This window comes from Lepidochelys olivacea (assembly GCF_965140295.1).
Source record: "Lepidochelys olivacea isolate rLepOli2 genome assembly, chromosome: 2".
NCBI classification, from domain to species: Eukaryota; Metazoa; Chordata; order Testudines; family Cheloniidae; genus Lepidochelys; species Lepidochelys olivacea.
The window spans coordinates 186,480,548-186,897,832 of record NC_140412.1 but is presented as its reverse complement, the minus strand read 5'-3'; the positions used below and the strand labels follow the sequence as shown (position 1 = coordinate 186,897,832).

At 41.9% G+C, this 417,285-nt stretch overlaps 4 protein-coding genes and 2 long non-coding RNA genes across 44 annotated transcripts; 4 read left to right on the top strand and 2 right to left on the bottom strand.

The window, feature by feature from the left end:
• Window positions 1-2,188: 2,188 nt before the first annotated feature.
• On the bottom strand, window positions 2,189-267,681 carry CLASP2 (cytoplasmic linker associated protein 2). 36 transcript variants are annotated; one of them, XM_084618633.1, is made up of 43 exons: window positions 267,254-267,681; window positions 255,357-255,435; window positions 241,440-241,543; window positions 238,067-238,158; window positions 236,782-236,857; window positions 233,450-233,547; window positions 216,215-216,285; window positions 174,961-175,107; window positions 155,260-155,339; window positions 142,146-142,238; window positions 141,602-141,747; window positions 137,609-137,744; window positions 133,839-133,909; window positions 132,495-132,554; window positions 129,731-129,808; window positions 126,363-126,530; window positions 122,248-122,303; window positions 120,196-120,369; window positions 113,432-113,455; window positions 105,139-105,156; window positions 102,985-103,086; window positions 102,819-102,845; window positions 93,173-93,199; window positions 87,419-87,589; window positions 86,253-86,360; window positions 81,376-81,438; window positions 80,536-80,642; window positions 77,055-77,078; window positions 76,330-76,574; window positions 72,787-72,850; window positions 61,997-62,160; window positions 61,341-61,419; window positions 61,163-61,213; window positions 49,964-50,107; window positions 39,700-39,843; window positions 33,956-34,062; window positions 33,125-33,278; window positions 30,612-30,840; window positions 23,621-23,814; window positions 21,535-21,663; window positions 13,409-13,615; window positions 6,129-6,245; window positions 2,189-3,102 (listed from the first exon to the last, which is right to left on the bottom strand). In XM_084618633.1, the coding sequence occupies exons 1-43, from the start codon at window positions 267,446-267,448 to the stop codon at window positions 3,016-3,018; spliced, it is 4,710 nt and encodes a 1,569-aa protein (XP_084474759.1). In that variant the 5' UTR covers window positions 267,449-267,681; the 3' UTR covers window positions 2,189-3,015. The 36 variants fall into 36 exon arrangements, with proteins under 36 accessions (XP_084474759.1, XP_084474770.1, XP_084474792.1 ...); XM_084618644.1 differs by lacking the exon at window positions 77,055-77,078 and having other exon boundaries at window positions 267,254-267,679; XM_084618666.1 differs by lacking the exon at window positions 81,376-81,438 and having other exon boundaries at window positions 267,254-267,679.
• Window positions 267,682-268,418: 737 nt separating this feature from the next.
• LOC311515529 (uncharacterized protein T26G10.4-like) lies at window positions 268,419-278,268 on the top strand. 2 transcript variants are annotated; one of them, XM_084618682.1, is made up of 2 exons: window positions 268,419-269,458; window positions 276,429-278,268. In XM_084618682.1, exon 2 carries the CDS (start codon window positions 276,494-276,496, stop codon window positions 277,559-277,561), a length of 1,068 nt encoding a protein of 355 aa, XP_084474808.1. In that variant the 5' UTR covers window positions 268,419-269,458; window positions 276,429-276,493; the 3' UTR covers window positions 277,562-278,268. The 2 variants fall into 2 exon arrangements, with proteins under 2 accessions (XP_084474808.1, XP_084474807.1); XM_084618681.1 differs by having other exon boundaries at window positions 276,402-278,268.
• LOC311515531 lies at window positions 271,977-304,450 on the bottom strand. Of its 2 annotated transcripts, none has more exons than XR_014710172.1 (3): window positions 304,325-304,450; window positions 281,656-281,821; window positions 271,977-272,487 (listed from the first exon to the last, which is right to left on the bottom strand). It is a non-coding gene; the product is annotated as an uncharacterized lncRNA (long non-coding RNA). The 2 variants fall into 2 exon arrangements; XR_014710173.1 differs by lacking the exon at window positions 271,977-272,487 and adding an exon at window positions 280,699-281,057.
• Window positions 303,724-354,203, top strand: PDCD6IP (programmed cell death 6 interacting protein). 2 transcript variants are annotated; one of them, XM_084618672.1, is made up of 18 exons: window positions 303,724-304,030; window positions 310,376-310,430; window positions 313,331-313,400; window positions 315,810-315,937; window positions 319,341-319,494; window positions 321,591-321,691; window positions 322,655-322,771; window positions 323,375-323,597; window positions 327,888-328,011; window positions 329,618-329,795; window positions 335,542-335,653; window positions 336,545-336,714; window positions 337,878-338,126; window positions 341,687-341,821; window positions 343,023-343,117; window positions 350,313-350,448; window positions 351,380-351,561; window positions 353,563-354,203. In XM_084618672.1, exons 1-18 carry the CDS (start codon window positions 303,825-303,827, stop codon window positions 353,726-353,728), a joined length of 2,601 nt encoding a protein of 866 aa, XP_084474798.1. In that variant the 5' UTR covers window positions 303,724-303,824; the 3' UTR covers window positions 353,729-354,203. The 2 variants fall into 2 exon arrangements, with proteins under 2 accessions (XP_084474798.1, XP_084474797.1); XM_084618671.1 differs by having other exon boundaries at window positions 322,640-322,771.
• Window positions 354,204-355,706: 1,503 nt separating this feature from the next.
• Window positions 355,707-360,037, top strand: LOC311515633 (uncharacterized protein). The gene is made up of 2 exons (XM_084618862.1): window positions 355,707-356,870; window positions 358,352-360,037. The coding sequence occupies exon 2, from the start codon at window positions 358,671-358,673 to the stop codon at window positions 359,619-359,621; it is 951 nt and encodes a 316-aa protein (XP_084474988.1). The 5' UTR covers window positions 355,707-356,870; window positions 358,352-358,670; the 3' UTR covers window positions 359,622-360,037.
• A 40,648-nt stretch (window positions 360,038-400,685) lies between these two features.
• On the top strand, window positions 400,686-416,241 carry LOC311517135. Its single transcript, XR_014710610.1, has 3 exons — window positions 400,686-400,740; window positions 401,730-401,875; window positions 415,715-416,241. It is a non-coding gene; the product is annotated as an uncharacterized lncRNA (long non-coding RNA).
• Window positions 416,242-417,285: the final 1,044 nt, after the last annotated feature.

Sequence of the window (417,285 nt, the reverse complement as noted above, 5' to 3'; positions counted from 1 at the left end):
TATAGGAAATAAAGCCCAAGTAAAGGATTATTGTAGTTTGTCCAATGTTAATGGGAGCAGCATGCATTTTTATTGTAAACTTCCACACTCCTATCCTATGATTAAATGAATATAAAAAATGCTTTTCACAGGAAAGTGCATGCTCAGCAATCTGTTCCCTGTGACTAGCAGATATGGTCAAGTTGATATCAGGTCACTATTGATAAATTTAAAATGTTTAAAAAATTTTAAATTTATGTTTAGTTTTTTTAGGACATGGGATGTTTAAATATGGTGTGACACATGACTGTGGTCCAAGCTTCTTATAAAAACAAGATTTCTTTGTCTCTGTGAAGATAAACAATTCCTCCCCACCGCCAAAAAAGTAAAGAACCAACTTTTAGCCTTGCTATCTGTGTACCGAAGATAACATCTCTCTCTCTCTCTCAAAGGGACTGATTTTTATTTTTTTTTCCCTGTCCACACCATTAAGGAAAAAAAGAGTTATAACATTAGGCCATAAACATATTTAAAGAGGGTTATTTTTGTAGTGTAAATAGGACAGACTCCATGTTCGGAAAGAATGGAAACAGCAAAGTCCTCCTGAGGTCAAGCCTTAAAAGAACAATCTTCAGAACAAACAGAATTAAGACCTTATACATGCACACTTATGAAGAAGGGTTAAAGTAGAGCTGTTAAACTGTAATCTGAGTGACAATTTTAAAAAAGAGGGGTTTTCTGTACCACTGAAATAAAGATAGCAAAATCCTTTATAAAAAATGGGATACTTAGAATGTCTAAAAAAGCAGCATTCCGCACATACTGCAATTATGCAGAATCTTTTGAAACCAATATTGGTGCCTATGACATCTATAATCTTTCATATAACATGATTAAATAAAACAGAAAAATAGCCCGTATACATTGTTAATTTTTTTTCAAGTAATGTTATGTACATTTTATTGCCAGTATATGCACAATGGTAAGCAAAGAACTATAAATACACAATGTAGTTAAACAGTAGAAAACAAAGAGAATGTTGCACACAAGGGAGGAGAGAAAGGGGAGACACTACTTTCCTGATGCAGCTGCTAAAAAAAGGGCCAGTGACAAATCATGAGAATTTTCCTTTTTTAAAGTTTTTACATACATTTCTACATTTCCCCCTGCCCAAAGAAAACAAATCTCTGCAACAACAGCAAACTGCTTCTTTAATAACCATGTCTCAACTTTCTCTGTCAGTTTCACTTCTGATTAAGTGAAAATGACCTCTCAAAGAATGTAATTGCAAGTATCCAGCTCCACTTTTATTCAGTTTTGTCTTTCAAGGTAACTAGCAATTGAAGTACACTAGCAGTTCCTTATATTTGGCTACATGATAAAGAACAGGGCTTCGAATACACAGTAGCAAATGGTGATTTGAAAAAATAATTAAAAAAAGATTTCTATAGACAGTTTTTCCACAAGACACTATGGGCAGCAGCTCAGTCAAAAGTAATCACCCTGAAGAAGTAGAGAGAATTTTAGTCTAGCACAGAACATCATCCTTGGCACTGCTATTTTCTCTCTTACCAGGACACATTTCCTAAAACTAGACCATACCATAGTAAAAAAACCCCAGGTTCCATCATTCCTGGACAGGGTGCTGTTTTACCCCATCTCTCAGCTAAGTAGCTTGTTGATTACATCTGAGAAACAGAAGACATTCAAGGACATATATTTACTTGATTTTTGTTCTCTCTTTCCGTTATTATAAATACAAAGAAGCATTATTAACAATAAACTAAAATTTGAAAAATAAAACAACAACTTGAAAACATTTTCACGCCTTAAATCCAGATGGGTCTTGATGATGCTATTCAAGAAAACCATGCAAATAATTTGGTGCATCTTTCCCAATTCATCCAAAACATTTTTTTTTTTTTGAAAAAGTGGCAAGATTCATAGTGCTTGTGATTCTCCCCCAACCCTAAAAATTCAGTGCAGAATGTTGTAGTGCTTTTAAAAAGACAACCAATGAACTGCACTGTTGTCATATACCCCCCCATGTGAGTTACAATACAACACTACTGGTTCCAGCAACTAGGTTGAGAGGAAACATTCTAGTGATAAAGATAAATACATACTGAGCATGCTTGGGCAGAGCACTCCACTCTGAGGCATCCTGCTTAAAGAAAGGATGGTGACAAGGATGCTTCAGGTCCATCAAGTAATTGTTTTCTCTGCTGCTAGAAAGCAGGTTGTCACACTATCACCAGTTCTGCAACACTGGACCCTGAACTGGGCTGTCTTCCACATTAGGATGTGCTAGCTGTACTAGTCCTCTATTGCTCACACTAAATTCTTATTTATGGGACGAACATACAACCAATGAACAATATCACTTTCAAAGAACTGGATCAATCCAGTTTTTTTATGGGTATAATTCTCATATTCCAGAATATCCCAAACAAGATGCAAATATGATGATGTACCACCCACAGAGTGACTGAGTCTAGTTCCAGTTCAGACTAGTCCTGCCTTGTTTCATATAATTTCTTCTTTCTAGGAAAGGATAGGATATTTAAACAAAACTGCAATAAAAATGGCATGTTATTCTGCAGCCAAAAATAAAAAAGCAAAAGAATTTAGATTTTAACTTTTAAAGCTTAAAGCATTCCTGTTTAATTAGCATTTTTAAAAATTCTTTTTAAATACAGTCATAACACTGGTAAAAGTTAATGGGAAGACACACAGAGGAGTGCGAACAGGAAAAGTGATGGATTAGATTTTTAAAATTTATTGTGTTTTGACCAGCTGATATTAATACTGTTTTCTCTTTGGATTTGAATCATTCTACTGCAACAGTTGCATGCAGGCTGAGGGGTAGCCATCAGTTTAAAAAAAAAAACAAACCCAAAACAAAACAAAAAACAAACTGGGAAGGGGGAAAAAAAAAAAAAAGAGTTCCAAAGACGTGTGTGAGAATTTTCCTTTCACTGATATCAGAGTGCCTGTCCTTTCTTTAGGAGACCTGGTTCACTGTCGTCAGTTTCATTAGCTTTGTCCAGAAACATCTGCTACTGTGTCACCTGCTCCAGAGCCTGTTTGTGCACGTTTGATGTAAAGGTTCAATAATTTCATCTGCAGATTTAATTCAGAAATGCATTCGTTTAACATTTATCAGAAACAGTTTAATAGTAAAAATTCTAAAACAGTCTATCAGCATGGGTAAGAATACAGTGAAGAAAGTTCTAACTAAAGCTGAGTGAATAATGGCCTTTTTGCTTCGCTGGTAATTCTGAAACACCCAAAAAAATTTTGTTTCAGGTCAAACTGAAAATGAATTTTTTTGGCGAATCAAAAAGTCTGAAAAATTTAGAGTAAAGTTGAAACAAAACGTTTCAGTTTAACCCAACATTTTTCATTTCAGTTTTGGGCAGTTTTACAAAAATAAAGGACTAGAATCACAAAATGCCTGGGGGAGAGGAGAGGGGAGAAGAGGACCTCTTTTATAACCTCTAGCCCAGTGTACTCCTTGGGGAGTTCTGCACCAAAAAATTAAAAATTCTGCCCACAATATTTTAAAATTCTGCAAATTTTATTTTTCAGAACAACACTATATAATCATGCCAGTTTCAACTGGTAATTTGTTTCAAAACAGCTGTCAGCAAGTATGTGTGTAACAATACAGACACACACAAAATTTCCCCCAGAAGTAGAGTGTTCAAGAAACCCCTACAATAACTCACTTCCTGTTTCTCCACCCCCTCCTCCCTCCCGGGCCCAGCCGGGGGCCAGACACTCACACCTCCTCCCCCACAGAGCCCAGCCATGCCTCCTCCCAGCCAAGACACCCTACAATAACCCAATTCCAGTTTCTCTGCCCTCTCCTCCCTCCAGAGCCCAGCCGGGGGGCCAGACACTCACACCTTCCCCCGCCCCCCAGAGCCCAGCCATGCCTCCTCCCAGCCAAGACACCCTACAATAACCCAGTTCCTCTGCCCCCTCCTCCCTCCAGAGCCCAGCCGGGGGGCCAGACACTCTCAACTTCCCCCGTCCCCCAGAGCCCAGCCATGCCTCCTACCAGCCAAGACACCCATACTTCCTCCACCTCGAGCCCCCCCCCAATGACACTCACACCCCCTACCCCCTAGAGTCCAGGAATCCAGAGGGAGAAACAGCCTGATGCTGGGTCCTAGGCTTGGATGGAGTTTTCCACGCACCACTACTTCTTTCCTTCAGGGTGTTCTGGGAACTGCAGCTGCTGGTAACCCTCCAATTCCCTCTTCCTCCCTCTCCCCCAGCCTTGTCTTCTATTTTTGAGCTGGGCTCTGCCCGGTCCAGCAGCCCCTAGTGGTGGCCAACAGCTCTGAGCCTATTTCTGTGGGGGGCGGAAGGAAATTCTGTGTCCACAACATTATTTTCTGCAACATTCTGCGTTGCACAGTGGCACAGAATTCCCCCAGGAGTAGCGGAGTGGTTAGGGTCTCTCCTGAGACATGGGAGACCCAGGTTCAATTCTCCTGATGTGGAACAGGAACTTGAACTGGGGGTCTCCCACATCCAAGGTGGATGACCTAACCACCTGGCTATAGAGTAATTCTCACACTCTCTCCCTGGCCCAATGATTACCCATTGTCATTTATAATAGATATTCATGGTCATTTATGACAATAGATAGTCATTTTGCCAGGGAAAGAGCGTGAGAACGACTCTTGTGTGGTGGTTAGGGCACCCAACCTAGGATGTGAGAGATCCAAGTACAAGTCACTGATCCTCATGAGGTAGAGGGAATTGAACCTGAGTTTCCCACACTCAGCACAGTACCCTAAACCATTAAGCTAAAGATTATAAGGGAGGTCTAAGTAACCAAAAATATTCATCCAACTTTAATAACTGAGCTGTTTTCCCTTCACTGAAAGTAAACATCTTTAGGTGGTGAATTTAAAATAAAGGAAGAAGTATCTTTTTATGTACCTGCAAATGAAAACCTCAAAACAGACCAACATTCTTCACAAGGAGTTATTGCTCAAGTTATATTAAACGCACACAAAAAAGGGGGAGCTGAAGTAGTTGAGCTGGGGTTAATGTTGTTTATTCCTCAATTTTAGAGGCACTGTGAATAAGTTGGTGTTATCTGTATCGGAGAAAACCCATTTTGATTCTAGTCACTGGTAGGGTGCTGGGAGCCCTTAATGCTCAGGGTAAGTGGGGTTTTCTATTCCCTAAAAAATCCTCTGTTTTGGGTCACCCTAGGTAAAACCATGTAAAATAAAAGCAGGCAATATCCACACAGTTGAAGTTTTGGATCTTATCATGCATCATAATGCATAAAAGTGAGTCATCTTATGTATTTCTGAGGACAAGATCATATATAATTAATGTTCCATTGTCTCTTTTTAAATTAAAATTTTCTGCAAATGTGCAGCCATCCAAAAAGATGCAGTAAAAATTTTCTGTTTTTCAAGTAATACAAAAATAAAATGTACTAAAAAGGTTGTGGCATGCAAATTAATTAAGGAGAACAGAGAGAAGCATAATTGGTTTATTTACTTCTAATGTGTATTTATCTCCCACTAAACAATGAAATTTTCAAAAGGCAAACCACCATATGGAGCAATGGTGGAGATGAAAGTCAGCACACTGATTATGTTCACTGTGGAATTACCTACCATCTCGTATAATATATACACAACATTAAGTCAATACACTGATTTTGAAGGTGTACTCTCAACCATCTTAAGGATGTTTATGCAAAGGTTCCTTAATCTAATTTTTCAAGGAGATTTTTTTTTTTATATATTTTGAGGCACAGTTGTGCTTTTGAGCTAATTTATAATATAACCAAATCTAATCTAACACAGCAAAACATGGGACCTAATTCAGCATTTCTTATAAATCAATGAGAACTTCACTTGCATGAAGACTGGATTTATGGTTTGCATATTTTTGAGTCTCGCATATTTTTAAGTCTCACGTATGAAAGTCACCTTGATCCTCTCTGCTTGCTTGTAGCTTCAGCAACCTGGGTTATTATTCCTTCAGATATATATTTTCTTAGTTGTTATTTAAATATTAAATATTAAATATTTTAATAGTTGCTCACACTGTAAACATATACATGCAATTAGGGACTAGGATTTCTGTAAATGGCATCCTCCACTTACTTTACTGCCTGTGAGTTGACTGAGATGTGGTTTTAGTTCATCACCAATTACTGCATGAATAGCTACAAGGCAGAAAACACAAGCCTTACGAACACTGCTCTCCGAATTATCATAACCCTGGAAAGCAAGAAAATTAACATTAATAGCTAGCATATGATTAAAATTCCAAGAGAGGTTTCTTTTTATAGATACATTCCCCCCCAAAAATAAATCACACTAAATGAACGGTAAGGTTACTAAGAGAAGCTCTCCAAAGTTAGAAAATGCCAAAATTAAACTTGCCCAGATAAAGAGAGGTTATTTATCAGTAACTGTTGTTCTTTGAGAGTCACCTCCGTGCATTTACACTTGTGGAATATGGTGCCCCAAGCATAGAACTGTGGAACTGCCTTGAAAATCCTTGTCCATTGACAGGTTTCAGAGTAGCAGCCGTGTTAGTCTGTAACCGCAAAAAGAAAAGGCGTTCTTGTGGCACCTTAGAGACTAACAAATTTATTTGAGCATAACCTTTCGTGAGCGCATCCGATGAAGTGAGCTATAGCTCATGGAAGCTTATGCTCAAATAAATTTGTTAGCCTCTAAGGTGCCACAAGTACTCCTTTTCTTCTTGTCCATTGAGAAGCATGAGAGATCTTGCATGCGTGCAACATCATTTCCCTACTCGACAAGAATGCGTCCACCAACCACCTCAATTCCTTCTCTCTAACTGTTGAGTCTGGATGTTATATAGAACTCTGAGGTAGAGAGGAAGGGAGTACGTAGTATAAATATACAGAGGTGACTTCTGAAGAACAATAGTTACTGGTTAGTAATCTCTTTCTTCATCAAGAGTCTCTGTAAACTCCCACTTGTGGGATATCAGCAGGATGTTGGTGGGTGAGGAGTTCTTAGTTAAATATGGACTGTTGTGCTACTCTCCCAAACTGAGCATCTGAATGCAACTCTAAGGGCATGTCTACACTTACCTCTGGAGTGAACGATCCAGCGGGGGTCAATTTATCGTGTCCAGTGAAGACGCAATAAATCAACCGCCGAGCGCTCTCCCGTCGACTCCGGTACTCCACCAGAGTGAGACGCATAGGCAGAGTCGACGGGGGAGCAGCAGCAGTCGACCTACTGCAGTGAAGACACCGCGGTAAGTAGCTCTAAGTACGTCAACTTCAGCTATGCTATTTTCGTAGCTGAAGTTGTGTAACTTACACCGATTTAGCTCACGCCCCCACAGTGTAGACCAGGCCTAAGCCTGAGGAGCAGTGCTTTGTGAAAGTGTGCACTCAACTCCAACTTGCTGCTTTACAAGTCTCCATGAGGGGATCCTTACTAAGGCACGCCATAGAAGCTGTGTTGGTTCTCATGGACAGGGACTTAAAACCACAGGATACTGATTTTCCAGATAAAATGTAGCAGTGTTCCTTACATCTCCGAATCCAATGTGAAAGTCTGTTTGGTAATGAGTACTTCCTGACATTTCTTCCCATATGCTACCCATAACCTACTGGATTTTCTAAAGGGCTTGATCTTTTACAGGTAAAAAACAGAGCACCCTCTTTACATCTAGGGTATGGAGAAAAAGTTTTCCCAGGGTGGAAATGGGGAAGAACGCAGTGAGAGAAATATACTGAGATTGGTGGCAATCTGAGACCACTTTAGGCACAAAACTTGGATGGGGCTTCATTATGTAGCAGACACAAAAGCACTAAGCTCAGTCCCCTTCCGAGCAGATGTAATTGCTGTAAGAAAGGCCATTTTGATCAATAAATGTTCAAGAGACGCTTAAGCAAGAGGGTCAAACCATCAGTTCTGTTAAGGCAAGATTTATGTTCCATGAAGGTGGGGGCTGCCTAATGGGGGCAAATGCATTTACCATGCTCATAAGTAAATTAGCGACAACAAGATGAAAGAAGATGTTTATCCTTAACGTAATCGCGGCAAGCAGATACCTTAAAGAGGCTAAGGATAAGCCCTGAGACATCAGGTACAGAACTCTAGCTGTGCAGGAACCCCAGCTCAGGATGGCGTGAGTCCTCTACCAGTGGCCCAGATTCTAAACCTTTTCCATTTTTGTTTACAGCATTTTATGGTAGAACCGTTCATGGATTGTAGGAGGATGGCCTGCATCCTCCAAGAGGAGAAATGATCCACATAAGTCAACAGGTTATCCTCCACACTGTAAGGGGAGTGTCTGGGTTGGCTTGCACAATCCTTTCTTGCGGTTGAGACAGGAGGGCTGAAGACAGAGGCAATAAGTACAGGGTTTCTCTGACTAGCTTCAGGGGATCAGAATACTAGCGATCACAAGGCCCCATTGTGAGGCCTATGCCAGCTGACTCAGGCTTGTGGGGCTCAGGCTGCAACCCAAGCTCTGAGACCCTCCCACCACTCTGGGTCCTAGAGCCTGGGCTCCAGCCCAAGCCCAGAAGGCTACACTGCAATTAAACAGCCCCAAAGCCCAAACCTGGGCCAGTCGTGGGTTTTTAATTGCAGTGTAGACATACCTTTTGGGGCTATTAATAGGAAGTTGGTGCTGTCCAGCGGAAACATTTCAGAGACAGCACTTATCTGTGTGCATTTGTGCAATATGCTTGCCATTTGTTCTGTTTGCAAGCATACCGGACTATTACCCTGTAGCTCCTTCTGCAAAATATGGCACTGGTTAGTGGTGGTTTCAAGGACCACTCAAGTTGATCCTGAGACCTCCTGCTGAGGAAGTCTGCCTTCGTGTTCTGCCCAGCAAGATGCAAGAGCTACTGGGTGGATTTGGACCTGCATGCACCACATCCAAAATTTTCTTGCCTTCACTAAGAATGCATTCTTCCCTGTTTATTGCTGAAGTATGTGGCCGTGGTGTTGTCTGTAAGCACCTGTACTACATGATGATGCAGAGATAGCTGAAAAGCTTTGAGGGATCACTGCAGTGCACTGAGTTCCAGTACACTCATATGAAGTCTGGACTCCCAGGTGTTCTAAAGGCCACATACCTGATGGTCTAGGCCAGCAGTTCTCAAATTGTGGGTCGGGACCCCATTTTATTGGGGTTGCCAGGGCTGACTTAGACTTTCTGGGGCCCAGAACCAAAGCCTGAGGGCTTCAGCCCTGGGCATCAGGACTCAAGTTACAGGCCCCCTACCTGGGGCTGAAGTCTTTGGGCTTTGCCCTCCCCGCCCATCTGGGAGCTTGGGCTGGCTCAGGCTTCAACCAGGGGGGAGTAATTTTCATTGTTCAAAGGGGGTCGCGGTGCCATGAAGTTTGAGAACTTCTGGTTTTGGCAAAATGCACACACCAGTCTAGGCTGGAGGCAATGATGGCAACTGATGTGGGGAGCAAAGGATACCTCTCCCCCGCCCCCAGTGGCTGTTGTCCTTGTTTTCTCATCAATCAAGCTGTTGAGCACTCTAGGAGGAACAGTCTCCTTCAAAGGTCATGTATATTTGGTGTGTAATGATCTGTTCATGTTCACGCAAGCAAAGAATGAGATGTTGGTCAAAAAGGCTATCAGCTCTAATAGCCTTCGGAATATTTGTCTACCTATATTGGGACAACTGGCTGCTAAGCACCGCTCACAACAGGGCTTTTCCTCAGTGACTACTCTCAGAAAACAACTGGTACAGACCACAATTTCCCCTGATGTCTGAGGAGCACATCAACTACCAGAAGGTGCTTCGTGAAGACTTTCAGTGTTGTGGACAAGCCAACAGGAAAGACTGAACTAATAAATCACATCTCCACACAGTGCCTCAGGCCCTTGAAGCAAATGTTGTCTGCCACATGAAAGTAAGCACTCTTTAAGTTGACAGTCACACACTAATCTCCCTGGAACAAGGAAAGGATAGCGTCCCCTGGAGTTAGCGTCATGAGCTTGAATTTTCTTATGTACTTGTTGAGGTTTCTGAGGTCCAGAATGGGTGTCAGACGGTCATTCTTCTTGGGGATCAGGAAATAGATGTAAAATCCTTTCCCTTGGTGTTATGAAGGAACCTCAACTTTGGCTCTCTTCTTAAGAAGGGAATCAGCATCTTACAAAGGGATTCTCTCCTATGAGAGGTCCCCAAAGAGGGAGGTAACCACATGGTTGCTTGTGCAACCCTACTTCTGGAATTTCCTAACCTTTGAGAGCTTGACGTCACAACTGTAATGCCCATTTAAATGTATGTTTCTTTAAAATGTAACTTTCTAATTCTTTTAAACACTCCCCACCAAATATTGTGGAATCAGACTGACCCCCAACTTAACTCATCAACAGAGTTTGGACCATTTGGTCCACAGATATCTACTACTTGAGCTCACGGAGTAACTGGCAGCAGCAGCAGGTTGACATCCTCCATGTGGACCAACACTAGAGTAGGATGACACACACACTTTGCCAGTAGGTTTCACAGCTGACAGCAGAAGAATGCAGACTCAGGACTACCAGATTAAGTTCCAGGTTCTGAAGGGAGTGTTTGCTAGTGGTTAGAGACCCTTTTCCCCGTTTCACTCAGCCTCTCCCTGTCCTCTTCTGTTCTTAGCCTCTCTTCTCCAGCTTCTTCCCCCCCATCCCCATCTGGCTCCTATCCCCCAATTCTGCTCTTATTCCTTCCCTGGCTCCTGCTCTTACCCCCATTCCTCTATTCCTGCCCTTCCCCAGCTCCCGCTGTCTGTATCCCGCTCTTCACTTCTATCTTCCTGCGGAGCTGGGCTAGAATATACCGAGTACTGGTGGAATCTTTGGAGAATTTAGCTAAAGTCTAACAAGCTTCTCCAGATCATGAGCAAATAGAAGTGTTCTGAGGTTCAGAACCTGTCCATATATGGGCAAGTTTTCATGGGGATAGCAAAAAAAGGATCCCTCACAAGAGGGCGACTCCTCCCGTCTCAACAGGACCAAATTTAAAGTCCTTGGTCCAAAGCATGGAGCAAAATAGTTACAGGATTTTTTTTTTAAATGGGCAAAACAATGCACTTTTCCCTAATCTATTTCTTGGAAACCACTGAATCATTTTTACTAAAACTCCCCTCCCTGACCAAAAAAACAAAGACAAAAAACAAACACACACACATGCCTGAGACACTTAGCACGGAAAATTTCAGTCCAAACTTTTAAGTTTAGCAAAATTATAAGTAACTGAAAACAGGTTCTTATAATGGAAAGTATCTGGCAACCTTACCTGTGGCAACATTTTCTGCACTTCCTATAAGGAGGGTTATGATGGCACTGTAAAAGTATCTTTTGTGCCAAAAAAGTAATATTGGAAAGAAGCACAGCTGAACTGGTACAATATTTTCCATTTTAATACACAGGTTAACATAAAGCAAAGTTTAAAAACATTTAAGCTATACTTCAGCTTGCCCTATCCAAACCTCAGCTCGGCTATGAGACCATTTGGGTATGTCTACAGTGCAATAAAATATCCATGGCTGGCCTGTGTCAGCTGACTTGGGACTCACAGGGGCTTGGGCTGGGAGGGCTATAAAATTGCTGTATAGATGTTTGGGCTCAGGCTGGAGTCTGGGCCCCTCCCCGTCATGGGATCTCAGAGCCTGAGTCAGGTGACACAGGCCAGCCACAGATGTTTTATTGCAGTGTAGACACATGCTTTGGGGCCCTGTCTTCTCTTTTCTTTCTCATTTTTAAAACAGTGGATTTTATAAAAAAGAAAATAAAAATTATTTTAAAGGAACAGGGAAAAATATTACATGGTATTTAAATATACAAAGCATTTAAACTGAATTAGTAGAGCCAATTTAAGTCACCCAAATGTAGGATAAGATCCTGCAATGTGCTGAGCATCTAATAGGTGATACTCAGAACCTCACTGGATCAAGATTCTTAATGATTTAGCAGAGATCAGCATGTGAACCATAAATATGATGACTGCATAATATTATTTATTTAACATGAACCAGGACTTCTCAAATGTTAATTTCAATGTATATCATCACCGGCCACTAGATTAAGAAATGTGAAATCTTCCTGAAAATAAAGTATCACTAAAACGGTTTCAAATCATCTAATCTATTCTGAAGGCTGAAAACGTGTTGCATCTAGATAAATTTTTTTTAATGTTTCTAAGATCTTAGGGCTTCCATGCATTGTGGTCTGTTGAAGTAAATGAGAGCCATTTCTAATCAACGGCACAATTAAAAACTGCAAATAACTAAATTTGGTAAAATGACTGCTAGATTATTCTGCACATCAATACAAAACCAGACTTCAGTTGCCCCAAAACAGATTCTCCAATGTTTTCATTCTTTGGTCAACTTTACACAAAAAAAGTCACCTAGTAGACTCTCTTTCCAAAAACCGAATCCTGCCCCCCTCGTTCTTAAAATATTTAATTTTAAGAAATGAAGCGAGAGCTTTACAGGGCAGTTTTGAAACACAAAGAGAACCACTACTTAAAAGTAATCTAATAATAGCCCCAAAAACTGAAATTTAATTTAATAGTTTTATTCTTTAGGAACACATTAAATTTTAATGTATCTTCTTAAAATCCTAGACAGTTATCATTAATTTTAGCTGACTGAGAATCAGAATGACGTTGCTCCAAACAACAAAGATATTTTGGACCTATCTCTGAGCACCCCATTGTGGTTTTTTTTCTGAGGGTCTCCTGTGTTTGGGACCTGGGCCTCTGGCAGATTCCTCTAAAGTGCTGCTTTTGCCAGGGCAATAATGTCCTACACCAGCATTGAAACAAATACAGCAAACCCCAAAGGCTTCCCTTTGGTCCGCCTTTCCAACAAAAATAGAGTCTACACTATAAATACCACTGGACCTGTCTCACCTCTGCTGGGCTTGAAGTTTCTGCCTCTCCATTTCTCTGTTCTTCCCTGTGACTCAATCTCCTGAGAGAAACTTCCTGCGAGTACTACCCCTTCACTGGGCTCACTACATAGCTAATGCTGTCTCCTGCAACTATACCTTTCTCCCACTCCCCACCCTTCCTTATACAGCCTCTCCTCCCACGAGATTGTGTCACACTCTTTCGAGTTCCTCCCTCAACCTGACTACACCCTCTCCAGGTATACCAGATGGAGCTCTCAAGCTCTCTCTAACCATTCCTGGGCCAGCGTGGGCTTTGTATACCCCATCACAGGGCCACAAATGCAACCATCTACTACCCAAATCAAAAAGAAAAGGAGTACTTGTGGCATCTTAGAGACTAACAAATTTATCTGAGCATAAGCTTTCGTGAGCTACAGCTCACTTCATCGGATCAAAGTTTTCCATGAGAGCTAAGTGATATGCTAAAGAGATTTAAACTTCTGCTTAATTCTTTACATCTGCTATGGTTTCTTACCTGTATTAGACCTGGCACAATCTCTGGTAAAAGCTGAGCAAGCGTTTCTTTAGATACTCTCTCTATCACTTTTGTCTGCATTTTGATTGCAGCCAGATTAATGGGGTAATCTGCAGTTTGGATAATAGGACAAAGTACTTTGATGCACTGATCTGGGCTAATGGAAGTCGCCAGCATTGAAGCAGCTTCTTCAGCAGATCTCACCACCTAAAAAAAGATTAAATAAAACAATGGAGAAAATAGTTTTAAAAAAAGCTTGTGCAGTCTAAATTCTGACAGTTCTGCTCTTGAACCTTGCAGTGAAATCAATATATTTTTATTTAGTTTTATTTACAGCTCTACAGTACTGTAAAATGATCTGGACTGGAAGAGACCATTGGAAACAAATTTTCAAAAATCCTCAGCACCCAGCAGTTCCTAAATGGAAGCAGCTCTTCTGAAAATGTGGGTAATAATCTAGGCCTAACTTCTGCATTGTGGCAATACAGACATCAACATTCCCCACGTCTCCCTGGCAATAGGTGCTGAGTCAAGCCTGGAATCTCTTTAGTGATTGCTATTCCACATTCACCCTTGACAGACTGCTGAAGTCTCAGTTAATATTTTTAACACACAATTTCCCTACTGTAACTCTCTACTTCTTCAAAAAGAAAAGAAGTACTTGTGGCACCTTAGGCCTGGTCTAAACTTCGAGTTTATGTCGGATTTAGCAGCATTACATCAAATTAACCCTGCACTCATCCACACAACAAAGCCATTTTTTTCGACATAAAGGGCTCTTAAAACTGATTTCCATACTCCTCCCCAACGAGGGGATTAGCGCTGAAATCGCCGTTTCGAATTAGGGTTAGTGTGGACGCAATTCGAAGGTATTGGCCTCTGGGAGCTATCCCACAGTGCACTATTGTGACCACTCTGGACAGCGCTCTGAACTTGGATGCACTGGCCAGGTGTACAGGAAAAGCCCCGAGAACTTTTGACTCTCATTTCCTGTTTGGCCAGGCGAGCTCATCAGTACAGGTGACCATACAGTCCCAGAATCGAAAAAGAGCCCCAGCATGGACCAAACGGGATGTACTGGATCTGATCACTGTATGGGGAGAGAAATCCGTGCTATCAGAACTACGTTCCAAAAGACGAAATGCCAAAACATTTAAAAAAACCTCCGAGGCCATGAGGGACAGAGGCTACAGCAGGGACGCAACACAGTGCTGCGTGAAACTTAAGGAGCTCAAACAAACCTAGCAGAAAACCAAAGAATCAAACAGACGTTCTGGGACAGAGCCCCAGACATGCCACTTCTACGCTGAGCTGCATGCAATTCTAGGGGGGGCCACCACCACTACCCCACCCCTGTCCGTGGATTCTGATGATGGGGTTCTCTCCGCCATGCCTGAGGACTTTGCGATGGGGAAGATGAGGAGGAGGACGAGCTTGAGGCGAGCACACTGCACAACATTCTCCCCGACAGCCAGGATCTTTTTCTCACCCTGACTGAAATACCCTCCCAACCCAACGAAGCTGGAGAAGGGACCTCTGGTGAGTGTACCTTTTTAAATATAATACATGTTATAAAAGCAAGCGTTTTTTAATGATTAAGTAGTCCTGAGGACTTGGGATGCATTCGTGGCCAGTACAGCTACTGGAAAAGTCAGTTAACGTGTCTGGGGAGGGAGCGGAAATCCTCTAGGGACATCTCCATGAAGCTCTCCTGGAGGTACTCTACAAGCCTTTGCAGAAGGTTTCTGGAGAGAGCAGCCTTCTTCCGTCCTCCATGGTAGGACACTTTACCACATCATGCTAGTAGCAAGTAATCTGGTATCATTGCATGACAGAGCCTGGCAGCGTATGGTCCCGGTGTTAGCTGGCATTCAAGCAACATCCGTTCTTTATCTGTCTGTATTATCCTCAGGAGAGTGATATCGTTCATGTTAACCTGGTTGAAATAGGGGAATTAAGGGAACATTCAGAGGTGGCCTGTGGCTGAAAAGAAATCCTCCCCGCAGTCAGCCACGCCGGGGGGGCGGGGGCGCGGCACTGGCGCTGAGCTGTTCGCATTTGGCTAGCAGGGATCTTCCCTGATACCAGCCACGCGGTGGGGGGAGGGGTAAAGCGATCATCCCAGAAAGTTGGATGGGTGGGGGGGGGGTTAGTTTGGTTTCTGCTGCTGCACGTTAACAGGAAAACTGCAGCACTAAATGGCCAACTCAACGTGCTTTGCTTGGTATGGGAGAGGAGGGCGCTCCTGTTATGAAGGTTACAGAAGCCGAAAGACTATGGCTTACCCTGGCCGCCTGCAAGTCGAATTCTGTTGCCTAGCACTGTGTGTGTGAGATCTCTAACACCAAAGCCGCAGGCACTCAATATAAGATGCAAAATGCGACCTTGTACCAAAAATCACATGTGCTACGTAATGTGAATAGTGTTGTTCACCGTGAAAGAGTATACCCATTGTTCTGTAAAATGTATCTTTTAAAATACTTCACTCCCCTTTTTTCCTCCAGCAGCTGCAAATGTTTCAAGCCTCCCTCCTCCGTCCCAAAGGCTATCTCAGATCAGGCGGTGAAAAAAAACCCAAGTGTGATTAAATGTTCTCTGAGCTCATGCAGTCATCTGGCACTGACAGAGCTCAGCAGAATGTGTGGAGGTACACAATAGCAGAGTACAGGAAAGTGGCCGATGAACGTGAGGAGAGGTGGTGGCATGAGGTAACGCTGGGGCTACTGTGGGATCAAACGGACATGCTCCAGCATCTGGTGGAGGTTCATGAACGGCAGCAGGATCACAGACTGCCGCTGCAACCCCTGTTTAACCGACCTCCCTCCTCCCCAAGTTCCATAGCCTCCTCACCCAGACGCCCAAGAACGCGGGGGTGGAGGCTCCGGGCACCCAACCACTCCACCCCAGTGGACAGCCCAAGCAACAGAAGGCTGGCATTAAACAAGTTTTAAAGTGGCCTTTTCCTTCCCTCCTCCCACACCCCACCTGGGCTACCCTGTGAGTTATCTCCCTATTTTTATAATCAATTAATAAAGAATACATGTTTTTTAAACTATAGTGACTTTATTTCCTTTGCAAGCAAGCTGTGATCGAAGCGGAGAGGGTGGGTGGCTTACAGAGAATTTAGAGGCAACCAAGGGGGCGGGTTTTCATCAAGGAGAAACAAACAGAAGTGTCACACAGTACCTTGGCCAGTCATGCAACTGGGTTTTCAAAGCTTCTCTGATGCACAGCGCTTCCTGCTGTGCTCTTCTAACCGCCCTGGTGTCTGGCTGCGCGTATTCAGGAGCCAGGCAATTTGCATCAACCTCCCATCCCGCCATAAACGTCTCCCCCTTACTCTCACAGAGATTGTGGAGCACACAGCAAGCAGCAATAACAATGGGAATACTGGTTTCGCTGAGGTCTGAGCGAGTCAGTAAACTGCGCCAGCAACCCTTTAAACGTCCAAATGCACACTCTACCACCATTCTGCACTTGCTCAGCCTATAGTTGAACAGCTCCTTACTACTGTCCAGCGTGCCTGTGTACGGCTTCATGAGCCAGGGCATTAAGGGGTAGGCTGGGTCCCCAAGGATAACAGGCATTTCAACATCCCCAAGAGTTATTTTCTGGTCTGGGAAGTAAATCCCTTCCTGCAGCCATTTAAACAGACCAGAGTTCCTGAAGACATGAGCATCATGAACCTTTCCCGGCCATCCCATGTTGATGTCGGTGAAACGTCCCTTGTGATCCAGCAGTGCTTGCAGCACCATTGAAAAATACCCCTTGCGGTTTATGTACTGGCTGCCCTGGTGGTCTGGTCCCGAGATAGGAATATGCATTCCATCTATAACCCCACCACAGTTAGGGAATCCCATTGCAACAAAGCCATCTAGTATGACCTGCACATTTCCCAGAGTCACTACCTTTGATAGCAGCAGCTCAATGATTGCGTTAGCTACTTGCATCACAGCAACCCCCACAGTAGATTTGTCCACTCCAAATTGATTACCAACTGACCGGTAGCCGTCTGGCGTTGCAAGCTTCCACAGGGCTATTGCCACTCGCTTGTGAACTGTGCGGGCTGCTCCCATCTCGGTATTCTTGCGCTTCAGGGTAGGGGAAAGCAGGTCACAAAGTTCCAAGGAAGTGCCCTTACACATGCGAAAGTTTCGCAGCCACTGGGAATCATCCCATACCGGCAACCCTATGCGGTCCCACCACTCTGTGCTTGTTTCCCGGGTCCAAAAATCAGCGTTCCACAGCATGAGCCTGCCCCAGTAACACCATGATCTCCAAATTGCTGGGGACCGCTGTTTTAGAGAAATCTGTGTTCATGTCCTCATCACTGCGCTGCCGTTGCCTTCTCGCCTGGTTTTTCAGGTGCTGGTTCCGCATAACTGCATGATAATGCGCGAGGTGTTTACAATGGTCATAACTGCTGCAGTGAGCTGAACGGGCTCCATGCTTGCTGTGCTATGGCGTCTGCTTGGGCAATCCAGGGAAAAGGGAGCAAAACAATTGTCTGCTGTTGCTCTGACGGAGGGAGGGACAACTGACAACATGGCTTACAGGGAATTCAAATCAACAAAGGCGGTGGCTTTGCATCAAGGAGAAACAGAATGGCCCCCTCAAGGATAGAACTCAAAACCCTGGGTTTAGCAGGCCGTTGATTTCACGGAAGGAGGAAGAAAGGGAGGAGAAAATGAATACAAAACAAATCTGGTCTATTTCTTGTTTTGATCCACTTCATCTATCTTTATACATCTTGCTGGCAGCAGACGGTGCAGTACAACTGCTAGCCATCGGTCATCTCCTGGCTGCTCATTAGAAGACGGTGCAGTAGGACGGCCGGCAGAACTGAATTGCCATGAGACGAAACTTAAAAGGGAAATGGCCGGCTGAGTCACTCCCATGTTTGCCCAGTCGCCCCTGACCGACCTCACTGAGGTCGGCTAAAAGAGCACCCTGGAGTATGGCGACGATGGCTACCAGTCATACTGCACTGTCTGCTGCCAAAAGGCAATGAGCTGCTACTGTGTAGCAATGCAGTACCGCGTCTGCCAGCACCCAGGAGACATACGGTGACTGTGAGCTGAGTGGGCTCCATGCTTGCGGTGGTATGGCGTCTGCACAGGTAACCCAGGAAAAAAGGCGCGAAACGATTGTCTGCCATTGCTTTCACAGATGGAGGAAGGGAGGGAAGGGGGGGCCTGATGATATGTACCTAGAACCACCCGCGACAATGTTTTTGCCCCATCAGGCATTGCGATTTCTACCCAGAATTCAAATGGGCAGTGGGAACTGTGGGATAGCTACCCACAGTGCAACACTCTGGAAGTCGACGGTTGCCTCAGTACTGTGGAAGCACTCTGCCGACTAAATGCACTTAGAGCATTTGTGTGGGGTCACACACAATCGACTGTATAAAAACGCTTTCTACAAAACCGAATTCTATAAATTCGACCTTATTTCGTAGTGTAGACATGGCCTTAGAGACTAACTAATTTATTTAAGCATAAGCTTAGTCTCTAAGGTGCCACAAGTACTCCTTTTCTTTTTGCGGATACAGACTAACACAGCTGCTAGTCTCTACTTCTTGTAGGTCCTTGCTGATCAGAGAGACAGATTTTCCATTCATTCAAGAAAATTATTTTAGATAACAGCACATATATTTTTACGTTGGCTAGAAGTCTAGAAGTTACGCATAAAAGTTAGAAATTAAGTCTAGAAGTTAGGCATAAAAGTTAGAAAAAAAATAGCAAAAATTAGCACCAGAATCTTCAACTAATAGAGGATTTAGTAAGGGAACAAAACAGTAATTAGTTGTGTGCTAACAGCTTGCAGATCAAGAGGATGTGGATACAAATGTGGATATTGGACAGGTTTCTACCCTAAAAGGCATGCTTCTGCAACTGTGCTCCCTGCTGGATGGCACTACACACAGCCAGGTTTGTGATGTACAGAGTGCTGCTTGCTACGTGAAGCTCTAGAACGTCCCCCTTCACTGGTTGCTTCTGGGAGGGGGTAGGGTGAGTTTGAACTCACATGCCAGGGCTTGCACTTTCCCTGTCCACTTCCAGGGAAGTAGGAGGGGTGAATGCACCAATACTCTCCCTGCCACTTCTGGCGATTGTGTGCGGGGACTCACGGGAGTGGTGAGGAGGAAGAGTCTACAAAGCTCTCGTTCTGTCCCCAACTCTGCCCCCTTTCTCCCTTTGTTTCTCTCTTTCATGAACACAGCTAGGGAAAGGGTGTGGAATGGGGAAGTGAAAACAAGTGATGGAGAGAATGTAATAATGAATATACTGTATGGAAGAAATGGGGAGGGAAGAAAAAGAGGAAACAATGAGAGACTAATGTGAGAGGGCAGGGGCGTGGGAGAGATTGCAGTCACAAGTTTCAAAAACTTGAGCTCAGGCAATCAATTAGTTCCACACAGTGTAAAAAAAAATTTGGAAAAAAAACACTGGTGAAAGTTAAGTTTTAAAAAATGAGAGGAATGTTTACTTCTTTCTTTGTCTGCCGACCTCAAAAGCAATATTTATGTGAATTGCTTAATTTTATGTAGGGTTGCCAACTTTCTAATCACACAAAACTGAACACCCTTGCCCTGCCCCCATCCCGAGGCCCCACCCCTTCTCTGAGGCCATCCTCCCCACTCACTTCATCCCCATCCCTCTGTCGCTTGCTCTCACCCACCCTTGCTCACTTTCACCGGGCTGGAGCAATGGGTTGGGGTGAGGGTTCTTGGGTGGGGCCGGGGTGCGGGCTCCAGGAGGGAGTTTGGATGTGGGGGAGGCCTCAGTGTTTGGGCAGCAGGTTCAGGGTGCAGGCTCCGGGTGGCGCTTACCTCAGGCGACTCCCCAGAAGTGGTGACATGTCCCTCAGCTCCTAGGCACAGGTGGCTCTGTGCACTACCTCTGCCCACTGGGGCCTCCCCCGCCTCTCCCATTGGCTGCAGTTCCCGGCCAGTGGAAGCTGTGGAGCCAGCGCTCAGGGCCGGGGCAGCGTGCAGAGTCCCCCTGAAATTACTTGTCTCCCCCAACACTCTACCCAGCCACTAATTGGCCAAAGATACTAGGTAGGGAAAAAGCTGAGGTCCCATGCCGCACTGATTCCAGTGGCAGGGCAGCGTTCTTCTGTTTGAAGGGGCATGTTTAAAGCTGCATGACCCCCGGGACTGCACAAACAGTTTAAAACTATGAAGTTGCACTATTCACAGCACTATGTTACAGCAAACAACATGTCAAGGAATTTCTAAAGTGTTGGTATTTTTATGCATAATTGAGAGCATTTCTGTATATTATTAAAACGGATTATCAATGGATTACCAGGCTCTGGATTAACCATGTTGCTACAAAACATTTTAGAATTCATCAATGGACATAGAACCTGGTAATTCTTCTATCTCTGATCATCATATATGATGTTTGCAACAACACCATGCCATACAAGTAGATTCTCATAGGGTTTTCCATTGACACCTTTCATTTACTTTTAAAGAGCTGCTACATCTCCAGGTGGCATATTAGACACAACTTGCTGTCAGATTAATTTAGTTGTTTTAGAGACATACCAAAATGATGACAACCATGATATTTACTCCTTTTCTTCTGTTTACAAAAATTATATCAAGATGTATCTTTTTTCACCTTTCCCTCTGTTGAACTAGATGTAGCATACATTTAATGCTTCTGCTTTTCTGAGAAATACACTTTGAAAAGCAAAAACATGATGGTGATGATACAATATAAAAATGTTTCTCTGTGTACACATTTCTTCCAGGACCTATAGCTTAAAAGGAAGGTAATCTTCTTTATCCTTCTAGTAGTCCTGAAAGTGATCCATCTGATGCTCAGAGTTGGGTGCATGTGTCTCTTATTTGGGGACAATAGCTAAGTAGGAATCCATTTTATTTGGGTTGAAATTGTGCATTTCAGGGTCCATAAATCAGTAATTCTTCCTACTATAACATGCCTTTATTAACCAATATTTACTGAATCCTTGACTATCAAACCAATTACTTCCCCACTGGCATTTGAATCATTTATCAAGCATATTCTTTGAACATTACATTTGATTTGTGCTTTGACATGTGTCATATCCTCAAATACACAAAACACACAGAGCCACTTACTAACCTCCTTATGAGGATCCTTATGAGCTTCTAGTGTCTTCATAATTGTAAGCTCTGCATAATTTTTAAATCTTGCTGGTTGGTTCCTTAGAATTTCTCTTAAAACTTTCAATGCCAAAGCTCTGATTGCATGCTAAAGGTTAAATATTGTATATAATTGAGTTATTTCTCTTTGAACAGACAATGTGCTTTTAATATTAGCTCAGCAATTGGACACAAACATGTTTGATAGTGGAAATATAATGTAAATTATAATAAGCTCCCCCCAAATGCATACAGTACAAGCCTATTCATTCAAGCTCGAAGCACATGGAACTCTCAGAAAAATCTTTACAGCATCCCAACCCATATTCTCACCCCCTCTCTATACATATATCTTACATGGTGTTATGAAGTTTTTACTAAGCAATATATGTAGATACAATGCATGCCTGCAAAATCACAAGCAACATATGCAGATCATCCCAAGCGAGTGCTAATAAAACCTTTACACAACATTACCACCATATTTTGTCTAAACCACTTATTTTACCAAAAAATGGCTTAGAAATATTTTAGTTTTCAAAAATGTTATTGCAATTTTTGAGTACCTCTGATTGAGAAGACACGTCTACTTACAAGTCTAACTATGGCATACTAATTATAGTAAGTCTAATTATACAAAACTGAAAGGGACTTGCCAATTATAACAACTACATTTTAGAAACCTCCAAAAGTACTTAAAATTTATTTTCTATACATAATGTTGTACGTGTTTTAGGATTTTATACCTTGGAACATAGCAGGGGCCAGCAAAAGCTGTTTCGTATCCTCCCAGAAAGCTAGGGAAACCTCCTTTCCAAAAGAGGAGAATATGGGATAGGAGGGAGATGTATACACTAGGGATGTAAAATATTCAATGGTTAAATGGTTAACTGGTAAGTGTTAGTCTTACCATTAACCCACCGTAACCGTTAATCCGCTTCGTGCAGGTCTTCAACCAATTCTCCTGCAACAGAGACTGACCCAAGCCCCAGCTGTGCTGGCAGCAGCGGCCCACAGCCCAGTCGGGGGGGGGGGGGGGGGGAAGAAGGGGTGTGTAAAGTAGTCCCCGGCCTCCCAGTGCCACTGGAAGGGTTCGGCTGCGGAGGCGGATGGCGCACTGGTCAGTGAAGGGAAGGAAAGCTGCTGCTGGGGTGGCATGGAGTGACTGTGTTGGCTGCATCGGGACAAACTAGGTACCTGGTCCCCTCTCCTTTTAATTGGCTATCCGGTTAAACAATATAATTTTATAGTTTAAATGGTGATCTTTCTAAACGATATTTACGTCCGTATTATACACACACTTCTTATTTAGACATTCTTTAAAGGCAAGCTTTGCATGGCCCACTTAGAAGGTGATCTACAAATAAGAATACTTTGAATTTCATAGTAATTAGCTGAATATCCCCAACCCTAAGGTAAAAAAAGGATGAGCAACCAATTTTAAGCTTCCATAACTCCCATCCCACAGTTCAAATGAATAGTACCCACTGTGCATAATATGCATTATACTGTCATCCACCACAAAAATCACCTGAAACATGAAGCCAGTATAGGAAGCAGGGGAGGGAGAACCAGAGAAATGCCCTTTTGATACGAAAGGGTGTATATTTTTCAGTTATTTTTTATTTTATTTTTTTAAATTGCTAGCTCAACATGAATATGTAGTATGGAGAAAAAGCCATGTACCTGACCCCTATCCAGTCCATTACCAGATGCTAGATTGTATATGCCTAATGCACAGAACACTGGACAGAGTTGGAGTCAACAAGACTGGACACTGGGAGAACCCAAAAGACAAAAAAACCCTGTAAAGTAAACATGAGGACTGCCTCTTTTTACTTTTTGGGGCACTGAGATTATTTGAAATTTAATGGCATTTTCTTAGTGCCATTTGTAGATTGTCATTAAAAAGCATTTTACTGCTACCTGATACTTGTCTATCCCCTCCTAGAGATACCATTTAAACGCAATATGAATTTCATCCATGTGAAGTGTTATTGAAGAATGGATCCTAATGTCAAAAGCAATTTCCGTGCACGGTCAACTTTGGGTTAGTCTGAACTTACCTCTTTGTCCCCAAGAGTTTCAAGTAACAGAAGTAGTATCGTTTTGAAGTGCTCATCCCAAACACCAAAGGACTCTTCTTGAGTCAATTTCATAAGCTCATACAAAGCAGCCTTTCTTTCTTCAACTCTCTCATTATGGTTTGACAATTCCTTCAGTAACTCTGCAACCAGATCAGAATGGTCCATGGGAGGCTCTATTAAAAAGGAATAAATGGACATATTCCTCAAACTGTAGAGTTGATAAAAAGTAACTCCTATCACATAATGCAGTGATACTTTCTAGGCTGATAGGCCTTAAAACTATTTTCTTTTTCTCAGCTCTGTCTGCAAGGACATTTTTACTCTCAAAATGAACACAAGTACTGTATTTTCAGTGTGGTCAGCATTCCTGAGCAACAAATGTCTGGCATCATGGCAAAAAACAACTTGTAAATGAACTGACTGCAGCTTGAATCTTCCAATGACTGAACAGGTACGTGAAGCTGATTAGACTAAGAATTCCACAGGGCTGCCGCTGCTGACCCTAGGACAAGCTCTCTCTGTGTAGGAGAATCTAAAAAATATACGGGAGGGATACCATAATGATGAGCAAGGCATGAATAACTAGATTGATACTTGTACAGACTGGGCAGTCAACCCAAGATGCCTGCAAAACTTCAATAAAACCTGGTCTCCAATGTAAATTCCAACATCATGTTGTTGTCTTTACTTCGTTACCAAATAGTAAGACATCTCTGGCCTTTAAAAAGGGAACTCTTCTGCCTGTGTCTTGCTGTCCAGGTAGAAGATTAAGAACCTCACAGTACTTTTGAAGGAAAAAAGGTAAAAGATACAAACAAAAAAATCTCTCTCTCAAATAAACTTCTATTTTACAAGGCACATAATGGAAGGAGTCAAATTTTCTCACATCTGCAAAACATGGCGATTAAGCAGAGACAGTCTTGTACCTTTCTCTAGGACTATTTTATGTTGACACTAAGCTACAAGTGAAATATTTCTGCAACAAAATTTGTTATGACATCACATACAGATAAATCACATGTTAATCAGTCTTTGAGTTTATTATTACATTTTTCAGAGTAACAGCCGTGTTAGTCTGTATTCGCAAAAAGAAAAGGAGTACTTGTGGCACCTTAGAGACTAACCAATTTATCTGAGCATAAGCTTTCGTGAGCTACAGCAAGTCCTACCACACACACTGAAGATAAGTTCCCATGATAAATTTTATTACTGGGAAAACATATTGACATTATATTAGGGAAATGAGGCATATACTCTGCCCTGACAGGTTAATTCCACAGTATAAATTTCATCAGCATGATATTCTCATCAACCTTGCTGATGTCACACATTCAAAGGTTATTGCATAAGTTCATGTCCTAAGAAATTTAGCAGTTTTTGAAGGACTGACATTGTATAATACTGCTCTGGGTACCAAACAAATAAATTAAATGCATAGTATGAATTGGTAGCTAATGCAACACTAATTTTTTTAAAAGGCTCCAGAGGCGATCATGCAAATTACAGGGCGCTAAGCATAACTTCAGTACCAGGCAAAATGGTTGAAACTATAGTAAAGAACATGGGCGGTGGGTGAAGCTTCCACTTGGAGAGGCAGTAGCTCCCCAGACAGCCTCTTCTGCCTGTGGCCCCACCCATACTCCACCCCTGCTCTCCCCCAAGCCCCACCCCCTCCCCACTGTCTCTCTCCTCTCTTCCCTCACCCTCCCTGCTCACCACGCACGCATCCCCTTCCAGCCAAATCCCTGAAACCAAGCAAATGAAAAAAACAACGTATTTGAAAAAAGCCCTTCACTTTTCTGCAATTTCTTTCTAAAGAAAATGGAGCATGTTTTCCACTGTGTGCCAGATGGTGTTTGAACATGCAAACGGTACCTAATTAAAATCATTAAACTTGGGAATAAAAAATGTCAGTCACAGGTTTTTTGATATACCCTGATAGCTGACATGCAGGCAGCCCGCAAAACGGCCTTTTCAAGTGCCCTGACCCCCTCATGGATCCTGGAAAACATATAATGGCAAGCAGCAGTTAAAGCTAATTGAGAAATCTCTGTCCTTTTTTCACACAATAAAACAAGGTGTCAGTCCTCACTCTCAGTTGGCATTTTCACCCTGACAGGAAGAAAATGGCAGGAATCAGACTGCAAAATCTGCCACCCCATTTTCACTTCTTCACACAAACAAGTTTGAGCAGTTCCTATGTTTATTGTTTAAACAGCAGTAAGCACCTCAGGCAATGAATAAGAACTGCCAAGAGGAGTGGCTGCTGCAGCTAGAGATGAATCCTGGAAGTAAAGTAAAAGCTCACTGCTACTTTAAAAACAATAAAACCCGCTTAGCTCACAGAACCAAAGCGGCAAAAAGTCCTACTGAGGCAGCATGGTGGTGCCAGATGTATGGACCAGACCAGCAGATCCTATATCCCCAGGGGTGAAGGAACCAAATCCCCAGTCCCATTCTCATGAGAAACTGGCCACCAGGCAAATGTAATCAATCTCCCATCCCCTGAAAAGAGTTCAGTCTTATCCTACCAATGCCTCCTCTCCTCCCCGCCACCATACCAGTATGGCCATTCTTATGTTATGCTAAAAAAAATCCAGCATGCCTGTCCAATTTTTTGGAATACTAATGTTTGACAGACATTAGGAACATTAACAATGTTACTATGATGGAATGATCAATACAAGTAAAGCCTGGAATGATCAATGCAAGTCAAGTCAGTAGTTTCATTCAATTTACTAAAATTACCAGAAACACCATGTCCTGAGTGGTGAAAGAGGCTCACTCTGTAATACGGTAACATCCTGCTAAACAGAGAGATTTGATGATTTTTACTTCTGACAGAATTCCGTGCCCCTGTGGGGGTGCAGAATTCATATGGCCCGCATATTTCTGTGCCCCCCGTGCAGAAAAATGCAAATCTGCGGTGGGATACGCGCCTCTTCCCCAGCAGCCCAGGCAGCACTTCTGTTCCAGAGTACCCAGAGCAGCCTCAGAGATGCAAATCACTGCAGGGGGAGAGGGGCTGGGCGTGCGTCCCTGTGGGGAAGATGATATCTGTCGGGGGCAGAGCTGGGCGTGCATGCCTGCCAACAAACGAGATAGACTCTGTCCCTCTTGCTAGCTACTGCGGCTCACCAGGGGTGTGCAGGGGTAGGTCTTTTTATTATGGAGGAGGAAGGCTCTTTCCCCGAGCCAGAAAATAGCAGCCTGCCTGCTAGTTAACAGATCTCATTCTCTGAGTCAGAAATGTAGCAGCCTGCCTGCATAGTAACACTGTTAATGTTCCGATTGTTCGTTAACTGTTCCCATTCTTAGTCCATTCCTCCAGGAGCATAAAACCTGTAAATGTTTTAAGGACCTTACATTGCCACAGTGATGTAAAGCCTTATAAATGACAGTAAGGGAATCAGCTAGGAAGATCTATGTGCCTTCTCACATTTTTCCTGTGCCAAAGTGGCACAATGGGATTAGATTACAGCTCAGGATATATTTTACTTACCCACAAAAAAAAAAAAAAAAAAAGAAAAAAAAAGGACTTTGAGGACAAATAAAATGTTTACCAAGCAGACAATAAAATGTCAGGACAATCAGAAGAGGAAGTTACTCCCTTGTGCAGTAACGATGGTTCTTCACTTTAGGTGCCTGTGTGCCCTTGCACCTCTAATCGAGATTTTTGGCAGCAGTGTCCCGTTGATCCCGCACATGTGCTCTTCCTCCCTCATGGTCTGCCTTAAGGCTATTTAGCACTGCATGGGCGAACCCCCCTCACTTCCTTCTCTACCACACACCCCTATAGAGAACTCCGAAGTAGAGGAGAGGAGGGTGGGTTGTGGAGCACCCATAGGGACACACATCTCTAAGAACCATCGTTACTGCACAAGTTGCGTTGTTTCTTCTTTGAGTAGTGTCCCAATGGGTGCTCCACATTAGGGGACTCCCAAGCAGTACCCACCACTGGAGGCTGGAACTTTGAAGTGGAATCTTTTACTACAGAGAGTACTGTGGAGTTGAAGATGATGTCAGCGGCCAAATCTTCAGTGATCGCATAATGTTCTGCGAAAGTATGGGCAGAGGCCCAAGTCGTTGCTCTATAGATTGCACTGAGTGGCGTGACAGGTGTATAGATAGCAGCTGATGCCGTAAGGTATCATTGTTCAGGACCTCAACCAGCTCATCAGAAGTGCTTATAAGAGGCAGTTTGAGAGGTCATGGACTGGGGTGCAGACTGTTCCTACTTTTGAGCCCTGGGCCTCTTACACTGTGGCTCATAACAGCACTGAGATGGTGGGTATTGAGAAGATTGTGACCTGTGGTGTGGTTGAGAGGTACATCTTCTCTTCTGTCCCATAGTGTAGATTCCTAAGGAGCATAACATGGTCCGAGAATCCTTCAGGATGTGGAGAGAAAAATCTATCTTTTCCGCAAAGACTATGGCCCTTCAAACTGGAAGTCTGTAGCTCTTTGGGCAATCTAGAGAGGCGTAGCCAACAAAAAAACCCACAATCCACCTCAGTACCACTGTCATGGAGACCGGGCGGGCAGCTGTAACAGCTGCATCCAGTGGTGTCTCTAGGATCAGTCTGGCCATTAATTGACTGTCTCTAAGAATGGTCTGAATCTGTTCTTTTTGTATTTCCAGTAATGTTCCAGAAACATACTGGGTTTCCCATAATTAATAAAATTGTATTTGGCCATGTAAATAGTAAAACATGAACATTGGCCATTTACTTACCCCAAACATCACTTGGCAAAAAGCTATGTCAATAAGTAGAACTGCACTTAGGTTAGATCCAGTACATATCATATCTTTTTATCTTACATAAAATATAATTGAAGACTGACAGTGGCTCTTAATGCTGACAACTAGCTATATAAATGGTGACGTTTCAAGAAAATAAAGCTGAATAAGAGTAAATTTTTCAAGTAGAGAATCTCGTAAATCTCACTCTGAGTGCAATTACTAAATCTGCATACAAACAATGCCAGAGAGTGTATTGTTTTCTTTCAGGTAGTTCCTATGGCAAATCATTGCTTAATAACAGAACTACAGTTGAGACAGAAGCAAGAATTCCCTTCTCACCAGGCTCTAACAACATAATAAAGATTAGACTATAACTGAATACTCATTTCAAAATATTCGCTATCTCTGAAGCAATACAGTAACAATCCCCCCTACCAGTTTTTCTGCATTGCCATCACCTTTTTAAAGGTTTCCTTCAGATTTTCAGTAAGGTGTACAGCATGTACAACTGGGAGTGTCAAGAGGCCAGCGGACTTTTGCTGGTGTATGCTCAACGTTAAAGAAAAGTGAAAAGTTAAGACTTCATTACAAATCTGTGTATTCAACTTAATATGAAATAATTTCATCATGAACAAATTTCACAAAATAACTTTTCTACCTACTTGAATTTGTTTCTGAGCATGGATAGCAGTTTATAAGGTAAACACCATTAGAATTAGACTTTTAAAGCTTTTATAAATTTATTTTTAATGAACATGAGGTATTGATCAAAAGGAAAGAGTAATTCAAATCATTTATAATTTTACTTAAGTGTCTCAGGTCTACTTGGTAGGACAGTAAAGATTGTTTGCCAGCCACTAGTAAACTTGTACATGTACTACAAGCTTCCTTCTCCTTTACTTAAAGAGGAATCTCTCCACTGGTCCACAATCCACTGCTATCGCCCATCTACCATTGAGCTGTGCATATTCTACACTGGAACGGAATACCAAAAGCCACAACTGTTCCCTATCCAGTTGTTAAACCACCATTCCCCCCAACCCAAGCAACTTCAATACAAAAATGGGCACACTGAATATCTGGGGGTAATGTAAAATAAATTGAATACAATATCAATATAAATAAATAACAGAGGATACTGTACTGATTGACATGGATGAAAAAGTAGTGATTAAGAGAAGGCAAGGTAGACAAAGCAGTGCTGCATAATCCTGGGGACATATGGACATGCTTCAAACCAAACTCTCAATAGGATGATAACTTAATGGTCATCATCTTTTTGTTTCAAGAATGTGGGGCCAGATCCTCAGCTGGTCATCAGTGTTTTGCCTCAATTCAGACTAGTTAATAATTGGGAACATAAAGTTCACAGCCAGTACCATATCTCTAGAAAATGTTATTATAAGCTACAGAATTGGAGAAGAAAAATGAGCAAGAAAGAATAAGTGAAGGAAACAAATGCAAAATAAAACATTTGGTTATAAACATTACAAGAAAATACACTGGAAAAGATTAAAATTTAGCTTAACAAGCTTATAAAGCAGCAAGTTGAATAACTATGTCAAAATGGTCTGACTACAGCCTCCTTTTTCAGCATTTGCATTTAAAAAAATGTTTAGTCAACACAAAATATCCCAGACTTGTGTTTCAAATAAAAATATTTCACCACCAAAACTCTGTGCTGTTAATCTTTCATCTGTAGCCAAAACTAGTTTTACATAATGAAAAAAGAAACTGGGTAATCACAAAGATCTTTTCTTCCCTTGACAAACTGAAAAAAATTAGATAAAGCAACATATCTACAAATTTTTTTTTTCTTTTTGGACTGTCATACACTAAAATATACTTACTACAACTTAAGTCCAAATATACAGTAATCGCTACAGTTAGCAATTCTCTTATTCCAGTCCCTTACTTTTCCTATAATTTTGTATTTATGAGGAAGAACATTAATGCTGGAGTATTCCATTACATTGCAATTCTGTCTGATAGCTTTTGTAACACTGCTTGCTTTTCACAATATTCAGATAGGATTTGCAATTCAATAAACCTAGTCCGAAAAACATGATTTACTGCATCAGCAGTCCGGTTCCTTCAGATACTTTTATGTATAGCTAATTTAGCTCAGCCTCTATTTACTACATAAAAACCTTAAAGACTATACGCAACAAATGTAGACAAATCTTATGATTTTCCCTCTAACAAAGAATGTAATCTAGAACTTACCATCAGGAAATTGCTCTGCATCATCATCAAACATAGCTTCTTTCAAAGCAGATTTGTTAAAAGAACTGATATTATCCGAGTAATTGTACGGGTTATAATCTCGTGAACGTGGAGAAGAGTGGGGAGGCATTGTGTTAAGTAATGATGTTTTGTTATCAAGAGCTGTTCGGCCTGTATCAATTGCACCACCTCCTGCTCTTAGATCCGCTATTCCAGAGCCACTGCAAATCTGCCAGGAAAAAATAAAAACACCCCTCCCCATAAACATATTTAATATCTCACTCACTTTGTAGTTCACTGTTCCTCTTAGGTTAACAGTAGCAAATAATAGTCTTCTCTACATAGGGAAGTTAGTGTGCAGCAAGCTGGGTGTCAATTTACCACACTCTGGCTACTCTACACTAATTCTTTTGTGGAGACTCCTATTGTGCACTAAAAGTGCTCTTTATACTTTAAAATCCAGTACACTAAAGGGTAGTAAGCTAAAGCGCTTGATGGCCCTCTTAGCACACAGTAACAGTGTCCACATGTGGGGGTTGTACAGAGTAGGCAGTGTGCTGTAAATGCACACCCTAAAATTGCTGTGTGCTAAGTTCTCATGTAGACAATATCAAAGACAAGCTACAAAGTTTGCAAGGTTCCACTGGTGCCACAGAGTACTAACATACATCTCAAATTGGCTCATTGTTTCTCAACACTTATGGCTTATGTAAATGAACACTTAGATTGCAGCAGGTTGAGTTGTAAACCTACCCTATACTACTTTGCCGTTCACTAAGTGTCCATCTGAACCCTGCTGCCATGCATTGAGCACCCTAGGGCAGAGGTTCTCAACCTGTGGTCCATGGACCACCAGTGGTCCGCAAGCTCCATTCAGGTGGTCCGTGGATAGTTCCCTCTAAGATGCATGCCTGGGCGGCCGCACACAAGAGAATGAAGAGCCATCTACCAAATTAGTGGAGCCGCTCAGGCATGGCTCCGCTAATTAGGTGCTTGGACCCTGGAGAAGATGCACGTTTGGTGAAGTGGTGGCTGTGGGGGGGGGGGGGGGAATCTGGCATAGGTGGGAGGGGGAAGTGGGGTGAGAAGAAGGGGTGAGGGGAATTTGGGATGTGCAGAGCTGCAGCGGCCAGAGAAAGAGGTGACTTTCCCCAGCTCCAGGGCTGCGGCTGTCGGGGAGAGACAGCCCTCCTTCCCAGCCCCTGCTTGGGGGCTGCTGTGGTGGGGGAGAGACCCCCCCACTCCTTCCCAGCCCCTGCTCGGGGGCTGCCACAGCAGGGGAGAGAGGGCACATTCATCACATTAGAAAGGTAAGACTACTGATATTAAAATATGAGTTGTGTGCTTTTATTTGTAGAACAGTAAATGGCTAATTATTATTAAGTTTTTTTCTTATATAGTGCTTTTATCCAAAGCTCTTTACAATAGTTAGCTATTGGTACAAACAACATTTGGAAAGATCATTAAGTGGTCTGCCGAGACCCTCAGCAATTTTCAAGTGATCCACAAAAAAAAAAAGTTTGAGAACCACTGCCCTAGGGAACTTTTAGTGCACAGAAGTAGGGTCCAAACAAACTCCTAGATCCACAGCACGCTAGTGCAGGATAGCTTTAAATGCTACTTTGCTGTGAACTGAGAAATGAGAATAAGTGTTCATTCTCAGAAAGCTTAGCTTTTGTCTCAAATGGTGAGTATGAACATTGCCTAAAACGGACTTAGGTGTTTGAACTGAACACAAAAACAGCAACATTTTCATAGCGGAAGCCTAAAGTTAGGGACTTAAATCCATATTTAAGCACCTAAATAATTAGCCTGATTTTCAGTTCTATTGAGCCTGAGTTTCAGAACCATAGACATCCAAGTTTGAAAATTTTGCCCACAGCTTTTAGACACTATAAAGCATTTGTTTGGACTTGCTCCTTTTGAGGGACACACATCAAAAGGTGTCTAGAATTCTTTTTCCTCAAAGTTTTGCTCTCTGGAAGAGATTTAATGAAGACATATTTTATTCAAATGACATTATTCAGGGACAGAAATCATACAGTCTCCTTCCAGTACAACAGCAAGAATATAAAGCAGACCGTTCTGTCTAAAACAGGTAACACTAATAAGCAGCTGCAAGTTAAAACTAAAGCCATAGTCCAACAGGCTTTAAAGTGCTGGCATTCTACATAGACTTGATTAGCAGCATGGCTTTTTGTAATTAAAATTTGACATCTCTAACATAAACAGGTTACTTTACTTTAAGACCAGGAGCACAATTTTCAAAAGCACCTAAGTCACTTAAGTAGCCTTAGTCCCATTTTCAAAAGGTTGATAAGCATGGATAGGCATTTAAGAGCTTGAGTCTCACTGAAAGTCAACAGGATTTAGGATCCTAAAGGCCTACGGCACTTTTGAAAATGGTACTTAGGTGCTCTGAAAATTCTACCCTTGATATACAAATCCATTTAAAAAGATAATTCAGCTGTACTAAATCAGCTCCTCGCGTTGGCTGTCATTCAAACACTCACTGAATCACCATCGTCCTTTTTGGAATCCCGTTTCACAGGCTCATTCATATCTTCCTGACTACGGAAACTGAAGTTCTGAATGGCTTCAGTGACTCCACGAAGAGAACTATAAATATCTTCAGAATTCATGTTTTCTGTGTCATAATCGAATGCACTGTAGATCCAGGGAAACATGGAAGAAGGGGATAAAAGGTTCAATTTATTTTCTGGTATTTTACTGAGAGTGAGGCCACAGGAGTGGAACCACACTCCTGTGTGATCTGTGGTGGCTGCCTCTCAATGGCACCCCTCCCCTCCTTTGACAAGGAGATCACCAATGACTGATACTTGGGACTTCTTCAAGTGGTGGAACTGAATGGCCAACAAGGGGTCTGCTTATTTAGGAACAACAGCAGGAGGAAGCAGACTGTTGCTCCATTCTCTACTGCTGAAAGTATTAATGCCTTGAGCTTCTGCAGAGTTTCTCTATTAAATATAAAGTATAAACTACTATAGTGAACTTGCCTACAATTTTAACATTTAAAACGTCAAACTACTAAATCCATCACCATCAAAAACATGACCTATGAAATCCTCTAGACTGGTAGAAATGGCAGTTAAGCTGTAGAGCATTTCATTGGTTAGTGCCTTTTACCCTCCAGAATTTTAAGTTGTCTGGTGATTAGTCCGAGTTAATAGTTTTTAATAAGTGATTATTCTAAGTATCCAGTGGTTGATTTAACTGGGTAAAAGTCTTTCTGCACTTTTTGATGGGTTTGGAATTCAGGAGAACACACAAAAAACCCATAACACCAAGTTATCATGTAAAGTTATAACGTAGCTTTATATTACCTTGGTGACAAAGTATTCTGTGATGTATTGGTTGGGGAAGTGAGAGGACTGGACCAACTGGCTGGTGAACGTGGCGTAGGTCTTGTTAAAGGACTTCCCATTGACCCCTATGAAAAAATGGTATTCTAGTAAAAAATAATATTTCCTTTTAAATTTATGTTATATTTAATTTTTAACACCAGAAAAGTTCTGAGATTAGCTAGCTAGATATAAAAACAACGAGGAGCCCTTGTGGCACCTTAGAGACTAACAAATTTATTTGGACATAAGCTTTCGTGGGCTAAAACCCACTTCATCAGATGCATGGAGTGGAAAATACAGTAGAGAGGTATAAATATACAGCATATGAAAAGATGGGAGTTGCCTTACCATGTGGAGGGGTCAGTGCTAACGAGCCAATTCAAATAAGTTGGAAGTGGGCTATTCTCAAAAGTTAACAAGAAGGGGTGGAAATCACTTCTGTAGTGCTAATGAGGCCAATGTAATCAAGGTGGCCCATTTCAAACAGTTAACAAGAAGGTGTTAGTATCAGCAAGTTTGTTATTGAGTGTCCAGGGATATATGCCATCATGTGCCAGCAATGCCCCTCTGCCATGTACATTGCCCAAATCGGACAGTCTCTACGCAAAAGAATAAATGGACACAAATCTGACATCAAGAATTATAACATTAAAAAACCAGTAGGAGAACACTTCAGTCTCCCTGGACACTCAATAGCAGACTTAAAAGTGGCAATTCTTCAACAAAAAAACTTCAAAAACAGACTCCAACGAGAAACTGCAGAACTGGAATTAATTTGCAAATTGGACACTATCAAATTAGGCCTGAGTAAAGACTGGGAGTGGATTGGTCACTACAAAAACTAATTTCTCCCTGCTGATACTCATACCTTCTTGTTAACTGTTAAAATGGGCCACCTTGATTACACTGGCCTCATTAGCACTACAAAAGCGATTTCCACCCCTTCTTGTCAACAGTTGAGAATAGCCCACTTCCACCTCAATTGAATTTTCTCCCTAGCACTGATCCCTCACTTGGTAAGGCAACTCCCATCTTTTCCTATGCTGTGTATTTATACTTCTCTACTGTATTTTCCACTCCATGCATCTGATGAAGTGGGTTTTAACCCATGAAAGCTTCTGCCCAAATAAATTTGTTAGTCTCTAAGGTGCCACAAGGACTCCTCGTTTTTGCTGGTAGAGACTAACATGGATACCACCCTGAAACCTAGCGAGATATAAGTAATTTCAGTAACTAAAGAAATAGGCATGAGATATATTACTGTTTGTGAAAGTTAAGAGCACCAAGAGCTAACATGATCAGTTTACTTAAAAGTAATAATGCTGAGAATTCTCAACTTTTTGAAATATATATATACACACCTCTTTTTAAAATAACATTGTTAACTATAAATTAAAGGAGACTCCAAATTAGAAGCCACTTGCAAATAAATAAAACCAAACTTAACAAAATAATAATAATTATTATTATTATAATAAAAAAAACTAGTTACCTACCTTTGCATAACTGTTCTTCGAGATGCGTTGCTCTTGTTCATTCCAAGGAGGTGTGCGCATGCCATGTGCACAGTTGACAGAAGGAGTTTCCCCTAGCAGTACCCATCGGGTTGGCTGTGAAGCTTGCTGGAGTTGTGCTTTCAGGGCGGTATATATAGGTCCCTGTGAATCCATCGCCTCTTGAGTTTCTTCGGAGTACTCTGATAGAGGGGCAGGCAGGTGCTCCTTGGAACGGACATGAGCAACATCTCAAAGAACAACAGTTACGAGAAGGTAGCTAACTGTTTTTTCTTCTTCAAGTGCTCGCTCATGTCGATTCCAAATAGGTGACTCCCAAGCATCTCCTAGGAGAAGGGGGCGGAGTTTAGCAGATTGCAGACTGCAGGACTGCTCTGCCAAATGCGGCATTGTCTCTGGCCTGCTGCGTCATGGCGCAGTGCAATGTAAAGGTGTGGATCGATAACCACGTCGCTGCCCTGCAGATATCTTGAATAGGGACTTGTGCTAGGAACGCCACTGAGGATGCCTGGCCCATGTGGAATATGCCATCAGCGCGGGGGCAGGTATCTTTGCCAGGTCGTAGCATGCCCTGATGCAGGCCGTGATTCATGAAGAGATTCTTTGGGAAGACACTGGAAGCCCCTTCATTTGCTTTACAATCTCAATGAAGAGTTATCTTGATTTCCCAAATGGTTTCATTCTTTTGATGTAAAAGGCTAACACTTGTCTGACATCCAGGGAGTGAAACATTCACTCCCAGTTGCTAGCATGTGGCTTAGGAAAGAACACTGGAAGAAATATATCCTGGTTCATGTGGAATTGTGAAACTAACTTTGGGAGAAAAGGTGGGTGGGGTGCAACTGCAGCTTGTCCTTATAGAAGACAGTATATGGGAGCTCAGAAGTTAAGGTCTTAAGCTCAGAAACTCTCCTAGCTGAAGTTATAGCCACCAAGAACACTACTTTCCAGGAAAGGTAGAGAAGAGATCACGTTGCTAGGGGCTCAAAGGAGGACCCATCAGTCTTGAGAGTACCAGGTTGAGATCCCATGGTGAGATTGGCTGTCTGGAGGGTACAGTCTATCTAGTCCTTTGAGGAAGCAGCCAACCATAGGATTAGCTAAAACCGACCGGCCAGCCAAATCGGGATGGAAAACCGAGATAGCGGCCAGGTGCACCTTTATTGACGATACTGACAGGCTCTGCTGTTTCGAATGTAGTAAATAGTCCAGGATAAAGGGAACTGATGACTGTAAAGGTGGAGTTTCCTTTTGTAATGACCAAATAGATAATCTCTTCCACTTAGCCAAATAAGTGGCTCTAGTGGATGGTTTCCTACTAGCAAAGAGAACCTCCCCAACAAGGTCTGAACATGTGAGCTCCCAGGGGTTTAGCCACGGAGTTTCCAAGCCATGAGATGGAGAGACTCTAGATTGGGATGCTGGAGGCGGCTGTGGTCCTGCGTGATCAAGACTGGGACCAGGGGCAAGGTTATGGGCGTGTCCACTGACAGGCCTAGGAGCAAGGTGAACCAGTGTTGATGTGGCCATGCTGGTGCTATTAAGATCATTGACCTTTTGCAGGACCTTGTATACAAGTGGGAAGGGCGGGAATGCATACAGCAGGTGATCCTTCTAAGTGAGGGGAAAAGCGTCCATGAGTGAGCCCTGGGTGTGATTCAGGTAGGAAAAAAACTGCTGACACTTTCTGTTGTGCCTTGTTGAGAACAAGTCTATCTGGGGAAACCCCCATCGTTGGAAGATGTTGATCACGACATTTGGAAGGACAGACTATTCACGATTATGAAGGGACCTGCTGAGATGATCAGCCAGCTTGTTCCGAGAGCCTGGAGTGTATTGCCCCCCCCCCCCGCCCCCCGATCCCATTGCTGATGCCTCCATGACTAGAGACAGCAAGGGTTGGAGCCTGGAGAAGGGTACTCCTGCACACACCGCTTGCGGGTTGAGCCACCACAGGAGGGACTCAATAACTGAAGGAGGAATGCTGACTATTGTATCTAGGTGGTCTCGGTTTGGCCTGTATACTGAGGCCAGCCAGGCCTGTAGAGCCAGTGTCTTCTTGCGTGCTGAACTACATACGTACAAGCAGCCACATGACCGAGCAGCTTCAGGCAATTTCTTGCCATAGTAGTGGGGTATCATTGTAAGCCCCCTAATGGCACCCATGGTCAGAAAACGTAATTCCGGAAGGACTGCTGTGGCTTGACCCGAGTCTAGGAGAGCTCCAATGAACTCTATCCTCTGAGTGTGGGTTAGAGTTGACTGGGTCACATTCAGGATCAGCCAGAGCCTGTCAAAAGTTAACCGTACGAGGTTCACATGCTCCTCCACCTGAGCTCTGGTGCGGCACTTGATTAGCAGGTCATCTAGGTATGGGAATACTTGTATCTGTTGCCTCCTCAAGAAGGCATCTACGACCTACATGCATTTGGTGAACACCCAACGGGCCGCCAATAGCTCGAAGGGGAAAACCATAAACAAATAATGGGTGGGGTTGACCACAAAGTGGAGGAACCGCCTGTGGGACAGGAATATCGACACATGAAAGTATGTGTCCTTCAAGTTGAGGGGGGGTGTACCAGTCCTCCAGATCCAGGGAGGAGATAATGGAAGCCAGGGAGACCATGAAAAACTAACTTTTTCATGAATCTGTTGAGGTTTCACAGGTCTAGAATAGGCCTGAGCCTGCCCTTGCTTTCGGGATTAGGAAATATTGGGAATAAAACCCCTTGCCCCAGAAATTCTGAGGGACCTCCTCTACTGTTCCAGCTTATAGGAGCGTTTGTAATTCCTGTATGAAAAGTTGCTTGTGAGAAGGGTCTCTGAAGAGGGAAGGGGAATGGGTGGGAGGGATGGAACAGAATTTGAGAGAATATCCCAATTCGACCATGCATACGACAGATTGATCCAAGGTGATCTGGGCCCAGGCATGGTAGAAATGGGATAGACAGTTCATGAAATGGAGGAAAGTATCCGGGATTTTGCCTGGTCGCCCCCAGGTGCGCCTTCAAAAGTTTTGCTTGGGGTCAGAAGACTGCCTCACCGAGCCCTGGCTCTGGGTGGAAGAGGGCTGAGGTGGCCTCCTCCTATTATTTCTGCCCTGCCTCCTGTTGTAATCCTGTCTAGGATGAGTTGGGCAGAAGCATAGGGGACGCTGAGGTTTGAAATGCTTCCTTTGTGGGGCTAGTGTATGGTGCCAAGAGATTTTAATGTCACTTGCAAGTCTGAGACTGGAGCTTAGAGTCCATTTGCTCCAAGAACAGCCCTGATCCATTGAAGGGCAAGTCCTGAATTGTTTTTTGGACCTCATGTGGGAGGCCTGAACTATGCAGCCACGAGCTCCTTCACATGGCTATACTGGTTGACTTCGTGCGGGTTGCCGAGTCTGCTGAGTCAAGTGTGGCTTGCAATGAGGTCCTTGCTATAACCTTGCCCTCTTTGATGATGACCCTAAACTCTGACCGGGATTCAGCTGGAAGCAACTCTTTAAACTTAGTCAGAGAGTGTTCCAAGAATTGAAATTGTAGTGGCTGGCTGGAAATCTGAAGCTGGAGCCCTCTGTTAGAGTAGACCTTTTAGCCAAAGAGGTTCAGCTTCTTTGCCTCCTTAGATTTTGAGTCCGATGTGGGCTGTGCCGGCTGAGGATGGAGAGATGACTCTATGAGGAGTAGTTTTAACCTAAAGTCTCTCTCCTTTTTGGTTCTTGGGCAGAAATCTTCGCAAATCTTGTACCTGTTGGTCTGTTGGGCCTTCCCCAAGCACTTTAAGCAAGAGTTGTTGGGGTCACCATGGGCATAGGCTTCTGGCAGGACCTGGAGTAGGGGAAACCCCAACAGAAACATATCTAACTATAAAAACTACTTGAAACACTAACACTAAGTTAACTATTTACAGATACAAAGAGAAAGACCACTAGAGGATTGAGAAAAACGCAGCTCCAAAGACTGTCATGGGCGGTAAGAAGGAACTGAAGAGACGGCGGGTTGGCAGGGACCTATATACACCACCACGAAGGCACAACTCCAGGGGGCTCCACAGCCGACCCAATGGGTATGGCTAGAGGAAAGTCTTCTGATGACTCTACGCAGCGCACGCACACCTACTTGGAATTGATATGAGCAAGCCCAGGAAGAAGAACAACCTATATTAAGATGAAGATGAAAGTATGTATTAGTAACTTCAGAGCCAAAAAAAAAAAAGTGTAAATACCTGACCACCATTGCCCGTATTCCGGAGATGGTTGTGGAGAAGCTTTGTTGCTCCATCCTGAAATGTTTTTGGTAAAGCACCCAGTAACATTGTGAACTCTGGGGTATTGAGTTCAAATAGGGCAATCAGCACTGACTGTGCAGCCTAGAGCAAAAAAATATTAATGAAAACTATATGTGAATTTTTGTTTTAAAAATGTTAGATATTGAAAATTGCTTTATTTGACCAGTATGGATTCCAGAGAAAGGAGTAATCAAAAATGATGGAAGAAATGCAATGTTGATTACCTATTTTAATTAGATAAAAACTTCAAGAATAAAGGTATCGGCAGACAGGATTAAAAAACCAACAATGGACATTTGCTGGTCACACACTGATGATTCTGGTCAGGAATCCTCAGCCTTTTATTTCCCATGATCCTCCTAGCAACAAGTCATTTTGAGATATTCTCCCAGAGTGCTTTGTGCTCGTAACAACAGACAAATGAAATGACAAAGAAAATGGCATAATGACTTATAAGTGATTTTGGCATTAAAACAGAATCATTTCCAAATGACAGAAGACTCATATTTAGCAGTATACCTCAGACATGATGGGAGCCAGCTTGCTATATCTGCCTCTTCCCCAGAAACTTTCTGGTGAGCTCTCAAGTGGTTGTGACCCACAAGTTTATCAACTGAGAATCCTTATTTTTTATTTTAAAATTTAGCAAATAGATGTGTTAACCTGGAGTACAGTAGGCATAGTTCTGTGGTCTGATCATAGGTCTTTAACTTACACAGACTCCCCCAAGATCACATGGGGAGTCATTTAAACTCTTTCTTCCTCAGTTTCCCTTATCTATAAAAAATGAACAATAACCTTGTGAGGTAAATGTCATTAGAATTAATTTAGCAAATTGGAAAACACTTTGAAGATTAAAAGTAAAATTTGAAATATTAATATTAGAGCATCTGCCTTGCTGCATAATTTTTCTGATTTTAAGTTTTTATTAGTTAGGCAATTTATAGATCCTCCCCCCATTTAGAGAGTAAATACTTGTTTTTAAACTGGTGTTTTAAAATTGTTTTCCTTGTCTTGTATCAAAAGCACATCTCTTTAATGACAGTAGAATGTAATTAGTTATGCAGTGTATTTTTAGCTAACTTTTTTTTAGCTGATTTAGTATCATTTACACAATTTAGTCAGTGCTGATTAGAGAGGCCAAAAGGTTTGTCAGTGTGGCAAGAGGCCAGTCACATATCAATGAAAGGCAGGATATTGTTGAATTACACAGACTTATTTAATATTTTAATTCTGGTATGAAGCTGATTCCAGATTAACTACTTAAATTTATCAGCTCACCAACAAGGTCTGCCATGCACTGGACAGAACAAGCGCCTAATGTTTGAAAAAATGATAGACAACTTGCTTAAGTACCAAAATATTTAAACAAGTAATTTAGAAAATTCTTTCAGATATTTATTTCTCTCTTTTTCTCTCCAGAGTAATGAACTGTAGTAACTTTAAATTAAGTGGAAAGCTAACATTGAAAACATACATCAGCACATATTCATGGTTGTGTTTAAATATAATTAAGTAAAACATTAAAATCTTAAACATAAATTTGCTGTGAACAACTGCTCTTCACTGGTGAATTGCTACATGTTTAAATCTCTTTCTCATTCCTGTCCTAGTCTCTTCACTTCAATGCAATTTGAGTTAATAAAAAACAAAGGGAAACTGACAGATTCATCAACTCCTAACTGGTTAGAGTAGAAGTGATTCACTGATCTCTCTGCCAGTTGAGACATAAATCCCCCCAGAACTCTAAAGTTTCCAGATTGTACCTGTTGCTAATCTTATATGTAACCTTGTGTTATCACTGTCACTCTTATCTTCTCTCTCTTCTCTGTTGTATTCTAAGCCCTTACCCCCAGGCATCATTCAAAATGATTTAGAATTTTAGCTTTCTGGGGTAGAACTGTATTTTGTACTTGTACAGAGCCCATCACTATAAGGCTCATATCCTGCCATCTCGAGGTAGTGTGGCTTCTAATTATGCACATTTGGCTACTGAAGGCGACTTTGAGAAGTAGCATGTGTCAACATGTTCCTATAATTGGGGGTCAAAGTGGGAAATAAAAATGATATTCCCAAGGTCTCCCCACAAATGAAGTTTTATTTTGGTGTCTCAAGTGGAGCTACATTCACAGCAGATTTTCATAATGTGATTGTCTGTTTTTTTTCTTACATGCTTTGACCACCAATCAAAGAGTTATCAATTTTGATGTTTAATTAATCATTATTTTGCTTCATAGTAAACCACCCCTCTCGCAACTATTGTTTCAGGCTGGCTGTATATTGATGCACATATCACTGCTTTGGTTTATGTACTATAGCCCTTAAAAATTTGACCTTAGAAACTAGGTTGCTAGAGACTTTTCATTAAAAAAAACAAAAACAAACCCAAAATAAAACTCAAAACACAACTGAGATTCTGGAGCACTGAATGCTAGCCTCCAGAGAAAAGTCCCAGTTCAACGACCAATAGCAAATGGTCCTTTGGAAATGCTCACACTGGGAAAAGGTCATTTGTACAAAGTAGGTGGAAAAAAGCTGCTTTGTTTTAATATAATAGAAAAGTTCATTAAAAAAGTTACCACCTATTAAAAATAGAGAAAGTTGCTGTGAATGTTTATGATATATCTAATTTTTCATTCAAATCTATTTAAGTGAAAACCATTTAAAAACCATAGTTTAATAATGTCAGGATATCACTTTCAAATATTTATTGGTGTAATCTTGAAGCTCAGGGCAACTGGCTATTGCAAGTGGCTCTCTGATGGTAACAAAAACTAGGTAGTGTTCCAGATGATAAAGCTCATTGGCAGCTCCTCCATGATTCAGTTAACTATTGACATAAGAACCCATACGAGAGATTTTAATCATCAGATCAGATAGAATGCCACGTGCCTTACGACTTAAACTTTACTGATTTAGGTGAAAGAGACCCCTGAATATAAAGCTCTAGAAAAGTGTTATCAGGTCGTGAAAAATTCACTAGCTCAGGGTGAATATGAAACTTCTCTGGGCAAGTGCCACCAAACCCTACAGAATCTTAAGCTTTCATTTAAAAAAAGATAAAGTCCAGGTTTTTCAAAAATGATGCCTAAAGTTAGGTTTCTAAATAATTATTTATGGATCTACTGGATGGTCACTACTCCTCAAAAAAATCAGGCACTTTAGGTGCCTAAAATATGAACATAGGAACCTAACTTCAGGCACCCGATTCTGAAATGATTGGCTTATGTTTCTAGGCTTCGGCGGTTTTGAAGTTAAAATCCCAAATGCAAACCAAGCGCAAAGTGAATTAATGCTGTCTCCCTTAGTCAGCAGTCTGCTCCTGTACCTCCCATGCTTAAAACTTTGCCAAGCGAAAGCAGAATGAAAATTGACCAGAGTCTGATCAGTTTTCATTAATGTTATTAAGAGTCCTGTGTGCAGCTCTGAGATCTACAAGCATAGGGTCATACTTCATTCTGCTGGTGCTTGAAAGCTCTGAGCAGAAGCAGAGGCAAGCACTGGAGCTAGCTGATGCAGGCGAGGAATCAAAAAAGGAGACTGAGATGGAGTCAAGTACTGCAGAATCCCACCTAGCCTTGTAACAACTAAGGTTTTGGGGAAGAAGGACAGCGTGGGGGAAGAGAACCAGAGTACGCATGTCTCCTCTTCCCTTCCAGCAGCCTGCGGTGTTCAATGACTGAAAACCTAAGCAGCTCTAACACCTAAACAGAGGCAAATCTGAACAATAATTAGCATTATGAGACACCACCCAGGAGGAATACAATCCTCAACTTCCCCCTTCCAAGATGCTAGAGGGACTGGTTTCTCATTTGGGCACTGCCTATGGGCAGTAAGACCCCCAGTGTTTTACATTAGTTTGTGGCTAGTAGATATCTGACATTTTCAAACATGAGAAATCAGAACAGAGAAATACTGCAGCAAGATTCTGGAGAGAGAGAGAGAAGCAGAAGAAACGTGGTGAGAGAAAAATACTGAAGAGGAGGTAAAGGGAGAGAGACAGTTGCGGAGGACAAAAAAAGTAAACAATAAAGATAACGCAAGATTAGAAACAGTATGATCTACTATAGTAAGAAAAAGCGAAGTTTAACCAGGAATGGAAATATGACAGGAACCAAAACAAGTGAGACGAAAAAAGTAGACTTGCTGAATACTTGGAGATTATATTACTGTATTTGCATTTCACTAGTATTTGCCAAATAATTTATTTGACAAATATACTGTGTGTCAAACTACTCTTGCAAATATAGTCTTTGAAAAATACCACTGAAACTTGCCAAACATTGTTTAAAAATGTTTTTCTATTAATTGTATTCCTTCCAAAATGTGTTAGCATTAAATGTAATAATTCTGGATATTCTTGTTATCCATATAAATGCCCAAGTCATAGAATCATAGAATATCAGGGTTGGAAGAGACCTCAGGAGGTCATCTAGTCCAACCCCCTTCTTAAAGCAGGACCAACCCCAACTAAATCATCCCAGCCAGGGCTTTGTCAAGCCAGGCCTTAAAAATTTCTAAGGATGGAGATTCCACCACCTCCCTAAGTAACCCATTCCAGTGGTTCACCACCCTCTTAGTGAAATAGTTTTCCCTAATATCCAACCTAGACTTTCCCCACTGCAACTTGAGATCATTGCTCCTTGTTCTGTCATCTGTCACCAGTGAGAACAGCCAAGCTCCATCCTCTTTGGAATGCCCTTCAGGTAGTTGAAAGCAGTTATCAAATCCCCCCTCACTCTTCTCTTCTGCAGACTAAATAAGCCCAGATCCCTCAGCCTCTCCTCATAAGTCATGTGCCCCAGCCCCCTAATCATTTTCCTTGCCCGCTGCCGGACTCTCCAATTTGTCCACATCCTTTCTGGAGTGGGGGACCCAAAACTGGACGCAATACTCCAGATGTGGCCTCACCAGTGCCGAATAGAGGGGAATAATCACTTCCCTCAATCTGCTGGCAATGCTCCTACTAATGCAGCCCAATATGTTGTTAGCCTTCTTGGCAACAAGGGCACATTGTTGACTCATATCCAGCTTCTCGTCCACAGTAATCCCCAGGTGCTTTTCTGCAGAACTGCCGCTGAGCCAGTCGGTCCCCAGCCGGTAGCAGTGCATGGAATTCTTCCATCCTAAATGCAGGACTCTGCACTTGTCCTTGTTGAACCTCATCAGATTTCTTTTGGCCCAATCCTCCAATTTGTCTAGGTCACACTGGACCCGATCCCTACCCTCCAGCATATCTACCTCTCCCCCCAGTTTAGTGTCATCCATGAACATGCTGAGGGTGCAATCCATCCCATCATCCAGATCATTAATGACGATGTTTGACAAAACCGGCCAAAGGACTGACCCCTGGGGTACTCTGCTTGATACCGGCTGCCAACTTTGACAGTGAGCCGTTGATAACTACCCGTTGAGCCCGATGATCTAGCCAGCTTTCTATCCACCTTACAGTCCATTCATCCAATCCATACTTTTTAAACTCTTTGAAACTCTCTAATATCAGGCCTAACAACATCTTGTGGTAATGAGTATTACTGTCTTACTACATGCTGAATGAAAAAGCATTTACTTTTAGCATTTTTTAAATTTCGTACTTTTTAGTTTAATTGAATGTCCTTTTATTCTTGTGTTATGAGACAGAGAGCAGAAGCTCCCAACCTACTTTCTCTATGCCATTTCTTATTATATGTTACACACAAAAAACTATGTTAAAAGAACATCAGTGTTACAAAGTCAAGTACTCAAAAGTAAGGAAATGCCAGCACAATCTTAATTCTGCCCCCCAGTGCACATGTATTATGACACAATCTTTAATTACATGGTCACATACTATTTTTTCCACAAGGCCCATGCCTCATTCAGTATACATGATGGATAGTGTTCACTTAATGAGGAGCTATTCAGTATTTTGCTTTCTAGTCATTGCTCAATGTGTGGCCCCATGCTTTTACTGCACACTATTCGAACTGCTCTCAAGACAGAATTATTAATTTCCTCATGAGCTTTTCTATGGCACTTAGACACTATAGTGATGAGTGCTTCACATAAACATTAATTTTAACTTCACAACACTCCGTTGAGATGAGGGGGTATTACTCCCATTTTATAGATGGGGAACTAAGGCAGCAAGATTAAGGTAAAAAGTTACCACTAATCTGAGAAGATTGGACCCTGATTTTTCACAGTATTAAGCACTTTATATGGTCAAAACACAGCTTTCCACAGAATTAAACATTGCTGTTAGTGCTCAACACTTCAGCATATCAGATCACAGAGTCTCAAGCTGGGCATCCAACCAAGCTGTGACATCTCTGCTCTTGATTCTAATGCCCAACACCACCCTGGAATGGACCACCTGGGAATAGCAATTACAAGAAAAGTCCTTTTAAATCCCCACAGCCCTGGGCTGGAGCACATTCTCTTTCTGTGAGGATGGTGCATGCTCAGTCTGGTGAGCACGAGGAGCTGTGAGCTGCTTAAGCATGCTCAGCGAGGATGGAATCTTTGGAGATTTTAGCTGCCAAAATCAGCCATGTGCAAACTACAATTTTCAAAGGCTTATGACTTGGCCAAATTTGGGCAGATTTTCACAGGGACAGCGAAAGGCATATCCCTGACACAAACAAACGCCTCTGCCAAATTTCAAGCCCCTGCTCCAAAGCCCATGGACACTAATGTTGTTCAAGGAAATGGTCACCAGAAATTTTTAACATGGGCAAAATGTATTTCTGCATTACCTCATTCTTGGAAATGGCTGAACAGTTTTGGCTGAATTTTTCCAAAAATATTCAGCCTGAGGAAGACACCCAGCATGTAAAATTTCAGTCCAAAAACTCAAAGCTTGGCAAATTTATAAGCAACTTAAAACAGGGCGCTGGGGCAGGAAATGTTAGGAATCTTTAATAACAGAATTTGTTTCCAGCTACTTTTATCATATTCCCCCCTAATAATCTCTTTCTTTTAAGGTAAACAATCCCAATTTTTTTCATTTTCTTCATAGGAATTTATCCATACCTCTAACTATTTGTTATTCTCTGAACCACTTATAATTCTGCAATATCCTTTATGAGAAGGGGTGACCAGAATGGCACACAGTATTCCAGATGAGGCTGTACCACTGATTTGTATCATGGCATTACAATATTTTCCACATTATTCAACATGCCATTTCTTATGCACCCTAACATAATGCTTGCTTTTTTGACCACAGCTACACATTAAACAGAAGTCTTCGTTAAGCTTTACATAATGATTGCCAGTCCCTTTCTTGAGTTGATACTGTTAATTGAGAACCTTGTGAGGTGTAAAAGTAGTTTACGTCTTCCCGCCAGTGTGCACTGCTTTGCATTTGTTAACACTGAACTTCATTTGCCATCATGTTGACCATTCATCAAACTTGGTTAAGTCACACTCTGAAGTTCTTCAACCTTCTCTAGACTTGAATAACTGATTAACTTTGTGTCACCTCATTTTTTTTTAAAATACACTCTTTCTAAGTCATTACTAAACATATTAAAACACTGAAACTAATATGGAACCTTGAGGCCCATGGTTAACTTTTTACCATGAAGAAAACTGACCATCTATCCCTATAATTTTTTCCCTGTCTCTTAGATAATTTTTGACCATGGTACTGTTTAGCCTCTCATCCCAAGACTAGTTAGTTTTTTGGTAGCCTCTTGTGAGAAACCTTGCCAAAGATTTCTTGAAAGTCTATATAAATAAGAAAGTTGACCAACAATCCATTACAATTAAACGAAGGACAAAACAAACTTTTATTTCTTTTAAATTTCAGGAGGTATGGTAGCATAAGTATTTTTCACATGGTTAGTATGTTTCATCCTTGGACTTGTAGGTTTGGGTTAAGTTTTCAAACTGATTGTTATTTATTATTAGTGTTCTTTAATGGGCTCTAGCTAGTGTTATTATGCAACCAAGTTACTGGAGAATAAATTTCTGAAAATGTTTGAAAAAAGATTTAAAACTGTAACAGACAAAAAGGGTTTACATGTAGTTCATTTAAAAACAACTGCTGGATATCAGCATATATCATACAAAATTAGAAAAGGATTCAAATACCTCATCTTTTACTAAAATGACTCCCTCCCCTTTTATAAAGTTAGTTAAAAAAAGGTGGGGGGAGTGATAAGCAACTTCAATGAAGTCTTAATGGTTAAAGAATATTATGCTTGTCTGGAGAACGCCTGCTTGACCAACTTTTTGCCATATACTGCTATATATTTTGATGACTGAGTAGACTGATGAGATCCTCCTCACTATTTTAATGAGCAGTTTAATTCAGCTGATTGTCCAGTAAGCAGGAGCATTTTGTTAGACTCCCCCACATCCTTTGTTTTCAATATCTCCAGATTCTCAGTAGCTTAACAGACTAGGAGTTTCAGCATGACCTGGGAGGACAAGGAAAGCTAAGAAAAGGGATCTGAAGAAGAGTCTGGACAGAGCTGGTGCAACAGGCAAAGTACATGATTTTGGGAGCAGTGTTTTGGATGGACTGATGGACAATAAGGCTAGAGTTAGGCAAGTAGGGATTGTTCAGTTGAGGTGATAAAGCCTTGGACAAGACTCAACAATGGGAATGGCACGGAATGATGGACTTTTTTGAGCAGTTGAGGAAAAATAGGATTCAACAGTTACTGTAAGTGGAAAGGGGGGAAGAAGTGGAAAGAATGATTGAAAGAGGACACCAAAATTAAGAACATAATTGAATATCATAAACCTATACGCCTATACAATACTCGCCTTTTAAAAAAGTTACTTTCCATTTTCTTGCTAAATGATGATCTAGTTCACAGAGAAATGTACCAAGTTTCCTAAAGTTCAGCACCAATTTTTGTTTGCACACAACGAATGAAGTTTCTTTTTACAGACTTTGTGAAATCTGCTCTTTTTGTAAATTTGTATACTTTTACATGCTTATGGGAGAAAAATGATACTAAGACAGTCAGCGCCAGAGGGACAACGATGATAGTGGAGTTTCTAACAGGAATAGAAAAGGGTAGGTTGAGGAGAAATTATTTTAATGTAGGTTAGTAATAGGTCCGCCATGAAGAAAAAGCGAGAAAGAGCAGAGGTAGATCTACAAATGATCAGCAAAGACCAGATAATTGTAATCATGTGATCAGACTATGTCTCCCCAGCAAAAGACAAAAAAAAAAAAAAAAGAGAGAGAGGTGCCAAGCTCTAAGGGATGGAGAAACTGTCAAAGGAGCAGTCAGAGAAGTCTCTGAAGTCTGGTGGTGGGAAGTTGGCATAAAATCTCAAGAAGAAAGGGGTCACCCAAAAAGATAAACAACACAGAATAATCTGTTAGTGAAAACCAAATCTCTTCTTTTTAATCAATTTTTTACTGGGAAACACAACCCCCTCTCACTTCCTGCAAAAAAATCTCTGTAGAATGTGTATTTTAGTTTTCCACAGCAAATGTTACCAACAGTAGCTTTTGTATGAAGAGTTCTTTGATGCCAAAGTAGTAGTTTTATTAAAATGTCAGCTTCCTATTGTCACCAACTCAACAATTACTCCTTAGATCCTTTTGTCAAATACAAAGAATGTGCAAAACCAGATGCAAACATTCAACCAGATGAACTATAATTTTAGTTTCTTACTCACCCCTCCTGTGATCAATGTATTATTACTGGGCTAGAAGGTGGCCTTTGTTGCAGTAATATTAGTTAAAGCTGTCTAGAGACGGCCACTTAAGTAAATTTAACTGTCATACAAAGTGTTTTAAACAATAGTATTCCTTTTACCCTAAGATAGGTTCCTCCCAACCACCTAAAATATAACTAGTACTGTCTAGAGCTTTAAACTGTATGACATTTAAGCTCAAATATTTTAAAAAACACACCTTTATCTTAGTCTAGACATGGCTTTAATTTATCTATTTTGACACGACATGCTTTAATGTAATCTGTGTATCGTGAAATGGAGTAGGTTCTCCATACTTTTGAAGAATGAACCTACAAAGAATTTTTTGTAGGAGTCTTTTGTTGGAAAAATTGTCAAACTACAAAACCCTAAGAAATTTTTTTTGTTAAAGCATTAGTTAAGAATATGGTAACAACCCACATACAAATACCTCCTAACTCTGATAGGACAATCAGAATAAGTTTCAGCTTTAAAAACTACTGAAGAAAAACTGTGAAAGACTAACTACATATTTTAGCATGAATGGACATACCTTCCTAACATCTGAACTTTTCGGTTCTGTTGTCCAGGTGATGATCCGAGATACCGCCAGCCTAGTTTCACTTGAATTTACAAAATCCCCTGGGTCCATCTGCTGTGCAAGAGTCTCTATGTATTTAAGAATTGCAACTTTAACCTGCAACGGTAAGCAGAGTCAGGTAAATAGATAAAAACAAAAGTATGCTGCAAATGTGAGTGTACTCAAGAAACAGGGTTCTAGTTATTTAGAACAAATAATCCAGAATGGCTAATATAATGGGACAAAATGAGATACTTTTTTAAAGTGAATTAAATATTGGCAATTTTATCAGAAGTCTTTTAGCTGATTTTAAAACCAATTACCTGGAGTCAATGTTTTTGTTTAATATCCATATCATATCTATAATCTGTAAACGAGTCTTCTGTACTAACAGACATCTTAATTCTCACTAACATTAAATAAAAATACTAGCATACTGCATGTGCAAGTGTTTAGCCATTCACTTTGTATTTAGTTTGTTTATATTTGGCATAGGGAGCACCACCTGATGAATTGGAGAGGATATATACAGATGTAATTGGCTTCCTCCAGTAAACGGTATATAATTTGCACTCAGAATCCCCTGGCAGTCCCTTTAGCAGCAGAAATCTATGCTGAGCATTAAACATCTTTGTTAGGGGATAAATTTTGTAAAACATCTTCCTATTAAAAATAAACCATAAGGGAAATATAACTGTTACAATAAAGCAGTGCCAGTAAGCAAGCAACAATACACATGGCAATCAGTACACACACTTTTCTTTGACGGAATTCATTACATTAATGAATGCCAGTGTGTTTATGAATAGGCAAAAATGAGACAACGAAACGGGGTGGGTGATTATTTGGATGATCTGGTTTAACTTTTTAGCTGTTTCTATCTCCATTAATTCTGGTGCTAGATCTGAGATTGTGCACAGTAAAATCTGAAAGATTTTTTTAAAAAATGTGTTTATGGCTTGCACTGATAACTGTTCTGAATAAACTTGGATCATTTAAAAGCTTCCCTTGGTCATCCTAGTATTTCAGATATATAAAAAATAAAGTGTGTCAATGCACTGAGCGACAAATATGTTAGTGGCAGGCAATGAAACTAGATGTAATTTAGCCATATTAATTTTTTCTCCCTCATGCTGGCTGTTAAGTCTTGCCTTCTTTGAAGTTACACATAACCCAAGAATTGAAGCTTTTTCTGATACATAAATCAAAGGAAAATACTGTTGAGAACCTGGCAGCTAAAATTTTTTCCTTTTGAGATACAAATCTTAAAACTACTTATATTTTGCAAAATGTAGATTTCAAAACACATACTAAAAACAAAACATCTCCGTTCTAATATCCAATCAAATATAATTGTGTGCATATACTGTTTCCTCCCCCACAAGGCTAATGAGCATTTTTGTGACATTGCTGTGTCCATCTGCTAATGATATCTTAAATGTATATATACCTTTAAAACCAGATGCTGCAATTAGAAACCAATGATAACACGGTGCAAAAATGCACCCAGCTATCTGTACACAAAAATTCCTAAGAACAAGATATAAGGTTTACTAACAGTTAAAAACTGTGAAGAAAAGCACTCCCAATGGAAGTAGAGTCAAACTGTCTCCAGGAAAGATGGTGGCCCCTATGTGGTCTACAGACCGGGAGGAGTACTGAATAGCAGGTGAGCAGAAGTAGGAACCATCGAAAGGGCAGCTTGTGACCTCAGTCCCATTATGAACAATAAAAGATGGCAGTCATTTTGAAAGAGGTTAGTTCTTCATGAATTTTTTTTTTGAAAGAGAACATTATTCTTTGGTGTCTGGAAACTTTCTATGTTGAAGAACAAGAAAAGATGACCATTAGAGATAAGTTACTTACATTGTACAGTGACTGGAGTTCTTCAAGATGTTTGTCTCTATGGGTGCTCCACTTCAGGCAGGCATGCTCCCTTTGAGCCTTTTGATTGGGGACTTTTGGTAGTGCCAATTCAGTCCGCACATGTGCCCTAGCTAACCTTGTGCCCTCTATTGAGGGTATATAGGACAGTGTCAGACGAGCTACCCTCAATTCCTTCTCTACCACAAAGTCCCGCAAAAGCAAAGACTCCAAAGCAGAGGGGAAATATGGCAGGTAGTCGAGGACAAAAGACAAATGACTTGAACTCCAGTTACTGTGTAAGGTAAGTAACTTCTTCCTTGAGTAATGTCCCTATGGGTGCTCCACTTTAGGTGATTCCTGAGCAGTACTCCCTAAAGGAGATGGGTGCTTTGGAGTGCAGTCAACAACTGCTGAAGAACAGCAGTACCAAAAGCAGCATCTGCCCTAAAGGCATGCATGAAAGTGTAATGTTTTGAGAAGGTGCGAATCAAAGCCCATATGGCAGCTTTGCAGATTTCTGCAATGGGAACATTTAATAGAGATAGCGACAAACACTGATTTTGTAGAAAGGACTATAACCTGAGGAGGAGGACAGACATTAGTCACCTCATAGAAAGAAAGAATTCAACCAGAAACCACTCAGTCTTTGGGGTGAGAGTGGGGTCCCTTTAACTCTGTCCATGAAAGAGACAAATAATCTTGGGGAGACCCTAAAGGGTTTAGTCCTGTCCAAATAAAAAAAACTATATGTTCTCTTGACATCTAAGGTGTAAAGCGTGCCTTATTCTCTAGTCTGGTGAGGCTTAGCATAAAAAGTGGCAGCTAAACATCCTGACTGATATGGAAATCCAAGGTTACCATAGGTAAAAACTAAGGCTGTGGCCAGAGAAGTACCTTTTCTTTATAAAAACAAAAAATGGTGTGGCGGGCTCAGACATACGAGTCCCTAGCTCGATTCTGCCAAACGAGGTAATAGCCACCAAAACGGCACTCTTCATGGACAAGTGGTGAAAGGAACACCTAGCTAGTGACTCAAAGGGTGGTTTCATTAGAGAACTGATTCAAATCCCATATTTGGGTGGGTTCAGTGACATGGGGAAAAAGGTTCATTAACCCTCTGATGAATCAAGATGTGGTATGGTGAGCAAATGTTGAAAACCCTTCAACTGGGCAATGGAAAGCTGTGACAACTGTTAAATGGATGGAACTCAGAGAGACACCCGAGTTCTTCAAAGCAAAAGATAATCCAGAATGTGTAATAGGGAATAGTCAACAGGGGACAGATGCCACTGGGTATGCCACTGGTGGAATCTCTTCCGTTTCTGCAGGTATGTTTTCCTAGTACGAGCCCTCCTACTGTTCAGCAACACCTCCTGTACTTCTTTCAAAAAGGTAAGAGCCATTTAGAAGCCAGCCCTTAAGGTGAGTGCTGCGAGGTTGAGATTAATTTTCCCCAAGTCTTGAGCCAGCAAGTCATTATTAAGTGTAATGGTGGATGAGAGAGGAAGGGAACCAAAGTACAGGAACAATATTTGTCTTGGCCATGATGATGCAAACGTTTTCTGTTGGTGGCAGTGGTGAAGAGATCTATTCCCAGATAGCCCCAAATAAGTTATCTCCCCCTTAAGTGAGTTCCCATTTGTGATCCTGGCAGAAGTACCTGCTCAGTTTGTCTGTTATAGTATTCTGGAGACCTGGTAAGTATGGCTGAGATGAAGATTTGATGGGCAATGCACCAGTTCCCACCAGTTCCACAGCTTTAGAGCTTCTACATAAAAAGAGGATCTTGCTCCTCCCTGGTGACTTATGTAGTCAATGCTGGTCTGTCATAATTCTGATGGATTGCCTCTTGATCATAGCTGGATAATATTTGCATGCATATTTGACTGCTTTGAGCTTCACCAAGTTGATATGGAGAGTAGATTCCTAAGCAGTATATTTGTCTTCAATGGTATGAATGAAGATGCGCTGCCCATCCTATTAGTGTGTGCATCTATTTCTATGGTCACTGTGGGGGGAGGCAGTGTGAAGGGGACTCCTGTGCAGACCACGTATGGAACTTTCCACCAATCTAGTGGTTTTAAGTCCTTTCAAGGGATCGATGCTAAGGCTAGGGGAGTGATTCCCCTGCTTGTGTACACGTATTTAAGCTAGCTCTCACTGAGATAGTGCAAGTATAAACATTAGTGTACCCGCGGCAGCACGGGTAGCAACAGGAGATGCATGGCTGAGCCCTGCCAAGTACATATCCACTTTTTTTAGATGGGTTTGTACTTGGCATGGCTTAGCTGTGCTTCTGTTTCCACTGCCCATGCTATCGTGGCTATACTACTATTTATACTTGAGCTAGCTTGATGCAAGATACCGTGAGTATCTATAATCACCATACATCTAGATCGAGGCACCATGTATCGAGATACCAGATGTATCCAGGGAGGCTTGCAACGAAGTCCTTGCCAACAGTTGTACCTCTGTGATGATCACTTGAAATTGCTCTCACTGCTTCTGTGGTAAGTGGTCAATAAAAAAATTGATCTTTCCATAATTAATGTAATTATATTTTGTGAGTATGGCTTGATAATTGACTATTCTAAATTGTAACAACACAGAAGAGCAACATTTGGAGCCAAACAAGTCTAGCTGTTATTGATCCTTGTCCTGTGGTGTGGATCTAGAGCAGTGCTGTCTATTTCATTCGTTCACACCATCAATCACCAGTGAGTTCAGGGCTGGGTGCATGAACAGGAGCGCATAACCCTTGGCAGGAACATAGTATTTCTCATCTGTCCTCTTACAAGTTGGGAGTACAATAGCTGGGGTTTACCAAGTGATTTTGGCTGGTTCCAGCAAAGCCATGTTTACAGATAAGGCTAACCTACCAGAGGAGGCAGTATGGAGAACAACTCTTAGTTTGTGTTCGATCTCACGAGTCCAAAGGGATATGAATTTTTTCCCCATCAGTTCCTGGAACTGCTTGACATTATCTGCATACGATGGCGGTGAAAGCATTATTGCATCACAGGGTGGAGAGGAAGAGATGTTAGTCTGTACTGCAGCTTCCTCATTAGCCCTTTTTTCCTGATCCTCAAAGGATTATTCCTGGAGAGGCTGACAGAGAAGAATACATGATGTCTTCTCTGATGCTCCCCACAAGTGGGACTGGGTGCTCTGGAGAGTTGCTCCATATAGGCTGCCCACAGATCCTAAAACGACTATTTCCCTATATAGGAAAGGGAGGGGGCAGGGAGAGTAACTCATGGTTGTTCAAACCAGGAAGAGTGCAAGGTGACCCATGCCTTGAAGTTTCCCTCACAGACCAAGTGTCAAGAGACTGAGCTCTAGGTTGATAACTGAGCAAACACTGGACAGTAATTGGAGGGTCAGAGGAGCTGCCCTCGTCATTTACTAGAGAAGGGGTTCTCAACCTTTTTCTTTCTGAGCCCCTTCCCTAACATGGTATAAAAACTCCAGGGCCCACCTGCGTCACAACTATTTTTCAGCCCCACTGCAGCAAGGCTCAGGCTTTGGCTTTCTGCCCTGGGCCGAACCAGTCTCGTGTGGCCCTGCTCACAGCCCCCGAAGGGGGCCATGGACCCCCGGTTAAGAACTGCTGCTCTAGAGGGGAGGAAGAAGACGGGGCATTGAAATATGGAGTATGTCTGCCCTAGAGTGTACCAGAGAACGTCCCATTACCAAGGGGTGATGTGATACTAGAGACAGGCAAGGTTCTTGTACCAAGAGTCTTTTCTCACTCATCAGCACAGGGGCTCCATGTTCAGGCATATGAATCTGAAGTGGAGCACCCATAGGGACATCACCTGAAGAAGAATCTAAAATTTTATTGAAGAAAAAAAAACATACTACCCATTGTACCATATCTATGCAATATTCACCTCTCTTCCAATTTTTGATAGACATACAACTCCTGACATGAGATCATTCTGGACCCCCCCCACCCCTCCCAAAAAATGTATGCACACGTATATAAGAGTGCTACATTTTGTAAAGAACCCAATTTCAAATTAAATTTTATTCTCAGATAATTCATTCAGTATTGAAAGAATTATATACTGTAGGTTTGGGGAAGACAGTGTATTCCTCACATGCTTGCTTTAAGTACAAAGCTCAACTCAAATTTAAATACTTCCCCCGCCCCCCCGAACAAGTACCTTCATGCTTTTTACCATGCCGCCTCTCAATTGTGGTAGACACTCCCTGTATGCAAAGCTGCCTCATTATCTTCCTTCAAATTCCCCCTTAAAACTCTCCTTTGATGTGATGCCTACAAAAAACTTGACAACTATTACTGGTATTTTAAGACCACCGCCTATCACAATGACCAATATTGTCTTATTGTTTCCTTGTGCTCCCCCATGATCTGTCCGTATCCATCTGTTGTCTCCTGTCTTACATTTGGATTGTAAGCTCATTAGGGCAGAGACCATATTCTTGTTCTTTGTACAGAATCTAGCACAATGGGATCCTGGCCCATGACTAATGCTCCTAGGCACTATGGTAATACAAATAAATAATAATAATCAGGAAGCTGTTACCAGCACCTCCATAATATTGTAATTACTCATACATAAACAAGCTGCATTTTAAACTATTGTAGAGCATTTAACAAATAGCTTTCCACATGAGGCCACAGATGAGATGTCATTGGCTCTGTTGCCAACTAAATACTGGCAGCACTAAGTTGTGTATCTCTTTCTACAGATTCAAAAAATGCCATTATTTATATGTCACAATACCTACACAAGAGATCAGTTCTTGGATAAAGAGTAGCTGGCTGAAACTCAACCCTAGACTGAGCCCCTACCTCTCAGAGCCCCTTTCCCCTCACTATGCTTACTATAATGACAATATGTGGGAATGTGTAATGCTGACTAGCCATTACTTATTTTTAAACAATTAACACACTTATGTCTGGCTTAAGTGGAAATATGTTACCAATCCCTTCTCATGTGGTCCTCTACATGTCCTGCTCACGAAGAGGACATCTGATTGTGGTCACCAAGAAATTTTGCAAGAAAGCATTCACCTCAGACTGGAATCTTGTACTCTGACCTCCGATTGAGAAAAATTATTGGTCCATGATGAGTACAGCCAACATGTTAAAATCTCTAACTGAACATGGATTGTCCCTGAGGCGAAGCAAGCGGACATTGAACCCTCAAAAGACTAAGAATATGGAAAGAAAGGGAGGGGTGGAGGCTCTCACACAAACGACACCTGAAGTTGTATCCTGCTCTCTTCCTTGGACCAGACAAGGGGAAGAGAAAGACCCTAATCATCAGTTAAACCAGGGTTCTCAAACTCAAATCACCATGAGGGTCACATGAGGACGAGTATATTGACCCGAGGGCTGCATCACTGAAACCTCTTCATACAACGATACAAAAGTATAGTCAAAAATGAAAAAAATGAAGAATAATATAGTATGTTATTAAAAGTCACTATTAATTTTTTTAAAACTGTAATGCGAAGAGGGGTTTTAATAAAATATAAACAGCTGTAACTATTCCTTATGTGGTCTGTAACACTGATGATGATCTACACTAACAGTCTATCAACATAGCTGTAATGGCAGGAACTTTTTAAAGTAACTTTTCATATAAAATACGTTGCCACTTTTAACGAACATTCTTCCCAACTACTCACAGCAAAGAATCAAACATGCTGAACTTCATACCTCAGACTGCTCATCTAGTCTATGAGGCCCTGCCCCTGACCCACCTTTTCCCACCCCCATTCCAACCCCTTCCCCAAATCTCCACCCCAGCCCTGTCTCCTCCCCTGAGTGTGCCGAATCCCCGCTCCTCCCTCCTGGAAAGTCTTAAGTGCTGCCAAACAGGGGGCAGGGAGGAGAGCTTGGCTGCCGGTGGAGTCGGTGCCTATGGCAGGCCGCAGGAAATAACTCTGCGGGCAGCCACGTCTTTAAGACCCCTGAGTTAAACAAAGCCTGAAGTTACTTCCCCACATGCAAAACAAGCTGAAGTTATTTGCAACAACTAATTCTCAACTAAAATCAACCACATGATTTAGAGACTCTAAGAAGCCAATGATGTGAAAGTGTTTTCGTTTAGATTTTTAGAAATGTCTGAATTCTCCAACTTTCCAGTAGAGACAGGGTTGTATGTGTGTGTCACTAGCAGTTTCTATAGGTAGACACTAAAAAACACAAATCTTATTAGTACAAAAAGTTAGTTTGGGTTACAAGCTCCAAAACTGCTAAGTGCTTGATTTAAGAATCACTTTTGCATTTATGTAACAGTGTCAGGAAGACAACAGACACTATTAGTGTAGAAAGGGGAATAAGCTAAGTAAATAGTTTTTAACACAGGTTGTACGTTCAGAGAAACTTAAGGTGGAACACTAAAGTGGGAAACTACACAGAAATCATTCTAAGTGCTATACTTCCTTAAAACAAGAGTCCGCCTCTGTCTTTAGCAAGCTCTTAGCTCAATTGATTGGATTTAAGAAAGGTTTTTGTCTTTAAATTTCTTGTGAAGTACTGAAGTTATTCTTTTATTAATCTTATACATTGATTTAATTAATCATTATAGTAACTGGGGAGGAGCCAGATAAATTGAACCACTGATTTATTGACTGTATTTCAATTGTAATCTTGAGCTGATCATTGCACTGTGTTAGATTAGATTAGTTTAGGGAAATAGGAAGTAAATTAATTAGTAACATATATCACTTATTTGTATTTGTTTTCTTATTTTTGTAATAAATCCATAAAAGCATACTAGAATGGCTCCTCTCTCAAAACTTCAATCTGGGAAAACAACTTACTTAGAGGTAAAGTAAATACACTGAGTAGTCCTGGTCATGCATTTTATTTATTTGATTAAAATCCTATTCAAACTACTACATAAGCATGATGCATTTGCCAAAATGGTCCTACATGATTTATCACTGTCCCTGATCAAGTAATATTTGCTAAAAACCTTCATTTTTTCCTTCCAGACCTGGCCAGTATTTTTTATGTATCTGTCACCTTCAAACTGTATTTCTTTAATTCATTGTATGTGAAGCTGAATGTGAAAATACTGTAAAGACACTAGCTGGTACAAAACCTGGCTGTTTGCCTCCTACTTGGACTGAGTCTGCAGAAGCACATCATTCCTGTTTTCTGGATCTCCCACTGGCTGCCAAGTCTACCTCTGAGGCCAGTTCAAGGTCCTGCTTCTAATTTTCAAAGCCATTAATGGGTCATGTCCCAGCTTCAACAGAAACCATATAGCTATGAACCATGGAGACAGCTGTGCTCCTTTGAACAAAACACAGAACACAAAGTCCAGGACACACGGTGTGTGAGCCAGTCAAGGCACTCTTGGCTCAGGGAGATATGGCTGTAAAACAAATTCCAGAAGAGATGAGCTATCCAGAATCTGATCACAAGTAGGTCATGCTAAAAGACTTTCCTCTTGGATATAGTTTTGCCATCATAACAAGAATGATATTTCCAACAAAGTCCACTCCCTCTCACCGGTACATAACCATCCCTTCAAGAAGAGTTTCTGAAAACCAGAGAAGGGAGAAGAGCTGGACTCCATCAAGTTCAAAAGGAATCTTGCTATGCCAATCCAGTTAACCCTAGGAAGCACTCTGGTACTATGGGGATCGGTACCAGTACAAAATACTAACACAGGTAGGTAGAATCCTTAACACTATTACTATATTACATTTTTGATTACTTCTAATAAGTATGTTCTCTGGCTCTTCAGTGATAGTAGTAAGTTTTAGGAAGAAGTTGAGGGGTAGGGAATGGGGTATGATAAGTTCTTAGATTTTTGAAGACAAGATTATTGCCTGTTAATGGCACACTTTACAAAAAAGGCAATATTTAAAAAATTCTTTAAAAATCTGTTTGAAACTACTCCTATTGAGACAATCATTTGAAGCCACAGCTCTAAGAAAGAGGTGGCTTCTCCAGCCAACTTCTATTAGAGAAATATAAGATTTCTCTAACACTGATGAATCTTTATGATAACTGCTCAATATTGGTTCCCTAAATCAGTCTTTTTTTTTAAACTTTCTTCTCTGTCATCAGGAGAATGGTCTTGGCCTTGGCTTCCTCAGTCTTAAGCTCTGGCTCCAAGTCTTTAAGGAATTCCACTCTTTGGACCTCATCCTCATACCGGAAGTCCATGCTTTCTTTCAAATCTACAGCATAAGCTTCACAAAAGGGAGCATATCGTGCTTTAGTAATTACATCAGAATTTTATGGAGAAAGTAACTCTCAGCAATCGACGCATTAATCTTCTTGCAATAAACCTCTGTCTTAAGGACATGTTACAGAACAAATTGTGTGATTTCATTACTACTTCATCTGTTTTCTTCAACAACTCTAATCAGATCATGAGATAGCACCCGCTGTTTAATACACCACCACAAAGTAATAGTAGTCAAAGTATGAACTGTCCTCAGAGTGAGTAATAGTATACATTTTACTGTGCTGCAAACAAAAAACAAAAACAAAAACAAAAAATGAGGTATTTGCATGTGACTTCAGCCCCACTGTGTACAGGAAAAAAGTGTAATCTTGTGCATTGTTATGTTGCATAACATTCCAAATTGTGTAAAAAAATTTCGTGCAGGATAGAGCAGAAAATTCCAGTTTCGTATATGCTTGTTATTTCCCCAATTTGCCTTATTTGTAAATCTTATTAGGATTTACAGCATTTATACCAAAGTCAACCTTTTCTCTAATTGTACACGTCCTACAGAAATCAGTTAATTTTAGGTTGTACCACCATTTCTATGTCAACATATTCTTAAGCTGTGAAAATGCGTGCATATATAATGCAACACATTACTTTTAGAAAAGCTTAACAAATAAAATAATGCACTAAATATAAAAGTAATATGTTTTGAATGAAAATTTAGGTACATGTGTTAATATTAACATTTAAATTTTAAATATGCCCATAACCTACAAGATGAAAGTAGTTTAGGGAAAAACCTTCATTGTCAGAACTACATCCAGAAAAGAAGATTGGGAAATCACAAACATAAAATGAGAAAAGACTTGATAGAGTGAGTTCGCATAACCAGCTTGGTGTTAGGCGGCCATATTTTTGTTGCTTCTGTATTCACTGAAGTGTGGTCTTATCAGGGCTGTTTTTGCAACAAATGCTCTGACACTAGTATATCATTTGAACTTGAATATCTGCATGCTTAAAGTTTCTTGCAAAGGTTAGTAGCCATAGACAGATGCATACAAATAAAAATTATCAAACATTGTAAAGTTTTTACATAGGGTTAAAAAAGGCAATAATGCAGACAAAAAACCTTGGAGCTCCAAAAAGAGCGAAGCTGGTCCTGCAGCACTGGCTTGACTGTCTGAAAGTTTATAAAAACAAAATCCACCAAGTGAAAACCTTTTTTGCAATACAAATTCAAATAGTAAGAGAAAGCAAATTTCTATCAACAAATATTTCATTTGCAATTTAGACTTGTAAATTCTTACCTTCAAGCTGGGTGTTTGGGTCTGGTCGACAGTGAATCTCATTAAAATACTGAATTGGAGATCGTTTGGAAAAGATTCCCTGCAAAATAAAGAAATCAGGCAAAATGCATTACTTGCACAGGGCATGCATTTAGTAACTGTAGAGGTGGTCGCTCTAACTTAAAGGCTCTCTCTATATTAACTAATCAAAACTTCATCTCCCTTTCAAACTACAATATACGCCTACTTGTTTTAATCACTGGGTAGATATGCTATATCATACTTTCAGAAATATTCAGCTAACGTAGAAAGAACATATATCAAAAGATCCTACTTCTTTCAAGCAATTACATGTGATAACATGTAAGACAAACTAAAACTCTCTGAAGAGAGTATGGCTTATTAAATCCAATCCTGCTAGGATGTGCATTTCATAATCTACAAAACTGATTCTGTATTCATCTTTCAATGTTGAGCATTCAAAACGGCCGGGACAATCTGAATTCTTTAAATTAGCTGATATTTAGAAAACCACCATTATTACATTTGTTACATTTTAAAGCCATCAACAGATTCTGTTTTGGGGCCAATATCCTTACAGTACAGTAAGAGAGGTGTGAGAATATACTCTGGTGCCAATCAAAATTGCATGCACATTTTTGTCAGCAATGTATTACCTTGTGACATCAAGTGCCTTTTGAACTTTTGCTTGTACAGACCCAAGCAAATCAGCACCCATTTTCTTCAACAGCTGTGTCAACAACACAAACAGCCAATCCTGTAGATCTTCTTTATGGACCTGGATGAAGTCGACCAAGGTCTCCAAAAACATGCTGAACACCTAAAGGAGGCAGAGAAGGGAAAAAAGAGAGAGGGGTGGGGGGAAGAAAAGGAAATGACATTGACCTGTGTTGAACTCACAAATGATGAAGAAAGCAGTAGGGGAATCAAAGGCAAACAGAGGCAGTGATTTGCAGCCAAGCAGGAAAACAATCTGTCTTGCTTTTCATTGGTCTCCGTGATACAAGAGAATATTGCTATTCAACTTCAGCTGAAGTTTGACAATTAGCTATTCCATGCAGTATCATTGGGTAAAGAAATGTTTACTGTGATGGCTGGCACAACTTTATTTTTTAATTTTAAAATTCTTTCCACTTCAAGCTTTATGTAATTAAGTCAGTTCTACGTTGACAATAAAATTGGCTTCTCTTTTTAAAAAAAGCAAAGAGGCCACAGAAAGCTTAATTAAAATATGAGCTGTGGAGATCTGCATCAAGAGAATGCTTGTTCCTTTCCACAGAAGATTTGGAGAATGGAACAGGCTCCTCTGTTCTTGCAGCATTCTGAAACAAATTATTCACACCAGTAGAGGAAAAACGGCAGTACATTTCTGATTATGATGTCCTTTGGAAATATATGGAATGTTAATCTTTCTAAAAACATATTAGCTACTATCTATGACATTTTGGAAGAGTGGTGCTGGGAAGCAAATATTCATGAAAATGATCTATGAGTACATTTATGCTGCATGGTGCCCCTCCCACCCCCCCATAGCAGCAATTCTCAGAGTCCAGGTCAACTGACTTGGGCTTGTGGGGCTCATGCTCTGAGTCTAAAAATAGCAGCACAGATGTTCCCACTTGGGCTGGGGCCTGGGCTCTGAAACTCAGCCAGGATCTCAGAGCCTGGGCTCCAGACTGAGTGGGAACATCTACACTATTTTCAGCTCTACTAGCCCAAGACCTATGAGCCTAAGTCAGTTGACCCGGGCTGAGAATTGCTGCTGCACTTTTTTATCCAGTGTAGATGTACCCTCTGTCAATTTGTACATTGCAAACTGCACCAAATGTGAGTGTGGATGACAATTTTTTTTTTTTTTTTTTTTTTTTTTTTACAAATTTCTAAACTTATAGTACAACCTTAAGATCAAGAAGTATTTTAGGGTTGGGTTTTTTGTTGTTTTTTTTTAAGTGTCTGTATATAAAATTTACCGCTAGGTGGCATTATTTTTCTTTTTAGGATCTTTCACTAGCTTTTGGATTTGTGTGTGCTTATGCTGGAGTGGAACATACATATTCTAGATATACAATTTCAAAGGTATGTATTCTGCCAGAATTCCAGCCTAATCTAGGCCATAACACATACTGCTGCATAAGTTCACTAAAATTACTTTTAACACCGATGTCATAAGGTCATTAAGGTAAATATGCCCAACACACTAAAGGTGCAAATCCATATGATTAGTTTACAAGTGTCCGTTATTAGGTATTTGAGGCTGGCACTTGATTAATAGGCACTGGATGCCATATACATTCAAATTCTCTCAGGATCCTACAGACACCAAACAGTATAATCTTCAGGACTACTTTAAATATTTTAACTATTAAAAACCATCTTCCTGTCCCAAATAGGTAAAAGGTTCCTCAAGAGAAAACATTTTCTTCCCACTCTAAAATGAAATATTGTAGGGTATATTCTCCTCCCTTCCATCTATTGTCCTTGATGTTTCTCTCACTGGGTGAAGGCTGAACATTACTCCAGTGCTGCTCCTGGTCGGGCAGTTACTCAAGAACCACATTAGAAGATCCCCACACCCAGCACTCCTACCCACTGATAATTCCAGGGCTCTGAAAACAAGAAAATAAGCTATCAAGCTCAAGACTTTAACTCTGATTCCACATAAGCAATAGCACACAGATTTCTGTGTAGGCCATTCTAAATGTGTTTTGTAGAATTATTGTATCTGGACATACAAATCTCCAAACAGTAGTACTGGAAAGTCAAATGATCAAATTATGTCAATTAATCTGTCTGAGTTACATATAACTATAAGCAAACTGGATTTGTAACAGGGCTTTCCAAGTGCCTTTTCTTTGTCCCAGAAACTCCATTAGATTTGGCTGAAATACCAACCGTTAAAATATCACTATTTCCCTGCTGTCACTTGCATTCTTCAGGAATATTTTGGCAACATGTCAAAATAACAGAACATGAGCATTCTAAAGAGCTGGACCCATGCTGCCACTGCAGCAGTGCACACATCCCTGGGAATACCAAAATAGCTGTCAAAATAGCTATAGTGGGGAAAAGGGTGGTAAGAGGGCCAAGCTGGTCTCCCCCCAGGCCCAACACAGAGCTCCAGTTGCCCATCTTTACCTTTTTCCTCTTTAAACACAAAACAACAAACCTAGAAAATTACTACAAAAAACTATTTTAAAGAGTGTTACTTCAACTGCAAAGTTGAGCATGCAAAAGTTCAGAAATGTGATATTTAACATCAATTGGGGAATTCTGCTCCCTGTACATGTACATTACAGTAAGGGTAAAATTGTAATTTTGATAATCCATGGGCCTTAAATTTCTACATAGACTTATAAAAACTCTAGAAAATGGGACTCGGGTGCTTTTGAAAATTTTATCCACAGTCCTTTATTACTTGATCCCATACTCCACTCCCCCGACCCCCAGGACCCCTGCCTCAGTGCACAGGATGGATGCCCAAGGAGGAAAAATTAAGGGGTTATGGTTAACCTTACATCAGGCATTTCCTAACTTTTGAGCATTTAACTTTGGAATCTAAATAACACCCTTAAAGTAGCATTTCTGTTTGTAAATATAAATATCTATATATAGATAGGATGTGCAACATGGCTGAATTAAGATTGTTCTCTCAGCTGTAATATTTGGAACTACCTGACTTCTGAATGTTTGTTTCTCAAACTTAACCGTATGTTAACACTACCTTTTTTTTTGTTTTGCATTGTAGAAATTCATTAGTCTACACCAGCTTCCATTGGTCTCAGAAAATGGTTTAACAGCAATGGTTGAACACAACTTTTTTTTTGCTAGGGGAAACACAGCCAACCCCAAAAAGGTGTGTTGACGTTGTAGACCAGGTATTAGACACTATGATTTGGGCATTTATTGATTTGGTGCATTCCCACTATAGCCAGGGGAATAAATAAGGAACACAGCACAGGTTAAAACTATTGTTCCCTAAAGGAGGGAGTGCTTCCATGGAAACACTGCCTGCCTTTCCTCATTGCCACACAAAACTGTTGAGGGCAAGAATTTAGCAAGACTGAAAAAAGGAAAGGATACTGGACATTGCTACAGACAGCAAGAATATCTGGAATTGTCATAGTTTATGATAAATTACAGAAGGGATATTAAATAACATTTTTCAGGACTTAAGCCAGTATCTAACTATAGAAAAGGATGAAACCTAATGTTGGAGAAAGATTACCACACATCTGCCCACTGCATGGTTCTAATACCTTCCTCTGAAGCTCATTGATCACCCTCATAGAAAGGTTTCTGGACTAAATGGACCTCAGGTCTAATGCAGTATGGCAATTCTTATGTCCTTTCCAAGGGGATGAATTTTCCTGTTGCTGGTATGGCCCTTCATGATGAAGGGAGGTGAAATTTACCTCTCCTTTTACCAATGGAGAATTCATCTAGCCCAATTTATTAAATGTGAGGGAAGGGGAAAACTCTGCTAATGTCATGCTTGAGAATTAAATGTACAAAAGGAGTTTATGAAGTTATGGTTTCCACATCTACTATAAATCTGACACCAGCACATACTTAATATTTTGTACTGCTGTGTACACATCTATACCATTATATACATGCAGTGTGATAGAGTTAGAATTGCTGGGGAAATTATAGCTTTCAATTTCTTGGCTTTTGTACATTTTCAATTCTCAACCATGACATTACATTAAGTGTTTTGTCTGAGTTTCCTTCCTTAAAAAAAAAAAAAAAAAAAGAAGCTTGGTTGGGGGGGAAAACTCAAAGAAAATTGTGACTGATCTTTGTGAAGCAAGATCCATGTCGTACAGTGCATGTGAATTTTCAAGTTCAGTTATTCTGAAGTTGAAGAAATAATGTAAAGATAGTCACAAAATTATTTGCTCTGTCTTACTACTTGTAAATACATATATGTACACACACAATTAAGTTTAAAATCAAGCACACTGTTACATCAAATGTCCTTTCATAAGGACAAGATGCATATTTCAGTTTGTTGGACGTCATAGAAAAGTAAGAAATTAATTTTATAAGGGACTACTGGAAAAAAGTCAAAATTACTGTTTTGGTAGATACCTCTTTTGCTACCAGTTAGCAGAATCTAAATTTGCATACTATAATACTGTCACAGGGTACGCTGGCCCTTTAAGAGGATTCTGACTCAGCCTCAACTGTGCTAGGCTTAGGTTACCTCCCCTAAGAGAAAGGCATAAGGGGTCACCATTAGGGGAGAATCTGACTAGAAACTAGGTTTTCTGGGGAATATCAGGGCAGCCTGAATTCAGTCAGAGTATGGAAAAAAAGCTTGCTGGGGAGGTGACAACTCTTCAGAGCTCCCAGACAAAAGGCCTAGAAGAGAGAACTGCAAGAACAGTACCAGCTTGTTGAGGGACAAGCGTCAGCTGAGGGACCTGCAGGGAGAAAGAAATGTAAAGGATTTAGAACATTGAGGTCTGTTAGGAAGGGGAAGCCCGGGTAAAGGACAGGAAGAACTTTTAAGCCAAGATGGAGGGTTATGTGGATCTCAAAGCCCATTATAAACTGAATGGACTAAATGAACCCATAAAAGAAGGCTAGAAGATTGTGTATATTATTTTATGGTACTAAGCCACACCCAGAAGAGGAAGCAGTATTGTGAAAACATGAGATACGGTGTTTTGTTTGACACATGACAGAAGGGAAAACTGAGGCAGGTGCAGGGCCAAAGCCAGACTTCTCTACACAAAGGCTTTCAAAGGCCTGCAGCAAACAATGGAAGTGTTATGAGCTTCTTAACAAAAAGGTCACAAGTATCTATTATAATGAGAAGTTTAACGCAAATTAACTACAGCGGTCACTACCAGATCTCCCTATAGAATAGTAGTTGTTAATAAGAATAATATTCTAATATTTACATTTAACAATGCAAACAGAAATATGAAACACAACACATATAAAGCACAGACAACTATTATGGGAAACCTTAACTTCTGAGTGCTTGATACTCCATCATAACAATTAATTGTGGATTTTTTTTTGTGGTTTTTAAAGATTAAGAAATTGAGCCAGGAGCTGACAAACTCTGCCTTCTTTGTCACAGGAGTTCATAAATTTCTTGATCTGGAGTTATTTGGTTTGGTACCTCTTATACTGAAATCTGCAGGCTGAATAAGTTGGTTAAACATTTATATGCTCATAGAGCACCTCAGATTGCCCAAAATAAATGTTCATATTAAATTTAATGAATTATCTTCAAACCTTGTCTTGTCTAAGTCTCCCCCCCAAGGCTCCCAAAAAACCCTAAAACTAAAAACCCACACACCTCTGAATCTGAGACAAAGCATGGACAATTTGTTTGAGAAACTTTTATGAGCATCAAAACAAAAGAGTGAGATTAGAGTGGAAGCTAGAATTCAAACTTTAATTATAGTGGGAACAATCCACACATGCTATAGTTTCTCTAGATACAGTCTTTGTTTTCATGATTCAATTTTAAATTCTGAAATCAGTCATCTTAATCACATGTTGATAGTGGAGAAATAAACAGATACTGTAAGAAAAAATAAGTATAATTGAGATCTTTCTTTAAAATGAATTAAGTTTCAGATGCGCCAATCACCACAATGTAGAACAGGAGTGCATAACCAAATAAGGTCAGTTCATTAGTAGAAAAAACACATCTCAAAACATTACCACGCATAATTCTATATGAATTGCGAAAGGCTTGACACTGCATGAACTCTTTGGGGGAGGAAAAAAATAGAGAAAAAGCGTTAATTTCACAATCATGCAATAAGGTTAGGTTTCCAGCAAATATTGATCCAACTTACTCTCTAAAGAGAGTTCCAACACAGGGGACAGCATGCAAAAAGAAAAAAGGGGGAAAAAGATAAAAACACACAAATTAGTTGCCATCAATGCAAAGTTCCTGTATGGAAGAAAAAAACACAAAAAATAAAAAAGGTATTTCAAACTTGCACAGTAAATTTAAAATTATGTTTCTAACTGTTCTTAGAATAGTTTGGAAATAAGTAGTTGGTTTGCTCCCGTTTATTTTTCTCCTTAAAACCATTTTTTTTTTCCAGAACACCACCACAACATTAATTTTTCCCTATGCAATTCCTTGTACAGTAACTCCTCACTTAAAGTCGTCCCAGTTAACGTTGTTACCTGCTGATCAATTAGGGAATATGCTCATTTAAAACTGTACAATGCTCCCTTACAATGTTGTTTGACAGTTGCCTGATTTGTCCACTGCTTGCAGGAAGAGCAAGCCAGTTGCAGCTAGCTAGTGGGGCCTGGAACCAGGGTGGACTGGCAGCCCCCCTATCAGCTCACCACTCCCCTAAGTTCTCTGTGCAGCAGCTGCTCAGCAGGCTACCAATTGCCAGCAGTTCAGCTGTCCCTCCCTCCCTCCGCCCCCCCCCCCACTGCCATGTGCTGCTCCTGGGAGCCTCCTGCTTGCTGTGCTGAGGGGGGCTAATGTCAGGGAGTCCCTCTTCCCCCTACTCCTGCCCCCCGCTTACCCCTTCTCCATATGGAGCAGGGTGGGGACAGGACAGGGCTCAGGATGGAAGGACCGCATCTGCTGTCTCAACTTTCGGATCTTTTTAAAGGGAATGTACTTAGAGTCGGGTCAGCATACTTAAAGGGGCAATGCGCATCTCTCTCTCCCACACTCAGGGTGTGTATCTCTGTCCGCCATGCTATCTCTCCTCCCTCCATTCGTGCTGCCTTGTAGAGCAGCGGTCTCAAACTCAAATGACCACGAGGGCCACACTGGCCCAAGGGCCGTGCCACTGACCACACCCCCCTGCTGCCCTGGCCCTGCCCCCACTCCACTCCTTCCCCACCTCTTCCCTGCCCCCATTCCAACCCCTTCCCTGAAATCCCCACCCCAACTCCATCCCCTCCCTGCCCCCAGGGGGTGCAGGAGGGGTGCAGGATGCAGCAGGAGGCTCAGGGCAGGGGGTTGGGGTGCAGGAGGGGTGCAGGGTGTGGCAGGGGGCTCAGGGAAGGGGGTCGGGGTGTGGGGTGCAGCAGGGGGCTCAGCTACAGGAGGAGTTTGGGGGGCGGGTGCGGGCCAGCCACTCTGGGAAGCAGCCGGGACCTGGGGGAGGGGGTGCCACAGGGGTCTGTGTGTCGCCCTGGCAGCTCCTCCAAGTACCTCCCCATAAGCTCCCATTGGCCAGGAACAGGGAACCGTGGCCAATGGGAGCTTCGGGGGAAGTACCTGGAAGAGCAGCCAGGGTAACACACAGACCCCTGTGCCCCCCCCTCCACCCTCCCAGGTCCGGGTCGCTTCCTGGAGCAGGACAGAGGCAGGGCAGGCAGGGAGGGAGGGAGGGAGCCTGCCCTGTCCCCGGTGTGCGCCGAGCCGGAGCCACTCTAGGTAAATGCTGGAGGGGGTGGGGGGGCCATGGGGAGCTGGCGGACCGGAGAAAATAGCCCAGCCCGCGGGTTTGAGACCCCTGTTGTAGAGTGTGAGGCTACATTAACAACAATGTATTAACCCTTGAGGACTCAGCTGATTGCTAGTTCTTCATTTAGTAGTAAGGCATTCGCTGGGAAATATACCACCCTCTAAATTCACCACCTCAACCAAGCTGCACAATCATCATTGCTGTGTACAGTATTAAATTGTTTGTTTAAAACTTATACTGTGTGTAGTTTTTTGTCTGGTGAAAAAATTTCCCTGGAACGTAACCCCTCCTATTGACATTAATTCTTATGGGGAAACTGGATTCGCTTAACATCGTTTCGCTTAAAGTCGCCTTTTTCAGGAACATAACTACAATGTTAAACGAGGAGTTACTGTACTTAGGTTAAAGACGTACTGGAACACATTAAAAAAAATTAGACATTCACACCTTTACATACTGTAGTCATAATAATTCCTGTAGAAGCTGGGAGAAAAACTCTTGGAAAAGATTTTATATGGTCACCTCACACATAAATATAAAAACCTAATTGTCCATTAACTCTTTGATGCTTAAAGTTGGGGTATCCTGCTGTGAAATGCGCTGCTGGACAATTAATGGTTGGTAATATCCAGTGGTGGCAACACAGTCAGTGACTGGAACTAGGAGCTAATTGTAAATATTTTAAAATCACTACTGTACAGTTACAAACTTTGGTTTAGTTATAATATGGATGATACCTCAGTTTACAAAACAAAACGTGTTATATCAATGTGTCCAGTAAACATGAAAAGAAGAGATATATTATATACATATGGAATGCGATAATTTTTATGACATCTCAGTGTCTATTTTAAAGTAATCTTCATTCCAAAAAAGATGTCATGCATGCTTATAATGTCACTTCTGGTTTTTTTGTACATTCTTGTCATGAAATAATTTAAATGCTATATTTCGCATATACAATTTCAAGCTGGAATACTTTTAATTCTGCATATTTTGCAAAGGAAAGAAAGTTTTTAATATAAAGAAAATTTTCACACATTAGTTCAATATACGAACTGATGTAATGTTTGTAATCCAGAATCCAAACTCTTATTAACTAGCTTCCAAGTCAAATAGTGACAAAAAATCAGCAATATGCCATTTCATCAACATTGGTATATTTATGGAATCTACATAAATGCTCTAGAGATCGATATTGCTAAAAGAAAACTGTATATGCATGACCAAGCAAAATAATGCTTAAGTTTACACAAGATGCTTATCTCATACATTTACTGCTTTGCTTCAGCAGTACCCACCACCATTATCGATCTCCTGGAATTCTATATTTTTCAGTACTTTTTTGGGGGGGTCATTCTCTCTTTCTCCCCTCTTCTACTTCCGGCTGTTCACCTGATCTCTCTGGGGCATCTGTTCTTCAACTTTTTCCCTTTTCACTGCTTCCTCCTCTCTTGACTTCCTATGATCCTCAAGGCCTTTACGCTTCATGTTCAGGCCTCTGTTCTCATGTGTACCCCAAAACTCCCAAATTTCTAATCTTGCCACAGGTGGCTACTACTCTGCCTTATCCGTAAAAAGGGCAAACAGCAGACAAAATTTGACAAGTTAATTTGGTGCTTTACTGTTACTTTAAATTAGTCAGGATTTCAGTACAGTTAACATATCACCCAGTTCTGAAGGTTTATCAAGTGTACATTAACATTTTTATGGGCATTTTTCAGTATTCTATTAGCAGCAGCCATCAGTTGACACATTTATAGTAGAGTTGTAAAATACTGAGATGAACTACTTTCTGTTTTGCTGTGAAACTTTATGAGTGTTTTGCTATCACTTAATCAATACTGACAGATTGACAGAAGTTATCTCAGACAAAATGAGTACCTATTACTTTCAATAGGCAGAATACCTACAATTCAAGATAAGCCCTAAATTATAAATAAACATGAAGTTTTAAAAATGTTTTATATTTATTTCATATCAGCAACTGTACTGCTGTGCCCAGTTGTCTGAGACATTTCACTTTAAGTTCTTTAATGGAGCATTAAATAAGGCACAGTGGTCCATCTACTTGAGAGACAGAGAGAGAGAAAGAAAGAGAGAGAGAGAGGGCAAACAACCAAAACTGAAAATATAACGCACAAGTGGAGATTCAGTAAAATAAGCTAGTTAAAATTGCTCTTAGAAACCCAAAAGAATATTATAATTGTTACAATGTCATCCTGATTTATGAGGTACTGGTTCATATTTGCCTGGTAAAAAGTCATATAATGTGAACAAAACATGATATTGTTTTATTATTGATAGCAATATATTCTTTACGTGTATTTTACTAAATATTAATAACCATATAAACTATCTGTAGAGCCTTAATTTCCAACCAGTCATTTATCAATGAGAATAAAGGAAGACACACACTATAATGCATTATCACTCAAAAACATATAAGCTAGAAAGCATCTGAAATATACACTTGGGGTTCCTAATCTGCCTCATTTTGTACAATTTAACTGAAATATTTCTTGCATCAGATAAACTCAATATATACCTGAGTGAGAATCACTTTTCATTTTACCTTTGCAAGAAACACTATGAGCTTATAAGAATATTTAAGAATGTTGAACACACTCTAAATGTTGAATAAATTTCTATTTACATACAATAAATTAGTATTTACTTTATCTCAATTATCCTGTATCAATAAAAGAAAAAGAACTTGTTTCAAATCTCAAATTAAGTGGATCAAAGCACCAGTTTCCTTACATTCTACCAATTAACACTATCAGTGAAAATTAAGAACACATACCTATGCCTCACCACCTGTTTGCAAAGAGCTCCTAAATAACTCATATGACTACCTCTCACAATTCAATGCTTATAATATACCTTTATGGCAAATATTTTAAGTGTGCAAATGAATACTTACTAATATCATTTACAGAAATTGTTCTGTAGTATTAATCTACGAGATTTCAATGTGCTGACTACAAGTAAACAGAGGAATATCAAAAGAAAAAAATAAAACATACCTTGCTATGAGGGTCAGCAAACATCCTTGTGAAGATTTCACACAATCTTTTCAATTCAACGCGACTGTTAAAATGATGTAACAATTAGTCAACTATGGGCTACTGTAAGGAATTCTTTTAAAAGGACACAGACTGGATACTTCAAGCCCAAAGTTCAGGTTAAGAGGTTTTGAAAAATACCTTTTCAATAGAAATATTTCATTTTTGCTTAAAATCTAATTTGAAGTTTAACTTCAGTTTAAATATTCTTAAGCACTATTTGCAACCAAAATAACACAGCATTGTACTAGCACAGAACAACCAGTGAAACGGACTACAAGCCCAAGTGAAAGTGGTAGCTATTAAACATCTCAAATAATACAGGTCATTTTAAAATTTTCAGTTTTAATAATCTAATGTTAATACAGATAAAATTTATTTTTAAATATGACAATCCAATAATGTCCCTTTATAGTAACACTTATAAAACGTTATATAACCAAAACATTGTTTAAATTTCCACTTATGACAACTAAAATATGAAACAGGGTATATTTAGAGACATTCTTAGTCTTTAGGGATATGTCTACAAAGCAGCTAGGAAGGTGCTTCCCAAAGCAAGTAGACAGACATGAACTAGTTCTGCTTGAGCTAGCATGCTAAAAATAGTGTAGCCATGAAAGCAATTGGTGGAGGCTCAGGCTATCCATTCTACACACCCAGAGGGACAGGTGGCATTGTACTGTACTCAAGTGGCGAGTCCAAGCCACAGCCTGGCCCGCTGTGACCACACTGCTATTTTTAGTGCTCTACCTTGAGCGGAGCTGGTGTATGTCTGTCTACCTGTGCTGGGAAGCACCCTCTCAGCAGCTGTGTAGATATACCCTAGAAGTATCAAATAGTTTCTGCTGAACACAGGATTGCATCTCCAGTTGACACAAATTAGGACTCCACAGATTAGGAATTTTTCTGTCTTGTGGAGCTCTTGGTTTAAATTTGGTCTCTAATGCTATTAAATAAGGACTTCTACCCCTATTTATTATTTCTTTAGTGCCACCAATAATTTCAACACCGTACAAGGTTCCCAGATAAAAATTATGTTAAACTAGAACATATATCAGTAACTTAAAGATAAAAATATTACCGGGATGTTGTAATTATCCCCCATATAAGCAATACAAACCCAGAAAAATAAGAGTTAAGAGTAAATTTAAAAGAAATCGAAACATGTTAAGGTATGGGAATGCTGTTAAGTAAACAAAAAAACCTTAACTCTGCTTTGTAAAGATATCATTGTGATGACTAACAATTATGAATACTGCATTACAGTCCCAGATTAAACTAAACTGATTTTTAAAGACATCTGATCATTTTTTTTAAATGTTTCCATCATGGTGTCATTACAAGGCAGAGATAAGGTTCTTTGGGTGCCTTAACTTTGTATTTACATATTTTAACATGTTTGGATTTTTTTTAAATTTAATCTTAAATCTGAATCTCTTAAGTTTCTACTGCTTGTTTTCTGGGATACTTACATGTAATGTTTTTCCTCACCTTACTAATATACAGTCAAACTTAACTACAATTTAATCTAAGTTCTTATCTATGATTCACTTTTAAAAAAAACCTTCATACTTGCTCACTAAACAAAAAATCCCACGAATAGTGTTAACCATGTGGTATTTCTGTTGATTTGAAGATCTGCAGCATAACCCCAAGATCTATATTTTATTTAAACTTTTCTGACCAGATTAACCAGCATGCGCTGGATGACTTACTCACTTTGAAGGAGCACAAAACAGACAGAACATACATACCAGCTTTTCCCTCCTTCCTGTCCCTTCCCCAATTTCCCCTTTCTCCTATGCTCCAAATTCCCCTGCACATCGCCCCTCAATACTTCCCCTCCTGCTCTCCTTGTTGAGTAAATCTGGTACAAGGGTACTTAAAAAAAATTTTTTTTAAGACTAACAGTCACTTTTGCCATTATTTTTCATAACTGAGCATTTCTTCTTTAACAGGAGCTAAAGAATAGTGTTCTTCTACAAATAATTTCTTCAAGATATGCCCTTTTCAAAATGGCTCCCATCTTCTATTGGACTCAATGAAACAACAGCCACAGCTGTCCTAAGCTGCCTTTTTGAAGTAACCACTAGCTCCCTGAAAATAGTATAGTGTAGGCCTAGCTTGACAGAAGTAACTTGCCTCATTTCTTACTGGGCATGATTGGGAAGGTGAATGGAAAGTTAAGTTGTAAACAGAGGCTTGACAAGCAGTATGCTGGAGTCGGGATGTCTGTACTAGCTAAAATAAGCAGCAAAACCTTAATGATAGTGACAATGGACAAGATAAACCTGGAATGTGAAGATCATGTTCTGCATGAACAGCACATGGACAGAACATGCTGCACAGGGATTGGTTCCTGCAAAATAACCAAGCCAATCCAAAAATATGTGATGTGATGTAATGTATAGAAAATGCAATGTAACGTGTAAATGTATATAAAAAGAGGTTTTCTGTGCAACTCTGGATGTGTGGTACGCCCTAAATCCAAGCCCTATGTTTGAGTCTGATTAACGCGGTGTAGCTTTGCTGTATGCCAAATACAGGAACCTGAACGACAAAATCTGGTGTCAAACTGAGTGATTTGGATCCCAGAGAACTGGATGAAGTGTTCTCCCAGAACTAGACAAGGTGTTCTGGATAAGCCAAGTGGAAACACTTTCAGAGGGAATCCCAACACATAAGAATCCTCACTCTTCTGTGAGGGTAGCTTGGCTTAACTCTCCATTCTGAGCAATGGGAGATGATGGCAATTTCCAGAATTTCAACTCTCGATAGCCTAAGAGTATTGGGATGAGGGACAAGGATCTCTGGTACTTATTGTACAGGTAAAAGGGTTTAAGCATGTTTCCTCCCTGGTTTGAGGCCAGTTTTTGCAGTTTCTTCTGTGTCTGCAAGTACCTTGTCCTCCTCCTTGCTAAAAGAATTTGTCACTGGTGAATTTTACACAGTTCATACAGTTTGATTTGTGTGAATCTAATATCTAGATCTACATTCACAGGTTCCTCCAGGCTACGTCAATGAAAGACATGGACCTTGCTCTGGGCATCCACAAATGTGTATGCCAGGAAAGTAACAGCTAAGGAAACCTTACTTTGGATAAAGTCAACATTTTCAGCAAGTAAAAACTTTAGGTTTTTAGCTGTGTTTCTGAAAAATTGTCCCAAGAAAGCAAGAAATTAGATACTTTTTTTTACATGGTGATAAGTGATGCACCTAATCTTATAATACATGCCAAGAAACTGATCATAATCATTTTTGTCCATTTACAGGATAATGCAAAGAGATCTCACAGAAACACTGCAATCTGCATTATTTATTCAGAAGAATATACTACTTTGCTTATTTCAGTAATTTGAAATTCCAATTCTACTTGTAATACAATGAAGGCTACATCAACACAAAGCTGACTGAGAAAATGAGCGTCAGCTGCAAAACAGTGGCCCTGCTCCTCCCCGCCCCCGCAGGAAAACTGTTCTTGTGTAAAAGACATTTTCTTACCTTAAAGTCCTCTGATTTTTTAATAAATTCTGTAGACCTAAAAGACCTTCTTTTCTTTCTGACCAGTTGGAACTAGCACAGCGATTGAGGACCTCTGCCACATCTTCTGTCTGCCGCATATATGTAGGTATGCTGCCATTGCGAGAGCTGTATGATCTTTCTGAACAGGCACTGGATGCATCACTGTTGGCATCATCATCGGAGTACATTCCATACGACTCGTACCTCCTTCGTACAGGCTTTTTCTATCACATACAGACTCCCAGATTAGCAATGATCACAAAGAGGTGTCAAACTTTGTATTTGCACAAACTTAGATCTATACAAAGGCTAACACCTTCACTGATCACCTGCATTGACGTTATGGCTCCAATTTCACTGTTCTACAAGTCAAGCAACATTAATATCTTAACGCCAGATTGATTATATAGAATTCCAAAAGTAAAAATGAAGCAAATAGCACATGACAGGTTATCCACCTAATCAATTTTCTTCTGCATAAGTTTTACTTGTGAAAAATACGAATATTTATCATAATAGAGGGAGAACAGAGATATTGAAATTTAGTCATGTCACTCAACCTTACACAACTTCAAACAATATTGAGTTTAAAATGACATTTTCTATTACTTCTTTATTTATATTTAGTTTTGTACAATCTTAGTACATACTATATTAAAATGTTAAACTATCAGAAGTAAGGGGAAAACAGTGGATTTCTATACCTTAGTCCGTATGTCTCCTAAGAGCTGATAGCAGTAAATTATTAAAGAGAAACAGAGAAATTGAGAACATTGAGGATAATTGCCACGTATTAGAACTATAACTAATTTTCATTATGGTATCACCTGTCAGTAGAAACAGGTTTTTTTTTTTTAAATATATTGAAGACAATGGCTATTAGCATGCAACTTTATTTATTCTTTGTCCTCACTATCGCTGATATAAAATATGTAACACTGCCATATCATGCATTACCAATAAGAAATTTTACCCCATGTATACTTTTCCAGAAAAATACATCATAATATAATTTTTTAGGTCTTCACAAACCAAGATAAGACACAAACTTCCCTGCTTAAAGCTTTCTGGCTCTCTTATAAAATGGTAATTCATCTTGAGGACCCTGTTATGTACAGTCAACTATCTCAGCACCAACAAAACCAATGTTCCTGGTTTTGGAATTTTTTGTCAAAATGTTTTCCCCCCTTTTTTTTATTGTGGAAGTTTTCTGACCAGCTCTGCTCTCAGCATCTGGAAACTTCCACCCAATTCTGGAATTGCAAAGACTCCCTATAGAAGCAAATTACTAGAATGCCTTATAAGAAGTAATTTTAAAATACAAAAAAACAAAAACAAAAAACAATAAACACCCTCCTCCCCCCCAAAAATAACCAAAAACATGAAACCCAAACAGGCCAAGGGATTAAGAAAAACAGACTTATCACCCTAGAGGAAAAAAACCACACCTCTGCAAAAGAAACCTGGTATTTTTGGGGGGGGGGAGGGGGGCTTATTAATTACATGTTAGAAATAACTTGTTAAAGAGCCACGTGAATCACATGATCAAGCTCTGCAGAGATACTTCTTTAAATTCAACTGATCCATGATAGCCCAAAACAGTTGCCAAATAAACGGCAATGCAATAAATCTGCCTCGCAATTGAAATGGTAGTGTAGCAGTTCTGTGGGGTGGGGGAGTGAATTAGGTCCATTTACATTACAAATATTTTATATTTACAAATAGATGTCATGACATTGGAGTTCTACCTTTTCAAGAATCTGAAGAGGGATAGACTCCTGTACTGCATCAGAGCAAAATAAACTCAAAGCCAGATTCTCATCCAAATGGATAGTCACTACCAATCAGAGCAAGACTGGGGACCACCCATACCGGGGCATTGCTACAAGAAGTTATGGTGGATAGACGTACAGATGACATTTCCTTCTCCAGTGGCTGGAGAGGCATTCCTTATTAGTGTGATCTCCTAGTACCAGAAGCACAAAACTGGAAGTTTCTCATTCAGGTGGGCAGCCTTCTAAAACCTCAGTGAGTGAAACAGTAGCAGAAGACAAAATTCAGGAACAGACATTCATAAACCTGACTCCCTGCAAGACACCACCCTCCCATCACACACACGGACAAACCGAATCTTAATTGTTCTTATCCATGAAGCTGACAGAAAGTTCTGCACTATCAGAGGTACTGGACAGTTTCTGAGTGCAGGTAGCCAGGATTTACCAAACTGTCAGTCACACTCTGAACAGTTTTGCTTGACAGGATTTCAGATGCAATGGAGGAAGGGGAGAAAATTTTCTTGACTTCTATCTCAGCCAAGGTACAGGTATAGGAGTTTTAAAAAGCTATGATACAATAACTTTGACTCAGAGTGGTTTCTGCCAACCTATGTCCTCCAAACATTTAATCTATAAAGCACAATGACCGATGAAAGTAATGGATAGGAAAGAAACAAAGCAAGGAGTCATTTAACTGATGATTTTATGAATATAAGTGGCGTACTACAGGCCCTCGACAGAATGGGATTTCAATGCAAATTACTTTTCCTTTGAGAACTCAAAACTGGATCCAACAGTATTTAAATGCTTGCAGTTTGTTTGCACATTGTTTAAAACACTATTTAAAAAAAACAACACCAATCTGTCTGCCATAAAACTGTGGAAGTTCCACACAGCAGTTAGATACCTTGGCAACAGGTGCCTTAAATACGTAACATGCTAAATACCAACTTGAGACAAAACACAGTAGACCTCCTTTGATTTCAGGTTAATCTGAATTTGAACATTTGCTAATGTGAAATTAAGGCTAACAAAATACAGAAACAACAAAAAAGTAAAATATGCCTAGACCTGACTTGATTTAACAGAGGAAGAAAGTAAAGAAAATCCCTTCAAAATATTAAATCAACTTCTTATTTTTGGGTGGTTAAAGATATCGAAGAAAGGTAAATAAGTAGGACTAGTTGGAAATTCACTAATGGAACTTCTTTCATCAGAAAGCGTCAATTAGTTGAAATTGAGACATCTGTGGGACTGTGTCCATTTTGTTAACATTCCGATGGAAAATCAGGCACGTTTCCAACAGAAACCCACCTACCTGTTTTTCTGCCAGCTTGTTTGCTGGGCTCCTTGGCAGCCCAGCTGGAGATAATTGTGGAGCCCAGACTTCCATGCTCCTGGCTCCCAGGCTTGCAGCTCTTTGGCAGCTCCCGCTAGCTTGCCTAATTGGGCACTGCAGAGCTGGGGCCTCTTGAGGAGGTGAGCTGCCAGTTCCCTGTCTGACTGATTCACCCCCTGGCCAGCTCCCCACAAAATATTTTAAGTTTTTTTACTCGATTCTGCTACAGAATGGAAATTTTTTCAAAATCTAGAATTCTTCATGCAACAAAAATCTCAATGCTGCTTAGCTCCAGTAAACAGGTTCTTCATTTTTTGTATAACAGGCAAAATACATTTAGATACTAGAAAGCATAAGATAAATATGACGTTACCAAATTTATATGCATATATATTTATTTTCCGGTTGTATTGTGCTGATCTACAAGGTAAACAGGTGTCCTATTATCCATGTTTTAATAAGTTTAAAGTTGTGGTATCAATTTGACAGTCATTATCATGGCAAATTCCAAACGGATGTCCTTGCAGACTGAGTACCATGTGGATCGGTAAACTTGACAATAGCTGGGATATCAAACTATAGCCAAGTCTGTCTTCGAATAACAAGTCTGCCTTTTGTTCTACAGAGTTACAATGGCAGAGCAACTTAACTTTCAACATTTGTTTTTATTTTTTAAATTTCTGTAGTTAACGTAATTCTGAGCCAAGACATAGAAAATGGAAACCAGACCCAAAGAATCTACAATCTAGAGAAGATATTGGAACAGTTTCAGATTTTGGACACATCACTAATTTGCTTGTTCAGAGCTTTAGTTTTTATTCAACGAGAAACAAATTTCAATCACTCGTCTTTTATTACACTAGCTGTTCATGCTATCATTTAATCAAAATTCCACTTCAATGAGCTAGCTCAGGTAAACAAATGTAATTTCAAACCTAAGGAACTAAACCTGCTTCACAGTTCAGAATGCATATAAACACTATAAATTGTATATTATATATATATCTACATAAGTGATCACATAATTCAAAGTTTATAGTCTACTTAAAATGATAAATGGAGGATTCTTACCAATGCATCTGCTACTGCTTCTTCTACATCAGAACCTGTGTTCAGAACTCTCATAGCACTAACCGATGATGACAATCTACTTGACTGACTGATCCCAAAACCTGTACCTGTCATAACAGAATAAGAAAATAATAAAAATTTCAATCTGAAAAGCAACATGGAAAATAGAATTTTAGTCACTTAAAAAAACCCAACCAGAAGGATAGTAAATGACAAGTGCTCTGATCTACTTCAATTCTTTTTTTAAATTTTCAGTTAAATGAAATTATGTGGCAATTACTTGATTTGTATTTCTGCAGCAAAAGAATGGGAAAAATAAACTAAAATTAATCAATGATTAAATAGAATATTTGATAAATATTTGTACTATGAGAGAAAGGAATCAAGAGACTCAACTGAGGTGTCGGGACTGCACTACAGAGCTATTTTTCTTTTGAAGAGCACCTGTCAAAATATATTAATCATTTTGGGTTTTTTTAATTATTTTTTTAAATAAAAAGCAAATATAAAAGGAGGTCTACCAACAGTGCTATGTTAGAGAACTACATGCATAAAAAGTGCTACAAATACCAAATAATAAGAAACTAAAATAAAATACATCTGCCAGTAAAAATAACTATAAATACATTATTGTGGGGAGTTGGGGGGGTGGGGGGCGCGGAGGGTTGACCTTGGGAAAGAAAAACTTGCAATACATACACATCTACCTTCATTATCAAAAACACAGAACTCAAATTAATGTAAATAATGGTTTTTAAAAATGGATTGTAAGGAAAACCAAATGGGAAAAAATATCCAGGATGACTGCACAGATGACAGCAAAGTGTACTCATCCTTCACCTGTAGCCCCATATACTTCTGGAGTGTAGAGGGCACCAGTAGATCTGGAGTGATGCCTGGAAGCTGCAATAACAGGATCATATAAACCCTATCTATTATTATGGAAGCAAGATACAGTGATAACTGTATAGATAAAAGAGAATACTTTTTAGGAAACAGATGTAGCAATAGTGCATGAAATAGAACAAATTAACAGAGAAAACATGAAATAAAGTTTCAGAAAACAAGTCCCTCAACTACATAACAGTGGCTTATTGTACAGAAGCCAATTCATGCCGAAGAAAATTAAAAGCCAACATTCCTTTTTTTAATTCAAAGCAAAACGCACATATACACCCCATACGAACCTTTCAAAACAGCTCACTAAGTCTGTATCTTAACTGCAAAGTTAACTTGACTTGTCTACCCTGGAGGGCCTAGCTTGAATGACAGCAGCCACACTGCAAAATAATACTAGAGCTGCACAGACTAATTAGATTACTGCACAGAGTTATTGTATTAACAGCTGACAAGTTGTGCTAGCTTGAGCTGTAGCCTATACCCTGAAAAGGCTAGCTAACTCAAGTTAAAATTGCCACTAGGCTCAAATTAATGTTTTTTTGGTGCCTGGATAAAAAAAATGATTTAAAAAGTGTTGTGGGGTTTTTTTTAATAAATCACTTTTAATTTAATTTTAAAAAATAAAGTATTAAAAATAAACCTTTCTAAAATTAAATTTGAAAATAAAACCTCTATTAAGGCCTAAATTTACAATTATTCTACTTAAATAAATAAATATATGCTAAATCAATTAGTCTCTTCAAACTTTAATGAGATTAAAGAGTGCTGCTTTTTAAATTACATTTAGAATCAGGTGAAAATTTCTTTAATTTCTGAAGTCAACTCAAGTTTTATAAATACGTCACAATGTCACGTATTACATTAAGGATCTGTATTATTTTCAGTCTTTACAATGGAGTGCATATTGGTACAGGTTGAACCTCTCTAATCCGGCACTCCCTGGTCCAGCAACATCCGTGGTCCGGCAAAGGCACCAACTCCATGGGTGCTCCGGGGCTGGAGCACCCACAAGGAAAAATTAGTGGGAGCGGAGCATTCATCAATGCCAAGCGCCAAGCTCCCCCGCTCCCCTCTTGCATGCTGGTGGCCCCACCCTTACCAACTCCTCCTCCTCCTCCCTCCCAGTGCTGACGGAGTGCCACAAACAGCTGATTCAGAACGTTCAAGCTTCAGGAAGGATGGGGAGGACCTGGGGTCGGAGACTAGGACCCCGGGCGAGGGGCTAGGGGCTGGGATGGGGTGGGCAAACTTTTTGGCCCAAGGGCCACATTGGGGTTGTGAAACTGTATGGAGGGCAGGGTAGGGAAGGCTGTGCCTCTCCAAACAGCCTGGCCCCCGCCCCCTATCCACCCCTCCCACTTCCCGCCCCCTAACTGCCCCCTTCAGAAACCCAACTCATCCAACCCCCCCTGCTCCTTATCCCCTGACTGCCCCCGCCCCGGAATGCCACCCCCTATCCAACCCCCCCTGCTCCCTGTCCCCTGACTGCCCCGACCCCTATCCATCCCCAACAACCTCCCTGGGACTCCCACCCCAATCCAACCACCCTCTCCCCCGACTGCCCCAACCCCTATCCACATCCCTTCACAGGCGCCCCTCCCTCCCTGCTCGCTGATTTAAATAATGAATAAAATCTGTTATTTAAATCAAATCAGTCCTGGTATGGACAGGACTCGAGTTATGGGTAACATTCCACTTATAACTTTACAGTGAAGACAAGCCTCCTTAGTATGCAATAGATGACATTTTTTCATTATATTTTTTGTAATCCACTAAGCAATGATTAATATATTTTGCATCAACATAAATATGCTTATGTTATTTAACTATGAAGTATGGTTTCTTCTCCCCCACTAACTATATTATTGTATGCTTGGTTCTTTGGCAATCATATGCCAGCATACTTGACTAGACACTCAGCAGTACAAAAGACAACAAAAAATCAATGGCAGCGACACATGCTATCTGCAGGGCTTTGAACACATGCAATATTGGGACCAATTTCTCTACAATCTTCCACTGAAAATTCAATTCTTCCACTCAGGATATGAATTAAGAGTTCGTAATATCACTAGGAATTCTATTTAAAACAACCTCTCTCTCCACAAATACATCAAACAAGCAAGCCAAAAATATGCTAAAATATGGCTGTAACGTATTATAACAGGTAAAGGTGACTTTATTCCACGATCTCTTCTTCAAGAGTGTTCTTTGTACTCCTGATATTATAATGGACCATCTCGAATTACTTAATTTGTTTATTATTCTACCAAATTTTTAAAGATTTGTTATAATGATAAATGTTGAAAAGGACTAAAAAATAATGTACTTTCTGGTCAAAAGAAGTTAGAAGGCAATCTTGAAAAACATAAACCTTTAAAATTAACTGTATATAATAAATCAATAATCACTTGTTTCTCAGAGCAGTGAATTAAAATAGGTGCCCCCCCCCCACTTCTTTGATATCAGCATCTGTAATCCCACCGTGATGTGGGATTACAAAAAGGTTTATACATAGAGATGGCATAAACTTGGGACATTACACAAACAAAATATTCTTTTTTGGGAGCCATTAACAACACTGTACAGTTGTAGAAGGGTTATATGTAAAACTGTCACATACATTATAAAATAAAACTAATCACTGAGACAATTGATTACTTAAATCTACGTTCCATTGGAATCAGTGGAAACTTCGAGAGACTAAGGTCTGCAGAATTATTTAAAGAAATACATTTTTGACAACAGACTAATTATATGGAAGAAGACAAACTGGCTTAACTAATCACTAGGGAAATTTGAAAACAAAAATCAGGAAATAGAAAGGTAAGAAGTCCTGTGATATTTATTTCAGGAACAGACATTTTTACTAAATCTTGATTTCCATAGAGGTTATTCTACATTCTTGATACAAGCAATAGATACAACCTACTCGTGGTATTTGGCATCTGAACACAGAGGTTAAAAACTTCATTAACAACAACAGAAATAACATTTCAAGTAACAGCTCTCCCAGTAACCCAATGTCTAACAACATTATGGAGTTATTTTAATAACGATGTCTTAAAAATATGGAGTATTTGGCTTGGCATAACATGTCAATTATATACAACATGCAAGCAATTAAACTGTTCAAATTCAAGCTGCGGAGTAGCAAAAGCAGCACAGAAGTATCTGAAAACACTCTGCTTTTTGAAAACATATATGTAATGCACCACAGAACCTATCAGTTGCATTTTAATGAAGAGTTGACTAGTGGATCCTATATAACTTGCCATTCATTAGGTTTCCTGATTAAATAGCATCTGGTTAAATTAGCATCAGATACTGAGACAGCTTCCATTTATTTACCCAACTCTTTGCCAGTAAAAATACAGCTGACAGGAGCAAATTGCCTTAACAGCCCAAAATAAGGATCAGACTTTCAGATGCTAATAAGGAACATACTGGGGTGCCTCAATTTGAGGTTGAAAATAGAGTAAAGATCTTATTTTGGGAGTGAGCTGAGGAATTGGAAGCAAGGTATCTTTGCTATAGACTATACTGAACTGGGAAGAAATTAAAAAGGAACTAAAAATCTATTATAAATTCATACAAAGTAGGTAAATTTCAAATAGAACCTTCAAGTGATACATTTTCTACCTTACAGAAGGAGCCCAAAACCAACTAAAATAATCTTTTGAAGAAAATTTTGCTACCTAAATCATAGCAACTTTCATCCAGATGTAATGATTTATGATTAGAATCTACTGATTTTTTTTTTAAAGCCAACTATGTGCTTCCTGTACTTCCATTTGGGTTTTGTAAAGAGATGTCAGTTTGACACTTGCAAATATTTTAAGTGTCAGGCCAGTAAATTGCAGTATTACATGTGAAAGCTGTGTCATTGTTTACAGTAGCTCTAGGAAAGAAGTCTGAAGTATCTGTGGTTGTGCAAATCTGAAATGTAAAGAAGTTGCCAGCCTCCTCTCCCCCATGTAGCGACCTATGTTAATTGTGCATTATGCTGTTTTTGAGACGCTGAAGGTAGGTTTCAAAACTGGATTTAGGTTCACCCACTCTGGCAAGAGCCCTTACTATTTGCTTCCATTTATTTCCAAAAAATGTAGAGACTATTCTTACAGTAAAAGTCTGTTTTGAAAAATGATTGCATGAAACTGGCATCTTCTAACTCAATGGATCTGTTACCAATTTGCACAGAGATTCATACCGACTTACTTTAGTGACAAAAAATAGAATTTTAATTTTTTTGTTTTATTTCTATTAGCACTAGAGTGACAATATAGCAATATTTTTTTCTTTTCCATCAACAGAATTGTTTAGTAACTGCACTATAATTCCTATTATTCCTGTAATATAAAACCAGTTATCAATCCACTCTATCTGATCCAGGGACCAGGAAGAAAACCCCAGGTTTTGAGCACAAGAAAACAGAGTCACAGTAAGGTTTTTATTTATATGTAAGCATTTGATATTGAAATCAAGACAAAAACCTATAATCTTACAATGCCATTTTTACAGTCACTTTTCTGAGCAGAACTGCTCTTTCTAAAGTCTCAATCTAGGAACTGTGTGGCGAGGTTATCTTCCCGGGTTCTTGGTGTAAAGGATAAGACTAACACCAGTGTGACATTTACTTTTTTAATGTGCATTTCATTCACGTGTTGATTGATACTCTAGCAAAGTAAATGGCAAATGAGTCCAAAGGAAGGGAAAATAATGGTTACCTACTATAAGCTAAACGAAGAAGGCATGGGTTCATTAGATGCAGATAATGAAAGGCATAAATAGGCACAACAAAGTCTCCAAGTACTTACCAAGGGGTGGAAAAGAGCGGACAGGGCTTGTGTCCCTGCTACTTTCACGGCTGGCCTCCCGACTGCACCCCTGACTCACACTAGGTCGAGGAATGCGGCTGCCTCGTGCTAGTATGATTCAGTGTACAGAGAAACAGCAGCACAGAAAGGGAGAAGACACAAGAAAAGTTGTAGTTTTAATGTAATTTTGTTTGTGCAATAAATCAGATCAATTATGTATTTCTAAGAACAGACGTTGCCTCTATTCATGTAGCATTACAGTATTATCTTCTGACATTCTATGAATTTGACAAATTGCACTAAATGAAGCCAGTTCAGATGAAAGTATCTTCTCCACAACATAAACTAACATGAATTTGGAATCTCTCTAAAGAAAATTGAAAAATGCTTTAAAAGAATGGTAACTTTTTTCAGATTATAGTTGAAACATTGATCAGTACAGCCTGTGAAGAGCATACAAACAGTAGTTCATTCAGAACTTACTCAGTTTAGTTCCAGCTAATCTTTCTTTTTTAATGTGGAAATAAATATTGCTTTTGCTACACTAAAGTACAGTACAACAATCTATTTAAAAAGGGGAAAATAATTCAGTTTAAGGTAAAGGTAAGGTAAAATTAAATAAAAACACTACAGAAAATCAGGTTACGGATAGCAGTAACCTCAGTTTTATTTATTGACATATTTCAAGAGAGTATAGATAATTGAGTTATACCATGAGGCTGTACTTGGGGGAAATATTAAGCATAATACATTCATTTTTACACCACACACACAATATAAAACAAGTATTTCAAGGATGCTAACTGTCTTGATGTCTTCTTCCCAGTTTTCAGTGTTTCCAGGCTGCCATAAAGATTTTGAGGGTTCCCAACAATGCTGAATATTTATAGGGGCCCGATTCACTTGCTCCTTCCTCTTTTTGGGAGGAGTTTAAGAGTAAGCATGGAGGCATAGATCAGTGCATTTCGAGAACAGCAAACTTCATAGTCCCACCTTAAATATGAAGTGTGTTGCAAATCGTAGGCCTCCCTTGGGAGTTGGCTCTGCAGGTCCCCAGTCAGATTTTAGAGTTTCAATTATGGGTTTTCCAGCCCCACCATCTGTAACTAGGCACTAAATGCATAAAGTAACATCATCTGTAAAGAATGTTACTTGATCGTTCTTACCTACTGACAATCTAGAAGGACTTGCTTCTCTACTGCATCCTTGGCTTCGTGGGATCTTGCTCCGTTTTTGTGCTGTTGCTGGATTGACTAACACTCTCTGAACCCCTGTGTTCATAGTTGAAAGTGCAGTTGTAGTCAAAACTCTTCCAGGAGATCCAGATCGACTACCAGCTGAAGGCAAAATAAGTAAAAATAAATAACTTCAGATAAATAACAAGGATAAAAAGACAGAAAAACAACATGTTTGAAATGGTTCGAAAAAACAGTTTGGAAGAACTTACAAGATAAAATGTAAAATTTGAGAAAATCTGTAAGATCTACATCTAGTCTTAAAAATAAAACACCTCTCACAAGGTATAGATAAAAATATCTGTGCAAGTCTGAAAACTTTATCACGGTATTTAGGACTATATGAGCACCATAGCAAGCAATTGTAACCGCACACCAAAAAAAAAAAAAAAAAATTATTCTTTTCACTAGTATTTTCAAAAGCATCCAATATTCCTGAATCCGAAGATTGAGAGGTTACCTACCTTACAGCAATTTGAGTTCAAGAAGTTTTGTCCCTATGGGTGCTCCACCCTAGGACATATGCAAGTCCATGCACTCTCGATTGGAGACTGCAAAGTAGTGTCTGTGAACCCCGCCTCTACAGAGTTTCCTCCTGCTCTGAACAAGTGCATTTAGGGAGACGTCAGCCTGCCACCACTCAGTTACCTTGAAAGCGAAGCTGAATTCCACAGCAGAGGGGAAGGAAGACCAGAGGTGGAGCACATTTAAGGACAAAACATCCCAAAGAACTCAAGTTACTGTAAGGAAGTAACCTTTCCTTCTTCGAGAATATGTCCCTATGGGTGCTCCATTGTAGGAGACACCCAAGCAGAAGCTCAGTGAAGAGGTAGGTCCAGGACATACAAAAAAACTGCATTACTGAATGAGTTATCTCGGGAAGCAGATAAGATGAAGTAGTGTTTGGTAAAGCCATGTACAGAAGACCAAATAGCAGTCCTGCAGATTTCTGCTCTGGCAACATCCTTCAGTGGAGTTACAGATCTGGACTGAGCACTAATGGAATGTGCTGTTACTCTGTGAACACCAGCATTTTCAGAGCAGGTCAGGATGCATTCAAAACCCACTTAGACAGTCTGTGTGGAAATCGGTTGACCCTTCATCCTATCTGCAATTGATACAAATAGTCTGGGAGATACCCGGAATGGTTTAGATAGAAAGAAAGGGCCCTCCTGACATTCAGCAGACAAAGGCTTGATTCTTCTCTGGAGGCACAAGGTTTGAGCAGAAAACTGGTAGGCGAATTTCCTGGTTAATGTCATATTCCAAGGGAGGAATATAACGTCTGGGAGGAAGCAAGGATGGGGATGTAATATAATCTTGTCTTTGTAGAAGGTGGTATATGGTGGGTCCACCAGGAGATCTTCCCACTCACCCATTCACCTTCCTGAGGTGAAGGCAATTAGGTACAAAATTTTGGGGTGAGAGAGCAGGCTGCCATTGGTTTGAAGGGGGATTTTTTTAGGGCACTCAAAATCAGGTTGAAATCCCACTTGGGAGCCTGGTGTCGAATGGGCAGAAACAAGCTGTATATGCCTTGAAGAAATCTGGTTTCTGTAGGGTGGGCCAAAGACTGAGAAGCCCTGAATAGATGAGTGGAAGGCTGTGATGATGACAGATGTACTCTGATAGAGCTCATTGAGAAACCCTATGTTTTTAATTCAAATAGGTAGCCCAGCATTTTAGAAAGCAGAACTTTCTAGGCTTTAGAAGATATGAGGGAGCACAATGATTGGAAGTGCTTGCACCTTTGCAAGCAAGTTTTATGAGTATTAGGCTTTCTACTAGATAAGAAAACTGACTAAACTCTATCCAAAAAGGTCAATTCCATACTTGAGAGTCACTGAGCAGCCAGGTTTTCAGATTCAGGGAGAAGGGGATGGGATGGATGAAGACCTCTGTCAATAGGTCTTTTGTAATAGGAAATCTGAGCAATGTTACCTCCAAGAGGTGGATGAGGTTTGAGTACCACACCTGTCTCAGCCAAGCAGATAATACGAAGCTAGCTCTCACTCCTTGAGAAGAGTCTTGAGGATTAATGATATAGGTAGGAAGCACGAAGAAGGGAACAAGGCCATGTTGTTATCATAACTCCCCAGAGAGTCATGGCTGTAACTTCCATTGGAGTAGAACAGGAAACATTTCATTTTGTTCAGGGTAGCAAAGAGGTCTACCGACCGGTATACCTCAGGTCTGGCAGATCCTGTGGAAGACAGAGTCCTTGAGTTTCCATTCATGATCTTGCCAGAAGTGGCTGCTCAAGGAGTCTGCGATTGTATTGTGCAGACCTGGTAAACAGGCTGCCGATATTTCTATCTGATGAGAGAGAGACCAGATTCCAGCCTTAATGACTATGCACATAAGGACTGGGGTCTCGCTCTGCCCTGGCAATTGACATAATACATCGGTGCCCCTTTGTCCAGCATTACTCCAGCATGACTGAGTGACTTTGTATGGTGAGAGAGAAGTGTTGGCAAGCATATCGATCTGTTTTTAACTCCAGAACACTGATTTGGAGCACTGATTTCTGTGCTAAGTCTCCCTGTAGATGAGCTCCCATCCCAAAGATACATATATTGTGAGGGTCTTCAAAGGTGCTGGATACAAAGAATGGGGTTCCAATACAGACCCTCCATCATGTAAGACAGTCCAACACCTTCTAAGACATTGTGATACTTTAGGAAAGGCTATGTCAGTCTGGAATATATGCTGTCCTTATCCATGTATAGAAGCAACCTGAGGTGCATCCTCACATGGGGTGTCACATGCCTGGGGGCTGACATGTGGCCTAAGACCTACAGACAAATTCTCACTGTTGTTTGCAGGCTACACTGCAATGTTGAGATTTGGTTGGATAGGGTGAAGAATCTCTCCTCAGTAGGTAGGATCTTGCTGTTGTGAAGTCCAGAGTAACTCCTATAAAGTCTCCTCTCTATACTGCAGATAGTGTGTATTTTTTGTGGTTGATGCGGAGTCCCAAAGATGGGAATAGTGTTTAATGGACTGGACATTGCTGCCTGGACCTCTGTTCACCAATTCTTAGACTTCCTCTAGTGGGATTTGAAGTGAATCCACTAGCCTTTTCATGAGATCCAGGAAAGCCAAAATCATCAGCATAGGAGGGCAGTGGTGGCAACAGCACCTCATTTGGAGATGAAGAGGACTTTGGAGATGGAGGTGAGATCTCCTCAGCCTGAGACTCTTGCTCCTCCTGTACACTTTTTTTATTGTCCAGGGCTGTAAAGCAACTGTGACTGAGGCAGTCTGCAACATAGAAGCTAAGGTACTGGGACTTGGAGGGGGAGAAGCATACACCTCCAGAGCTAGGGCAAGTCCTACTAACAGGAGCTTAAGTCTAGTCCTAGTCTAGTCTTCCTGTCCTCTTGGATCTGCCTTTGAAATCCAGACAAACCTTGCATTTAGAAGGGTTGTGACTTGTGAGAGTCCCCCCAAACACCGCAGGCAGCTCAAGTGTCCATCAATATGGGGAAAGGGCTTGTGGCAAGTCTCAACCCCTGGGGTTTGGGGCATAACAAATTGTGCTCCAACACAAAACAGAAGATGGAAGAAGAGGGGAAGAAGTTCTCCTGCCCCCAATCAACGCAACAGTTGCTATGCACAATAAAGGTAACAATGAAAATAGATAACTAAAAGGAATTACTGAAACAAATAAACAAAGTAAAGAATTCACGAAGTGAAGGTAGGAAGCTGAATACAGCAGACTCTTTTGAGTCACAAGTGGCTGAAAAGGAACTTTGTGGTGGCAGGCTTGCAACTCCTTACGTTCCCTGTTTAAAGCACGAGGCATCTCTCTGCGCATGCCCATGGACGCTTCACAGTCTTTGACTGAGAGTGCACAGGCATATGCCCATCCTATGGTGGGGCACCCAGAGGGATCATATAGTAGAACAACAACTGTGTGTTCATTTTTAAAATTATATGGGATGGTTGGTCACATATTGCTGTTTTCTGAACTACCAACAGTTAAACCAAATAGATAATTTTGTTCTGTAACATCCCTGGACTGATCACCTTGGTTTTCACAACACAACAAATAACTATTGTATTTTTTAAACATGTAAAAGATGAAGTAGGCCCTGGTATTTCTTCAAATCCTACTCTCTTGGAGCCCAATCATCTAACACTGACTGTAGACAATGGAAAGAATCCCACTGACTTCCATGGAAGTTATTCTAAAAATTCAATTTAGAAAGCTTTTTTAAAACTAGGATTTTCAACCTTTGGAACACATTATGAAAAAACACACCTGATCAAGATGTTAAAATTCTTTGTTGAAGTGTCTTAGCAAACGTTATTCATAAAAATTATACATTTATTAGAAATTTGATCTTTGATTTTAACATATTGCATCCACTGGAAGAAATTGGTCACTTTTACCTAGACTATCTTCATCCTTCGAAGTTTCAGCTGTGGGGAACTTACATTTTAATACCTAACAAATGGTCCATTCATATCCCTTACTGATACTCTAATTAAAACTGTATTTTATAGCAATAATCAGTTTAATTATATGTCATTGTTGCCAAATGCAGAATAAAAACAATTTCACCTAAAAATCTTAATTAAAAAGCAAAGCTATTTTTAACCAAAATTAGCTTAGTGAAATGAAGCCTATAATAATTTTTCTAGCCCTGTTTAAAAGAAGAAAACAGTGTAAGCATAGGAACGCTATAAGATGTCTATTAGCTTAAGTACGTTTCATAGTACTCTTACATTACAAGGACTACCAGTGTCAACCAAAGAGCAAAGATGCTATAACAATAAAAAGTCCACAGGCATATTTTAGGACCACAAGATGATTAAAGCTTGATAGCAAGAAATGACTGAAAAAATGTGTGTGGCGGGGGGAGGGGACTGAAAACAATGCACCATGCATAAACTATATGATTTGTTGGTTGAATTGAGACTTGAAATGATTATTTAGCAAAATGCCCTTTTCTATCTATGGGCCTATTCAGCAAAAATGAGACATGCAATATTGTGCAGCACGAAGTCACGAACCTAGCTTCTGTTACTGAGATGAACAGATGATATTTCTAGCTTCTGTTACTGAGATGAACAGACGACATTTCTACCAGCTTTGTGTAGTTTTGTGAGAATTAAGAGCTCATGCAGAGCCTCTGCATATCATTCAGACCATCCCAATTGATTCAGAAAGACCTGGCAGAATACAGAATAACGGTCTTCTGTACTAGAGAATTTCCAGCAGATTCCCTGAAGTAGCTTGCAAAACCTGATAATCCTTTACCCTTCCCCTTCGCTAAATGCAAAAAATGTGCTCGATCAATATAAAGTTATATACATCACTCTGCTGTGTATAGATGTTTGTTACATCTGCTTGACCACTACTGTGTGGTACACTGGACTCTCCTAACATGTTCAGGGAAGTCTGGTATCTTCAGAACTGTCCACCTTACACACAGTAGCATGAGCAGTTGCAGATTTAAGCAATCAGTGCTATTTTGATAGTGGAAGAAAAAAGTTACAAAGATGATACTCCACAGTTACAAAGAAGAAATGTTTTTTCCTTCTAAGAATTACATTAAATTAAGTAGTCGTAGGACCATGGAAAGTGAGCTGGAATTTCTGCTGAATAGGGTTCTATGTTAAGGATATGTAGACAAATGATCAAACAACAATGCACACACAAATTTTGAGTCTTACCACCAATGGGGTTAGCAGACTGTGATCCTGAACAAGTGTAAAAGGCAGGATTAGGGTAAAGGTTTATAATCCATGAAAAGGGAGGGAGCAGAGCAGATTAAAAATGGATGGCAAATGGAAACAAGAAAGCTTTAGTCAGTTCACACAGGAGAAAAAAGCCACAAAAGTGTTATGCAAAAAGCAAGGCATTTTAGTAGCTTCCATAACTAAAGAATTAGGTTCAGATGCTTGTGTATAAATCAGATGAAGCAAAGCTGCAAAAGCAAATTACAAGTTTCCATCTTTCTAACTGCATAATACTAAAGAATTACATTATTTTCAATTAAATATGAACTCAACTTTCAGAATATTTTCAAGTATTATTAGACCGCAAAAAAAAATAAAGATTTAAAAACTGAAGAAAGCAATTTTCATGAAAGGCCACAAATATTTTCTTATTCAAGACAAAAACAGTGATGGAAAATTTGGCTGGGAGTGGGGTGCTCCAAAAGGGGAAGCACAGGTACACATTTGTAATCTGACAAGACACTTTCAGATAATTATAAAATAAGTCAAAAAGTTTAAACTTAACTAAATGTTGTCATTCTAACTTTCTATTATTTCCTTTATGATAATCCGTCTGAGGGTTAAAAGCAATTTTTCAAATCAGAAAATTTATTCTTTTTCTCTAATAGAGATAAACATAGTAACACTATGCAAACCCTCATAAATTAGCCGGAACCAAACTGAAAACAAGAGTAGCCACTTTTCTATTCATGACTTAACCGCAGTACAGATCTGTATACGTGTATTTAATACGACTGTCTATTTACAAATAACTCTGAGGGTGGGAGTAGGAGGAAAGTTCCTCCAAAATCCCTAGTTACAATTATGTATTCCCCTCCCCCCCAAAACTACCCAACCTTGCGAGTGCAAGTATGAGTCAAATATCGTAGCCTTTAAACCCATATCCTTGAAACTTGAAGTACATCTCTACCCCTAAATTTGCACAATGGTTTTGGTTTCAAAAAAACTTATCCCGCCAGATGAGACAATGTATTGTTTTAAAATGACCTATTTTTAAAATATGGACACTTGGTCTAAGACAACAGAAGGGGAATGCTGTACTACAATTGTTTGTAAAAGGTGGGAATCTAAGTCTAATATGTAACCCATTATAAAATGGTCTGACTAGTCTGGAACTTTTCACTCACAGTTTCATGTCAATAATTCTCATTTAAATTAGAATTTTAGAAAAATTATGCCACAAAACATCAGGCACACTTGTGCTTCAGTTGCCCCTCTCCTGTGAACTTTTATTTATATTGGAATTGGAAAAGGTTCAGAAAAGGACAACAAAAATTATTAGGGGTCTGTAACGGCTTTCATATGAGGAGAGATTAATAAGTCTGGGATTTTTCAGCTTGGAAAAGACGACGACAAAGCAGGGGGGATATGATAGAGGTCTATAAAATCATGACTGGTGTGAACAAAGCAAATAAGAAAGAATTATTTACTCCTTCTCATAACACAAGAATTAGGGGTCACCAAATTAAATGAATAGGCAGCAGGTTTAAAACAAACAAAAGGAAGTATTTCTTCACACAAAGTACAGTCAACTTGTGGAACTCTTTGCCAGAGGATGTTGTGACGGCCAAGACTATAACAGGGTTCAAAAAAGAACGAGAAATTCATGGAGGATAGGTCCATCAATGGCTATTAGCCAGGATGGGCAGGGATGGCGTCCCTAGCCTCTGTTTGCCAGAAGTGAAGAATGGGCAACAATGGGAATGGATCATTTGATGATGAGCTGTTCTGTTTATTCCCTCTGGGGCACCTGGCATTGGCCACTGTCAAAAGACAGGATATTGGGCTGGATGGACCTTTGGTCTGACCCAGTATGGCCGTTCTTAAGTTATGTTCTTATGTTTATTTGCTTTACTAGTCCTCTTTTACATTGTCTAGGAATTCTTATTTGTCACACTCCTGAGATTTGTAAACAATGAGCTCTGCTGAAGGATTAAGCTCCGAGTGGAAGGACGGCTGCCAGTCGGGGGGGGGATTTACTTTTCTATACCACCATATGTAAAACCATCCAATTATTTCAGTAGAACATCAGGGAGTTCTACCCAACTCATCCCTTCAGGCTCTGATCCAGACAGAAAGTGAGTTCTTTTGCATACCACCACTATCACCAGTAAAATACAATTTAAATGCTTAAGTTTACATTTTATTGAACGTGAAGAATTAATTATCTAAAACTGAATTAGAATACAAACCTCTTAACAGTGACCACCTCTGTAGAAACTGAATATCCATCAATGATTTAGGCATAACCCTTTTTTGCCATTTATTTTGAGTAATTTCCCATCAAAATTTCTTAATTAATAAAGCTCTATTATGGGAATTTATTAGAAGTATAATGCATATGTCTGTTGGTCTTTAGATTTTGTAAAAGCTTGTTTTCACAGAATCTGCAAATTCTGGGCCAAGTTTGACCAGCATCCCTTTGAAAATAAAAAGGCCTTCAGGAAATTGTTACTGAAAAATTAATGCAAACTTATAGTAAGGAAGATTTGATAATCAAATGAATTTGTTCGCTTTTAATTTAGTCTATTCCATAACTATCTAAAGAAGGGTATGTTATGGACTAATGACCTTTCAAAGTTACTACACTTTCTGTGCATTTTAAAGCATCATTCTACTCTGAGAAGTGGTTAAAAGTATATGGGGGGATGTCGTACGTCTCACCATTTTCATAACAAGCTTGCCAACTTTACTCACAAAAAGTTTACATACTGACTACTGACACCTGACCAGTATTTGTTTTTGCTGTCCTGATTACTGCATAGTAATTAGCCATATATAAGTGCAGGTGCATGTTTGAAAATCAGGCCCCAAATTGTTAATTTAAAAAAATGTTTAGTACAAAAATGCATATGGAGTGGAATGGGATAACATTTTTTAAATCAAAACTGATAATGTAAAAAGACCCCCCGCCCATTTAATGACCACATATATTTAGGTGTGGCAGAATCTGATTTTTTAAATAATTTTCATGGATAATATTGTTTATTTTTAAGCATTATTTTATCAAATTATGTTTTCATAGTTGTGCATAAATATGGGTTTCAAGCATTTTTTATTTTTTATCAATTTTAAATGTTTACAATTGTGGGAAATTAAGGGGGGGGTGTAAGACAATGGGGAGTCAGACAATAATTTAACTACAACAGACGCTGAGATTCCAAAAAGAGATGGTTACTTACCTGTAACTGGACGGGCTTCGAGATGTGTGTTCTCTATCTGTACTCCACTGAGGGTTTTGCATGTGCACCATGTGTCTGGAGCCGAAGACTTTGGAAGTAGTATCCGTTGGTCTGCGCATGTGCCTTGGTTCACCTCATAGTTTCATCCAAGGTGATAAAAGGGTAAGGTGGATCTACAGCAGCTCCAATTCCTTCTCCACCACGAATCCAACAGATACATAGCAGAGGGGAAGGAGGGTGGAAAGTGGAATACAGATAGGGACCACACATCTCAAAGAACCGCCAGTTACAAGTAAATAACTTCCTCCTCTTCTTTGAGTGATGGTCCCTATTGTATTCAACTGAGGGTGAATAATAAGGAGGACCTAAATCGGAGGAGGATGCAAGGATGAAGATAGAACTGTTGAGCAGAGGATTGCTGTGCTGAAGGAGGAATCTGCTGTCAAGTCCTGACCTTGAGTTTTTCTGCTACTGCCACCAACAGTCTGGGGGACTTCCTGATGAGGCTTGTCCTCTGTAGGTAGAAGGCCAAGACCCATTGGATGTCTAGGGAGTAGAATCATCCTTCCTCTGCAGATGTGTGTGGCTTCGGGAAGAAAACAGGTAAGTGAATGGATTAATGCGAAACTGGGAGATGACCATTGGTAGAAATTTGGGATGCAGGGAGACTCCATCTTTATGGAAAATCATGAAAGGGGGTTCCACAATCGTGGACCCAAGTTCACTGACCCTTTTCGCAAAAGTGATAGCAACAAGAAAGGCGACTTTCATTGAAAGGAGGACCACAGAACACGATGCCAACGGTTCAAAGGGTGGTTTTGTTGTACAAATAGAACTAGGTTAAGATCCCACTGGGGAGCGAAGGGTTTGATGGACGGGAAGGTTCTGATGAGGCCCTTCCAGAAACTAACAGCTAATGGGTGTGTAATGACGGAGTGCCCTTCCATTGGGGGAGGGAGGAGAGTGGAAGGTGCTAATCGCAGCTAGGTGGACTTCTAGAGAGATGAGGGTGAGATCCGATGCCTTCAAGGACAGGAGGTAATCCAGGAGGAGGGGGATCTCCACCAATTCTGGGGGAAGTTCCTTTTGCTAGGCCCAGCAGGCAAAACATTTCTGCTTGGCCCAGTAACAGTGTCTACTGCATTCTTTCCTGCTGCTGGAGAGGATGTTTTGCACGTCTGCGGAACAGGCCGGTTCTAGAGAAGATGCCCAATCAAATAAAACGCTGTGAGGTGGAGCACCTATGGATTGGGATGTCTATCTAGCTGTTGTAGTGCATCAGCAGATCAGGGACGGTGGGGATGGGAATTGATGGATGGGTGGTTGGGAAACTAGAATTGCCTGGGTCAGCAGGGGGCTATCAGAATGACTGTTGCTCTGTCTTGTCTGATCTTGTGGAACACTTGTGGTAGGAGCAATAGAGGAGGTGAGGAACAGTTATTTTGGTCTGACCAGGACAGTATGAGAGCATTGCACTGAGAATGGTGACTGAGACCTCCCCAGAGCAATACATGTTGCATTTGCTGTTTATGTGAGAGGTGAAGAGGTCTCTGGTCAGCATCCCTCATTGGTTGAAGATGTAGTGAGTTATGCAGATGTGGCGTTCCCACTTGTGGTCGATTGCAAACTGCCTGATAATCAAGTCCGCAATCATGTTGTGTCTCCCTGGAAAAGAGTCTACAGACAAGAGGGTGATGCACCAATTCCAGAGGTTGACTGCTTCTACACGTAGAACAGCTAACCTTTGCCTCCGTTTGTTGATGTGGAAAACAGTGGCAGTGTTGTCCGACGTGATAAGAACATGATGGGAACAGATAAAAGGGAGAAAGGCTTTTCTTACAGCCTGGGTGTGTGCTCCCCAGTCTATGAGGGATGCATTGGTGATGATCATCTTGTCTGGGAAGGAGGGGAACAGCTATGCAGACACGATGTGGTTCCATCCACCACTGGAGGGCTGAGAGTATCCTGGAGGAACTGTCAGCACGAGGTCCATGGCGTCATGGCTGGGCGAGTAAACAGTCTGAAGCCAAATCTGGAGGCAGCGAAGGTGGAGTTGAGTGAAGGCGGTGACATATGTACAAGAAGCCATGTGGCCAAGGAGAGACAAACGAGTCCTGGCAGGGACATAAGGATTGTTAGCGATGCAAGTTATGAGTTCTCTCAGTGTATGGAACCTACCCTTTGATAGGTAGGCCTGTGCTATGGCTGAGTTGATGGGACCTCTATAAAATCTGGGGATTGTGTGGGGTCCAAGATTGATTTTTCAACATTGAGACTGACCCCAAGGGACGAAAGAAGGCTGAACAACATGGAGGTTCAAACTTAGGCTTTGCATCTGGACTGAGCAGCCAGGAGCCAGTTGTTGAAATATGGGACTACCAGGACTCCATGACGTCTGATGTAGGCCACCATGACTGCAAAAACCTTGACGACAATGCTGGAAGCAGTAGTTAGCATGAAAGGGAGAACCCTGTTTTGGAAATAGAACAGACCGTGAACATCAGGAATCATCTCTGGGCTGGATGGATGTCTATGTGAGAGTGTCTTGCATACTGAGAGCCCACGTGCCTTTTTCCAGAGATGGGATGATTGCTGCTAGTGTGGCCATACAAAACTTGGGCTTGCGAATGAAGTGACTGAAAAGCTGGAGGTCTAGAATTAGTCTCTGTCCGCCTTTCTTCTCGGGTATTTGGAAGTAAATTGAATAGAATACGGTCCCGTGATATTCCAGGGAAACACAATCTATCACTCCCCGTTGTAGAAAGAAGTTCACTTCTTGGGTGAGGATGCTGTTGTAAGAGTAGTCCCCAAGGAGGGATTGGGGGGCTGTGGAGGAGGTAGCATGATGAATTCGATCATACAGCCATGGTGGACGACATTTAGCACCCATGTCTGTTATTGCACTCCAAGCTTAGAAAAAGAGTGCCTCTGAAGGGGGTAAGATGGTTGCATGGCAGTACGCAAAATGGCTGACGGCTCTCTAGAATATCTTAGAAATACCTTTTAGCTGGGGGTTGCATCTCCTGTGAAGGTGGTCCCAGAGGGTGGGATCTCTGTCTTTTGTCTTGTCAGTGGAGGCCCATAAGGCCTCTGGTGGAAAAACTGGGAGAACCTGTAGCATTGTGCGGGTGGCAGGCAGTGGAGCTTATACTTCAGAGCAGACATAAAAATAGCCAGTGAACATAGTGCTGTTCTGGAGTCTTTGAGAGTATGAAGGGAATCATCTGTCTTTTGATTAAAAAGATGGGATTAATTAAAAGGGAAGTCTTCTATAGTGTTCTGTACCTCCTGAGGGAAAACACAGGAGTGGAGCCAAGATCCCCTCCACATGACTATGCTAGCAGCAATAGTCCTAGTAGTAGTATCTGCCACAACCACCACTGACTGGAGCATTGTTCTTGCCATCCGCTTCCCTTTCTCTATGATCACCTGGAAATGAGCCCAGTCTTGCGGAGGATGTTTGTCAGCAAATGCCTCCAGTTTGCCATAATTCGGGAAAACATATTTGGCTAGTAATACTTGATAGTTCAAAATCCTGAATTGGAGACTGACAAAGGAAAAGACCTTACAGCCCAAAAGGTCCAATTGCTTGCCCTCTCTGATGGATGATGTGGAAGGTGGGTGTTGTTGCCTGGATTGTTCAGTTGCTGCTTGAACCACAAATGGGTTTGGGGGGGGTGGGTGAGAAAAGAAACTAAGACCCCTTAGCTGGAACATAACATTGGTTTTCTGCCCCCTTGGAGGTAGGTGTGCATGTGGCTATTGTGTGCCATACCATCCTAAAGGGTTCAAGGACGGCATCGATGGGCAGTGTGACACTAGTTGGTGCAGATGAATGGAGAATATCCAGGAGTTTATGCTGTATATGCTGGATTTCCTCCAAGGTGATGTGAAGCTCCCCCACCAGGAGATCCCGGAATTACCTAAAGGCAAAGGGGACGCTGAAGTCATTGCCTTGTCTCGGGAAGAGGAAGGGAATCTCTCTGATTCCAGTGGCACTGTCGGAACCGGGCTGAAGGGCTTCTCTTCCAAGATTGGATCTGAGCTTCTACTCAACGGCCCCTTTAACAGGGAGACAGGTAAAGTCTCCCTTGTGGACCAGGTGAGTTCTGAGAGGGAAGTATTGGGATCATGGCCCCCAATAAGGCCAGTATGCTCAGTCTGGAGGGAATTGAGGCAGATCCCCTGGCATGGGTAACCAGTGGGTCCATGGTGGTTGCATTGTATGGTATTGCACGATCCAGACTGCCTTCTCGAATACCCGTACTGCTATAGGGGATTGATGGTCCCTTTCCATCATCCAACTCTTCCAAAGATGAGAAGGTGGACTACAGTTTCTTCAGTGATACCATCGGAGTCGGCAGACGTGTGTAGACCGTTGGAGCAGGAGGCAAGGGGTGGCATGTCATGAGGGGGAGAAAGAGTCTCCCTAGAGGTTGAGGGTCCCATCATGCAAGGCAATCTCGGTTCCTCTAAAATAAAGATATCCTGGGGCTCGCGTGCTCTTCCCAATCTCCCTGATGTTCGGGGTAAGTGGTGGTGGAGTAGTGGACTTCCCTGGACTGAACGGGTCCCACACTTTATGGGGTGCCAATGTTGACAGTACCTGCAGTTTGATACCTGAGACCATCTGATCCCCTTGATTCTGGGACTTCTTTTCTTGTTTATGCACTTTAGAATGCGCGCCCTCTCCATGACTCAAGCTCATGGAAGCAGCATCCCCTTTCTTTGTTTTCAAGGAAGACTTAACGCCACGCTTATGGGAATGCTTCCTTACCTCCAGACTAGTCCCTGGTGTGGGGTCCATAGTGGCGGATCTGGACTCAGTAGCAGGAGATGCACCCCTAGCTGTTTCAGGCCGATGCACTAGGGTGGGGCGGGGCAGATTTCCCCAGCCAGAGTCCAAGCGAGGCCTCATGGAGACTTCCATAAGGTGCTTCCAGAGGAAAAGGCCCCAACCTTTTCGGGTACAGCTGCGGAAAGACTGGCAAATATTGCACCGTGATGCAATGTGAGCTTCTCCCAAGCAGTAGAGGCAGCACTGGTGTTTGTCACTGGCTGAGAAGGAACATGGGCAGGAGGCACAGAATTTGAAGCCCAGCGTCTTAGGCATTGTACCTGCGTGAGAGTACGGGGAAGAGCAGGAGGGACGGTAGGGAAAACACCCCCCTAAACTATCTATCCTAATCACAAACATTACGATAAACTATGACAAAACAGCTAAAAACACTATAAATTGTAAAATTCTAAAACTATGTACAACAATATTTTTAAAGGTGCTTCAGAGACAAGGACACTGAAAGTTCTGATCTGGACCAGGTGGTGATGAGAAGGAACTGAAGACGAAGTTGCTCCGCCTCGCCTTTTATCACCTCTGACAAAACCATGAGGCAAACCAGGGTTCACGCATGGACCAATGGACACTACTTTCAAATTCTCTGGCTCTGGATGCATGCGTAAACCCTCAGTGGAATACAACAGAGACCATCACTCGAAGAAGTTAAATATTTATAACTGTTAAAAAACAAACTGTCAACATCACATGTCAAAATATGCAAAGTAAATATCCTTAAGTCAAACACTAATAAATTCTCAAATAGCATTTTTCTTAGTGTCTGTCTGTAAGTTTTAATCATCATCAGTAGAAATATTTTTTCATTGGTTTATATGTATACAGCGAAATAGACATTTACTGATAAATATCTAATCCTTCCAAACCTACACATATTGTCAGTTTCAAACCTGAAGAATGCACTGTCATTTCACAATTTTAGAAATCATTTAAAGCCTAGATAGCATAAATCACTTTTAAACATTGTATATTTTAAACAACCAGCATCTTTGCTCCAAAATTAAACTATTTCTATTGCTGCTGAGGTAGAAAAAAGTCCCAGTGAAAAACCCTCAGTGAAGAATTTAAAAAGAAATATTAAATGCAAAACAACAGGAAATTTGAGGAGTAAAGATACTGGCGATACTTGGGAAACTAGAGTGCACTCATGTGAGAATGGCAGTGTCTACTTTATCGTGAAAGGTGGAGGGGAAGACACAATTACTGAATTATACTTTTAGACTATTATTAACTAAAAAAAAAGAGGATTTGGGTACCGAAGAACTAGGATTTTCAGGTCATCTATAAGTACAAAAAGACACCCCCCACTTTACCTAATTTCTGATATTACATTTCTAAGATTTGTAGATAGTTAGTACAGAAGATTTTGTTGAGGATTTTTTAAGACTACAAACTGGCCTCAGTGGTAGATTTAATTTCCTGTTACACAACCTATTTCCCATTAGCCCTAATTTTTCTCCAAAAGAGTATGACAACACAAATCATCAAAGATTTATTTCAAAAGCATGCAAATACTACTGACCCAAAACACCGAAAAAAAAAATACCTTCATTTTTGTCTGGCGATGATGAACCTAAGGCACAGAACAACAACTCAGTATGCGGCTTATGTTTTTTAAATAAGCTTTGACCATAGCCATTGGTCAATGAATGTATGCTAAGCATATGGCCTATCTTTTGATCAAATATTACTGATAAATGAACAATACATACGCTGAGACTGAGAGACCACTTTCGTTCGACTACGTCCTCTAGAATCGGTCTTTGAATTTCCAATTCCAACAGAAGGTGTTGAAAGCTTTGTTCGTATACGACCTATAAAGTAAAAATGACATTAAGAAAATAGTCTTCGTCATGAACAGAGACCTCATAGTGTAAATGAATATTTTATTACGTTGCTATAGTTGAAAACTGAAGATTTACATACTGGAAAACTCAATTATCCAAACCTCACTTGAAAAAAAACAATTCAGAGTAGAAAATTAAATACCGCAATAGATTTAACTGCAAGTTAAGAAACGAACACTTTTCTTTTTGACTGTAAGTACTTCAATAAAGAATTTATATACAATCAATTTTTAAAATTAAAACTAATTCGTCTTCATCAACACCAAATTAGATAACTCTAGTTTTCTCCAGAAATACACTGATTTTATATTTTTTAAAAGTAAAGCTTATGAAGTGAGAGTCAAGGAAAATATTTTATAATTTAAGAGGAGAGAAGTACCTAATGTAACAAATAACAAACTCTACTCACTACTACTTGAAAGCTATAATTTTACTAACTTTCCTTTTTCGTCCTCTAGGTAACAAAACCATCCCTGGCTATCTTTTGAACAAGCCACTGAGGATTCTTGCCAACAATTCTGAGCAGCACTGCTCCGTTTTTCAGAGACCTGCCATCTAATTTCTCTGTACCTCAGGATACCACTATACTCATGGCCATGGATGTGGACACAAAAGTAATTCTTTATACTTTATAGCACCTTCCATACAAGGTTTTCAAAAGAACTTTGCAAAGACTAATGAATAAGTCTCAACATCCATATGAGGTAGAGAAATACTACCCTTGTTTTACAGAACGAAGAACTGAGACCCAGAGATTTTAAGGACTTGTCTGAAGTTACTCAGGAAGTCTATGGCAGAACTCAAATAGAATTCAGCTCTCTCCAGACTGCCAACCGATAAGATCATCTTTTGTGTGACATCATCTCTACTCCTCAACGTTTAGACAACACAATGAAATTACCAAAGAAGGGAGGATTCCAACAGTATGAATGACAGTTAATAGGCAGATTACTCTTAAAAGTGAATAGCCAGAATTCTGTATACAGGTCCTAAACCAACATGACAGCGCTACACAAAAACAAAACCTAGAAACAACAAGTTGGACACAATTTTGGAAGGTTGCAAGAGGAAACTGCTTGAGAAGTGACATTCTAGCACAACAATTTATTCACTTTAAGACTGCATTAACTTTAACAATAAAAAAGTTTTGCAGACATATAGGGTCAATCCTTGACCCAGAAGAATTAGGCACACAGGCTCATTATATCTAGTTTCCAGCCCCTTTAGGCTTTCCACAGCAGGATTTCAAGACCAGCCAAGTTAATATTATTCATCCAAGTAGAGGGAACAGTCCACAGAAGAAAGTCTATGGGAAGAGAGCCAGGATAAAGGAGGTTATTCACTTAGCTACTAGAAAGCAATGTATTACCATTACTGGTTAAATTGACTGAGACAAACTCTACCCTCAGTCACCCCATGCATTGACAATATTTTCCCCACTAATTGTAATGAGGTTTCAGGGTTTCTGTGCAGAATCTGGCCCAGAGAGTTTAGGAATATAGTGCACCACCAATTTGGTTGATGCTGAATTATCACTAAAGGCCTGATGTAATTTCCATTAAAATAAAAAACAAAAATCTTTTTGAATGTTATGAGGCAATGTTTTCTGGCGCTAGCTTAGAAGGGTTTTAACAATACATTTTAATATGTTCTTCCATGTTCCAAATAGATAATTAATAATAGCACCTGCTTCCTGAGTGTGAGCACATCTGTTCAACAGATGAGTTTTTCCTAATTAGCTTATAATTTAAAAGATCAAAACATAATACTCCTGTAATTTTATAGTAAAATGTTAAGCAATGACATTTTTATTGAAAATGATTGCCTGAGAACCAAAATCACAATGTAAAAGAATTTACAAAAATATACTTCAATAACCAAATATTAGATGTGTAAGCCAAATGGAATGACCCCCAACCACCACAATGAGCTAATTCTACTTCTAGAACTTAGTTCGTATAAATGAAAGCATGAAGATGAAAGTATTTGCTATTCTAACAAAAGATTAATTTTTCTTACCATCTTCAGAAGCTGTTCCTAATAGAAAAAATAATAAAACAATGATATTCCAAACAGCACTATTCTTTGATTCAATTCCTTTTCATTCCTACTTATATGAAATTAGAGTACCTTGACAAAATATGTTTATGTAAGAATGGATCTTAACCTCTGCTCTCTTGCACTACAACTCCATCATTAAACTACAATGGAAAGCCAAAGGCTACATTGTGAGCTGATTGTAGAAATACATAATGCACTGCTAGACGCCAAACTTTCTTTGAAAAACCATGGAATATTGAAGAAAAATTGAAGTTTTAATCATGCATATGAGTTTAAGACAATTAAGTAGCATATCAAGAACAGACTTTGATATCAAGCATACTATCATAAGCAACTGCTAAGGAAAGTCGGTGACATATGCACATGGTGCACATTTGCATATAGAATTCCAATACAAGCTCCAGGTTGAAGTAAGCAATACAGACCCAGTGCATTAAACATTGGGCAGAGAGAAGCTGATGGAAGATGTTAGAAAGGAAGATTCATTCCAACAAAATTCAATCTGATGCCTCAAAAAATGTACACCCTTTTAGACCAAGTCCTGCCTGGAAGAGTGAGCTGTGAGAAAAACAAGGTTACTGAAAATGGGTCACAGTTGGAGTGTGTATGCTAGTTTAATGAGGCAAAGTATACCCATACATGACAGTTAAGACAAAATCTGAGGTAAAACACACATCAATGCCCTAAAAACCAAAGCGTGGGAAGAGGAGAAAAGCTGTGGAAGCACCATTTCTCCACCCTGCACTGAGGCTCCCTTGAAACCATGGTCTGCAGATTCTGGGTGAATATATTCGGGAAGTGACAGGATTTGTAAAAATATTCCCGCTATTGGTTGGTAATTTTTTTCTAATCCAATGCTGTTTCTGAATACTGAGATGACTATAGTAATCAAAAAAGCCATTCAGCATCTTCACCTCATCTAGAGGTTGTGGGAGGTTAACCCTCTCTGCAAACCTTGCTAGGACTGTGCATGCTTTTGCTGTTTCTAGACTGAGCTACTCTATACACTTTATTCACAGCAGGATCACCACTGAAGCCTCAGAAGCTACAGCTAGTACAAACTGCAACCCTCCTGGTCTTTTAAAGTGCCATCCTATCCTAATAATGACTTTTTTTAAATCGAGTTTTGGGAGTGTCTCTCAGTTTTCCAAATCAAGTCTGCCCAGCTTGCATATAAATATTTTTTAAAAAAATTGCCAGTGCTGCAAATTCATCCTGGACTTTTATCAAGTTGTGTTTATTCCATCTTGCAAATCATCACAAGTAACAGAAGTCCTGAAGAGCACATTATGTCTTCAGATATATCTGAAGTCCCATTCTCTTCCAGACACCTTTGAAAATCCACTTAAGACCAAAGGGTTGCACAGGTCTACCTGACAGCAGAACTTGGCCTGCAGAGCCCAGATTACTTGTGATGATACACAAAATGGAAAAAACAAACAAACAAAAAAACCAGCTTGACCGCAAGAGTTCAGGGTGAATATGGGATGCTGCTAATTATAAAAGTTATATGCAACCTAATCAAATTTTGATTTGGAAATCAGAGAAAAGAATACAGAACCGTCCAATATTGTTTAATAGGGCAGACCAATACCTTATGGAATTTGGACTGCTATAAGCAAAAAGTGACAGTTACTTACCTGTAACTGGAGTTCAAGTGGGCTCTACATATTCCCAGTTATAGGTATTGAACCACCTTGCGGCAGCAGCCTTTTTCAGCTGTATCAGCTAGAGTGTTCTCGCATCCCCCCTCCACTTGGCGTCCCAAAGGACAGAGGGAAAGGCTATAAAGGGGACAGAGCACCCTTTGCTCCTTAGTTCCTTCCACCATACAGCCAGAGAAGATAATTACAAGAACTCTGACAGAGAGGGGAAAGAGGGCGGGAATTGTGAATATGCAGCGCCATCTCAAAGAACTCCAGTGACAGGTAAGTAACCTTCATTTCTTCTTTGAGTGGCTCCGCATATTCCAACTTATAGGATAGATTGATAAGCAGTGCTGAGACCTGCGCAGAGTCTGGAGATGGGAACAGAGTCCTAGTTGAATAAAGACTGAAGTATCACCTTGCCAAACCCAGCATCCGCTCTAGAAACTAAATTCAGAGGCCAATGCTTGGTGAAGGTGTGTACAAATATCTGGGTTGCAGCTCTGAAGATTTCAGCAACTGGCATCAGCCTCAATCAAGCAAAGGAAGTAGCCACAGCTGTAGCATAATGTCTTCTGATTGAAACAGGCACGGGAACTCTCACTAGCATATCACTAAAAGATACAGAAGCTTGATTCACCATGAAATAGTCTGGGAAGAACTCATAATGCCTCATAATATTGAGAAGAACAGTCTAGAAGTTTTAAATGTGGAAATCAGCTACCAGCTTATGCAAGAACTAAGGACCATGTCTAAAGACTACCTTTTCCTTCTGAAACTAGAGTAAAAGGTGGATCAGACATGAGTGCATTCAGTTCACTCACTCTACTGGCTGATGTAAAGGCAATAATTAAAGCAGCTTTCAGGAATAAATGATGCAACGAATACTTCAGCTATGGGCTCAAAGAGGGATTTCATCGAAGTGGTGAAGACCAAACCGAGGTCCCAAGAAGGGATGCGTTTTTTAGCAGAAGGGTACACATTTGACAAACCTTTTTACGTGAAGCATGAACAAACAGCAATCTATCATCAACTCAAATATGATATGTGGAGATGGACGCCAAAGGAACCTTTATCAGTGAATTAGATAGGATCAGGCTTCCTCTTCATCCATGCCTGAAATCTAGACCATTTGGGACAGTCAGTTTCCTGTAGACTGTTTCCTGGATTTAACCACTATATACTGCACAGATGAAGAACACGACTGCTCAAGTGCAGACAGAGTCAAAGTCTGTTCACCCATCCCATCAGATGAAGGGTCTGCAGGTCCAGGTGAAAAATCCTGCTCCCTTTCTTGCACAGAAGATCTGGAGACAGGGGGAGACGTATAAAGACTTTGCCGGACAGCTGTGGACCACTGCAGATGTGGCCAAGCCAGGGCAATCAGTATTATTCCTTGCTCTGTCCAGATGTATCTTCCTTGTCACCTTTTGTATCCGGGAAAAGGAGGCATATATCAAACCCCTCCAACAGTGCAGAAGAAAAGCACCCAAGACAGACAGACTATCCCTAATTACTCAAGAACAGAAAAGATGACACTTTTTCTGATTAATCTTGTCATGAACCGATACACAATTGGTTGACACCATCTGGAAAAAAGGGTCTGAACTAACTGGTCCTTCAGGAAGGCATTCCTGCTGAAGCAATCTGCAACTACAGTCAGGCCGCGATTTACATATTTTTTTTGTTTTGTTTTGGCAAGGTTTCATTTACGCACGGTCAATTAATTGTGACCCTTTATATTTGTACACAGTAGGGATTCACGTTTACATGGTGCAGTGCTGTTACCAAGATGCACAAATCAGTGGCCTAGCCAGGACCCTACACCGGGTGGGCCCCAACTTCGGGTGGGTGGACAATGATGGGGGTGGGGGAGGGAAGGCAGGAGGGATGGGGCACCTCCCCCTCCCCCTCTTCAGCCAGCCTTGTGGGGGCCATTGAAATGCTGGCCTGGGGCCCCAGGTGTGGGGTCAAGGTGCAGGGGCTTGAACCGCTCCACTCACCTGGCGCTCCAGCCAAGGAGTGGAGTCCAGGGCTTGCCCCACTCTGCCCAGCACATCTGCCAAGGAGCGGGGTTGGGAGCTTGCCCCAGTCTGCCTGCCCGGCGCTCTAGCTGGGGAGCAGGGTCGGGGGCCTTACCCCATTCCATCCGCCTGGCCTTCCAGCTGGGAAGCAGACAAGACTCCACGCCCCAAGCCTACTCCCTGGCTGGAGCGCCAGACAGGTGGAGAGGGGCGAGCCCTTGAGCCCACTCCCCAGCTAGAACACCGGGTGGAGCAGTGTAAGCCTCCAACCCCACTCCCTGGCTGGAGCGCCAGGTGGACAGGAGGAGTGGGGCAAGCCCCCAACCCCACTCTCTGGCAGGAGAGCCAGTCGGTTGGGCAGAGCAGTGCAAACCCCTGCGCTCCAACCCTCTGCCCCAGGAGCATGCCTGGGGGGTTCCTTGCCAGAGTGTCCATGGCCCCCCACACAGCTGCCTGGAGGTGGTGAGTGGAGGCATCCCCGATCCTTCCTGCCTCCCCTCCTCCATCCCGTCATTGACCATCCCAATGCGCCACACTCCCCAACCTTCCCAGATGAACCCTCAGAGTTCTGACTTCAATAACATGATGATAATGCTGATACTGTATCAAGTTCATCCTCAACATGAATAAAGGTTAGTACCTGTACTGTAGTAAGTTTGAATTTCATTAAATTTTTTAAATAAAACCTGTAGTACTGTACTGTATTGTATAAATTAGGGAGGTCATCTTGTGAGCCTAAAACCTAAACCCTTATTTCCCATAGACCCTTGGTATCTTTTTTACATGATTTCTATTTGCACGCTGTTTTTTTAAGAACATAACCACAGTGTAAATCGAGGCCTGACTTTACAGTGTCTTTCCCGGACAAATGTATTGCTACGCAAACGTCATGGCGGATGCACCAATTCCATAGTTTTACTGCCCACGCAGAAGGGGTGGTGTGAGCACCCACCTGTCTGACGATATAATACACTGCTGACATATTGTCCGCTACTACTTGCGTGACCTTCCCTTGAAAGTGAGGGAGGAACAATCTGAGGGTCAGATGAACAGCTCTTAGTTCCAGTACGTTGATGTGCAACGTTCTTGAGAAGACAAATGTCCTTAAACCATTAAGTGGTTCAATGTCCCCATAACTTTTGGATGATCCATATGAAATCACTGTCTGGGATGGATCCGAGGGATTGAACTGTATACCTTTGAGCTCGTTGGTCCTGTCTGACAACCAGTCTAGTGAGGTTATAATGTTCTGGGGCATCATGAGCAATGTGCAATATCATCTGCATAGATGAATTTACAGGATTATGTGACCAGAATGTCGCTGGTATAGAGACTGAATAGTGCAGGTGCTAAAACAGATCCTTGTGGAAGGCCACTGTTCAATCTCTGTGATTTGCTAGCAGATTCACCAACATGTACAGTGAATCTTCTATTACTCGGCATCTTAATGAGGAGAGTATTGTTGATTATCATTAGCTTTCTCATGCCAACTTCAGCCAGAGACCTTTGAGCCATACAGTATTATTTGCGGAAGAAAGGTCAATTAATCCTGCAGCTGTTTTTAATTTTAACTGATAGATTTCACAGATTCTATGCAGCTGGTTAAGGCCAGTACCCAGCCCAGGTTCTTCAGGAATCCATCCAAACCTACTGCTTTCCTGGGCTTAGTGTTGAAGAGACCTTTGTCCGTTTAATCTACTGTTAAGGGGCAGAAAGGGGTGAATACAACTGGCACTACTTTATTGAGCAGTAAAGTTGTTTGTGGACTTGCTGCCTTATGTCTTTATCCATCGGCACATGGGAGCTGGCAATCAACTCTGCAGCAATGGCACCTGCACTTACTTGGGGCAGTTTGCAAGCTGCTGGAGCTACCCTGCCTAATTTCTCAAATTCATAACTGGGGATGAAGGGGAGGATCCATGAACTGAAGGCACATGCCTCCCCTCTTGCGTGCCATGCACTTCAAAAATCCGAGACCTGCTCCGGAGCTAGAGGGTGGACTAGGGCCATCACCGTGGCGGAACTCTTTGGAACTAGGAAGGTACTTGGGGTCAAGACAGGAGCAAGATCTGGCTGTGACACTGAATCCAATGGTCCACATGGGCTAATCTCCCTCACTGCTGTGACTGGGGATGGGGCTGATCTCCACTTAGGAACCATAGCAGTGCTAGCTGAAATAAGCAGAACCAATAACTCTGATGCATGGGAACTGGCACTGCTAACATTGGCAGTCTTTGTCCTGTGCTTCTTTTTCCTCAGTGCCACAGCATCTCAGGCTGACGATCCTTGTTCAGAGGTACCACTCATGTCCATCTTCCAGATCCTGGAGGATGCAGTCGGAGCCAATTCTGCAGCTGTGGGGGCCCAGTCAGAGTTGGACCATTGTAAGACATGAAATACTGCACTGGTGAGGGCGGCCAGACTGGTCCTTGACATTTTCTCTATAACCGAGGTGGAGGGATGTGATCACATAGGCCTTGATTTGGACACACATGTCCTTGAAGGTTTGAAGGGGAGAGGCACAGGAACCAATCCAGCCCTGTCAGATGACGTGGCTTTTTGAAACCCTGCAGTCTGCTGGAACCTCCAGAGACCACCAGCACAGAGGTTGGTAGTCCTTGGAAACAAAGTCTGACCTTAAGAGGGTCTAACCTTAAGGGCCTCCTTAAAGCAGTAGTTGGAGATGAATCGTTCCATCCTGGAGGGCTCTGGGGGTAAGGGTCCAGCAAATCAAAACACCCAGATGGCGAGTGACCTTCACATAGACACTTTAGGGACATGTCATCATCTGATACCAGGAAAATGGCTGGACAGAAAGCGTATCTCTTAAATCAGGTTCCTTTGGCTTCCTCGATTCCACCATTATTAAGAACTGGGGAAGTACCCTAACTGTTAGTAGCTAACTGAAAGCTAACACTAACTAATTTTGAGGAGAAAACTCTTGGCTTCAAGGAACTGGAGAGTTCACATCCATCCTGGCATGTAATTGGAAGGAACAGAGGTGAGAAGGGCATTCCACCCCTTTTATAGCCTCCACCTTCGGTGCATCAGGATGCCAAGTGGAGGGATGGGGTGCAAGAGCACTCTAGCTGATATTCCTGCAGGTGGATTCTACCGCAAGGCAACACAAATGGGTGCAACACCCGTAAATAGGAATATGCAAAGCCACTTGAAGAACATCATTTGTACTCCATGATCTTTACTGGCTTACAATTAGCTGCAAAGTGCAATTCACCATGCTGGTTATCCATAATTCTTCAAATGGTTTGGGATTCTGGTATTTTACTAATCTCTTCTCCTGTGTGCCACCTAACTGCATTTTCAATGGAGACCTTGGTTCTGGAATTCAATCCCTCTTGAAGTCTGCTAGACTCTGATGGCCTTTACGATGTGGTTCAAAATGAGTGTGTATTTAATATGATTATTTGCTCATCTGACTCAATAATGGATGAAAAGATAGGGATGACGGTAGGGAATGGTGCCTGCTTTGTTGATAGTAGCTATTGTTCCTCATTTTTCTAAACACTGGGATATAGTTACAATACATGTGGCAAAAGTTTATATAAAGAGTTTTCAGCATCTTTCAAGCCAACATGGCCAATGGTAACATCCTTGAACAAATATCAAACTCAGCTATTATGGCAAGGCAGGAAACAGATGAAGCACTAGTTCTAGCTACTTATTGGAAGCATCTAGCTGTAGCATAGTAACAATTGCTAGAAGAATTCTGCTTCTCAGAAGGCCTTTTCAATTATGACAGGAGATATAGCGGACAACTAGCTAAAGACGGTTTAATACATAGCTAGAACAAATAAATACTAAAATGCAATTTGAGGGAAAGTCTATAAACCTTTAAAACATTCTGTTAAACATGCTGGAGGCTACGTAATCCATGAATGTAGGCCTACTCAGCAATAATTATCTTTAAAAAGAATTAATTTAATTAAAGTTGACAGTGTCTTGTTAAACGTCTCCTAATTTGATTATTTTAAAATATAGGTATGGACAGAGCACTCTTTACATAATACATCTGATTTTTAAAAGATCTAAAATATTTTACAATAATTTTCTGCTCCCTTATTGATGTTTATAAAGGTCTTCTTCACAAAAAAGAAACTGACTGACAATACAGGAGAAATTGTGAAACCCCTGAACCTCTGAAACACAAGGTACTGCCAAATACACAAACTTTTCACAGTACCATATACAAAACTTTAAAGATTAAGTTTTCAAGTTGATGGTACCCTAGCTGGTAAAGTCAGCATCTAAATAAAGAAGGACAAAAGCTTCTATTCACAATGATTGGTCATTACAGAAATAACATCAGATTTAAGATAAACGAAGTTTCTTTTAAAGCTGGACACCTGACATCCATAACGTCAAGATATATTGACAAATACAGTAATAATACGAAAGACAACCACTTTAAGACTAAAATTAGTGTACAGAGGGGTTAATGAAGACATTTTGCATATTAATCAATAGAGCTGTGCAGTACAAACATCAAGAACTTTACATTAAATGCAATTTCCAAAAATGTTTTAGTAGCATTAGAAGAGGGCAGACAAAACAAGTTCTTACCATCCATCTTGTCAGAAGCATCCTCTTTGTTGATAGAGCAGGCAAAGAAACAGGGAAAACTTAGTGTGTTAGAATGAAGACTTTCATAACACAGAGTCATAAAACATTCATTAAAGAAACTATATTAATAGTAAACACTGCAAACATCTGTAGATCTAATTCATGTGTGTAAACTCTAGAAAAGTCAGTGGTTCCCAACCTAATGTATGCGAAAATATAAGATAGGGTACAAGACCCCCTCAAAAAGATGTGGAACCTATCTGCATTATCTAGATTTGAGCAAACTCTGGAAGCAAATTTTATGAACTTTTTCAGGATACATCAACTGCTTGGTGCTCAACAGTCAATGAGAATTCAAATTTACATACATTTATAGTGTTACTGAACCACAGTGACCCCACTTCTGAAATTCTGCCACTTAACTTGAAACCTCAGAAGGGGAGGCAGTAGAAATTTAAGAAAAAACAGGCCAGCACAGTAAAGGAAGAAAAAAAGGAAGGTCGACTAGTACATACAGCTTAAAAGCAATTAAAGATTTTTCTACTCATTTGGCATGGAGTGTGGTGTATTGCAAAAAAGGAGCACCCAGATTTTGAGTATAATATAAGCAAAATAAAGGCTGAGTACCACTACAATACTTACTAGTGCAGTGTTTCTCAAATGTGGTCACTATGACTGCATGCAGCCACCAGAGTTTTTTTCCTGCGGCCACAACAGCCTCTTGTGAAGAGATGGGGGAGGAGGAAAAGCAGTAGCCCCACCCTGAAGTGCTCAGGGGTGGAATTCAGCCTCCCCCCCGGTTCAGCCAGAGTCTCGGGCGACAGGCCATAGTCCCCCCTCACCTGGCTACAGGGTAGGACTCTGGCAGCGGGCTTCAGCTGCAGGCCTCCTGAGGTGGGCTTCAGCGCCCCCCCCCCACCAACTTCAGGGCTTTGGGTTTCAGCCTCCCCACAGTAGCAGGGCTCTGCCCGTGGGTTTGGAGCTTCAGCCCACCCCCGACTCCACCCATGGGGCTCTGGCTCTGGGCTTCTGCAGGGCCGGCCTTACCGGGCGCTGTGGTCCAGAGGCAAAAAATGGGGTGAGCCTGGGGTCTGAGACCATGGAAGGGAGCCTAAGGCAATGCGGGAGGGGGGGAAGCAATGGGGCCAGGAAGGCAGCGGGGGGCCAGGGGCACCAAATTATAACTGTAAATTATTTTTACTATTGAGTCTACAACAAACCCTACAACAATCAATTACAATGATTTGGACACATAAATATGCATATTTATTTGTTTTTCCTGAAGTTACTTAAGTATTTTAGGAAATAAATTGTCAGACTGTCCACCAACCAGAGTTGGTGGCTGCACTCAGAGGCTGCCAAAAAATTTGTTGCGAGAACCCCTGTACAAGTGAGATATGTATAATCCGCTGAATGTTGCTTATAAGGATGCTAGTAATTTCAGGCCTCACAGCAGAACTAACCTCAAAATGGCTAAAGTCTGGCAGAGAATGTCTTCCTGATTCTACAGCTACAAAAACAAACATATGTTCTAATGCAGTAACAGCACAGGGGAGATCCTTTTTCATCAATAATCAACAAGCAATGACAGGTAGAGGTAAGTAGAGACCTGTGTGCTCTGGTAAGTTGGTCCTGATTTCTACAGCTACTTTAAATTTTAAAAAAAGATTCTAATTAAATAATTAAATATGTACACGAACAACACTGTCAGTACAGTGGCCCTGGTATTTATTTTTATATTAAACTCTCCACATGGAAAGACACAGAAACCAAACTGGAAGCAGGATAAGCACATTTGTAGGACATTTCTGGTAAGATGCTCAGCAATGAAATAATTAACAAATTTGCCCATTTAAACAGTCATTTTAGGTTTCAACCACCCCACTGAGATGAAAGGGACAGTTTACTCAGTACTGTTTCATGCTTCCAGCACATTCTGGCATGCTACATTGCTTCAGTTTACACTCAGTTCATATTTTCAAGGGTATCTTCTTAACTAAGAGTACTAAATTATTTATTTATTTTCAAGAGCTGAGACTCTGGAGCACCTTCCTGCAAGGCAGATCCTACGGTGAATCCACAGCCAGCAAATATATGGATCCCAGGTCACACATCTTTAGAAGGGGCAGGCACATACCACCCACTGTTGCAGTAGTTTACTAAGTTTTAGAATTCTGAATCTTCAGAAATTCCTATCAGTCATGCTGCAAGCATAGACCCAGAAATGGTAATTTCTTGAAAAACATTTTATTTTAAGAGGTTATTGTAAAAAAAAAAAAAAAAAAAAAAAAAGTACGATGAAATAAATTTAAAACATAAAAAGTAGACAGTATTCTCTTAATATTTTACAGAAACATAGAAAAGGGGATTTTGAGAGGCTATCAAATCCATCCCCTGCACTGAGGAAGGCCTAAGTAAACCTAGACCATCCCTGACAGGTGTCCCTGACCAACCTGTTCTTAAAAACCTCCAAAGGCATGGCTTCCACAACCACCCTTAGAAACCTAATTCCAGGGTTTAACTACCCTTATATGATACATCTACACAGCAACTAGACACCCAGGGCTGGACCATGCTAGCCAACTCAGGCTCATGGAGCTTAGGATGCGGACCTATTTAACTGCTATGTGGACTGTCAGGCTCAGGCTGGACCCTGTGGTCTGGAAGGATCCCAGAGCTCTCAAGTGTAATACTCAGCACTTGACTTTACTGAATTTCATCTTGCTGATTTTAGGCCAATTCTCTAATTTGTCAAGGTTACTTTGAATTCTAATCCTTTCCTTCAAAGTGCTTGCAACCCCTCCCAGCCTTGTGTCACCTACAAATTCTATAAGCACACACTCCATGACATTATCACGGTCATTAGTGAAAATATTGAATAGGACCAGATGCAGGACTATCCCTGCGGGACACCACTAGATACATCCTCCCCAATTTGACTGAGAACCATTGAGAACTATATTTTGAATATGGTTTATTCACCAGCCTGTGCACCTACCCTCATCTAGATCACATTTCCCTAGTCTGCTTATGAGACCATCATGTGAGACTGTATCAAAAGCCTTACTAAAATCAAGATCTTGTCTACTGCTTCCTGCTTATCAGCTACACCAGTAACCCTGTCAAACAAGGAAATTACATTGGTTTGGCATGATTTGTTCTTGACAAATCCATTTATTGAAGGATTCCTTTTAGTTTTCAAGTCATTAAAGAGCTCCTGATGGAGCCATACTGGCCTCTCATTATTATTCCTATCTTTCCTTCACATCAGTATAGTTGGCATTATGCATTTAATATTCTCTCTATGAGAAGCTGCCAGCTATTCTGAACATAGTTTAAGACCTATTTACAAGGAACCCACATGTGGCAAGGAAAATAAAAAAAATGTATAATCGTAATTATATGCTGAGAACAATAAAGAAAAAATATTTTGCAGTATGTGGTACATTTTTCTTACTCTCCCCTCATCCCTTCTTTCCTTCACAATTCTAAGACTTCTACATTTTCAGTTTATAAACACTATATTTTTAAAAGTACAAGGATACCATAATAAACTCAAATACCTCAGCCTATTAGTGCTATTACGATACTACACAGATTCAGACACACCATAAATAAGAATGTCATACCATAGACAAAAATAAAAATATGTAGAATTTTAAATTATATTTCTTGTGTAAGATTTCTCTATTAATTGAATCTATTGTTTGGCACTACCAGAACACAAAGAAAGGGCTGAAACAACCTTTTTACAATTATTGCTTGATTATAAGAACACTTTCTAATTTGCATTACTAGTTAACACTAATCATTCAGAGAAAGAGAATAAGACAAAATAATAGCTATTCCATTTGGACTAATGTACATTCATATTCTGTTTTACCTTTAACCCCCTAGACCAATGTCACGAACAGTATTATCGGAATTCTTCCATCAAACATACATCTCAATGTTCATTTTTTCCATTTTAATCTAAGAAGGTGTGACAGAATGTACTCGTGTCCACACCCTACACACCATTGTAATAATCTTTGTAGAATGTACGCCTTGTGAAGTATCATTTGAAAACTCAATTTGGTGGTCATTATTATCATAAAATGTTTGTGGCAACACTGCATGTGAAGTTATAAGATTCCACCGTGTGGTGTTATTAACATGTTCCAAACTAAGGTTGGCAAACAGGTCTGTCTCAAACAAAGGAACGTGTGCTCTACTTAATTTTCATTTACGCAGTAAACAGAGCCATCAAGCAGGAAGTGAAACAAAGGAAACTGAAAAGCTTCCCCATAGTCTTTTGTCTCCTGTTACCCAGCGAAAAATGGTTTTCAAGAGGGGAACCGCAACTCCAAAAAGGAGGGACAAACACCCCCAGGCACCCCTCTTTCTCTCCCTGCCCATCACATTCACAGCACCAGAAGTGACGAAAGAAGCATTTGTTGGACACTGGGAGATGGGATGCTGACCTAAGAAGTTTTGTCAGTGAGACTGCTGAAGGCATGTGGTGAGAAAACTTGGCTTTGAATTTAACATAGTTTGTTAAGTTAGGCACTAGTTGCATTTTATCTTATTTTTCTTGTAAACATTTCTGACTTTTATGCTTCATTACTTGTACTCACTTAAAATCTCTATCTTTGTACTTAATAAACTTGTGGGGTTGTTTTTTTTTTAATCTAATCCAATGTGTTTAAAATGAAGTGTCTGGGAAATTCCATTTGGGGTGGCAGGTTTTGTGCATATTATTTCTATTAAAGAAATAATGGACTTTATATAAATATGTATGGTCCAGGAGAAGACTGGGCAGTTCAGGGCATACATTTCTGGGGGGAAACCTAAGACTAGGAGTGTGTTGGGGAAACCCTGCAGTATAACCCAGGCTGGTAAGAGCCAAGGTGTGGCAGACTGGCTGCAGTAGACAGACAGACATAGCTGGGAGTGACTTACATGCTGGAGGCCGATTGTGAGCAGTCTCTAAGCTGGAGGCTACAGCAGCAAACCATTGTAAAGGGCACCCCAGGTTAGAGGGTAACACAGCTACTCATTAGTCTGGAATGTGCCCCAGGTGTGTCACAAAGGGATAGGTTGGTTTGTTTTTCTAAAAAGACTCCAAATGACAGTTGCCAGCGAGACAATACTTTCCAGCTAATCAAAGCAAGATTTAAAGAATATGTTAGAACGGATCCCGAATATATCCACTAAAAGAATAGCTATGAAACTAACAGCACGAGTAAATCCTCCTCCTAGTCATTCCCCTGCATACAACTTCCAGCATTTACCCTCTTGAAAATTTGTGTGTTCTTTTAAACTCCTATCTAGGTGGTGTTGGGAATGAAAAATGTAGTCCTTTATATGTTCTGAAAGCACAACACTGTTCTAACCAAAAAATTTATTTTTTCTATTTAATTTAGCAAAAGACCAAAGTAATCCTTTCACTTTATCATAGGCAGGATAACGTCATTCTTCTGTATCTCTTCCTCCAACACTATTTTAATTTGACCTTTTCTTTTTCTTTCTTCTGTCTCTACCATGCCTCTTTCCTTTGCTCTTCCCTCCCACAATGCTTGTAGAGTAAGGCTAAATCTCGGCCTTGCCTTGAGCCCTGAAGAAGAATGTGTTGTTGTTGCATCCAGGAGCAGATCATGGACAGATTATGACTCAGAGTTCATGTTTGGAGTTCGCAACACTTCTAGCATCCAACACCAGAAGTGCTATCAGTGATAGACCTCTCCTCAGAAAGATATCATGGTAGCACTTCTTACGTCTAACAGACAGAAGTAGTGTTACTCATTGACAAAAATGCAACTTAGGTGAAAATATACACAGAAGTGCTGGAAAACCAACTCTTCCAAACCAACACTGTACACAATTGTACAGAACAGTGAAAAATATGGAATACAGCTTGAAACATTTCACCATGCCTTAGTTACAAAAGTATTTTAGATTTTTTTTTTAAATAAAATGGGAATTTGAGATTTCTAACAGTGATTGATATATTGCCTCTAAAATTTGACAGAAACCATGACTGCTCCCTTCTACTGAAAGCTTTTGCAGTCCATTTATCTGTCGCTGGAGATCAGAATGAGAGTGTCTCATATACTTTAAGAACATAATGAAAACACTCTTTGCACTGACCTTCTTCGATAATGGAAGCTCTAAAGCAGTGTTTCCCAGACTTGGGACACTGTTTGTTCAGGGAAAGCCCCTGGCAGGCCGGCCAGTTTGTTTACTTGCCGTGTCAGCAGGTTCAGCCGATCGCAGCTCCCACTGGCCGTGGTTCGCTGCTCCAGGCCAATGGGGGCTGCAGGAAGCGGTGGCTGGGATGTCCCTCGGCCCACGCTGCTTCCTGCAGCCCTCATTGGCCTGCTGCAGCGAACCATGGCCAGTGGGAGCCGCAATCTGCCAAACTTGCGGACGTGGCAGGTAAACAAACCAGCCCGATGCGCCAGGGTCTTTACCTGTACAAGTGGCGTCCCAAGTTTGGGAAACACTGCTCTAAAGCATCAAGAACACTTCCATGCCTCAAAATTAGCTCTCCCTTAAAATCATCCATAGAAACCCAGTTTAATCAAAAAATGGAGCCAAGACAATAACTCCTAGTCAGACAATATTGATGTCTCTTAATTCAAGCACTTGGTGCCTAGGTACTACTATTATGAGTGCACCAAATATCCATACACAGTACTTTCCAATAACGGAAGTATTTTTTCATTACCATTTGCTTTCTATGAACTCCAAGAAATAGTTTACAGTAAAACAGAATCTCTCACCTAGTGAAGCATAGGATCCAGGAGGTAGACCAGCAGCAGACAAGCGCCCAGCTCCTGTTGGCTGTCCAGCAGCATGGCGTGCCTTTGCACCTGCAGCAGCATTAACATCAATGTCACTGCGGGACCTCTGCAGTGTTCCTGGACTTGGAGCAGTCTTGCTGCTACTTCCTGAAACTAAAAAGGGTAAAGATGGTAAAATTAAATCTAAATTAAGCCCACTTATTATCAAAAGTTAGGTTAAGATTTTCCATCTCTATCCAGTATATGGTCTTATAAACCATACGGTTAACTTGATTCAATACATTCAATACAATCCTAAATAATATAAAAAGTAACTATATTAAGAGAAGGCTAAGGTTGCAAAATCAAGCCCACAAAAGGTACTAAAATGACAGAATTGTGGTTGCCTGTGCACCCTTAATTCGGCCCCTCTGTGTGCCTGTATTATGATATAATCTTTAATTACAGAATCACATACTATTTTTTCCAGTAGGATCCCTGCCTTATTCAGTGCATAGAATAGACAGTGCTCACGGAAGGGGGATCATTCATTTATTTTATCTTCCTCATTCAATGCACTGTCACGGGCCTTATTTAATACACACCATTCCATCTTCCTGCCCTGTGCACGAAGTACAAAAGCACTAATTTCCACATAAGCAGTTCTGTGGTCCATTCATCATAGTATCCAAGTGCTTCATAAACATTAATTTATCTTCACATTATCTGTGAGATTAGGTGATATTATCATCTCCAGTTTCCAACTGAAGAACTGAGGCAAAGAGAGAAGGACAAATTTGTCCACTGATTTAAAACGCGCAACTTGATGCAACTAGGACCAGATTTTTAAGAGTACTTAACATTTTTCTAGCACTTTATATATTCACAGCACAGCTCTAGTTCACTTCAGGTATGGCTGTGAGTGTTCAGCATTTCTGCGAATCAGACCACTGGGTCTCAAGTTTGGCATCCAGAAAATGAGAGACATAATGGCCACCGGTAAAAAAGTGTGGTTTAAGTGACTTAGACAGCATCAAATAGGATCTCTGTGACAGAAACAGGGATAGAATTTGATTTTCTAGGGCACAATTCAACTACCTTGCCTATGAGACTATCCTTTCTCTTCCTGTAGTCTCCTGCCTCACTCAAAACACTCTTCCAATTTCTGCATTAGATTAAGCAAAAGTCCTACAGACAACAACAGTCTCATTCACTACACAACCCTGACTCATTCCCTGATCAGGTCCATCTTGCTCACTGAATGACGCAGTGGTCCTGCATAAAAGAATAGTATGAGATTCTTATCAACGCATACACACAAGATGGTAAATTAAGGTAGCAGAGGTAACTTAAATTCTTGCATTTAACCACCCTTTGAACTTTACAGTTTCAACCTAATATGGGGGGGGGGGTTTAAAATCTATTTATTTATTTAGAAAGTTTAACAGGTTTACAAATCACAGTCATGCAAATATCAGAAACAAATGGATAATTACAACAGTGAGTTTATTTTTTTTGTTTAGAGAAAAATTACGCAGCAATATAATCCTCAAATCTCACTAACAGAATGTTACCTTATTACAGAGTGAGCCTCCTTACACAATCCAGGATGTGATATTTCTGGTAACTTTATTAAACTGAGCGAAACTACCAATTGCTCATATTTATCAAATCAGGCATGTCTATCAAACATTAATATTAAGACAATTGGCAGGTGTGCATTTTTTTGGCAGGCAAACATACTTTAAGCATTGAATATGGTAGCCACATATCTAAGGGTCTATTTTTGCTGGGTACATAGATAATTGATGTGTTCATTTTTCTATTACAGAAAAAATAGAGTCTTACGAAAAATGATAGCAGTCTAAACTACAGGTGGAACTGGCATCAATGCATATAATAATGCAATTCTGTATTCGAATAAACAGAAAAATACAAAAAAAATCTTAAATTACAGCTAAGTCTAATTTAAAATAGGAACATAACTTTCTAGATGGTCAATTTATAAGACACAAGTCTATTTGTGTGAATTGTATAGCAATGAGAGCATACCTCTGCCAGCTATACTTGCTGGGCTGGCTGTGGACCATTTAGAAGATAAAGGACGACTGAAAGAAAAGCAAACAATAACTATATTAGTAAGAAATGAAAATTACGAAAACACTTTTCAGTCCTTCATCTTTTTACCTCCATTTTCTGTTTCTACTTTCTGGAGTGTTTTCGTGTAACACACATACTATATAGAACGACGCATAAAGCATGCTCATCCTAATACATCATCTGCTTTTGCACATTACAAAATTAATTCCTTGCTATAGTATTATTTAATACTTTGGTGACTGCAGACATAATATAAACCCTTTAATATAAACTGCAGGCATACAGAACTATCAAGATCCATCCAGAAGCTTGAGGAAAATATGTTGGGTGCTGAAGGTGGCTCGATTCGGTTTCTCTTGCTTTGCTTTCCACACCTCCTCACACATAAACCCCACTTTTTAAAAAAAAAAAAAAATCTCTTCTGAACCTGCTCCAACTCTTGTTCTACATTTTCTTCCAATCCTGCCTTGGTGAGTAGTTCTGCACAAACAAAATTTTCTGGTGCACTCCTCTCCCTCAATCACTAATTGTCAACTCTCTCCTCTCCCTGAGGCACACAGGCACAGAGTAAGGAGCCAAAAACCAGTTCTCTTGTTCTCAAGAGCAAGGAACACTCCCTTTATTAGTGCTCAGCCTCCAGTTCTGGCTATATGCTTCACAAGTGAGAAAAGGAGAGACTAAAAGACAAAAGGAGACTAGTAGAACACTAACAAAATGAGACGACATCTGATGGCAGGATATTTGTTCATTGATTCATCTATAACCATTTCTATGTTAGGACACAGCTTGGCGGAGAAAAACACAAACAATAATCTGATGAGGTTCAACAAGGATAAGTGCAGGGTCCTGCACTTAGGACGGAAGAATCCAATGCACCGCTACAGACTAGGGAACGAATGGCTAGGCAGCAGTTCTGCGGAAAAGGACCTAGGGGTGACAGTGGACGAGAAGCTGGATATGAGTCCACAGCGTGACCTTGTTGCCAAGAAGGCCAATGGCATTTTGGGATGTATAAGTAGGGGCACTGCCAGCAGATCGAGGGACGTGATCGTCCCCCTCTATTCGACATTGGTGAGGCCTCATCTGGAGTACTGTGTCCAGTTTTGGGCCCCACACTACAAGAAGGATGTGGAAAAATTGGAGAGAGTCCAGCAGAGGGCAACAAAAATGATTAGGGGTCTGGAACACATGACTTATGAGGAGAGGCTGAGGGAACTGGGATTGTTTAATCTGCAGAAGAGAAGAATGAGGGGGGATTTGATAGCTGCTTTCAACTACCTGAGAGGTGGTTCCAAAGAGGATGGTTCTAGACTATTCTCAGTGGTAGAAGATGACAGAACGAGGAGTAATGGTCTCAAGTTGCAGTGGGGGAGGTTTAGGTTGGATATTAGGAAAAACTTTTTCAGTAGGAGGGTGGTGAAACACTGGAATGCGTTACCTAGGGAGGTGGTAGAATCTCCATCCTTAGAAGTTTTTAAGGTCAGGCTTGACAAAGCCCTGGCTGGGATGATTTAATTGGGGATTGGTCCTGCTTTGAGCAGGGGTTTGGACTAGATGACCTCCTGAGGTCCCTTCCAACCCTGATATTCTATGATTCTATGAATATTCTATTACTCAAGACAAATATATACAGCTCCTAAGCTTTAAGCTGGCTGGCAGTATGGTAGGGCTTGTATTGTGCTGGTACATGACAGTATGGTGTACTGACACCTGTGTCAAGTTGCTATATTGCTTTTATAAGAAAATCTTTAACTGTTTTGGTTGCAAAGAAAACCTCAAATATGCAAGTATTTAAGTGATGCACAGATTTCTATGCAAGTGCGCAGAGCATGGAATAATAGCTCTGAAAGGTTGTGAATTGACCCATACATTTGATTCAGGAGATAATTCAGATGTCCAGTGATAATTTAAATGTCAGAATTAACTATTTCATTCCTCATGTGAGAAAGGAAATGGAGATCGCAGATCTGCACTATTTACTGGAAGTGACATCTCATTTTTGTGACATAGCTAGGTGGTGTTTGGAAGATACTGCCATTTATTTTAGCCAACTAAACTTAAGGAGCCAAGCAGAGCATATGGGCATATTCAGCCCCAGTGAGGGGGAGCCAAGCTCAGGAAGCCCAGTGGAGTTTAGTCAGGAGGCCCAATTTTATTTTGAACACTTGCACAATCTAATTTAATGTCTTTTTTTTTTTAAATGACTCACATGGGTGAAGCTTATTTTGTGAGCAGAACTCAGAAGAGTACTCTCTGCAACTCCCCACACAATTCTACCCCTAACTGCCACGATCATAAAAGTTAAAGCAGCATAGTCAGGAAGGTAAACTAGGTAAGTGCTGGTCTCGGAGTAGCTTGATTAGTATGTTGCAGATCTTCCCTTTCTGAAGTGATCTAATTAATTTAATTCAAATCAGTTTCCTTGTAAGATTGAAGGAATCCATTTACCAAGCTTTGTAAAGCTTCTATAATAAGAGACATGATAACTGAAAAAAAGAAAATATTTAGTTCTCAACTCCTTTGGCTACTGGATGAACTACACAGGACTTTTTTTCCATGACAAAAAATTATAACATTAATACTAGAGGCTATTAATTAAATGGGGCGGGCGGGGAGAAATGTGACATTTAAAACTAAAAATCCTTCTAACTTTTAAAATTCTCCTTTTGTAGGTAATCAAAATTTCACATCAAAAATTTACTTTACAATCTTGCGAATCTATTTTAGTAAGGATGCTGGCAGAAGTAATATCACTTATTCACAGAACAATAGTGCCCACAGTATACTGTACAATTAATCTTGGGCCCAAAGGATCTGTAAGATTTATATTTATTTAAGATTCTTGTAAGTTAATAATGTTGAAAACCACAGAGAATCACATATACTGGTAAAAGGTGACATACTGATTTGGCAGACTCCCAAGCTCAGTGTAGGGAAGAGGGAAGTGAACAATCACAATAAAAGCCAGAGTAGTAACTTCAGGGTAAAAAGGTAAAAAATCACTCATTTGTTTTTATTTCAACTGCTTTTAATATTCGTATTTCCTCCTCCAGCTCCCAACATTCCTACACAATTTACCTTAAATAGTTTGGGAGTTACATGGCTTCCAAAACACAGATGTAAAGCTACTACCCAGCAAGGGTAAGTCCTTTGATAAGATTCTATCTTATCCATAATTCAATATTCAGTCCACAAGCAACCCTTCAAGTTTCATGAACTAATTACTAATGAAGTTCCTAGTAGTGATTATGCATTAGCTTAAGCAAAGGGTAAGCAAACCATCTGTGAATGTACATATTCATTGTTGAAGATACAGTGTTGCCAACACCATTTCCTATAAATTTCTATTTAAAAATGTTTAGATAATTACAAATGACATATTGCAGCTAAAATTTGGAATGGATAAAGGGAAGGAACTCAATTTTTAAGGCTACCAGTCAAAAGTATTGCTGCCAAAAAATTAACGTTTCAGTGTTTGGGTGGGCATGTTTTCTACTCCCCTTTGGCCCACAAACAAAATCAGTGAAATCAAGTTAACTCATTTAGGAAATCACTTATCTAGACTAAGGTCTTGACAGTTTCGTTTTCCCAAAATTTGGCACCATTAGCAGATTGGTTCTGAGAACTGAAATGGTATATTTGTTTTCCATACAGATTTCTTTTGTAGCCTATAGAAGATGTGATCTAAGAACAGAACCTCATATGTTCGGGATGTCTTCCATAATTTGAAGGATAGAACCACCACATACTACTCTTTCCATCACCACATGCAGCTTCTATTTATGAAGCAAGGCCAGTCCTTTTCCCATGAGGCTTCTAAATGAAGAGAAGGTGTACCTATTGAGGATAGCAGTACTGTGTCAATTTCAGCTAAGTGCCAATTTCAACTTCATTTTGGCAATTAGAACAATACTGAAAAAGAAAACTGAAGCAGTACTTGAGAAGATAAAATTAACTCATTTTTGTTCATCATGGAACTCTCACTACTCCACTGTTCAGATGAAGTGTAGGCACATTAGAACCAGACAATTTTTATTCTTTCAAACTGGGAATCATTTGACACTTACTTGAGGCTCTCCTGTGAACTTGAAGATGACCTGTCTGACTGAGGGAGAGATGCTACACTGCCAGAATTCTTCAAGTAAGTCTGGAGACTTCTTTGATATGACGGCTCAAGGTTATTGTACAGGGCCTCTGCTTCACCAGGAAAGTGACTTCTAAGACCCAGGTAAGTCCTACAAAATAAAAGAATAGCCAGGTAGAATTGTTACAGGGTTTGTTTTTTGTTTGTTAATTTTTTTTTTAAACTACTAAGAAAAAATGAAAATCCAGCTGTGACACAGGCTAGAAAGGGTTACACAACTAGTAGGCTAACTGACCCAAATTCAACCTTTAGAAACACATTAAAAAAGTATGTAAATGGTAATTAGGGCCATTTCATGTTATATAGACTAGAGCTTTGAAATGGAAACCTGTATTGTTAGAGAATTAGAGGTAATACTAATTGAACGTGTTTACTTATATCTTGCTAATGTTAACCATGTAAACAGACAGTTTCTATTGATTCAGAGATCAAAAGGGAGTATTAACATTTAGATGAAACTTGGATGTGACAACGTCATTGCCTATATTTCACTTTGAAGTTAGTAGTAAACCTTCTATGAACTGCTTAATTAATAATTATCTTATACTAATCAATGTAGCCAACAACCAGTGATGCTTAGGAAAGAGAAGGTTACTTCAAAAGACTGTTGTTCACACAAGGACTGCAGGCTGGCAAGAGGCTGCAAAAAATCTCTATAAAAACTCTTGGGACCTGATCCTTTCATCTCAAATTTGCTTATGCTTCATTGGGGGAGTTTGGACCACAAGACTGAGATCTCCAGTGCAATCTGGATCACCCTGATGTTGAACATTGGACTGAACCTATGGACTAATTCTAAAAGAACTCTGTACAACTCTAAAGCTCACCATCTCCACTACGAAATTGACCTAACAACAACATTCATGTCTGTATGTATAATGATCTTTTAAATCAGTAGTCTCTCTTTTCTTTGTTAGTAAATTTTAGTTTAGTTAATAAGAAATGGGCTACAAGCATGTATTTGGGTAAGATCTGAAATATTCATTAACTTGGTGGGTAATGTGTCCGATCTTTTGGGAATCGTAGAACTTTTCAGATGATGTACAAGATTTTCAATACACCTCATCATATTTGACTTGGCTGTCTGGTTGGGAGCCCAAAGACTGGGTTGCTTTTAGGGAACTGTTTTTGGCTTCTGGGTAACCAGTAAGGTACTGCAGAAGCTGTTCTGTTGTTGGGTTGGTAAATCTAAGTATCAGAATAACCACCAGTCTTGGGGATTCTCTGCCCCATTCTTTGCAGTTTGCCCTAATTGAGCAATCTCAGAGTGGCTCCCCCGGGACCCCAGTCACACCAGCACTGAAATATGTGCTGAATGCTTCCCCACTAGCCAGGTTATGGAGGCATCTAGCACGAAAGTCTGAACTAATCTTTCCAAAATAACTTCTGTCCTCCCATCACATTCTCTGTGAAACTCTTTTGATATTTCCTGCTCACTGAAGATACCCCAGAATACACCATCAAATATTAGCAGTCAATAGTATCTGTGATGTCACAGAATGATCCAGTTTAAGAAACTTTCAGTGAACCAGCAGAATATAAAGGGCTTTTCTCAAAAGGGAATTTTTTTTTAAATGTTAGTTAAGATTTATGGTGATTTAATTTTGCTTCAGAGTTTGCCTTTGAAGTAAATTATTATTTTGGAAAACAGAAGGTGCTTGAGAAATAACATTGAGAAATACTAGATATTGATTCTGCATTTTAAACAGATGTACTTTTCATGTAATTCAGAATTCATTGCACATTACCCAAATGTAAAAGACTGGCCTCGTGGCATTGCAGCAGTGGTCTGCCTTAACGGTCTACAGCCAAACTAAAGCAGCCATCAGAAGTGAATTTAGCCATCCCCAGTTCCATTTATCACAATCAGGTGAGGATTTCAAATCCTAACTGGGACCATTTGTATGCTAACAATAAGTACTGGAAGTTTTATTTTCACTGCTAGGCAAGGTGGTACAGTGGAGAGGCTACAGGACTGCACTCAGGACACCTGGGTTCTATTCCTGGCTCTGCCACTGACCTGATGGGTAACCTTGGGCAAGTCACTTCACCTCTCTGTGCCTCTATCAGGCAGATGGAGCTCATCCCCCAGCACAGGCAGTTCACCTAGGAGAAGGAAAACTCTGATTTCAAACCAAATGGTCTGTCAGGCCTGGCCAGCTAGTTTGTGAAAATTGTGCCAATCACACATGTTCCATGGGTCTGTACCACCACCGGCTGACAGGCAAAGTAGGAGTAATTTTGTCTTCCCTGCTCAGTGTTCTTGAAATGAAAGCAAGGAAATTAAATGTCACAAAGCTATGTTGATACACATTATGTTCACAGATTTAATCTACCAAAAGAAAATAAACTTATGGTTCTTTAAGAAACTCTCACATTGCACACACCGTACATTTTTCAGTTTATATTTAACAGTAACTAGAAATTAAAAGTGTGTGCTATGTGAGGTAGTGCTGCAATAAGGATTTTAACTTTTTCACTTACTAAACTTTGAGCATTTAAATCTGTAAATTTAGTATCTGATGAAGGGTATTTTTGTGCATTTGGTTTTAATGTATTTGAAACAGATTATGAAAAGAGTAGGGGTTGAACACTAGCCTTATCCATTAATTTTCAGTTTTACTTCTTATACTTGTGTTTTATTCTTGTGTAACTGTATGACTCCATATGTGACAAGCAGTGAACCACCTATAGAAAAAAGCATCTTTTATAACAGAAAATAAAAAGCATTCTTGTCACAAAGAAGGGCAGATTCCAAGTTAAAACCTTGCATGAAAAAAGGTACCAATGCTAAATGGTCATTTTCATGCTACTTATATGCTTCCTTATTATATTTCAAAGAACTGTTCGTTACCTTTATTGACAAAATATAGATAGGTATAATTTATTTTATTTTCTTGTCCCTGCAGAAAACAGGCATAGGAGGATGAGCAGAATTATTTTCTGTTTTAACAAAAGAACTGTTAGTTGTTCAATGATTTTTTGTACTAATGGATGTAAGGGACCGATTAGGCAGAAATACTGATCCACAATACTCCTATTTTACTGAAGTCATCAGATTTTCGAAAACAAAAACCAGTAACTGTTCTAAGCTTTACTAAATTAGGTAGGGAGCTTTGCATGGAAACAAATGTTCATTTTGGTATTATATTAAATGATCAATTTCAACCAGATTATTCAGAGATTAACAGTTAAATACCTTAAGAATACTACAATACATAGACTTCCGTCCCCTTGGCATAAAATGTCGAATCTTTCAACCAAGGTTACAAGTTCACTCAAAATTCTTACTTTCTTGCCTCCACTCTTGCCTCAGCATCAGCATCATGAATGCCCTTCTTGATGGTTTCAACCAAGACAGTTGCATGCCTAGAAGACAAACATATCTCATACTAGTTTTTACTATTACAAATTTAATTATATCAAAGTAATTACATACTTGTAAATTCATTTTCTCTAAGTCATACAGAGTACATATACATTGCAATTAAAAACCCACAGCACCAAGTTTCGGAGCTGGGTCAAATAACTTAGGCTGAAGGGGCTCAAGCTGTAGGGCTAAAAATTGCAGTATAGACATTTAGGCTCGGGCTAGAGTCTGAGCTCTGAGACCTGTCCCCCTCGCGGGGACTCAGAGCCCAGGCTCCAGCCTAAGCCCAAACATCTACACTGCAATTTTTAGCCCCACAGCATGAGTCAACTGACCTGGACCTGCTGCGGCTGTGCCAAAGGTCTTTTATTATACTGTAGACCAACCCACAGTGATCCTGATATTGGGCCTGGACCTTCCTTCTCGCAGATGCAAGTCACGAAAGGCATCAGAGCCATAATGACATAACAATCCCTTTTTAAGATGCACAGGTAGGCTGTCAGGCCCCAGCTATTCCTGCTTCGGAAGATGGAATCTGTGCCTGCTTGCTGACTAGGGCTCATTGTTAAAGACAGGTATGCTTGAAAGTACCTTTCAATTTTAAGGAGATGCATGTATAGTAAAGAAGTCAATATATTGAACAGTGATAGAAAATAGGCTAATAAACCCTTCTCTTATCTTGAATAAGTACAAAGATAAAGTGTCTGTCCATTGTATTCCCTAAAAATTAGTTTTTGAATAATCAGTCTTTTGAATCAATCAATCAATTACTGCAGAATAAAAATACCATACTACTGGATTGAAAATGGATTATTTACTCAAAAATACTGTACTACTAGTTGAAAGCAAAGAATTCTCATTACTTATAAGTTATCACCACAGTATTAGGAAAGGATGATCTTGCATTTAAGTTATTGGACAAGGATTTAGGAGGTTAGGTTCAGTTCCCAGCTCTGCTACAGACTTCCTATGTGACCTTAGGCAAATCATTTAATCGCTCTGTACCTCAGCTCCCCATCTGTGACAAATACTACTTTTCCTACCTCACCAGAGTGTTAATGAGGTTAAATACATTTAAGTCTGTAGATGCTCAGATACTACTGTGATTATGGTGATTAAGTACCTAGCTTAATATGTTTTATTTACATCCTTTTCTGACTGGATTTAAAATCACTGAATATTGTCAGTCAGTATAATACCTATCAAATACTGTCACAGCAAAATAGTGATTTTGTCTTTTCTTAGGGAACTGAGATATATTTTTACCTCTCTGATTCAACATGCTAGCAATACATAGTCTATTGTGTATCACTGAGTAAAGTGTAAAATATTTTCCAGCTCATTTTACTGTAGACTAATCTAGGCCACTGGTGCGTAACATACTTTTCCTTAGAAAAAATATTCAGTCACAGTATTTCCAACATCATGATCCTATTTTGCGCTCTATACAAAAAAGTTGTGTAACTGTTTAGTTTATTGGGAGAGAAGATAGAACAATCTTGCATCTATGCAGCCAAACACACAGATTGTACAACAATACCAATCTGGAAAGCACTTCTGGTAATAACAAGATTGAATTTTGTATTATTTTCTTTTCTTTCTAAGGTTAGGATTAAAATTCCAGAGACACTGTATCATCAGAACTTAATTTGTAACCATTATTTATTGAAGGAATAGTAATAATGTTTTAAAGAGATTACAGGTCCTTCTTGCATCCCCCCTCCCCCCCCCCCCCCACAAAAAAAAAAAAAACATAGCTAACATCTCAACAACCAAATTACAATTAAAATCACTAGAACACTGATTAATACAAACACTAATGGACGTCCTGAGTTTTCATAATCCGTGTAGGAAAGGCTACAAAAAAAACATGGGCTGAGGGCAACAGAGGCCCTGACCACAAAAAAGGAAGAGGGAACACCCCCCACCCGCCAAGCACACGTTTGGACTATAAAATAAATGAAAAGCTAACTAACAAAGAGAAATACTTCATAAAATAATAAACAAGCTGTGTAGCTATATAGCAGATACCACAACACTGTCTCAAGCTGCAAGCAGTTGAGGAGGACCATCACTCCCTATATATACTTGTAATGGAGCATACAGATGAGTAGGTCAAAGGCACGGTCATGAGGGCATGCTGACAAAAAATTTGATGTAAAGTGCATGGGTGTGCACACACATGACATACAACACCTCTAGGGACAATAACTTGAAGAAAAATAGGTTCTCTTCAAAATACAGTTGTTTTACTGGAGCATAAATTGATGTTTTCATCACATTAATGCTAAGAGAAACAATAGCCGGGACATAGGTGAGAGGTTTTTCGCAGGAGTGGGTGGGTGAGATTCTGTGGCCTGCATTGTGCAGGAGGTTGGACTAGATGATCATAATGGTCCCTTCTGACCTTAGTATCTATGAATCTATGAATACAAAATTTAAACAAACCTTTTAATTTCAGGTAAGTATTTGTATACCAGTTCTAAATCCCAAGGTAAGTTTAAACAGCAGCAATAAAACACTGATAGGACAACTCATAAGAGCAAATAGACTTTTACTCTGTATAACTATACTATTTCACAAATTAGTTAAGTGGTCTAGTTGTAGGATTCAAATGAAGGGATTTTTCTTTTGAAATTCATTGAAAACTTTTCTAGATGACAAAAAGGAACACTCTGCTCCTACCTTTCCAGTGAATGAGTTTGCCACTCCTGCAGTAACAGGTCTAAAAATTCGAAGGAGCGTCTAAAACAAAATAGAAAAAAAATTTTTTTTAAACCTGCAGTTCTCTACTTTGCTGAAATAATAGGTGATAGCTTTGTTCTTTTTCCTCCTGGAAAATAATAACTGCATATAATAAAATATCTCACACTTAGCATACTAGGAAATTGTTTGGCTTCTTATGTTGTAATGGTAGAAAATGTTATTACTTTGCACACTGTTTATATTTTACCACTTTATATGCAATCATATTACATTTTAAAAAGCAGAAATGGTTCATATGACCACTTGACGTTCAACAGGCGTTACTACAAATACATCTGCTTTAACATGTTTAGCACAAAAGGCCCACCAGCTAAGTCAAATGGCAATTCCCCAGTGAGAAAAATCAACCACACCAAACCTGTTGAGGAGAAGGAGGTTGGTGGGTTTTTGACAAGACAGCAAGTCCTGTTCCTTGCTTGGTAGGATCATCTTTTGTAACAGTCTGTAGCTAGCTGGTGTCTTATAAATTTAAAAGTCCAATCACCAACGCACTGAAAGATGCAAGGAACTTTCCATCTTTTTGTCCCCCTGCATAAACTTCTGACTGCTTCAAGTGGAGGAGGGTCTCTGCTACTCTATCCTTCCCCTGTTCCACAGAAGGGCAGGTCTCACTACTCCATTGAAGCCCTTCAGGGAGCTGTAAGAGTGGGAGGCAAAAATCTATAATGCTTCTAAGCTGTCCCTTCCCCCATGAATAACCTCTGTGTCTGCCTCTGCTGCTGTTCACAGATTTAGAAAGTAGTGGCATTAGCACAAAAGTGACATAAATTTGACACATTCACGGTTGCTCAGTGGGTTCTGAACCGCAGCAGCAAAACTGACCAGAGTAATGTTAATTTCAGTCTACTGCTGCTTAGGAAATCTATGGCAGCAAAAGCACTGGAGCTCTGCAGTTTTGGAAAAAACTTTATTTATTTACATTTAGGTTCCATTTGGAAGGTTACTTTTGCGTAAAATAAGCTTGAAACTTAAAAAAAAAAATGAAAGCTTCAATTCTGCAGAAATTGAAAGTTGAGGCCCCCTCACATATTTGCTAGGGAAAGTTTTTCACTCATTATCAGCATGTGGACAAGTGGCTTACTTTGTTGAATCTCAATTATCTGTAGTGCGTGGTAGCATATTAGATAACAGATTTTCACATTATATCTACAGTGACTGCAATAAAAATATACCATTTTGAAGATAATTTTGCTAGTAGTCTATTATAAAATTAAGGAATACAAACTAACAGTTTTAATAATTTCTTATTTATAAAATACTTACCTCCTGACAGCAACTGATTTTGAAGTACAGTTGCTCGTTATTAAAGGTATGAGTCTGGGCACATGGGTATGCTGAAAAAAATCCATAAATGTTATAACACAACATAGCCAATGCCAAAAACATTCCTGAAATCAGAGTGCTAAATTTCAAATGAACATAGTAAATAGTTTTTCAGCAACAGATAAAATAATGATAATAAAATATAGGATTTTAAATGTTAATTGTTTAATCCAAATTTAGAATGTCTGTAAAAGTACACTTTCCTAACTAGGTCATGAACATATGTAAAATTAAGATATAAAAAAAATCTAAGGAAAAACATTTTTGACCATAACCCAATTTTCTCATTTATGTAACATTTAGCCACCAAAAGAAACCTTTAAAGGCTCAAATGTACCATATCTGTTTCTCCAGAGAAAATCTAAATTGATGTTGCTTCCATACAATTTCAGATATTATTCTAATCAACACCTTTAATGAAACAGCAACAGATACGACAGTGAGGTATACAAGTAAAACATTAAAGCAGAAAAGTAAATGAAGGTACTTTGGAACGTTTTATGGGTATCATTTTGCTAGAATCAAGAGAGGTCATTCTGTTAAAAGATTGAATTTACCTCATTGCCAAATATATAACTGAAGTAATAACTACATGTAATATATCTAGAGCCCTACCAAATTCATGGCTGTGAAAAACATGTCAAGGACCATGAAATCAGACCCTCCCCTGTGAAATCTAGCTATTGGAGGGGGTGGGGGAATGGCAGGGCTAGGGGTGCCCCAGCCGGGAGCTCCTACCATTCACCAGGCTCCAGCTGCTAGTCCACCAAGCCAGGGAGGGCACGGGACTTCCTCTTCGCCTGCATGGCCGCTCTCGGGGGGAGATCAGACACACCTTCCGGTATCTTACCCAGCTGTAGGAAGCTCTGTGGCTGCTGCCAGCAGCACAGGGCAGATCAGACCCACCTCAACAAATTTCCCCCAGCTGCAGAAAGCTAGGTGGCTGCTGCCTTCAGAGCTGGACTCTGAAAGCAGCGCAGTCGTGGAGCTTCCTGCAGCTGGGGGAGGTAACCCAAAGGTGGGTCTGATCTCCCCCCTAGAGCAGCTGTGCAGAGCTAGAGGAAGTCCTCTCCAGCCTGGCCAGGTCTAGCAGCTAGGAGCCCACAGCATGGGTGCTCCCAGCACCACCTCGACGTCCAGGAATCTCCCCCAGCTGCAGCAAGCTGCATGGCTGCTGCCTTCAGAGACCAGTTTTGAAAGAAAGGCAGAAGTGATGGTGGCAATCCGATGATCCCCCCCCACACACACACAACCCTCTTTTGGGTCGGGACACCCCAGTTACAACACCATGACATTTCAGATGTAAACAGTGAAAACGTGAAACTGAACAATTTAAAACCCTCTGCCCATGAAACTGATCAGAATGGACCATGAATTTGGTAGGGTTGTAAATACATCCTATGTAAAAGTAAATTAACCTATTAAATGCATATGAAAATATTCAAGGCAGTGCCTAGTAAAGCATGCAGAAGTGTAGCATAAAAAGTAAACTGTTATAAATAATATAAAGACTGCATGGCCTTTTTTAAACTGTATTATCAGCAACCCATTCAGTGCATGGTATTTTTTTCCCCATAGCTTGTGAATGTGACACATGACCATGTGAACCTCTCATAACAGCAGGATTCTTCTCAGTTTTCAATGCACTGCCTACTTTCAACATTAAAAATATAGAAAATTACACAGACATAGAAAATTCCAGAACAGCAACTGATTTGTTGTATTTTTCACTTAACATTGACTTTTAAAAATTAATATCAATTCATTAGTACTTTGTACTGTTTTCATCAATGAATAAGGGCATGTGATCAACATATAAGGCATGTGGTAATGAGACCCTACTGGGGAAGGAACACGATGTTTTAAATAGAGGCAACAACCTTGTTTTACAATATTTGGTCTCTAGAGCTATTTACATCATGACACAGGCCTTTCAGAAAAATGCATTACAGAGGAATTAGAAAAATGCACAAAATTATTTAGGTAATCAAATATTTCTGAAATACATGGAACATTGGCCTAGGGCTTCCTTTAAATTGGACTTCAAGATTGCATTAATAAGACAACTTTAATGTTGTCCACAGATACATTTATTTTTAACAGAATCCCACTTCAACAGCTTAAACACTGGAGCCAGTGCTCAACTGCCTGAGCTAAGTCCCACCTCTCTGGTGGTGGAAAAGATTCCTCACCCTGATGTCCACTCTTGCCATGATCTGCTTCTACTGGTTTTCAAAGGGAAAACAGACTACACTAAGCACTGACAAGGCAGAGAACAGGAAACACAATGAAAGGGCAAACAAGACTGGAGGTGGGAGTAAATCTCCTTAAGCCCATTCAGTGACTGAAGCTGCTGCAGAATAAGTGGGATCTCTCACTAACAGCACAAGACACCAGTACCCCAGCATCTACGCTGGCAGCCAGCTGGTTTTTAGGAGGTGTTCGAAGTGTTAGCTTTGACCTATTAAGTCCAAAATAGCCTGGGACCTGCCCCGACAGATCACCTCCCCCCACCCCCCCGTACCCTACCGCCATGAATAATATCAGTCAAGGTGCTTGACCCTTCGTGATTACAGAGACAAGCCAGAGGGTAGGGTGTTTTCTGTGAGGGTCCTTTGGCTCATTTCCAGTGTCTGGTACAAAAGAGCTCAAATTTGCTGACCTTAAAGGCACACTGCAAAAGCTATCTGTTTGATAAGGCTTAGGGGCACACTGGGATGGGAATTATCTGACTGTCAAATTTATTACCTGGTATGTTATCATCTGTTATTCTTATGTGGACGTAAGTTTAAGCACGGTCATAAGCTTTTTCCCCCATTAAATTGCTATAAGCAAATCATTGGTTATATTCACTTTTTGTATCTTACCCCCTGACACCTAACTAGCCTGATATATAGTTTGGCTTCTGTGAGCAACCAGAAATAATTATTTTGGGGTGTACAGACACCCCAACTCATGCCATTGTAACTGGAAAAACTACTCCCTCCTCCTCTCCCAATTGTGCAGTTAGACATCCCAGAATGCTCTGGAAGACCACCACCCATGGTCCTTAGCACAAGCAGTTGTTCCTTGGGTTCTAACAGACAGCTGCCCAGGATGTCCCAGAATACTCCATGGTTAGGAAGAGTACTAGGTGTGGATGCCACAGAAGCACTTGTAGCTAGTTAAGCTGAGTGGATCTCTAACAGTTTACAAAAACAAACAACCCCAGCTCCAGCTGTAGTGTGGATAAGCTCAGTGTAAAATAGTAAGTACTACTTGTAAAAGCTAAAGAGGGTCAGAGCTTTTTATATATAAACTACAGACAGTCCGATTTTTTTTATTTAAATAAAATGGATGTTTTGATTACTAGCGAATCCACAGTTTAATTCACTTTGCCATTCCCTCAAGATAATGTTATTTCTTGGTATACACTTAACAGATAGCCCAGCCTCGCAAAACAGTCATGAAAATGCACTTGCCCTTCACAATATCTCCTCGCCCTCCCTTTACCATGATGGTGGTGATGGATGATGAATAAAGACATTTTGTTCATCTGTCAAAAAAATTACTTGTCCAGGGCAAAACTTACAGTTCAGTCTTTAAAACAATGACTATGTAAATATGGAATATATATTAAACTGGCAACAGATTTTTGCTAGGAGTGACTAGCTGAGTAGAGTTACTTTTTATCAAACAAATCCATAAAATACCATCAGAGGAATACCTACACGAATGACAAATCTGATTGCAGCACAGCCAGAAGTTGCCATAACTTTGGCGCTGTTAGGGACCAGATTAAAAAGAGTAGGCACAATGGCTTCAGCCCCATGGTCAAACTTGTTTCCCAAAACTGTTGAAAGATGACTGTTCAGGAAATGAAATAAAATTAGTTAATAAAAATAATTTTATGGCCTCAAAATAAGAAATGGAAAGTTAATCACACATTTTAAAGACTGATTTTTCCAAACAATGGAATTCATGAACACCACATTGTTTACCTTGCAGACAACTTGAAAGTTTAAACATTAATAAGTAATTTTCTCTCTCAGACTTAGGCTTCCTCACAATTAAGATTACATATAAAATATCACATTTTAAAAACTTGAAGTTTAAATGTGTACAGTTACTTAGGACTTAGTGTTATTTTTGTTTCTCACCATACCATGACAGTATAACTTGGAAAACAAAACATTCATGTGACTATTCTCAAGGACATAAAGCATTCATTGTAAATGCAATATATTAAAATTGAAATCTAAAAGTAATTTAACACAGTATTTATTCTAATGACATTAAGTGACATTTTGAGTTCACATAATAATTTATCCTGCCACAGGCAAACTATAAAATGTGTCATAGTTACCCATGCATGAAATCTGCAGTCCCTCCCCATCTCATTTATTCAAGGGTTGTGGCCATAAGTTCAGAGTAGATGATGATTTCCATACTCATAGCAATTTAACTCTCCACTGCTCAGAGCAAAGGTTTCACCAGTGCAGAGCAAATGCAAGATGCGCTTGTAATCAGAAGCAAGTGACATGCTGAGTACCAAAGGGTTAAATAATGTATTTTGTGAAGACGCATTTAAAAGGAAGTGTGTCTGTCTACTCTGTGGTAAAATATGGATTTTTTTTTCTTAATTTGTTGAGGGAAAGCCCCCAGCACCATAGAAAAAAATGTTTATTTCTGTTTGTGCATCTCTGAGAATACCATGAACATTAAATTACGGCTGTCAAGCAATTAAAAAAATTAATTGTGATTAATCGCACTATTAAACAACAATATTTATTTTAAATATTTTCGGATGTTTACTACATCTTCAAATATATTAATCTCAATTACAACACAAAACAAAGTGTACAGTGCTCACTTTATTTTTGAATACAAATATTTGCACTGTAAAAAAAACAGAAATTTTTCAATTCACCGCATACAAGTACTGTAGTGCAATCTCTTTATCATGAAAGTTAAACTTACAGATGTAGACTTATGTACCAAAAAATAACTGCATTCAAAAATAAAACAATGTAAAACTTTAGAGCCTACAAGTCCACTCAGTCCTACTTCTTGGTCAGCCAATCACTAAGACAAACAAGGTTGGTTACAATTTGCAGGAGATAATGCTGCCTGCTTCTTGTTTACAATGTCACCTGAAAGTGAGAACAGGCATTCGCATGGCAGTGTTGTAGCTGGCGTTGCAAGATATTTACATGCCAGATGCACTAAAGATTCATATGTCCTTTCATGCTTCAACCATCATTCCATAGGACATGTTTCCATGCCGATGATGGGTTCTGCTTGATAATGATCCAAAGCAGTGCGGACTGACGCATGTTCATTTTCATCATCTGAGTCAGATGCCACCAGCAGAAGGTTGATTTTCTTTGTTGGTGGTTGGGTTCTGTAGTTTCCGCATCAGAGTGTTGCTTTTTAAAGGAGTACTTGTGGCACCTTAGAGACTAACCAATTTATCTGAGCATAAGCTTTCGTGAGCTACAGCTCACTTCATCGGATGCATACTGTGGAAACTGCAGAAGACATTATATACACAGAGACCATGAAACAATACCTCCTCCCACCCTACTCTCCTGCTGGTAATAGCTTACAGTGTGTATGATTGTATGTGTATCATACACATTGTAAGGAGAGTGATCACTTTAGATAAGCTATTACCAGCAGGAGAGTGGGGTGGGAGGAGGTATTGTTTCATGGTCTCTGTGTATATAATGTCTTCTGCAGTTTCCACAGTATGCATCCGATGAAGTGAGCTGTAGCTCACGAAAGCTTATGCTCAAATAAATTGGTTAGTCTCTAAGGTGCCACAAGTACTCTTTTTCTTTTTTCTTTTTAAAGACTTCTAAAAGCATGCTCCACACCTCATCCCGCTCAGATTTTGGAAGGCACTTCAGACTCTTAAACCTTGGGTTGAGTGCTGTAGTTATTTTTAGAAATCTCACATTGGTACCTTCTTCATGTTTTGTCAAATCTGCTGTTAAAGTGTTCTTAAAATGAATAACGTGCTGGGTCATCATCCGAGACTGCTATACCATGAAATATATGCAGAATGCGGGTAAAACAGAGCAGGAGACATATAATTCTCCTCCCAAGCAGTACAGTCACAAATTTAATTCATGCAGTATTTTTTTAATGAGCATCATCAACAAGGAAGCATGTCCTCTGGAATGGAGGCCGAAGCATGGAAGGGGCATACAAATGTTTAGCATATCTGACATGTAAATACCTTGTGACGCTGGCTATGAAAGTGCCATGCAAACGCCTGTTCTCACTTTCAGGTGACACTGTAAATAAGAAATAGGCAGCAGTATCTCCCGTCAATGTAAACAAACTTGTTTGTTTTTGTGATTGGCAGAACAAGTAGCAGCACTGAATGGACTTGTAGGCTCTAAAGTTTTACACTATTTTGTTTTTGAGTGCAGTTATATAATAAAAAAATCTGCATTTGTAAGTTACACTTTCACAATAAAGAGATTGTATTTCAGTACTTGTATGAGGTGAATTGAAAAATACTATTTCTTTGGTTTATCATTTTTACAGTGCATATATTTGTAATTAAAAAAATCATAATATAAAGTGAGCACTGTGCACTTTGTATTTGGTGTTGTAACTGAAATCAATATTGAAAATGTAGAAAAACATCCAAAAATATTTAATACATTTCAATTGGTATTCTATTTAGTGCGATTAATTGTGATTAATTTTTTAAATTGCGATTAATTTTTTGAGTTAATGGTGTGAGTTAACTGTGATTAACTGACAGCTCTACATTAAATATATTTGACCACTTACATGTATATGATATGATATTGAAGTTCCTCATTTTACTTCTATTTTCAATCAATTGACTAGACTATTAAATGTAAGAGCCTGCTCCTGAAAATGCTACTGGGCACAGTGCTTGTTACCATGAGTAGTCGCACTGAAGTCATGGTAACAAGCACGCAGGAGTAAGTGTTTTCAGGCTTGGAACCCAACTTTATGAGTAAACAGTGATGACTGTAATGTGTAAACACATCCACTTTGGTTATCAAAAGGACTGAAATGCATAACTCAAATGATGGCTCATTTGTTTTGGTATAAGTGATTTTCTTTTCTATGAAAGAATTGCACTTATGATCTAAAGAGAACATAAACTTTGTCCCAACCTAAGTGAATATACACTGAAGGTCACGCAACACTTCATCTGCTGTTCAAAAAAAATCATTTTGACAAGGCATTATCCAAATATAAAGCACATGAATTATTCTCAATAGAAAATTCAAATGAAACGCTAACATGACTATTAATATGCTTAATTCACAATACATTCATGCACCTTTTCAGAACAGCTTTAGTAAATTACTAAGTGTAAAAATATTTCATTTACTAAAATATTCCCCTGCTCTTCTATATAAACCCTCTCCTTTCAAGCTGATGTCTTATTCAGCCACGGTATAGCATATCTTCTACATCATGGAATATACCCACAGTTACAATGAAGAGTGCTGCTTTAGATTATATGCATTTTTCTACAGCTTCAGATCCTGACTTCACTCTCCAAACAGGTATTGTACACAGGAACTCAACACAGATATTTAGCTGATGGTGCATTGGCACAGCTGAGACTTTTTTTTTTTTTAAATCTTGATGTTATTAACCATATACCTTATTTAGATCTAGTGCCATTTGAAACTGAGGTCATACAAAACTAAGCAAGTACTTACGCTACAGTAATGCATGCTTCTCTAACCACCTGGGATCTGAGATCCTTAGCTGATAATTTAAAAGCTCCATCCAACAACCGTAGATGCTGGAAAAAGCAGTCATACTGTGCAGCTCCAGCAACAAGCAGCGACCGAACCTTCTTGAGCTACAACAAAATTAAGACAGTTATCCTGACTGCACAGACACAGAGGTTTTAAAATATGTAAAGCCTACAGGCAAGTGTCGCTACCTGCAAGGCACATATACATATGTGTGTGCACATAATTTTGTGCATACACACACAGACTCAGAAGAGGTCCTTTGGAAAAATTACCACTTAAACACCATTAGAAATATATTTCTATATATAGTCTGGCTATTTTTTTCAAACTGATATTGTAAGAATACACAAACACCATTTAAAAATATGAGAAACAATTCAATCTTTAAAAGTGTATCTAACATGAAAAATTCTTGAATTAATCTTAATTGTCAATACTTCACCATTTTGTGAAAGCTTTTTTAGAACAATGTTTGGACAATCTATTTGGATAAAAAACATACCGCACTGGCTCGCTGATCCCAGTCATGTTTATCATCTGAGAGAATTTCCCTGATTTTGTTTAATGTTTCTTCAAGCTCCCGACTAGAATAGATCTGTTTAAAAACAAATAAAGTGTAGACTTAATATTTCCATAAAAACAACAAGGAGTCCAGTGGCACCTTAAAGACTAACAGATTTATTTGAGCATAAGCTTTCATGGCTAAAAACCCCACTTCTTCAGAAGCATGGAGTGAAAAATACAGATGCAGACATAAATACACTGACACATGAAGAAAAGGGAGTTACCTCACGAGTGGAGAACCAGTGCTGACAGGTCCAATTTGATCAGGGTGGATGTAATCCACTCCCAATAACAGATGAGGAGGTGTCAATTCCAGAAGAGGCAAAACTGCTTTTGAAATGAGCCAGCCACTCCCAGTCCCTATTCAAGCCCAAATTAATGGTGTTAAATTTGCAAATGACAGTCCCTGCGTAAAAAAATAAATGGACACAAATCAGACATCAGGAATGGTAACATACAAAAGCCAGGGGGAGAACACTTCAATCTTCCTGGACATTCTATAACAGATTTGAAAGTAGCTACACTTGAACAAAACAGACTTCAAAGAGAAACAGAAGAACTAAAATTCATTTGCAAATTTAACACCATTAATTTGGGCCGGAATAGGGACTGGGAGTGGCTGGCTCATTACAAAAACAGTTTTGCCTCTCCTGGAATTGACACCTCCTCATCTCTTCATGTGTCAGTATATTTATGTCTGCATCTGTAATTTTCACTCCATGCATCTGAAGAAGTGGGGTTTTTACCCATGAAAGCTTACGCTCAAATAAATCTGTTAGACTTTAAGGTGCCACCGGACTCCTTGTTGTTTTTGTGGATACAGACTAACACTGTATCAGCTATCCCCTGATACTTAATATTTCCATGTTTACCTGAGGAGAGAGACAACAATTGAACTATAATTTTGAAAACATTAAGGACAAAATTTCACATAGGCAGCTTGTAATGCAGTGTCCATTTTAGCACAAATTTTTATTTATATACATAACTGTAATTCAAGGCCTTCTAATACAAACGTTTAACATTGATTTTGTAATAAACATTTTATCTCAGGAAAGATTTCAGTCTCAGTCTATAGAACAAGTAAATCACCAACCCCAGTGACTTACTAATTTTAGTAATTTAATTTTTTGATTCAGCTACAATTCAACATGAGTGAAATGTTTAGGCAGTAGGTCAATATGATATTGTGTTTAAATTTCAATCTAATTTCCCAGTATGAATATAAAATTGTTCTACTATGGAAATAATATTGGGGCAGGGACTTCTTTTTCTTATGTGTATATACAAAAAGAAAAGGAGTACTTGTGGCATCATAGAGACTAACCAATTTATTTGAGCATAAGCTTTCTGAGCTACAGCTCACTTCATCGGATGCATACTGTGGGAAGTATAGAAGATCTTTTATACACACAAAGCATGAAAAAATACTTCCCCCCACACCACTCTCCTGCTGGCAATAGCTTATCTAAAGTGATCACTCTCCTTACAGTGTGAATGATAATCAAGTTGGGCCATTTCCAGCCCAAATCCAGGTTAACACACACACACAAACCCACTCTCCTGCTAGTAATAGCTTATCTAAAGTGACCACTCTCCTTACAATGTGTATGATAATCAAGGTGGGCCATTTCCAGCACAAATCCAGGGTTTAACAAGAATGTCTGAGGAAGGTCGAAACAGCAGACTGGACTTCTAAATAGAGTGCTTCCGCTGATGTGCACGGGCTGAAATTGTGGAAAAGCCGCATCACTTGCCCCATAACCTCAGCCGTGCGGAACACAATGCCATCCACAGCCTCAGAAACAACTCTGACATCATAATCAAAAAGGCTGACAAAGGAGGTGCTGTTGTCATCATGAATAGGTCGGAATACGAACAAGAGGCTGCTCGGCAGCTCTCCAACACCACTTTCTACAAGCCATTACCCTCTGATCCCACTGAGAGTTACCAAAAGAAACTACAGCATTTGCTCAAGAAACTCCCTGAAAAAGCACAAGATCAAATCCGCACAGACACACCCCTGGAGCCCCGACCTGGGATATTCTATCTACTACCCAAGATCCATAAACCTGGAAATCCTGGGCGCCCCATCATCTCAGGCATTGGCACCCTGACAGCAGGATTGTCTGGCTATGTGGACTCCCTCCTCAGGCCCTACGCTACCAGCACTCCCAGCTACCTTCGAGACACCACTGAATTCCTGAGGAAACTTCAATCCATCGGTGATCTTCCTGATAACACCATCCTGGCCACTATGGATGCAGAAGCCCCTACACCATCATTCCACACAAAGATGGACTACAAGCCATCAAGAACACTATCCCCGATAATGTCACGGCTAACCTGGTGGCTGAACTTTGTGACTTTGTCCTTACCCATAACTATTTTACATTTGGGGACAATGTATACCTTCAGATCAGTGGCACTGCTATGGGTACCCACATGGCCCCACAGTATGCCAAAATTTTTATGGCTGACTTAGAACAACGCTTCCTCAGCTCTCGTCCCCTAACGCCCCTACTCTACTTGCGCTACACTGATGACATCTTCATCATCTGGACCCATGGAAAAGAAGCCCTTGAGGAATTCCACCATGATTTCAACAATTTCCATCCCACCATCAACCTCAGCCTGGTCCAGTCCACACAAGAGATCCACTTCCTGGACACTACAGTGCTAATAAACGATGGTCACATAAACACCACCCTATACCGGAAACCTACTGACCGCTATTCCTACCTACATGCCTCCAGCTTTCACCCTGACCACACCACACGATCCATCGTCTACAGCCAAGCTCTGCGATACCACCGCATTTGCTCCAACCCCTCAGACAAAGACAAACACCTACAAGATCTCTATCAAGTATTCTTACAACTACGATACCCACCTGCGGAAGTGAAGAAACAGATTGATAGAGCCAGAAGAGTTCCCAGAAGTCACCTACTACAGGACAGGCCCAACAAAGAAAATAACAGAACGCCACTAGCCATCACCTTCAGCCCCCAACTAAAACCCCTCCAATGCATTATTAAGGATCTACAACCTATCCTGAAGGATGACCCAACACTCTCACAAATCCTGGGAGACAGGCCAGTCCTTGCCTACAGACAGGCCCCCAAGCCTGAAGTGAATACTCACCAGCAACCACATACCACACAACAGAACCACTAACCCAGGAACCTATCCTTGCAACAAAGCCCGTTGCCAACTGTGCCCACATATCTATTCAGGGGACACCATCACAGGGCCTAGTAACATCAGCCACACTATCAGAGGCTCGTTCACCTGCACATCCACCAATGTGATATATGCCATCATGTGCCAGCAGTGCCCCTCTGCCATGTACATTGGTCAAACTGGACAGTCTCTACGTAAAAGAATAAATGGACACAAATCAGATGTCAAGAATAACAACATTCATAAACCAGTCGGAGAACACTTCAATCTCTCTGGTCACGCGATTACAGACATGAAAGTTGCAATTCTTCAACAAAAAAACTTCAAATCTAGACTCTAGCGAGAAACTGTTGAATTGGAATTAATTTGCAAATTGGATACAATTAACTTAGGCTTGAATAGAGACTGGGAGTGGCTAAGTCATTATGCAAGGTAACCTATTTCCCCTTGTTTTTTCCTAACCCCCCCCCCCCCCAAGACGTTCTTGTTAAACCCTGGATTTGTGCTGGAAATGGCCCACCTTGATTATCATACACATTGTAAGGAGAGTGGTCACTTTAGATAAGCTATTACCAGCAGGAGAGTGGGTTTGTGTGTGTGTGTTGGGGGGAGGAGGGGTGAGAAAACCTGGATTTGGGCTGGATACAGCCCAACTTGATTATCATTCACATTGTAAGCAGAGTGATCACTTTAGATAAGCTATTGCCAGCAGGAGAGTGGGGTGGGGGGAGGTTTTTTTTCATGCTTTGTGTGTATAAAAGATCTTCTACACTTTCCACAGTTTGCATCCGATGAAGTGAGCTGTAGCTCACGAACGCTTATGCTCAAATAAATTGGTTAGTCTCTAAGATGCCACAAGTACTCCTTTTCTTTTTCCGAATACAGACTAACATGGCTGTTACTCTGAAACCTGTCATTATGTGTATATAGTACACATATAGAGCCCTGACTGAATTGTTAGGCACTCTACGACACAAATAAAACCAACAATTTGTTTGAAAAATACTTTAAGAATCTCAGTCACATCTATGTGAGGAATATGTATATTAGTGATGCTTAGCTAGAATTGGGTTTTTTTCAATGTTCCTTTTGTACATTCCTTTAATAAATGCATTTAGTACATGTATTACATTTTTTAAAAATACATTTTGAAGAAGGCCTCTATTTTCAGTTTGGGTTACCTTTTCACCTTTAAAAAAAAAAGGTTTGACTGACCAACAAATCAACAACTCGACAAAACAAAAATCAACTTGTTAATTAACGCTGTCAATTCCAGAGTTCACGTATAAGGAAGATTTCACAAGGAGGAAAATTAGAAGCTTAAGAAAATTTTTGTGATGAAAGCACCCACTTTCATATACAACCAAGTTAACGAAGTCCTTCTGATTTCTCTACTCCAGCTGTTCCCAAACTGTGTTCCACAGAACACTGGTGTTCCACACGATGTGAATAGGTATTCCGCGAAAGAATCTAGAATTTAATTTTGACTCTTGCACTTTTGTACTACTTTATATGTGCTTTCCAGTTAGAAATTGTTAGTTCAAGTTATTTTAAATTTGTATTTTTGCTTTGTTTTATAAAATAAAATATATTTGAGCATAAATAACGCAATTTATTTGAAAAAAGACTACAAAATAATAAGTGTTCCGTAATAGGCTAAAAAGTGTTCCATGGCCAAAAAAGTTTGGGAAACGCTGCTCTACTCCATCCCCTACACTCACATACCCTTCTCTGCTCCCCAGATCTAACCAGAACATGCTGCTTTCTACCTTCATGAAACATGCTAAATTGAAGTTCAGGTTTTTCTCCAGACAACAGAGGGAAGTAGGTCAGAGACAGAGCTCTGAGTAAGTTCCTCTTAAGCAACTTGCAATAATTTTTTGACAAATTTTGTTGTTGCTGGAAAGTGGTAGTATGTTGAAAACTGAGGTCGTTTACTGTAGTAAAAGTCTAGACCGGGATGGCCAAATTTACTGACCCTCCGAGCCGCATATGACCATCTTCAGAAGTTTGAGAGCTGAGGCCCGCCTCTGGAGATGTGTGAGGAGGACACGTGGGGTCATGTGCTGCCAGGCCCCCTCCCTGCACTGCAGCTACTGGAGCTGGCAAGCTGGGGGCTTTGCCTTGGGTAGAGGTAACGGGAAACAGCTGGGAGCTGCAGAGAGAGACGCTTCTTTTGCTGCTGCCTCTCCCCAAGGAGCTAAAGCAGAGGCCCCTCCGTGCAGCTCCCAGCTGTTTGCCGCTACCTTTCCACACAGAGCTAACATCTGGGAGCGGAAGGGAAGGGACGCTGAGTGAAAGAGGAAGGTGAAACTGGGGGTGTGTGACTCAAGATATTGGGAGGGCCAAACCTTTTAATTGTGCCCTCCCCCCAACAGGCACCAGTCATTTCTGTCAGAAGTCCCAAGCTCCCCCCACCCCCTCAGTCTGGTAGGCAGAAAAGGCGGGGGGGGGAGGGCGGAGAGAGGAGGAGCCACACTAACTGTAAAAGAGCCGTACGCAGCTCACGAGCCAGTTTGGCCACCCCGGTCTAGACTAATGCATAATGTCTTGTAAAGGCATGTATGGAGCTCCAGGTTACATCCCTACATACATCTAGTAAAAGTACGTCTTACAGAGATGCTGCAGAGGTTGCTTGAGCGCTAATTGAATGGACTTTCACCTCCTCCATGCAGCCTGAGATCCATTTAAAGAGTCTCTGCACAGACAGACCTTTACACCTCGATCACTCTACTACGGTAATAAAAAGCCTAGGTGTTTTTCTAATTTCTTTTGTTCTTTGCAGATAAAAGGCCATCAGACATCTAGGGATTGAAGCCTTCTCTCTGCATCAGAGGCATGTGGTTTGGGGAAAAAATTCTGATAAGTGAATAGTCTGATACATGTGAAACTTTGAAATGACTTTAGGAATGGAGGCAAAGAAAGACTTTATGGAAGATGGTCTATGGTGGATCTATCATGAGTGCTCCCAGCTTGCTCATCCTCCTGGCTGATGTGATGGTGACTAGGAAGACAACTTTCATCCAGAGATGGGACAAAGAACAGGTGGCTAATGGTTCGAAGTGAGATTTGATGAGAACCAGAAAGATGAGGTTGAGGTCCCACAGAAGTGTTGGTTTCACCATTGCTGGAAAAGTTCTAATAAGTCTCTTCAGGAATCTAGTCATCATGGGCTGAGTACAGATAATCCTCAATTAGAGGATGAAAAGCTCTGATTGCTGCAGGTGTACCTGAAGGGAACTGATAGAGAGGTCTGATGTCTTACAGGTAAGTAGGTATTTTACAAAAACAGGGATTCCAGAGGATCTGGAGATGGCTGGTGTTGTTGTAACGAAGAAGAGAAGTACTTCCATTTGGTCAAAGAACTTCTCTTGGTAGAGACCTTCCTCTGGTTAAGAATGGATTGAACTGCCACTGAACATGTATGCTCTGCATCTGATCCCTATTCAAAGACCACGCCTTGAGATGTAGTGTACTGGGCTGAGGTGCCTGACTATAGCATTGTCGTTGTGTCAGCAGACCTGGAAGTGGTCAGATGTTAATGGGAGGATGGGGGTGAAAATCTCAGGAGTTCCAAGAACCAGAACTGTCTTGGCCAATTGGGCACAACGAGGCTTACCCAAGCCCAGTTCTTCTACAGGGCTTCCTATATTAGGGGGATGGGAGGAAAAGTATCAGAGGTGGTCTGTCCAGGGTAGTGACAGGGCATCGTCCTTTGAGCTGCAGCCCAGAGTTGCTCTAGCGCAATACAGGAGCAGTTCCTTGTACTTTTGCAAGACGAAAAGATCCCAAAATGGTGTTTCCCACTGGTTGGGGATCTTGTTCAGAACAGAATCATGAATCTCCCATTTGTGGCCTGTGAAAAAATGCCTACTGAGACTGAGTGCTAGTGAGTTCCATGCACATGATAGGTATACTGCTGAGAGGGTTATGTGGCTTCCGATAGTCAATCTCTACACACAGAGGGATCTTGCTCTCCCTTGTTTGTTTATGTAGAAGACAGCCATCATATTATCCAGCATTACTTGGATATGCCAGGATTGGATGAGTGACATCCAAAGTGTTGCTGGCCCAATGGACCGCTCTGAATTCTAGTAAATTAATATGCACCCTGGTCTCCTGAAGAGTCCACCTGCCTTCTGCAGTATGATTGTTCATCTGGGCTTCCCAGGGGTAACAACAGTCTTCTCAGGTGAAGGTGTGAGGAAAGGAACTCCTACCTGAATTTCTCCAGTGACCTGCTTTATCAGATCATTAATGGCATCAAATCTCCCAAGGGGGAAATAGGCTCTTACTGTAGTCGAGTCTAGGTGGCTCCTAATAAATCTATGGATCTTGTGGGCATTAAAGTAGACTTTTTGTGATTGACAACAGGTTCAGGAAGCAAGAAGACTTAATCGGAATAGAGTTGCCGGCCAGACTTCCCTGCTGGGAAGTGGTTCTCTGGGTAGCTGTATTCTGAAGGAGGCAGACTGATCTAATACCTCTTGTGGGTTCTATCTATGGTTGTTTTCCTCAGAGTGGGAGGGAAGCATCATCTGGAACGACAGATTTTCTTGATGAAATAATAGGCTCCTGCTCTACTGGAGGTGACATCGATACCAATGGGAGGAAAATGTGAGTTGTGGACACATTAGGAAAGGATCCTCTTCCTCTCAAGGTGATTTCTTCAGGTGTAGGGATCTCTCCAAGGAGATCCAGGACCAACAAAAGAGGATATTGTGGATACAACAGAGTGAAAATATCCTCAAATGAGGTAAAGGTTTTGGTCCTCCCTGATGTCTGGGGAACCCCTGAGAAGTGGATTGGGAGATCCAGGTCTAGTACTCAAAGGATCCCACACAGAGTATGTCGGAACCATTGAATGGAATCCCAAGGTGGAACTCCCAGATGGGTCTGGTTGGTACCCGCCTTTTGGCTTGTGGGAAGAAGCCAAAACTGGGACGGTCAGATCTTTCTTCCTTCGCACTTCGCCTTCTTAGGCAAACCTGAATGGCAGGTTTATGCAGACCTAACTCCCTAGGAGCTGCGCACGAGGACTCACCCTTGGACTGAGATGGGGAAGGATCCTTTTTCTTAAGAGGCAGATCTGGATGGGGATCTGTCCTTATATCTATGGTCATGTTGCCTGCTCTCACGTGAGGATTTCTAGGCTTAACAGTCTTACTGTCTACTCCAGAGATCATGCTCGGAGCAGCACTGCTTGCAATCTAAGGCCACTATACAGGAGGTCTACTGGCCCAGATACGAATACAGCCTCATAGCCTGCTCCACGAGGTGCTTCCATATATGGAGCTCTTGTCTCTCACGAGTTCAAGGAGTGAAGGAGTGGCAGAAACTGCATTTGCGAGCCCCAGATTCCAGTCCCTGCCTCAAATCAGAAAGGGAAGGGACCTGAACATGGGTCATTCGCATCCAAAATGAGTGTCCTAACCACCTGGGTGGCTACAGGCGATGTTAGGGAGGGATGGGTGCTCTCTCAAGTTTCTTCATGAAAAAGTCCAAAGGGCCTTGGTTTTGTTCCATATTGAAACAAAAAATTTCAAAATCCTTTGTGAAATGAAATCCCTGTTTTCCAACTGGCTCTAACAACATAGTCATCCTGGCTTCACTGTAAAAAAAAAAAAAAATCAGCAAAATTCACACAGAAGCATACATGAGTTTACAACTGTTCTTTAGGTGAGATACGGAACAAAAAACAAAGCTAATTTCTTCTAGAGAACAGAAATATAGAGTGATCAACATTATTATTTGTATTACTGTAGCACTGAGGAGCCCTAGTCATGGACCAGGATCCCACTGTGCTAAGCACTGTACAACACAGAATGAAAAAAACAGTTCCTGCCCCAAAGAGCTGATGTTTTAAGCATAAGACACGAGATACAGACAGACCAACGGAAAAGTACAACGAAACAATATTGGTCAGCATCATGTGGTCTCAGCACCTAACTGTTGTCAAGTTTTTTGTAGGCCTCTCAGCAAAGGAGAATTTTAACAAGTATTTTCATGAAAGATAATGAGTAAGTTTAGCAGATTCTTATGGGAAGCATTTCCCAGGCACAAGAGGCAGGATGGGAGAAAGGTGCTTGTTTCAAAAACTAACCAACGGGTGATGGAGGCTGACATTGTGGACAAATCTGAAAGGGGAGTCAACCTTTGGATAAGGATGAACCAAAACAGCCTGGCCCAAGGTCAGTAAAGTCTAGTAGAGAGATCAAGCCGTGAGCCTACACCAGAGACAGAGGCTGCATTGTCTAGCTTTGCTGTTCATTTCTCTTACGTTTTGTGTGCATTTGTCTTGTTCTGTGTTTTAGGAAACAGGGTTGGACTTTTAGAAAAGCAGCAACAGCTCCAGTCTCTCTCACTCAACTTCTCCTTTCTCCAAAAGGACAGTTATTACTACCATCTTTAATACCAGCTGAGACATGGGTGGGCAATAAATTTTGCAGAGGGACCACTCCACGAAGTCGTCATGGGCCGCACATTTCTACTATATTAATGGAGGGAGTGTGGGGTCTGGGAGGGAGTTTGGGTACAGGAGGAAGCTCCAGGCTGGTGCAGAGTGTTGGGGTGCAGGAGAGAGTGAGGGGTGTGGGCTCTGGGAGGGAGTTTGGTGCAGGAGGGGGCTCCAGGCTGAGGCAGGGGCTTGGGATGCAGGAGGGGGTTCTGACCAGGGGCAGGGGTCTGTGGTGCAAGAGGGGGTGCGAGGTGCAGGCTCTGGCGGGGAGGCGCTTACCACAGGCAGCTCCCAGCCGGCAGCCGCTTAAGTGCCTGCCGTGGCCCCATGCCACTCCTGGAAGCGGCCGGTTGCTAGCACCATGTCACGTCTCTGTGCGTCCCTTGGGGGAAGGGGAGCAGCGGGACTCCGTGAGCTGCCTGCGCCCACAAGCAATGCCCCCGCAGCTCCCATTGGCCACTTTTGTGAGGACAGTGCTGGGAGCTGGCACAGAGCACAGAGCCACCTCCCCTCCCTGCCTCCCACCAGGGGCCCGCAAAGACATGCCATCAGCAGCAGCTTGCCACTTCTGGGAATGGTGTGGCAGCCTGCCTGAGCGCCCCACTGCGCCGTGGGACTTATAGCAGCATGGAGATCACAAGGGGGCAGCCAAAGAGCTGGCGGGCCGGAGAGAAATGTTCGACAGGCCGGATCCGGCCCGGAGCCGTATTCTGCCCACCCCTGATCGAAGAGACTGTCAAACAGGGTTTTTCCTTCTGAAGACTATCTCCAGCTAATGGGAAAGGGAACAGGGCATGTTGTTAAAATTATAGCTTTATTTAATGCTTTACATTTCAAATGCTTTAACTATTTTTCCTTCTTTTCTGTATATTTAATAAAAGGTTAAAAGGATTTTTAACGGAGTGTTTGCAATGGTACTAAACAGGCTGAGGTCTATGTATATCAAACCTTGTTTAACACTACCGTCCCAACATGTACTGCTTGCTAAAGGTATGTCTATGCTGCAGGTGGGAGTGAGCCGCCCAGCTGAGGCAGACAGACTAGTGTTAGCGGGGTTCACTCTAATGCACTAAAAATAGCTCTGAGGATATGATGGAACTGGACGAGACTGGCTAGCCACCCGAACTCAAACCAAGCCTACCTTACCTCATGGATCCATGCTTGGGTGGCTAGCCAGAGCCTCTGCCAGTGTTGGAATGTCCACACAGCTATTTTTAGCACGCTAGAACAAGCTCCACTAACCGGAGTCTTTCTACCTCAGCCAGGATGCTCACTCCCAGCTGCAGTGTAGATAAACCCTAAAACTTGCCAACAAGCACTTGCAGGAGAAAATATTCTTATTTAGTCTGCCTGCTACCATATTACATTTAGAGAGGCATCCTCATTCCAGTCACACTATGCAGTTGTGGGAAATGGTCAATACACATGACACTTTGTCTTTTGGCAGGGAGACCATCTCATTTGCCATGCTAACATCATGAACCGCTATCCCGACCTATACAACCCAGAGAGGATGATCTGTTTCAATTAGATTCTGATATTTACCATTTGGATACTCTTGAGTCATTAGAAGAATCTGTCTAGGATAGTGTTATAGAACCAATACAGACTGACCAAACCCTGTGCTGCAGAGCATGGCCCTTTCCAACACAGTGGGGATAAATGCTAGTAAGAAAGAGTGGTGTATTTGCATTCAAAATCATCCATGCAGCAGCAAGATGTAAATGGGGGAAGGCAGGGGGGAGATACAAAAACAAAACACTCTTGCAGCATAAGGGTTGAAATTCTGCAAAGATTTGCTTACGGGTGGGGTCAGAGTGTTATGGAGATACCTGCAATAAACTATTCCCTTCACAAAAATGGGCAGCTGCATCTTTGCCTACAGATATTCCCAGAAGCATACCTAACAAACAGCTGTGTTGTCATATGGAAGGAACACTGTACACCACTGTGGGTCGGTCATACAGAGGATCCTTTACGGTGGTCACAACCTGCAATGAGTTCTCAGTGTTCTACTATACGTTGGGGGTTTAGATAATTTTTTTCCAACAAGAGTGCACTTAACAAATGGCCCAACCACAAAAAGCACCAAATACCCATAGTTCAGCACTCTGATAATTCAGAACACTTAATTAAAGGTCAGATATTAGAAAGAACTCAGTACCCCTAATTTAGGCACTCAGGTAAGAGGCTAGACTTTTCAAAAGAGTTCTGTTAGAGATGAGCACTTTTGACAATCTGTCTGTGTGTGCTAGATTCAGGTCCCAAATTTTAGACACCCAACTTGGAAAACATTAGCCTTGCTTTTTTAAACCATTTGTCTAGTTCAGCATTTAATAAAGTTACAACCCTAGATTTTCCATAAAATCATGTCTGTCTTTCATTCACATCATGTATCGGCATTAAACATGTAAAGTAACACTTCAATGAGAACAAGGTCACTTCTCTCAGCAGTTACTGGGAAAAGATTAGTAAAACAACAATGGGCTTGAACCTGAAAAGGAAAAATAAAGGTTAATTAGTAACTAATAGTTGAAACAAACAGTTTCCAAGAGAGGCTAGGAAATAACCATCAATGGAAAACTTAAGGACTAATTTGACACTATTTACGAGGAACAATGCAATGATGATGGAATCGATCCTACTAGGACGCAAAACTGGACTCAATTATACATTTGCACTTATTCCCAAAGCGAATATTTCCATGATTAGCTGCTGTATCCAAAAAATACATATTTTCACTTTTTTTTTAAAAAAAAGAGGGTACCTGTATTCATATGATAGGGATCGTGACACAGAACGTTTACATGTTCATTTTGAATGCAAGTAATGACAGACATATGTAAACACAGGCATTGTATGAGTGTATTAAACAATTCCTAAAGTTAATGTCTGGGTAAATTGTAATCCACTATTCACGAAGAACAGAAAGGAAACTAGCAATGTGAATCAAACCTCTTGTCAACTTATTTTAAAAATCAAACCCTCCATGACTCAAATTACACAAGAAAGCTGTTAACAAAAATACAAACAAACCTATTTTAGGTTTTTTAATACACTCAGGACAAACTGTCCTGTGCCTATGTTAGAAATAATATTAATTCCCTAGACCAGACCAATATACCAAAGTTCAGTGCAGAACAAATCTTATAGCTAACTTCTAATTCTAGCCTAAAAATATAATGGAAGCCAACACCCATTTTTAGTATGTATGTGCAGGCACTTGCAATAATTTGAAGGGGAAATGTTAACAATACCCAGCTAAGGCGGATCATTTCATGACAACAAAGCATAATTAGAAAAAAATTAACGATTAAAGAGGCTTTTTGACATACAGTATTGCAAATCAGAACACATAAAAATAAGACATTTCTTCTGAAAATAAAATTGAGTACGAATGACAATGTCTTACCTGTACAGAAGGAACATCTGTAAATGCCCTAATAAAATCATCCTCATCGACGGCTCCAGCTCCTCCTTCTTTAGATGCACCTATGTAAGTTTTAAAACAAAAAACTGCTTAATATTGTCTAATACATTTCAAATTTACAAAGATTTTCCAGTTCAAATATATTCAATTTATATTTAACTTTAGTTATAGTGTAATCTTTAGTACCTGGTAAGGCAAGGTGAAAAATTTCATAGAACTGATAAACACGGAATTTCTACTATATAGGAAATTTTAATATTCTAACATCTGTTTTCATCTTTAATCTGGACAGAATCAAAATACCAAAACTTTTCATAAAATACTAAGTTACAAAAAATTTTGATGTGGGAATGTCAAATTTCTGACATTTTCAACCAAAACAAAATATTTCAACATCCTCAAACTGAGACATTTAGATTTGTTAACCGAATATAAAATATTTTTTCCATTTTACCATAGAAAAAAATTTCCCCACAAAAGTCAACATTTTACAGTGAAAACGTTCATTTTTGCTGAAACCACATTTTCTGCCAAAAAAATCCCCTGAACATTTCCAACCTGCTCTAATATTTAATCCCTAGAACACCCATCACCATACAACATGCTTGTACAGAATGCCTCCACTATCTACTGAAATAAAAGAGGTTTTCCTTGAACATGTATCACACAATAAACTAACAGTGGATTTAAAAATCCTATTTAAAGTAAATTTGTTAGTCTCTAAGAAAAGGAGTACTTGTGGCACCTTAGAAACTAACCAATTTATTTGAGCATAAGCTTTCGTGAGCTACAGCTCACTTCATCAGATGCATACTGTGGAAAATACAGAAGATATTTTTATACACACAGACCATGAAAAATTGGGTGTTTATCACTACAAAAGGTTTTCTCTCCCCTCCACCCCACCCTCCTGCTGGCAATAGCTTATCTATTACATTCTTGTTAAACACTGGATTTGTGCTGGAAATGGCCCACCTTGATTATCATACATATTGTAAGGAGAGTGATCGCTTTAGATAAGCTATTACCAGCAGGAGAGTGGGGTGGAGGAAGAGTAAACCTTTTGTAGTGATAAACACCCAATTTTTCATGGTCTGTGTGTATAAAAACATCTTCCGTATTTTCCACAGTATGCATCTGATGAAGTGAGCTGTAGCTCACGAAAGCTTATGCTCAAATAAATTGGTTAGTCTCTAAGGTGCCACAAGTACTCCTTTTCTTTATGCGAATACAGACTAACACGGCTGCTACTCTGAAACTTTTCATTTTAAGTAATTCCCCTGTTATGAAGATTCAAAATATAGGGCCGATCTTGCAGCCATTCCACAATGCCCACTGAAGTCAAGGGAAAGCTGCATGTAGAAAGACTAGACTAATTGTGATCATTTCAATACACAGCAATAACACACACAAGTGAAAACAAACAAAAAAAGTTTAAGAAACAAGCTAAAACTAACAATCTAACCATGTGCTCAAAAGGCTGTCTGAGCTTATCTACTTGTACTTCTGAAATAAAATTTTAAAGATCACATGGTACCATAGTTTATAGAGGGCTTCTGTAGTTTGTTACCAAAATAAAATTATTCAGTAACACTTTCAAACAGTAACTCTATAAGGTTCCTATCAACATTCTTTTTCAGAATTATGCAACAAATATTGTTTTAACAGCAGAGACAATATCTGATATCGAGCAGAAAAGCAGCATAGACTCAATAGTTTACACATAAAAAGTAAGTATTATTATTTTGCTACTTGTAACTGAAAAGCAATAGAGATACTGAAATTGCGCCATCCCTTTTTCAGCCAGGCAGTCAAAGGCCCTTTGGAAAATGTACATACTTTATTGGTGCAGTGTGGTTCCCTTGGTCCTACCCTACTGACCAATATTGGTGTGATGATGTTATTGGCTGACAAAAGCATCAGATCACTGTATTTAGCATGAGTTGCAATTAAGTGTTTGGCAGAACTGCATTAAGATACAAGAAGTTTCACCTTTCTTTAAATGGGATGAACAATTTTCTACTAGCTTAAGAAGAGAGTTGGAGACTGGTTAATGACTGTGATTCTTATTTCCACTTTAATTTTTCTGGATAACAATAGCTGGTATGCTGGACCAACTGTGAGAAGGGTCCTTACTAAGAGCACAGTAGCTATGCCAAATGGTTGGAGGCTATTGAGGGTGAAAACTGATTGTCTTCAGCCTTCCTCTAATAATATCCACATTTCCTGATCTTCCTCCAGTGGGAGTCTAGTCTTTCTGTTGAATCCTGAGAATGTGCAGGCAGAAAATTATAACAGTTCTTATTCATGAACTGTACTCTTCCTTGTTCAGTATTGGTAATAGGGGACATCATATCAAATATTTTTTCCTGAATTTCCCCCTTACCACTTTGTCTAAGAAGGACTCCCAAGAAGAGTCCCTCCCAGAAATGGAGTGGAGCTCACTAATTATCCAGACAAGTAGTTTCTCTTTCATGCCTGGAGCCACAAGCATCTCCTAGTTAGTGTGTTAAAAACCACAACCATGGAGGAAAACCTGACAGAATCCATTGTGGCATTCATTACATATTATGCTGTGATTGAGATTTTATTAAGGATGGCCTAAAAGCTTGTCCTTGGGCAGCAATAGTTCTTTTAGATTCTCAAACTAGATCATGATTACCCCTACTTAGAAAATATCTGATGAGGCTTGCACACACTTAGCAGGTGCCTCATAAAAGAAAACCAAGTCAAAACTATTTTGGCAAGAATTCTCCTCCCAAGAGTAACAATTTCCATGCTTGATGCTGCCAGAGCAACATGTAATTTTGTAAGTTAGGTCAGGGACAGTGCTATATTTGAGTAAAACTTCATCACTACTTTATTCATTTGCCTACCCTTTGCTGGTTGCTCCCATTCTGATTTGATTGCTTTCCTTGGATCATTCTTGTTCCTTCAGGGAAAGTAATCCTGGTTGGAGGAATTTGTTTGAATTTTGCTCAGCGGTTGGTTCACACCCAAGACCAGGGCGACTTGGCTGGTCATCTTCATTCTTACTGGGGAACGAGAATGCCTGTTCTAAGCATTAGCTCCAGATTATTCAGTGCCTGAAAATGGACAATTTCTTTAATTCAGAAGTGAAGAACTAGAGATGGAGGTCCTATGCATCTTGAATTTCTTGCTGCACTTCATGTCTGTATGGAGGTTGGGTTTTTTTAGATTTAGGAAAATAAGTTTATTCAGAATAAGAATCCCTTGCCTTTAAGGGCTTGTCTACAATGGCAATTTACAGCACTGCAACTTTCTTGCTTAAGGGTGTGAAAAAACACCCCCCTGAGCACAGCAAGTTTCAGTGCTGTAAAGCACCAATGTAGACAGAGCACCAGCGCTGGGAGCCGAGCTCCTAGTTCTGGTAGCGTCACCCCTCATGGAGGTGGTTTTTTAAGAGCACTGGGAGAGAGCCGTGACCACACAAGCCACATTAAAGCACTGCCATGGCAGCGCTTCAGCGTTGCCAGTGTAGACTAGCTCTAAGGGGGTTTTAGCATTTGGTATTTTAAGGAATTCATTAGCCCTAGTAATGATGGATCAACTCTAACCCAAATTACATATTGGTAGCATTTGAAGAGCAGGCTGAAGCACCAGGAACAAATCCTGCTTTTGCCATAAAGGTTTGACAGCATAATTTAGGCTGTCGTTTAGGAATGAAGATGGCTCCTGAGGTGCTTGGGATCTGACACAGGGCCGAGGAAAACAAGTCTTACTTCCTGGACAGTACTAGAAGAGCAATCTTCAAGTTACCAGATTTCTTGCCTTCTGTGTGTCTCTAGGACTCTTCCTTTGAAGTATGTTTCACGTGTTCTGCCATCAACATGGAAGGCTCTGAGTTTACATACTATTTTTCAAAGACTCAGTGTACAAAAATGTGCCAAGTGTTATGCAGGAATTTCTGAACCTTTTGTGAGAAGGATGCCTGCTGACTCCACAAACAAGGTAGGATCTCAACAAATTGGGTGCTTCTGTTATATAAAAGCTGCCTTTGATAAGACTGTCCATTCTCTACCAACCTGATGCTGGCTATACAGCTTCCCCAGACAGAGACTCCCTGCTGTGAAGTGAAAGAGAGGGAAGAAGACAACAGTACAGAGGAGGAGAAGGAGAAAGGTGAAAAGAAGTGGGAAGGAGTCTCTTGAGTTCTTCCAAAAGCAAATACAGTCCAAATAAAATTGGAGTTCTAGAGTTGCTATCCCCAGTTCCTGCAGAGAAAGGAACCTCTGATTACTAAGTACTGGAATGAGTTCTATTATTTTTGCCATCATGTCTTCATAGCTCTAGCTGCTTCTAAAGACTTCAGAAATGGAGCTCAATACATGAGAAAAGGTCAGTGGACATGTCAATCCATAAATGACTTTTTTGGTAACATTTTTGTTTTGAATAAATGCATAGAGTCAATTTAAAACCACACTTCTGACTGAAAATAGTTTACTATTGTTACAATGCCTATGAGTACTGTAATAAAAGTGAGAAAAAAGTTGTTTTTAATTTGCATATATACCACCACTGGATATTAGTTTCACAGTATCCCCTTTCTTCAATATCTCCTCTTTGAATGGATGCATCCGTGAAAAAATCATTTTTTTAAAATAGGAAAATGTCACTGAAAAAACACACAAAAATTGGTAGCGGAATTTAGGGCAGCTGTAGTCCTTTAAACTACTTCTAACTCATTTTTTCCCTCTTAAATGGTCACCCTAAAAAACAGAGTTCCCGGAATCAGAAATATGTTCAATCCAAAATGTAATTCCCAAATGCAGAGATAAATATGCCAATGAACTTTGCCAGAGAGTGGTATTGGACAATAGCTCTTCATCCCTAAAGGTTCCGTAGTTCCACATCTTATTTTGCCCCCCCTTTCTTCAACATGTACTTGGAGAAGGTTAGTAAGGTGTGGGCTCCAGTGTTTTCAGTACCCTTGAAAACACCCAGCTCTCTAACTGTATCTCACCTAACTGAACAACTGCTGTCAAACATCTGGCCCAGAGACTGGAATGGGAGTGAAGGCTTTGTCTGTCTGAAGCTCCATCTGGCCAAGACTGTGGTGATACTAGCAGTTGGGATGAAGCAACAGGAAGATATGGCAAAGAGCATATCTAATCTTCTGACTGAATTTATGTGCCTGCCATTTGTCAGTAGTTTGCAGTTTAGGAATTACTTCATTCCTAGCTGCCATTAGACAATCACACAGAAGCAATGACAAGAATGGTTTTTTCCATCTTGTCTGACTTGGAAATTGTACCTATTTCTTTCATATGGAGACCTTGCTACTGGAATTCATGCCTTCCTCATCTCACTAGAACCGCAATACACTCTAAATAACACACCTTAAATACACTTAAAAACTGGTTGAAGAACACAACAGCCAATGTATTAAATAGTTTCTGTCAGTCGCAACGGCTCGATGTCTAGCTGGCAGCCAGAATCAAGCGGCGTGCCCCAGGGGTCAGTTTTGTTCCACATTTTCATTAATGACCTGGATGATGGTATGGATTTCACCCTCAGCAAGTTTGCAGATGACACTAAGCTGGGGGGAGAGGTAGATACGCTGAAGGGTAGGGATAGGGTCCAGGGTGACCTAGACAAATTGGAGGATTGGGCCAAAAAGAAATCTGTTGAGGTTCAACAAGGACAAGTGCAGAGACCCGCACTTAGGATGGAAGAATCCCATGCACTGCTACAGGCTGGGAACCGACTGGCTCAGTGATAGTTCTGCAGAAAAGGATCTGGGGATTACAGTGGATGAGAAGCTCGATATGAGTCAACAGTGTGCCCTTGTTGCCAAGAAGGCTAATGGCATATTGGGCTGCACTCGTAGGAGCACTGCCAGTGGATCCAGGGAAGTGATTATTCCCCTCTATTCGGCACTTGTGAGTCCACATCTAGAGTACTGCATCCAGTTTTGGGGCCCCCACTACAGAAAGGATGTGGAAAAATTGGAGAGAGTCCAGTGGAGGGCAACAAAAATGATTAGGGGGCTGAGGCACATGACTTATGAGGAGAGGCGAAGGGAACTGGGCTTATTTAGTCTGCAGAAGAGAAGAGTGAGGGGGGATTTTATAGCAGCCTTCAACTACCTGAAGGGGGGTTCCAAAGAGGATGGAGCTTGGCTGTTCTCAGTGGTGGCAGATAACAGAACAAGGGGCAATGGCCTCAAGTTGTAGTGGGGTAGGTCTATGTTGGATATTAGGAAAATCTATTTCACTAGGAGGGTGATGAAGCACTGGAATGGGTTACCCTAGGAGGTGGTGGAATCTCCAGCACTAGAGGTTTTTAAGGCCTGGCTTGACAAAGCCCTGGCTGGGATGATTTAGTTGGGGTTGGTCCTGCTTTGAGCAGGGGGTTGAACTAGATGACCTTCTGAGGTCTCTTCCAACCCTCATCTTCTATGATTCTAACATACATCACAAGTTTCTCATGATCTGAACTGGCTGCCTTTTGATTCCAGAGTGGAAGTTAAGATGTTGGTTTTGGCCTATAAAGTTCTAAATGGCTTAAGTTTTGCCTGCTCGAGAGAAACTCCCATTTCCAGATGCCAAACCACCACAGATACAATTAATGGAGGCTCTGGAGTTACATTCTCCATTGGTCTGAAATACACCAAATTTGTAGACTTTTAGAACAAACTGCAAGCCTATTTCACAGGCTTTTGGGAAGTATGGAGTAAAGTTTATACTGAACACAGATTTCATATTTTCAAAACTTTTCAGTCTTCTCTTAAATAACCACTGAATCAGCTAAATCAACTTGATATACGTAAAGGGCTTGGCATATTCACATAAATTACATGCAAGAACACAACTTTCAAAGAACATTATTGAAGTTGCAAAGTTAATGTCAAGGTTCCTTCCCCACTCTGAACTCTAGGGTACAGATGTGGGGACCTGCATGAAAACCTCCTAAGCTTACTTTTACCAGCTTAGGTTAAAACTTCCCCAAGGTACAAAATTATTTTACCCTTGGATTTCCACTGCCACCACCAAACTTTATCTGGGTTTACTGGGAAAACGTAGTTTGGACACGTCTTCCCCCCCAAAATCCTCCCAGCCCTTGCACCCCACTTCCTGGGGAAGGTTTGGTAAAAATCCTCACCAATTTGCATAGGTGACCACAGACCCAAACCCTTGGATCTTAGAACAATGAAAAAGCATTCAGTTTTCTTACAAGACGACTTTTAATAGAAGTAAAGGAATCACCTCTGTAAAATCAGAATGGTAGATACCTTACAGGGTAATTAGATTCAAAACAGAGAATCCTTCTAGGCAAAACCTTAAGTTACAAAAAGACACACAGACAGCAATAGTCATTCTATTCAGCACAGCTCTTTTCTCAGCTATTTAAAGAAATCATAATCTAACACATACCTAGCTAGATTACTTACTAAAAGTTCTACGACTCCATTCCTGTTCTGTCCCCGTCAAAAGCAGCATACAGACAGATACAGACCCTTTGTTTTTCTCCCTCCTCCCAGCTTTTGAAAGTATCTTGGCTCCTCATTGGTCATTTTGGTCAGGTGCCATTGAGGTTACCTTTAGCTTCTTAACCCTTTACAGGTAAGAGGATTTTTCCTCTGGCCAGAAGGGATTTTAAAGGGGTTTACCCTTCCCTTTATATTTATGACAGTTAAGCACTCAAAAATTGAGAAATGCCAGAATTAAGGTTACCTGTGCAACCTTAATTTAGTACTCTTGTACATATGCATTTTTATATAGTCTAATTACATCATTACATACTATTTTTTCAATAGAACCCCTGCCTCCTTCAGTCCTCAAAACAGACAGTGCCCATTTAATGAGAAGTTGTTCAATATTTTGCTTCATCTTCGACATTCCATATGTGGCTCAATGCCTTTGAATAGCGTGCAGTAACTAACGGTGGGCTGTAAACAGATCTATTAATTTCTTAATAGGCTTTTGCTACAGTTCTCATCACCACAGTATTTGAGTGCTTCCCAAACATTAATTTATCTTCACAACTCACCTGTGAGATGACTGGGTATTAGCTCCATTTTACAGATGGCAAACTGAGACACACAAAGATCAGTGTCAAAAGTATCTATTAATTTTGGGTGCACAACTTCAGACACTTAGGACCTTAATATATTCAAAGTACAGCTTCCATTGACTTCAACTGCAGCTGTGAATGATCAACATGTCTGCAAATCAGACCCTAGAGTCCTAAGTTGAGCAATTAAAAATTATCATGCAATTAGCGATCACTTGTGAGAAGTTCGCTTTAAGTGACTTGCCCAGAATCACAAAAGTTATATGTGGCAGAGGCAGGAATAGAATTACATTCTCCAGGATGGTATTCAACTGACATACCTATAAGACCATCCCTTCTTTTCATGCAATCCTGTGCCTCATTCACCTTACATCTTCCAACTTCTGCAACAACTGAGGCAGGGATCCTACAGACAACAGTCTCTTTCAGTACACTACTGTGATTCATCCCCAAAGCAGGGTAGAAAAAATAGCATGTGAACATGTAATTAAGGACACGCACTCTCTCAGTCTCCCTCTGAGGGCTTCTCATCCAATCTCTGTCTCTTCACCTCCCCCAGCTCCTTGTCTCTTTTCCCTGCCAGTCCCAGTTCCCCCTTGGACCATGGCTCCTTGTCAGATCAGTCTCCCTCCCTCCCAATACTGGTTCCCAGTCCCAGTTTCCTCCCTAGCTCCTCAGCTGCTCTCAATTAATTTTCCCCTTCCACACATTGTCTCCCCTCATTTCCCTTCCTGGCCTCCAGACCTAGAATCTGCCCCCCACCAGCTTCCAGTCCCAGTTTTCACCCCTGCCCCCGGGCACCTTATTCCAATCTATTCCCCGGCCCTTCCTTATAATGCCTTATGTCGAGCTCTTGTCTCTTTAGCATTTGAATCAGACTGCTTCCTCTTCCACACTGCCTGGTTACCAACAGTGGGGATCACTGACAGCACAGTGATGGATGCCTGCTGACTCCACAAACAAGGTAGGATCCCAACAACTGGGGTGCTTCTGTGAGATAAAAGCTCCCTGCTCTCAATTCTGGTGTCTGGCCCCAATCCAGCAGAGAGCAGCCATTACTTAGAAGTAAGGCTTTACCCCTGTAGCCCTGGGCTAAAGCATGCTCACTTACTCTATCCAGGGGGGTGTTGCATGCACTGTCCGGTTCACACTAGGAGCAGTGAGGGGATGAAGCATGCTCAATGAGGCTAGACTCTACAGAGATTTTGACTTTTAAGCTCTAGAAAATATCTACTGAGCAAATGCTAACTGCAATTTTTCAAAGGCTTGTAATTTGGCCAGGTCTGGGTAGATTTCACAGGGATGGTAAATCATACAACCCTGACAGAGGCCACCCCAATGCCAAATTTCAAGCTCCTGTTCCAAAGCATGGGGGCCCTGGAGCTTTCCAAAGGCAGACACCAGATCTTTTAAAAAAATATTTAAAAAAAACAAAAGTTTTCCCTATTGTTTTTACCCCACCATCATTCTCGGAAGCAGCTGAACCATTCTGGCTGACCCCCCCTCCCCGCAAAAAAAAACAAAAAACCAATCAGCCTGAAGCAGGCAACTGGCATAGAAAATTTCAGCCCAAATTATTGAAGTTTGGCAAAGTTATAAGCAACTGAATATGGGGTCTTATAATGGGAAGTGTCTTGCAATCTTAAAAGACGGAGATGATGTTACCAGGCCCACCAGAAGGAGAAGTACGTAGCCACCACATCTGACATACTGTTGTAAAATGTACTTAAAGATGATCTGTGGCCCTGCATTTAAAAACATAAAATGGCAGAATATGGCATTAATGACAGGATACATGACAAAAACAACAAATGTGCTTCAGTCTCAGGTTCTAGGGGTGTGTCTGTGTGGATTTGTTCTTGTGCTTTTTCAGGGAGTTTCTTGAGCAGATGGTGTAGTTTCTTTTGGTAACCCTCAGTGGGATCAGAAGGTAATGGCTTGTAGAATGTGGTGTTGGAGAGTTGCCTAGCAGCCTCTTATTAATATTCTGACCTATTCATGATGATGACGACAGCACCTCCTTTGTCAGCCTTTTTGATTATGATGTCAGAGTTGTTTCTGAGGCTGTGGATTGCAACAAAGCCTGTTTCCAACTATGTCCACATATCTATTCAGGGGACACCATCATAGGTGGGCCTAATCACATCAGCCACACTATCAGAGGCTTGTTCACCTGCACATCTACCAATGTGATATATGCCATCGTGTGCCAGCAATGCCCCTCTGCCATGTACATTGGACAAACTGGACAGTCTCTACGTAAAAGAATAAAGGGACACAAATCAGACCTCAAGCATTATAACATTCAAAAACCATCGGAGAACACTTCAATCTCCCTGGTCACTCGATTACAGACCTAAAAGTGGCAATTCTTCAACAAAAAAACTTCAAAAACAGACTCCAATGAGAGACTGCTGAATTGGAATTAATTTGCAAACTGGACACCATTACATTAGGCTTGAATAAAGACTGGGAGTGGATGTGTCATTACACAAAGTAAAACTATTTCCCCATATTTATTCCCCCTTCCCCCTCCACTGTTCCTCAGACGTTCTTGTCAACTGCTGGAAATGACCCACCTTGATTATCACTACAAAAGGTTTTTTTTCTTTCCTGCTGGTAATAGCTCCCCTTACCTCATCACTCTCGTCACAGTGTGTATGGTAACACCCATTGTTCCATGTTCTCTGTGTATACAAAATCTCCCCACTGTATTTTCCACTGCATGCATCCGATGAAGTGAGCTGTAGCTCACGAAAGCTTATGCTCAAATAAATTGGTTAGTCTCTAAGGTGCCACAAGTACTCCTTTTCTTTTTGCGGATACAGACTAACACGGCTGCTACTCTGAAACCTGCCATTACTTCAGTTTAGTATAAGTCAGTAAGGAATGGTTTTAAGATAAACCTAGTAAGTCATTCAGACTGATACAGGAGTGTCCAGAGAATCTTTTGTATTGGTTTAAAAGCCAGTTCAATTTATACCCAAGAAAGTTACACTGGTAGACTAGCCTTTATGTTTGTCTAAAGCCTTGCTTAAGAACAAGCTAGCACTGGATTAGCTAAAGGTACAGTTTTAAATCAATGTTGTTAAAGTGTTGTGTAAAACACTTTTTACACTCTGGTTTAATTCTCTAAGAAAAAATCAAACTTAACTAAAATCAACCACCCTTAAACTTAAGTGAAATAAAATTAAATAGCAAGAACTTGTTGAGCTGAGTTTATACGCATTTCTTCCCCAATTTTGTAATCTTGATTACTATAGGCAATGCAGGTAGCAACACCTATTAAGGTTGCCCAACACTGCTCACTGTAAGACTATTTTCAGTTCCTTATAACTTTGCCAAATTTGAACCATTTGGGCTGAGATTTACCATGCTGGATGTCTGCCTACGGCTGATATAGGTTTCAGCTAAAATGGTTCAGCTGTTTCTGAGAATAAGATTGTAGACAAATATATTTTCTCCATGTTAAAAAAAAAATCTTACATTTTTACTGAGAAGCTCACGCACTTTCATGCTTTGAAGCATAGACTTGAAAATTTGGCAGGTAATTGGCTGCCTTTGTGACAGAGGTGTGCTTTTTGCTGTTCCTGTGAAATGCCTCTCAAATATAAGCCTCTGAAAAATCTGATTTCACTCATGCTGTGCAGAGACTTTAGAGGTTGTCAACTAACTTCTCTAAAGACTCCGCTTGCACTGGACATGCCCTGTTCCCTCACAGTTCCCATGTGCCAACCACACTGTGCATGCACCATCCCCACCAAGTGACTGAGCATCTTGAATCCCAGGGCAGCAGAGGCTGAGTAGGACTTTTCCTGCAACTGTTCATCCCAGCTGCTGCAGGAAGCTGTGGCACTGGGCACAGAACCTGAGAGCAGGGGCTCTGTCTATCCTGTGCTCTGAATGCCCCCACTGGTATTCAGCTGATCCCATCCAGTTTAAGATTAGAAATTAAGTAGTGTAAAACTCAAGTACTGCACGTGATCACATTAAAAAGCTACATTATAAGAATATTAAGGTTGGAAAGTCAAGCACAGTGAGTAAGTGTATGAACTTCATTTTCTTAGTAGAAAAACTAAGGCACAGAGAGATGACTTGGGTCCAAGAGATCTCACAGCTTTACCACATGAAAAACAAGTTACTTATGGGGCATTAGACATGCAGCCTTTGATTACAACCAAGTGAAGATAGACAAAATGAATCAATTGGAAGTAGTAAAGAAACCTATTGCCACTGGTTCCAATAAAAGACATAACTTGCTGGGACAAGAGTCAGGTCACAGGCATAAAAACTCAAGTGCTCTTGCTAGAGGTTGCTAAAAAAAAATCCCAGGAGTCTTTTTATTTTTATATATATAATTACACATACATACGCGCACACACACACACTGAATTCAGACACAATTTTTACCACTAAAAAATGAAACAAATCGTGTTTAAACTATGTAAAAAAAACTATGTAAAAATATAACTCCTGTTATAATAGACATAAAATTTCTTTTTAGCCCTCATCTGAATTTAAGTATTACAAAGTTTTAAGGTGTTTTCCCGCAAATTACCTCAGTCTATTTTTTCTACCCTATCCCACCTGCAACAAAGTAGATTTTACCCGCTCCCATTGTTATGGTAGTGGTTCCTGCGGGATCCCAGTCCTGTTGCAGGGCTCTTCTGTGAACAGATAGGACATAGTTTGCCTACTGAAGAGCTGGTGAATGCTGCCTCACATACGGACCACCACTTTGATTTAGCTTGGTGTTCGCAGGAGAGCTCAGCCATGCTGAAGGGGGACGGGCTGAAGAATCTTGAAAGGGAGGGGTTGCCGTGCCAGAATCAGTGGGCTGACAACCCCCACACTGCTAATTACCCCATCCAGGAGAGGAGGATGAGAAGCAAAAATGAATATAGAAGTAAGCTCGCAAAAGAAGTGGTCAGAAGCAAAGCAAACCAACACTAACTACTGCCATAAAGGCAGAAGATTTGATGGCAAGCTGGAGGAGGAGGCGCAGCCGACATGGGGTACATTAGAACATTAAACTGTAGAAAGGAGGGCAACAGCTCATATGTCTCAAAATTGTGGGAGAGAGTGGGCTGCAGAAAAGAGACTATGGCTATTGCTCAGATATTGTGTGACAAATTTAGCTCTTTTTCATGTCACCAAAGAATAAAGAAAAAGGAGACAGTTACACATATCCTCAGATTAAATCTTCTACTATTACTAAGGGTAAGTCTGCACGACAAAATTAAGTCACCCTAAGCTGCGTCGACACACAGCCACCGCAATAATTAAATTGCTTTTGCATATCCATGCTAAGGTCCTTTTGCCGGTCGTGTGCATCCTCACAAGCAGCACTTGCAGCGAAGCAGAGAGCAGTGCACCATGGGTAGCTATCCCACTATGCAAGTTACCACTATCTGGCATAGGCTGCTTTGAGAATGGTTTGCAAAGCCTCATGGTGGCAAATGAGTCACGCAAGGGTGACTAGGAACTCGGTTTCAACAGCCAATGTTGCTGTTTTCTCCATCCCATATTATCTGCATCCCATAATGTTTTGCATCTTCTTTCAAAAGCTCCACAAACCCATGCATCTGCCATCTCTGTGAGAAGCATGGATCCAGCACTGCTCTTCAGTGGTTTGTTGACCGTTACGAACACAACACGCCTGGTCCTTCAGCATTTTAAGAGTTGCCAGAGAAGCCGCGAGGGCTATGACAATGCCTTGCAGGCTGCCTTGCTGACAGATGTAGAAAGAAACAATTCAAGGTTGTTGTTGGCATTTGGAGCAGTTGCAGATGGTGGAGCACTGGTTCTGGGCCCGAGAAACAAGCACAGACTGGTGCGATCGCATCATTATGCAGGTCTGGGATGACGAGTAGTGGCTGCAGAACTTTTGGATGCACAAGGACACATTAAGGAACTGTGTGCAGAGCTTGCCCCCACCCTCCGGCACAGAGATACCAAAAAGAGCTGCACTCACGGTGAAGAAGCAATCGCTGTGTGAAAGCTGGCCACGCAAGATAGCTAACGATCAGTCCGGAATCAATTTGGAGTTGGGAAATCCATCGTGGGGGTTGCTGTGATGCAAATGTGCAGGCCCATTAATTGGGTCTTGCTGCAAAGGACTGTAACACTTAAAGTGTAGTACATTCTGAGTGGTTCTGCAGCAATGGGGTTTCTGAACTGTGATGGGGCGATAGATGGCATGTTTATCCCTATTTTGGCATCAGACAACCTTGCCAACGAGTACATCAACAGAAAGAGCAACTTTTCTATGGCATTGCAAGCACTGGTGGATCACCAGAGATGTTTTACCAGCACCAATGTGGGATGGTCAGGGATGGTGCATTACACATGATTTTTAAAAACATAGGGCTATTCAGAAAGATGCAACCAGAGACTTTCTTTCCAGACTGGCGGATTTCCATTGGGGATATGGAAACACCAATAGTGATCCTTGGAGATCCAACCTACCCCTCATTCCCGTGGCTCACAAAGCCGTACACCAGCCACCTCGACAGCAGCAAGGAACGCTTCAACTACACGCTCAGCAGGTACAGAATGGCTGTTGAATGTGCCTTTGGCCGTTTTTAAGGGCACTGGCACTGTCTACTCACGCAATTAGACTTTAGTGAAAAAAATATCCCCATGGTTATAGCTGCCTGCTGTGTGTGTCATAATAACTGTGAAGCAATGTTTCCACCAGGGTGGAGCACAGACGTGGAATGCCTGGCTGCTGATTTTGAGCAGCCAGATATTAGGGTTATAAGAGGAGCTCAACAGGGAGCTATAAAGCTCAGGGAGGCTTTGAAAGATGATTTCAATAGTGAGCCACAGTAACGTGTTGTTGTTGTAGTGTGCTTTGCTGGGCATTGTTTTTTAGAACCCTGGTACAAACCTTGTAAAAAGTGCTCTGTGTGTGATAACATAATATTGTGAATGCACCTATTGCTATTATCTTTTAATGAGGTCAGCCCAAGCCACCTTATGCTGTCAACTAATAAAGATGAATTAATTTTCCATAAACCAACTTTTATTCCAAACATATGCAAACAAAAACAATTGTAACTGAACGAAACTATGTAAATACAGGGAAAAGAACCTTTGAAAGGGAAAGAACATTCGTTCTCATTTCAAACAATACACCAACAGTCTCTCTCTCAGGTCAGAGTACGTGTGGCTGTGATTGTCTGTACTCTTTCCTCAGGATGGAGGGGTAGTGGTACTGCAGCGGCCCTGGAACATATGGGGCGGGTGGGATGGATAGGGAGGTCCCAGAATGCAGTTATCGATAGGCTGCAGTGGGAGATGACCACCACAGGTCACTTAGACCAGAAGGTCTGTAAGAGTCTCCAGCATGTCCGTCCGGTCTTGAGAAGCACTGTCACATCTTGCTGCATCTGTCCTTTTGCAGCACGTTTCTCCTCTCCGCACTCTCCTTTCCCATTCTGTCCAGAAGGGTGCTCCTCCAAGCAGGATCTCTTGGAACATATCATCCCATGCTCTCTTTCTTTTCCTCCTTATCTGGCTGAACCACTCCACTGGTGTGGATGGCGAGACCCCTCAAAGCCACATTTCCAGCTAAAAAAGACACAATGCACAGAGGTACTATTTAGAGTGTTTTCACTCCCCTTGATCCACAAAAGTTACAAGTACTACAGTCTCACTTGCACTTGGGATTCATAGAGCACAGTGGCAGCTGCAGCCATAGTGAGTACAGCTCAGGGAGAAGGGGGCAATTTGGGACAGTAAGTGTGGGGGAGCACATGGGCACCAGCATATGTGGAATAGGGCAACTGAACTGAATCCTGGCACCGTTTTCCACAGGTGGTGGTGATTTTAGCTGGTATCTCACTCCTAAGGGTAACTCCTGAAAGGGAACACCCCCTGCACGCATCTGGCCGCAGACCGGGTCCATATGCTGCTAGCCTGTGTGCTGAAATGGTGCTAGCTGAAGTAATTACTGACTGGCTTGGGAAAGTGTCCTACCATGGTGGAAAAAATAAGACAGCCCTCCCCAAAACCTTCAGCAGAGGATTGCAGACTACCTCCAGGAAAGTTTCCTTGAGGATTCATGGGACATCCTGGTGCGCATAAACAAACTATTTTCCAGGACCCCCTCTACCTCACTATATCGGAGAACGAGAAGCAGATAGCAAGTCTACCTCTATTGATTATTTCACTACATCTTCTACCCTGATTAAAAAGTAGTAAATGAACTGCAATATCAAAGCAAACTGCATGCTTACCAGAAGTTCCTTCCCCTACATCAGGCTTGCCAGTGCTGTACGGTAGGGACTGGCTCGAGTGCTCCAGCATCAGAAAGAGTTCCTGGCTTGCCACACCACTGAATCCTCCAGTCACCTGTTCCCCATACTCCTCCTCCGTTTCCTCATCCAATACCTCCTCGTCACTGTGCAATACAGGGGCCCCCCCGAAGTATCCAAGGGCTCTTGGCAGTTGGGCCTCCCCAAAGGATGGCATGCAGTCTCTTGTAGAAGCAACATGTTTTCAGCTCTGCTCCAGAGTGACTGTTAGCCTCCTTTGCCTTCTGGTACACCTGCTGCAGCTCTTTGATTTTCATGTGCACTGCTGCATATCCCTGTTGTAGCCATTCTCCCCATATCCTGAGCGATCTGCTCGTAGATATTGGCATTTCTACTGCTGGATCAGAGCTATGCCTGCACAGTCTTTTTCCCCACAAACCCAGGAGATCCACTACCTCTGTGTACTCCAGGTAGGAGGGCGTTTGCTACGTGGCGCTGGCATGGTCAGCTGGGCAGTTGCTATGTGAGCTCTCCACGCAGTGCAAACAGGTAATGGAATTTAACTACATCGACCTAAGTGCTACGCCTCTTGTGGAGGTCAAGTTATTAAGTCGGCATAATGGTTGAGTTACATTGGCGGGAGCAACATTTTAGTGTAGACGCTTACAGACATAGGTTGATGTAAACTGCCTTGCATCAATCTAATTCTGTAGTGTAGACCAGGGCTAATTTTCTTCTTTTAGAGGCAACACTTCCTTTTCGCATGACCAAGGTGACAAAAAATCCTTAGCCTGATTACAGTAAAAAAGACACAACCAAAACAAAACCAAAAAAGCCAAGAACCTCTGTCATCTTTAGCAGCCTGAAATGAATGGGAACAGTATGTGTGTACTAGGAATATTTTTGCATTCACAGTAATTGTATAAAGAAAAGGAGGACTTGTGGCACCTTAGAGACTAACAAATCTATTTGAGCATAAGCTTTCGTGAGCTACAGCTCACTTCATCCATGAAGCTGTAGCTCACGAAAGCTTATGCTCAAATAGATTTGTTAGTCTGTAAGGTGCCACATGTCCTCCTTTAATTTTTGCGGATACAGACTAACACGGCTGCTACTCTGAAACCAGTAACTGTATAATCTTTCTCTGAGAGAAGACTAAGTTATTCCATCAGATATGCCAGCCTACAGTTTTTTAAAAACATATTCAAAACCTTGACTATAGGTATGAGGGGGATAGCTCGGAGGGGGGATAGCTCAGTGATTTGAGCAGTGGCCTGCTCAACCCAGGTTTGTGAGTTCAATCCTCAAGGGGGCCATTTAGGGATGGGGCAAAAATTGGGGACTGGTCCTGCTTTGAGCAGGGGGTTAGACTAGATGACCTCCTGAGGTCCTTTCCAACCCTGATATTCTATTCTATTCTATGATTCTATACAGAAAGAGAGAGAAGAAACACCTTTACGGTTCCCAGAACTGAAAAAGGAAGACCAATAGAAAAGGCAAATATATAAAGCAAAGTAACTGTTACATTTATTTTTGACATGTCTCAATTTTGATAAATTAGTGCTATTACTTTTGTACAGTCTAATTTCCTGTAACTTGTTTTTTAAAGTGTGGCAGTCAATCAGGAAAAGGAAGAAAGCAAAATAAAGTTTCAGCGATTTAAAATTTATTATTTTATAGTTAATATTTCTTCTGTGATGAAGTTTTAGATAGTTTAGTAGAGTGGTTAACTGTTTACTATACTAGTAGAGTGGCTATAGTTAATAGAATTACAGTTTTAAAAGCTTGGTAAGAACTTTGCAACGGAGGGAATTTGGATCTTAAAACTTCAGTTCTAGTACCACATCTGTGTAACATTTGAAAAGAAAAAAAAATAGTCCAATGCTCTTAATGTACAAACCTGTTCCTTTTAAAAATCAGTTTATCATAAAAAGGACCTACAAAGGACCTAAAAAACTAAATTTTTAATTAAGTCTAGATACCCATACGAAATGTCCACAAGAACCAGCATGAGAAAGGTATTCAGCAAAAAAAGGTAAATATTAAGCAACTTTAAAAAATAAAACAAGTGTGAAATCCTTTTGTTTACGTACTTCCTGGTTCACTCTGACATCATCGTAAATTGAACTGTTATGCCAGTACATATGATGTCATCTTTTGGGAATATCTTCAGTGAACAAGAAAGTACTAAGATTATATTGGAAGGGAGAAAATATATACATTAGTTGTATCTTATTGGTATGCTAATGAACCTCACAACTTGGTTGGTGAGTACATGTAAATCATATATCAGTGCTAATTCATTTTCACTGGGCAGTTCACATTTAACAATGTTAGATGAGCAACCTAGAATTGAAAAAAAATCTTGCAGACAGGTTCTAGCAAACAAAACAGTGATGCTTATCTGAAAAAACCAACACTATTAAAAATAATTAGCTATTCATAGCTTTTAATATCTAAAAACTGGCATATTAAAAAATTTCACTCTCAGCAGGCTGAAATCAGATCCTTTTAATTTTCAGGTACTTCAAAGCAGAAATGGAAAATGTTTTCCCAAACTATATCATTTACTGAATACATGAGTGGGCAAATATGACAACTGTCATCCTTCTAGCAGTAAATATTCACTTTTATTCTTACATAAAATGGTTGAAAAAAAGTAATAATTATGTTTCTGGTTAGATCTTAGATACAGAATTGGAATGAACTCCATGCAATGAGTCTGATACCACAGATCACAAACACATTTCTCTAACCAAAATGATTAACTTCCATACATAATAAGAACAAGCTATGTACTGCTTACTTCTATTACACATAAATCATGATAACAGTTTTGTATATTGCCCAGCTTTTTCTGTTTTTCAATATACTTCATAGTTATCGTAGCCAGTTTAAGAAGGCAAAAAACTCTAAAGGTGTACTAGATACACACGCCCCTCTGTTTTGTTGAGGTACATGAAGGTTCTTCAACCATTTGAAAAAGGTGTGGGCCTCCATTACAACTTGAATTCTACAAATCTATTGCAGATTTTATAAGCATGTTTTTTGCAATAATTGGTTGTCCTGGGAGTTAACAGAGACCCACACATCTATTCAGAGCTTTCATCAATCTGATTTCCACCTTCAACATGTTCATTTGATTTATGACACCCATTCTATGACAGATAAACATTTGTAGCCCTTTATGTGTTAACTGTATGCTTATATACCCACATATATAGCAGCTAAAGTACTGCATCCATTGAATAAGCAAAACCAAGAATTCATTAATAAAGCTTTGTTAATTGTATATAAACAATCACCCTCCAAAGTTATTTGATTTGTGCTCGCTATGTCAGGATTGGAGGAAAAGCATATCAGAGTGTGAGTAGATTTATATTACCTCCAACCTTAGGCCCACCAGCTGAACCTGGTTTTCTTGCACTGTTTGAAGGATTCCCGAGTTTTTTAGGTGCAGGAACCTTGAAAGCTGAAGCAGCTGACGATGGCCTATTTCCATCCACTGACTCCTCATCATCAAAGCTTTTATCTACAAAAGGATGCATAAAAGAAATTTACTTAGGAGAACAGAGGGTTTTTTTTAAAAATTGCTCTGCTGCACTTTTCACAGAAATTTACCAAAAGATCAAATAAAATTTAATACTAATTATTTTGCCCTTTGTCTATGGCATGGGAAACAGATGACAAAGAAAAATAAAAAGCATTTTAACACCACAAGATTTTATACAATACTGCCTTTGGATTCGCAATTATTACAGTATTAAACACAAAAATGAATCCTACATATTCAACATCACAAAAAGAAAAATTCTCTGCACAGTTTAAATGTGTCCTGTCCATCATCTTCCCAAAAATGAATATAATTTTCAGTTCATTCCAGGCTATCCAAGAGCAATGCTTCTCCCTTTTCCTCTACTCATGCATGCATTTTCTGCTACACATCCTCCCATAATGTGTCTACCAACACTCCGTCTTATTCCTTCCACCCAGATCTTGCAACTTACAATCACAGATCCGCTTGCAGATCAACCGCCTCATTCCTCTGATAGCTCTTAATTCCCCTCACACCAGGATGCTCCCAATACCTCACATGGCCACACACAATAGATTCTCAATACCAATCAAAGATTCTATCCAAAACTGTCAGAAAACACCATAGCTCCACCACTGAGATTTGTGCCGGCATCTTCCTCTCTCTTCCCTGCACTAGGTGCTGAAACAACCAATCAGCTTCAAGGTGACATCATTTTCTGGTAGCCACTGCCAGATGAAAAGGTGAAAATTCTTCATACATATAAATTCATTCCCCCACACACAATATTTGCAGCCACAATTTCAACCCTTTAAAAATTTCATACCCATACTTTGCTCAAGGGTTTTCACACGTACCCCAAAAATACAAGGGCTTGTCTTTTGTTCAGTCAAGTCAGAAACTCATCTCCAGCTAACAGTTAAAATATTCTCAAAAGGATGTGCTGCACTTGGTTTTTAAATTAATTTTTTAATAAAAAAGAATTCCAGAAGCAAACTGGGACCATTTTGTAATTAATTTAGTAGAAAAAGTTGGATTTATCTAGAGCCCTGCAATGCACGTAAAAACAAACCTGTAGTTCATATCATAAACAAGATGGGTGAGGCTGACACGCAGCTGCATAACAATGATATAAGCCAATTTAGCAAATATTTCTTCACTGTAATCTGCCATTTCTAAAAAATATCACAGCACTGCTTTTATTTCAGGAATTTTAATGTTTATTTAACCTTGGTGTACACTGAATGGCAAACTGTTCCCTATAAAATGAACTATATTTAAAAAGAATCTCCTGGGGGAAGACACATTCACTATCATATCAAAGCAAACATGTTTTTCCAAATGGCATTTATAGCGACAGCTGATGTAAAAACACTGAACATTCTGGGGTTTACTTTAGTTTCCTAACGACAGTATGACTTCAGAAATATTTTTGTTTAACCAAAACAACTTATAGCACTATTAAACCTCTACTTTCATTTACAATCAAAAACCTAGAAAATATCAGTAACTGTGTATCTGAAAATTTTCTCCAACATGCTTGTTTCCTTTCAACCACCATTTAAGAGAATGTGATTAAGAATACTTCTGTGTATGGATATGTAAGCAAATCAGAATGCAAGAGGAAGGGCAGTGAAGAAACACACACTATTCCAGGAGTTTCCATGGAAACAGTACTCAGTCCTCACACAAGAACTGGGAGAATACACTTCAGTTCTAACTAAGAAAAGACACTGATTTAACTCTTAGTGTCTTAAAAATGTAATTGTAAACATCACCATTTAAAAAAAAAACCTTTTACATCCATTAATCTAATCACATGATTAAGTTTTATAAACTTAATGCTGCATGAAATAAATGTTAATGGTAGCGATTAACACTGAGGATTCTGACTCAGGGAAACAACGTAACTTCAAAATAGTATTAAAAACAGGCTGTAGATGAAGCCAATTTTTAACGTCTTTTTTAAAACAATACGATGAATGGCCACCTAAAATTTCTTAAATTATGATACCAGAAGTAGCTGATTATTAAAATTTAACTCTAAATTTTCCACTGTTAATACATACATACTGCATTTTTTTCAGCTTTGACTGTGAAAACAGGCTAGACTTTCATATTGTCAGTCAAAAGAACAATACTGCAGTCTGAGTTGCAAATATTGTATGAGAAAGCAATTTTTATAAAAAATAAAACTGTTTCCAGTGCGATTAAAAAGTAATAGTAAGATTTTACATTTGTAAAGGTTCTTATTCCAGGGTATATATGAAGCTGCAAGGACTTTAAAAAGAATATTGGACAGATTTCTACTAAAAATGCACACAAATTACTCTATAATCTTACAAATACATAAACTGAATATGAAACAATACCTAGTTTAATAAGAAATTTTAAATCTCAGATAAAATAATTACATTTAAGATTTTATAATATATGAAGTCAAAATTTAATTATAGTTTTTTATAGGAATTGCAACTTTCCCCCAGCCTTTTGTGTATTTATGCTTTTGTGTCTTTGGAATTTATTAACAATATAACCCCCACTGATCTTTAGGGAGGCTCCAAGTTCTAGAAAGACATACAACAGCATTTGCATATATCCAAAGCTTCAAATCTGTGTTTACAGAAATTGTCAAGGCTTCTATAAATGTATTACATTTACTTCAAGTATTATGTAAAATTCACATTTTTCACACGTATATATACACAGACATTTGAGTACCGAATCATGAAAATAAATACACCTGTATATATTTCCATCTGCAACACTCTGGATTTGGGCACCTTTTTCAGCAGGGTATAATTCCACAAAAATCAGCTGAGTTGAATCCACTTACTCCTGGCCATAATTTAGCCTACTGCGTACAGCTGAAACACTGCATCTGGTCATCTTGAGATTAGCAGCCCTGGTGGAGTCATGTCTATGCATGCAGTTTTCAAATTTATTTTATTATTTTTCATTTTTAAATTAATTTCACTATTTCCAAGTAAAATTTCTTCACTAAGTATAGGAACTTGCAATAACTGGGGATAATATCTAAAGTATATATGAAGTTTTGAAGTTAAATTGTTTGAAAAATTACCTCAGGATGTGAAGGGGGGGAGGTGGACAACGGACAAAACAAAAACAGCTCTTCCATTCTGGGATACCACAAAACGGCCAAACAATTTTCACACACAAAATACCACACACACACAATTCATTTTGGGACCAAGAAACCAGAACCCTAAATAATATTTTTTCCAGAAACTTGGAGGTTACTGAAAGCAGGAGTTATGCAAGCTGATCCATAACTTTAAATAGAGAATGTTGCCATAACATAGAGTAGCGTACAGAGGGATAGCTCAGTGGTTTTGAGCATTGGCCTGCTAAACCCAGGGTTGTGAGTTCAATCCTTGAGTGATCCATTTAAAGATCTGGGGCAAAAAAAAAATGGGGATTGGTTCTGCTTTGATCAGGGGGTTGGACTAGATGACCTCCTGAGGTCCCTTCCAACCCTGATATTCTATAATAATACACATGTTCAATTCATTTGTACAAGGTATCAAATTTTCAGGAAGCAAGCAATGAATAGAATTAAGTTGCAAAGGAAATGGAGAATTAATGGGTTGAAAGAATTCAAATTTCAGTCATTTCTCTCACTGCAGTTTGGTGACTCAGCAACTTTATTTTAAATCAATACAGGTGAACTATTTAAAGAGAAAGGGAGTCAAGGCTTGTCTATACAGTGGGGTAATGCACTCTAGGAAGGTATGATTTCTAAAGCGCAATAATGTGTTATGCAGAGTAGGTTAATGTAGACCCTGCTGGTGTGCACTAAAGGTTCATTACAGTGCATTAACGTACTACTTCAAACACCACATTAAAGCACACTAGCAGTATCGACATGGATCAATTCATGAGCAACGTGTTAGTACGCTTTAGAAATTACATTCCCATACAGTGCATTACCCCATCATGTAGACAAGCCTTTAGGCACCCAACACCCCATTGAAATTCAGTGACAGTTGGGTACCTAATTAAAATCCAGACATGGCAATTAGCATGGACTGACTGTCCTGAGTTGTTCTTGCTGCCCATGACTATTATACCATACACAGTATGTAATGAGTCACCTGGCACCTGTGAAGTCCTGTATATTTCTACAATACAGGCTGAACAACTGAAAGCAACAACAAGCACAGAATGAGTTTGACAGTTTCTAATAGCTGGAAGAAGAGTATGCCACAGATCAAGCACATAATCACAGAACACTAGCTTCTATCATCATGAGATTAAATTCAGGGCAAAGTAAATAGGCAATTGTCTGACTATACCGAAAGAAGGCCAGGAGACACTAGATGTGGTTTAATGAGGCTGCAACATTATTAACAACTGTCTGGGAGTACCTGGCAGATAAAGAGTGTACACACAGTGTCAGTAACTCCATGATCATTTCAATATCTACCCGGGGGGCTTCCATCAGTGCCCCCCTTTTTTCCAACCTGGTCCCACCCAACACACTGCTGGGCCCTTACCATTCCCACCCCTTCAAATGAAGGGTAAGGTGGGCTATAAAGGAGGAGGGGAAGGTAGTCTCCCTGCCGTTCCAGTTATAGAAGCCACAAACCTCCATGTTTCTGCCCCTTTAACAAACACCTCCTTTAAATCCTTCACCAAACCATTTATCTGATCACTGTTTCCCTTCCCTACGGAGCACCTGCACTGGATATCTGCCCCTCGTTTACAGAATGAGTTGCGACATCATAGTCTGACCTCCATTCCATGCTCGCCACAAAGAAGCCCCACCCAAACTCACAGTGGGGAAAATAATCCCCCCATTTTTCCTTAGCCAACCTGGCGGTGAGGGAAAAATTCCTTCCTAGCCCCCACAAGAAAGGAGTAGGTAGCAGAGTGCCTACAGCAGATCCTGACCAAATCTGGTATTTTACCACTTTCAAGGTTCAGAGGATGGGTGCTGCTCTGCTTGGTCCAAGTAAAAGAGGGCTTCCCCTGCCCTGCTTGCACCTAGCACTCTCCGCCCTCTTTCAGTCAGCTGGGAGGGATGAGTCAGCATCCTCAAGCAACATTTATGCCCCTGCCCTTAAAGAGGTATACCCCTTTCCCCAGCAAGTCAGACAATGCCCTTCCCCCACTTAAGGTGTGTTGCGGTCATTGGTCAAGTTGGATCTTACAGGCCAATTTTGAAAATAAACTGAAAAAAGATCAGAGCAAATGTTACAGACCAAGTCCATATGAAGTCTTAAACACCAATTCAAATTTAAAAAAAAAAATCAATGTGACTGATAGAAATCAATGGAAAGTTTTTAAAATAAGACTAATATGCTGTAATCTTGAGGTAGTGGTACTTGTGAGCTTTTAAACTGCCAAATTTTGAACATGCAACATGTGATTTAAAAGGCATTCAGATATACCAGAAAATAAGCAGCTACAATTGACCTTGATATTCACAAATAATTCAAGGTCTTTTCCAAAATCTATTGTTTTCAAAGTAACATTATTACACAGAGCAAGATGATGTTTTCATTATAAAACGATGAGGGATATGTAGAAGTCTGGGGACAGCAGAATAATGAAATCTTTTAATAACAGAATAAAGTATCAACATTGTTTTGTCAAAGGGAACTGACAAGGACGACAGGGCTACTCAGCTGTTACCAAAATATAAACTATTCTAGTTGGCCTTAAATTCATATTATTTGATATATCTTGTAACAGTCACTATAGCTTTGCAGAGATTGATCTCTTCTGTGCAGAGAGCCGAAGATCTCCCTTCCCTCTTGTTTCTTGATATAGAAAATCGTGGTGGTGGTGTCTGACAAGATGAGGACATGATGAGAGTGAATGAGTGGGAGAGAGGATTTGCATGCCTTTCACACTGCTCAAAGATTCAGGATATTGATGTGCATCCTGGATTCACAATGCATTCACATGCCTTGCCCCGTGTGGTTGTCCATACAAGCTCCCCAGCCTACCAGGGTCATGTTGGTGATAATTCTGCTCTGAGAGAAGGAAAGAAAGGGAACTCCCAGGAGCATGTGATGTGGGTCTGTCCATGACAGAAGGGATGACAGTACCTTGGCCAGAAATGTCAAGCCTGAGGTCCACAGAGTGGCAGTTCAGCAAGTGCACAGACTGGAGCCACGTCTGAAGGCAGCAAAAATGAAGTCTTGCAAAAAGGAATCATGTAGGTGCAAGCCACGTAGCCCAAAAGAGACAGGCAAGTCCTGACTGGTATATGTAGGTTGTTCATGATGTGAGATATGATGGTGTTCATCACCCCAAACCTGTCTGTGGGCAGGTACGCCAGCGCCATGATAGAATTTATGGTAGCCCTAATCAAGTCTAGTGACTGCATAGTGTTAAGGATCAATTTTTCAATGTTGACGCTGACTCCAAGTGAAGCGAGGAAGTCGAGTAGTTTGGAGGTTGATACAAGGGCTTCCCGGCAGGGCTTGGCTGACAGGAGCCAGTTGTCGGGGTATGGAAAAACAAGAAAACCATAACACCTGATGTGAGCTGCTGCTATGGAAAATACTTTGGTGAAGACTCTGGGAGCGGTAATTATTCCGAAGGAAAGTACTCAGTACTGGAAGTCAGCACACACCATAAATCTGAGAAAACGTCTGTGGGTGGGATGAATGTCAACATGGAAGTAAGTGTCCTTCATATCAAGAGCCGTAAACCACATGCCTTTTTCTAGGAATGGAATTATAACTGCCAGCAGTACCATGTGAAACCTGAGTTTGCAGATGAAGCAATTGAAGTGGCAGAGGTTGGTGATTGGTCTCCAACTGCCCTTTTGGGGGGGGAGGGGGGCAGGAAGTAAGTGGAGTAGAACCCTGTTCCTTGAAATTCCAGAGCAATGTGCTCTATTGCTCCCCAATGCAATTGCTCCCCAATGCACTTCTTGGGCGAGAATACTGTCATGACAGTGGTCCCCAAAGGGGGATGAGGGAGGGAGGGTTTGGAGGAGATAGTGTGACAAACTTGATTGTATGGCCGTGGCGGATGACATTAAGCACCCATCTGTCCATTAGTATTGCACTCCACGAGTGATAAAAGAGAGAGGGGTCACAAGGTGTTAGGTCTGTGGCTGGCAGCTCTTGAGCTTGTATCAAAAATACTTCTTGGCCTCAGGCTGGGTTTGAGACGAGGAAGCCAACGAGGCAAGATGGCATTTTTGTGGTGGTTTGTAAGGCCTCTAGTGATACAACTGAGGAGACCTGTACCTGTGTGTGGATGACGGGGAGTGGAACTTCCTTTTTGGGGCATGAGTGCATATGCCCAACCAGCAGAGGGCAGCCAGAGAATCTTTCAATGTATGTAAAGACTCATCTGTCTTGTGGTTGTAAAGATGGGATTTCTCAAAGGGGAGGTACTTGATGGTGTTCTGGATCTCCCTAGGAAAACCAGAAGCATGAAGCCAGGATTCCCTATGCATCATGACAGCTGTGGCCATGGCCCCAGAGGAGGTATCAGCAGTGACTATTGTCGAATGGAGGGCAGTTCTAGCTTTGAGTTTCCCTTCCTTGACAAGGGTTTGGAAGCAGGTTATACTAGGGCATATTAGCCTATAGTGCTTGATAATTGCCAATCAAGAATTGCAAACTGGAGGAAGAGAAGATTTTCCTCCCCAGAAGATTGAGGCACTTCCATTCCTTGCCCCCAGTAGATGGAGGGTGTTGCTGCTTGGTCCTCTCTGAAGCAGTCTGAACCATCCGCAAGTTCAGAGCAAGGTGAGAGAAGAGGAATTCTGACCCCTTGGTTGGTAACAGTAACATTTCTTAGTTCCTTTAGGCTAGAACATGTGGCTAGAGTATGCCATCCAGCTCTGGCTGGAACCAATATGGCATTGTTAGTTGGGAGCACTATTCTTGCAGGTGCTGAGGTGTGTAGGATATCCAGGAGCTTACACAGAGTCTTGAATGTCCTCCAGTGGGATGTGTAATTCTCCCTCAACTCTCCTTAGAAGCTCCTGGAACTCTAGGAAGTCACCTGGTGGGGAGGGAGATAATGTAGTTACCGTTTCATCCGGTGAGGAGGATGGGAACCCTAGTCGGCTCCAGTAGAACTGCCAGGCCAGGGTGTAAAATTCTTCCTCCGCTATTGGATTTATGAACCTGTCTGATAGTTCCCTTTGGGGGGGAAGCAGGAAATGATTCTCTTGCAGGTCAGGCAGGTTCTGAGAGAGGATACTGTGCCCAGTGCCCCTAATATGGTCAGTAAACCAGATCCACCAGAGGTTGCAGAGGGCCCCATGGCATGGGGTAACAGTGGTTCCGAGGAGGATATGGGGGTAGCAGTTCCCTCGGATGTGCATGTCTCAGTGATGGCGTATAGGAGCAGTATGGAAGAGGTTGTTCTCCTGGTTCTGATTCATCAGAAGGGGAGAAGGCGGACTCTGGTTCTAATGGCGGCGCTGTTGGAGCCGATGGAACCGAATATAGTACCTGTGAGGAGGGCAAGAGATGCTATATCCTGGGCTAGTGGTGGGCAAACTTTGTGGCCCAAAGGCCACATCTGGGAATAGAAATTGTATGGCGGGCCATGAATGCTCACAAAATTGGGGTTCAGGTGCAGAAGGGGGTAAGGGCTCTGGTTGGGGGTGCAGGCTCCAGGGTGGGGCCATAAATTAGGAGTTCAGGGTGCAGAAGGGGGCGCTGGGGTGGGGGAGTGAGGTTCAGGGTGGGTGCAGGTTCCAGCTGGGGATGCAGGCTCTGGGGATGAGGAGTTTGGGGTATAGGAGGGGGCTTTGGGCTGGGACCAAGGATTTCAGCAGGTGGGAGGGGATCAGGGCTGGGGAAGGGGCTGGGGAGCAGGAAGGGGTGCAGGCTCTGGCATGCAGGAGAGTGCTCCGAGCTGGGATCGAGGGGTTCAGAAGTCAGGAGGAGGATCAGGGCTGGGGCAAGGGGTTGGGGCGTGGGGTGCAGGTTCCGGGCAGTGCTTACCTCAAGTGGCTCCCGGAAGCAGTGGCATGTCCCTTTTCTGGCTCCTATGTGGAAGCGCAGCCAGGCGGCTCTGCATGCTGCCCTGTCTGCAGGCACCGCCCCTGCAGCTCCCACTGGCTGTGCAATGTGCAGAGCAGAGCCCCCTGGCTGCTCCTATGCATAGGAGCTGGAGCGGGGCCATGCCTCTGCTTCCAGGAGCCGCATGGAGCAGCCCCCAACCCTGCTCCACAGCTGAAGTGCCAGAGCGGGGCAAGCACCAGATCCCGCTCTCCAGGGGGAGCTTGCGGACCAGATTAAAATGGCTGGCAAGACAGATCTGGCCCGTGGGCCATAGTTTTCCCACTCCTGCCCCAGGCACATCCCATGGAGGAAATATGATCTCCTTGGAAGGGAGGGACCCAACAAAGGAGGGACACTGGGTCAGATAAGGCAAAGACCTCTTGGGATTCAGCCATGGATCAGGATCTTCCCAGTGTGAGGGGCACTCTTTCCTTCCCAGACATTAGTACTGGCACTAATGACTTTCCCTGAAGTTCTCATGCCTTGTGGGGTGCCAGTGATGGCAGTACTGGCGGTTCAATGCCTGGGACAGTTGGCTCCCATAGTTTCTGAGTCTTCTTCTCATGCCTGTGGCATTTGGAATGAGCTCAATCCCTGAGCTAGTGGAGGGAATGTCCATTTTCTTGGACTTAGATGAAGATGTAGCTACATGCTTGTAGGAGTGCTTTCAAACTTCCTGATTAAGCCCCCACCCTGGGGTCAGTGGGGGTGATCTTACCAGCACTGGAATTGGATGTAGTAGCAGGAAGCAAGCTCCTCACTGAATCAAGCCGATGTACGCAAGGGGTTCCCTGGTCTAAGTCCACATGCAGTCTCATGGCCAGCTCTTCAGAGATGAAGGTCTCAGCCTTCTCGGGTTCGTCTCGGAAAGGATTAGCAAATACTACCCCTAGCCACGATGTGAGCTTCTCCCAGGCGGTAGAGGCAGCGCTGATGGTCGTCGCTGACCAAAAAAGATGGTGGGCATGAGGCACAAAGTTTCAAGCCTGGGATATTGGGCATAGTCCAGCACCCACACTCAGGTTCAGTGTAGGGGAAAAAACCCAAAGCTATTTTAAAACTAACGTAACTATTAACTAGGAAAGACAAACTAGTAAAAAACTGCAGATAAAACTGGTAAAACTAACGACAACTATGATCTTTTTGAAATGTGTCACAGACATGATCACTGAAAGTTCCAACCAGACCATGCAGCTGTGAGAAGGAACTGGGGATGCAGTCAGTCCACCCCACCCTTTATCGTTGTTTTGGTATCCTGATATCCATTTGGATAGTTTCTGTTTTGAGATGGTTTGGTCTAGGTGATTTTCTAAATGTTTTTGTTCTTTCAATGCTCTGCGAACATCTAATGTGTGGAGTGAGGCCTCTTTCCCATCCACATGTGGCTTAGGAAAAAATACCGGTAAGTAAAATAGGTTGGTTTAAATGAAAGGGGGAGGCGACTTTGGGTATGAAGTTAGGATGCAGTCATAGGATTACTTTATTTTTAAAGAATGTTATATAAGGTGGGTGTGCCATTAGGGCACCTAATTCTCCCTCCCGTCTGGCAGATGTGATGGCAATGAGGAAAGCCACCTTCATGGTTAAGTGCAACAAAAAGCAGGTTGCAAGGTGTTCAAATAGCTTTCCCATGAGTCTACGTAGAACAAGGTTGAAGTCCCACATGGGTGTAGGGTTTCTTATTGTGGGATAAGTGTATTCAATGCCTTTAAAGAAGCATTTAATCATCGGGTGAGCAAACAGTGACCCCGTCCATCTTGTCATGGAAGGAGATAACAGCAGCCAAGTGTACTCTGATGGAGCTTGTGGATAGCCCCACTTTTTTAAGTCCTTGTATATAGTCCAGGATCTGTGGTAGGGGGGATGATTGTGGCAAGATCTGTTTATCTTGGCACCAGGTGCAGAATCATTTCCACTTATAGATATGTGTCTTACTTGTACTTAGTTTCCGACCGCTAAGTAATATATCTTTTACTTCCTCAAAACAGGCCTTCGCGACCCAAGTCAACCATGGAGTAACCAGGCCTTGAGGTGCAGTACTGCGAGGTTTGGGTGACGGACACGTCCCGCATCTTGTGATAGAAGGTGAGGTACTAAGAGAAGGGTTTGAGGCAGTTTCACTGCCATGTGATGCAAGTATGGGAACCATGTTTGTCTGTGCCATGTGGGCGCTATGAGAGTAACCTTGGATTTGTCCTGCATAATCTTGTGAATGATTCGTCTTAGGAGTGGGGTCAGAGGAAATGCATACATCAGTGGCGCCTCCTATTTTATGAGGAGGGTGTCGCCTAGGGAGTGGTGTCCCAATCCCGCTCTGGAGTAATACTGTGGGCAACTGGCGTTCTGAGTTGCAAATAGACCTATGTTGGGCAACCCCCATAGTTTGAATATGAATTTGAGAATTCCGGGATCCATCTCCCACTTGTGGGTTTTTGAGAAATCCCTGCTTAGTACATCTACTGTTGTATTCTGGCTTCCGGGCAGATAGGATGCTGATATCTGTATGTTGTTGGTGATGCACCAATTCCAAAAGCATAGTGCCTCTGTACATACGGAGTATGATCGTACTCCCCATTGGTAGTTTATATAAAACATACATGCTATATTGTCCATGAAGATCTTAATGGCATTGTTCTTGATTAGAAGGCAAAAGTGCTCACATCCATTTCGAACTTCCCTTAGTTCCAGTAAGTTTACATGCAGGTTGGACTCCGCTTGACCGTATTGTTGAGTAGATGTGCACCCCCCCCACCCTCCAACCTATTAGAGAAGCACCTTTGTGATTGTCATGGTTGAAGTTCTTTGTTGGAAAGGGATTCCTGAGCAGACATTCTTTGGTTTTGTCCACCATGTTAATGAGTCTTTTACTCTGCGTGGCATTGTGAGGCGTCTGGTGAGTGTGTGTCTGTGAGGTATATACACTGTTCAAAGCCAGGCCTGCAAGCATCTCATGTGGAATCTGGCATGTTTGACAACAAACGTAGTTGCCTACATGTGCCCCAAGAGCTGTAAACATGCTCTGACGGATGTTTGTTGGCTATTCCTCACTTTTGAAATTAGGCTGACTAGGGTGAGGATGTGCTGTTGGGGTAGTGTTCCTGTTAGACAGTTGAGACAGGCTCCTATGCCTTCCAACTTTTGGACAGGAACCAGTGTGGACATTTGCACATTTATTTGCAACCCTAGGTTTGTGAAAAGGGTTATTGTGCTCTGCGTGGCGTTTATAGCTTCTTGCCATGTTGGTGTTTGTATGAGGCAGTTGGCCAAGTATGGAAATATCATTACTCTGACTGCGTAGGTGAACTGCAACAGCAGCGAGAACCTTGGAAAAAACCCTTGGGGCAGTGGATAGGCTGAAAGGTAGTACTCTGTATTGGAAATGCTGTTTCCCTAGGGTGAATCTCAGGAATCTTGTGAGACGGTTGGATGGTAAGATGAAAGTAAGAGTCCTGAAGGTCAAGGGCTGAGAGCCAATCTCCCTTCTCTAATGCCGGAATTATTGTGGTTAGAGTCACCATTTTGAAATGTGTTCTCATGAATCTGCTGAATTTTCTTAAATCCAGGATGGGTCTCCACCTGCCAGTCTTTTTCTGCATTAGAAAGTAATGTGAATAAAAACCTCTCCCCCTGTGTTGTGATGGTACGGGTTCCACGGCAATTAATTGTATGAAGTCATTTATTTCCTGTTGTAACAGGTACTCATGAGATGGGTCCCTGAAGATGGACGCGGCATGTGGGTGGGTAGGTGGGACAGAAATAAAGGGGATGGAGTAGCCCTTCTGGATAATCTCTAAAACCCACTTGTCTGTCACGATGGTGTGCCAGACTGGATAGTATGGTGAAAGACCATCTCCAAATGGGCGGGGGACCGTTTCTGGTTCTGGAGTAGGAGAGTGTGGAGGTCTCATGCCCTCGACCACGCTTCAAAATGATTGTCTAGAAGTGGATAGTTGACACATCAAAGTCTGATCTTGGTTCTGCCAGTGTCTGTTCGGTCTTTGTTTACACCATAGGTTGTACTGTCTTTGGGGCTGAGCAATGGATTGTGCTGCCATGTCTGCGGAGTCAAGGAAGGCCTGGAGGGCCATCCTGTTGATGAGACCCCCTTCGGAAAGGTTTGCACTGTTCTTTTTTTGACATCTGGTAAATTTTCAATGAAAGTTGACATTTTGGAGTACAGATTGTGTGTATATTTGGCTAGAAGGGCCACATAGTTGGCTATGCGGAACTGAAGTATAGCAGAGGAGTAAGCTATCTGCCCGAAAACGTGTCGCTTTTTCCAGTCCTCCTTATATGGGGTCATTCGAGAGTGGTGTTGTTTCCCCCTTTGATTGACCACCTCTACTACTAAAGAGTTTGGTGCAGGGTGTGTAAATAGGAACTCAGCCCCTTTTGCGGGCATGTAACAATTTTTGTCGTATCTTTTACATGAGGGTGGTACTGTAGCAAGTGTCTGCCAGATTATTTTTGCAGGTTCCATGATTGCATCATTAATTGGCAGAGCTATCTTTGCCGATGGGGATGCCTGGAGTATGTCTGTGAGCTTGTACTGGGCTTCTGGTAGCTGAGCCAACAAAACGTCCATGGATTCAGCAACCCTTTTGAAGAGGTCCTGAAAGGATTTGAAATCATCCCCCATGGTGGTCGCATTGTGGTTTTGTCCGGTGACAAAGATGAGAGGTGAGTAGGTGACAAAGTCTCATGTTCGGCTGTGTCGTCAGGTTCCTCAGCGTCTTCCTCTTGTGTTTCTGAGGGTGCCGGGACAGTTAGCGAAGGGGACGGGGATGTTCTGGACTTAGGTGGGTTAGGGAGCCTGCAGTTTTGGGCCCTATATATTGCCCATGTATCCCAGTATGACCAGTTAGGTGGGAATAGTATGGGGGACGGTGCCTCGGGGTGATCATATCATCGTCGTATATCTGCAGATGGTTGGTGATGAGATGGTCCTGGCTTGGGTGAAGAGAGGTGAGGAGTATATATTACTGCATCATCATCCCCTTCCTCATCGCTGGAGATTGCGGGGGGCTGATCTGCAGTAATGAAAGGGGAGTAGTCATCTGGGTTGGTACTGATCTGGATGGGGTATCCTCCGTGCTGAGTAAAGGAGATTCAGGTGTTGAGGCCATTATCAGGTCCGCATGCCTCATGAATTGCTGCAGAACCATGAAGCTCAGTGCCAGATACAGCTTTGTGGACAGACCAGGAACATCAGTTGAAGCTGTGAGGCATAGGTACAGCAGGTGCTGCCATTGTAGTGCTCCGTGCCAAGATCTTCTTCAGCTCCTTGGGTGCCAAGCTGGAAGATTTAACTTTAGTGTGCGAACCTTCATTAGAGCTTGCCTGCATAGGGTCTTTAGCTTTTTGGGAACTGTCAGCATCGGACGTTCACAGTGCCTCACAGTCAAGCTCTCGGAGCGGTCAGTACCAGGGCAGATTTTTCAGTTGGAGATCACTTTCTTTTAGGTGATTCTCAGTGCAGGGATGTCTGCGACCACTTTTGGTAGCTTTTCTAGAAGTAGGCTCTTTGGCAGCCATTGTTCAAGTGAAACACCCCTGTCAGAGTCTGCTGCTGGTGACCATTGGCCAGGGGGTGACTCAAACTTTGGGTCAGAGGCTGGTCTGAGGGATTTCCCCAGCATGAGGAGCTTCACTTGGAGATCCCTGGCTTTTCTTGTCCTAGCTGTTAGTTTTCTGCAGTGTGGGCACTTTTGAGTAACGTGCGTCTCGCCAAGGCAGCAGACACTGAGTGTGACCGTCAGAGACTGGTATGGAGAGTCTGCAAGTCAGGCAGCATTTAAAGCCAGGTGAGCCGACCGTGCATGAGAGAGTCAGTCTCAGAGGAGAAAAAGGGATAAACTCTGTTTGAGGCTAAGGATGTACACCTGCTAGAGAGGTAGGGGTAGATAGGGATTGTAAAGGGATTTTTTTTAAAAAAAATTTTTTAAAGAAATTATGGTAAGGCAAGTGGATAGCGAAACTAACTACAACTAAGCTAAAACTATCAGTATGAACCACCTATTATAAATCTTATCAGAGGTAAGAGAGGGCTCTACTAATCGCTCCAACTCAAGCCAAAGACAGTAGAGAAGGAACTGGGGGACGGCTGGCTGCGCACCACTATGTAACCGCTCTGAGTGGCGCGAGATGGCTACACCATGTGCGCGACCCAACCGGGCACTGCTACTACAAATCTACGATTACGAGTGCAGGGCGTCAAGACACCTAAAATGGAGCACCCACAAGGACACTCCTCAAAGAAGAAAAACTGATATCCATTGCAAGCCATAGCTGTTGTGGGACATAAGTTAAGCAGGTGTCTGTATTAATTTATCACCAGCTTCCTGATTATGTTTAATTCTCATATGAAGAAGAGTGTGGGAGCAAGAGAATGGTATAATTCTTGCACTGCTTTGACAGTTATAAAAACATTTCATGTATGAAAGCATTTTCTGTTGATCTGTCAAAATTACACAATTTTGTAACAATCCCAGTAAAGAAGAAAAATCACAGTGGGTTTAACAGAAGAAATATTCTATTACATAAACTTCACGGAGGTCTGTGGGGTCCTAACAATATGAGGACGATTGGAATAGGAAGCATGTGCATGGGGGACCATGAGTAGGCTGAGAACACAAAGGAGTTGTCTCAATATAATATTCCTGCATTCTCTCTGTTTTCCAACTGCATCTTCATTGTCAGTTTCTCTTCCCCTGGATAGTTTAATGAATATTTTTCCTATGGCATATTCCTACAGTAGTTAAAGGGCTCTGCCCTGTTTTGCCTTGGTCCAGTACAAGGCACTGAAGAGAGGTTACTATCCTTTTCATTTGATGCATTGAGCACAATATCTGTCTCAGCATGGCCTACTGAAAAATCATATCAAAAATGGAGGGGGGAGTTAAAGTATGGCTTTGACTGTCTATGTGCTGCAGATCTGGAGTTCAATGCACAAATGGATTTTTCACCCATTGTTAATTACAGGCTCTGGGAAATTGCTGATGAAATACAATGTACATTTTTCCTGAACTTCACCTTGCCATGTTCATTCTTGCTTGGAGTTCTTGAGGGAGAATGACAAATTACAATACCACTGCTGGAAACACAGTTTATCAAAGATTCTTAACCCAGTTCTTTGGGGCAACTTTACTTTGGTTGGTTTGTAATAGATTTGGTAACACACTATAGTAAATATGTTCTCTCCCCCCTCCCACAGTATATCTTTAATAAATATATCCCCATCTCCTCCTCGAGTATTTCTTTGCCATATTCCAAACTACTCTGATAAACCTGGATTCAGATTTCACATAAAGATAAGCATGGCTGACACATGCCTCTTTCACCATACTTCAGTTGATTTTGACGGAATGCAGTAAAAATATGCTTTGCCTGATAACCAGGATGCAAATTTGGAGAAGTGGTTGCCACAGAGTAGTTACACAGACAACAGGAACTTGGTGAGATTAAATCCAAGTGTCAATAACAGGACCTGGCATGCTGAATCGCATCTTCCTCCCAAACTCATAAGCACCTTACCAGTACCACATGCTTATTAGCATTAAACACATCATCTCTTCTTCCTCCTACACATCCAAGCTTCAACATTCCATCACTTTTCCCTCTATAACCCTGGCAAAAAGATAACCTTTCCTCTCTGTTCCTACCAAAGAAGTCTTTCTCCATGTCATTGCTTACAAGTTTACCACACACCTACAACCCCAATTATTAAGCCTGGTAAAGAGAGTGAAGCACGTGCACTACATTCCCAAGCAACAAAAAGTTAAACCCACTGCAATTTTATGACAAAACAGTTATGTACTGTGTTCTCCTTTCTTCATCACAATAGACAATACTATTACTTTCATTCGGTCTAATCTGGGGGTTCTTTCACTCAGCACTTTCAACACACACACACACACACACACCTACCTTGTCTCCAAATCCTTCCACAAAACATCTTTACAGTCCTGCCTTTCCTCAGTCCCCAAAGCTAAAATTCCTTTTGCATCTTGACCAATGTGATCTCCTCCTCTCTTGCTTTGCCAAATGCAATCCAGCCACAGCAACTTTATTCAAAACACTGCTAAGAATCTTTCTGGCTTGTTACCCTGACAAAATATCTCATGATAAAATCAGTGTTAATATTTACAAACACAGCTTCCATAAATCATTTTTTTATTACTAAAATTACAAGATGTTTTCAACAATATCTGTGCAGACAGGCTAAATTGATCTTTCACAGCCTCAATTAATAGAGTAATTATGGACCATTTCAAAGGAGAAGTTAAATAAAATCAAACTCAAGTTTGCACAGATGCTGAAAGTGTGAACTAGCATATCAATTTATGAGTAAAAGCATTCCTCTAGTAACAAAATGAATGTTTTTGTTTCCCTTATTTTAAAGGAATATTATAGTATGAGATTTTTTAACATACACGGCATGCTAAAAAAAAAAGAAGAAGAACGAACAAGCTTGAAGAGTAATCTAATTGGCAGTTTGAAGTCATGCCACAATGAACAGTCATGTACATGTTAAAAATTGTTAACTTCCTTTGATCAATGTGGCAGATAGTTGGGAAGAGGAGAAGGAAGGAAGCCAATTTATTTTTATTCGTTTTAATTCACTTTAACTTAGGGATGGGATAAATATTTTTATTCAGTATTGGAATACCAAAATATGAATATCATATAGAGGGAAGGGCAGATTGCTATGGTGTTCAAGATATATTACAATATGGCTGTACCAACAGTTATGGCCTAATTTGCCTTACACAAGCTAGTGTGAAAAGATGTATTGCACAGACACTGGAAAATTCCAGTCCCAGCTGCAAGAACCCAAAAATTAATGTCTCATTCCCTGACTGGATAGTGAGAGAGGATGACTCATTTTAGCTAGACATCTTAAACCTTTGTAAGTATGGATCACCATCTCACCGGTTCACACCAGCACCTCCAAGAAAAGGAACAACTATGAAACCACCAAAACGAAATAGGATAAAACAACCTGTCTCCTTCAGCAGATCACTTTCCAAAAGCTGAAGACACCTGGAAAGGAGAAGACTACAGTCCTGGGTGGCCACCTGGGAGTCCTCCTTGCAACACCAAGTACCTATCTCAGACAGACACCTTTAACTGGCTCTTTCTATTTTCCAGCAATTCACATTGCCGGCTAGTGCACAAGAAAAAGACTACAGTCGTGTCCATCCGTTGCTCCACCCGTGTCTGCAGTATCAACTCCTGCTGTGAACAACAACTGAGCTAAAAGCTGATGGCTGGAGAAAGTTCTGGCAATAAGTAACACAGAGACCTTCTCTTGAGTAATGACCCAAATCAGTCAACTGATTACTCCCTGAAACTGGGTTCTTAACTAGTAAGGAAGCACACATGCTTGTGTTTTAAAGACTGTCAAAGAGTTACAGTGTATGACCTTGTTTTGTAACAGGTTCCAATCAAGATTGTAGCTATGAAGCAGAACAGGTTATTGTTAACTAAGATTTTAGAACACTGTACATGTGTATCATAGTTAATGATTTCAAGCTTCCTTTCAAGGTGTAGGTGTATACAAATATAAGAGGACACCAAGTGTGTAAGCTTCTTGAACTGTCCTCAGTCTATGCAGTCTGTCAAATGCAGGAGTGTGTCTCCGGTAGTTAGTTTTAATCTAATCCTGGGGCTAATATAATTGGAAAATAAGTTAAAAGGTTTGACTATTATAAATCCATTGGGAAGGAGACCTTGGTAAATTGGCATGTAAGTAATTAACCAAACTGTCTTGTGAGCTGGCCTGAATTGTTTTTTCTCTGTTGTGTTAACACCACCAGAGATGATGATCAGTTGGCACAAGTGAGCCCCTATTCTGAGGAACTCTTGGTCAAAAATCTAAACAAAGTCACCTTCCCCAGACAGCAACTGAGTATAAGTGTTATTTTCTATTGTGGTTGTGTAATTTAATTCTGAAAACCTGAATGGCTAATATGACCAACTGTTCTGCTTTTCTGTTTACTGAATCATAGACCAATACTATTTTTGTCTTCTTATACATCCTATACTATTAGCTCTGTTAAGGATAAAACTTCACCTTTGTAAACACAAAACATAAAACTATAGAACTAAATTAAATTTTCAACTCCTTTTTTTCCCAGGAGTTAAGCAGTCAAAATTAAAAGACCCGTAAGAAAGGTGATATGGGCCATCAGTTAAGCAGTTGCTTAATGAAGGTTTGTTTCATACCTTATCTTTCTTATACCACTCTATATACAGGGGTTTTCAGACTCAGGCCTAATCTACACTAAAAAGTTTGGCCTTATGGATATCTGGCAAAACCCTCCAAGTGTAGGTAAAGCTGATACTGGCCAAAAAAAAAAAAAAAAAAAAAAAAAGTGTTTTTGCCAATACAGATTATACCAGTTTGGTAAGCAAAATAAACTACGCCGACTAAAGCACCTTTAAACCAGTATATCTGCATCTACACGAAGGCTTTTGCCAACATACAAATTTTGCAAAAAACCCTCACACCTCTAGCTAACATTGTTATGCCAGCAAAAGTTTCTAGTCTAGACCTGGCCTAATGCACACCAGTACAATTCCCACTGAAAGATGCCGAACAGTTCAGGCTCTAGTTAACTATTCCCAAACCCAGTCCCTCTTCCCAAAAACCATCAATAGTCTAAGCTTCTCTGGGTTTGTTTGTTTAAATGAATAGAAAACATTTTAAATGTGTAATTTTTTAATTATTTGTAAAGACTTTTTTGGTTAACACATATTACCATTATTTTTAAAAATGAAAGCTAACAGACAGAAGAAAACATGCCAATGGCCGCAAAAATGCCACCATACGTGTTGCAAACTTGAGACTATTTAAATATTTATTGGTTCACAAATTACAAATACTTGTTTTAGACACACACACAGTCTTTTTTAAAAAATGTGTCTTAAGAGACTACAAGGACTTGTTCTTCAAAGGAAGCTATTACAGAATGGACCATTTTTGCTTTCCCCATAGCAACTTGTATGCTATTTTGTCTGTTTGGGGGTGGTGGGGATATTCTATAAAAGCCACACAAAATCCTGTACTCAATCCTTTAAAGCTAAAATACTTCTAAAGTAATCATGTGGTATGTTCAGTGGAGTTTATGGCTCAGACAGGCAAAGTTGTAAAGAACTTTCACACCTAAACAAGGTATTCTAAATTGACCTATATCAATAAGGACTAAGGGGTCTTACCATCTGATTATTCGATAACTGGGACACTGTATAATAATGGGGAGGCTTGTGAGCTACTCTTATTTCTTAGATCATAAACGACCAGCCTTGCCTTTACACAGCAACTACACAGCTGGTCAGAAGCAAGGCCACTTGAAACAAGTGTCACAGAAAATCCATGCTAGCGTGTGGATGTGGGTTCTCTCTCCATAGATTTGTGGAATTCCCCATGTTTTCTTCAAAATTTAACCTATGTTCCTATCCTAAAATGTTATTTAATATCAACAGCAATTTCTTCCTCAACAGATTTGCTCCTTAGTTCTGTACAGCTAGAAAGCTATTGGAGACTGAGCTGGGCCAGATTTCTCTCATCCCATTGGGGTTCCACAAATATAATCCGATGAAGTGAGCTGTAGCTCACGAAAGCTCATGCTCAAATAAATTGGTTAGTCTCTAAGGTGCCACAAGTACTCCTTTTCTTTTTGAGGGCAGAACATGGCTCATAGAAACAATTGCTGTAGATTATACATGCATCAAACAATAGCTGTCAACTTTCAGATCTCATATTGAGTTTGCAGGGTTAGCTATTCAAAATAATCAGATTATATTTTGAAAACAGAGTAAATTTCATATGAAAGTCACTAAAAGAAACAGCAATGCCCCAAACACCATTTTGACTGTTATTTTGCACTTAAAATCTAAGTTTCTTGTCAGTCCTAAAAAGGACTATTAAACAGGATTTACATTCTGCCTTGGTGAGATTGCAGGTAGAAACACTAGCTCTAGAAAAGTCTGAACTGCCCCATTTTACATAATGAGTGTTGACTTTGTTACCTCATAATAACCATTTAAAACTCAAAATTAGCTATTTCACTGCTGGTAATCTCTGCTAGAGGTATCTAGATGGTATGCATCAGTGTGGCTAAATTAATTGAAAAAAATGTTTCTCTGGAATAAGGTAAATTTTAAAATACAAATATAGAGAATGCTGTAACATGTACATGGTGTGCCCTCAATCCCCCTTCCCCCCAAGTACTCTGGAAAGGAAGAAGATCATCTAAGAGCACTATAAACTTGCCAGAAGGAGGGGATGGAAAGAGGTACAGGAATTACAAGGTCTCTGCAGGAAAATTTTGAGGAGGAAAACAAAAGCTGTCAGGGTTGAGGTTGTTTGTTTTTTTAAAAAACGACAAGATCAAAATATATAAATTTTATTTAGAAGTTATTCAAATACATAGTTTTTGAAGGAAGTAGTTTTTCGTATGTGCTTTGAGTTAATTTGCTTTAAAAATGCTGCAGATTTCTCCCAATTCCAGTTGCCCTAGTTTTATATCACCCCTTACATATTGTACTAGAGAGAATAATTAAACGGCTCCAATTATAATAGATAAAAGCTTAAAAATTAAGTAGGCCCTACCTATAGGAGATGTATTTTGTGTGAACCATTTTCTATTCTGCTCTAATATCCTCAACTATTTTTTTTTTAATTAAAAGAGTGAGATGCAGAGCGAAACAGATTTTTTCCAAAGTTTTTGAAAATTAAAGCTTTGAAATAAACATGGATGTTTTAAGGCTAGAAAAGATGCTAAATAAGGTGAGGCAGAAATTAAAAAATTTTCTCCCCATATAATTTGGCCTAAATTTTCAGAAGTGACTAGTACTTTTCAATGCCCAACTAGACTCACCTTAATGTGGCCTGATTTTCAGAGGATGAGTGTTCAGCGCAATGAAAAGGCAGACTAGAAAACTGACAGCAGAAACAAGGATTTGCCAGAATATTTTAGAAACCTCTAGTTCGGTCAGGTTCCACTGTGTTTAAAAAAACAAAACAAAACACTTAGGAATAAGAAAGATGCTGACTACTCTTATATTCTAGCCCTGTGCTCTTTGCAACATTTCTAGAAGAGAGGTTCCTCAGCACATGCCGTTCTGTCCCACCGGCCTTTCTCTCAACATACATACTGGTAAGTGTTCTTCTTGCTACACAACTTGTAAATTTACCCTCTGAATGAGACAGTTAAGGACTTGAGAATAGGGGAAATTTTTCAAACAAAGCCACAGAATTAACTGAGGGATTTCCCCCCTATTTTTATCCTTTTTATTTATTTAAATACAATTCCTGTGCAACTTAGTGTTTCCATAGATAGGAATAAGTAGAATTTGTGATAAAGAATTAAGCGTTTAATTCACTCATCAAGAAATCTTATATTTAAAACATTACATATACACACCAAAATCAATAATTTTGAATTAGTCTAATTCCACAAAGATTGTTTACACTTTTATAATATTCTGAATAATTTCCCTCACTGTATCATGAAATACAAATGTTTTAAGCCTGGAGCTATGGGAACTTGTCAGAATACATTTTCCTTTTTCTTCCAGTTACTTTGCTACTCAGGGTATAATTATTAATTACACATAAAAAATTAGAAAAAGGAAGAAGTTACATTCATATTAATATTTGTAAATGGATATGCTTATTTGTTCAATAATTATTTCTAACTAAAATTTTAGCTCAATAAATCTTCATACTCCCTTTGGTCTCGTTTACACCACACTTTTTTCCTTCAAGTTCTTACACTGTTGCTAACCCCTGTGCAGCTACATTGCTGGCAGCAATTGTAGGTGCCCTAGTATAGTCAAGGTGCCAGCAGCAACCAGCATTCCAATCATCATAAGATCCTTGTTCCATTAGAGTCAATGGGAGTTTTTCTTCTAACCTGTACTCGAGCAGGATCAAACCTGATGTCATCCAGACTTGCCCTGCAGCTCCAGACAGGATGGTTAAAATGCCAGCCACCTTGGAGCCTTTTACAACGTTAGTGCTTCCAGCATTGCTAACACTGAGGGAGCTGCAGCAGTGGTAGCAATGGAAGGATATTTTAGGGAAAATACTAGTGTGTAAGCACAATTAACACGTGTGGGGCGGGGTGGCGGCGGAGAGCGGGGTAGGGAACATCATGTTTATAAAAGAACTGAACTGAAGTGGGAATTTTCTGATTTATTTCCATTATCTGCAATATTTTTTTTAGAAAGTGAGCTGGGGCTGGTCCTTAGCAACATAGCTATGTCCCATAAATATACTTTAGTACAAGCATGAAGAAGAGATTATTACACCCCTCTTTCACATAAAGTGAACTCTGTTGTCTGGGAACTGACTTCTCTCCCAATGAAATAACTTCTAGGCTATGTCCATTTTTGATGTGCATTCCCATTGGATGCTTTTTAAAAATTCCAATAAAATCTTCAAATATATGTAAAGCTACATAAATCTTTAATGTAAAATATTTACAACCAGAAATAAAATATCATTAAACTGTACAGCATCCAAGTTTTACAGAAAGCAGTAAATAAGATTAAGGACTTACTAAAGTCACTGCTGTTTAAGAAAGAATATCAGGATACAGTAAGATAAGAGATAAGTGCACTTGTGCTCTAGGATTACGTATGTATTAATACAATAATATTTTTGAAAGTAGGGGAAAGCATAAATTGTTACATATATTTCAAGTATATTTAGTTAGATTTAAAGGTAAATTTCCATATTCCCCAAACCAATTGTGCATGAACTTACTTTATACTCAGAGTTCATACATTCTGGCATGTGACAACTGACAAAAGTTAACACTGAAGTATCTTGTAAGTAAGATGGAATTCTACTATGAAATCCCATTGATCAGCAGATACATTTCCCCTTATATTTTAATTCTTTTGTGTAGCACAACAAAAGTAAAGTATAATAAAAATACATTAGAGTGGACAAGTGCGTTCTCTCACAAATCTGATTATGTTTTTAGATAGTCCTCAATGCCCTAGGTCTGTCAGTACAATATGTTTGACCTATTATCTGAGGAAAATCAGAGTGTGGCTTTAATCCCCTCCCCGCTTTCACAGATCTAATTTTATCTGTGAATGAATTTTTATCCATATCCCAATTTTTCTGTTCAAATCTGAGCAAGGCAGCCCAGTGCCTTTGAAATGACAAAAACTACTGCACTAATTAGCAGCCAATATTGTGACAAAATCTTGACAAAACCACTGAAGTACAAACTAGGAAGAAGGGTGTGTACCACCCTAAATTGATGATGTAGTACACAACAAGTATATTAGCTACATACTAAAAGCCCTAATCTGGTTACCAGCAGATAAAGACAGCTGTATTATCCTCTTCAAGCAACAGCTCACAAGAAATCCAGTGCCAAAAACAGTTCTTGACTTATTCTCCTCAGCAGCCTCAGAATCTGATTTGCAAAGCAATCATGCACCTACAATCACCTAAATATGTGAAATGCCTTCAGAAATAAGACACATTATTGTCATGTTGGCACTCTTTCCATACACTGAAAATTGAAACATTTATGTTGTCTGAGATATACTGTAATTTTTTTTTTTAGATTTGCATACAAACAAAACACTGGAGAGCTTGAGACAACTGACCTGAAAATAAATAAAAACCCCTAACTCTCCCCCACATCCATTACGGTGATTAAAACTGTAAATGCAAATAAGATTATAGCTCAAAATTTAGTAATCACATATTTTAAATATACCTTTCTGTCTGTATTCTGGGCAAAACTGCAGAATTGCCAAAAACCTACTGCAATAAGCCAGACTGCCCACCAAAGATTCATTTCTGAAATACCAGTATCCCAAATAAAATTTGTAAGATAATCACCTTATCTTTACAATGTATCTATAGCTGAACTTTAATGTCAGATATCGCAGGGTTTGCTTTTAATCCAATTTGAAGCTGATTCAACAGTACAAATTCAGGACAGTGAATTTAATAAATATTCTCTGTATTTGTAGAACATTTTCCAGAATTTTAACATAGATCTTCACAAATTTCAAATAAACAAAATCAATATTCCGACTGACTTAGTGAAATATATTTCCTTCTCTTTCTTGCAAAAGAAAAAAAGTTTATATTCTGTAGCATGAGGATTTAAAACCAGGATTACATTTAGTTTCTTAAAAATATATTCGAAGTGTTTACTAGCCCGTAGGCACAAGTTATCTAGAACACACAAAATCAACATGGCAAAATCTAAATTTAAATTATTAAAAAGGATCAAGTTGACTGCACAGTTACTAATGTTTTCTTTATCCTAATCATTCCACTATGCAATATCAGAAGACTGAATTCCTCATAAACGTATGAAGCAGTAGATTTAAGCAAGACAAACTGCTACATAATCATCCTACACATTGTTAATTGTATCTGACATTATTGTTCAAAGCTCCTACACAGAATGTCAGCTGCCTGCTTGAACAGTACTTTGTTCTTAGTTCTTGTGTTAATGACTAATGAATTTATACAGAAAAGAGCTCCACAACAACCCCCAACTCTATAAACCTGCATTCATCATAGAGCTGCAAAAATCCTGTAGCCTTGTTGAGGGAATATGGTTATTTGTTAACATGCTCCGGCTTGTGCCCTTGAACTATAAGTTACCACAAACCATTTTTATAATATGCATGAGAGATACCTTACATGAAAAACAAATATAATTAAAGGTACATCATATAAAAACCTGAGTGAAACGGTTTACAATCTGAGTTCCATAAATAAAACCATGGTCTTTTTCTGAGGAAAATAATGGAGCTTGCCGGTGTTACAGAGAAGAAGTAAAACAACAGTGTTTAAAGGTCAAAATCAATTTGAATCAATGGTGTGGGGACGGAGGGAGAGGAAGTGTCCCTCATGCTCAAGAAAAAAAAATCTAACAAGTGTAACTGGAATAGTTTTTCTTTTATGTTAATAAGTAATAGACAATATTTCTAGAAATATAATACAGCCATTTTAATTACTATTCTGATTGCAATACTGTACTAGCTGAAAAGGTGAATATCAAAAAGCTCAAATTCTACAGAAAACTTTCAGGGTGACTTAGAAAAGGAGAACATCTCTTTCAGGATTCACATGTAGATGTTTTAGCAAGGTTAAAGTATAAGCTTGTCTTCTAAGACAATTTTTTAAAAGTATACATATGCATATTCACACATAGAAGCACATAAATATTTAAATTAAATTAAATTTGAGTATTGAGATATAAAAATCTATTGTAAGTCAGATAAGCCTTTTAAAAGTCTGTCTGAACAATCAGAAGAAGGTTACCAAGGCTATCCAATTATACAAGCACCTGAGGAAAAACTGCAAAAGTAAACAAAGCCAAGCAATGCCACATTTTTATCCACATGCACTATATCAAATCAAAGTATAACCAACTTATTGCATCTTTCTTGTAATACTGGTCCATTCATAATGGTTTATGTAACAATGCTATTGTAGCTGAAGAAAATACAGCAGCACTTGCCACTTATTTCCTGTATTTATATCTTAGCTCTAAAAGTAAACCATTGGTTTGGTTACGTTTTTTTCTTCTCCTTTTACATGTTTTTTATTAACACAGTAGATTCAGCAGATGTCACCCAGTTCTGTTAAGATAAACACTTAGGTAGTAGCATTTTTTCTATTTGTTGAACAGAACTGTCAACACAAAATGCACATGGGAAACATTTAACCTATTTAAAATAACTATTCCAATTACAGAAAATGCCACAAAAGTCCAAAGACCTGATTTTACAATAAGAATTTACCAAAATATTTTATTAAGGTTAAAATTTTTAGTGTCTAAAGAAACCCTTTAGGTGTTTGTATTATCCTGCATGATGGGACTTCAGCTGATGCTAAGCACATCAGGATAAGATGTCAACCTGCATACTGAAGACTTTGATGCACTTAATACGGTCAAACCTTGCTTCAAAAGAATCGGGTTTTGCTTCAGAAGCTGTCTTCTCACTATAAAGCATTTGGATATTTCCCCATCATTTACATACACACAACACATCCTCTTCAGCCCCATTCCCCCCAACCACCACACAAAATAATGACATACTTAAGTATTTGGCTTGCAAATCAAATGGTTATTCTCTATTTTATCAGTTTAAATATACTAAAAATGGCAAAGCTACAAAAAACAATCAGTCCACAGAAAACATACATTAGTATTTGTCCAAAATATTTTAAAGATTAAAAGGTGGTTTCAGCTCACATAAGCATACACAAAAAGTGGACATGTATAACCATAAAATCTTACTCACCATCCCCAACAGCCATTATACAATTTAGATGCTACTTGGAGCTTTCTGAATGAACCAACAGATCAGGTAACGGCAACTATCTGAGTGACTGTAGGTGCCTGCGCCACCCTCAATCCAGTGCAGCATAAAGACAGAGTACTGTGTGACCCTGTCAGATCTGCAGCTCTATGCTGCAATAGCCAACAGCTGCTACACCATTTCAAAATACAAGTCCTATCTCTTGCAGAAAACCGCTTTCAAACTAGCATATCCACTATCATTCTATCTTAAACAATAATGGTGCACAGACTGGTAGATTTCGGTTCTTTTTTTCCTCCACTATACGAAGGGTCTGGCCTGTTTTTTATTTAAATAAATCTCTCATAGCCAATGAACGTTGTCCCATAGAAAGCATTTAATGCAATCATCAAAACACAAGGCATGTGTTCAGTAATCACTTTCTGCATCTACTCCCTAAAGATGCCTTTGCACTCAATGACCATCACATGATCTGATGGATTATCTGATTTGCAGCTTTTAAAAGGCATTCTTATGCCTTTATAATTATCTTTTACTATTTACAAATAGAAAACAAGAAGCACACAAATAATATTCCAAATCTTCTCAATTAACCTCTTATTGTGTAAAAATATTTTGGTTGCTGTAAACAAATCACGTCAAAGGCAGTTTGTCAAAGGCTTTTCTGTGTGCACAAAAGCTGTGTCACATTAAGCAAGAATTGCTTCTGGTGGAGACAGACAGAAATTCAATTAACCATGCAGCTGCAGAGAGTCTGTAATATACCTTTTGTCACAAAGAAACAAAACAGTTTTATTTTCCAGTACCATACAGACAGACAAGTGCTTCGTAGCAGAAAAGATCAAAAATGCATACAAATCTGCCTCCATGCAGGAAGAACATAGCTATTTGTTTCCTTATTTACAAGGACGCCACTTCATGCTACTCAACTACATACAAAGAAAAAACAATCTGATTTTTATATAAAATTTGTGCCCAAAAAAGTGATACAAGGTTCTTCTAATTTGATATTGAAGTCCCTTTATTAAAATAGGCATTTTTAAGATGACAACTTGCAAACTTTTTTTTTTTTTTTTAAAGCAAACTGCTTTAAGAGATATATGCACAATAATTTAATTTGGGGCATTCAAATCTACTTGAAACTTAAGAAAATCTTTCCCTTTCTTTTCAAATGAGACCTGCAACAGATTGCTCGCTCCCACTTGATACATATAGACTACAACGGTGTCGTATCTACCAAAGAAGTCTACTGGAAAAGTGAGTTATTTCCACTTATTGTCCTTAGTTATTTTTTAATATTCTTACATTCCATATTACATAATATAAGAATACAGGTATAAAGAGTGTAATATTGTAAAAAAGTAATAAATGTGTAAGTAGTTAAAAGGTACATTCCCTATATTTTTTTAAACAAAAACTGACCCCAACACCCAATTTGTTTCCTATGGCATGGCAGACAAACCTGAAAGAAGAGGTGCTTCAAGTGTAATATGCATTTAACTGTGGAATAATTTTAAATATCTCAAATATGAAGGGAGGGGCACTGATTTACTAAGGACAGTTCTGAACAATTTTAATTAAAATTACATCAGTGAGAGATGCAGGTATTCAGCAACGCTGGAAGAAAAAAAATTCAGACCAAGAGTCTTTTTTTATATTTTGTCACAGGGTTACATTAACCTGTCTCAGCTAATGTCTTGCTGATCAATAGTTTTTGATGCCTAAAACTATTAGCTAGCTAGGACAACAACAATGAATACTAAAAATCACATGACTACCTCTTGGCCACTTGGATTGTGTTTGCTAGTCATAAAATGAATGTAATAATTTATACCACACATATAGCCATGACAGTCTCAGCAAATGCCTATATTTCCCAAACCTTTATATAAATGCATTTTGTACCACATTTGGGAGCTTTGCAAATATCAGTAACATCAATGCTTCCACAGCAACTATACTTACATGGAGACAATAGAGAGAAACACAGGAAAAGATTAAAAATAATCAAAATAAGTGGCAAAACAAACATATTTGTGATGTGGGATACTATAAAGTTTTTATTGACACTTGTTCGGAAAAACCTATATAAACTCATCCATCGCCTCTCCACTCATATCTGTCCTAAAATTGTAATACAGAAAGCTTTAAACACACCACCTCATACTATCACATTTTATTTTTATAAAATGGGCATTATGAGTGGAGACATGCTCTTAAGTGGGATAACTGCAAAGATTGTGTCTAGACAGCCAATTCAGATTACCCTCAAATCTTTTCGCCCACTGAAGAGGAGAAAGAAATAGAGAACGTTAAGTTTGGAGTTGTTTTTTTTTAAATTACTTTTACTTTAATTCCCTCTTCTCAGCATTTACATTTCCCAACTAGAAGTCTGTCAGATCCTCAAAGAAATCACATTTACAAACCTAAGCCAGCAGAACAAGTGTTCTAACAGCTCTAGTGTTGGCTGTCGCTCCTGTTTCCATGGAAATGGTCAATTATTCGCTGAAAATGGGGAGGTGCTTTAAATCACCTTCTCCAGCTTGAAGCGATACAACATCGATTTCCATGGGAATGAAGGAGAGTAAAAGCTGGCAGTAAACCTATGAGTTGGTATAACTGAAAAAATTTATACCACCATAGTATTAAGCACAAAACTGCAATATTAATACTACAAATGTAAACAAAAACCCAAATCACAAAGGTAAAGGTTTTCATAGTAGCTAATTCATCCTTATTATACATGCTGCAGAAAAGATGCCTATTTCTATCACCTACCAAATAGCTGACTGACAGAAGACAGGAAAGAAACCACTGAATGATTGCAGTACTACTGGAGGCATAGCCAGGAAAAGAAAAGCTCAGTTGAAGACAGAATGAATGGTACAACATCAGTTAAGGTTGGAGACAAGTGGGATCAAGACCCTTGATAAAAGCAAAAACACTATATATCTCTGCCTTGGCTCTCTTGCCTATGCAAGACCTTTCATTCTTCCCTTCCTTCCCTTGGCTTTTGAGACTCCGTTCCAATTATTGCTGCTTCACTTCCCATTTCAGTGGGTCCTCCTCAGCTCTCTCACCTCACGAGGATCCCACATAATTCTGTCCGTGGTCCACTCCTCTTCTCCTGCTACATCCTTTCCCTTAGTGATTTCACCTCGTCACATGTCTGATTGTTGCCTTTATGTCATTAAACTTGTCATCATCCTCCTAACTCTCTCTTTCCAAAAGCCCCTGTCTTGGCTTCTATATAATTCTTCTGAATCATAGCATCAATTTAAAGTTGACAAAACCAGAACTTCATTTATCCACAAAACTCTCTCTGCCTCTCTTTACCATTGACTTCACCACAACACCCATCCTTGAAGTAGAAAAGATGTGGATTGAAATTATATAGGTTATTCAGTGCAAGAGCATGTGAGAACACTTATGCTGGAATCAGAGTGGCTCGTGTCAACACAGACTAGTACTGAAATAACTAAGTAATTTCACACCTTTTGTTATTCTGGTGCAAATTTTTGTGTAGACCAGGCCTCAGATTACTTTTTTAGGCTAGTATTTGGGTTAGGGTGGTTGAAACTGATGTTATCAGATTTTTGCTTTGTTTTTTGTTCTTTTTTTGGAAGGACAGGGAAACAACGTGATAGGGCAGGAGATGAAAGAGAGTTCACATCCACAGCAAAATTATTTTATGTCAGCTCTAACTCTGTTTTTTCTTATTCAATGCAACAGAGATGTTATTTGGTAGAAACACAGCCCCTAAGGTTTTAAAAGGGAAAAGACTGGGGTTATTTATTTGGCTTGTTTACGGTTTGATAAAGAAGGCCTGTAACATTTTTGAAAAAAAGTTCAGAGGTTCTTAAAGCAAATTTAATTCTACTTTGTTCTTTAAGATGTGGTGTTCATGTCATTCCAATACCCATCCTTCTACCCCCTGTTGGAGCAGCCAGCAAGAAGGAACTGAGGGGATGGCGGGTTGACAGGGCCCTATATCCAGCGCCATAAAGGCGCAACCCCAGGGGGTGCCTGAGCCAATGTATAGTGCTAGGGGAAAAACTTTCTGGCTGCTGTGCACGTGGTGCATGCATACCTAATTGGAATGTACATGACCACCACATGAACACTCAAAGAACAGTTACGAGAAGGTAAGTAACCGTTTTTTAATGCTTATGCACCTTGGTGAAGGATTTTGAGATCCTATGGATAGCAAATGCTATATGAGTGCAAATTATTACATTCCTTTCAACTCTGTCATCATGGAGGCAAAATCTCTGCATTAAATATGTACTTCAGCATATTTCTGGTCATGCCCAAATGTTTTCTTCTCAGTTTAGCAGGATTCAGTACTCTGCCGGATAAGGTCTGAGCTTAACCTAGTCCTTACAGAACACCGTGTACAGAAGCTCAGAAGTTAGTGCCTTGAGCTCCAACACTCTGCTGACTGATGTTATCGCTACCAGGAATGTCATCTTGTATGAGAGATACAGCAAGGAACATGGCTCCAGCGGTTCAAAGGGCAGCCCCATCAGTCTGGAAAGGACCAGGTTAAGGTCCCAGGCTGGGACAGGCTGTTGTGCATGAGAGTAGGAAACGTTAGGAAACAACTCACCATCGGGTTGACAAAGTCCGACCGACCCTCCACGCCTGAATGGAAGGCCGAGGTAGCGGGCAAGTGTACCTTTAATAATGACAGGGTAAGCCCTTTCTGTTTGAGGTGGAGAAGGTAATCTAATGATAGGTATAGATGCTAGAATTGAAGATGGAAGGTATTGTGAAGACCAAACTGAGAATCTCTTCCACTTGGCCAGGTTTCCTACTACCAAGGAGGACTTGTTTGGCTGGGTCCGAACATACAAGCTTCGTTGGATTCAGCAATGGAGCTTCCAAGCCATTAGGTGCAGCAATTCAAGGTTCAGGTGCTGGAGACAGCCATGATCCTGACTTATCAAATCCGGGAAGAATGGCAAGGTGATTGGGGCTTCCATGGACATTTCCAGGAAAGACATGTACCAGTGTTGACGGGCCCAGGATGGAGCTATTAATATCACCGAGGCCTTGTCCCTCCAAACCTTGAGGAGCACTTTGCGAACCAGAAATTGGGGAGGAAACGTGTACAAGAGATGTCCGTTCCAGAGAAGGAGGAACGTGTCCATGATGGAGCTTGGGCTGTCATTCAAGAAGGAGCAAAACTTCAGGACCTTCCTGTTGCGTTGCATGGCAAACAAGTCTATCTGGGGAAACCCCCACTCTTGGAAGACAGTGTTCACGACATCCAGGCGTAAGGACAGATTTGTGGCCATGAAAGGACCTGCTGAGACAGTCCGCCAACTCGTTCTGTACTTCGGGGAGGTACAATGCCTCCAGGTGTATTGAGTGAGTTATGCAAAAGTCCCACAGTCTGAGGGCTTCCTAGCACAGGGGAGAGGAACGTGCATTCCAGTCTGTTTATATAAAAAATTGCTGTTGTATTGTTTGTCATAACCGATACACACTTCCCTTCCAGATGAACTTGGAATGTTTGGCATGCTAGGTGGACCGCTCTCAGCTCCCTGATGTTGATGTGAAGTGAGAGCTCTGCCTGAGACCAGAGGCCCGGTGTCCTGAGGTCTCCCAAGAGTGCATCCCACCCCAACGCTGACACGTCCATCACCAGTGAGAGGGCTGGTTGTGGTCTGGTGAAGGGAACCCAGGCGCACATGGCTTGTGATTCAAGCCACTGCAGGAGGGACTCGAGGACAGGACATGGTAGAGTGACAACCTCGTCTAGACCATCCCGAACCAGGCAATACACCGAGACCAGCCACGCCTGAAGAGGCCGGAATCTCAGCCTGGCGTGTTCTACTACATAGCTATAAGCAGCCATGTGACCCAGAAGCTTTAGGCAATTCCTTCCTGTGGTGGTAGAGAACTGCCTGAGGCTTTGAATGATGTCACCCAGGGATGGGAATCACAATTCCGGGAGGTACCCCACGGCCTGTGTAAAGTCCAATACGGCCCCTATAAACTCTATCTGCTGCACAGGGTATAGGGTTGATTTTTGTACATTCAGAAGGCGGCACAAGTCATAGAAAGTAGCCCTTATGAAGCTGACTTGTGCCTGCACTTATGCCCTGGAGCGGCCCTTGATTAACCAGTCATTGAGGTACGGAAGATTTCCACACAACGCTTGTACAGGAACACAGCCACAACTGCCATGCACTTGATAAATACTTGAGGAGCCACCAACAGGCTGAAAGGGATGACTGAACTGGTAATGATTGTGGTTCACCATGAACCTAAGGTACCTTCTGTGGGACGGCATGATTGAAATATGAAAGTAAGCATCCTTCAAGTCGAGGGCAGCATACCAGTCCCTGGATCCAAGGAAGGGATAATGGAGACCAAAGAAACCATGCGGAACTTCAGTTTCTCCATGAACCTGTTGAGATGTTGCACGTCTAGGATGGGCCTGAGGCTGCCTTTGGCTTTCGGTATTAAGAAAAACTGGGAATAGAAGCCCTTGCCCCTTAGCGCCTGAGGAAACTCTGCCACTGCCCCCAGCATTGGAAGTGAGTGCACCTCCTGCGCAAGGAGTTGCTAGTGAGAAGGGTCCCTGAAGAGGGACGGGGAAGTAGGGGTGGAAGGGCAGAAGGGTATAGAATTGGAGGGACTATTCCCTTTCTACTGTGCAGAGTACCCAGCGATCTGATGTAATACGGGCCCACGCAGGGTAGAAAGGGGACAGCTGGCACAAAAAGGTAAGGCGGGATGGATCCAGTATCCAGACTGGCACGTCGCCCCTGGGCACATCTTCAAAAGTTCTGCTTCTGGCCAGAGGACTGCTTTGTCTGACCAGAGCCCTGGCCTGACAAAGGATGAGGCCTCCTTCTATTGTTTCTATTCCTCCTGTGGAAGAAGTCTTGCTTATTTTGCTGCTGGTAAAAATGAGGCAGGGACTGCGGCTTAAAGTGTTTCCTTTGATTAGCCGGAGTATGAAGGCCGAGGAACTTGAGGGTGACCCAAGTCCTTCAGGTTATGGAGCCAGGAGTCTGTTTTCTCTGAAATCAGGGCCGAACCCCCAAAGAGGAGGTCCTGTATTGTCTGCTGGACCTTGTAAGGAAGACTAGAGACCTGGAGACAGGAGCTCCTTTTCATGGCTATCCCTGAGGCCACAGTGTGGGATGCTGAGTCAGCCACATCAAGGGCTGCCTGCAGCAAAGCATGGGCAACCAGTTACCCTTCCTCCACAAGTGAGGAAAACTCCACCCTAGAGTCCTCTGGTAACAGCTCCGCAAACTTGGCCATCGCTCTGCAGGTGTTGTAGGTGTACCTGCTGAGGACAGCGCGGCGGTTAGATATATGGAGCTGGATACATTTTCGTCCCAAAGAGGTCCAATTTTTTTGCTTCCCAATTTTTTGTGGACAGGTGTTCGCACTCCCTCTCATTTGCCGCAGTCACCACTAGGGAGTCCGGCCGGTTGTGTTCCCTGTAAGCTGCATGCTTGGGCCGCTGCCCATGAGAGAGTCAAATGCCGCCCAGCTGATTAGCAGAGCACACACAGCTGGCACCATGTGTTCAGGTGCTTCTTCCCCCCACATTCCTCTGTCCTGCAGCTGCTCCCAGGACCTTCCTGCTGGCTGTGCACAGTGGGGGAAGTAGAGGGGAGGCACTGATGTCAGTGTGTCCTTCTTCCCCCACCCCTGCACCCTATCTCTGCAGGGCAGGGAGAGGGGACAGCCTGGCTCAAGACTCAGAGCTGCTGTGGTGAATGCTGAGTGACTGAGCGCCTTTCTTAAAGAGGCAGTGCACTGTTTGAGATTTCCCCAGTAGCGTGCCCACACAGTCTCTGGGTCACGCACGCACACAGGGTCTCTGCACATACACACCCACCACACGCACATACACACCCACCACACAGAGTTTCTTTCACACTCACCTCCAACCACATACTTGTATTATTATCGTTGTTACTTCTCGGTACTTCCTGCAATGCACAAATATTCTTTGTAATTTTATTCTTTCGAAGTGTGTTACTTTCGTGTTTTGACTGGTCTATGCATTTCATAATTTTTATTTCTTTTACACTTAAATTTAATTTTCAGTAGTAAGTTCTAAAATACCTAACCTGTCCTGGCTAGAGTAATTATCCCAATGGCAACTTTTTTAAAATATACATTAATTCTAGGGTTTTTGTTTCTACTGGTGTCGCACATCTGGACATACCTTGATGCACATAAAATGTATTCCACACATGGATGGAAAAAATTAGAGGGAACATCGCCGGCAGGGTAGGTGGGTATAAAGGTACTCACAGCCTCTAGAACAGTGGTCTCCAACCTTTTTACGCCCCAGATCGCTTTTTCAATTTAAGGGCAACCCAGGATCTACCCTTCCCCTTCCCTGAGGCCCCGCCCATTCAATCCTTCCCTCTTCCCATCGCTCGCTCACCCCCACCCTCACTCACTTTCACCAGGCTGGGGCAGGGGGGTGGAGTTTGGGAGGGGTCGTGGGCTCTGGGCTGGGGCCCAAGGGGTTTGCAGTATGGGAGGGGGTTCTGGGTGCAGAAGGGGGTATGGGGTGCAAACTCTGGGAGGGTGTTTGGGTGCAGGAGGGGGTGCTGGGGCAAAGGTGAAGAAGGGTCAAGGCTGGGGCAGCAAGGTCAGGGTGCAGGAGGAGGTATGGGGTCAAGGCTGGGGCAGTGAGGTCAGGGTGCAGGAGATGTGCTGGCTCTGGGAGGAGGCTCAAGGTGCAGGAGGGGGTTCAGAGTACAAAAGGGGGTATGGGGTGCTGGATCTGGGAGGGCGCTCAGGGTTGGGGTGCAGCCTCCCGCCGGGCGGCACTTACCTCGGGCAGTTCCCTGTCAGCAGCGCAGTGAGGCTAAGGCAGGCTCCCTGCCTGCCCCGGCCCCACACTGCTCCCGGAAGGGGCCAACGCGCCCCTGAGGTCCCGGGGGAGAGAAGAGTGGGGGACAAGGGGCTCTGCGCACTGCCCCTCTTTGCAGGCACCGCCCCCAAAGCTCCCATTGGCCACAGTTCCCCATTCCCAGCCAACGGGAGCTGCGGGGTTAGTGCTTGCATGCAGGAGCAGCGCAGGGAGACCCCTGCCATGGGGTGTGCTGGCTGCTTCCAGGAGCAGCGTAGGGCCATGGCAGGCACGGAGCCTGCCTTACTGGCAGCCCCACTGCACTGCCGCAGCCAGAGATCACGATCAACTGGGAGACTCCCCATGAAAGACCAGCTGGTCGCACTCGAAGGGTTGGCGACCACTGCTCTAGAGGGAACAAAGTACTTTCACTCATTTCTCTTTGCAAAGAGGCAGGAGTCTGCCAGAGAGTTTTAGTGCTGTCACTAATTGTTTTCATAACAGGAGGGACCCAAAAAGGCCAGTTTGTCGACCACAGTGTCCGATGCCTCCACCACTTCCTCAGCCTGCATTGCCAGGTTCTGTGCCACCCTCCTGAGAAGTTGCTGGAGCACTCTGCTATCCTCCAGAGCAGGGGCCGTTGACATTCCTGCAACTGCCTCACTGGGAGAGGACGAGGCGCTGGCTACAAGCGGGTCCTGTTCCCTGCCCTGGGCACCGAGGGGATCTCAGGGCACTCAGTGTTCCGGTGCGGCCCCTCGTGCCAGAGCTGGCGCAGTTGATGGCAACGACGTCCGAGCCAGCTTGGTTGATGTGGACGCTGGTATCAATGTAGGCGTTGCCAACTGCGTTGGTGCCAGTGCAGTAATATCCTGGTCGCGCCGGGATGGTGGAGCAGAAAAAGCAGCTGACGCAACAGAAGCCGACTTGAAGTAGGACTGTTGGCTCTGGCGGAAAGCCCCGGGGGTCCAAAAAGGCCACTGAGCAGGGGGCTACCACTGATTCGGCCACGGAGCCAGCTGGTGTCATCTCCGCCTGTCCAATCTGGAGCTCCTGCTTCTCCTGGATATGGATTGAAAGGACTCCACTTCCAGTTGTGAGGACTCTGTACAGGAGGACCAGGAAGGAGCGGTGCCACTCCGTTCCGGAAAACGTCATCTAGGGTTAGGTGACCGATGAGGCTCTGCCGTGCATGTGCTCGTCAATGGCACCGGAGACTGGGGCCGAGGGAATGGCAACTGGCGCAGAATCGTTGTGGGTTTACCCCTGGAGGGCACCGGGGACCTCACGCCCTGTCCCATTTCAGACCAGGAAGGGGAGGAGGGCAGCACCGTGAGGGCGATAAGGTCTCTTGCCACCTTGAATGCCTCCGGCATGTATAGTATCCATAGATCACAACCCTCACTGACCAGTGAAAGATTGGGGGCCTGGACTCGACTGGTCCCACGTAGGGGCAGGAGTCGACGTGACCCTTGAAGCCGAGACCGAAGTCGCGCAGCCCGACATGGGTCTCAGGGCGGCGGGCTCCTTTTGCGCCCATCTGGGCATAGGGCAGCAACCCCTTTCAGGTCTATTTTTCTTATGAGGCACCGGTGAATGTGAGCAGTGCTAGCTCCTGTCCTGTCGGTGCCGAGGGTCTCTACTCGAGTCCTTCCTCGGCACCGATTCACACGTCAGCAGGGCCAGTGCGCTCCACACAGATGATGAGATGCTCGGGGTTGGCTCCAATTGCAGACGGAGAGCTGCCTCCGTGAGGATTAACTTGAGACACTGATCTCTCCCCTTCCGTGTCCTTGGACAGAAACTTCTGCAAATTTTGCAGCATTCTTTTTGATGAGCTTCCCCCAAACACTTTAAACAAGAAGAACGGGGGGTCGCTCTTGGGCATAAGCTTGCCACTGGCTTCGCAGGGTTTACAACCCAGAGACCGAGGCATGCCCTGGTACCAGGAAGAAAGTGGAGGCAAACCCCCAAATGAAACTTGTATGTAAAACTACCCTCTACTATATCAACTAACTATATACAAGAATGAAATTTCAACTACTAGAGAGATGCCTACCGAAGTAAGAGCAAGCATTCCGGCTAACCATCATGGGAGGTAAGAAGGAAATGAGGGCGTGGCGGGTCAGCAAGGTCCTATAACCGGCGCTGTAAAGGCATGACCCCAGGAGGCGTCTGAGCCCTAAGGTTATGTATACGCTGCAATGTAAGCCCAGGGTTAGAAGAACTCAAATTAGCAGACCATGGGTTTTGTTAACCTGGGGCTTCGGCATCTAGACTTATTTCTAACTCCAGGTTAGGAACTGTTAAACCAGGAGTGGGCAAACTTTTTGGCCCGAGGACCACATCTGGGTGGGGAAATTGCATGCAGGGTCATGAATGTAGGACTGGGGCAGAGGGCTGGGGTGGGGAAGGGAGTGTGGGGTGTGAGAGGGGGTGCAGTATGCAGGAAGGGGCTCAGGGCAAGGGGTTGGAGAGCAAGAGGGGTGTGGGGTGTACGAAGGGGCTCAGAGAAGGAGGTTGGGGTGCAGGAGGGTGCTCAGAGCAGGGGGCTCAGGGCAAGGGGTTGGAGTGCAGGAAGCTGCAGGGTGCAGCAGGGGACTCAGGGCAGGGGGTTGGGGTGCAGGATGGGTTCAGGGTGGAGGCTCCGGGGTGGCAGCGGCGCACAGCAGGGCTAAGGAGGGCTCCCTGCTTGTCCTGGCCCTGCCACTCCCGGAAGCGGCTGGCACCACATCCCTGTGGCCCCTGGGGAAGGTGGGGGGGACGACCATGGGTCAGCGCGATTTGTATGTCGACAGAAGGCTGGTGAAGACTGGAGCTTCGTTTGAATGCTAGGCTTACACTGCAGTGTAGACATATCCTAAATGTATTGATATATATATCAGTCTCACTCAAGTGCTCAATCTACTAGACTACAGCTCTCCTCAGAAAGGTTGACATTTTCTCCATATATATTAAAAAAAAGATATGCAAAATCTAACTCTGAAAACTTCTCAAGCGGTATCTATTTCATAGCAAAATAAATTTGTTTACCACATTAGTGGTCATTTATAGGCCTGCTTTTACAATACAGTTTATGGAAAAGAAGTTTTCCAACAGGGATTTGTTGAAAACAAATTAAGTGATTCCTCTCTAGAGAATATCTTTTACTGTTCTACAAGACCTTTAAGATTTAGGTTCATCTCATGATGTAGCACACCTAAACCCCTGGGCAATAGAGAATAAGGGGCAGAGGGAAAAGATGTAGATACAATTCATAGGGAGGCAGGTTTTCTGAAGTCTTCTGCTTTCATTTAGACTAGATACGGTAATTTCAGAAGTGAATACATCGTGTGGCAAAATGGCCAATGTTGGTATGAGGAGTCGTGCGCTTTTCTTGGTGGGGGGCTAGGACGCCACGCCTTGTCCCTGGTCTTTGGGCGCCTAAGGCCCTGCTAGTGACCCGGGAAGGTGGTAGAGAAGGGAAGCGGGGAAGGGGTCTGGGTTTGCTCCTCACTCTGAGCCCAGCCCCTCTCAACCCCTACGGGTTTCTTACCCTCTGCCCCCTTGGGTAGGGTTACCCTGGATCCTTTCTCCTTCCTTGTACCAACCCTGACTGCCTGAAGCAGGGTTTTTTATTAGGTTCCTGACAGGACCTTAATTGACTACAGGTGCTCCAATTAGCCTGTAGTAACCTTTCCTAGTCCACAGGGAACCACACCTTAATTAGCCTACAGCTTATTTATCTCCCGTCTACCACTCTCTCACTGCTCCCTGGCCCTGCTGTATCACAATACTACTTTTTGGAAAATGTATTTATATATAATAAAACAGGGTGAAATTAACTCTAATTTCTTTACTTTTTAAAATTATATTAGAATGCCCTCTTAAAGCAATCTAGGTTTGTCACAAAAAACGATCAGAAAAATCCTATAAATATAAATCAGGATTTTCTTTCATCTGAGACACAACAAGAATGTTAAAAGCTACAAAAAACAGTTTTATTGAAGCCACTGATGCAGCACCTTTTTAGTTGCAGTATTAATTTTTATAATTGGCTTTCACTTAAAACACAAAGCTCAAAGTAATTTGTTAATTAAAACAATGAGTGATGCTTCTGTTCTTTCACTACAACCAAACACTATACTAGAACCACAATGTGGAATTTACAACTGGAATTCAATGCACACCAGTTTGCTTCACTGAACTGAATCAAAACTAACAGTGAAGTAGTGAAGTAAATTGCTAGTACAGTGAACTTGAGTAACATCACAGAGTCCTTACTTCAACACACGCCAAGTTTTCTAATAGCTACAACAGTTTCAAAATGCTCTTACAATTGTTTATAGACACTGAAATATTTTTCTTTTAAAGAAAAAAAAACTGTCCATACATTTATGTTTAATTCCTGGAGAGAGACATGATCTAAGTTAAATATATGTAATGTATGAAAATGTAATAAGGAATTACACACACTTATTTAGATCGCTATTCTGAAATCTTCTCATTACCCCTTACTGAGCACAAAAGTAATTATTCTGAACATATTTTGAGGACATAAATTGCTTTTAGTGGTGCTGCAAATTAACCATTTTTACCAACTTCACACTGCAATGGTGCAGAGAAGTAAGTAATGAAATTATTGCTACCACTGCCAGACATTTTAACCATTCACATAGTGGGGTACAAGAGTGCTGTGCAGAAAAAGATATTAAACAATGACTTCAAGAAAAGACCATCAGTATGAGAGAGTAAGCATTTGTTAGAATTACACTAATGTCTAACTTTAAGATTGTGGCTTAAATGCATATTTCTACAACAGATTAACCTGAACTTCACTTTTATAATGCTAGTTGTTCCACAAAACAGATTACAGTGCTTAACAAAGGTTAAATCTGAGTTACATTAACCTACGACTTTGAATAGCAATATATAGGTGCATACTTACCACTGATGTTACTTAAAATCATATTTCCAGAGTCTCTCACTTCATCAAATTTTGCAAATATTGTTTGTAATCTGGAAATAAGGGAAAAGATCAATTTTAACGTCTATGTGAATGAAGTAGGGATATTTCCCCAACCCCCAAAATGAAAAATAAAAACTAAACTCCAACTCAGCTCTAACTGTGTTTTCTTCATGAGCAGATTTATAGATGAATGGTTAAAACTAAAGCTGTTTATCATTCCAGCCAGCAGAAATCTATGGAAACAACATCTGAACAACTTTTCCTCTTGAATAAATTCAACATATTCAAACAAAAACAAAATTCACTTAGCAATTAACATTGTATATTCCAAATAACATGATTAAAAAAAATAGAAGTCTATTACTACATTACATTTATATTAATGGCATACATTAGGCTTTATGTGAACATACTAGCATATTTATGTAAAGCTCTAAAAAGTAATTATTTTAAAGTAGGGGGTATACTGTAAAAATTAAGGATAAGATTGAATTTATTTGGAGGCAATTAACAGATTTCTCAAAAATCTGTTTTATTTTAATAAAACTATTGTTCGTAAGAGTAGTTTTGCTTTCCAGTAGCAGGAAAAAAGTAGTTATATTTCACATTCAAAACATACTAAACATTTTACTCTTATTAAAGTAAAAGGTAACAATATTTTATGTAGGATTACAAAAATAACAGAAATATGCTGAGTGCTCTAAGTGCATGTAAATAGACAGTAAAAGAAACTACAGTAAAAGCTCTGTTATCCGGCACTTTACCAACCGGAAAGCTCTATAAACCAGCATTTCTGATCTTCATTGAAACCCCAGTTTATAGTCCAGTTGGCGTGGGGCCAGAAGGCTCCCTGTCTGGCTCCATGTGGTTCCTCAAAAGCAGAGACATGTCCCTGCTGCTCCTAGGTGGAGGAACGGCCACGAGGGGTTCACGGGGGGGTAGGGGGTGAGAAGGGGCGTGCATTTTGGGAGGGAGTTTGGGTGCAGGAGGGGGGCTCAGGGCAGGGGGCTGGTGCGCAGGAGGGGTTTCGGGGTGCTGGACCGGGTGGTGCTCACCTTCGGCAACTCCCCGCATGCAGCAACGTGTCCCTACTGCTCCTGGGACTGCCCCAGTCCCAAGCAGTGGCTCCACAGCTCCCATTGGCCGGGAACTAAGGCCAGCGGGAGCTGCGGGGGCAGCGCCTGCAGGTGGAAGCAGCAAGCAGAGCAGCCTAGCTGCACCTCCGACTAAGAGCAGCAGGGACATGTCGCCGTTTGCAGCGAGCGCCACCCAGATCTAGCACCTCACAGCCCCTCCCGTGCCCCAGCCCCCAGCCCAGAGCTCCCGCCCAGGCCCAAATTCCTTCCCTAGTAACTAACTGGAATTTCTGACTTATCGGCACCCCCATTTCTGCAACATGCCGGATAACAAAATTTTTACTCTATTCAGTTAGTATCGTCCATATTCCTCATTTAGTCCAAAGTGCTATGAGATAAAATGTACTTGTATCTATGTATTACTGAAACAGACAAACGTGAACGCAATGGATGGCAATTGCAGTTTAATATAAAATAATTAAAATCATATTTACATTTTCCAGGCTTGGAATATATCAGTATAATATGTCAACCTTTTACAAAAAGAATAGAGCACAGAATAATTAGGTACATCTAAACTAGTGACTGTACACTTATCCATACACGTAGCTGTGTCATAATCCCCTTACAGTCACATCTCAACCCCAGAATCAAGTAAGTAGAAGGGAGCAAGGGGAGTAGAGGACAGTAAACTAGTACACCTGAGGGGTAAGTACATGCCTTGGCTGTGAGAGTCGTAAAGGGTAACAAGAAAACATTCTACAAATACATTAGAAGCAAGAGGAGGACCAAAGACAGAGTAGGCCCATTACTCAATGGGGCGAGGGGGGGAGGGAAACAATAACAGAAAATGTGGAAATGGCAGAAGTGCTTAATGACTTCTTTGTTTCAGATTTCACCAAGAAGGTTGCTGGTGACTGGACATGTAACAGTGAATGCCAGTCAAAATGAGGTAGATCAGAGGCTAAAATAGGGGAAGAACAAGTTAAAAATTACTTGGACAAATTAGATGTCTTCAAGTCACCAGGGCCTGATGAAATGCACCCTAGTATACTTAAGGAGCTGACTGAGGCGATATCTGAGCCATAAGCGATCATCTTTGAAAAGTCATGGAAGACTGGAAAAGGGCAAATATAGTGCCAATCTATAAAAAGGGGAAAAAGGACAACCCAGGAAATTACAGACCAGTCAGCTTAACTTCTGTACCTGGAAAGATAATGGAGCAAATAATTAAACAATCGATGTGCAAATGTCTAGAAGATAACATAAGTAACAGTCAGCATGGATTTGTCAAGAACAAATCGTGTCAAACCAACCTGATAAGTTTTCTTTGACGGGAAACAAGCCTTGTGGATGGGGGGAAGCAGTAGACGTGGTATATCTTGACTTCAGTTAAGTCTCACATGATCTTCTCAAACAAACTAGGGAAATGTAAGCTAGATGGAGCTACTATAAGGTGAGAGCAAAACTGGTTGGAAAAACTGTTCCCAGAAAGTTATCAGTGGTTCACAGTCATGCTGGAAGGACATAACAAGCGGGATCCCTCAGGGATCAGTTCTGGGTCCAGTTCTGTTCAATATTTTCATTAATGATTTAGATTATGGCATAGAGAGTACACTTATAAAGTCTGCGGATGACACCAAGTTGGGAAGACTTGCAAGTGTTTTGGAGGATAGGATTATAATTCAAAATGATCTGGACAAACTGGAGAAATGGTCTGAAGTAAATGAGATGAAATTCAAGAAGGACAAATGCAAAGTACTCCACTTAGGAAGGAACAATCAGTTGCACACATACAAAATGGGAAATGACTGCCTAGGAAGGAGTACTGTGGAAAGGGATCTGGGGGTCATACTAGACCACAAGCTAAATATGAGTCAACACTGTAATGCTGTTGCAAAAAAAAGCAAACATCGTTCTGGAATGTATTAGTAGGAGTGTTGTAAGCAAGACACGAGAAGTAATTCTTCCGCTCTAGTCCACACTGATTAGGCCTCAACTGGAGTAGTGTGTCCTGTTCTGGGAGCCACATTTCAAGAAGGATGTGGACAAATTGGAGAGAGTCCAGAGAAGAGCGACAAAAATGATTAAAAGTCTAGAAAACATGACCTATGAGGGAAGACTGAAAAAAAACTGGGTTTGTTTAGTCTGGAAAAGAGAAGACTGAGAGGGGACATGATAACTGTTTTCAAGTATATAAAAGGTTGTTACAAGGAGGAGAGAGAAAAATTGTTCTCTTAACCTTTGAGGATAGGACAAGAAGCAATGGGCTTAAATTGCAGCAAAGGAGGTTAAGGTTGGACATCAGGAAAACACTTCCTGTCAGGGTAGGTAAGCACTGGAATAAATTGCGTAGGGAGATTGTGGAATCTCCATCATTGGAGATTTTTACGAGCAGGCTAGACAAACACCTGTCATGGATGGTCTAGATGAGTGTTATGCGACTAATCTTTAGTCTTGTTATGAGTGCAACGAACTGGACTAGATGACCTCTTGAGGTCCTTTCCAGTCCTATGATTCTATGTACAGGGGTAGGAGGGTGGGTTGTGAAATGAACAAGTGGAACACATCTTGAAGCACAACCGTTACAAAAGGTTAATAATCGCATTCCACTCTAGGTGACTTCCAAGCAGTTAAATAGGCAGAGGAATCAGAATTCACATACACAAAGACAGCAGTACAGCTCGACCAAATCTGGCTTCATCTCTTGAATGCTGACTGATGGCGTAATGAGAGGGTGTGCACTAAAGACAGGTTGCTGTTTTACACATTTCCTGAATAGAGCTCTGCACTAAAAATGCTTCCAAGGATGCTTGCAATCTTGTGGAATGATCAGTCAGGTTAGTTGGCAGCAAAACACCTGCCTGAACATAAAAAATGCATGAAATTATCCAGGACAAAACTGTCTGTGAAGATATTGGGAGACCTTTCATCCTGTCTTCTATGACCACAAACAGTTGGGTGGACCTCCAGAATGGTTTAGTTCTTTTTATGTAGAAAGTTAGAATCTGTCTAACATCCAATGAGTGAAGACATTATTCACTCCTATTTGCATGGGGTTTCATGTAAAAGACACATAGGTAAATTGCCTGATTGCTTTGAAAATGTAAAACCATTTTCAGGAGAAAATTGGGGTGAGGACGTAAATACATCTTATCTTTAAAGAAGACTGTGTACGGTGACTCTGATGTCAGAACACGAAGTTCTGACACTCTTCTGGCCAAAGCGATAGCAACAAAGAACACCACCTTCCAGGAGAGGCATAAGAAGCAGCATGTTGCTAAAGGCCCAAACAGTGGTCCCACAAGTTTTGACAAGGCCAGGATCAGGTCTCAAGGAGGAACCAGCTTCCTTACTTGAAGGTAAAAACCTTTCTAAGCCTTCGAGGAATCAGTCATTTGAAAAAACAGCTTGGTTATCCATCTGAGGGTGGAAAGTGGATATTGCTGCCAGAATAATCTTGACAGAAGAGACTGCTAAGTCTTGCTGTTTCAGGTGCAATAAATATTTATGTATGTCTTATATGGCTTAACGCATAAACGAGACTCAACACTGGGATGCCCAGACAGAGAACCGCTTTCATTTCAAGAGGTAAGTAGCTCTGGTGGAGGGCTTTCTACTGCCTAAAAGAACCTTATAAACTTGCTCTGATCAAGCTTGCTCTCTGAGACTGAGCCATGAAGCTTCCAGGCCCTCATATGAAAGGAGCTCAGGTTCGAGTAGAGCAGCTGACCATAGTCCTGGGAGATCAGGTCTGGGTGCAACAGAAATGGGAATGGAGTCGCCATTGAGAGGTCTAGCAGAGTGGCATATCAGCGTTGGTGGGGCCATGCTGGAACTAATCAAAATACCCCAGGCCTGGTCCCGCTTGATCTTTAGCGGTACTCTGTGCATGAGTAAGATAGGTGGAAAAGCAAATCAAAATTGCCCCATCCAAGGTTGCAGGAACACATCTGTGATGGAACCCATACTGTGGCCTTGTAGGGAGCAGAATTGCTGACACTTTCTGTTGTATCTGTTTGCAAATAAGTCTATTTGGGGAGTGTCCCACTGCTGGAAAATGACTCTCGCCACATCCGGAAAAACAGAACACTCATTGTTACCGGAGAAATACCTGCTGAGGTGATCTGCTAGCTCAGTCTGTGCCTCTGAAAGATAAGAGGTCTCAAGATTGATTGAATAGGCTATGCAAAATTCCCATAGCTGCACTGCTTCCTGATAAAGGAGGGAAGAGCAAGCGCCTCCTTGCCTGTTGACATAAAACATGGCTGCAGTGTTGTCTGTGAGACAAAAGTTTCTACCCCTAATGTGGGGCAGAAAGGCCTGTCTGGCAAGGCAAACCTCTCTGAGTTCCCTGATGTTTATGTGAAGGGAAAGTTCTAACAAAGACCAAAGGCCCTGAGTTCCGAGGGGCTGTAGGTGAGCTCCCCATCCTAACACTGACACATCTGAGACCAAACTCATTGACAGTTTTGGGCGTATAAAGGGAATGTCCACACAAACTAGAAGATGATCCAACCATCAATTTAGGGACAGGAGAACATGTGGAGGTATGCAAGTACACTGTCCAGATGGCTATAGCTTGGTGAATACACTGATCCGGAGGGATCTGGGATGCAGCCTTGCATATTGTACCACATATGTGCACAAGGCCATATGACCTAGGAGCCTAATACAATTTCAGGCTATTGTGATTGGATGACATTTGAGATGCGCTACCAAGGATTGGATTGGTTGGAATTGAATCTCTGGGAGGTAGGCCCTGGCCTGGGTAGAGTACAGCACAGCACAGCCCAAACAAACTCTATCCTTTGCACTGGAAAGAGGGTAGACTTCAATTATCAGAAGGCCTATTACCTTGAATGTCAACTGGATAAGTCGAACGTTGGACCCTACCTAAGCCCTGGAGCAGCCCTTGACTAGCCAGTCACGTAGATAAGGGTAGACCTGCACCCTTAAGGTCCTCAAGAAAGCTACCACTACTGCCATACATTTTGTGAACACCCAAGGAGCTGCAGACAGGCCGAACAGGGGTACCATGAATTGGCAGTGTGAGTGGTTCACTATGGTATATTGACACATGAAAATTAACATCTCAAACTGAGGGTGGCATACCAGCCTCCGAGATCCTGAGCGGGGATAATGTATGCCAGGGTGACCATGTGGAACTTTAGCTTGTTAACATAGTGGTTGACTTGCTGAAGGTATAATATAGGTCTTGTCTTTCGGAATTAGGAAATAATGGGAGTAGAACCCCCTTCCTCAAATTCCACAGCACCTCTTCCATGGCTCCCACCCAAAGAAGAGACTGAACCTCCTGGACCAAAAGTTCTTCATGAGAGGGGTCCCTGAAGATGAACGATGAGGGAGAGTGGAAGGAGGATTAGAAATAAACTGGAGGGTGTATCCCACTTCTACTGTGCTTGGTATACAACCCAAGGGACTTAACGGTTGCTCTTGAGTCTTTGTCCATGAAGCTTCAAATCCGTCTGCTACAAAAAGTGCAAAGCTCCTTCGAAAGGCGGATCCTGAATAGTCTTGTTGGACCAGCTATGAGGCCCTCGCCATGATTGTTCCTTGTCCACTAGTGAGGAGGACTCTTGCCTGGCCTCTTGTGGGAGCAAGTCTTTGAAGTTTTGCATGGAGTCCCACATTAAAATCGTACCTGCCCAGCAGCGACTGCTGGTTTGTGATTTTGAGTTATAACCCCATGATAGAATAAACTTTCCTATTGAACAAGTCTAATTTGTTGAGTTCGTGGTGGTACCCTAAGGACCCTCTCTCACTGACAGCCGATGCCAACAGGGATCTCGGGGGGGAGGGAGGGAAGAGGAGGTGTAAAGGAACTCAACCTTGGGGAACATAGTATTTTTGTTCAGCCCTTTTTGAAGTAGGGGAAAGGGATGCAAGAGACTTAATTGAATCTACAACACCCTCACTTTTGAAGGGCCCACAGTGGCTAACATGTCAACCAGGCTCCGGGAAGACAGACACTCTCACTACCTCCATCTGTATGCCCAGATCTAAGGCCACTCTCTAACTGTTGGTACGCCCTTTAGTCATCAGAGGAGACTGTCTTGTTAGGAGGAGGCCAGCACTAGATGTGGGTGCTCTTTCTCCATTTCTGCTTCTGTAGTACCAAGGCAAAGAAGTGCTTTGGCTTAGATATTATTCTACTCTGACCCCTGTAACTGGCAATATTTGGTGCCAGGAATCGCCGCCTTTTGGCAGGCTGTTTCTTATGCCTTTTTCAGGCACTATGCATGGTGATCAGTGACAGGACTCCGGTACAATAGAAGCAGCACTTCTGACTAGCACAGAGGCACTTGGTGCCGAGTCTGACTGGCCTGGCTCAGATGGAGGTCTCAGTGCCACCTCAAAGAGCAGGAACATCAGCCTGGCCTCCCAATCCTCCTTTGTGCAAGGCTTAAAGTCCTTGCAAATCTGGCAATAGTCCCCAATATGACCTTCCCCCAGGCACTTCAAATAGCTTGAGTGTGGGTCACACAGGGGCATAGCCTTGTTGCAAGAGGTGCAGAGCTTGACTCCTGGTGACCAAGGCATTCTCCAGCACCAGGAAACAGACAAAAAAACCCCGAAAAACATGGTAACTAATTTATTAAACTTCACTAAAACTATGTACAACAAAGGAAGTCCACTGAAAGAACTTGTGAATGCAAGGAGAGTAGTTCCAGTGACCATCACAGGCAGTAAGAAGGAACTGAGAGGATGCGGGGTCAGCTGGGTGCTTTATACCGGTACTAAAGTTGCATGGCAACAGAGGACACTTGAACCACCGAGACCGGTACCACAGAGGGAAAAATTACGGTAACTGTGGGTGGGCATGCGCACACCTAGAGAAGAATGCACATGTGCAATCACTGGAAGAAGAACTCTGCTTATGGGAGCCACTCATGGGATCACACCATTACTAGCCTTGCAAACCTGCACAATCACGACCCCAACAGTGGACTTCCCAGCCTGTCTGCACTGGTATGGCTTTCCTCAATCAAATGTTCTAGCACTGGAAGTGTGGTACAAGCTCCTCACACAGCTCCACGAAGGTCTGTTTCCTCATTCAGAAGTTCTGAAGCCACTGCTTGTCATCCCAGGTTTCCAAAACAATTTGATCCTATTACACTGTGGTGATTCTCCTGTACCAGAAGCAATCTGTGGGAAATACTGGAAATCACCATATCTGTTTCAAGGGACCTGAACGGAATGTCACTCAACTTCATGGCCTCCCATCTTTGGCGTGTCAGAAAGTTCTGCCTAGATTCCACCCAGCATCTTGCTGGTCACCTATGCTGTTGCATAAACATTAGTCCCACAATAAGGAGCAAGAGTAGAGCCAGATGATCATTCAGTTGCTCCATCTCTTCCATATAGTTTGGCAGGAGGGAAAGGTGAGCAGGAATTGCCACTGGCCAATGTGTGAAGGAGGTAGCCAGTACCAAGACCACACAGCCATGTGGTTCCTAGAGCATCTCCTGCGATGCACAGTATCCCGGAATACTGGCCCTGAAATGACAGCGCTAACATTGGCTAGCGAAAGCAGCAGTGTGAATGTGGGAATATGTGTTTAGAAAGCATTCTGCCCATATCCAGCACAGCATACGTGGACATTTGGTGTGGGTATGAAGAACACGTATGGGTGTGTACATGGTCATCTACCCTGTTATGCACATAAATCTCAGACTACATATACACTTAAGTGACATTACTGAAAGTATAGCAGTGACAAATGTCAGGTATATATGAAAGAATGAGACAAAACCCTGAGTTACTACCCATGATAGTATCATACCTTTTATGGAATTTTCACATGTACCATTTGACCTTACTAGCAATTAGTAAATTTAGATATCCCTACGGAAATGCTGGCAACCTTCTTGTGAAATTTAATGCCACACGGTATTACTCACCCTCTAAAACTTACTAAGATTAAATAAGGGTGAGATGTTTATGCAAAACAGAAGAGACTTGTATATCTATTCTAGAATAAAACTTCAATGGTTTATTAGTCCTTATACTTCAGGACAGAAACTGATGGCTAGATGGGTTTCGGAAGAAATCTGCCTCCATGGAATAACATTGCACAACTGGAGACTGATTTTTATGCCTTTCTCTGAATCATTCTTCATACTGATAGCCACTGTTAGACACAGTATACCCAACTAAATGGATCAATGGTCTAGTCTCAATATGGTAACTGAGTTTAACATAAGCCTCAATTTTAGATGTAATACTGGTTACCTTGAATCCTAGTTTTAAGCACAACCATAACTTACATGACACCTTGTGCAGCTGTACATTTGCACAACTCAGTTACGGCCAAATGTCAACAGTTCCCAACAACATATTACTTCATACAAAACGTATGTTAAAAGAATAAATACTTCCTAGTCATCAATCCATTTGTGCATTGAATGAGGCAGTCTTATTTAAAAAACAGTATTTTATCATGTAATTGAAAACTATTACCTTGCATACACACATGAAGGCAGAATTAACACTGCAGGAGCAAACTTAACTTGGCATTTCCTGACTTATGAATGCATCACTTTTCCTCACTGTTCAACATGTGGGCCCATTCACTGTACACAATTCAACCTCTGTAATTCATGACGAAAGTTGCCTTTCGACCCTCACCTCATTCATCGCATACCCATTTCATTCACCATCCAACCTGCACACTGAATAATGAATAAATCACGTGGTTAAAAAAAGTATTCATATACTCAAAGAACATATTCATGGTGTATAAAGAACCAAGGACAAAGTTATCAGCACGTGGAAAACCTTAACTTCAGCATTTTCTGACTTTGCAATCTTAACGTTTTTTTAACCTAGAATAAACCTTTTAAAAAAAATCAAATAACTATTAATATTTTTATATTGAACTATTTACTATACAGCAGTGGAATGCTCCACCCTGTCCTGCTCTCCATGTGTACTCACTGAGAAGGCACAATATAAGATTACACAGAATGAGGTAGAGACCTGCCACATTTCATACAGTTCTTCACGTATATTAATTATATTATATTATATTAGGCAGTGTTCCATATCCAATATTCTTGGGGGGCAGGAAAGGTTGTGTGTGTTTTACGACCTTAACTCCACCTCATCCAAAATTTTATCTAATTTTTCTTTTGCAGTAGGTTTGCACAGTTTTTCTGATTTATTCGCACAACTCTTCATTTTGGAACAGTCACTTCACTGTAATCATCAGAACAAGAACAATATGTTTGAGACAACAGTAATTCACAAAAACCATACATTATGCTGTTTTAATTTTGAACCTCACATTTTTAATTAGGTCACAGTGTGACCTCAAAGAAATTTTTATGAAAGCATTTCAAGCTGCAAGTTCATAAAAAAATTAATACACTATACAGAATAACTACATTCAATTCTTTTCATGTTGGTTCAACCACCTATGCAATAATTTTTAAGCAAGTGTTTTTTCCAAGATTCTCTTTACATACATGCACTGACACAACTATTCTATTTTCTTTTGGGTTTAAGAAGAGTGTCTACATGGGGAGTTACACCAACATAGCTAGAGTAATAATTATATTGCTAGAATTCTGTTGATTAATATACCCAGATAGATAAACCCTGAAATATCCCTAATCTCACCTCTGGCAGGCTATACTGGAATGAAAATTTATCCTAGATTTGGCAGCAACTCTTGCTAAGAAAGATGTAATTTAATACTTCAGTGCTGAAGGGTCAATTATTGCCACCTCTTGCATTTTACATCGGTCTTTCCCTTCATCATGTACGTGCTGGTTATTTTTTTTGTCTATATTTCTAGCACAGAAAGTTCACATGCTAATGTTACTATAACCCATTCCAGGGTGGATAAAAATCAATTTTTTTTAATTTAAAATAGGTTTTTTCGTCAAAAAGCGTTTTATCAAAAAAATCCAATCTAAAGATAGTTTCAATTAAGATACATTATAGCTCAAAGATATATCATCATGGAATAGGGATTATAAATTCTAATTCTATAGTATGAGACAATATATTCATGTAATGTTGAAGAAAAGTTTTGTAAATGAGTTCCAATAGTTTATGGATTAGGAACCAATCTTATCGGGTTCCAGAGGCTTCTGTATAGATTATTTAGGTTAATCTTTCTATCTACCCAATGGGACTCAGTGCTCAGTCTGGAAGATACCATCAGAGATGTTTAGTTTTGCAGTTTTCAAACTGTGGATTTGTGTCTCCCGACATAACATGCTTGTTAACAGCAAAAAAAAGTTTTTAAATAAATAAATAAATAACTAGCTAGAGGTGAGAAATAACAGACCTCAACCCTACTGTCCCTCTGCAAATTTGTGTACACAGAGTCAATCCCTTACCTCTCCCTAAAAGTGCAAAGTTTCAAAAAGTTCAATGAATAGAAGCTTGTTGGGGTGAAAGAGATCTGGACAATGAGAAGTCTGGAGATAAAAGTGAGAACGGAGGGACAGGCAGTATAAACAAAAGTGACACTGTTTGAGCAGCATATTTCAGAAGTCTTGAGGTCTTTCTGAATGTAGCCTTCATTGGATTTGAGATCTACCATACCCTTTTCTCACCAGAAGGGAAAACCTATAATGGTAGCCTACCGTAAAAGAGACCCAGTTTGGGAATATTTTAATGAAGTTCCTCTACCTGTGGATGAGACAGGCATGCGTGCAAAATGCAAACAGTGCAACAAAGAAATGCAAGGCCTGGTTGCCCGAATGAAACATCATGAGAAGCGTTCCTTCTCAGGAGGAAGCTGCGTTGAAGATGATGAAAGGAACATGTCTGAACATGCAGGATCTTCAGGTTGGTAAACTTTTTTATTCCATACTTCTTCCTTAAGGACTGGCTGTCTTCCTTCTGGACTACTCTTGAATTCTCATGTTTGAGCAAAAAATATAGTTGTTACTCTATGGTACTATCATTTTAGATGCAGTTGTGATAAAAAAATAGCTGAAATAGGCAAATCTTCCTTTTATAATTTCACCTTTAAAGTAGTACTGAGTAATACTAAATGAGCAGTATGGGAATAATAATTAAATAACTGCATTGACTTATTTTGTTTAAGAGAATCCATCCTCAACATACAGGATTCTGAAGACTATCCACCTTCAAGATCACCATCATTTTCTACAGTTTCAGAGTTATCTAGCAATGATAGTGTTTCAGTCACATCATGTATGTCACATAGCCACAGTGTATCACCTGTAGCAAAAAAAAAAAAAAAAAAAAAAAATCTCCATCATTCAGAAACAACCACAGATAAGTTTGTGACAAGAACCGCAGACTACTAAAAGAGGTAATTGATGAAAAAATTGCCCGGTTTGTTTATGCTACAAACTCTCCTTTCCAGATGATTGATAACCCACACTTCATTAACATGATTCAGTCATGAAAACCAGGATACAGGCCATCCAACAGAACAGATGTCACAGGCAAATTGCTGGATAAAGTGTATGAAAGAGAAATTGAGCAGTGTGCAAAAGGTCTAGAGGGTAAAATTGTTAACCTGAGTCTTGATGGGTGGAGCAACGTCCACAATGATCCAGTTGTATGTGCTTGTGTGACCACAGAAGAAGGGAATGTCTTCCTTACAGAAACATCAATATGTCAGGAAATGCTCACAAAGCAGAATACTTACAAGTAGCAGCAGTAAGAGCTATAACAAACTGTGAAAAAAAAATTCAAATGTCTAGTACACAGCTTGGTCACAGACAATGCTACAAATGTATCCAAGATGAGAAGAAATTATTTAGAAGAGAGTCCCAAGCTAACATATGGTTGCAGTGCTCATTTGATGCACCTCCTAACCAAAGACTTCAGTGTTCCAGAAATAAAGGCTAACGTTAAAATTGCAAAATACTTCCACAACAACTACTTTGCAGCAGCTGTTCTGAAAAAAGTGGAAAGAACGAAGCTAACTCTCCCACAAGATGTGAGATGGAACTCAGCAGTGGACTGCTTTGAGCACTAGATCAAGAACTGGCCTAATCTGATGACAGTTTGCGAACAAAATTGTGAAAAAACAGATGGCACGGTCACACCCAAAGTTCTCAACATTGGGCTTAAGAGAAATGCTGAACACATGCTGAGTAACCTGAAGCCTATTTCCGGAGCCTTGAACAAAATGCAGGGAAATAGCTGTTTTATTACTGATGCTGTTGAAATTTGGAAGGCACTGAGTGAGATCTTAAAAAGAGAAATATGCAATGACAGAGTTAAATTACAAGTATTAAAAAAACAAATGGGACAAGCACTATCTCCAGCTCATTGTCTTACAAATATTCTCAACACTTGGTACCAGGGTCAAACCTTAACTGCCGTCATCCCTCCATAATGCAAACTATAATAAACTTCAGAGCTAAGGGTGAACCATTCAAGAAATATATGTTTGCTGATGTTTTAAAGGAAGTCACACCAGTGAACTGGTGGAATTCACTTAAGCACTTGGATTTAGAGACCGCTGAAGTGATAATCTCACTTTTAACAGCAGTAGTTTCTTCTGCTGATGTAGAAAGAATATTTTCTTCCTTTGGACTAATTCATGCCAAATTCAGAAATCACTGGGAACCTGAAAAAGCAGGAAATCTTGATTTTCTTTCCAGATTATGAACAAACAAGAAAATGAAGGTGAAGATGACTGAGTTAGCTGCAGAAGCCAATATTTTAAGTTTCTTATGTTGACCTGGCTGATGTTGATTTTTGTTTTTTAAATTTCATTTAACTATTTTAGTTTAAAAGAATTTTAACAAAAACAAACCTGATTTTAAAAAACGTGAATGTTTAACTAAATTCAAAAATTCATATGCTTCTTTGGTTAATATTTTAAGGTTTGCTGTTGAAGAAAAAAATCCAGAATACATAACTTTGTTGTTTTAGTTAAACAAATTTAAATGTCTGTCTGGTGATGTTCTCCTCCTAATACAGCATGGCAAGAAAATCCTCCAAATATTAATGATTAACCTGTTGAATTGGAGATAGTTCACCTCCCAATGACTTCATAAATATCTGCTTCAATTACATTTGGTAAATGAAATAACCAAACAATCATTCATTTTCTGATATAGCTGTAAAACCAATCTGAAAAGTTTTCAGAATAAATCACTTAAAAAATATATAATGAGTACCTTCTAAAAATGAAACCTACATCTATCTCGGAGTTGTGAAGAATATGTATTAAGGTTATAACAACCAACAAGAATGCACTTTTATGTAGAAATCCATGATTAAATTGAGTCTTTCTGACTAGTGATTTAAATCAAATCCACCCTGACCAATTCTATACATGAACAGGACACTATATTCCACAATTAAGCTTGCGCCACAATTTACAGCCTTCATTTTTAAAAAGTGGCTCTCTTTCATTCATGGGTGAGAAGATAACTCTCAATGCAAACTTATACTGAGCTGTCCTCCCAAGTATGCAGACCGCCTGAAACAGAGCTCTGAAAGGTTTAAGCTGTGTCATTTATTTCAGTGGGGTAATCTCTGAAGCCTGAATGGTGGAAATTTAAAAACAAAATTATTTCAGCAAAGTACCCAACCTATGTGTTTACCTCATAACTGAAACCACCCAAGCCTTTTTTTTGTGTGTGTCAAAAGCCCCAACAATGCCCTCAACACATCTGTCAAAATTCCCAGCTTCCCTTCAACTTCTTGGATACAATTATGAGTTGCCAATACAAAAATCTGTGGCATGCAGAAATCTGTGATGGATTAGTACAATAAACTGCATTTCGTATTACAACAAACACAAGAAGGTGTACTGTACTGACTGTATTGGTCTTCAGGTTTAATTCAATAAAAATCTCCATTACTTCATTTCAATGAAAACGTTGCAGACTTTCCCATTTGCCTTAGAAACCAGAGTCTTAACACAGAATTTAGATCCAGCCTGGCAGAAGGTGCAAACAACCTTGTATACAAATTACCCTGCAACAACCGAGAGCTGTACTTTACGTGAAAATTTTTAAGTTTTTATAAAGCCCCTCCATATTGAATGCAAAAATGAACCACCAAACAGACATAAAACAAACCCCAAAACACAGATTACTGGACCTTTTAAACCTAGTGGAATCTTAATTAGAAGTGTTACAAACTTTGTTTGGCATTATCTACATGTGATATGCCCCGTATATTAATGAAGTTACACAAAATTTCTTACAAACTGCGCTTAATTAACTTTTCTGCCTTCCTCAACTTAGGACGCAAGCATTGCTTTGCCAGTGCTTTAGAGCAGAGTGAACTGAAGCATCATCTGTAAGATTTTACATGAATAATTTTTTATGCAAACTAAGCAGGTACACACACACACTAAAACAATACGGACATTCTAAACTATATATGTGTACAAATACTAAAGGGAAACATTTTCAGTTACGTATTAACTTTACAACTTCATGATCCACTTTGTAAGTCACTGTCATAAAGGAATAGTTGAGAAGCTCTGAATGAGTCAATTTAAAGTAGTTGTATTCAAACTGTAGACCATCTATAGTACTTTAAAATAATGAAAGTTAATCATCCACACAGCAGTAAAAATAAGTTTCTATAAGAGTAATGATCAGCTGTCAGACTCTCAATATGATGAAGATTGGCCTTCACCATTTACAAACAGAACCGAGAACCATGTCAGTCTAAACCAGCATAGAACTTACCAGGATTATTTAACGTTTGTCTTTCCTGAGTTTTGCTACTGGAATAGACAGGCACACAGAAGTTTTGCTTTTTGTCAGTACCAGAGCAGAAAATGATAGCTTTATGTTGAGGGGAATGATTTCATCTACCCCTCTTTGATCCAGCGACCACTTGCAAGAGCTACTACTGTATTCTCCTTGCATGCCAGATACAGAATGGCTGTAAAATGTTTTGTGGAACAGAGCCAACTCCCCTCCCCTGAAGGGCTTCATAAGAAGCACCAGTACTTCTCTGCTAGTTTTTGCAAAACATGATGGTCCAACTGCCCGTTTGAACCAGGAAAACCTTTTGGGAAAACAGGAAGCTATTGGTCCTATGTGCATCCACTTATCTCAGGTACATTTACATGCAGATGCTGCTCCTGGAGAAACCAAGTTCCCTGAGAGTGGAATATTTGTGTGTGGTTTACCCATTTCAAAATGGACACATCCATAGTCACTACAATTTAAAAGGTAGGAATTCGGAAATACGTTCCTAATTGCAGTTTGTCCCTGGACTGTCACCAGGATAGAGAGACCAAAAGATAATTTATCACCCAGATAAAACGTAAGTCCCTTTGATGTTTGCTTCCACTTGGAACTTAAGGTCCACTTAGGTTGCCTCTCATGAAAATGTGGAGGAGACAGGTACTAGGAATATAGCTGCAGTCATCAGATCCACCATTTGCAGCATGGTCTTAACTGTCACCTATTAGCTTATGCTTATCCTTTCTATCAGAATGGGGATGCCTTGAATCCTGTCTTGACACAGGAAGGGGTTTAGTTGAGCCATGTCTTGCTCCTACCTATTCCAATTACCTGGTGCGGACAAGCTGTGACTTTGGATAGTTAAATATCAACTTTTGAACTGTTTGGGAATATGAATTAAGCAACTCTTTCAAATCTCTCCAGTTTTTGTACTCTTAATCCTTAAGAAAGAAATCCTTCTGCTAATATGTTAGAATTAGAACAGGTTAAATAATATTTGTAGAATAGGTTACTGGATGATTTCCAAATATTTTCCAATGAATAATTTCTCACACAACTATTCACCCAAATTTACAGTTGGACACAATATATTTGAATAATTTGTTCAAAGTTCATTATGATTTTTTTTATTACATTAAAGGATTTTTCCCCATTATTTGCCCAGGTCTACTTTAAAAAAAATCTGATTTGATTGTTGGATGTAAAGCTGTTTGCATCATATAGGCCATGCATCTTCCAGCAGAAAAGTAAGTAAGGAGTTTTCAATTCTGGTTACATATAATTTGTTACATAACAAGCAGAATTAGGAACAGCAATGATGTTATAATATAAACAAAAGGAATTGTCAGACAGTGTAAAAAATGGCACTGCATATTTAACAGCAGCAGGATTTTAATGCATTCTAGGCACTGATCAAAATAATTAAGTGGTCAAAATTTAAAAAAATTACTTACCTTGCAGAGGGAATTCCCCTCTTATTAAGGTCTGCTCTTACTTTCTCTCCTACATGTCTATAAATCTCCACAATTGCCAATAATGCAGCATCTCTCACCTGTGAATGCATATTTAATTAAGATTTTTAAAAAATTATAGAAGATCATATTTGATGTAACACAATGAATAAGCAATCTTCCAGAGCCCCTATGACAACCAAACATGCAGGTTTGCCCCACAAATAGTTGGACGCATGAGGATGGAAGAGGTGGCTAACAAAAAGCTATTTCAAGGACCTTTCCAGCCATTCCCCATTCAATTAGCCTACCACACCTGGAATGCGGCCTGGGGTTAATTAGTAGAACCAACTGGCTATGAAGAAGTTGATTCTCCTATAAAGAGCAGCAGGAAGCAGCAAAGATGGGGGAATGCTTAGAAAGACTACAAAAAGAGTGAGAAAGGCTTCTGCAGAGAAGATCTTGAGACCAGGGAAGTCGCTTCAGTTATGGGGGCAGGAAGGCTGGAAGTAGCCTGCTAAGGAAGGAATGACACTGAGACACCAGGGGAGTTTGAGGCTGTGGCCAGCTTAAAGCTGGGGGAAGGCTTTTGTGTTCAGTTTTGAACTCTAAGTTAATAAACCCATACCCTAAGCAGGGTTGTTTCACTGGACTCTCAAAAAGCCAAGAAACCCCCTTGAAAGGGGGAAGGGGAAGGAGGAGACTGAGGCAGGCCCACCTGCAGAGTGACCTCTAGCCAAGAGGGGGCACTGGGGAGGTGGCCATCCCAGTGACACTACAAAAAGAAACACTGGAGGGGATGACACCGATATCAAACGGGCGGGGTGGGGGAAGTAATTTCTTCAAAGTCCTATTACACTAGATCAACAATCCCAAACATTATTCCATATATTCTGATCAAATAGTGCTGGTTCCTCTGTTGCCAGCTGCTTCTAATCCAGTTTTGCTTTTCACCATAAATAAGAACCTGATTGCCTGAAAAAGCAGCCAGAAACAAGCAAGAGCCAGCCTTCCTGCCTCCACTAATAGCACCACCACAAAGAATCACAGGTAGGGAAAGAATAAGGGGACCAGCTAGTAGAGAAATATATGCAGAGAAGGAGTGGGGGAAGAGAAAGAAGAAAGAGTATCTCCAAAAACTACATCATACCTATCATATTAAAGATAGCTAAAAACAAACAATTCCTTAATACTGTATTACTATTCCATGTAAAGTTTTAATGTACTTGGTTCAGGAACCCTATTGATCGGTGAACAGAAAAGCAGGCGGTCCACAACACACTCACTTTATTAAGATATATCCCATACCATGACTTGTTTAAAAAAAAAAAAAAGGAGCCACAAAATGCCAGAGCTTCTTTCAGACTTCAAAACAACTCCCTATGCTATTAGGAGACAGGAATCCAGCCTAATTGAAAGCAAAAGCATATAAATTAGATGGAAGACCCATTACCTAGTCCAGGGGAGGGCAAACTTTTTGGCCTTAGGGCTGCATTGGGTTTCAGAAATTGTATGGAGGGCAGGTTAGAGGAGGCTGTGCCTCCGCTAACAGCCAGGCGTAGCCCAGCCCCCCCCCCCATGCTTTTCACCCCGACAGCCCACCCGGGACCCCTGCCCCATCCACACCCCCTGCTCTCTGTCCCCCTGACTGCCCCTGGACCCCCCACATCTAACTGTCCCCCCCCGCCCCATCCAACCACCTCTTCTCTCTAACTGCCCCCTGCCTCCCCATCCAACCTCCATCCTTCCTCACTGCACCCCCTCCAGGGACCCCTGCCCCATCCAACCACCCCTTCTCCCTGACCGTCCCCAGCTCCTGACCACCCCCCAAACTCCCCTGCCCTCTATCCAACCCCCCTCACCACGCTGCCTGGAGCACTGGTGGCTGGCGGCACGGCTACACCAGGACAGGCAGCTGCGTCGCCCAACTGGAGCCAGCCACGCACCGCACAGCACAGAGCACCGGGTCAGGCCAGGCTCTGCAGCTGCGCTGCCCCAGGAGCTCACAGCCCTGCTGCCCACAGCATTGGCGCAGTGAGCTGATGCTGTGTGGGGGAGGGGCCGGGGGCTAGCCTCCCAGGCCAGGAGCTCAGGGGCCAGGCAGAACGGTCCCACTGGCCGGATGTGGCCCGCAGGCTGTAGTTTGCCCACCTCTAATCTAGTCGGTACCCTATCAAAACTTTTTTCCTTACTGTATTTTCTAGTGCTTTCTCAAGTCCTATTTTAAACAAACCACAAGTGAGGCTTCAACCACTTCAATCTGAAGGCTATTCAATAGTGCAGATGTCACTATTCAGAACTTTTCTCCTCATTTTCATTTTAGCGATCTCTTTGCTTAATTTCATCTCCTTACTAGCTGTAGTTAAAGCTATGTTTATGTCATGGAGGTCATGAAATCCGTGACTTCAGAAATCTCTGTGACATTCTCTGGGGCTGCAGGATTCTAGAGCTGGTAGCCAGCGATGCCCTGGCAGGGCTCCAGGACAGACAACACCAACGACAGGCAACAGGGCCCCCTTCAAGGTTCCAGCAACAGGTGACATGCACCTGAGGGGGCCCTCCTCAGGGTTCCAGCAACGAGCGAGAGCCTAGCACAGGGAGGGGGAACGTCTCGGGCGAGCAGCTGGGGGTGTCCAGTTTTCTCTTTGGGAAATATGGTCACCCCTGCAGCTTCCAGCCGCAGTAGGTGGAGAGGGGACTCCCTGAAGCTTCCAGGGGGGAAACCACTGAGCCGCAGCAGCAAAAGTCACAGACAGGTCATGGCTTCTGCAAATTTTTGTTTATTACCTGCAACATGTCCATGACTTTTATTAAAAATAACCCTGACAAAATCTTAGCCTTGGCTATAGTCCTTATACCTCCCTAAATATCTCGCCTCACCTGTCTGCATTCTGCAAGATGTGTTCACTTTGTACTTGTTATGTTTCCTTAGTCAAGCTATACAAATTTCATTTTAATCTTCCATCTGAGGTTAATCCTTCCTGTCATTCAATTATTTTTGTTGCTTTTCTCTGAATATGTTCTACAGAAAATGACTATCGAACAGTGATTTGATTTAAGCTACTGGAGACAGGAAACAAATGAGATGAGAGAGCCAACAGGCCCCACGGAGGCAGGCACACCGTAACGGTTCTCCCACAACACTGTGTCCATCTGGCAACACATAAGGCTCAGGGAGAAAAAGCCAACAGGTAAGGCTTGAATAGGTGGAATTAAAAGACAGCATAAAAAAGATCCATAAAGATTTTTCTTTCAGGACATAACATCAATTTACCATGTTTTTTTAATATCAAAATGCACACTGTACAAGTAATATATAGCAATAAAATCCTTACCTGACTATTGGAGTCTCCAGACAAGATGCATAAGTGTGGTACCAACTTACTGAGGATTAGTGGTTGTGCACCATAACTAAAAATGAAATAAATCAATTAAGAAAGAGAAAAACACTTTTTACACACCAAAACAGAAGTTTTACTTTGTAGCTTAGCATTGCTAAAGTGAACATTTTCATGGATCGCCAGCTCTTGGTGCGCATATATATATATATATATATATATATATATACACACACACACACACACACACACAGAGTGTGTATATATATTTATACACACACACTGTGTGTGTGTGTATTATAGATAGATAGATAGATAGATAGATAGATAGATAGATAGATAGATAGATAGATAGATAGATAGATAGATAGATAGATAGATAGATGTATTGTGACAGGGTCAGGCCAGATGGCTACAGGAGAGTAACAGTAGGCAGATATATTAGCCCCAGGCTAAGTAGGTCCCTTTTCCCTGAGTAAGGTAACAGGGAAGGATCCAGAACCATCACGAACCTTCTGGAGACAATTAAGACAGGCTGATTAGAACACCTGCAGCCAATCAAGAAGCTGCTAGAATCAATTAAGGCAGGCTAATCAAGGCACCTGGGTTTTAAAAAGGGGCGCACTTCAGTTTGCGGTGTGCATGTGAGGAGCTGGGAGCAAGAGGCACTAAGTACTGAGAGTGAGAACACGGACTGTTGGAGGACTGAGGAGTACAAGCATTATCAGACACCAGGAGGAAGGTCCTAGGGTGAGGATAAAGAAGGTATTGGAAGGAGGCCATGGGGAAGTAGCCCAGGGAGTTGTAGCTGTCGCACAGCTGCTCCAGGAGGCACTCTAGACAGCTGCATTCCACAGGGCTCTGGGCTGGAACCCGGAGTAGAGGGCGGGCCCGGGTTCCCCCCAAATCCTCCCAACTCCTGGTCAGACACAGGAGGAGTCGACCTGGACTGTGGGTTCAGAAAAACGGCCAAGCTGAGGGCTGCCGTGAAGCTCCCAGGCGACCAAATCCGCCAATAAGTGCAAGACCCACCAAGGTAGAGCAGGAACTTTGTCACAGTATACATACACATATGCACGCACGCGCCAAAAGAACATTCTTTCAGCTAACTCCAGAAAGCTTGGACGAGTCAATTGCTCAGATCATCCAATTTAGTAAGAGCATTTTTTAAATGCATTAGGCACCTTACAGTATAAAGTCAGATGGAAAAGTCATTCAGAAACAAAACAGGATAGAATGCTAATTTTAATATTTTATGTCTCCATAAAAACAAAAAACTTACATATTTAAGGTTGCAACAAGACACAAACACACTCCTTCTCGGGATCGGTAGTTCTTGTGTTTAAAACCAACAGCAAGACGGTCCCAAATACACTATTAAAACAAAAACAATTGCTTTGAATCACTAGTAGCACAATACAACCTGTTCACCGTCTATAATGTTTAAATCGAAACTTCATCAGAAACTATTGATATGATGATAATATTCTGAAGTTTTGTTTTGTAAAGTAGAGGAAAGTTTTGAACAAAAATGAGGTTTTGGGGGTTTTTTTAAAACAGGCTTTACAACATGGAACACTAACCAACTCCGCCTCCTCTCCCAATCATTGGATTATTTACAATAAGCAACAGAAAATATCTCACACCAGAAACATTTCTAAAATGGTTTGTCTTTATACACTCCCAATATTTCATTCCCCTAATTCTATATATTTTGAAATATTTTTCCTTTTGTAACTCAACTGCAAAGCCAACGCAAAACTTTAAAACTTACTACTGTGGCTTAAAGCAAAGGTTTTTCTTTATTTATTTTGTCCAATAGTTTACTTATTTCCCGATCAAAATCTCCTCCCATTCCCAGTTTTTAGTCTCTTCCAGTACTCATTCTTCTACACTTGCATTAAATTTCTTCTGCATTTCTTCATTTTATATTTTAATTTTTTCCCCATTCATTTATCTTGGTTCTATTTTTCTCTCCAATTCCATTTGTCTCTTCTTCTCAGTATGCTTTGCGTTGATCTCTTGCCATTTCTTTTACTTTCTTACACCAAATTCTTACACTGAATTTCTTACACTAAACAATCCCTCATCTGCTCTCCTGCATGTTATTTTTCAGTGTCTTATCTGTCTTTATTAATTCCCTTCTCGTTTTATCTTTTTTAATTCTCCATTTTCCAGGAGTTCTGGAGCTCTACATCATCTGTTAATACTGCAACTTGGAGCTTACAAAACTCTGGAATTCCAGTGATATTTAAAAGCAAGTGCATAGACACAAACTGCAAGCCCCTTCAGCTGCAATGCTGCCATCTTTGAGCAGGCATCTGAGAATGTCGCCTAGCAACGACTGCACACTGCCTGAGGAATAGCATATTTTTCAGTGTATGCAGCATTCTATAATTAAGCCTCTCCAAGTACCACAATTCTGATGTAGCATAGTTGCACCAAACAGCACACTGTGGCATACCTATGTAAACTATTCAAATTGCATTCATGTTACTGAAAGCAACAATGCTAATCAAAAAGAGGTAGTGTAAGAAGTACTAAACACTAGATAACATCCTTTTTCATTATTATGTAGCACATTTTAAAATAGCTATAAGAAGGTTACAGTAATCAAAATTTTTAAATAAATTTTCACTTGACAAATTTTACATTTTACCTTGTATAAATTGTAAAGAGAACAAACTAGAGAAGACAAGCACTACTTCCTTGCCAAAATAGCACAGGTGAACAATAAAGCATACGCTGGCAAGAAAGAAAACATCCATCTCCAACTAGCCCATCTTCTGAGGTAAGAGAGAAAATAAGGAAGTCTTCTTGCCAGACAGACAGACAGACAAGAAATAGGCAGAGAAGTAACTGCAAGACATTGTAGGGTAGTAAAACAAACATCTTCAAACAGAAATTTAGGATTATTTAGGCTACCCCCTCCACTACCACTCATCCCTCCAAAAAGGGACTTAATCACATAGGTCTCTGAGAAATCTGCTCTCTAGCAATAGTTAACATCTCCTTCTCGTATTTGGTTTACCAAACCCATGCATTTACTTGCTGTATTTTTAAAATTATGCTACTATATCTTCCCATGTTTTGTTCTGTGTTTTATTGCTTTTGGGTTTTTTGTATTTTATTTACTTTTCAGAAATAAGCATCCTCAACATCTCAATGTAAGAAAAGGAAGTTTACCAGCAAGCAACTCAACAGATCCTTGGGAACAGGCTATTATAGAAGTGATTAAATGCTCAGTAAGAAACACATGCGACTAAGTCTTTTTTGGTTGAGGAAAAGGGACAGGAGGAGTGCAGGAGAGAACTATGCATTTTTAAGGTTGCTTAAATTACACCAGAATACTTTTTGTCTCACAAATTTTCAAACATTATCTCTAGTTGTGGATGCGATTTGTAGATCCAAGTTCCCTGCACATTCATCCCCACATCTCTGAACAAACATATGCCAGTTTTAGAGGTTTAAAGTACCTTGCTCTGGTTTGCAAAACTAAACGAGTCTCCCTATTCATCTCCATATCTAAACTTATAAAGAGGATTTCCTTAAGAGGGAATTAGTAGTAGTTGAGTAACAATAGCATTCCTATTGATGACCCCTGTTCCAAGACTCCACAATAATACTGCTTAAGTGATAAATCCTATTAGGCAATCTTTCATTTTTCAGACTTACATTAATAGGAGTCTTACAGAACCACCCAGAAACCCAACCATAAACAGAGTCCCGTTGTGCAAGGCACTGCATAAACACATAGTAAAAGACAGTTTCTGACTCAAGGAACTTACAGTCTATGGCTATGTCTACACTGCACCTTCATCTGTAAAGCTTTTTGTCACTAAGGGGTGTGAAAAAACACCCCCGACCAACAAAAGTTTGACTGACAAAAATCACCTGTGTAGACAGTGCTTTGTTGGCAGGTGATGCTCTCCTGCCGACAAAACTACTTATCCTTGTTGGGGGTCGTTTTATTTTGTCGGCAGGCAAGAGTTCTCCTGCTGACAAAGAGCAGCCATACTGTGTACCTTACAGAGGCACGGCTGTAGCAGCACAGCCATGCCACTGTAAGGTGCACAGTGTAGACATAGCTTAAGTACACAAGACAGACAAAAGATGGAAAGTATTTTTAGCCCATTTTATACGTGGGGAACTGAAGCTCAGGGAGATTAACTGCTTTGCCCAAGGTCAGGCAGGAAGTATGTGGCAGATCCAGGAACCCAGATTTTCTGAGCTGTAATCCAGCGTCTTAACCACAAGACTATCCTTATGTGGATGTATTATTCACCCTATAGGCTTTTAATTAATTTGATTTTGGGAAAGTTGACGGTCAAGCTTATTTCCATTGTATTAATTAAAATTCAAGCCCATCTGGAAGTTTCAAACATGTTTAATTAAAATACTTCTGCCATCCTAGTACGAAAACATCTGCTTTTGATTTATATAACGTAAAAACAGTATGTTTAGTGTCAGAGTTGTATATTCAGTTAATGCAAAACAATCCAATATTGTTTACACATTAAAACAATGATCCAGCTAAAACTTGCACACACACTTAACAACTGACTTCATTGGAATGACTTGTGTTTCAAGTTAAGATCACATGTAAATGTTTGTAAGATCAGAGCCTAACTCTGAATTTCCAGAAGTGTTCATACCATTGGTGGTGCTGCCTGGTCCATTAATTTCAATATAAGCGTCTGTGCTTGCTCTCGAACTTGGTCTTTGGCATCTCCCATTCGATCAATCAATGCTAGAAGAACTAGAGGACCAAAAAAAGGATTAACAAAATATGTATTAATCAATTTAAGACTAACAAGTTTCTAAGAAATGTTTCTTAGAGAACAATTAAGATTTTTCTAGTTCAAAAATCAAGACACAACTGAAAACAAGTCCAAAATATTTTAAAGAAAGATTTTTAAAAAAAAATTATTTAAATGAGTCGCTAATCAGTTTTCTGTCACATGTTTAAGAACAATGAGTTGGACTGGAATTAAGAAGCAGAATGCTATCAAAATAACTAAGCCACAGATAATATTTCCCTTCTTGCCAACTATATACATTACTTCAGTTTGATCTTCAAAAAGAATGTCAGACAAAGGCTTCTCAGCCGATATTACTTTATAAGGATAAGGCCTTTGTCTGCAGCCATATTGTAAGGCCTGGTGCCAAAGGTATCCGTCTGCAACCAGATTAAAAGAGCAGCCAAGCAGCAGTCATTAGCTGAGAAGTAGGAAGTCACATCCTCACATTACATCTATATTACATTAAAGCAATGTGATATCAGGCTGTTAAGAAGGAGACCCTGTCCTAGTAGCACCCACTATCACCAGATAAAGAAACAGATCTTAAGATGGTTAAAGAAAACTTAGTCTGATAGCATCCTGTCAAGAAATCACTTATCAATAGTTTTCAGAGTAGCAGCCGTGTTAGTCTGTGTCTGCAAAAAGAAAAGGAGGACTTGTGGCACCTTCGAGACTAACAAATTTATTTGAGCATAAGCTTTCGTGAGCTACAGCTCACTTCATCTGATGAGAGCTGTAGCTCACGAAAGCTTATGCTCAGGAGCCACAAGTCCTCCTTTTCTTTTATCAATAGTTGTGGTTGTGAAATCCTCATTTCTTTATTGTTTTGTCATTATGGTCCCTACTCCCCTATTGTTTATCTGTATGGTATGTGTCTGGTTCTTTAATTGTTTCTGTCTGTTACATAATCATTTTTGCTAGGTGTAAATTAATTACGGTGGTGGGGTAGGATTGGTTAGAGAATTTTGTTACACTATGTTAGAACTGGTTAGTAAAATTGTAGTATAATGATTGGTTAAGGTACAGCTAAAAAGGACTCAAATTTCACTATTTAAACTGGGGTCCAAAAGGAAGTTCTTTGGGAACCAACTGTGATGTTGGACTCCATATGATTTTATGAAAACATGATAATGAGTGTGAATATAATGTAACTGGAATATGCTTCATGCAAAATCTCTCTTATAAGTTATCACTACAAATCTTATCTACTGAGTGTGGTCATCCTATTTGTATAAATGTATCATTCTTGTAACTGAAACTAGAAATATGAAATATAACTCTGAGGTCCCATTGTAATTATCCAAAGTGTGGGTCATTAATGGTGGTCTGGAATCTTGATGGCTCCCAGCAACTACGGCAACTGGTTGTAAATGACTGTTTACTTGCAAGACTTCCTGTGAGTCAGGCCAGAAAGAATGAAGGCTTTGGGTCTCATAGGATGTCATGTCTCATGTCTAGTTGGCAGCCGGTGTCAAGTGGAGTGCCCCAGGGGTCGGTCCTGGGGCCGGTTTTGTTCAATATCTTCATAAATGATCTGGAGGATGGTGTGGATTGCACTCTCAGCAAATTTGTGGATGATACTAAACTGAGAGGAGTGGTAGATACGCTGGAGAGCAGGGATAGGATACAGAGGGACCTAGACAAATTGGAGGATTGGGCCAAAAGAAATCTGATGAGGTTCCATAAGGATAAGTGCAGGGTCCTGCACTTAGGATGGAAGAATCCAATGCACCGCTACAGACTAGGGACCGAATGGCTAGGCAGCAGTTCTGCGGAAAAGGACCTAGGGGTGACAGTGGACGAGAAGCTGGATATGAGTCAGCAGTGTGCCCTTGTTGCCAAGAAGGCCAATGGCATTTTGGGATGTATAAGTAGGGGCATAGCGAGCAGATCGAGGGACGTGATCGTTCCCCTCTATTCGACATTGGTGAGGACTCATCTGGAGTACTGTGTCCAGTTTTGGGCCCCACACTACAAGAAGGATGTGGATAAATTGGAGAGAGTCCAGCGAAGGGCAACAAAAATGATTAGGGGTCTGGAACACATGACTTATGAGGAGAGGCTGAGGGAACTGGGATTGTTTAGTCTGCAGAAGAGAAGAATGAGGGGGGATTTGATAGCTGCTTTCAACTACCTGAGAGGTAGTTCCAGAGAGGATGGTTCTAGACTATTCTCAGTGGTGGAAGAGGACAGGACAAGGAGTAATGGTCTCAAGTTGCAGTGTGGGAGGTTTAGGTTGGATATTAGGAAAAACTTTTTCACTAGGAAGGTGGTGAAACACTGGAATGCGTTGCCTAGGGAGGTGGTGGAATCTCCTTCCTTAGAAGTTTTTAAGGTCAGGCTTGACAAAGCCCTGGCTGGGATGATTTAATTGGGTATGGGTCCTGCTTTTGAGCAGGGGGTTGGACTAGAAGACCTCCTGAGGTCCCTTCCAACCCTGATATTCTATGATTCTAGGATGTGACTATGGCACCTGGTACTGGAATTCATCTTAAACCTGGTGCTTTTCCATTTAGAAGGAGAGATGGGGATCCAGAGACACAAAAAAGATTCCCGCCTTGTGCCAAAGCTATATAAGCAGGTGGAACAGAAAAAAGGAAGTTCCAGTCATGGGAAATCCCCTAGTTACCACCTGAGGTGAGGCTAACAAGAACCGTACCGGGGAAAGGATTGGGCCCAGACTAGGAAGGATTCCAGTCTGTGAAAGAAGCTTATTGGAACACCTCTGAGTGTGAGATTTTCTCTGTAATCAGTTTCTTAATGTATTAGGCTTAGACTTGCATGTTTTGTTTTAATTTTGCTTGGGAACTTCCTTTGTTCTGTCTGTTATTACTTGGAACCACTTAAATCCTACTTTTTATGTTTAATAAAATCACTTTTGCTTATTAAATTAACCCACAGTGAGTAATTAATACCTGGGGGAGCAAACAGCTGTGCATATCTCTATCAGTGTTATAGAGGGCGGACAATTTACGAATTTACCCTGTATAAGATTTATACACAGTAAAACGGATTCATTTGGGGTTCGGATCCCATTGGGAGCTGGGTGTCTTGGTGCTGGAAACACGAGCACTTGCTAAGCCGTTTTCAGTTAAGTCTGCAGCTTGTCTGAGTCTGTGTTGCAGCAGATTAACTTATCTAGCTCAACAAGACAGGGTTCTGGAGGCCCAAACAGGCAGAGAAAAGGGGCTTAGAGGTAGTCTCAGCACATCAGGTGACAGTCCGCAGGGAGTCTCTGTGACCAAACCCGAGACACCAACTCCAGGACACAGCCCCAAAGATCAGAACTGCCAGACCTCAACAATCTGCCAATGACAGCGTGCAGAAACTGGAGTCCCCCAGATGGACCTGATCCTGACTGACCATCAAGAAAAGTTCATGTGTCTTATTGGGAGTGGTGAGAATTGTGTATGTAGCGTGTGCAGTCTGTTTTGGTGACTGTTAATATAGAGAGGTTATGTAGCATATTACTGGGTAAGGCTCTTTCACTGGTAAAAGGTCCTGCACACCTGGAGAAGTAGTATACACCCAGAGCTCAACGTATTGGGAAAGGGTGTGGGTACTTAAAATTGACCAAGTTAGTTACACCCTGAGCCCTATGAATTGGGTAAGGGTAGGTGCTTTTTGACTGGAGCCCTACAGACTGGGAAGAGGTGGGGTGCCCTAAGGTGTGCAGGTAACGCTTCAGAAATAGAACACTTTGCCAGACCTCAAAAAGCTAGCCTGGAAATTGTTTTTAGATGCGGTTTTCTTCTAATTATGCATGCCATTTTCAGTAATTCTAAAATCTATACAGAATGACAAAATGTATTATTGAAATAAGGTTCTATCTCCCACAAGAATCAGGGTACAAGAAGGCACAATATTAAGCACAAGCATCCTTACTACTATTTAATTGAACTAATGTGACTATCTTCAAGTCCTAAATTCAACAAGCTGTAATGGAAATAAATATCAGACCTGTAAAATCTTTGATTAGCTGTGTTACCAAATTGCAACTTACACTTGATTAAAAGGCAGCAACACAACAGAGTTTTAAGATTATGCAGCAACCTCCTGGGTGAACTGCTAGACCAAAACTATGCAAGTTATCTTGCTATGCCGATTCCCAGTACTCTGTTCATAACCTAAATGTGTTCTGTAGCAGACTCATTTTCTCCTATCCAATGGTCTCAGCAACTTCTTCAAAGTCAAAGGGGCTAACACATAGAAGGCTCTGCCTGCAGCTCTCTCTCAAGAGTGCTGATCACAGCTGTGGTGGTATGATTGAGAGAGAGCCAGTCTCTCAGTTAAGCAGCTACCAAGTCATCTAGTGCTTTTTAGTTCATATCCAACTCCTAGAACTCCACCTGGAAGTCACTGTGATCTAAAATCTACTATGGGTACCTGGCGAGTTATACTGCTGCTTCTGTGCCAACTTCAGTTTCTGAGCTAAAGAATAGATGAGGCTAAAAGAGACCATTATGATCTAGCCTTACCTTTTGCATAATTCAGGCCACAGAACCTCACCCAGAGTTGTTCTTCAGCCCAGACCTGAAAGAGAGCTCTGTGCAAGCCCAAGTTTATCTCTATGACCAACAGAAGCTGGTCTCTCTAACATCCTGGGACCAAGAGGGTTACAACAATGCTGCATACAACAGTGGGAGATGACTGTTATTACTAGAAAGAGGGGAGATTGCCAGCTGCCTCTTCACCTTGAGCAGCTACTGCTATTCTGAGTAAGATGCATGGGAAGAGGGGAGGGCTCACAGAGGGCTCTGTACTGCAAAGATCCCACTACCTCACCACAGGGTCTGCTGGGGTGGCTGATGGCAGGGGCCAATACACTTAACCTTCTGCTTGGCAGACTGATCTTGGCAAGGCCACCCAATACAAAAGACCAACAACATAGCAGGGAGCTTCTCACAGGTCTTCAGACTGCCCAGGACATAACTGCTCCTTAGCCCACTGCTCTTCTTTTGGAAGATAGGGGCTGGGACCGGAAGACTGAAATCTCAGCTTCATGACACCTCAGCAGAGGGTACTATGTGCATAAGGCCTCCTTCCATTGCAGCAGCAGACTCTGTGGTATAAGCATAAATCCATTTTTGGGGAGGACACTGCCTAGCACTATTTGGGGGGAAGGGAGGATTAATGTATTAAGTAATGGATGTGTGGCCTTTGGGAAGACACAGGGTTAGCCAGCACAAGAGCAAGGTCTTCAACCATAAAGTTGATGAGCATGTATCTTACCAGCAGGAGACTAGAAAGAAGGGGGACACAGCGCAGGGCACAAGTAAATGTCAGCTTTTTGACTAGGCTTAGGGCTTGTCTACACTACTAGCCAGATCAGCGGGCAGTGATCGATCCACCAGGGGTCGATTTATCATGTCTAGTATAGATGCAAGAAATTGACCGCTGAGCGCTCTCCCGTTGACTCCAGTACTCCACCAGAATGAAAAGGGCAAGCAGAGTCGACGGGAGAGTATCAGCTGTCGACTTACCGCAGTGAAAACACCGTGGTAAGCAGATCTAAGTACATCACGTAAGCTAGGCTATTCATGTAGCTGAAGCTGCATATCTTAGATTAACCCTGTGCGGTAGTATAGACAAGCCCTTAAACTATTGCAGAAATATTTCAAGCAATAATGGTGATTAGAATCAAATCAAAATCAAGAAAGTCATTTAAGAACATTTTATTTGATGTCATACGTTTTTATGCATCATATTTGTTTTTTTAATTATCACTACATCATTTGGGCAGATGTCTTCACTGAGCTGTTCATCCACAACAGATCTAAAAGCAGATGAAGTTAGCTGAGAACCTATCATTCTGGAAGGAAGCATTTCAAGAAAAACTGATTCTCAACAGTAAGAGACACCTGACTGGCAAGTGTAGGACTCTAAGAGCTTTAAAACAACACAGTAAAAAATAGAAAGCAGCAGCAGTCCCCCAGGCTGCTCCCCTCCTGCCCCGGAGCAGCATCAACCATAAAGGGCCCCCCCAGACCACCTAAGATTTAGCCACAGGTATTTTTAGTACAAGTCATGGACAGGTCACAGGATGTGAATTTTTGTTTTATTTCCCATTATCTGTCCATGATTTGTACTATAAATACCCTGACTAAATCTTAGCCTAACAGCCACTGATGGACTTATCCTTAGAGCCCTGCACGGATACAAAATTTATGTCCACAGATGCAGATATCCGCAGATATAAATCAGCATCCCTGGAGTTGCAGGGCTGTACTGGGAACCACAATTTCCAAAGTAGCAGCCTGCTGCCACACCCAGGACTCAGCACCCCATGCCAGCAGCTCCTCCAGCATGGCTATACTGCCCCCAGCCCGACCCAATGCACTAACACAACCAGGGACAGCTGCCAGTGAGCAGGGTTGGGGCCAGTACAGCCATGCCGGAGGAGCTGCCGGCTCGGGGCGCTGGCTCCTGGGAGTGGCGGCCTGATAGGCTGCTGCTTTCGCCACTGTGGTTCCCAGTAGATCCCTACAGCGCCACACAGATACAAAATTTATATCTGCAGATATAAATTTTGTATCTGTGCAGGGCTCTACTGATCCTCCATGAACTTATCTAGTTCTTTTTTGAATTCTCAAAAAGAAAAGGAGTACTTGTGGCACCTTAATTGTTAGTCTCTAAGGTGCCACAAGTACTCCTTTTCTTTTTGAGAATATAGACTAACATGGCTGCTACTCTGAAACCTTTTTGAATTCTGTTACAGTTTTGGCCTTCATAACATCTCCAACAACAAGTTCCACAAGTTGACTATGTGGTGTGAAATACTTCCTTTCGTATGTTTTAAACCTGCTGCCTATTAATTTCATTAAGTGACCCCTAGTTCTTGTGTTATGTGAAGGAGTAAATAACATTTCCTTATTCACTTTCTCTGCACCAGTCAAGAATTTATAGACCTCTATGATATCTTCTCTGATTCATCTCTTTTCCAAGATGAAAAGTCCCAGTCTTTTTAATCTCTCCTCATATGGAAGCCGTTCCATACCTCTAATAATTTTTGTTGCTCTTCTCTGTACCTTTTCCAATTCTAATACATCTTTTTTGAGTTGGGGAGACCAGATCTACATGCAATATTCAAGATTTGGGCATACCATGGATTTATACAGTGGCATTATGATATTTCTGTTTTATCTATCCCTTTCTTAACAGTTCCTAACATTGTTACTTTTGACCGTTGCTGCATGTTGAGTAGATGTTTTCAGAGAACTATCCAGTGACTGCAAGATCTCTTTCTTGAGTGGTAACAGCTAATTTATACCCCACCATTTTGTACGGATAGTTCGGATTATGTTTTCTAAGGTGCATTACTTTGCCTTTATCCACACTGAATTTCATCTGCCGCTGTGTTGTGAGATCCCTTTGTAATTCTTCACAGTCTGCTTTGGACTCCACTATCTTGAGTAATTTTGTACCATCTGCAAATTTTCCACCTTACCATTTACCCCTTTTTCCACATCATTCATAAATATGTTGAACAGCACTGGTCCCAGTACAGACTCCTGGGGGACACCAAAATTTACCTCTCTCCATTCTGAGAACTGTCCATTTATTCTTACGCTTTGTTTTCTATCTTTTAACCAGTTATCAATACGTGGGAGGACCTTCCCTCTTATCCAATGACTGCTTATCCTACAACATGTTACAGAAAACTTAAATATCCAGCATCTGCTGTCTCACTCTGAAGCAAGCAACAATTATATATAACCTAAAAGGATTATTCTCATCTACTAGCCCATATTAAACATTTCCTTTTCATTAAAAAGTATTAAGACTTTTTTTTTAATCAGAATTATAAGTAAAATGTTAACAAGTAGATATGGTACCTGGGATGGTAAAATATATAAATTTTCAAGCTGTTATAATAAAATGAGGTTTTTACACAGTGCTTAAAATGATTTCTGGTTCATTCTGTTTCTCCCTTACTCAGTTTGCAGATTCTTAAGACGTATTTCATGACAAGTCTTGTAAGGCTGCACATGGAATTTAACAGGAAATATCATATCACAGCCTCAAGAACAATTTAATAAACACAGAAAAGTCTCTTGTAAATTAAAGATGAAATAATCTAACAGATTCTGGAATGCAAGTGAAGAAGTTTGTTCAAGGCAGGGTTTCATATTTACTAAGAAAGGTTGGATATATTAATTAGTCCTCTATTGTTATTCTTTACTCTCTCCATTATCTGTGGCAACAACAAAAGAATTCCTAACCAGAAATTGTTTCCTAACTATATTTTGATGTTACGTTGGTTCCATATTAACAAATATTGAACTACTAGGTGAGGAAAAGCGACATTCAAGCAGGATATGATTTAGGCCAAGATTTTAAAAAATGGCTAGCAATTCTGGAAGCCTCAATTTTCTGAGAACCTTCTCTCTGAAAATCAGGCCCCTTTCATACGTCTCAAGTTGGTTACAGAAAAATTGAGGCACCCAGAATCACTAGTCACTTCTGCACACCTTAGTCTTAACTTTGACGGTATGTTAGAAAGCTATAGTCTTCATTAAGTACTCTCAGAAGAACATTTTTTTCCCCCCAAAAGGAGGCAAAACCGTTAACCTCATCCCTCAAATTAATTCTTACCCCTTCCTCTAACCATAATCACTGTACTGAAGAATCTCAGCAGTTCACAGATGTTGGGACTCTTATTTGATCTTTGGCTGTGAGCAGTGCAGCATAGAAAAAACAGAGTTAACTCTGGTGAACGAGGACTTATACAGAGTTTCAAAGCACTATTTTTGAGACATTTCTCCATACATTTATTCTTATTTTTTGTCCTCTTATGTACCACTCCTTTAAAAATACTTCAATCATTTTTGCAAGCCATGGAATGTGGTGGAAAAAATAGAAATGCATGTTTATGTAATCTCTGCATTTTGTTTTAATCACATCTTCATGAAGTAGTTGTTAAATTACAATAGAGCCCTACACTGTTTCAAAGACAGACACTTCTTAAAAAATGCTGCTTAATTTGCTTCATTTCTCCAGAACATACCTCTCTGTTCTTATTACCAGGTATCCTTAGACTTCTACAATAATCTCTTTGGTAGTGAAACAGTTCAATCACCTTCAATGAAGGTATTTATAAAAATCATTTCAGCATTTCATCTCTCTCAAAACTCCCAGAAATATCAATATTAATGATAGCTGCAAAGAATGTGTAATATGGTTAATCTGAAAAGAAAGGGTAAAACACACTCTCTACAATGCAAGATTGTTGCCTAGGAAACTGAATTCATTCTCCTTTACCCTATGGTATATCTCCATACAAAGGTTACTAATGTGCAATTCAGGTCATATTAAAATGCCTATGTTAGTGACCCTGGCTAAAACTAATTTATGGGATATAGGTAGTTCATAAAGCTATATAGGTAACAATGCATTTGTTTTGCTTTCACTCCTCAGCAAAACCCCTGTTTATTCTTAAGTGAGCAAATGTCTTAAATGACAGTTATTCCCCTTGCCCCACCTTTAAAGAACTACATTCCAATGTAACTGCAGGCCCATGTTTTGACAGGTTATGCTTAGGTAATGCGTTAGGTCAGTTATTACTGGGAGTGTAAGTATCATGCATAGGAACATTCCAATATCTCAAAAACACAAGGCATGAAGTGAGAAAATGCAGGATTTTTTTTTTTTTTTTGGCAGATGACAAACCCTTCAATTTCTTATTTCATTAAACAAAATAATATACACCAAAAAAGCAGACTGAAATTTCCAGTTGGGATAAGGTGGATTTAAAAAAATACCCAACACTATTATATAAAAAATAGTACCAATTTAATCTCACAATAATGGGACAGAATGGTGCTTAATATAATAAGTGATCATACTTGAGTACATTAAGACCGTGACACTGTTTTCGAGTAAGAATGGCAAACCAGAAAGACTACGTCCTGGAGTATATATATGAAGAAAAAGGAGAGGGGGAAGTTAATGGTTTGCATCAGCATTTTCAATTTTCAAAGTAATATTTAAGAGTTGATTGGAAAAGCTCTCTCCATCTCTAATCTATATGTATGATGAGATCCAGCAAAGTCATAGACTGAAAGAGGCATATTAGAGAACATACACATTTGCTAAGAAAAAGACTCAATGTTGCTATAGCCATCTTGTCTTCTATTTGGAGATCTTATGCTCTTCTCTCTCCCTTAATATTCTCCTGTCTAGTAATAGAAGCCCTTCCTCACTCCCCATATCACACTGCCAGCCTGAAGTGTAAATCTGCAATACACAACTGGCCATCAGCACACATCATGAACTATGACCATAACAGGCAGTGCCATATCTGTTAAAATGTCACAGCTGGAGTTTGCAAAGAATCATAATTTTGATTCTTTCCCACTGCTTGACCATGGGAGCTTTGGGTTCAGCCACAAAGTTTATAGGATGATTTCCTAGTCCTACACCCTCTCAAATAAGCAGTACTGCTATTCATAGAGCCGAGATATGGATTTGAAATATTTTCTTCTATAACCCAGACTGTTTAAACACAGTATGGTCACACCCAAGAGAGCATTATTTGACTAGTTCAGGCTTAGTTATGCACAAGTGTGCAAGAAGCTTTTAACACTGAATATACAGTGCAACAACATAGCAGTGTTTTACAGAGAGATGGCTGAAAAGAGAAACTACTACTGATACTCTGAAACCTGTTACTAGGGTCATGTAATTCAGGTCTCTTTCCTTCTTCATTAACAACCACAGAAGTGATTTTGCACATGGATGGACTGGAGAAAAACTGGCTCTTGGTTAAACTTATTTCTCATCAACCTGGCATATAAACAGTGAATACACATAAAGGCAAAAGTTCTGTCCTCTCCTGGAATTCCCATGGTTCTCCCAAAGCAGATTTCACTTGGCAATTTAAGGCCTGCTCTACATAAAGTAGAAGCGGTTTAACTGAAGCTGCCATTTTAAGTGGAATTAAACCGGTGAAAGTTAAGTTTAGACAAGCTCTCATGCTCAACTTGGATAAAATGCATCACAGGTGGGCTGGGGAAAACTTATCAGCATCTACTTATGCTGTTTGCACCGAGCAGATATGCAGGGTTCACAGCTTAGGGTAGAGTGGCATTATTTTTATTCCAACACCAACATAGTAAAATATTTAAATTGTAAACTCTTCTGAGCAAAGACTTGACTTACATATCTGTTCAACTGTGCACACCAAAAGTAGGATATAAAAATAAATAAAAAAAATAAAAATCACATTAAAGCCCAGGTTTAATCCTGAGATGATGGAAAGCAAGGCCTTCTCCAATGAAGATTTATTGCATAACTCCAGAACGCTCCCTAAATGTAAGACAAATACATCTGATACTCATTTCTTACATTAAGCATGTTTCTTATATTAAGTATATTGTGTGTTGTCTTATTGTATGATGGAAGGTGTTCATGCTCTAGGATTTAGAAAGCTGCCTTTTTATCATGTTTTCAATTATATTTTAAAGCTCCCAGATGCATGTACTTATAGGCATCTACAAATTAATATTTATACTATTTACTGTTCTGCATTGTCAAAATCGGCAACGACTCAAAATCTTAGTGCGACATTGAGCTCCTGACCTTCTGGCCCAGAGATGAGAGCTACCAACTAAGGGTATGTCTACACTATGAAATTAGGTCGATATTATAGAAGTTGATTTTTAGAAAACGATTTTATACAGTTGATTGCGTATGTCCACACTAAGCACATTAAGTCGGCGGAGTGCGTCCTCACTACCGTGGCTAGCATCGACTGATGGAGAGGTGCACTGTGGGTAGCTATCCCACAGTTCCCGCAGACTCTGCCACCCACTGGAATTCTGGGTTAAGCTCCCAGTGCCTGATGGGGCAAACACATTGTTGTGGATGGTTTTGGGTACATGTCATTAGTCACCCCTCCCTCCGTGAAAGGAGAGGCAGACAATTGTTTCGCGCCTTTTTTCCGAGCAGATGCCATACCACGGCAAGCGTGCAGCCTGCTCAGCTCAGCTCACCGACACCACCGCTGTTGTGTCCTGGGTGCTGCTGGCAGCAGACGGTACAGTAGGTCTGCTAACCACTGTCATCCACCACTTCCCCTGCAACTCTGCTCTCCTGCAGCTCAGGGGATCCATTCTGATCCTCCCGGGTGCTGCTAATCATCGTCATACACCGCTTCCGCTGCAACTCTGCTCTCCTGCTATTGTCTCAATAGTGAATTTCTCCGTGTTGTCTGTCATGGGCTCCCGGGTACATGTGTTCTTCCTCTGGAAATGTCATCCTCCACCTCTTCCACTGAAACTCTGCTCTCATGAATCCACCTCGCAGGTCCTCTCGTCGTTCTCTATAAATATCTATTCTCGTGGCATCCGTCTTTAGCCACCACTTCCACTGCAACTCTGCTCTCCCGCAGAAGTCATACCACGGCAAGCATGGAGCCCGCTCAGATCACCACAGCAGTTATGAGCATTGTAAACACCTCACGCATTATCCTGCGGCATGTACAGAACCAGAACCTGAAAAAGCAGGCGAGGAGGAGACGGCACCGCGATGACGAGAGCGATGAGGACATGGATACAGACTTCTCTCAAAGCACGAGCCCCAGCAATTTGGACATCCTGGTGGCAATGGGGCAGGCTCATGCTGTGGAATGCCGATTCTGGGCTCGGGAAACAAGCACAGACTGGTGGGACCGCACAGTGTTGTGGGTCTGGGATGATTCCCAGTGGCTGCGAAACTTTCACATGCGTAAGGGCACTTTCATGGAAATCTGTGACTTGCTTTCCCCTGCCCTGAAGCACAAGAATACCAAGATGAGAGCAGCCCTCAGAGTTCAGAAGCAAGTGGCGATAGCCCTCTGGAAGCTTGCAACGCCAGACAGCTACCGGTCAGCGGGAAATCAATTTGGAGTGGGCAAATCTACTGTGGGGGTTGCTGTGATGCAAGTAGCTGATGCAATCACTGAGCTGCTGCTATCAAGGGTGGTGACTCTGGTGCAGGTCATAGTAGATGGCTTTGCTGCAATGGGATTCCCTAACTGTCGTGGGGCGATAGAACGCATATCCCTATCTTGGGACTGGACCACCCTGGCAGCCAGTACGTAAACCACAAGGGGTACTTTTCAATGGTGCTGCAAGCACTGGTGGATCACAAGGGACGTTTCACCGACATCAACGTGGGATGGCCGGGAAAGGTACATGACGCTCGCATCTTTAGAACTCTGGTCTGTTTGAACAGCTGCAGGAAGGGACTTACTTCCCAGACCAGTAAATAACTGCTGGGGATGTTGAAATGCCTATAGTTATCCTTGGGGACCCAGCCTACCCCTTAATGCCATGGCTCATGAAGCCATACACAGGCTTGTACAAATAGAAACTGCAATTTATTAATGCAATTTTAAAGTAATACAATCAAGTTGTTACACAACTTTAGATAATGGAGAAGAGTAAACAACTGTGTAGCAAGAAATTGATGCCAAAAAATTCTTGGAATCTTGAAGAATCACGATATAGCTGTCTTAAAATATTAAGGTAAAGTACATACTTATATTAACTTGTCAATATTATGTATGTATAAGTCAACCCCTAATGGGGCATATAGGCCCTCATCCTGCAGATATATGCTTTTTAGTGTGAGTGTGTGTTTACCTGATTAGTGTGATAGTTACCTCCAAAAGTTCTCAGCCATGTGTCAGACATAGTTACTGAAATAAGAATGTTTACTAAGAAAACAACACTTTTTTCCTACATTTTTCTTTGAAGGAAAAGGAGAATTGACTGGTACTTCACTCACCAGTTGGTACATAGGATTTAAAGTGTCCTGATAGTCTGTCAACAAAGGCACCTAGGACATCTAATCCAACTAACGCCACCTGTAGAAAATAAAAGAAAGTATTAGATATATATAGTATATCACTAGACAGTTCTTTAAAATATATTCTAATCTGTCTATAAATACCTTAACTGGCAACTGATGTAGTCACCCATGTTGAATCATCAGATCAATATTCGAATTAGAGAGCTGACAATTACTTTCTAAAGGTTTTATATAAGGTGAATAATTTTAATACTATATTTAGGCTCGATCTAGTATGTTTACATAATATGCTGCACTTTGGATTTTTCAGTACCTTTTGCATTCTTCAGCCAAAAGGGAGCAATTTTTAGGAATGCAACATTTTCATATTTTCACCTAGAATGGATTTAAACTCAAATGAGTCATCTAATTTTTGCATTTGTAATTGACAATGATTTACTTAAAATTAATTTGCTAAAGGAACAACAGATACAGTCAGTAGCAGACGTAGAAACATAATTGATGTAAGGTTCCCAGCCCTATGATCACTCTAGGTCACATGACCTGTGGACTAAAGAGGTCATTTTTAAAAGCATTCTGGCCAGCTGCGTAGGCATTTCACTATGCAGTTGAAAGCACACGTGGACATCCTATCTTTAACCATGAAGATCACTTAGTAATATCTTATTGTACTTGCCAGAACTTTCAAGTACTTTTAAGATTATTTCTATTCCTGTTTCCCAATCTTAAAATTAATCACGCAATTAAAAAAATTAATTGTGAGTAATCATGCAATTAAAAAAATTTAGCCAAACACTCAGGGATGCCAGGAGTAAGGTAAAACATTCAAATTATAAAATATTTCTCTAACAATCACTTTGCTTCAGCAAGCTGGAAGAACCTATAAAGAAGGAGAAGCGATATCATCATTTGGCCTCTCTCCCCCACCAACTCCGTGAAAGCACGTCTGGTAGAGAAAGATTTGGAATGGCGGAGATGGTCCCAGCCTGGAAAGGAGAATCCTAGCTTGTATTAAGGCACTATACCATCAGGGTGAGACACTCCTTGATTCAAATCTTGTCTAGTTTATAGAACTCAGATTGCAATTTTAACTTTTATTTCTTAGGTAACCAATTGATCTGTATGTTTATTACTTATGATCACTTAAAAAAAAATTATCTTTCTGTAGTTACTAAATCTGTTTAATATTTTACCTAAAACAGTGTGTTTTGGTTGAAGTGCTTGGGAAATCTGTGCAGCATGCAAAAGCTGGTGCACATCCTCTCCACATTGAGGGATGGGCAGAATGGGTACAAACTTACACTGGTCAGGCTTCTGACCAAGGCAGGATGATACAGCTCTGGGGTCCTGGGCTGGGGATCTGTGGGAATTCTCTGGACTCTCTTTATTGTTAGTTCATGAGCGGGTAGGAGAAACATTCATTTAACTCAGCTGGGTGTATCCCTGCCTTTAGATGGCTGTGTATGTACAGTAGCTGGAGAGGTTGGCAGCTTGTCACAGCATCACAGTGTGAGAGAGCGCCCAGGTTGGTACACCAGAAGGCTCAGCAGTACCCCAGTTTCAGGTTGCACTCCGGGGAACTCATCACACACAGCAAAAGTAGTCAACATAGGACTTAAGTGAAATGTAGAAGATAAGCTTAATATACTGAAACCTGTTTCCAAAGCTTTGTACAATCTACAGAAATATAGCTGCTCTATTGCTGATGCTGTTGAAATTTGGAAATAATTTTAAGCAACGCTGCAGGAAGCAACACTAAACAAAGTTAAATTTCAGGCAGTGAAGAAGCAAATGGAGCAAGCACTTACCCACCTCATTTTCTTGCCAATATCCTCAACACAAATTACCAGGGTAGATGCCTAACTCCTGAAGAGGAAGATGCTATTATAACATGGACATCTACACTCAGCTATCAAATCACATCACCCATAATTATTTTCAAGGTTGGAGTTGAACCATTCAAGTGGTATATGTTTGCTGCTGAAGTTTTAAAAAGTTAAGGCACTGAACTGGTGTAAGTAATTTGTTATGCACCTGGAATCAGATTTTACTGAAGCGCTAAACCAGCTTTTGACATCAGTAGTCTCTTCCGCAGATACAAAGAAAATACTGTCCTGGACATGTAACAGTCAAGATGTAAGGGATATTTTATTAGGCTGCATCTTTATTAATTTAACTATTCTGGGAACTATCCAGCAATAATTCACAGTGTGGGTCATGATTCCTTTCTAACCGTTTCCAGATGAAGAGCTGCAGTCAGCCTTCAGACACACACAAAACTGATCCCCAACCTGTTGCTTGGACCCCAAAACACCCTCCTCTAATACAATGGTCAAGAAGCAAGAGAAAGGGAGTTGTCTCTTCAGAGTACCAGATATTAGGAGCCCCAAATCCATTACACAGCCTCTTTGCAGGATGCCTTCCACTCTAGTTCACTTCCAATTTATCAAGGAACCAGACCACCCATGAAATCAGTACCCGCACTGGACACCTGACATGTGCTAAACTATGACAACACTAACATTACCTTCTGACGTACACCATAGGATCACTGAGCTTCTGCTAGGAAGGTGAAAACCAGCCATCCAGCAGTGAGAAAAACTTCTCCCCAATCCCAAAAAAGGAAACTAGCACAACTTCCTCACCAGACCAAAAAAACAGGGTGGGATGGTGGGTGCTGCTAATTTGGGTGTGACATTGGTTCAAGATGGAGGAACAGAGTTTATGTACCTTCCCCCAATGGGGCCAATGGGTTACATGAGTCCCACCAGCCTACCCACCTAGTCAGATGATTACGTCCTGCCCTAACCATCCCTAGTCTGCAGCCACACCAAGAGGGTGACCCCTTAAAGGGGCCACTATATTCCTTTCCCACCAGCTAAGACTTTTCTGCTTTGGAGCAAAATGTTCTGACCTTCAGCTCAACAGCTTCTTGTGGTGGACATCATCCAGCCAGCATGTCAGCTATCCAACTTCATCTGAACATTGTTCTGTGAGACACAGGCAGGGCAGATAAGATGAAGAGGGGCTGTATTGAAATGATCGTCAGATCTGAATATCAGAACTACCTTGGGCTATAATCATAATCATCATTCCTGTGCTATGTAATATCTTCCTCAGAACCCTCAGTATCATAGGGATTGGTGGAAAGGCATACAATTAGCTTAAATGTCTGAGAGATGAGAAAATGTCTGTCAAGGAGCCCTGGACTTGCACGCCCTCTGAAATAAAATGTGACATTTGTTCTGGTCTACGGGGCAAAGAGGTATATTGATAGACACCCCCACTTATGAAACATGTTCTGTAGGACTGTCTTTGGGGGCCACTCATGGTTGCCTGAGAACTGCCTGATGATCTGATCTGCCAACATATTCTGAACACTGGGAAGGTACAGAGCCACTGGTGTGATCCAATTCAGAGTGCACCAATCCCAAAGTCAAAATGGCCTCCTAACAGAGTAGAGACAATCTTGCTGTCTCATCAGCTGGCATAATGCCTAGTTATAATGAAGTTACATGGATCTATGGAGTTCGGATAGGAATGCTTTGCATGCCAGGTGGATGGCTCTGAGCTGTAGGTGGATTAGAAGCAGAGGGAGGACCTATGTTTACTTTATGTATCTTGAGTTTGAAGGTGATCTAGAGGAACTCCCTATCCCTAAATGGAAGTGTGTGTCACCAGCTTCTTAGTAAGTACAGGTATTCCATTCCACACCTGAAGAGGTCTTTCCACCAGTTTTATGAGGAGTTCTTCCTGGTCTGCGAGTATCATTGTTCATGTGATGCCTGCTGGACAGACACAATGATTTCAACTGCTCCTGAATGGAGCATAGGTGAGGTCTGGCAAATCTCATCACACAGGTGTATCAGGCCATGCGTCCCAAGAGAGAGGCATTACTCCTAGTGTCTTGGGGTAATCTTTAAGTTGGTTGATGAGGTTCATCATCATTTGGAATCTTTCTTATGGTAAACTCACTGATCTGGAATCTAACACTGCTCCAATGAACTATGCTTTGAGTCAGAGTAAGCATGAACGTCTCTGTTGATTTTAAAGCCCAGGGCAGTGAGGAGTTTTAAGAGTTCTTGGATCAAGTTGGTCACTTGCTGAGGTGGTCTTCCTCAAATCAGTTAGTTGTTGACACATGGGTAGACCCGGATTTCTTGTCTCCTTAGACAAGCTGCCATGACTGCCAAGCACTTGGTGAATACTCTGTGCTGTGGAAAGATCAGAGACTGTATTGCTAGTGAGATGTTCTTACTAATAATTGGAGATATTTCCATTTGGCTGGATGAATGGAGTTGTAAAAACAGGAGCTTGTGGGTTGAGAGCCACAAGCCAGTCATAAGGATCTAATGAGGGAATGAGTTCACAATCCTGAACTTGAAACAGTGGATAATTTGTTGAGATGTGAAAGGTCCAGAATGCGCTGCCCACCCTTTTTTTCTTGGGATGAGAAAATAATGGGAATAAAAACCTTTGCCCCTGAATTCTAAAGGCACCTCCTTTACTGCTCTAAGTTTAAGAAGGGCGTCCACCTCTTTTTGTAACAGTATCCTGTGAAAAAAGTCCCTGAAAAGGGATGCGGAAGAGGGTAAGGGACTTGAAAGGACTGAAATTGGATAGAATAGCCCTTGTTTACAATTTCCAGGACACACTGGTCATAAATGATCAAGTCCAGACTTCCGAAAAATAAAAGGCAGCTGCTGGTTGGGTGAGGAGGGGAGAGAAGGGAATCAATCCTCAAGAGATTCTGCTCGACTCTCAACACAGGTATCGAACCTACTGCCTGGCTGAAGAGCTGCATCTTCAGAGGAATAAACTAAAGGGTCACCTACACTGAACTTTCTTTCTCGGTGGCTCTAAGGTCTTCTGGGTTTGGTAATAGTACTGGGCAGAGGGACGTTGCCTGAAGCAAGATTACTGTCCTTGGCGCTGGAACATTTAGGGTCAGTGAACATGAAGTAGCCATGGAGTCCTTTAACGATCAGTGGACCTCATTTGTTACAGGGTTCACTGCCCTCAAAAGGAAAGTCCTTGACTGTAATTTGGACCATGCTGAGGATCCCCGACACCTGGAACGAGGAAGACCTCATGGCCACCAATGTTGTCATAGTATGTATCACCATATCAGGCACATACAACACAGCCCGTAGGAAAGTGCGGCCTATCAAGTGACCCTCAGTTACAATGGCTTTCAATTCCTCTCAATGTTCCTGTGGTGGCTTGTCTATGAATTGAGACAGCTTTTCCCAGTTCAAGTAGTTGAATCCGTCTGGACCCGCTCGTTATGTACACAGGAGGCTAACCCAAGCTGCCACACAAGGCTACACTGTTATTACTATCTTGTGCTAGCTGTGAGCTTGTCTGTCTATGCAACCTGGGATGCACACTTCTGGCTGCAACGTAAATGTATCCTTGGAGAATAGGGCTCGATAATTATCCATGCACATCTGGAGGCTGGCCAGTGAGTAAACCTTGCTCCTAAAGAGGCCTAGTTTCTTCAGGTCCTTCTTCCTGGATGTGGACACGGGAGGTCCTTGCTGTTTTGAACACGCCTTGGCCACAGCCACTATAAGCAAACCTAGTACTGAGTGGGAATTAAACTATTCAAACCCCTTGGAAGAGACATTTGGTCTACTCACTTGCATGTGGCCAGTATTGATGATGGAATATGCCATAGGTTATATGCAGGCTCCAAAAGTCCTTCATTTATTGGCATAGCAGACCTGCTGAGCAAAGAAACGCACACAGCCTCTGCAAGGCATCTGATGAGGTCCTGGAATGCCTTTTTCTCCTGTCTTTTCAGGATCTGAGACTACACTAATTCACTTAGCTGGAATGGTCTATATTACCTCTTTGGGGAGGAGGAGGATCTAATCCTGGGGACAACAGATGATGTAGGATTGTGTACATAAGGCTGTACAACCCAGGGCATCCAGTAAGGCCAACACTGCTAAGGATAGGAGTACTAAAGTGGGGAACAAATAAGAGGGGTACCAAGAGGAATGCTCTCAGAGTATCATGTCTTGTCCTACTACCCCTTACAGAATTCTCCCTAGATTCTCACCTGTCTTGGATCAGCAGTGCCCATTTATCCATCAACAATAGAGAGAAGATAACAAAATTGTCAAAACAAAAATAACCAGTAAAAATACAGGAAGTCAAGAAGCAACTGTGGATCAAAACATATCCACTGATTAACCCCCTCATACTAGAATTAGCCTGAGATTTAAAAGATGCTTCAAAAGCTACTCACATTGTTTTGAACTCAACAATTAAAGGATTTGTTCTTAATGTATATACAATGTACAGCTTCATCCCAACAGACAGCAAGAAAAGACAACAGGCTTTGTTACCCAAAAATTATATCCTAAGAGGATAGCAACTCAAATTTCTAAATGTTTAGAAAAAACACTGATCACCGGGAAACATCCTTGCAGTTTTTCGTAAGAGCTGACATTTCTCCCTCAAAACATTACACTATCTTTGACAGAATGAGTACCAAAATCTCAAAGCAGATTCCTAGATTACTTATCTAGCTGAAAAATAGAATAATTTGATCCACCTGGCAAAAGAGAAGTTGAAGGGTTTTGTGGTCCTTCCATGGGGCTTAAAACACAAGGCAGAACTTCCACAAATTAGCATAGTTAATATGAAGGCTACAGTGCAGGTTACTCACAGAAAATGAAAATATATTTCTCACTGGTCAAAAGGCTTATGACCCAAATAAAGGAAAAGAGATCAATTGCTTTTTGCAAAGTTCAGTATTCTAAACTGGGCTTAGTGCAGAAATGGTTTGTAGAGATCACTTTACCTACAAAAGTGAAAATAAGAATCTACAATGAAATAGAAAGTCTACAATCCTTTCTCATGGCTTTCACTCTGGCAGGAAGATTACCTCGAGTGTCAGAAAACGGGAAGACACCAGACAGCTATTACAGCAGGTCTAAAGACCTGAAGTGTCACTTTAGAACATCCTAACTCCACAACTATTAGTGAAAGATAAGAGCCAAAATTACAAAGGAGTGAAAAATACAACTGAACATGGCAATAGGAGAAAACAGGGTGCATGGCACAATACGGTACTGAGACAAACTGAAGTAAAGCTTTTTAGACTTTGTGAAAAAACCTTGTATCAGGAACTCTAGGATTACTTTTACAGAAACAAAAAGACTACTTGTTTTTGCCCCTCGATTGAGGCTAGAATCTACAAATGATTCAGTAACGCCAGTATTGAACGCTTATTCTGGTTCCAGAAGAGGCACTTCATACAATGGACATGAGGCAGAACCAAGGGAAACTATTTTATCAGAGATCTGTAGAGTTTAAGACAAGAAAGGATAATAAGATCATCTAGTCTGATCTCCTGTATATCACACAGTCCATTACATTTCACCCAGTTACTCCTGTATTGGAACCCAAAAACTTGTGTTTGGCTAAAGTATATCTTTATATGACTACGTCAAGAGATCCTTGATAATCTGATCCAATGGTCAATTACCATAATTGCTACAAAACTGTGCCTTATTTTCAGTTAGAATGTGTCTGACTATGGCTTCCAGACATTGGTTCTTGTTGTCTCTCTCTGTTAGATTAAAGAGCCCTTTGGTGCTTGATATTTTCTCCCCGTGAAGGTACCTACACACTAATCAAGTAACTAAGGAATTTTTTCCAGCCCTCAAATCTTTTGTGGCTCTTTTCTGCACCCTCTTCAAATTTGTCAACATGCTTTTTAAAACATGGATACCAGAACTGTCTCACCAATGCCATAAAGACTAAATCTTCTCCCTATTCCTGTTCGCTACACCCCTGTTACACATCCAAATGTAGCATTAGCCTTTTTTGCCATAGCATCTGAGTGGGAACTTACATTCAGTTGCTTGTTCACTATGATCCCTAAATCCTTTTCATAGTTCTTGCTTACCAGGATGCATTCCCCCCTTTTGTAGGTTTGGCCTGCATTTCTTGTTCCTAAATGTGTAACTTTACATTCAGCTGTATGGTTCCAGCTCTGCATGACTGCCTGGCATCATCATTTACCATTCTGCCAACATTACATAATCTGCAAATTTTAACTTCACTAACTTTATAGTTACTTCAGATCACAGATGTAAATGATGAATAGCTTCAGATCCCTGTGGATGCCCACTAGAAACACCCTCATTCAATGATAGTTCCCCTTTGACAACTACTTTTGAGATGTGAGTTGGCCAGTTCTTTATCTATTTAACTTGTGCTCTATTGATATTCTCCTAACATTTTAATTAGAATATCGTGTGATACTAAGTCAAATGCATTACAAAAGTAAGTGTATTACGTCCATGCAGCTACCTTTCTCAACTAAATTTGTCATCTCATCAAAACATGAAATCAAGTTTGACAACTCCTATTTTCCGTAAAACTATGTTGTTGACTGGCATTAACTATATTCCTATCCTTGAATACTTTATCAGTTTAATCCGTTATCAGCTTTTCCATCATTTTGCCCAGGATTTATGTCAGGCTAACTGGCCTCCAGTTTCCTGGGTCATCCCACTTGCCCTTTTTGAATACTGACACAACATTTAGCATTCTTCCAGTCTTCTGAAATTTCCCCCATATTCCAAAATTTATTAAAAATCATCAGACCAAAGACTGCAGCCAACTCTTAGGATTCTTTGGTGCAAGTTATCTGGCCCTGCTGATTTAAAAATGTATATCCCTATTAGATGTTAACTAACATTCTCAATTACTAATGGACTGGAAAGCACTTTATCATATGATAGGAGTACCTCATCCTGCTTCTTTCCACATACAAGACAGATATTTACTGAACACTTCTGCCTTTTCTGCATCATCATTAGGGCTCCGTGTTTGCCACAGAGGTTGCGGAAGTCAAAGATGCCATGACTTCCTGCGACCCTCCGTGACTTCTACAGCAGCCAGCGTGACTGACCTGAGGACAGCCCAAGCAGCTGGTCCTGGGGACAGCCACACCAGACACTGTTGGGAGAGGCTCTGCAGCCAGCTGCTCGGGCAGCCCCTCAGCCAGCTGCACTGCGCAGCTGGCTCTAGGAACCCTCCGAGCAGCAGCGAATGCGGCTGGCCCCAGGAGCAACGGCAGAAGCCGCAGCTCGGGGGCTTCCCCACACACATGCAGCTGAGGCCACAGGCTTCTCCACAAAAAAATTAAATCGGGGTACAGTAACTCCTTATTTAACGTTGCAGTTATGTTCCTGAAAAATGCTACTTTAAGCGAAACGATGTTAAGCGAATCCAATTTCCCCATAAGAATTAATATAAATAGGAGGTTTTTTTTCCCCCTCAGTTTCACTGCTGCAAGGAAGATGACTAGTGTCTTGGCAATTCACTCTACTGATGCAGCAGCAACCACACTGAAATTGTGTATCTGTGGTCTCATGAATCCAACACCTTATCAGTTTACATTCAGTTCACAGCTCAAAAGGTCATGAAGGGCACACTTTAAATGACTTTGTACAGAAGGATTAAGATTTTTTAAATGCATTCAACATTGAAAGAATCAAGATGACAGTCCCTTGGAAAATGAATAAAATCATATTCTTACACAATTAGCCTGTGGAATTCATTAACACAGGACTATCATTCAAGCCAAGAGTCTAGTATGATTAAAATAAACTTAAAACAGTTAAATGGATAACTTCCGCTGTTGCATCAGATAAAATAAGTATAGAAGACACAAACTCCTCAAGCTCAAGGAGAAAATTCTTAATCTTCCTTTAAAGCATCTTGTGGTGACCATCATCATAGACAGAGGCTACTGGATTAACTGAGCAATTGGACTAGCCCAGTATTGCAATTCCTACATTCCTACTACCCTTGTGTTGATGTAGCATACTTGTTTTATTTTGTTTCTGAAAGGTCGAGTGGGGAGGGAATTCTGCCCTTTGTGTGTATAAAACTCAATGTCAATAGGAGTAATGTGCACTTAGGGAAAGCAAAACTGAATTCTAATTAGCTTGCAAGCCTTTTACATTATTAAAGTCTATTAAGCTCTGTAAGAGCCCTATTTGTACAGTACAGTATTTGATCATTTAAAATACTACATATTTCTTGCCTTTCTACCAGTCTTAAACAAGGCACCCAGTCATCTTTACATCTAAAGGAAACAGAACATTCTGATGTGAGAAAGAAATTACACTTTGAAAAGAGCATTATTTATCTGTAGCTAATGGTATCTTTTATGAGCTTTTATATAGAACACACAGAGGTGATGCTTGTCTTTGTTGCCTATCTTAAGTGTACACTTTTTTTAAACTACCATCCTGCTAAGAAAAATGTTATCAGCTGCTCATCATCCAAACTGAAAGTATTATCTCTTTCAAACCTACCCAATTTTGCTATGTGCCTATATGAAATAGCTCTACCCTAAAATAAGCAATTTAAGGCCAAGAACACACAATTATGCTAAATATTTAATAAGGAGCCATCTCTACACTAACATGACCTGTAATAATTGATGTGCTTGTGAAAATAGCTGAAACTGATAGTGTTCAGAGCTCAATCCTAAAAAACAGGCGTAAATGTTATAAAATAATTCACAGATCTGTAACATCCATAAATGCTAAAAAAAAGTTTAATTACTGTGCCACCATCACAAACATGTACTACTATACTGTACAAACTGCTCTGATATTTGCCTGTTGAGCTGTAATCTTCAGAGAACTATTGAAGCAACAGAAATAATTTGAGAGGCACTTCAAAATGACTGATAAAGTCGTAAGTACACAGCAATCAATTTTTTTATATGGAACTACCCCTGCAAACAAAAACAAAAAATCCTGATGCTCCCTTAACAGACTTGAGTCCAGCACTACAGACCAACACTGCCACCAGTTGAAGCGCAAAGCAACTGCAGTTAAATAGAAAAGGAGTATTTGTGGCACACTAGAGACTAACCAATTTATTTGAGCATAAGCTTTCGTGAGTACAGCTCACTTCATGCATCCGATGAACTGAGCTGTAGCTCATGAAAGCTTATACTCAAATAAATTGGTTAGTCTCTAAGGTGCCACAAATACTCCTTTTCTTTTTGCAAATACAGACTAACACAGCTGCTACTCTGAAACCTGCAGTTAAATAGTCGCCCAAGTGGACAATATGACGATGTTGCCAGTGTTTCTCCTGGGTATCCAAAAGCAAGAGAATTGACTACATTCACTCCATGCACCCAGAATTAGCACTTTCTTGTACACTTTAGCTAAAGATACATAAAGAAAAATCTGAAACATGAGTCATCACAGACCTCCAGAAAGATACAACATAACTATTCATACTGAGAAAACTATACAAAAGATGGCATAGATAAACTCAAATTTACACATGGACCCTGAAACAGCAATCACTAGTTAACCCCTATAAAATACACATTTAGTGAAAGATCACTTGTATGGCCCACAAAAAATAAAGGCAACCCCATAAAATATGTACCTGAGTGAATATAGGGCGTATGGAATGGGAGGGGTCAAAAAACAGGATGACATAAAATGTGAGAAAAACATAATCAAGAACCACACACACACAAAAAAAGATGCATCAAAACATCTCTCCATAAATTACTTTTCTTACTGCAATATTTTAAATGACAAATGCTAGTACTATTTTTATCCAACATGAAAGCAGAAAATGGGAACACCTCTTATAGGCCAGAAATACGCTGTAAAACAATCTTTCCAACCAACAAAATCCACTTTTCTGAAAAACCTCTCTGTGTGGAAGGAAGAAAGAAACGAGATATGTTAGGCAAGAAAAACTGGGGTCCTGTTCTGCTCATTTATGATTCAAAGATAATTAAGAGCACCAACCCTTTTTAACATGAAAAATCCTGTTACAACCACTGCACAAAACATTCTTACCTTAAAATTACTAGAGTTGACCCATCCTGTTAATTCGTCAATCATTTTATCAAGGCGCTGCTGATCCTGCTCTATGTCAGTGGATCTACTGGGGTCAGCCAGATACTCCAGCAATTCTTGGCCGATTTGCATCCTGCGGCTCACATCTTTCTGCTGTACCTGATCACAGAAATAGTCCATATTGCCAGACTCCATCGTGGATTTGAACGAAAAAGTTTATTAGGAGAAGAATCAAACTGCTTCAATACCAAAAACAAGACACACACACACAAAGTGAGGAGTGGCGTGGGGAGAAGTGCCCAGCTGGAAAAGTAGCCACCACCGTTTCACCTCCAAGTCCTGCCCAGCAAAAAGGAGGTTTTCTCCTGTTCTTCTCCGCAGACAAACCCGCCAGGTGAAGACAAGGCCCTTAACCAAGAAACACACAAACAAAAATCCTTTCAAATGCATTAAATTAAATCTCCAGTGATTCCCTTGTGAGGCTGCTGGTGACGCAGTCGGGGAGGGGATGTTTGCAGGATCCTCTGATTTCGGGGAACTGCTTTTTATTCAAGTTTTCAGTGTTTTTCACGATTTCCCCCCCAAGTTTCCTTTCTTGCGAAGTTCCAACTGGGGGCGTCAGCGCCACGGGCACTTTCTGAGGAGATCCCCAGAGGCCGGCGGTGGAGCTGCTGGCGTCTCTCCCCAGCCCGCAGGCCCGGCACGGACCCGCCGCCGCCGCTTCTCAGCGCAGTGGGCAGCGGCTCCCCGTCGCCGATCGCAGCCGGAAGCAGCGGCGGGGCCGGAGCGGAACTTTCATGCTCCCTGGCCCGAGGATGGATGCGGCTCCGCGCCCCCGCGCCCGGTCTAAACTTCAGCCGCTCCGGACTCGCCCCGCAGCGGCCCTGGCGCGTCCTCTGCTCGGTCTTCGCTGAGAGGGTGGGGGGGCGGCAGCCGCGGCACCCCGCGGGCTCGCTCAGTCGCGTCTCCTGCCTGCGGCGGTTCCTCGGGCCCGTGGAAGGTTGCGGCCCCCGCCCCGGCCCGGCCCAGCCGGCGCCCGCCTCCGGGTGTCACTCACCCTCCGGGCCCCGCCCCGCTCCTCCCCGAGCCGCCGCCAGCTCCTCCGCGCCGCCGGGCTGCTCTCAGGGCGCGCGACCCGCCCGCGCGCACCCCTGCGACGGCGGCAGCTCCCAAGTACCGAGCCCGGCTCGCTCCCCGCGCCGCCGGCCGCCCGCGCGCCCTCCGCTGGCACAAGTCCAACCCACAGAAACCCGCGTGCGCGCGATACAGCGTCCCCTGCCTGACCTCCGCCTCTTTTCCCGCCTCGCGCGGCAGCGTGCGCACGCTCCGCCCTCTCCCCGCCTCGCGCGGCAGGGCGAGCGCGTGGTCTTGCGGCTCCACCTTTACAGCCGTCAGCAGGCGCATGCGCTTGTGGGCTGCTGAGCTTGCGACTGTTCGGCCACCACCTCCCCAGGCAGAGGAGCGAAGGTCCTTCCCTTTCGTTACGTGCCTCCGCAGGGCCTGTGTACCGCCCTTTTCCTCAATAATCAGCGGGCGGGCTGAGTCGGGGAAGAGAGAAATCGCGGAGGATAAAGCCGGCCGGACCGAGATGAAACGGTCTGAAAGCGGCCGTGGCTGTCAGGCAGTGCAGGAGACACCCCTGGGGAGGGGTCCTGCGGCTGCTTTAAAAGCCCCGGCGCGCAGCTAGCTTCCCTGCGGCAGCTGTGCGCTCATTGCTGCAGTCCCCTGGGGCCGGGCGGAGGCGTGATAAGAGGGCAGCGCACGCCAGCGAAAGGGGGGGCGGTAGCAGCAGCAGCAATCCCCCCCTCCCCCACCCTCCCATGGGCGAGCGGGGGACCGAGGGATAAGTTTGCATGAGCAGAGAGTCCCTCGAGAGGCGGGCTGAGTGAGCTGCACTCTGGCGGCCCTACCGCCGGCTCGGCGGACACGTTCTCCAGCCGCAAAGCCAAAGTCATGGAGCGCGGCCAGGGGTCAGATGGGGTCCAGACAGTCCCCTGGCCCCAGAGCTGAGATTTCCGCTCTCCACCACCGCCACCCTGGGGACGAGCAGCATTGCCGGCGGGGGGAAAAGAAACTACAAGGAAAAATCTGGGCCAGCCCCGGTGCCGGAGCAGTGCAAGCGGGGAGGTGACCCTGATGTTTTATGGATGCGGTGCAGTTGTCGCCCTGGCAGTCCCAGGATATTAGAGACGCAAGCTGGGTGAGGTAATACTAGTCCAAGAAAAGCTATTACCTCACCTTGTCTCACTGACGTTTTATATCAAACAGATTGCAGAGCTCTCTCCCCAGTGCTGATGGGCTCTCATCCCCTCCTTTTGTCGTTCTTTCCATCCAGCGGTTCTCAAACTTCCTTGCACTGCTACCCCCTTGTCGACCCCAGGAGGGGAGGCCCGCTGCCGTGGGGGGGATGCTGAAGTTCAAGGGCTTGTCTTCATCTCTAGGCTGGGGGGGGGGGCTATAACCCCCTGGGCTTTGGCTTCAGCTTTGGACAGTGGGGCTCAGGCTTCTGCTGCAAACCTGGGTCCCAGAAAGTCTAATACCAGCCCTGGTCACCCTATTAAAACAGGGTCTCAACTCACAGTTTGAGAACCGATAGCTAATTCCCTCCCAGTAGAACCCCACTGAAAGACAGGGGCATGGACACTTTTTTATTGGGTGGGAGGGGTGAGCATTAAAAAGTAATAAAAAAAAGAGCTGTTGCATATTGCTTTAATGAGTAAGTTTGTACCATGACTAAACTTGTCCACTTTATTAAAGTGAGATAAATGAATTTCTGTTCCAAACTCAGTGTTTCCTTTATTTATTAATGCAAACCATAGTCACTCCCCAACCCCGAGTTGTCTACACCCATAAGGATTGAAGGACACTCTCCCCTCCCGCCAAAAAAAAAGCAGGAATAAACATGACAGTTGCTGTCACCACATAGTTCACTCTGGTTATGGGTTCATTCCTATCCTTTGTCTGTCTTGTCTACTTCTATGGTACATTCTTTGGGGCAGAGGGTACAATGCCTAGCATAATGGTCCTCTGTTCTTGGTTGGTTGCTAAGCATGATCATCATAAACACAAATAAAAATAGGGTAAGTTCATTTGTTTAAATTAAAGCTGATTGTAATTCTAAATTTGAGAAGACTATGATCTCCCCATCAAAATAGCTTCACAGTTTCATGCGGTTTTAAGTAGCGCCTAATTTTGGTGTGACTGGGTGTTTGCTATCCTAGCTGTGGAGTTTGTATTAGCTAAGATTAACTAGGTTATGAAAACTTTTGGTGCAGTTTTTAAATTGCTTTTATTATAAATGAGCCTTGAGAGACTAATTGATAGGTGCATCTTATCAGTGGATAAAATAAATATACAAACAAGAAAAAAAAAAAAACAGCTCCTGAACTAGGATATTCCTCAGTGCAGTACTTGGGAGTTGTGAAGTTCCATAGTGCTACACATAATAAAGTAAGTAAAAATAGTACATTCCTTATTTTTTCCAGATGTTTTAAAAGATTAGATGACTAGATTTTGCTTAATTTTCCAAAAATGCACTGTTGGGCTACCACTACTTGTAGAATGTTTCAGTCCATCAGACAAATTTTTGGAAAAAGCAGAGTTTGAAACTCAACTTTCATTATAGTCTCACAGGAGCCAAGTTGTTTTCATAGCTGAAAGTATTAGCTTGCCTCCCAAGAGAAGCCTTCTGTGTTCAGTTTGTTCAGTTCAGGGCCCTGTGAAAGGGTCTCATTCTCAGTCAGGTGATTGTCATCTTTGAACTTGAATCTGCCTTTTGATATGCAAACTGTGGTAAAACCTGATGCATTTATGCATCCATGCAGCATAGCTTTTTTAGAAAATACTTGTCCCATGCACCTGAGTTCAAGATCAAATTCTCAGTCAGTCTTTCTTTTGGATTGGAGGTACAGATGAAGAACATTACTACAACAGCCAGAAGTTTAAAATCATTAGGTAAACCACACTAACCCTATGAGGTGGATTTCCAACCTGAATTGCACATCTATTCTCCTACTGTACCCACCCCCATCCCATACAAGTGTGTTACAGAACCACAGCATGTCCTAAAAAAAGGCAGAAAACGTATAGAAAAATATTCTGGGGGTGGGAACAGTAAATTTTGTACTCTTTCTTAGTTTGGGACAAGAGGGTTCTCCCTGAGGTACCACCTGGCACTGGGGTACCTCTGAGCCCCCCTGACCCAGCCTGAGCTCCCTTTTACACTGAGACAAGCTGCCAAGCTCTTTCCAGGCTCCAGACTGCACTTTCACCAGCACACATACAGGTAGGGACACACCCAGCTGCAGTTACATGCAGCCCCTATGACCAGCTACTGCATGGGAAGGCTCCAGCTATGGTATTTCCCAGCTACTCAGGCACGCACCCCCTCTGGAGTGTAAACCCAAAATTATACAGTCTTGCGCAGCACAGGGAACTGTACTGCGTAAGTCAGGAAATTCACGCCCCTCCCTCAATGTGGAGAAGAATATGCAACAATTTTCTGCCTGAGTTATGACTCCCACACACTGGTTTTAGAGAAAACAAAACCAAGTTTATTAACTACAAAAAAATAGATTAAGTGATAAGGAATAGCAAACAGATCAAGGCAAATAAACAAAAATCCCAAACTAAGCTTAATATACTTCATATATTGGATATGAATAGCAAACTCTCACCCTCAGTGATGATACAAGCAGGCTGTATATTCTTAAGGGGCACGCTGCACTTGTTTACAGCTTGGAATCTCCAGATGTTCCTTTTGCAGGCTAAAAATCCCTTTAGCCTGAGTCTAGCACTTCCCCCCAGTTCAGTCTTTGTTCCTCAGATGTTTCCAGGAGTCTTCTTGAGTGGGGGAAGTCAGTAAAGAACCCAAATGACATCACTCCCCTGCCTTCTAGAGCTTTTGCATATGGCAGGAACCCTTTGTTTCAGAACTTGGTTCCCATGCCAGCCAGTGAAAAAATACTGATATCCCAAGATGGAGTCCAGCACCAGGTGATCTGGTCACATGTCCCTGTAGTGCCACAGCAGCCATTACTTGGAGGCTGGTTGTAGCTTTCTCAGGAAGGCTCCCCAGGTGAGAGATAAGCTTCTCCTAAGGCTTATTGTTTTCCTAATGGCCCTTTAACTTCAATGGGCCCTTCCCAGCCAGCCATCTAGACTCAGAGCCTGTTGCCCAGAAGGAGCTACATGTGAAAGATAGGTTTCAGAGTAGGAGCCCTGTTAGTCTGTATCTGTAAAAAGAAAAGGAGTTCTTGTGGCACCTTAGAGACTAACATAGTCAATATTCATAACTTTGGATATACAAAGTATGCATGCATGCAAATAGAATAATCATTCAGCTAATCATAATCTTTCCAATGACATCTCACATAACTTATCTTGCATAAAATACATCATAACCATGCCATAATCATATAATATCACTGTGAAGAATATGGGGTGCAGTGTCACCCCTTGACACTGGGGTGCAGTATGACATCCAGTGTCAAGGGTGTTTCATACTTCATACTCAGTTTTATCATACTTTCCTTACTAGCAATAGATTAAGTAGCCTGAAACCTTGTGCAAACTAGCTCTTAAACTTCAACTCAGTCCTTCCATTGGGCCTGTCATAATCTTTCCAACAATCCAACTACTTCCATTGACATCCTGTCTCCTTTGACAAGCCAGGCAATTCCTTCCAACAAGCAGCCATTTACAGTACTTCTAACCCAGTCTATGAAAGAATCATTCTGTCATATTTAGGAAGAGCTTAGTCTTGATTCGGTAATACCAAATTAAAATCCTGATAATCTGTATTTGAAGGTGCTGACAGACGATAACTTAGAATCACTGTATTCGTAAATTTCTCATAATTTTAAGCAGATACAATACTTGACACTAAGCTTACAGTGATCTATGAGCATGTTTTCTTTTTCCCCCACTTTCCTCTCAGATTCATGAGCAATTGTGATGGTAACATACAAGAGTCTCTTACTCATAATGATGTGACAAACTGCTTATTTAATATCTCAGATGGTATCCTGGAAACATTTATCACATTCTTTTATTATTTTAGTTAGATAAAGCAAAGAGTACTATCTGAATTCAGGCATCCTTTCTCACCCTGATTTCATGATGTAAAGTACCATGGGAATATTGTGCTATTAGGTTTTAAGCAGAAATTAGTCAAGAGTTCTGCTTAAAAACTGACAGCATGATATGAGCCCATGTGATAGCCTCTCTCGGTAGCTTGAATGTATTCAGTAATACTTTTTACTCATCTCTGTATTTGATCTGTGTTTCTCTCATTGAGTACCATCTTACTTAGCAGCTTTTCCTACTAGTTGCTCTTTTCTTTCATCATTTGTAACAGGATAAAGTTGGATGACTTCAGACTATTTTATCTGTGTTGGAGATATTTAGTTTAAAAACACCGTTTGATATTCTCATTTTAAAATGAGGAGGGACATAATAGAGAATTGGTTAATGCTGTCTTGAGTATAATTTCAAAATCAATGTGCTAAGGAAAGTTCTTTGGATAGTGTTTCAAGCTAGTTAAAAGACTGCCAATTCCTTCACAAAATGTTCAGCATGAATTGAGCTGAAATTGTGTTTTCAACTGTTGATATATCATCACTAAGGGTTCATGCTCTGATTTCTAACTCCACCTTCTGAACAGAGGTTTACACCCTGCATGCCACCCAAATACCACAAAAGCACCTGTTTCAGTATTCAGAGTAACAGCCGTGTTAGTCTGTATTTGCAAAAAGAAAAGGAGTACTTGTGGCACCTTAGAGACTAACCAATTTATTTGAGCATGAGCTGTAGAAAGCTCATGCTCAAATAAATTGGTTAGTCTCTAAGGTGCCACAAGTACTTCTTTTCTTTTTGCTTCAGTATGGGGAAGGAAGGAGAAGAACCCTCCAACCGCACACCCCTAGTTGCCCCCTATTATCCCACACTGGAACCCATACTGGATGGGAACCATATCCTGAAAGAAATCTTTCCTGAACTCCCTCTTTTGGCCTTCAAACAACTACTCTTGAGGGCATTCTGCACCAAAAAATTAAAATTCTGCGCCCCGTACTTGAAAATTCTGCAGGTTTTATTTTTCAGTAAATTAATGCAGAGGCTTCAGCATGGCAGTGGGGAGCACAGGCCACTGGCTCCATAAAGGTGGGAGATCACCCTGCAGCCCCTCCACCCCTCACTGCCAGGGCACGGACTCAGTGGTGAGGTTGCACCTGACCCTGACACAGCACAAGGCCTGGGCCTGCCCCTCTGTGTACCGGGTGTGGGGCAGACAGGTTCAACCCGGCAGGATTCAAGTGCAGAGGGGCTCATTGTGGGGGGATCCAGGTGTGGGGTGAGAGGATTCTGTGTGGGACAATCTGGGTGCAGGCAGCGCAGTGTGGGGTCTAGGTGTGAGGGGATCTGGATGCACAGAGGCTTGTGCGTGTATGTGTGGAGGTTCTAGGTGCAATGGGACTGCAGGGGCTTCCAGGTGAAGGTGGTTGGGGCTCAGCAGAGGGGTCTGGGTGTGGGGGTATCAACAGGGGTGCTGGGGGAGTGGGGGTTTGGGTGCAGCTAGTTGGGGGTCAGTAGCATGGGGGTCTGGAAGTGGGGGCTCAGGGTGGTGCAGGGGGCTGGAACTTATCAGGGTCAGGTTTTGAGTGCAGGGAGCTCAGTGGGGGTCTGGAGGCACGGGATCTGTCCAGATGAAGGGGTTGAGGTTCAGTGGGGCTGGGGTTCAGGTGTGGAGGGCAAGGGGGTTTCTGAGTGTATGGGGTGAGGCTTGGCACCAGTGTCTGGGTACACAGGGATTGGGCAGATGGGGGAGCAGCTCCCTGTACAGTGACCCCTCCCCCCGCAGCTGAGGCGCAGTGGGGGCAGGAAGCAGGGCAGGATGCTGAGCTTCCTTGCAGGGGAAGAGAAAGTCCCATCCTCTCCTGCCTCCAGCCCAGCTGGGACTAGCAGCTGATCCCGGCTCAGGGTAGGAGCTACTGGCTGAGGTGTCCCCAGCTCTATGGTGATTTACCTCTCCACTGGCTGCTCCAGGTGCCTGAAATAATGTACCTGCGCAGCTAAGGAGTGGTGCGTGACTGCTCTGCCAGCTTCCCTGTCAGAAAGTCATTTTTCTGCAGGGAAGCAAAGAAATCTGCAGACGACAAGAATTCTGCGCATGTGCAGAATTCCCCCGGGAGTAACACCCGAACCTCTCCAAGCTCATCAGAAGCAAGCTCCCCCAGAATAGGACATACCAACTCAAAGTGGCACCAGGCCCTGTCAGAAAAACAGATGCAAAATCTGTAGATGCATCTCCACTACTACGGTGATTAGGGCTAAGATTTTGTCACTGATATTTTTAGTTAAAGTCAGGGAGAGGTCACAGACAATAAACCAAAATTCACAGAACCCCGTGACCTGTCCCTGACTTTTACTCAAAATATCCCTGCCAAAGTGGGGGCTGGGCAGCGGCTAGGGGACCCCCACCCCTGGTGGCTGGGCAGCTGCTGGGGTCCTCCTGCTGCCTGGTGGCTGTGAACTGCGGCGGTGGGGGTGGGGTGAGGCTGACAGCTCCAGCCCCGTTGCCCCAGGGCTGAAGTGAAAAATGTCACAGAGGTCTCTGGAAGTCACGGATTCCATGACTTCCGTGACAATCGTAGTCTTAAGGATGATCCATACCTCCCACAATATATTTTTCAAGATCCATGGATCCTACACATGCCTGTCACAACATGTAGTGTACCTCAGTTGGGGCATTTTATGCCCAATAACAACCATGTGAAACAAGGCAATCACTATGCTCTCAAAATGTAATCACACAGAAAAATGATAAGACAAAAATGCCATGTCACCTGTGGGTGAATACTTTTCACAAAATGGGCACTTGATATCTGACTTCTCAGTCCTCATCTTCGAAGGAAACCTGCACAACAGCTTAAAAAGATGAGCCTGAGAGATTCTCGTAACTTTGCTAGACACTAAAAATCATGAACTCAATAAAGACACTGGATTTATGGGTTATTACAACAATCTGTAACCTACTAACACTCCTTTGTCCTAGAACGGCAGAGGTGTTAACTGCCCACTTCCCTTAAATGGTCTCTTGCAACATGTGTTAACTCCTTATGCTAAACAATCTGTTCCACCTTGTATTTAGCTGTGACACTCTGAGTACCTTTCCCAGATCTGAAGAAGAGCTCTGTGTAACCCCTGGCAGAGGGGCAGGCCTACCGACATCTCAGCACACCGATGGGTTTCTGTGTCCAACAGACACCCGAGGACACCATCCAAGAGATCTTACAGGATGCCTCCAAGATCGACACCTCACTGCTAGCACCGTGGCAAAAGATAAACGCCCTGAACACCTTCCTGATCCCCCGCATCTCGTTTGTCCTAAGGGGATCCGCTGTGGCAAAGGTACCCCTCAACAAGGCAGACAAGATCATCCGGCAGCTGGTGAAGAAATGGTTATTCCTTCCCCAGAGAGCCAGCAACGAGCTAGTCTATATCACCCACAGGCATGGCGGTGCCAATGTCCCCTGCATGGGTGACCTGTGTGACATCGCGGTGATCACCCACGCCTTCCGCCTGCTGACATGTCCCGACGCCATGGTAAGGAGCATCGCAGCAAAAGCCCTCCATGACGCAACACAAAAGCGGATCAGTAGAGCCCCCTCCAACCAAGACACCGCCAGCTTCCTGAGCAGTTCCCTGGATGGTGAATTTGGCCGAGATGGGGGCAACATCGCTTCACTGTGGTCCCACGCCCGCAATACCACGCACCGCCTGGGGAAGCGCATCGGCTGCCGCTGGGAGTGGTGTGAGGAGCGCCAGGAGCTGGGAGTCCTGGTGCCGCAGATCAGGTCTGAGGACAACACCATCGTCACCCTGAGCGCCAGGGGCCTGCTGGAGAGGACCCTGAAGGCAGCCATCCACTCGCTGTACATAGAAGCCGTGAAGCATAAGCCAGACCAGGGAAAAGCCTTCGAACTCACCAGCAAGTGGGACACCAGCAACTACTTCCTCGCCGGGGGCGGCTTCACCCGCTTCGCCGACTGGCGGTTCATTCACCACGCCTGGCTCAACTGCGTCCCGCTCAACGGAGCCGTCTGCCACGGGAACCGAGACAAGCGTTGCAGGAAGTGTGGCTACTCCAACGAGACCCTGCCCCACGTCCTGTGCAGCTGCAAGCCCCACTCCAGAGCCTGGCAGCTGCGCCACAATGCCATCCAGAACCGCCTGGTGAAAGCCATCGCACCGCGCCTGGGGGAGGTCGCCGTGAACTGCGCCATCCCCGGTACCGACAGCCCGCTGTGACCCGACGTGGTCGTCACCAACAAGGCCCAGAAAAAGATCATCCTCGTCGACATCACAGTCCCCTTCGAGAACAGGACCCCGGCCTTCCGAGAAGCCCAAGCTCGGAAACTGGAAAAATACGCCCCTCTGGCCGACACCCTGAGAGCGAAGGGCTACGAGGTGCAGCTGGACGCCCTGATCGTCGGAGCCCTGGGCACTTGGGACCCCTGCAACGAGCGTGTGCTGTGGACCTGCGGGATCGGTAGACGCTACGCACAGCTCATGCGGCGCCTCATGGTCTTGGACACCATCCGATGGTCCAGGGACATCTACATCGAGCACATCACCAGCCACCGACAGTACCAGGAGGAGTGAGCCGGTACGACATTGTGTACCCACTGTGGGAAAGGGACTGAGAGGCTTTCCCCATTGGACCGTATGAACTGGAACCATAAACCCACTGAACATTAAATCCCACCAAATGAGGGTAGACCCATCCCCACCATCATATCCACTCACTATACTCCGCACCTGAACATAGCCGTTATGTGGATAACTTACCCCCATATCTCAATGTCTGTACTCTGACCGGTTAAACTTTTACCCCCAGTCAGGGAGATTGCAGATTATTATGTAATCCTTACTCCACCAGCTTCTAAATCGAATTTCGTACCCCTTGATAATCTGTACCTTATCCCCTGACAACCAGAAACTTCTATGCTTGAACTCTGTACCATTTCTTATTTCAACATTATCTTAATAAAATTATTAAATCTGAAAGCTTGTCTCTTCCACCAACAGAAATTGGTCCAATAAAAGATATTACCTCACTCACTTTGTCTCTTGAATTGAAACTCATATTATAGATGTTTTGACATTTTTGAACACGAATGCTTGCTTGTGAAATGTTCAAAAATTCAAACTTGTAGTCTGATATTTTTCCCCTGTTGCATTAAATAAATTTAATTTAAATATTTGGGGACAGATTAATATCTGGTATAACTCCCCTGTTTTCAGTGGATTACTTCATGCATGAATTTGGCCCTTAGTGTCAAACATTTTTAGACATGTACACAATTATAATGATACAAACTTGGTTTTGAGGTACCTTTAATTATTTGCTTTTCTGATTTCTCATATACATGTCAGATTCTTTTTACAATGGTTCAGGAAACTCTCATCACAAAGTTCTGGGTAAAGAAGAGCAATATACATTTGTTACAGACACAAATATATAGAGCAAAAAGAAAACAATGTCAAGTGGTTACTTGTTTATGAATTCACTCTGTTCTATCTTTACATATTCATTGTTCAGGGTATTGTATATGTAAATAATGCTGTGCATCACTTAGTTTACTGTGAGAAAAAGAAAAGGAGGACTTGTGGCACCTTAGAGACTAACAAATTTATTTGAGCATAAGCTTTTGTGAGCTACAGCTCACTTCATCTTACCTTGCATAATGACTTAGCCACTCCCAGTCTCTATTCAAGCCTAAGTTAATTGTATCCAATTTGCAAATTAATTCCAATTCAGCAGTCTCTCGCTGGAGTCTGGATTTGAAGTTTTTCTGTTGTAATATCGCAACTTTCATGTCTGTAATCGCGTGACCAGAGAGATTGAAGTGTTCTCCAACTGGTTTATGAATGTTATAATTCTTGCCATCTGATTTGTGTCCATTTATTCTTTTACGTAGAGACTGTCCAGTTTGACCAATGTACATGGCAGAGGGGCATTGCTGGCACATGATGGCATATATCACATTGGTAGATGTGCAGGTGAACGAGCCTCTGATAGCGTGGCTGATGTTATTAGGCCCTGTGATGGTGTCCCCTGAATAGATATGTGGGCACAGTTGGCAATGGGCTTTGTTGCAAGGATAAGTTCCTGGGTTAGTGGTTCTGTTGTGTGGTATGTGGTTGCTGGTGAGTATTTGCTTCAGGCTGGGGGGCTGTCTGTAGACAAGGACTGGCCTGTCTCCCAAGATTTGTGAGAGTGTTGGGTCGTCCTTCAGGATAGGTTGTAGATCCTTGATAATGCATTGGAGGGGTTTTAGTTGGGGGCTGAAGGTGACAGCTAGTGGCGTTCTGTTATTCTCTTTGTTAGGCCTGTCCTGTAGTCGGTGACTTGCGCTATATTGATGACATCTTCATCATCTGGACCCATGGAAAAGAAGCTCTTGAGGAATTCCACCATGATTTCAACAATTTCCATCCCACCATCAACCTCAGCCTGGTCCAGTCCACACAAGAGATCCACTTCCTGGACACTACAGTGCTAATAAATGATGGCCACATAAACACCACCCTATACCGGAAACCTACTGACCGCTATTCCTACCTACATGCCTCCAACTTTCACCCTGACCACACCACACGATCCATTGTCTACAGCCAAGCTCTGCGATACAACCGCATTTGCTCCAACCCCTCAGACAAACACCTACAAGATCTCTATCAAGCATTCTTACAACTACAATACCCGCCTGCGGAAGTCAAGAAACAGATTGATAGAGCCAGAAGAGTTCCCAGAAGTCACCTACTACAGGACAGGCCTAACAAAGAAAATAACAGAACACCATACACATTGTAAGGAGAGTGATCACTTTAGATAAGCTATTACCCACAGGAGAGTGGGTTTGTTTGGGGGGGGGGAAGAAAACCTGGATTTGTGCTGGAAATGGCCCACCTTGATTATCATACACATTGTAAGGAGAGTGATCACTTTAGTTAAACTATTACCAACAGGAGAGTGGGTGTGTGGAGGGGGAGGAGAAAACCTGGATTTGTGCTGGAAATGGCCCACCTTGATTATCATACACATTGTAAGGAGAGTGATCACTTTAGTTAAACTATTACCAACAGGAGAGTGGGTGTGTGGAGGGGGAGGAGAAAACCTGGATTTGTGCTGGAAATGGCCCACCTTGATTATCATACACATTGTAAGGAGAGTGATCACTTTACATAAGCTATTACCAGCAGGAGAGTGGGGTGGGGGGAGAGAAAACCTTTTGTAGTGATAAACACCCATTTTTTCATGATTTGTGTGTATATAAAAACAAACATCTTCTGTATTTTCCACAGTATGCATCCAATGAAGTGAGCTGTAGCTCACGAAAGCTTATGCTCAAATAAATTGGTTAGTCTCTAAGGTGCCACAAGTACTCCTTTTCTTTTTGTTTATATAGTGATTTTCCTTCATTGGGACTGATGAGTTTTGCACCATTATGCTGTAATCAATTGTTGTTTGACAAGTGCTTGTTTTCTTAAATTGTCCTTCTCATCGTTTATCTTGTTCTTTCATCAAGTCTCTCAGGGAGTTATCCCAGGCTGGTTTTGATCACAGCTATCTTGTCCCCATTGATAGGTGCCTGTCTCATCTTTAGAGTCGTCAATCTGCCTTCCTCAGACATTTCTATAGGGGTGCGTTGCAGCCTCCTGGTGCCCTTGCGTCTGTCTCCAGTGCTCCCTAGAACATCTGGTTCAGTGATGGCCTTCACACTTCTCTTAACACCCATTCCTCATTCACACACAAAACAGAATTAATTTACACAGAACATTTTGAACAGGAACATCAAATTACAATGCAGAAGACTTCACTCTAAATTAGACAAAATACAAACATAAAATCCTACTACTACAATCTGAGGGGTGAAAGGCACGAGCCAGTCAGTAGTCACTATGCGGCACAGCATTAGGGGAAGTTAAAAATTTCATCAAGGACTCCAGCAAAACCCCTATGCTTGCAAAAAGTATCATGGAATCTTTAACATCTATATCAGTTGTTCTCAAACTCCCCCGTCCCACCCCTGGACTGCTTTTGATAAAAGCACCATGTATTAAAAAAAAGTAATAATTAACTTTTTTTGTTCTATAAATAAAAGCACACAACTCATATTTTAATACCAGTAGTCTTACCTTTCGAATGCGATGATGGGGCTCTCTCCCCCATTGCGGCAGCCCCCAAGCTGGGAAGCAGGGGGCGGGTCTCTGCCCGGCAGCCACAGCCCTAGAGCTGGGGAAAGTTGCCTCTTTCTCTGGTGCCATAGTCCTGCACATTCTAAATTCCCCCCCACCCCGTCTTCTCACCCACTGCGCCCCCCCGGTCACCTCCTCACCTTACATGTCCATCTTCTCCAGGGTCCAGGCATCTGATTGGAGCCACTAATTAGATGGGCGGCCCTTCAGTCTCTTGTGTGTAGCTGTCAAGGTGTGCACCTTAGAGAGAACTATCCGGAGACCACCTGAATGAAGCTTGCGGACCTCAGTTTGAGAATCTCTGATCTATATAAAACATTCAGGATGTTAGTTTTTAAGGTCTTGCATACATCATTTGTACAGTATGTGATGACTAACATACAAAGTGATATGGGATTATACATTCTTAATTATGTATCTGCTGTTTTCTGAAACCAATGAGCGTGCATTAGCATGCATGATACTGATACTTATGCAGTTCTTGAAACAGAGTAGAGAGATTTATCCAACATGACCAAGTCTCCCCATTGCTGAGAAATAAGAGTGGCGGGGGAAGTGTGTGTGTAATCAGTCTTGTGGGCCAATACCATCGCTTTACTTGTTATACAGGGCCAGATTCTACAACCCTTGCTCACCTGAGTAATCTTTACAGGAACAGTACTGTTTGAGAAAGGATTACTCAGGTGAGCATGGGTTGCAGGATGAGTCCCAATGAGAGAAAAAGGTTTTTGCTCTAATTCTATTGTTGAAGCAATATATATATAATAAATTTAGCAGAATTTTGCTTTAAGCTTCATGTGCATTAACATCTTGCACTGAATTTAAGCTGACAGTGAATTCTTTGGGACTTACATAACTTTTATATTCTTTTCCTTGACGCTTTCAACATTCGTGTTCAATTTATCTGGCTGTATGAGAGCTCCCTCTACTGGCTACTGTAACTGTACAACTTTTACAGCCTGCATGGCAAAATGAGGGCAGAGTTTGACCTGCAGTCTATTACTGCTGTTGATGTAGGAGAATGAAAGAATCCAGTCAGAGTTTGCAGGGCTGGCAGTTGAAAGAAAAATAACCTTTTTGCTTGTAAATGCCTCATTTGACATGGAAACAGACAATAAACATGGACTCCCATGGCATTCAATGAGATTTCACAAAAGTGCAGTTAATTAGTCTTGTAACGGGAATTTAGTCAACAACTTTGTACACAAGATTGTATTATTTAATACAAACATTGCATTAGTCCCTAGAGGTCAACTAGATCATGGACCCATTTTACTAGGTGCTCCACAAACATAGTAAATGAAACAATCTCTGCGCTAAAGAGCTTTGTGTCCAGTTCACACTTTCAGCTGGGTTGGCTCCGCAGGACAAACAGGAGCTAATTGCAGTAAAAAACCTATTTTGTCATGGACATAATGTGGTAGGGCCTTCAATGCCTGGGCAGCCTAGGGGCTCGATCACTGGTTAGGGGGGACCTGCCCTCCTTTACCTTAGCTCCTGGCTCAAGAGTCCTGGGCCACTCTCACCCCTAGACAGGGGAGATGGATCTTGCTCCCAATCGTGGGGGGCATGGAGGAGACTCAGGACCTGTTGTCTGAGCTGCTCCCTACATAAGTCCTTTAGTTTGGGGCACGGCCCTGATAGTCTAGTTTCCCCACAGTTGGGGCTTGGCAGTAGATTCCCCTTTGCTGAGGAAGACTTGCTTGCTTGCAGTGGCTGCATTGGTAGGCAGGTTGCATCCCTGCCTTCAGCACACACAGAGAGAGCTCCTACCTCTTCACCAGCCAACCCCTGACTGACCCGGGCTCCCTTCTTTTCTCCCTCTTCCAGGCCTGGCATTGGCTGCAGGTATAATGGGGCGGGGCTAGCTGAACCCACAGGTTTTCTTTAACCCCTGCTGTGCCTGGCAGCCATCTCTCTGCTCCTTCACACATAAGCAGATGTGACTGAATACAGACAAGGGGCAGATCTGCTGAGTAAGAAAGTGCTATTTTTGCAGTCACTTTTCAGGGAAAAAACTCACTTTAAAATTCAGTTACATTAAGCTTGAGTGAAACCCACTTTACCCATGCAACCTCACTCTGTGTGGGAGAAGTACAGATGGGGAGGGGAAGTGAGAGTCACTCCCACCTCCTGGCCAGCAGTGTGATGCCACAGTGCCGGTGGACTGATGTAGCAGCCATAACTCATGGGAGCCCTTTGTGTAACACAGTGGGGGCACTGGGATTTACCTGAACACAAAATCCCGTGCCTCACCGCTGGCCCACACATATTGCTATACTTCCCTCTACTCAATGTCAGATAGTGCAGAGACAGTTTTTGCAGCTGGAGGAGGATCACAGGCTCTTAGCCCTCAGGTTCAATCCACAAAGGTAGTTAGGCACCTACATCATGTTTTTAGGCACCACTGCAATCCACAAAACTGCTTGGCAGCTACCTAAACCTGTAAGCACCTAAATTCACTGAATGCCTAAATTTTTCTGCCTCCTCTGGGCATGCCTACTGCTGCCTCCCTCCTCCCTAAGCCCCAGAGCAATTCGCAAACCAGGGAAGACAGGTGTTTGGACATATGTCATATGCAGGGGCCTGATCTAGTAGGTAGCAGATCAGACCCCTTGGGTAAGATCACACAAAACAGCCTGGGGCAAGAGACCCTTTCTTATAACCTTTAGCCAGTGGATAGGGTACTCACCCAGCATGTTGGAGGCCCTCAGTTCAAGTCCACCCTTCTCTTGAGGGGAACAAGGGATTTGAAAAGAGAATCGTTACCTCACAGGTGAATGCACTAACTACTAGGCTATAGAGTCATTCTAACTCTTTCTCTGGCCCAATTAATATTTAATTGTTAAATTAAAGTGAAACAAGTTCAACAGGAGACATTGCAGGAGATCTATATCAGACTATCTGGTAGTCCAGTGATTAGGGTACTCCCTGAATGGTAACAAATCCCTTCTCCCTCTTAGGAGGCACAGAACTTGAACTGGATGCCTCCTCCATCCACAATGAGTACCCTATCCATTAGGCTAGATGTTATAAGGGAGGACCTGCCTCCCTCCACACTGGGCTGTTTTGTTTCAGACTCTGCCCACAACTTAGGCAGCCAAATGCATACCTTCCCCCAGTTAATGGATTGCAAGCAGAGATAAGAGCTTCCCTGCAGCCAGATTTAGGTACCTATCTCTAAGAGAGGGGCGTGGCTTAGCACCCCCTCCCCCCCAGGGCAGCATCGCTTATTGGCTAGTTTAGGCAGCCCCCTGCCTAGCATGCTGGCTTTGTGGATATTAGAGAGACAAGGTGGGTGAGGTAATCTCCTTTATTGGACCAACTTCTGTTGATGAGAGAGACATGGTTTCAAACTTTGTGGATCACAGTCTAAGACACATATATTTCCCCATTCATTGTACAGAAGCGTAGGCATCTCACTCAAGTTTTGTGGATCAGAGTGTTGTTCTTGTGATCTAGTTGGTCAGGGGTGGGTAAATGTTTTGGCCCGAGGGCCACATCTGGGTATGAAAATTGTATGGTGGGCCATGAATACTTACAAAATTGGGGTTGCGGTGAGAAATGAGGAGTTCAAGGTGCGGGAGGGGGAACAGGACTGGGACGGGGGTTGGGGCGCAGTGGGTGTGGGAATGAGGGCTCTGACTGGGGGTGTGGGCTCTGGGGTGGGGCCAGGGATGAGTGGTTTGGGGTGCAGGAGGGTGCTCTGGGCTGGGACCGAGGGGTTCAGAGGGCAGGAGGGCGATCAGGGCTGGGGCAGGGGGTTGGGGTGTCTGGAGGAGGACTCTGGCTGGGGGTGCAGACTCTGGGGTGGGGCTGGGGATGAGGGGTTTGGGGTGCAGAAGGGGGATCGGGGCTTGGGCAGGGGGTTGGGGCCTGGGAGGGGGTCAGGAGTGCAGGGTCTGGGCGGCACTTACTTCAAGCAGCTCACGGAAGCAGCGGAATGTCCCTCCTCCGGCTCCTACATGGAGGTGCAGCCAGGCAGCTCTGCGCACTGCCCTGTCCGCAGGCGCCGCCTCTGCAGCTCCCATTGGCCACAGTTCCTGGCCAATGAGAGCTGCGGGGGCAGCGCTTGGGGCAGGGGCAGCATGTGGAGCCCCCTGGCTACCTCTACGCGTAGGAGCTGGAGGGGGGACATGCCGCTGCTTCCAGGAGCCGCGCAGAGCCACAGCATGCACAGAGTAGGGCAAGCCCCTGACCCCACTCCCCAGCTGGAGCTTGAGGGCCAGATTAAAACAGCTGATGGGCTGGACATGGCCCACGGGCCGTAGTTTGTCCACCCCTGTTCTAGGTCCCTAAAAGTTAAGCTCTCAGATGCTCAGTGTCACACTCTCTAAGTCCCTTTGTGGATCAGGGCCCAAGGGATTAAATTTAAATTATTGTACAGCATCTGTGCTGACCCTCTGCCACGAGGTGAATTTTAAACATTAGGAATAAAAGTTAAAACATAAGATATTTGAATGTCCAGCATATTGCTGTAAATGCTAAATAAATAAATAAAGACCCCAGAGTTTAGTGTAACATTCAGGGCCACTCCTAGGAGGGTGCAGGGCCAGGGACATAGGCACTGAGTTTCTAATCTGCCGGTGGATGCTCCCCCCAGCTCTGCCCAGGCCCTGCCCCCCCTCCACCCTTTCCCCCAAGGCCTCACCCCTGCCCCGCCTCTTCCTACCTCCACCCTCCCTCTTCTCCACCCAGTTCCGCCCCCTCCCATGAGCATGCTGCACCCTCACTCCTCTCCCATCTCCCCAGCGCCTCCTGACACCACAAAACATCTGATCCACGGCAGGTGGTAGGCACTGAGGGGGAAGTGGAAGTGCTGGTTTGCGGGGCCCGCTGGCAGGCAGGAGGCGCTGTGGGGGGAGGGGGAGGTTCTGGTAGGGGGGCTCCTTCAAACACCCCCTGCCCACCTGCCGCTCGCCTCCCAGTTCGCCTCCTCACTCCGCTCACCCGCCCGCCTCCCGCCACCCCTCCCTGCCTGCCTTCTCATGATTTTATCGAGGTGCAGGGCCCCCCAAAGCGCAGGGCCCAGGGCGGTCGCCCTGATTCGCCATACCCAAGGCACGGCTCTGGTAACATTAATAGCACAGTTATCATTTTAACATCAGGAAAAGGGATGAGAAGGGGTAACAAAGGTTATAATGGAAGATCATGGGATTGCTGTTTGCATGTATTTTGTTGGTTCCAAGATGTTTTTTTAAAATTATATATACTTGAATGAATGGTGTTTGTTTTAGGCTTTATATTGGCGGCTTTTGTAATAGTAAAATTTTTAAATGGTTAGTCAAATAGAATTGTTTAAACCAACCACAATGGGCCCATACCTAAGGTTACAATTATGTCATGGAAGTCACAGAATCCATGACTTCCATTGACCTCCATGAAATTTTCTGCCCTGGGGGCTGGAGCTCTCCGCCAGCCCCTCCACAGCTCCCAGACCCCATGCTGGTGGAGGGACCCTGCAGCTGCCCAGCCAAGGGAGGCGGCAGGGGAACCACCCACAGATGCCCAGCTGCAGCGGGGGAACTCCCTGCAGCTGCCCAGCCGTGGCAGGCGGAGGTGGGAACCCTGCAGCTACCAGCCACAGTGAGCGGCGGGGGACCCCCCTCAGCGCCCAGCTACCCTGGAGTATGAGGGGATCCCACAGCAGCCCAGCCCTGATCGGCAGGGAGACCCCAGAGCTCCCACTCACCGCAGTAGTGGGGAACCCAGGAGCCCCAGTAGCAGTGAGTGCTGAACCCACCTCCCCATTTTGTCAGGGATATTTTTAGTGAAAGTCAGGGACAAGGTCACGGGTTTCCGTGAATTATTGTTTATTGCACGTAACCTGTTGTAACGATGCTGGTTCTGGCGAGACCCAACTGAGAGTGCCAATTCAGGACAAATTGCTTAAAGCAAGGCAGTTACAGCCCAAGGCTGGGGTTTCTATGCACACCAAGGCAAACCAAACCAACCAACCAAACAGAGAAGACTTTGGTTTTACCCCCATGGCTAACCACAAGTCACACAAGCAATTCCCTTAGACACTCCAGTTTCCCAGTATCACCACCAGTGCCACTCGTTATGGGGACAAATGGTTATGAAAACCAATACCCCAGTAAAAGAAAAAAGGTTCTCTCGATCCCGAAGGACCAAGCCCCAGACCCAGGTCAATATACAAATCAGATCTTACCCACAAATCATGCTGTTGCCAATCCTTTAGAATCTAAAATCTAAAGGTTTATTCATAAAAGGAAAAAGATATAGATGACAGCTAGAATTGGTTAAATGGAATCAATTACATACAGTAATGGCATATAAACTTCAAGTCAGTTCACTAGTATAAATTAAAATATATATATACATAGGCGCCGACTCTGTGCGTGCTCCGGAGCTGGACTTGGAACTACATCAAAGGCACAGCATGAAGTATATTATTTTAGCTTTATCCTGTAGCTAAAAAATGAAGTTCCTGGCACTTTTACCAGTTGGCCAATACATCTCCAACGCCTCCTGGCAATGATGGTGCCCATATCTTTTTGGCTGCACTGTGTGAATAGATCTTGGTTTGAGATTGTTTTGGGCCAAAAGATAGGGAGGATTTTTCTGAGGCAGGTTGTAGGGAATGTAGACTGTTTGGATTTGTCATACTTTCTCATTTCCCAGTATTCTGGACTATAAAAAAGTAGCGTTGAAAGTACGCAGCTCTGATAAATCTTGAGTTTGGTTTTGTTGTTGTAACAAAAAGTTAATCTGGCCCTGGCTGTGTACATAAACAAACTGCTCTGCATGCCCCCCTCCTGCCTAACTCTACAGGGGAATGAAAAGCAGATAACAAGCCACCTCTCTTTGTTCTACTGCTACCTCTTCAAGAACAAGTAAATTAATGAAAAGTCGATAGCTGTGTCCTGTTAAGCTGGAGGTGCCATTTGTACATCTTTGTCACAGGAAATACAATTACACACTTAGTCGAGATTCCTTCCCCTGCCTCCAACTAACCCATGCTTGACTGCTGGGACTGACTGCACTGTGATGGAGTCTCAAACATGTCCTGGTCCGCAGCATAGCTGGACCCACTGATTGCATGTCCCCCAACCTTCTCCTCCTCACTTTTCACACCGGAGGCCTGTGACTTGGGCTCCTCAGAGATAGCCACGGTGGTCTGAGGGGTGGTGGTGGGGTCTCTGCCAAGTATGACATGCAGCTCCTCGTAAAAGTCTGTGGCTCAGCACTGTTGACTTCCCTAGTTCTGATATGCCCAATGCAGTTCATTTGCTTTCATGCAGCACTACTGCTGGTCCCCTTCTCCTGCGTCCCCCTGGCAATCTGTTTGTAGATGTCCACATTTCCGTTACTAGTCCGTAATTGTGTTTGAATAGCACAGGCCCAGGAAATACAATATCTCTTGTCCACTCCAGGCTGGAGCATGTGTGGAGTGTATAGCCAGCATGCTCAGCTGGGCAGCTGTTTGGTGTGCTTGCCAAGATGGACAATCAGAAAAAGGAATTTAAAAAATTTATGGGGCTTTAAAGGGGAAGGGTGCCTTCCACTCTCTGTGACCTCTGGGCAGTGGAGTTCACAAATGTGACCAGAGTGGTCAGTATCAGCCATTGCGGGACAGCTGTTGGAGGACTGTTAGGGTTGACATAAGTAATGTAGCATCTACATTCGTGCTGCATTGACCTTAGTCGATTGACCATGGCTCAATGCTGCTCAGGGAAGTGGTATTACTGAGTTGCTGTAACATGGCACTTACATACGTAGGAGACAAATTTAAGAGTAGACACACGCACAACTAGGTCGATGCAAGGCAGCTTATGTCGACCTAACTTTGTAGTGTAGACCAATGTAGTGTAGACAATGTAGATGAGTGTGACAGTTGACTAAGAATTGCTAGTTCCGTATTAAAAGGAGTGCCATATTGGAGCTTTGTATGTTACTCACTGGAAACAAAAGAAGTCTTTGTATAAACAAATCATGTCGCTCCTTTAGATTCAGGAGAAGCTCACATCTCAGATAAGAAAATTGAAATATTTTCCTTTAAAGGTTACTCATTTAAGAAATCTTAGGGCACATATAAGACGCTATGTAGCATACTGAAAGTTCAGCTTAAAACAAAACAAAACCAGGGCAGGTCAGACTGCTGTGAGTACATGCAGTAGGTACAGGCATAGCCTTCCAAGCTCATAGAACAATTTGCATCCTAGCTTCCTTGCACTAACATTGCTAATATTAGCCAAGCCCCATTGAGATGTTTCATATGATGTTTATAGGCCAGGATCATAGAATCATAGACATGCAGGTCTGGAAAGGACCTCAATAAGTTATTTGGTCCAGCCCCTCCCCAAACACACACACACAAACATACACATACTGGATCAAGTATACCTAAACCATCCCTGACAGCTGTTTGTCTAACCTATTTTTAAAAACCTCTAAAGACAGGGATTCCACAATCTCCCTTGGAAGCCTATTCCAGAGTTTAACAATCCTTGTAGTTTAGAAAGTTTTTCCTAACATCTAACCTAAATCTCCCTTGCTGCAGATTAAGCCCACTACTTCTTGTCCTATCTTCAGAAGACATGGAGAACAATTGATCATTCTCCTCTTTATATTAGTCTTTAACATATGTAAAGACAGTTACCAGGCCACCCCCACCCCACCCCCACCCCCCGCCGCCAGCCTTCTTTTCTCATGATTAAATATACCCAGTTATTTTAACCTTTTTTGACAGATCAGGTTTTCTAAACCTTTTATCATTTTTGTAGCTCTCCTCTGGACTCTCTCCAATTTGTCCACATTTTTCCTAAAGTTTGGCATCCAGAACTGGAAACAGTACTCCAGCTGAGGCCTCACCAGTGCTCAGTGGAGCAGGACAACTAAATCCTGTGTCTTGCATCTGACACTCCTGTTAATACGTCCAGGAATGATAGTAGCCTTTTTAGCAACTACATCACATGGATGAGTCATGTGTGAACACTAATAAGCCAAATTCTGGCCTGACATATCTTGCGAAGTCATTAACTACAGTGAAATGTCACAGCATTGGATGGCTCATGTAGTTACTCTCTAACTTGCCCCAATTAATGGCTGAGTCATGATGTTTTTCTTGCTTCCTAAAACATATGTTTAAAACGTTTGCTAAACTACAGACCAAGTCCAACCTGTTATACCTGTAGAGAAAGACAGCAAATGCTACATGCAGGGAAGCATCTATAAATGCGTATTAATTTTATTGTAAAGATTTTACATGTAAATAATTACTTGTAATGACAACTTTCTCTCTCCTTTTCTCTTTTTTCATTGAGAGGTGGGGTTGTCAAGTTGTGAACCTAAGTTATCAATGGACATAAAGCAAACCTTGCACAAATGAGGCTGTTGGGGGGTGGACCCAAGGACTGTGCTCCAAGGACAATTGCTTGTGTGCCTTTGAAAATACTCTCTCTGTTCAAGCACTCTACCTTTACCCTACAAAATGCCTTACTGAGTGGACAGACTACAGTCTTTCACTGTTTATCATGACTGGGAGGAAGGCAACCTAGCAACAGCCAAAATGTGGATTGTATGTTTGACCAAACAAGGATATTGGCACTCCCACTCCCACTGCAGGACAGATGCTTCTTGGCTTGTGTACATAAACAACATGCTTGTTTCAGTCAGGGCAAATATGTGCAACCCACAGGAAGACCAATGTTTATTACTGTGGTTTCAGGACACAAGACTGCTTCATGCAGTGAAGCGGCAGGCAGTGGATATTTGGAGCTGGGGTTTACTTCATACCCATCTCTATTTAAAATGCTGAAAATGAAATAGTTCACTACCAATGGTCAGACTGCTTAGTTGCCCAAAACTCTGGTTTTCAATACAGATTCCTTGGAACCACAGGACTGAATCTCATGCAGTGTTGAGATTGATCCTTCTGAGTTCCATGTAATTTAATGTGTGAAGGTATTTTTGCTGGGACCTCCAGTCTGCCTCATGTGCCATTTTTCAGAAGAGTCCTTAGCCAAGATTCCTCCTCTCCAACCATTGAGTAGTGAGCTATGTAAAGGCTGATTGCAGGTTGCTGACCCCCATGCCGGCTGTATTTTAGTGTGGGTGAAGTGATTCTTATATGTATACCTTGCAAAATATTTTGGGATGAAAAGTACTGTATGTATAAATGTAAAATATTATTAAAATGAGAGTTTGGGTTAATGGTGACCTGTAAAGGACCTCTCACTATTAATCAGGTTTAATTTTGTTGGTATCTTTGATGTCATAACCCTCCTAGTTCTCCTTGAAATTCTAATATAAACAGGGGAAATTTTTTTTTCTTAAATCAAACAAAGAAAAATTCCTCAGACATTCTTTATATTTCATAAAGAAAGAAAAAAGGGAACAAACTCATTCCATCTCTTTGGAGGTCACCCTAAACTTTAGTAGGAAACATTTGAGTTGAATTGCTGGTGCATTTTGACAAATGCCTTATAGGGTCTATAAAGGGATCTTTCTGTTGCTTTAAATGTGTCCCACAGTGTCCAATGTAGCTGTTGCTTTAAATACATCCCATAGTGCAACAATTAAGAGAGTCAAAGGGGTATTGCTTCGCAATTATTGTAAAAAGTGACTTACAGTTATTAATACATAAGCATTGTTAAAAACATGGACAAGGGAATTTGAAGTGGACACTTTCTGACTTTCAAAGTAGCTATTTGACAGGTAATCTCAAGGGGTATTAGCTGAGTTTGATAGAGCATTTAGTAAAATCAAAAATTCATCTCTTTAATTGAATGAATAAATGACTATGTACTAAAACACTGCAGTCTTTCATTTTTTCAGATGCATTGATCAACCCTAAAAATACAGCAAAATTATAGGAACTAGATTTTCCAAACAGTACACTAAAAAAGGTTGCATCTCCTTAGTGCCATTAATCTTTTATTTTTGTAACTTTTACTTGAAGATGTATAGCATTTGAACAATAACAAAGGGATTATAATATTCATCCCCTGTTTGGGGCTGCTGAAATTATGTGATATTTCAAGGAAATGTTCGTAGAAAGAATAAGAGAATTGTAAGGCAATTTTGAGTACACTATCACAGGAAGTTGGGTTTTTGTTTGTTTGTTTACTTTTCATGTGCCTCATTGCAATATGACAGGTCTCTTATCTCCCAGTTAGTCCTATGGGTAAACCTGTATTTTTTAAAACATATAATTTATATATGCAAAGTAGCAGCATTCATGGTTTATTGAGGGCCTTCAGCATGTTCAGCAATCAATAAACATAGATGACTTTTTTCCTTCTCTAAGGAACTTACATTCCAATGCCCTGAACCTTTTGCAGTCAAAACTTCCACTAATGTAAGAGATTAGGTGTACCAGAAATGTGGGCTCACATCCTAAATACATGTTGACTGCAGAGATTTCAAGCCCAGATACTTATGAATGACTTCAGGCTTCTTTACACTGGAAGTTATCAGGAAGTCATACTGGTATACGGCAAGGGCCTGGTCTACACTTAAAAATTAGGTTGAAATAGCTAGAATGCTCAGGCCTGTGAAAAATCCACAACCTTGAGCACCATAGCTCTGCCAACCTAATCCCCAGTGTAGATGTGGCTAGGTCAGTCGAATAACACTATTATCCCTGGGGAGTTTGTTTCTCTCAAGTGATGGAAAAACCCCTTCCATCATTGTAGGTTCAGTCTACACTACGGGGTTATGCCAGCAGTCAATCTATACTGCAGTAGTTATTGGTGTACTACTCCCCATGTGGATGCTCTCTTTCGGAATAAAAGTGGCCTTTTTACAGTTTAATTAATTAACTTGAATTTATACCAGTATAACTCCTGCAGTATAGATTCACACCTTGCCTTATGCTAGTATAACTTCCTGAATACTCCCCATGTAGACAAGTCCTTCATTGACTCCATTTAAGTTGGACATGCGTATCAGAGAGAAGAATGTGATCCTTCACTAGTATGGAGCAAAGATCAGATCAGATCAGTACAACTAATTACAAATAGGTTTATCCAAATCCTTTGTTTTAAGAAACAGATTTGCATTTTATATGGACATTTGCAAAAAACTACGCTGTGTTTGACAGTACCTGCCTGAATTATTTCTAATTAAGCTGAAAACTGTTGCTGTCCTCCACCAGGTTTTTGGTTTGTAAATTTTGTATGAAAATATGGAGACTGTATGAAATACTGTATCAGAACAGTAAAGAGTACAGTACTTACTTTGTTGCTGTTTAAGAGTATGCAAAACAAAACAAAAACAAATTAAAAAAACCTGAGTTTGACACTGTTTCACTACAAATCTTTTGAATAGGTTGTTCTTTTTAAGTATTTTAAAAATAAATTAGATTGTATTAGTTTACAGAGACCCAAGATTACAGCTGGCATTGTGATTTAATGAAGAGCTACTTTTCCTGTATTTTTGAATCCGCAGTACATAGCGAATTTGAATAACAAATGCAGGCATTGCGGTAACCTAATCAGTAATACTGCCTGCCTCTGGAGGCTACTGACACCTCATAGAACACTTTGAGCAACATTCTGTTTAGAAACAATTCTGTTTATAGCTAATATTTTTTAATTATTTCATGTAAATATCATTGTCAATGTATGACTCTTTGATTCCTGCTCCACTCCATTCAAAATGCAGCAGATAAAATTATTTTCCTAACCCATCTATCTGTACCAGATCATCCCTGTTTTTTGAATTATTCCAATGGCTCCATTGTATCAAATATATACATCTTATCCTGACTTTTAAGGTGCTGTATAACTCCACCTCTTCCTCCCTACCTGATCTAGTTTTTTATTGCTTCATTCTCCAGTCCACTTTGCTCCCCTTCATTTATATCTCCAACAAGCATCTCTGCACCTTTTTTTCACATCATACCCTATACCTGCAATGCCCTTCGTATTCCAGTTCACAAAGTCAGCAGCCTCTCCTCATTTAAATCTATCCTGAAAATTTGCCTTTTGTGCAATGCTCACAATAAACATGTCAAGAATATTTATTACCTTTTTTAGTTTTGAATCGTATAAAAAAGAAAAACTTATCTGAACTACCATGTTGTATGTGTGCTTAACCTAAGTAACCACGTGATCATACTGCTCTGTTCCCTATTTTGCTACACCCCTGTCTCTCCAACTTGTTTTCCTGACTCAGATCACATCCTGTATTTAGACTGGAAACCCTTTGGAAAAGTTTCAGAGTAACAGCCGCGTTAGTCTGTATTCACAAAAAGAAAAGGAGTACTTGTGGCACCTTAGAGACTAACCAATTTATTTGAGCATGAGCTTTCGTGAGCTAAAGCTCACTTCATCGGATGCATACCGTGGAAACTGCAGCAGACTTTATATACACACAGAGATCATGAAACAATACCTCCTCCCACCCCACTGTCCTGCTGGTAATAGCTTATCTAAAGTGATCATCAAGTTGGGCCATTTCCAGCACAAATCCAGGTTTTCTCACCCTCCACCCCCCTGACACACAAACTCACTCTCCTGCTGGTAATAGCCCATCCAAAGTGACAACTCTCTACACAATGTGCATGATAATCAAGGTGGGCCATTTCCTGCACAAATCCAGGTTCTCTCATCCCCTCACCCCCCTCCAAAAAACACATACACACAAACTCACTCTCCTGCTGGTAATAGCTCAGCAGGAGAGTGAGTTTGTGTGTGTGTGTGTGTCCCCGGGAAAAAAAAAAAAGGGGGGGGGGTGAGAAAGCCTGGATTTGTGCAGGACATGGCCCACCTTGATTACCATGCACATTGTAGGGAGAGTGGTCACTTTGGATGAGCTATTACCAGCAGGAGAGTGAGTTTGTGTGTGTATGGGGGTGGAGGGGTGAGAAAACCTGGATTTGTGCTGGAAATGGCCCACCTTGATTATCGTGCACATTGTAGGGAGAGTGGTCACTTTGGATGAGCTATTACCAGCAGGATAGTGAGTTTGTGTGTATGTGTGTGTTTTTTGGAGGGGGGTGAGGGGGTGAGAGAACCTGGATTTGTGCAGGAAATGGCCCACCTGGATTATCATGCACATTGTGTAGAGAGTTGTCACTTTGGATGGGCTATTACCAGCAGGAGAGTGAGTTTGCGTGTGGGGGGGTGGAGGGTGAGAAAACCTGGATTTGTGCTGGAAATGGCCCAACTTGATGATCACTTTAGATAAGCTATTACCAGCAGGACAGTGGGGTGGGAGGAGGTATTGTTTCATGATCTCTGTGTATATATAAAGTCTGCTGCAGTTTCCATTGTATGCATCCGATGAAGTGAGCTGTAGCTCACGAAAGCTCATGCTCAAATAAATTGGTTAGTCTCTAAGGTGCCACAAGTACTCCTTTCCCTTTGGAAAAGGGAACATGCCTTATTATTTAGCATTTCTATGGTGGTAGTACGGAGAATTGGGGCCTCATCGGGTATACCTACACTGCAATTAAGCACCTGTGGCTGACCCATGTCAGCTGACTCAGGCTAGCGGGACTCAGGCTAGCGGGACTCAGGCTGCGGAGCTGTTTAACTGTGTTATAGATGTTTGGGCTGAGACTGCAGCCTGGGCTTTAGGACTCTCCCTCCTTGCGAGGTTCCAGAGCTCAGTCTCCACTCCAGCCTGAGCCTGTGTGTCTAGATCACTACTTTACAGCCTCATAGCCTGAGCCCTGTGAACCTGAGTCAGCTGACACGGGCCAGCCATGGATGTTTAATTGCAGTGTAGACATACCCATTATGCTAGGTTCTGTACAAACGCAGGTAGGCATGGTCCCTGCCTTGAAGAGCTTGCAATCTTATTGTCTCCTGTTAAGTGCTGAGCATACATTTGAGTACTATAAAACAATAATAAATATCAATTAAAATGCAGTGAAAGAGGATTTATAATTCCTTATGGGCAAATCTTGTGTTCTGTGAAAACCATAAGTAAACGGGCTTTGTGCAAGAAGAAGTGATAGACTCTTCCTCTGGGCTACAGGTCCCTCATGCTACAGGACAGTAACCTCCTGGGGTTAGAAATAAATTGCACTCATACACTATGAGAATTTTACACCTTCCTCTGAAACATCTGGTGTAGATGGGCCATGGTAGTCAGATCCAATATGGCAATTCCTATGTTCTTATGCTTCTGCAGCTTCAGACACAATCCCCACACCCATCTTCCACAAATGTTTTGGTCAATAGATCTTCATAGTTACAATTCTACTAGCCACATCCCCTTCCCCTATCCACCCAGCTTCCTTCAAATACCAGTTGTATGGTAGTATAGAAGGGGGGAACAAGGTCCCTATGTAATGTATAGATGCCATTTTAGGATTGTCAGGGACAGGTTTAAACATTCTTTCACTCTGAGCAGAAGGAAGAGAGAGATGTGCTCTAAATGCAGGAACTGTCAATATAGTACGGCTGGGCAGGCTATCATGAATTATTGAATAATGTGCAGTAGAAGACATATGCTCTTTGCTGGGAGAAGGCAAGAAAATACCAGGAAGACTCTTATGTAAAAAGCACCCCACCCTATTTTCATTTATTTTCACAGCTTTTTAGAATACTCAGTGTAGAGTCTGACTATGGGTAGCTCATTTTGGTTATTGTGACCAAGCTCCCAAAGGCTTCATGCACCCATTAATTCTGGGATACTGGAATGAATCTGAATCTAACGTGACAGACTTGTCACAATCCCCCAATCTATCCTGTCTGCAGCTAGGACCCCCTTGTACGGTGGAAATGTGCCAGTCTTGATGCCTTATTTCTCTTGTAGCAGGGGGTAGCCGTGTTAGTCTGTATCCACAAAAACAACAAGGAGTCCGGTGGCACCTTAAAGACTAACAGATTTATTTGGGCATAAGCTTTCATGGGTAAAAAAAACACTTCTTCAGATGAGAACCAAATCTGTCTTTCAAAAAGGACAGAACACTTGAGACCACTTTGGTCTGTGGTCTCTTTATACATAATTTAGGTTGGGGGAGGAAAACAGGAGATCTGGGGACATCTAATGATTGATCTACACTAAAATTCACTGTATCCATGGCTCTGGCATAATGCTAAAAACATGTTTAAATCCTGTTTGTGCTGCAAAAAACCAGCACAGTTTTTAATTATTTTAGGAAAAGACTGTGTTGTAACCAGGTCCCATGATAAATTTGCATTTAATTCTAGTACATATAATCTTTTAAAAAAAGGAAATATGGTCTATTGTTTAAAGCATAAGACTCTGAGTCAGAAGATCTGAATTCTGTTTGTAAATGAGTGGCTTTGGGAAAGTTCTTAATCTCCCAGGGTATGTCTACCCAGCAGCTGGGAGTTGTAATTAGTGCTTGAACTAGTGCCTAAAAATAGCAGCACAGCCATGGTAGCATGATTGGTGGCATAGGCTTGCTGCCTGAGTACATACCTACGGTCTCAGACAGGATTGTACTTGCGTGGCTACACTGAGTTGCTGCCTGCACTTCCATGGTCAAATTACCATTTTAGGGTGCTAGCTAAAGCAGAGCTAGCATGTGAATGTCTACCTGAGCTAGGAATTACACCTCCCAGCTTCTGTGTAGATGTACCCCCTGTGTCTTGCTTAACCATCTGGAAATTGGGAATAACACTTATATAACACGTTTTTTTTTTCTACTGAATGCATCCGATGAAGTGAGCTGTAGCTCACAAAAGCTTATGCTCAAATAAATTGGTTAGTCTCTAAGGTGCCACAAGTACTCCTTTTCTTTTTGCAAATACAAACTAACACGGCTGCTACTCTGAAACTTATAGTTTCAGGGGTGTTAGGAGGCAATTGGCAAATCATTGTTTGTAAAATTCTTTGAGATTTTTGAAATTCTTTGAGAAAGAATGCACTACAGAAGTGTAAAGAAGTATTAATAAATCCATGGCAAGGGAGCAAATCATGTGTCGGTATATAGGTTTGTCTGAAGCTCTAGTGATTTATACTATCATCTAATATAATTTATGTGGTTCTGTCAGGAGGGATTTAGGAATACTAACCACTGAATGGATTAGTCAAGCAATGTCCAGCAAAAGGTCACTAGGGCTCGAAAGCAATGCATGATCTCATTGCTGTAGTTTTTGCCCTTTGCCCTCCATGCCCTTTCAACATTTATTTTTCTTCATCATGGCATATACTAATTTAAGTCCCAGTCCTGGAAAAACTTACTACTGAGCGTAGAGAGCTACATTACCATGAGTAGTCCCACTGATTCCAATAAAGCTACTGTCAGTAATAAGGCACATTATGAGCATTTGCAGGACTGGGGACTTAGATAGCAAACTCTTTGAGGCAGGGACATTTGGCTTAATCCTACTCCCACTGAAGTCAGTTGTCACACTGTCGGGAGTGGCTCATGACTGTGAATGCAATCCTCAAGGGACACAGTCAAAAAGCAGGACAGAAACTCCAAACCAGTTGTCCCTTCTTTCTACAATTAGACTTCACCAACCCAATAACAGTCTTACCATGGGGTCACAGACAGTCCCCTTGGGCTTTCCAGTTTATCTTGCCACCCAAGCAAGCTGGACTGTGTGACAGACAGTCACTTTACACCACAAACCAAAACAATATTCAGGTTACTCCCAGTCCCAAAGGACGAGTCACTTTCCCCAGATCAATTGTACTCAGATCTCAAACCAAAGACAATGTCTACAGTCAATCCTGTAATAACCTAACTAAAAATTTATTAACAATAAGAAAATAAATAAGGAAGTTATTTACAAGGTTAAAACAGGAACCATACACATACAAATGAGTAGTCTTAGATTTAAAAAGGTAATATAAGTTGTTTTATAAGCAGCTCTGTATGTCCTTTAGGGCTGACCCATGCACCATGGGGATCTCTTGCTTACGTTTTGGAATCTTTGCCCCCAGAGTTCAGACAGCATAAAGATCCCAGTTTCTCCTTGTCGGAGATTTTTATCCCCTTCAGCCCAGAATCTAAGCTGATGGCATGGGGAGTAGGAAATACAATCAATAAGGTCTCTGTCCTTTAATGCTACACAATGCCTCATTTGCCTTCAGTGGTCCATCTTGTGTGCAGGACCAGCACTTTACCTTAATTAATGTTGTTTTTCCTGTATTAATGTATTAAATATTTTTGGATGTTTTTATAGATTTTTGAATATATTGATTTCTATTACAACACAGAATACAAAGTGTACAGTGCTCACTTTATATTATTTTTATTACAAATATTTGCACTGTAAAAATTATAAAATAAATAATATTTTGCAATTCACCTCATACAAGTACTATAGGGCAATCTCTATTATGAGAGTGTAAGTTACAAATGTAAATTTTTTTTGTTACATAACTGCACTCAAAAACAAAACAATGCAAACCTTTAGTGCCTACAAATCCACTCAGTCCTACACCTTGTTCAGCCAATTGCAAAGAGAAACGAGTTCGTTTACTGGAGATACTGCTGCCTGCTTCTTATTTACGACACCTGAAAGTGAGAATAGGCATTCACATGGCACTTCTGTAGCCGGCGTTGCACGTTATTTATGTTCCAGATATGCTAAACATTTGTATGCCCCTTCATGGCTCAGCCAACATTTTGGAAGACATGCTGATGTTCGTTAAAAAAATTAATTAAATTTGTGACTGAACTCCTTGGGGGAGATTGTATGTCCCTTGTTCTGTTTTACCTGCAATCTGCCATATATTTTATGTTACAGCAGTCTCGGATGATAACTCAGCACATGTTGTTTGATTTACAAACACTTTCACTGAAGATTTGACAAAATGCAAAGAAGGTACCAATGTGAGATTTCTAAAAGTAGCTACAGCACTCGACCCATGGTTTAAGAATCTGAAGTGTCTTCCAAAATCTGAAAGGGACGAGATGTGGAGCATGCTTTCAGAAGTCTTAAAAGAGCAACACCCAGATGTGGAAACTACAGAACCTGAACCACCAAAAAAGAAAATCAACCTTCTGCTGGTGGCATCAACCTTCTGTGGTGGATGAAAATGAACATGCATCGGTCTGCTCTGCTTTGGATTGTTATCAAGCAGAAACCATCATCAGCATAGATGCATATCCTCTGGAATGGTGGTTGAAGCATGAAGGGACATATGAATGTTTAATGCATCTGGCATGTAAATATCTTGTGACGCCGGTTACAACAGTGCCATGCAAACGTCTGTTCTCACTTTCAGTTGACATAAACAAGAAGCGGGCAGCATTATCTCCTGGAAATGTAACCAACTTGTTTGTCTGAGTGATTGGCTGAAGTAGGACTGAGTGGACTTGTAGTCTCTAAAGTTTTAAATTGTTTTATTTTTAATGCATTTTTTTTTGTACATACACGTCTACCCCTATATAACACGACCCGATATAACGCGGGTTCGCATACAACGCGGTAAAGCTGCGACACGCTGCTCTGAGCAGCGTGTTAAGGGTGCCAGGCCGGGGTGAGGGGTTGGATAAGGGGCAGAGGGTCTCGGGAGTGGTCAGGGGCTCCCCCCCACAAGGTCTGGGAGGCAGAAGCTAGGGGGGGCACTTTTGGGGCCCCACAGTCCCAGAGTGGCCTGGGGGATTAGCGGAGGCCCGGGAGCAGCCCGCTCCTCTTCCCTCGCCCCGGCCCCAGCCGTGTCGCTCGGGGGAGAGGGTTTCGGGGAAGGGATCCCCGCCCACACTCACCGGCAGCAGCGGAAGCAGAGCAGCCCAGCCCAGCCCCAGCCTGCTCCACTCCACCACGGGGGGTGTGAATAGGGGTCAGAGCAGTCAGGGGACAGGGAGCAGGGGGGTTGGGTATGGGGTGGGGTCCTGGGGATGATTAGGGATGGGGGTCTCTGGAGGGGGCGGTCAGGGAACAAGGAACGGGGGGGCCAAAGTCAGTTTTGTCTCCCGAAGACCACGTTATAATCGGGGTAGAGGTGTAATTCAACATTTGTAAGTTCAGTTTTCATGATAAAAAGATTGCACTACAGTACTTATATTAGGTGATTTGAAAATACTCTTTCTTTTGTTTTTTACAGTGCAAATATTTGTAATAAAAAACAAAGTGAGCATTGTACACTTTGTATTGTATTTCAGAGTAACAGCCGTGTTAGTCTGTATTCGCAAAAAGAAAAGGAGTACTTGTGGCAGCTTAGAGACTAAATGCTCAGATAAATTGGTTAGTCTCTAAGGTGCCACAAGTACTCCTTTTCTTTTTGTATTGTGTTGTAATTGAAATCAATATATTTGAAAATGTAGAAAACATCCAATAATATTCTATTATTGTTTAACAGTGCGATTAATCACGATTAATTTTTTTAATCGCTTGACAGCCCTAATACTAACCCACAGGTAAACCATTTATGCATTTGTCATGCCTGGGCCTTGGCATGAACTGGCACCTGGTCTGCCAGCATCACATCAGTATCACAGTTCACACTGAATTCAGTAGATGCAGGATTGGGCCCATTGTCTTTTACTTGTCTGTAAAGAAAGCATCATGCCCACTTATGGTGCTGGATAAATAACTAATAATAATTGCATACAAAACATATGTTAAAATAAAGTTATTTAGATTGTAAAGTCAAGTGATGTTAAATTAGAAAATGCCAGATTTCTGATTGCTTGTGCATACTTAATTCTGCCTCATCATGTGTCCAACCTTTGCACTGAATTAGGCAGGAGTCCTGTGGAAAAAACTGCATGTGATCATGTAGTTAAAGATTGTATAATAGTGCATATGCACAAGGAAAGCAAATTAAAGTTGCATGAGCAACTGGAATTCTGGTATTTCCTATCTTTTGAGTGCTTGACTTTGCAGCTTTAAATAACTTTCTTTTAATTTTACATGTAATTTTATAGTTTTTTTTAAAAAGAAAAATATAACAAAAAATTATGTTACATATCACTGTAACAGTCTCCCCCCTTCCCCTATCAGCAGTATTTAAACCATGAACCTTCAGCACAGATAGCTACTACTCAAGCTACAGGACTATTAGCTGGGAGCAGAAGAAGACTACTATCCCAGTGGGAGCTGGGGGTGAGTTACTGGTGCCATATACTCCATTCAGCAGTGGTTAAGGGAAGCCCAATCCAGCCCAGCATTTCCCTTCCCTTCAACTAAATAATAGGAGACATCCTGATCCATATGATGTTCCCTGTATGGAGATGAACTGGTGGGATTACATGCGAGGTCCTGGGGGTTATGTTAGGGGAGCCTGGCCCAGCTGTCTCTCCTGATGGGAGCTAGGAGACATTGATTCATGTGGTGTCTCAAGCGGAGGGGATGGAATGTGATGGGATGCTGGAATCATAGGCTGGGGTTGGGTTCTGAGAGCCCATTTGGGTTCTTTCCCCCACCATTTGCTGCTCCAGCAGCTTCCAGGTGTTCACAGTTTAGTGTGCTGGGTAGACAGGGTAAAATGTTTCTGTTGTTATTTTAGTGTGGTGTCCAAATGTTCTGAAAGACAGAAGTGACAGAAGTGAAATGGCGATTTTCAAAAGTTTATAACTCAGCCAAACCAGAATGAAATTTCAAAGGGTGGGGGTAGTGGGAAGGCACATTTCTAACTTGAGGCTTTGTTTCCCTGCTGAATTTTGAAGCCAACTGCAAACAATGGACGGAGTTGTTAGAGCGTCTCAAAAAAAGATTGCAAGAATATTTTTAATGAAAAGTGTTAGACAATCTAAATATAAGTCATTACCAGCTCCTTCTCTAATATAGTAAATAAGGTAGAAAAACAAATTTTAAAATAAAAATACCTTCAGTTTTATTAGTTGCATTACACTAGCACTCAACAGACCAAGGCCCATCTAGTAAGAAACACTCAGCTTGCAATCTTATTTAAGAAACATAAAAGTAGATGAAACAAACAACATAGGGGCATGGGGAGGGCATGAGAACAGCCGTGTAAGAATAATGCCAGGGTCCAGCTTTCCTTTGGCTCACAAAAAAGCTACGCAGCCTGCGTGGCGTGGCTCTGCTCAGCTCAGCTCCGCCCGCCCGCCCTGGCTTCCGGAGAACAGGTGAGCAGAAGGGACGCGTCACTGCGCAGGCACCTAGCGCTGAATGACCATTGAGTGGTTGGGGCGGGAGGCCAGCAAGGACAGAGAGGCGGGGCTATAGAGGGAGGGAGAAGAATTTGAGGGGCGGGGGCGGGGCGAGCAAGGAGGGGAAGTGGGCGGGGCCGGGAGAGAGAGCTCGACGATGACGGGGCGGGGCGGGGCTAAGGAGAACCGGGTGGAGTTAGGGGGGGGAAGGCGCGTGACTGACGTGACGTGCTGAGGTCAGAGTTTGCGCAGATCCCGGAAGTGCAGCGGGTGGGCGCGGGCAGTTCTCTGTACTGCTGCGGGCGGACAGACAGGCCCATCAAGCGCAGGCAGCAGGAAGGAAACATGGCGACCTTTATCTCGGTGCAGTCGAAGAAGGCCTCCGAGGTGGACTTGGCCAAGCCGCTCTGCAAGTTTATCCAGCAGACCTACCCGGCCGGGGACGCGCAGGCCGAGCACTGCCGCGCCGCCGAGGAGCTCAACAAGCTGCGCAAGAGCGCGGTCGGCCGCCCGCTCGACAAGCACGAGAGCTCGCTCGAGACGCTGATGCGGTGAGGCGGGGAGCGCGCGCGGGCTCCACTGTAGCGGGGGAGGAGAGCGACGCCCGGCCCCGTCCGGAGAGGTCGGCGCTGGGCGCCAGCCGGGCGGGCAGGAACTGCAAGGGACGGGTGGGGCAAGCGGGGTGGGGGGTGGCAGGCGGTAGGGTTACTGGTGGGAAGCCCTTGCAGAGCGGACCCGGTGTTTCCCCGCGAGGCCCCGCGCGTCGCGCCCCCCCCCCCCCCGCCGTGGGCTGGCGGGGTTTCTGCCCCCACCCCGGCTGCGTTCACAGAGCGGCGGTTTCTTACCTGGGATGTGCTCGCGCCGCCTGGGCGTCTTCTGCGTGACGTCAGGGGCCTGCCCATCTCGCCGGGGCACCCTGGCCGTGCTGGGAGGCGAGGCGGCGTCGCGTCGCGCCGGTGGCCTGAGCGGGGCAGCCCGTGAGCGCTGGCGGCGCCGCTCTCCGCCCACTGTCTCCGGCCCGTTGCCCCGGGCGGTAGTCCCGGACCTTACTGCCCCCTTCCTGTGGCTTGCAGCTCCCCCCCGGCCCGCATCCTCTCGTGCCGTGAGCTGAGCGGTTTTCACGTCGCCGCCTCCTGTTTTCCTGCTCCTCGCTTCTGTCGCGTTTGTTGCTTCTTAACTTTTTGTTGTTATCTTGTGTGTGTTGCGCCCCTTCCCGGCTTCCCAAGCAGCGCGCGCCTGTGGGCGCTGCTGGGTGTGAGGGGAGTCTGGCCCTGTTGTGCCGCGACTCTTGCACTCTAGGTGAGCGGCGAAGGAGAAACAGGAACCGTGGGCAGCTGTGGTGCTGCCTCTACCCTGCAGCGCTGTACACCTGAGTTGCTTCTGTGCCAACTGTTGGGGATGCTGTGCCGCCCACCTGCGCCTTTACCCGTGGAAGCGCTCCATCCCCCCTGGATTAGGCACAGTTTGCTTGGGAAACACCGAGGTGGGGGTTGATTACAGGTTTCAGCGTGCCAAATGATACCATGCATGCTGGGACTTGTAGTTTGTAACACAGGTATTGCTAAATTGAAGGAATGGCATGAAGCCCTTTGGCAAATTGTTAGTACTGCATTAATGGTGCAAAATCCCTGTTTTAAGATCTCGGAAATATCACAAATAGTAAGCTCCTTTGACAGCCAGGAGAGCAAGTCTAGTTACACAGGCAAAAGGTATTGTAAAAGGGCCTATATGAGCTACAGACCTCTGAAATGTGAATTAGACCAACCTAAGGCTTACACTACAAAATAGTAAAGGAGAAATCAGTACCCCAAAGTGTTTTGTATACTTCGTTCTGAAAGTACCCTATGAAATCTCAGAGGGAGGGAAGTAAATGAAAGAACCTGAGTCTTTAACTCACCAGACTCTCATGAAGGTGGTAATGGAAAACATTATTTGAAAACCAGTGTCTTCTACATGATGCTTTAATGTTGAAAGTAACCAGGTATACGCAGTAAAACATATCACACAAATGGTCAGAATTTGAAGATACTAACTTTTTAGGCCTTGTCTAAACTACAGAGTTTTGTCGACAAAAGTTATACCGCTTTAATTAAATGTCTTGAATTAAACTACTGTTGCACGTCCACACTATGTTCCTTGTGTCCACAGAGTGCATCCCCACTAACAGCTTTTGCATTAACACAAGAGAGGTGCACTGTGGGTAGTTATCCCACTGTGCAAGGGGGCCGCAGGGTGCTTTGGGAAGGGTGTGCAATGCCTCGTGGGGAAGGTACCGCATCACATGATGCAGGTTTCTCAATCCCATCCTTCCATGGGCATCCTAGTAGATTGCCAGCTGCTTTTCAACTGAAGTGTATGTGGGGAGAGTGTGACAGGGACTGGTGTGTGTGGGGAGAGACAGAAACAGTATGTGGACACTTCTCCCCCTAGCAGCATCCCTCTCTGCCTGCTTGCCTGTGGTTCTGTGATTCCCTCTGAGTTCTCCCACAGTGTCCTCAGCTGCTGGGAGCAACATCCTCAGCAGCTCTGTGAGCTCTCCACTCTGAGAAATGTCAGAGCTTCCTGGAGCTTTGAAACGGGAGGGGTGCATGTATACATAGCTAGATGCAGGGCAGCTGAGTTCATCAGTCCCCACCTTCCCCCTTAATGCCTGCTGTTGTGTTCCTAGTGGGCGGGGGAGCTGAAATTCCATGGTAATGATTTGCTGTTTGCTGCTTGAATTGTATGCTCAGCTGTCAGGACTTCCCAGAGCTTTGAAAGGGGAGGGGCCAGGCCTGAACAGCCTGTCTGACATTTGGGCGGTGCTGCCGCCTGCGCTTGCTGGTGCCCAGCAAGCTGCTGCCGGCATGGCTGGGCTTCTACATGTCTGCCCTGGCTGCCTTCACTGCTGCTGGTACCACACCGTGAGCTCCTAGGGCAGCCGGGCTGGGCGATTTTAGAAGGGCCTGCTGCTACTGTGGCAGTGGCTTGGGGCCCTCTGGCCTTTTCAAATGGCCTGGGCCCCTTGGCAATTCTTCCCCCTCCCCACCCCCAGGTCAGCAGGCCTGTAGGGCAGCTGAGTGCAAAACAGTGAGCAGAGCAGTTATGGTGTGTGTTGTGGGATGCTGGAGGAGGCCAGATCTGGCAATATAATGAATGGTAGTGTCTACACTGATGCTTTAACTTAGCCACACAAAAAAACCCAATAGCTTCCCAACTCACATAGAAGAGCAGAAGAATTATAGCTAGGTTGAAATACTGAAAAACGGTAGCACTATTCCTGTGGCATCTGTTAATACAAACCTGCATATTAAAGTTTAGGACATTCATCTTAATCTCTATAGAAAAGGCATTTCTTCCTATATAAATTCTTATCCCCTGTGCCACCTTTCTTACAGATCTTTGGGCACAGTGCCACTCCACCAATGAACTTTGTCCACAAAACCTAAGTGACCCCACAAAGATCACACCAAGGGAAACTTTCTCTACAAGGGCTATGAACCGCGTATTATCAGCAGTTACCGCTTACCACAAGCTCTCTCTAAGGAAGCACATTTATTCTTTAGGTAAAAACATAACAGAGAAAACATAATAACAACAAAAGTTCCTATTTGCATGCTAAAAGCTTTCCAGAGGTTGCACATCAGTCTTATGGGGCCTTTGTAGGCCAGAGTTTTTCCAGACTGTCCACAATGCAGCCTTTTTGTCCCAAAAGTCCATGTTTCTTTGTGTTGGTCTCTGGAAAACCCAGTTTGAGCCAGTGTATGCAAGCCTCCCTATGGGTTGGCATCTCTCTGGAGGTGTTTACAATCAAAATGATTCAGATTAATCATCCTCCCCCCCCACTGCTTTTGGTTGCTTTTGTTTCTTGCGGGGAGCTGTGAAACCTTATCCTCTGGAGTTGCATACAATTCCTGGCCAACAGTGATACACACACTTGGTACATCATGGTCTCCAGAGATACTGCATGGCACTGCAATATGTGTCACAAGCACCATCCTGCAGCTTAGCCCTGATGGCTTTTTAACAGGCTCTGGTGTTAGCTTATCTAGGCAGTTAATTGAATAGCAAATTTAAGAGGAATGAGTCTTGCAAGGGTAGCCTGGGCCTATGCTTGCCTTAAAGGAGCCAGCAACTCTCTGCCAGGGACACAACAATTTGAGATTCTCATTTGTCTGAGAATTTTGTGCCTACTTTGGTAACACTTACGATTACTATAACTGAAGAATATAGAAAGGGAAGGAAATCTTTTTTTTCCAGTTGATTTTGTGTATATCTATAGTCATAGTGTTTTCACTGTATAGCATTGACTTTGCTTGAAAAAATGTTTATAAACATCAACATGGAGGCAGAAAGAATAATTCTTTCAATAGGAATTTTAAAAAAGGACATGCCTATTTCTATCAAACTGGAATTTCTTTAAGTTAATTTTAAAAAATCAAGTTGACTGTATCCCTTTTTAATATAACAATTTTCATACTATATTCATCAACATTTTGTAGGGAAATAAAGCGGGCTATCTGACAGAAGCTAAATTTAAAGGTTTCAGAGTAGCAGCCGTGTTAGTCTGTATTCGCAAAAAGAAAAGGAGTACTTGTGGCACCTTAGAGACTAACCAATTTATCTGAGCATAAGCTTTCGTGAGCTACAGCTCAGTTCATCGGAAGCATTCATCTGAATGCATCCAATGAAGTGAGATGTAGCTCACAAAAGCTTATGCTCAAATTTGTTAGTCTCTAAGGGTGCCACAAGTACTCCTTTTCTTTTTGCTAAATTTAAATAAATTCACATCCCACTCCACTGTGTAGTTGATTAGATTTAGGCTCTAGAAGCCCATAAAAAGGGGTATATCTGTGGAATTCCAAAGGGAGTGTAAGGGTCATAGACTGAGAGATCTACCACAGCCATTCCCAGAGTATTTGATTCAAAGATGGTGAGAGTTGGCCAGTTGACTTTAGGTGCCAGGTTGTAGGACATTTAGGGACTTAAAGATAAGGGTAGCTAGGTGATATATCAACCCTGCAGTGGCACAGCTACAGTGCTGCAGCTGTCCACTGTAGTGTAGCTGCTTCCTACAGTGATGGAAGGGGTTTTTCCATCTATTTTAGGAAATCCACCTCTCCGAGAAGTGGTAGCTCGGTCTAGGGAAGAATTTTTCTGACAGCCCAGTTGAGTCTGCACTGGGCTTAGGTTGTCATAACTACTCCACAGAAGGTGCAAACTTTTTCACAGTCCTGAGCAATGTAGCTAGGTCAATCTAATTTTTATGTGTAGACTAGGCTTGTATTTTTTAAGGATGTAATATAAATTAATTGCTAACGCTTTGAATTGCACCTAGAAGTGAACAGGAATTAAGTACAAATACTTCAGCAGGCTGTGTGATTTTGGAACTTTAAAATCACTTCTGTCATCACTAGCTACTTTGACTTAAAGATATTTTTAGTAACTGCTATCTTGAAATGCTAGAAATAACTTGCGTTGTCATCTGCAATCCACCTGGAAGTCCAGTTTGCAAATGGTATACAGCATTAATCTCTAACTAGCACTTTTAGAGAGCCTGTTACATTCCTATAATAATGGAGGTGTTACTGAGGGAAAGAAGGAAGCCATTGTTCTGAGTGACTTGGTTTTAAGTTTTGTCACCTGCCAAGAGGGAAATATCGAGAGAGAGAAGCTAATTTCTACCCTTTCCACTTGTGTAAGGTGTGTTTCTAGAATTTGTGGATCATGAAATCTAGTGTCTTACATTTGTGAGTCCCTCATTTTAGAATTGTCTTCCTTGCTTTAGCTTAGTACTAAATATACCAAGTCCCATACCGTGATCCAGTATTTATTGGCTAAGTGAGGCCCTACTCAAAAGTGATGACATTTGTTTGTTGGTGTAACATAACTTCTGAACACTGTTTCAAATTAGTTCCTTCAGGGAGTGTTCTAGGCATGAGTGGGCAGAACCCTATAGATTTTGGTGAAAATTGGGTAAACTAGAAAAGAGGCTTGCACAGCTGTGGGGTGGATGCTTAGCCAGCAGAGGGAGTGGAGAATAAGAGTCTTTATTTCTTCTTTTCTAATGCCCTGCCTCACCAAACCCTGTTCGGTTGGAGTGGAGGGGTGAGAAGGAGAGGGCGCCTCCCTTCCAGTTCAAGGAAAAGATGGGTACATTAGAGGGGAAGAAAAAGGGGGCGGGGAGAGAGAGACAGAGGCCTTGTTATGAGGGAAGGAGGTGGAGGGTTTTTCAAGGAATCCCTTAAGTAGAGGAGAATGTGAGTGTGGCACACATGGAGCTTGCGGGGGTGACTGGAAGGAAACAAGGAGCCCTTGGTGTGTCCATTGAGCTCCGTGTATGGAAGTGTGCAACACTCTAGTTTATTTTCATTACGAAAGTAGTTTTGGGAGGCCAGCAGAGAATGGGGCTCCGTTGTGCTAGGCAAACATAGTGACCAAAGAGCTTGCAATCAAAATAGACAAATGGTTGCAGGTAGAGAGAGAACATACAAGTTGAATCGGCATGGTGATGGTTATGAAATGTTATGATCTTTTAAATTTAATTTAATTCTCTGTAACATGATCATGAATGTCAAGGGGAAATTTGTTTCCTTATCTGTCATATGTTCCTACAGTGGACCCTTTGCATAAGGATCTCTTTCCTCCTCCTACCACATGTAGGAAGGGATGGAAAAGACACATTGTCCTCTGTATCCCTTGCCTTCCATCCACCTCCCCTCCTAGATCCATGGTGGCTGCTGCCACATTGGAGGCACATTGCATGTTCTAGTTATCTCTCCCAAGATGTTGCAGAATTAGTGGGGGAGTTCCATTATTTAGGTATGGAGGCAACCCTCCCTTCTTCCTCAATGTAAACAAAACCAGTACAACTCTTAATCTGGTATTTAACTCAGCTTTTTTGTCTGTTGCTCTAGATACTACGATCAGCTATGTTCCATAGAGCCAAAATTTCCATTTTCTGAAAATCAGGTAAGGTGTAAAAGACTTGCATTGGCTTCACATAAACTATATTGGGACAATGGTTCATGGAAACCAGGATGTCTTTTTTTTTTAATATTATTTCTACTCCTTTTAGGCCTATGTCTAAGGCAGTGCTTCTCCCAGGAAAGACATTAATCTCTCTCTCTCTGTCTCCTTACTTGTGGTTGTAGATATGTTTAATCTTGATACTTTGAGATTTCACCTGTGGTAGCTATCATTGCTCTCATTTTACAGATGCCCAAATGCAGGCTCAGAAAAAATGTGATTTTTCTGGAGGTCACTGTGATCTGGTCCATCAATAACAGTGGCACTTATTCAGCTAGAGCAGGGGTCAGCAACCTTTCAGAAGTGGTGTGCTGAGTCTTCATTTATTCACTCTAATTTAAAGTTTCACGGGCCAGTAATACATTTTAACGTTTTTAGAAGGTCTCTTTCTATAAGTCTTCAATATATAACTGAACTGTTGTTGTATGTAAAGTAAATAAGGTTTTTAAAATGTTTAAGAAGCTTCATTTAAAATTTAAATTAAAATGCAGAGTCCCTGGACCAGTGGCCAGGACCCGGGCAGTGTGAGTGCCAATGAAAATCAGCTCGTGTGCCATCTTTGGAACGCATGCCATAGGTTGCCTACCCCTGGGCTATAGGGTTCATTTGCAATCACCTTATTTGCTAGTGTACACTATTTTAAATTCTGTATTTAAACCTGATTTATTTTTAATAAGGGTTGCAAATTCTTTCTTTATGAGCAAAGAGATCTTGAGTTCTTTTAGCTCTGTTTGGTCTACATCAGTCTTTGAGGTGTAAGAAGACATCAGTCCTCCATTTCGAGTTGGCTGTACCAGTGTCTAGGGCAAAAGTCACCATTTCTGCTTCTTTCAAGGCCTGCTCCTTTTGGACAGTGATGTCTTTGACAAAAAGACTGACATACTACTTACAAAGAGATTTGTATGACAGCAACTTAATCCTTCTTTTAAAAGTTCTAAGTTCTACAAGGTTTATTCAAAGAGAGCATCTACTGACGTCTGTAAAGGGTGCTCTAAGGTAGGATGGCTCAGTAAAGGGGAAATAATTGGAAGTGATGGTAAAGAGAACCCAGGGGAGAATATATTTTTGTATATAGTGCAACTTCTGGCATGGGACTGCCCTCTATGATAAATTCTGTTGTGATGATCTTCGCACTTTGCCATGCTGAAGAATTGAAGAACTTTATCTGAGTTTCTCAAACCTTCTTCTCTTCAAGAAGCAAGGCCTACAAATCCCACACTCCATGGGGATAAAATATGGCAGGTACCCTTTTCTGCTCTCAGGACTTGCTCAGAGTGGGAAATTCTCAAAGATTTTGTATTAGTAATTTTTGTCATGGTTACAAGGCTAGCTACACCTCTGACCCTTTCTCTGCTCTCTCTGAGAGCACCTCCATTAGGACTAAGGCTTCCTACTTGGCCTTTCCTGGGATGGAATCCCATGGTTCTCTCTCTTTTAGATTGGGTACTAGGATATAGGCCCTATGTACTGACTCTGCTTTCCTGGCAGGTCCAACTAGATACAGGTACCAGTAGAGTTGGCAACCCTCCAGGATTGGCTGGGAGTCTCCTGGAATCGGCACTGATATCCCAGTGGCTATTGAAAGCAATCCAGGAGATTTTAATAGGATATTTTAAGAAAATGAAATTATGTCCTGTTGCGGGGGGGGAATCTCCCAGAATAGCTTCAGTCAGAGCTGGCAGCCAGTGGTGGTTCTTTGTGGGAGTCTGACCAGTTGTGAATAGGGATCCAAACAACAATCCTTCCTATAACAAAGTATTTTTTGTTCTTAACAGTAGGAACAAAACATTAACATAAGAAAAAAGGATTTATTAAAACAACAAACGGTCGAGACACAGGTCTCTTACACTCAGACTCCTAGGCAGGCCTAGTTTGCCTCAGGCCCCTAACCTCTGAGTGTCTGCATCTCAGTCTCCTAACTCTCTCTCCCCCTGCTGTTGAGGGAGTGTCCTTTTAAAATCCAGATAGTTTTAGTTTTCTTTTCCTTGATCTTGGATCTGCTTCGCAAAACCAGTTTGAGTGCAGTAGAGTTTCAGAAGTGGAAATTCAAAGTGAATGGCTCTTGTGTTTGTTTGCTGGGAAGCGTGTATCAGGATTCACACATACACATTCCTTCCTGGGTGCATTTCCAAACAATCCTACTATTGAGTTAAATCAGTGTATGCACGCATAAGCAGCACAATCATCCAGGCAAGATATGATATTCATAAATTATTGTAGAGCATCTTCAAATCCATCACAGGTCTTTAAATAAAAAGAAAAGTCAGTGTACTTTACTTTGGAGAATGGTTAGGTTTCCTTGTAGCTTTGGAAATTTCTCACATTGGCACTCTCGCTCTCCTGCTGGTAATAGCTCACCTTTAAGTGATCACTCTCGTTACAGTGTGTATGGTAACACCCATTGTTTCGTGTTCTCTATGTATATAAATCTCCCCACTGTATTTTCCACTGAATGCATCCGATGAAGTGAGCTGTAGCTCACGAAAGCTTATGCTCACATAAATTCGTTAGTCTCTTAAGGTGCCACAAGTACTCCTTTTCTTTCTTCAGGGGAAGGAGGTTCTGCCCTGTCATTCACAGGTATAATTCTGCTTCCAAAATGTGAGCATTAAAACCTGTTGTGAGAATCTGTGAACCTTGCTTATTGAAGAAATTTTTGTAAGCTCCGATAGAAAGTTGAGTAGGAAAATGTATAAGTGAAACTTAAGACTGTCTTAAGGTTCATAGAATTTTTGTAACATTGCTTTAATTAGAATGAAACAGATAAAACTGTGTGCTGGATGTCGTCTTAAAATAAGTCTTTCTAAAATGAAATGCAGTGCATTCTCCTTCCCTTTTTTCAGATCTGTGTGACCTTTACATGGAAAGATGCCTTTGATAAAGGGTCGCTTTTTGGAGGATCTGTCAAACTTGGTAGGTAATTCTAATAATGAATTTTGAAAATATTCATATATTGATGGTGTCCTGCTTTTCAACATCTCCATTTCTCACTGTGTGGCTGTTTCAGTGAGTCCAGGCACTAGAACTCCCCTTGGAGATTTTATCCCTTTGGAGCTATGCAACTAGCAGGTGTTTGCAGCAATGCAGGACAGTCTTTTCAAAACAAGGCAGCTTTTATTAACTGATTGGAATACAGTATTTTTGGGGTCCTTTTTTCATTCAAAAACAAAAAAAAGCCAAGCTTGTATGTGTTACCATGTTGGCAGCACTACCTTCCTCTCTGGCCCCCACTATCCAGGATTGTGTGTCTGCAGTGGGCAGCAGAATACTTTTTACAGCTCCTGACACATCAGTTCTTTGTTTCAAGCTCTACTCTTGCTTTTTTCCTGTGTTCTGCTGGCCAAGGGAGGTAGTTGTTGAAAGTTGTCTGGCAGTTGGCCCTCCACTTTTTCTTCAAGGTAATTCAGTGTGTTTGACAGTTCTTGGGGGTCCATTCTTACCAACCCAGATGTATGTACATGACCAACACCCATCTTTTATTCCCCTGTCCTAGAGAAGAATTTAAACCCTTCAGTCCTAGAAGGTCATATTACAAAAGTGAAACCAAGTCACACATTTTTTCATAAAATACAAAAGTTTTCCCCATTCCACTTGGCATTACGTGCAGTCACCATGTTCAGCTGGATTAATAAGACTGACTTCCTCTCTTCCTCAGTATGTTACTTTTGGTTTATTACTGAAGCCCTACAGATGCATTTATTACAGTACTTCTCACTGTTAGGGGTGTCCTGGTGGGCCATACTTCACCAGTTGATGGAGAGGAAACATTTAAATCTCGTGGTCACTACTAGAAGGGAGGGGAAGAAAGGAACAGTATACTCCCTCCTGCCACTGCGTTGTTCTAACCTTATCACTTTGGACCTCTCTCCCCTTTCCTTCCTCTTCTCCGTCCTGCCCCAGTTTATAAAATGTTCTATTGTGTGGGAAAGGGAAAGTCTTGTTCAGAGCAGAGAAGAGCGCAGTGCAAGTGGGTGGGAGAAAGCACTTCCAGCAGCAGTGAGTTTACCCTATCTCACATCACAAAGCAGCAGCATATGACTAATAACTTCTCCACGGCTACTAATGGGCTTGGCTGCTTGATATTCAGAGCCAAGTGTTTCCCAATGTGTGGATTAGGTACATCCTCTTGGGCTGTGAAGAACTGCTGGGGGTTGGACAGGCCTCTCAGTTCTCCAGAGTGAAGGTTTAATTTAAATAAGGATGTGTCTACCCTGCGGCTGGGAGGTACAATACCCAACTCCGATGACTGACTCATGAGTGGCCATACTGAGTCAGACCAATGGTCCATCCAGTCCAGCATCTTGCATTGGCCACTGTCAGAGACCAGATATTTCAGAGGAAATGAATAGAACAAGGCAATTTGGAGTGATGTGTCCCATCATCCAGTCCCAGCCACTCACAGTTCGAGATTAGGAACGCTTGGGGCGTGGTGTCCCTCATGCTAGTTTTGCTCAAACTAATGCACTAAAAAAAGGCAGCGTAGATATTGTGACACAAGCAGCATCTCAAGCTAGCTGCCCAAGTACAAACTCACCAACCCTCTGGGTCAGAGCTCAGGTGGCCAGCCCAAGCCTCTGCCTGCGCTGCAATGTCCACATTGCCATTTTTATCATTCTAGCTCAAGCAAAGCTAGTGCGAGTAACTGTCTGTGCTGAGAATCATACCTCTCAGCTGCAGTGTAGACATACCCTAAGTCTCTAGCTGTTATGGTTGTAAAGAGAATCTAGACAACATGAAACCAGTGCAACTAATGCAAAGAGATCTGCCAGAATTTGCAGTGATCGTGAAACAATAGCTCTTGGGTCTGAAATGCTCCATTCATTTCAGTAGGTGCTAACTTAAATGTCAGTGATGATAGTTTAAATGTTGTTAATTGACTATTTCACTGATTGTTTAAAGCATCCAAGAGGAAGTATCATGCACAGCTACACAATCTACTCTTAAGCAACTGCTCACTTTGAGCAGGACTTCAACAGTAATGCATGCTGGAACTGAAGATTTGTGACTTCATTTTTCCTAATGGTGGGCTTATCTTTCAAAAGTTGGGGAAATGCTGTGCTAGATGCAAGGTTCAGCCTTCTCTGGATAAACAAGGACTCTTATTCCATTGTGGTTCTCTTTAACATGCAGGATCAGAGTGATTTGAGTGTTAAAAGTTCCATACAGTTGCTTCCTTAGCTTCTTGTTTGAAACTACTGGTGGTGTCTCCAAATTTGGAAGGTCCTTACCCTCTTTAAGTGTTGGCCTTCTTGTCTTTAGGAGGGCAAAATGCTGAAGCTTATTTTCCGTACAGAATGCTCACTCTGGCTTTTTTGGTTTCAGCTCTGGCAAGTTTGGGATATGAGAAGACTTGCGTTTTGTTCAACTGTGGATCATTAGCTAGTCAGATTGCAACAGAGCAGAATCTGGATAATGATGAAGGATTGAAAACTGCTGCTAAACATTATCAGGTGTGAAAGTCTCTGTACTGACTCAAAACATTGTAACTATAAATGTTTAAAATTAAAAATATCCAGGTAAGAAAATAATATCTTAACCTCCCATTAAGAAAAGCTTGAAACTGTTGACCTCTGACTGAATACCAGAACTGTAATTGGCCAAACTCGGAACACCCCAAATAAACATCTTCTATTTTAACCTGTAAACATGACTCTACCCCACCCCCAGTCCCTGCCTTTCATTAAATGGTCTGTTGAGCAGCTGATCTTTACTGATATTTACTCCTTTTTTTTTTTTAAAGTATGATTTAATGCTATGTTGAATAAGTTACGTTTGCAAGTTCCTTGAGAATCCTAAATAGATGGCAAACTATCTTTGTGTTTGCTGAAGCCTTTGAACTATATTGGCTATGTCCTTAGTAATAAGTTCTTCAAAATCTGTAAATTGAGTTTGTCACATCTCCCCTCTCCAAAATTAGGAGTCCAAAGAAATCTGTTTATTGCAACAATGTTTAATTCCCCACCACATCCAGAACTTTGAATCTGTAGTAGTATTTTTGAGGACTTGCTTTTACTGTTATGAAAATATATGGGCCATCTCAAGTGTTCTGTCAAAATACTGGGTTTGCTGGCTGTGGTAAGAGAATTCTTTATTAAACTTTGCCTGGTTTTGGGTCAAACAAGGAAGTTTGGGATATTGGAGGATATCTTCAGCAAAAATACAGTGTTGCTTCCAGCTAGGGTCAGCCTTAGAATGTTTTGTAACACAGTAATGACCTGTCAAAGGGCTGGAACTGTAGGTGGTGAATTGTAATAGAAAGCTGAGGTGGGGCATAAAAATGGTGTCTGGGAAGCAAGGGCTAAGAAAAATGTAGTTTTGTGTTCTCCAACATCTTAAAATACCAATTTACTGCCCATTTAAAAAAAAATTCTCCTGAAAGTATAACAGCTGTAAAAAACATTAGATTTTTCATAACTTGTTTCGTCAGTTATTCTTAGTTCAGACAGCCCTTTTTTGGGAGGTATGGAGTGATAACAGAGTACAGTCATCAGTATTTCAAAGGAGTGCAACTCTGATTTTGAAGTTTATTTGTAGTACCATTGCTAACGTGTCAGCCAGATATCGGGGCCCCATTTGTGAAAACTCAGCAGACAGTTGCAATTCCAAAGAGCTTGTTCTCTAAGAAGATAAAACCATTCTAAGGGTGGAAGAAGGAAGAGATGCACAGAGATGGAGGCATGACTTGTCCAGAGTCACTCAGTAGGTCCCTGACCAATTTGGGGCTATAGAACCCCAATATCTAGAATTCCACACTGCCTCTAGACTGAGAAGTGCCTTCTCCAATGTGCATGAGGAATACTTAAAGTAACATGAGAGAGGTGACAACTGGTCTGAAAGTTTGTATATAAATTCTGAAGAATTTTCATGTTGGAAAGCAGCAGGCAAAACATTAACTACTCAGTACTCCTGTCTTCTATAGCTGTATTGTCAGTACAAAAAAAATTGTGTAATAACACTTAAACTGTATTTCTCAAGATCTTTATCATAATGTGGAAAGCATAGGTAACTTTTCTGAAATTCATGTCAAATGTACACAGCTTTCTCTAGATGTGCATGTATTGTGGATGATGTACACATTAGACAAAAGGTATATGCTGTTTTGTCAACCTATACTTAAGACAATGAACTTGTACTGAAATTGATATATACATGTTCAATAGTTTGTAAATAGTTAACCTGGCAATTGAATCACCTCAGCAACAAAAAACAAACAAACCCTGCAGCCACTTCAATTTGTCTATTACCATGATTACGGATAGTGTATATCTTCTGGGTCTTAAATGGTCTTATTCATAGAATCATTTTAAGAGACAATAGATTCAGAAAAGTCTGTTTAGGTAACCCAGTTTTAATGTTATTTGTATTTTGGAACTCTTCTCCCCAGACTGTTGTTGATACTTCTAACAGAGCTAATCCATTAATTTTCATGCTTCCTTCCCTCCTGCTTCAGTATTTACATGCATCTGTCTCTTATTATACCACCTCATTTCCTTTCTGATGGTAGCCCTCTAGGTAATTTTTCAGTCATGGTTTATTATACCATGCTGCTGTAATGCAAACTCAATTATGTACAACCATGAGAACCTTTTGTTTTTACTGCTTATTTCATATATCTCTAGCATTGCTGTAAGGCCACCTTAATTCCATGTCAGTAGTTTCATTTAGAAGCGTTGACTTTGCGGTGTCAGAACAGACCAATAGTCCACTTACACCAGTATCCTATTTGATCATGACCAGATGCTTCAGAGGAAGTTATTCATGTCCATAGAATGCCCATAACTATGGAATACAATACCATGACAGCAAACTTTTACCTTTATAACCTGCACCTGGAGGTTTAATAGTCTGTGTCTTCGCCAGTATCTCCATGCTCTTAATATAATTCATATTAATCCTAACTTTCCTCTTCATTTGACTTAGGCCTGGTCTACACTACAGCGTTAGTTCGACATAGGGCAGCCTACGTTGACCTAATTATGGCAGTATACACTCTATAGCCTTGCTTCTGCCGCTGTAAGTGGCCAGCTACACTGACATAACTTTACTTCCACGAGAGGCATAGGGTTTATGTCTGTGTAGTTAAGGCGACACAGTGTCCCTTTAGACATTGCATTACTTATATCTATTGGCTGTCATTCTTGTCAATTTCATGGCTGCTGCCCAGGCACTTGGCTCCCTGGTCCACGCCGGGCGCACCTGTGCTTCTGGTGAGAAGTGAGGAGTAGAGAGCCAGGGGTGGCTGGGGTGGGAACCTGGGCTCCCGGCAGGGGGATTGATGCCTGGTGTCCAGTCAGCTGCCACATTCCTAGTGAGGAGCCGAGAAGCCCGTTGCGTCTGCTCTGTTGCTGGCGGGGAGCTCAGCTGCTGGTGAAGAGCTGCCCATGGAGCTGAGAGCCCTGTCTCTCAGCCCTTCCCCCCCACCCCCTGCCCCTCTTAAGTTGGTGGAAGCACTCCTGGTGGTGGTGCACACCATCAACAGAAGAAGGGCAGTGTGCACATGAACCACCGCAATAATTACAGCGGTGTAAGTCAACCCAACATGGGTTGACTTAAGTTTATAATGTAGACATACCCTCAGTTGAGTCCATTATATCTTCCATATTTATATACTCTTCTCCTTTATAGCTTTGGTTTATATCCTCTCAGTCAGCCTTGTTCAGCTGTCTTAGTACAGGTGGGATCTCAAGAGTTAACACCCATATTCTAAATTTTGTCCTTTCTGGCCTCTACATTGCTGTTAACTATAAAAGTAAGCTTGTTTCTCTGACATCTGTTTGTGCTGTACCTTTTCTATAAGCACAAGTTTGTTTGAAATACAGAAAGAATAATGTGTTCGTTTTTGTTTTGGTTCAGTTTGCTAGTGGTGCCTTCCAACACATTAAAGACACGGTCTTGTCTGCATTGAATAGAGAGCCTACAGTGGACATCTCTCCAGATACAGTTGGAACCCTTAGTCTTATTATGTTGGCTCAAGCTCAAGAGGTTTTTTTCTTAAAAGCAACAAGAGGTATAACTTTACATTTTACAAATGTACTTAAGTGTTCTTCACAACTTCCACAAATGTTTTGATTTTTGACTTATTAATTTGATAAATGAAGTTTAGTATTATGTGGGCTTTTCAGGACTTCCTCATTCATCCCTGAACTGTTCTTTTCACTGTAATGGAAATACTGATTGTGTGAAAACTTAACATTTCTCTTTAATTCTTCCTCCTTCTGATACCCCTTGTCATAGTGAATATCAGTTGTCAGGTTGTGATTTTTATCAAGGAAAATTAAATTGAAAAACAGAATTCAAGTCATCCAGTAATCTAGTAAATAGTGCTCCATGCCACATGCAAAACCTTGGATAGATTTCCAGCATGAACATGGTCACTTCTCAGGCAGCATGCTCAGTCCTGGTAAGACTCAGGAAGAGAAAGAAGGGATGATGAAATGGTACATTTCACTTCTCAAAATGCTTCAGTGCCCTGAATCTACAGGAATGACGTTGTGCTAGCTTTTTTTTAAAAAATTGGATATTGCAGAGAGGCAGAGTTGAAGGAAAACAACTAATAACATCTTATGAGATACTGAAAATAATGTAAGTATCAGCTAGTAAACTGCAAAACTAAGTTTTTATAACATCTGTCAGGAATGTTCAAATGAAGAATTTAGTGTTAAAGTATGTTGCTAGAGCAGACTCTGCTCACGTTGGGTCTGCAGCACTTCCTTGCAGTGAGAAGCGGGGTGACCAGAATGGTGCTTCCCAAAAATAAGTAGGGATGCCTCTCAGTCTTGCTACACTCATAACTACTGACAGTATAACCTAGGGGTCTTGGGTGCATTGTGTAGAATACACCCAAAAACTTACCAGTACATTCTTCACTAAAGGTGAACAAATTATTTTTTCAATGTGGGGACCGAAATGGGGGGGGAAAGAGAATAATTGGTTTGAACCCAAACTGAATTTTTGGGTTTTCCTCTTGCTGAAACAAAAACTAAGTTTTGAGTCAAACAAAAAGTTTTGAAACTACTAAATCCTTTTTGGTTTTGGGTCATCAGGTGTTAAATTTTTTTTTGGGTGTCCTAAATTTCAAATCACAATGCGTTTCAAAAGTAAAAGTTGAAACAAAATGCTGTTGCAAAATGGTCTCTTTGCCAAATACAGCCTGTGAAAATATGCATATTTTTGTGCAATTTAATGTTTTCCCCCCAAAATTTTTCCCACCTATATTCCTGACCCACGTTTGAACCAAAATGTTCATGTATAATCTTCCTCCTGATCACAGGCAGCGACAAATCACATTGGGATTTGTAGGTCTTGGTGAGACTGACTTTCTTCCTGAGAAATCTGGTTTACAGGCATGGATTCCTTTCTGACCTCTGTACAGTAAAGATGTTGTCTTTCATGGTAGTTAGAGCGTTTGTCGGCAACCTCATACATAAAGGAGATTTTAACAAAGAACTGTCTGAAAAGTATCCAAGATGCATCATTATAATTTAAGCAATCATTCTTTCTATTATCAAAAAAAGAAAAGGAGTACTTGTGGCACCTTAGTGACTAACAAATTTATTTGAGCATAAGCTTTCATGCTTTCTCTAAAACAAAGCGACAAAGTGACATAGTAGCTTTTTATTGGACCCTCTTCTGTTGGTGAGAGAGACAAGTTGGTCCAATAAAAGATATTACCTCACCCACCTTGTGTCTCTAATATTCTGGGACTGATAAAGCTATAACTGCACTGCATACAACATTGGTTCAAATAGATGTTCTAGCTAAATAATCTCATTAGAAGACCTCTGTGTAGCATTCACTTCCAACACAGCACTAAATGGAATTTAAACTAGCAATATTGCCTCTTTCAATTGCGATTTTAAACTTATTTGAATATTCTGAACTTGAAAACTTGGTCCGGAGCATGTCTACTTAATCGTATTCATAGCAATGCCCCTTCTGTCCCTAGTGGAGATTGCTATGAAGTATTTTATTGTCAGAGCTGCACTGCCACCACATCCTGTGAGTGTGAATGTGCAGAGTCCTTCCGGAGCTCCACTTACAGGTAAGTAACCTTTCCTTTCATGATATTAATGTTTTTTGTGTTTTTGTTGTTTTTAATTCCAGATAAAATGAAAGATGCTATCATAGCTAAACTGGCTAATCAAGCTGCAGATTATTATGGTGATGCTTTCAAACAGTGTCAATATAAGGACACTTTGCCCAAGGTTAGTAATGCTAATAAAAAAATACAAAATACACTAACATAACTTTAGTTCAGAGTATTATATTCTATAAATGTCTCTAAGATGGTTTCTCAAGCATTTTTATGATCACACTTTTTGTACCAAGAGGGGGGGGGGAAAAACCCTGGGAATTCTTGAGTAACTGTAAGACTCCAGGAAAAAAACTTTCCAGTTCAAGTATTGTCAGCTGTCAGAAGCACACTTCAGTTTTCATTGAAAGCTAATCACTTTAGTATTAAAATAACTCTATTTTGAAATACTATTTTATTAAACTGTTACTTTGGGTTAGCTTGTGACAGCGTATTTAGGGATGGCTTGTTTAACATCTTACTAAATTTGTTTTTCAAACTAATGCTTTCTAATGGGGTTTAAAAGAACTATTATTTTTGTGGGTCTACTGATAATTTAAGTACTCTTGGGTCACTGTAAATGAAAACTTATTGCAGTGTTTTCTGCTGGATAATTGTTTTCTTATCCTTATTAATGGTCATTGGGGGAAAAAGTAGATGTTGAAGTGATAGTTCTACATCTAAAGTATGCTGGCTTGGTTAATGAAGTGGTCTAAATATTCTTTCATACTTTTTGAAAGTACTTTGTCTTGGGATCTTTGGTGTCTTCTCTACTATTCTTGCTAATGCATATTTGAATTTCTAATCTTTGTAAAGTAAATGTTGTGACTTCATGGCTTTAATTAAATGAAGTGCAATCCCCAAATCAACATTAAACAATTGAAATAATTTTACCAGAGCAATATTTTTATTTTGACTGAATTCAACCCATGCAGTCACATGTCTCTAACATTTACTTCTAATGTTTTAACCTATCTAAACCATTAATTGGGTGATTCTAATTTCCTTTTCTTCTTCCTTTTCCTTCCTGCATCCCATGTTGTCTGTGGTGGTTTATGTGGTTGGACTTTCCCCTGGTCAGTATTTTTATTTCCAGGAGGTGTTTCCTGTTCTGGCTGCAAAGCACTGCATTATGCAGGCCAATGCAGAGTATCACCAGTCTATCCTGGCAAAGCAGCAGAAGAAATTTGGTGAAGAAATTGGGAGACTACAGGTGGGTTGGGGCAGACCTCTTAAATGTAGGAAGACTTTTTTTTTTAAATTTCTACCTATGACAAATCTAATATACTCTGAGTTGCAAAACTCAGATAGTTAAGATTGACAGGTTTCCTAAAAAAAAACCCCAAATCCCACACATTAAATACTTCTTGAAAAGTTCTTTGAACTTCTATATTGGAATGGTGAGAAATGTCTGTATTCCAAAGTATATGTTTCAGTCAGATCTTTGGAAGTTTTTTTCACGCCCCTGAACAAGAAAGTTGCAGCGCTGTAAAGTGGCAGTGTAGACGAGGCCTTAGTATAAACTGCAGAGGATTCATGATCCCAGTAATGACAGAACTGTATATAAGGTCAGTGAGTTTATTGCAAGGACTAATTGTGCTGATCCTTCTCAAAACCCTTCGACGAGGACATTCCCTTAGTAGGCAGGGAGCTGCTAATGCTGAATCCTATGCCTTTGCAGTAACCTTAGTTGGCTAACTAAGACAATTGGCTGTTTTCTTATATATTGTTTGTGTTAAAGACATGGAGTGCTGCTGGGAAGAGGGCTCGGTGGAGAGACTATTTGAGTTGTAATTGTGTGTATTTTGATTTTTAGCATGCATCAGACTTGGTAAAAACAGTGGCATCTCGTTATGATGAATACATAAATGTAAAAGATTTGTCTGACAAAATCAACCGCGCTCTTACAGCTGCGAAGAAGGACAATGACTTCATTTATCATGACCGGGTTCCTGACTTGAAAGATCTAGATCCCATTGGCAAAGCCAGTCTTGTGAAATCTACCTCAGTTGTTGTCCCTATCAGCCAGAAGTTCACTGGTAAGCAAAATATTCAGAGAAGATTTAGAGGTGAAATGTATCTTACCTGTATATCATATTAATATGGGCTCCAAAGTTCAACCGTAGCTCTAAGTGATTTAGATGTACAATATTAAAGTTAATGTTCATTTTCCAATAGTGTTTTTTTTCCAAGTGCTTGCTCATGTTGATTCCATTCTAGGTGTGTGCTTGTCCACATGCCCAGTTGTCAGATTTTTGCCTTAGCGGGTATCCGTAGGGTCGGCTGTGGAGCCCTCTTTAGTGCTGCGTTAATGCGTTGATATATTAGGCACTGCCAACCCTATGCCCTCTCAGTTCCTTCTTACTGCCCATGGTGGTTGGTTGGAGTGTCTTGTCTTGCATCGCAAGAAGGTTAGGGGTTCTAACAGTCCACTGTTCTGTCTCCTTTGTTGTTAGTTGATAGATACTTAGTTAGACCTTAGTTGGAGTAGTTGTTTAGGAGTTAAGAGTCCTGGCTGGGACTTAAACTCTGAGCGGGGCATAGCCTGTTATTCAGGCTTTAAGCCGTGTTAATCGTGCAGCTGGTCAATGCCCATTAGTGACCCCCAGGAGAGCTGTTTAAAGTGTTTGGGGGAATCCCACAGAAAGGACAAGTGCAGGATCTGCAAAAACTTTCACCCTTGAAATTAGAAGGAGCGAGTTATCCGCTTGAGGGCTCTCCTTATGGAGGCTGTGCTTTGTCCTATCTCGGAGCCCTCTCGATTGGACTCCACACCTGGTATGTCAGCATGCAGCACACCACCAGCACCAGAACCCTCCCGGTACCGTTCCACCTCCCCAGTGCTGAAGAAGCGGTCGAAGTCAACAGGCCCGGTGGCACTGCAGAAAAAGGGTACGTCGGGCAAAAGACCTGTGTCAAGCCATGTGCCCGCACTGAAGCTCCTTGAGCGTACCACTAGAGTCAGAATCTGACTCATGGGAGTGGTAGGGGGTACTGGCCCCAGTAGGGTCATCTGTGCCTCAAGCAGGCCAACCAGCACTGCAGACACAAAGCCAAGCAACAGACTCCACCAAGGCTCCAGCATCTACGGGCAAGCCGGTTATGGGACCGCCCCCTAAAACAGCAGAGCATACCCGATCTCCAGACCACAGGTGTTGGTCTCCATCACTGTGGCCTCAGTCCCTGATTAGAAGACACAGGTCCCTGATGCCAAGGTCTTCACCTACATGGCATGGGATACCTGAGTCGCGACGCTGATCCCCGTACCCATGGTACCGTCTGGCCTCCCGCCAAAGTTCACCACAGCGCAGATCACTGTCTCCTAGGTGGTCTCCCAGGCATCAATTCTGCCCCAGTGCAGGATCGTTCCTGGTCACAGCACCAGTCTCCGGCTCCCTGGTACAAACTTCGGGCAAGAACCAGTCCAGTCCTTCTCCTTACTGGTTGCTGATGAGCATCATTCAGCAGACTTGGGTATCTACAGCTCCTCCCTGGTCACCAAAAAGGCAATGGTCCAAGCTTGAAGGGGAGTTCAGCCCTTCGCCTATAAAAGGCAAATAGCCACCGGCCTCTGAGACTGGGGTGGCTTCTGCAGCAGCGGTGTGGAGGCAGGGTCAATGGCCCACTCAGTGGCAGTACTGGAACCCTTGGAGTTTACCTGTTATGCTGGTCCTGTGCTCCCACCATTCCTCCCAGGTCGCATCGGACAAGCTGCCCTGGCATGGCCGGCATCCAAGTTGGAGCACGGTATCGAAACCCACGCCGGGCAACACAGCAGGCCCTGATGCCCAAGGAGCTGTCCCCAGTGAGCAAGGGGAAGACGCCCCTCCCCCTGTTGTGCAGGATCTTGATTGTCTCTGGATGAAGTGGTGGCAGGCCCCTTGCAAACGAGCATCTCCCTTGACAACTTCAAGGAGCACCAGGCCAGGCTCAAGGAGGACTTGGAGGTCAAGGAGCTAGCGGAGGAGTCCAACCTCTTTAATGTTATTCCCTCCTCCACCTCAGCCCAGGTCACAGGGCCCATCCACCCAGAGGTCCTTAAAATTGCCAAGTCTGTGTGGTAAACACCCTCCTCCATTCCGCCTACCTCTAAAAGGCAGAAGAGAAGTACTGTGTCCCTGCAAAGGGGTTTGAGTACCTGTCACCCTCCAGCGGGATCCCTGGTCGTGTCCACCATCAGTGAAAAGGCCAGGCAGGGCTAGGTGAGCAGCACACCGAAAAATAGATGCCAAGAGGCTGGACTTGTTTGGCAGGAAAATTTATTTGGCCAGCCTGCAATTTTGGGTGTCTAACCAACAGGCCCTGCTAGGCAGGTACAACTTCTACCTGTGGAACTCCATCAGCAAGTTTTTAAGGAGGGCCTCCCACAGGACTGTGGCCAGGAGTTTGCCGCCTTGGTGGACAAGGGCAAAGCAGTGGTGAGAGACTCCCTCCAGATGGCCTCGGATGCTACGGACTTGGCGGCCAGGATAGTCGCCTCTGTGGTGGCCATGAGGCGCTGTCCTCTGGGCTGTCCCCGGAGATGCAGACTACCCTTCAGGATCTTCCATTTGAGGGACCAAGGCTCTTTTCAGAGCTGACTGTTGCACAGCTCCATGGTCTTAAACACTTCTTCATTCATTGGGCCTTCACACCACTCAGCAGGCTAGAAAGCCTTTCTGTCCACCTTCATCAAGGCCCTGGGTTGTCCCTGGTACAGCTCCTACAGAAAGAAGGACCGAGACAAAGGATTTAAACTGCATCACCCTTCATCTTCCCATTCCTCCACCTAGTCTGGTTCTTCCAGCGGCCAAGAAAGCCAGAAGCAGGCATCTTGAGGACAGCGCCCCAGTCACTTTCCATGATCCACTCCCCTGCTCTTTCCTCAATCACCTGCACCCCTTCCAGTGAGCTTGGTTGCAGCTGATCTCGGACCGTTGGGTGCTTGACATATCTTCAGGCTACATCCTGTAGTTCGTGGCCAACCCTCCCTTCCACCCCCGCCCCCCGCTTGCACATCAGGGGCCCCATTCTATCATGGGACCTGAATCTTGTGCTGTCACAGCTCACGGGACCCCCCCTTTGAGCCTCTGGCTTCCTGCTCTTTCTCCTATCCTGAAAGGTTGCATTCCTAGTTGCAATAATATCCGCCCGCCAGGTCTCCGAGATTTTAGGGTGCTTACCTCGGAACCACCCTATACAGTCTTCTACAAAGACAAGTTGACACAATTGTTCGTTGTGGTGGCCGACAGGATGAAAAGTTGTCCAGTGCCTGCTCAAATTTCTTCTTGGATCACTGCCTGCATTCGCTGCTGTTACGATCAGGCAAAGATGCCACTTCTGGTGATTGTAACTACCCATTCAACTAGGACGCAAGCCTCCTTAGCAGCTTTCCTAGCCCAAGTGCCTATCCAGGATGTCCGTCCACACGTTCACGTCCCATTATGCACTTACGCAACAGGCACGGGATGATTCTGGTTTTGGTAGAGCAGTACTGCAAGCCGGTAGACTGTGAACTCCGAGCCCACCTCTGAGGATACTGCTTGTGAGTCTCCTAGAATGGAATCGACATGAGCAAGCACTTGAATGAAAAGGTAGGTAATTGCTTTTTCTAACTGTTCAAGATTCGTTGCTCGTGTCCATTTCATTACCTGCCCTCCTACCCCTCTTGTCAGAATTGCTGGCAAGAAGGAACTGAGGGGGCGTAGGATCGGTAGTGCCTAATATACCAGTGCATGAGCGTGGCACTCAAAGGTGCAACAGCCAACCCTATGGATACCGCTAAGGCAAAAATCTCCGACTGTGCACGTGGGCGCACACACCTAGAATGGAATGGACATGAGCAATACATCTCTAAGAACAACAGTTAAGCAAAGGTTGTATTGTGCCTTAAGCCATTGGTTTTAGTGTCAAAAAGATTACTGACAGGCCCCTGTAAAGGGTAAATCTGCAATTTCAATTTAGTTATTCAAATCTGCGCTAGTTCTATCTCAAAATGTTTGAATGAAGCACAATCTGGTCTCTGAAGGAGTTTTGTTGAAGAGCTCTTATACAGATTTAACTAGAAGACAGCCCCTACTGTTAATCTTACAGCTTGCCTAACACAATATGTTGAAATCCTATACAGTCCTCTACCATGAGTCTTAAGTGATAAATCTGAAGTTGCAAGTTTTGAATGTTGGTACCAGGCCTATGGAGATGTTAACTTTCCTCAGTGGTATTTCCCACTCAGTTTAGAAACTTGGATTTGTGAAATTTCTCTAAGGATACAGCAAAAGATATAAAGAAGCTGCATGTTTTTTGGTCACCTTTATAGTTGCATTAAAATAATTATACTGCCTTAATCACAGATTTGTTTGAGAAGATGGTTCCTTTGGCAGTGCAGCAGTCTCTGAGCCTCTACAACCAGAGAAAGGCAGACTTGGTAAATAGATCCATAGCCCAGATGAGAGAAGCCACCAATCTGGCAAATGGGTGAGTATTGGTTATTCAGACTTCTAATCTTTTACAAAACATTTTTTAATCATGTCTGTCTGTCTGTAATAATCAAAACCTTACTTTTATCCACTTCAGTGAAGATTTATTTAAGTATTTTGTTCAGATTTTTTAAATCTCTGGTTTAGACAAAAATTAGGTGATGGAGGGGAATATGTGAATACTAATTTAAAATAAAGTTCCAGTCACGCAAAGTTATTAATCACTTCTAATTTCTGTTGGCTCAGCACTTCGCAGTAAGCATCTGACAGGACTGGGCCAGTAAATACTGTAATAGTTAGACTTCTTCTGTTGTAGGAGGTAAACCAGGTTGCCACTCAATAGGGCTTGGAAATTTTACCAGATACCTAATAGTCAGAGTACTAAAATCCCATTAGCCACATATGGATACAAAAAGATTGAGGGCTCCACTGTTTTAGGGGCAACATCCAAGTGTGAAGCCACTTCCTTCCCCTCCTAAGCTTCTGGGAAATGGCAGAAACTCAGTAACCTTCCATAGTGCTGTCCTTACATTCTGTTTGTGAGCACCATTGATTTTGTATTTGTCTTGTTAGTAGGTGTCTTGTAAACTGAAGCCCCCACCCACCACCTGTGGCTGTTAAGAGGAACATTCTCTCTCTCTCTCTCATCCTTGTCACCTCAAAGACTCCTAGTGGCAGCTCTGTGCTATATGGCTTGGCTGAAGAGGGATATAGCAGTAGGGACACCTTAATTTTTGCATTAACCAGAGAACCACTTTTTCTGATTGCTGCAAGGCGGGAGTCTCCAATACATTATCCCTTTCCCAAATCTGTGTTTGGTAAACCTCCCCATTAAATAGTTCCAATGTGTCTGTCTCTGCTTCTGTTTTCCAGAGCAAAGTTGAAGTGAAATTGACCTAATTCTTTAGTCTCCCTACTTCCTGCAGGCATCTGAATCACAGTAGTGATTGGCAAGCACTCTGCAGTAGTTTGGCAAAACTATGAGAAGCATCAGAGTCATTAGCATTTTTTCTCTGCAGACATAAGAAAAGAGCAGTTTTACATTTAACTCATGGTTTTAAAGGCTTTCTTCGTGAACAAAGCATGAGACTAAAGATTTCATTTTTTTAAAATTAAACTTAGGTTCTTAGAGGCTGATGTTGCTTGCTCAGGAAAAGTCCCTACTATTCCCCTGCATAAATTAATATTTCAAGCCCTTGAATATTGTTTCAATGCCTTGAAACAAGAATTTGCCTTAAAAAGTAAATATAAGTTAAATATAAAGCCAAGGTTCTGGATGAAAGTAGATAAACAGTTTGTGTTCTAAACTGTTGTATATTGCTTAAAATGGCTTTATAAGCACTAAAATACAAAGGAAAAATGATAGACAAGTTAAGTTACCTTTTTAAAAATGTTAAAACTATTGCTTTTTTTGGGTAAGTATGTTCTTTGAATAATCTTTAAACTTTTCCAGTTTTTAAATTGTTATCCAAGATTACATTATGCTCCTGTTTCCTTTATTTTCTTGTTCTTATGGCCTGTTTAATTTGGATACCAAAATTATTCTTTTGATGCTGTGATTTTTGTGGTGTACTAATTGTAATGCAATACGTGGACCTTCTCAGAGTATTGGCTTCTCTCAATCTGCCTGCTGCCATTGAAGATGTGTCTGGTGATAGTGTTCCTCAGTCTATTCTGCAGAAGTCTAAGTCTGTTGTTGAACAGGGAGGCATCCAGACCATTGATCAGCTGATCAAAGATCTACCAGAACTGCTACAGAGAAACAGAGAGATCTTAGATGAAGTAAGCTTGGAAACAACTGAAATAGTCTTTAAAATGTGCAACTTTATGAATCTAACTCAGCTTCTTTAAATAGTAAAGCGTGCATGTTCTAATAGTTAATTTTTTTAACTTGCATTTGTCTAAAGTAATTTGTCACTTTAGTGACATGATAAAAGCGCTTGATTTTGTGAAGGTTTTAGCTGTTAAGTGTGAAGTCCAAAGATGTGCTTGGAGGTTGGTAGACACTTTATCTGCAATTGTCCTGTGTCAAGGTGGTATTGTCTCGACAGATTTTTTTCAGTTTGTGATTATGGTGGGGAGGGAAACTGGTAAAAGTAAGAACATGTTTCCTATTATAGTCACTACTACTACTGCTACTTCAAGTAGTGTCTCTATGGGTGCTCCATTCTAGGGGCTCTTGCACCCAGTGTGCCTCAGATCGGAGATTTTAGGTAGCTGTGTCTGTTCAACCCCACGCATGCTCTCCCCAGAGCCTCATGCCCTGCACCAAGGGTATATAGAGCTGCGTGGGCAAACCACCCTCATTCCTTCTCAGCTGCCTCAGCCTGAGACAGAGCCTCAGAGTCAAAGGTGAGCTTAACTCAACTGTATTTTTCCTGATTCTTAAAGCGTTAGCTCTTAGTTTCCTTTGTTAGCTAGCTATAGTAATTCTTACCGTTTAAAAAAAAAAAAATCTTCAGAAATTTTTTTACTTACGTTTTTAGCTTAAGGACCATTGTCCCTTCACCTATTTTTCTGTGTTTCTTTGCCTCAGGGGAACTGAAATTCTGGGAGGGTCTTCCCAGTTCTCCTGGGTTTAAACATTGCCTTTTTTGCCAAGAGGCTATCCTGGTCCATGATGGATACTCCTAGTGTGTCCACTGCCTTATGGAGTCGCACTTCCCTACAAAGTGTAATTTCTGCCTGAAATTAAAGTTGAGGACAAGAAAGAACTGGGAACTTAAACTATGCCGTTTTATGATGGAGGGTTTGTGCCAACCAGCTTCTGACCCCAGGCAGCGGCCCCTGCTGTACAACAGTCTCCGAACAGGTCGGCTTGATGCAGCAGTCCCCATGAGAATCAAGAGGAAGACTCTGGAATCCTCTCAAAAAGACCCTAGAAAGCAATCTTCAAGTCCTATGGTAGAGAATCTATCTCAAAGACAGTATCCAATTCAAACACCTGTTTCGCCACCTACTGATATCCAACTCAGTACCCACGAGTCTGCAGGTTCCTCAAGTACCATGACCATCAGCAAGGGACTAAGGATTCTGGCTCTTGAAGATCAGGACTATCAAGTCAGAGCAATAGAGAGAAGACCAGCTCTTCTACATCTGTACCAACTGAGTCTACAAGGATCTCAGTACCCAGCACTTTGGTTCTGCAAAAGACCAAACTGACGCCTACTGATCATTCAGTACCGTAGGTGCCTTCTGCCACTGTTACCGCTACTCACCTTGCCTCATCAGTACCACCCACTGTTCCAATATGCAACAGTTTTGATTTCCGTGGACTTGGCAGTAACAGAAAAGCCTGAATCTCTCCTGATGAGTTCTTGGTACTGACCATCTCTTGTTCCCTGGAGATTTGCCTAGTTCTGACAGGCCTATCTCCACCTATCTCTGACTGCTCCACCTCTACCAAGTGAGGAGGGACCTGTAAGAGGTGGACAAAAAATATTGCATCCCCTCCAAGGACTCTGAATTTTTATTTTTGCATACATTCCCCCAACTCCCTTTTGGTTGACGTTGTGCACGAACATGGCAGACAGAATCATGTTAAATCGATTCCATATGATAAAAATTTTAAAGTATCTTGATTTTTTTTTTTGGCCATAAGTCATGCTCATAGGATACCTAACAACTTAGATTTGTCAATTATCAAGCCCTCCTGGTGAAATGCAGACATCCTAACTATTCAAAGTTGAATAACAGGCAGAGGGAGTAGTTCAGGTGATCATCATTGCGGGCCAACTGTGTTCACAAGAACATCTCTGCAGGCCTTTTTGGACACCACTGGTAGAGCCTTCTAGATTCAGCCCTTGGGTTTTTCAAGGAAAGTCCAAAACGTAGTTGAGGACCTTTCTTTTGATGGTTCAGAGTTGTTTGCAGAAAAAAAACAGATGAATCCCTGCATACTTTGACTCTAGAGCCACCTTGTGCTTTTTGGGAATGTACACCCTTGCACAAAAAATTTCATTGAGTCCTAGACAGCACAGAGGTCTCATCCCACCCAGTTTCTTGCCTCCCAGAGACATTACAAACCCCAGTGTAAATGACAACACTCCAGAAGAAGAGACCAGTGGCTTGTCAAACATCGACCTCGCAACCCACAACTCTGAAACACCAATTTGGGTGGGTTAGTTGAGGTACTGAGTTACCATACCCATTCTTATCTGCTGCAACAGTCTGCATGTCTCCCTTGCTCTGGAGACTGTTTTCTCATTTCTGTCAGAACTGGGAACATATCACTATGGACAAATGGGTGTTGGAGATCATTTCAACAGGATAATCCATTCACCTTGCCTCTCTCCTTTTCCCATCACTCTTCAGGGAGCCCTCTCATGACCGCCTTTTGCAACAGGAAATCAATTGTCCGGAATCTAAGTGCCAAAGAGCCAACAGATAGGTAGGGGATTTTACTCCAGGTACTTTGTGGTTCCGAAAAAGAATAGCAGTTGGAGAACTATTCTAGATCTAATGTTACTCACAGATTTATAAAAGATTCAGAGGTTCAAAATGGTAACTCTTGTAGCAGTGTCATCATTGGACGAAGAGGATTGGTTCTTAGCCATTGACCTTCAAGAAGTTTACTTCCATATAGCGACCCTCCCTCCTACGCTTCAAGAGCACTTAAAAACATGATGCTCCCATTCAGTCTCTTGTCTGCACCCAAAGTGTTTTCCGAAGTTCTTTCTGTGATTGCGGCTCATCTTCACAAACAAGGAACTCTAATTTTCCCATACCTTGACAATTGGTTGCTCAAAGGATGGTCCTTCAACAGAGCTTTAGTGGCCACCCAGAGGGCAGTACATCTATTTCTCAGACTACAGTTAAACATTCAAAAGTCCACCTTAGCTCTAGTACAAAGTCTGGAGTTCATAAGAGTTGACCTCGATACAGTTGTGGCTGAAGCACTGCTCCCTTCACACAGGTTCATAACCCTACCTAGTTTAGTCACTGTAGTCCAAGTTAGCCCTCAGACGTTGGCCAGAAATTGTCTTCAATTATTGGGACAAATAGCAACTGGCACCTTGGTAATGGATCACTCGAAACTTCACATGCGCTGCCTCCAAGGGAGTCTCAGAACTGTTTTCTCACCAAGCAAACAAAGTTTAAACAAACTACTGTCCATGCCTTTGGTAGTCAAAAAAAAAAAAATCCCTCTTCTGGTGGAAGAACACACTGTTTTGCACAGGGGTACCCTTTGCTCAACCATTTCAGTCAGTAATAACAGATGCATCCCTCCTGCGATGAGGAAGGCTCACCTAGACACACTCACTGTTGAAGGTGGTGGTCTCTTGAGTCCACCTTACATATCAGCTTGCTTGAACTTTAGAGCAGGCCTGTATCCATTCCCTCACACTTATTTGGGGCAAATACATAAAGATAATGACAGACAACATGTAATGCATGTTTTACATAAACTGCCAAGGGGGAATAAGATCACATTCCCTTGCACTGAAACAGTGAGACTTTGGAATTGGTGCAAACGAAACCAGATCAATATCAGTAGCTTACATTCTGGATATACAAAACACCACTGCAGATGCTTCTTGCAAGATTACAAGTGGGAGATGGATCCCACTATACTTCCCTGCATACTTCAATGTTGGGGTGTCCCACAGATAGAACTTGTCACCACAGCCAAGAAGTACTCCCAGTTCTGCTTGAGAAATGGTCTGGGTCACCACTTCCTGGGAGATGCCTTTCTTCTTCGGAGTACAGGCCTTCTGTTTGCATTTCCCATGCTGTTCAAGATAAAGAAAAACAAAGCCAAGGTTATTCTTGTAGTTCCAACATGGCCAAGACAAATGTGGTTGCCTTACCTCACTCAGCGTGGTGTTGTTTTTGTCAACTAATCAGTCTCCGGACCGTCTCCCATCTCTTCTCTCAGGATGCCAATCAAATCAGTCAGCTCAACCTTGCAGTTCTTCAGTTCAAGGCATGGCTTGTAGATGGGTTGCAGGGCAGGGTTAGAAACAAACTGTTCTGAGGGTGAAGAGAGTGCTGCTACATAGCAGCAAACAATCTACAACGTGACATGTATACCAAAAGTGGATTATATTCAAACACTGGTGTGACCTGAAACATCTTTCAACTACATTATTTCCATTATTGTTTTGTAATAGTTTACATTTCAGAGCTAAAAGTGATAGGATTATCTTTAAGCTCTGAAAAATAGCATTTGGCAGCTGTTATGACCTTCCAACATATGGTAGTTTTTTCAGTCTTCGTTTATCCTACAAGGTTTCTTAAGGGACTGGAAATCTCTCCCACAAATCAGATGCCCTATACCGGAATGGAACCTAACTTGGCACTCTGATGTCTTATAAGGCCTCCCTTTGAACTTATGGTCACCTGCTCACTTTTACACCTGTTTATGAAAGCTGCATTTCTAGTAGCCATGACTTCTGAAGAATGGGTGAGATGGAGCTCTCATGGCATTTCCACCCCCTCCCCCCCCGCAACAGAATAAAGTCACACTGCAGCCGCATCCCAGGTTCATGACGAAGGTATCTTTGATCTTCCACATAAATCAACTGTTCATCAACTTCCAGTTTTCTTCCCTAAGCCACACCAATATAAAGGAGATGCGACATTTACATACTCTGTCAGGAAGGCATTAGCCTTTTACTTAGACAGGATTAAGCCCTTTAGGAAATCTCCCAGATTTGTCTCCATTGCGGGTGGAACTAAATGATCTCCAATTTCCAAGCAAAGACTCTAGATGGATATCTGGCTGCCTTACCTTCTGCTATCAGTCTTAGGATCTTCAACCTTCCTCTAGATTATTAACTCACTCCACAAGATCTCTCTCTACTTCAGTAGCAGTTCTTAGAATGTTCCCATCACAGAAATATGTAGAGTTGTACATTCATTCATAGTTTTGCTGAATAGTGTGCAGTCACTCATGCCTCATCCTCTGATGCCATATTTGGCTCTACTATTCTTTCTTCAATCCTAGACTTGACTTCAAAGCCCCACCCTTCCACAGAGGGTACTGCTCCATAGTCACTTAGAGTGGAGCACCCACAGGGACACTACTCGAAGAAGAAAAGAAACTTACTCTGTGCAGTAACTGTAGTTATTCGAGATGTCCCCCATGGATGCTCCCCTGCCCGTCCTCTTCCGCTCTGCTTCAGAGCTCTTCAACGAGCTCCATAGTAGAGAAGGAACTGAGGGCAGTTTGCCTGCGCAGCTGCATATAGCCTTGGTGCAGGGCACGAAACTGCGGGGGATGTATGTGCAGGCCACGTGGACGCTGCTACCTAAAATCTCTGATCTGAGGTACATGGAGCGGAAGTACACCTTGAGTGGAGTACCCATAGTGGGATACATCTCGAAGAACCACAGTTACTGCCCAGGGTGAGTAACCTCTTTTCAGTTTTATTCACTGAAATAACTGTTGGACTGTTAGGTTTAGTAAGTCTTTTTTTCAACTTTATTCTAGGTTCTAAAATTTATCTTTACAATTTATAGTTGTAAAGCCATTTCATAGTTAGGAAAAATTATATTGTATGTAACACATTTTTAATTCTTTAAGTCACTAAGATTATTGGGTGAAGAGGAAGCCACAGACAATGATCTAAGAACAAAATTCAAAGAGCGTTGGCAAAGAACACCATCCAGTGAACTCTACAAACCTTTGAGGGCAGGTAAATCTCACCTTTTCACTTCTCTGGTCCTGGGACTGCTAGTTCCAACAAGATCAATTCAGTTGAAGAAAGGTCTGTCTGCTCTCATTACTCCACTAGAACCAAGATTGGGGGTGTAGCCATAGGAGCCTCTTTGCTGGTTCTGTGCCATCAGAGGATTGATTTTCCTCACACCCCCCACTCTCTTTGCACAACGTTAATTCATAGAGCCCTGCAAATCTGCGGATATCCACTTTATCTCCGTGGATCATTTTTGTGGATCAGATGCTGATGCAAATTTTGTATCCACACAAGGCGCTATTAATTATCTGTCTGTATGTGCTAGTTGTATAGCCAGATCCCACTAGCAGTGTGAAAAGAGGCTGGCCTTCTGACAGAATATCTGGCTTATTGTGTCACTTACATAGTCTGTACTCTTGAGTATAACGGACTTCATGTTTCAGGTTTTAATAACTGTTTGCTTTTTATTAAATTTAGGATGGATTATAAAAAGTCACTTGTTGCCCTTTTCTGAAGGAATTTTGTCAGTAAAAATCCAATTTTTAAACAGCTGTTCCTTACACTGCACTTATCACCCATCACCATGTTCTGAGTCCTGATTTGTATTATTTTGGAACTTTGAACTGACATGCAAGCTTTAAAATTTGATGTGCAATTCACACCACAGAACTTTTTGATGTGCTTTCTTAGTAATTCCTTAAATAATCAACAAATGGGGATTTTAATTTAGATATTTTAAACGTTCATTGCATGAACAGGACTTCTGTTTGAATGTTGTTCTGTGAAAATTTATAATGAATTGCTGATAGGTACAAATGTTGCTGTAGTATAAGACTTGGATTAAAACACGGCTTTGTAGTAGTCTAAATATTTCCTTTGTTTTATTGCCAGAGGGAGCCAATTTCAGTAATATTTTGGATAAAGCTATACAGGCAGATGGACATGTTAAAGAACGCTATCAGACTCATCGGGATACAATTTCACTTCTTTGTAAACCAGAGCCAGAATTGAATGCAGCCATTCCTTCTGCCAATCCAGCAAAAACGATGCAGGGAAGTGAGGTAAGGCAAGAAAATTGAAGGTTGCACATTAGTGGCTACACTGAATGGCAGTGCATTGGGACAACAGTTATTTAGAGACTGTCTATAGTTTCTTAAAGGGGGAAAAAAAAGTGGATCTATACGAAACTAAATCGACAATTATCTCGACAACATTTAGAATAAGTTGCCTTGCACAGGATAACACTGGTATGGTGTATGAAACTGCACTATTTTACAGTATTTGGGGTTCCCCTTAAGGGTTAGGAAAAGGGACTGCTAGAACTGACCTGCTTCCTTCCCAGACTAATTCCTCTCTAGAGTGTAAAAGGAAGTTAAACAGCTGGTACTAAAATCAAGGAAGTTTTGCTCCCAGAAAGGACTACAGAAATTATCGTCTAGTAACCTGCGGATCTCATTTTTATTTTGCTCACTCTTTTTTGTTTACCTAAAATCAAAAGTTCCAAAAGTGATCTGTTTGACAGCATGTGGGAACAGAGGTGATCCGCAGTATGTTTATTAAGATGACCATGGTATGGAAACACTTGAGAGCCCCCAACATAAAGTATTAAGCAATTGGATTAATTCTATTTCCAGAATAGCCATATTTCAACTGTATCAATATGATCAGTTGCCTACTATGGAGCAGTTTGAATGCAGTATGTGTGACAGCATTTTTGCAAATGTTTGCTGCTATTTGATAGATCCTTAAAAATCCTTCCTAGTACTTTGATATTTATGTTTAAAGGAGAATGTTGCTTTAAATATACAAAGAAACAAAAATATTAAAGTATTCTATCCTGGTAGCTCATGCTTTGAAAGTAAAACCTCATTCAATACATAATGTCCATGTAATCTGATATTACTCTCGTGGCTGTAGTGTCATAACTTAACTTTAATATGCTATGGAATAACTAAGGTTGTTAGTCAAGCCATTTGATCCATGTTGAAATTCTCACTCCTGTCAATCATGGAGAAGACTTCTAAAGGAAAATGAAGTATTGCACAAGTGAGCTGGCTTCCCCCATTAACTGGATATAGTAGCGAAAGTTGTTTCAGAATGTAAACTGAATATCAGAGGTCACCAATATTGAATAATCTGTGAGAAATGCAAGATGAGTAATGGAGTACAGCTTGCCAAAATTGCTTCAAAACTAAGTCCAAATATTAATTTAATTTTTTCATAGGTTGTTAGTGTCTTAAGATCTCTACTAGCTCGCCTGGATGAGGTGAAGAAGGAGAGAGAACAACTTGAGAACGACCTAAAATCTGTAAATTTTGACATGACAAGCAAATTTCTGACTGCACTTGCACAGGATGGTGCTATAAATGAGGAAGCCATCTCTGTCACCGAATTGGACCGGATATATGGAAGTTTAACACACAAAGTGCAAGAGACCCTGAAAAAGCAGGATGAACTTCTCAAAGACATTCAGGTACAAAACATTAACAGTAGGTTTCTCCGTGTGACTTTTTTTTATAAACTTGGCAGTACTAGCTCATTTGCTTTCCCAGACCCACAGGACCTTCTCAGATAGCAGGACCGCAGATACCTTAACCTTTTATTCTTCGCTCTTTCCTGCTCAGGACTCCCACTATGCTGGAATAATAGCTGATCAAGTGATCTTTGACTGATAAATAGTTCCCAATGAGAATGGGGGAAAAATATAGGTGTTTTCCAGCAGCCTGTGCCACAGGTTTCCGTTGCGAACTCTTCAAGGCCTTCCCTTGCTCCAGTTCAGCAGCATTGTGATGGCTCCTTAAAGGAAGAAGCCTACTGTAACAGGGCTGTTCTACCTCTACTGTCACTTACACTGTCTCATCCTATCTGGTAAGAGAGACACATTTGGGCTCTGAGGTACAGCTCACCCCTTCTAACCAGCAGCTATAGTTAAACACTTCATCATCAGACTCTTGAAGCCCACCAAGGTATAAAGTTGCACCAGTCATATGCAAATTAGAGTTCATAACTTTCAAACTGTAATTCACTCTGACAATTCCATCCTAGTTTCATACATCAAAAAGCAGGTGGTGCCGGAAGCAGAACTGGTAAAACAAGCAGAAGGAAACATGTCTCTCGCGCCCGTGACAGTTGTTTTCTTGACTACGTCCCATGTAGAAACTACGTTCTTCGAGCATTTTTCCACGTGGGTTCCAGTTGTAGGTGGATATACCTCATGTGTGTCGAGAATATTTTAGCCAGCAGCGTCTGTTGAGTCAGCGCATATGCCCTGTATGTCCTCGCACCTCCACTCCCAAGTCATAAAGGGCAGAGCAGCCCCAGCTGCCACGCATTTCCATCTTAGTGCCCATGACTGAGACAGAGTTACATAGTGTCCATCTATTTCCCTGTTGTATCTTAAATAGTGTTAAGATACTTCTTTCTAGTTAGTGTTTCTATTTTATTTGTGCCTGTTGGTTTAAAAAAAAAAACACCCTGTTTTCTGGCTCTCCTCTTGGTACCAAGGTGTACGTCATGGCTGAGTCTTGGTCTCTGGGCTTTAAAATATGCCCTACTTTCAAATCGCCTTTGTCTGCAAGTGATTGACATACTAAATGTCTTTGTTTAGGGTAGTCGCATATTGCAGGCAAATGTTCAGTTTGTAAATCTTTCTCTAAATGTACACAGCAAGTTCATGATGCCTGTTTTAAAAAGTATCCTTGATAGAGAAGTCAATGAGGAGTGTCAGACTCTCAAGTTCCTCATCGGAAACAACCTGTTTTAAAACTGATGTCTACCAGTGCTCTGGCTACCAGAAATGCTGTTCTGGGAAGTAGCAGGTCTCCTATCTCTTAAGACACTTCATTCTTCTTGGAAACTGGCTTAGAATCCTTGGGTCAATTGTCTGGGGTGTTGCATCTTCATTCATAGATGAAGCAATTATTCCATCTACTCTTTGCACAATAGTTGACTTTAAGGCATTTCAGGATTTTCTTAAACGAATGGTGGAGATACTTTTTGAAGTTACTCAAAAACATCTTGCACATTTTGACATCTAGTCTCATAAGACCACTGGGCTGTGCCAATGAATGCCCTCAAATCCTCTAAAGATATGTGACAGAGCCCTGCATTGATCTTGGCAACTTCTAAAAAAGCAAACTGAAAACACCAAATTCCGCTATGGGGGTTTAAAAAGAAATAGTCACATCCAGAATTTGAGTGGATTGCACCATGGAAATAAGTGTCCTGTAATAAGAATTGTGAACCAATTCATAGGCTCTAGGGATGGAATTAATGATGGAAAGGGTAAACATCTGAAACTTTGTCCAATGGATGAATATATTGAGAGGTCTGAAGTCCAGTATTGGACACCAACTTCTGTTCTCCTTTTTGGAATGAGGAAGTATTGGGAATAGAGCCCTCAGTTGCAGTACTCTGGAGGCACCATGTTGATTGCAGCCGCTGAAGGAGAGAATCTGTCTCTGCCTGCATCAAGGTGTTATCAGAAGGGTTCATTAAGAAGAATGAGGTCAGTTGTGCGCAGTGGACATCATTACCAATTCAGAGTTTGACCTTTTGATCTTAACTTCCTCAAGGATGGTTGCCAGTTGTCTCAGGAGTGTTGCTACTACCTGAGAGGCAAGACTTTCAAATAATACCCCTATTTTGATGCTTGAGTTTTGAGATCACTCTGCTCAGCAAGTTGTCAGAGATTCACAGTGGTGTTCACTTCTCTGTCCATCTAGGTCTCCTAATCAGCTAGAAGTCCATTTCCCCCCCCCCCCCCCATCTCAATCTACAGTTTATAAGGGCAGAGTTGGATTCTGTATCAGTCAGTACATACCTTCCTCAGGACAGGCTGTGCACTGTGACTCATATTTCAAACTTATGTACACAACGAAAGACCTCAGTGAAAGTGTGCCTAAGCATTCTGGCTCACATGACAACTTGTACTTCCATGACTCCATATGCAAGATGGCACCTCTGCCCTCTTCAGGGATGATTCAGACTGGTTTGTCACTCAACCAGGTGCAGCTTAGACTTATCGGTAGAAGTTCCTCCAAGGCCTTTATCTGCCATGGTCCAGAACAATTTAGAGGGTCACCTAAGCAGGAGGGGCTTACTTAATCACTGAATTCATTTGTCCAAACTCATGGGTAAGTATTTTGGGATTGGGGGTTCCTATGAGACCTATTTGCCACGGATGTGACCAAAAAGTGTCCCATATTTCGTTCTTTATGAAGAGTCCGTCTGGGCTCTTCAGATGCATTTCTGATCTGGTGGGCGTTAGAAGCTGCTTTATGCTTCCCCCACACACACTGTTTAGTCCCAAAGTCTTCAGGAAGATAGGTCAAGACAAGATTCAAATGACACTGATAGCACCTGTGTGGGCGTATCCGTTTTCGTTCTCTGACCTAATTCACCTTATCTGACAACCTTGTCTGCTTCCAGTCCTCCTGGACATCATTTCACAGAACCGAGGCCTGGTGCTACACCTGGAGCTAAAATCTCCACAGCTCACAACAAGAAAATTATCTGGCTAATCTGAATCCTCAAGAGCTTTTGATCCAGCTATGGGACTGGCACGGGGGTAAAAGGAAACCCACCTCACTAGGGGCTAATCAGTCATACTCAGTTGGTGGAGTATTCTGTTCTGGATTATTTATTGTCCCTACAATATTTGGGTCTGTCAATTGGCACTATCTCTGTCACCTTCAGGTTCTTCTCACCTCCCTGCTCCCCAACCATTTCCAAATTTCTGAAGGGATTAATTCATTTGTTTCTCCCAATTTGAAGAGCCCTTTCCTACATGGGATTTCAGTGCAATGCTGATGTCCTTAATGGACCCTCATTTTGAACCTCTGTCATGTTCTTTGTATCATCTCTCCACAAAAACGTTTTATCCAATATTTTAAATGCAAAAGTCTCTTAAATACAACACACATAATTGCCTTTAATCCTCAGAGATACTGCTGTGTTTGAATGCCTTGGATTTTAAATTTCAGGAATTTTAGGCATCCTGTGGGACCAAAACTGTTCGTTCTTTTTTTGCAGAATGCACATCAGGAATTTTCAAAGATGAAACAATCAAACAGTGAATCTAATTTAAGAGAAGAAGTTCTGAAGAATTTAGCTGTAGCAAATGACAACTTTGTGGAACTTGTAGCTAATTTAAAAGAAGGCACAAAGGTATAGTAACCCTTACGGAGCCAGAAAGGGTACATTGCTGTGTCCATGCAAAACTGTACCTAAGCAATAAATGACAGCAAACTTTTCAGTTTTGTCAGATGCATTCCTTTCTTTGGCTTACTGTTTAGTCTTTTCTCTAAAATGTGTATCTGTATAACTTTGAATTGCTGCAGTTGTAAAACTTTTTTGTCATGTTTGTATAAAGACTAACACACACAGACTTGTGCCAGAATAACAAAAGGTGTGAATTACACCTTTTTTAGTTAGATTTAGTTAATTCAGTGCAAGACTGTAGACCAGCCCTAGTATTTGGGGCATTTTTTTCCCTCCATCTAAAGTGATGTCAGGTCACTTTATATAACTTTTATTTGTATGCATTGCTCTTTGTGTAGTCTGGAGAGAGATCAGGAAGGCCATACTCAATTGTCTTTTATATTGACTTTTGGTACTGGAAAGTTGTCTCCTGGACAATTTGTCTTGCTTGCTTATCAGTAAGAGATTAACACTATAGTATTGACTACTAGTGTTATGTAATAGTCTGCTTTTAAATTTTATTAAACTAGTACCTCCTGTTTAAATATTCTGATCTCTGAGCGGAAACAAATTTGTCTTCCATTTATATAATATATTTGCAGTTGCCGAGACTAGTTGATTAATCTAGTGCAGCAGTTCTCAACACGTGGCCCAATTAACATACAGCTGTGGCCCAGCTGTGTGCTAAAGGCTGCAGGGTCTGCGTGGCTGGTGTCTGCGCTGCCAGGATGCCCAGCTGGCATGGCGGGATCTTGGGCCCCTGGTGCAGCCCAGGCCCTGGCTGCCATGCCCCACCCAGCGCAGCAGGGTCCAGGGCTGCCATGAACTGCCCCACCCTGCAGTGGGGTCCTCTCCTGGCCCCACTCTTTGAAGGGGTCTCAGAGAGGGCACTGGGCATAGGGGCCTTCAGGCAGGGCCTGCAGTGGTATTCAAGTAGATTGAGAACCATTGATCTAGTGCTTTCCAAACAGAGAGCAAATGTATTTCTGTGTTGTCGTTTTACTAGAATCAGAAGATTGGGCTATGAAATGTCTCTTCATAACTGAGTCAATTTATAAAAACATGCATAATGTTAAACATTAACTTGTTTTTTAAATGGGGTGTGAATTATGCTTATGCAGCTCTTAAGACTGTATTCATTGCAATGTGTTCACTTTTTCTTTGATAGTTTTACAATGAATTGACAGAAATCTTGCTGAAATTCCAAAACAAATGCAGTGACATCGTTTTTGCCCGTAAGACTGAAAGAGATGAACTTCTAAAGTAAGAATCTAGTATTTTGTTTAAGCATTAACGAAAATAATCTATATTAGTCATAACAAGTACAACGGTTGTGCTTACTGTGGTACTTAACTGAGAGTAGGAAGAAAGGAAGGATGGCTCTCTGGATAAAGTACAGTTCTCACAAGAATAAGTTGTGCCTTTCTAACACATTAAAATTATTTGAAAGGATCATCAAAAGGATGGTAAAGGGAGGGCAGTTGAACAAATTATGAAACTTCCAGAAATCTCTTCACAAGATGCTGTTTATCATTTTATCCTAGCTATTGTCTGCATAATTTAGCCTTATTCATATTGGTATCCACCCCTTTTTTAAAATTTTCAGATAAATACCATTTAAAGCTGAAGATCATTGCCCCAGAATTCATTTGTTTGTCAGAAACGACAGTTGTCCTAATACTTTGGATGTCCTCTGACAGATATTTGGAGTTCACTTGTACGAAACAATTTTTCTCAATGTATCCTGTTGAAGGGAATTCTCAAGCGGTACTTTGTAAAATGAAAAAGTGTTTCCTATAATCTGTTTCATGCTCTACTTTTGTATAGATTGTTTTTACCACCCTCATCATAGTGTTTGTGCACATTCCAGTAGCGCATTAAGCGTTGACTACCTTTCTGTCATATCTTTGTGCTCTCATCCTCTCCCCATGGTGAGAAGCATGTGCAATGGAGTGTCTTGTTTACAGATATTTTTTAATATGCATGTTGCTATGTATTTATGTTAGAGAAAGCAAGGTCAAAGAAATGCCCCTCACACTTGGGGTAAAAGGTGATGAGGGGATTCCTGGGGAGTTGATGCCATGATCTTGGACCAGCCCCTGAGAAAATTCTGTCGTGTTGCCTTTTAACTTTAAGTGACCTTTGTTCTATGATAACCCAATTGGACTTCTCTGTACTAGTCACTTGATACACTGCTATTCCATATACTCTTAAACTAACTTTGTTCACTTTCAGAACACTGCTTCTTCCACAACCCCTCTGTTGCCTCTGGTGGTTTTTCCTTCCTTTCTCTGGATCTTTTTATTTTTGCTATGCTTCTGAAGGGAAGTATTCAAGCTGAAAGCGTCAGGTCATAAGGTGATCATCAGCTGGCATCAGGAAATCCTCCTGCCCCCTGTGTGCCCATTAATGTAAACCTAATGCTCCCCATTCAGTCTAATTCATTCTGGTGATCTTATGTAAGGCTAAGATTTTGTCATGGGTATTTTTAAGTCATGGACAGGATGCCAGCCATAAACAAATATGTACACAGTAATGCAGTTTTCACTACAAGAATACAGAAGCTTTTAAATTTCCTGTTAAACCATATATAACTTTGACTACTGACAAGATTGTTAGTGTAAAATGGTAGTTTACTAACAGTTAGAGCTTTCCATGTTTCTGAAACAGCTTGTTGTATTTCTCCAGGCTGTCATCTTTGAGTGTCCGTCATCTCTCAAGATATCTTTGAGACAAAAATGATCTCTAGCAGTCCGCACTGTTATCGGGCACCAACAAACTTCTCAGAGCTATTATGGCCAAACTTGGAAAATGATCTTAAGTTGCACCAAAATTTTACGTCAGGGCACTTCATTTCAGAAACTGCACTGCTGTAGCTATAAAACTCTGCTTTTGCCAACTCGTTTTCAAACATGGGAATAGACTCAAGTACATTTAGTGATGCAACATCAAGAAGTGTGGTCTGATGGGGGTCAAACACTCGGCAGGCTTTAAAAAAACTGCAGCTGGTTGACAAAACCATTTAGTACCAGTCATGTAGGCTTTCTTAGCTAACAGGTTGTCAGTCATGCCACTGAAGGACTTTGCCAACTGGCAAGATCAGCCAAGTCATTTGCCACTTTACGTGATCTGATTTCTGGTTTTTCATAAGCAGTGCAAGTTGCCATTATTCTTGGTGCAAACAGTTCTAATGCTACAATAGCTGCGTTTATTTCCATTGATTTTACTGCGTGACCACATCTTCAACAGATGAATTACAGCTTCACTCCTATTCCTCCAAAAAAAATAAAAAAAAATCCACCTAATCCTGCAGGTGGCTGGTATGAAAATGGACAGCTTCAAACCAGCTGTTCCACCATATGGTTACCAGTGAAGTTGGAATTGCAGGCACTTTCCTTTTGCTGCAACGATTGACTGAACCATGTTTTGTGCACAGGGCAGGAATAAAATGCCCTTTTTATGGCAATGACAATTTCATTTACTTTTTCCAAATGTTTTTATCTAGGTTTTGCCCACTAAGTTGAGAAGATGTGCTGTGCATGTTACGTGCATTGCATTTAGAAAAAGTGCTTTGACTGTTCCCAGGTTTTCTTCATATATGCAGCATTGTCAGTGACAAAAAGCAGTGACTTTTTCAAAAAGAACTCCATATTTCTGAACTGTTTCCACCACTGTGTGACTCAGTTTTAAAGTTAAATCTTCAAACACACCCTATTAGTAAAGACTTCAATTCCAAACTACCTTCCCCTTGTCGGCTTGAAGTGTCTGCAAAAGACAAACCGGGATATTCGCTATGTAGCACCCTTCTACATCAGTAGTTTCACCTGCTATGAGACCAATTCCAAAACTTTGATTCAGCAGTTTTCAGGTCATTTACATGTCTTTCAAAAAGCTTTGGCAAGTATGTTTTTTGGAGATGATCCAAGGTAGGTATAGTCTTCATAGAGCTTTCCAGATAGCTTTTCTTAGCAGAGTTGTCTAAGACACGTAGCAGAATGTTAGCAGTGCAGAAACCCTCTGTTAACAACTGTCCTACGATGCATCTGTTCTTTGGTCTTTACAGTAAACAGGTCACTCGTTATTTTTCATAGTTGAGCTTTCTTGCCCAGACCCGATTCAAGGCCTTGTACCGTATGTTTATGCAAAGCACTTTCTGTATGTTTGTCACAGCTTGCTTTTCGCATGTAATCTACAAGAATGTTGCATGCGGTACAAAACATCAATCCGCCACTTTCATGAAATGTTCCATTTGGGTATTTTACTCCTTCTCTGCTTAGCAGTTTTGTTCATTTTGCTCCTCAGTGTACTTTAGCGTTGCCATTTTTTCTCTCACTCAACTAAAGCTCACGCATGTTGTCATAAATATAAAGGGAAGGGTAACCACCTTTCTGTATACATTGCTATAAAATCCCTCCTGGCCAGAGGCAAAGTCCTTTTACCTGTAAAGGGTTAAGAAGCTCAGGGTTAAGAAGCTCAGGTAACCTGGCTGGCACCTGACCCAAAATGACCAATGAGGGGACAAGATACTTTTAAATCTGGAGCGGGGGGGAAAGGCTTTTGTCTGTTTGTGTGGTACCTTTCCTGGGAACAGATCAAGGATGCAAGCCCTCCAACTTCTGTAAAGTTAGTAAGTAATCTAGCTAGAAAATGCATTAGGTTTTTTTGTTTTGGCTTGTGAAATTCGCTGTGCTGGAGGAAATGTGTATTCCTGGTTTTGTCTTTTTGTAACTTAGTTTTGCCTAGAGGGTTTCTCTATTTTGAATCTGACTGCCTGTAAGATTATCTTCCATTCTGATCTTAGAGTTCTTATCTTTTTTTTTTTTTGTTCTTCTAATAGTTTTTTGTTTTTTAAGAATCTGATTGGGTTTTTTGGGTCTTAAAAATCCGACTGGTCTGTGCTCACCTTGTTTATTCTCAAGCCTCCCCAGGAAAGGCGGTATAACGGCTTGTGGGGATATTTTGGGGAAATAGGAAATCCAAGTGGTCCTTTCCCTGATTGTTTTGTTTTTTTGTTTAAATCATTTGGTGGTGGCAGTGTTTTATCTAATCCAAGGGCAAAGACTTTATGCCTTGGGGAATTTTTAACCTAAGTTGGTAAAAATAAGTTTAGGGGGTCTTTCATGCGGGTCCCCACATCTGTACCCTAGAGTTCAGAGTGGGGAAGGAACCTTGACACATGTGCTCCTCATGATTTACTGCTCAGTTAAAAAAAACCTTATTGGATAAGCAACAACCAGGTCAGGCATTAGACTGTCTGGGATCCAGGGCAGAAACTAAGGAGTGCTCCTCCCCCCCCCCCCCCCAGGTTTGTATTAATGGAATTTTGAGGAAGTTTTAGAGGTCTCATAAAAATCACAGAATCCTTGACTGACTCTTTGCCTTAATCTCTCTCCTTCCGGTGAATAAGCTAGCATTGTCAAGTGCTTGAGACCCAAGTACCAGGGTGGACTGCCGTTTGATCTTGTGACAGTTATGTTATGTAGCTTAATCAAGCACACCATGAACAGTTGGCAACAGCACAGCTTTTCAGCCTTCATATGTAGGGTGACAGTATCATGCTGCAACAGTGCTATGTACATGGATAAGGCTAGTGCAGTAATATGCTTTTTGAGGGTCATAATCACTTGGCCTTTTTCTTGCTTAAGAAAGCTTATCAAAGCCACATATGTTCTATCTTTTTCTAACCAAATCATCTTATTCACCAAAGCATTGGTGAAGGCTGCTTGATACTGAAACTACTTGGGGAATGTATTACTTTAATCAATACACATGCCCTGTTAACACTTAATCCCCAAATCCTATCCTATCCTTTTTTTTAAGAAGTGCTTTATGTGGAAATTGTGCTTGTAAAGTAAATCTTAACATTTAATAGTGGAGTTTGCTTGCCTGCCCACACCATCAAGCCAACAAAGAGAAACCTAAAGTCTCTCTCTCCACTGTGGTATATTTGAGGTGAGGATTACCAAATTCCCTCTTAAGTCTGACAGTCTCACTTTCTCAGTGTACGGTTAAAGCTATAAAATTAGTGCAAACAAAATATTACCATTCTGTCAGTAGTTGGTTAGTGTCACTAGCATTGTTGTTGCTTGTACTAAGAATTGATCGCCATCAGAAAGTTGTAGTAGGACAGGGTAAGATGATCAGACTTTTCAGGATGTTTGTAGTACATCTCTACTAAAAACTCTTCTGCATTATGCAAAATCTAAATTCCTAGTTGTCAGTAAAACACCTATCACCACCACCCACCCCGCAAAATCCCCAGGTAGTTTCTTGTTTGGCATTGGAACCTTTGGAGCCATAATTTGACAGTTTTCATTTTCATGTTAATCAGGGTATAGGAGGAACATTAAAATGGATTTTACTTTTAGCACTGTAAGAACTTTGTAGTTTGAAAGGCTAGTTTTTAGTCTAAAATGGATTTTACTTTTAGCACTGTAAGAACTTTGTAGTTTGAAAGGCTAGTTTTTAGTCTTTAAATTGTTTTTAAGATGGCTAAAATATCCTAAATTCTTTTAAGCATAAAGTTAAGCTGCAGATGTGCAGGGCTTAACTTTAGAGAAGAAATGCTAGTTAGTTGTTGGATTTCTCCCCTAGAAATCCCTTCACCTAAGATGTTGCATTCTGTTTGTGACACTTTTGGGATGTGGTATTTAATAAATAGTAGTTCCACTGTCTGCAGCAAATTGAGTTTGGCTGTTCATATAACCTTTTTTTATAAAAACCCACCAAGACAGTATTGATCTCTTGTTCACAAGAGATCTCTCATTCCATTAACTCCAATGACAATTTTCTTTCTCACTTAACCAGCAAGACCAATAGTTGGCCAGTTTTATCTTTCTTCTGAGTTGACATTCATATTTGTTATAGTATGAAACTCTAGTTTATTATTAGCGAGATTGGAGAGAATGATACATTTTTCTTTTTCAGTTTTCTGTTTCAAAATGCCACGTACAAATTTCCAGCTGTGACACTTTTGGATTTTACCTAATTTAACATACTTTTATGTGAAGTAGACTTCCCTTAAATGTTAAATGGTTCCTAAAGTCTCTCAGTAGAATTGGCCAAATCTCAAATATTTAGCATTATCCCAACATCTTTGAATATGCTACATTTCTTAGAATACCTGACTTCAATCCCCAAATTTCTGGCTGGAATTCCCAGGAACTCTGATATCCTAAGAAAAGGGTAGTTGTTTGGTGTTTCTTTTAGTATGTTATAGTTTCTGAACTCTCTATGTATCTTTTTAAGATGCTTGCTTAGTAAAGTTTAACTCAAGAAATAGAGATTGCATGCTGAAGAACGTGAGAACAAGTGTTCTGAGAGCTGCGAGTTTCTGGCAGTTTGCATTATTCAAGTGTTTTCCCACTGCCCCAGTTTTCTTAGGGCTAGTTTACACAGGCAGTGCTTTAATGTGGCTTGTGTCGTCATGGCAGAGCGCTGTGGCAGGACTTTTTTTTTTTTTTTAAAGAAACGTCCACGAGGGGTGTAGCTACCCAGCACTGTCTGGATCTAGCTGCCAGCTGGTGCACTGTCTACACTGGCGCATTACAGCACTGAAACTTGCTGCGCTCAGAAGAGTTTTTTCCACACCCCTGAGCGAGAAAGGTGCAGTGCTGTAAATTACCAGTGTAGACAATGAACCTTGGACTGTTCATTTTAGTGCAGAAGATCATATCCATTGGAGTATCTAGCAGACTAACTTTTCCATTGTACCCTGAAACATGGTCGGTCTTGCCCTAAATTAAATAAAAATGTATGTCATCTGAAATTATTTGTCCTCTGTATGTGAAACAATCACTTTGCAGAGTAAAGAGCTTAAGATTTTTTTTATCAGTATGTCCTAGTCTCGAGGTACCTTTTGTAACCCAAGAGTACATCTACACTGGTAGAGAGATTCTCAGTAGCTTAGCTTGAACTAGTATGTTTAAAAATAGGAGTTTTGGACTTGGTGGGCTAGCTACCCAGTTTGGACGGAGGATGGTGGGGAGTGGTGGTGTCTGAGTTTGAGCAGCTAGCCTTAGCCACTGCTGCAATCCACACTGCTGTTTTTAATGAGCTAGCTTGAGCCAAGGTTGTGCGCGTCTGTCTGCCTGGGCTAGGAGATAGGCTGTAGACATACTTTCAGAGACTCTCAAAGTTGCTGAAACGTTCCTGATTTTTCTAGGAGTATATTTTTCCTAAAGCTTGGCTCACTTAATAAACTATATTCTGGGTGGATTTGGAGCTTGAGTAAGGGCCCGAAGAGGAAATAGCTGTGCAAGTTGTTAAAAGGATTGGCTGGAGGAAGGACTGAACAAGGTGAGATCATTCTCCAGTCAAAAGTGGGTCCAATATTAAGTGTTACGCTTTAAAATAAGATTGACACTGCCAGATCCTGAGTTGTCTTGCCTCAGGTTGTTAGTGAACAGAAATATAAAATCAGCTAAAATCTAAACTATACTTTTACTCTTTTTAACAGAGACTTACAACAAAGCATTGCTAGAGAACCCAGTGCTCCCTCTGTTCCTTCACAGCCTGCATACCAAACTGCAGCAGCTGGAGGAAGTAAACCTGCTGCATCAACTACTCCAACTCCAGCACCCAGAACCATGGTGGTAAGTAAAGGCTTGTGTTATATACAAGTTGATTACAGATAGGCCATGGTTTGTAACAGTATTTGATTATCAGAACTTTTGCATATCAGTCTCTCTAATGTATTGGGGTACAGTAGAACCTTAAAGATAGAAACACCAGTCATGGACTGCCCGATCAACTGGACACAAAATGAAACTGGAAGTAATCACTCAGGCAGCGCGCACACACGCTACTGTACTGTGCCTGAATTGCATCTAAAGGTAGGCACATCTGGGCCTGACCCCACCCTCAAATGCACGGGGCACCCACTCACAGCAAGACGCTGGGGCTGCTAACCCAAGGCAGCCAGAGCCAGCCAGCAGAGCAGAAGCAGCTGGGGTTTGCACTGGGTTCTCTCTCTCACCCCCCCCCCCCCCATTTTTACCCTTCCCCACACTGAGAGGGGGACACACTGTTCTCTCCCCCCCCCCCATTTCCCCTCCCACACACACACACAGCTCTGCAGGCCTGAATGGAGACAATCATGCATTCCAGGCCTGAGTAGGGAGCTCAGCTGCTGTTGAAACCTGGCCTGGAGTCTCAGCTGCTGGATCTGGAGCCTGAACTGCACTTTGTTCAGAGTTATGGACAACCTCCATTCCCGAGGTGTCTATAACTCTGAGGTTCTACTGTATTATATTTTAATATCTATTGCCAAATCAAGGAGGGGCGGGGGGGCCGGGAAAGCATTCAGGAAATGTCAGTGGTTGCAAGTAATAAGGTTTATAGTTAACTTTGTTTCCATTTTATCATCTTTCATTTTGTCTCAAACTTTCTAAAAAGTTTGAATTAAGCAATTATACAGCAACATAAATGTATAACATTGTGTAAAACCAAAAAAAAAATTATAGAATTGAACCTGGTGCTTGCCTTGAAAAACTTGGTCTAATTGATTTTTTTTTTTTTTTAAAGTCTAGTAAACCACAACCACCAGCACGCCCTCCACCACCAGTGATTTCTACAGCAAATACTCTCTCCCCTCCTGTATCAACAGCCACTGGAGCTACTGCTTCTCCAGTTGGTTCATCTGTAGCTAGCACTGGACCATCACAGGCACAGGGACCCCCTTACCCAACCTATCCAGGATACCCAGGGTAAACTATCAGAATGCTTAAGTACTTCATAGATAATCTAATTTACAACACCAAAAAATGCCTATTTTGTTAAATGTGAATTGAATTTAAATAAGCTGCTTTTAGTGGACACTGGGGTTTCCTTTTCTGTGTTAAGATCTGACATTTCTTCGATTTGTCATGTCTACAGTTCAGATACATGTTAGTATAGGACAGCAATTCTTAAACTGGTCTGTGGACTGCTGTGGGGTCCTTGCTTAACTGACTAGTCACAAAGTGCTTGCTCTCCTTGCTTCTAGTTCTTGCATCGTATTAAAGACTGCTAAAACATATAATGATTGCTAGAGCAATGTCATGTAGTTGCAAATGTGAGGACTCATGATGGTCTACGATGCTGCTTTAGACTTGATTAATGCACTTTTTGAGGGGGGAGATGGGAAGAGTTTGAAATGCTCTTGTAAAGGCTTATTTGAAGAAGCATTAATAGAATTTTACAGATCTCTCTTCCGTGTGCAATATTGGCTTCTTGTTCTATAATTAGTATTGGGTATTCATTTTTATATCTTATGTCCCTTCTCTCTTTAAGACTAGTAGCTATACTGTGGGAACCTCCTGAAATACCCTTACTTGATTTGAGTGCAGGATGGATAAATGTAGCTTATAGCCTTCAATTCTGTCCTCCTGACATGAGAGCTATGTAGTGAGTTTTGTATTGCTACATGCTAAGGGAAGATTCGTGAAGAAAAAATCATCTTTTCATTTAGCTCTTGCAAGTAGTACGTTTTGCATAAAAACTGAAGAATTGGTATTGCCACTCCCTTAATGACAGCACACTTATATAATTGGCAACACCCTACACTCTTAAAATCCCAGAGAGCCTCTTTTAAAAAACATAAATTTCTTTTAATTTTGCAATTGTATTTAGCTTTTTCAGATTCTATCTTGGCTTTCTGGTTGACATACAGTCTGCCTATAGAGTGCAGCATTAGCAGTTCTGGGTCAACTGTCAGGAAGAGTCTTTGTGATTCTGCTTCTTAAAGATGGCATGTGGCCTCTCTCAGGGTGGGGACTGAGTCTTGTTGGGGAGAACTGTGAAGACTCTAGCAAGAGCAGGAGGGAGCCTTTGATAGCTTGTTCTGGCACTCTGCAAAGCTGCCAGGAGAGCAAAGGGAAGGAGTCTTCATCATCCAAGAACCCCTTACTTTTCCTGTGGTCATCACCAGCAGTATATATATATGACCTCTTGTCAGCCTTTCCTCTGGTACCTGCTGCTATGTATGTCCTGTATATCCTCTAACTGCCCCAGACACAAATGTAAAAGGAAGAATGGAGAATTAAGTAGCAACTAGAGCCGACACTGGGGAGAAGAGGCTAGTAAGGGAATCCTATTCAAACATCTGGATGACCTCACGAGATGAGACTTTTTTCCCCTGCACCCTAGGAGCATAGCCAGAATTGGGAGTCATTTGTCAGCTGCAGCTCCTGCTAATGCCTGCCTATCTCCCTGTGGACTTTTCCCACTCCTGTCTCTCTTCCACCTTGTTGTAGCCAGTAGATCGAATGGGATATCTCCCTTTCCGAGGCAGACTCTCTTCCTATTAGTCACCTTTGTTGTTGCATTGAGTACTGCCCCTGATTGAACACAGTGCTATCCAGGCAGACCTTGTCTTAACCAGGTGAGTTGGCACAGTCTAAAAATACTTAATAAATACAATTATATTCAACATTGTTTCTAAGAAGGGGGGGGGGAGAATTGGTTTAGAGCAGGGTCCTGGTCTTCCTAGTTATGAAAAGCTGCTGTTTTTCTCCTTTTGCTGAATTTCACTTCAAGGTATTGTGCTGGTTTAATACATGCTTCCTAGAGGTTTATGTGCAGTAGTAAATGCTGTAAAGGGGGAAACAAGTTGCAACTGTCTGCCGTGGGTTCCTTGCCTTTTTAGCTTTCTCTCTCATGCTGCATCTTATTGCTACCTCAGTATTTAACTTGTAATTTTTGCAATTAATGGGTGCTGTTTTCCACAGGTATTGCCAGATGCCAATGCCAATGGGCTACAATCCTTACACCTATGGCCAGTATAATCTGCCATATGCACCACAAATGTATCAGAACCCTGGACAAGTACCATACCCAGGACCTCAGCAACCTGGATACCCTTACCCTCAACAGCCTTATTACCCACAGCAATAACATGTCTGCAAAGAAGTTCTGCTCGTTAAAAATGAGAGAAACTTGCAATAAGCATACTAAAACTTTAGCTCCAATTAATGTATCATACTCTACTGAATGCAGTCTATAGCTCCTGTCTGTTAAATACTCAAAGCTGTATTCCAGTTTCTGACTGCACTAAACCTCTTGAGAGATTTGCTGCTGCTGCAGTCCAAACACTAGGCCCGATGTGATCAGAATTAAATTACAGCATAATTCAACTGTAACTGCACTTGAACTAAACCAAAATGTTTCTTTACAAAAATCTTCATTTCAATAGTAATGGGAATATTTGAACAGTGCGTGCATTGGGTGTGATGTATTTTACAGAACTACATGGGGTTTCCTTCTATATTCTGTTGGTTTGTATCTCTTTTTGGTTTTGAGTTTAGTTACCAAGTTGCTATTTTGTCTAATCAAGGCCTTGTAAATCATATAAGTAAATAAAAAATAAATGAGGTAAGAATAGTTTAAAATTTGTTAAACATTTTGCTATTCTCATTACTATAAAAAAGATGTTTTGTGTGACTGTTGTGAATTTGTCCTTTGACTTCTGCTGGTCTACGAAACTGAAGCAGCTGTTCCATAGTTAAGATTGCAACTGAGTTTCCATTTATTCCACCTGCTAATCGGCAAACCAAGGAACAACCAGCTCAGCATTGGTTAGACTAAGTCTAGTAGAATCTGTCTACCAAACATGAAGTGAAATTGGCAAGGGATTTGAGTTAGGACACACTCAAAATAGTTGTTTAAGATACTTTTTGATTGAAGTTTTTGCCACTTCATGGCCTCCTCACTTCCCTCCTGCCCCCTCCACCCCTAAACCTCCAGAAAGTCAGGAGAGCTAGCTGCTCACTGCATTCACCTATTCAAGGTCAGGGGCATGGGCATAGGACCAAAGATGGGCTGATCAGAATCAACTTCTCAAAACAAGATAGTCAATGTTTCATGGCTCATCTACTCCAGGCTTAAAATAGGGATCTGATGACTACTGTACTCATCTTCCATATTTTATAAAAAGACTCTACCATTTACATTTTGAGGTCTCTCAGCAAAGAAAAAGGCTAAACAGTTCCCTATGGGAGCTTGTCATCAATGCAGTTTTTGTGGAAAAACTTCGTAAATTAAGACATCTTAAAAATAAGAATGGTCACCACAGATTATTTTTATAACACTTGTTTTAGCATGAGAAAAGAGGAGACTTTTTTAAAAAGTGAGCTTGCTTGACAGTCCTCAATTCCCTGCTGAGCTGCATTCTTCTTCAGTCCTTTACTCCCTCTCGAGGTTCTCCAGCCATCTGCACCTGGAATGATCTTCCCAAGGGGCAAGTGTAAATCTATAGTAATGTGCTGTTCTTGGCTCATGGTTTTGGGTTAGGGAATATTCCTGTAGAGCTTGGCCTACTTGCAGTGTTCTCACCTACCCGTCTAAAGCCACATAACTGAGACCTGAGAGGCTTCTGTAGGCTTTGAAGCAAGGCGGGAACACACAAGGGAAGCAGCACTCTCCGTTTCCTTCCCCAGCAATGATATATGTAGGCTTACATTTCATTTTGTATGAGGAAGTTGATTGTGGTTCATGGTTTTTGTGAAACATCTATTAACCATGTCTTTGGGACAGCCTGCATTTCTAGAGGTATGTTTGATAAGGGATTGGATAATCTGTATTGTTGTTTAGTCCACAGTATGACAGTATCCTGCAATAGTGCCATGGCTCAACTTATTTTAGATTTTCTGAACTGCCTCACACAATGTATCCCTTCTAATGCAGATCTTTCTATTGCCACTTTTTATAACTTACCACTTTTTCAAATTAAATATCTGATATAAACACATGATTAAAATATTAAGGCATGTTTTAATTAAAACCTTATTGCCTTTGAGAGTACCAGTCACCATGCCATCTGAGTGCAAACATCTTAAATCTTTCCTAAACTTTTTTTTTTCTGAGTAAATTATATGCCGGGGTGACCAAACCGTGAGCCACATGTGGCTCTTCTACAGTTAGTGTGGCATGCTGCGCCCTCCTACATTCCTCACCCCCATTCTCCACCTACCAGACAGGCAGGGGGGAGGCATCTCAGGGCTTCTGCCAGGGAGGACTGATGCCTGCTGAGAGTGGGAGGACACAATTTAAAAGTTCGTTCCCTTTCCTCCACCTTGCAACACAATGAGTCATGTCTCCCTCTTAACCTCAGCGGCCCCTCCCTGCAGCTCCCAAGCGTTCTCTCTGGGTAGAGAAGCAGTGGCAAACAGCTGGAAGCTGCAGTGAGGGGCTACTGCTTTAGCTCCATGGGGAGAGGCAGCAGCAAAAGCAGTGGCTCTTCCTCCAGCTCTCAACTGTTTGCAGTTTCCTTTCCCCATGGCTGCAGCTCCTAGCTTACCAGCTCCAGCAGTGGCTGTGCAGGGAGGGGCCTTAGTTGCACCATGTGACCAAGCAGGACTAGCAAACCCTGGCAAAAATCTGCAGGGGGAGGGGCATGAGAGCCACATGTCCTGCCCCCATGTATCACCTCTGGCTTCTGCCCCATGGGGAGGGGGGTCTTGGAAATAGGCACTGACTCCGTGCGTGCTTGGGGGCTCAAGCACCCACTGAAAACAGTAGAGGATGGTCAGCATACACAAACCACGGGGAGGTGGCAGGAGCATGTACATGACACACAGTGAAACTAGAAGGTGGAAAGGATCCACCAGCAAAAACAAAAATCAGTGCCTGTGGTCTTGGGCTTCAGCAGGAACAGGGCTGAAGCCCTGGCAGGCACGCCCCAGCTCTTGAACTTCTGAAGATTGCCATATGTGGCTCAGAGGGTTACTAAGTTTGGCCACCCCTGTTATATGCATGTATGCTTCCCCCCCCACCCCGTGCTCACGCGCTTGCTCTCTCTCTCTCTCTCTCTCTCCCTGCAAGGTTCATATATTGTGTGCAAACGCTCCCACTATGCTGCATCAAGGAATCTGGGCAAAGCCAATCAGCAACCACTAAGATGTCTGAACACCAATGCAAAGAGCCTGGATAACAAAAAGGGTGAATTAAAATGAGTGGTGCAGGAAGTGAAACCAGATGTTACAGAGATAACAAAAACATGGTGGAATAGCAGTCATGACTAGAGTACAGGTATTGAAGGGTATGTGCTGTTCAGGAAAGAAATAAAGGTAAAGGTTGGGGAATAGTGTTGTATATTAATGACTAGGTAGAGTAAAAAAATTAGAAGTGACAGAATGGATAAAATGGAATCTGTTTTACTGAGGGGGATGAAAGGTAACGGTTCCACTAGAAAAATGCTTTGGGGTTGCCTACAGAACCCCAGGATCTGATTTCGAGAGAGACTAATGAAATAAATACTATGGGGAATTGTGTGATTATGGGAGACTTTAATTTTCCATATATAGATTGGAGAACAAATGACTGGTACAAAAAGTGGAAGTGTGCTAATAAAATTTGCAGATGACAAAATTGGGAGGTATTGCCAATACAGAAGAGGACAGGAATATCATACAAGAAGATTTGAATTACCTTGAAAATTGGAGTAATAGAAATGGGATGAAATGTAATAGTTAAGGGCATGCATTTAGGGACTCACAACAAGAATTTTTACTATAAACTGGGGACGTATCATTTGGAAGCAACAGAGGAAAAAGAGCTAGGTGTATTGGTTGATCATGAGATGCCTATGAGCTGCCAATGTGATGTGGCCATGAAAAAGGCTGATACAGTCGTAGGACGTATGAGGTGAAGTATTTTCATTAGAGAGAGGGCACAAGAACAAATGAATACAAACTGGCCATCAACAAGTTTAGGCTAGAAATTAGACATCTATCCATCAAAGGAGTGAAGTTCTGGAACAGCCTTCCAAGGGGTGTAGTGGGGGTAAAAAACCTAACTTGTTTCAAAACTGAACTTGATAAGTTTATGGAGGGAATGGTATGATACTGTCTACAATGGCACATGGTCTGTTCCATGACTGCTATTAGCAAATATCTCTCGCTGCTGGAAATGGGACGCTAGATGGGGAGGACTTTGAGTTACTTCACCTTTCCCAGGTATCTGGCTGGTGGGTCTGACCTACATGCTCAGGGTCTAACTGATCACCATATTTGGGGTTGGGAAGGAATTTTCCCCCAGGTCGGATTGGCTGGGACCCCTTTGGGTTTTTTGCCTTCCTCTGCAGCATGGGGAACAGGCAACTTGCTGGTTTGAACTAGAGTAAATGGTGGATTCTCTGTAACTTGAAGTCTTTACATCAGGATTTGAGGACTTTAGTAATTCAGTCAGAGGTTATGAGCCTATTGCAGGAGTGGGTGGGCGAGGAGGTTCTGTGGCCTGAAATGTGCAGGAGGTCAGACTAGATGATCATGATGGTCACTTCTGGCCTTAAAATCTATGAGTCTGTCTAGAAAATCTGAATTTCTGTGTCCTTTTTGCCTAGCTGTTACCAAGGGAAAGTGTAAAAGTTAAATGTGAATTGGGTTTCAACTACAGGAAGCACCACTTGCAGATGCTCAGACGCTGATGGGCAACAGGAAAAGTAGAATATAAGTGAAAATCACACTTCCCACACACCTGAGTTTAAGATGGGCGCTTTGTGTTTTTTCTCCACAAACACAGTTGAATGGAGAGGAACATGATTCCTGAATTTAGTTTTTCTAATGAATATACAGTATAAGGCGAAAGGGAGGGCAATGTCTCATATCTGGTTGGCACAGGCTCTTTATAGACCAGAAAAAAGTAGAGTAGATAACTGCATTTTTAAACCAACAATTAGGGCCTAATCCTGGTTCCACTAGAAAATAATGGTTGATTTCACATTTGGGGACAATGTATACCTTCAGATCAGCGGCACTGCTATGGGTACCCGCATGGCCCCACAGTATGCCAACATTTTTATGGCTGATTTAGAACACCGCTTCCTCAGCTCTCGTCCCTAATGCCCCTACTCTACTTGCGCTATATTGATGACATCTTCATCATCTGGACCCATGGAAAAGAAGCCCTTGAGGAATTCCACCATGATTTCAACAATTTCCATCCCACCATCAACCTCAGCCTGGACCAGTCCACACAAGAGATCCACTTCCTGGAGACTATGGTGCTAATAAGCGATGGTCACATAAACACCACCCTATACCGGAAACCTACTGACCGCTATTCCTACCTACATGCCTCCAGCTTTCACCCTGACCACACCACACGATCCATCGTCTACAGCCAAGCTCTACGATACAACCGCATTTGCTCCAACCCCTCAGACAGAGACAAACACCTACAAGATCTCTGTCAAGCATTCTTACAACTACAATACCCACCTGCTGAAGTGAAGAAACAGATTGACAGAGCCAGAAGAGTACCCAGAAGTCACCTACTACAGGACAGGCCCAACAAAGAAAATAACAGAACACCACTAGCCGTCACCTTCAGCCCCCAACTAAAACCTCTCCAACTCATCATCAAGGATCTACAACCTATGCTGAAGGACGACCCATCGCTCTCACAAATCTTGGGAGACAGGCCAGTCCTTGCCTACAGACAGCCCCCCAACCTGAAGCAAATACTCACCAGCAACCACACAGCATACAACAGAACAACTAACCCAGGAACCTATCCTTGCAACAAAGCCCGTTGCCAATTGTGTCCACATATCTATTCAGGGGACACCATCATAGGGCCTAATCACATCAGCCACACTATCAGAGGCTCGTTCACCTGCACATCTACCAATGTGATATATGCCATCATGTGCCAGCAATGCCCCTCTGCCATGTACGTTGGTCAAACTGGACAGTCTCTACGTAAAAGAATAAATGGACACAAATCAGATGGCAAGAATTTTAACATTCATAAACCAGTCGGAGAACACTTCAATCTCTCTGGTCACTAAATTAGGATTTCTGACCTAAAAGTGGCTATTCTTCTTCTACAAAAAAACTTCAAAAACAGACTCCAACGAGAGACTGCTGAATTGGAATTAATTTGCAAATTGGATACAATTAACTTAGGCTTGAATAGAGACTGGGAGTGGTTGAGTCATTACACAAAGTAAAACTATTTCCCCTTGTTATCCCCCCCCACACTGTTCCTCAGATATTCTTGTTAACTGCTGGAAATGGCCCATCTTGATTATCACTACAAAGGTTTCCCCCCCACTTCTGCTGGTAATAGCTCATCTTAAGTGATCACTCTCCTTACAGTGTGCATGATAAACACCCATTTTTTCATGTTCTGTGTGTATATAAATATCCTCACTGTATTTTCCACAGTATGCATCCGATGAAGTGAGCTGTAGCTCACGAAAGCTCATGCTCAAATAAATTGGTTAGTCTCTAAGGTGCCACTTGTACGCCTTTTCTTGTTGGTTAAATGTTACTTTGCTCCGGTGTAGTTTATTTAAAAAACAACAACAACCCAATACTTTTATCATCTGTACTTGTGCGTCAGCCTAGAGCTACTTTGTTGCAGTTCAAAGTGGTTGATTTGGAATATCCCCTCAGCTATTTTGTGAAGTACTTCTCTCTTATAAATCCAGTAAGGCCCTTTTATTGCTAGTAGAAATGTCCTATCAAAATGAAGTTGTTTCAATAGCTCTTGGTGGGCAGGTGTTGACATAAATAGAGGGAAATGTTGTTAAGCTGGGCAAAAGGGCAAAGACTTGAACAGACAGGGAGACTGGAATTTTCTTATCACAACAGATACTAACCTTCAGAACACAAATTGAACCATGCTGATGTGGCAGTGGTCAGGGAGATGGAGGAGGGGGATGCTAATGTAATTCCTCTGGATATCAGTCCCTTTGAAGCCACCCCCGACACCCAGTGAGGTCTGCATATAGTAGTTCAGACTGGATTCTCCAGGTACCCATAGACAAAGAAAGGATTTTGAATAAATAGCCTGGTTTTAAAATGCCTTTTTCCTGATCCAGCAATCGGACAGGACCTGTGGTCCACAGAGGGCCCCAATCCTTAGGGAAGGATTGGAAGGACTGGGCCCCCTAAAACTGTATGCTTGTTCTGAGTTGAAGCTGTGATGAACTTGAAACTACAAGGAAACCCCTTGCGTTGGGTGTTGAAGAACTGCTACTGCCAGAGCTCATGTTAGGATTGGGGTGATGTCTGGGAAGCTTATTGCACATACGTTTTTATTGTTTTTTATGTTTTCTCTATAGCGCATAAAATGAGCGGTGTGGTAATTATAACTATGGGGGTTCACACTGTTAACCATCTCTGAAGAGAAAGCAAGCAGGCCTAGCTCTGCTGGGGATAATAGTGAAGACAGGGAACTGTGCAGCCTGATCAGAAGGGAGAGAGAGACATGTGTCTCCACCCAAGAGAGGTGACAGTTGGGGAGCCAGAGACCTGACAGTCCCCTGGTTACCATAGATGGGGAATACAAGTGCAGTTGCCTTTAACTGTGATAGTGGTTTCTTATGTTTTAAAGCAGACTCTTTCATTTGTGTTAAATGGTTCATTTTGTGCCTTGGTGTAGCTTATTTATGGCAAAATAATCACCATAAACTTTATAATTAGGGCCAAATTATACTGTTTGATACAAGTTTGTGCATACTATTGGCATCAGTGGCTGCATGCAGGCTTCCCAGGATAGGTCTTGGCTCCTAAAGTTTACCTTCTTGTTACAATCAGTGGATATAATACTATTACAATAGAATTGGAAAAAACTGATTATGACACCATTGCTACACTTAATAGTTTTTCATTGCTAGCCAGTGGTATGTCAGTGGAGAAAAGTGATTAAAAAGGGGACTGTGTTTTTAAGTCCTTGTAAGAAGATTAGAGGGAGAACATTTCCTAACAATCTCATGGAAGTGAACTTGCTCCACAGTTCAGTAGTCACTGGGGTGTCAGAAAAATGTCCGCAAAAGTTAGTTCCTTTTACTGGCAGTTTCAAAAGGAAAAGGAAACAAATGAGACTTTACTGCCAGTAGCAGGGTCAGTACAAGGTTGGCTGAGACTAAACACTTGCAGTATTTATTCTGTGATCTTTCAGTTCATTCTGGGGGTACAAATTTAATCAACACAGCTATCATTTACAGCTATCTCAAGGTATCATGGGGAAAACTATTAATATCTTGGTCTCATTCATTTCAATTTTCCTGCTGAGAAGTCTAACAGCACAGTTTGTCATGAGAAAGAAATTAGTCTTCTACCAAGAGTAATAAATGCTCAAATTCGGCATCTATCTCAATTCTTACATTGTGATATTAACTTTATACTTACATACTTACAATTCGTTAGTGGTAAATATTTTGAAAGGCAACATCACATAATTGTCTTGATCCATAAACTCAAGGAAATTAACTTAATTCTGGGTTATAAACTGCTCAGTTTGCTATAGTGATAGTGCCCAGGGGCCCCAGTCAGCTATGGAACCTTTTGTACAAATGCATAGGATAATATGGTCCTTGTCCGAAGATCTTACAGTCTTGCCACTCATAAAACCAGCAAAAAGGTATGTCTATCTACAAACAGTGTATATGCATATGTAAGTTACTTTCCATATAATTAACATTGGTTGTTTTGCCTTACTATCACTTAAAATATTTCTTTACACACTAATTTTCCATAGATTTCTCCCTCACCTCCCAAAATGGCATTGAATCAAACAAGAGTACAGCTAGAAAAGGCTTCTGAAACAGAGCTGTTACATATTAGTCACCACTGTCTAGTAGGACTAGGGTGACCAGACGTCGCGATAAAATCGACTGTCCCGATATTTAGTTGTTTGTCCCGCGTCCCGACCGATGTCAGCGACACTCCGGCTTTTATTTTTTTTTGCTTCACCGGCCCTGGTTGGGGGGTGAGCCTGTGGCTGTTCCCCCTTGTGTCCCGATATTTTGTTCTTGTCATCTGGTCACCTTAAGTATGACTGCCAATTGATTTTTTTCATAGTTTTAACAAGAACTCCACCAGTTAGTCATGTTCATTTATTGCTAAGGCTTCTGTGTAGTATTTCCATTTAGTCAGTGCTGTTTATTAAGTGAAGTATTATTGCTAAATTAAGGGAAACTAGTGTTTCTGTTAGTAAAGAATTTCTCTGAACATAAAATACAAAGATTTGACACCGCTGCTACTGTAATGTGACATACGCACATACATTTTTCCAAATAGTCTTACAATAATAGTTACATTAGATTTGAATGTTAAGGCCTTTTTCCCAAGTAAAGTGATTATGGAATTCTGGTGCTGTGAGATCACACATTGACTCCTTACAGACTTCTGTTCCTGTGGATATGAAATAACTGATTTGGGAAACTCTTTCTGAAAAACTATTTAAATCAGCATTATCGGCAGAGCAAGATAGTTATACCCATCATAAAAGTTGCTTAACAATTTTAATTATAAGCCCCTCTTTTCAATTGCTTATAACTTTACCAGACTTTAGCTGTTTTCTGTACCTCTTCATCAGCAAAAATTGTTTAGCTAATTTCAAGAATGAGGTTAAGGAAAAATAGAATTTTTTCCAATGTTAACATTTTTTCCTAGTGGTTTCATTGGAGAGCTCTAGCACCTCCATACTTTGAAGCGAGAACATGAAATTTGGAGGATGGGTAGGGCTGGGTGAACAGGAGGGTACCTTTGCCTGTCCCAGTGAAAATCTGCTCAGATTTTGTTGATTCATAAGCCTCTGAAAATTGTCACTTGTACATGCTCAGTAGTTGGTTAGAGTCTTGCTGTTAAAATATCCAAACATTTCATCTGCACTGAGCATTCTCCAGCCTCCAAGTGCTTCTTATGAGTCAACAGCAGTGCATGGTCTTTCAACCCACACTGACTCTCATACCTGGCAGGCACAAAACCAGAACTCTAGACCGGAAGTACAGTCTCTGCCCCCTTTGACTTAGAAAAATGTGTGTTGGACTGGAAGCAACGAAGTCTAATCTCAACTCTTCTACTGACTAGTGTTAATTCTGTGCACTTCGTAGCCCTTACTTAGTAAGGTGCCACACTGCTATCCTAGGAAGCATGCATCATTCACCTATTTTTAAAAAATAATTTAATTTAATAATTTAATAATTTAATCAGATCTCTTATATAGCACACTCAATTCTTATCCACAGTGCCTTTTGAAATGAATGTGCTGAATCTCTGCACTAGTGTAGAGGAGGGCAAACTACGGCCCGTGGGGCCACATCTGGCCCACAGGACCCTCCTGCCTGGCCCCTGAGCTCCTGGCCTGGGAGGTTAGCCCCCGGCCCCTCCCCCACAGCCTCAGCCCACTGCGCCACGGGCGCAATGCTGTGGGCAGCGGGGCTGCAGAGCCCAGCCTGACCCGGGGCTCTGCTGTGCAGTGCATGGCTGGTTCCAGCTGGGCGGTGTGGCTGGCGCGGGAGCGCAGTAAGGGGGCAGGGAGCAGGGGAGGGGGGTTGGATAGAGGGCAGGGGAGTTTGGGGGGTGGTCAGGGGCTGGGGGTGTGGCTAGGGGTCGGGGTGGTCAGAGGGTGTGGAACAGGGGGGTTGAATGGGGGCAGGGGTTCTGGGGATGGTCAGGGAGAAGGGGTGGTTGGATGGGGCAGGGGTCCCGGGGGGCAGTCAGGAAGGAGAGGAGGGGTTGGATGGGGCAGCGGGGGGCAGTCAAGGAGTGGGGCGGGTGGATGGGGCAGGGGTCCTTGGGGGAGCAGTCAGAAATGAGAGAAGGGGTTGGATGGAGCAGCAGGGGGCAGTCAGGTGGGGGCTCTGGGGGTGATCAGGGGACAGGGAGAAGGGGTGGTTGGATGGGGCAGGCGTCTGGGGGGGCCAGTCAGGAAGGAGGGGTGGTTGGATGGGGTAGTGGGGGGCAGCAGTGGGGGACATTTGGGGTGTGGGGTCTGGGGGCTGTCAGGGAGAAGAGGTGGTTGGGATGGGGTAGGGGTCCCGGGGGGGCAGTCGGGAAGGGGGGGGTTCGATGGGGCGGCGGGGGGCAGTTGGGGGTGGTCAGGGGACAGAGAGCAGGGGAAGTGGATGGGGCAGGGGTCCTGGGGGGGGTGTCAGGGGGCGAGAAGGAGGGGGGGTCAGATAGAAGGTGGGGGCCGGGCCATGCCTGGCTGTTTGGGGAGGCACAGCCTCCCCTAACCGGCCCTCCATACAATTTCTGAAACCTGATGCTGCCCTCAGGCCAAAAAGTTGGCCCACCCCTGCACTAGTGTGATCACTGTACACTCTTAATTAATTTAATGGCAGGAATATATGGAAGTAAATTTGAGTTTTGATGTGATCAATCAACCTATTTGTCTCAGTTTCCCCACCTGTAAAACGGGGATAAGGCACACGCACCTTATAAAGTACTTTGAAATGAATGGAAGAAAAGTGCTAATTATTTTTTATTTTATTCTAATAAGATTCTGTTTATTCTAATAAGATGCTAAGAGCCTGCATTCCAGTGGCAGATAAAGTGATTTGCTGTGTGCAAAACCTAGTTGTTCGATCTGTAGCCAGTTAGTTCATTTTATCATCCATTTATCATCGTGTTATTGTCAATTCATATGCTATTTCATATATAAAAACATAAGAATGACCCTACTGGGTCAGACCAAAGGTCAATCTAGCCCAGTATCCTGTCTTCTGACAGTGGCCAGTGCCAGGTGCCCCAGAGGGAATGAACAGTGATCATCAAGTGATCCATCCCCTGTCATTCATTGCTAGCTTCTGGCAGACAGAGGCTAGGGACACCATTCCTGCCCACCCTGGCTAATAGCCATTGATGGACCTATCCTTATAATTAATGTAAACTCAATAGATTTAAATTGTAGGATTAAAGAAGTATAAGATTGAGAAGAAATTAGGAGTGATAAGTGTGTATTAGGAATATAAGTAAACCATGGCTGGAATGCAAAGTCCACATGCTGAGGCCTGTAAGATTTTAGCTTATCCATATTAAGCCATAGATTTAAGAATACTTGACCTGAGTGGGTGACCTAGAAAGAACCCTATGCCAGTAAAGTCACAGTTTAGGTGATGTTATAAGAAACTAGATTGCAATAGGTTTCAGAGTAACAGCCGTGTTAGTCTGTATTCGCAAAAAGAAAAGGAGTACTTGTGGCACCTTAGAGACTAACCAATTTATTTGAGCCTGAGCTTTTGTGAGCTACAGCTCATGTATTGTCCAAGATCACAAGACACCTAATAGTAACATCATGGAACTTTGTCCTGTCCTGACCGCAGGTTACATGTTGTGCGTAAATGCTAATGAGAATAAGAGGAACTAAGAAACAAGCTATAAAAATGGGACACCCCAATATTAATGGGCTGTGGAAGAACAGATAAGGAAAAGAGGGTTGAAAACCTCATGCATATGCATAAGGTGTGAGGTATGATCAGAACAACAATATAAGAAAAGTTCCCTGATTGGGTAAAAGTGGAAGACCCCAAGAAATGACCCCACTGGAAACCCCAGCAGGAACCTTCCCTCTGTTGATCATTTACTGAGAGATCCATCAGACCCTTGAATATCTTTGAAGATGGGAGTATGAATACAGTCTTAGTCCCAGTGTGGATTTTTGTATGATTTATATATGCATGGGTAATGGTAACTTATTGCTTTAATAACACTTGTAGTACAAATAAGACTTTGCACTTGTGATTGTGTCTGTGGTGGCTAACCTTGGTCTTCATGGGTTCCTGGCATCTCCAAATTTGAAAAAAGCACTAGAGGTGATTTTCACTCTGTTAAGCTTGAAACTGTAGCAACAGGAGCTGAACCCATAGTAGTTTAGTACAAAATTACTAAATTCAATTTAAATTAAAAAAGCTACAATACAAAGTTTGTTTGTATTACAATAGCACCTGGGAGCAGGACACCATTGTGCTAGGTGCTGTACAAATACAGAACAAAAAGACAGTCCCTGCCCCAAGGAGCTTACAATCTAACTATAAAACAAGAGGCAACAGACAGACACAAACAGAGGAGTACAAGAAAACAATCAGACAATCATGCTGTGTATCTGCGACACAGAGTGGTATCTGCCCATCAGCAGCCTACAATACAAGTGTTTTGAAGGCATCACGGCAAAGAAGAGTTTTGAGGAGGGATTTGAAAGTAAGTAATGAGGTAGCTTTGTGGATTTTTACAGAGAGCCTTCAAGTTTGTGAGGCAGCATAGGAGAAAGAATGATGGTGCTTGTTTGAAAATTTTAAAAGCAGGCAGTGGAGGCTGGCATGATGTCTGATTGGAGGTGAGCATCGGTAGTGAATGAGAGATGATAGGGTGGGGATAGATTGTAAAGGGCCTTGAAAGCTAATACAAGCAGTTTGGATGGAAAGTGCCATATAAATGGAAGGTGCTGTTATAACCTGGCAGCTAATGACTGTGTTATCAGTCTATGGATGTGGCTACGGATCATTACAGCTCCCATTTGTTGTTCTGTTATGTGTTCACAAAGGATTTCTAAGTCTCAGTGTTGTCAGGCCATGCAGGACCTTTTTTATCTGTGTAAATTAACCTATTTTGGAGTTTTTCTTAGTCTGCAAACAGATCATTTCACTAAAAGAAATTTATTTCTGTATTATGTCTTACAATTATGCCGACCACAAAAGTTTCTGTCTGGAAATCTATGAAGAAGGGTCATATTTATACATGTTAGATAAGAGCTAGTCTCGATAGTTACTAGAAATTTTCAAATACTTGGCGTTTAACAGATAATGAACCACAACAGAAGTTTTTCACTTGGAAAGATGCTAAGTACTGTATCTACAGTAGAGGGCAGTCTGGTATCATTTAACAATGAAAACTGCTGCACATTATCAACTGGTCTTTTTGGCTTGATGTATGCATAAAAGGGGCAGCTTTGTATGATTTAAGGAGGTGGAAAGGAGGGACTATCACCTTTAATTAAGCAATGCCAAGTTTTATTTAAATGAATGTGTCGTGCTCAGGGAAGCTGCCAGATTGATGGCCCTGGAGAATTGTCTGTTTATCCCAGGGGTGCAAGTTAAGTCGAATGACTTACCGGTACGTTGGGGCCAGCTCTGGCCCCTGGAAGGGTTGGGGCCTAGGGCGGAAGGGGCGGGGCTGAGGGCATCCGAGCCAGCCCCAGCCCACCCTGTAAGGTAAGTGCCCCCTCCTTCTTCTTCTCCTCCTCCCTTTCTTCCCCACTGGGGTAGCAACGGCAGTAGCAGCCCAGGGCTATGGGGACTATTTAAAGGGCCTGGGGCTCCCCTGCTTCTACTGCCCCGGTCCTTTAAATAGCCGCTGGAGCCCTGGGGATGCAGCAGGGCTCCAGCGGCTATTTAAAGGACCAGGGCGGCAGAGGCAGCTGGAGCCCCGGCCTTTTAAATAGCCCCTGGGGCCCCCGCTACCTCAGGGCTCTGGGGGCTATTTAAAGGGCCTGTGGCTCCCCTGCTTCTACCACCCTGGTCCTTTAAATAGCCCCTGGAGCCCTGGAGTAGCGGTGGCGGGGCTCCGGCAGCTATTTAAAGGGCCGGGGCGGTAGAAGCAGGGGAGCCCTGAGCCCTTTAAATAGCCGCCGGAGCCCCGCAGCTGCTACCCCAGGGCTCCAGCAGCGGGGTTCTGGAGGCAATTTAAAAGGCCTGGGGCTCCAGCCACTGCTCTGCTGTACCAGGCATACCAGCTTACTTTCACCTCTGGTTTATCCACAGAACAGCTACAGCACAGGAACCCGTTTAAACTTCCCAGCTCCACTCTACCAGTGCGCAGGAAGCCTGACCTGGAGCATTATCCTCTGTAGACGAGAGGAATGATCAGTCTTCATGCTCATCCTTAACCTCTTGAAAAGCTCTGCATCCCACTACCAAGAGGCTTTTGCAAAACATTTGATGGATTTGAAGTGCTCAAAAAACTGGAGACTGCTAAAATGGGAAATGCAGTAGTGGTAATGTTCACAGTGGCAGGGAGGGGAAAGGAGAGTGTTTCAGAGGAAAGATATGGAGGTCAGTTTTGGCCATGTTTGGGTTGTTAGTGAGCTATCCAGGAGGAGATGGCGGACCGGCAGAGATGTGGGACTGTCAGAAGTAAGGAGTGTGTTGTCAGTGTAGAGATGGCAGTTCAAACCATGTGAGCAGATGATACAATACAGGGAAAGGGTGAAAAGAGAGAGAGAAGGACGGGACTAAGGACAGAGACTGGGGAGAGGAAGACCCAGTGAAGGAGTGAGTGGTTAGAGAGATAGGAGGAGAACCAGGAGAGGGCAATGGCATGAAAGCTGAGGGAGGACAGGATGCGAAGGGTGTGATCAACAGTATGGAAGTAGCAGAGAGGTGGAGTAGGATGAGGATGGAGTAGGGATCCTGAGATTTGGCCAAGGAGAATAATAGAATCATAGAAATGTAGGGTTAGAAGGGACTTTGAGAGGTCATGAAGTTCAGTTCCCTGTGATGAGGCACTGAGGTAAACCTACACCATCCCTGAGAGGTGTTTGCCCAACCTGTACATTGCACCTGCCTTTCTTTCTGCCAGGTACATTGCACCTGCCTTTCTTTATTGAATTTTATCTCGCTGATTTCAGACTTATTCTCCAATAGTAATACATAATAAGAAACCACATTGGGAAAGTTTCCAGTGGTGTGAGGAGGGCAGAATCGAGGTTCAACCAGTTTAAGGATGTACCTGGAGGAGAGGAATTTGAGGCAATGGTTGTAAATGGCTCTTTCAGTGAAATTAGAGATACAGGGAAGCAGGGAGACGGGGCGGTAGCTGGAGAGGTAGGGTTCACAGGTAGCCTTTTGAGGGTGAGGGAAAATGGGCACACCGTTTTATTTTGATGTGAAAGAGTCAGAAGAAAGTGAGGCTACTGGGGAGGGAGGGGGGTGAAAGTGACGGCCAAAGGAAGTTAGCAGCTGAAGGGGTAGGATCAAATGGGTGGTAAAAAACCTTGGAACTAGTGACAGGCAAAGGAGGAATGGTCTTGGAAGGAAAGATGATCACAACATATCACATCAGTTTCTATTTGAAACAAATGGCATGGAGGTGGGTTTTAGGAGGGAATCAGAGTTTGAAAATAAGGAATGGGAATGTCCAAGGAGTCAGCTACCATGGTGAGTGGGGAAAGTAACCCAGTCTTGAACATCATCAGTAAGTAAAGTTGGGGGCAAGGAGGCCAGGGACTAGGAGCAATATGAAATTTTAAGTCTGTGAGGAGAGGGAAAGAGGTGTGTGTGTCCAGATATCAAAATCTAAAAGCCAGGTGATAATGGGGGAGCGTAGGGACTGGTGGTAGATGACAACAACATAAAGAAGAGTGTGATGGAGATTTTTCTTCACATTTCTTTATGCACCCTACCTATTGTTACTAATTATATTTTTGATAATCCACAGAACGCTGCTTCAGCATCATCTGTCAATTAATTCTCCATTAGTCTGCAGATGCCTGCAATTGTTTAGTTCCCTAAGCAGAAAGGGAAATGAATCTACTCAAGGTTTTCGTTAGCAGATGAGAACATGGTGACTAAGCTGCCAGACTGCTGTGCTGGTTTCCAGTGTGTGCATATTGCCAACTTTAACCAATTATTTTCAGTTCAGTAAAATAAAAACAACTTTTTTCAGTGCCCGACCCCCTGTTTTTATATACATAGGAAAGAGCCTTTTCATTCCTATGGGTAATTGGTAATTTGCTAACACTAGGTGGCATTATATGGAAAGAAATGGGCTGATTATTATACCGAGTTGTCCAGCATATACTGCACTGCTGTTAAACCTCTATCTCAGTAGCATCACTGGTTGTGTGGAAAAATTTGAACAGTGTTGTTAAGGGTCAAGATGAAATGATATAGGCTTAAGGAAGAAAAATAAAGGCTATAAAAGGAGATTGTTGGGAATATATTAGCAAAACCTGGACACAACCTATAAATCTATAGAAGCTAGTTTTGCAGAATGAGATATTTGGGCTTTGGCAATTGTTTTACTTTTTGCCTCTGGCTATTTTAAATACGTGGTACCTCACCACAGGATTGTTAGCAGCTATGTCTGTGGGAATTTATATATATAAAAATCTAATGGAGAAAAATACCCAACCCAATAGCTCACCAACTGACACAGAAGAGCAGAAGAATTATAGCTAGGTTGAAATACTGATATACTGTAGCAGTATTCCTGTGGCATCAGTTAATACAAGTCTGCATATTAGAGGGTAGGGCATTCATCTTAATCTCTATAGAAAAGGCAGTTCTTCATATATAAATTGTCTTATCCCCTATGCCGTCTTTCTTACATACCCTGTGGGCCAGCTCTTTGGGCACAGTGCCACTCCACTAATGAACTTTGTCCACAAAACCTAAGTAAGTGGCCCCACAAAGATCACACCAATGGAAGCTGATTGATTGCTGCAGCAGTGTTCAGCTGGTATTGGGACTTTTATATTCCATCTTTTTCGGTGATGTAGCAGGAAAGTGGGTGTGGTTACTGAAGAGGGGACGTGGTTAGGGTGAATTTACACGATGCAAATCCTGGCCTAGGATTTGGCCTCTTGTTGAAGTATAGGCTGGTATAATTTAGAGCTTTTCTAATACAACATAGAGCAGGGCATGTACAGAGCAGCCATCAGATCAAGGCAATGTAAGTGAAAGGTTATGTCAGTTTTGCACAACACCACTTGTGTTTTGCATATTTTGGGATTACCTGAGGGATCTACCTTCTGTGCATGGGCGGGGGGTGGGAGGGAGGACAGTGTCTGTGTATTATAATAGCTGTAATGTAGCAAAAATGTGCTGATATTTAGTATAAACTCATGAATTCTTAGTGTCTAATTGAGTGTTGCTTGTGCATGGATCCTAAGAAATGGCTGAGTGTGTAGCAGAAGGTACAAAGTCTTTTTTCTCATAGAGGAGAGTTTTAAAGTATTGCTAAACACCAGCGACAATCACTTAAAAATTATCATAGGTTTAAATAAAGTTACTGTTTACTTTCCTAAAATACTGGCTCGTGCACCTTGTAGTGGTTTTATATGGCTGAACTAGGTGATAGAGGCAGTGAGACGTTTGGCTTTTTGAAGTATGTATACAGCAAGTATTACTGTCTTGGTGGCAAATATCCCAGCTCATAAACTAGTTACTAAAGGTTTTGATTAACTACTTGTGTTCCAAATTCTTACCAGGTGTCTCATTCAACAAGACCATTTCTGCCTCCACACATGTTCTTAGAAATAATCATTATGGTGGTGTTACTGTGCATGCTTTGTTGTCATGGTTTTCCACACACAAAATGCAAACCGGTATTTTCAGTCAGAATGGCCTTGACTTTCAACTGAGAACCACAAAACAAGAAAGAACGAAAATCAAGTCTCCAGGGGAAAGTGCTCCATGTGTCTCTTCTCTGATAGGCTGCAGGGCAGCGAACACAAAAATGGTTGCCACTCCCTGCAGATTTAAAGGAGAAGTAAAAAGAATACAAAGGCAAAAATTATACAGTCACTCGCCATTATAGACTATTGAGGTGCAGTGTAACAAAGTTTCATTCTTGTAATTTGATTAACGAGTAATGGGACTAGAGGAGCAATTTGTGAGTGCAAAGAAATGCTAAAGGACTAGGAAGTATGAAGTACAGCAACAGAGAGACATTCAGGATTCATGTAAGACATCCCTAATCTTGATCAGTAATCATTACTTAATCCACATAAATTCTAAGACATAGAGTATGTAACAAGTAGCCAATTATGGAAGAGCAAAGAAGACAACATTTGCTGACCAGTCTAATTGGTTTGGTTTTAACAAAATTCCTGATTAGTTGTATGAATGGCAGTTATAAATGTCAGGGTAGGACAAGAAAAAGGACTGACAGCCAATAAAGACAGAACAATCAATTATTCTGTTGGCATCTCTAATTTGCAAGCATGGAGGCTTGCAATTTGCAGTTATTAACTAGAAATCTCAGTAAATGGGCATACCATTTTTGGTGTTAGATATTGTCTTATAATAAAAAAAGTGTAGAATCATAGAAGTTAGAGGTGGAATATACTTTTTTAGACTATCCTTTCCAGGCTCCTACCAGTGCCGGATTGCCCCATACAGTATCTTTTGTATATACATTTACATTGCTTTGTGAAGAAGGCTGTGGCTTTCATTTTTAATTTAGTCATGGTGTGCTTTGATAAACGAAGAACAAACCTTTGCACTAGGCCCTGTCTTTGCTATTTCTCCTAAAGAAAAATGTTATAAAAGAGCTCTTGCCAAATCTTCAGCCTTGCTAACATCATTTTGCACTGCTAGAACAGCACAGAAGCCTTAAAACTGCCCTAAGTGGGCAGTTAAGGATTCCTTCTGCATGGGAGAATCCTCAATTAGTGTAAAGCTGGTGTAATCAGCTCTGCATTACACCTCATGCCCCAGCCAGCCCTCAGAGGAAGTGTTTTGGAACCAAAGGAGGTGGGGCCAGAGTGCAGTGTGCTCTGGCAATCCTTGCTGGCATAATGGTCTTTAGGGGGCCAGTCCATAGACCTCCAGCTAGCCCCAGGATTGGGGGAGGAAGAAAAATAATGTAGAGCCACCTTTACCTGTCCCACCCCTCAGCTCCATCGATCAGTTGCTCAGTGCAATTGAGTATTGAACCCATAATCTATCATAAACAACAGATGCATATAGCCAGGGTCATGCAACGCTTTTAAAACTTGCAAAAGTGCATTTGCAATTTGCATATAAGTAAGATTCTGCACTGCAGAAAATCTTACATTTTATTTCATAAACATAGGCATCTGCTACTAATTAAAGTAGCAGCATATAATTATACCCTTTCTTATTAGTAGATATGGAGTCTGACAGTTGCTTAGATACAAAATAAGCAAGTACAGATTGTCTTTTGCGCTTTAACAAGCCCAGGGAGCTGGAACAACAGAACTGGAAACTTCTGTATTATCTTCAGTAAATGTGCCTAGGAAGGAGATGTTTAATCTCATTGGTAGCTTGTAATTTTAGCTGTAAGTTTGTTCCATTACCTCTTTTCTCTCTCTCTCTCTCTCTCGCATAAAATACTACAAACCTAAAAACTCCTATGGAGAGAGAACATTTCCTGTGGGAAAACATTTAAAAAGAAGGAAGAACAATGCAGTTAATAGCAACTACTTTGCTCAGATCCCATTTTCATTTCCATAAACATATATTATTCTTTCTGTTATTGATGTTTTGGAAACATCAAAGAGTGAGCCATGTACAATTGTTACAGCTATCTACAGATAAAATGTAATTTAACAAACTATGTTCCAGCAATTAGTATAATATTTAAAAGAGACCGATACTGCAAATTTTTGTCGCCAGACTTATGGTTTTAAGCTCTCAGCCAAAACACTGTCATAATAAGATGAAATAAATCTAGGGCCACCCCAAGAGAGTCACTGTTAGTGTCATGAATCTCCTGAGAACTGTGTTAGGAAAGCAGGTTATTTATGCCCCACAGAACTTAGGTCTACTGCATCCTTAGATGCACAGTTCAACAAGTGACCTTTTCTTTTCTCACATTCTGTTAATAATCCCCAATTCTTCTTGCTCCAAGAATCTACAGTTCTGCTGATACAACTGCAATAATAGTTATCTTGTTATTAAACTGTAGGGAATACAATCAGAGTAGTTAATGCCATGATAATCCTCTTGGGCCATTCACTTATTTTTCAAGATCTTGGGAGGGATGCTGCCTGTACACGCGATGCTGTCTGTACTGAATATTTGGTACCATACATCTTTGGAGAAATATACAGCGTGCACCCTCAAGACACTGCATACTGCAGCACAATGCAATAGAACTTCAAATTACTGTAGTATCAATTGTTGTAATATCGTCCTCTCTTGAAAAAATCAGGTACTTTATTTTTAAATAAGCTGTCCAAGGAAAGATTTGATTTTTCTCTGCATGACGTTTCCTGCGGAGTAAGAGCCATGAACAAAGGGAATACGATTACAGTAAAATACTGTATGGTCAGTAGGGGGTGCTGTATGAGCACGTCAGTGAGCACTCTTCTCTGAAGACAGAATTGTCTCTGCAGGTGTTCAATTTTTGCCAGTTTGGAGAAACGGAGGGAGGGTGGGAAATCTCAATTTTCCTCTTAATTTGGATATATCAGCTTTATCAGAATTTAGGACAATGGTTCAGGGAAATCTGAAGATAAAGACAATAAACAGGAAACTTGTTAAATCTGTCTTCTCAAGACAGGTATTTTAGGCATTTCTTTATGCGCTGCTAGCTGTATAACCATGCACCAGTACAGCATATCGCTTGCTCTGCACAAGGTGATTCAATACAATTATTTTTGAATCAGCTGGATGTTTTCCAAGAGCTGCTAAGTTCTCGATGAGGCTCTTTATGATCGTGAATCATTGCTAGAAATGAGTCTGAGGTGCAAAATCCAGACTCTGATTCCTCTGACCTTTCCCAAATTGGGGATATTTGTATCTTAGTGCTTTGGTGTGGGTCTATCTTTTATTATTGTACTAACTTATAGTAGTAACAAGCAATCTGCACTAACTAGCATGATATATTTCAGTTGTATGGAGCAGATTAGGTCGGAGTCGAGATACATACCAGTTAAACTATTGGTTTTCAAACTGTGGGGCACGTCCCCCTGCCTTGGAGGGGTTAAACTATATACAGCATAACTTAATTTAATGGATTCACAGTATTTTTTTAACAAGTTTATTTCCATATTGGCACCAAACCTTGCATGACTCAAGGAACAGGCAGTGCTCTCAGAAATTCTGAGTGCGGGGGCTCGAGCTGGTAATGTTTATTAACTAAGGGTCGCTCCTAAAACTATTTGAACCTGGCCCTTGCTCATGGCAGATGGGTTCCAAAAGTTGTATCTTATTTTTGATGAGTACAATGGCACCAAAATGCCCTCTTCTCTATCGGTGGCTTTCTAGTTCACTGTAATATACAAATGATCTGTGACAGGTGAAGCAGAACAATAGAGCACCAACTGGTGGAAGTCTTTGTCTCTATCTGACCAGCTGCAACATCATTTTTGAAAGCTTGTGCCATGGCTGTGCAAAAAGCAAAGATGGGTTTCCTCACTTCCATCACAGCACCAGCAAAGCCCTGATTAGCAGGAACTGTTCCAGTAGTTTTTATCTGATGAGAGCTGGATATTTATTGCTGTGAGGAATTTGCAGACTCTGAGACTCTGCTAGCAGAAATGTGCCTAGAGGAGTCAGAGTCTTTTTTGCTGGGGTGATGTCGCTCACTGAGGTTCTGTAAATGTGGAGAGATGTGTGGGCTGTAACATGTGAGTTTGATAGATGCCACTCTGATCAACACCTCCATGTGGAGGAAGAGATGCCAGCTTCTGTTAAAGAAACAGTTGTGTTACCCTCATTGATGAAATCATTCCTCAGGGGGATAATCGGATTAGTTACCAGGACTATCTCAGATCCTTCTTGTTTGGAGGAAATTTATTGAGGTGGGTGTAGTAAGTTAATTCCAGAAATATTTGGGGTCTGTGAAGGTATGTCTACACTGCAGTGTACGTCTGGGCTCAGACTCAGGCTTGAGCCCAACCCATCCCCTTCCATCTGCACACAAATCTTTCAGACTCGGATCTAGGGGTCCTAGGACCCTGAGGGGGTGGAAGATTTGAGCCTCAGTCAAGCTGGGACCCAGAGTTTGAGCCCTATTGCTTTAAAGTGTAGACACAGACTCCTGGGAGTCTGCCAGAAGTGCCCTACAGTCCCATGGGCCAACTTTGTCCTCTCTATGCCAAGAATCATCAATCAACTGCAGGGAAACAGAAGCAACCCCCATTTGAGTAATGCAGCAGCTTGGTGAGTCAGCATTTAACCCTTCCATTGTCTTCTAACCGCTGAGCTGCAAACACATAATCAGAGAACCTTCGGTGTTTGCAATGGAGACTGAACAGAAGAAGTGTTTTGCCAAGAGTGCGGCTTCATGGTCACAGGAGCACAGCCAGATTTTGGTAAATGTCTGCTGAGAGGCCAGTAAACCAGTGGACTTTAGTAAGAGTAGCAGGAGTGATCATGCATACCAGCAAATAGTGAAGAAGCTGGCAGCATTGCAAATTTGCTGGACCAGTGACCAGTGCAGGGAGCGGTTTAAGCAATTCAAGACTTAATACAGGAGAACCAGGGATGAGAACTGCACCTTGAGTAACCTGCTGACATCAAGACTGTTTTATGAGGAGTTTGACCTGTGTGCTGGGTCCTATTCTGAGCAAGGAGCCGACAGTGGTGCATGATGACCCAGTCACCCGGAATGGTGCCCTGCTGGCCCCAGAATCCAGCATGGGGACTGATGGGAACCAGCAGCAGGCTCTGAATGAGTCCCGCAAAGTGACTCTGTTGCTGAAACTGGTCCCTGAGGAGGTTTTGCCACAGGAGCAGCCGCAGAAGCACATTTTGGAGTCATACTTGAAGGAGCTTTTAGGTGTCCCCTCAGAGGAACAGCCTGCTGGAGAGCCTGCAGGAGAGACAGAAGGGAGAGAAGCTGCCCCAGAGCCTGGTAAGTTTCTGGCTCTATTTTAATGTTTTTTAATTTCAGAACAAGAGGGATTTTCCTTCTGTGAACTAAGGCAAAAGTTATTAGAAACCCTAACTGGCAGCATGTATCTGCTAATGATGGATTGTCTCCCAATGGCTTGGCTCCCGTGTGCAGTTCAAAATGGTGATGGTCGGGAGGGGGTTCATTTCAGTTAAATGTAGTCCATGCAGTCCATAGGTGACACATTCATATGTCCCAAATTTGACTGGAGTTTGAAATTTTGTCCAGCAATGTGCTGGGGGAGAAGAAAGTTGAGGAGGATGGGAAGGGCATATTCTCCAGGGCCATCTCAATAGAGATATATTCAATATATTGAAGTTCAGTTTGGAAAAGTAACATTTTATGTCCTTGAAATTCCACAAGGATATTTTCTGTGCTCCTGCACTGAGCTATTTGAGACAATAACACGCTGTGTCTTGTCCTATTCCAGGCCCCTTAACTTCTACAGCCTGCAGTACCCCCACAACTTGCCCACAGTGCAGCAGAAGACTCGGCCTTCATGGACTGTTCCAAGAGATAGCGTTTCCATGATGAACTTATGGTGAAGTTCTGGACAGGGCCAACAAGCAGGTTGAGGACCAAAGATGGGGACTTACAGCTAGAGGAAAGTCATAGCAAGAGGAAAGACTCAGATTGGCTGAACAGCTTGAGGACAAGGTTCAACATGGGAAGAGGCATTTGCTTCATAATTCCTGGAACAGGAGTGACAGCTATGGGAGGAGGACAGAGCTCAGTAGAAAGAACTGTATGAGCAGCTGGTGACACTAATGGCTGCAAGAGTACCGGCTCCTGCTGCATCGCTCACACCACAACCTGCATCCCCTGTGATGGAGTTGAGAAACAGTTTGGAAAAGTCAGTGACTAAGTGGCCCATGCAATCAGGCCCCAGGAGTGACGAGAGAGGGCAACTTTGCCCCAGGCAGTTCTCAATATTGATCCCTTCCCCTGTGGATTCCTCCATCCCTGTCCCCTGGGGCCAGGCAACATGCAACAGTAGTGGGGTTCTGTCTTGTACATGGTATCACTGTTTACCCTTGTTTATGCACTTTGATTTTTATTTTTTTTTTTTTAAGATTCTGTTGTTACTGGTGTTTTTGTGTGGTAATGGCAGCTGGCCTGTGTGGCAATGGGTGAATGTTGTACTTTTTCAATACATGTTTATAAATAAAGCCTTTTATTTTATCAAAAAAGTTTATTGCTATCACTGCATCACCTCATACAAAATGTGTAATTAAAATAACAAAGGTAAACTAAGACATGATATGGGGCAATTAGGAATTAGTATACAAACTATATTTCTCAGTATAGTTAGCTACATCAGTCCATACTTCAGTTGCTTCTGTACGTTAATCCATACTGTGATTCAACCCTGCCAGCATTTGATAAGTGGTCAAGTCTTTCATAAGTCATTGCAGGGCAGTCAACCCCCTCTCCACTCCCCAAGCACTGACACCCCCCGCCCCATAATGAATCAGCCCTCTTTCCCCTCCCCCACAAGCATATTCGTAAAGGTATTGTTCTCCCTCTTCCATTGGGCTATGCAAGTCCATAAGGCGGGAGCACAAAGCTGACTTCTGTTGTCTGAGTGCATCCAGCTCCAGCCGCGGGAGCTGCACTTTCTGGCTGAGGATACTGATTCAGCAACCCCTTGCTGTCGTACGTCCGTTCCAAGGGAAATGGCTCACCTCTGGCTTCACAAAGATTGTGAAGAGCACAGCAAGCCCTAGTAATGTGGACAACACTGATAAGACTGGAATCCAAACGGGTCTGTAGATACCGCCAATGGGATTTCGTTCTGCCAAAAGCACATTCAACAAGCATTAAGACCACACCTGCTGAGAGTGTAATTTAACCTTCTTTTTCCAGGGCCGTTGAAATCAGGATATGGTTTTATAAATCAAGGCAAAAGGGAGTATGTGGGGTCCTCCAGAAAAATGGTGGGGACAGTAATTCCATTTATGACAATGGCATTTAATGGGAATCATGTCCCAGCCTGTCCATGAATGTAGATTCCCAATTGGCAAAAAACCTTGCCATCATGAACTTTTCAGTGCAGCCCATAATGACATTCATAAATTGGTCTCTGTGGTTCCACGAGGGCCTGCATAACAATGGGGTAGTACCCTTTGCGGTTTGTGTACTCTAGTGCTCCTGGAGGAGGGCAAACTGGGGGCATGTAAGGCCCATCAATGGCCCCAGCACAGTTTGGAAACCCCGTTCTCTCAAAGCCAGCAAATATTTCTGAAATAGCTTTTATGCTCACCAGATTGGGGTACACTACACACCTGATTGCCTCAGAAACCTCTGCCACCACTTTACCCACAGTCAACTTTCCAATACAAAACTAGTTGGTAATGGACCTGTTGCAGTCAGAAGTAGCTGGCTTCCAAAGGGTTATAGCAATCTACTTCAGGACAGGCCTGGTTGCCCTTGGTTGTGTCTTTATGCTGGAGGGTTGGGACAAGCTCCTCACAGAGTTCCAGAAATGTAGCTTTTTTCATACAAAAGTTCTGGACTCACTGCTGCTCATCCCAGGTCTGCATGACAATGTGGTCCCACCTGTTTGTGCTTGTGACCCTGTTCCAGAAGTGCCAGTCTACACAGGGGGCATCAGAGGCTGTACCGAGTGTCATGAGCCACCTCAGCCAGTTTGAGTCTGCCATGTCGGTGTCCTCCTCTGCCTCCTCCATCACTAGCTCCATCTTTGGTGGATCAGAAAATGCCACCAAAACATCCACCAGCATCTCATAGAAGCTCTGCCCATTTCTTGACATAGGAGTGAAAGTACAAGTAAGAGAAGTTTTTCAGAAAGCGTCTCCTCCATATTGCTAGCTTTGGTAGTTGGTAGCACACCGACCAAAATGATGGCTCCACAGAATGTGTTGGAGGGCTGTTCAAACTGCGTGTGACATGTGAGGTGGACAGTCAAGTTCTCCCACAGTGCATGACAGTCAGAAGGCTCGAGCGGCCACATTTAAGGAAGGCACTAGGGAGTCTGGGATATGGTTGGTTTGACTTGGGTTGGCATGTTGCAGTGTGGACACCAGAGCTGCAGATTTGAGCCCAGGCTGGAAAATTCTTAACGTAGGGTTAACAATCAGTGTAGGCGCTCAAGATCTAGGTTCTCTAGTCCAGGGTCAGCTGGACTCAATCCCACTAATTCTGGTCTTACATTGCTGTGTAGACATTCCCTCTGTCTTTTAGACCCAATTCAATTCAGTTTTTTAACCTAATTTTAGCATGGAGATGGTGCTGGTTGTGTTAATTGCTGATCTCCTGGCAGGAGAAAATTAGGGCTCAGCTCATGTAAGCAGGCATAGCGCCATTCATTTAAAGTGAGCTATGCCAGTTGAAGATCTGGCCAAATCTGTCCATGCTGAATCTTTAATATCTGTCATCTACCTTTTGATAACATTGGTTTTAATATACCTGTGGATTCTAGTAGAGATCATCAGTCACTCTTGAAGGGCTCTATTCCTTTCATTCTGAGAGAACTGCAAGGGTAATACTGGGCAATTGCTCATCTGCTCTAAATGCACTTTCAAACTGGGTTCTGTTTGGTCACCCTCTCTTTTCAAGGTCAGGGCTGTTAGGAAGACTGTTAGGAAGAAGTACGGGCTACAGTGTTTTCAGTGGTATTCCTCTATGTATCTCTATCTCATCAAACTCATCCTGTACAAATTAGTAATGTCTTAGTTCTGAATAAAGGTTGGGGCATGGATGAGAGCTAATTGGCTCTCAACCCAGATGGAAGGAACTGGGCAAGTTAGTCAGAGGCACTGAGAGAGAGAGTGGTATGGCCACAGTTTGTCATTCATATTTGCAGCTTAGGGTCTGATTGGAGCCTTAGATGTTCTGGCTTATAACTGTGAGTGCCTACCTCAGGGCAGCCTGTCAGAACAAGACAGACATCCCAAAATGGTGTTGTGTTCTGTAATTAGATTTCATTAAGTCAGTAACAAATGTGAACTCCTGGATCACTATAACAGTCTTAACGGTCACAGACATTCCTCTTAGACTCTCCAGTCTATCTTGCCACCCAGACAAACTGCATTTAGTGATAAATGATTACTTATGCCCCCCGAAAATCACACAATATTCAGATTGCTTCCAGTCTCAAGAGACCAGTCGCTTACCCCCAGATCAACTGGTACCCCAGATCTTACACCAAAGACAATGCCTGTAGCCAATCCTGTAATGGGGGGCATGTATCAGCGTTCATGTCTCACTCCCCGTCAGTACCTGGCTCAAGCCGGGGAAGCTAATGATCCAACCAGTGGACCAAATTCGATGAGGAATCCTGATCAAATGCCACCTGAGGCATGTTGTGCATATACTAAGAAGAATCCTATAATAAACTATCTAAAGGTTTATTAACTAGGAAAAAGAAATAGTTATTTACAGGTTAAAGCAAGCAAACATATACGCACAAATGTGTTATCATCTAAATCCTAAGAGTGACAGAGTTGTAGTGTTCTGTCAATTCAAAGTGTCTTTCTAGGCAGACCCAGGGGTAAGCCCTGGGGATCTCTGCCTCAGTTTAGAGTCTCTGGCCCTGTCGGAGTTCAAACAGCAAAGAGAAAGAGATGGAAAATTTTTCTGTGGCTTTATTTCCTTCATTCAGCTTCCAAGTCCACAGGACGAGCTTCCTTTCATGTAGCATTTCCCAGGTGCGATATGGCCATTAACCAATCCTTTGTATTCTAATTTTCCTTATTAGCCCATTTTATTTTGATAGTCATTCTGGATGTGGGGATGGGGGTTGGGGTGGGAGGGTGATACCTGTGTCTGGGTTCAAAAGTTCAGAGAAAACATTTCCAAAGTTATAAAGCAAAACTAACATATTTTCTTATAGCATGGAATACCAACATCACACATGAGATTAATGCATGCAGCAACTTACAAGCATTTCATAGAGTCTAAACATTAAATACTTTCTTATCAGACTAATACTTATTCTGAGCAAAACTAACATATAGGTGAACTGGTCTGGTCTCAAGCTAGCAGTTTGTTCGTTCTTAGCGAACGCCTGCAGTCTTGGCAAGAGATGGCATCTGGCTTGCCAGCGTCATACAGGTAACAGCAGATGCCAGGAGTGCATTTACCATTGGCACTTGTCAACAAGGGTGCAACCTTTTTTTCCCCCTTCAGATGGATTTGAACGTTGCCATGGCCATCCATGCCTTTGCCATCCTCCCACTGCACTGATTCTGTGTATTCTACATAGGACGACACCAAGCTCAGAGAAATGCAAAAAAGTAAATACAAAGCAAAAATAATTAAAAGTAAATTTGGAGTTTTAACATTCATTCAATTTTAACAATATAATTTGTTACTCAGTAAGGAATTTTTGTAAAGTATGGTCTTATTTTGTGGGTGAGGTAATATCTGTTTTTGGACCAATTTCTGCTGGTGAAAGAGACAAGCTTTTGAACTATACAGAGCTCTACCTCAGGTCTGGGAAAGGTGCTCAGACAGTCACAGGTAAATACAAGGTGGAACAGATTGTTTAACATAAATAGTTAACACATATTCTAAGAGACAAGTCCCAAGATGAAGTGGCTTGTTAACACATCTGCAATCATAAGACAAAAAAGATTGTTAGTGGGTGTGGAGAGCTGACTGTGTGCTCTGGGCGAGCATTACCACCAAATGGTGATACTCTGGGGTGTAATGCTAGAGTCCAAAGGCTGCTTTACCTAGCCGCTACAGTTCAGGATGTGTCAGCCAGTGGCGAAAGTCCAAAAGCCACTTCACCTAGCGATTACAGTTCTGGATGTGTGGGGGGAGGGGGAGGTGTAGGGGAACCCAGGTCCACCCTACTCCACCAGGTTCCGTCCCAGGGCCCTTCAAAACAGAGTAGTCCCTGTGTTGGGCGTAGGGTCTGGTACCATTAAGCGTGTTTCCTAGGTTGCTTCCTACCCTTGTTCCGGTCCCTCTGGCATTGTCATGGGTTATACTGGGGGTTCCTTCCTGTGTTCTCTCTGGTCTGTCTCTGGAGTCTCCTCCGCTGACAACACTGAGTCATCACCCTCCATTCACATGGCTGAAGGGCCTCCCGTGGCTTGGCTGCGAGACTTGGTCTTGGTGGCATGGAATCCTGGTGGCTTTCTGGCAGGATGTTGCTGCACTCCACTGCTTTTCTCCTGGGTCAGCCCAGACTGAGCTGAGCTGCTCCCTTTTGAATGCTCCTGTCACAGGAAGCATGCCCAGCAGTGGTGAGGGGGTGTAGTTTCCCTCGTCCAGACCAGCTCCTTAACCCTCACCTCACCGGTGTGGGGTTGATGCACCCTGTCACAGTGGGTTACAGATTCTTGTAATATGCCATAAATCCAGTGTCTTTATTAAGCCCATGATTTTTAGTGTCTAGCAAAGTTATAAATTTAAGCTTCCAGGCTCATCTTTTGAAGGTGTTGTGCAGATTTCCTTTGAGGACAAGGATTGAGAGATCAGATATGGAGTGATCATTTTGTGAAAAGTGTTTTTCTGTGTGAGTTCATTCAACAGTGTAGTGATTGTCTAGTTTCACCCACGTAGTTATTATTGGGGCATTTAGTGCATTGGATGAAGTACGCCACATGTTGTGACAGGCATATGTAGGACGCCTGGATCTATAAAGTTGTGTTGCGGGGTGAGGGAGAGGGTATTGATCATCACAGCAATGGAGATATGTCTGCAGTTTTGCTTCTGTTGCTCTAGCAGGGTCTGGTACTGCTTTGAGTTGGTGTGTCCTGGTGAGCAGTTTGCTTATGATAATGAACTTGTAGCAAGGCTGGGGGGTTGTTTGAAAGCCAGAAGAAGGGGTTTGGGAAAGATTTTTTTTCAGGATGTGGTGCCCATAGAGCATGGATTTTAATTGTTTAATGATACCTCTTATGGGTTCCAGTGTGGAGTGGTAGATAACAACTAGAGGTGTGTAATTGGAGGGGGTTTTATTTCTGTATTGAAGCAGGTTCTTTCAGGGTATTTGCATGTCCTGTTCCATGATGAAATCTACTTCTCTTGTGGAGTGTCCTTGTTTAATGAAAGCGGTTTTAAGTGTGTTATGGTGCGTATCCTGGACTTTCTCCTGAGAACATATTCTGAATGCCTACTGTAGATAACAGATTTCTTGATATGTTTGGGGTGGTTACTGGGTACGAGAAGGTAAATGTGGTGATCTGTGGGTTTCTTGTAAATATTTGTATGTAGCGTTCCGTTTTTGGAAGTTGATCATGGTGTCCAGGAAGCTGGGGTGTGTGTATTGTAGAGAGAGTTTGATGGATGGATGGTCATTATTGAAATTGTAGTGTAAATCTCTGAGGGTGGTTAGGTCATCTGTCCAGAGCATGAAAATAGCATTGACATATCTCTGGTATATCACTGGTTTTGTGGTGCATTTGTTCAGAGATTCTTCCTCAAGAGGTTGACATTGGGGAGCCATCCTACTACCCAGGGCTTTTCCCATAGTTTGGACAAAGAGATCGTTGAATGTAAAATTGGTTTGGGTGAGGATAAAATGGATGAGTCTGGCAATGTGTTTGGGGAGGACATCTGAGTGTTGTCCATTGTCTTGTAGATATTTGAGGCAGGCAGAGATGCCACTATTATGAAGAGTGTTGTTGTATAGGGAGGTGGCATCCCGTGATGAAAGGAAGGTGTTCTGAGGGAGGTTGTTAATATTGTGGAGTTTCTGGAAGAAGTTGGTTGTGTCCTGGAGGAAGCTGGCCCTTTGTATGGTGAGTAGTTTGTGAATGGTCCAATAACAGATATTACCTCACCCACCTTGACTCTCATATATCCTGGGACCAACCAGGCTAAAACAACACTGCAAAAAATGTATTTTGTGTCATTTGACTTTTTAAAAAAATCTATGAAAAATTAACTTTTAACAATTAATACAGCTTACTGCTGTATTATGTGTTCCATATTTTTAATAGGTAAGCTCTACTGTATTATGGAACAGTGATAGCATGAGTGGGCACAACTTCAATCACCCAAAACCTTAAATGCAGGGAAATAATGTAAGGGGAAAGATTTTTGCTTTTCTTCATATTGCCTAAAATACTGTCGAAAACACACTCCAGTGCTCCCTGATGCTTTCACTTCCGTCTCCAACAAATCCTAAAAGCAATACCTACACCAGCTTCATCAAACTTGCCCTCTAATGCAAAACCTTAACAGTTACTTCAGCAGCGCTAATGCAGAAAAACTTCCCGATGCACGGACTGTGTGACAATCAGATATGCCTGATCTGTTGACATAATTAATATAAAAGCATAGGAGCACTCCTGATTTTCAATCCTCTCCTTTTACAATTAGATATAGTCCCTGTATTACTATACAGCATTTAAATGTCTTCCATGGGTACCTGGGGACATACATATTTTACACCATGGTGAAACGTTTAAGACATCCTTGCGATGCTGTAATTTCACCCATGTCTGCCTAAATGTAATCCAGCAAACTAAAAGTTCATTTTATGCTGAATGATTGGAAACAGTTCACCTTACATATGACTAAAATAACATGGTATATTTAATTACATTTCTTCCAACAAATTGCTTAAAAGTGAATGACTCACATCCACATTGTCACCTCCAGACATGCAAAAATCATGAGTTGGGCTGCAAGAAATAATGAAATTTAAAAATATATATATAAATATGGGTTTTTTTATTTGCCTTCTGATTTTGAGTCTTTAAGGTTCACTTGAGCCTTATTTTCAAGCTTTTATCTGCAACCATGAGGGCTAGAATCTCGCTAATTTTTAAAAAAATGAGATTCTCACAGCTACCAGAAGCTCTAAGAAAAAAACCAAATCCCACAAGACACTCAGTAACACAATGAGAGTTTTCAGCTCATGAAATGGGATAGCTAAATAAAAAAACACACTTTTTAAAAAAAGCAATACCAGTTATAAAAGCTGCAAATGAGTCAATATATTATATGTAAATAATTCAGCTTCACCTAAAATGAAAGAAGAATGCATTGTTACTGAGCAAAATACTAGTGCATCAGCTTAAAATTATAGCTATGTATGTACATATATGTGTTTTCTTGATCTCATGTGGGTGTGTATTCAAATAGCATGAAATTTGCTCCTGTGTAGAAGCCCAATATGTAGGCACCACTTAAACCTTCAGAACAAGTTATATGGCTTAAGCAGTGACTTATCCTTTTGCTGGTCCTCTGCACAGGGGTGGAGTAGGGGCAGGGCTGGGGGCAGAGGCGGGTCGAGCACCCACCGGCACTAGTAGAAGTCGGCGCCTATGTCATAGTGTATGGATAAGAAATATTTTTGTTAGGGATGTCTTTATGTGGTAAAGTCCTTGTGTATAGAAGTACTTCACAAATAGATACCACAGTGATTGGGCACTTTAGATAGATAGGATTTCAGTGCACAAAATCTTCAGAAGACTTCACAGTTCTAGTGGCTTTTAAAACCTATTCTTAATTTAGCAATCCTTAACTGCTGTTGCAAGTCCTTTGATATGGAGCTATTCAGTCTACAGAAATTACAAGCTACGCTTAAGTGAAATACATTCCTTGAACTGGAAATATTCAGTTTGTAAAGCTTACAGACTCCATCAGCTGTGTCTGTGCAGGAGGGTGCACTGAATGAGAACATTCTTAACATCATTAGGATGCATTTAAAAATTGAAATACAGATAGAAAAGCTCTAGTGAACATGCAGAAATTGCCATCTTTATGCATTAGTAGTTTAAAAATACTGACCCAGTTTTCAGTTTGATTTTTAAGTCTCATAGGAGACAAGTTTGAAGTTTCTAGCTTCAGCCATCTGAGAAAAAAAAAATTCTGATCAGAGCATGTAGGGAACTTAGGCCCTGATCCTACAGTCAGATCCACATGGATAGGTCATTGAACCTGCAAAGAGTAGACTGCAGGATCAGGGCCTGACTTTTTCCCCATGCTTCTGTAACTGAAAAGTGGTTGAACTAACTTTGTTCTAACTTTTTTTTAAAAGCACTTATGGTTTGAGATCAAATATAATAAATTTAATCTCCCACAATTTGAGAAAGTTATGAGCAACTGAGTAGAGGGGTTAGAATGACAGGTGGAGTTCAGCTTTTACGAATATCACCAACAGCCAATGGGAGTTGGGTGCCGAAACTGCCATTTGTGCCTTTGAAATCTCACTCCACACTAATACAGTGCCAGTGAGGCTTTTAGAGTTAACATAACTTGGAAGGACCTGCCAGGTGGAGGAGGGCTTTCTATTTTTGGTGCTTTAGGTAGTCCCTAATTTACCCCTTCTTTGCTTTGAGCTCTTCAAGAAGTTACCTGAAGCTGTCTGAATCAGCCGTCAGCTGAAGCCCCTGAGGAAGAACTCCAGTAGTAATGAGAGAGAGCTAATAAGATCCCTGCCCTTGGAAGATACGAATACATACAGCATGGAGACTGTATCTCAGGGATCGGCAACCTTTGGCTCACGGCATGCCAGGGAGAGCCCCTGGTGGGCCGGGCCAGTTTGTTTAGCTGATGCGTCCGCAGGTTTGGCTGATTGTGGCTCCCACTGGCCACAGTTCGCCGTCCCAGCCCAATGGGGGCTGCTGGAAGTGGTGCGGGCTGAGGGATGTGCTGGCTGCCCTTCCCGCAGCCCCCATTGGCCTGGGACGGCGAACCGTGGCCAGTGGGAGCTGCGAGTGGCCAAACCTGCAGACGATGCTGGTGAACAAACTATCCCAGCCTGCCAGCGGATTTCCCTGACGAGCCGCATGCCAAAGGTTGCCGATCCCTGCTGTATCTAAACAGTGTCGTGAGGCCAAACATGAGGGGGAAAGCAATGTGGAAGAGAGATGAAATTCTAGGCGTTGTTGGCTTGCCATGCTACCATATGGAACTGCAGTAGCTGGATATTAGATAGCCTGGGTGGTTCTGAAGGATAAGACCAGTGCATCCATGTCTCACTGCAAGTTAAGTCTCCTCAGAGTCAACATCACAAACAGAAGTCTTCATGTGCTGCTTTTTCACCTTGCAAGCTGAACGGTATTAGACTTGGCTATGTGAGTTATGACTCATAATTTTGTTTCTCACTCTGGACCAGGTTTTTCTTCCAATCTTTTTGTTCTTCAAAAAGGGAGTGCAAAGGTTCATGGGAATTAAAAACAAAACTTTAGAAGCTTTCCAGACCGCCGATTTTAGGGGTCTGGTTTGAGTTTTGAGTTCTGGTAGGGGTGGTAGAAGTGGTATTGCCATTTACAATCACAAGACTTTCTCCTCTTCAGGATAATGTGGCTGACAGAGTTAAAAAGCAGTGTGATCATTTCCTCAGGCAGGGGCATCATTAACAGTGGGAACCCCTTTCCAGACTTGCCTTTGCCATCCACCTCCTCAGTGTAAAGCTTAAAGGAGCAAAAGTAATCTACATCCTACTGTTTAGCTGTATTTATTTTCCACGGCCTGCAGCACCACTAATCTCCCAGAGCATCTGAAGCCATTTATTTTCTCTTCTGAGCCTGAGGCCATGACAGTGAACCCTAGAAGGCTTTGCTCAAAGCCTTCTGGGGTGTTTTGTGGGTGTTCCAGGCATGCAAGGAAAATAAACAGGGAACTCCAACTGTTAAATCCAGAGTTGGTATTTTGGCCTCCTACATCTATGCATATGTTTTCAGTTTTATTAAGCATGCACAGATACATCATGAACTATCTGGTGGGAAAACATACTCTACATAGTGGTGTACTTGCTGATTGTATAGTCCTTCTAGGAGCTGTTTGAATGACATCAGCTCTTTTATAAACACAACAACAAATGTTAATGGTGAGAGTAATTACCATTACAATTACAATTTTTCCACGTGTTGCAGTGGATTCACCATCACTGACAATTTTTAGATCAAGATTGGATTTTTTTTTCTAACAAATGTGCTCTATGAATTATTGTGGGGAAGTTCTAAGGCCTGTGTTATGCAGGAGGTCAGAGTAGATTACCACAGTGGTCCCTTCTGGCTGTGGAATCTGTGAATCTATAAAACAACACTCCCTTTTCCTTAAAAAAAATTAGTAATTGAGACTTCTAATATTTTGTAATAAATTAGGAAAATACTTAATGTGCTTATCCAGCTTTATCAACTTTTCAAGCATGAGGTAAACTTGGAAGAAAGCATTACACGCAAGGAGAACACATTTTACTTGTACTACTCAATTGTGATATACTGTTCATGATACGTGTATATGAACATAACAAGTCTTTCAGAGAGGCTGACACAGACACACTTCTGCTTGTGGCCATAGGTGAGTCAGGTGTTTGGGGAAAGTTCAACTCGGAACTGAGCTAGCCAATTGCTTTTGATGAATGATGAGTTCTGGGTGATTATATGGTTTACAGTCTCATCTGTAAGAAGACTTCCTTTCTTCTCCTTGACTTCAACATGGGCATTTATTTAATTGATTGGCTGCTTTACAAGTACTTGGTCACCTTCCATGAATTTAGGTAGTGTAGCTTTGTGTTTTCATCAGCTTCTGATAATCTTTTGTAGTTGTAGCTATACTAACATTTTTCTTTAGATTTCCTTGCGTTGCACTACCACCAGGCGGTTTCAATGGTGAGGATAATAGTGTATATCGGCCACCAGCATTTCCACTTCTATGCCAGCTAATCCTATTCTGAGTTGGTCTAGATCAGGGGTTCTCAAACTGGGGGTCGGGACCCCTCAGGGGATCATGAGGTTATTACATGGGGGGTCGCGAGCGGTCAGCCTCCACCCCAAAGCCTGCTTTGCTTCCAGCATTTATAATGGTGTTAAATATATAAAAACATGTTTTTAATTTATAAGGGGCGGGTCGCACTCAGAGGCTTTCTGTGTGAAAAGGGTCACCAGTACAAAAGTTTGAGAACCCCTGGTCTAGATGCCAGCGTGGTTAAAATACCAGCTGCCTGTCTACAGTAGCTATCCTACTGTGGCTACCAATGGTGGAGCTGTAAAGGTGGGAATCTGAAGAAAAAACATTAGTGTAAACAAGGTCTAATTTCTTTTCCTGTGGTAGTTTAAATGGACAAACTTCAGGCAGTGTGATTTTTTTCAACATCTCTCTCTGAAAAATCAGAAAGAAGGATTTGACATTTGTCATATGTGATACTTTTTTGACAATCATGTAGACCACATACCCTTCTGTGTCAACTACAGCAATTACTCATATGGAAGCATATTAGGAAACTATTTAGTGTATTTTTAAGCTTCTTTTAGTTCAACATAGCGGATGAAAAGAAGGAGCTAACAACAGGACATCAGCCTGCTCTCCACAGATCACCAGCAAGTTCTCCATGGAACAACTTTTGAAGATCTCTGTATTAGTGGTTACTGCTGTGGCTTAGCTTTGACTTCTTGTGTAACTTTTTCTTCTCGGCACTTTGGCCCGGATCCTCGATGGCATTGGGGAGCCTAACTCACAGTAGTTTCAGTGGAAGTTAGGAGTCTAAATACTTTTGTGGATCTGGGCCTCTGGGCCCAAAGACGCAAAGTTCCCTGGAGCAATTGAGGTGACCGAAGCAATTTGATCAATTTATTCACCTTAAAACTAGAGAAGAAAGTGGAATCTCCTCAGATGTTGATACCTCCTAGGATGTACTCTCTCCATCCTATAGGTTTGACTTCTTTGGCATTGGGAGAGAAAGATGTCACTTCAAATACTTTATAGCTACAAATTAGGGAAAAATTGATTAGAAAATTAGTAAACTTTTATCTAAAATAAAAAAATGTGAAGTTCTATGAAACTGATGCATTAAAGTCAATCTGCTATTGTTAAGGAATGAGTTCAAATTAAATTGGACCTAAATAAATGTGTCATATTGTTTTGTAGGTTAGAAGTGCTGGAGGATAAATCCAGACTCAGCAACCTAGGTTTAATAAGCTTATACGAGCTCTTAAACAGAGATTGCCCTGTTTATTTCTTTGCCAAAGTTATTTGAAGACTTTCAGGTGAAAAATTGGTCAATTCGTATACTTAGTTGTTTCCTATTGATAGTTGATAATTATCACACACCTTTTTGGCCTGTTGGTTGGAATTCACTCATCCCTGGGCAGTGGGCGAATGCAAGAATAATGCACCACCTAAATCCATAATTTGAGGGCTCAGGTAAGACTTAGGTGTTGTACAGGCTCTGTGGTGCCCCTCTGTCCCAAGGTGTATTTCGCCCTTTTGTATATACCGCTCTATTTTAAAATGATAAATACAAAGTTAATATTAAAAAAAATCTATTATAGTTCCTCAGCATGCATTGGCGGTTTCCCTATTTGTAATGGTTCAGGTTTGTTTATATGTGATAGCAGCTGGTCCTTTGGTAGGTTTAAATGAGATTGTCCACATACTGGCAAATCTGAAGAAATGATTGTTTTTAGTAGAGCTTGTCAAGAGACAAGGCACAGCACTTCTATGAACTACACAAGCATTCAGCTCAGTCTGAGTCTGCTGTGGCTTTTGGAAACATCTAGTTTGTACTGGGCATGCTCAGACATATAATTCAGGTATTAGCATGGGGCTAGATTCTGCTACTTGTACTCATGTCAAGTAGGGGTTTACTCCTTGAATAGTAATCCAACTGATGCAGGAGAAAAAATGAACATTTGATTTTTCAGCTAAATCAATGAGATTACTTGAGGAGTAAGGTACTACTCAACATGAGTACAGGGAGCAGAATCTGGCCCAAAGTCACGACCATACTAATGTTACATGATTTCATTAGAATAGTCACTATGGGTCTGATTTTGCAAGCCACACATTGGTGAGCATTCACTCACAGGAGCAGTCCCACTGAAATCAATAGGACTACATGGGTATGTGGTCATCACATGAGTAAGTGTTGCACAAATGAGCCCTCTGAGACTATTAACTCAATACCTATATTTATGCCCCACTGCTGAAGTTAGCTACTTTAAGTCTGTAACTTTGAAATAGCAAAGGGTTTCAATGGGAATACTCATAGAGTAAGGCAGTGTTTTAGAAATTCACTAAGACCCACCAGTTTGAGCACATTATCTTCTATCTAATGAGCACTCATCACCATAGTAACTAATTGAAATCAATGGGACCATTCACAGAGTAAGATGCTAGGCAATGCCAGTAATGGTGGTGTAATCTGGACCTTACTTAGTTAATTTATAGTGTATTTCAATGCTGTGTATATCTGGCTGATATTCTCAGGATGCAGCCACTAAGATGACTCATTCCCAGTTGATTAATTTGTGGCTTCATCTAAGTATTACTTGGACCTGGTGACTGTGGAGATAGTGGAGTCTGCAGGTGCTCATACTGATCCTCTTTTATCTCCAGCTGTTCTTCATCTGAGAAATCAAGCTTTTTCTACTGTATCAAAAGATATCTGGGAAGTCTCAAGTGTTTCAAGTAAATCTTGATGATTTCTCTAGTACCTCAGACTGTCTGTTTCCACAATAGATGATTGCGGCATTGCTGTAGGATGACAAGTCTTGCTGTCTTCCAGCTGTTATCTTCTGTCCTTGGGTGGACTTGTGTCCAGCTGTGAGCCTGGCGAGGGACTTTGAATGTCTGTAATAATACAATATTTTTCTTTCCCATTTCTTAAGCTATTTGAGTAAGTAGGGTATTTGATTATCTTTGAGAAACTGAAGTCTAGTGGAAATTAAAATCCTAGCTTGTCTGTCTATTAACTTTGTGCTAGGGAAGACAGTCCTTTGCTTGGTGTATTTAAGATTCGACAGGGCTAGATACAGATCTTTGCTGCTATGTTGAGCTTTCTTAACACTATTTTTCACTAGCTAAGTAGCTCTTTCGGCCATCCTGTTACTCTGCAGGTATTTTGGGGACAAGCTTAGTTACAATAGCGATAGGTGCTATGAAAAAAACCCCAGATAAATAGATAGAATTAATTTGCACAAACTGATAGGTCTTACAAATTACTAAAATTCTGCCCTGGAGGACTGGCATTCATAGTCAGTGATCAGAACCTCTGGAATACTGTACATGCATATTGCAATTTGATAGGGGTTATCACTGTTCAGCTACTTCTGTTTGTTAGGTATGAGCTAGAGTATTAGTAAATGGGTTTCTCTTTTAAATTCAAACATGTCCCCTGCTTAGTTTATGTTATGGTCTGTTTGGGACTTCATGACCTTGCATCAGCTGTTTTGTTTGTACTTTTCATAAGAGATTACATCTATACTGTGAAAAGAACAGGAGTATTGTGGCACCTTAGAGATTAACAAATTTATTTGAGCATAAGCTTCGTGGGCTAAAACCCACTTCGCCGGATGCATGCAGTGTGAGCATTTCAACTAGCTGACCATTTAGCCCAGGCCAGAAAAAATACTTTTCCCTTTGCTTGTGCTTTCCATTACATGGGTGGCTACTATGTATTTCAGACTTGTCTACTCCAGGAAATGGAACCTTTGATGAAAATGGTTTTGGAAAATGGATCCTGCTGAGCTGGTTTAAGTCTGAGCTAGTGTGGACTGGACAAAACTGTTATCTGTTCAGAAAAAGTGACTGCAATTGGGTGGAACCAATTCCAGTTCAGAACTTCTTTATCACTGCTGGTGATTTGGCACCACTGGGCCAAATCTTCCTGACTGAGGTTTTAAAGAATCAAAATGTCTGAAGAAAGCAGCTGGTACCTGGAGGAGGAGATGTGTAGCCAAGCATCTTACAAGATCCACTGAATGTTTTTATCGCAAAATAGAGAAACTGCTGTATTTGGGGATTGCAGGGTGGTTGTTGGGTGGATTTTTTTCCCTCATGGATAAATGTCTGTGTTACAACAAAAATAATGAGTTCAGGGTAAGATGGAGAGTGTTTTGTGCCTGCATGTGAATTGGGTTCCAAGCCTGCAACTCATATCTTTGCCTGTAGACACTGTGGGGTGAAGGGCACACTGGCAAACCTGAACATTCACGTTTGTTGTGTGTAACATTTTAAAAATACACACACCTTAGCCCCTGGGGACCCATCTATAGACCCTATTCCCAAAAATACTGACAACCACAGCACTTGGGGCATAAATAGGACAAGATCCCCAGCTAGAGCTATGCTGGTTTACGCAAGCGGAAGATCTGGTTTATAGTGCTTTCAGAGAGGCTGACACAGACACACTTCTGCTTGTGGCCAGAGGTGAGTCAGGTGTTTGGGGAAAGTTCAACTCGGAGGGCTTAAAGAAAGTGTAAATAATGGTATCACCATTTAACAAATGGAAAACTGAGCCACAGCAAGGTTAAATGTCTTGCCCAAAGCCAAACAATGAGTCAGTGGTGGACCTGGAAAGAGAACCCATACCTAGGTACTCTCTACAGTATCCTCTCCTCTGGATTTAACAGTGATTTGGGGATAAACGATGAACACCTATCAAAAGCATGCTTTGATATTGCAGGATTTCATACTGACATTTTTTGAGGGTAAAACAGATTAAAAAATCAATCGATGTGGGAAGTGTGTGCCCCTCCTCCTCCTCCCCCCCGCCCCCCGCTTCCATTCTCTGAACTGTGGAGGCGTTTGAAGTTTTCTGCACTGACTGTCATCCCCGAGGATGTGAATCGGCAGCCAGAGGATGGACAGGAAGTTTGTGTTCTGTGGTTTCTTTTTAGGGACATGCCTGTCCGGAGGCAGTTTTCCTTTTTAAGTAGCAGGGGGCGTTAGCAAGTGGAAGAAAGGTGTTCTTGACAAGGCGTGATAAAGGACAAGTCTGGTGAAAGCAGCTAGGAAGAAATCTCCCCTATTTTAAATGTTTTCAATTGTGTGCTAATGGGGTTTGCTAATGCAGTGGGAGTCACATACAGGCATCCCTAGGAAGAAATTGGACCTTGGAGACCGTTGGAATAAAATACGTGGCCTTCTCAGACGCTTTTTTTTTTTTCATGTCCTCTTCTTAATTTAGAAGGGCCACTTTTTTGTTTTTGACCATAGCTACAGAGAGAATCAGCAGCTGTGGCTGGTCAAAGAATCATACCTCATTTACACTACATATAGAATAATGTTAAGTGTAACTGGGATCTCACACAGCTATAGATACGTGGAAATACAGTGGAAATACAATTTTCTTTGAAAAAACATTTATTCTATTCTGTTCCATTTCTTGGATTGTGCCCATCATCATGGCATCCAAATGCCTGCCGGAGTTAAAATAAACATGGAGACTAGCCTCTGTTATGAGGTTTTCTCTCCATTCCTCTGCTCAGAGGGAAAGATGAGGTGGATATGCTTTCTTTTTCTTTGAAATAAATATATGTTATCTACTGTGCCATGCCCTACTTCATGGAAAAACAAAGATGGAGAAGTGAAGCCAGCGTATGGTGAGATTCCTTGTCATACTTTGGGTTGTCTACATTAGAGATTTTTAACTTGTTTGACCGCCAAGTAACTCATGTCAGTTAACACTTTTGTATGTGCTGTCTGGATGGTTTGTCCCAGGACAGAATTGTTAGTAGTTTACCCTAGATATGCTGTACCAGTTTTCTCTGGGTTGAGCCCTAGTGTACACCACAGATGCTTGTGTCTTGGAACAAATGTTTGTGGAGTTCCAGACTAGTGTGTACAGAGGTGTTAGATGACTAAATCTTGAGTTAAAAACTCTAGTATAGACATACCCTTAGCTCCTGTGCGAGTGACTTCTACAGTCTTGGGCTATCACCCAAGAAAGACCTGTCACCTGCACATACAAATTTCATTCTTTCAATAGACAGTTAAATGGTTTCTGAGGAGTGGAGCTGTCAAGAGAGAAGTGGTCTTTTAGGTATCCTGGTCCCAGAGCATTTAGAGCCTTGAAAATATGAATTTAGAGATTAACTTTAAACTTGATGCAGTGTTCTGCAGGGAGATAGTGAGGAGAGTGGAGAATGTGGTTTGCAAGTGATTCTAGGCTAAAGAGGTGGAGCAGAAATGTTGATGTATTATGCACCAGTAGCAGTTTTCTCTGGGCTGATGCTCTGAAGCCTATATAAACAGCACTGCAAAAGTCTAATCCAGGAGTAACTGGAGCATGTATGATCAAGATCGGGTCATGATCAGTAAGGATGTATTGTTGTGTACTATCCAGAAGTGGTAGGATGCATTTTTTCTTGAATGATGGTATGTGTGAGTCCAGAGCCAGCAAGGCATCTAAAAAACACCTTTGAACTGCAGGCCATCTTGATGATTTGTGGACATAAGTCTTTGGCTAATGGAGACAGTTCTGTGGTTGCAAGCTATTCAAAGTTTTTTCCCCTTCCTTCTCGTTAGGATTTAACTTCAGACATCTTTTTCTCATCCATGCCATAAGTGATAGATGGCTGTAATCTTTGAACAGATTACCCCAATGTTTTTGAGTGGAAACAATGGCTTTTGGTACCTGCCTGGCTAATTTGCCCACTTTGTTATGGCATCCCAGGAAGATATTGTGTGACACCTGTGTACGTGAGTTCATTGGACTTTTGTAACATTTCCCAATCTTGATTGCATTGAGTATTGTTGGGGGACCCTTTAGGATTTCACTTTCCCCCATTAAAGATGACAACAGGAGCACAGGCTTCTAACTTTATCAGCCACTGAGCAAAAAGGGAATGAAAGAATTTTCTTCAGGTTCCCATGGCTCTAATCTCAATAGGCTTTGATAATATAACAACTGGGAAAGGGCAGTGTGTTGTGATAGACAGTTTAATATTACCTGCCTGCTGTGAAGTACACTGGCCAAGCTAGAGAACTTCAAAGTATAAATTGTTTTTTTAACATTGATAAACAGGTAGGAAAAAAGAAAATATTATATCTTAATTTTAGTTCTCTGCTGGGATCAGCAAATCTGGTTAATCTTTGAGCTATTCCTGTTTAATAAATCTCCTAGCCCCATAATAATTATTTCTTTAACCCTTAGGAGGTTGATACTTTAATCTGTGATAGTGAGACAATTGCACAGCAGCCTAACGATCCTCGTTTTTACTCAGTTTCATTATGTGAACCAACCAGACAAATGTCTGTCTACCTTCTCCAGTGGTTCTTAAACTTATTTATAGTATGCACAACATTTTAATATAAAGGTGGTCTTGTGGACTCCTCCCCTCCCATTTGTCCTAGAGCAGACCACTTTCCCCTCCATTTGTGGTCATTTAACATCACTCTGGCAAGTACATGGAAAAGTGACATTAGGAGAGTAGATGGGTGTGCTTTAGCTGTCATTTAATGCAGGATAGCATATAGAAATACGGAGGAGGAGCCAAGACCACCAAGCAACCAATCAACTGTTCATGAACTTCCTGGTCCAATGGCGTCTTACCTCTATGTTTCTTGCATAGTCTTATGAGGCTGTCAGTCAGGCCTGTCTAAACAGAAAAGAATAAAAAGAACACATCATAGGGCTTAATCAGCTGATGACAGAGGCAGTATAACTGCCTGCAGGTATTGTATTTTAAGGTTATAAACATCAAGAGGGTAGTTCAGGATCATCCAAGGAGGTATATGTCTAGGAGTCATGGGATGAAATTAAGTAATGGATAATTTAGGCGGAATATCAGGAAAAAATTCCTAACATTGAGGTCTATTAGAATGTGGAATATTCTCCGGGGGAGAGTGGTGGAAGCGCCACTGCTCGAGACATGTAAACAGAGAATGTACTGGAGAATGTAATTCTTCGTAATGATAAACGACCACATTCACCAGGATGTTCCATCTGCTTTGTGCTGCTCTGGCAACCCAAAGCAGCTGTAACCCTGGCTTTGCTGGTTTTGCCAGTGGAGCAGCACAAAGCAGATGTAGCGTCTTGATGAGTCATGCCAACGAATGATATTTTAGATAAGGTGTTTTATCACTTTCCATGGAAGGATCTAAAAATATTTACAGAGGTGGATATTATCACCATTTGATAGATCAGGAGCCTGAGGTTTACAGAGTCTGTAACTTGCCCAAGGCTACAAGGAAATTTAGAAGGAATTGAGGAATAGAAGCCAGGTGTCCTGACTTCCAAGCCTTTGTTCTTACCACTCGACACTGGGCCTGATCCACTAAAATGTTTACTCCAATTTTATGCCAGCATAACTCCATTGATTTCAATGGAGTTACCATGGTGTAAACTGAAGTTATGCAGTGGTGAAACAGGCCCATTGCCCCTAATGCTACAAAGAAAAATCCTGCACTGGCAGGAGGCTGCATTTGATATGATCAATAGACCTGTCAGTAAAGGCTTATTTTTCTATAGCATTTTTCATCTAAAGATTCAGAAGTGCTTTTCGGTATGTATTAAGTTGCATTCCTCTGAATTAGGTAAGAGGTATATAGGAAAAACTTCACTCACCACTGAAATGCAGCTCTCTCTTGGGTGGAATGCGGCAGCTGTTTAGTAACGTACATAACAATTAGGTACCTGTAATGATGGCAAATGGTCAGAACGTTGTTTTCATGTCTCATTAAAAAGAGAAAAACAACAAAAAAAGGATGTCCCCTTCAGCAGGCTAGTATCTTCTAGCAACAAGGTATACCTCAGAGAGAGATGTGCCACCTACTGAAGCATCAGCACCACTGCCTGGAGCACCTAGATGGTTCCTTGTGGTCTCCCAGTTAGCCTAGCCCTGTGAGATTTGAAAGGATCACAGCACAGTGTGGTATAACTGCATGCTGTCTCTGACTTGTGTGATTATTTTATCCCAGGCTGATGGGGCAATGCAATGCCCCTCTCTCTCTGCTCCGGATTGCGGGAGAAGAATAATTTGCCTTAATCAATACACTTGAAATAAACTGAAAGAATAACCCCCAAATAAATATCAGTGGGAAAAAATGCTATTTGCATAATATGCCATTATTAGTAGAGACAAATGGACAAACATTGGCAGCTCTTAATTATATGCACATTAATGATACATACCACTTTAGATGAAGGAACATTGTAAGTCTATTTCCTATCTTAATTTTGTGCTGTGCTGTTTGAAATGCTAATGAAGCCAGAATTCTCAAAGGTCATAATCTGAATACACTGGGTATTTTTTATTTAGTTTCAAAACAATTAAAATGAGGTTCAGTTCCTAATTTTGCTAACAATGTTAGCTTTTCCGTTAATTACTGTGGGTAGGAATGTGTCCTCAAACTGGTCATTTGCAGAATGGAAAGGCACTTTATTTTCATTTAGATCACTCCTTGGTGTTTTCTTCCTTGGGATGTTTTCCCCCCATTGATTATGTGAAAGAATTGGTGGGGGGTGGGAGGGAGAAAAGAAAAGTGCAAATTTAGCAGAACTCAGCATTGCATTTTCCAAGGAGTCATTTATCATCCTTAGAAAGTTTTGGTTCTTCACAAATAATAAAGAAAAGGGTTGTTAATTGCTATATTCAACTAATTGACAGAATTGTGTCATGAAAGAGGGAGAATTTCTGCATTGCCTTTCCTGATGACACTTGAAGGTTATTCTAAACTTTTTGTTGCTTCTAAAATAGGAAATCATCGCTTCTCTCTGTTCATCATTAATTTGGTGTCTGACTCTTTTTTCATTTGTTTTTAAACTATTAAATGACAGGGAAGTGGCAATTCATGTAAGTGTGAAAAGAGGAAGGTAAAGAACGTTTCCATTGATTTGGTTTGTATGATGTAGTTGTATAGTTTTGCAATACATATTTAAATTTCATAAGGTATTTATAGTACCTGATCCAACTCCTCCAAATCATTTGGAGTCTTTCTATTCACGTCAATGGAAGGTAGCTGATGGCCTAAATATCTGTTGTTAAACTCCAGATAGTGGCTTCATATGCTAACCTTAACTCTGCCCCCTATAGATTCTTCGCATCTTATGATTTGAGACCATCACCACTTGACACATGCAGTTTGTCTGCTCTGTTGAGTATATAAATGCCAATAGTATGGTCTTCAGTTATATGACGATATACCTACCCTTCCACTCTACAAGTGAAAAATGTCAGGATACGTTAATGCAGATTATTTTATCCATCTGATTAAAGCCTGGTGCTGGGGTGGAAAAACCCTGTCCCAATGGATTTTGCACAAGTAAATTCTATCAATTGCACATGCATATACTGGTGCTAAGCCTGTACATATGCACAAAAGAGGCCAGTGTGGGTTTCTTTGAAGTGAGCTCTTTATTTCTCATATTTAAGTAGGGATCATCTATTTCCATCTTTACTCCCTAGAGATGTATGGTCCTGCATGTGTCATTTTTATAATGAGCATATGTTTACGTTCACATTTGCAAATTTCCTTAACATTTCCACCACATTACAACAATATTTAAACAGCAACTTTTCAAACCTTAACATCATTCAGTCATGAAGGATATAACCCAAGTCTCTGAACTGAGTTCAGTGTACAAATAGCACTTAAGTGTTGCATAGGCTTTGTTGTTCTACTCCTCTGCACAGGGGTGAATTTTACCCTATGATAAATGAAAGGGCGGGGGGGGGGGTATCTCTCTTTTGTGGACACCCAGCCAGCCAGTTAGCTATAGAATCCCTTTTGATAGTTCTCTACTTGCTTTACCTGTAAAGGGTTAACAAGTCCACAGGTAAAAGGAAAGGGAGTGGGCACCTGACCAAAAAAGCCAATGGGAGGGCTAGAACTTTTTAAAATTGAAACAAGACTCCCCTTTGTTGTGTGTTGTGGTTCTCCGGGGAAGAGGGAAGCAGGGTAGCAGTTATGTTGTGAGAAGCTGAAGGCCAGGTATGAAAATCATCAGAATCATACCTAGAATTGCTTATTTGGAACCCAAATATGTAAGTAGATCAGAAAATGTGTAGGAAGACATGATTAGGTTTAGTTTGTTTATTTCTTATGGCTTGTGGATTCCTCTGTGCTAACCCCAGATGCTTTCGTTGCTTGTAACCTTTAAACTGAACCCCCAGAAAACTATTTTGGGTGCTTAATTTTTGGAATTGCTCTTTTAAAAATCTAGCAATAATCTGAGTTTTCAGATATATTTTCTTTTTGTTTTTAATAAAATTTACCTTTTTTTAAGATCAGGATTTGGGTTTTTGTGTCTTAAGAGGTTGTGCACAGGTTTTTTAGTTAGCTGGTGACAATAGCTGATTTCTTTGTTTTCCTTTCTCCGTTCTTTCCTGGAGGGGCGGGGGGTGTGTGTGAAAGGGCTTGAGGGTATCCCACAGGAAGGAATTCCCAAGTGTCCCTTCCTGGGTTCCAAGGGATTTTGCATTTGGCTGGTGGCAGCATCTACCCATCGAAGGTCAGAGAGAAGCTGTGACCTTGGCAATTTAATACTTGCCTGGAGTGGCCAGTATTAATTTTTAGAATCCTCGCAGATCCCCACCTTCTGCACTCAAAGTGCCCAGAGTGGGGAATCAGCCTTGACATACCCTTTGATGCTCTGTTATCCTGCCACATTGGGGAGGGGAAAGGCTTTGTTACAGATCTTCAAACTCTTGGTAAGACAACAAAATAAAGCTACATATGGTCTCCATCATCCAAAAATGCAGGGCCTTAAAACCACTCTCTGGGGTGATGTGACTGGAAAAAATCAAGTGGGATCTCCATTGAAAACTCCCTAAATCCATGTAGAGAGGGGTGTGCATCTGTGTTTGCAGGAGGCGGAGTGGAGTTGTGGGGGCGGCAGGGGTGTGTTGCTGGAAAATATCTTTATTCAGAGGTCAGGGCCAGATTGATCCAAACATTGATCCCAACTTAATCTGCCACAGACAGACCTAAATCCCCATGGGAAGACTCTATGACCCAACAATGCTGAATGGTAATGGTGACTTTGCTGGAGCAGCACATGTTGGGATGTAATGGAATAAGAGTTTGTTAGCCACAGGGGCATGTACCTGAGAAACAGAAAAAATAGGTAAGTCCGAATTATTTATATTGGAAAATGTACTGATTTTTGCTATTTGCATAGCTTCCACTACCAAAGCATCTGAGCATCCCAGACTCTCTAGTATATTTTACTCATAGCCTTTAAGGTCAGAAGGGACCATTATGATTATCTAGTTTGACCTTCTGCACATCGCAGGCCACAGAACCTCACCCACCCACTCCTGTAATAGACCCCTAACTTCTGGCTGAGTTACAGAAGTTCTAAAATCATGATTTAAAGACTTCAAGTTACAGAGAATTCACCATTTACGCTAGTTTAAACCTACAAGTGACCCATGCCCCATGGTGCGGGGAAGGCGAAACCCCTCCAGGGTCTCTGCCAGTCTGACATGGGGGTAAAATTTCCTTCCTGACCCCAAATATGGCGATCAGTTAGACCTTGAGCATGTGGGCAAGACTCACCAGGCAGATACCTGGGAAAGAATTCTCTGTAGTAACTCAGAGCCCTCCCCATCTATTGTCCTGTCTCCAGCAGCTGAGGATATTTGCTACTGGTAGTTGCCATGGGCCACATGCCATCATCGGCTGTCCCATCATACCATCCCCTCCAACTATCCTCACAAGACCCCTCTGAGGTAGGGAAGTACTATTATCCCCATTCTACAGATGGGGAACTGAGGTGCAGAGAGATTAAGTGCTATGCATAAGTAGAGGTGGATTAAGATTTTAGGGCCCTGGGCAGAAAGCATTTTTGGGACCCCCCTATACTCCCCTTGCCATGGGGCCCTGCTCCTCTCCCCATTCCTTTTCTCTACCCCCAACCCCATTCCCTTCCCCACTGCCTCTTCCCCCTCCTCCCACCTTCCCCACTGCCTCTTCCCCGCCTCACTTTCCCACTGCTTCTTCCCCCCATCCCCTCCTCCCCCATTCCCCTTCCCTTCCCCATTGGACCGGAAAGTCCAGTTGAAAAGGGGACCTGGCAGTGTCCAGTCAGCAGTGCGGACACTAAAAGTCTGGTCACCAGAGTAACCTCAAGCAGCTCCTCGCCAAGAGGGCAGAAGAGCAGCAGCTGCTGCTGGAGCCTGGAGGAGCTGCCCCCTGCTCAGCTGCTGGGGGAGAGAAGTGGCTGGCTGGCTCCCAGACCCAGCTCCAGCCTCTCCGGCACAGAGGTAGGTGCCAGCACTCGCGCTGCCACTGCCTGGGTCGGGGGGGATCCTGTCCACCTTCCTGCCCCCGCTCCTTGCTCTGGGAACTGCCCCCTCCCGCCCTGCTGCGTCCCCGCCTCAGCCTCTCGCTTCAGGGACTGACCCCCTCCTCTGCCCTGCCATGCCATGATTGGGCAGGCAGGCTCCACCTCAGCTCCTTCCAGCCTGGCTTGGCAGGTGAGTCCCGGGACAGGAGGGAGCGAGCGAGCGATGGGGCGGAGGGGGAGCGAACGACGGCGGGAGCTGCGGGGAGGAGTGAGCGGGGGGTGGGGCCTGAGGGACAAGGCTGGCGTGGGACCTCTGGGGGAAGGGCCGGGGCAGGGGTGTCCAGTTTTCAGCAATTAGAAAGTTGGCAACCTCAGGCTGAGCAGAGCTGCTCAGCGCAGGCAGAAATGGGAGGGAGAGTGACACATGACCCCATGTTCATCCTCCACACCTTGCCCCGTCCCCTCCCCGACTCCTGACATTGCAACCTCCCCCTCCCCTAAGCCGGGCTCCCTCTACCCAGAACGGGCCTCACCTGCCGCCTATGAGCCGGGCCTGGGAGCTGCAGCCACACACAAAGTCTGCTGGCCCTGGCTGAGCAGGGGCTGGTGCTGATGATGAGGTGCTCCCCACTGTCACCTGTCCCTAAAGCTGGTTTCTTTTATTAAAAGGGCTATGCTCTCCCCCCAACCCCTTTGCCCCTGGACTATCCTCTTCCCCTGGGAGGGGGTGGGGGGGAAGTGTAGGGATATGGGCTGGGAGCTGCTCTCAGGCACCACACCCCCCTGCCAAGGGCAGGTGGGGAGTCTGGGGCTCCCCACAGTGACCTGAGCTCCCTGGGCAGCTCTGGCTTCTGGCCTGGCTAGGGAGTGGGGTTCCCAGGGCAGGGGAGCAGAGGAGCAATGTGTGTGGTCAAAGTTCTGGCACTCCTGGAGGCCCCGGCCAAGAGCCCATTGGCCCATGCAGCAATCCACCACTGTGCATAAGGACAAAAGAAGTAGAACAGGGAATTGAAGTTAGATAGCCTAAGTACTAGGTTAGTGCCCTAATCATGAAACCATTCTTCACCTCTAAGATGCTCTACACTTATTTGTGTGTTCAGCAACATAAAAAAAAATTGATTGTTTAAAAAAACTTACAGATCACTTTAAGGGAAAATTTAGTGTTTTAGCAGATTTGGTATATTTTATAAAAACATGTTTACAGCGTGCATGAAAATGCAAAGGGTAAAGTAATGTTTACAACAACAACAACATCCAGTTAACTGAGGCAAGGTCCTCTCTGTTTCTTGGCCAAAAAAACCCCATCTTCTTGTCTTCCAAGCTAATTATGGATTTTTGTGAGCACAGTTTGCTAATCAGGTTTAATGATCATACTAAACCCAAATCACATTATTATTTTCCAAGGCTGTGTTGGAGATATGCCACATTAACCCAACAGAACAAAGCACATAGACAACAGCAAAAACATTGGAGAAATAAAACTCTTATTAGCTGCTATGGAACTAGAGAAATATAAAACACAAAAAACTAGAGCTGTCCTTGAAGTATATTAGAGAGGAGCCTATTCCATTAAAGAGCAACTTCTGTGGGAGATTTAGTTCTGACTTTATCCTCATCCTTATCACAGTGTCCAATTGATTTAGGATAACAAACACAAATAAGTAAAATGCCAATCCACTCTGTAACACATTATTACAATACAACACATGATATTTTTCATAAGAGTGATCAGCGTGTGGAGTTTCTCTCCTATCTCTCCTTTAGAAGGCACAGTGTCAATGCTGCCCAGGTTTATTCACAGACTTGTGATATTTGGTGTTCTTATGTCCCTGGCTCCTGGAGTCGAGTCATGACAAGAGAATCTCAGTTTTCATTTAAAAAAAAAAGTTTCTAGTCTTTATGCTTGTGAAGAAAAAGCCTGAAAACATGTTTCTGAGAAACCAGAAGGCAAATAAAAAGATAACTTAATAATTGTTCTGTTCCTCCCTGTGAAGCAGCTGTCATTGGCCACTGTTGGAAGACAGGCTACTGGCCTAGATGGATCATTGATCTGACCCAGTATGGCTGTTCTTATGTTCAAATGTATTTTTTAAAATATCTCATGATTTTTAAGCCAAATGTGCTTTTCTGGGGTGTTGCTATGATTTTTGAACACTTGGGGTTGGCAATACTGTAGCTAATCCCCATAGAATATATTAGGTGGAAGGCATTAATGACTGCCATCAAGTAAGTCTTTGATCTGTAAACAATCACAGGCTGAGTTAAAGCCAATGGATGTGTTTAAGCTCTGTTCTTTCAGGATCAATGGAAGAGCAATTAAATGCACCCTTATGTAGCAAGAGAGCTGGAACCAAGAGGAGGCTACTGCCCAAGGCAATGGGCTGTATGGCAAGGCCTGATCAGAAGCTAAGCATGAGGGGATTCCCTGCGTGCAAACACAAGGGCTTGGGGATTGTCTGGCAAGCTGTGTGTGAGTGAGAGGAAGGAAGCCAGCAGAAAGTAAAGAGAGAGCCTGCAGACAGAAAGAGAAGCAGTCATGAATGGAGCCCTGAGAGAGCCCTGAGTGGGAGCAGAGAGACAGAACTACTTGGGGCACAGAACTAATCAGAGGAGCAGAACTGAAAATTGTGAACAAGGAATCTATTTGCTTCTGTTTGTTTTTTGGTGTTTGTTTTACTGTGCTCAGGGAAACAGGACTCTGTACAGTAGAACCTCAGAGTTATGAACACCGAGTTACGAACTGACCAGTCAGCCACACACCTCATTTGGAACCAGAAGTACACAATCAGGCAGCAGCAGAGACAAAACAACCCTGTGCAAATACAGTACAGTACTGTGTTAAATGTAAACTACTAAAAAAAAGGGGGGGGAGCAGCATTTTTCTTCTGCATAGTAAAGTTTTGAAGCTGTATGAATCCAATGTTCAGTTGTAAACTTTTGAAAGAACAACCATAACGTTTTGTTCAGAGTTATGAACAACCTCCATTCCTGAGGTGTTTGTAACACTGAGGTTCTACTGTACCTTCTTTGTAAATAAACAGGATTGCATAAGAATATACCTGATGCTATAATCAATTTCTCTAACCAACAGCAACAACCTGGCAAGGCACCAAATGTTGACTAACTGCTGGGTCCAAAAAGAGGTGACAGTAGGTCAGGAGAGCTGTGGGAGTCCATTTTTGTCGAGACCCTGTGTTTTGATGCTGACTCTGGCCCCTGGAAACCCCTCTCTTCTGTGTTCATAAGGAGAATGGTCCCATTGGACCAACACTAGCAGGAATCACCCTTGCCTGTTGCTGGCCATGAGGGAGGGTTTTGGGGAATTATTACAGCCTGAGATTTTTTAGTTTAGGCTCTATAAAATGGGTGGTTGCGGGGAAATGATTTGCATCACCCCTGTCGCATACACTCTTCCCCGGTCTCTACCATCTTCTTCCATGTGGACGCCCAGATTGATGGAATGCCTTCCTCAGAGTTTTGTGTGTGTGCGCGTGCCTGTGTGTGTTTGTGTTGGGGGGTGGGTGAGAGGGAAGTGCAGGGAAGGGAATGGTACAGAAGCAGATGGCTGTCTTCCCCCTTTTCCCAACTTCTGCATAAGAGTGGGCAGATTCTTGTGTAGTCTTGGATGATCTTAGGCAAGAATTGCAACTTACCATTTAACGGTAACCTGCACAAGAGACCAAACAAATCACAATTTTTTGTTTCTCTATTATGTACAAATTAAAAAGAATTAAGAAAATGTTCTGTTTATTTTTTCAATTCATCTATTTTGGAAGTGTGTCTAGATGACAGGGGGTCTGATAGGAATATAAAATCACAGATGCCACATAAAATTAACTGGTTTAATTGAGATGGGAAGTAAATTTTGGTCAGATTGTTTAAGACTCTCTTCTGGTTGTTAACATCTTAGTGACTAACCCTTGGGGGAAAACGTCTCCTTGAAGAGTTGATGATGATAATGAAAAAGCTAATGGGATATTTTTTGTCCTTAAAAAAACAAAACAAACCACCAACTATTTCCCCTTGTCTGGATATAGTTTTGCAAGGTATCCCCACACAAATCCCCCACTCATTTTTGCTCACACTAAAGTCAATGGGAATTTAATCATGGGCTTGAATGGGAATGGGATCAGACTATAATGCATCAAATATTTAATATTTATATATGTGTACACACATATTTACATACATACTTGCATATACACATCTTTTTAATCATGGAAAGAAAATAAAACTATATATGGGACACATGTGTGTCAATTTATCATGCCACATATCCTACAACTAATTAGACTCTGATCAATAGACTAAAGTAGAATAAGATAAATCATGACAGATAGCATTGTACTAGAATCTTGCATTCAGGGAACCTGAAATATACCAGAAAGAACTTACTTCATCTGCAATTTAGTATGTGCATTGTATTGTGTGCAGTGTAATAGGTTGTGAGTTGATATAACTGTAGTAATCTACCAGCACTAAACAACTTACACAAGTAGCACTATGCTATAGGATGCTATCAATCTTTTCTCAATAGTGCAGAAAAGGAATCCATTTTCTTTGATAAAAGACCCATTGGTCTTGTGATCTATAAATCATCCTTTCAAAAGAAACCCTTTGAAAAATCAATTCCAGGTATTCTCTCAGAATATCATTTTATAACTTTTTCCAGTGATGGAAGATAATCCTCAAACCTATCAAAAAGGAAAATCCATACCATTTTTCACTAAGTTTCACAACTTTAGTAGAAGCTCTCTAAAAGCCCAACATTCCATCTCTTGTCTTCTATACCCTGTGAATTAAGTCAGAAGCTTGGTGTCAAAATGGCATTTCTCAAAGATGTGGGGAAGGGTGGAGTGATTGAAATGAAAACTGATTCGCATAAAGTAGAGCTCTTTCCACTTGAAAATCCCCAGTCCTTTTCATGTGAACCTGGAACCAATTTATTTTAAGAACTGATTTCCGAGTATTAATGTGCTTTAGGGAACCCTCTAGAATGCTTCCTCTCCAATCTCTTTCAGAGGCCTCATTTCTTATAAGTCAGTTTTACAGATATGTTATACTCTGTTAAATACTTGATAAGTCAACCTAATGCTTTGGCTTCACTCACCTGTACCTGACTATTAGTTTGCTCTTCCGATAACAGTTCTGTATGGTAATTAGAGATGGGCTGAGGAATGTTTCTTTGGAGTAGATTTTTAGTGGGAGTCAAAGTTTGGATTTGAGGTGGAATTAGGGGTAGAGGTTAGGTTTGGATCTGATTGCTTTGAATCATCACAAGCTGTTCTTGAGAGATGATTGCCCTAAAGCCGTGGTTTTCAAACTTTTTTTCTGGCGACCCAGTTGAAGAAAATTGTTGATGCCAATGGAGCTAGGGATGAGGAGCTTGGGGTGTGGGAGGGGCTCAGGGCTGGGGCAGAGGGTTGCGGTGCGGTGGGTGGGGCCGGGAATGAGGAGTTCAGGGTGTGGGAGGGGTCTCTGGGGTTGGGCAGGGGGTTGGGGTGTGGAAGGTAGTCAGGGCTCTGGGCTGGGGGTGCAGGCTCTGGGCTGGGGCCGGGGATGAGGGGTTTGGGGTGCAGGAAGGGGCTCTGGGCTGGGGCAGGGAATTGGGGTGTGGGCTTACCTCTGGCGGCTCCTGGTCAGTGGCGCAGCTGGGGTGCAGAGGCAGGCTTCCCGTCTGTCCTGGCACCATGGACTGCGCTGCATCCCAGAAGCATCCAGCAGCAGGTCCGGCTCCTAGGCGGAGGCACGCAAGCAGCTCTGTGTGGATCTCTCCCGTGGGCACCGCCCCCCACCACCCCGATCCCATTGGCCAGGAGCTGGTGCTCGGGGCAGCACGCAGAGGCCCGGGGCCCCACCCTGCCTAGAATCCAGATCTGCTCCTGGCCGCTTCTGGGGCGCAGAATAGTGTTGGAGCAGGTAGGGACTAGTCTGCCTTAGCCAGGCAGCACCGCCAATGGGACTTTTAACGGCCCAGTCGGTGGTGCTGACCAGAGCTGCCGCAACCTGGTGCCTTACATTCCATGACCTAGTACTGGGTCGTGACCCAGAGTTTGAAAACCACTGCCCTAAAGGGTGGAAACATCATTTGAATAGCTGATACAGCTAGATTTCTGTTATTTTGACTGGTAGAAATTGTCAGATCAGTGACACATTTTTATCATCTTTTCTAAATGCTTGCAAGAATGGTTATTTTGTGGGGTGGCATCTCTATCCAAACTAGAACCAGAAAGTTGGCCCAGTGTTGCAATTTTCATAGATTCATAGATACTAAGGACAGAAGGGACCATTATGATCATCTAGTCTGACCTCCTGCACGACGCAGGCCACAGAATTTCACCCACCCACTCCTGCGAAAAACCTCTCACCTATGTCTGAGTTATTGAAGTCCTCAAATCGTGGTTTAAAGATTTCAAGGAGCAAAGAATCCTCCAGCAAGTGACCCGTGCCCCATGCTACAGAGGAAGGCGAAAAACCTCCAGGGCCTCTTCCAATCTGCCCTGGAGGAAAATTCCTTCCTGACCCCAAATATGGCCATCAGCTAACCCTGAGCACATGGGCAAGATTCACCAGCCAGATACTACAGAAAATTCTTTCCTGGGTAACTCAGATCCCACCCCATCTAACATCCCATCACAGGCCATTAGGCCTATTTACCATGAATATTTAATTACCAAAATCATGTTATCCCATCATACCATCTCCTCCATAAACTTATCGAGTTTAATCTTAAAGCCAGATCAATCTTTTGCCCCCACTGCTTCCCTTGGAAGGCAGTTCCAAAACTTCACTCCTCTGAGGGTTAGAAACCTTCATCTAATTTCAAGTCTAAACTTCCCAATGACCAGTTTATAACCATTTCTTCTTGTGTCCACATTGGTACTGAGCTTAAATAATTCCTCTCCCTCTCCGGTATTTATCCCTCTGATATATTTATAGAGAGCAATCATATCTCCCCTCAATCTTCTTTTAGTTAGGCTAAACAAGCCAAGCTCCTTGAGTCTCCTTTCATAAGACAGGTTTTCCATTCCTCGGATCATAGAATCATAGAATATCAGGGTTGGAAGGGACCTCAGGAGGTCATCTAGTCCAACCCCCTGCTCAAAGCAGGACCGATCCCCAATTAAATCATCCCAGCCAGGGCTTTGTCAAGCCTGACCTTAAAAACTTCTAAGGAAGGAGATTCCACCACCTCCCTACGTAATGCATTCCAGTGTTTCACCACCCTCCTAGTGAAAAAGTTTTTCCTAATATCCAACCTAAATCTCCCCCATTGCAACTTGAGACCATTACTCCTTGTTCTGTCATCTGCTACCACTGAGAACAGTCTAGAGCCATCCTCTTTGGAACCCCCTTTCAGGTAATTGAAAGCAGCTATCAAATCCCCCCTCATTCTACTCTTCTGTAGACTAAACATCCCCAGTTCCCTCAGCCTCTCCTCATAACTCATGTGTTCCAGTCCCCTAATCATTTTTGTTGCCCTCTGCTGGACTCTTTCCAATTTTTCCACATCCTTCTTGTAGTGTGGGGCCCAAAACTGGACACAGTACCCCAGATGAGGCCTCACCAGTGTCGAATAGAGGGGAATGATCATGTCCCTCGATCTGCTGGCAATGCCCCTACTTATACATCCCAAAATGCCATTGGCCTTCTTGGCAACAAGGTCACACTGTTGACTCATATCCAGCTTCTTGTCCACTGTAACCCCTAGGTCCTTTTCTGCAGAACTGCTGTCGAGCCATTCGGTCTCTAGTCTGTAGCGGTGCATTGGATTCTTCCGTTCTAAGTGCAGGACTCTGCACTTGTCCTTGTTGAACCTCATCAGATTTCTTTTGGCCCAATCCTCCAATTTGTCTAGGTCCCTCTGTATCCTATCCCTACCCTCCAGCGTATCTACCTCTCCTCCCAGTTTAGTGTCATCTGCAAACTTGCTGAGGGTGCAATGCACACCATCCTCCAGATCATTTATGAAGATATTGAAAAAAACCGGCCCCAGGACCGACCCTTGGGGCACTCCACTTGATGCTGGCTGCCAACTAGACATGGAGCCATTGATCACTACCTGCTGAGCCCGACAATCTAGCCAGCTTTCTATCCACCTTATAGTCCATTCATCCAGTCCTTACTTCTTTAACTTGCTGGCAAGAATACTGTGGGAGACCATGTCAAAAGCTTTGCTAAAATCAAGGAACAACACGTCCACTGCTTTCCCTTCATCCACAGAGCCAGTTATCTCGTCATAGAAGGCAATTAGATTAGACAGGCATGACTTGCCCTTGGTGAATCCATGCTGACTGTTCCTGATCACTTTCCTCTCCTCTAAGTGCTTCAGAATTGATTCCTTGAGGACCTGCTCCATGATTTTTCCAGGGACTGAGGTGAGGCTGACCGGCCTGTAGTTCCCAGGATCCTCCTTCTTCCCTTTTTTAAAGATGGGCACTACATTAGCCTTTTTCCAGTCGTCCTAGTAGCCTGTCTCTGTACCTGTTCCAGTTTGAAATAATCTATCAGCAATCTGATACTATTTGTTTACTAGACATACTCATTTCCTTTGAAAAGTGAAAACCTGAAAGTCTCTAAATGTTGTATGTGTCCTATCCTGGGACCTTTTTTGGTCTTTTAGGGTTTGTATCAGAAATCTTCTTCTTGTTCAAAATTCTGCTATAAACATACAGAGTTAGATAGTGGCAGACTCCTGAAAGGGCGTGAGAGAGCACAAAGGGCTGGATACAAGAGTGGGGGTCCTTGCACTCAGCAAGAATGAGGATTTCACAAGAATATAACTGCTAGCAGTCCTGTTCTCCACAAAAGGGCTGAAGAAGAAAAGGTCCTAGACCGTTGTGTTGGTGGCACCGTACAACAATACTGGCTGCCAGTACCTCTCACTGCAAGCATTAAAAAAAACATGAGCCAAGCCCCCAAAATCATGAGATTGAGATTTAAAAGAATGTTGGGATTCTTTTTATTTGGCTGCTGGTGTTGGTGCATTTAGGGTCCCTGTTTTCAAGCTTTTCCCTGCAACCATGAAGGATAGAAACTTCTTTTCATTAAAATGAAAGTTGAGATTCTCACATAATAATTGAATCTGATAGCTGGGACTTTATGAAAAACACACAAAATTGTAAATCTCTCAATAAAATTGTGAGACTAGGCAACATTGCAGTTCCTTGGTAGCTACATTTCAGTGGTAGAAAAAGAAAATGAACCCTAAATGTACATAGTAGTTTATAATTTGTTAACTTTGAGACTTGCAAAAAGTATTATACAAATCATACAGTAAATGTAGTTGTTTTATGTAAATAATCCTTTCTGCTTCTAATCAGCTGACTATTCCCCCAGTGGCATATTGTTTACAGTATTTAATCTTAAGGTGGTGGTTTTGACCTCTATTGCAATATGAAAAAGGTGAACTCATCCAAATGCAGCTACATTGTTTTAGAGGTATTCCACAGCATGACTATATTTATAGTTTTCTTCTGTTTGGAGATTATATTTCATCTTTCTTTTTTCTTCCTCTTTTAATTCATCTTCTTTTGTTTGGCTGGCTTAGCGCAGCAGGGTATTTTGTGTGGTTTGTGACATTAAAATAAAGAAGAATTCGGTGCATGTACTCCAGTCTTACCTTTTCCAGCTTGTAATACATTAGTAGAGATCCTTGATCTTTTAATTTCCCCACAGGAACATCTAAGCACTCTAAATCCATAAAATCATATTCTTAGATGGATTGGAGGGGTCATATGTAATAAACAATGGATCAGGTACTCAGAGGTGTAAATTGATTTAACTGACTTGGACGGAACTATGGCATATTACACTGAGAATCTGGCACATAGACTCTTAGGGAATCATATAAACTTCAAAATATCCATCATTCTCCACTGGAAGAAGATATGCCACAGTCCAGTTCTTTCTTCATGTCTATAAGTCAGCATTGCAAAATTGTCATGAAAATCTACCAGCCTGGTCATAAAGTCTGCTCACTCTATCATGAGGATAGTGAGGAAACAAATGATATTTCATTTGCCTGTGCAAAACCAAAACAAACAACCCCCTCTCCCTTGGATGAGTGGAATTTTGCAAGGATACTTTGTGGCCCCTGGAGCATTTTCTCTGTACATATTATTAACCTATACAATTTATGGCTTTTTAAAAAAAACGATTGCAGGCCTGGTATGGAATAACTTCCCCTCTTCTGACCACCTCTAGAGTATCTCATGTTAAATCAGACAGCACTACCCATTGCCACTTACTCTAATAAATTCTTCTATAATTTTTCTCTCTGTCTAATGAAATTCCAGATCAATATGTACTAAGACATTGCACTAACACAGCAGGGCACAGATTATCCAATAAGTTCTTGGAATGAATTGGAGACAATTTTATATCTCAGAAGGTGGAGACAGCTATTAGGGGAGAGGTTGTTCTAGATGTGATTTTGACAAATAAGGAGGAACTGATTGAGATTTTGAAAGTGGAAGGCAGCCTGGATGAAAGCGATCATGAAATGGTAGGAGGGAGAACAGCAAAATAAAGACAATGGATTTCAAGAAGGCAGATTTTAGCAAACTCAGGGAGTTAGTAAGTAAGGTCCCATGGGAAGCAAGTTTAGAACAATAGAAGACAGTTGGCAGTTTTTCAAAGCGACATTATTAAGGGCGCAAGAGCAAACTATCCCACTGCATAGGAAAGATAGGAAGTATGGCAAGAGACCACCCTGGCTTAACCAGGAGATCTTCAGTGGTCTGAAATTCAAAAAAGAGTCCGACAAAAAGTGGAAACTAGGTCCAGTTACAAAGGATGAATATAAACAAACAACACAAGTATGTAGGGACAAAATTAGAAAGGCTAAGGCGCAAAACGAGATCAAACTAGCCAGAGACATAAAGGGTAACAAGAAAACATTCTACAAATACATTAGAAACAAGAGGAAGACCAAGGACAGGGTAGGCCCATTATGTAATGAGGGGGAGGGTGGGAAATAACAGAAAATATGGAATTGGCAGAGGTGCTTAGTGACTTCTTTATTTCGGTTTTCACCAAGAAGGGTGGAGCTGATTGGATGTCTAACATAGTGAATGCCAATGAAAATGAGGTAGGATCAGAGGCTAAAATAGGGAAAGAACAAGTTAAAAATTACTTAGGCCCCATCTACACTGGCAAGTTTCTGCACACTAAAGCAGCTTTGAGCACTGTAACTCCCGAGGTGCACACACTGCCAAGTCACTTAGTGCGCAGAAACTGCTGTGCTATAAAAAAACCACCCCGACGAGAGGCGTACGGCTTTCTGCGCTGGGGCTACAGCACCACGGTGCCAGTGTAGACACCCTGGTCGATTACAGCGCTGCGATTGGCCTCCAGGAGGTATCCCACAATGCCTGTACTCACCTCTCTGGTCATCGGTTTGAACTCTACTGCCCTGCCTGTAGGTGACCAACTGTCAGCCCCACCAAGTACATTCCTTTGCAAATTTGAAAGTCCCCTTCCTGTTTGATGCGTGCAGTGGTTGCATCACATCTTTCCAAGTGTCCATGCCTGCTCCACGCACCAGGCCAAGCTGCTGGACCTAATTGGCATTTGGGGAGAGGAGGCTGAGCAGTCCCAGCTGCTCTCCAGCCGTAGGAATTATGATACCTACAGACAGATTTCATGATGCATGCTAGAAATGGGCCATGACTGGGACTCATTGCAGTGTAGGGTAAAAGTGAAGGTGTGGGAGGCAAACCGCCACTCCTGTGCTGCACCCACGAGCTGCCGGTTCTACAAAGAGCTGGACACGATATGCGGTGGCGATCCCACCTCCACTGCGAAGGCCCCTGTGGATACTTCGTTGGCTCACATGCCAGTTGAGAGTGGACTGAGTCAGGAGGAGGAAATCTTGGATGAAGAGGGGGAAGGGGACCCAGAGGCAAAGGATGACTCGGATGTCAGAGTTGCATGCAGTCAGGAGCTCTTTTCTACCCTGGAGGAGCCTAGCCAGTCGCAGCAGTCAGAGCTTAGTGAAGCGTAAACAGGAGAGGAGGCCCCGGTAAGTGGATCTGATTTTGGGAACTGACGAAGCGAGTTGTTGGGTGGCTTGTCTCCCACCGCATGCCTAGTCTGAGTGGCGGAACAGGCTGTTGATAAACTCCCTCACTTCACAGGAATCTCCCTCAGAGATCTCCAGGAAACTCTCATGGAGATACTGGGCAATCCACTACCAGAGGTTCCTCGGAAGAGCTGCTTTGTTTCTTGCTCCATTAATGATTACTTTCCCGCGCCACTTTGCCATGATGTGCGGGGGGGACCATTGCTGCACACAGGCTAGCTGCATAAGTGCCAGGGCGTAAGCCGCAGTCTTGGAGAAGACCCTCCCTTGATTCCCTGCTCACCCTCAGCAGAAAGATATCTTCCATAATGATCACCTCCTATGGAAAGTGTGGGGACAGAAATTATTATCAGGCCCACCCTACAGTGCTGGCTCTCCCCAAAAGCCTCGTGCCAAGTGTACAGCAGGGTCTGGGAATAGTGATTTACCCTACTCACCATTCTGGGGGTCTTGTGGCTCACGTGTGCTTGCCTGGGGTTAGCCAGTTAGTGACAGGTGTGTGAGTACTGGCTGTTTTAAAGCACTGAATCACTGTTGTCTGTGTTGCAAACAATACTGCTTCTGTAAAATGTTGCATTTAAACTTCACAGAGATGACTGTGGGAGGCCAGCCTCCCATACTGGTGGCAGAATGGCTGTGCAGAATTGGAAAGCATCCAGGAAGAACTAAGGAGGACTTTCTGTGTGAGGTTATGATGTACTTGGCCTCCGAGAAACAGGAATTGAAGGAGTGGTGGGACAGTGAGAAGAAGGACCGAAAGGAGAACACAGCACACCAGAAAGAAGCCACAGAGTGGCTCATAACAGTTATGGAGTGCCAAGTGGACATGCTCCAGGAGATACTAGCTCTTCAAACCGAGCAGCTCCACGCCCGCCCTCCCCTGCAGCCGCTGTCGCAAAACTTTCCCATGAGCCCCCTGCACACCGCCAACACACTCTTATCAACCTCCTGGCTCCACTCTCTACCCACAGTATTCCACTCCTCTGGAGTACAGCACCGGGTGCATTGTACTCCAAAGGAGAAGGTTTGGTATGATCCCTGGACATACACAAATCTGTAGCTTTCCTGGGACCCCTCCTCCCCTTGAGAACTTCCCTTCCCCCCATAGCCCCTCCCCTTCCCTGATGATAATTTTTTTCATTTGATTCTCTCCTCCTGTTCTTTTCTTTTAATAAAAGAATTGTGTTTGTTTGGAAGCAATCTTTATTCTATTAAGTGAAAGCAAAATAGCACTGCAAAGCAACATACAATAATGTTAAGGCCCCTTCATGCATCTTGTGCACCAATCACCTCCTAGCATTACAAGCACTGCAATCCCAAGCATAGCAACAAATATTAGTGGCTTTCAGCTTCAAATTGCTGTCTCAAGGCATCCCTGATTCTTATGGCCCCACGCTGTGCCCCTCTAATAGCCCTGGTCTCTGGCTGTTCAGCCTCCAGGTGCTGAGGCTCTGCGGTCCAGCTCCAAGTGAAGCTTTCACCCTTCCCTTCACAAATATTATGGAGCGTACAGCATGCGGCTATAAGCATAGGAATATTGTCATCGGCCCTGTCCAGCTTCCCATAGAGGCAGCACCAGCAGGCTTTTAAATGGCCAAACGCACACTCAACAGTCATTCTGCACTTTCTCAGCCTGTTGTTGAACCACTCCTTGCTGCTGTCAAGGTGCCCCATGTATGGCTTCATGAGCCACGGCATTAGGGGGTAGGCAGGGTCTCCCAGGATCACAGTGGGCATTTTGACTTCCCCTACGGTGATCTTCTGGTCTGGGAAGAAAGTCCTGGATTGCAGCTTCTTGAACAGGCCAGTGTTCTGAAAGATGCATGTGTCATGCACCTTTCTGGACCAGCCTGCGTTAATGTCTGTGAAATGCCCACGGTGATCCACAAGCGCCTGGAGAACCATTGAGAAATACCCCTTGTGATTAATGTACTCAGTGGCTAGGTGGTCTGGTGCCAGAATTGGAGTGTGTGCACCATCTATCACCCTTCTGCAGTTAGGGAAAGCCATTTGTGCAAAGCCATCCACAATGTCACGCACATTGCCCAGAGTCATGGTCTTTCGGCGCAGGTGCGATTAATGGCTCTGCACACTTCTGTCAACACGAATCCAGTGGTCGACTTTCCCACTCCAAACTGGTTAGCGACTGATTGGTAGCAGT

What these genes read in the sequence shown, in the direction of transcription:
- PDCD6IP (XM_084618671.1), top strand. Translation starts at nt 303,825, where the DNA reads ATGGCGACCTTTATCTCGGTGCAGTCGAAGAAGGCCTCCGAGGTGGAC. An exon ending in TCGCTCGAGACGCTGATGCG is followed by an intron (nt 304,031 to 310,375) that starts GTGAGGCGGGGA and finishes CTGTTGCTCTAG; the next exon opens with ATACTACGATCAGCTATGTT. An exon ending in ATAAGGACACTTTGCCCAAG is followed by an intron (nt 321,692 to 322,639) that starts GTTAGTAATGCT and finishes TCCCCTGGTCAG; the next exon opens with TATTTTTATTTCCAGGAGGT.
- LOC311515633 (XM_084618862.1), top strand. Translation starts at nt 358,671, where the DNA reads ATGCCCCTACTCTACTTGCGCTATATTGATGACATCTTCATCATCTGG.
- CLASP2 (XM_084618633.1), bottom strand. Translation starts at nt 267,448, where the DNA reads ATGGAGTCTGGCAATATGGACTATTTCTGTGATCAGGTACAGCAGAAA. An exon ending in CTTGTTGCAACCTTAAATAT is followed by an intron (nt 236,858 to 238,066) that starts GTAAGTTTTTTG and finishes TTTCATTTTTAG; the next exon opens with TTATGGTGCACAACCACTAA. An exon ending in TTGTGCCAGGTCTAATACAG is followed by an intron (nt 6,246 to 13,408) that starts GTAAGAAACCAT and finishes CTTGCTTTCCAG; the next exon opens with GGTTATGATAATTCGGAGAG.
- LOC311515529 (XM_084618682.1), top strand. Translation starts at nt 276,494, where the DNA reads ATGGGTTTCTGTGTCCAACAGACACCCGAGGACACCATCCAAGAGATC.